Here is a 551,159-nt window from a genome sequence, read left to right on the forward strand (position 1 = left end):
TGCACATATTGACGAAAAGAAGATTCTGCATTGGTTTAAAAGTTCAATGAAACCTAAGTAACAATAACCTAAGAAGAACACCTTCTACAGTGAAAATAGTTCTTGACCTTGTACAGCATTGTCAGGTTTTCAGTATCAAGAAGAGATCCTTGTTCCCAGCATGGTGCCATATATATCGCAAAGTGCAGCATCCAAAGAATGTTTTGTAGAAAGCAATTTTGTCATATTATTGCTTAAGAAAATTAGCGCTTTGGGATGAAAAAACTTTGGCTTGTAAGTTAATGCTTCATTCACGTGGATTCTGAATCAATACTGAATGTGGGAACACAGTGAAAAATGATATAACTTCATAAAATGCTGTAAAGCCCAAATGAGTTTCTTGTGTGTGGAAAGTGTCCTAAAAAGAAGAAAGCACTATAAAAAGGTTTCAATTTGTGACGATGGTTGCTAATAATAACAACAAAACTTTTTGCTTCAAGATTTTATTATTGCAAGACAATGCAAGTTTTCGGAAATTAGGAGTTACAAGATTATATGAAAATATCAAGATGTTTAAAATGAGCAATTCACTTCATTACAGGAATCATGCAATGATCAGATTCCCAGGAATTGAAAATGTGAATTAAGTAAAATTTAATACAAAATACAGATAACAAAATATACATTAAGTAAAATAACTTTTAAAGGTTTTTTTTCATATTGCAATAATAAAAGCAATTAAATTTTAGGAAACCCTATATATTAAAAAAGTATATATAAAATTTTAGGGAAAACATATATATATATAACATTTACATATGAAATAGCAAAATAATATTTAATCTTTGATGGGTTTTTTGTGTGTGTGTGAGAAAGATCAGCCCTGAGCTAACATCTGTTGCTAATTTTCCTCTTTTCACTTGAGGAAGATTCTCCCTGAGCTAACGCTTGTGACTATCTTCCTCTGTTTTATATGTGGGATGCCTCCACAGCATGGCTTGATAAGCGGTGCGTAGGTCCTCCTCCGGAATCTGAACCTTTGAACTCCAGGCCACCAGAGCAGAGCATGAAAACTTAACCACTATGCCACCAGGCCAGCCCCAGCTTTGATGGTACTAATAACATAATATTTACCTACATTATATGGGCCCTGAATAAACATTTGTCTTCATACATTATGTCCCAGAATTCATGCTCTCTTTGATCTTGCAAACATTCTTACATATTATTAAGTGCCTATTCATTTAAGCAGTAATGAGATTCCTTTCTAAAATCTTTGGGAATGCACATATTTGTGTAGTAGACAGGCTCCAAGGTGCTCTAGTGATCCCAGGCTGCTGGTATTTGAGCCCTTATGCGATGCCCTCCCCCTTGAATGTCGGCCAGATGTATCCACTTGTTTCTAAAGAACAGAATATGACAGAAGTGATGAGATGTCACTCCGATTAAGTTGCAAGAAGACTGTGGCTTCTGTCTTGAGTGCTCTCTCTCCTTCTCTTGCTTGCTTGCTCTGGAGGAGACCAGCTGCCATGCTGTCAGTGCCCCTCGGGAGTGTACCACTGTGGTGAGTTTGAGGATTTAAGTGCTGATCAAGGAAAAGATAGGACCGTGAGACAGCAGTGTTTCACCGCAAGTTTTGGGAGTAGTGCCTAGACAGAGTTGCACGGTGAGGGGATGTCCCTCACAACAGGAGATCTTCCAGAGACAGTGATATGGAGCCACCACCCAGAAGAGAAGGAGTGCAAGGGGACTCCAGGAGAAGTGGGGAGGTAAAGAGGGGCTTAGGGATCCAGATGGTGCCACTCGGCAGCAATGTGGGGAGACTCTGGATCCCAGAGCTCCAAAGGCCAGCAGTGGTTTGGGGTCTTTTATAGACACAGGGTTTGTCTTGTGGCTAGCAGATGTTGGGTGCAATTTCATGGAACATCCAAAGGAGGAAGTCTCTAAAAACTAAAAACAGACTTCTTTGAGTTATAGTCAAAGATATTAAATGCATAAGAATTTTAGTTTTGTGCTAGTGGGCTTTGAGTTCGTGGTCATAGACTCTTGTGAAGAACTGAATAACATGGAGCCAATACAGAAAGGCAATCTTTGGCTCATTTATATAACACCCACATGACACAGAACTGAGTTTTTCAGCCAGCAGCCAGAGGGGACTTGAGGTCTGTCAACAGCCGCCTGAGTAGCTTGAAATCAGATCCTTCCCCCTATAAGCCTTGACATGACTTTAGTCCCAGTGCACAATTTGATCGCAGTCTTATGTGAGATCATGAGCCAAAGACACCCAGGTGAGCCACTCCAGATGCCAGATCAACAGAAACTGTAAGATATTAAGTGACGGTTGTTCGAAGCCACTAAGTTTTAGGGGAATTTGTTTCCCAGCAACTATTATTATAAAAGAGATAAGCTTATGCTATCTTCACCTAGAGCACTTTGAAAAGTTTATTGCTATTTTATATTTAAAAAAAACAACTGAATCTCACTTTTCCAAGTTGGAGTGGATCTTCACCCAATAAATTTAGTAAAATGAATGCTCATTATTAACATGCAGTTGTATAATTTCAGTAAAATGAATTAAAAACTAAGTATCTTCTTTATCACGTGTTATATTTATCAGGATAATGATACATCTTCTAATAGAGAAGCTCTAAAATATATAATGGATCCTATAAGAGAGAAATTTATTTCTTGTCTAACAGAGTCTAAAGTCACTATCCTGGGTGGTGGGTGGGCTTCCTCTAAACAGAGAAGTAAGGACCAGTCTCCTTCCATCTCTGCCTCCTTCAATAAATGGTTTCCAAAATCACCACCCTCATTTGTAAGTTGCCATCTTCATTGGAATCAAGCTATTGTAAGGAGACACAAATGGAGTTAAAAAAAAAAACAGTAGAGAAGAAATATCTACTTCTTAACCACTTTGGCTTAAAAAGGCTATCTATCACTTCAACTCTTATTCAGTTGATGACTTGTCACATAGTCACGTCTAAATGAAAACGTAGGGCTGGAAAATACAGTCCTTGGCCGGCATCCACTTCCCAGACAATGCACTATTGCCAAGAAAGCACGCATCTTTGATCTGCCTTATAGATACATATATTTCCAGACACCGAATGGAACATATTTGCCGCCTCCCCAAGAGCAACGACACAAAGCATAAAATGATTTAAACTGACTGTGCAAATTGTTAGGCTTTGTGCTAGTATCTCTGATGATGAAAGAATGATACTATTTCACATATAGAAATAGGAAGCAAGATGTTTTGGCCAATATTCATCTTTTCATTCAACTTTTAATTTCAGATATTCCTATATTACATTCTATGAACTTGCAAAGTTCTCATATTTTTCTTTGTGTGTTTTAAGTCTTAATTTTAAATGAAGACAGGAAATGCCAATGAAATCAGATGCACGCTTTTAGAAATGCGTCAAAATAGAAAGCAGTAAAGACCTAGTTAATGAAGATGTTTAGACAGATTTTCTTTTTGCATTTAGTGAATGTATAATATAGTTGGGGCATCAAACTAATAGAGTTTAAATTTGAGTTATACCACTTATTAGACGTGGAGTTCTAACATCTCATTACAAGCTTGCAGTTCCAAGGAAACTTATTTTGACAATGAATCTTACTATTAACACTCCACTGTCAGCCCTTTACACAGTCTTACCATTCAACATCAGGAAAATTAGGAGGGAGTTACTGATAACACAGGTAAAACTCTGACATTGTCAATTTAGGTAAAGGGAAACTTATTAATGACATAATAAGAGAAATGCTTAATTATACATCTAGTGGAGGCCACAGGAGCTTTTATCTGAGTAACTCTACAACAAAATATAAATATAAAAGATGGAAAAAATATTCATAATAACTAGAAGATATTTGAAGGCAACAAACATAGGCAAGACTTGAAGATTCCATTACTTAAGAGAAAGAGCAAGCAAGTTACATTCTATTTACCACAGTTTTGTCCTCAAGGACATTTTGCAAATCACAGCAATGAAGAAACAGAACCAAAATTGAAGGCAGCACTTTTCACAGCACTGAGAAGGCAGAGTTTGAAGTGTGAGACCGCCAAAGTGACTAGGACCTGGGACAGGGCAGGGAGTGTGAGGTCAGACAAAATTCCTCAAAGGAGGGAGCCACAGTGTAACAGACGGACCTGAAGGTGGTCCTCATAATTCTCACCTTCTAGTATTTATGGACTGTGAGGGCTTGTTTGCTTGGGCATGGGCAGGATCTGTGGCTTGTTTTAAACAAATGAAACAAGATAAACGTGATGGTTGGTTACCTCCGTGATTACATTGCATGTGATTGTATCTTTCATTTTGCTAGAAGACTCTCTCCTTTGCTGGTTTTGATGAAGCATGCAGCCATTTATGAGAGGCCAAGAAACCAAGGGCAGCCTCCAGCCAAGAACCAGCTGAGGGTGGCCCCTAGCTGACAATCAGCAAGACGTTGAGGCCACCTGCCCTACAACACCAAGGAACTGAATTCTACTAACAACTGCACGAATTTGAAAGTGGGTTGTTCCCCAGTTGAACCTTGAGATGAGACCATCAGGCCAACCAACAATCTCATTGAAGTCACATGAAATCTGGAAGCAGAAGATCTGACTAAACTGTGCCCACACACCTAACCACAGAAACTGTGTATTAATAAATGCGTGTTGTTTTAAACCAACATCTTTGTGGCAATATTGCTACCCAACAATAAATAACTAATAAACAGTCCAAGAATCAACTCACGAATTTCTTTCAAATTGTGTTTCTATATTCTTTTCTGCAAAGAGCTAGATAATAACTATTTCAGGCTTTGAGGACCACATGGTACATGTGGCAACGACTCAGCTCTGCCATTGTGCAAAAGCAGTCATAGGCTATAGATAAATGAGTGTGGCTGGATTCAAGACAATTTTGTTTTCAAAAACAGGTGATGAGCTGTATTTGGCCTTTGAGTCATGGTTTGTTGATCCCAGGTCTAAAACCACCAGCTAAATGACAGAGATTGCCAGACTGAATATAAAATCAAAAGGCAGCTATATGCTTTCTCAGCAATTGATTGACTAAGTAAGCAGAAAATCAACACTACAGACGACCTGAGGAGCACTATCAACAAATTGTCCGAATTGACATTTATGTAACACTCCACAGAACAGCAGATGACACTTTCTTATCAAGGTCGTATGGAACATTCACCTTAACAATATCCAAAACCATAAATCTTAACCAATTAAGTAAAATATAATAAAAATCATATAAAATCTTTTCTTGGTTAACAACAGAATTAAACTAGACATCGATAACAGAAAGGTACATGGGAAATCCCAGGTATTTAGAAATTTAGAACGTTTTTCTGACAAAACGTGGGCTAGAAGGACCCACAACTAAAATATACAGCTATATATTGGGGGGATTTGAGGAGAAAAAAAGCAGGAAAAAAGGAGATTGGCAACAGTTGTTAGCTCAGGTGCCAATCTTAAGAAAAAAAAAAAGAGAGAGTGTGGTATTGGAAAAAAGATAAGCACATTCATCAAAGAAACTGAACACAGAGCCTAGAAACAGACACACAAAATATAGTCAACTGATTTTCAACATAGCTATAGAGGCAAATCTGTGGAAAAAGGAAAACTTCTTCAACAAATGGTGCTGGAACTATTGGATGTATATGTGCATAAAAAAGTTAAAGATATATCTCACAACTCATGCAAAAATAATTCAAAATGGATCATAAATCTAAATGCAAAACGCAAAGCTGTAAAAATTTTGGGAGAAAATCTGTATGACCTTGATTTTGGTGATGAGTTTTTAGATACAGCAACAAAAGCATGATCCATGAAAGAAATTAATGATAACCGAGACAATCAAAATTTAAAACTTTTGCTTTGCAAAAGACACTGTTAAAAGAATGAAAAGATAAGCTACACACTGAGAAAAAATATTTGCAAATCATATATCTGATAAAGGATTTATATTCATAATATATTAAGAACTTTAAAATTCAACAATAACAATAAAATTTTTTAAAAAATAAGCAAAATGCTTGAACAGACACTTCACCAAAGAAGATCTATGATGAATAGCAAGTAAGAGTTTTTTTTTCATTATGTAACATGATTTTTCATCATGGAAATTGAAATCAAAACCACCATAAGATACTACTATTCACCTATTAGAATTGCTTATATCCCAAAAACTGACAATAGTGAAAGCTGGAAAAAATGCCGAACAACAGAACTCTCATTAATTGCTAGTGAGAATGCAAAATAGTACAGACGTATTGGAAGATAGTTTGGCAGTTCCTCCAAAGTAAAACATGCAAATCACTTGGCCTGGAAATTTCAAGACTAGTTATTAACCCAAGTGAATTGAAAACTTATTTCATACAAAAATCTTCTATAAATACTTAGAGCAGTGCTATTCTCTATCACCAAAAACTAAAGCCATCTAGAGAGGAACATCCTCAACTTGATAAAGAACATCTATGAAAACCTACAGCTAAGATCATACTTAATGGTGAGAAATTAAATTCCTTTCACTGAGATCAGGAACAAGAGAAGGATGTCTCCTCTCACTATTCCTATTCAACATCATGCCAGAAATCCTAGCCAATGCAATAAAACAAGAACAATAAACAAAAGATATTCAGATTTGGGAGGAAGAAATAAAACTGTCTTTGTTCACAGATCACATAATCCTATATGTAGCAAAATTCCAAAGAATCAACAATGACAAAACACCCTCCTAAAATGAACAAGTGATTATAGCAAGGTCACAGGATACAAGGTTCGTATACAAAAGTCAATTATTTTCCAATAAACCTGCAATTAACAATTGGAATTTTAAATTTAAACACAATGTTGTTTACATTAGCAGCCTCTCAAAATGAAATACTCAGATAGAAATCTAACACAATATATACAAGACACTATGAGACCAATTGCAAAACTGTAATGAAAGAAATCAAAGAACATCTAAATAGGTGGAGAGATATTCCATGCACATGGATAGGAAGACTCAACATTACCAAGCCGTCAGTTTTCTGACTTGATCTGTAGGTCCAATGCAATTCCTATTAAAATCCCAACAAGCTAGCTTGTGAATATTGACAAAGAGATTCTAAAGTTTATATGGAGGGGCAAAAGACTTGAAATAGCTAACACAATATTGAAGGAGAAGGAAAATTCAGAGGACTGATACTATCCAGTTCAAGACTTACCATAAAGCTTCTGCAATCAAGATAGTGTGGTATTGGTGAAAGAATAAACAAATAGAACAATGGAACAGACTAGAGAGCTCAGAAACAGTCACATAAACCAACTGATCTTTGATAAAAAAAAAAAAGAAAAGAAAATTCAATGTAGAAAGATAATCTTTTCAAGAAATGGTATGGAAACAACTGGACATCAAAGTACAAAAGAAACAACAACAAAATTTAGACACAAACCTTACACTTTTCACAAAAATTAACTCAAAATAAATCATACCTAAATGTAAACTGCAAATCTATAAAACTCCTAGATAATAACGCTGGAGAAAATGTAGGTGACCTTGGGTTTGGTGATGACATTTTAGATACAACAAGAAAACCACAATCCATGAAAGAAAAATGTCAATAAATTTGACTTCATTAAAACTAAAAAATTCAACTCTGCAGTTAAATTAATTAAAATTAAAAACTTCTCACTGTTAAGAGAATTAAGAACAAAACACACCAAGGAAAAAAATATTTTCAAAAGACATATCTGAGAAAGAACTGGTATCCAAACCATGCAAAGATATAAACTCAGCAATAAGAAAACAAGCAACCAAATTAAAAAAATAACTAAAACATCTGAATAGACACTTAACCAAAGATATTCAGATGGGAAATAAACTTAACATCATATGTCATGAGGGATTGAAAAATTAAAACAATGAGATACGCCTACAAAACCTACTAGAACGGCTAAAATCCAAAACACTGACAACACCAAATGGGAGCAAAGACACGGAACAACAAGAATTCTCTTTCATTGCCAGTGGAAATGCAAAATGTACAGCCACTTAGGAAGACAATCGACAGTTTCTTACAAAACTAAACATACTCTTACCATATAATCCAGTAATCATATTGCTTGGTATTACTATCGAAATGAGTTGAAAATCTATGTCCATGTGAAAACCTGCACACAGATTTTTATAGTAGCTTTATTCATAATTGCCAAACTTGGAAGCAACCAAGATGGTCCAAGGTGAATGAATGAATAATAGGTGAATGGATGAATAAACTGTGATATATCCACACAATGGACTACTATTCAGCAGTAAAAAGAAATGAATTATCAAGCAACAAAAAGACATGGAAGAACCTTACATGGATATTACTATGTGAAAGAAGCCAATCTGGAAAAGCTACATACAGTATGATTCCAACTATACGACTTTATGGAAAAGGCAAAACTGCGCAGAGTAAATGGATCAGTGGTTGCCAGAGATTAGGGGAGCAAGAAGGAGAGATGAATAGATGGAGCACAGGGGATTTTTAGAGCAATGAAACTACTCTGTATAAGGCTGTCATGTTGAACACATGTCTTTATACATTTGTCAAAACAATAAAATATACAACACAAAGAATGAACCTTCATGTAAACTATGTACTTTAGTTAATAACAATGTGTCAATATCAGCTCATAAACTGTAACAAACGTAGCACATTAATATAAGATGCTATTAAATATGAAAAACTGGGGTGGAAGGAGGTAAGGAGTATATGGGAACTCTCTGTGCTTGTGCTCAATTTTTCTGTAAACCTAAAACTCTAAACACAAAGGCTACTAATTTTTTAAAAAGAGAAGCAACCAAAACACTTTTCAATAGGTAAGTGGATAAACAAACTGTAATACATAAATACAATGGAATGCTGTTCAATAATAGAATACTACTTAGCAAATGAGCTATTGATTCACACAAAATCATGGATTTTTCTAAGTGAAAGAAGTCAGAACCAAAGACCTAAATATTGCATAATTCCATTCATAGGACATGCTGGCAAAGGCAAAACCTTAGAGATGGAAAACAAATCCTTCATTGCTAGAGGCTAAAGACTGGGAAGTGATTGACTACAAACAAGAAACTCAGGGGTTTTTGTGGAATGGTACTGGTCTCTGTGTTATTCTGGTGGTAGATCTGTGATTATGCATTTGGAAAACCCATAGAACTGTACATAACAGAGTGTATTTTAATGTATGCAATTTAAAGAAAATCAACCAGGGGTTCAGGGGATACAGGATGGAATACAGGCTGTGACAAATGAATCTAACTGTGCTATGAATGTAAGCTGCATCTCCACTGAAGGTAGTGGCAAAAGAAGGAACTGACCTAAATAGCTTTGGAAAATCATGTTTTGACTGGAAACTATAAGACTTAGGACAAAAAGAGCTCTACATAAACATTGTTCTCTATTTAGAAATTTGTTTTCACATAGTATGGGAAAGTATTTCATAAAGTATCTAGTTTATGTGTTTGCGTGTATGCACATGGTCTGTGTAGATCGATCAATATATGGACACAGTAATAATTACACATACTTGTGTATTAATGGATGGGTATAAATATGTATATTTCTAGCTCTGTCCACTGAAAGGACAGAGAAGCAGTAACACTCCAGTAGCAATCTGAACACTAGCAACCAAACCTTCATTTCTAAATACCATTTTGCAAAAAAAGGAAACAGAGATCCTTAGAAAAATGGTTGATTCTAGAACTGGGATGACGAAAGTATAAGATGAGACAGGAGCATTTCTAATCTCAGAAAGAAAGGAAGTGCTCAAAAACAAATGTTAAAAGCATGAGGGCATATCAAAGGGACAAAGGAGCCAACCAGAAAAAGCTCCAATGGCCAAAGCGGGAACAATTTAAGCAACAAAATAAACGATGTAGTATTGGATAATAACCCAAAGAATAAAATAAATATACCTTAATCCACACAGACACAAGTTTATGTTTGAATAAATAAATAGTAAGGAAGAATAGATAACTGTTCTATTCTCCAAAAGATATAAGCAGATATTCTCCACTCTAGTAGATGGAACATAATCCCCTCTATGTCTTAGCTGCATTTAATGACACATATCCAAAAAAGAGAATACAGAAAGAGGAAAGACAGAAGGTTTACAGTAGATAAACATGACAGATGCCACCTTGACCAAGTGATCAAGGTAAACATCATCAGTGAAAATACGTATTGATATCATGCATCTACTGATACAGTAAAACGGGCAGGGCACTCTGACTTGTGGTACCCCACCAACATTGATAATACTTGACTGGTAGACTTCAAACCTATCAAGGTCATGGAAAACAAGGAAGACTGAGAAACCATCACAGACTTGAGGAGATTGAGGAGACGTGATGACTAAATACAATGTGGTATCCTAGATGTGATACTGGAATGGAAAAAGGGCATTAGTGAAAAAACTGGTGAAATTCAAAGGAAGCATGGAGTATAGTTTATAGTAATATTTTTTTTGTTGATGTTGTTTTGTTTTGTCATTTTTGAGGAAGATTAGCTCTGAGCTAACATCTGCCGCCAATCCTCCTCTTTTTGCTGAGGAAGACTGGCCCTGAGCGAACATCCATGCCCATCTTCCTCTACTTTGCATGTGGGACTCATGACACAGCATGGCTTGACAAGCGGTGCATAGGTTCGCACCCAGGATCAGAACCAGCGAACCCCAGGCTGCCAAAGCGGAACATGAGAACTTAACCACTGCGCCGCTGGGCCGGCCCTTTAGTAATACACTGATGTTCATATTTCAGTTTTGAGAAATGTACCATGGTTATGAAGAAAACAGCCTTCTGGGAAATTGGGGAAAGTGCAAATAGGAAGACTGTACTGTCTTCACTACTTTCCTGTAAATCTGAAATTATCCCAAAAGAAAAATTTTATTTAGAAAAAAAACAGATGGAAACAAAACATGCACTACTTTCAAAAAACAATTGGATTTTCACAGTTTTCAACAGAAACAATGGAAGACAGAAAATAATGTCACTACATTTTTAAAGTTCTGTGTGAAAGAAAAATCTACTAATCTAGAAATCTATAACCAATTTTAAAAATCTTTCAAAACTGGAGAGAAAATAATGACATTTTCAGGTCAAAAAAAAAAAATCACTGCCAAGAAATATGAAAAAAAGTTCTTCAGGCTGAAAGGAATCAATGCTAAACAGAAACACAAAATTGCTGGAAGAAGTCAAAAGCACAGAAAAGGATTAAAATAAGAATAAATGTAAGAGAATATGAACTGTTTAATGCAATAATAATACAAATATCTAAAAGTAAAATAGGGCAACAATAGCACAAAATGTAGGACACGAGGAATAAACCAGCTGTTGTTTAATCTTGTGGTTATTTAAATTGCTGTTTAATCTCATAGGCTAGGGAAGTCATAAATGCATCAGTACAATACACACCATAATAAGTCAATGATGCTTATTGCAATTGATAATTTCTAAGTGAATATGAAAGGAATATATAATAACATATGAAATAGGAAAATGTATAATTCTTTTAAAAATATAGTTGAGAACTTCTGCTTAGGACCATGCAGAGTAAATGTACCTACTTGCTCTGCTGTCATAAATAAATAGAAAGCAGAACAAAATATAGGAAACTACTTTTTTCTGACACTGGGTAATAAACAGTGCATAACTTTGAGTTCTGGGTAAAGGACACAACTGAGGCAAGATTGAAAATCTCTCTCACATTTCTGCCTGAAGACATTTTCTGTATGCAGTGCAGACTGAGTGAACCCAAACAGAGATGGCCGTCACACTGCGGTGTGACAATAGACATTGAAGTTTTGGGAGATTGAGGCAGCTGGAATATGTGGAGGAGAGGAAATGAAGAGGATGAAGTTATGCAGAGAAGAATTTCCCAAAAATCTACATAGGCTACTTCTTAAGAAATTTGCTGATTATTAAACTGTCAATGTGTAGGGTGAAATTCTACAAGGCTAGGCGAAGAGCAACGTTATGGGGTAGCTCTAAGCTAAAGAATTCCCAGAACTCAAAAATTTGTCTGAGTATGGGCACACCAGCAGAGAACAATCTCATTGAACGTTGGAGTCATCAACAGTAATACCAGAAGGCGGGCTAAAATATTCATAGATTCAAAGCTACTGTAGACCTGCTCTAACAAAGCTTAAAACCAGCTTAAAAGTGATCAAGGTGATCTGAAAGTGAACTTAGTTACCTGTTATGAAGAAATAAAATTAACATTCTATCTAGAAATCCATAAAGTAAAATTCATGATATGCAATATTCTGTCAAAAATTACCAGATGCAAAGTAACAGAAAAATGAGACACATAAGCAACAGAAAAATGTCAGTAGAATCAGACCTAAAAAGAAGAGAGATCATGGGGTTGGAAGACAAAGATGTTGAAACACTTTAAATAGAATTATTTAAAGAAAAGCAAACTTAGTGAAGAAAGAAAAAAAGAGAACTTCTAAAGCTGTAAAGCTCAATATCTGAAATAAATTGTTTACTGGATGAGCTTAATGCCAGATTAGAGAATGCCTAAGAAAAGGTCAGGTAACCTGAAGATACAGCATCCAAACTCCAGATTGTTGAAATGGAAACAAAAATTTAAGAGGAAAGAAAAAAGAACCAAAAGAAGGAAGGAAAGAAGAAGAAAGGAAGGAAGGTAGGAAGGAGAGAAGGTAGGAAGGAAGGAAGGAAGAGGCATTCTTTGTGGGGCAAATCAGTTTACTATGTTTGTAATTGGAGTCCAAGAAAAAGAGGAAGGGATAACAAATATTTGAATAAAATGTAAAGGAGTAATAGCTAAATAATGTTCAAAATTAATAAACATTATAAACCCATAGATCCAAGAAATTGGTGGGAAAATAAAATGTCTTTTAAAAGTATGGTGTCCCTTGTGTCCTGGGGAGAAAAGAAAGTATATGTGTGTCTGGAGTTAGGGAAAGGAGAGAGAATGAATGATGTTTTCAGTCTTAGAGTGTCTATGGCACTGCACAAAAAGACATCCTTACATTTCCTTAATAAAAAATCCTATTAACTCATATATATTCATCAATTGAAGTAGAGAATCAAAAAGAAAAAAGAGCAGAAATCAATTCACAAAAACAAAAAGAAATACAAATGTTAAAAAAAAAAAAAAGCAAAGAGTTCAGTCTCTCTACTACCTAAATAAATGCAAATTTAAACCAGAAACCTTTTTTTTTTTTAAAGATTGACACCTAGGCTAACAACTGTTGCCAATCTTCTTTTTTTAAGGATGGGCACCTGGGCTAACAACTGTTGCCAAACTTTTTTTTTTTTCTTTTTCCTGCTTTATCTCCCAACTCTGGGCCGCCGCAGCGGAGCACGCGAACTTAACCACTCGGCCACGGAGCCGGCCCCTACACCAGAAACCATTTTGACTACGAGATTGACATAGCTTGTTTTTGTTGTGGTGGTGGTTATGTGAATGATGATGTCCAATCTTACCTAATTTGGGGGGATAAATGTAGTGTTATATAGCATTTGTGAACATAAATTTATAGTTATTGTGTAGACTGCTGTGAAAATCTAAAAACGGATAGAAATCGTTACATCAATGAAAACTAATTATCTCAATGTGCATGCTCCAGAGATGGTAAGAGTCATAGTTTTATCGTTCTCCTTGCTGGCCACAAAATAAAAAAAATATTGTCTTTATTACACTTTTTCCCATCTTCCCATGATACAATATATACAACTCATGTCTGGACTTTCCTCTGAACCTTGACATTGTGGTATTCATAAGAGCAGGTATTTATAAAAGGCTGTACTGAGATTTGGTATTTATAAACGGCTATAAATATCCTTTGTGTGAACAATGGGGATATCCATTAACATGCTATTTCATTTTGACTTATACATTCCTCAAATGCTTTGCTCCCGTGAACAAAGTCCCAGAAGTGCCAGTGTTAGACATTCCTTCTGCGTATATATTATATGTTATGTAATATATATAATATATTGCATATAACGTGAAATTAGAAATAGAGGACATTTGGACAATTAGTGTTCATTAAACGTCAGCTACTTACTAGTTTTAAGAGAAGGATATAACTGTCCTTAATAAAACTTATTTTATGTCACAGAGATTAGTTCCTGAAATACCCTTCCATGAAGATGGCTACATTTGAGTTAAAACTGTGGTAACTGAGCTCAGTCTTGGGATAAATGTGCTTCAACTTTACATATTTTTAAATTGCTTTTATAGTCAGAAGCTCACTTCATCTTAAAAGTAGCTCATCATATTAGCAGCAAATGTTTTAATAAGCCCATTTAAAATATAATGAGACTGAGGTCAATAGATTCATAAGAAATAAAGGCTGGCATGTACATCTTCCTAATTCAGTATTCTGTCCTCTGGGGCAGTGACTTTAAAGCCTAGAGTCATACATCGGGTACAAAGACACTAGTAAGCATGTTTTACGTCTCTTATTACCACGGATCATAGTGGTGTTGTGCTTTGAAACTTTGCTATTAGGTGATTGATGCATTCCAGGATGACTAGGAGTGGAAGAGTGTCTTTAAAGTTTTACTGGAATTTAGAATAAATACTGACAGGTTTAACAAGCTTCTGTCAGCTACAGGATTAGACCGTAAGCATCTTTTGTGTAAGTACTCCTGAAGATTTTAGACGGAAAGCTATTCCCTTGAGTGCTACCTAACTTTCAGCAGGGGCTTAAATGATGAGATTGTTTATTCATGTTTCATCTCATTCTTTACACTTCACTGCCTTTAAACATGGAGGGAATCAGAGTTGCATTGCCCTGATAGGTTTGTACTAATTTCCCTATAGCAAATTAGATAAGTATACATATGAATGCAAATAGGACGATGTTTGGCAGTTTAACTATAATTAACAGTGGGCTATAATACTATATGGCATATAAATAGGAAAAATATGCTAAATATTATAGTGATATGAATAGATAATCCTTATATGAATTTGTAATGTATATGTATCTCCTAATTGTGCACGTATATCTATGTATATTAGATTTAACATATATGGAATTTAATTTAATATATATGAAATTTGCAATTGATATAGCTTGTTATAGATGTATAATAAAATATAAATTCCTATAAAGTGTGTGTTTTTATAGTTATTACTTTTCTATTAATTTCATGTGTTACTTTTGTACTCAGAAGTCAAGGAAAAAAACAAAAATCTAAAGATACTCATTTCATTTTGTTTGTAGTCATCTTACTTAAGAAAACATCGCAGATATAGATAAAGAATATTTTCATGGTCATAAGGATACTAATGAAAAAGAAAGGTAAGTAAGACTCATTGATACTCAATAGTGAATAGACCCAGAAGAATGAAAATATTAAATAGGTCATGAGGAGTGTCTTGAAATCTGATCTGCACATAGTACCCACTCCTAGCAACAGTAACCGTGAAAAATTGTGTATATGGCATGATCAGATTTAGATGGAGAGCACGCTATCCCTCATAGTTCAAGGATTATTTAGAACTGTGTTGGGAGAGCCCTGGCACAGAATGCCTTTGATGTGCACAGTGGTTGAAGTTGTTTTGAAAAAGGTGTATGGAAGAGGAAATAGCAAAGAAGTTAAAGAATATTTTTAAAAACATTTTAAGCATATCATTTCATTTCAGATTTCAGAATGAAAGAATATAATTAAAGAAACACTGAAACCTGAAACGATTAAAAATGATACAAAAGGTAAAAAAGGGTGTTTTGGCTAATAAATCAAAAAGTTTTGTTGTATGTTTAGAGAATAACTTTGAAGCATCATTGATCGATTTGCAAAAATAGGCAAGTTTTTTTATTTGTTTGTTTTAAAGCTCAAGTTCAAAGTGCTGTGTCATTCCAAAAGAATTACCAGTTAATTAGGAACTTTAGAGATCAGCATGAATGCATCGTGTACTTCCTGGGCAAATATAGTTCAGAAGCTTGGACTAGAGAGATTCAGAGAGAAATAAATAATTACCTTTCTTTTTGATACCACTGATGAAAACATAAAGCTTTACATACTTATTCATGGTTTGCCAAAGCCCAAACAATTATAATTGGTAAAGTTATTTCAAGAAAAATAAAGTACTCTAAATTCTATAAATTTCAAGAAATATAGGTCCTCTAACTCAGAGTGAAAGGCAAGGTAGTGGAATAAAACAAATGTGAGTGTGTGGCTATGTGCATAAACTTGACCCAGATGCAGAGTCTGATTTTTAGTCCTGGTGCTTATGTATATGACACTAGGAAAGTGACTTAATTTCTTTGGGACATAGTTTTCTTCTCTAAAATAGTGTTGATAATACCTACCTTGTACTGTTGGTGTAGGTATTCGTGTTAACAGATGTAAAGTTCCTCACTCAATGCCCAGCACATAGAAAGACTCAATACATGTTGTCAATTATTTTCAACATAGAAAATTATTGGGAAAAGCTAAATAGTAAACCTATTCAATTCTCAAAAACTCAGAGAAGAATTAGGTAATCATTTACATTTAGTAAAATCCTGTTCATCAGTAATTTAGAAAGCCATAGATTCTACTCATTCATCAAAAATTTGATGAAATATTCCTATTCCATAGGAAATACAAATATTAAAACAAGATAATGTACAAGAGATGCCAGTGGCAAAACCGCGTATGGTTAATATCTACTCTTAGATACTCATAAATTTCACAGTAATTAAAAATTTTTAAAGATGATTACATAATGGATACAATATGGATAGAATGATTATACAGTATGGTTCTGATTACCTTCCTATTTCTTTCTTTTGTTCCTCTCACCCGTATATATTCTATTCCAACCATTACAAATTATTTGCATTTCTCTGAACACCCCAAGTTCTTTCACAATTTGCGCCCTTAATGATGTTGCTCCCTTGGCCAGGAATGCCTGTTTTTGCTATATACTGTAAGCTACAAATGAGCAGGAATGGTTCTCTGCTTTTAGGCCCCTATGATCTTTGTATGTCAAGTAGATAATAATATCTGTAGAGAGAATGAGTATCCCTCAGGAGAATGCCTCATATCCCAAGACGTGTCCAAGACAAGTTCAAACTTCTCCCTTGGTAAACCCTTGCCTTGTAAGTTTTTACAGCCAGCTGCAGAATTATATACTTCATCCTTTGAACTTCCAAAACATCCCACGTTTGCAGCTAGTATAAAATTTAAGATTAACAGAATCTGTTCAGAAGTGAGTACAGAAAAGGGTGAAACATCATTAAGTCTTAGAATTCTCTCTAAAATAACTTTTAATAATACACATAGCAATTCTCAGATTTACAGTTCTGTAGCCCTGAAGATGTAACACAAGGTTGGTGCTGTGGTCTTTAATAAATCATGATCTGCCTCAAATTAAAGTGCATTTAGGGTAAATTGTAAAAATCTATCATGGTGTTTCTACATAGCTTTTAATGAAACCATACTATTATGGTAGGTTATGAAAAATTTGAATAGACCAGTTACTGTAGAGCCCAAACAATAAAAACACAATTAATACCTATAGATTTTGAACACTATCTCCAAGTATCACAGATTTTTGTAAATTTTTTTAAAAAAGAAAATGTGTAACCAATTAATGATTGTAAGTTAAGTTATTAGGAGGAAAAAGAAAATCCAGAGATTATAGAAATTCAGCCAGTGGAAGGAAAATAGCAAATGAGAAAATTAACTAAATTACTACAAAATTGCAAAACTGCTTAAAGTTTATTTTAAGCAGAATTTAAGGCAAGACACAACAAATCTTGATAGTTCCTGTTTATCTAGAATTGTAGTAAAAAACAAACATAAGGATGCTTTTCTAGGTATAGAAAATGGTTCAAGAGTAGTTCTTTTTATATTTATGTGTATCAAACATTTTGCAGATGGGCCTACCATTCTCACCTTTAGATTAGAAATGGAAAGTAACAATTTCTTGGCTCTCGAAATCCTCTATTATTCTCTTTGTTTTGCGCTTGACTGCTTTAGCAATATTTCCAAATTTATTATCATCGGCTTCTATTTTTAAAAGCTGTTGGTCAGAGACCGTCATCATTGGACTTAAGGTTTTCTAGGTGATTTATGTCGTGTTTGCTCCCCTTCTGTGAGTTCTATGGTTGTCTCTCTTCTTTCTTTGTGACTTTTCGACACTGTATAGGAAACAGCCTCAAAATAAACTGAGAAGTCAGACTTCCAGAAGATTAGTGGATCATTATAGCCCATGCTTTCTTTCTGTAGCCTGCAATTATATATGTATTTTTTTTAAGATTGGCCCTGAGCTAACATATGTTGCCAATCTTCCTTTTTTTTTTTTTCTCCCCAAAGCCCCAGTACATAGCAATATATCCTAGTTGTTGGTCCTTCAGGTTCTGCTGTGCGGGACGCTGCCACAGCACAGCCTGATGCGCGGTGTGTAGGTCTGCACCCAGGATCCAAGATGACGAACCCTGGGCCCCCAAAGCAGAGCACACAAACTTAACGGCTATGCCACCGGGCTGGCTCCATGCAATTATATTTTTAAATATACAAATTATATTTTTAACACGTAAGTTTGTTGACATAGTGATACTGAAGAAGTGAGAAAAGAGCCAATTATTTATTGAAAATTTTCAGTGGTAGACGTGGCTTTGCCCTTGGTGCCTCGCCTAAGTTTCCGCATGAAAATAGCTTTTCTTTTAAGGAAATGAATATTATAGTTTGGAAATTGTAGCCAATCCCAGATCTGTTCAATGAAATCCTAAGCCTGGCTCTTCCTAAATAATTGCTATTTAGTGCAGTAGTCTGCAAACTGTATGCTATTCACAGAAATTTCCCTTACTGTTTAAAACACTAAACTTTACTCTCAGTTAGTGTCCCCTACTTTATGTATTTCCTATAACGGATGCTTTCTGCTACAACAATATTAAAATATAGAGTCAGCTAATTGGACAATAGAGTTAAATTAATTTAGCATTTCTTTTTTTACCTCAGGTTGTGTTGTGCGTTTTTTTGCTTTTTTTGATCTTGAATTTTCTGTTCGTTTTTGCTTTGTTTGCCATGGGTATTTTAGCTTTATGGCTAGCAGATAAAACTGGAATAGACTTGATATTGACAAATGCAAATGATTTTATGCTCACCATGAGCTGAATTTGGCCAAGCTGATTGATCAAGGATATTATTAAATAACCACAGAAAAACAATAATCAGTGAACACAAATATACTAGAATGTAAGTTTTAAATCAAGTCCTAAATTATTAAATTATTTAGCTATCATAATTAGCAAATCATTCATTCATTCATTCATTCATTGAATAAACTTGCCTTGAGTAATTTTACCAGTCACTGTGTCTTTGAACAATGTCCTGAAAAGAATTTTATTTCACCTCATATATGCCTTCCCTAAATTTAGTTTTTTGTTTTTTTATTTTATTTTTTTGGTGAGGAAGATTGGCACTGAGCTAACATCTGTGCCAGTCTTCCTCTATTTTGTATGTGGGTTGCCATCATAGCATGGCTTGATGAATGGTGTGTAGGTCCACATCTGGGATCACAACCTGTGAACACACTGGGCAGCTGAAGTGGAGCGCACAAACTTCACTACACCACCGGGTCGGCCCCTAAATTTAGTATTTTAATATGTGAAAATTTTAGAATAGCAATTTTCTATTTTTATATGGAATGCTTAAATGTTTAGGGCTGCATTAAGTGAGGGAATACATAATGTGCATTCCCGGTTTATATTACTTTTGTGTTGCCATGATATAATCTAATAATCTAATCTGGAAGATTTAACTCATTAGACTTGAATTGAATCACCAAAAACAAATTAGCTATGTCTTATTTGCACCCATAGCTCATAGTCAGGCAGTCTTTAGATTCACTTCAGATTTATTAGTCTAATTTCCCTTTAATTATATTTTTACTCTTGACTTTTCATTCTGAAATTTTATTACAAATATAGAAGTTTTGACAAGACAAGAAACCAGAAGAAAATTTAAACTTCTGTAATCCCACTTTCCAGATATAAAACACACAGTTAGTCTTATGTTTACTCATAAATTTATTCTGCCAGGCAAAACAGTGAGCATTTAGATGCATTTCTTTATGAAAATTTTGCTATCCATCAATAAACATTTATTTTTTGGAAAAATTGGCTTTCTCCTACATGTAAATAATCTGTTGTCTACATCTTAATATTGACATTATAATTGTGAGCATTTTCTGATATTACTAAATATGCCTTGAGAACATTTTAGTGTCACTATAATATTAATATGCTGTACTAGATGATTTAAGATACGTAAGTATATCTTTTCAAATTTTATTATAATTGTTATAGAAAAAATCTTTATACCTATCTTTTTCCACACTTCTGACTATTTCCTAATTTTGTATAAGAAAATTTATTGAGTTAAATGTGTAACTTTAAAGTTTTTGGTAAATATTGTAAAAATAATTTCAAGCTATGCCTATTGTTTGTGCCGCATCAAACACTACTTCCTTTCTCACACTTTATGATACAACAATGAAATGCTTATAAGTTTCCTACATATATCTTGTTATATTTTGTCTCAGGATTTTTGCCTAACTAAATTTTATTCAAAAATTGAAATTTAGTCCAAGAGTCACTCCAGAAAGCTTTCCCTGATCTGCTTAGGCTGGATAGATGGCCTTTCTTGTGCTCTCATTGCCGGTAGGCTGTGCATATCTTGAAATAGGACATGCTTATCTGTGCATATTTCCAGGTCTCACCCAAGAATGATTGTCACACCTCTCTTTGTAGCTCCCATGATCAGCAAAATGCCTGGCACATGATCAACATCAAATACGTTCTGTGCTAATTAATTAATTATCCAATCAATATTCAATCAATAAATTTGATTCTCACAATGAACTTCTTGTATGGGCAAATATTATCTTCCACACTATTGAGCAAAATAAGCATAAAATGGATTACTTGCCTGGAGTCATATAGCCAAAAAATTTATCCAGAGGTTTTCTGGAGCTAGATACAGAACTTATGAATCCTATTATATTAATTTTCTGAAGTAGCCAAATTTGACACAGGACATCTATGCTGAAAATGGCCAAAAGATTTGGAAAATAGGTTTGCAGTTTAGGAAGTATTAGGTTACAATAAATATCACTATCTTCGACTAGATGATATTAATGGTAAATTTATATTATCTTTTCCATAATTTTTATTTGTACATTTTTAATTTCCTTTTAATTAAAAAAATGAATGAGCTGTCATTACATAATACACAGTATAATAAATCTTTCTTAATAATTATTTGTAAGTGAATCTATTTAAAGAGAAAAGATAAGAAACATACAATATTATTAAAAATATTGTACATCATTACAGTATTTGAAATATGGTTTTTCAAAAAGCGTCTTGTTGGCATGTATATAAGATTGCTCTTTTTTAAAAAAAACTTGGTTATAGCTAGAGGAGTATTTCTAGAGAGTCCATTTGCACCTACCACAATAGCTTCCATTGTTTTAAAATGACATTCTTTATCAATAAAATGGCATAGTGGAAATAGCATGAACTTTGGAATAAAGGAGATCATAAGTTTGAGCCCCAGGTCACCCCACTTCAGAATATATGATGATAGGAAACTTATTACACTTCCCCATCCTCATCGTATCATGGAGATAGATACAAATGCTCTGATGACAGTACTGGAGGATCAAATAAGGTAATAAACATATGAGAGTCTTATATGGTGTGGATATTCAATAAATGAGAGATTCACTCTGTTTCCATCTTTTTGGGAGTAAGATAGTGTTGCCAAACAAAATGGCAGGGAAAATAAATGTTGGGTCTGTCCCCACTGGCTTGTGTATCCCATGTAATGAGTTTTTCTTTGGATGATCATCAGATTTACAATAGAAGACTCTGGGCCCTTAACTGTGAACAATTTTGGTAGGAACTTTCAAGGTTGGTTTGAATTTTGAACAAGTATGATTGATTGGTTATGACGTAGTGTAGCAGTGAATTAGCTTGTGTTGTTCAGTGGCAGCTGAGAAAGTCCACGGCTTGACCTAGTTAGCCTTACAAAGAGAGTTGCTGTGTCTTCCTTTTGAGGCAGTTTGATGTAGCAGTTACAAACTGACTACTGCCAGAAATGTTCTCTCTCCTCTAACCAGGGAAAGAATAGTTCTTGGCAAGTCAAGGGAGCTGGAGACTGTAAAATGAGTTCCAGGTCTTCTATCCTTTCATCAGGTGATGCGATTTCCTGGGGCCAACAAATAATCTTAGATTTCTTTACCAAAGCCCAAACCAACTGAGAGACACAGTATCAAACTAAATATCAAAATATCAGTCTTGTTGCTCAAAAGTAGGTCTGGAGGATGTAGTTAAGAGGTTGCAATTGGCTTCTGAATACTTCTCTCAGAGTTAGACAGACTTCCTCACTAAGTCACTAGCAGACCTGGACAATCATTGACCCTTTCTCATAACGGCGAACAGCTTACTTCCAAGCATTGAGCAAGTCAGAGTGTTCCCTGTCTGCAGGCTAGCAGATCCACAAGAATGAGAACTCAGAAGGGACTCAGAAAGCTCAGTTCCTTCTCCCAATTTCACCAGCCAGCTAAGCTATTTTTCTTTTCTCAGGAAGGAGTCACTAAGAGGTACGAAGCGAAGCCAAGAGTGTTACTGTAGAGCAGTGATTCTCAAAGTGTGGTCACCAGGCCAGCAGCATCCACATCACCTGGAACTTATTCAAAAGGGAGCTTCTTAGGTCCTAACTCAAACCTACTGAATCAGAAACTCAGAATACAGGGCTCAGCAATGTGTTTTAACAAACTATAAAGGTGATTCTGGTGAGTGTTAAAGTTTTGAGAACTACTGAGTAGAGGAAGTCTCCTGTGTTAGTTTTCTAGTTCTCTGTAACAAATTACCACAAGTTTAATAGCTTAAAATAACGCCTATTCATTATCTCATAGTTCTATGAGTCAGAAGTCTAAGTGGGCTCAACTATGTTCTCTCTTTAGAGTTTCAAGCAAAAATCAAGCTGTTCATCTTATCAGGAGAATCTGGGGAAGAATCTGATTCCAAATTCATTCAGGTCTGTAACAGAATCCATTTCCTTGATATTCATTTCCTATAGACTGAGGTGCAATTTTCTTGGGGGCTGTTGGCCAAGGGTCACTCTCAGATCACAGAAGCGGCCCTCAGGTCCTTCCCTTCTTGCTCTTTCCATCTTAAAAGCCCACAACAGAACATCTTCTCATGCCAAATTCTTGTCACTCTTCAAATCTCTTTGATTTCTCCTGCTACTAGCCAAAGAAAATTCTCTTTTTAAAGAGCTCGTGTGATTAGTTTAGGTCAACCTGGATAGTCTGGTAACTTTTATTTCTGCATTTAAAAATGATTTTCTGGGGGCCAGCCCCATAGCCGAGTGGCAAGTTTGTACCCTCTGCTTTGGCGGCCCAGGGTTTTGCCGATTTGGATCCTGGGCGTGGACCTAGCACCACTCATCAAGCCATGCTGAGGCATCGTCCCACGTAGCAGAAACAGAAGGACCTACAACTAGAATATATAAGCAGGTACTGGGGAGATTTGCGGGGGGAGGGGGAGGGGAAGGAGCTTGGCAACAGACGTTAGATCAGGTGCCAATCTTTAAAAAAACAATGATAATTTTCTGCATTTCTCAAACTTTCAATAATCAACATATTTCCCTTATTATATTTAATTTAAAAATCCTTATTTTGGATTAGAGGTTAGTCTTACCTTGTATGATTTTTAATAGGTCCTCTAAATAAATAAAACCGTATTATTCCTGTGTAGGAGGAGAAAATTACTAATTTTGTGGATGCACAGCATGTGAACTGCTGTTTCGAGGGATGACAATTTCCCACTCTCCAAGCCTTGTTGAGAGCCAAACAATTCAGATACTTAATTTCTTAGCACCTCCTGGGAGGTAGAGCATGTGTGCTTAACCTAGGCTCAGCTTATCAGATATCACTGCCCTGGATATTGTATCTAAGTATCTAAAATGTTTTAAGCGAATGGTGCAGATATAGAGAAGACATTTCACTTTGCAACACAGTTGCAGCAACATTTACTCTCCACATAAGCAGATGTGGCAGTGAATCCCCAGTTTTCTTCCCAAATTGTGATAGTCTTAGAAAAGTTTTATCAAAGAATTTCTCGGGAACCAGTTCAATAAATAGGGATTTTTCTACCATTCCACTACTATTATGATTATGTGAATATCAGTTTCCCAAATATAAAAACTAAAACCTCTTGACTAGATTAAAGAAAAAATGCCTGAGGACACTGGAGAGCAGGCAGGTACTGGAAGGTAGTGAAAACGTGGAGAAAGGAAATGATGCCGCAAAATAAAGACATAACAGTCTGTACCATGCAGGGTGGCCAAACTCCGGTAGAAAACCTGCACTCTTTCTGGCCTAAAGAACTAGAGGACAGGGTTTAGGGTAATCACAGCCATTCTAGTGAGGAGTGGAAATTCTGGAAAACAGAGACGGCAAGATCGTAAAATCTAAAATATGTCAAACTCAAGCAGAAATAGATTTCCCAGCGTCAAAAGAAAATTCAGAGAGCTTTACTTGACATGAATATTTTATTGAGCAGGAAACACTCTGTTCACAAACAGGGAGACTTCAAAACTGAAAGTTACAGCTCAGTTTATAAAGCGTGAATGAGGAAGTATATTGTTTTCTATTGTGATTGCTTACTAGAAGCTTATATTCCCTTTTGGGTGGTAGCGCTTGCGTACTTGTGTGTAGCTGATTGGCTAGGAAGCTGCAAGATTACACTGACATGAAGAAAGCTTACATTTTGCTTAAGGTCAGAGTCAGCATTTTGGGGACATTAGGACAGTTTAAGTTTTGGTTTCATGGATCTGAGTGGTTTGCTGAGAGGTATACTCAAACTGTGGCCTCCATTTTATTTTTTCTTTAACATCAATAATAATACTTCTTCAATCATAACAAAAATTTTAATTTTGCACTATTTTCTAGTTTACAAAGCACTATTACATACTTTACGTTAACTCATTAAAAATCATAAAATATATATGTGAATTATTTTGGGGCCAGCCTGGTGGTGTAGTGGTTAAGTTCACACGCTCCACTTGGGTGGCCCATGATGTGGAATAAGGCTGCCCCAGCTAGAGAAGCCCAAGGTGACCTGGCCTACATGCCAAACTATACGACCCAGTGGACTTTTTTTATGGTGTGAATTAGGACTGCCCCAGGGAGAGAAGCCCAGGGCATCCTCACCTACATGCCGATCTATATGGCCAGATTCGTATCTAAAGTTATATGACCGCACAATAACCAGACCCCATCTGCACTGAAATCATTTAATGACTTTTTACATCATCTTTTCTTTTCTCCAGTAAAAATAAGTCACGTACCCATGCCTTATAAACTTAGCCCTAACCCTCAACTCAGGGCAGCAGCAGGAGCTCTGACTGCCCGTGGGTCCTGTCCCCACGCACCAGCTCTGACTGCCCATGGGTCCTGTCCCCATGCGGCAGCAGCAGGAGCTCTGACTGCCCGTGGGTCTTGTCCCCACGCACCAGCTCTGACTGCCCATGGGTCCTGTCCCCATGCGGCAGCAGCAGGAGCTCTGACTGCCCGTGGGTCTTGTCCCCACGCACCAGCTCTGCCTGCCCATGGGTCTTGTCCCCATGCCAGCGGGGGCAGCAGCAGGAGCTCTGCCTGCCCATGGGTCCTGTCCCCATGCTATTCCACACTATTCTCTAAATAAAAGAGCACTACTGCCAGATCTTGAGAGTCTAAGAAATCTTTCTTTCGACTCCTCGGCTCACCGACCCCGCATCAGCCCAGAGTTCACCAGTTCAGATCCGGGGAGTGTTCTTACATGCTGCTTATCAAGCCATGCTGTGGCAGGCATCCCACATATAAAGTCGAGGAAGATGGGCATGTATGTTAGCTCAGGGCCAATCTTCCTCAGCAACAAAAGGAGGATTATCGGCAGCTCAGGGCCAATCTTCCTCAACAAAAAAAGGAGGATTGGCAGTGGATGTTAGCTCAGAGTTAATCTTTCTCCAAAGAAAAATTATTATTTTTATTTTCAAAGGGAGATTCTAAGTGTTTAATTTGCCTAAAATCAGAGAAAGTGATATAGATGAGTACTGAAAGCTGACTATCTGGCTTTAAGTTTTTGTGTTCTTTCTTCTTGATCCAGAGAGTTTGATTATGTAGTCGGGCCTGGACATTAATATTGTAAACATGTGTCCAGATGGTTTTGATGCATGTGGTTCTTGGATAAGGACTCTGGTGAGGATGGAAGAGGGGAGATTCATTGGGAATGAGAGGAGTGATTTGACAGGACCCCACCCCCCCCACCCCAGTCCTGCTAAAGACTGCCTGCTTTAATTTTCCTCTTTTTTTGTCAAAGCCAATGTTCATTCTGCCTTTTAAGCTCTTGGTATGTCAGATCTAGTATCAGAAGTTTTATACCCTCCATCACTTAGTGCTCACAACAACCTATCAGAGTAGGCATTCCAAACTCCACGTTAGAAATCACTAATCTGTAGTGTAGAAGGATTAAGTAACCTGATCAAGGACCACAGGCAGAAAGGATGTTAAATTCTAGTCTATCTGATTCCTTCTGGTAAGTCACATGTAATCCTAAACCATTCCTGACGACTGAGCTATTCTCATGCAGGAAAATCCAAAATACAGGAGAGAAGTATGCAAAAAGAAAAGATTCTTTTTCTTTGAATTTCTTTCAAAATATTTATTATAAATAAGTGGCGAAGAATCTTTTTTCTAAATCTAGTTGACCGCTTCAGGGGAAATTTTTCTCAGCCTCTGATACTAGAATCTTAATATTAGCTGATCAGTTCCTATAAAGTGATTTCAGATGCTTATGAAAGAAAGGAGTTAATTTAATATCACAAATTTCATTTAAAAATAAGTTATTAAATATTAGAATTATTCAAATGAGCCTGTAATGACTAAGTTAAAGTCTTTAATTTCAAAAGAAAAGACAAAAATGATTGGAATGTTTTCATGGATAACTCTCGTTTTTTTTTTTTTAACTTTCTTGTTTTCCTATTAGTGGTGACTTTTATATTTTCTTTCACACTGAACTCTCCCTCTCCCCAGTTAGTAGCCACTCACTGTGTCCTACCCCTGATTCTACAAGTAAAACTTGGCAAAAAAATGTCATGGTTCTCTGTTGATGTGAAATTTCCTCTTAGTGTGAAGTACGTGTATTTTGGTAGAAAATACCCTGGATTTAGGTGTTTTTGTCTTCACACTGAGCTGTGTAACATTGGTAGGCTGCATTACATCTCAAATTTACTCCACTATAAAACAGAAATTAAAATACCATTCCAAAAACTTACTGTGAGGAATATTAAATATAGATGTTGTGTTTTTGTACAATAAAACAATCTTTGCCTACGACAACTCGTATTTGCCATTGTGATTTTTTATTTAAATGACTGATTCTCCAAGTAGATAGTAGCTGTTTAACACTTGGCTAATAATCACGAAGGATAAAACGCTGTACTTTCCTGTTTCGGAGTGAACGGTGGAGAAGGACACTAATTTATCAGGATTAAACTCAACAGGGTCCCTTTGCCTTAGAGTTTTAAAATTGCTCTCTTTGGCCATACTGAACCCCCCCAAACAGGAAAAGTTCTTATCTAAATTATTTAGATCTCTAAAGCGGTGCCAAGTCAACTCTTGGAATATTTGTAAAAGAAAAGAACTGGCTGTCTGAACTGAATTATTCATCTCCGGATATGACTTTCTGAATAGGTTAAATCTTCGTTATTAAGCTTCTTAAAGAAATCTTTACCTCTTATCGTTTAATATAGAGTAACAGTAAAAGATGTCAGATGTCTCATTGCTGGAATTTTAGCATGATTGCAGTTTTTAAAATGAAATTTATAAATCTCTAGTCTAGAAATACATGACTAAAGCGTTAAAACATTTATCATTACTGTACTTACACTCCAAAAGTTAACTTTATATATGTTTCGCTTCATTCATCATAACTGTCTTAATAAGTAATATTATTTGACAAATATGTGTTTCCTATAAGGTGATGTCAGGTTGCAGTATTGACTGGCCGAATAGCATTCTGAACTTGTTAGAGAGTTATCATGTACTACTCTAGATCCAGTGAAATCATATTTCTAAGTATCTGTTCATCACTGCTAAACTAATAGACCGTTATTACAATTCTGTTTACCAGGGAACAGGATTTTGTTCCTACTGTTTTGAATAGACCTCCTGTAGTTAATGATTCTACACAGGCATTAATCATATCCCCTATCAAGTAGCCTAATGATGCTAAGGAGGTGGTATCATTATGGTGCCAAATTATATTTTGCCTGACAGGGGATGAAAATTCTCTTTTAATAATTATTAAAATGATAGGTAATAAGAACAAGAAAATAACATATTGACAGCATTATTTTAATTTTCACTTGCAGAAAAAATTATTTGCCAAAGGTGAGCTGTTGTTTTCATCTCTTGTCCCTTATTTCTTGTAAAAGTATAACAAGGTCTGTGCTATGAAGTTCACAGTTCAGTTTGGAAATGAGAATGTGCTTTCAAGGTATGTTGGAGTATTATATTTTTCTTACACTAAGCATCACTTATAAAAGTTAACTGGATCATATCCTAATAGCAAAGGAATATTTTACTGGTTTTATATCTGTGAAAGTGATTTCAGAACTACAAAACCCTGTATAAATGGACTGGAACTCATTGTCATTTTTAAATTTTACCTTACAATTAATTGAGTCCTATTAAAAGAAAAATCACCAGGAAAAATAAACCAATTAAAAGAGAGAAACTTCAGAAGAATGCTCTTCAGGAGAGGATGAATATTGCATATTAAGATATCTGGGGGATAATTATAATTGTAAATTAGCAATAGTTTGTCTTTGCTTTAACGTAAAGGAACAGAAAATCTTCCATTTTAAAATTTAATTAATTATGGAAGGATAGTAGAGTTATTCTTGATGCCTTCCTTGTCCTTGTTTTTTACATCATATATACCATCACTTACCAACTCTTTACATCCTTCCACCCAAACAAGAACTACCCAGTTTATCACTATCATCTCTGAGCTTTATTCATGCATCAGCCTCCTAGTGACGCTTTCATCTTCATACGGGCTCTCTCTTCCTATGTCCTTCCATCCCCCAAAGTTATCTTCTGAAACGCAAAACTTGCCTTGTTACTGTCCTGATTAAAAATTCCATATGATGGTTAATTTTACGTGTTAACTTGGCTAGGTTATGGTGCTCAGATGTTTGGTCAAACAATAGTCTAGATGTTGCTGTGAAGGTATTTTTTAAGATAGAATTAACACCCGAATCAGCAGACTTTGAGTAAAGCAGTTTATCCTCCATAGTGTGGGTGGGATTCATCCAATCATTTGAAGGCAAAAAGAGCTTTCCCCAAGAAAAAGCAATTCTCCTCAAGACTGCAACATAGAAATCCTGCCTGTCTGAGTGTCCAACTTTCTCTCTCTCCATATATGTATTTTTTGTTGGTGTCGTTGAGGCCAACTCCTAGTGACAGTGTGTCCAGCAAAGTGAAACCCTGCTTGGTCTTTTTGCACCATCCTCTCCCCTTCTGGGGCTATATCTACTATTCATAGGGTTTTCATGGCCAAGTTTCTCAGAAGTGGGTGGCCATGTCCTTTCTAGTCTGTCTAGTCTGGAAGTTCCACTGAAAACTGTCTACCAAGGGTGACCTTGCTGGTATTTGAAATACTGGTGGCATAGCTCTCAGCATCACAGCAAAACGCAGCAGCCACCGGATGATGACCGACAGATGGGTGGTAGGGTTCCCTGACTGGGAAACGAACTGGGCTGTGGCTGTGAGAGTGCCAAGTCTTAACCACCAGACCACTTAGGCTGGCTTCTTTGGATAAGGTGTAAGCCTAATCCCAGGTGCTCTATGGCCACCTTACATGTTCAACCTCATCTCTCTCCAATCACCTAGCTCTAGTCATGTTGAATTAGTCAGATCTCTTTCTCACCTTCTGGTCCGCGTACATAGCCTTGGTACATTTTGCCTTATTCAATACCTGGTTACTGTCCTTTAGAACTCAACCCACACATCACTTCCTTTTCTTCCTCCAACCCCCATGCCTGCAAAACTGGATTAGGAAGTTTCTGCTCCTAGAGCATTCTTTGTGTATCATTATAATACCATCTATCACACGACAATCATGGATTTTTTTCATCTAGTCCACCACTGTAATTTTCTCAAGGGCAAAGCCAACATTGTGGAGTGTTTTTTTGCATCCCCAGAGTCTGTTGCTATTCTAGGCTGTATTAATTGTTGAATGAATCTATTTGTATTAAATTCATTGGGTCATGAAATTCTACCAATTAAAGGCTATCAGATAGGCTACTTCTTTCTCTTTCCTGTTTATTTTATTCATTTGAAAATATGCTTAAAATATATGTAATATTTTATTGTTTAAAAGGGATCTAAACCTACTATAGAATTAAAAATAAGAGAAAGAGAAGTGATGTCAAAGTGTTTTATTCTGCATATCATATGGAACCGTGTTAAATGCTCCATCTGAAGGAACAAACATACTCTATGAGAAAAGTGTTCATGGTGTGTCAAGCACTGGTTTAAATACATTACGAACTCAGGTTTGAGAATGTTATGAACTAGACGATGTTCTTATCATCTGCATTTTATAGGTAAAAACCAAGGTACAGAGGGTTTGAGCAGTTTGCCAAAGGTCACATGGAAAGGAACAGAGGTGTAAAGATGAACACATACAGTTTATGTGTAGCATCTCTGCTTAACCACTCTATAATTTCTCAATTTCTGAGGTACTAGATACACATTGGGGAATGATAAATATGTGTAACTAGCTAGCCTTCTATTTCTTCTAGTTCAGCCATAGATTATCTACTCAATGGCCACTGTTAAATTTAGTCAATTTAAATGGTTAAACAAATAATAGTAATTTGTAATTACTGACTATAAGCTTCTGGTTACTCTCTTTCTGTTTATTTGTTTTCAATATGTACTAGGCCCAGACTTCTCAAGTCACTTCAAATACATTGTAGCCAGAGGCAGGTTTGTAAAACCAAACCAAACAAAGCAATCAATCAATCAATAAATAAACAAATAACTAAATAACAGATAAACATCAACCTTTATCATGGCAGGACCTTCCTAAATGTAATGACGTGGTCTAATTTGGATGTTAAATGCCAGTAAGGAAGAGGTGATATTTAAAAAACAGCTTCTTATACATTTTGGAATTTGTATTTAATAATGGTGACACAATATGGTTATCTAGTTTCACATTAGAAATAGAAAAGATGCTTCTTCGACATTTTTAACATTGAGTACAGAGAGATAAGAATCTACATTTAATGCCAGTAATAATCTGTGTATAGTAACTTAAGCATTAACTTCTTTAAGAATCCATTTCCAATTACCAAGTGACAGCTATGAGCCATTTGTGTGCAGACTGCTTAAAATGAACAATCTTAGGGTTGTAACAGATGTGATTATTGAACTCTTATCTCTCTATCATAGACAGTGAAAAACCTATAATAAGAATTCAGGGAGGGGCCTTAATTCTTTTTGTCATGTTCTTTAAGGAACAATCTAAGGCATCTTTTATCTATTAAAGAAGATAACCAACTGAATTGTTTCACTTATAATGTACTACTAAGTTATATTCTTAAAATAAAATGTGTATATATATATATATTTATAAGACCTACAACTTCAAGGAATGGAGATTTTCTTAGATCATACAGAGCAAAGGCGGGTTTGTGGTGGAACACTGGTCAAATGATTCTGGGACTGGAAAGCTCTTCAGGGCCCAGAGCAGCTCTCGGGTCCACACGGTCTCTCTTTCATGGGTTCTTAGCTTCTTTGCATGGGTTTGCTCCATCGTCAACTTGCTCTTGTCTGGCTAATCGTCTCTGGCGTTGCTAGTGCAAAGGCAGTAGGCTGTTGCTCTGATTGGTTAATATCTATCACCTCTACTGGGCAGTGCCTTTAGTGACAGGCTCTCGCATGTTTTGCTGGCCAGCCCTGGGGGTCCAGCCGTCTGGGTCAGGAGCCAGCGCTCCTTCAGTGAGTCACCAGCTCTGCACAAGACCTGGCCTAGCATTACTTTTCTGGGCCAAGGGTTGTAGGTTGGGCAGTTCTAGCCAGAGGGGACATTGGCCACAAGAGACCATGGTCTGGCCAAGGCAGCTGCAATGTCTTATATGAGTCACCAAGAAGGAAGGATATCAGTACAGTGTGAATCATGCTCAAAACAAAAGAATCTTCCCTGTTACAGTGGAAGTGTTGTCGTGCCCAACAGAAAACATGTTTATGTCAAGTATCAGATAGAAATATGAATGGCGCAGTACTTCTCAGGTCAATCTTGGATTTATAACCTTTATATCTGGGCTAAATTCCCATGAAGTCTGCTGTGAATCATAGAAGACAAATTCTTTAGAAACTCTAATGTATATTTTTGATCATTATAAAAACAATATAGGATACTGCACAGATGCAAGTTTCAATCAGTGCCCTTTGATGCTTCTTTGATATTGGTCACATCACTTGTCCTATTGTATCTACCTCTCTGATTGTTATGAATATGAAGCAAGATAAGGCGCAGAAAGGAACACTCAAATTTTTGTTCATTGTTTCTACTTTTGCGAGCATAACCATTTCTAGGCTGCTTTTCATTTCTTTTTTGGTGAAGAAGACTGGCCCTGATCTAAGGTCTGTGCCAATCTTCCTCACTTTTGTATGTGGGATGCCAACACAGCATGGCCTGATGAACAGTGCATAGGTCCGCACCTGGGATCTGAACCCATGAACCCCGGGCCGCCAGAGTGGAGAAAATGAACTTAACCACTACATCACTGGGCCAGCCCCTAGGTTACTAGTTTTTTTATATTGATTGACAAAGAGAACACACTTTGTTCTCAAACTATGTAACCAGCAGTAGAAATAACAAAGAAGTCAACAGTTTCACTTCCTAAAATTTCTATTTTCTCCCTACAGTTCTTCTTCACAGAGAGATTATTTCTTGATCTTCATGGTGGATGTTTCTGGATTTCAGGCCATTCCTCTCCCCACCAATGAAGAGTCAGCTTTACCTATGTCCCAAGTTATCAGTCTTTCATTCCAGGTGACTGTACAATTTGATCTCAGTTAGTTTAAGAAAGGTTTATGCCTTGACAATTCATTTATTAAATTTCTTTTTAAAATGTTTCAAAAACTTTGAGTCAGGCATCCAAAATCAAAGGTGATTGCACAGAAGCAGTCACAGGATTTAAAAAATAACTTTTCTTGGAGAAAATAATGTCCAATTTCTTAAATCTATCTTTTAAATGACAAAAAAACCAGACATTAGTTGTAATAAGTCTAAAAATGCAGAATATATATAAATATATATACATATAAATGAATACTACCCCTGTCTCCTGCAACAAAGTGATCCATTTATTTTTTTTATGATTCTATCCATTTTCATGGCTTTTGGATATTTAGGTTTTATAATCTTATCTTCTCAAAGACAATGCTTTGTATGATGGATTTACAAATGCTGAAATATTTTAATCCCTGTTATCAATGATCATAACAATCGATTGATTCCCAATGCAAACTCTTTGAAACAACAGTGTCATTCAGCGATTCTAAGATTATGCCTATTAAGCAAACAAAGGGAATTAACTTTATTAGTCATCCCATACTAACAGCAAATATACTTCTTTAAAAGAATCATGCAGCCCCAGAAAAATACAGCTTGAAAATGACAGCAGGAACTCTATTACCTGGTCTTGCTTGCTGAAATTCTTGCTGTAGAGTCATAGCAATGGTGTAGAGAATCAAGTTCTCTAATGTAGGGAAGGAAGGCAGATTCCTCTACCCTTCTAGGTTCTTCTGATTGGTCTAAGAATTAAATTGACATGAGACAGAATAACAGGAGAAAATTAAACAAATTTAATAACACGTATACATGGGAGAAACCCAGGAAAACTGAGTAACTCATCAAAATGGCTGAAGCCACCACCTTAAATACTTAAATCTTCAGCTAAAGACAAAGAAGGATGTTGCGGGTAGTGGTTTGGGGTTTCAAAGGGGAGGCAGGAAATTCACATGGAGACGGAAAAACAAATGTTTAGTAAATAAATGTTTGCCATCCCTTGCAAAGACAATGAGAGAACATTGATCAAATGGGCCTTGCTAGGTTCCTCCCTGTCTACCACACCTAGTTCATATTATGCTATAGTTATCTATGGTGATAGCTCCTTCCTGGAATGGGCCTTCTATCTTAAACCCTTTTAGGCAGTTAGGGGGAAGGTTAAAGTTTCTTCGTGAGTCTTTGGTTCTTAAAAATAATCAAGCGAAAGAGACACATTTTAGGGTATCAAATTCTGCTCCCCTACACTAGCCAAGTAATAATTTCATCCTCTTGACCTTCAGAACTGGAAGAAAATAATCTGTGTTGTTTAAACCACCAAGTTTGTGGTAATTTACTACAGCAGCCATAGGAAACTAATAAAGGACTTGTACGCCGTTATTGTTTGGCTTGTTATTTTGTTGGCATTTGAACTGTGATTTGAATGAAGGCCCAGTCGTTGGCAATCCCTGTTCTTCCATGAACGACACTTAATAGGTATTCAGCAAGTGGCCATGATATTGATGATAGCAATAATAGTACAAATCATGTAAATGGCAACCTGGAAAAGATGGAATAACAATATCTCACCAGGTTGGGGGAATGATTTAGAGTTGTCAGAATCTCATGAAATAGGCATTCCATTTCATATAAATCTGAAGTGCTACGTAATTTTACATTTTACAATATAAATTTAATCCTAAACTCGTCAGCAAAATGGAGCTAATAAGACCTAATTCACAAGTGTGATGTGAAGATTGAGGAACATAAAATCTCCGGGCATACCCCTAATATAGAAGGATAAAAAATAAATCTTAACTAGTTCCTTTTTCAGATCGGGAGTCAAAATGGCACACTGGCTACAAATAAAACATGATGAGAAGGAGCAGAACATTATAAATTTTAACACTTATAAGTAAATCCAGGTACAATTATTGTTGAAGGTAGGCGTCCCAATGCATACAAGAACAAAGTGGCTGCTACAGGAACGTGACTATTGCAGCAAGTAACACACACTTCCACCCCAGTTGTGACATTAGAAATTCCTGTAAGTTCTCAATTTTTTTAAATCAACATATATGACATCCAAATCCAGGCCATAAGTAGCAGCAATAATGGCAGGTGCATAAGACCTAAGGAGTAAAAGTTTTACAGGGGCAATATTAGTCATCCAAGATTGTGACTAATTCTGTTATGTGCTGGCTTGGTGCAGCTAGAAACTCAACAAGCAGATGATCCAGAAGAATATTTGGAATCTTTCCTATATATTAAATGACAATGGAAGAACGGAATTAAAAAAAATTATTAATTCAAGAAAATATTTTGGACAGTTAATACACCATCCATTTAGCCAGGCAATTTTTGAAGTTTATCACAAATGAGAAGATTTGAACTATCAGAGAAATCAAAAATGAGATTTAGAACGTAGTCTCCATGAGATGCTCGGTAAATGAATTTTGATGTAATAAATAAATGAATCTGTGCCAGAAAAATGAGTAAAGATTTTATCTGACATGTCATCAAAATCAACACTTTTATTTTGAAGATATAATCGAGAAAAAAAATCCTTGCTGGCTTTCGAAAACAAGATCAGTGATGGAAGCAAAATGAGAAATGCATTCATTAGGTTTTAGTTTCACAATTTACATCAAAATAAAAATTACTTGTGTTGGATTTTTACCAAGTATATTAATTTCCTAGGGCTGTTGTGACAAAGTGCCACAAACTGGATGGCTGAAACCTACACAAATTTTATTCTGTCGCAGTCCGGAGACTAAGATGTCTCAAATCAAGGTGATCAGCGCGCCATGCTCCTTCTGAAGACCCCGGGGAAAATGTGGTCTATGCCTCTCTCCTGGCTGCTGGTGTTGGCTGGCAATTCTTGGCATTCCTAGTGTGTCACTCCAGTCTAGGCTTCTGTCATCGCATGCTCTGTTTCCCTCTTTTTGTGTCTGTCTCTCTGCGTTCAAATTTCCCTCTTCTCATAAAGACACCGGTCATTGGATTTAGGGTCCGCACTACTTCACGTGACCTCATCTTAACTAACTACATCTGCAAAGACCCTATTTTCAAAAAAGGTCCCATTCACAGGTCCTTGATGGACCTGAATTCGGGGAGGCACACTATTCAACATGGTACACCACGCCTTTCTTGTAAACATACGGTGGTTTTCAGCCAGACTCTGTTCCTAAAGTTTCTTTTAGGAGTGTTCTTTTGGTGGTGCTGTTTCTTTACGATATAAACCAGGTAAGTTTTAAAAATGTTGCAGTCATTTTTCTTTTTCTTATGTTTAAAGGTTTTCCTGCATTAATTCAAGTAAATATCATTAATCACAAGTAGATTGAAGACCTATTATTGGTTAATTTTCAAGTGACTAGTTATAAAAGGATTTTGTATAGTTTTTCTCGCATCTTTATGGTGACTATTAACGCAATAACTCTTTGCCTCCTTTTTTGTAAGTGTATAATTTTTTTCAAACTGCAGCTTCATTTCCCCCCAAAGCTTCTAATGTTACAGTGTTTTCAGATGATTTGAGTTCTTTTTTCTTTTACATTGATCCATCTCTAAAATAACGATGCTTTGCAGAGTGCTTGTCATCTTGCTCCCACCTTAGCCCACATTTCCTTCGGCTGATAACGGGTATGCAATTGGAAATGATTTTTTTTTAACATTTGAAACTATCATCTCTTATTATTATTGCTTTTTTCTCACTCTATTTCTAGAGAGAGGGAGCTGAAACGTAGTACTATTACAACCATAAAATTACTTTTACTGATTTTAGTAAAGTGATAGAAGTAATACTTAGAAAAACTCATATTCTCCTCTGTGGCATTTTTAATAAAAGGTTCAGTAGAAATTCATTAAGTTCTTTGGAAAAATGTAAAGGCTTTTAAAAGTAGAGATGTATAAGATGTATATAGAAGAGGTATACTTATAAAAGTATAGATTATACTAAAATTCTTATCTGATTACTATCTTATGAGAATAAAGGATGTGTTTTTATTCTAGGTATTTTTCTATATATCTAGTAGTTATTTTACTTTTAAAAATTATCTTATAAAGTTAAATGTAAAACCAAATAGGAGATGGGCCGGCCTGGTGGCACAGTGGTTAAGTTCACACATTCTGCTTTGGCGGCCCGGGGTTCACTGGTTCAGATCCCAGGTGTGGACATGGCGCCGTTTGGCAAGCCATGCTGTGGTAGGCCTCCCACATATAAAGTAGAGGAAGATGGGCACGGATGTTAGCTCAGGGCCAGTCTTCCTCAGCACAAAGAGGAGGATTGGCAGCAGATGTTAGCTCAGGGCTAATCTTCCTCAAAAAAAAAAAATAGGACAGGTAATTACATACCTTTGTTTTAATATATATGTATATAACAGGATGGATATATGTACTGATTATATAGTACAACCATAAAACCTTCCAAAATTGAAATGACTGAAATCAAGGCTTTTTCTATTCCATCTCACAAAAAACTCTGTAAAGTATAACTTGTGATTCACTGAGTTTTCAGATACCCTTGATGTTCAAAGTCATCTTAGTGGCAACAAAGGGTCGCCAAGATATCTCAACAGAGCCATTTGGGTTTTCCCATCTCCACAGTTATGTCTCTGGGTTTCCTAGTCCCTGAGTGCTCTGCTTGTATCTTACAATAGAATTTGCAATTAATGAGTGCAGGTCCGTCCTTTGAGCTCTGGCACTGCTGAACTGGCTCTAAGGTTTGAAGTTGGGCTATGACCCCCATTAGGTCCCTGACACAGCATGTTACAGGTCCACCTCCCTTCTTTTTGTAGTGACCAACTCAGGCGTACTCACCCAGCCTGCACCTTTAGCTCACTAACGTTTCACTCTTCAAGCTGTGCATGAACTTCTGTATGTAGTCCAGACCACAAAGGTCTCTTGGTAGCTAAATTCAAGACCTCTGTCTGACAACTAGTGATGTGTCCAATAGTATACTTTGACAAGGTCAACTCACGAGGCCTCCTCCTTACAGAGTTTAATGAGAAACATCTGTCTTAGGTCTCCTTCGTAGTTGTCTGTATGTAAAGCCACATCTCAGGGTCAGATATGAGAGGCAAGTGGAAAAAGCTGGAGCCTTAGGACTGGTCGGCAAGCCTTCATTAGGAATCCTTGAGGCCAGATGTGTTTCAGGATTCAGAATTTGGGGGGTTTTAGAAAGGTGACCACATGCATATACTACATATTTCATTATATGCTCAATGGGATGTGAGGTGGTACTCCTAATAAAACACATTGACATTTCTATATCTATATATACAGATATACACACATCCACAAGAAGTGTGAGAAACTAGATAAGATACAGCCTCTTCTCAGTTCAAGTCAGTTTCTGCCCATCGTTCCTACAGCAGAAATGAAGATGAATAACCCAGATCACCAGACTAGGCCTTAGTATGCTAAGAATATCAAGGATATCCTTGCCTCTTGGGGAAAAACAAATTTTAAAAGCCCCCTGCCCCTGCCAGTTTCTTCACAAACCCCAACTTTCCTATACTTCCTTACTCAAAAAAAGCCAAAATTTACTCCTCCTGCTTTGGCTCAATAAGTATCCTGGCTCAACCTTAGGTAAGGAAGGCTGCAAAGAAATATGATTTAAAAGAGCAATTAAACATCAGCAATTTAATATTTGCAAGTTTTCCTCTATACTACAGTAAGCAGAGGTGAAGCCAGGATTCATATGCCACTTTCTCTAGCTGCAGAGCTCACTCTTAATCACATATTGTCTCTCATCCACACTTACAAACTTTCCGTGGATACTTACTATGTGTAAGACTCTTTTTAAAAAATGTTTACAAATATTAAATGATTTGATCTGACAATAACTTCAGAATTTACTATTATTCACATTTTACAAATGATGAAACTGTGGCACAAAGGACATTAATTTGATCGAGTTGACATGAGCAATGAGTGGAAGAATTAGGATTTGAATTCAGGCATCTGATAACCTTTCTACTGTCTCTCCTGAGAGAATCAAGATTCTAGACACAATTTATTTAGAAGAGATTCTAACCCCCAAATGACTCATGTGCTATTGAAAACTTTGTGTTTGCTGTATGCTAAATAGAAACCACTAACTTTTTATTGTTGTTTGAGATATTTAGTTTTATTTACATTTTAAGCAAAATGTATCCTTCAGTGACATCGCATGGAGAAGCTTCAGTCTGCCTTTGTCAACATGCCATATGGAGTTTCTCACTGTAAGGAGCTCTGAATAAAAAGGAAGTTAATGAAGAACTTAGGAATTAAGTAAAAGGCACTAAGGCCTCAGTACCAAAGGAAGTGAAATAAGATGCTCAGATCTCTTCAATTCAGATGGTCACTGTCAGTGTTTAAGTCACTCTCTGAAGTCTTTCTTGGCCTGAACATAGTTAGACACTGGCCAAACTCAACTCCGTATTTCAAAAAGAGAGCCATATAGGAAAAACCAGAGCTGGTTTCTCACCTCCATTTCATCATTTACTAACTATGTGCATTTATACCAAATGTTCTTTAAATCTGTACCATTGGTATAAACATATTAAATTTATGAGATGCATAAAGATTAAAAATTAAGATAGTGAATGATAAATTTCTTTGAAAAATAAAACAAATACATACATATATATAGATATATATATATAAAGAGTTTGTTTTACCAGTTTGTAACTACCAATTTTAAAATTAATGTAGGCAAAAACCGTCACTGGATGCTAAAGCCCTTGGTTCCCTTAGGAAACAAGATATTCAAGCATCAAAGTACCACTCCACAGGTTCATTACTTATTGATTGCAAAGGGAAAGAAAGAACCTTTACAAATCTGGTGCAAGCTATCCTTATAAAGTTATAGAAAACTTAGCAATGCTAATAATGACAACAAATTAATGTTGTATTGAGAAGGACACAATATCGCCTGTGTAATGTTCTTGGCAAAAAAAAAGATTCTAATTAGGAAGAAACAATCAGAGAGATTCAAATTAAAGGTTATTTTACAAACCAACTATCTAGGACTCTTAATATAAGAGCAAAATACAATAAAAGCTATACATTGACTAAAGGAGGCTAAAGAGACTTCGTAAATAAATATGTGATTTTGGACTGGCTCCTGGATTTAAAAAATGTGAATCATTATTGAGTCAATGAGAGAAAGATGAATATGGACTGTATGTTAGACTATATTATGATGGTAAGGTTAGATTTCTTGAACCTGATAAAGGTACCCCAGTAACGCAGGAGAATACCTTTGTTCTTAGGAGATATGATGCAATAACTAGGTTACAATGATTAACTTAAACAAAAAGTGTGTGTGTGTTTAAAGAGAGAGAGAATAGAGAGAGAGATGAAATAGGAGAAATAAAGAGAAAAAAACAAATATGGCAAATGTTAACAATTGGTTAATTCTAGTTGAAGGGGGAACATATGGGTGTTTATTAAACTATTATTTTTTTAAAGACTTTGTTTAGAGCAGTTTTAGGTTCACAGCAAAATTAAGAGGAAAGTACAGAGATTTCCCATACACTCTCTTCCCCCACACATGCATAGCCTTCCCCGTTATCAACATCCCCCACCAGAGTACTACACTTATTACAACTGCTCAACATACACATTGACACATCGCAGTCCCAAAGTCCACGTACCACAGTTTAGTTATTCATTCACCTACTGAGGACATCTTGGTTGCTTCCAAGTTTTAGCAATTATGAATAAAGCTACTATAAACATCTGCGCACAGGTTTTCATGTGGACATACGTTTTCAACTCCCTTGGGTAAACACCAAGGAGTGCCATTGCTGGATTGTATGGTAAGAGTATGCTTAGTTTTGTAAGAAACTGAAATACTGCAGAAATTATTATTTTAATGAAGTCCAGCCTGTTGATTATTTTTTTCATGGATTGTACCTTTGATATTGGATCTAAAAAGTCATCTCCATACCCAAGGTCATCTAGGTTTTCTCCCATGCTACATTCCAGGAGTTTTATAGTTTTGCATTTCATGTTTAGGCCTATGATCCACTTTGGGTTAATTTTTGGGAGGCTATAAATTCTGTGAATAGATTCATTATTTTGCATGTGGATGTCTAGTTGTTTCAGCATCATTTGTTCAAAAGATATACTATTCTGTTAAGTGGGGAAAATTTGTTTTTGATATAAATATAACTGTAAACATTCAATGTTTATTTGTGACTTGGGGACAAGATTTCCGTGAAACAGGAAACATAGGTTCTAATAATGCTCCTAATGGTGTAACCTTGCTGTTTAATCTCCTTTTCAGTTTCTATATTGGTCATGGGTTAACTAACCTACCGAGTCTTTTTCTCTTCAAAATTCCGTGAACATGAAATATTACATTTGAACTGATTCATACAACGAGTTGAGGAAGAGTCAACTAAGAGAAACCTAACATGTTGTATAGCGTGACATAGACGCAATCTTAGAATCTATCCAATGCATTTTAAGAAAAAGTGAAGGAGGACCCCTTGGTATAGAGATGGGTCTCCTTAGGTCTACTTCTGCCTTTATCCAGCATTTTCCTATGTATTTCAGTATATTCCCCTTTGTAAAAATTCTAATTCAGAAATTATCTGAACGATGACAATTTTCATGAAACGCTTTTTCAACACAGAGTTGTTCCCTTAACACAAAAATGAAATACAAATCACCAGTGTTTTTATTGCTTACAAACAGAAGTTGGACAAAAATTTGATACATCGACGTAAAGTATTCTGGTAATTAATATGGAATTTTGAGGTTCATAAAAAATCACTACACTCAACAGAGCTTCATCACACCACATAACAGATTGATTTTTAATGTAGTGTAGTGATTAGTCTCAGTGAGTAGAGATTACTGACTATAATTAGTTTTGGTGACTTAGAAAAAATATTATCTATGGTGATTGATGATACTCTAGCTGTGCATATGAGAGTCAATAATTAAATTGAATTACATTCAAAGCATAGAGGGATTTTTATGCCACTTTATTTGTGCACCATATAGTTATTGTCCTTATCTCAGAATTCTTCTGTAATGTTTTGGCCACTCTAGTTTTATTTCCATGGATTTATATAAAATTCTTACTATCTGTTATTTACTTGGAAAATTTCAAATGTGATGTGTAATACTGCTTTACACATACATTCGTGATAGAATATTTCCAAACAATTATTCTTATTAAGGAATATTTTAAGAAACATTTTCTATCGCAATCTTGTTTTTTTCTCTGAGACTGTGATTATGTCAGTGCTGATTGAATAAACTAATGGCTTGATCTGTCTAATTAATTTCCTTGATCCATTTATAGAAGCCTCTGCCTATTATAGAAAATTATAAAATTTATTATCTTAGTCAAATCTACATTCCAGATGCTAAAATATTGAGCCCAGTGTGTTACATTTCCAAATTTATATGTAAACAGTTTGTATAATCTTCCTTCATCAAAGAATCTGTGCTTAGAATACAATGACTGAATTATAATACTGCAAAATATAGACATGATTCTATCTTCTCCTTCCTAGATTTCTTTTCCAATGCCTCCTTTACCACTCTAAGAAAAGGGTATTACACCCATTGTACATGACGTATATAGCCCTCACGGGCCTGACCCCACAGATGTTTCAATCTAATCTTAGAAGACTTGAGAAGCTCGCCTCATACTGGACCATCAATCTCCAACAGTCTGTGCACTTTCATGTTTTAATGCCTTTACTTCTGCTCTGTTTGGTAGCCGTAAAAGGCTCATAAGTGTTCTAGTTCATTTTCCAAGAGAATGGTAACACTGTGCTTTTCTGCTCCCTTTGAAGAGAGATGTGGACACGTGACCCACTTTGGCCAGTTAAATGTGAGCAGAAGTCTCTCAAGTCCAGGAAGGAGCTGTAAGAGCTGGTGAATTAATTACTATACCCTCTTCCTTGCCATGAGGATCACAGAAGCGTGTATTGAGTTGAGTCTCCATCAGCCATGGCTCCCGAGTGTCTACAGTGGGTAGAGCTTCTATCACTCAGGCTCCTGGCAGAACATAGAATTCAACTCACTTGGTTCATATGGAGATCATTTAATGAAGGTACTACTTAGAGAAGTGGGGCCAGGCTTAAGGTAAATGACAATAAATATTGAGGCCCCCAGAGGTGAAGGTGGGGAAGAGAGCATTCCAAGTGGAGGAAGTAGTATGTACAAATGCCGAGGTGGGGCTGAACATGGGTTTTTCAGTCACTAAAATGAACAAACGCTATCATAACTAAACTACAGAGATTGAGAGGGAGATAATCAAGAAATGAGATTAAAAAGTAATACTAATACCACGGTAAATAATGTCTAATTGAGTGAAAGCCACTGTTCAAAGTTCTTTATATGCTTATTCAATTTTTAAAACAATTATATGAATAAGGTACTACTAATAACTCATCTGAGAACAGAGGCTCAGAGAAGAAAACATCTTGAATAGCTCACACAACTGAAGTGTGGAAGAGCTTAGCTAAATTTGAACCCAGGCAGTGTGGCTCCACAGCTCTTGTTTATAATGACCAAGATAAACATGTTCAGACAGCTGGGTGAAGGATCATACACGGCTTATATGCTAAATGGAGAACTTTTTCTCTTTCTCCCAAGAGAAATAGGAATCCATTGAAGAGTTTTAAAGGGCAACGTCAAGAGGTGTGATTTCTAAAATCTGTATTCTTTTTGTAGTGTGGAGAGCTGATTGGAGAGCAGAAAGTACATATTAGTGAGACTAATTAGGAAGAATCTGTATTAGTCCAGGTAAGAGATGGCAGTGTTGGGCTTAGAGTGATAGCGGTATTGATGTAGAAAATATGAATGACTCTGAGAGATATTTAGGAAGTGAACTTGAAAAAATCTCAAAGGTGAATTGTATATGGGAGGGAGAGAGTGGAAGCATTAAGGACAACTCTTAGGAGACTGCCTTAGACAACTGGATTCACCATGGGTCGTTCATTACAATGAGAATAGCGAAGGGGAAACAGGAAAAGAGAGATGATAGGTTTGGTTTGGGACTGAGTGACTTTGAATTAACGTTCGTTTATCCATATGGAGATACTGATTAAGCAATTGGTGGTGATGTCTGGGTCTCACTAGAGCTATAAATTCAGAGATTATTTTCTAGAGATGACATTTAAAGCAATAGGCATGGATCATATTACCAGGAGAGAGAATGTAGAGTGAAATAAGAATGGGGTCTGGGACCAGGTCTTCATTGCTCTGACATTTAACAGCTAGGTAGAGGAGGTAAGTTTTTAGCAAAGAAGATGTAAATTTTCAGCAAAGATGAATATGAGAAAAAGACTATAAATAGTACAAAGAAGAGTACAAAGATGAACATAAGCAGATACCTAGAATGGAAAGAAGAATAGAGAGCTGTCAGTGAAGCCGAAAAGGGATTGTTCAAAAAGAAAGAGAAGCCACAGTGCTGAAAGTTCGAACAGGTCAAGCCATTAGAAAAATAAATTAATTATTCTTGGTGTCATATATTACCTTAGAAACCAGCTATTCCAAATTTATTATTGTTAGTATGTGAAATTGAAATCCAAAGAAATTGAGGGATATGAAACATATATCTTTTACACCATGTTATGTTTAGTATCCATCATTATTTTCTCATTTAACTGTCTAAAATGGTTAAAATGCTTTACATAATAATATTGGGAGATATGTTGTCATATATTAGGGAAAACGATCCAAAAGTTGGAAATAAGGCTAAGGGAATATGGTGTGTCCTTTCAATGTTATGCAGGGACATTGTTTAAAAGAACCACCCCAAAATTGTTTAATTTGTTAAGAGAATGACCTGAGTTAGACTTTGCTCTTTACTATGAGACTAGTGCCCAGATGCTGTAAAGTCACATCTTAGCTTACAGGTTGCTCAACAGTAAAAAAAGGTAAATGCAAGGTTTATGACTTTACTGCCCTATGAGATATTACCAGTGTCATGTCTTACCTGGTATTTTTAATATTTCTTATTCTATTATTTTTAAATGTCTATAACAGTTCTTCAAATGTTCTTTGAACTAGCCTTACAATCTCTCTGGTCCTCTCAATAATGATACATTCATTTTATATTTGTATGAGTAACATAATTTTTCTAAAAATTATATTTTGGCATAATCAATTGGTTTACTAGATTAAATCACAATTTTAATATAGTAAATGGTCTAGTGGCAGCCTGAAAACTCTTGGTTCACTACAGATTTTATGATACAATATCAAAGCAGTAGCTTACCTGACTATATTATTCACTAGCAATTATATTAATTTTATTATGCATAGTATGATATCAATTGAACTATTTCTATCTCAGTTTTGGGCTGAGACTCAAACACAGTAGATGCCAGCTGTTCCCATTTTCCAAATGGAATTGTGAGTCCACTAATTGAAATGGAGTAGAAAGCAAGCTTTTGTTTTTTTTTTTAACCTTATGCTTCTTAACCTCATAAAGACAATAAAAGTGCAAGGATTTAGAGATTAAGAGACTTTTAGAGAGAGTTCTTGATGTGCTGTGAGACCCAACCACAGTCCCAAAAGGAAAAGAGTGGGAGGTACTTCCCTCTTCATTTAATGTGAAAAGATAGGGGATTTAAAAAGACCATGTGGGTTACTTAATATGGCTCCCCTTGAGCTTGAGGAATGCAGTATATTGTTGGCTGACACATCTCCTCCTACAGAACAAGAGACTGGATCACTAGATGTTATCAGGTCAAATCAAGGATAGAAGAGTGTGAGCTGAAATTGGCCTTCTGTTGAGAACTGACAGTAGTCGACTTCTTCACACTGTCACTTAACAAGTGAAGACCAGAGGCTTCAAATGATTAGAGGGACGTGAGCATTATAAGCATTCTCTCTCAAAGTCTCACAACCTGGGGAAAGCAAGGCTTAGACTAAATTCCACCACATTCATAGAAAAATTCATTTATAGACAAACCACAAACAGTCATGGGACCAATTATAGTAGCAGTACTCAGTTGTACATTTGACAAGTTCATCAGTATTCAGTTCTACATCCAGAACATTCTCGTCTTGTAAGACACATTCCTCCATAACATGAGGACACATCGCACTGAATAAACGCCTGGACCAAGAACCCGACTCGGGAAGACGTTAGGCTGTGAGCTCTCTAGAGCTTGTTCAAGGGCCAAGAGCCTGTACAAGTTTACTAGTCAATAACAACATCTCGACCACACTCATTCAGCAAATACATATATGTTTCTGAACTCCCTTATGCTCATTAACAAATCCACTGTTGCAGGCTGAGATAATGATAGTCAGCAGTTTCTAGTTGAAACATACCTTTGACTTTAAAATTCTTCCAAGGATTCCTTATTTCTCTCAGTAGAAATGGAAACAGTTCTTAATTTTCAATGCTAACATGCTACCCCTGGAGTAAGTTTTCTTGATTCAAGTATTTCAACTGTTAACCAAGTCCCTACAGGATATAATACCAACACATATTACATAAATACCACACTTCTGATGCTGAATTATTTTTAAATAAATTCTTGACAATATAATACCTAAAGGTCTATAGGTTTTCCTGGCAACAGAATGGGTAGGCTGCTTGCATGGGGCAAGATGTGGCAATAGCTGAGAGTAACCAGCCAGAATAGAATTGTTTTTAGTCCCTCTTAAGGGAACCACAGGAAAGAGTTTCCCAGGTGTGGGGCAGTGCGCTCTGAAGAAACCACACAGCATGAGAGAAAGTGTCCATTCTAAACATCCACCAGGAATGCCCAACATTGTTAATCAAGTGAGAACATGCATGCCACTCTCCAACCCCTAGTGTGGATTGAAAACTTCTCCTTGATGGGGAGATGAGTTTCAACACAGAACAAAGTTCATAATGTTTAAACTAATGCACTGGATTGAAGAAAATAATCGCTGAACTGAGACTCTGTGGAAACTGTAAGTTGCCTGAGGACTTTTATTGCCTGAAAGTGATGAGGCAGGCATGGGATATGGTCTACCTTTTGCCCAAGGGAAGCAAAGGCAAAATGAGTCTCATGGCATGGGGGGAGTGGACAGTGGCAGAGAAAAATAAGGTTCCTTCATATTTGCGCTCAATGAATCCCATTCTTTCACTGTAATGATGTCAGTTCCAAATTCTCTCACAGACAAGTAACACGGGTAACTCAGGAGTCAGCGTTAAATGCTCACTTTCCATATGCTAGCACAGTAGGCTCTCATATCTGTAGGGGACTGGTTCTAGGAACCCAACAGATGTGCAAGTCCCTTAGATAAAAACAGCATTGTATTTCCATAAATCCTATGCACATCCTCTCATATACTTTAAATCATCTCTAGATTCCTCATAATACCTAATACAATGTAAATGCTATGTAAATAGTTGCTAAACTGAACTGTTTAGGGAATAATGACAAGAAAAAAAGTCTGTACGTGTTCAGTACAGGTGGAACCACCATAAGCCTTTCGATCAGTGGTTGGTTTAATCCGCGGATGAGGGAACCCATGAAAACGGAGCCAAAGAGAGACTTTTTGCTACAAGAAGTCCCTCTACCTTCCCTTTCAACATCCTAAAACCTTTTAATTGAAATGCCCAGAAATTCACGTGTCTGTGTGTCGCGATTAAGAGAGAGCAAGTGTCAAATACATTGTGATCCCATCATATTACACTGATGACTAGGGAGAAGGGATTGCCTTAAGTTACAGGACATCTGGGCCAGAGGTTCTGGCAACAGTAGGGCGCTACTGAACGGCCAGTTCTTGGGCTAAGAACAGAGGCAGTGGTGATCTGTGTCTAGTGGGAAACATAAGCTGTGGTGAGAAAGTGCTGCCTGAACCCACGAGCAGTCTTAGAGGTCATGTCCTCTGTCCCTGTTGCTACCCTAAGTTCTGAAGGGAGTTTTCTTATGGGTACAGTTCTTTGAGGAAAGCTGCTGTCCTACTATTTCACCCAGTTGAAAGGATGCTATATCATTACAGGCTTAAGTCATGTAAGGAACTTTTTTCTTTCGAGGAAGATTAGCTCTGAGCTAACATCTGGGCCCATCTTCCTCTAGTTTCCTCTATGAGGGACTCCTGGCGCAGCATAGGTCTGCACCTGGATTCCAAACCCATGAACCCAGGCAGCGGAAGCTGAGTGTGTACCTTAACTGCTACACGACGGGGGTGACCCCAATAAGTAACCTTTTTGACTTGCGTTTTAGTCCCTAAAGAGTCAGCTTCATGTGGATGTCTTTTCCTATCCTCTATGTCACCATCAGTATTTTCATCTTCTGCACAAGAGGTATGACTTCATTTTAGCAGTACACTGCCAAGTTAGAGCCTCAGAGAATTTCATCCCTGGCTCTATTCTTGGAGGAAGATAACAGAAGATACTTTATAAACCTCCATAGAAACAACTGCTTCATTCAGATTATTCAGAGCGGAGTATCTTTAAAACAAACTTTTATTGTTTTGTTGCTTACAGTCTTTCCTAGCAAAACTTTAATGAGTTAATCTGCTAAGGGAGATTCTTTACCAGCAAGAATGATAAAGGGAAAGAAAGATAACGTAAGTGAGGGAAACTGAAGACACCATCCTGCCTCCTATGTTTAGGAGACTTTATCTGCAGCTGTTGAAAATTTCAGATTTTATGCTATCTATCAACTGAAGGCTAAATAATGTCATTCAATATGCCTGCCACCAGCTCCCTATACATATAGGTTTTCTCGGGGCTATAGTTCTTTTTTAACAATCTCCAAAATGACCATTCTAACTGCTTTTGGCTTAGAAAAGTATATTCCTGAAAAACTATGATTGGAGAATAGATTGCATTTTGGTCAGGAATTCAAATAGCATGATAATTTTTATGCATTGTTAATTTCCTTTCCTGCTTGCAACAGCTCCAACCTTGCACTGTTTAACATCATCATGTCCACTCATTATGTATATTTCTCCAGGAACTTATCAAATGTGCCCATAAATTTATGGAAAAATTTTAACTAATTTTAGAATAAAATAAATGACATGAAATGTTATACTTGAATTATGGTCCTCGATAAATTAACATTAGTTTTTACTGTCCTCGGTGACATTTTTGTTTGCATACACAGAACTACCTAGGGCGACCTGATTCTGCGACAGAACAAGAGTCACCCCTAGATTTTAGAGGAGGAATGTGTGATTGTGGGGAGTCACAGTTGACCAGCTAGGTTGTTCAGGTGTTCACACCACTTCCCAGTAGCTGAAGAACTGTGTGCAGAGGTAACATGACAGGGCTGTCCGGTGTCATCCCGACATTGTCATAAACCAGTGTCATTACTGATCAAGTTTCCTCATTTAGGTACAAACCCCCCTCTCCCCTCTATAAACCGAGTCTTACTGTACTCTCTCGCTGTGACATCCCTTGTTAATCTGTGATGAATCCAAAACCCTATAATCAGTGAGAAAAGTGTATTTTTGGTTAACTGAAACAAGTTATAATTAGAGCTAAGTGGACTGCATGCTGTTACACTCAGGATAACTATCAGTAATAAATGAGCTATGAATGCACACATTTCCTTTGAGATCAATTCGAGGAAGAAATGAGAAACGTAAATAATTAGACAAAATTCAATACAGTGTCCAAACAGCGCAGCCCCAATTACAAGCCACACAGCGCATAGTTTCTCTTCAGAATAAAGGGTTAATCAATTTCCCTTAAAGGAGACTGCGTGTCAACAAAAGCAAAAATAAATAAGAATCGACAGCAGAACTGGAAGGAAATTTTTCATGAATTTGTAAGATATAAAATAAATGTGCGTGTGTGAGTGAGTGTGACGTTAAGAAATGTGGGGGGAAAAAGAAGGATCTGTGACCTTTCTGCTTTCCCCTCAAAAAAAAGAACATGATCAGAAAGTTCTGATGGTTCTGCACTTAAAAAATATATTGATAGAATGAACTCGTAAAACTCTCCCTTATAGAAAATGTAATTTTTAGGAATTGCTCAACAGGAAAATAATGAGCAGGCAAATACTTGAACAAAATATAGAGAGCCAATCTTGAGGATTAGTAATCCTGCGATTTTTTCCATGAGGACTTTGAGTTGCTGATATAAGGTTTGTATTTGTCATAAAATAAAACAAGTAAGTACTTATATTAAAACTTGAGAGAAAAATTGCTTTTTCTGATAGCCTAGTAAATTGCAATCAATACTCTGCTTACCTAGTAGTTGAGACATTTTTATCAATTTTTATCTGCAATTTCCAAAGAAATATCATACAGAGGCAATTATGTGCTGTGCCTACTTTTTGAAAAGTAGTGTTTTATCAAATAGTGCTTGGCTACACCTACTGGGCCTGCACAAATTCAAAGGGAATCTGGAGCAACTACTGAAGGAAATGTGTTGTTCTTTACAATTTCATTTCAAAGTTAAGTAAAATCCTAACTGCTAGTTACGCAACAGTGATGTGCTTCTATTGGTCTGACTGTTATTATTTTAGCAATATTTCCAGGTAAAGACCTATATTTAGAAGATACATTATTTTACTTTTATGGACTGAGATCTTTATTCCTTTTTTTTGTTAAGTATAAGTTTTGTCCTTTAGGTCATATGTTTTCATAGTTTACTAGCAAGCACCGAAGACAATATCATAATGGGTAATATTGATTGAGCATTTACCATATGCCAGGCGCTGTTTGAAGGACGTTACATGAACTAGCTTCTTTAATCCACACAACAAAGCTTGGGAGTAGATATTTTGTTATCATCTCAGTTTTACCAATGAGAAGAAATGAGGCACAGAGACATTAAGCCATGCTGTTGGTTGCACAGCAGGAGAGGAGCAGAGCCAGGCTTATTTAAAGCCTACAGTTATCGCTGAAGCCCAATGCCTCACCACAGTGCCATATTCCCTCTGTTAGAGAAAATTCAGCCAAACAAAAGGAGAAGAGTGTTTCTTATAAACAGCCGGGCTTTCAAGCAAAATCACCAGCGGCTTGCAAAAGGTGATATTATTTAACAAAAAGGAGTAAAAGTTACTACAAAGCAAAAATGTTTGAAGCATCTTAGGAAGAAAAATAAAAGGACAGGTATAAATAAGTGGTTTTCTGTGCATGTACCACATAGTGAGATAACGCCCAAACTGCACTAATGGTATACACAGGACGTATTGTTTTAAAACATAATACATCAAGGACTTAGCATATTAGGGGATTATTGTTCCTGTGATGTGGTGGCTCAAGGGTAGGGAGAGGATGACTTTATCACAGGCAAACGATTGTTTTTTAAAGACTACAGAATTAGTTGTTTTCATGCTATGGCATATAATCATTTTTAAGTGAAAATGCCCTATGTTTAATATTACATATGAAAAATTTTTGCACAACCTTTAGGAAATGTAGAGCTTTGCAAATGTGGGAGACTCAAGTGTAACAGCGCCTCCCTGTGGTGGGAAGTTATTACTATTTAAAAGGGAAAAACTGACGTTCTAGTCATCACTGACTTTTTCAAGAGTTAACAGGGTTTTTTGTGGATTTTCTGAGCCATTTGTTTTTCTCCTGACTCTTATTTTCCCTCTTTTTTTGTATTAATTATTGATAGGAGAGAAAGATAAGCAATATTTAGGGTATTACACTACCCCTGACTTTCAGAGAAAAAGGCACAATGTGATTCTGGATCTTGAGGAAAATTAAGGATAAATTAGTGGCATCATATTTCTTTCTTCTATATTTCTAAAAAAGTATGGACAGTAGTCTCCTCCTTATCTGCAGTTTCTCTTTCCATGGTTTCAGTTACCCGTGGTCAAACGCCCTTTGAAAATATGAAATGGGAAGTTCCAGAGGTAAACAATTCATGAATTTTAAATTGCTGCCATTCTAAGCGTGATGAAACCTCATGCCACCCCACTCCATCCTGCCCAGAACAGGAATTATCCTTTTGTCCAGCAGACCCACACTGTATATGCACTGTCACTTAGCAGCTGCCTCTGTTATCAGATCAGCTGTGGGGTATTCAAGTGCTCATGTTCAAGTAACCTTTACTTTTCTTCATAATGGCCCCAAAGTGCAAGAGTAGTGATGCTGGCAATTTGGATATTCTGAAGAGAAGTCATAACGTGCACCCTTTAAGTGAAAAGGTGAAAGTTCTTAACTTAATAAGAAAAAATATATACGCTTAGGTTGCTAAGATCTACAGTAACTTTTATTACAGTATAAATTGTTATAATTATTCCCTTTTATTATTCGTTATTATTGTTAATCTCTTAATGTGCCTAATTTATAAGTTCAACTTCATCATAGGCATGAATATATAGGAAAACACATAGTATATATAGGGTTTGGTACTATATGCAGTTGCAGGCATCCAGTGGGGGTCTTGGAACATACCACCCATGAACAAGGGGAGACTAATGTATTACTATTAATTTCCAAAATAGAAGTGAAATATTTCAGTGTTGGTTCAACTAAAGAAGGAAATCCACTAAGAAATTATATACATCTATCCTTCTCCCCTCTCCAGCTACCTGTCTTGTGGCCTCTAAGCTCCAATATCAGACATAAACAACAGTCTTACCTAGACAACTGCACAAGGTCAAATCCCTAGGACTTGTGTCTGATGCTGGAGCTTGGGATTCACAAAGTAAGCAGTGAGGGAGAGAAGATGTATATAAAGCAGAGCAAGAACAATCGGGAACCCATGAACATAAGCTGGAGGCCGTGTAACCTATGTCAATCCTTATTGCCTCCGACCTAGCTTGTGTGGTAGGCCTGCAGAGGTCAAGGCCCTTCCTCATGGAACGAAATACCCACACTACTCCAAGAGTAGAAGAAGCTGAAAGAAGATCCAGTGGAAAGTAGGGCAATTACAGACCCGGCCACTGACTCTCACCAAGGAGGTGAGCCAGCAGATAAATGACAACGTGTGTGAGATGCAAAATGGCTGTTGCTTCTCTTCTCCTCTCCAGGATCCTGTAAGAAATTCTATTGTACTCCGCCATAACCAGAAACATACAGAAAAGAAAATTCTGGAAAATGTAGTTAGGCCTAGACAAGTGGACACATCACGAAGCCGCCACAGTTCACCCCTTGGCAAATTGGCACCCATATACATCTCCTTAAACTATATTAATCTCCAAATATTGAAAATTTCCAAGTCGTGCTTCACCTAGCATGGTATGAGTATCCCAGATACAACTGAAAGCAGGTTCATCCTTTCCACAGAAAGGATACAAAATCCTTTTTTTTTTGTTTTTGGGTGATATTCACTTTTCTACTAGTTGATTCATACTCTTTTGTTGATAACATGCGACTTAAATACAGAGATATAAATTAACTACTATTAACACATCTTATTTTACATGATTAGAGGATGAAAAGGGAGAAAAAAATGTGTTATGTGTGCACATGTTTGTGTGAGATACATCACACACATACACATCACATACAAACATATTTATATCAAAGTAAGGAAGAAATACTCATAGCTATTACAGTCCGTGTTTCTCCAACTGGTCCATGGTCGTAGCTGGTAGGTATTAGCAAACTTCTTCCACTACCATTTCACATATGCTAGGCCCTCAGCAAGCACTTCTGTTGATCATAGTTTCTTGTCTGGTGAAACTACCCAAACTTTAATTCCTGAAGGATCTGGGCCATTACCAGTCCAGCCTGAATTGTGTTATAATAGTTTTCCACTGACTTTTATCACAGGACATGAGAATCTTAAGATGCACCCTGGAGGGCCTCCTGCATTCCATACATACCCTCCTTTATCTGCATTGTTTAGTCGCAACCCAATTTCACCTTGATAGAAGAATGACTCCAACTAGTACAGAAACCCCATTCTTTGCCTGTTAATTCAGGAGCCTAATCTGGCTAGGTCAAAGTCTCAACTTGTAGTTCAGTGCAATTGCTGTCATGTTTCCTGGCAGAAACATTACTCTCTTTGGAACTAAGATCTCTAGACTCATAGGCTTGAAGTCATGGGGATGGGAAGTAAACATTTTGCTAGTGGATCACTTGCAGTAATAGTGGAGGAGTCTGTCCCATTTCCATCTCTTGATTCACTGACCCATGAACTCTGACAATGGGAGATATAACACTAACATTAATGCTGAGCATACAGAACATCCTGGAGATATCACCTCAGCCCTGAAAGGTATTGCCATCTAGCCAGCAAGATAACTGAGTTTTCATAAACCCATTCCACTATTCAATCAGCTGTTCTATAAAGAAAATCATGGTTAAACTAGTTAATTCCATGAAAATGTACCCATTGCCACATTTCATTTGCTATGAAATAAATTCCTTGGTCAATAATGATGCTGTGGGGAATAGCACGAGGATGGATAAGGCATTTTACAGTACACAGAAGGCAGTCTTGTTAGCAGATCGGGCATTCAGCAGTGCCTGTAAGCCAATAAACCCTAGTAAGTGGAAGGCTACACTGCTGAGCCCATGCAAATGTCCATGTCTGTCACCATGGCCACTTTTTCCTAAGCCCACTGGTCAATGACAGGAGCGGCTAGAGAAAGAGGTTGGCTAGCGCCCGCAGAACAGGTGATCTTGGCCAACTGATTATTAAAATACTCTTCTGTTGGAGTCACCCTTTGGTGAGCCTTCATTCAAGACACAAACATGTTCACATCTTGTGTCTATTTGGAGAAGAATCTGCACATAATTCTTGTCATCAGTTTTTCAATCTCATTCTTTCCAAGACCTTGACCACTCAACCAGACAACTGGCCATAGCCCTGTACCTCTGGCTATTTCTCCTTCCAAGAAAAACGAACAGCCAGGTGCACTTGTCAAGTTCTGCCCAATGGAAAGATTTCCCTTCACCACTGTTCTTCAGGACGACCCCGGAGCAGGCCTCAGGTGCTGCAGCTGACTTCTCTTGAGGGGACCTCAACATTGTGCAGGACCATAGATTAACCAGACTTGAGTTTTCTTTTCTCATTCAATTGATTGTAGGGAACTTCTCATGAGACCACAGATGTGGGCTGGGAGAGAGGAGTTATTGTATCAGGAGCAGGGACCAGGGGCACTTGGTCCATTTCCTTATGCAATTTACTTATGCCTTCAGGGCCCCACCTCAGACACCTCTTTCCTTTGATAATGGAGCGCTGCTGTGCATGCCCAACTTTATGGCTTGGTGGGTCAGACAACACCCAATTCATGATGGGCAGTTCACATTGCATGGTAACTTGGTATTCCATGGTCAGGTTTTCAGTCTCCACTAAAGCCCAGTAGCAGGCCAAGAGCTGTTTCCCAAAAGGACAGTAATTATCCACAGGGCTGTGCTCCAAAATCCTAGTGGTCTGTATAGTGATTGACTTAAGAGGGTCTGCCCAAGGCGCTAGTCAGCATCCCTATCTGCCACCAATAGTTCAAGCACCATCAGATGTGCTGGGCCGTATGGCCCAGGGGTCAGGGCAGGTTGTTCCACAGCAGCCTGGACCTGTTGCAGAGCCTTCTCTTATTTGGGGCCTGACTCAAAACTGCGGTTTTTTGAGTCACTTGTAAATGGGTTGGAGTGGCACACCAAAATAAGAAGTTCCATTAATTCCTATAGTCTTTGGGGTAGTTGAAATGATTTCCTGGAGATATACAAGTTTAATATTGTATAAATATACTCTGATTCCTAAATAATAAACAAAAGTTCAAATCAGATTTGGAGACATTTATAAAGATACATGATCAGGGAATTTCAGAATGTCCGTCTGCCGCTCTTTAAAGATTTGATGGTTTCCTAATCAAAAATAAAATGTATTTCAATCATTGATTCCATTCCTGGCCCATGCGGTAATGTGTACCTATGGATCTATTAATGTGATACTCTCTTTCGTTAAAAATCCTGGAAGACGTTAATGTAGTAAGTTTATTAATTTCAGTAGAATCAGTTCTTGCTGACTTCTAGAGGTGAAATATTAAGATTGAACACACAAAGCCGTAAACGAAAATCCATAAAATATGGTACTGTATTGGTAAATATAAATAATGGAGAAAATTGAAAGGCATGCTGATGATTTAGCCTATAAAAGAGAAAGCTAAAAGGAACTATGTTTTGAAAAGGATGGAAAATTCCTCCTCCAGTGAATTTAAAAGAAAGGAAAAAAACAGAAAGGAAGGAAAAAAAGAAGATAAGTACAGATTCTCAGTGCAACAATTTACAACATAGAACCAAAAATGACAGAAAAAAGGGCTGTATTTGGATTTCTTTTAGTTGCATTCTTATAATTTATGTTTATAATCCAGAAATTACAAATGTTTATATTCGTGACTAATATTTAATAGTAAGGCAAAGTCTAAATTTTGAGTAAACAGATGATTTTGCCTATAAAAAAATGCTCTGCTCCACTTCTCGTTTGCCTAGATCTGTTTCCAACAGGAATAATTGTTTGGCCTCTGTCTCCGCTACACGGACAAACATTAAACAGAAGGTTTATTTATATATTATTGCTGTGTATTTAAGTTAACACCTGGTTAAAATATAGTAAATTTGCTCATTTATTTGCTGTATTTAAGACTAATACCTCATTGTACGCTGGTTTTGTTCCATGTTTTTGAAAGAGGTGCTGATGCGAACCCCCGAGCTACCCATGTAACTGTTAAGAGCTCCTCCTCCTTTTGTTAAAGTGCCAACACTCATTTCTCCCTGCTGGGACTTTTACTGCTTTTTTATGTGGAGACTGCGCAGTGTCTGATCCTTCAGGAAGCCTGGGTGAATGAGCCCTCACTCACCCACGTTGGTGAGCGGGCTCCTTGTAGGAATCCAGATGATTAACTGAAACTCTCCTGCTGTTCTCAGTCAGCAACCAGCTCGATAACTGGTTCAAACAGATGTTTCTCTTTTAGACCTTTAAGAACTATAATTGGGTGGAAAAACAGCATGTTTCACTTAATTCAATTTACTACTTGCATTCATTTGTTAGAAAACACTTAAAAACCACATACATATGTTGTTTTGAATAAAAGAAGGGACTATGAGGCACACGATTCTGTCCATATGCCAATCAAATATATTGCACAGTAGTTGACTCTAGTAAGCTAAGGACCACGCAACTCAGATTCAGAGAAATCTATCTGAACTCATGCCTAGCTCACTTGATGACAAAGGTCTTGATTTAGTCGAAAGTTCGCTGAAGTGAGAGAACTTGTATATCTGACTTACTGCTTTATATCTATCTTCTAGCCTAGAATATTAAACACCCAATAAACTTTAAGTAACTATTATATTTAAATAGAATATTGTATATATTTAAATATATTAAATGTATCATAATATTGTATTTATTTATTTATATGATGTGATATACAAGAGAATAATAAAGGAAAAGTATAAAAATACAATTGCATGATTATTTCCTATGTATACAGTACCTTTGTTACATGCAAATATCAATAAGTTCTTTTGATTTATTTTGTCTTTTAATAGATGACAAAATCAATGTAAAGGAGTATACAGGAAAAACAACATATTTTAAGTAGTTATTAACTTATGTGAAAGGATCTAAGGAAATTATAGGCTTGAGAGATGGAGTATTATCCAAATGTGACCCTTTTTTATTTTTATTTATTTATTTTTGAGGAAGATTAGCCCTGAGCTAACATCTGCTGCCAATCCTCCTCTTTGTGCTGAGGAAGACTGGCCCTGAGCTAACATCTGTGCCCATCTTCTTCTACTTTATATGTGGGATGCCTGCCACAGCATGGCTTGATAAGCTGGGCATAGGTCCGCACCCTGGATCCAAACCAGTGAACCCCAGGTGGACGAAGCGGAACGTGTGAATTTAACTACTATGCCACGGGGCCTGCCCCATCAAATGTGATCTTTAATTTCAAAATTTTTATTGACAGATTAGAGTGGTTGAACCAACATGGCAAAGTATCTGTTCAATTGATCATTCAGCATTTCATATTTGTTACTGTTATATAATATTTTAACATTTGTCTGAATTTGAACCAATATGGTACACTAATTTATCAGAATACTGTATAATTTTATTTATGGGTTAGTGACCATTTTGAACAGTAGGACCCAGTAAGAATTTTCTTCTGGATATTTCTTTTGTTAGCCACATATTATTCAAGATCATTCACTGTGATTTACATATTTTTAATATGAAGTAGAAGACTACATTACAACTTAGATTTTGTTTTAGAACATGTTAGGAAATTCTGCGGAGCCAAAATTTTGGAATTGGGCCTGGAGCTAACAGTAGATGTACAAATTGTTTAATAATTTAATATTAGGATTTTACTGTATGTAGTTGTTAGCCTTCTAAACATTTTTCTGCAGTATTTCTGGGAAAATGTACACTAAAATTAGTTCTTAAAAAGCTCCTAAAATATGAGAGTTAACTGTAAATCCAGTGAAGCACTTTTAATTTTAATTTGCTCCACCATTGCACGGGAGATATCAACAAAGTCATCGTTCTAAGTGAATGAAGGATATCTGTATATATGGCACATGATTTTCTTCTTTAATAATCACCTTGTCATTCAAAGGAGGCAGTTTGTTGGGCCTACTAATGAGTTCAGAACACACAGGAAAGGTTTTTTCTCTCTCTTAATGAAGTCATAAAAAATCATTTGTTGAACCAAGGGAAGTCACACAGTGACAACCTAAATAAATATAAATATTAATCTTTATTCAGGTCACATCATCTTTCAAATTTAGCAGGTAGGAGAGGGCATTCCAGAATACTTAATCACAAATATGGTACACAAAGTTTTTCATAGCAAAACGTCATGAAGACCACCAAGAAAATATTAACAAAAACATTAGTTAAAATTAAAAACATTCATTTACCATAAGCATAATCTGTGTCATATTTCAGATCCTCTACAAATTATAGTCATCATTTCATCACTCTATTTCAGGCACAAAAAACCCCTCAATGTCGTTCCATAAGCCTCAAAAACATGTTCAGTCCTGTTACGGACAGGTTTTCTTCTATTCGTATCTTCTTTTCTATCTCTCCATCTATCTTCCATTTCACAAATTTGTTGTAGTGTCTTGGACCATCTAACCTACACCCTCCCATATACTGTCAACATTACCAAAGAATTCTGATAATTCTTGAAAGTCAAATCACTCTGTTAATTTTCCCTCTCATTGATAAGGAGTGTCACTTTCAGGCAAATTACATCTCCTTCTGCCCTTTTCTAACCTCAACACTTTAAGCCATAGGTATTCAGGTTAAAGAATAAAAGAAAGTCTTTAAGAAAAAGAAAAGCCACAATATAACGACACAAAAACCAATCAATTCACATAGAAGAAATTTAGATAATAGAACCCTAGATTCTTAGAGTGGGAAAGAATCCTTTCCATTAATGCAGAAAGCGCCTATATAATATCCTGGAAACATGGTTAATAGTCTTTGCTTGAACGATTCTGGTAGTGGGGAACTCACTACTTTATTAAAGAGTTCATTTTATTACTGGAAGCTCTAAAATTTGCACGTTCCACCTGATCTTTGTCCATTTTTCCATATAGATCATGAGCAAAGTGCAAATCTAAAGCAGCCGACCTCAACTAGACTCAGAACAGAGGCAACTTCCCAGATTTGTGTGCTTTGTATTCCAAATGACTTGACCGCAAACAGCCACTTCGGATTCACCATTCAAACCATTCGCATGTAATAATATCTACATAGATTATTTTATTTAAAATTTTATAAAGATGATAAACATACCTTCTTGATAACTGAACTCATACTCTGAAATGAAAACTCCAACACACAATGAATGACAAATCTCCCCTTCCTCCTCACTAAGGATATGGTGAAACTCTTTACCCATGCACTTGAAATGTCATTCTGGTCTGGTCTTGATCCTACATGGCGTGCCCTCTATAGTTTTTGCCCTCTTCAGAGTGATCAACAAATGCATTCGCTTCTTTTTAGCCAATTGTGCCAATCTATTGCTTTTGCCCTTGCTTAAAGTATAATCTTATATACTAAGCATTGTGTCTTTAAGAAATAACCTTGCCTTCCTCCAGTGTACGTGGCCAGATGTTGACTGAATGCACAGAGCTGCCCATCTGTCTGAGATCTAGACACTATGAAGATGAGAGGGAGATTAGCACGTGAGGAGAGTGGGCATTAAAGCCCTTTTGCAAAGCAAATCCAATCCTGCTTAGCATTTAAACTCAAAAAGTATAACACATCTCTTCAGCATTGGGACTATGCCTACATGACAATAATGGTCCCCAAGTACCATTAGCTGAGAAAGTTGCAGTGATTGAGTTCTACAGAGGACTGGAAAACCCACCAGAAGGTCTCTAGCAGTTAAGGATAGCAGCTGATGTCTTGGTTGGAATATATTTGGGATGGTACAAATATATATATTTGTTCACCTTACACCATCTGGTATACCTTCCAAGCAAAACATTAACTGCCATCTTGAAGTATCTGTATTTATATAAACTAAGTGTGTAAAACTAAAAAGCCTATCCCTAGTTTTAAGTGATGGAGGCTCAGGCATTTATCTAAAATATCACAATAGTACCAGTTCTTTGCTTACATTTATATTGTCTAAGCCCTTACTACCTTTTAGCTACACATAATACAAATTAATACTCTGTCTGTAGTCTGTAGTATGTCCAGATAATTAGGAGTAAGATGTTGAAACTTAGAACTACTATAAAGATACAATATTTCTAAAGATGTCTTTTAATTAATTTTACTCAAAAAGACTACAAGACAATAAAAATAGACCAAGTGAGCTGATATTCAACACAAAGCTAAGTTGAGTTGATATTCCACACCAAGTTGTGTTTGTTTTGACACAAAGCTAAGTTTGACACAAACTAAATTGAATTGTATAGAGTGTACCTTCAAGGAATTGTTTAGACTTTTTACTTAGAAAACACACTCTTACGATGGTTTTAAATGTAAGAGAACAACCCAATTATTTACTTATTTTTCCCAGGTTAAGGGTGTTGATCTTACACTTATTTGTCATTTGAGAAATTTTTCCAAACAATGCTGTGAAAAACAGGGACAGGAGTTTCTGCAAGTGATAAAGGAGATTCTTTATACTAGCCATGTCTTTGAAAAGGAGAAGATACATATTAAAGATTAAGAAAGTAGAAAATTAACATTCAAGTATTGTATCAAGTTCAGAGAGAAGTTTCGCTAAATGAATAATAAACATATGGAACATGTCACCAAGGAGACCAATTAAAAATGTTGTAAATCAAAAGCTCTGTCATCATTTCTAGTGGAACAGAAGTAAAGGGAATAAGACAAGAGAATACAAGTAAATGTTTTGTTTATTGACAAAGTTCAGCCATTATTATTTCTTTTCTTCATATGGAATATACAAGTTAGTCTCTCTGTTTTGTTGTAAGTTCCTGATAGCAATCTCACTTTCACATGTACAATTTTTTAAATGAACATTTTCCCCATCAGAATTCTATTCTAAAATACCCAGTCTTGTATTTTTATTCTCTCATTATCTTAATCATTCATTTTGGAATGACTACATAAAATTCTGATTTTTATTAAAATAAACTTTGAAGGTTTACATTTTCATTTTGGTATTATTAAAATAGATCAACACACAGCCAGTTCTACCTACTGAGATAATCTTTTACACATACAAGATGCACGTACCTTCCTTCACGTCCTCGGTGCCTCCGCCGTTTCTCCAAGAATTGTTTAAACAAATAAAAATTGAGTATTTCTGGTTAAGGCATCCTGATCCTTCTGTTAAAATGCAAATTCCCCTAAATAGATAATGTGTTCAAACATGATCACCTGTATTCTCTAAGAGGATACATTTGTTGAATAACTTTCCAACAAGATTATTGACGGACAGAAACTGTAACCTAAGTTAATCACTTTTGCTTGTCTTTCAATTGTGCAGAGTGTGTTGAGGATGTTGCAAAGTGCAGAGTTTTGCTCATCTCTAAGTAAATATAGTCTCTGGACAGGTGGGGAGACAGAAAGGAAAGACACAGGCCTCTGGGAACTATAAAGAAAGAGTGGGGACAGCAGAAGGCACATGGAGATAATTTTTTTTAAAAAATTAATTTCTCAATGTAATCTCTAAATTTGGACTAGCCAATGTGTTTTATGATCTTAGTGCTATTTATCACTAAATGTTTATGAATTGTTATGAAAATGAAATAGTGTAAATCAGCTTATCAAAGTTAAGATGTAAAAGTTTTAAAATTGATATTCATAAAACATTTAGTAGAAAACATTTAGTAGAAATAGATCTGGTATCTGTTCATTCATTGTGACAATAATTAGTGAATGCTGACTGTGCATGATAAACTGTGCTTTCACATAATTCACAATGGGGCAGAGGGTGTGGACGATATTTCTTTAGCACCCTGCAATCGGTTCTTGAAAATATTTTAATACTTTGACTAGTTTAATCTTATGAGCTTTCAAATTTTGAGCAATACTCAGGGATTACACTACTAAAAGATAAATTTATTTACAAAATGACCATTCAGAAGGGAAGAGAGAAGATACATTGTATCATAATGATTTAGAGAGTTGCATTTTTTAAATTATGATTGTGCTTAATTTAGAGAGGATTTCAAACACATTTACTTGGAAGAATTATGTGTCTATGGTATTTTCAATTTTTGTTAATGAACTCCAGAAAGAAAAATAATATTATCTATAATAGATTATGAATTGCTACATTTTAGTATCAAGTGTCTTTGAAAAGAAATGATGGCTTATTGAAATGTTTTCTAAATCATTTCATAGTCTAATACAAGATGTTAGTAGTAGATAGAATCTTTGAGTTGCTGTTTAGGTAAATTATTTTATCTTTCATTTAGTTTTCTATTTAACTTTGCATAAAATTAGAGCTGGATGGTTCTGGGAAATAATTTTAATCCTAAAATATTATCAAAATGCATAACAAGTGTGGCACACTATAAATTACATTAAAACTAGTATTTTCTGATTTAATGTTCTGATTAAAATAGTTATAGACATATAAATGAAAGATAACCAGTTTGCTAAATATTGAAGTATAAACTTCTAGCATATTTATATATAAGCAGTACACAAAATAGTGCCAATCACACAGTAAGGAACTTAATAAATATTTGTTAAGTGAATGAATGAATTTAAGTTTAAACAGACAAAGTGACTGCTTACTTGAGCCGCTCACTTTGAACTCAAATCAGTACATTTCTTGAAAACATTCTGTTTAAAGCTCTTTGTTAAGCAAACATGTAAATCCAAGTTGGGACCAAAAAAAAAAAGAAGGAAATAGAAAAAAAGCAGGAGGGAGGAAGAGAGAAGAGCAAAGGAGGAGGTGAGAAGAGGAGCAGGAGGGAGAAGGAGAGAAGAGAAGAAAGAGCATTTACCATTTACCTTCACCTCTGGCATCCTTCTCGCCCCTCTTGGTATCTCTCACCCCCTCCTTGGTGCATATTTCCCCAATTCCTACTAAGGGGACCAGAGCTACCACGATATTTCTGGGATACCTTTGAACTTTCAGCAGCCCATCAGTGGCTTGTCCTGGGAATCATCAGTGCCATGAATTTCCCTTGTAAAACATACAAAATGTTCTACTCAGATCATTCTGCAACAACACCCTCAACAACATTCTGTATTGAAAATTAACTAATATGATAATGAATAACCTTCTAGTTGGTAGTTAATGGTGAGCACTTCATAAGATATTCCTTGATAACATATATATATATATTAAACAAAACAAAACAAGCAAACTAATAAACAAAGAAATCACATCTCTTATCCTACACCTAAGATGCCCAGCATTACCGGGGAAAGTTACACCACTCAGCACATCTATATGTACTTCGATAACTTAATCTTTTAATTTCTCATCAGGGCATTTGACTCTGCCTGTTAGTCTCTCTCCTCAGCTGCTCTTTCAAACTAGCGCTCTCCTCAAATCCTCATCTCTGCTAGACTCCCTGGTAATTCTCAAATGATGATTCCTAATTCATAAATTCCTTCAACTTTTTATACCATAGAGGAATGTTTGTGCTCCCACCTTTCCCTCCAGTCTCAGAAATAATAAAAACATAATAATACCCTGGGTTAATACATACAAAGAATTGCGCTAAACACAGTCATTATCAATAATTAAGGTATTCGATCATGACAACACTGCTCTGAGATAGACGCTATAATTGCCACCATTTTCTCTTGTTTGATAATAAAACTGAAGTTTAGAGAAGTTAGGTAATATCCCCCTTATCAGCTAGTTAGTAGTAGCAGCACCGCTATTTTAACCCTCCTGGTTGGAGACCTCCTCCTTACCTTTACCTAAATTGAAAAGGAGTAAATTTTCTCCTTTGGACCAAATTGAATCCTCAGCCTGCACCACAGGTCTCTCCTCCATAATTATCCATGGGGAAATAAACAGGAGAGTTTGAAGAACGTAATATGGGAAGTAGTTTGGTTTCTTAATTTCCCAGCCTCTTTCTTACCTCTACTACTCATGCTTATTCTACGGAACACTCTACGCTCTAATTATATTTAAATTGCTTTAATTGCTTCCATTATCTTGTGCGCTCTCTCACCTCCAAGTCTTCAGCGGTGTCTTTCCTTCTGCCTCCCTCTTCACAGCATCCTGTCTTTCCTCATACCTGACTTTGACTTCTTCTTTATTTATGGCTTCAACTTCTACATTGCTTCTTCTTAGAAGCTTCCTTTGCTTCCCCAAATGCAGATTCGCATCTTCTCCAGCGTTCCCCTGTAAAAATGTGCATCTCTGCTATTTTCCAACTTATTTTACATTTTAATTACTTATGTAATTATCTTCATTTCCCTCTCTGGATAAGCTCTTTGTGGACAGAGCCTCTGGCATTCTTGTTCTGTCCGTTATCTCCCCGATCTGAGTATCTGCTGGAATTGATGTGCATGGTTGATACTCAATAAACATGTGTTGAACAAATAACTCTTAATTTCTCTTCCATAGCCAAGAAAAACCATCTTCTTCAGGGTTTTTCCTAACCTCTGTGGTAACTCTTTTGTTCCTTTATTCACCTGGTACTTTTAAAGGCTAACGAAACCCAGAATTTTATCCTTAGTCATCTTTCCTCACTCCAACCTCTTTCTTTGGGAAATTTATTCCACACCCAATACTGTTTTTGCTTGAAATATGCTAATTTACTTCACATCAATCAATGCACTATGCTTAGGCCTCTGTTTTCTTTATTTGTTTCATATATTCAACTTCTGTTTGTACTTGAATGCCCCATATGCATCATGTATAAAAAAATAAGCTTATTTTCCCCATAATAGACTGGTCTTGTATTCTCCATCCATGAAAGACACCTAGTACCTTAAGCTAGAAGCCTGGGAGGTGTACAAGACAGTGCTTCCTTCTTGCCCACATATAGCTTTTCTACACCAAAATATATTTCCCTTCTTTGTCATCTCTGTTACTACGGCATTAAGTTAGTACTTTGTTGCTATCTTCTTCATGTAATAATGATTTCTAAGAATTGTCCGTTTTCAACAGTGCATCATAAATGAATTTTCAAAACTACAATTTTGATTCTGTACTACTCCTTTAGAATTCTTTACTAGTTCCCATTATCTTCAGAATAAAAGTCCAAGCTCTTCTATATTACAAAATGTCCTAAATTTTCTGGATAGAAATATAGCAATGACTTCCCCAAATTCTTCTTCCTATACATCCATACCCCTACTATAGGATCTAATCATTCTGAATGAATTGATTTTCTGAAAATGAGACATACCCTATTTTGCCTCTGGCTAACAATATAGGTCTCAAGATTCATTTCAAGTAGCACTTGCTCTGAGATATTTTTCCTATGACCTCAAGAAAATGTCCCCAAGCTGAAACAATGTAGCATTATTTGCAAAATTCTATCATAGCATGAATCAAATGCTGTTGTCATTACTGGGTTACTTTTCCACCTCCCTCATTAAACATCGTCTCCTTGAGAGCACGGAACATAGTCTTTATTCTTGGAGCTCTAAAAACTAATACAATGTCTGGCATTAAGGATTTTTGATATTGTTTTTCTTTTATTACCTTGCTAGTGGGAACTAAATTATCACCATTGTAATTACAAGCATCAGTGAAAGCCCATTTGGGGATATAGATTGCATATTTTCTTACTATGTTATTTTTGAATAGAGTTTACAAGTTTCAATTTGTTTTTATGTAACTTTTAAAACTTTGTGAATGATAGCAGTTATTAATTATTCTCATTTTACAAATAAGACAAATTTTCTTCAAGAGTTTGAATCCTCCAGTATCATGATATAGTCATATCTTCATCACATTACATCTTAGAAAGGATGTCGTCCCAAATCTGCTCCCACCCCAGAGGCAATTGCTGTGGTCCCATTGCATTTCTTTTGCATCCTCAGACCTGTTAGTCAAAATCTTTGGAGAAACTAGTATTTCAAGCACATGAGAGAGAGATCAAGTGACAATAATTCTAAATGCAATTGAAATTTAATAAATGTGTCAGATGGCCAGTAGAATTGTGATTGAGGAAACATAAAAATTCTGTGTAACAGTTACTTAGGTATATATGGATAGATAGACAGACATACACACATGTAAATATACATACATACTCAAGTTTATATGTGCTTTTATATGTATACATGTACATACATAATTGTGTGTTATATTTATGCATATGATGTATATTCATGACATACACCTGCCTTTAAAAGTGCGTAGAAGTGAATTTTCTCTGTATGTCATTGTATATAACAAATCATACATCTTATTTACCAGGAAAAAGGGAGTAGTAATTTATGATACTAGTATTGGAAGTCATATTTAATTTTATTATTTTCATTGTATTGGAATTCATGTTTAACCATATTCTTTTCAATATTTTATACCGATATACTACTGGTTTGTAGTATTACCAGATTGATCTTCCAAGTAACATTATAACAATACTATATATAAATAATGAGATATTTATGAAAAAATCATACGTTTTTTATGGTTGCATTTATCAGAAAAAATCTTTATTTTCTCCCTTCTGAAAGGGAAAGAGATTCTGAAATCATGCTTTATAGTTGTACATTAATGTCCTCATCTTTTCTTTGCCACAGTTTCAGTCATGATTTCTTGTTTAGATTCATTAGCTAGAAGTATTAGCTACCAGAGAAATTTCACTCTAAATGTGGTTCCAGTTCCTAAAGAAGTCATGAGGGAAAAATCAGAGAAGACGAATGTTAGTGGATTACTAACTTTTTTTTGTTTGAGGAAGATTAGCCTTGAGCTAACATCTGCTGCCTATCCTCCTCTTTTTGCTGAGGAAGATTGTCCCTGAGCTAACATCTGTGCTCATCTTCTGCTATCTTATATGTGGGATGCTGCCACAGCATGGCTTGATGAGCAGTGCAGTGTCCGCACCTGGGATCTGAACCAGGGAACCCTGGGCCACCGAAGTGGAGCGTGTGAACTTAACCGCTACACCACTGAACAGGCCAGATTATTAACTTCTAAGCCAGGTAAATTACTATACTACAATAACCCAAAAAGTATTATGTGTAGAATTCTATTATTAGTCATCAAACAATCAAGTCACAAGATAACTATCCTTTAGTTGACACTATGACATATCTTTCCACTAGTCCTCCTTCAATTACTCTGCATTCCAGCCCTGCCCTTGGTGGTAGGGCTTTTATTGTTGCTTTAAAAAGTCAGAAGCATCAATATAATCTGGAGCGAATAAATTAGTGTTGGAGGAGATCATCAAGAAGACATGATGGGTTTGACTCATGAGCTGGACCTGGGCAATTGGAGGCTCCCTCCGGCCCCCTTCTTGGAATGGATGCTCTGCTTGCCTTCTCAGCTCACAGAAGCTGTCCCAAGGATACAGTCTTGAGATAGAAATGTGATGATGATGCTCTCTGGACTATGTATATGACTGAACCCAGTTAAGGCCTCTATACAAACATTTGAGATTCTGGCGGGCAGGTGTAGAAATCTACTTATCTTGAAGCCACCCAAGACAAACCTTGTAAGTAAGCTCCCTTGCTTATTAAACCTGCCACCTGCCATTCTGGAGTGGTCTGCCTCTTCCTTTGGTCTCTCCATGCCCTCTGCATACAGAAGCCAATATCAGATTACCTTGGAAGCTCCCAGGTTTGTGAAGCAACAATCAGTCTTTTTATCTACATCTATAATAACGTCTAAGTCATGTCCCTATCCATATCTAGATGCTTCAAATGCATGATGAGTATGATAGTTATAGCAGAAATTGGTATATATTCCTATGTACTTTATATCAACATAATGTTCCTACTAACAAATATAAATTTTCCACAAGTCCCAAAATATCATGTTCACATTAATGTAATTGTAAATATTTTATTACCTTTAAAATAAAGGCCGTTATTAGATAGTATTTGGTGAATAGAGATAGTTGAAGATTACAGACCCCCCATGCCAAAATGCATCGTTAATTTTATATCATGTTTTCTTTAAAAAATCAGTATTGCTTGCATATTATCTTTTGCATAGATAATGACATACAAGTTTTCAACTTTATTCATAGCCAACTAAGTGATATGAAATCTGTGCTAACAAGATTGAATAGTTGTTTTTTTGTATAGCTGAGTGTTATTATAACAAAGGCAAAATATGGGTCATTTCTTTTTCTCTCATTTGGTACCTTTATTCAATGCAGACCTTTTTTTTATAGATGAGAATTTTCTCAGTGTTTTTCTATTCTCTTAGTCAAAGCTGCACATCTAAGATTGCAAATGATCAGTTCAATTTCAGAAATATCGTGAATGTCATTTAGGCTGCAGGCTTTTCCTGGTTACCCTGTTGGAATTCTTTTCCCTAAAGACACAGTTTTTATTATATTCTCTATATCACATAAGAAATTGCTAGTGTCCTGCAGACAGAAAGTCAAAAGTCAGTTTTAAATCGGATGTTAAATTGATTCACCATCTTTAGCAGAAACCCGTAGAAAGCAGGAAATTAAAAATCTTATTATCTCCTGCTATGATGTTTTCTATTCTCTTTCCCAGGAAAAAAAGGCAATGGCATTGGATAATTTAAAGGCTAACAGTACAGGACTGTTTAATCCTATAATGTCAAATTTTTTACCCTGGTTGTTTGATTTTAGTTCTATTTAATTTATTACTTGAAATTAGAGCATAAACATTCAGTCTTTTGATTTTAGCAGCACAACTTTTATTTCTGACTTTTATTCTTTTTTGATATTAAAGCTTCATAATTCAAACAAATAAATATCACGTTATAATGAAAAGCTTATTTCCAATGAAAATCTAGTTTCTAGTGTCCTAACTAGCCAACCTAAAAAAGTAAAATTAGCTTTTGTAAATGGTCTTTGTTCTAAAATACTTGTCATTTGTTGCTGTTTATCCCCATTCTGTGTGTTGTTCCTACACTTTTTTGGATTATTTTTAACTGAAATTATTTCAAACCCTGATTATTTTGATTCAAGGTCTAATTCAGGTGACATTCATTGAACTTCTGCCAAATAACGTCTTAGCTATAAAGAATACAAATATGAAAGGAGAACAGATTCTATCCATCAGCATTCACAAAAATTGAGAAAGCCAACATTTATTGACCACCTACTGTGTGCCAGACTGCCTCTGGTATGTATTACAGGCTCTACGTCTCATGCTCAAACTACCCTGCAGAGAAGGTAGAGAACTGAGAAAGAGGTAAGAGAAAATAATAAAATGAGATTCTACACAGGGAAGTGGTATGTACCACAATACATGCAAGGAAAAATTAATAATCTGAAACACAAACGAAAGGGCAAGAGTTACTTAGAAGGCTGTAATTGCCATACGAAGTATCATGTGATGGTAGACAGCAAATTGTATGTGAGATAATAGCAGACCTCCAAAAGGCCAATTATTCCCCGTGCTTCGTATCAAATTGCATTATGCTGCCCAGCAGTGAGACGATGGTCTCCACTTATTAAAAATAAAAGCACTACATGATAATCCACCTGCTTCAGTTGGGCAATATGTCATGGAATATATAGAGAACTGGTGAGTAAAAATTAATTTAGCACATGTTTCTGGATGTTAGTAATAGATGTTGGGAACTAACTCCGGGATGGGAGAGTAGGTGGTAACACTAAACTATTTACCATCAAAGTATAGTTCTGCTATGAACCAGTGACAGTTGGGTTTCCGATCTCCTTTTCCGTGAAATTCTTTGCTCTTCACTTTCTTCTCCACAGGACCCCTGTCACATCAGTATCATTTCAGCCTTGTTCATGAACACCGATCTATGTTGTCCTAAGGAATAATTTCTCAAGTTCCATTTTCTTTTGGCTGTAGAGATGTTGATTAATCTCTAATTTATGACTATAAGTTTATTCTCATTTATATCTCTTTAACTTCAAGAATATGTGATAATGGTGGAAAAATCATACACACTATTTTGAACCTGAGAAACAAACTTTTTAATCTTGCTAAATTCCTTATTACCAGTTTGATTTGGGCAAATTATTTAATCACTAAACTTAGAGTTCTTATCTATAAAATGGAGATAATAAAAATTTGCTTGTCATATTATTATGTCTTGAAAAAAATGTTTATAAAAACTATCAGAAACTCTAAAAATGTTAGTTTTGCTTCCCTTTCGGTTTAAAATAAATATTTTTTAAAAAATTGTGTAAATGAGCAATATGAAATTTATCTGGCACTTTTTTCTCCGTAATCTTTGTGCAGTTGGAATGAAAAGTTTTTCACATTGTCTGAAATACAGTTTGATTAATTAAAGCAACATTTTTATAGTGCACATTATGAAATTCTCTAAAATTAATGAGATTAAAATTTTCATTTCATATTCAATATTTACTATTATGCTAGTGATAAGATTGGATTCATAATGTTTCATCACTTGACTCAGAACCAATATGGGAAACTTAAAATCAGATGCATGGCTTCTTATGTTAATCACGGCAAGATATTAACATCAATATGAGGTATAAGGCTGTTGAAATTCCACAAACCATTGAATCAACCAGTGTGTATTTCACTGTCCTACATAATTCTACTGTAAACGATATAGAAGACATATCACAAAATGATCCCTAACTTCAAGTACTCTTTTCTTTTTGAAGTAACGACTATAAAAACTGGCTTATTTTCTCCATTATGAAAAATGTAAATGTGGAAAAAGAGAGAGTGATGGATTAATTTTTTAAAAAAACATAAAATACATATTCCCTGAAACTTACGATGTCCGTTTTTGGTATAAGATTTGTACTGCTATGTTATGGTCATCGGGAATCAAATGTGAATTGCGCTTTTATATTAGGGATCAGCGTCCTTTCAACACTAATGATTTGGTAAAGTTTCGTTTTGTTTTAAAATAATGTGTCAATCTGATTCAGTGAAGTAATTTTAATTTAGAAGCTAAATATTAAAAACTTAATATTATCTCTTGTTAAGAGTTAACTGAACTTAAACTCTTGTGCAGAAACCTGGAAGTGACTCTTTTATATTATATTCCATTACTATAAAAGGGAAAATTGTTTTTCTATAGAGAGCCATCAAAGAAATGAAAAAAAGTAGTGAAGCATCGTGTGCAGAAAACAAGCATCTTGTACATACACATAACCCTTTCCGGCAAGCCCTTGTGGGGGGTTATTTCAAAAAGAATCTAACCCAGCTTGACTTCACAGTACCCCCTTGACCATGGGCTCACTCTCCTTGCACTGATATTTATGGAAGAGCAGCTTGCTTCCACTGCAGCCCTCATTCCTACCCTATATCATGAGAACTCCATTATCTTCTTAATTTTGACTCTTTTATGCAAGTTGAGCACCAGACTTTCACCTTTCAAACTCTAAGAAATACATATCAACGCTTCCAAAAATCCCTCACTCTCAGGCGACCCCATGACAGCACTGACCCTCAAGTGGCCTTGAGTTTGGCTTGTGGAACTTAGCAGGCTTCTCCCCTCTCACATAGCCAGGGCATGGAAAACACCACAGTATTCTCTACTACACAAACAGCTATTTGCAAAGAAATCTTGACTTTGATCAAGCTCCTTCATGGTCCTCCAAACTTCTCCTGTACAGAGGCTGGAAGGAGGGGATGGGCTGCAGAGTTTAGAAGATATTTTTGGCTATTTTTTAGAGAGTCTCACCAGGATGTGCCCAGCATCCCTCTTTTGAATGTGTGGGTATTTAATACTCCTTGTCATCAACAAGAAGGCATCAGTCAAAACTCTGAGACAATGGGAAAAATCAGTTTAACATCTTTCCTATCAAATACCATTAAATCCTCACAACTTGTCTACATAGGCATTATTTTGTTTTACAGGACAGTAGTGTAAGGAGGTTAAGTAAATGGCCTAATATCACACAGCCAGAAGGAAGAATTTCAGAAATTCCAGTGCAAATCTCTTAAAGCCTCCACAGTTCTACAAGGTGGAATATTAGTAGGCACATAAATTTATTGACACGTGTTTGTCAAGAACCCTCGTCAAGGTATTATGCTAAGTGAAGTAAGTCAGAGAGAGAAATTCAAATACCGTATGATCTCACTCACAAGTAGAAGATAAAAACGACGACAAACAAACACATAGCAACAGAGATTGGATTGGTAGTTACCAGAGGGGAAGGGGGAGAGGGGAGGGTGAAAGGGGTGATTAGGCTCACATGTGCTGATGGATCGTAATTAATCTTTGGATAGTGACTATGATGTAGTCTACACAGAATTCGAAATATATTACGATGTACGCCTGACAGTTATATAATGTCATAATCCAATGTTACTGCAATAAAATAAATAAATAAAGTAAAATTTAAAAAAAAAATAACCTTTCTCAAGTTTAGGGCAGCAAGAGTCTGATTTCCAATTTCATTCACTAGAGAAAATGGAGCCACTAATATGCTGTCAGGCTTCTTAATGATTGATTCAGGCGGTGAACAGAGCTAAGTTCACATAGTGAGGGACTTCAGGCCTTGCGTTAATTAGATGGGTAAGACAGTGTAAGGCAAATACCTAATAATGCAGTGCCTTATGGAAAAAAAATAGTTTATTACCCTCAGAGTATTTTAAGCAGGCGGACTACTATGTTTCAGGTGTTTTTTTAGAAATGTGAGTAACAGATTGTAACTTTGCCATTCCCTGGAGTATTGTCATCGTTGTCAAGGTCAAAGCTAGGCTGATATATACAGATTCCGGCTAGAGAAAAGTGTTTATGAGACATATATTACCATCGGAAAGCTCCATCAAGGAAATGGCACATCTCTACCAATTCCATGGGTCAGGACGTGGTCACGTAGTCACGCCTAACTACAGAGGAGGTTGGATAATCAAGTACTGCTGGGCAGCCAAGTACCTGAGTATAATTCTAGTATAATGGAAGAAGGGAAGAACAAATTTTGCGGGAAACTCATAATATTTGACATTGGCCTATAGTAAGTCACAATTGCAGAATGCAAAACTGAGCAGATGGGGAGAAGACAATAAAGTTTGGAAAAGGGACACAACACACAAAGGCAGTGGATGCCCATAATATGACTGGGACAATCATGTCAGAGCTGAGGATAGCAGTGATATTTACAACACAAACGACAGAGTCGAATATTTGAAAGCAAGGACAAATAAGGCTGGGTAGGTAGGAAAAAGCCAGATCTGCAAGAGGAGTTATAGGGGTTGCAAGAGAGTATATAATGGAAACTGTGCGGTTTTGTAGAAAAAAATAAAATAAAATAGAGCATAATCGAAAATAAAACTTGAACAAAGAACCCAGAGACCTGGATTCTAGGAATGAATTTATCACTGATTTTCTGGGTAACATAAGGTAAGTCACAGTCTTTCTGTGCCTTAATTTCCTCATCTAGAAAATGAGGCTGTTAGAATATTGTTAAGAATTTTTGCAGCTCTAATACTCTCAGTTGTGGAAGAAGAGTCTATAAACAAAAGGAACCGCTGAAGGTTATGGCAATTGGAATGACATGCTAGAAGCACTATTTCTGGAAGGTTAGTTGGGTAAAAAGGCATTTCCAGAGGCAAAGAAAATAAACGTGACCTCATATAATCCTGCCTGCATAAAATATTTTAAAAATTCTATACTAGGATAATGACTGTAGGATTTGAAAGGAAAGCCCAACTTCTAGAGCTATACTCTTCAATATGGTACCTACTAGCAACATGTGGCTACTTGTTTTTTAAATGTAAAACCTTTATTGAGTTATAATTGACATATGGTAAGCAGCATATGTTTAAAGTATGCAATTTAATGTTTGACACCACAATCAAGATAATAAAGGTATGCATCGCCCCCCAAAGTTTCCCTCTGTCTTTTTATAAACCCTTTCTTCCACCCCTTGTCATTCCTTTCCATTCCCAGGCAACCAATGAACCATTTTCTGTCACTAACAGTAAATTTGAATTGTCTAGGATTTTGTACAAATGAATCACACAACACGTTTTTTAAATTTTTTTTTAAATCTAGCTTCTTTGGTTCGATGCACACAATTATTTTGAGGTTCATCCATGCTTTTGTGTATCTCAACAGTTCATGCCTTTATACTGCTGAGGAGCTCTGCCCTGTGTGCATGTACCACAGTTTGTTTATCCACTCACTTGTCGATGGAATTTTAGGTTGTTTCCAGTTTGGGGCTATTATGAACTAGAGCTTTCATGAACTCTTGTTTTCATTTCTTTTGGGTAAAAACTTAGTTGTAGAAGAGCTGAATTATATAGTAAGTAAATATTTAACATTTTTAGAATCTCCCAGGCTATTTTCTAAAGTGGCTATAGCATTTTACATTCCCACCAATAGTGCACAGGTGTTCCAGTTAATCGATGTCCTTGTCAACATACAATATATCAGTGTTTTCAATTTTAGCCTTTCCAATAGGTTTATAGTGGTATCTCCTGAGTTTAATATGCATTTCCCTCATAAATGCTAGTGTTAAATATCTTTCCACATACTTATTGCCATCAGTATATCTTCCTTAGAGTGTCTTTTCAAATATTTTCCTTATTTTTAAAACTAGATTGTGTATTCTCTTATTGTTCAGTTTTCAGATTTTATAAACTATTCTGAATTCACGCCTTTCATCAAATGTGTCATTAGCAGTTTTCCCCATCTGTGGCTTCCTTGTCCATCCTCATAACACTGACTTTGAAAAAGTCAAATTTGTAAATGTGGTACATTATGGATCATATTATTTTATTTTGTTGTCATGTCTAGGAACTCAGTGGATAATCCAAAGCCACAACATTTTTCTCCTGTTTTCTTCTAGAGATTTCAGAGCCTTAGGTTTTACATTGAAGTCTATAATGCATTTTGACTTAACTTTTGCATATGGTGCACGGTGTGGATCAAAGACAATTATTTTGCTTGTGGATAAACAATTGTTCCAGCTGCATTTGTTGAAGAGACCATCCTTTCTCCAGTAAATTGCCTTTGCACTCTTCTCATAAATCAATTGACCATATACATGTGGGTTGGTTTCTGTACTCTATCCTGTTGCATTATCTATTCGTCTTTCTTAAGACTGTCTTGATTGTTATAGCTTTATAATAATTCTTGAATTCAGGTAGTACAAATCCTCCAAATTTACATCTCAATATAAATATTAGAATCAGTTTGCTGTTTTTTACAAAAAAAAACAAACACCACATGCTATGTGGGGGAGCATTGGCATCTTGACAATATTGAGTCTTACAATCCATGAACACAGTGTATCTTTCCATTTGTTTGTATCATTTTTATTTCTTTCAGCAATGTTTTGTAGTTTTAAGTGTACAGGTCTTGCACATCTTTTGTCATATTTATCCCTAAATTTTTCATAGTTTTGGTGTTACTGTATGGAGACATGGTAAATGGGTATTTCCTAAGCAGAATATATATTGTAGACCTAAAAGGGTGAAACATACATAGTACCATGTTTTGTCAATTTAGTCTTCTCAAGGTTCTCTTCCATTTTGTTAAAATCATACGTATATATTTTTTTTTAAAGATTGGCATCTGGGCTAACATCTGTTGGCAATCTTCTTTTTATTTTTTTCCTTTTTCTTCTCCCCAAAGCCCCCCAGTACATGCTTGTATATTCTAGTTGTGAGTGCCTCTGGTTGTGCTATGTTGGGACACCACCTCAGCACAGCTTGATGAGTGGTTCCACGTCCATGCCCAGGGTCTGAACCGGCAAAACACTGGGCCACCAAGGGAGGGCATGCGAACCCCACCACCCAGCCATGGGGCCTGCCCCAAAACTATATTTTTAAAAATATTGAAAATGTTTCTTGTATTAATTGCCACAATGCCTTGTCATCATTCTCAAGCCACTGAGAGTTATGATTGACGTAAGAATGGCTCTCTGTACGTCAATCTCTTGTGCAGTGCTTCTGAAACTTTTCCACGTCATGGCTGCTACAGATTGAATGTTTGTTCCCTCTCCCCCACAATTCATATGTTGAAACCTAGTCCCCAATGTGATGATATTTGGAGATGGGACCATTGGGAGGTGATTGGGCCATGAGGACAGAGCTCTTATGAATGGGATTAATGCTCTTCTAAAAGAGACCCAAAGAGCTCCATCTTCCCTTCTACCATGTGAGGACACAGTGAGAAGATAGCCGTCTGTGAACCAGGAATCTGCATGCCTTCACCTTGGGCTTTTCACCCTCTAGAACTGTGAGAAATAAATATCTGTAGTGTAAGCCAACCAGTCCATAGTATTTGTTTGTAGCAGTCCAAGCTGACTAAGACAATGGCATAACAATTGGCATGGTAATATTTGTATGGCATGCTAGAATAAGCTGGAGGGGAGTTTGGTACATTTATGGGGTTGGCAAAAATAAATTCATTATGTTTCCATTTTATAATGATAATAAAGTAAAATAGAAAATGTAATAAATTCTGAATTTACATGATATTTCCAGATAAGAGCTTCTGTGTTTCAAGGTAGTTTATACTCCATGCTCATCCACAATATTTCCTGTCTAATGATGCTCTCGATCTTTGCTTCGGAACTGATATATCATCTATAAATAATTTTCCGTGTCTCTTTAAAAGTTCCATCTTTTATGTGTCTCTTATTCTGCATATTGACTATCAAAGAAACTTGATAGCTCAAGCTCTGGAGCCATAAAGCAGGCAGAATTTCAGTAGCATTGAATCTATAAGTTGTTCTCCCTGTGCAGAAAGTCAGAGGACTATGAAATATGGTTGTCTACAAAGGGGAAACCTGAGCAATGACCGAGCCCTGTCGTGGACAGATTTCAGAAGACCTCATCAGGGCACATTAACTAGGAAAGAATTGTAAATCTAGTTATAGCACTTTGGTTGCCTTGAACTATGAAGAAAAATAGTAGGAGCAATATAAACTCATACGTTAAGGAAGGATGCTTCAAAGAAAACTGAGCACTAGCCAATGACCATTGTGTGAGGGCTTCAGTTCTCCTGATCTTCTTATTGGGTACAAGATATTTATTATTTTCAAGTAGATCCATCCAGTTTACGTAACTCTCCCTAAAAGTATTTGACTCAGTGATGAAACTAAGAGCTTTACGAAATTAAGAAACAGAAGATTTATTTTAATGACTGAATATATAATAGAATAATCTATATACGTATATTTTAAGTTTACAAATTGCATTCGAGGAATACCAGTGTATTTCTGTGTAGAAGCTGTTACCTCACTGGGTTTTTCTTGGTTAATTCTTTCCTTTTTATTTCTTTTCTTTTTTGAGGAAGATTAGCCCTGAGCTAACATCCACTACTAATCCTCCTCATCTTGCTGAGGAAGACTGGCCCTGAGCTAACATCTGTGCCCATCTTCCTCTATTTTATATGTGGGATGCCTGCCACAGCATGGCTTGATAAGCAGTACGTAGGTCCGTCCCTGGGATCTGAACCAGTAAAGCCTGGGCCGCCGAAGCAGAGTGTGTTAAATTAACCACTATGCCACTAGCCTGGCCCCTCTTGATTAATTCTTTTTTACAGAATAACATCTCAACCAAAAGTATCCATAGCTGAATTTTAAGAGGTATTTTTACCTAACATGCCAACTTTCATTTCTTCCTTATTTTGCTGAGTCCAGAGGTAGTCTGGATCAATCTCTTCACATAGAACCTCTGCTCTGCTAGTAGACATGGTTGAAAAGGGGTCTTCTTAGGAAGACCAGCAAATTTTAACTTTGTTCAAACACTTCCAAGTTCACCATCTCTCACTCTCATCTTCTAAAGTAACTGTGACTCCAGTTCCTGAGGCCTTCTAGGATTCCACAGCCACAATTTACTTATTTCTTATTGGCTTTTCTCTCCACAAGTTTAGGTTTCAGATTTCCATGTACTGATGAAGTCATTGACAATCCATCTTTATGGTTTTTAGCTTCTGGAAGTTTGTTAATGTATCCTCTCTCCATTTTTTTTTTACCTCTCTTGCTCTTCGTTTCACATTGTCACATTTTAGATGCTGTATAAAAATCACCTACTTTTAAGTAAATACTTCCTTTCTTCTTCTTGTCTGAAGAAAAAGCTCAAAGGCACTGTAGCAAACTATGGATTGGCTACTCAAAGCTACTCTCAGGCTTCATTTTCCAAGCCTTCTCTTAGTAAAGAATATGAAAAATATAAAATACCTGTCCTATGTACATTTTGGCTAGATATGACCCTTTAAAAAAAAGGAGAAGTGGGGCTTTTAAGATGGTATTTAAAAAGAGGAACTCAGCTGGAAAGGCCCTCTTTCTTTTCTTTCTGCTTTTGGTTTTGGTTTTTGGTTCTTTCCTTTTCCCTTTACTCCTGTCTGAAATCTTAAGGTAATCCTTAGAGTCTCAGCCATCCTGAAAACCTGTGGCTTAAAGCTACATGCTAAAGATAAGAACAGAAAGTGAGGATCTTTGGGTTCTCAGTAACATCACTGAGCAGCTACAGAAATCCTGCACTGCTGAATCTAGGTTTCTTAATACTGGGACTAATCAACTTGTTGCTTCTTAAGTTACTCTTCAGCAGCCTTTCTTAACTGACACAGCCCCTCTCTAAGCAGTGCACACTTAATGTCCATGTTTTAATGAACATCTAGACCTTTAAAAAATCCAAAAATAAAGAAAAGTGTGGATTTAAAGTTGACTCTTACAAATTATTCTCTCTAAAATGTAAATTCTCAGTTTTTAGATATTAACAAAATAAAACTTCTTTAAACTTAAAAGCCCCACTCTTTGCTTCCACCTTCTCATATCTTGTTTCTAATTGTCCCTTGTTGTCATGCTGACCATACATACCAGATCATATGCCATTCAATACCCTTTGAGGAGCCTATTTGAAATTCTCTACATAAGGGGGAATATAGTCAACATACCTACAAGCTTTAGCAGTCTGCTTTCCATGTACTATAAATATTGAGACTCACAATAAGTAACAGTAAATATGTCTCTGGCAAAGATACCAACAAAAATTTTAATGTGACAATATATAAATTGTTTATTCCTATTAAATAAAAAGAAAACATTCTATAAGCAAGCATGTCATATTGATTTCGGTAAGTTCAAAGTGCTAAAACATATTCACGATACTTTTCATTAACTATGTGGTTAATTAGAACGCTGGGAAAAAATATATTGAAAACCTGCCTTGTTTCCTGAAAGCATTGATGTTAGAAGCAAATTGCGTGGAGAGGGAATTGTGTGCTGTGATTGCCCTAGACATCGAGTCCCAGGGGCATTATACACATCAGCAAGCACCATTTTTGTCACGCTAGTGTTGCCTTTCACTGTAGTTGAGATATTTGACAAGTAAAGTCTCCACGCTACAATACACACACTCCCTGGACACCAGAAGCTTTCAACAGTCTTAATCCAGCTTGTAGGATTCCCAAAGAGTTTCAATAAATCAGAAAAACCAGGGGGGTTCTTTTCTCCATACACACTGCACAAACAAGAATCGTATTATTGCAACGTTGAAGAAGATTAGTGACTATGCCATCTGCTTTTATTTTTTTATTAACACCATTTTTATTCTCAAGTGCAATAAGTTTGGTAATTCTTAACTCAGTATTGACATTGGACCGTATCACAACACAAGTAAATGAGCTTCTCATTTGTTTTGATTTAATGCACATGACAATATTCTAGAAAAAGTGTGATTCGGTTACAGTAGAGGTTAAGGCTGATACTTTTCCTTTGATACAATTTAGGGAGTAATGGAACTTTGAATAACATTTATACAACAATTCTCCATCACCTTTCAGTTGACACATTGTTACCAATACCTCAGTCCAGGTTAGCATCACCTTTTGCTTGGACTCACAAAACAGGCTCATCCTCAATCTTCCCATGCATTTCCTCTAATCAATAATAAATCCATAGGTATCATTCTAAACCCAAATCTGATCATATCACTCCTCTCCTTGAAACCTCCAATAGCATCCCGTTGCCTTTCCACCCAGATCCTTTAAATCTTCCTTAGGAGCTCTACACAGCTATAAAAGCCTTCTTTTTTGTTCTTAGAATTACCACACACTTCCAAAATGAATCTTCATACATCATATACTATTATTCTCTTTACTTGAACACTCAGTATCACTTTCTACTGATTCCTTAAAGCCTCAACTTAAAAATCCCATTGTCGGGAAGACTTTCTTAATCTCTGAGGCTCAGCAATTCCCCCATTTTATAGTCTCACAGTAACCTATATTTCTCTTTTCCAACAATTGTGAAAAAAGTAACTAATTATATATTTAGTTGGTTGATGTCTGTCATCTTTCCTAGAATTGAATTTCTATGAGGCCAACTGTATGTCTGTTTTGTTGATCACTGGACCATTGTCAACCTGAATAGTAGAAACTCAATAAATATTTCTTGAATATACGAATTAACACTGTTTGCAATTCCAACACAGAGCCATAGCAATGACAAATAATAAAGGGCTAAACTACTTGTAATTATCATTGTATACCCAAAGAGCTCTGTCACTGAGAAACTAGGTAATCTATAATGTACAATTAGTAGTGTGCAAGCTATGTGCCTTATACTTTTACTTCCTTCTAAAAAACAATGTTGGATAAAATGAACAATCGCTACTTTGATAGAGGAATGACCTGAATCATCTCTAATTTTGTAAAGGAAAGCATTCAAAATAATCAGTTCCTTACCATTAGTTATAAGTAACTTGCAAAACATCTCATAGTATTATGATTGAGGACCAGCAAACTAGGCTATAAATGCTATGAAATAATTTATAGACTTTTCAAAATGTTCAATGCAAATTATTTCAGACTCTTTTTTAAAATATTTAATTTTTGCTCTGAATTCTTAAGGGCTATTAGGTAAGAATAGTAGATGAAGATAAAAATATTGCAATTCGCCTGTAAGTTATTTCAATTGAATTTTGTCTTATTTTGTGGGGTGGGGAATAATATTTCCCTTTTCTAGGCCACCGTCCTTGAATCCATTAATGCATAACAAAGGAGATAAAATGGAAGACAGGTAAAAGGTAATGAAGGTCTTCATCTCACCAAATTGTTGGAAATGCTGCAGGGATCTTAGAATGAATCCCTTAAACTAACTCATCCGAGCTAACCCATCAGAGTCATCTCTGAAGTTACCCTGAAGGCAAGAGTTCATGAGCACAACACTCCTCTGCCCTCTAAGAATTAGGGAACACAAATAAACGAGCTGCTGATCCTGGATAGCCACCGAAACCTCCTTTGTATGCACAGGAGGTCAGAGAATGGATCACAGAACACTGCCGCAGACAGAACTCAACTTTCCACAACTTTGCATACTAGCAGGAAGGACCAAAAGGGAAAGGAAGATGGCCTCTGTCTCTCTTTCTGCCTTCTTAATTGCCAACAAAGCATCTAACTAGGAAGACTGAATTTGCATCTTGAGCTCTAAGCATCCACCAAGCTATGAAGGGTGGAAGAGGTACATGTGTTTTTAAGTCTAATGGAGAAAATAGCTCACCTGCAAACTCACCTCAAACATTGACAAGTTTATAAAGGTAACCAAGATGACTACAACTTCTATGCTGACAGCGCTATTATTCTTCGTGAACCCCTTAGTTCCTCACCTTAAAGAGAGTGTGCGTGTGTGTTGGGTGAGGGAAGAGTAGAACTTGCAAATTGTATCCATTACTGATCTGGCATCTACCTTATTTTTTTCACATCATTACTACCAGTGTTAATTTCTTACTTGAAGTAGTACTAGTATGCTATTTCTACCATTTGTGATGGTGTGTTATTTGTCAGGACCACACACACACACATATATACAAATATATATATGTTGTTTTAATTAACGTCCAAATTTATTTATTCCATACACCAACTGGTGATCATTATGAATTTCATATAAGAGATGAGGAACCAGAGATATCAAGAGATGAAATAATTCTCCTGATGGAATACAGCGAAAAAAAATTTTTAAAAGTAATGAAGTGACTGCATAGAAATCCAAATCTGGATCAATATGTCCCAATTAGACTAAACTACCAAATCATTAATACTCAACGCAGATTGGTACCTAATAATACTATTGTTATTATGCTAACATTACTAAATACAACATAAAATAAAATTTCAGGCAGTTTAAAGCAAATAGAAAACTGGAAATTTTGGACCCTTTTATGTGTGTATGTTGTAATACCTAACCACTACATTTTTTAAAAAATTTGCTTATAGCTGACACAAAAAACAAAGCTTATAAAGATTACAAACATTATAAAGGTTTTAGGTTAACCTCATAAAGTTAACTGTCATCTCCAGCCTAAAAGTACAGCCTACAGAACGGAAATGTGTTTTTTAAAAAGGTAAAGCCAGAAGGAAATTTAAAATATGTCATAAATATGACCCAAAATGAAGAATGGATAAGCAACTCAGTATTATAAGTATTATTAAAAATATTATAACCTTTACATATGCAATTTAAATTGAAAATAACTTATTGAACTCTATAAAAAGGTTTATTATAAAGTTTAAAAGAGAAAAACAATAAAACTAGGAGATGGTCCTAATTTTTTCACTTAAGTATTTATTGATGTACGCAATGTTCCAGACAGTATTTTGAGCACTGAGAGATGAAAGATGGGTGAAAGTTGATATTGCCCTTATTGTTACCGAAACATATTAGCAAGAGATCCAGGCATTAATCAAATTATCACAAAATAAATGGAAAATTATAATTGTGATGAATATATGAAGGCAGGGTACATGATGGCGTGAAGGTGTATTATAAAGGCACTTGATCAAGTTGATTTTGGAACTTGAGGAAGAATACTTGGTTAAGAATTGACTCACTGAAGGTTTGGGGGTAACAGAAAATGAATACCAGGTAAAGAAGATATTAAGAGATTCAACAATAAAAAATTTCAAAAGTCAGTTAACAGTATAATGAATTATTTTTCTTTCTTTCCCTGTGTGATATAAAGAGATCCTCACTTGGAGAATGGAGGATGTTTAGACAAACATGCATACACATACACTCACAACTACATGATACACATATTGATAATAATACACACACATACACATATATATGTATGAAAGACCAAATAGAATAATTAAGAAATTTGGAGGAAAAAACCCCACAAACTCAGCTCCTCAGAATTAGTAGAGACCAATAGCTCTGACTCGTGGCCAAAAAGGATTTTAGCCTTAGTTATACTTTCTTTTTTGGTTTGTTTCTTTTCATTTTTTTCTCTTTTTTTCACTTATTATATATAGTCTATTAATCAATTAGTTGTGTAGTTTAAAGTTAATGGAATTAACTTGATAACCAAAAAATTCAGTCAGGGCTACATATTTTTAAATATTCATTTTACTGAAAAAACTTTCTTGAGTTATGCTTAGAGTAATACATTTGACTACTTATTAAGTATTGATTACTTAATGTTTCCATGAAATTTTATGGTGCATATGAAGTAATAAACAAAGTTTCAACTTGTTAATGGCAAATTAGCAATTATTACATTAATACTTTATATGTTACTATAATTTCCATCACCTCCACCCCAAGTGTGTGAATTGCTGTTCACAACCCAGGTTTAATTAAAGAATTGCAGACTTGCTTACAGGGTTGTATAATTTCCAATATTATAAAATTGTCAAACTCCAAGGAACACTTGCTGCGGAAAAACAGTGCAATATAGATTTTGAAAACTAAGAGACGCATGCATAACTTCTGACCACCACTAATTGCATGAGTAACTTATTTAATTTATCTCAGCTACCCAGTTTTGCATGTGAAAAATAGACATTCTAAAATTAAACTTCAGAGTTGTTTTGAAGATGAAGATAAAGTGTCTAAATTATCTGCCACCCTTGATGTGCCGACTGAATTTGCCACAATAGATGCAGTATGGTGGAAAGAAAATTAGACTGGGGATAATGTGATCTAGCTGTAAGTCATGGCAAAAGCAATTAGCTATTTGATGCTTGTATACGACACTTAACTTCTGAGAGTCTATTTTCTTATGCACAAAATAGAACCAAACCTGCCCTGCAGGTCTATGAACATCAAATGAGATAAAATATGAGAAAAAGTAGCAAAGTTAAATTGATGCCACCAAAACTTTTCATATGAGACCTATGAGAGCTCCTCCCCATGGTGTTCGTGTAGGTAGCGTTGGTTGGCCAAGGAAATAGCCAAAAAGAAGTAGGTAGGCTGGGAGTACTCAATTGCACTCCAGATACCTAGGAAAAAGCCACTTCCACTAATTCCTATTCCATGGTCCACCCCAGCAAACCCCAAGACTTCATCCTTGCTTAAAATCACAGCCTGTATGAGAAGGAGGAGGGAGTAGCCCCCAAAGACACCTGTGTTGGATTTTGCTTCAGCGTCAATTTGCACAAGTTATTCCACTGGTGTGAGAGTGCTGTATTCATGAGCTATCATTATTATTGTTAGGTCCTATCACTTTATATACTGAAAACAAGAGAATTTCCATTCCATCACCAAGGTGAGAAAAATTTTATTTCAATATTTATTTTCGTCTAATTTCAAAGACATCTAGAATGAATGTAAATGTGTTTTACTTTTTAAAACAAAAGATGAGCACAGCAGATGTATTGCACAAAAGAGGAAAGTCTTATGTTTACGTTATTTGGAATTATATCACTTTTTAGGTGATATTTGAGATCTGTATGAAAAGCTGTAGGGAGAAACTGGTGAAAATAAATACATGGTTCTAAACTGCTGCCTTGTTCTAAATAATTCCCCCAATTTTTTGATTTCTCATATGCCCATATGATGTAGAATATGTTTAAATGATAATAGAATAATTCTCTGCCTCATCTTGTTGACCATTACTACCTCAACACATATACTCTTGGGCATCCATGTACATATCACACACAATATCAAATACTATCATCAGTATGTATATAATGAACCTTACTGTCTACGCTGCTCTGTTTAAGACTGCATTTTTAAAGAAAGCATACATCCTTGGCTTTTTCTTTCTCTGAGGATTATGATGTTGCTTAAACTATGCCAGTAATTTCAATTTAGTGTAAAAAAAAATCTGTGAAGAAAAGAAGAGAAAAAGAAAGAAATTCAGAAGGCTAGGGATTTAACTGGAAAAGAAACAATGAATTTCTCTCTGACTCCATCATATGGGCTAAAAATCCCTGTAGTGCATATCTTAGACACTGAGCTTATTTAATATTCATGAAGCCTAAATGAAAGTAGATATGCACACTCAAATTTAAAAATCTGAGATTTATGTAGGAAAATCCTTCAGTGACTTGACATGAGTTCACATTTTGCCTTTGACCAAAATGAATGAACATCAGTTTGCCTGAGCTTTATAATTGATTAATCCTGGATCAATTGCTGCAAGATACATTTCAGATGGCATAAGGATAATTATTAGGAAAATATCCCTTCTGATAAATGGTTTATGCTATCCATTACCCTATGTTTTGCTAGCATGACTTTTTAAAATAATATTTTATTGAAGATTAGGGGAGAAATAAAAGACTGAAAAATGGAACTATCTCAAGGGTTTGAAATAAATTTCATGTCTGCTATAGTTAATAGAAGAGAAATCAAGTAATATATGTTTACACTGCAATAGAATTCCAAACAAATTACATTAACTATCTGTTTTGTATTATTCATATGTACCCTTGTAAATTTGATTTCTTTCCAGAAAATTTCAAGCTTCATTTTTTAAAGCTGCAGCTAAAATATGATGCCTGATTTTCACTGGATGTCATATTTCCCTTTCTGATAATATTTTATTGGTCTCTGTGGAATCATTCTTAAATTTAATGGAATAAAAAGACAAATGCTGTTATATTGTACCAATAAATCCCAAACCTTTATAAGTTATTTATCCATTAAAATAAGAATCATAAAATTTGAAGATTCCACAAATACTTCCTGAGAATTTGTGGCTTTTTGGGATTCTTAGTTCTGAGGATAACAAAAACAAAAACCAAATGGCCTGAAAGATTTCATAATTTATTTGAAGAGTTATACACTGACAAGCAATTATCAAAGTGATCAGAACTATGAATTCAGCATTATGAATTACGAGGCAACATTATGATGAACACTCTCAGCAGAGATGAAGGAAAAATGAACTATATTGTTTATGGAAAGTGAGATGAGGGTGTTATGGAGCAAAGTCTTAAAGATTGGTGGGAACTCAAATGTTCTAGAGAAATGAGAATAGGCTATCGTGTCAGAAATACCTGTCAATCGCCTATGACATTGCAACATTGGGTTTAATTTACTCAATCTTATGTACTTAATGTAATTTCTAGCTATTAAATTTATTCACAAAGAAAGTAATATTTGAACTCATCCTGGAAAATGACTACTATTTCTCTAGATGGAGTATGAGGAATGCTGATTTCAATTTGAGAGAAAACGTAAATAATAGACAGAAATGGAAATGCAGCACATGTACATGGAATATCAAATATTCTATTATGACTAGAATCTATACAAAGAGAGTGGTGGGAGACAGGGCTAGAGAAGTAGACTGGGTCCTGATAGCAAAAAATTGAAGTGCCTTGCTCATAAGTGTGGACTAGGTTGTGTGGACAGTGGGAACCAGGAGTGAATACTGGAGTATTCAAGCAGGCAGTGATAAGTTACCTGTAAATAAAATTTATTTTTGATTAATCAATAATATGAGCAATACCATCACATGATAATCTATTTATCTATAATATACATTGAATAAAAATCCAAAACAGTTTAGCCAGTGCAATGATACTTTCAGTGATATATTCCTTTCTTTTTTAAAACTATGAGATATTATAATATACAAACAACAGAGAAAATAAATAACTGAAACCCAAGTAAGAACCAAGTTTTAATAAATATAAACATGTTGTCATCTTTACTTCAGACTTTTGAAAGACAAAGCTTATGCTTCAATTAGAACTGCCAGAGATTGACTTTGGACATGATAGCATGAGAAGCTCCACTGACCTACCCTCCAGGATATTGGTGAAAATTATTAAAACGCATACATACAACCATTTAAAGCCTCCGCAAATGGTTCTAAGAGCCACAAGCAAATGAAAACAGCAGATTCAAGAGAATCTATAAAAACTTGATAAGAAAGAGGAGAACCTATTGCTTTAACGGAGACCATTCCTTCCCCCACCATCTTCCACCTCAGGGAGAAACAGACTCTACTCCAGACTTCAGCAGCCAAAAACACGGGGCTCCATTTCTCCTCAAAGCCCAGCTGGAGAGTGTTCTTCCCCAGAGAAGCAGGACTTCAGAGTTTCTCATCCTGCCCAGCTACGTACTCCTGAGGCTAAATCCCAGGGTATTGAAGTCAAGAGAAAACTGAAGTGGCTGTACTAAAACCAGACAAAATAGACTTCAAAACAAACAAACAAAAAATGTGATAGAGTTAAAGAATATTTTATGATGAAAAAAGGATCAATTCATCAGGAATATACAACAATTATAAATATATACGCACCCAACATCAAAGCACCTAAACAGATAAAGCAAACATTGACAGATCTGAAGGAAGAAATAGACATCAATACAATAATAGTAAGAGACTTCAATACTCCACTTTTCATAATTAATAGATCATTTTTAGACAGAAAATCAATAAGGAAATAGCAAAACTGAACAACACCATAGACCAAAGGAACCTAACAGACATATACAGAACATTCCACTCACAAGCAGCAGAACAAACATTCTTTCCAAGTGCATGTGGAATGTTCTCTTGCATAGATCATATGCCAGATCACAAAACAAGACTTAATGAATTTAAGAAGTTTGAAATCATTCCATGTCTCTTTTCTGATTTCAAGACAATGAAACTAGAAATCAGTAATTGAAAGAAAAGAGAAAATCCACGAATATATGAACATTAAACAAAACACTCAACAGTCATTGGGTAAAAAAGGACATTAGAAAATATCTCAAGACAAATGAAAATAAAAATACAGCATGTCAAAATTTATGGGATTCAGCAGAAGTAGTACTAAGAGAGAATGTTATAGCAATAAATGCCTATGATAAAAAAGAAGAAAGATCTCAAATAAAACACTTAACTTTACACCTCAAAAAGCTAGAAGAAAAAGAAAAAAATTAGCAGAAGGGAGGAAATAATGAAGATTAAAGAAAAAGCAGATGCAGTACAAATTAGAAAAACAACAGAAAAAAAATAGATGAAATTAAGAGTTGGATTTTTGAAAAGATGAATAAAAATGACCAAGTCTTAACTAGACTAAGAAAAAAAAGAGACAAGACTCAAATAAATAAAATCAGAAACAAAAGAGGAGACATTACAATTGTTACCAGTGAAATAAAAAGAATCATAAAGGACCGTTATGAACAATTGTAAACCAACAAAGTGGACAATCTAGAAAACGTGGATAAATTCTTAGAAACATGCAAGATTGAATCAGGAAGAAATAGAAAGCCTGAACAGACCAATAACAAATAAGGAGATTGAAGCATTAAGTAACTGCCTCACCGCCACCAAAGAAAAGCCAGGACCAGATGGCATCATGGGTGAATTCTACCAAACACTTAAAAAAGAATTAATACTAATCCTTCCTACACTTTTCCAAAAAAATAGAAGAAGAGGGAAGACTTCCAAATTCATTCTATGAAGCTAGCATCACCCTGATACAAAGACACAAAAAGACACCACAAGAAAAGAAAACTACAGGCCAATATGTATGATGAACATAGAGTAAAAATCCTCAACAAAATGCTAGCAAATAAAGTCAACAGCACATTAAAAAGATCATATACTATAATCAACTAAAATTTATCCCTGGGATGCAAGGATGGTTCTTCACTGATGGAAATCAATCAGCATGATACACCACATTAACAGAATGAAAGATAAAAATTACATCATCTCAATAGACACAGGAAAAGCATTTGACAAAATTCAAAACCATTTCATGATAAAAAATGTCAGCTAATTAGGTATAGCAGGAACCTACCTCAACATAACAAAGAACATTTATGAGAAGCCCACAGCTAACATCATACTCAAGGGTGAAAGGCTGAAAGTCTTCCCTCTAAGATATAGAACAAGTCAAGGACACCTACTCTCACCTCTCCTGTTCAACACAGTACTACAAGTCCTAGCCAGAGCAATTAGATAAGAAAAGGCATCCAACTGGAAAGGAAGAAGTAAAATTATCTGTTTGCAGATGACATGATCTTATATGTAGAACACCCAAAGACTCCACACACAAACAAAAAACTATTAGAACTAACAAATGAATTAAGTAATGTTGCAGGATACAAAATCAACCCACAAAAATCAGTTGCAATCCTATACACTACCAATGACCTACCTGAAAAAAAAATCATTTACAATTGCATCAAAATAATAAAATTCTACGGAATAAACTTAACCAAGAAGGTGAAAGACTTACACTGAAAAGTATAAAACGTTGATGAAATTAATTAAGACACATAAATGGAAGGACATCTTGTGTTCATGGATCAGAAGAATTAAAACATTCATACTACCCAAAGCTACAAATTCAACGAAATCCACATTAAAATCTCAATGGCATTTTTTACAGAAATAGAAAAGATCCTAAAATTAATTTGGAACCACAAAAGACCCCAAATGGCCAAAATCATTTTGAGCAAGAAGAACAAACCCAAAGATATCGTAATGATTTCAAAATACATTATAAATCCACAGTAATCAAAACAGTATGATAATGACATAAAACAGACATATAGACCAATGGAACAAAATAGAGAGCTTGGAAATAAATCCACCTGTATATGGCCTACTGATCTTCAATAAGGTGTCAAGAATACACAATGGGGAAAGGATGGTCTCCTCAACAACTGGTAGTGGTAAAACTGTATATCCACAAGCAAAAGAATGAAATTGAACCCTTATCTCACACCAAAGACAAAAACCAAACCAAAATGAATTAAAGACTTAAACATTAAGACCGGAAATCATAAAACGTGTAGAAGAAAACATAGGGATAGGTAGACAAGTGGGATTAAGTCAAACTAAAAAGTTTCTGCACAGTGAAAGAAACAATCAACACAGTGAAAAGGCAACCTATGGAATGGGAAAAAATATTTGCATAACACATACGTGATAAGAGGTTAATATAAAAAATGTATAAGGAACTCATACAACTCAATAGCAAAAAAATAAATAACCTGATTTAAAAATGGGCAAAGGACCTGAATAGACATTTTTCCAAAGAAAGACATACAAATGGCCAATGGGTACGTGAAAAGGTGCTCAACATCCCTAATCATCAGGGAAATGCAAATCAAAATCACAAGACATCACTTCTTGTTTGTTAGGATGGTTATTATCAAAGAAAAAAAGATAAGTTTTGTTGAGCACGTGGAACAAAGGAAACCCTTGCATACTGTTGGTGGGAAGTGAAATGGGTGCAGCTATTATGGAAACGGCATGGAGACGCTTAAAGATTAAAAATAGGATTACTGTTTGCTCCAGTAATCTCACTTCTGAGTATATATCCAAAAGAATTGAAGTCAGGATTTCGAAGAGACACCTATATTCTCAAGTTCATTTAGCATTATTCACAATAACCAAGGTATGGAAACATTCTAAATGTTCACCAATGGAGTAATGCACAAAGAAAATGTGGTATTTACATATAATGGAATATTATGCAGTTTACAGAGAAAAGGAATCCCTGCCATTTGTGACAACATGGAAGGAGCTGGAAGACACTGTGTTAGCAATGAAATAAGCCAGACACAGAAGGGCAGATACTGTATGATCTCACTTTCAAGTGGAATCTAAAATAGTCACACTCAGAACCGAAAAGCGGAATCATGGTGACCAGGGGCTGAGGGGAGGGGAAAATGAGGAGGAGGCATGGGTCAAAGGAACAAAGTTTCAATAATGTAAATGAAGCCTGGAGATCTGCTGTACAACATAGGGCCAATAGTTCACAACACTATCATATACTCAAAAACTTGCAAAGAGGGTAGGCTGTATGTTAGGGGCTTTTACCAGGAAAGGAAAACCAATATAAAAGAGAAGCAGGGAGGGGTATGAGAGGAAACTTTTGGAGATGATGGATAAATTTATGGCCTTGATGGTGATAATGGTTTCATGGGTTTATACCTATCTCCAAACTCATCAAATTGTATGAATTAAATATCTATAGTTCTTTGTATGTCAATTATACCTCAATAAAGTGGTCTTTTAATAAAAGATTTTGTCTCGTGCATTTGTAAAGCAGATAGGGATAAGGAGGAATGGATACAAAGATACACCAGGAAATTTTGGGGCATGATGCATTCATTATCTTGATTGTGGTGATGGTTTCACAGGTGTATACATATGTCAAAACTTATCAAAGCACGTATTTTAAATAAGTACGCCTCAATAAAACCGTTTTTTAAAAAAAGAAAAAATACTTTAAAAATCAATATCCAAAGGCATCTGAAGAAAATACACTCTACACAAGACCGTTGCTTCTAAAATAACATTAGGAAGGAAAATTGATAACTGAAAAATAAATTTATTCCATGCCCTAGCTTGTAGACCAAATTGTTGCTAGATCTGTGACCTTTGAAATCGTCAATTACTTATTAGGAACTGAATTTTACCTCTGTGTTTCTTTACAGAGCTTGGCCAAGAGCAATCTCTGAGCAAAAGGTCAGAGTGTTCTGCCGTGTAATACGGGTTTTCATTATTTCCCTATAAACTACGACATTTTTGAAATGTCAGCATTGGAGAAAACGAGTATTTTTTATTCTTTCTTCTTGCTATATACTATGAAATATATTACATGGAATACATGTGAAATAAGTGTATACTGTGATGTGTAATAAGTCATGACACATAATAGTAATATAGAGGAATTTTAACAAACTTTTCTTAAATAATTTAAAGGCAAATTGAGGTATGTTTCTAAGTTACCTAAGAATATAGATTGCATGTGTATTATTAACCATATCTTCCACATTAAAAACCTCTCATACTTAATTTTCCTGTGGAGTCTGAAGTCACATAATAAATCAGTGAAATTCATAAGCAGTCTTAAAATTAAGAAAATAGAAATCAATAAGATACGCCAAGTAAATTTAGACTAATTAAATAAGCATACATAATTTTCCCACCAAAGTAAAATTGCTTTTAAATGGCTCCTTTAAAAAATTGAAAATTCACTTAATTTAGTAGTTAACTAAAGTCAATACTCTATTTATTTTAATGTACGTTGTTCTGATCTCTACTCACTAGAGGACTTAGAAAGCAATTTCTCTTAATCATTGCGTATATACTCCAAAGACAACTAGCAGAAACATACCGCATACTTTTTCATTTGAACTGGCATTTATATATTCCAAGACCTCTGACTTTCATTAAGCTACAATAATTTAATATCGTCTACATTATATTCTATTCAGTTTAATTAATTCATTATTAACACTGGATTTTTGGAAGTATATGGTGCAAAACAAAATCTTACTTTATTATTTTTGACAGTTTTTTCAGCAGAGTGGGAGCTCATGTGTGAAATCCAGAGGGCTCTGCTCCCCAGTTGTCTTTTATTTCTCATAGGATGGGGCCCATGGAACATAAAATGTGAAAAAAAGCATCAGAGGGACACATAGCTATTTTCAGAAAAACAAAAGCCGGACTAGCTTTTCAGTAAGTGGCAGTCCTCATTTTACTCTTTTTCTTTTCTTTTATAATAACCAAGTAAAGCAGTTACTGTGATTAAGTGTCTTCTGAATAAGTAGCATCTGAAAGACGAATTCGTATTGCCTGTCGATTTTTATTATTCTAAAAGTGAGATGGATGATTACCATCAATATGTTAATCATAAAGCTTGTGATTAGATGTGAAATTAGGAGCCATGACACTGCATTGTATTCATACAATAATATTACATGAACTATATGGTGTTAAAAATATTACACAACATGAATGAAAGGGGAAACAAACTTTGACATCAATCTATAAACCACTGATCACCAGAGTTCACTCAGCCAGAATTCGTCATTCCTACCACAGTGGAGAAACTGGTACAGGACCTGCCTTATAGCAGTAAACTACTATGAAACTGGAGAATTTCAAGCCAACAAAAATTCCAATGCAGGAATACAATCTTTCCTTGAAAGATGGAAAATACATTACTTCCAGCCCATGTTCGGACTGGCCCCCTGCCTGGTGGCACTTTTCACTGCACAGTAGAGGGAAGTTGAGTCTGAACAAAACACGACAGCCTCCCTACATTGAGGGTGCAGTGGTCAAGTCTGGAGAGGAGACAGGAATCTAAGGGTGGACAGAAGACAGAGGTGCACAGAGGAAGGGCATCAGCTATTTGCATGGTGATTCTTCCTGTTTCCTTAGGTAAGGGCTGGGCTGCAATGTGCAAGGCAAGGATCCATGAAGACACCCGACAGTGGCTGCTGTGGGTTGGAAAGCCAAACAGAGAGGTACAGAGATTATTCCATACAGAGAAAGTTTAGAGTTCCAGGCCAGCCAGGTGTGGGAGATTTCTGTGAACCTGAAAGACCAAAGTTTAGGAGTAAGTCCATTTCTGATGACTGAGGACAAAACTGAAAGAGGCTTGCCCTAACAAAGAATGAAATTAAGCCTGACAGGATCAAGAGGCTTCTCCAGTAATTCAACTGCCTGCCAACACAAAACACAATGAAGCAGCGGTAGGCGTACAGATCGGAACTCCACCAGCTGAGCTAAGTGACACTGACAAGATTTTATACCCAAGAAGATAAAAGATAACTGAATAGTTCCATATCTGGTTTTTGAAAATTGTTTGTACATAAAAACATTAAAAAAAAAAAAAACTTGAGGCCCAGATGGTTTCACTAGCAAATTATATCAAATTATATCAAACATTTGAGGCAGAAATAACATCAGTATTACAGACGTGATTCAGCTAATCTGTTCGGCTCATCACTTCCTCCCATTCAATTCCATATATATTCCTTCCTGACTTCTTTTTGATGTAGGAGACTATCAAAACTATTAATAGAATTATAAAGACATGCACTCTGTGGCTGAAACTGGGTAGTTATTTGCCAACATTTTTATTTTATTTTGACACAATGTTAGATCTTATTGCCCAGACTCCTTACAAAATCAGACATGGTTGTTGTCATCAATGGAATGAGAATAGAATTGATGTGTGTCACCTGTGGCCAGGGTAGTTGAGAGCATGCGTACCTTCACCACATTCTGAGTCTCACTTGCCTGAGAATCAGATTAAGAGAACTCAGCCCTTGAAACATAGTGGGGCCACAGGTACAAGAAGCCTGGGTCCCTTTCACCTGCATGGAGCAGCCCTATTTCAAACACACTCACTCCACTTATGCATTTGCATATTGGCTCATAATGTGAATGAGAAACAAACCTTAATTATGGTAAACCACTGAGATTTTAGGTTTGTTTTTATAGCAGTTCATCCACCCTAACTAAAAAGACCTCCACACTTCACCCCCTCATGCCAAATATTATAGCTAAACAGATGCTTAAGAAATACAATATTTTATAATTTTTAAATCAGTCTAAGTTTTCCTCCTCAGTATGACCCTCGCCTAGTTAAATAAACTTTGACTTGAACTCTCTTAGTTCTCCTGGTTACATTCCGCTTAAAGCAGACTATGTTACTCACAATTGGCAAATTCACAGAAATTCCCCACTTATTATTCAGAGGCCATATGGTTAAAGAGTCACCAATATCTTCCCTTCCATATAGACTCATGTTTTTCTATGCACACAATGAACCTCCATTGAATCCTAAGCAGACAAATCATCTTATAACCATTGCCCTTAGCTGAGGAAGGATATTTCTAAACATGACTGGTTTGATGCTGCTTGAAAGCACACAATCCTAAATTGATAGGAGAAATAACATTAATAAGTAAATTTACATTCATTAAGAGATAGATGAATAAGCTGAGGGTACTATAAAATGGTAGGAAAAAACACTGATCACAGATTCAGGGAGTTGACTCATAATTCTAGCTTTGTTATTAAATTTGTTTCCTTAGACAAGTCTCCCAAATATAAGTCAAAGTTTCCTCACTAACACGTGATGGCAGGAGGGCTGGCCCAGTGGTGTAGTGGTTAAGTTCGTGTGCTCTGCTTCAGTGGCCTAGAGTTCACAGGTTCAGATCCCAGGCATGGGCCTAGCACTGCTCCTCAAGCCATGCTGTGGCAGCATCCCACATAAAATAGAAGAAGATTGGTACAGATGTTAGCTCAGGGCCAATCTTCCTCATGCACAAAAAACACAACAAAAAAAACGATGGCAGCTAGTAGATAACATTTACTGAGATCCACTGCTGTATTACAAACTGCCCCAAAACTTAGGGCTTAAAACAATAAACATTAATCAGCTCAGTTTCTATGCAACAGGGACCCAAGTCTCATGGTGCAGGCCTGGTAGAGAGGAAAAGCAGCTGCTGTGTGAAGGATCCTCCTCGATCCTTCTCCCTTATCTCTTCTACAAAGCAAAGATTTCAACTGCCGGGGGAGAAAGACAACAAACATGGTCACCCTGAAGCCACTAGTGAAAACCCATTATATCTAGGGAAAAGGAGGAGAAAAAAAATCCACTCCTGGAGCTGGGACAGGAATACATGCTGGCCACAGACCCACTGCTGATGGTGAAACTGTATTACTGAGAAGGCCACACCCCTAATACTGAGGCTTCATTGGAGCAACAGAGAATGCCCTGTGCCCAGCACCACCAGTTACCAAATGGTCTACTGCAGGGAGAAGGGCAAGAACAAAAGAACTTGGAGAGAGAGGCTCTCTCAGATGCAGCACAAAAAAAATACTTACATTTGATGGTGGAATAAATATTGAGAAAAACCCACTGGCAAACCAATCCCAACTCTAAAAGTAAAGTCACACTGGAGATATTTGAGGCCTATGCTACCTACACTAAGGATAATAATAGCAACAACAAATCCCAAACCCAGCTCAACTCCTGACTCGTGTGACTCAATTCCCCCATGCTGAGCCTAGCAGAAGACAAGGCAGGCCCACTCCAGGTATAAAACTATTCATCTCAGCCTCCACTGTCCTAGACAAAATGTCCATGTTTCAACATCAACTACGAAAAACATCATAAAGAGACAAAGCCATCTATAAGACAATACCTGTATACAATTCAGATACTGCAATATCAAGTAGTGAATTTAAAATAACTATGATTGGGGGGCTGGCCCCGTGGCCGAGTGGTTAAGTTCGTGCGCTCCCCTGCAGGCGGCCCAGTGTTTCGTTGGTTCAAATCCTGGGCGTGGATGTGGCACTGCTCATCAAACCACGCTGAGGCAGCGTCCCACATGCCTCAACTAGAAGGACCCACAACTAAGAATATACAACTACGTACCAGGGGGCTTTGGGGAGAAAAAGGAAAAATAAAATCTTAAAAAAAATAAAATAAAATAAATAAAATAAAATAACTATGATTGTTATTCTAAGGGCTCTATGAATAGTGTGCATGATCAGATGAGCAATTTTAGCAGAGATGAAAATTGTAAGAAAGATTCCAAAGGAAATAGGCAAAATGAAAAAAAAAAAATCCTGTAGTAGGCAAGAAAAATGCCCTTGACAAGCTCATCATTGACCAACACAGCCAAGAAAAGAATCAGTGAACTTGAAGGTATATTGAAGATATATCAAGATAAATCAACAGAAATTATATAAATTGAAACACAAAGAGAAAAAGAAGATTTGGGGGAAGGGGGGTCTCTCGAGAGCAAACATTCTAGGAAGCAACAAGTTAAAGCTGTTGGAAGGAAGAGCATTACTCTGTCCTATTCTATTGGCCAAAATAGGAACAATGTCTGGCCAGATGCAAGAGGGCAGAGAAAGGCATTATACTTCTGGATGAGGAACAGCCAGTGTCACATTGCATAAGACCATGTGGGATGGGAGTTCTCACTGCAGCCATCTTTGTAAAATATAATCAATCACATTAATATTTATTGAATTTCCAGCATGTGAAATTGCTGGATGCCTTAGGACATGCAGTCCCTGAATCAGCTAACCATCTGGAATGGAATTCGGCAACAAAAATTTAAGTAACTTAATACAACATAGAATGTGCCAAATATCATAATAAGCAAAGAACAGAGTGCTGTGGAGTTCCAAAGGAAATAATCCACATTCCAGAGGGAAGAAACTGAAAAATAACGCATGCAAGAGTTGGAATGTGAGATGACTGTTGAAGGAAAGATGAAACTTTTACAGGGGAGAGATCAGGAAGGAACATAATTAGTGATTATTCCATTTGTGGAAACAACCAGAAAAGATAGGAAAAGCTTCTGGAATGTTTGTAAGAAACAAGAAAGAACAGTGTGTATTAACACTGGAAGTTTAAGAAAACCAAATATGTGGATATTAAAGAACAAAGAGAAGAAGTACCAATTTGAGAACTAGCAATACATCAGGAAGGATTCTGTGTCTTTGGTACTTCAGCTCATGGTATCTTCGTAGCCATGCTGTAGGTTTTAGTACAAATAAGGGAAATGGGGCTTTCAGAGTTTCAAAAACTTGCCCAACAAAGAATAGAAAGTAAATTTATGTCCAGCTCAGAGCCCAGACATTCCACCAGGATACATTCCTTAATGATTCTGATTTAGCATTTAGTAGAGATTCATACGAGGGTGTGGATGAGAAGGTAAAATGATTTTAGTTGTGTTCTAGAAAGATTTAAGTGGCTTGAAAAGAGAACTCAAAGAAGGCAGGAAGATCAGTAAGGAGGACACTACAACATTCCATTATAAGACATGTGAGACCTTAAATTACGGCCAGGCTGAAAAAATGGAAGAGAGACAACAAATTTAAAGGGAATTGCAGACTTAGCATAAGATTTGACAACTAATTGTGCGTGTGCGTATGAGATCCATGGACAGCAGTGGGTCAACAGTTGAACCAGAGTAGAGTGTTTAGTACAGATTGAATCAGAGAAGACTCTTGAACATATATTTGGTTTTTGAAATATTGATGAAATTTAAAAACAAAAGATCAGCCGTAAAAATAATAACCAACATTATCAAAATAGAGATCTAAGGGCATCACAGAAAAAGCATTAGCAATAGCCTTGAATATTGAGAAGGGTAAAAATTCTCTGAAAGCTCTATAAGCTTAGCTGCCAAAAATATATGCGAGGCAGGTGGAGTTTACGATAGACCTGGCATGTAGTTTTATTACCTGCAAAGATTTCGGAGTATTTAGAAATGAGCCAGCTATAAAACCTTCAGCAATATCTTACTGTCTCTGAACCAGGCAGAGGCCCTTGATAACTGAAATATTAAAAAGCGAACCTATGTCACAATTCCAAAGTTTTACTAGTCTATTCCTCTCAAAGAATGATCCAATATTTTTACGGTAGGCAGATGGTCATTTTTCAGTGAAACACCCACCTCCACTCACTGAGAAGCAAAATGAATGGGGTAACATTTCTTTCAGATTTATCAGCACGGTCTCTTCCCTGCAAACTATTGATTCATAAAGTAATACTGCGTTTCTGTAGTAATTTTAATTAAAGTCAATATTATATATTAGCTTAATTTTAGCCTTACAGCTCCCCTGAGAGGAGGAAAATTCTGATATCGTATTCTATTATCTCTATTAAATAATTGTGAAAAGTGCCACCTAGAAGAATTAATTTACTGACCCAAAGTCTTACAGTCTTAAACTCAGCACAGATATTAGAACCCAAAACTCCCAACAGCTAGAACTGATACTATTTCTCCAAAATCGAAATACTTTTTCGTCAGTAACAAAAAAGCAAGATTTTCCTAAATATTAATTATATGCCCATAAATATGAATAAATATGCCCAGGCCCAACATATTTACAGGTTTTAAAATTCTTTACCCCTATGAAATCAGCATACTAAAATAAAACAATAAAACTATATGTAAGAGAGAACAAGAATGAACTGGCCAGCACCCGGGGCCTCTGCCCCCATTTCTAGCCCAGCTTTACCCCTGCTCTTGGATTTATAGAAATATTACAGACATTTTCTCACTCAACCCTCACAACTCTGTGAAGTAGTTTTTAAAATACCAATTCAAAAATGTGGAGCAGAATGATAGGAAGATGGCAGAAGAGGAAAACTTAGACTCTCCTTCCCCCTCAGAGACACAGATTTAACAACTAACTGACAAAAAAACCTCTGTGGGAAATCGAGAAACCGGTGAAAATATTCCTGCATCCCAGGAGAGCAGGAAGCCAACCACTTTGAAGCCACATGGGAATTTGTGACACTCTACTCTCTCTTTCAGAAACCCTCCTCTCACCTCCCGCCTCTGCACTGCCCAGAGCATTTGGGAGTAAAGAGGAAAAACCTCAGTCATCTGCCTTCTGTGTAGGGAAAAACCAGTCCTCTCCTCCTGTGTGTCTCTCCTGTGAGTCTCCTTTACTGCTCACATGCAACACTTGACTTCTGACGCTTGTGGTCACCCAACATGGTTTTCCCCACACCAAGCAATTCTCTGTGACACCAGCTGGGTGTCCTACAGTTTAACTCAATTCTGACATTATCTACACAGGTTAAGAGTTCTGTCCCACAAGACTGTACCCACCCCACCTCAGGTGCCAATCACAAGTAGAAGGGGGTTACCCACCTGGTTACCCAGAATTTCTGCCCAATTTGGCTACAAATCAGGGGTTCCCATGACCCCCTCCTCAGGTTCAATTAATTTCTAGAGTGGCTGACAGAACTCAGAGAAATGCTTACTTACATTGACAAGTTTGTTAAAGGATATGGTGAAGGATACAAATGAACAGCCAGATGAAGAGATACGTAGGGCAAGATCTGAGAGTGTCCTGAGCTCAGGAGCTTCTGTCCTTGTAAAATTGGGGTGTGCCACCCTCCCAGTGTGGATGTGTTCACGAATCTGGAAGCTCTCTGAACCCCATACTACTGAGATTTTATGGAGGTTTCTTCACGTAGGCATGATCAATTATTAGCTTCCTTTCCAGCCCATCTCTCCTTGCTAGAGGATGAGGGGTAGGGCTGAAAATTTCAAGCTTCTAATCATGGCTCTGTCTTCCTGGTTACCAGGCCCCAACTAGGAGCCCACCCAGAGTCACCTCAATAGAACAAAAGATGCATCTATCTCCCAGGAAATTACAAGGTTTTCAGAAGCCCTGTCAGGAACCAGGGTCAAAGACCAAATGTTAGAACAAAAGATGCTCCTAGTGCTCTAATCACCTAGGAAATTTAAAGGGTTTAAAGAGCTCTGTGGAACTGGGAGCAGAGACCAATGTATATTTTCGTATTATCTCACAGAGAGGAATCCCCAATTCCCATCTTCTCCCTGGGAAGAGAAAGGAGTAGAACATCCATCTAACTGCCTTTTTGGGAGTCTGATAAAGGACCAGTGTCTGTCTTGCCTGTATCCAGGTACAGGAACAGGATGCCAGGTTGAGGGTCTTTGAGAACAAAGACATAAACCATCCACCAGAGTGGAATGAAACAAGAAATCAATAGCATTAGGAAAAGCAACAAAAATATGAAAATGAATACACTCATAAACAACCAATGAGTCAAAGAAGAAATCAAAGAGAAACTTAGAAAATATCTAGAGACTTGAAAATGAAAATACAACATACCCAACTTATGGGGAAAAGCCAAAGCAGTACTAAGAGAGATGTTTATAGCAGTAAACATTTACATTTAAAGAGAAGAAAGATCTCAAATCAACAACTTAACCTTACATTTCAAGAAACTAGAAAAAGAACAAATTAAACCCAAAGTCAGTAGAAGGAAGGAACTAATAAAGATCAAAGCAGAGACAAATAAAATAGAGAATAGAAAAACATTAGAAAAAAAATCAATGAAACCAGAGGTCATTTTGTGAAAAGCTCAACAAAGTTGACAAACCTTTAGCCAGACTAAGAAAAAAGAGCAAAGACTCAAATGTCTAAAATTAGAAATGAAACAGGAGACCACAACTGATGCCACAGAAATAAAAAGACTTACAAGAGACTACTATGAACAAACATACACCAACAAACTTGATAACCTAGAAGAAACGAATAAATTCCTAGAAACATATAACCTACCAAGGATGACTCGTGAAGAAATTAAAAATCTGAGCAGACCTATAACTAGTGAGACTTAACCATTCATCAAAAACCTCCCACCAAAGGAAAGATCAGTGTTTTTATTAAAGAATGCTATCAAACATTTAAAAAAGAATTAACACCAACCCTTCTCAAATTCTCCCAAAGAATCAAAGAGGAGGGGACACTCCCAAACTCATTTTATGAGGTCAGCATTACCCTGACACCAAAACCAAAGACACAATAAGAAAAGAAAACTGCAGACCAATATTCCTGCCAAATTTTGATGAAAAAATCTTAAACTAAATACTATCAAATCTAATTCAACAGTACATTAAAAGGCTCATGCATGATGACCAGGTAGGATTTATACCTGGAATATAAGGATGTTTCAACATATGAAAAGCAATCAGTATAATACGCCACATTAACAAAATGAAGGACAAAAACCACATTATCATCTTGATGCAGAAAAAGTATTTGACAAAATTCAACACTCTTTCATGATAAAAACACTCAATAAACTAGTAACAGAAGGAAACACCCTCAACATAATAAAAGCCGTACAAAAAGCCTACGGTTAATATCTTACTCAATAAGAAAAGACAGAAAGCGTTTTCTTCTAAGGTGAGGAACAAGGCGAGGATCCCCACTCTCGCCTCCACTATTCAGTGTAGTACTAGAAGTTCTAGCCAGAGCAATCAGACAAAAAAAAGAAAAGAAAGAAAAGGCATATGTATTTGAAAAGAGGTAAAATTATCTCTGTTCACAGGTGATATATGTTAAAAAAAAAAAGACTCCAGAAAAAAAAGTTTCATCTAATAATCAAAATTTTTCAGGATACAAAATCAGCACTCAAAATCAGTTGCATTCCTATATACTAGCAATGACCAACCCCAAAAGTAAATTAAGAAAACAATCCCATTTACTAAAGCATGAAAAAGAGTAAAATGCTTAGGGAAAAACTTAGCTGAGGAGATGAAAAATTTGTACACTGAAAACTGCAAAACATTGCTAAAAGAAATCAAAGAAGATGCAAATAAGTGGAAAGGTATTCTATGCTTATGGATTGGAAGACTTGCTATTGTTAAAATATTCACACTACAGGAACACAGGGAAATATAAGCAATTGGTGCCATTACTATAATCAACCTATTAATTCCCAAACTATACAGAGGATGGTTTATTTTACACATTGTTCTGCACCTTCCTTTTAATGCATTAATACCATCTAGATTATTTTCCATCAGTTCATAAGGAGCTTCTGAATCATATTCCATAACTGCTTAGTAGCCTATGGTGTATCATAATTCATTTTATTTTATACCTTTAGTTCAAGAAACAATGTTGTCTATAACCTTGTATATAAACTAGTCATTTACACCTGAAAGACTACTCCATAAATTGGGTTTCTAGAAGTTGAATAACTTAGTAAAAAGAGAATGTGCATTTGTAATTTTTATCGATTTTGCAAAAATTTTACCATAAAGCTTGTACCAATTTATTCTCTCAGCAGAAATGTGTGAGTGTACTGGGTACCCATCCTCTTGGCCCACAACACTTAATCTAACTTTTTGAACTTGGCCAATATGATAAGTAAAAAGTAATGTTTCAACATGGCTTAAATAAATAAATGTAGTTGAACATCTCTTCCTGTGCCTGATAATTGTCTGTACTTTCATTCACAGCCTCTAACTATTCCTTGGTTATTTGTTACCTAATGCCAGGGACTGAATTTGAATTTTTATAAAGGAAAATGTGTGTGGTCCTCCCAGCTGTTTGAAAATTCCTATGAAGGTAATTACCCCGATTCTTGGATATGTGTTTGATTTAGTTTAATTTACCTACTTAATTTGCTCATTCTTCATTTGTTTGCATTTTTATTAGTATTTATCATTCATTTTTATTGGACCCTGGACACTGGAAATATACATTTAAATAAGACTCTTACCCATAAAGGAATTTAGTTTTGTGGGAAGACAGTTAAAACAGAATGATAAATCATACAATAGTTATACATAACAATATACAGGAGCACATGGAAAACTGCCTAATCCAGAAGTGGGGACACAGGAAAGTGTTACTGAGGGTCAATCCGGAAAGTCAAATAAAACTCAACCGGGAATTATGGTGGGAGGTCATTCATTAAAGTGGGAGGAACAATTGTTGGGGCTCAAAGTCAAGAAAATACTCCTTTACTTTAAGACATGTAAATAAAAAATATTCTCTGAGTTTCAGAAGTTTAAGCAGTCTTGGAACTAGAGTTGCACACCAAATGTGAAGGTAGGTTTTGTGAGATAAGAGGCTGGAGAGATAAATAAAAGTTTAGGAGCCCGGAGTTTACACTAAAAATCCCTAAAGGATTGTAAGCATCTAAGCGACAGAAAGAGTTACCCATTTGAGAAGGAAAACATTGATTTGGTAAAGACTGGAGAAGGAAGTGGAGCAGGAATAATGGTGGCAGTAATAACACCACAAGAAATCACGTGCACTGAACGTGAGGAGTCAACACAAGGTCAGCGGACGGTCATGAGAACCAGACAGCATTTGCCTGCAATGCATGATTTTAACTGTCTGGAATTGTGTGGAAGTGTCTTTCAGAAACAAGAATATAAAACTGCCCCAAACTGGAAGGTCCATAGGATACGTAGTTATACAACAGGATAGGGGAGCACACAGGAAGTTACCTAGTCCAGAACTGGGGACACAGGTGTTGGACACTGAGCGCCCTCCAATCCAGAGATCTGCTATCAAGTGATATCCTTAGAGATGGAGCTAATTTTTTTAAAGGTAAGATGATATAATAAACATTCTGTAAACAGGCTGAAGATATTTTGCTTATCATATAGTGAACTTTGCAGAGCTTGCAATCAAAAGATTGTGAAGAGCAGAGTGCAATGGAAGGTTGGATCCTGGGAAAAGAATCTCAGAGCATTTTTAGGATGAGAATTAAGGGGAAAAAAATAGGTGATGGGAAGGGCATAACATAACAGGCAAACAGCGAAGACGACAAGGAGGTAAGCAATGCAAGATTAATCAGCCTCAAACGTTCAGATAAAATTCAGCATGAGAAAGCAAATGGACCGGCCAGCCCAGTGATGCAGCGGTTAAGTGCACACGTTCCACTTCGGCGGCCAGGGAGTTCGCCGGTTTGGATCCCCGGTGTGGACATGGCACCTCTTGGCAAGCCATGCTGTGGCAGGCGTCCCACATATAAAGCAGAGGAAGATGGGCATGAATGTTAGCTCAGGGCCAGTCTTCCTCAGCAAAAAGAGGAGGGTTGGCAGCAGATGTTAGCGCAGGGCTAATCTTCCTCCAAAAAAAAAAAAAAAAGAAAGCCAATGGAGGTGTAAGCTGAAGCCTCAGTTGGAGGTGAGAGGCTTGGCAGAGCCAGCAGGAAGTCTGACTGGATTTTGTAGGTGTCTGTTTTCAAGGAGGACCTGGGGCTTCATGCCAACCACCCTCACCTAGAAACTCTTGTTTCATTGACAATTTCCTTTTCCTCATTGTTAATAAAGTAGCTAGATCATCTTAGATGAGAGTTGAGCTTTAAGAAAAGTTTCATTTTCTATATATGCCTTAAAAGAACTGCATTTTCCAACCTTCTCTTGAAGTAATATGCTATGAAATTTCTAAGCTTTCTGTATCATATCTGTATCAGAGTCCAACAGGAGAGAGAAATTACACTGGTTATTTTAACAGAAAAAGGTAAAGTTTTAAAAATATATATTAACTTGGTGTGAAGTTATTACCTTGGCAACTGAAAAGGCAAAAAAAGTTAGCATGGAAGGAGCAATTGCAGGGAGCAGCTACCACAGCTAGATCTGGAGGAACAAGTGGAAGAGGCTAGAGTTCCTCGACTTCGTCACCTGGGGATGAGCCCTGGATGCTGAAATCAGCTCTTTGAGAAGGGCATGCCACTTCTTGGCTGGTGCTGGTATTTCTGAGTTTGGAGGAGGCATCCCAGGGACTGGGTCTCAGATCTCTGAGTCGGGGAATGTGAGGGAGCTGCATTGAGACTGGTCCTGCGTGTGTTAGAACAATTGCAAGCTGGAATGCTGCCATGAGAAGGTGCTACTGTTGCTGCAGGAAAAGGTCGCTAGGATGATTCCCACAGGAACATGAAGCTGACGGGAATGAAGTGGAAGAAATGAGTTGCAAACCTATAAGTCTCCTTCCAGCAGCTTCAACTGTTGGAGTTTAACAGGGAAGCAGAAATGTGGTTTGCAGAGTTCCAGCCCCAGAGTGTCTGTGGTTGTCATCCTGTGGTGGCTGTGTGTGGCTGTGATGCTGAAAGCTCTGCCACTGGGATTTCAAATACCAGCAGGGTCACCCATGGTGGACAGGTTTCAATGGAGTTTCCAGACTAAGAGAGATTAGGAAGAAGGACCTGGCCACTCACTTCCAAAAGAAAATTGGCCATGAAAACCCTATGAATAACAGTGGAGCATTGTCTGAGAAGATCACCAGAAGGGAAGAAGATGGCACAGAGTGAGCGGGCAGCTTCCAGTCTGCTGTCCACAGGGTTGCTACAAGTGGGAATCGACCCCCTATGACACTAGCAACAAAGTCTCACTGTCACAAAGTCAAGTATACAATGATGGAGTTAGAGCTGAGAGACAATAGCTTAAAAACTAGCACAATATACATTACTTACACTGTATAAAATATACCTGAAGGAGAAAAACTTACTATATGTGTATGCATATGTGTGTGTGTGTGTGTATATGTGATTGTGTATAGTGTATTTACTACAAAGACTCCCCCTAGAGTGTAATTAAAAAGCCTTTGTCCTTTAGCCATCTTTGACATGAAGCTTTTTTAAATGTTGTACTGTGGATTTATTTTCGTTTTGTTTTTCTGGCACTGTTTCTTTACCTTTAGTAATCTAATTTAATATTTGAATAAATCGTCAGCTAGAAATATTACCCATTACAGCAATAAAACCTTATTGGCTTTAGTAAATGAAAAATGCATTAATATCTGGCTTGCAACTCTAGCTGAGCATCCTGCTTCATTACGAGAGAGGAATCTGCCAGTCTGCCATCTGTCAGCGTTTCCCTGGTACACATTCCTCTTTCTCCTGCTCCTTCACCTGTGAGCTGAATACTCATAAACACAGTTTTCCAGCTTGGTGGTATTACGTTTTGCTCCTTTGGCACCCGTGTTTGGAAATCCATTTGTCTGAATATCTTAAATCAGACAAACAATTTTTAAAATCTTCTGTGCACTTTTCATCAAGCTTAAACAAGCATCCTTTTTTATTTAAATTGGATTTTCATTCACTGAAATAGAAATAAAATACAAATATTTATGTGCATATAATAAAGCCATTAGTAGAGCTGCAAAGGAAAATAAGTATACATTTAAGAAATTTGAGCACTATTTTTTCACAAAAGCTCCAGCCTTTATTGGCAAAAAAGCAGTCTGAATTCTCATGAAAGTTTGCTCAAGAAAATGAAAAAACAGCAAAAGGCCTAAAAGAAATAAATCATTAGAAACAATAATGATATATGTATTTTTTAAAATTCTATTTTCAAAAACTAAATTGCTCCTAGAGCATAAGTTACTCATTCATCCTTTTTATAGGAAAACTGACTAACAGAAAAGGATGACATTAAAATACACATATTTCACTATGATCTTTAGTAAATATTTGTCCTCACAGCATTTCAGAGCTCAAATATATATTAGTTCACCTCATTTAATTTTTTTAAAATATTGAGGGTGTTATAAGATTGGAAGTTCATATTCACATAATCTAAATAGTTATTATTATCCTTTAATGAGTCCTGCTATAAGGCTGTGCAGCTGTATAGAAAATAAAAAATCACATGAATTAAGATTAGTTCTGTGACAGAAGGATAATGCATTCAAAGTATTGGAAGCACAAAAATTTAAATGATAACATTGAGTGATAACATTTTAGAGAATAAGCTTACTGTATTATATAAATGGAAAGATGATAATCTGACGTTTCACTTGGAAAACAAAATCTAATTGTGAGTGGAGAGAGAATGTAATTTGTCTAAATTGCTGCTAGAAGCATGAATTGGTTTAACCATTGTAGAGGGTAATTTGAGAAAATCCATTAATTTAGAATTTGTGGATACCCTAATATAAAATAATGCCATTTATACATGTCTACCCTAAAAAAACTTATTTTTCTGCACAAGAATGTTTGTTGTAACACTCTTCCTAGAAACAAAACTGGAAACAACGAGACTGTCCCCCATTATAGGAAAAATAAATAAAACTATTGCTAATTCATACAAAAGAATATTATACTTGATATGAGTGAGTGAAATCTATGTATGGTACCATAGATAAATCTCAAAACTCAAACCCAGAAGGAAAAAAGCAAGTTGAAAATAGACATGCAGAGTAAGAGACTTCTGTAAAAGTTTGAAGCACAGTAGTTCTATACTGTGTGCAGGGGGAAGAAAGAAACCAAATTCCTCTGAGGAGGAAGGAGTGAGTGGAGAAATGGGACGATATGTGGGGAAGGAGTTTTAGCTATGTCTGGTTTATTAAATTTGGAAAAATATTAACATGTTTTTAATTGTGGGGTAGGTATATAAAATTGTATTCTGTGATGGATATTAAGAAATTCCAAAAATGAACAGAAACATGCTTCCGGAGTATTCTAAAATAAAATAAACAAACGAGGATAGTTGAAAGAACAAAGGTCAGATGGACTTGCCATCAGGAGCCCCAGGCCTCCTTGTTCGCTTGGCAACCACCTCCTGCTGTGATGGGGAGAATGATGTACACCCTCTGGGCCTCCAACGGTCTCTGAGTACCAGCTTTGACTTTCCAAGAATCCCAATTCTGTGGCCGAAATGCAAATGAATCGCCTCACAACAGTATTTAGAAAACTATGTAGAAAAGTAAACTAAAACACATGTTATTTAGCATAAGACTACCACAGTAAACTCTAAATTGAGTCTCCTTTTGTTTAATTCTGGAGATTGTCTTTCAAAGTGATAGTACAATGCCACATCTTGGGTATTTGAGGGGATCCATTCCAACAGACTCTTGGCCTATCTGCCTAAAAACAGTCATGAAAAACTGGGCCTGAATTAAGAAGATGGAGTTTCCTCCCAGAGAATGAGAACACTTGGAGCGTACTTCTGTATTCTATAAATGCTCTTTCAAATTATGTCCCAGTTCACATGCATAAAAATATGTATGTGAATTTGGACTAAAACAGAATCAGAGGGAGCATTTATTTTGCCAACATGTAACTCCTCTCTCAATTTTAGAAAACAGAGCGCTCCCTACTCATGTCCAATCTGGACTTCGCTGAAGCTGACACTTTCACAGCCCCCGGTTTCATTATGAATGTAGATTTGATAAAGAATTGTAAAACTAGACTGCTAGAATTGCATGTGTATTACATTTCAATATAGAATCAGATGGTAAACATAAATACACACTCAGAGTTGCAAAGATGAAACCATAAACACCTGTCCACATCTACAACCTTGTTTCAGTTCATGCACACAGCCGTGTTTTGAACACCAAGTATATTACCAGGCACTGGAATGGTATATACAGTAAGAAGATACAGATATCTGCCTCCATTGAGTAAAAATATTAATGGGAAAGGTAGATAATAAATAAATAAGTAGTTATAAGTATAGCAGGATGCTCCATGGAACCATTTACATCTCATTTTCAGTTGAGGCCCCAACACAAATGAAGCCACAGTCTAAAGTAGGGTGGGAGACTGCTGTGAGTGAGTTCCAAGGAGGAAGCAAAGAAAATGAAATTGAACATCTGCTCTGCCCGGGAAAGATGCATGCTAAATGATCACAAGAGGACCAATCCATTAGGACTTTTCCAGTCTTTTTATCCCTGTTCCTACCCTACAGCTCAGTCTCTGGAAGGGGAAAATATCCTGTGGCTAATAAGTTGGGAGAGAGAGGGCAGAAACACTGCATGGGAAAGAGAGGAGAAACTGACTACGGGCCCTCCTTCTCCAGGGCCCCAAACACAGCAAAAGAAAAGTTTTTACTCTAAATGAAATGTGATTTTTTTTAAATACTATTACATTAGAGTAGGAATATTAATTACTAAATTAAGAGTTTTATTACTAGCAGTATTTAATGAAAAGACTATAATACGTGAGTGGCATAAGGTAATCCATCAAATGAAGTGTCTTTATTTATTGACAAGAGGGTTATCTATGGCAAAGAGGGGCAAAAGGTAAGTTGATAATTTAAAATCTTACAGATACTTTAAACCTTAAATGCCAATTAAATGATTCATAATGTAGGGATTATCACCCTTTTCATTTGATTCTTTACTGGAAGTCTAGAAAATAGAGATTTCTGCCTTCCTGGAAGTATTAGACAAGTAGATTCAACCCTTCCTTCTCTCTCTCACAGGCTCCTTGCCATGCAGGAGTGACTTGTGCACTTGTCTGATTGGAGACATTGGCAAAAGCTCAGAGCCCACATGGCTCACCCAGTCTGGGATCTTTCTTTTTAAGGAATAGCCCTCCCACTACATCAGCTTTGACGCCGCGTGTTCCAACACTAGGGGAGGATTCGTCCCTTGATGAAGCTATACTTCCAAGCTCTACATTTCCAAGCTATACTTCCTGGCAGCATCAGAGTCAGTGTAAACCTCATTCTTCCCTTGGTTAGATCCTAAGCTCTGGACTGGGAAAAGGCAGAGAAACCAAGATTCTGACTTGATGTTCCCCAATGCAAATCTACCGGAAGTGAGTCTTACATTTTTATCTCTATCTGGTCCCAGCTCTATTTTTACTTCAACCTCAGAGTGGAAAGCTTAGGGTAGTTTGATTATTATCTTCAGAGGCTAAACATATAAGAATTTTTGAATACATACGTTCACTTATATCCGGAAAGTTTGGACCGTTGTTTTTCCTTCTTCTGTTACTTTTAATTCGTAAACTATGTAACAATGTGTTATACATCAATTTTGTAAAAATTTCTTTGAATATTTGTCTGCCTCTAGTAAACTGCAAGCTTGATGAGGGCAATAATTCTAGTTCACACCTCCATCACCAGAGCCTAGTGCTGTGCCTGACTCACAGATGCTTCTCAGAAAATACTTCAGTAAGTGAATTAAACAATTATTTATTGAATTCACATCATCCTAGTTCCCCAGAATACTATGCTAAGCATTATAGATGTGATTCCAGGTTTCAAAGAACTTTGCATTTTCTGTCCTCTCTCCTAAAGCCACTCTCTCTCAGTGACCTGAATGGTAGCACCTCTCACAAATGAAATGTCCACTGAATAAACATTGAGAATGTGCTTGTGATGTTATCAGATCTATCTATGGGTTGAGGAAGTGAAAACTGGAAACTTTAACTTGCACATTTTTCTCTTATTCCCTTTATTATAGAACCAATATCCTCATATAATTCCAGGTCACTCTTTCTTGTTTATTTTCTATTTTTATTCTCTTGAGAGAGATGTTGGTAACATCCACACTTCAGCATGGCCCTTTGGACTTCAAAGCAGAAACAGTCATTTTTCACGAGATAAGCTTTCCTGCTAAGATGCTTTCCTGCCTTCCTCTCTTTATTCCTTCCACGAATAATTCATTCTCTGCCTACAATGTTCTTCTTTCTAAGAATAATTCATTTAGTAGAGGTAGTAATAGGTGTTGAGAAAAAAGAATAATCTGAGAAAAGGGATGAAGTGACTGCCGGGGTCGGGTGTATAGTTTGATACATAAAATATTTCTCTGATCGGGTGATAATTGAGCAGAAATCTGGAATAAAGAGAGGAAGAAAGTCATGCCAAACTGTGGATGGAACGTGTTCTGAGCACGGGAAGCAGAGAGTGCAAAGACATAGAGATGAGAATTTGGGGCCTCCTTGAGGAACACCAAGAGGGCCAGTGTGGAATGAGCCATAATGGCTGTTGAAATGAAGCCCTGCCCATCTCTGTCCTCTCTCTTTCCCTTTGACCTCAGTTCTTCCTGGGCTGTGCCAAGAACCTACTAAAATCTTCTCTTTTCCTTTTCTTAACAAAAGCCTCAGATGCTGTTATTAGGCCATAGTAGGATGTAATCAACTTCTCAAGCTGTGATTGCACGTGACTTTGCAAGAAACTATGGGACGGGCATATGTTCAATACAAAGGCAATCCTGCAACTCTTAGAGGCAAGTTGATTGCTTCAAACCACTCGAATATGTTTGTCTTAGTTTCCCCCACTCATTTCCAGACTTATGCGAGAATTTACAAATTTAAATTTAAAACATAATAACACACACACTGAAGCCTTTATATTAAAACAAAGTAGAAATCTTGAACCCTCTCCCTCAACAGTCCATCCGATCAGCAAATTCTCCACATTTACCTTGCTAAATATCTCCCTTATTTATCATCTTGCAACATGAGCCAGACACTATACATAGTAAGTTCTGGGAGAATGAAGACAAGAGACTCCACCAATATCAACTTACACCTATGTTACTGCAACAATATTTCTTACCCCAACCTCAGATTACTCTCTAAAGCTATGTTTGTTCTGAGAACACTGATTTGATCACAACATGATCTTGCATAAAACCTTCCTTGACATTACTTTGTTTACAGTATAAAGTCCAAACTGTCTAGCACAGACTAAAAGGCCTTTAAATCCGGCCTTCACCTGGCCTCCAGACGTGGTTTCTAGCTCATCCTCCCCCAAATTGCTTATGTTCTCACACCAGGGTTTTCAACTCTGGCTACCCATTGGACTCACCTGGAGAGCCAAAGACCAGGTCCACCCAAGGAAAATTAAACTAGAATCACTGTGAGCAGAGACTCTGCAGAAATATTTATTAAAAGTTCTCTAAATGAGACTAAAGCACATGTGGCTGAAAAGTAGTTGAAAATTACCACTACTGCATATTGCTGTTTCTGTTGGCAGTTTAGCCTAATTTTCAGGTGTATTGATTCAAAATCAAATAGAGGAGAGAGGGATGTAAAAATAACCACACTGATCTTCTTATTACTTCCCAAATATCCGTAGGTTTCTATGTTCTCATGCACTTTCAGTCTGCTTGGAAAAATCTTATGCACCTTCTCAAACTGGTAGCACCCTATTTATATTTCAAAATGAGGCTTAATACCACTCCTTGAAAATGTCAACAATTTCACAGGACAAGTATCTTCTAGTTCTAAACACCACAGTACCTTGAATTTCTCTCTCTGAAAACATTATAGAAAGATTACTTAGTCACCAGCCAACCTCATGCATAACTAAATGTCACACCCTTAAGGGCAAGGAGCCAGATATTTTTCATCTGTTTATCTGCCCTGTTTCTCTCAAGAACTATAATCAACGAGGTAAGAGGAACATTGGAGGAATGTGGAGCCCCAGAAGCCAATGGAAGATAGGTTTTTGAAAAGGAAGAAACAATCAATTTGTTAATGCTGCTGATAGGTTAAAGGAGATAAGAACCAATAATTGATAATTATATTTAGAATATGGAGATTATTTGAGTTATAGAGGTGATATAGTGTAGTGGCTAACACTGTGGGCTTCAGAGGCATCTACTTGGATTTCAATCCCACCTCTACTTCTTACTAGATACCTTGCAGGCTGTTGCAAGTATTAAACTACTAAATAGTATTATAAAATGCTTAGAATGTTTCATATGCTTATATAATATATTAGCATTGGCCATTATTAGTAACATTTTTACATAAGCAGTTCCACTAGAGTGCAGAGAATAAAACCCTATCTGGATTAATTTTAAGAGACATTTGGAGAAGAGAAAGGGATGTGTATTCTTTTGAGGAATATTACCATAAAGGAAAGCAGAGAAATGAGTGAATAACTGGAGAGCAATATTAAATCAAGAGAGAGCTTTTATTTCTAAGAAAAGAGAAATAGCAACATGCTTCCAGGCTAAGGGGAATGTTTCAGCAGAGAGAAAGACAATTTTTCAGTGCAGGAGAAGGTTAGCAGAATTACTGAAACGATGTCCTTGAGGAGGTGAAAAAGACATAAGAATGGTGTATGAGTGGAAAGATTGGACCTGGAAGTGCTAACAGTTTATCTGTGGTTAAAGAAGGCAAAGATGAGATTATGATTCCTGAAGTTTGGGGCACAGTAGTGGTAGGTGGATGGATGTGGTGGGGGAAGATTGCATGACTTTCGCAGTGTGCTGGAAGGCAGAATCATTAGCTGATCAGAGAGGAGTTGGTGAAGCTTTGAGAAGGGAGCTGGGGATGTGCAATAGTTGCCTGGGAGAGAAGGAGAGTAACTGGACTATTGCCGGGTGTCATTCCGAGCCCACTTAAGATTCAAGGTTGTGAATTTAAAGTGAGATCTGCCAGTATTTGTGCTTGTTTTTCTCTTGCCTCATTCAGCAGCATAGCTGGAGGTACAGAAATATCATAGAGCTGGAATAAATCACTGTGTTGCAGATATGGCAAAAACGCAGAGGAGAGATAAAGAGGTTGCGAGTGGGTGCAAAAGAGTGGTTATAATGGTGAACCATTGATTTTAAGGTGGGTTAGAGGTCAGTGATTATAGGAAGGATATGGGGGAGGGGGTGAAAAGGGAGGAGAAGCAGTGGACTATAGGTCCAGGTGGGGTCTAAAGCCTCACAGACATGGGAGTTTAGGTGATTGAATTCATGTGTTTCTCTTTCTTTTCCCTCAAATCACATGCAATTTAACTGGCTACCTACTGTTCATCTTTCAACTCTTCCCTTTCCTCCTCCAGAAAAGCTCCCTAAGCTCCACAGATGAGGAGGACTGCTCCTCCAATAAGCTCCCATGATAATACTCCATGCTTGTTAATCACAATCCATTAAAGTAATCGAATTATCCATCAGACATCATAGGAAGCCTGACTTTGAACTACTTGAGGGCAAAATCTGTGCTTTTCACATGGAAAAGTATCTGGAAGAAATAAGCCTTCAAAAAATGTCTCGGTAGGCACACAAAAATATCTGTGAGGGAATCAGTAATGAAGCTCCTTGCTGTGGGAGGCAGAATAATGGCCTCCAAAGACATTCACATCTTAATTCCCAGAACCAGTGATTATGGCACCTTATGTGGGAAAAGAGACTTTGCACATTTGATTAAGTTTGAGATAGTGAGATTATCCTGAATTATCCAGATGGGTTCTATGTAATCATAAAAGTTCTCATAAGAGGGAGGTAAGAGGAGCTGTGAGGGTGAAAACATAGGTTGTAGTGAGACACTTGATAATGGAGGAAAAGGCCATGAGCCAAGAAATGCAGGCAGCCTCTCGCAACTGGAAGAGGCAAGGATGTGGATTACCCCTGGAGCCTCGAGAAGCAACACACACCCTGATTTTAAGACTCATTTGGGACTTCTCACTCCCGGAATTGTAAGATTATAAATTTGTGTTGTTTTAAGTCAATAAGCTTGTGGTAATTTGTTACAGCACCAGTAGGAAACTAATAGACATCGTAAGTAAACTGATTATTCCCTTGTACTCTCTCTACCTCTGGAAAGGGGTTGAAACCATCCGTAGCAGATAGCATTGTCCTAAGGGCTGAATTTCTATCTCACTCCCACAAAAACACTGCGATAGCTTTCCTCTGCCTTCTTTACCCCATCATTTGATCTTCAAGATGGAGAATCAAATGAATTTCATTATGATGATAGATAAGTGTGACCAGTTTTATCTTTATGTGATATATGGTTATAAGATAATAACAAAAGCCCCAGGATTATAGACATGTTTCATTGTAGTTGTAGATAACATTAGACGTATTCCCACTCTCACACACCTTATAGCAATTCTTTATGTGATTTAGTCTCAGAAACTGTTTGGCAAATGACACACAGGTGAATTCAAATTGGAGAAAATATTGGCAACCACCTAATAGCTTTTTGCACAGTCAGTTGTGAAAGTGACTTACAGTGACAAAATATATTATACACACTAAAAAATTTAAGCTTTCTGGACATATCATGAATCGTAAGGCAATGGGCATTTTATTTTTGATGCAGCTAAATGCATCCGTAGCTTGATGGCCTTCATAAGTAATAATCTGAATTGCCTATCAGAGGAAAGTGCTGGAGTTATTTACAAAGGAAAAACTAACCCAATAACCCAAGGTGTCACCATTTTATGCAGAAATAAAGTGAATCTGGCAGCAGGAATAATGAAATGAGATAAGCCACACACTTGAAATCTTATATTTCATGTAAAAAAGTCTTCATAAAAACTATTTATATACATCTATAGGTTTACTAAGATAGAATTCATATAAATTGCATAGATGATCAGCCAAAGAGCTGAGTCTGAAAATCCTTGTAATGACTCCAATCACCAAAATGTCTATACAACTTCACATCTTCCACAGCCATGTCTTAGGCTGACTGCTTCTAAATTTCCCTTTCCCCTCCATTCCTCTAAAACAAAGCCTATTTATTCCACAGTGTGTTTCCTCTCTGTCATCCCTCTATTGCTTAATTGAACCACCTGTTCCTGAAGATGCTCTTCATATAAGCTTTAATTTTATTCAGTAGGTACCAGCATCTTTGTTACTATTATGCAGATTACACAAAAATCTGTTTTCTTTACGTTTGAACCAAGGCTTCTGTTTATTTGTAGCTTCTTCACGAAAGACTTTTTTCAAGTCCTTTCATTTTTTTATTTATGCTATGTTCATAGCTAATCTTCGTTTCCCCATAATTCCTAATTATTGCCATATTGTATAATTATTGCTTAAAGGGAGAGCATGAATATTACAGAAAGAACATAGCCTTGGGAGACCATCTCTGGTATTATTTAGTTGTGCATACCAAGTAAAGTTACATACCATTTTGAACTTCATTATCTTTCTGAGTAAAAATGGATATTAACCGTTTCTGTTAGGAGAGAGAATAATTCAGAGTGTTGAGAGAAATAGATAAAGTGAAATCAACAAATAGCAAAGTTGACACATTTGAAATGTGATGTATTTTCTCTTCTTTCAGTGTTTAAGGATATTGGCATCTTGTACAGAGCAAGCCCCAGCCAAAAGAGGGAGGGACACCGTATTACCTTTGGCAATGTCCTATCCAGAAGCAGCAGCAGCAGCAGCTACAACCATCCATCCCAACTATCTGATTCTTTCAACTCTACAGTTCTCAAAGTGTGGTTTGGGGACTCCTGGAGTCAGTTGCAGAGGGTCCATGAGGTCGAGATATTTTCAAAATAACACTAAGACATAATTAACCTTTTTCACTCTCATTATCTTACATCTGTTCAATGGAGCTTTTCAGAAGCTGCATGATGTTTTTATTACTACAGAGTAAAGGAAGAAGCAAATAAGAGAATCTAGCTGTCTTCTGTTAAGCCAGGAGTCAAGAGATATGCAAAAATATAAAACAAAGCCACTCTTCTCATTATATTTTTGAAAAATATAGTTATTTGCCATAAAAAATATGTTGTTTGTGTTCAAATGAAATGGATGTATATTGTTAATTTTAAGTAAGTACTTAATATTTTTCAATGTCTCAGCTTTCATTTCTAATGTAGGAATCGAGATAATCTGCAAACACAAAAACTTTGGGAGATCTTCAATAGTTTTTAGTAGTCTAAAGGGATCCTGAGATGAAGGTTTTGGAACTGCCACATTAGATTTTCTTCTCTTGGTGGATTGCTCATTGTCACCCCATTCCATTTGAGTCTTTACTACTCCACTGCTTTCTACTATAACACGACGTGCTATGGTTCCTTGTGAGCATTAATTCAGAAGACCACCTTTTGGGCTTGAGTATGCTCAACAATGGCAGATCCATGAAAAGTCCTACCTTACTAGGAGAGTTCAAATGATCCAATCTATATCGGTTAATCTCATGAAGGAAGACTTTAGAACAGGGAATAGGGGGACTTCCCAGTTGTACTGGATATGAAGGTACTCTTTTCTCATATCCAGTCTGAATCCTGGACCATTCATCTCCCTACATGTCCTTGGATCCTGCCTTGCAGTATGTCCCTCCAACCAAGCGGGAACTCTAGACACTGAAGCTGGCTTCTCTGCTCAGATGTTGCACCTTGCTTCTTCCCTACAATGGCAACATGGACTCTGACCTTATCCTCTTGCTTGAGAATCCGGGCATAAGCTAGCTTCTTCCTGTCTAATTAATTTATTCCTAGGGCAAGGCTTATTGTCTTATGCCTGTGGACTGATAGAGTCTCCAGAAGAACATTGATTTAAAAAATTACTGTGCCCTGACCCTCTTAGATTTTTAGAATATCATAGTCTCATGAAAGGTTTGGGTTTTATTATTGTTTTTCATTTGTTTGTTTGTTTGGAAGAGTGTCGTTTCTAGTGCATGTCAATTCCCATAGTCTAGAGCTATGCCGTCCAATGTGGCTATTGAGCACTTGAATTGAGATGTATTGTTCGTGTAAAATGCACACTAGGTTTTGAAGACTTAGTACAAGAGGACACAGTCCTCTTTGGTCTGTTCTTCTAACTTTCACTCTTCTTTCCCTACAATCCATTCTCCTTGGAGCAGCCATAATGAAATCAATAAATCACTCCTCAAGACTGTCAAGGTCATGAAAAACAAAAAGTCTGAGAGACTAACAGACCAGAGGAGACTACGAGTACCTGACAACTAGACCAGAGGAGACTAAAGAGCGTGACAACTAAATGCAATGGGAAATTTGGTAAAATCCCAGTAAGGTCTGGAGTTTACTTACTAGCAATGTACCAATGCTTTACGGATTTTACAAGTTTTTACACTTGTGCATGGTAATGGAAGATGCTAACCATGGGAGAAACTGACTGAGGTGTATGCAGGTAATTTCTATATCAGCTGTACAATTTTTCTATAAATCTAAAATTATCCCCAAATAAAAAGAGTATAAAAAATTTAATCAGACCATATTAACCCTTTCCTTTGAGCCCTTCAATGGCTTCCTACTTTTCACACAATGAAACTAATCTCCTGTCACAGCTCACAGGGTCCCTGGCCACCTCTCTGTGCCCATCTCGAATGCCTCCATCCTTCCCCTTGGACATGTCAAGGTAATTCCCACCTGAGGTTCTTTGTATTTACTGTTTCTTCTGTGGAGAACTTTTAAGAAATTCCACGCCTAGCTACTTTCACCATTCATATCTTAGTTTAGTTATCTCTCTAGGAAAGTTTGTCATAACCTTCCTACCCTAAGTTACCTCTCTCCCCTGGAGGCACTCAACGTCTTACTTTGTGATTCACAGTACCTTTGTTGATGTGTGAATATCCGTATGTATTACTTTATAGAACTTGTCACTATATGAAATTACATCTTTTCTGCTTACTGTTATACTTTTTTCTATTTCTCACAACTCAAATATAAGCAGAATATTGTCTATTTTATTCACTGTTGTACATCCAGCACCAAGAAAAGTACTGGTCTATGGTAGGAATGTTCTGGTTATTTATTACTGTATAAAATTCCAAAAGTTAGTGCATCAAGCAATCCCGTGGTTTTGGGGTCAGCAATTCAAATAGGGCACAGCAGGGATGGTCTGTTCTTGTTCCCCAATGTTGGAGCCTCAGTTGGAGTGGAGCAAATGCTTGGGATAGAACATTCAATATGTCCCCTTCAGTCGCATAGTAGACTAGCTACATTAGTTGGAGGCCTCATTTCTTCTCCATATGGTCCTCACCAAGGCTTCCTCACAGCATGGCAGCTGGGTACCAAGAGAAAGCAAGCAGAGATTGCCAGTCCAGTAACCCAGAACTTTCTTCTACCTTATTCTGTTGGTCAAAGCAGTCATTGGCCAGAGTCAACAGATAAAGAGAAAAAGACCTCACCTCTCAATGGAGCAGTGACAAGATCACAATGTAAAATAGCCTGTGGGAGATATTTTTGGCCACAACAATTCACATGAAAGATACACTCACATCATACCTAATATTCCCAAAGTATCATCCGATTATGGTACCAGATCAAAATCTGCTACATGGTAACAGAGGCCTCAGCCGAGATAACTGAAACAACTCGGGAGGAAGTATGAAATATGGCTTCTTCATCTTCACTAACAGGGTGGGAAAGTCGACACTGACCATCAGGTGGGAGCTCAGCTGGGACCACCAGCTGGAAGTGTGGTTTCCATTTGTTTGGGGCTCTCCAGGGTTCTATCAAAGCTCGCTTCTTAGAGAAATGAGGCAGAAGCTTCCAGGCCAGACGGGACCTATGTTTGTATGTAATCAGTCAAAGCAGTCATAAGGCCAATGCAAGTCGAGGGGTGGAGAAGTAGTGTATGATAGCATGATATTTCAAAAAATAACCACTCATGGCAAAATACCGAAGTCTGTACTCTTGGTTTCACCTAATAGTATCCTGTGACCTTGTACAATTTACCTCAATCTCTAAGACTTGGTCTCCTTGTCTATAAAATGAGGACGGTAATAATAAGGACCTTATTGTGTTGTTATAAGGATTAAGTGAGTTAATTCAAATAAAATATTAAGAGCAGTCTCTGGTAAAGAGGAATCAATTTTTATTATGTCTGCATTTTCCTTCAGCCCTGATTTCTAGATGCTTATTCCAATGTTTAAAAACTTCCAAGGAATAAAGATTTCTTGGGAGCTAGTATAGCCTTTTCCTACTGAGCTGAGATTATGTTTTTTATTTCTTGTACATTATAAAAGAGAAGGAAATAAAGAATTAGCTCCCTGGGTGAACAAAAGAAAATCTGAATGCGACAAAAGAGTGTTACTCTATCAGGTAGCTAACATTATTAGAATTTTACTCACATCACTTTTTTTTTCTTGATACAAGATGTGCTGAACATTGGTGACATGATATTCATTTTATAAAGTAGTCCCACTCCTTTAGGACTATCACAAATTATTTAGAATGTCATCCATACAATTTATTTTAGCAGTTCAAGAGGTATAGTCCTATTACAACACAAAGAAGTTCACTATTTTAAACAACAAAAAAGGGAGCCCCAATGACTGAACCAAACTCATTGTATTCCTAACAGTAGTAACTTTGTTATTAATTCCTACTTAAATGTAATCTATTTTACCAGAAAAAATTTGCATCTGACACTTTTATAAATTCAAAACCTGGAATAATGTAAGTGGCATTTGCTATATAAAAGTTAAGAAGATATTAAGAATTTTTTGAACATTTATTCATAATCAAAGTGAATAGATAAATATGCACTCTGCAAAGTGTACACACTGTTTCCATCAGGAATATTGATTGAAAGCAACAGAAACTAAGCGTGGCTCATTTAAGCAGAAAATGCTCAAATGGATATTGAATAATTAATAGATCTCAGTAGCTCACAGGACGACCGGGAATACTGCACACTAGGGAGAATCACACCACAAAGGCATGAGGAATGACTCCTATTACACCAGGACTTCACTGTTGCTGCTGCTTGCTCTCCACAGGACACCACCGTTACCCACTGCCTCTGCTGTGTCTGGAGAGCTGGGAGTGCTGGAGCTGCTGCTCTGCCCAACAGCGCAGATTTTCCCGTAACCTCTACTCCTTCCTGTCTCTGGATCCAGGTTCGACATCCTAGGCAGGCACACCTGATTGACCTAGCCTAGATGAGGGTACCCAAGCTCAAGGGATGCTGGGAAAGCAAGTATTTGATGTTCTCAACTCCAATCGCTCTTCCTTCTACCCAGATACATAAGTTGTGAGTCCCTTAAAGATAGAGATGGGATTCAGATTCAAAGTAAAAAAAAAAAAAAAAATGCCTATTACAGAAACACTTATTATTATTCCAAAATGTACTGGGAAATAATAGTATAAGTTAACTATAAATTTATTTTACAGTTTCAAAACATGCACTGATATATCATGGCATTTGTTTTTAAGATCAGAAGAAATGTTTTTCACATTTCTAATTATAAATAAAATATGTCTTTAAATCTTGGGTGAGGCGATAACTTGGAAATTCCTTTTTTTGCTCCATAGGTGGGGTTGAAAATCAATATTATTGTAAATATATCATGATTTATCTCAGTTAGCTACTAAGGTAGTGAAAATGAACTACGAAAAAGTTCTCAACACCATATCTGCAAAATCTACGTGTATGTGTGTCTCTGTTTCAGACTTTGCTGTTTGACTAGCAAACCCTGGTTGATACTGAGTTTGGATATAGACTGAGATAAACTGCAATTTCAAACAGTACACTCAAGTTCCTCATTGGGACCCAATCTAAAAAGCATCTTGTTCTATCTCCAACACAACTTAGAAAACACATGTGAAATTAAAACAATAAAACATTGAAACAGAAACTAATGAGGTAAGGATTCAAGCATAATACAATAAAAACTTAGCATGTTGGAAAGGAAAAAAATATTCTCTTGAAAATATGCATATTTTGAATTTGAATTTCTTTGAAACTGTTTTATGAGGAAACCTGAAGGAAAAATCTCTGTCAACTTTATTTCTTTATAAAACATTGACTGTTTAGCTGTTAGTGAAATGGATCTTAAATTATGAGCAAAAAAGTTACAAAGAAAACGAAGAAAAAATTAGCTTGAATTTTAAGTGATGGTGATGAATAGTGTATGATTAACATTAAATTATGACAGTATTTGGCTGGGGAACGAGTGGTCTGTCCCACATGTTCCTCCAGAGTTCCCTAAGGGAAATTTATGAACAGAGAATGAAGCAAGAAAGATAACATTTGTCATTAATGGGGACTTCCATATCACATCCCCAAAGCAGAATCCTCGTGAGTGAATCAGCCCCAAAATATGTTATATCTTCTGAGCACTGTCTTCAATGCTAGAGTCAACAAAATAAACGGTCCACATGGTACCTGCCCCCTTGGATCTTATAGTTCAGTGGGAAACAAACATCAGACGAATCACCTCAGACAGTTAACTGAACTGAATTCAAGCTGTGCCGAATGTTGCAGAAAGGGTACATGGGAGCGTCTGTAGTGGGCCTAATTCATGGTGGAGAGCTGAGAGGGGGCTTGCAACGAAGCTGAGATTTGAAGGGTGAATAGGAGTTAACCAGACGGAGAGAGCAATGAAGAGGACCCACATGCTCGAAGACCTGGAGGGGAGGAAAAAAGCATGAGAAATTTGAATTCTCAGCAGTGTAGCACAAGGAGTGAAGGCAAGTGTGGCGTAAGAAAGTCTTTAGAGGGAGGCAAGGAGGAAATCATTCTGACCTTGCAAAGCCCTTCGTGATTTTGAGCTTTGTCTAAAGTGACAGGGACCTATTGCCCAAGGGAATGATATGATATGATTTGCATTTTACAAATATTTTCCTAGCTTTAATGAGGAGAATGCGCTGCTTGAAAAAATGCATGAGAGAGGGGAGATCAGTTAGGTGCCTAACGCAGGAGTCTGGGCAGACAGCTGACCCCTGGGAAATTCCCTACCTGAACTGGATTGCCAAAGAATCCCAAATTGTCAGCCCTCCTATTACACTTAAATCTGAACCTGAAGCAAGTTCGCGTGGACGCATTCAGTGGCAACTTGTCAGAGCGTGTTTGCCCGTGTTGTTTCAGCTGTCCGCTGCTTTGCATCCTGTGAAGTATGTTTAGCTGGATTCAAGGACGCGTTTGAGTTGGCAGGACCTGAAATGCAAGTGGCCTGTGACTGCCTGAAAAATCAAAACTGACATCTGCCTATGCAATCAGGATACGTTGGCATGAAATCTACCCACTAAAATTACACGACTTTGGGGTTTTTCTCAAAAATAATTAGCATATTTTAAAAAGCTTTGCCATTTTCATCAACTATTTTAAATCTCCTCACTGAAGAGGACATCACCCAGTCATATTAAGTAAACCCCAAATTTTGTTTCTCTTTTGATGAAGTGTGTGTGTGTGTGTGTCTGTGTGTGTGTGTGTGTTGAGAGTGAGAAGGTGGGCAGGGCCGTAGGGAAGGCATATGATACAGGACTATTTGACCTCAGAGCCCAATAGTCAACTTAAGAAAATGACAGAAGGATTATGAATGCTTTGACTGAATTGCAGGTTCTTTTTAATGTACATAAGTCTGACTGTGTACCCAGCAATCATAGCGAAGAGTGAATAACTGAGATTAATGAGACTCACCTGATTCAGTCTATGTGTTGACCTGCTCAAGCCTGCTCAAGGTTTGGCAATAAAATACCAGGACTGCAGGCATTCTGAAATGGCCCTCCACTCAGGTGACATCCGCTGAAACCTTAAAATCTCTGGTAAGAATTTTGAGATCAAAAGCCTGCAGCCCTGAGTGATCTGACCAGCATCGCTAATCGCTCAGCCATAAGTGCCAACAGCACAGACCTCCTCGTACATCCTTTAAATAGTAATCCTTGCTTGATTTGTGGAAGTGGTGTCTGAGGCTGCTCTTTCCATCAATCCGAACAAACTGTTGACATGACAGCTGTGCACTTTTCTGGCAGAGGGCTGACTATTTGGATGCTGAAAGAATCATAGCCTACTTGTAGATGCACACTTGGGGTCTATATACCAGTGAAGACATAAAAAGTGCAGTTTTGAAGAGGTGGAAGAGCAGCAGGAGGCACTGACGGAGAGTCAAAAAGACTGAAGCCCAGTCAGCTCCCCCAGGGCCTTGTGAGAACCCTGATCCTCTGACGCTGCAAATGCAGCTACAGAGACCAAGCCAAGTGCAGCCTCTGGCAGAAGTCAGAATGAGGTCCACAGCATCAGTCATTTGGACTAGATGTCTATCTGATGGAGTTAGTCACTACACACCCTTTAAAAGATCTTTACAAGCTTCCTACGGGGCACCGTTTGTTGCTAGACATGCTGCTAAAGATACCAAATAACTCTGAGACCAGAGATTCTGATGACTACAGATTAAGGAAAACATTTAATTATGGAAGGAGCGGATTTTTAAAAACTCACTAATTTAATAATATTAGCAATTAATCCCAGCTCTCTCTCGAGAGAGAGACAGCACCTGCAGGCACAAATGGGCCCCAAGCATTTGCTCACCTGGTACAGATGCCACTGCCTGTCACATGGAAGCTGGCAAGCAGATTGAGCTAGAACCTTTCACTGATTGGCAAGGACTGAGTGTGGGTGATGGTGGGACGCCCTGGTGGCTGAGGACATAAGGAGATTCACATTCTTTTGTAGGCTTTTCTTCCAGAATCATCACCAGGCTTCTACAGGGAAGTGTGGGGGGATCCTGAAAAAGGTTGGCCTGTGTTGCTGCTTGGAAGACGCAAACAGCAGTCACTGCCCAAACTCTACAGTGTCCATCTCCTCTCTATCCTCTGCAGAAACCTTTCATCTGCATGGGGAAGGACCACGAGAATTTTAGCCCGAGGGCATGGCAGAAACCAATGGCACCTGATGGATGAGAAAGGGGGACAAAAATCTCTCCCCTTGGGGATGGGGCAGGAACACATATTAGCTCAACGTTATATCTACAGGATATAAAGGCAGGAAAACTTGTGAGAGCCATATCCCAAAGCCCGGGTTCCTAGAGCCTGCCTAAGAGTGAGGCTTAATCAGAACAGCAGAGAATAGCCCATACCTCACTCTTCCCACTGCAAGAACAAGCAGGAAATAAAAAGAAAAGTGGAATACACCTGGGAGAGCTGAAAAGGCAGATTGTCTTGAAGGAACAGTACAAAGGAGAGGGCCAAAGACAAGCAGGGAAAAGACATTCAGGGATAAAATCACTGCCAATTCGCTCACTAGAAACACAAGGGATGAGATGACCAGAGTAATTTGAAATCTCTTGTGTAACAAGAGTAACAAAGGAGTAAAAACCTTTAAACTCAGTCCAACTCCTGAAGAGAGTAGCACAGATCCCCACACGAAAGTCCGATCAGAAGGAAAGGAGGACTGACGTGCAGGCAACAGATATTTATTTAGTATCAACTGTCTTGTACAACGTGTCATATATACACAGAGGCACAGAAAAGTGATCAGTGTGTGAAAGATTCAAATGGGAAGTGTAGAGAACATCCAGGGTCCAATAGATATTTTCATCAGAGGGATGGAAATTCTAAAGGTCAAATGGAAATTGGCAACCTGCAAGATAGGTCAATAAAAATTACAAAAAGATGAAATGGAAAGAAAAACTGGGTGGGTAAAACAAAACAATCAGAGCATGCAAGAGCTGTGGAACAATATAAATTGGTCTAATATATGTGTAATTGGAATTCCAGAGGGAGAAGACAGAGAAGGGGGTAGAAAAAATATTCGAAGAAATAATGGCATGAAGATAGACGTGAAACCACAGATCCAAGAAGCTCAGAGAACACCAAGCAGTATGAAAAATAATTCTAAAAACTTTAGCATGTCATATTTAAACTGGTAAAACAAATAAACGAAAAAAAGGAAAAGAGACAATCTTGAAGACAGTCAAAGAAAAAAGACACACGGACTCAGTAGGGAAAGGATAATAATTGTAGCAGATTTCTTGCCACAATCCATGCAAGCAAGAAGAAACAGAGGGACATCATTAAAGTGCCAAAAGAAAAAATAAAGCATCAACCCCCAATTCTATACTCAGAGAAATTATCCTACAAAAGAGATGGAAAATTAAGATTTTTTTCAGTAATATATTAACAAAGAATTTCTTGCTAGCAGACCTGCTCAATTAAAAGTATTTTAAAAAGCTTTCTGTAAGAAAGCATGAGGTAGAGTTCAGAAATTTGGATTTACCAAAAAAGTAAAAAGAATTTTCAGAAATTAAATAATTGAAGGTAAACTATAATGTTATTTTTTTATCTTTGTACTAAAAGATAGCTGACTATGAAAACTAGTTACAATATACTGTGTGTTCGTAGCATGTGTAGTAGTGAAATGTATGACAAAATGACTCAAAGGACGGGAAGGAGAAGTTGGGAATATACTGTTATAACGTCCTCATACTATTTGAGAGGTGATATACTATTATATGAATACAGACTCAGATTACTTAAAAATCAATATCACAAAATAATCAACCAATAGAGGAAATAAAAATAGAATCATAAAAAAGACTCCAACTCAGAGAAAGCAGACAATGAAGGGGAAAGAAAAGGAAACACAAATGGAAAAATAGAAAACATCTGCTAGGGGGCTGGCACCATGCCTGAGTGGTTAAGTTCACATGCTCCGCTGCAGGCAGCCCAGTGTTTCCTTGGTTCGAATCCTGGGCGTGGACATGGCACTGCTCATCAAACCACGCTGAGGCAGCGTCCCACAGGCCACAACTAGAGGGACCCACAATGAAGAACATACAACTATGTACTGGGGGGCTTTGGGGAGAAAAGGGAAAAAAATTTTAAAAATCTTTAAAAAAAAAGAAAACATCTATTAGATCTATTAAAAATCAATTAGATCTTTGATTAATTGACCCATGCTAATAATCACTTTCAATGTGAATGGTTTAAACACATCAATTAAATGTCAGAGACTGTCAGACTGGGATTTAAAAAGCTAGACGCACCTCTATGCTATCTGCAAGAAAAAGTGATTTGGAGAAAGGGCTTCACTTTCAGGCTCTGAATTCCCTCCTTGGAAAACCAAAGGGGTTGTACTTCTGCTCCCTAAATTGTCTTTCAGATTGAAGACTCTGGGTTCTATTCCTTCTCATCATCCTTTACACCTATAGGCAGAGAGGCTGAATACGACCTTAATGTAATAAACTCACAATCTGAATTAAACAGTGACAGGAAATACATCCTAGGGAAGAAGACTGAAATGAGGCCATATTCCTTACAAACAGGCCCATGATCATCAATTAGAAATTTTGCATTATGGAGAAATTTAACATTGGGTTTACAAGGTTGGGAATGGTCAGAAATTAGGCACTGTGAGATGATGTCCAAGAAAAAGGAAATTGATTGAAATTGCTCCTCATTCCAGCATAAGGAGTGGCCCACAGGAAGTCTAAATTTGAAGATATTTTGTGCATCCCACTATTAACGCTTAAAATGAATAATACAAATTTTGCTGGCCTTTTTCCTATTACACTTTTTACACTTATGATGTGTTTCTTGTAAAATAAATATTGTTATCCTTATCTTATCAAGCCCTTAGGTTCTAAAATATTTTAAAAGTTTAATGATAATATACTTTCTTCAACTTTTTCTAGAATGTTTAAAAAGTAAGTTCATAGGCAGAAATATTTCTGACTTTAAATGCGTTATTATATATAATGCATGATTAATAGCTTTTTCTTTGTTAAAACATAACTTTGGATTTTAAAAGTATTAAATACTTTTTTTAAAGTATTAAATTAGCCTTGAAGAATACAATAAGATTTTTCTCAATAATTTATATAATTATAATTTTTTTGAATTTTAGTTAACACAAAACCAGTTCTTAAAATTACAGTAAGATCGATTAAAAAGACAGTGTTGTATAAATCTAATATAGTAGACTACAGTATTCATGGGTGGTTTTATATTCAGATAAACTCAGCCTCCATCAGTTTGCAAACTATTTTAAATTTGGCCACAAGTCGGAAAATTATTTTAAATTTGGCCACAAGATGGTGCTATCACAAAGTAATTCCAAAAATAAGCCAAATTATATTCCAAATTATTTGTACTTTGTGTTTCTTTCCAAGCCGAGCCTTTAAATGTAACAATTCTGTATTTCAAGATCTGTTCCATGTCTGCGCTGTGTTTTTGCTCTTCTCACATCTATTGCAGATTGACTATCCCTCAAAAGAGATCAATTAAGTCTGCTTTTTTGAAAACTATATGCAATGTTGGTAAAGTAATACTTCAAAAATGAAAAACAATATACTTCTATTTGTATTCATTATTGTTCTTTCTTTCTTGTTATTGAACAGGAAAGATATTGCCTTCTCCTGGATCCACAGTGTCAGTTAATGTAACAGTCACATACAGAGCTAGCAAGCACTTGGGAGAACAACAAGCTGAGTAATAGGCTGAAAGAATATTTTCACTCGTTTGGTCAGGTCCTCCTCTTTCCTCACCATCTGGATCTCCATGTGTTGAAAGGTTTGCCCAGCCAGCAGAGGAAACAAACAATTAAGGACCTTCTCCGAGACACACAGAAATTGCGAGGAATTCTTAACAAAGTATCGTTCCCAGATGATTTGACATCCTTCACACTGCATCTTGTGATCTGTGTCAAAAGGGGATTGTTACTATTACTGTTTCTGAGGCTCAGAAAAAAAATTCAGGATTGTAATACTGCAATTTGTCTAGAATCTAAGTGTAATAGCTGAAGGTCCTAGAGACCCTCGGTGTGTCACTTAGAGGATAGCAACTTAACGATTTGTTGAAGCAGAGAATAAATTGTGCTCGAAATTGCAGAGGCTAATGGTCTAAGGATAAAAAATGAGACACTCCATGTGCTGTAAAGATTGCTCAATTCTAACTCTGGAGAGAAAACTTAAATTTCTCCAAGCGTTTATGGAAAATCATTTCTGCTGTACTTGTTAGCAGACAGTATATTCAGGAGATTTCTTCTGGACCAGGGGTGGGCAAACTTTTTCTGCTGCGGTTACTCTGCCACTGTTGCAAGAAGAGTCATAGAAAATATGTGAGCCTGATTTGTTCCAATAAAGTTTAGTTACAAAAATAGGTGAAATTAAATACTTGGGAATAAATTAAGCAAAAGAAATGCAAGACTTGTACACTGAAATCTACCAAACATTGCTGAAAGAAATTAAAGACATAAATAAATGGTGAGAAATCCAGGTCCTTGGATCAGAAAACTTAATATTGTTAATATGACAGTATGCCCCCAATTGAACAACAATTCAAAGCAATCCCTAATAAAATCTCAGCTGACATTTTTTTCAGTAATAGATAAGCTCATCTTAAAATTTATATGGAAATGCAAAGGACCAGAATAACCAAAATAATGTCGAAAAGCAGAACAAACTTGTAGGACTCACAATTCCTGATTTCAAACTTCTTATAAAGACACAGTAACTGAGAGAGTGTGGTACTGGCTTTAGGAGAGACATCCATTCCTCGGGCAGATGAAGCTGAGTGAAAAGAATCACTATTCTCTGGAACTCAGAGCATATTTACATCTAATTCCACGTTAACATTATCAAGATTCATTCCTTCAAATATGTAGAGTGCCAATTATGCAGCAGGCATTTTGTGAAGTTTAGAGCTTAAACGGCCAACGTTCTTGACTTTGTGGTGCTCACAATCTCTTGGGGGAAACAGGTGAAATTTAAAGCCACAAATGCATTGTTTCAATGCCTAAATTATGTTTCAAAAGTATTGGGTTATGGTCCAATAACCCCAAAAATCTCCCACAACAAAATACCTAGAAATGCTGGCTAAAATATCACACACACATACAAGAGTATGTGGTCATATTTCAGAAGATAATAGAATGAAAGTGTTTTCCCATATTTGGATTTGAATATTCCTGATATCTGAAATTCAATGAAACTTTGTATTGCCATCAAAAATTAGTTTAAAAAATTCATTTCACTCAGTTTGTATAGTCTTGGTCAAGACATTTAATCTGACAATTGGAAACTGACAAACTTTGATTAAATACTATTTAGTCTCAAAATTATTAAGTTCTATTTATCCAGAGTCCCTCCCTCTCTCATTCATCACTCACCTTTTCACTGATTTAAATATTTACTAACCAACTGTGGCCAATCTCTGTTACAGATGCTGAGGATGATATGTTGAGCAAACAGACATGCTCTCTGCTATCAGGGCGTTTAAACTAGCAGGGCTGACAGATATCAATCAAATTCAATAAATATGCAATTACACCTGAAATACATGCTGTCAAAAACAAACAAACAAACTCGTGCTGTAAAAACTTACCCTTGTGGATAAATAGTATCTTTTGGAAATGTGCATGGCTTCACAGCTTAGAATTCGTCTCCATGCTTCCAAGTTTTACTCAAACTGATACATCTTCACCGCCACTGCTGGATGAGTGTTCTCCTCAATCAGGAATTTGGTATTGCCAATCTCCTTTCATTTTTAACTCCCCTCCCCCAAATAAGGCAGAAAGTTCTTGTTATTATATTACAAATCTCCATCGATTTAATCCCAACCTGGCTTTACTCTTCTCTCTCTTGTTTCCATTCATGCGTGTTTGCTTTTTCTACAAAAAATCAGCATTGTCTTCTTTGCTACACAGACTCCAATGTTTTCGGCCCCATGTATGCCTTGTTCATAATATTCTGCCTACTTGAACATTATTATAATTTGTGGGTATGGATTTTAGGAACTGTCTTGGACCATTTCAGAGTTCACAGAATGCTTGCACATCATGCATATTTGGTGACTGCTGCTAATTAACTGATTGATTTTCTCACACCCTCGTTGAAGTATAGGTGTTAGAACTGGCCTTCTGTATATCCAGTGTCACAAGGAACACTATAGCCACCTACATATATAACTTTGGTATATGAGAGTTGGTCATTTCGACACAATAATAATATTTGTTGAGTGCTTATTAAATATATTAACTTATGTAAATCTCACAACAACCACATAAAGTACATGCTTTATGGCCATGTCATAATGAAGAAAATGGAACACCAGGTTAAATAACTCGCCCACTATATAAATAGTAAACCAGAGGCCAGGAGACGTAGAGAGTCTGATTTCAGAGCCCACATTCTTAATTTCTTTGGCATAATGCCAACTTAGTCCCATTAAATCTATCAAAGCAAAATACATCCGTGGCGCCTGTATGGAAATGCAGCGCAACTGAAACTGATTCTTAGTGACCGAGAACAATCCTGTTGCGAATTGCATACTTTTATTAATGGGAGAATTCAACTTCCCCATTGGAAATAGGTTTCTGCTCTTTTGTTTTCTAGCTATATTGCTTTGGGAAAATTGCGTAACTTCTCCACATCTGTTTCCTCATCTGAAAGGCAGATAATAAAACCTACCTCATATGATCGTTAGGGGTGTTAACTGATAGAATGAATGCAAAAATGCCCACTACAGAACTCGCCGATTTACATATCCCAGTAAATGCTGTGTTCAAATTGCCTCAAAATACAGAGGCTTTAAACAAAAAGCGTTTATTTTTGCTTATTTCTGTGGGCCCTCGGGGGGTGAGCTGATCTACGTTGATCACAGCTGGGTTCGACTCCACACAGCAGGTAGGGTCCAAATCTGCCTTTGCCCCTCTCATCCTCCTTGGACCAGCTGGTTCATTGGGCCACATTCTTCTCATTGCAATAAGAAGACAGAAGAGCAATAGAGCAAGACCAACCCAGATGGCACATCTCAAGCTTCTGCTTGCATCATGTCTTCTTGCATACCATTGGACCAAGAAAAGTCATATGGTTGGGGACACAATGTCAAGGGGCAGGAAATTGTACCCTGCCTCTGCAGGAGGGAACTGCAAATTTGTAAGGCAGAGTGTGGAGAGAGGGAAAGGACAAAATAGGGTAAAATTCCATCTCTAATTCCTGGAGTCTTTGGACATACCAAGTCAAGAAAAATATCATCTGTAGAAGTCAAAATGATAGCAATAATTATTTCAATTGGCCCTCACAAAGTCAATGCCATAAACTTACAGAAGTTATTTCCTCTTCCATAAACATTGCTTTAGGTCCACACCATCACTTCTTTCTGCCCTTTTTTAAAAAAAACTTGACTAGAAAAACAAGAATAAAAGTTCAAATCAATCTTCTGTTCTCAGTCGTATCCAAAATGTGCTAGCAAAGGTGACTATTATGTAGGTTTGGCTCTTTTCCCAATATTTGTGATAATAAACTATAACATTCTAAGTGATAGTTTAAAAATACTAAGCAAATTATACATAATTTCCCCATCAAAATGCCTTATTAAAATAATAATAATATTTAGCCTTAGTCAGGTTGCCGTTATTGCAATTCTATGTTGGCATTACCTAGCTTGACAATATATTCTAAAACTCTTACAATGTTCAGAAATTCTAACACAGAATTCCTATAAATAGCAACCTTTTTCTCTGCCTGAGAACCGAGCCATTGATAGAGCTTTAAGAGAACATTCCTTAGTTATGTGACAACATGATGTTTCAACACTGGAGCCCCAAATCAAAGACTTGCCCATTTGATCATAGACCGCCATGAAGAACCTCAGGCCTTCCCAGCAGGACAGAGCCTTAATCCATAAACTCAAGGCACAAAAGCCCAGCAGGGCCCATGATCTTTATGGGCCTACAGATCCCCAAATGAGCAGGGGTTGGACAGGCGCTGAGCTCTGAATGTTCCTAGTTCCTGCTCCCAAATTTATCATTCTCAGTGGCCAAGAGTGTTGCCCTAATGACTGTCTCTACCTCTTGGCAAACACCAGGAGTACAGATAAGCATTCTAACACATGTCTAGAAATGAATCATCAGCCATAGTCAGAGATACAAACATCAACACCCAAAAGTATTAATTACAATATTCATTATAGTGTTCTATAAGGAAAAGGGCCTAAATATTCATTGTATAGTCAGTATTCATGAAGAAGAATATAAAGAGAGTGGGTTTGGTGCTGAGAGACAATAGCTGAATAATTGGCCATATGAAAATGGTTACATTCTGGCGTATGTAAATGATAATATATTATGCAGTTTTAAAAAGGATGTTTGAATAATGCTTCAAAGCTTTGGAAAGCTCCGTGGTATAATACTAAGTTTAAAAATCAGGATATAATGCTGCAGATGCATCTAATATAATTTTCAATATACATTCCACATTGAGATAGTCTTATAAAGATAAACATGCATATATTAATAGAAAATATGTTTGGATGCTGGTATTGTGAATTATAATGATTGTCTCTTTTATGTTTTGGTATATATCCCAAAATCTCTACAAGCATATGTATAACTAATAATAGCCCAAATTATTTAGATATATTGTGTGCATTTACCTTACTCAAGTAAAAACACTGTTAAGCCTTTGTGATAAAGCGTGCTATTTTTTTTAACATCCCCTGATTGTGGATATAGATTTATTTATATTGGATGATTTCTCTTTGCTGATTGGATCAAATCTTACATTTCCAACTTTATATTCCATAAAAATCTGCATTACAACTACGCTTGTGGGAAAGCTTCTATGTATTGTTTTTCCTGTAGGAAATCTCAAGTTTTCATACTCTTGTTGAAAGTTGTACACAGCTCCCTTCTCAGGTTTAACTAAATGCTTGACCATACTCCAGATTATACAATCAAACTATAATGAATTCAATAAAGTTTTTTCCTTCCATTGGCATGGTGAATACAGTTTACAAATCTCTCCCATATACCAAAACTACTGAGGATAGATAGGACAGAAAAAATTCTTCATTGGTTTTAGAAATATGTATATTTATATGTATTCACAGATATATACACAGATACATTTTAGACAATATCCCAGGCAGCAGTAATCATTAAAATACACAATAATTGCTGTCAATCTAAGGGAAAACAGACATTCAGCAAATAAGAACAATGTAACTATGTTACACAAATGGTGACCATATAAATGGTGCTGTGAATAAGTATGATAAGAGAGGCAACGTAGATTGGGGGATGAGAGAAGGATTCTGAGTAAGGGATTTAGACACTGAGAACTAATGTATTTAAATTTGGGTGTGTAGGTGAGGAAGAAATAGTTCTCTACCCTTCTAGGTTCTTCTGGCTGCCCTAAGAATTAAATTGCATGAGACAGAATAACAGGAGAAAATCAAACCAGTTTAATAACATGTATACATGGGAGAAACCCAGGAAAAGTGAGTAACTCACCAAAATGACTAAAGACACTACTTTGAATATTGTCTTTAGCTGAAGACAGAAGAGGATGTTAGAGGTAGTGATTTGGGATTTCAAAGGGGAGGAAAGCAATTCATAGGGAGATGGAAAAGAAACTGTTTGGTAAACAAATGTTTGCCATGCCTTGCAAAGACAGTGGGACATGGAGAGAACTTTGACTAAATGGGCCTTGCTAGGTTCCTCCCCGTCTACCACACCTAGTTCATCTTATATTATAGTTATCTATGGCGATAGCTACTTCCTGGAACCTTCTATCCTACATTCTTTTAGGCAGTTAGGAGGAAGGTCAAAGATTTTTCCTGAGTCTTTTGTTCTTAAAAATAATAAGTCAAAGAGGCACATTTTTGGGCAGCAAATTCTGCTACCCTACAATGGAGTGAGTAAGAGTTAGATAGCCAAAGGTAGAAGGGATATAATTTGAGGCAGAAGAAATAGTGTATGCATATCTTCATTAAAGAAAGAGCCTGTAGCATATTTGAGAAACGGAAAGCAGCTCAATGTGAGTGAAACATAGTGAACAAGAAGTGAGACAGAAAGATAAAAGCAGAGTCAGATCATACTTTTTAGGCCTGCTAGTTATTTTGATCTCTATTCTAAAAGTAATGAGAAGCCTGTGGATGATTTTAACTAAGAATCAAGTTAAATTTTTGCAGACTCTTTCAGACCATAATTTGGAGCAAAGGATGGAGGAGGGCGAGACTGAGTTTGGTAGGTTTGTTAGAATAGCCCAGGCGTAGGCTAGTGTCTGAATACACTGGTCTAGGAAAGCGTGGTGAGAATATAAGATTGGAGAGCCATTTAGGAGGTAGAAATAACAGGACTTGGGAATTAACTGATGAAGTTGAAGGAATAAAGAAAGAGAAGAGGAAAATCAAAGATGGGCTTCAAGTTTCCCGTTAGGCATTTCAGGATCTCTTTTTTGTGCTAGTATAAAACAACGGCCCTGTGTCTATATCTTGTGAATGGATAGCAGTCTGATTGGTGTGATAAAAAATGGGCATCATCAGCTGAACATACTTTTAATAATTTTCGTTGGAGATCTTTTTCTGATGTCAACTATTTTTTAGTTAATGACAACATATAATTTCTGCATAATAATTTTGAGATGTCCAAATTTACAACAGTTTTCTTCTACAAAAGTCATTTCCAATTTCATCACCCAGGTACCATGACTAGTGGTTTCATGCTCCTCAGAGCCTCTGATGGAGCCAGCTAGAATGAGCACTGGCTCCACGAGCAAGCTCAATTCTCGCTCTTTTCGGCAGAACCTTCTGTGACTTTAAGCAATCCCCTCTTTGCATCAGGTTGGTAAGAAATGGACACGGACACAACTTCGCCTTTGTTGGCTCCCAGAGCACCATCCCCGCTATGTTACAAGATCGGGGAGTTGATGGTGGGTGACCAACACCTTTACATGTGGGCAAAATGCCCTACCATTTAGTTTCTGCACGCCCCTGGGCCAAGTAACTACCTCTGAGAAAGTGCGTTCAGGGAACCATTGCAGGATGCAAGATGTGACAATTATGACTCAGATAATTCTAGAGAACTGGTCAATATTGTATACACAAAACAAATTACTTACCTTTGGTCATCATCTGTATCCTGTAGTTTATTCTGTGAGAATATTGGAAGAGAGCTGGTGCAGGGGCAGCACCCAGTCACAGAGCCATCACAGTGGCAGGGCACAGGCAGGGAGCTGCTGAGCTGTGAGAGTGACGTTATGACCCCACAGGGCCTCAAAGGCAGAGCAATGAACCAAAGAGGATTAATCTTAAGCCTCAGGTCTAATGGAACTTGTCCTATTACATTTTGGACTGACTTGGGACCTGTCCTTTCTTTTTTCCTATTTCTCCTTTTTTGAATGGGACTGTCTATCCTATGCCTGTTCCACCATTATGTTTTGGAAGCACATAACTTGTCTGGTTTCACAAGTTCACAGCTGGAAAGGAATTTTGATTCAAGATAAATTATGTTACTTGGAGTCTCACCCATATGAGATTTAGATGAGATTTTGGACTTTAAACTTTATAGTTGATGCTGAAAAGAGTTCAGACTTTTGGAGCTGTTGGGACGGAATGAATGTTTGATGTGAGAAGGACATGAATTTGAGGGGGAGCCAAGGGCAGAATTTTATGGACTGAATGGTTGTATCCTCCTCAAATTGATATGTTGGAGTCCTAGCCTCCCCCCCACCCAGTGTGTTGATATTAGGAGGTGGGATCTTTGGGAGGAAATTAGGATTAGATGAGGTTATGAGAGTGGAACTCTCATGAATGGGATTAACGCCCTACGAGTCCCAAGAGAGTTTGTTTCTGTCCACTTTCTGCCAGGTGTGGATACAACAAGACAGCCATATATGAACCAGAACGTGGATCTCACCAAACATTGAATCTGTCGACGTCTTGATCTTGGACTTCCCAGTCTCCAGGACTGTGAAAAATAAATGTCTGTTGCTTAAGCCACCCAGACTATGGTACTTTTGTTATAGCAGCCAGAATGGACTAAGACAGCGATAGATTGACAGATCTTTTGGGGATCTCACTCTGCGGTACCTATTAAAATTTGGAATCCATTACATTTGATGCAAATTGATGTAATTTTTGAGGTATGACAATAATCAATATTAAAAAGTACTTACAACTCTAAAATTACTACTTTAGCACTATATAATTTATTTGTGCCTATATGGCTATGAGATGTATTTACAAACCTCAACGTCAGTATCAACCTCAGGTTTAGTAACAAGGTTGTCACATAGTCCCTGTCTTTCACAAGTTGAGAGGTTTTTTATTTTTGTAAGTTTTAAAAATATTTTTTTTAATTTTCTCTGCATGGAAAGATTTGCCCTGAGCTAACATCTGTTACCAATCTTCCTCTTTTTTTTTTTTCTCCCCAAAGCCCCAGTACTTAGTTGTATATACTAATTGTAGATCATTCTAGTTCTTCTACATGAGCCACTGCCACAGCATGGCAACTGACAGATGGGTGGTGTGGTTCTGTGACTGGAAAGCAAACCAGGGCTGCCAAAGAGGTGAGAGCACTGAAATTGAACCAGTAGGCCATCCAGGCTGGCTCACAAGTTGACAGTGGGATGTTTCCTTTAGAACTGTATTTAAGTTTCCAGTGCAAACATATCCAGCATGGTGACACATGAAATGAAACATATTTGTATATAGTAGAAAAGGGGAACATATAAACCTTTGTGTAGAACCATCTATTTCTTTGGAATGTGACTAAATTATAGTGTCATTTCTTAAAGATTTGTTCTATTACTTATATTTAGGAAGATGGATCATTGTTTTGATCTACTGAAACATTTTTAGATATAAGGAATAAAATATAATTCTATTGAATATTAAGATAGTACATAAACTTTAATTGTAAGCCAAATAACTGTTTGTTTTAGAACTGTTCGCTATAATCTTAGACAGATCTGCCATAATTAAAGCTAACTGTCTCTCCAAATAAAATAGACTGGAGAGAAGTCCCATAAAAAGCGCAAAGAAGATCAAAAGAAATAAAAGTGGTCTAATGTTTCATGAAATGAGCACTGTCTCTCTTTAAAGTTTGCCAGCAGGTGCTATTCAATTTCTTGAATTTTCCCAAAATCTGGCCTTCAGATTGCAGTCTGAGGAATTTGATATCACCATTATCTCAGAATTAATCAGATGGAGAGCTGGCGACTTGTGCACCACATCTCAGCCAGAGTCCAATCTGGAGAGAGAAGCCACACAGTGATTTGGACAAAGCAAGCTTAATAGAATTATTAACTGCAGCAGAGTTTTGGTGTAATGACAGATTGGATAGTAATAAGCAAAGAGAACTTGAAAATAATCTATTATATCTGCCATAACAGATATAAGGAGCAGGCCTTATCTTCAGGGCTGACATAAAGTTGCCCTGTGAAGACACTTCAGGACTGAAATCCAGACTCTGTTGGAGATGGCACAGCTGCAGCTCAGAATTGCGGTAAAGCCACTGGGGTGCTGCACTGGTAGAACTTGCTGGAAATATGGGGAAAGCGATTCACGGTGCAGCAACTCATTGGAGGTACTTGGCTACAATAAGCCATCCAAGGCAGTGGTGAGGGTGGCTGCTGGCCACTGGATATGCTGACTACTATATATACCAGGGACCATTCTCTGGAGAAGCCACCCACACTGCAGGGGCATCAGGAGTCTGGTGCTGGGGAGGCTGCACCTGCTGGAGGAGTCAGTCTTTGAAAGGAGAATGCAGGCGGTGCTTGGGACTTCTTGTCTGTGCTCATTGGTATCTCCCAATATGCAGGCCAAGACGCATAGGGGGCAAAAAAAAAAAAAAAAAAGAAAATGGAGGGAGCTCACCACCAAGCTGTTCTTCAAGTCCTGGTTTCCTGTCTTCCTTCTTCTCTCATCTTTTCAGTCTCTCATGCTTATTTGACACACCCTATCTAGGTTTTGGCTGTGCTCAGCGGGAAGAATAGGAAGAAATATGTCTACTCCATTTTCTGGAATCAAAAGTCTACCTTTGCATTTAAAATTATTTTTTTCTCTAACCAGTGCTTTTCTGATTTTTAAATTAGTGTGTTTGGGATATTCTGTTTTGTAAAAGAAATATTTCTCTTCTGGCACCTACATTATTTTTTTCCCTTCTTTCTTTTCTCTTCTTTCCATTTCTTAGCTTCCTGGTCTCTCTCTCCACGCTCCCTGACCTTTCCTCCTCCCTTCTCCTTTCCCGCCATAGTTATTCAGAACCTTTTACGTGAAGAAGGAATTCAACATTTTATTCATGCCTATCTTTTCCAATGAGGTCACCTTTATACTTACGCTGGCTTTGAAATATAGAAGTGACAAATAAATTTTGTACTTTCAAAACATAATTTGTCTAAACAATTAAAGTTTTGGCAAAAAAACACCAAGAGTGTTCATCATCAGAAATAATTTTATTATTTATTTTAAAGCAATTCAATGTAACTGGTAGCAAAATGGTACATAGACAATAGACAGAACCAATTCCCATAGGGTCACAAGGACTAGTAACGACTTTATGTTTTATTTTCATGTGCAAGTGTATTTTAAAAAGGCAACAATTTGTTAAAAGGCTTTTATAAGCATGTTTTTTATTTTTTGAATAACAGAAAGACTAATAAACTATCTTTATTATAGCAAGCTGATATGAATTGTGTCAAATATTAAATTTGGACTAATGTTCATAATCAAAAATAATTATTGTAAAATTTATGAAACAAAATTTTTAGTTTTATAGGAAATATCGTCATGTCCTAGCTTAAAATCCTAGTCTTGCTGACTGTCATAATGCAAAAATATTAAATTTGAGATCTTGTGGGTAAGTAGAAGATTTGTAAAATCTTATATTTAATCCTAAAAATAAATGTAATGGAATAAAGGAATGGCAACTCAAAGAAATGTCATACTTGACTATTGATGTGCAAATATGAAACATGTTAATTAAACTCATTATTGTTCTCCATTATATATATTAGTTCAATTCTGCCTTTAGTTTGAATAATTTACATCAATATGTGTTTGTCAAATATATTTCACCTGTGTTTATAACATATACACATACATATGCATACAGTCTTTGTTTTAAGGTATGCTTGCGATTTTAAGTAACACGTTATAAATTTTGCTTCCCAATCTGGTTAAAGAAAATTAAAGATAGGCTCTCCCTGTTTTAGAGGAAGTTCTTGGTGTTCTTGTTGTCCTGAAATGAGAGCAAGGTAAAATACTAAAAACCAACAACAATAGGTATTTCATATTCTCTAAGCCAAATTATACAATGGCTATAATCTATAATTTCACATTTTATGATTTATATTTTTATTTCCATAGAATTACTTGGGGGAATATTGGGCTTTCTTTATCTATGTTGTGTGTTTTTTTTTTTTTTTGTCTTTTTTTTTGTGTGTGGGGAAGATTTGCCCTGAGCTAACATCCATTGCCAATCCTCCTCTTTTTTTGCTTAAGGAAGATTAGCCCTGAGCTAACATCTGTGCCAGTCTCCCTCTATTGTATGTGGGATGCCTCCACACCATGGCTGATGAGTGGAGTAGGTCCACGCCCAGGATCCCAACCCATGAACCCGGGCTGCCAAAGCAGAACAAACAGAACTTTAACGACTTGGCCATAGGGCCAGCCCCCTCTTTATCTATGTTTTTCTAATCCTTCTACTTTCCTTTCAATTTATCTGCCTCTTTATTAAAAGAAAGGATAAAAAAATGTCTCTTTCTAGTCTTATATGTCCTATTTTCTGTTGAATGAAAATTCAATGTCAAATTCAGAAATTAAAAAAATTAAAATTTAGAAGAAAAATATCGTTTTAAGTTTACCAATGTCTCTTTCATGGCAATAGCTTTACACATTCCACCTACCTGGCAAGCTATGCTCTCGTGCTTTTCAGTCTGTTTTTGAAGTGGAATAAAACAATCCAGATAAAAGCATTGGTGTCACCAAGGGTCAATTTATATTTAGTTTAAAACTATCAGATTCTGCACGATTTATATTAAATTCAAATGGCAAAAACTACCCACTTTTATCATACGCTTTTTCCCTCACAGTGTTAAAACATAACTCCCATAGATAATTTTTCAAAATTTTCCAAATTTTTTAACATATTTTTTTGCGTATGATTATTTCAATACTAAAGGCACAAAGGAGGACTTTTAAAATTTTGAAATGTCTTTGTATCCCATGAAAAGTATAATTTTGCTTCTTTGAATTTTAAAGTATCTTTCTTATGAAATATACTGTATAGATAAATGAAAAATATTAAAGCTCAAGAATCTATTGAAAATCATTACTGCGTATTTCAGCTAATGATCCAATTCTTGGATTAAATTTGTCAACCAATGCGTTTTAAGTATTTTCTCTGTTAGGCATTCTTTTAAGAGAACAACAAATATTTGTTTTGGTACACTTTTCTTGGTGTACAAGGTGTGTGAGACATAAAGTTAGCAAAAATTTAGGTACTTATTTCTTTTTGTTTGTTTTGGTGTCTTCAGTATGACAAAACATGCTATGAATATCTCAAACTCTAAAATGAATATGATGTCATATGAAAAGGCAACAAAAAAGATTAAAATGACTTAAAGATTTATATTCTAAAGCAAACTATGATTCTTACACAAAAGTCAGCCACAGGAGTTTGTTAATGTCTATTCAGAGAAGACTAGACATTTATGATGAGCTCAATTTTATGAAACAGCAAGTTTAAAGAATATAATATGACACATTTAATTTTTAAGAGGGGCGACAATCTTCTACATCCATTGTGATGCACCAAATATAGCTGGATTTTCATTTTACTTTCATAAAACCTTAATACTTTTAAAAATTGGCTTCACACAGTTTGGATTATTGTCAAACAATTAAATATCAGCTTTAAATTTTTGTGTTTTAATTTGGGTTTTCAAAATCATTCCATTGATGTCTTTATATATCAGTAGGAGTACCAATAAGCAATACTTTAAATTTCAAAATAATCTACACTTCTAAGAGGATGGATTTTTTAAAATATGAGAGAATTGAATATATTCCAATCTAGTTTATTTCATTCCAGCAACATTTTTTTCCTCTAAGACTTAGAGTTGTTCCAAGAAACATCCTTGTAGGAAAAAAACGTCTCTTATTTTCTTTTATCAAAGCTGAGTTTCTTCCCGAGAGTCTGGACCAGCGGCATTGCAGATGCTGTTTTTCCGACTGGGTTCACTGTTTGGAAGGTATGCCAGTGGATCTGGTCGGATTAAGTATCTAACAAAAGAAAACAAAGCAATAACTGTAATAATAAATAAAGGCAAAACTAATCCACACTGACACTTCAGATTGCTACTTCAAATTTATCTGTTCAGTTTTTGGGGAATCTAAACTGTGTCTCTATATATAACATTGGCAGAAAGACTCACCATTTAGTGACCTGTAGAATTTTGCTTGTATTATTTCTATTCCTAAGAAGATTATGATGATGAATGCTGATAACTCAAGTATCACTATCCTTCAGTTATGACTCAGTTCAACACCCTCCTCTTATCAAAGTTTATGTTTTTAGTCTTTTTTTGTTTTTTGGGGGTTTTTTTGGTGAGGAAGATTGGCCCTGAGCTAACATCCATTGCTAATCTTCCTATATTTGCTTGAGGAAGATTGTCCCTGAGCTACCATCTGTGCCAATCTTCCTCTATTTCACATGTGTGACGCCACCACAGCATGGCCGGATGAGTGGTGTGTAGGTCCACGCCCAGGATTGGAACCTGCAAACCACAGGCCACCAAAGCAGAGTGCACGAAGTCAACCACCACACCACTGGCTAGCCCCCTATTTTAGTATTTTGATTTATCATCTCCTACTTTGGCTATTTTTCTATTAAGGAGACTCAAATCCTAGCCACGATTCTTTTATTACTTAACTCCTCTTAGCCTTATTTTATTATTCATAAATAAATTTGATCTAAATAATTTCTATAGCCTTTTTAATTTAAATATTCTATGATTCTATAAAATTAATGATTTAGTAAAGGTTACAGAGAACATTATGCATAGATAGCTTTTTTTTTTGAGGAAGATTAGCCCTGAGCTAACATCTACCACCAATCCTCCTGTTTTTAATAAAGAAGAGTGGCCCTGAACTAACTTCTGTGCCCATCTTCCTCTATTTTATGTGTGGGATGCCACAACAGCAAGGCTTGGGACCTGAACCAGGCAATTCTGGGCCGCCAAAGTGGAGCATGCGAACTTAACTGCTATGTCTCTGGGCTGCCCCAATAATATTTTAATTACCTGGAAATTTATTAATCTAAGATTTAGATGATGCTAGAGTAAGCAATCATGCAAAAGAATAAAAGATAATTCTTAATTCATTCTACTAGTAAATAGGAAAATGTTCATCTGCCAAACTCACACATTTCAATAACGTTAGGATTTGTTTTAAGAGAGATGTTTTACTTCAGACTGTCAAGTGATGTGAGCATCCACTTCTTGAGCACCTCAAGAATACTGCGCTAGGACCTGGGAATATAAAAAGTCACAAATCCTGGCCCTGTCCTGCAGAAGATTTGTATTGTTTAATTTATGAAGCAGATATCAAGAAGAAACAGAAATTCCAAACATGACAGAAAAAGAAAAAGAACAGAGAGAATAAGGGAACACGATTGAGGAGGTCGGCTTGTGCTTCTCTGGAGGCTGGAACAGAGGCACAGAGAGGCAATCCCAGACATGGACAGCAGTGGGCATAGGCAAGGGATGCTCCTGATACGTTTAGAAGGTGAGCTTAACTTCAGAAGACTGGTTAGGCCAGGAAACAGTGGTAGGTAAATTCAGGAAGAAAAATAGAAAACAGCTAATGAAGAACTTGAAGTCTCAGGATAAGTAGTTTCAATTTCTATTCCAAAGGCAGGGGGAAGACACGTGGTGGGGGAGAAGAAAAGTATCTATGCATAACGCAGCATCTCAGAAGGTCTTGTGTCAGGTACAAATGAAATTAGTATTTCATAGTTCTATAATAATTTTAGGAGGTCCAAAAAATGAAGAGAGAAACTAATTTAAAAGTGAAAACTCCAATGAAGACTATACTTTTCCTCTATAAAGTAAAGGAAAAATATTCATAAAATAGGCCCCTTAATAAAAATGAGAAAAGGCAATTTAAAACACTACAGTCTATTTCCTTCAATCAAATAAAAGTTGACATTCGTGTCCATGGACCTATTAACTGGATTTTGTTATCTATGCATTCTGCCTAGTAATTACTTTAAATATCAGTAGCGTCGTACATAGATCGATGAAGCAAACTAATAGTGCCCATTAAGCTTTTTAACACCGTATCTTCTAGTGATTTATTTTTCTTTGAATCAAATTAATGTTGCTCCTTCATTTAAAATGAACGTCTGAAAGTGGTTTTTTAGAAAAACATAAAAGGTGTGAGTATAATCCATTGTCTCCGAAATTCATTGATGTTTCTTTCTCTATTATTATCATTACTAAACCTATGAGTCTGTTAAAATAAATTTCTTAAAAGTGGTTTTATGTACTACTGGTCCCAGTTGGCATTTTTTTCATGATATTTATCATTGTTTCAGTTATAATAAAATTTAATTATCTCAATGCCACAAATACACATCATTGCAAAAAAGGTTTTTTATAGCAATCAAGCTAATGTTTTAGCTTAAAACTAATAAAAAATAGTAGTATCCAAAAGGTACAAAATGTCACATTTGTTTTACCCATATACATTGTAACATATGTATTTTATTTGTAAGTTTAAAAGTTTGGGGAATTATTTCAAATTATAAACATCTATTTGATGGAAGGGCATGGTCACAGACTCAAAATGCTAACAACATCTTCCCATTCCATCAAAAATAATCACGGTAAATAATTATTATATTAGGCCCAAGAAACTTACGAATAAGTAAGGCCCAAAATATGAATAAGTTAAGCATAACTTTTAAAAACTCTATGTAGTTAATACAATTAAAATAATTTGAAAAAAAGGTCTAAGAAGGTTGGAATTACAGTGGCAGATTGGACAATTAATAAAAATTGCCTGATTTTATGGGTTTAAAGGAAAGAATACATGTAAAAATATGGACACAAGAAAAACAGAGTAGTTTAGTTTTATTATAGTAACATCCTAAGTGAAGTCTCCAGAAGGGGCAGTTGAAAGCCAGATGCATCATAAATAAGATATTTTCATCTAACTTAGTCTTTCATAAATTCGACGTCTCCCCTGGATGTAATTTTGACAGTTGCCTTAAGAACTCTAGCAGCTGAAATTACCATTCCGATTCCCAAAACTCTTATATTGTAACCAGTATCATCAGATGGCAAAATAAAGCATTTTATATTTGCTGGTTGTATCTTAGGTGCATTATAAAAATCTTTTCACACTGATTTCGGGTCAGTCACTCCTGCTGATGTATTTTCCTAAGAAGCTTTTGAAACACATTCATCTTTCTGCCCTAAAACTGAACATTAGTCAGCAATCCAACTACTTTCTCTAATTTATGTACATCTTCTTTGGAAAAGTCATTCTCTTTTTGGTTTTGTTAATCTCAAAGACGAAAAATAAATAAACATTTTCTATATAGAACTAGCTTCTCTTTAAAATTCCACTACTCTCTCTATATATGTTTTCTAGACATTTCCACTGAGCACACTGAACAATGTATCTGCACATCAGCCCATCGTCTGTCTTTCCTCCCCAGCCAACAACTCTTTTCCTGCTTAAAAAAATTGCCTCCCTATTCTGACTTGTTTCAGTGAGCCATCCTTTTTATTTTTTTGCAATCACATGGATTTGAAATCTTAAAGCCATGTTAGATTCCTTTTCCATTTCCCATACCAATGAACAAGTCTCACTCTTTGCCTGTATAAATTTATCTACACAAGACTGCCTTTACAATCCATTATCCTGATGCTACAACAGATTCTTAGCTCCCTCACACCTGCATAGCAGCTTTTTAACTGGCTTCTCTATTTTTAGGCTTGCTTCAACCCTAATCCATCCTGCCAATCAACTCTATTGCTTCTTGCAGAGCTCTTAAAAAGAAAATCGTACCCTTTCCACCCAAGCCAAAATCTTCCACATTACTGGCAACATACTAAAAAAAAATAAAGGGACCGGCCCCTGGCTGAGTGGTTAAGTTCATGTGCCCTGCTTTGGTGGTTCAGGATTCACCAGTTTGGCTCCTGGGCACACACCCAGCACCGCTCATCAGGCCATGTAGTGGCAGCATCCCACACAGAAGAACTAGAATGATTTGCAGTTAGGATATACAACTAGGTACTGGGGCTTTGGGGAGAAAAAAAAAGAGGAAGATTGCCAACAGATGTTAGCTCAGGGCCAATATTCCTCGCAACAAGAACAAGGACAACAGCAACAACAAAAGTAGTCTTCTAATTCGTGGTGTATAACCAGCTTTAGTTTTAAACCACTTACATGGATACATTTGAGGCTCTGCATCACAGAATGTTCTCACCCCTCGTAGTCTCTGACCTAATAACATATTTTTCTGATTATAGATACAAACACATCCTGTGGAGCTAACTCACACCCAGCAAGAGTTGTGGACCTTTGGCATTCATTTTACGTCACTAATACAATCTGGAGTTAGCTACCTGGGGTAAGCAGCTCCTGATCCAGGCCATCCTCAGGACCATGGACTTCAAGAGCAGATTCTTATTAAGAATTTCTCTGCTAGGATTATACGAACTGTCAAAATGCCTTTTCTAAAATCTTGCTTATATCGCTAAGTGCTGCCCATTGCCTGTAAGGCGGAGTTTAAATCCTTATTTTGTCATCTAAGGTCCTTCCAAAGTCTGGGTTAATATACGTTTTCAATATTATGTTTAACTAATTAAACAGCAGAAATGTTAATGAGACAAAGTGCTATGTAGTGTTGCCAACTGAGACACACAATGTATCCCCATGTGGTGCGTGTCTCAAGCCATCTCCCTGTTCTGGAACATCCTCTGCTCTCCACCTACACAAATCCTATCTCCCTTCAGAGTCTAGTTCAAACCTTGCCTTCTTCGTAATCACTGTAAGTCACACTAACATCTCCCTCCCTGAATTTAGAAAAACACTTTCTCACTCAACTGACGCTTAATTCATTAGTGACAAGGTCATATTAGATTGCAATCAAATTCTTTAGGCTTAAATTGTAGTTTTGTTAATTAGAATGTAAGCACTTCGAAATCAGGGGAAATGTCTTATTCATCTCTGTGTCACACTTTTAAGACAACACTAGTACAATTGTACGTGCATAACATTTTTTGATGAATAAATTGCTAGCTTTTTCTAATCAGTGTTTTGACCTGTTTCATTTTGGCTTTTAGGAACTCTAAGGTATTTAGAACTAGATAGTGTGGGATATTGCAGGTTTTCCTTTAAGCTTTCTTCCTATTATTCCACATATTTTCTCTTATTTCCCCAAATATATATTAGCTCACAGAATACAGATTCAATGCTGCTATTTCCTTCTTTCATACTTCTACAATCCTACAATGCTTTTTTATAGCATTACACACAGCAATACATAAAATGCATTTATTCATTGAACGCAAAAGTTAGACTTGGAGTTTCCAAGCATTTATATTGCAAGAAGAATAAGGAATTATAATGGTGGAAATAAAAATATAAAAATAAATAGTGCTTTTGTAAAAATAATACCTTACGTAAGCTATGGGTCAACTTACACAACATCATTCAGCTCCAGTCTGGTATCTGGAGAGGGATTAATCAGGATGTAGGAGAGGGTACTTTGATGATCATTCATTTCATCTAGAAGATAAATAAATGCCAATTTTGTTATAACACTTACAGAAAATTACAGCAATTGTTGTAGAGCATCTTAGCATCAAACCATTTAGTTGTCAACAAGAACTTACCATAGTTTTGCCCACAGCATGATTGTGCACATAACTTTGACTATTTTCAAATTACTGTCATTGGAAATATCGGACAGGTACTCATTTTTTGTTTCAATAAATGATGAAAATAAAGTATCTAATTCTGTTCAGAACAGCCACAGTTATATTCTACCCCTTAAGCTATTACACTGAAAAAGTATTTCTATTAAAGACATAGCTAGACAAGATGTTTACGTGATTAATTATGCCTTTTTAATTATAAAAAATAATTGTGGTTTAGATGGCCATCCCAAAAAGGAATATTCATATGGGATATGCTGTTAAAAATCATCTAGTGACATAGTGTTTAGAAACCACAACAGAAATATATCTAAAAACTTGAAGGCCCTAAATATGTCTGACTTGGTTTCATGATATATCTGATAAAAGCCATTCTAATGTTTTTGCAGAATGCAAGGAATCCTGTGGACCAGCATTTAACTGTAAGTTTTAAAGGACATATACTACTCAATCATTTGTTTTTCCTCTAAAACAATATATATTTTTAAAATAAAAGGCTGTGTCCTTTTCATTTTGTGAATTCACTCTGAAGACATCATCAGGCTTCAAGTTTGAAGAGCCAACTTGACATTATACAGGACATTGAAAAAGAAAACAACTTTAAGATCTCAAATTGTAGCTGCCAAGGCTATGATAAGATGTAAATGTAAGACCGTGTGAACACACACTTCAATACACATTAATCCTCCCAAGAGCAAAGTTTCTAGGTTGTGAGGGTGCTGTGTAAAGACCTGCTCAACAGTCATAGTGGCCTTCCAGCCACCTCAGTTGCACACAATCGTGGTTCCTGAAAGAAGTACCAAATTTTGCAGCTTGATCCAAAATCTAAGAATACATTTCCCACCAATAGAGATACATCAATACTCAAATAACTACATAAAAATAAAGTAAAGGTCTTTTTTAAGACAACATAGATGAATAATCTCCTGCACTGGAAAATACGTATTATTTTCATAAAATAATGTCGACCACTGTGTTCACCTAACTAGAAACCCGTCGCTTGAAATGTGAATGAGTTAATATTTTCAGTTAAAATATTTCAAGTTGAGATGCAGATGTGTGCCCTGTTTTTAAAAACAAGTGAAAATTTTTGCCTTAAACGCAGATAAACAGTAGCATAATTGAACCCACCATAAGTTTGCCAGTAAAACTATTATAATCATAAGATCATCAAATTAATATTCAAATAAAAGAATATATTCAGTTGTACATATCTTCAGGGGTAGATACAAGGAATGATAGCCTGCTATAGAGATAAAGTTGCCAGGCAAAATAGACAATATCCAGTGAAATCCGAATTTCAGATAATTTTTTAGCATACATATGTCCCAAATATTGCCTGTGACATACTTACACAAAAAAATTATTTGAAGTTTATTTGAAATTCGAATTTAACTGGGAATCCTATATTTTTATTTGCTAAATTGTCAGTCATACCCAGGGGTAGCTGACTAACTCAACCAGCTTGAGAGTGGAATTCCAATAAGTTCTGATGAGCTTACTCCTAATGATGTACAAATCCAACTCAAAACATATTGTACTGACAGGAGATTATCAGGATCATATTTCTATATAAAAGCCGATTTTGATTTATGTATGCTTTTTGAGAAATTTTCCCTTGTGTGAATTTCAACAACCACTGTACGAAGGAACAGAGATTGATAGCACATTCTGGGGACTAAAGTATAATACTTTGAAATGTAATATGTCTACTAGAAAATCTCCATCTCATCTGACTAGGTATAACTCAATTTCTTATATGAACAGTGGCATTAGAGGGAAAACAGTTTTAACAAATAACTTCTCAGTCAGTAGCAATATTCAGCCTTTCTCCTCGGTTATCAAAATGATGCTGTACTCATGTCTGTTTCTGAGATGAAATCAAAATCTCCTGGTGACTTGGCTTGCCTATTACAAATGTAAAAACATCTAGATAACTGAGAACTTTGTAGCAGTAGATACAACTATTATGTCCCTTTTTTCTGCTCAAATAGCCTGTTTTATTGATTGTTCTGAAGATTTTAGTTTTTTCATTCATTCCATGAATGGGAGCAAGTGTATTGCTAATGTGCTCCATCCAATGATCCCATATGGTTTATCTCAAGATATGAATTACATCACAATCAGGGCTCAGCACTCCTGGTTTCTTTCCTTGCCCATCCCTCACCGACTTCTCCTCAGTGTTAGGTTAAAAGAAGGTAAAAGAAGTTGCTGAGGTCAAAGACATTCTCTCTGCCTCTTTCACGCCGGCCTTGCGGTAGAGTTAATTCTGGTCTGCTCGTTCTCTGCCATGCTGCTCTGTTGGGAAGTCCTGCGGTTCACTCTCTTTCTCCTTGTGACTTTGTGTTTAAGAATTAGGAACCCAGGTTTGACAAATCCATTGTGGTCACACATCAAAACCATATTCAGCAATCTAGTTTTATCAGACATAAGTCCGGTATTTTTGTTTCTGTAGGTCATTCCCTATGTTTATTGGTTAGTTATTACTGAATTCTGGAGGGGAAAGTGCAGTAGGTTTCCTGGTTCTTTAAGAGTCCATCACAATCACCATCCTTGGTGGTGGCAGACACAAGTGGATCAAATAAGACTCTTTACCACAAATATAATAACGTATGTAGTCAGTAAAATAAATTTTCTTTGGAAAATTTGGCTCATGAACCAGAATCAAGATTCTGTTTCTTATCCAGCAAAAATATCTGCTTAAGGAAATCTGTTGTGAGGATATTCAACGTGTTTCTGATAAGTAATCTTTGACTTTGGCAAATAAAAATTGCTATCTAGTTTAAATTGGTTTTTTAAAATTATTATTTTGCCATTAACATAATTATCTGAATGAAACTATTCTTGTGAAAAATTGAACTAAATGTAGTAGAATATTGAAAACTTTAAAAGAAATTTTAGAGTCAAATTCAATAATTGCCTAGTATTTACTTACAAAATAAGAAATTTATTTTGCTATATTAATTAGCATAAGCAATTATTCAATCAAAATCTCCATATAGCAAATATTCTGCTTAGAGTGTTTCATGTCAATAGATCATATTAGAAAGGAAATAGAATTATAATCCTATTGTTCTTACAAAATAATTGAGTGAGTTCCATTCCACACACGTAGGTTTTGTTCTTTTGGTTTGTTTTAGTTTTTAAAATTTTCCTGCTTAAATATTTTAAGAGCACTTTTGAAAGAGGAGAATAGGGGGCTGGCCCAGTGGCATAGAGGTTAAGTTCGTGCACTCTGCTTTGGCTGCCTGGAGTTTGAAGGTTTGGATCCTGAGCACAGATGTAGCATCATTCGTCAAGCCATGCTATGGTGGCATCCTACATAAAATAGAAGAAGATTGGCACAGATGTTAGCTCAGCTACAATATTCCTTGGGCAAAAAGAAGAAGATTGGCAACAAATGTTAGCTCAGGGCCAATCTTCCTCACAAAAAAAAAAAGAAGAATAAAATCTGATATGAAAGAAATAGAAATCTTACAATATCTCTGTGTAGGTTTCATTAAATAAAACTTCCAAAACACATATCCGTTTTGTGTTGTGTAATCAGAGAAACATTTCAAATAATACAAAAGTAAAGATGAAAAGTATTTGAAGAGAATAGCAAATGAGAGAGGCTGAGATGGTTGAGTTTTAATTTTCAGAAAGCAGACCCTTGGGGATGGACTAAAGTGAGCTAGGAGGAAATTAACTGGAGACGATGATGAAAAGGCAAGCTAGGATCAGATCCCATAGGGCTTTGTAGACCTTGGTCAGAAGTTTGAATTTTATTCTAAAAGCAACGGGAAGCCATTGAAAGGTTGTAAGGGCGGGAGATTTGGCAGCACGATCTGATTTGCTATTGAATATATCCCCTTGACTGCTGTGTGGGAAGTGAACTTTGGGGGCTGAAATTGGAACTCAGGAATAGCAGATGAATAGTACAGAAGCCCAGGTGAGAGATGATGATGGCTTGGGAGCAAGGAAATGGAGGAAGTTTGGAAGGAAGGAAGGAAAGACAGCGAGAGAGCTTGAGAGTGAGAGAGAAGAAGAGGAGAGAGGCAGAGAGAGAGGAAGAGGAAGAGGGAAGGAGAGACAGAGACTGTTTTAAGATGGGAAACACCACAGCATATTTGAATGCTGATGGAAAAAGCAAGTAGAAAGGGAGAGATTGGTGCTGGACCAGAGCAAGGGCACATCTTCCTTCAGTTACCACAAGAAATATCTTACCAGAGAAAATACTCTATTGCACAGTGCTTATTTCTCCCACATGGTCCAATAATCCAAATAATCAGTAATAGAGTAACCCACTGATAATTACATTTTCCCACACCCGAACCTCTGTTCACATTATGTGTTATCCATCTATAAAACCAGCTGGTTTACAGTGCTGACCTAATCCACCCACATATTCCAATTTAGTACCAAACTATGTTTCTAAGTACTGCTATTTTGTCCATTTGATTGAAATTACCAGTCTATTTTAGGAAAATAAAAGGTGGTTAGAGATAAAGATAAGAGAATAATCCTACTTAGTCACTTCAATTCAAAATGATTTTCATTCTCTTCCAATAATTTAGACTATTTTATGACACACAAGATAAAAATCAAGGAGTGTACTCTCTTAACCTCCCTTTACAGAAACATTCGAAACTCAAGGTTAGATGAAACAATTAACAGAACAAGTGGCATGATATAAGGTGAAGCTACAGAAATTGCTCAGTTTCAACTCTGCCATGAGCCACTCCATCCCTTAGTAGCTTCATACACAAAACTAGTCACTTCAGACTCAATTTTCTCTTTAAAATAGTATTCAATATTTCTTAACCCTTAAAATCTGTATTACTACATTTTATAAATATTAAAGGATCAAAACTCCCTTGCTATTTTTTAACGTGATAGAGAATTTTAAAAAAATGAACAATGTGTCTAAAAATATATTATTTCTTCAATGATGTAAAGTCTAGTCATATTTTGTTAAACACATGTTGTTAAAAGATATGTTCTTAAATATATGTTTTGCTTGTCACTGCATTGACCTTCAGGGCTATTGTATGTCCCTGGTGAATGAAAGCTCCTCAATAAATGCTAGTTTCTTTGTAAATACTATAATGACAGCTATTTTATCTTACGTGATGTAGGCCAAAACTATACAGATTGTCTGCAAAGTAAGGAACATAGGTATACTTATTTTTAAATGGAACATTAATTACATTTTCAAGCAATGGGTTCAATATGTTTTCAGGTGAAGCACTTCTAAATCTAAAATTATGACTCTGCTTGATAATCTGAAAAAGTAAAATCAATATACTACAGAGAGTCTAAAAGATTTTGGGAGGATCATATTTATTATTATTATTTTCATTTTAAAAGTTGAACCCACTGCTTTAAATTTCAAGGTATTTCAACTGAAATAGTACCTGAGGTTGAAGAAAAATACATTGAACATGTTATTTGCAGAATTTAAACATAAGCATAGAGCATGTTTTCCAATTTTGCTGCTACCCTGTAGTACTTCTTTACGACTTACAGGAGGCATTTTTATGATTAGTTGATAACCATAATTTATCACCTGATAGTCATTATTTTGCTTTCCAATTTACTCATTTAATGATGTTAACTGGGTATGATTAGAGTTACCAATAATTCTAAATCTGTGGATACAATAAACAAAATAGGCATTTCAGCCATTTTCTGGAGAGGCGGTGTACTATGTGATATGATCTTCGGAATAATCCCGTGTGATGACTTCTACCTTTTAACTGAAATGTGTAATGCATTTATATTTAAGATAAATATCAATATAGTTGGATTTAAATCTACCATCTTGCTAGTTATGTTTCATTTGTTCCATACGTTCTTTGCTCCTCTTTTCTTCTTTCTCTGCCTTCTTTGGATTAATTGAAGTCTTTAAAATTTCTTCTTAGAATCGTTCCATTTTATCTGCACTATTGATGTTCTGTAGTTTCTCTAGGTCATGGGCTGGCAAATATTTTTTCTGTAAAGGGCCAGATAGTAAACATTTCAGACTTTTTAGTCCATATGATCTCTGTTGTACTTATTAAACTTTTTACACTGTAAAGTGAAAGCAGCCATAGGCAACACATAAACAAGCAAAGATGATTGCATTTTTTTAAAAAAAAAAACTGATATGGTGTAGTTTGCTATCCCCTGCCCAGGGTTTGCAATATGCAGCTGTAACTTATCAGCAGCCACTCTTAAATAATACACCACTTCACACGTAGTGTAACAACCTCACTACGTTTTATTTCCATTTCTTTTTTCCTATTATTTGAGTTATTGCCATACGTTTTTGCTTCTATACGTGCTATAAACCTCACAATGTTTGTTATAAATGGTATATTATCTTTGAACAAAATTTAAAAATTAGAAGCATATCTTTTATATTTACCCGTATTACTTTCTTTTGTTATATAAAGTTCCACATGGCATCATTTTTCTTCCATCTTAAGAACTTCTTTTAACATTGTTTCATAGTGAAAATTTCATAGTTGACAAATTCTCTTAACTTTTGTTTGTCTAAAACTTTTTTTACATGCTTTTACTTTAGAAAGATATTTTTACTGTGTATGGAGTTTTGAGTAGAAGATTTCTGTTTCAGTACTCTAAAGGTGTTTCTCTGTTGTGTTTTGGTTTGCAAGGTTTTTGACAAGAAGTCTGCTGTCATCCTTATATTTGTTCCCCATTCATAAAGTTCCCTTTTCTCTGGCTCCTCTTGAAATGTTTCATCACTGGCTTTTAGCAATCTTATATATTGTGTCTTGGCATTATTTTATTTGTTATGTTTATATTGCTTGAGTTTCATTGAGCTTCTTAGATCCTGAATAGAGTTCCTATCAAATGTGGAAAAGTTTTGGTTGTCATTTCTTCAAATATCCATGCTCTTCTCTCCTTCTGAGACTCCAATTACATGACAATTTTAAATTGTCCCACTAGTAACTAACACTATTTAGTTTTTCAAGTTCTTTTTCTCTCTATTCTGCATTTTGGATAGTCTGCTGCCATGGGTTTATGTTCATTGATATTTTCTTCTGCAATAGCTATTCTGATATTGATCCTATGGAGTACACATTTCATGTTGAATATTGCACTATGAATTTTAACCTCCAGGAGATTCAGTATGGCTATATTTATATCTTCAACCTCTCTCCTTAACACGCTCCTGTTTTCCTCTACCATCTTGAGCGTATAGACCATATAGTAATAACTACTTTAATATTTGTGTTTTATGGATCTGTTTCTATTGATTGATTTTTCTACTGGTGCAGGTCAGATTTTCTTATTTTGGGTCCATCTGCTTAACTTCCAGCCAGTAAAACCCTTAACTCATTTGTTTCCCTTCTCTCAGGAAACAAAATTATATGTTTTCTTATGCCCATTGTCTGCATATTATTAATTTCTATCTTTTCTAGTTATTTAAATTGAGCATAAACAGTTGTCAGAATTGAAAGTTTCTTCTTGTTGTTTTAATGCATTTAGAAAGTTCATTCTTTGCTCTCTCATTGACTATTTATACTCAACCCATAATAAAGTGCTGAAAGTAAAAATTTCACTCAACCAATTAACTTTTTTTCTCAATGACAAAAAGCATTTTATTTTATTCAAATTGGCAACATTTTTCTTAAATATATGCCAAAATACAACATTTGAATTTCCAATTGTAAAGATGAAATATATGTATATTTAAGTGCAATTAAGTTAACTATGGTGTTAAATTATGTAGAAATATTGATATCATTGAAAAATTAATGTTCTGGGAAAGATCTGATACAACTTCATGAATCAAAACTTTATAGCTTTAATTTAGGGAGCTATGGAAAATTCATTGCCCAAATATTTTCATTTACTATAAATCATTATCAGCTCAGTAATTATCCCCTTTGAAAGCTTCATTACTTTATCTATTAAGAAAACCATTGAGCTTGTTTTTTTTTCTATTAACATCTTGTATACAGAATGAGATTAACAGAAAACAAACCCGTGAGTGTATCCTTCTGTTTCTGACTGTCTCCTTGTGAGAGAGGATCAGTTCTGAAAATACAGAATAACGTAAAATCTTCCATTTTATGGGAATCTACACTAGGAGTATATTGATTGTCATATCAGTATTATTATCCATATTACTGTACTCATTTTTATATTAAGAAAAGGTAAATAATGTATTTCAAAAAGGCAATAAAAATTCAGTGTCAATTTCTTTTGAAATAATAAATTGTTGAGGAAGTCATTACAGTGATCTCAGATGCTTATGTTAGTCCTCCTAAGTCCTAAAAGCTGCAAAACATTCTAGAAGAAATATTTAGCCATGGTGCCTTTTCCCTCTTTGGGAATTTGTTTTAGGATAAATTTATGAATAATTTTATGCTAGACAAAGGTATCTGACTTACTAAGATTTGGGGGAATTTTTTGTTAAAAACTTACATGAAAAGGATCAATAAAAGAGTCTGAAATAGAAGTTGATGTGTTACTATTACTACTATAACTACTGCTAGTACTAATACTACTATTAATGCTACTACTATTACTACTACTGCTACTACTAGTAGTACTAACATTACTATTAATGCTACTGCTGCTGCTACCACCACTATTACTAGTAGTAGTAGTACTAATATTACCATTAATGCTACTACTATTACTACTACTGCTACTACTACTAATATTACGATTAATGCTACTACTGCTGCTACTACTATTACTACTACTACTATTACTACTAGTAGTAGTGCTAATATTACTATTAATGCTACTACTGCTGCTACTACTATTCCCACTACTACTATACTACTGCCACTACTACCACCACCATCTCTCTCTCTCATAGGTTTGGGATAAGAAAGGAATAACAATCCTTTCTTGTTAATTTTGCTTATTTCTTTCCTGTAAGAAAGAGAATGACTAAAAATTAAGCCATTCTGTTAGCTATAAAAACAATTCTTGGTTGATCTATCCATTATTCCAGGCACATTGTAAACTTACAAAGAAATGAAGGCTTTCTGATGCAAGTAAGGAAAGCCGGGGTCTAACTAGTAGTTACTTCTTTTGTCACTTAAAAGGATTTCTTTTTCCTCTCCTGGGTGTTTCATATTTTAGTAAGAGCATGAAACTTACAACAGGTCAAAATCGTCTGGCACCTGTAGCGGCAGTCACACCGGAAGGACTTGCTTGCCAAGATTTAGCTACTAAAAATGTGTGTCATTCTATGGGCTAATCATTAAGACTCTGTCAACAGTTCGAATAATTTTTAGTGAGTGTGAGAGCCATTCTACAGACTGCTGAAGAATAATGCCAAGTATAAAAATAAAAACAATAATTATTCTCTTTTGCAGCACAGTTTATGGATTAAAAAATCTTTTTCACATGCATTCTACTATTTCACATCGCACTCTTTTGAGAGGACTTTATTAGACTTAACTGATGGCTGAAGAACATGAGGTTCAGAGAGACAACCATTTGCCCCAAAACACATGGCTGGTTAGTAGTATATAATGCCATGAACCTTGAGGTGAATAAGTTTTTAAAATTATATTGAAGAAATTTCCCAAACAATTTCAATGAAAAGCAAGCAGAAATTGTTGATTGCCACTTTAGCTATTTTCCCAAAACATATAGGTCCTCAAATTCCATCTCTCAAACCCTTGGGGCCAGATGTGTTCCAGAGCTGAAGTTTTTACTTCTGAAAGCAATATTTGGTATATAATGTATGTTATGTAATAGCCTCCACAGGGTCTGAAGCAGCAGACAAATACATATTTTTGTAGCAAAACATATGAACAGTCACAACAAATAGGGTAAATAAAGGATAAAAATAATTTCACGCAGTTTAGATTAGTTTCTGCATTTAAATAAGTTTTAGTGTCAAACTTACTTAAAAACTAGGTTTTTAAAAATTTTAGATTTTGGAATTGCAAGTGAGGGATTACATACATGTAATTGAATAAACATGTTTTGATGGATAGGTATACGTTTATCTCAGATAATGCATGCATGAGCATTTATATTATTTCAATCTAACCTGTAGAGACAGACCCTACATCAGGAAATGTTAAAAATTGTATCCTCTGGTTTTTGAAGAGTCACCTTCCTTTTGTAATTAAATACAATAAAAAATAAAGTTGCATCTTTAAAAAAAATTTAGTGCTGCTAATAAATTTGCAGGGAAGAATGTCAGAATTTCAGTCCCTTTTCTGAATTAATCACCTTGTGAAAGGCATTTAATGTCTCCAAGCTTCATTTTCATCTCTCAAAAAGTAAACAAAATGTGTCTCCATTCTTTCACAGTTGAGAATTCTCATGTAGTGTTATATAAGCATAACACAGGTGTAAAACACTTGCCATGGGTCTTATAATTTTCTTTAACGTCTTCTTTTTGATACTTATCCTCACAGTTTCCCTTAATCACTGCCAATTCCTTCACGACCATAAAGCAATAATTTCTAGTCTCGAGCATCAAACTTTCAAAATTTACTGAAGCAGGGTTGATCAACTTGGTACCTTTGAGGTTTTTTTTTTTTTTTAAGCCTGGTATATCTTTCACTATTAAAGAAGAGCTAACATTCTTCTCAAATTTTAAACTCTGACATCAGTCATGGAATTATCAGGCCACATAAAAATGGCATCCGCCGCAATGCATGGTCCATGAGAGAATTTTGTATAAATCGTAATTTAACATCCTTTAATTTGTGGTCAATCAAAAATAATTTGGAAATACTTGGTCCAGCATGTATTATACAATAGGTATTATGATAATGTGTTGACTGCCCTAAGTCATTAGTGACTCTTTCTTTAAAAGTTACTGCCAATTGTTTCCAGGAAAAGTTATACAAACCTCACAGAATTCAGTGATAGTCTTGTGCTATTTTATTCTGTTTATGATTACGTTGTGCAACAAAGGTCATGAACGTCTAAAAAAAAAAAAATCTGTAGTTAAAATTTCATTCCAAAGGCTGAATTATTAAACACAGTTATGTTTGCTTTATTTTCCATTTGTGTTTGAAAAATATTACAGCTTCTTTAAATCATGAAGCACGGATCCAGCCTTTATTTAACATAAATTCATCTGGTTATACTTAAAATTTTATTCTGAAGATCACAGAAGAAAGTCTATTTCTAAAAGTGTCTTTGAAAAGATAAGCCATCCAAAGCCTAAGTAGAATTTATAATAATTATGTTTAGCCACATGTTTCTCTTTGAAATATTAGACTATTTGCTGTTACTTTGGATATCATTATTTCACTTTAAATTATCTGTGTATGTAGCTTTCTTTAAACTTTTCTATTTCACACCGCAATCCAGAAAATTTTCCTTTCTACTACATACTAGGCATTATCTGCATACTAGATACTCTATACCAGCAGCTGGAAATATAGAAGTGGACAAGTGAGAGGTTATCCATACCTTCAGGAAGTAGAGTTAATTATCAAATATTAACAATACAGTGACTTTTAAAATTTTAATTATTTTTCAATGTCTATGATTTACTATGATTTGAGTTCGTTTTTTTCCCTTTAGACTATATAAAAATAAAATTTCCAATATATCATTTCTAAAACGTCATTGTTCAGCAAGTTTGATAATTTGGAGGTGGTTTTCATGCAAATACTTAGTTGAAAACTTAAATGCAGAAGGACGACAGAGAAAGAGGCCCCAGGAGAGTACCCTGTTGTAAACAGATCAAGGACAACAAGGATCATTTGTGTTTGATAACATTCTCTGAAAAAGGGTAGGAGAGGGAGAAACGTGTTAGGGGTAAATGTGAGGTGATGAGGTGAAGACGTGGAGTGTAATTAGTTTAACAAAAGAAAGAAAAGAAGAGAGAAGGTGAAGATTGAGGGGTGTGTGTGCGTGTGTATTTGTGTCAGGATGAGGGAAGGAGACCTGGTTCCTTAAAAGAGGAGCGAGGAGAGAAAAGACGGAGAAACATGAAGGATTAAGAAAAAGTGAGATTAGATGGTCGAATTGGTTTCCAAAGAGCGAGGAAGAAGGAAGATTAAAAGGAAAGAAAAATAATCTTTTCTTTTTCTCTGGAGCAAACAAGTTAATTATAAAATTAATTCAGAAAAGGAAACATCCAAATACAGCTAGAAAAATATTGAAAAAGAAGAGGGCATGGCCCCTGGCTCTACCAGATATTAAAATAAAGACTCTGTATTTCAAACAGAGTGCTTTTGTCTGAATAGGCAGACAGATTCTTGTAACACAACACAAAGTCTAGAATTAGACCCATTAACATGTACTAATTTGGGATCTGAAAAAACCAGGATCTAAAGTCCTTGGAAGGATGTATTTTAATAAGAGTGCTGCATAACTAAATATGGAAAAATACACTGGAAAACACAAAAATATGTTCCCTTGCTCACCCTACATCCAAGGGTAAATTTCAAATAGATCAAACATTTAAATGCAAAATATGAAACCAGATAATTACTAAAAGAAAACGTGAGAGACTCCCTCTTTAAATTGGGAGAGCGGAAAGCTTCTCTATTACTCAAAATCAATAAGCGATAATGGAAATGACTAAAAAAATAATTGTATAAAAATATTGAATAGCAAAAGTAAAGGAAAAAGCCTAAGCTGAGAAAGAAATCTCTACAATTAATATACACAGTATTAATATACTTAATACATAAAAGCTGCAAAAATTTTAAAGAATAAATCTACAAAAAATTGTCTAGAGAAATAAATAATTCACAGAAAATGGCTCTTAACCACATGAAAAAATTGCTAAACCTCATTATATTAAGAGGGTACACTGTGATATCATCTTTTTAAACCTATCAGTTTGGCAAAACGTCCAGAAGTGTGACAGCACTTTCAGTTGGCAAGATTTGGGGAAAACAGACTGTCATACACTGCTGGCAGAAAGGCAAAATTGTACGCTCTTAAGGAGGGGAACTTGGCCAAAAGTAAAATTACATATATATATATAATCTTTTACCCAGTAATCTCACTTTTAGAAATCCATCCCAAAAATACACTGGGAAAAATACAAAAAGATTTATCTATAAGCCTGTTAATTGCAAGAATCTTTGGAACCACAAAAGACAGAAGGGACTAATTTAATAGACTATGGTGTATCTCCACAATGGAGTATTAGGCAGCTGTAAAAAGAAACAAGGACTATTTCTATATTCTACCAAATCCATGATCTCTGGGATATACAGTTAAGTAAAAGAAGCAACAGGGAAAAAAATAAACATGTCATGCTACCATCTATACTTTAAAATTTATATATAAAAAATGGAAGGATAAACCTAAAGTTAAAAAAAAGTTACCTATGAAGGAAGAGGAGACTGTGAGGTGCTGACAGGGGACATGTCAGATTTCTTTGAATATACCTAAAATTAAACATTTGACTCTGAAACTATGTAAATAGTTTACGTAACGAAAAAAAATAAATTTCAGAAAAAGCAATTCCTAATCCCTGAAAAAAGAAGTGAGTCTAAATTTAAATTTCTTTGAATATACCTAAAATTAAACATTTGACTTTGAAACTATGTAAATAGTTTACGTAACTAAAAAAAATAAATTTCAGAAAAAGAAATTCCTAATCCCTGAAAAAAGAAGTGAGTCTAAATTTATATCCAGTTGGTGGCATAACCACATCAGAATAACTATCCAAGACTTAGAATAACTTTGCTATACATTTCTATTGGTCTCTACCATAAAGACTGCATAACAAAAGAAAAATAAATGTTTTTAGCAATTATATTGTTGATATTAGCATCATACTATTATCCTGAGACTGTTTTATGTATATAGTGAAAAAATGCAAAAAGATGTTATAATTCTATCATTTCTATTGCTGTTGACAATGATTAATCTCAGCGTACAGAAAGAAAGTACAGATATAAGAGAAAAAGTTAAATAAAAATACGGTGGCTTTGGATTGTTATTGTAACTGTATAAATCCATGAGATACTTTGTATCTCTATTTATCTATCTGTAATCTATCTTTTAGCTCTGTCCACTGAAAAGACTTAGAAATAATGACAAACTCAGCAAAAATGAGCATCTCTAAAACTTGATTATCATTTTGAAATCTCATTTCCCACTAAAGGAAACTGGGGATCCTTGAAAAAATGACTTATTCCTGGTGGGGAGCATTTAGTCCTAAAGAGAGCAAAGAAAGTTTATCATAGATGGTTGATGTTATGGCAAAAGGATTCAAGAGGCAATCTGAAGAGGGTCCCACTGATCCAATTTAGGACAACCTGATCAATAATATAATAATTGCAATGGATTAAAACATATCAGACGCATGTAAATTCACTAATTCATAATAATAACAAACAACTGGTTAAAGAAGTCAAAGTGGGGAACAGAATGGGCAAACTTAGACATCAAATTCAGAGTATAGGAAACCATAGAACAACGAGTGAGTTTCTTCAAGAAATAGAATGAAACAGAAAAAATACGAGATGGGAAAAACTGAAAAACGACAAACTTGTCACTCATCTCAATTCGTGGACTTTAATTGACTCTGATTTAAATAAACTGTAAAAAATTATGTCATTTGTGAGATAAGTGGAAATTTGAACACAAAGCAAATAGCTGAAGACATTAAAAAATTATTTTTAGGGGCCGGCCCAGTGGCACAGTGGTCAAGTTTGCATGTTCACCTTTGGTGGCCCTGGGGTTTGCTGGTTCTGATTCTGGGTGCAGAATCAGACCTACAAATCACTTGTCAAGCCATGCTGTGGCAGGTGTCCCACATATAAAGTAGAGGAGGATGGGCATGCATGTTAGCTCGGCCCAGTCTTCCTCAGCAAAAAGAGGAAGATTGGCAGCAGATGTTAGCTCAGGGCTAATCTTCCTAAAAAAAAATTATTTTCAAGTGTGAAATGGTAGTTGACTATATTTTTTAAATTAGTCCATAAATTATGGAGGTATGTGCTGAAATATATGATGCCTGAAATTTACCTAAAAATAATATGAGAAGTGAGGGAAATTGATGGGAATAGCTATGAAACAAGACAGGCCATGGGTTGATAACTGTTGAAACAGGATAATGAGAATAAGTGGGTTCATTATACTATTCTTGCTACATTTATTCATGCTTGAAACTTTCTGTATTAAAATTAAAAAAATTTTTAAGTAAGTTAGAGACATCTTGCACAGAAAGGACACCTTTTCCTTTGAGACGGCAAACATTGTGAATTATTTTCAAAACACTCACCTTTCCACTCTTGCCATCATCCTCAGCAGATCCTTGTATCCTTAATACCTCATGAAATATTATTCAACTTCCTGTCAAAATACCCACACATTTGCTGCCTTTAAAAACACGTACCTTTTCCTCATTTCCAAATGTCTAAGTAAAAGGTTCCAACTGTGATCTCTTTCCTGTATTTTCAACTACCTCACTAACGGCTTAATCTTAATAAACATCCTCACATCTCTCTGATCTTCAAAACAAATAGTCTCTCTTCCCTCTCCACTTTCCCAGACAGCTCTCTCCCTTTTTCTCACCTCTCCTTCACGATGAAACTTCTTTAAAAAATATCTACAGTGGCAGAGACTGGTAGTTGCCTTTTGATAGCCATTCTCCTTGTCTTCTTTAATATAGATCTGCCCACCCAAAATAAAATACACCTCCTTGCCAACTGGCCATAGTGGAAAGGGTGTGTGCAACCACTTGGTGGTATCTTTTAATTGAACAGACAACCTTTTCTTTGATATCTCCCTCCTTCCTGCTGGATGAAATGTGGACAAAATCATTGGAGTTCCAACATCCATCTAGTACCACAATATGACTTTGGCAATGGAAGCAGTAGATGGTGGAGCAATACGATAGATTAAATTTCCAATACCTTGGAGTCCCTAATATATTTAAATCTATTTAAACCCTTATTAAACCCTTCCCTAACATCATTCCTCAGATTACTCTAATATGGCTTGCACACACACCGTTTCACTGATGCTAGTCCAACACTTTCTCACATCACAGAACTTATAGGAAATGATATTGTACTCACATTGGCTGGAAGTAACCAGCCTGAGGGGTGCCTCTGACCACTCCAGGCCCCATAAATTTATTATCTTCTCTACAACGTTATTTGTCTTCTTCTTCTAAGGTCAGTGAATGTCACCGCCTTACACTTAAGCCCTCAAAGTCATCTTTTGACTCTTCCCTTTCCCTCTCCTTTATGCCTCACACCCAATAAGTCAAAAGTAATCTGTTCCTTCTCTTGGAGTAGGCCAGACCTACTCAGAAAAAAATCAGATTATGACCCGTGGTTAATTCAAACATCATGTATTGTGTGTAAAGTATTTAAAAACATTTTTCATCTGTAAAGCACTACAAAATATTGACAAAAATACAAGAAGAACATGTGGCATAGTGGAAACATACAAAGCTATAGAGTCAAAAGTCACAAGCAAAAGTACCGATTTGAGTGTAAACAGGCAAGGTGACCCAAGGAAATCATCTATATTTAAGACCTGTTTTCTTACCTGTAAGCACTCTATTTGTTCATGCACTCAATGTGCAGTTACTGGGTTCCTATGTGTCAGGAAATGTGTGATTTGTTGAAGGTATAAAGATGAAAAGATGAGCAAGACATTTGCTTTCCCTCAAGGAAGGAAGGCAAACATGCAAAATAATAATTGTTTTAAGCAAGCATCCTCAGTGGAGACAATGTTGCCCCCAAAGATGCTAGATTTGTGTATTTCTTTTGAAGTGGGCAAAAAAAATTACTTTTTTACGTATAAAGCACAGACATACATATAGTACTTAGATAAATGGTAGAACTGTGGTATTAACTGAATGCCAGTTCTGGGCTAAGCACATTACTATTCATCATCCCATTTGTCCCTCACAACAAACGTACAAGATAGGTATTGTTATCTTCAATTCACAATGATAAACGGCTTGGAAAGGTTAAATAATTCAAAAGATCTACTGGCTGACACTAGAATATAGGTTCCATAAATACAGAGGTTTTATCTCAAAAGGTCATTGTTCTAATCCCAAAGCCTCTCAGTTCCTGGCACTGAGAGGGCAGCCCAATGATATCTGTTGGACAGATGAATTACTGTGAGTCAGGAATGCATGGAGAAGTCCGGAAGCTCATGATGTGTTAGACTCCAAATCCTGTTTTCATAGTCTCTGTGTTATTGGAGGTGTCCAGTACATGGCTTTAGAATCAACTAATGGATCTATCGATAGATAGGTGGATATAATGGACAGAGAGAGGAAGAAAGAAGACAAGAGAGGAAAAGAAGGTGGAGAATATCCATTTTGATCTGTAATAGCTAGTGTGAGAATGAAATTAACAAATTTATATAAAAAAGTAAACCATAGACAATAACTAAATGCAAGATACCTAATAGAAGTTTCATTAGCAAAAACATAATATATTCCCTGACGATTCTCTCATGCAGTCAGTGCATCCATTTTTGTGTCTCTTAGAGTCAAACTATCTGCCACGCTGCTTATGGGACCAGCCTGGGGCTATAATGTTCGTGAAGCACAGCTGGAACTTGGATGAACAACTAGTTACTAGCACTTTTCAAAAAAAGACAAAATAGCTGAAGAATAACTAACAAAAGTCACATAAATATAGGACAATATTTCTATAAGAAATACAATCATATTTAATGTCATTAAATTGGCAAAAAGCTATTAATATAATTTTTTAAGTGAAGATCTTCTGTTCTTCTTTTAGTTTGCTTCTTAACGTAAGACCTTGTGTGGTTCTATAAAAATTATTGGTCATGGGTAAGTCTGTACTACTTTCAAGTAAGTGAAAGATAATGAGAATTTCAATTACGTATAGAATCCTGACTCCAACACATTTCAGCTGTATGAACTTGAGCAAGGTCTTCAACCTCTGAGCTTCAAATTTTGACACCTATCTAATCAGAATGGTAAGGAGTAATGGGAAAATATGCATAAAGTGTCCAGCATAGTTCCTGGCATAGCGGAGGTACTCAGTAAATATGTTTCCTTTTCTTGGGCCAAAAAACACAGGTGTTTTAAACTCTAATTCAATGATTAAAATTTCTCCCCATGTCCATTGTTTCATGTTGAGACTTTAATAATAAAGATGAGATGGGGGCAAATATGGAACCCATTCTATTTTACCCTTAACCTGCATGATACTGACACTATTTGAGCTCCTGGTCTACCCGAGTTATATATATAACAAAACAAAACACTTTATGTATCACTTGGTTTTCCTCTAAGTTGACTAAATTTCTTTTTTAAATAAAATGCATACAAAAGAAATGATATATTTTAAAATTATTTTTGTATTATTTAAGCTGCTCTGTATGGTCTATGTTGCAATCACAGCTCACCACAGGAGCCTAACAATTATTGAGACAAATCTGCACTGTATGAGATCAAGCACAGTTTGAGCTTCAAATTAAAGCTTTTGAAGACTTTTTGGTTTTGGACCACAAGAAACTATATAAATTTTATAGGAATATTTTGGTTCATTGATGGCTGGTACCTTTAGTTACTCGCCAAAGCCTCAAATTCATTTTATCCCAGGATCTAGAAGAAGATGTGGGATGTGTGTGTGTGTGTGTGTGTAGCAGACACTTTGGAGTCAGGAGAACTGGATCTAAATCTCACCCATGCTATTAACAGGCTAATTAGCAAGTTACTTGACTTAGTTTCCTTATGTCTAAGATGGAAGAGTTTTCGTGAAAATTAAAACGAAGACGATTCATGTAAGGGGTCCAGTAGAGTGCCTAGAGAACTAAGCCAATACTTCAAACTTTTAGCACGTTATTTTTATTATCATCAACGTTATAATTTTCTGTAGGAGATTAGGTATGTGTCAGTAGTCCCTTCACATTGCCCTGTGAAACAAAAATAGAATTCTTAACTGACTAAATTAGAGCCAACTCTAGAACGACTAATGGCAAGAAATCACAGTCCATTATCATACAATACTTTTAAGGAGCCTACCATGGCCCACTGTAGAAAGCCCCAAGTGTTTCATTCTATTTTTCACAAGTTCAGCAAGCTCTTGTCTTTCTGACCTCCTGAAGAAGTTCAGGCGCTGCTGGGTGATTTTCTCAGCAGTTTTACCGGAGTGCTTGGGACCTTTTCTGCTCAGCCTTCGGGCCCACTGCATGCTCTTTCTCCGCAGCAAGGGATGGTCTGACTGGTCGCTGGAGGTGGAGTTCCGGTGGTTGCTCCGGTGATGACCTTGTTCTTTGGAATCTTTGGTGTCTTCCCATTCTTCCACACTGATAGATATTTGAGACTTTAAAGGAAATGGATATTGACAATTAGATATTTAAGGAATCATTGTAGCCTGGAGTTATATATTTGTTGCTAATATCTTCATACAATTATACATCTCATGAGCTTTCACAGAAAGAGCAAAATGAGAATCATTGATACCAATTTTCTGTTACTAGAAATATTATTAGAAAATATTTTTTTTGAACTTACATATGAACCAGATAAACTATGTTTGCATCCTCCAATATAAATCAAAAGATTTACTGTTTTGTGCATCAGTTATCTTATCAAACGACTCCTAGCAGAGAGTTGTTTGAAACCACAAACAAAAAGACTAGATGTTTTATAATTTTATTCAAATAAAGTCCATATAATGGACTTTTCTAAATCTACTACAAGTATTTCACATAAACTTTCAATAAAGATTGTGAAAATGGTTTTATGTTTTAAATTAATATTTTTAAAAGTTTTGGAATTATTGCTCTTTCTAAAGATGGCATTAGAATGAACTCTATAAATATGAATCTTTTTATTCCTTCATATGACTCAGAAGAAAACAAAAAGTACCACCCCCCCTTTTTTTTTGGTGAGGAAGATTGACCCTGAACTAACATCTGTTGCTAATTTTCCTCTATTCTGTATATGGGACACCGCCACAAGATGCCTTGATCAGTGGGGTGTAGATCTGAACCCATGAGTGAGAACCATGAAGCCCAGGTTGCCAAAGCAGAGTGTGCAAATTTAACCACTATGCCACTGGGACAGCCCCTCAAAAAGCACTTTTTAATTCATGCAGCCATTATTCACCAAATAAAATGTTTTCTGATTAAAATATTAAAACATATCCTAGAAACTGTTCTCAGTATTCTAAATGAAAATATATTGTAAATATTAATATTTCACAAATGTATCCTAGAATCACAAAACTTACATCAGGCTGTTTTCCATAGGAGGGAAAAACAATGAGCAAACTCATAAAATCTATTTTTATTTACTTTTATTACTAAATCTGATTTTAAAGTAAGAAGCTCTCCTTTGATTATAGGCCCTTCATAGAAAAGCTTCCTGTTTCAAAATTGTTGCTTTCCATACCAGGAAGTCATGTGAATGCCACATGATCAAAGCAGAAAGACTTACTTTCTGAAAGCATGCACATGCAAATAAACAGCTTCCTGCATTTTATCGTACATAAGGGCAGCATTCTTGAATCTACTAACCGTGTTTCCCTCCTATGGAGGGAAGTTTGAGCTTCAGCTATAACATGCGTGTGTTGCTGGCTTTCAAAGTAATAGAATTTAAATTACCAATTTAAGCAAGGTCAGGAAGGGATCCAATAAAAGCCTTTAAAAGTGGATATAAATTATGGAAGCTCTGTCAATGCCTTCATACAACTCCTAGCGGCAAGCTATGAAAGTATCTCACACTTGAACTCAGTAAAAAATGTAAATATTCACGCACATTTCTGTTCCAAAACAGTACTGTATCAGAGTGAAACCAAAAATGATTTATTTAACCTTCATATCTTCAGAAGAGAATCTTTCATTAAAAAATTTTTAGAAACCTTATTTTCGCTGTCAGAATTTAAGTTGAAAGTATTAAAATTTTTAACACCATACTTTTGCAATAATGAATACCCTTATGAGTCTTAACTTACTCTTGTCTCACCTACTTGATAATAGACAGAAAATCCTCTTCTGTGGAAGTAAAATACATAAACCCTTGAGTACTACCTACCATCAGTAAAGAATATCAATCTTTATTCAGTAGGTTCAGTTTATAGGTACTTTGTAGCAAAAATGAATACATTAGTTCATTCATAATCAGATACTTGCCTTGTAGAGTTTGACTTTTTTGTACTTTTATTGTTAGAAGCCTAATATAATTATGAACTTGAAAAATCAAGATTTAATACTAAAGTTTGTGAGAATGAGAAAAGGTATTGCATATTGATATGATCTGAGCCGAATATCTGTGTCGCCTCAAAATTCATGTTGAAATCCTAACCCCCAAAGTTGATGGTATTATTGTGTGTGTGTAGGGGGGGTCTTTGGGAGGTGATTGCCTCATGAGAGTGGAGCCTTTATGAATGGGATTAGCCCCCTTATAAAAGAGATCCATAGAGCTCTCTAGCCCCTTCCACCAGGTGAGGATACAAGAAATCTGTGGCCAGAAGAGAGCCCTCAGCTGGCCATGCTGTCACGCTCCTCTCAAACTTCCAGCCTCCAGAACTGTGAGCAATAAAGTTCTGTTGTTTGTACGCTCCCCAGCCTGTGGTGTTTTGTTACAGCAGCCCAAATGGACTAAGGCACACATTTTATATGAAATGCTTCTGGGAACATATAGTTCAATAAGGAAATGGAAAATTCATATGGCCACTCCCAACAATTTTCGCTTAAATTTAAAATATTATCATTTTTGGAAAGTTATATTATTTTCCAACTATCAAATTTAACGTGGTTGAAAAAAGGCTAAAAATCTTTCTCCAAAAAATGAAAAGAATTGAAAACTTTATAAATGAGAAAATGTTTCTGGTGCCTAAAATAGCTTAATTACGTTCATTGTTTTCAGAAAGATAGAAAGTGTCAGATTCACAAAAGACATCAAACATTCTTTTCCACACTCCACCCCTCCCCCCTCCACACACTCTGAAGTGGCTCATATCAACTTCCTTTCAGTTTTTTATTGAACAGGCATCATGTCATGGGTTATTGAGGAATCTGTGGAACTAAGTAATATTTTAAAACAAATCATTTCACCCAGTAGTTTTGAAAGTGAGTGTTGGTAATCTGCATTTATGATTCCCTTAAGAAGAGTTTTATAGACTTTAGACTTTAACTGTGTTATCTGATTTGTGATTGAAGACATTCTGAAATGTTGCTAAAGAAGAAAACAGAGGAAAATCAAATCATGAAACAGAGGAAAATGAAGATGTGTTAGTTTAACATTTTATAAAAGAATTGTTATCTAATGTTCTCCATTAAAGAAAGGTTAAATTATAAGAATATTTGAAAGAGCATCTAAATTTAATCCATATGCACCAAGGCTAGTGACTCTGGAGTTTCCCATGGAAATTCCTTTTTATTAAAAAAAAAAACAAGGAAAGATGTTTCCCCATTTTCCATATGACTTGAGCAAACCAATTAAGCTTCCAGAAAAATAGTGAAAATAATACTTATCCTGGTTTTCCTGAGAAAAGTAAACAAAACTTATGAGAATCTAATAGTAAAACTCTATCATAAATTATAAACCAAATAACTACTCAAGAACTGAAGTTCAAATAACTACTTTTTTAAAGCTAATCAATTGGTGGAATAACAAAAATTATTTCAATCTCTTGATTTCATTTTCCATATCTGAAAATAAGATATTTCATCTACACGTTCTCTTAGGTAATTTTCAATTTCATCTATTATTCTATGAATATAAGGTTTACTCACAGTAGGTGGAATCTCCATTAACACACCGTTTCAATTTGCTAACTCCAAAAGTCAAAATTTAATTTTATATCCAAGTGAAAAAAATTCCAGGTTCTCTACCCAGAGATAATGTAAATAATCCACAAGCTTATGCTATTAGTTTTCTTCTCCAGTTGAACAGAGCACATCTCTTTCCTATCTTTTTCCTTCTCTCTCTCTCCGTCTCTGTCTCTCATATCTAGCACCCATGTTTGTGTTATTAATCCTAAAAGAAAATTAAACCTAGTCACCTTTTTATTTTTGGTGAGGAAGATTGTCCCTGAGCTAATATCTGTGCCCAACTTCCTCTATTTTTTGTACAAGGGACGCTGCCTCAACATGGCTTGCTGAGTGGTGGGTAGGTCTGTGCCCAGGATCCGAACCCTCAAACCCTGGGCTGCCAAAGTGGAGCATGCTAACTTAATCACTACACCACTGGGCCAGCACCAAACATAGCCATTTTTATTTTTATGGGGTAAGTCTCCTTTTTACTCTATGTTCTAAATTTACACATTAAGTTCTATATTCACACATCTTTGGTGATGTGGTTTTCTGTGTATGTGTGTGTGAGTGTGTGTGTTTAATTAAATCTTTGCTTTCTTTGGCCTCTGTGGAATTTGAAACCTAGCTAAGTTATTGTCTTGGTATTATTTCTCACATTGGTGGTTATTTTTTCCCCCGAGCTTTCAAAACTGTCATTCAGAAACAACTAGTGTAGAGGGGTGCAATTGCCTGATGCCTTTCCTAGTGCATTAAGCCCAGAAAATCTTACTTTTTCTTCCTTCTTTAGAACCTGAGTACTATTACCATGTAATTGCTAACTCTATGGGGGCTGTCCTCTCCCAGACTTTAAATAATTCATCTGAGTCCTAGTAAAGTGACTCATAAATATGTAGATGATAGCTGGCACATGTGTTACTTATTTTATTTTTCATCACATGTTTAGGAAGTTACTCCAAAAGAACTACTTGAGTTTTCTAATTTATACAGACTAAAATCTGGGGAATGTACATAGGAATGAATATTAAGCGGGTGGGAAATGGTGGAAGAAACACAAAGTTGGATCACAGAATTTATTGATATGGGTTTGCTAAGCAGAGGTTCTGCATTTAAAGTTGCAGCTTGTGGAGTCAGAAAGGGCTCAAACAGATTGTTTGGTTGGTTGGCTGAAACATGAACCAAAAGGTGGCCCAGAGTAAGTGAGTTGGAAATGCAGGACCTAGCTTGGTTTAATCTAGAGCAAGGGGTTTGAAGGCTCAGGGAGAATGAAATGTAAGAGTAGATTTGTCATTTGAAACCTACTCATCCACATTGAGAGGGTCCAGAAGGCATACCTTCCATCACAACTATGAGAAATAAATTTGTGAGGGAAACCCTAACATCCTTGAAGAGCTCCATGACTGCTCTTCACTCTTGGCCAGACCTTAGAATAGCAATGTTACTGTGCAAAGTTGGGGTTCTCTTGTCCGATGTGCATGAGGAGCCAATTATAATACCATCAGCTGTTGAGAAAAGAAAGAAGAAAAATTGATCTGCAAAGAGACAGGAGACATAAGCTCTCAGATCTGTCTCCCCAATTCAAGATTTGGGGTAAAATTTAAGAGGTTATGGAAAATAGGCTGATCAGCAGAAATACTGGAAGAGCAGGTTTTGATTGGAGGGCTTTAGGTATTTATGGTAAGGTTTTAAACATTTATGGTAAGGTGTGAAAGGGGTTTTAACACTGGATCTTCCTAGACAATGGACTCCTTGCTTCTGATAAGAGTTCGACTTTCAACTTCTGGTTGGGTCCTGGTCCTTTGGTTCTATGCGGGGAGAATTTTTGGTTCTGCGCTCATTTCAGGTCAAGATTTTCTCCTCTATGCATGCTCTCTCTATGGGACTTTGCAAATTGTCTGAAAAACAACTCTCAGTTATTCTGTTGATAAGATGGGCTCGGTTTGAACTGGTCCTAGCGGACTTGTGTTTACAGCAATTGTAGTCACTCAGTTGGGACACCTAAATGCAATGGGAGTAATTGAGTCCCGAGGTGGCAGCGTCAATTGGTGGCACTCAATGCCACAGGCAAGGTGGGCGTCATTACTGTAATGAGTCAAAGCAGCAATCAGAATAGTCTCACTCAAAAAGATCTTCAACATCACTAATTATTAGGGAAATGCAAATCAAAACTACAGTGAGATATCAGAATGGCTACAATTAACAAGACAAGAAATAATAAGTGTTAGAGAGGATGTAGAGAAAAGGAAACCCTCATACACTGCTAGTGGGAATGCAAACTGGTGTAGCCACTATGGAAAATAGTACGGAGATTTCTCAAAAAGTTAAAAATAGACAAACCATTTGATCCAACTACTCCACTATTAAGTATTTATCCAAAGAACAAGAAATCAACAATTCAAAGAAATTTATGCACCCCTTTGTTCACTGCAGCATTATTCACAATAGCCAAATGTGGAAGCAACCCTAGCGTCCATCAAAGAATGAATGGATAAAGAAGATGTGGTATATATACACAATGGAATACTACTCAGCCATAAAAAAGACAAAATCTTGCCATTTGGCACATGGATGGACCTTGAGGGAAGCATGCTAAGCAAAATAAGTCAGACAGAGAAAGACAAACATCATATGATTTCACTCATATGTGGAAGATAAACAGACACATGGATAAAGAGAAGAGATTAGTGGTACCAAAGGGGAAGGGGTGGGGGGTGCACAAAAGGGGTAAGGGGCACATATGCATGGTGACGGATAAAAATCAGACTATTGATGGTGGACACAATGCAGAAACTGAAATATAACCAGGTACACCTGAAACTTACACAATGTTATAATCCAATATGATCTCAATTAAAAAAAAATAGTCTGATTCGCACAGACCCATGGCATTGGCTAATTGATCACAGTGTTCTTAAAAGTGAAATAGATAGGAAGCCTATTAAATTTTTCTTGATCTGCATACACCTAAAATTTCTAAGTCAAATGAACAAAAATCTATCTTGCATCATAAATATAGAGAGCAACAGCCCCTCAAACAATGCCCAGATCTGATCCAGTTTACTGATGCAGAACCCTTTGAATGAAAGAGAGGCTGGCTCCTTTTGAGGAAGGGCCCCAGTATATTGCCAAAAATTAGTACCAATAATCTTTTTCCCAGCCTTCCTCAAAGGGACATACAACCTTTTACCAGGGTAACTGTGCACAGGGGAAAAGAAAATAATCAGACCTTTTGGCGACTACTGGGCACTGGCTCTGAACTGATACTAATTCCAGGAGACCCGAAACATCACTTTGGTTCACCAGTTAGAGTGGGGGCTTATGGAGGTCAGGTGATCAGTAGCTGAGGTCTGTCTCAGAGTGGACCCAGTAGGTCCCAAAACCCATCCCGTGGTTATGTCTCCAGTTCTTGAATGCATAATTGCAATAGATATATTCAGCAGCTGGCAGAATTCCCACTTTGGGTTTCTGACCATATTGACCTAGTACGGTGGGAAAGGCCAAGTGGGAGCTGCTAGAACTGCCTCTACCTAAGAAAATAGTAAACCAAAAGAAATACCGACTTCCCAGATGGACTGAAAAATTAGTGCCATCCTCAAGGACTTGAAAGATGCAGGTTTGGTCATTCCCACCACATCCCAATTCAACTCATCTATTTGGCCTGTGTAGAAGACAGATGGATCTTGGAAAATGACAACAGATTATCCTAAGCTTAACTAGGTGGTGACTCCAACTGCAGCTGCTGCATCTAAGGTGGTTTCATTGCTTGAATAAGTTAACACATCCCTTGTTACCACGTATGCAGCTATTGATTTGGTAAACATCTTTTTCTCCATCCCTGTCAATAAGGAAGAGCAGAATCATTTTGTTCTCAGCTGGCAGGGCCAGCAAAACACATTTACTGTCCTACCTCACTGGAATATCAACTCTCCAGCCCTATGTCATAATTTAGTTTGCAAGGATCTTGATAGACTTTCCCTTCCACCAGATGTCACAGCAGTCCATTACATGGATGACATGCTGATTGGCCTAGTGAGTAAGAAGTAGCAACTACCCTCAGCTTATTGGTAAAACATTTGCATGTCAGAGGATGGGAAATAAATCTGGCAAAAACACAGGGCCCTTCTCCCTCACTGAAAATTCTAGGAGTCCAGTGGTGTGGGCCATGTTGAGATATCCTTATAAGATGAAGGATAAGTTGTTACCTCTGCTCCTCCTACAACCAAAAAAGAGGCACAACATCTAGTGGGCCTCTTTGGATTTTAGAGGCAATATGTTCCTCATTTGGGTGTGTTAGTCTGGAACATTTACAGAATGACCCCTAAAATGGCCAATTTTTAGTGGATCCCAGACAAGAGTAAGCTCTGCAACAAGTTCAGTCTGCTGTGCAACCTGCTTTGCCACTTGGGCTATGAGTTCTAGCAAATCCAATGGTGTTTGAAGTGTCATTAGCAGATAGGGATGTAGTTTGGAGCCTTGGGCAGGCCCTTATGGGTGAATGGCAGCTCAAGCCCTTAGGAATTTGGAGCAAAGCCCTGCCATCCTCTATGAATGACTACTCTCCTTTGAGAATACAGAGATTCCTTAAAGCATCTCTTAGTAGCATCATACTCTGTGATTCACGTCAATGGAAAACTGCAACAACCCAATCTGGATAGAGCCACTCATGGCTCTGACCATTAAGAATAAAGGTTTGAGTCACTTTGCCGGGGGAGGTGCTCCCTGAAGGCAAAGGGAATACAGAACACAATGAGTAGTGGAAGAAAAAGTCATAAATACCAGCTATGACCACACAAACAGTTACAGAAATGACAGCTGCAATTGCCACACACATTTCTTTGTTATTTTGTTGTAAATATATTTGCCGGTGTGTGTATCAAGCAAATATTTTTGTTTTCTTGTCACTCTTATCACCCATCATGTAACATAAGATGTACAGGCTTCATATCATAGTATTTAAGTACTGTTAATTTTACATCATAGTATTTCAGTTATGGGATATCAGGGAGATGAGTAAACATTACTCAAGGACTTCAGCTCCCCTTTTGTGAAGGAGTTAGTATGTTTTAATTTGTATGCAAGAGAGTTGTACTACGTTAGGTGGAATTAGGACCTTGTTATTGTCTTTATTTAGAGATTAAGTATGGTTTAAAAAGATGTGTAAGGGTGCCAAACTGAGAAGGAGTGGACTTGTGATGGTTAATTTTATGTATCAACTTGACTGGGTCATGAGGTGCCCAGACATTTGGCCAAATATCATTCTGGGTGTGTCTGCGAGAGTGTTTTTGGATGAGGTGAACATCTGAATTAGTAGACTGAGGAAAGCAGATTGTCCTCCCTGATGTAGATGGGCCTCAGCCAAGCCACTGAAGGTCTGAACAGAACAAAAGGTTAAGTTAGAGGGAAATTCCTGAGCCTGACTGCGTGAGCTGGAACATCAATCTTCTCCTGCCCTTGGACTCGACGTTCCACCACTGACTTTCCTGTTCTCAGGCCTGCAGACTTGGACTGCAACTTCTATCATTGGCTTCCTGATTCTCAGGCCAGAACTACACCATCAGCCCTCCTGGGTCTCTAGCTTATCAACTGAATATCTTGGGACTTCAAAGTCTCCATAATTTCATTAGCCAATTTCTTATAATAAATACAAACATGCACACACACACACACAGAGGCATATATATCTCTATACGTACACATATACATATGTATAAAACCCTAACTCTAACCCTAACCTTAACCCTAGACCTAACTGCATCTTCTCTGTGTATTTTACTTTCAAAACAAAATAAACAAAACCCACCACAATATACAACATCCAAACTTGATGTCAAATGTGGGAAGGCATAGGGCTTTTGTATCCTGTCTTAGACAGAAAGACAGGAGAGAAAAAAGCAAAACAAAACACTAGACATCAGCAGAGGGAACCACATGGGCCAGAGCCACTCAGGGCCAGAGGGGGAGCCCTAGGGACACTATACAGAGGGCACAAGGTCAGCAATTATATAATATTATAATACTATATATATATATATATGTATATAATATTGGTTCTGTTTCTCTGGAGAACTCAGACTAATAGAGTAAGTTATAGCCCTTTACGATACCCTCTTGGTGCATGTGTGGAATCATCAGTCTCAACATCCTCAACAGATTTTGGGTGGAGGTGTCCATCCTGTCTGTGAAGGTTGGTCTCGACAATTGGCACAGCAAGCGAAGAGCCAAGGCAATGGTTACCAGCACTGACCACCACTTTCTTCTTTTGCTTTGGTTTGTTAACCAGTTGTGCTCCTGCTGGTGAGCGTGCTTTCTGAGTTGTGTTGCTGCCTACTGTCAAGCTCGTGCTTTGAGCTGTGCAATTTTATGCTGCATTTGTTGAGTCCTCCCAAGTTTCTGTTTAGATTTAACTAATCAAAGTTGGAAGTTTCGATAATCGGCATTTAAGGACAGGAGTACGAGATTGGGGCTCTTGGTAAAGCGGCCCTGTGTCATATGTCTCAGACCTCTCTGTGAGTTTCATATCGAATTGTGTGTGTAGATTCTGATAAGAAGCATGTCTGACAATAAGTTCAGGGAAGTGATTCTTGCCTTGTGACCTTGGGTTGTGTGTCTCAACCAGGCATTGGTTTCCATTCTATAGAGTGTTCAGGGCAATGACTGATGGCCTATGCATTATACAGGTCCACTGTGTGGCTGCTTGTGTACAGGGAGAGTAGTTGTCATGCTGAGGTCCACACTCCTGAAAACAGATAGCACACTAGGACCCTACGATATGCTTCTGGTGCTGACTCTGCCTATGCCTCTGTAATGACAAAGATCCCAACCCCTACAGTTATAAGGAAAAGTACCATGGGCATAGCCAAGGGGTGAATTCAAAACTGAGTTAAGCCTTAGGTCCTTAAAATCCAATAAAGCAACCATTGCCATCAAGGAGGCCCATAACTCTGATGATACTGATTTGAGACTCTCTAGAGGAAAAGACTTATAAATATGAGCAGGGTAGAAAAGATCCCCCAAAGTGTCTAACACACAAAGACAGCAACAAGAAAAAGCTGGGCATACATGGAGAGGAAACAAAATAACTGGATTCATGGGAAGAAACAAACTCTTGAGAAAGAAGTCCACAATTTGTCCGACTTGAAAATTCTGAATTTGCTGAAGCAATTCATGTAAGACAAAAAGATAAAAGGGAGCTGATTGGCTTTGTGCCTTTACAACATAGGTTCCAGATTAACTTTAACATCTGAGATGTGCCCATTGGCAAATTTGCAGGGCCTTTTTGTTTGAGTTGGGCCTCAAATTATAGCTATGACTGGAGATCCCACTAAGTTTAAACAAAGTACCCTAAGTATGGAGAGTGTGCTAAAATTAAGGTAATCCCTATACTCTTAGTGGGGTTATCAAATGTAAAATACAGGATAAGTAAGTATGCCTCATCTTAAGCAACAGAATTATTGCCTTGCTTAAATTCCCCACGGTCATAACACCCATAGCCCAATGGGCAATACAGCCCACCTCAACAACCAAGAAAAATGTCAAATAAGTAATCTTAAACTTCACCTAAGAAAACTAGTAAAAGATGAACAAAGCCAAAAGTCAGCAGAAGGAAGGAAATAATAAAAATCAGAGCAGAAATAAATAAAATAGTGACAAAAAAAACAGTAGAAAGGATTAATGAAACTAAGAGATGGTTCTTTGAGAAGATAAACAAAATTGATAAACCCTTAGCCAGACTCACCAAGAAAGAGAGAAGGCTCAAATAAATAAAATTAGAAATGAAAGAGGAGAAATTACCTCAGATACAGCAGAAATGCAAAAGATTCTAAGAGAATACTATGAAAAACTACATGCCCACAATTTGGATAACCTGGAAGAAATAGATAAATTCTTAGACTCATACAACATCCCAAAACTGAATCAAGAAGAAATAGAGGATCTCAAAATAGACCAATCACAAGTAAAGAGATTGAAACAGTAATCAAAAACCTCCCAACAAACAAAAGTCCAGGAACAGAAGGCTTCTCTGGAGAATTCTACCAAACATTCAAAGAAGATTAATACTTATCCTTCTCAAACTATTCCAAAAAGTTGAAGAAAATGGAACACTTCCTAACTCATTCTATGAGGCCAACATTACCCTGATACCAAAACCAGACAAGGACAAGATAAAGGAGGAAAATTACAGGCCAATGTCGCTGATGAACATAGATGCAAAAATCCTCAACAAAATACTGGCAAAGCAAATATAGCAGTACATTAAAAGGATTATACACCATGATCAAGTGGGATTTATTCCAGGAATGCAGGTATGGTTCCATAACCACAATTCAATCAATATGAAACACCACGTTAACAAAATTAGGAATAGGAATCACACGATCATCTCAATAGACACAGAGAAAGCATTTTATGAGCTCCAACACCCTTTTATGATAAAAACTCTCAACAAAATGGGTATAGAAGGAAAGTACCTCAACATAATAAAGGCCATATATGACAAACCCACTGCCAAAATCATACTCAACAGTGAAAAACTGAAAGCCATCCCTCTGAGAACAGGAATAAGACAAAGGTGCCCACTCTCACCATTCACATTCAGCATAGTACTGGAGGTTTTGACCAGAGTAATTAGGCAAGAAAAGGAAATAAAAGGAATCCAAATTGGAAAGGAAGAAGCGAAACTCTTGCTGTTTGCAGAAGACATGATTCTATATACAGAAAACCCTAAAGAATCCCTCAGTAAACTATTAGAAATAATCAAAAACTACAAAAGTTGAAGGTACAAGGTCAACTTACAAAAATCAGTTGCACTTCTATACACTAACAACAAACTAGCAGGAAGAGAAGTCAAGAATACAATCCCATCTACAACTGCAACAAAAAGAATAAAATACCTAGCAAAAAATTTAACCAAAGAGGTGAAAGACCCATACACTGAAAACTATAAGACATTATTGAAAGAAATTGAAAAAGATATAGAGAAACAGAAAGATATTCCATGCTCATGGGTTGGAAGAATAAACATAGTTAAAATGTCCATATTAGCCAAAGCAATCTACAGATTCAATGCAATCCCAATCAGAATCGCAATGACATTCTTCACGGAAATAGAGCAAAGAATCCTAAAATTTATATGGAACAACAAAAGACCTCTAATAACAAAAGCAATCCTGAGAAAAAAGAACAAAGCTGGAGGCATCACAATACCTGCCTTCAAAATATACTACAAAGCTATAGTAATCAAAACAGCATGGTACTGCCACAAAAACAGACACAGAGATCAACAGAACAGAACTGAAAACCCAGAAACGAACCCACATATCTATGGACAGCTAATTTTGACAATGGAACCAAGAACATACAATGGAGAAAGGAAATGGAGAAAGTCTCTTCAACAAATGGCATTGGGAAAACTGGACAGTCACGTGCAAAAGAATGAAAGTAGACCATTATCTTGCACGACACACAAAAATTAACCAAAAATGGATTAAAGACTTGAATCTAAGACCTGAAACAATGAAACCCCTGAACAAAATATAGGCAGTACACTCTTTGACATTGGTCTTAGCAGCATTTTTTTCGAATACTATGTCAACTCAGGCAAGGGAAACAGAAGAAAAAAAAATAACAAATGCGACTACATCAGACTAAAAACTTTCCGCAAGGCAAAGGAAACAATGAACAAAATGAAAAGACAACCCACCAACTGGGAGAAAATATTTGCAAATCATATATGCAACAAGCGGTTAATCTCCAAAATATATAAAGAACTCATATAACTCAACAAAAACACAAACAATGCAATCAAAATATGGGCAGAGGATTTGAACAGACGTTTTTCCAAAGAAGATATACATATAGCCAACAGGCACATGAAAAGATGTTCAACATCACAAATCATCAGGGAAATGCAAATCAAAACTACAGTGAGATATCACCTTACACCTGTGAGAATGGCTATAATTACCAAGACAAAAAACAACAAACGTTGGAGAGAATGTGGGGAAAAGGGAGCCCTCATGCACTGCTGGTGGGAATGCAGACTGGTGCAGCCACCATGGAAAACACAGATGGAGATTTCTCAAAATGTTAAAAATAGAAATAGCATATGATTCAGCTATCCCACTACTGGCTATTTATCCAAGAACTTGAAATTAACGATCCAAAGAAATTTATGCACCCCTTTGTTCACTGCAGCATTATTCACAATAGCCAAGATGTGGAAGCAATCCAAGAGCCCTTCTAACGGATGAATGAATAAAGAAGATGTGGTGTATACATATATAGTGATATAGATAGATAGATAGATAGATAGATAGATAGATAGATACAATGGAATACCACTCAGCCATAGAAAAAGACAAAATCATCCCATATGCAGTAACACGGATGATCCTTTAGGGTTTGATGTTAGCAAAATAAGCCAGACAGAGAAAGACAAATCCTGCATGATTTCACTCATACGTGGAAGATAAACAAATACATGGATAAAGAGAATAGATTAGTAGTTTCCATCAGGGAAGGGGGCTGGAGGTGGGCAAAAGGGGTAAAGGGGCACATATGTATGGTGACGGACAAAGATTAGACTACTAATGGTGAGCACAATGAAATCTAGCCAGAAAATGATAAATAAGAAAATACATCCAAAACTACATAGTTATAAACCATTCAAATCTCAATAAAATTATTGGAAACACAATTATATAAGTTTGAGCAGATTTGAAAGGGTAACGCTTTTTGGAGAAGGATACGAGTGACTGAGTTTCAGTAAATATATATTGAACACGTGTGCAAGGCCCTGTCCAAAGTATGTGGGATACAACAATGAAAAGATGGATGTGGTATAGAGATAATCCCCTTATTTCAAGTTTTACATCTCAATACCTTCAGTTGCAGAGTATGAAGTAGAAAAGAAATAGGAAATTAAGAATGTGAGAATATATAGAAACTTGATTGTCATGGAAGCCAAGGAAGGAGTAATTTTCATGGAATGGAATGGGTGATGAATTTTATCAAATAGTTCTTACTATAGCTTTTTTTCCCTTTCTAATATCCATGTCACAAATAATATTTATTGTACTAGAGACACGGAGGAGGAAAAGTAACAAGAGGGCATTAGTTTACTTCGGACCATAGCATTGCTTATGATGGGAGGTTTTTTTAATATATTCTGCATCTTCCATTCATACAAGTGTGGTATCGAGGTTACTGGTGATCCTGAGAAGTGAATTTTCTAAATAGCAATTTGCAATAGTTAAGGGTTAATATTTCTTAAAGTATTCATAACACTTTTGAGGTGTGGTGTTCAGAAATATATTTAAGCGTTTAACAAAATTGCTTTTATGTCATGTTTCTATAGCATATGGCTCTACCAATGCCACTAACACTATTTTTTTCATTATTTTTCTTATGGAGTTGGACATCTCTACTTTCTTTCACTGTGCAGTAGGGAAATGTTTTTATGTTCTCTGAAGGTATAGCATCTCTTTTCTCTTCAAAATGATGCATAAGTTCTTTTAAAGGTGGGGAGATAATATTATCAGCATCAGAATTATTATTACTGTACATTTGGTAACTACTTTTTTTTGTAGGTCTCAAGACATGTCTTCTCTCTTCTAATAGTTATTTAATATTGACTGTAATGTCCCATGTTGATGCCTGTCCCATAGGTCAGAATCAAAGTGCAGCCCAAATCAAGACTGATTTCATCATCAACTTTTGGTTTATAAACTAAAAAGTGCTTTTCCTTAAACAAATGGTTTATGTTTAGAAATAACCAAATGTAAGAGTATATTTGCATTCTACATAAAACATCCTTTTTAAGTATATATATATTTAAGGTTTTATGAGTTATATATGCTTATATACGTGTGTAGAGTATATTTTTATACAGCTGAATAGCTTTAAACTCCAAAATTGACTAAAACAAAGAAAATCAACAAATAGAAGAGTATGGTATAAGCGGACAGGTTTAACATACCAATAAAGGCACTGAAATGCTTTGTATAATTAGAATCAGTTTGATTGCCAGCTCTGTCATCTTCACAGTACAATCTTCACATGATTTTCCAGAATTACAGGAATATAGAGCCTAAAGCAATGGTTTCGACCATGTGTCTATGTGTGCGTGTATGTAGACCCTACATACTGTGGGGTAGGTCAGGGGGCTATCATTCTATCCCCTCCAGCACATTCCAGTCCAGAAGAAAGGACTTAAGCACAGAAAGTTCTGAAAACTGTTATAGTGATTCTAACATGAGTACAGCACCAATTTCACCATGCCCAAAACATTTTAAACACACACATGCACACAGAACCCCCCTCTCTTTTCCAGCATTTGAGAACCGCTGCCCTAAATCATATACCAGTGGTGGATAAATGAGCTTGTTGAAAGAAAATTTCTATGATATATGTAATGCCTTAATTAAAGAATAGATACAATGATATAAGATTTGGTAGATATGAATATTCATATTCTTATCTAAAGAATCTGCATAAAACAATTTTATGGGTCCAAGTAAACCATTGCTTACAGATCACCACTCCCTCATGAAGAGCTGGGTGGCATAGATCAACCTGATAACTTTCCATCTGGTTCTGAATTCATAGACTCTAGCAGCCATTCATTCAACAAGGAATTGTGAATAAAGGCTTTTAACTTACTTCCTGTAGGAGTGTGAAATGAAAGAAAGATTTCCACACAGCTGAAGATAGTGGACAGAATGCCATGACAATGCAGTTAAATTAAATCAAATAAATTGGATGCATTTAAATAGCTTCTTGCTAATATGCATGCCAGTAAGACTCTTATTAAGTTAAGGAAAGTAAATAATGAAAATAAGAAATGCTTTCCTGGGGTTGGAAAGGAACACGATAAGAATCATCAGAGCTAGAAAATATTACAAATAAGAATTATGAAATAAAGTAAGAAAAAGATTCGAGTAAAAGTTTTATGAAAGAAAATTACAAAGGAACTCAGACTTATGGAGTGTGTGTGTCTATGATTTAGAAGGCGCTGAGGTTAGTGAAATTATGTGTTTGACTAATATTGCAAGGTATTTATTGAAATAACAAGAATATTTACTATTACCTTACTTATAAATTTAAATGTTTTGACACAAACATTTCCGGGGCAGATCACTCAAAAATGATGCACCAGTGAAAAATGATGCAATAACATCTACGTTACTCTATGTTCTTTGCCACAGAATTATTTGCCACTTATTCTGAAAATTCATTTACACTTTTCTTACTTTTTCTAACTTGTGAAGTGATAATATATACTCCTTTCTTAACCTTTCTTCTGCTGCGTGTTGAGAATAGCTCATGTTCATACGCAGCTAGTAAAAGGAAAAGCCAACATTTAAACCCAGAGCATTTGGTTCAAGTTCAGTGCTCATTTGGCCAGGTAAAATAATTGGATAAATGATTTGTACCATGAACAAGACTGAAGGAGTATCAATAAATAACGACTAGAATATACAGTATCTTAAAATATAGCAACAAGAAATTTGACTTGATGTAGCAGGCAACAAGCATCCATTATAGATTTTTCATCCTGTGAGTAAAGCAAGGAAAATGATCATTTATCTATCTGCACCATGCAAGACATTAAAGGGAAGAACATTTGGAAATATCAAATCTAAGAGGTAATTAAATCCAAGAATAGGCATAAAACTTTGATGTCAGTTTCTGAGAAATCTTTCTCATGTTTAATGATGCATTCCAAACTTAGATGAGTGCATTTGGTCCCCAGTGGTGCTCAATAAATATTTATAATTCCAGTAGATGATAAAATGGAGAGGCTCTGGAAGATAATGAATTTATTCTTCATGTTTAGGAATTAGAAGAGTGAGGGAAGGAAATAGGAATTTGTTATCCATCAACATAGAGGTAACCACTGAACCACAAGAGACAATGAGTGCTCTGAGCAATGAGTGTAGCAAAAGACTATAAACACAGCTTTAGTAAACACCTGATTATTTTTCAGTGTCAATTCCCATGTTGATTCTCAAACAAAGCATTTGGGGACCTCAAAGCAGATGGTGGAAAGAGAGAAGTGGCCAGAAAGTGGTAGCAGTTGCTGCAGTGAAAGCTAGCAATTAAACAACGAGGGTCTGGTGTCACATAGTGATAAATTCTAAAACCAGGTCTGCTATCTTCTGAGTTTTTTATCCTGGTCAAGTTAACTAAGTCTCTGTTCACTTAAAAATGGGAGTAATAGTATCTGCCATATTGGCTTGCTGTGAGAATTAAATAAAATAATAAAGTGCTTAGCGTTGTGCAGGAATCAAGATTAAGGCTCTGGGAGAGACTAATTGCAATGGAACTTAGCGTACCCTCAGGTGGATAACGGAGTACTTTCTGGAAACTGAAGATGAAACCCAGTGCTAAGAAAGGAGACAAAGGCGGACTGCTGTATCTCCTTGGACTCTTGAGTTTCAGAGCTAATCCCAGGAACAAGGGATTAGAAACAAGCCTTCAGATGGAAAAGCACAGTAGCAGCATCTAAAACGAGCTGTTACAGGCTGAAATTGAGCAGCAGAAGGAGAAAAAAATAGTTTAAGAAACAAACCAGTGAAAACAGATAAAACAGGAATAATTTGTAATATGAAAAGCAAGAATAAGGGAATCTTAAGATGTAGGAGATAATGAACCCTGGGAAAGTTTATAGGATGTTTAAACGAATTAAAACTAATTCAAATTCCAATGATTTGGGCTGAAAGAGATTTTTAGTGATGCAAGGAGAGGATTAACAAAGCAGTGGGGAGAAACTGTTGGAGACATGGAGAGGCATAGAATGGACAGTGTGTCTGAACTTTTCTGTGTTTAACGGAACAGTAAAATAAGAAAAAGCTAGAATAACAGGGGGAAAATCCTTGAGAATTGGGGAAATCTGTACATATTTGAAGGTAAAAGGAGAGAGTTGAGGGAGAGGGGAAAAACAAAACAAACATACCAAAAAAGCCTAGAGCTGGACAGGAAAGAAATTGTAGAAGAAATAAGTGGAATTATAAGGATAAATACATTAATATCCAAAGTACAATTAGAGCTCTTCTTTTCATAAAAAGGACTGTAAGAAGGATGCCTATATGAGAAGACTCAAATTTGCCAGCAAATGGGAGGGAAAACACTTTACTTATACAGGGAATTGACTGGAGGATTTTGAGAGCTAGAATAATAGTTATGAGAAAGAAAGCAATTAGCGGAAAAAAATTTATCAGAGTCAACTTACAACTTGGCTACCAAGATTCAGAAATGAGTCAAACCTTTGCTTTCCTGCATCTGAAACAGAAAATATACATCTAATACAGCAAATATAAGAACTCTAAGATGAGCTCCCTAAACCCGGTATGTGCCAGAGATATGTTCTGCAATGAGTGAAAATTTTAATTTGCTCAACCTGCAGGCTGCCATGGTAGCTGCATCTTCTGACCAGCTTCATGCCAAGCTAACATTAACATTTTCTATGTGTACCAAGATGTGAAAAAGGTTGGAACGCTCTGCTCTAAAACCATATTCATACAGCCCAAAGTGAAGCTTCCTTGACAAACATTTAGTAAATTCCGAAAGATTCAATATACAGGAAAACAAAATAAGAATATTTAAAAATACAATAGAATTAAAGGTTATAAAACCTAAATAAATAATTTAAGATGTTCAAAATAATTTAATAAAGAGAATTTGCATTCACTATATGGATCCAAATCTATGATGTAGAAGAAACAACGGCAATCATGTGTCAAAAATGTGGATATTATGATAATATAGGACTTTTCTCCAAAATTAAACAAGCTCAAAAATAGACTTGTACTCTTAGTGTATAACTTTGACATACAAGGTTATACTTCGAGGTCTGCCTTCTGCTGCCTTCAAAACAGTTTTTAAAGTTGAATATGTTTTTATATTTGTAACGGTTTCAGAAATTATATTAATGCTTAGGAGGTTGTGTTAAGTACTAAGACTATAATGCCGATTATTTAAAGTAGTTTTTATGAAGAAAATGGGAAGTAAAATTAAAAATGCAAGTCACATGAAGATAACATCAAGGTTTTGGGAATATAAGAAGCATATGTATACATACATATGTTATTAAGAATTTTAGATATATTGTAGTAAATCATTTATTATCACAGGTTAATATTATTAAATGTTCAAATAATGGCCTCTTTAAGACACTAAGTTAAAGGTATTAAAGAATACGTTCAACATTAAAGAGCGTACTAAAGAAATCGATCACAGGTCTTATTGTTTCCGTAACTCTTTCTAGAGGGACCAACCGACAAGGAAGTACACTAAAAGGATGTTTTCCATCACGTGACCTTTGCTCCCTTTCAGTTCCAGCTGATTGCTCAAGGACAGACCATCCACAGAGGGTAAGTGACTAGTTGGAAATGACCCCATACAGTCAAACATACGATTGCATTAATATCTAAACACAATTTGAAGACAAACAGGTAACATTAATTTGCAATTCTGTTAGGAACATATGAATACTCTAACTTAAAATAGAACATCTAAAAGCATTTTACCTTAATTTGTTGTGTGTTAAAATCTGAAATATTGAATTCAACCTTTAATATTCTCTGCCTTTAACAGCTCTGAATTCCTATATGAAACCATTTGAGGAAAGGGAGACAAGCAAAGTACTTACTTGTGATGCTATTTCTCGAGACTGACACAAAGGGAGGAAAAAAGAAACACACAAAATGTGGTTTAGACAATGAGTAAACAATACATACATGAAACAATCAACAACAAAGACAAAACAGGACAGCTACCCACAGAACACTTAAAACTGAACTATGTGTTTATTTATCATAGGGCTTTGGAATAAAATTAGGTAAAGAATAAGCTATCATCTTTAAAGTTTACCAGAGTGTTGTTCATTAGATTGTTTTTGGGTTTTTTTGTTTTTTGTTTTTTTAAAGATTGGCACCTGAGCTAACATCTGTTGCCAATCTTCTCTCTCTCTCTCTCTTTTTCTTCTTCTTCTCCCCAAAGCCCCCCAGTACATAGTTGTATATTCTAGTTACAGGTCTTTCTGGGTCTGCTATGTGGGACTCCACCTCAGCAGGCCTTGATGAGTCGTGCTAGGTCTGTGACCAGGATCCAAACCAGTGAAACTCTAGGCCACTGAAACAGAGCATACAAACTTAACCACTCAGCCATGTGGCTGGCCCCTTTGTTTCTGCTAAAATTGTCTTTCTAAGATTTGATAGAAAGAAAAAATGGCACCAGTATAAGGAAATAAAACAATTGATAGAAGCTTATGAGACTACTGTATTCATGAGAGAATATTTCACATAATTATTGACATTCAATAATCAGTATTGATATTAACACCTGTGCTATATTTTAAAATTTAGATCTTATAGTAAGATTAGTTTCCTACTAAGTATACATTTAAGTAAGTTATAGAAATATTGTGAGCTTTCGCATGGGTTATAGAGTATAAAAATTGATCTGTTCAGTCACCATATAACCCCTAAATTTTAGAAGTTATAAAAATCACGCTATCTTATTCTTCAGTTCTAAGGAAGAATATTTTATCCGTTTTTCAATACATAGAAGTGAAATTTTCAATTATATTCTTTGGCGTAATATAACTCAAGTGTAACTCATTATCTACCATTCTAACTATTATAAATATGAAAATTGCATCATAAACATTTCATTATAGGTTTCTTGAAACTGTTTATCTCAGGATTCTTAACACACGACCTAATGGAATAAATGTTGTTTGAGTCAACAACAGCAGAGAATGGGCGGCTAGAATTTCAAAACTATTCTATCTTAATTCTTACCAAAATAATATTGTTAATGTGATTTTGTGAAAGGTATACTTTTATTTTAATAATAGACTTAAAATATTATGTTCCAATTTAATAGTAAAGAGTTACTGATTGGTAGATGGGACAGTCAATAATTATTCCATTATGCATATTTTTTAAAGCTACAGGGCTTATGGACCGTATGAAGGTGACCAACAATTAGAGTAACATATTCCACAAATTTATTATGTGGTTTTTAAAGATGTTGGTACTTTAATACATCTTAAAATGATCTCTTTCTAATTTCTAGTAAAATTTCACTGGTTATAGTACACTGCGGGCAAATGTGATTTTCAGTACACTGGAAAACTGGAGGCAAATATGGTTCCACAGTTTCTTCCCAAAGAACCATAGGAACAAATATGTTTATTAATTCAGAATTTTTCAGATTTTGGAAGAATAGTGCTATATCATATACTGTATGGTAAGTGATACCCCTAGTGGGTCTTGGATAGCATTTTATAATAAAAAATCAGTATTTCAGCAATGAAAAGTATAAATATTCACTTTAAGTAGAATAATAAATGTTATAAATAATCTCATAACAATTCAAGTGAGCTTTTGTCACCAAATGAGTTTAGTAAGCTTTTTGGGTTTCAGAATTGTGGATAAAGGATAGTGGACAGAAATATTGTTCTTCTTTGCCCCCAAAAGGAGCAAGAGTCCTTGTCTATCCTGTATTTGTTTTTTGAACCAGGAGATTCTGATGTTTACCAAAATACCCTTAAATAGACCCATATAGAAGGTGGTAGAAGTTCTTCTGGCAAAGTGATACAGGACTAGGTAAAAAGGGGCAGACCAGCTGTACCCTACTTTCCATGGACTGTTTTTCTCGTCCCCATATGCACCTCCACTTTTCTATGTGTTTGTATAAATCCTCCTTCCACTGATATATAGTCCACCCAAAACCCTGAGATTGTTTGCCAGGTCTTTTATAAATTTTATAATTTTAATTATGAATATTCTTTATCATCATTTGTCTTTTCAAAGATGTCTGCTAAAGTATTCAGTTCTTCCTCCACACCCACAGCCAAAGCGGTGATATAACTTATAATAACTTTTTTTTTCTCTACATAGAAGACGAGAAGATATTGAAGACAGACTAGAAAATGATGTGGCACGAGAATGTGCATCTGCCTTTAAAATGTTTTATTTTTTTGACTCCATGAAATAAGAAGGAAGCAAGAGTTTTTATATTCTTAAATGTTGGCATTTAATTAAAAATTCTTCATAAAATAGGATAGAATTTAACACTGGAAAGTATAAACCAAAGAAACGATCAATAAATGGGTCTAATATGACTACTTTATGGCTATATATGTATTGGTTATTGTTTTTATTAGCTATAAATATATAGTTTAAGTAGTCAGAAAATACTACGGTTTATTTTAAAAAATAGCACCTTCCACCATAATTTCTTGTTTCCCCCTCATAGGAACCATCAACTTTTACCTCTGTAAACTGAATATACTGCTCTTTATCTCTCTGTTTCTACGAAACACACTTGATTGTTATTTTTAAATTTTTTCAGTTTCTGCATTTATCTATTGACTTCTCCCTCTGGAAGAAGAGGAATTAATCTTTTCCACCTATTCCACTACCCTTGCCGTCTCCCATTATTTCAAAATAGTTCAAGTGTAATTTTGGTTAGATCAAAATTCAGGGCATATTATGACTAAGTACAATTTACAGATGGGCAATATAGGAAACATAGTTTCTATTCATTTCCTGCACAAATGTTTTGTTGTTGGTTGTGGTCTTGTACTCTTAGAGTTAATAATTGTCTTATTTTATTAATTGTTTAGTTAGACATGTACTTAAGAATTCATCATAAACTCTTTGGCAATTGTATAAGATATTTCTGCAACATTAAGATGCATCAGGTTCTACAGATGTCATCTTCCTGAAGAAATCTCTTTGAAGCCTTCTGATCTGCTCCGTGTTGCCCTTATGCCTGGTGGTCCTTTCCTCACCATTCTGGAAATTTCCTTGGCCTCATACTTGTTGCCTGGTTCCCATAAAATGTCTGGTGACCCTCCAAATAGTGACCATCCCTTGGTCTCCATCTTCTCCTCTCCTTCAGTATTCTGAAATTTTATGATGCTGTATGAGTCTACTTTAATGCCTTGCGGGGGGCACCTGGTGACCCTTCAGGTTTGGAAACTAATACACTTCTGTTCTGAGATTATTCCTAAATTACTGCACTGATATTTCTTCAATTTTGCTGCATTTCCTCTTCATGGATGTCTTATAATTCATATCTTAGACCTCCTGGATTTGTTCTCTAATTTTATCTTATCTTTACTATTTCCACGTTCGAACTTTTGCTCTAATTTCTCAATGATTTCCTCAACTTCATGGTACAAACATTTTCATTTCTGCTAGTATATTTCATTTCCCAAGAATTCTTTTTTTTTTCTGAATGTTCTTTTAGAACTATAGCTTCCTGGTCACCCTTCATCCTTGTAATATCATTTTAATAATATTAATTATAGCTTTTCAATATATAACTTTACTAACATATTTTACATATCATATAATTCACTCTCATCTAGTGTAAAATTCAGGGATACTTTAGTAAATCTATCAAGTTCTATAACAATCACCATAAGTCAGTTTTAGAATATTTCCATCAATCCAGTAAGTGCCATCATGTTCATTAACTGTTGCTCCCCATTCCTTAGGCAATCACTAATCTACTTTCTGTCTGTATAGTCCTCTTTTATGACATTTCATATACTTGGAATCACACAACATGTGGTCTCTTGAGTCTTCCTCTTTCCTTTAACATGATGTTTTTGGATTCCGCCAAGGTGCAGCACATATGAGTAGCTTGTCTCTTTTTACTGCTAACTACTATTCTATGGTATGGATATGCCACATTTCATCATCTGTTCACTAGTTGGTGAACATTTGGATTGTTTCCAATTTTTGGCTATTATGAATAATACTGCTAAGAACATTCATGTGCACGTCTTTGTGTAGATATACTTTTATTTCTCTTGGGTAAATACTTAGGAGTGGAAGTTTTTATTTTATGTTTTGAAATTTTCTTTTCTCTTCTTTGTTTATTTTGGTTTCTCTATTTCATGTTATTTCCTGAAATAGGGAATTTTTAATTGTCTTCCCATATATAAGAGTAGAGGGCTAATAAATTGATTGAAAGCTCTGGGTGAGATTCTTCTCATTGTGAGTTTCCTAGTCATCCGGCTGGATGAATGAATGAACTGGAGAATCTCCTATGTCTGTATTTTTAGGTCTTTCTACCTGGCTTGCTCAGATCTCCTAGGGAAGACTTTTCAATCTGCTGCTGAAATCTAAAGTATACAGACTGTACCCTTTCACTTAGCTCTCCGAATTCAGTGTGGTACTACTGCCCTCAGTGCCGCCCAGTGCCCCCCAGTCCACAGACCACCTGGGTAGCCTCTCCGTAGAATCAGTCTTCAGTCTTTGCCAGTGTGGGGTGAGGGACAGCAGCACAGCTGTGCAAACTGTCAGGGAGAATGGGGATCTGACAGCTCTCCAAGCAGGAATATGTCAGACTCTTCAATTCTAATTATTGGATCAAGTTTCTACCTTCTGAAATCTGGTGTCTTTCTTTAATCAAAGTAAGAGAATATTGGCATTTGGGGCAATGATTAATTATTTGAATTCTAACACTTGAATTTTCTTGAACCATCTGAGATTTGAATGAGACAGTGGAATGGAGGAACCATTCTTTCATTTTATTAGATTCACTAAACTCTTATTCTGTGTTTTTATATGATTGGGAAAATAAGAATGTGCTCCTTTTCACACAAAAGCCAATGTCTTTACTGAGTTAATATTTAATTAACGTCTCCCTATTTTTTATTAAAAAGAAGATTGACTTAAGGGATATTTACTTTAATGGTACTTTTGCATCTTGCAAAACTATGATTGAAGGTAGATACTGTTCATCACATTACCTTAAAATTTCTTATAAGGAAACTCACAATATACTCATTCTTTTAATAGTGAGCAGGAAAAACAACTCTTTCTCGAGATGAACTTGTATCTTTTATCTATCCGACTACAGTTATTACATACCTCAACAGTTGTAGTTTTGCTTTATTTGCCAGGAAAATAAAAGCAGAATTCCAACTCAACTGTAGGGGTCAGTTCATTTTAGACGTAGAGTAACATTAATTTCTCTGCCCATATTAATATACTTTGTTGTAAAAATTCTTGATGGTCCTATTTTTATCTTTAATTATTTTAATTGCCTTCTTTTTCTCTACAATAGGTGGAATGCAAAACTTAAATGAAAATATTTGTGCCAAAAGATGAATTGAAGTCAATGCAAGAAAACAGGAGGTATCACCTTTATTTAGCCCAATTTCACTTGATCTTCTTAAGAATGTGTGTTTTTCAAATGAACTAGATGTCTGGGGATTTACAAACATTTTACTGAGGTGACCTTTATTTGTGATGGGAAGAATTGACCAAAATGTAATGTTAAATGCTCCTTGATGGCAATACAAATATTTAATTATCCTTTCCCTACCTACACTGTAAACAGCATACAATGAAGTCCTTTCATAGTATGAAATGACTGACATGGATACGGGCTAGACCAAAGGCGGAATTTACAATTTTCAAATTCATGAAGCCTACATATAAGAACATGATAAAACTCTGATGTATGGAAACCTTCTTCATACTTACCAAGTTCAAATATGAAATGGTTGTTAGTTATGAAAGCACTTGTCTCTTCTAACTTTTAATCAAATAATTTTTTGAATCCAGTATTCCTAAAATGTTAGTCATATCTAGACAAACTATCATACATATTTAACTATCTGGTATCTTTCTCCTGTCAATCATTCCTGATTTTCTCTGATTTGGTCTTGCTCTTTGTGGTGTGAAACACAGGGACCACAGCCAATGATGAACTCAGATTCGGTAGAAGAGATAGCAATAAAGTTCCTTTTAGCATTCCTGACGCTATGGTGAAACCAACTCAATATCACTTATTTAACTGTCAAACTATAAATTCTAACCAAAAAAAACCCCAAAATCTACTCTGTTACTCTTATGCTTCCTATAAATTTCTTATTTTCTATACATGGAATCATTGATTTTACCACAAACTGGCTTGATGATAACATGGACTACAGAAATGCATATAACTGATCTAAGCCTCATAGTTGAGGTAATTTTGTATAAGATCAAAAAAAAAAAAAAGAAATGGCTAACCAAACTTCAAATAAATTTGAGGTATTTGAAGAAGAAAAATAATTCAAGAATGTAAGCCATAATTTATATTAAATAATTTTATAGATGTTGATAGGAGAGTGCATTTATCCAAAATTTTTATTTCATAAAAGAGTCGAATTTAAAATGTGATGTTTTACTAAGGAAATATAAACTATTTAGAACCACACAATGTGACCAGATCAAAATGTGGATATGTCTGCAGCTGCAGGCAGCCATCAGAAATCTGTTCCATATTAATAGACTCTAGTTTGCTTTTAAAATTACTGAGCTTTCCTCTGGGAAGGTCTGGCATGGCTACTGGAGTATTTTCTTGGCTTCAGAGTAGTCTTCATGCTAAAGTTTGAGAAATGTGAATTTCAGCACTTACTAACTTATCCTTGTTTTGCTTTCTTCCAAATGGTAATATATGGAGTTGGAGAGAATATTAAAAAGCTGGACATCTTAGCCAAGAACTTTTCTTACGTGTCAGAAGTTTACTTAGAATTAATTTGCTTCCTGACAATCTTGTAGAAATGAAAGACCCTAGATCTACAAAACATATTCAGAGTCCAAAACCCACAAATTCTGCAATAGCCCCTTTGCTAAGAGCATTTTGTGAAATTCTGACATAGTTTACTAAAACAAATAATTAAGTTTTTTGCATCTGAGAACTGACACTGTGCTCAGCATTCTTTTTTTACTTTCTATGACATTTTTCAGAAATCAATTTCCAAGTTTAGGAATGGCTGTACTTAATCAGACTAAACAATAAAACTGGAATATTTTGGTATTTCCAAACCTCAGATGTAGTAAGTTTCTGAGATTCAGTCCTGTAGATCCCAATGGGAACATCTCCAGTAGAAGAACACAACTTCTGATAAAGTCTGGCGTAAGTTCTTATCCATAAGTCATCCTCAGTGATTGTCATCTGTAATACGATGAATTATTTATATATTAAATCTTTAAGAAATAAAAACCTAGTGGTTATTTACACATCTTAAAGGTAGGATTGATTGATACTTTGAAGTCTCCAAGTGACATTTCACAGGTGCTCATCCATTAAACTTATTTATTACATTCCACCTCAGCCTTATCCTTGGGTTCCCCCAAACGTAAGAAACCAACCACTCAATTTGTGGCAACAAGAGATTGTATTAGCTCCATATCAGTAGGTAATAGTCACCAGTAATTGACTGGGAGATGCTGGAAAATGTGGAGACTTTTAAATGCTAAGACAACTAGGGGCTGCTACTGAGATTTAGTGGACAGAGTATGCTGATGATAAAAATCTTAAAGTGCAAACAACAATCCAGTATGAAAAAGAATTGTCCATCCAAAGTTCTAATAACACTCGTACTGAGAAAGAGCTGTAGCAGAATGAGCACAGGGCTCACAGACAGGAGGCATAAGTACTAGTCTCTCTTTGCTAATCATAAATCTGAATTGTTAGCAAGTTACTTCATTAAATCCACTTGCACATAGTATACTCATGTATTAAACAAAAGGGTTAAAAGTGCCTGATCACTCTTTTCCTTGATAGTATGGCACCCTGGGTCAAAAACCGTCAGTCTCAAATTGCCAGCTAGAAAAAAATACCTGTTCTGAATTTTGTGGAGAATGGCTATTTGGTCATGATTATTAATTTAAAATAATATGTTTTCCCTGAAAATTTTTTTAGGGATTAAAAAAACTACAATGCTCTTCTTTGAGCACATATTAGGAAAAGCATGGCATAGAAGAGTTAGCCAAAGTCTATTATGGATGGGTTTCAGAATCTACCAGAACAATCTTCTGCTCCAGAGATTATTGACTTACAGAACAAAGAAACCCCGATCCTGGTGTGGTGTCCAATCCCAACAGGAGTCTGGTGATAGAAATCATATAATCCTTCACAAATGACTGCAATATAAACAAAATATGTATTTATTACGGACATAAAAATGTATAGAACAGCTGACTATGGACGCCTTACCATTTCTAAAGCTTCCTTCTCATAACACATTGTTAAGCCTCCATAAAAAAGGAAATAAAAATCTATCTTGTCAGTACGCATGTGCAGTTAAGTTGTCCATAAGGAAACAGGGGAAACGATTATTCTCTAGAATACCCTGACATGCTTAAATTTTATGCATGCTGTTGGACATGATAAAACATTTTTGGATTTTTTAATAACAAAGTATGGGCTGAAATAGAATAAAGAATATCAAAAACCTTGAAAGAACAAAAATTTGCAATGAAATATTTCAACGAGATCTTTTTAGGATTAAGCTCTATGCTATTAGAATACATTTCTAATATTTAAGTAAATCTAAATATTAATGAATTAATAGTTTAACATTAAATATCATTATCAGACTATTTTATGTGCTAACATATCAGATATATTTTGATATGTTGCTAGAACACTACTCAATAGAACAACACTCAACAGTTAGAGTATTAACTTAATGATACTTCCAATTTCTTCAATTTATTCTAAACTCTGAAAAAAAACCCTTTCAATCCATACAAGCAAATTTCACCATGACATGTAACAATTACTAAATAAACGTATGAAATGACTGCCTTAAGTTTGATCTTCAAGTGTTAAAAAGTGAAAAATGTAAATAATCTAGTTATTTTGCATAGCAAAGACTTTTAAAATATTATAATACCTTTTAAATACATCTACCAGACTACTTTGTTGATTACTATTTTATTTTACCAACAGCTAGTTTCAGAAAAGTAAACCCTTCATCTAAAGGAGAACACAAGGAAACATGTCCATTCCCTTTTTTCAGGGCAAAGAAATGGCATTCTAGTTTTGCAAGTATATTAGTCTCTTAGTAGTTAGGACATGAACACATCGGGGGCCACCAGGAGGAGTTGCGACATGCACCGTTAGAGAGCATAGCTCACCTTCATGTGTACCTCAGTGCATGCTAGAGAAGAAGAATTTTTAAATAGATTCTCAGGCACTGAAAACTATTATTTTCCAAACAAAAAATAGAAAGTATTCATGGTAGAGAAAGTAAACTGAAGATTTGGCAAATGACTATTTTAAATTATTTTAGACCCAGATGTGGTAACACAGCTAATTTGTTTGCTGCATTCACCTCTCACGCATTCCTTGTCCAGAAGCCATTTGTCCCATAATTTCATCAGGGCACAAACAAGAGGTAGGAAGGAGCCAAAAAGATGTGAACAGGCCCTGCTTGAGATCACAAAATCTGTGCATTCGATCTCATGCCATTCAATCACAGAAGAGTCTTATTCAGTTTCACTTAGTATGTTTTTAATTTTATTTGATATAATAGTTATTTTTTAATAGTTGGTTTTCCAGCTGTACAAAGAAGAGAACTAATAAAACTTATTAAAAATATAAGAGCAATCTATGTTTCGAGTGGGAAGGAAAAAAGGGACTATTGAGGAGATGTAACAAAAGAAAATTACCAACCAGTAAGTTAAAGAAAAAAAAAGGACCATAAGAAAAGCCAACATTATACAAGTGTGGGATTATTTACCTGAGAGCTAGGGTTGGGAGTAATCTAATGAGGCACGGGTGGCCTGCAGATGAGGATTCACACTAACCACTGGATAGCTTATCTTTCTGAGCCCTTGTGGCTCATCTACATATTGTGATTGACAGCACTGACTGTATCACAGTTTTCTTTGGGGAAACAAATGAAATGCTGTCTAGGATAGAATTATATTAATAGTAGATACCCACAGATTTGTAGTCATTAACAATAGTTCTTATACATAATATAAAATAGTTCTATATACATAATATAAACATTTATCCTTAAGGAGATAAGTTTAAATCATTAACAAAAACAATTAGATGGTATTTGGTATATTTTAAGAATACAAGAATGCTTATTATATAACTTTAGGAATTAAATATTTAATTTCTAATATCTTTTTTAACACATAAATGAGTACTCTTTGCCTATCCAAAAAATGGACGATTAAAATATCTCATTTGATGTCAAGAGAAGCTAAATAGGCTGTTACTATTTTGAAAATTATTGTTCTAGTTCACTCCTTCTTCAGGAGCTTCAGAAAATACACTTCTTATATCTCTATTTATAACAGAAAATATGAGGCAAAAATGATGAGAAAGAAATACCTACGGCTTTCCCCTTCCACCTAACAGTTTTTCTTCTATTTAGCTCATATGTTAGACTTGCTCATGAGATTTAAAGAAAAGATACTGTGGCTACCAAGTCTGAAAAGCACTGGTATGTAATGACATCGAGCATTTGACTGCCACTGATACAAATTCTTCAGTTTCTACATTGCTCCTTAAACAAACCCTCCTCCAAGCTTCTCTTTAAGAGATTAGAAGTATGTGTTTGGGAGGAAAGCCTTGCCTCCTGGAGTGCCCAAATAATGTGTCTGGAAACTTGAGGGCAAACAGGGATGTTTACTCTCTTTCTCTGTGTTTGTTCCTGCACTCATCTGGCATAAGCAGATGGCTCGTGACATTGCTAGAGGCATACTCCAGGGCATAATCAGCCCAAAGGCCAGTAGAAAAGCTTTCACTAAAGTTGGATTAGTTTATTCAGTCACGCATTATAGAAGCGGGTACATAAAAGTTGTCATCAAAAGGAGAATAGGCACAAAGAAATGCTTGAATGCTTAATTTGAGATTAAAGTTTTCAAATAATTTAAAGCCCTATGCGTATATTTTTTTCTCTTAATAGAAATATTTAGAAAGTGTCTGATTACTTGAATCAGGGAATATGAAATGTTACTGCTGTTCGATTTCTGGCAGAGTTTTAAAAAAAAGATTAAGATATATTTGTGTAAAATAACATCTCCATGAACTTCTTAGTTATGATAAAATGACAAAGTTAACTTTGGCATTCAGGAATAAACTAAATAGTTCTTAGTTGTTGTAAAATCTTTTTTATATTTTTCTAAAGTAGGCAGTAATTAGTAGATGCTTAAAATGTCCTTGGCTTATCAGTTAATTGATATCAACTTGGCATCTTATTTCCAAAAAAAAGTATTATGAAGAAGGTTGCCTTTTTTTTTAACCTAACAATTTTTTCTTAACTTTTTTCATTCTAGTAATATGCTTAGAGAATATGAGAAATGCCTTAAAATGTCACAATAAGCATTGTAGGACACTGGTGCCAAAGACTGCCTTAAAACCATTTCACAGATGATGCTGAAAAATGTTTTCCTTACAAAATGTTTCATAGGCCCATTTATGTCATAAATACATGAAATAAAATATTGAATTACTTCCAGCTCCAGAGAAATATTAGATGCATTATGGATTTAATAAAATCTAAATGAAATATAAAATAAATATTTTAGAGAGAACAAAAGAAATACAGCAAACCTGATAGAGAAGCGTGTCCAACATGCTGATGCTAAACACTCTTCCAGCTGCAAAAGGCAGTCGAAACATAAAGGCCAAGTTGGAACCCCTCTCTCGTTCTTTCTGCTCAGAAATTTGAAAGAGAAAAATCTGTGACCATTTTTATACCTTTCTGCTTAAATTTTCCAGACACATGTAATGAAAGACATTCTCATTATATGGTTCTTAGCTATAAATGTTGTTATTTCACTTATAATTGTATTTTTAAGATGTCCCTTTAATTTCCGTAACCAAGTTTCCTTAATCAATTAAAATACTCAATACTTAAGAAAGGTTAACCTATTCATCTGTTCATTAAACATTTATTTACTCTTTTTTTACTTCCAGGGTTTACATTGAAGGAAATGAACTACCCTCCTATCTCCACGCATCTGAATCCTATTGGTAAATATCATCTTATAAGAAAAATACAGAAATTAATTCCACTCATTATTAAAGGTGTCAATCAAACATTGACTCATTCATTTATTTATTAAATCAGTCACTGAACAAATACATGCTGAGAATCTATTCTGTGTAGGGCATTATCCTCAGAGGTAGAGATACAGAGCTCCTGTATAGAACTAATAAATTCTATTAATATGGAATTTATTATGTGCTGAATATGGCCAGGCACTAGTAAAGAAAGAGGGCTACTTTCTTTGCCTGCAAGAACTCAGAAAACTGTGAGTGGTCCCAATAACGAAATAGACAAAAAGACCAAGGTGAGTATATGTAATGATACAGAGAGAGATGCCTTAGGAGCATGTAGGAAGGACATCTAGCTCAGTCTTTTGGTGGAAAAGTCAAGAGGCTGAATTAGAAGTAATGTCTAAGTTGAGACCCAAACTATGAGTAGGAATTAGCTGGTAAATTTGGAGAGGGTGGGTGATAGGTAGAAAGCTATAAGCAGAAGGTCCAGCAGATGCTAGAAGCTGGAAGAGGAAGAAAGCTTGAAAGAGTGGAAGAACCATAAGCAATTGTGTAAGAATACAGTATGGAGTGTGAGTGTATGGGCTGGAGGAAGAGGGCAGAGATGAGACTGGAATAGTAACCATGAACTAGACGTTAAAGTACCAGGATCCTTGAGAGAAAAGGGAGGCTATCAAGAATTACACTGAAACCAACGGCGTGAACTGGAATTGCCCCGGGAACAACAGGACGTGTGAGCATCCTGGTTTGAAACCATGTTAAGGATTTTGAATTGCATCTTAAGTGCAATGAGGAAAAACTAAAGTACTGTTAAGAGGAGGAGCAATATGATCATAGCTTTAGAATGCTCACTTTGATGACAATGTAGAAAATGGCTTGGAAATCAGGAGATGGCATGGGGAAATTGAGCAAGATCAATGAGGGTGTTAGCGCAGCAATTCAAGTGAAAAATGAAGGCACATTCTACTAGGATATTTGCAGGAAAAGATCTTCAAATATATTTAGACATCAGATATTAAATCTGAGAGGACTTTTGACCGAATTTGGTAGTAAAGTAGAGAGAAGATGAGGATGATACCCGCTTCTGGATAAATGGGTGGATAGTGGTGCCTTTCTGTAAAAAAGAAAATGTGGAAGAAGAGCAGATTTTCAGTTAATTTGGACTTGAGTTTCAAGGTTAGCAGAATGTCCCATTGCTGAAAATATGGACCCAACAGGCAGTATAACAAGCAGTGGCTGGGAGCTTGGAGTCTAGAAACACACACGAGTTTCCAGCCAAGAGCTGCCACTCCCAGTTGTACAACCTTCTACAAATTACACTCCCTGCTCCTCAGTTTCATCACCTGTGAAATAGGATTCATATTGCTGACTACGTCCCACTGCCATTATACTAATTAAACAAGATAAAACATCTGAAAGTATTGTATATATTAAGCACTTAAATACTATTTTCTATTACTATTAATTCTCTGAACACGCCAGCATCACCTCCAAGGACTTCATAGTGTTTGCTTTCTTCCCAAGTTTTTAGGGGGCTGGTCTGGTGTGATCACTGCAGCTCTAATACTACCTCTCCCAAGAGACTTCGCTTTATCACCTTCTTTAAAGCAGGCTTCTCCAGTTACTTCGGAATATGACCTTGTTACGACTTTCATAGCTCTTTTGAAATCTCCAATACTTGGTTGATATTTTTATTCGTTAACTGTCCTTCTGAGATAGACTATGAGTTCCAGGAGGGAAAGACCCTGCTTTTGCTTTCTGTTTCATAAACAATGCCCAGTACACAGACGGTCAATGAAATTTTATTGTACAAATGACTAAACCTGTTCTACTAAATAGTAGTTGCCCACATCAAAAGGAAATTGGTATCATAAAATTTATAACGTTCATATGAGGAAGCAAGAAACAAACAATCTAAGGTTCACTAATACCTTTCTCACTTGGTTTCTCTAATGGAGGTTTGAAGATGGAAAGGATAGCAATGTTGGTGTTATGTAAAGTTCTCATAGTTTAGTATTTCCTTTGTGGTTTTGTTTTTGTTTTGTTTTGTTTTTTTTTAGTGAGGAAGACTGGCCCTGAGCTAGCATCTGCTGCCAATCCTCCTCCTCTTTTTGCTTGAGAAAGATTGTCGCTGAGCTAACATCTGTGCTAATCTTCCCCTATTTTGTATGTGGGATGCTGTCTTAGCGTGGCTGCACGAGCCCTGTGCAGGCCTGCACCAAGGATCCAAACCCACAAACCCCAGGGCACTGAGGCAAAGCACACAAACTTGACCACTAAGCAACCAGGCTGCCCCCTATTTTTATTTTATTTTATTTTATTTACAAAATACAATAATAAATCTTTCTATGATTGCTTCTAGTACAAACACATAGTATATAGGTGTCCCCCCTTATCCTTGGGGGATACCTTCCAAGACCTCCAGCGGATGCCTGAAACTGCAGATAATACCAAACCCTATACATCCTATGTCTTTCCTATACAGACATACCTATGACAAAGTTTAACTTATAAATTAGGCACAGTAAGAGACGAACAACTTCTCGTTGGCATATCTGGATTGCCAGCATCACTGCTCTTGCACTTTGGGGGCGGGTATTAAGTAAAATAAGGGTTGCTTGAGCACAAGCACTGTGATACCCGAAAGTCGATCTGACACCCGAGATGGCTACTAAGCGACAACAGGCGGGGAGCATCCACAGCGTGGATCCGCTGGAAAAAGGAATGATTCACGTCCCAGGCGGGACGCAGCAGGATTGCATGAGATTTCATCGTGCTACTCAGAACAGCGCATAATTCAAAACACGAATTATTTCTTTCTGGAATTTTTCATTTAATGTTTTCGGACTGCGGTTGACTTTAGGTAACTGAAACTGTGGAAAGCAAAACCTGGGATTAGGGGGACCTACCCTAATTCCTTTTTTTAAAAAATATCATGTTTCCTTCCTAGTAGAATTCTGCATTCAGCTGAAGTTTCGATGATGATTTTGTGCTTTCCTAACTACTTATCTAAAAATACCTACAAGAAATCTGAGACATGCAAATCATTATTACAGGATCCCAGACACTTTAATATACTTGGTCTTACCTCTCTCCTCTATTTGGTTTGCTACCATGAACATGTGTCTTTGTTAGAAGAGGGAATTCGTTCCTGGAACAAATTTTATTTTCTTTAAGCTGTGTCCATCTAATGCCATAGGAAATGCCATGATAAAATTATTGGATTTAGCAGAACAGTATGGGAGGTGAAAAGATCAAGCATTTGATTGGCATAAATTAATGATTTCCATCCCCTCCTTTCTCAGTGACAATTCTGTTACATGCCTTCATTCTTCAGCTTGGACTCAACCACACTGTAATCCGCAAAACTAGGGGTTTCGCTCAGCATTCATCCTGCTTGACCTTTTATACAGCGTTTGACACAGTCTTCTTTTCTTTCTTTCTCCTCTCTTCCTCCCTCTCCCTACCCTAGTCCACCAACAGCCTTCAAATCTTGTTTCCAAACTCTCAGGGCCTGGGCAAACTAACCCGCCCTTTCCTGTGCGCCACAAAGCTGCTTGCCTAGGGAGGGGCCTTTTCAATTCAAGTACAGAGAAGCCTCATGTTAAAAAAAAATAAAGGCGTCAACCGGTTGCTAGGGTTTTGTGCATCCTGCTTATGAAGCTTTGCTAGAAAACAGACTCGTCTCTATGGAAACTACCACATCACAGAGGCTCTGAACAGCAGCTGTGAGACAGGCTGCCTCTTCCAGAACGGGTTTCCTATCAGAGCCTCTCACTGAATTGTGTGCCTGGCAAGTGGGGAAGAGAGAGGGCCCTGGAGTCCTGGGTGGCCTTAAATCTTTCTCTGTCTCTCTCGCTTTCCTTTCCCCTCCCTCTGTATTGCAAACAGAATGAGGAGGCAAATGCAGTAATAACGAGCATTTCTCTCTGTACTTCTACCTTTCTTCTTACCCATTATCTAGTAGGTTCCTCCCACACTCATGTGTGCATGTGCGTGCACACGCACTCACACAAACACACACACACTCTGTTCCAGTTGGATAAGTGGCAGCTTAGAGGAGGTGCATTTGCTGGAGCTCTCAGGGATTCCGTCTCGTTTATGAGGAAACAAGGCTAACTCGAGTCCACCCAAGGCAAGTCCATGCTGAGGGAGTTTGTGGCATGAGGGACCCTCTTCTTTATCTTAGAGAGAAATGCAAGGTCATCCAGGCAGTTATTCTCCTATACTAAAATACAAGTGGTCCTTGCCTTATAAACAGGGTGATCATATAATTTATCATCCAAATCAGGATGTCTATGAGAGGAGCTCTTAGTAATTATACTGCGACAATAGCCATACGCCAGGAGAGCCTGGGCAAACTAGGACTTTGACCATGACATTTAAGACTTAGGAACATGTGCTTCACAAACGACACACAAGATAATGGCTTCCTGTATCCTGCTCTCCCCTGAAGGCCTTCGTGCTCCTGAAAATTGAGAAATTCGGAAAATTGGAAGTTTTCGAAAAATGCATGGATTCAGAAGTGAAGAAAAGAAGGATGTTGAAGGATTACAAGATAGATTTTCAAGAAGAAAGATGCTTGTGTGTACGCTATTTCACACAATATCTGTGTGTCTGAGGGTAAATATCTACCAGGAATGTATGAGAACGTCTGTTTCCACATCCCTCACCAACAAGTATCTTCTTAAATCTTTTAAGCTGTTGTCTCTCCAATGTTCTTTAGAACTGAGTCATTTTTCCTATGTCTGGTCCCTCCTGCTCTGTTCACAGCCATACTTCCGTCTCCTTGAAAACTTGGTGCTGACTTGATGAAGACAACACAGTGATGGTAGACTGACACAATGTTTTTTTTTTTTTCTCCCCAAAGCCCCAGTACATAGTTGTAAATCCTAGTTGTAAGTTCTTCTAGTTCTTCTGTGTGGGATGCCATCACAGCATGGCTTGATCAACAGTGCTAAGTCCATGCCCAGGATCCGAACCAGTGAACCCCTGGGCCACTGAAGCGGAGCTCTCGAGCTTAACCACTACACCACTGGGTAGGCCTCCCACCATGTCTTCTAATTGTGGAAATCTGTCTGTCTTTGACATCATTGTCTTGGCTTCCAGCCTATCTCTTGGACTCCTCACTCATTTCCTCTGATTTATCTTCTTCCTAGACACTCCTCTATGAACCTCAACTAAATTTATCTCCCGTGTGGCTCTCTTCTTTTGAAAACTTATCTTAAGACTTTACATTTATCCCTTTTCTGAGCTTCTTTTACATATCACCACTTATTTATTCCATACTACGGCTTTAATATATTTTAAGATAAATACATGTTTTAGCTACCTCAGTAAAGTCAGTCTTGCCCAGAATTTTCTCTTTGGTTTTAACCGACACAGATCTGTTCACCCTGCCAGTCCTAAATCAGGCTTTTATTATCTCATGACTGATTTATTGAAATAACTTGCTCTTTTTCTCTTTCCTACAATGCCACTGTGTCCCCTTCCAGATAAATATATAAATGTCACATCAATTTGATGAAAGCGCAAGTCTGATGATGTCACATCTCCTATGTCCTCACTCAAAAACTTGCTGTCACCCTCCACTCACTGCACAAGAAATTTCAGAGACTCGGGATGCAGGGCTCTCCGTGGTCTGGTTCCCCAGATTCTTTTCCAGGATGATGCCTCAGTCCTTCCCAGAATGGACTATCGATGAGTCAGACTGGCTGGCTGGTGAAATCCTGAAAATCCCTTCCTCACATTCAGGCTCAACCTCACTGTCGATAACATCCTCATTGTATAGAATTCAAGGTTCTTCACGTCAGCTGTCCAAGTTGTCCTCGTCTTCTCAAATGCATGTGTTGCATCACAACCTCTGAAACCCTTTCATACCCAGTGATGCTGTCCTTTTGCATGTGTGCATAATTCTGCACTTATGAGTTACTTTTTTTTTTCTTTTTAAAGATTGGCACCTGAGCTAACAACTGTTGCCAATCTTTTTTTTTTTTTTTCTGCTTTATCTCCCCAAATCTCCCTGGTACATAGTTGTATACCCTAGTTTCAGGTCCTTCTAGTTGTGGCATGTGGGATGCCGCCTCAGTGTGGCCCGATGAGCAGTGCCATATCCGTGCCCAGGATCCAAACCAGCGAAACCCAGGGCTGCCACAGCGGAACTCGAGAACTTAACCACTCGGCCACAGGGCAGCCCCGTTACTGTCTTTTTTATTATTAACTTTACTTACATTGGAGAAAAATCACCAAAGATTTTATAACATTATTTTTAAGGCCTACTAGTCTTAAAGTTATATAAAAAAAAGTAAGAACTCAAGAGACTAATTCTATCCTGATAAGAACACATTCCAAAATTACTTTCTTTACTTCTAGACAATGAAGAAGTTGGATTAATTTTTTAAGCTGCATTTAATAAGCCCTATTTTTAACTTATAAAAAAGAATTAGAGATGACTAATACTTTGACTTAGCCATCCATTCCAGCTTGATTTTTGTGACACTATCATTTATCTACCTCTCTTTATCTCAAAAAAACAACATATAGGCTAGAAGTTACACATTGGCAGTGAACAGTCCAAATTTGGCTTGCATACATTTACTGAAGTTTCATGAGTTTTCAACATTTAACGTAAAAATCTAAATTTATGATATCTTTTAAGTTTGGATAAGCTGATATCATAGATCATGGCAACAAGTGGCCAGAATTGAAAGCTTCTGCTCCCTTTTAGATTCATTCTTTCTTACACATAATTCACTTTACTAATTTAAATTTACATCACTTGCTTGCACCAACAGGTTCTCAAGCTTTCCACTTTGGAAGAAAAGATACTTAGTCAGAAATGAGCTGGGGATCTGCTAGCTCATATCTGGTTTAAGCAGTAACTGGGGTGAATAGTAATTATATGAGAAATAACAGTAAACTAAAAAATACATTTAAAAATGTGTGTTAAATTAAAGAAAAAAGAGAAGAATACTTTGAAATGGCTACAGAATATCCCCACGTCCTAGGAAGAATTCTAAGCAGTGCCATCAAAACATTTATCAATTAGCTGTTATGTGTCAGGCGCTGAACTAGGTTGATAGGAGGCAAAGATAATTAACAGAAGGTTCCAGTTTTGCAGGTATTTATAGTTTTACTGAGGAGAGAGACTTAAACATTTACAAGGCTCTATGACAGGGGCTTGTAGAGGTCCCTATTGTGGAGGCGTAAGGAGGATGGGGACAGTGTCATGAAAGAAATGGCATCGGATTTGAGCCTTGAAGGAGATATAAGTTTGCAAGGCAATAGGAAACCGTCGAGCATTTCATCTACATGAGCTTAATACTTTTGTTCTTTTATATAATAAGAGATTTAAAGTATTTGTACTTTATAAGCTACAATTTGGAGAAAAGCAATCACTGCTCTTTCCTGTGCTTTTATAAAACTATAAAATAAATTACATTTATTTATTTAAAAAACTAGGTGCCACCCAGTGGCCAAGTGGTTCAGTTCATGTGCTCCGCTTCAGCGGCCCAGGGTTTCACTGGTTTGGATCCTGGACGCCGACATGGCACTGCTCATCAGGCCATGCTGAGGCAGCGTCCCACATGCCGCAACTAGAAGGACCCACAACTAAAATATATAGCTATGTACTGGGGGGATTTGGGGAGAAGAAAGGAAAAAAAAAAAGAAGATTGGCAACAGTTGTTAGCTCAGGTGCCAATCTTTAAAAAACAAAAAAACAGCTAATAAAGATAAGTTGTGTACCACTTACTGTTGTTCAAAAGCTGTAACTCATAAAATACAATTATAATTTTCAAAATAACTAAAAGAGACTAAATCAACAATAATCCCCATGGTGAGGGAAAGCCGGAAAAACAAAACAGCTTGTAAAATGCAGGCACCGCATTGAAAAGAGATCCAAAAAGTCAGCAGAAGCAGTTGGCAGCTCCCCTTGGGGGAAATTTTGGAACAGAAAGTTTAGAAAATATGCTTGACACGATAATTAAAGGAGAGATCCCACTCTTTTTGACTAGGGTATCAGTGTAGAAACTAGGCTTGGAGTGGTGCTGAGGAAAAGACTTTGCCTTATTTTCATTAAGCATAAAACCATCATTCAAGAGATTAGCTTTAAGTAAGGAAAGCTATGAATTTAAAGATAATATTTAAATATCTGAGTCCTTGGAAGACAAACACAGCATGCATAAATTCTTTGTGAACGTTTTAGGTCTTGGAGGGCTGTCAATGAAAATTATGTCATGATTTTGAAAGATTAACAGGAGTTCAAAGAGTGACTCTCTTCTGAGCTTAAACTATTTTTTTGTTTTCATACTACCTCCAAATGACTGTTCCATGTGTTATGCTTCTAAAAGCTGCTTAAATAAGTTATAATCACATGAGCACATGAGGAATTTTTGGTATAATTGTCTTGCATGATTTGGCATTCAAAAATGGGGCCCCACAGACCAAAATCATTTTCAAAGTAGCTGGAAATCATACATGAATATACTATTGCCTGTTTGATGTATTAAAAATAAACTGTCATGAGTCTAATTTTATGCTTTGATGATAGTATTTGAAGGCTCCAGAAAACAAGTTAAGAAAATTACGTCAAAAAATTAAGAAAATATAATGGCCAAGCCAGCCCTGAGGGCAGTTAAATTTCAGCATGCTCTGCTTTAGCGGCCCGGGTTTGGTTGTAAAATTCATATGGCACCACAAAAAACTCTGAATAGTCAAAGCAATCTTGAGAAAGAAGAACAAAGAATTAAGTATCATACTTCTTGATTTCAAAATACATTACAAAGCTACAGTTATTAAAACAGTATGCTACAGGCACAAAGACAGACATAGACAAATGGAACAGACTAGAGAGCCCAGATAAATAAATTAAAATAAAAATTTGTCCAGAAGCACCTGTTTCTTTTTAGTCTTCTGGATACCAATCTTACTCCCTTTTTATGCATATTTCTTCTAAGGATAACTACAGATGGTTTCCTGTGGTCAGTGCTTGTCAAGTGTTCTTTTTTTGAGGAAGATTAGCCCTGAGCTAACATCTGCTGCCAATACTCCTCTTTTTGCTGAGGAAGACTGGCCCTGAGCTAACATCCATGCCCATCTTCCTCTACTTTATACATAGGTCACCTGCCACAGCATGGCTTGCTTGCCACAGCAGCAAGTGGTGCAACGTCCGCACCTGGGATCCAAACCAGCGAACCCCAGGCCACTGAAGCAGAACATGCCAACTTAACTGCTGTACCACCTGGACGGTCCCTTGTCAAATGTTCTTAGTTTAATTAAAAATGGAGGGCTGATTAAGTGTACTGTCTTATGTGACTCTGGATTCAAAAATAAGTTATGCCTTGCAAACTAGTAAAACTATCAAATGATGAAGGAAATGCCGATTAATGTAGAGAGAGAAGTAATAAGGAAAATATAACACTGGGTTAAAGTCCTTGTCTAGTGTGATATCCATTTTAATATTTCAAGTAGAAAGCATACCCAAGAGTTACCTTTGTTATCCTAGATGGCATCTTTTTGTGACTCACAGGCATTGTTTTAGCTTATCAAGAAATAAAATCGATTCTGCAAACTCTCTCTCTCACATACACATCTATATATTTATACCAATATCTACACCCATATCAATATCAATCTACGCAAGTTTATTAGAAGACAAGCAATTGCTGACCTCCTTGCAAACAATAATGGTGGTTAACCACTATATTACAGTTACTTATTTTCATAACATATTTAACTCTGTACAATTATAAAATTTTAATAATTGAACTTTTCCAACTGGGTTATATAAATCCATTACTTTCCTCCATTTGATATTTCCCTTTGAATAGTTTTAAAAGTTTGATATATGTTTTCATATTCACAGTAGACACATATATGGCTGCTTTTGGGTTCTGTTCCAAGGGAAGCTGCTTACATCATAGGATACATGAATGTATATCCCGGACTGTGCACTGTGTGGTCTTATTGGCCAAACATCAAGACTTTTGTCTCAGTCTAGTTGGGCTGCTGTTACCGAATACTCTAGACTGGGTGGCTTATAAACAACAGAAATTTATTTCTCACAGTGCTGGAGGCTGACAAGGTCAAGATTTAGATGTCTGGTGAGAGGCCACTTCCTGGTCCATAGACACTATCTTCTCCCTGTCCTCACATGGTGGCAGCGGGGAGGGAGCTCTCTGGGATCTCTTTCCTAAGAGCACTAATCCCACTCACAGGGCTCCATGTTCATGACCTAATCACCTCCCAAAAGCCCTACCTCCTAATACGATCACATTAGATGTTATGTTTCAACATATGAATTTTGCTGGGACACAAACATTCAGTCTATGGCAATTTGGACCTGTTGTGTGAAGCAATAATACTACGCACATTCTTAATAGATAAATTTGCACATTAAAATAGCTATCCATATAAATCACATTTTATCACTCCTCCAGAGTAGATTAGGCAATGCTTTTCCACATTGTAAAGAAATAGAATCTAATTAGTATTCTGCTCAAATTCTTTCTGGACCAATATGGGGAAAGGTAAATATTTTCTTAAAAACAAGATAAGAAATTTTCCTAATGAAATCAAATCCAGTGTGGGCAGATAGCATCAAACTCCCACTGAGCCATGCTAGCTTAGATTATGAATAAGAAGTAGTCCAACTTGTTTGCACAGAAAAAAAAGAGTAAGACAACATGTTTTCATTTGTTATTATATATCTGCGTCTCCTGTCAAATTACAACTTCTACGTGTTTTATTCAAATGCGTAACTCCTACTATTTAGCATGGTATTTGCTCATAGTAGGTGTGCAGTAAATATTTACTGGCTTGGATTTAAATTGAGAATATGTAAAATTTTGCCTTCTTTCTTCTACACAGTGTATACATTAAAAAATAACTGATATTCTTGCCTATTTCTCCCAGTAGCTACCTCCAATTTTTATCACCTTGCTCTACCACTGAGTATAAAGTGATATATGATTTACAGACATCACCATTTGCATTCTGACACCAATTCTCTGACACCAACTGGGTGTCCTACAGTTCAATTCAATTCTGACACTAACTCCCCAGCGTTGGCTCAGATCCTACAGATTAAGGGGCTCAATTCCACAAGACTGCACCCATTTCAGACACCAGTCGCAAGTCCCAGGTATCTCCAAGCCAGCTGCACTTCTGTCCAGCCAGCTACAAATCTGGGGCTTCCTTCAATCCCCTAGGGTGTGATAATTTGCTAGAATGCTCACAGAACTCATGAAAGTGCCATACTTAATGACTGTCATTTTATTATAGAGAATGCAAATGAATGAATGAAGAGTGGATGAAAAAGTTCATAGGGCAAGTCTGGAAGGTTCCTGAGCACAGAAGCTTCTGTTTCCATGGAGCCAGGGTGTCCCACCTTCCTGGTACCTCAATATGTTCACCAACCAGGATGCTCCCTGAGCCTCATGTTTCAGAGTTTTTATCAAAGTTTTCTGATATGGGCATGGTTAATTAAATCATTAGCCACATGATTAAATTCAATCTTCAGTCCCTCTCCTGTCCCTGGAGGTGGGGAAGTGAGGAGGGCCTGAAAGTTTCAATTTTCTAATCATGTGTTTGCTTTTTCTGGCAACCAGCCCTCATCCCTAATCTATCTAGGGGCCCCTCCACGAATTGCTTAGTCAGCACAACATCAGGTATGGTTGAAATGTATGAATAACAAAAGACACTCCTCTCACTCAGGAAATTCAAAGATTTTTGAAGCTCTGTGTCAGGAACTAGGGATAAAGACAAAATATGTATTTTTTTATTATACCACACTATTCATCTCACATTTTCATGACTTTGCTTCTTACATGAGTGTGTAATTACCATATGACTGCTCAAGTGTAATTAGGATCACCATTGGGGAATGGTGACAGTTCAAATGCAATTTTAAAAGAAGCGGTCTTGAGGCAAATTGGGCCATAAGCATGAATGAAAGGCTTTTTTATGAAATGCATCAAAACAAGAGAAATGAAAAAAGTCTTTAGAGGGAAACAAAATGAAAACTTCTTTTCTTTCTATTATTGTCTTTCTCTTCTATTTCTTTATTATCTGTCACATTTTCCATCTCCGCTTAGCTCTTATACTGTGTTTCGGATTCCTGCTACATCTACTTTGTCAGGGGGAGTGTGAATAACCCAAAAGGACCAACGACCAAACAGGAGAAGGGTTATTGGGAAAATAGTGGCAGTGACGGGAATATGGAGGACAAGAAGGATAATGTAAAACAACTCAGCAACAAACGCGGACAACAACAAAAGAAAGATCAGATGGAAAGGAAAATGCAAGGGAAAGCATGATGTCCAGAAAATGTTTTGATAGATTTTACAAAATGGAAGAAAATAAGTGTGATATATTGCATGTGACAGAGAATGTTGACTGCCCACCAAAATCCATTGCCCACTTCTACTTAGGACATAATTGGCCTACATTTCCCAGACTCCCCTGAAGTTAGTGTGGCCACATGATTGAGTTCCAGCCAGTGGCATATGAACACAAGTTTGTGTGCCACTCCCAGACCTGGCCCATAAAAACTTGCATCTGTTTAATATTGGTCTGTGGATACTGTTACTTGCTACATTTGGTCGGACATTACAAGAAAGACAGCAGCTCAGGCAAGAATTAGTTTCAAGTAGAGACTGAAATAAATAGGGAGCTCAAAGATTAAGAACTTCCAATATTTAAAAAGTGTGTGCTTCTGGATGCCGAAAGAATAGAAGGTAAAACTGAAAAAAGGCATTAAACAACAAAGCTCGGGTCAACCTGATTGTCTCAATAACCTCAAAGTAGCTTCCAAGAAGATAAGAGAAGGTGGTAGGGATTGAGGAGGTAAAGAAATAAAGAACCTAAAAATTATGTTAAAGAATGATCTTTGGGGGGCCAGTCCTATGGCCGAGTGGTTAAGTTCACACTCTCCATTTCGGCAGCCCAGGGTTTCAATGGATAGGATCCTGGGTGCAGACATGACAACGCTCGTCTGGCCATGCTGAGGTGGAATTCCACATGCCACAACTAGAAGGACCCACAAGTAGAGTAGGCAACTATGTACTGGGAGGATTTGAGGAGAAAGAGCAGGAAAAAAAAAAGAAGATTGGCAACAGTTGTTAGCTCAGGTGCCAATCTTTAAAAAAAAAAAAATCCTCGCAAAAAAAAAAAAAAAAAAGGAATTAACTTTGGGTATATTCTGGCCAGAAAAATGAATGGAAGTAAACAGAAGTTTATCAGTTTTTGAGAGAAATTAGCAGTCTATTCTGAAAATCTTTAGACTTTAAAAGTCTAAAAAAATGCTTTTATAAACTTAAAAATCTTTATATTTGTTTCAAACTTGCATAAACAAGAAGCAGGTTACAAAAGCTGCACAGACTGCAAGAAGTATGTTCTGCCAGGGGTCAGCCCCACGGCTAAGTGGCTAAGTTCATGCGCTCTGCTTCGCGAGCCCAGGGTTCATTGGTTCAGATCCTGGGCACAGACATGTGCACCACTCAACAGCCATGCTGCGGAAGCATCCCACATAGAAGAACTAGAATGACCTACAACTAAGACATACCACTATGTACTGGGGCTTTGGGGAGGAAAAAAAGAGGAAGATTGGCAACAGATGTTAGTTCAGGGCCAATCTTCCTCACCCCACCCCCCAAAAAATCATACAAAAGAAATAAAATAAAATAGAGTGCTTTGCAGGAGTATTAAAAAAAAAAAAAAGCAGAACGTACTCCTAAAGTGACATGGATAATAATGCGTAAGGAGGAAGCTTAAGGTGAGAGACAAGGGCCACACAAAACAACGGGCAAGAGAATTCCTCCAGATTGTAAATCTAAAAAAATAATCAAGGACTGATCAAGAAACTTCCTTTTCACAAGAGCAGAGGGGGGTCCTGGCAATCATTGTTCCCATCATTGCCACGGACCAGTGATCCTTCTGTATTTTCCATGCTTTCCTTTTCCTAATGGAAGTTATTATCTTCAGGGAGTAGCCTCTTTTAGAGCATCCTTGCAGAGTGTTACCAATGGCAACCAGCTATCTATTAGAACCCAAAGCCTACCAGGAAACATCAAAATGTAATCAACACACAAGTAAAGTGACCAAGGTCAATTCAGTCTAACCTTTCACACACATCCTTGCAAATTCTATCACTGCTTAAATTTGAGAACCACTTAGTAGCAAAAATGTATGTTAAGCAGCCAAGCTGGTATTTCTTTCTAATCCATAACCTTGATTGTGTTTCTAGAGGTGAAGTCCTCATCTGCGAAAGTACAGGCACATCTAATTATAAATAGAATCAAATGATATTCATAATTATGTTCAGAAAAATAAAAATCCACCTATTCCTCAGCCAACAATAACTCTATAAAATGTTACTGGGAATGCATTTAAAATACTGGAAATAAAGATCTGTTTCCTAAACCTGAAAATACCTCTTTGTATCCAGAAGACAAATATAAAAAGATAATTACTTTCAACAGTAAGTTAGCTGTATTTATATCAGTGATAAAAAGTACTAGTTAGAAATGAACAGTTCCCATGTCATTGATGGCACATGTAACAGTTTGCTAGGACTGCAATAAAGTATCACAAACTGTGTGGCTTAAATAGCAGAAATTTATTGCCTCTCCCAGTTCCGGATGCTGGAAGTCTAAAATCAAGGTGTCAACAGGGTTGCTTCCTTCTGAGGACTGTAAGGGAACAATCTGTTCCAGCCTCTCTCCTTGGCTTATGGATGGCTGTCTTCTCTCCGTTTCTCTTCACATGTGTGTCTGTCTGTTTGCAAGTTTACTGTTTATCTAAGGATATCAGCAAAGGTGTTCAGAGCAAGTCTCCCTAAAATATGCTACTTTGACATGCGGATTATTTTGAGATGAAGGCAATTAAAACCCAGCAGATTCAGGAAAACCTCTTCACCTGCACCTCAATTGCCTGTACCAGAAAGAGCTATTACCAGAAGATAACTTTGTCCTAAGAAACTCACCGGCATAACAGGTCAAGCTTTGTTTTCCAAACATCTCCTCTGTCTTCCTGTGAAGGGCCTTCCTCCACTTTGTATCCCCAGGCCCCTAAGCCTTTCCTTAGCTCAAGATGTTATACAAGCTTCAGTTACCTGGCTGCCCTTTGGGTCTCATTTTATGAGGCTGTTGTACAGATGAAATTAAATTTACTTTTCTCCTATTAATCTGCCTTATGTCAATTTAATTATTAAGCCAAAGAACCTAGAAGGGAAGAAGGGAAAATTTTTCTGTCCCTACATCAGTTATATGAGATTAGGACCCACCCTAATAGCCTTCTTTAACTTGATTACCTCTATAAAAAGCCTATCTTAAAATAAGTTGACATTCTGAGATACCGAAAGTTGGGATTCCAACACATCTTTTTTTTTCAGAGGAGGGACACAGTTCAACCTATTACAGCATAGAAGTCTAAAAGATTTCTATGTGACAAAAATCCCTATTTCAGTGGATAAAATGATAATAAGTGAATTAAAAAGAATTTTCCATGGCTTTATAACATCCAAACAATTGGTTTCAATACCACTTCCCCTAATTCCTCTATTCCTGAATAATTAGGAAATGTATTAAATTCCTTTATTCTTCTAGGGAAACATCTAGAAGATATAAGGGTAAATGTAAATTTAAAAAAATAAATGAATTTCCCTGATGTCAAAAATGAAAGAAAACTTGCTCTTCCCCTCTCTTTTCCCTAGAGCATTTCCTTTGGACAACTTGCAATTGTAAGTCATTTCTCTGTCTCTCTGAGAAGCATGCAAAATTTTTGAAAACCTGAATAACCTCTAGCCAGTTTTGTATCCCAGGAATGTCTTTCTTGGGGTCCTTGGAACGATCTTTTTGAAATGTGAACATAAAGCTTCCTGTCTCTCTCTCTCTTTGAGAGTTGAGCCTAGGTGCCTGCCTCCATGCTGTAACTTTTGCGTGCCACAAAGATACAAGAAGTTTCATTTTTCCTTTGGATCGAGACAATTAACATGCATGTAAACGATCGTATCTGCCTGGTTACATAAAAGGATGAGATGTCTTTCTGTCTCTGCAGTCTCTTTAGCGGATTGCCTGAGACGCCCATCACAGTGTGGTTTAATGCCTATTCGAAGGAAACTTTTCTGTTTGTGGAGAGGATTTCTAGGTTGGCAGAAGATTTTATTTTTATTTACTTCCCCAACAAAGATCAAAAGCTCATTCTGTTGTTTTCCTCTAATGCAACAAGTACACAATATAGACACACACACTCACCAAGATTGAAAATACCTCCCACAATTATGACTTTGCTACCTCAACTGACTTGGCATAAATTGAATACACAGAACACAATATTTATTAGTGACAATATCAACAATAATAATCTATAATTATGCTTTCAGTATCATTTACTTGAGCACTGAGTATATGCCAAAAGTGGGCTAAATGTTTTGGATAGATTGTGTAGTATAATGTTTGCAATGATCCTGTTATTTAGCTATTACTACTGTTTTCCAGAGGAGACTTCCAAGGCTATGAAAGCGTAAATAACTTATCCAGGTTCCATTCCTAGAAAGTAGTGGACAAATGGACCAGTCTGACTCCAGAGCCTGTATTCTCCATCATTAGGTTGATCCTCCCTCACTTGTCATGAAGGAGGCCACGCTACACCACACCAGTACCAATTCCAGCTTGATTCCTAATTGCTGGATTTGCCTGTGGACGCTGAGTCAGTTTAGCTGTGCTTGCCACCCTTTCTATGTAGTCAAAGCAGTATGGCATAATGGAAATTTTCTGTCTTCAGCATTAAAAGCTTTAAGTTTCTGCTACTGCAGTGACTTGATAGCTTATAATCTTGAAAAGTTATTTAACCTGTCTTTTTTCTTTTTTTCTTGTGGGGAAGATTTGCCCTGAGCTAACATCCATTGCCAATCCTCCCCTTTCTTTTGCTTGAGGAAGATTAGCTCTCAGCTAACATCTGTGCCAATCTTCCTCTTCTTTGTATAGGGGATGCCTCCACAGCATGGCTGATAAGTAGAGTGTGTCCACACCGGGGATCCAAACTCGGGATCTTAACCCGTGAAACTTGAGCCGCCAAAGTGGAGCATGCAGAAGTTTAACCACTTGGCCACAGGGCTGGCACCTATTTAACCTGTCTTAAACTTGGTTTCCTCATCTAGAAGCAGTGCCTAACAATAACCGAAGTAGACTATAAAGGAGCAGTGGGGAGACTCTACCAACACAATATATGTGACCAGTTAGAATTCGGAACTCAACAGACAAGAGTGCAGAAATGACCTTACTCAACAATATGTCTCCCAGGAATTAGGACAGTATCTGGCAGTATCTGGTAATCAAAATAAAATTAAGTGAAAGAAAGAACTAACCAAAAAAATGTAAGGCACCATTGTCTCATGTCTTATATTGTTATAAACAAGGAAGATAGCATAGATTTAACACATTTTCCTATGTACAAGATTGAATTTTATTTTCCTCTCTTATATCAAACTCTCCAAGTATGCTAATATCAGGTAAATGCTGAATGCAAAACCACTTACCCCCACACTCAGTCTGGACAAAGAATGGAAACCATATCTTTCTGTCCACGTAACATGACTTTGCAATTCCACTGTTTCTCCATTAGCTTTATCCTGATCCCTTCCTGATCCTAATTAAGTCCATGCTTTGAAAGACTCTCATTAAATAAAATTTCCAAATCTCAATACACTTTGACCTTGTTTTCCCCACTCTGAGGCATTGCCAAAGCTTTCCCGGGTGATAGTCTCCCTTACCTAGGTAAGCAATAAACTCAACTTGGTCTCAGATTGTGTTGGCGCCATTTGAGAGAATAACTTTCAACAAAGCCTACAACTTTTCTAAAACCTTAAGGATTTCTGAATACTGCAAAGCCCTACATAAGTATAGATTTCTTGACATAGCACTCATGATATTATCAGTATAACTGACATTATAACTGAGTATATACATTCCCATTGCATTTAATTCTTTCATAAGTCATGCTTTCAATTTACGATTAATGACGATAGGGCAAGGTATCCCCATTAAGTTTACTTGTGATATAAATGATTCAAATCCATCAATTCACATTGTTTAAAAAATTATAAATTAAGATTTTAGCCTCCAAATAGAAATTCAAAGCAGCATTTTTATTTCTGGCTATCGCATGGCATTTCTTTCCAGAAATTTCTAGAAATTTCTTTCAAGCAAAATAGTTTAATGCAACTTACATAATAACGGGGAGTCTTACCTTTTCCAGTTTTGAAAGAGCAAGAGAGTAACAGTCTTTGGCTCTGAATTGCATGAATCTCATGTTGGCTGGGTGAGTAAGCTCTGTGATAATACTGAGACTGGAAAACAACCTACATTTCAAAAAAACATTTGCATTACACTAACAATCCAATATGGTATTTTTTATAACAACATATTTACGAGTGAGTGATTCCTAGCCTTAGGCATAAAAGTACATGCAATTGCAACAGCAGGCAGCACCACATAAGCTGTTCTGTACAACACAAGGAAAACGAAACTCTATTTTCCAAAAAATATTTTAACCAACATTTTAGCACTGTAAGAAAAAAAAATTCAGTAATTTATTAGACTTTTTCTCTTTACAATCATGAAACAGCATAGAAGAGAAACTCATAAAGCTGATTTAAGAAGTTACAAGGTTACTTTCTGGATAACAGTGAAATGGAAATTTCTAAGATGAATGTGCTGATTCGCAAAAACTTCACGTGATGCGCTTATTGTCCATAAAGTGAGCTCTTTGATCTCCTACAGCTCTCATATTCCCATAGGATGCAATTTTAAATGTCAAATCTTGCTACAATGAACTTCTGGGAAGAGGAAATTACTTTAATCGAACTAACATTTCACCATAATGAATTTAGGCCAAGGCTCAATTGATAGTGCTGTTCTAAAAGGATCCTGAGAATTTCCACATGTTCATAACTTTGCATTAACTGTCTTCTCATTCACCTCTGCCCCCAAGACACACACACACACACACGCATAAACACACACACACACATGCATGCACACAGATTTTTTTCCCCCAGAAAAATGGGACAAGATAACACCACAGCGAATGCCTTTTTATCATTACTGTTGATGATCTTCTCTTTAGCTGGTACTATACATCCTTGGCTGCTGTTCCGGTTCAAATATTTTGAGATTCTCTGTGGCAGACACTTCATGTGACAATCAGGTTTGCTCTCCACACAATATGTCTTTAAACTCAGTTCTGGCCACTTAAAATTCCTACCACTAGGCTGAACCCATACCCTGAACTCAGACACTAGAACTGACTGAAAAGATGCAGGATATAAACATCCTCTTTGTGGCTCAGAAACAAATCAGCTTCTCCAGCTCATCTTACTCCCGTGTGATGTTAGTTCCAGGAGTGAGGGCTCTGCCACCTCCATGCACCTGAGCGCTTGATTTGGTGCCTTAGAGAGGAAAACACTTCCTCTGAGACGAGAGCTCCGCCCCCGAGCTCCAGCACTGCCCACAACTTTAGAACTTCCCTCCACTCTAACCCTCTAATGCCCATTGACGTTTTGCCAGAAGCTCTCCCTCCTTCCAGGGAGAGTGGGCCTGCCTGGCATCTTCGCAGCCTGAAGGGGTCTGTTCTCCAGCCTGTGGTGGGGCCTTCCTGATTACCTGACCCTCAGGTCTGTCTCTACGGAGCTTCAGTCACCATCCCAGTTGAGATGCTAAAAGATCCTTCAAAATACTTTCTTTCAGAGTTATCTATAAAAAGCGTATGCTCTCTTGGTTACCTGAATAGACTAATATTTGAGCCTTACCTAATCAAAGCCTTGGAAAACTATATCATCAGGTGTGTCATGTGTGGGGGATCAGAATTTGCCACCCCAGGATGTGTCTCTTTGGCTTGATTATTATCTTGTGTGTGTGTGAGGACAACTGGCCCTGAGCTAACACCTGTTGCCAATCTTCCTCTTTTTTTTTTTTTTTTTGCTTGAGGAATATTGTCACTGAGCTAGCATCTGTGCCAATTTTCCTATTATACGTGGGATGCCAACACAGTGTGGCTTGATAAGTAGTGTGCAGGTCTGCGTCTGGGATCCAAACCTGTGAACCCTGGGCTGCCAAAGCAGAGTGTGGGAACGTAACCACTATGCCACTGAGCCAGCCCCAAGGCTTGATTATTTTCAAGAACAAAAGACTCACGAAGAAACTCTGACCTTCTCCCTAACTGCCTAAAATAATTTAAGATAGAAGCCTGTTTCAGCAAGGAACCATCACCCTACATAACTATAGTATAATATGAACTAGGTGTGGTAGACATGAGACCGGCTCAACACAAGGTTGACATAAGGGAAGCCATTTTGTAGAAAAGAAACCATGTTGTAACTTTGAATGACCTCTGACAAACTAACTAACCCAGCTGGATATGCACCCTCCAGGAGATCTACCTGCTTTGTAGATTTTATGACCCCTGCTAGTGCGTATACCTCCCAGCTGCGATAAGATGATAACTTCATTCTTTTGAGTTCCTTAGGAATGTGATGACCCCCGAACAGAGCATCTATGCTGATAGCCATCATCAATGAAAACAGAAAGAACTGCTGTGGTGACTCTTGGGTCAACATTCCTAACCCCTCCCCACAACCCACTGGCCTATATAACTACTTCAAGATTCTGTGCCCCTCTTAAGAGAGTTCTTTTGGACATGAGTCGGTCATCTTCCCTCTTGCTAGCAAGCTGTAATAAAATGCCCTTTCTCTGCCACCATCTTGCCTCTTGACAATTGGCTTTTGTCTTGCAGCGAGCAGATCGTGCCCTTTGTGTGGTAACAAACAGGGAGGAACCTAGCAAGAACCATTTAATCAAAACTCTCTCCATCTCTCATTGTATTTTTTTTTTTCACGAGGAAGACTGGCCCTGAGCTAACGTCTCTTGCCAATCTTCCTCCTTTTTTATTTTTCCTCCCCAAAGTCCCTGTACATAGTTGTATATCATAGTTATAATGCCTCTAGTTCTTCTATGAAGAATGCCACCACACCATGGCTTGATGAGCTCTGTGTAGGTCCATGCCCAGGATCGGATCAGCAAATCCCGGGCCTCTGAAGTGGAGCTTGTGAACTTAGCCACTATGCACTGGGCCAGCCCCCTTTCATTGTCTTTACAAGGCAGGGTCAACATTTGTTTACCAAACATTTGCCTTTCCATCTCCATGTGAATTGCCTTCCTCCCCTTTGAAGTCCCAAATCACTTTCCCCAACATCCTGCTTTGTCTTTAACTTGGTAGCTTTCACCATTTTGGCAAGTTACTCAGTTTCCTGTGTTTCTCTCATGTACACATACTATTAAACTTTGTTTGATTTTCTCCTGTTATTCTGTCTTATGTACCAGCCAGAAGGACCCAGAGGATAGAGGAGCAGTTTTTCCTCCCCTGCACTTGCACTAAATTCTGGTTGGTTTTATCCATGCCTTAGCTCTCCTACTAAATCGTGACAGCTAGGAAGACAGGGTCTCCCTCTCAGCACCTCGTAGTGCCCCTTATATTCCTGTAATTAATAAGTCTTTGTTACAATAAACTCCTTCTCAATTCTTGTTGTGCATCTTTGGTTTAGCAGATAAAATCTTGAGGAAGAGAGTGCTGCAATTTAACTAGATTAGCTTATGGAGAAACATCGTATAATCTGTATTCTCATGACTTTCTTTTAGAAGCTCTATTCTTCTCAGTACAAAGTCACCAATGAGAGCAAATTTGATTAATTAAAGTTCACTTCTTCAGAAACTTTTGAAACATTAGAAGAGCAGCCTGATGGAAAAAATGTCAATTGATTTTTGGGCCGGCACAACTCCATCTGGTAAGCCTAGGAAATGCCACCAACTGCCAAATCTCATGCCATCTGGGAGTTTCAAGAGTATTTATTTAAGATATTTTAAAATAACAATGTCACTAAAGATATTTACCATAATACCATTTGTCACAAGCAATATTCAATAATCTGTGACGACGGAAACTAAAATGAATAAATTGTAGTCCCAAAAGGAATGAATGAACAAAATGTTCTATAGTTTCATTTAGAGAATAAATCCCATGTTCATACTTCGAAAAGGAAAATTAATCTAAGGTTTTCCTCTTTGCCTTTTTCCTTTTTGTATCTTCCGCAAGGGTAAAAAAGACCCCCAAAATGATAATGTCTAAAATTATAGAGCATTATTCTTAGCATTTTCCATGTCTTAACTCATGAAGTCTTCACAACATCTCATAGGAACCTCCTTGTATTGTATTTGCATCTGAACCCCCTCCTTCCCTGGGAAGAGTTGGGGGCATTGTCCATCAACCCTGACTCTACCTTTTCAGCCTCTTTGGGCTTTCTCTGGTCTGTGCCAAGCCATGAGCTGAGCTCAGCCCTACAGAGCAAGTCCTGTGGTTGCCCCGCATGGCCCCTGGTCATGGATCTTGGGGGAAGATTTAAGAAGCCCACTATTGCCAGACGCCAAAGCTACATGGTCCTGCCTGATACTTAGATCTCTATCTGCCTGACTTCTTTGGATTTCAATAGTTTCCAACTCGTGTTAGAAATCAAGAGAGTCACTAATTATTTCTTCAAACTCCAGAAAACTACTCTATGATTTACTTATAATTATTAGTTTACATATGAGGAAACTGAGGCGCATAGGGACAAAAAGAAATGTTCAAGGTAATATCCTAGTAGGTAGCAGAGGCTGAGTCACACCAAAGGAGTCATGTTCTAGAACACACCCCCCCATTCTAATAAATAGGTAGGTAGACCGTTGCAAAGTAAACTCAAATGACCTAGAGAAAATAATAAATTATTAAGAATATCTAGCAACATGTTGGAGTTTCAGATCTTAAAAGTCAACTTTATTTTAATCTCTTATAATGTCTATTTCTCTATCTACCCTAAATAGTGTTTTTAGATCAGACCTTCATGATTGTTAATTTTATTTACTGAGGACAATATTTAACATTTAATTTAACAAGTAACTATCAGTGTTTGCTACTGGAAAGCTTCGGTCTCTGGAAGATTAAAAAATACATAAAGTGAAACTCCCGGTTTTAAATTATACTCTGCAACTTTAATAGAGAAAACTGTGAAAATTCATGAATTATAAAGCTGTACATATTTTTCTAGGGGTGATAAATGTGGCTGACTGAATGTTCACAGAATAAGTAGCATTAAGACACTAATGAATGGATATCCTGTGAGAAACATCTGGGACAGCATCGAGATATAAATCCAGAGAAGGAATTTCTAAGGAAAACATCACTGCAGACAAATGAAAAGTTATTTATCTTTTTGAAATGTTTATTTTTGCTAAGAATATGGCTTTTATCTTTCATTTATATTATTTTTCTAACTTTAGACAAATCTGTGATTACTTGAATTCTTTTGTTTATAATCTCTTTCTAACACATTGTATCAAACAGAAATATACACATATGTAGCTAGATATATCTGAGGTCTTAGTAAGAATGAGTAATAATATGATTGAGTGACCTGGTCTTTATATTTAAGCAACTTGTAGAGTTGAAATTCGATAGGACAACAAAATTTATGTGATGTGCCATTTCTGTTCTATGTGAACGAACCTATACATTTACGTTATGTGAAACTTAGAAATTGAATGTATTATCTAAGTCTGCCACCTAGTGAAAAATCTAGAACTAAATAATACTTAAAGAATGAAATGTTTTATTGTAGTGTCCTTCATATCTATAAAGTATTACTTATATTCAATGATAATATTTTATATTTACAAATTTGGTTATCTAATAGATCTAATTATGTATCTTTAAAATACTAACACTGTAAATCTATTTCTGGGCCTTCATATGACCTAAACACATTTTGAATATGTAACATTTTAGAAATAAAATGTCATGAGAAGTCTCTTTTCCCTAGGTGCTAGGTTGATAATAAAGTAAAATTGTAATTGAAAAATAATATAGTTTGTCCTACTTAAAGCTTTTCTACAATTATTTTCTGTTCTGACTCAATGATGTAAGCATAATTGTGTAAAATGTCTATGGAATAGTTATCTGCCTGAATTAATTCATTCAATAAATATTTTGACATGCTTACTTATGTTAACCAATACAAAGATGAAAAACATCCCATATACTCTATTTCATGGACTACTGGGAGAACTCTGAGACTACCTGCATTCATATATTATATTAAAGCAAAACAAACATGAGAACATACAAATCTGGAAGATGTGTACAATATTTTAATAAAAATATTACTTACTGAGCTACTGTGTTACACTATAAATTTTGATCTAATGTGGTGTCTGGGAATGTTTCTGAATAATGAGGAGTATATATTAATATATAGATATATAGACACACTAAGAGACATGAAACACCAGTTTTAGAATACAATCGATGATCAACAGTAAAACAAATACGAATATATTTCAACCTTTCACAAATATTTTTAAAACACTTTAGATCTAAGCCTGAGGTAGTAATAAATGACAGTATAATAAATATCAGCTATCTCCTGTATTTAAAGTTTTTATCCAGGTAAATCAATCAAAACATTAAAAACATTTTTGTACCATATAAAGGAATCACTCTTACATTTATACATATTCAGTATCAGTATTTTTAATTATGTCATTTTCCATACGCACTTGCTACTTCCTTAATAAGACTATGACTACTTGCGTCAAGCTAAAGACAATATTCCTTTTTTATTTTTATTTTTTAACTTGACACTTATGCTTTTACAGTCCTGGCCATTCAAAAGTCTTGTAACTGGTCAATTTTCACCCTCTCTTGCTATCCTCAAAATCATTCTCCACACTGTAGCTGACATAATGTTTTAAAATTTTCTATCCTTCAATGATTTCCTGTTATTCTTAAAATAAAGCACAACTTATTAACGTGTTCTACAAAGTCATTAATATGCTGGCTTCTGATCTCCATTTCAGCCTCATGTCAGAGCCATCTTCCTCTTGTTCTGCTCCAAGTCACTGAATATGCTAGGCTTAGTACCTCAGAGCCTTTGCACATGCTGCCCCCATGTGGAAGGTTCAACTCATCTCTCTGCCCACTTCATCTTTTTATCTTTCAAGGAATAGACCGAGTATCAATTGCCTGGGGAGGCATTCCTTGACCCACTGAGCTAGAGCACACATTCTTGATATCTGGGTCTATATAACATTCTATTTTTTTCACTAGCTGCCGCACTTATAATTCTCTATTTAAATCTTTCAATGACTTGCTTAAGACTTTCCATGCTAGACGATTAGCATCCTGAGGCCAGAAGCTATGTCTGCCTTAATCATACCATCCTGTATAATCCCTAAACTTAGTAGATGCTCACTAATACTACATTAACAAATCACAATCGCAGGTGGCTGTGGAGCTGATCCTGACCTGCCGCCCAGCTAATGCAGGAATTCCTCTGTTCCAGATGACAGATCCATGACTTATTTAAATGTTTCCATCAATAGAGTACACATTATCTTACAAGTCTGGCCAGCTGCATTTTAGAAAACAAAAGCAAAAACAAAAATATCTTCATATTGTTAAAAACAAGACAACGGGACCCAAATGGAATCACTTATGCTAAGCCTCACATCACCAAACCGACACTTCATTACAGTTTGGCTCTCCCAGAGATGGAATCTTAAACTAGCCAATCAGAAATCACCTGGTCAGCACTAGTCAGGTAATCTGCCTTTTAGACCCCTGCCATCCCTTAAAGGAAAGTAATTTTGTAATAACCACCCCACTCTTTTGCAGTATAACTTCCTGTTCCTGCTCCCTTCTGCCTATAAAAGTCTTTCATTTTGTACAGCTCCTTGGAGCTCTTTCTATCTGCCAGATTGGATGTGGCCTGATTCAAATCGATTTTCCTCAAATTAATCCTCAAAATTTTTAATCTGCCTCAGTTTATCTTTTAACAATATTAAAACAAAGTCAACCCCAAGGGACTTCTAGACTAAATCACTCCTGGACTTTGACAATACAAATTAAACCAACAGGTTTCTAATTTGGTACCCACTCTGCACTAAACATCATTCTGGGTGCTCTCCAGAGAAACCATACCTTCCCAATGACTACAGAAAGTTTGACACACAGACTCAGGCCTGAATCTGCCATTTTTTTCCCTATATGGGTTAGGACGAGCCAGTATGTCGCTCTCAAGGTTGTTTGCTTTCTCAGTAAAACGAGAATAAAGATAGATGTCTTTGACATGACAAACATTCCAAAAGTAGGGCATTTTGATCAGTCAATCTGACAGAGCCACTTTGAAGGGCTTGTTTTTAATTCAAGGCACATTTTGACGTGCCTACTTAAATTTACCTTAGATCTTAATACTTGTTTATAAAAATGTGAAAGCGTGCAGTATTTCCCAAGTGGACCCAGTACCTTGTTAGGTAAAACTTCAGCAAGAGAGATTCACATTTAAAAGTGAGGATCTGCATTTCAATTTGGAAATCAGACATTCACTTTTTACGGACCTTTGCACTGGGTAGGCTCACCTGAGTGTTTTCTCTTAGGTGTGTAAACAAAGGTCCTTAAGCAAGTGGGAGAGAAAGGTTTAACAGGATCTCATTTGGCAAAGACCTTTCCTCCTAACGTCTTCAGTATTCTGAAGTGGTCTCTTGGGGAGCAGGTGGACCAATTGTTTCGGATTCAAGGACTCTCTTCTGAGTAAAGTACTAGAGATATTCTCTTACCTGGGCAATCTGGAACCCCTGGGACAGAGGTTGTCCCAGAGGAAGTTTGCTACCAAGAGCCCAGAAAGGAAAACTCATCATGAGGGAAGGAACAAATCTGGGTGAGTGATCAATAAAGGGGCTGTTTTGGTTGTTTTGGCCAGACAGCTCATTCTGGTGCAGAGCATGACTGAGGCTGGCGGCTCCTCTTGGCCCACCATCTTAGCATAATCTCCAGGAATGCTCAGCTGTTTGAGAGTGAAAACTTTGGGTGCCATGCTCTAGACTTTGGATGTTAATGACGAAACACTTCCTTGGGTAGGTTCGCTGGGAGGAACACGCAGGGACCAAACCAACAAATGCATAATCCCCACACTGGATGGAGACACATTCAACTGCACAGCCCAGTTTTCAATCACAAAACTATGTGTTTAAGTTATAGCTGCAACACCAGATGAAAAGGAATTCTCCCCATGGCCTCAACTCTCCCCTAAGTCCTCTTTCCCCCCACAACTCCTACACACGTGTACACTGCCAGAGAATTAACGAGATGCCCCTGTTTGCCTTTGATCTTTTTGGACTGAGTTACTCTCAAGGGTCCTTGGACAGTTTAGGGAGAAAAGAGTCCTGTCAAGTGAAGTTGTATGTCCTAGTAAGCTGGGCAGATAGGGGCTCAGGTGATCAATTTGGGCCTCTGAATAACAAATTTAACCTTCCTCCAGACTGGCAAAACAGTTCATGGCAATTACACCAAAAACTTGGGAACTAGAGCACTCTTACTTTCATTTCCTACTCGAATTCCATCTCCTTCTTGTCTCCTGGGCTGTAATATACGCACAGATGGAAGATTTTCTAACATTTTCCTTAGTAGTCTTAGAAGCTGAAAATGTAAAAGTCAAAATGCCCCACATCAAAATGGAATGTCAAAATAACCAAGTCAAAATGGCACCAGCCCAAATAGTTCCACAGTCACTTACAAATGCCAAAATAAAATGTAGCATCACCCCATATAAAGTGACATCATACAGTAATTTTGATTTGCCTTCTACATATAGACACAGAGTAGATCACAGGATTTGTTTTTTTTTTCCTAGAAATAAACAAACCAAATACAATATTGCGTCTAACTTCTTGCCCAAATAATTCCAACTAATAAAATAACCATGATATCTGCTTACACATTTTTGGGACCACTATTTAAGAAACATCACCTTGAAGACATATGTTTTTAACAAGCAGCAGCCGCCAATTACTGTCTGCCTATTCTCTGCCTTGCACGGCTCTGAACGCTTCACGGAAACCATCTCACATCTTCATTTCAGCAACTATGATGCCATACTATGGGCGCATTCAGCCTGCCTAGACGAACGTAAAATTGGCTTCAGACCTTGGACTTCTCGTTGAAATCTCCAACTCCATCAATACCAGTTGAATGACTCTTAGGATATCTCTCATTTACTTTAAAATACTTCAGCGGAAACAGCATGATAGGTGCAAGTGTTGGTTTAAGATAAGCTAGCACTCTATTTTACTACTCAGGGTGGCTCAGTTTCATTTTTAATCAGAAAGCACACGTCCCAGAATTAAAACTGCTTCTGTTATCCATAGTTCTATCAACACCACAGGCCTTACTAGTTAACCACTTAGACATTGGCTCTTGTTTGAGGAAATTAATGACGTTCATGAAGACAGAAGGATTGGCAGAGATATTTTAGAGGCACTATTGTTGAAACAAATTTCTAGGCCCAAGGTTGAGCTGCTCCTGCCCTAGTGCCATGTCAGCAAACTGAAACTTTGACAGCTTTCCTGTCTCTATAAATGCTCCCCTTGACCAGAAACACAGCATATCTAATCAGGCAGTCCCCAGATGTCAAGCCAACTCTGCAATCTATATGTCCTATTTCTTTATTCCTTATGCATTTGCTATTTTTAACTTCTTTGTTCCTTACTCTTTGTCTCATAAAAGCTTCATACCTCCCATTTCATTTAGTAGTTCTCTGGATCCTTGGGAACGGACACTCCCTGCTTCAGGAAGTGCTGAATAAAGTTCATTTGAATCGCCTAAATTGTCTTTTTAAATCATTTTTAACACTAAACACTCAGGCATACTCAATGCGTAAAATTGCTTCCCTTAGAGATGGGGCCCAAGGCTCTCATCCTAAAGAGGCTCAGGTATCCGGCCACTGTGCCTGGATTTCTGGTTGCCTGATGCTTCCTTGTAAGGATCCTGGATCCCACCTGCGGAATGTTGTCATCTGCCTCTAGAGAATTTCATGCAAGGTGGATGGTAGAGAACCTGAGAGGACAGAGAACTTGGCATAGGAGGAAGAGAGAAAAAGAAACAGAGCTGAGATCAGTGTTGGCCCATAGTAGCTAATCAGCAATTCTCTGTTTATGGTTTCAGTACAGGAGTGATTATAATGATTGATCTTGGAATGTAAGCTGGTTCAGGAGGGAAGACAAGCCCTCAGGTGACTAAGGACAGTGAAAAGGTGTAGAATCAGTGGATGGTAGTGTGAGGGACCAGAATTGGCCACTCCAAAATGTGTCTCTTTGGCATGAGGATTATTTTGGGCTGGTTGCTTTTAAAAACTGCAGACAGAGGAGAAGCTCTGAAAAGTAGAATTTACCCTTTGTAAGATACATTTGCACTTGTAAGGGAAATCTCCATTTGTAAAGATGTCCTCCTCTCTGCACCAGGAAGAAGGGGAGATGACATTATCTCTAAAAACTCTTATCAGTGTGGAAGGCAAGCACTTAAATCTGCATAATAACCTTATTCTTATTTACTGTGCTTTTCTGTTAATCTTCCATAAGGGTCTCCCATGACCTGCAACATCCTCCTTTGTCTTTAGCCGAAGAAGATGGTATTTAAGATGAGAACCTCTGCCATTTTGGTGAGTTGCTCGGTTTTCCTGAGTGTCTCCCACGTATACATGTTATAAAGCTTTGTTTGATTTTCTCCTGTTATTCTGTCTCATGTCAACATAATTCATAGCCCAGCCAAGGATTCACAGAGTAGAGGAATTTTCTTCCTCCTCTACTGTAGTTTCCAGTGGAGACAAATGACTGTTAGGAGTTAGGGGTATTAGGAGAAATGAGGCAGAAAATAAGCAGTAGTTCTCAGAGTTGAATGAAATGGCGAGTATGGAGGGTAAAATTACTGGTACTTCAAGGTAGAGGCTATCTATCACCATGAAGATAGGTGGCTAAGGTAAGATACTGAAAGGATCATCTATGTAGGGTTGCTGAAATCATCAGGAATTATGGTAAAAGCAGGCTTGGCAAGAGTCACAGTGAATCAGGAACTAAAATTTTCAAGGAATGTGAAACAGGACCTCAAGGGTGTTAACTGACTGGACCTATAAATGAAACTACCAAGTCTGCACGATTTTGGTCATTTATCTACAGAAATGATATTTTGTATATCATAGTGACCTGTTGGTGTCTTGTTTTTTTAGTATGTAAGAGTAGACTAGTTTAGCATGCGTAGATTAACAGTTTATGAATTACTCCATTAAAAAAGTTGCATAGGATTCTTTTCCCGAAAAATATGGTTATGGAGTCACTGAAATAATGATGATGCCTTTACAGGCAAAGGGAAGGAGAAAATAGAAATAATTACTTTACAATCTGGGTATCTAATAATCCTTTGAAAGCTCTGCTTGAAACTATTCAATCTAGATGTGTATATGCACCATAAAAATTGCATGATTTCTAAAATGTTCTGCTGAAGATAAGTAACCTTAATAGTTAACTGATGCAAAGTTATTCATTCATTCAACCATTCATTCTTTCCACACGCTGTTGCCTCCCCACCCGGGTACTCAGGGGAAGCAGCCTTTGCTCAGTCAGTTACCACGTGCACAACTGCCCTTAGGTATCTGGTCAGTTAGGTTGTTTTAAATAATTAGTTAGAGCTTTTGCACCTCTCAGTGAAATGGGGATTTATTATTATCTTGGAATCAAAATAATCCACTTAGAGAATATATAACAAAAGTCAACTCAATAGAAACTTCACCATAATAGAAATAAACTCACAGTAAGATGAAAATTAAAATGGCATGTTTAATCAAAAAGACCCAGGATCCTCTCCTGTTAAAACTATAATTAGCTTTTGCCAAGCATGGAATCAAAAAGTGTGATTTTTACTTTATTCATTGGCTATGAATCTCATCCCTCTGAATTAATTTTCTACCCTGTAATTTTCGTTTTCATTCTCTACAGAAAAAAAAAATTGCCTATATCTGTCATATTTTAAACATATGCTATGCTGTGTTTAAATATAATATTTACTATGGCTCAATGACTAATTGGCTGTATGCTAAATAAACTGCTGCATTATATTAAATTTAGAGGGTGTATTTCTGAATTCTGAACCCAAACTATAAAGAGACGATTACCCTCAATAGATGCCTGGCTACCATATGAAGGTAGGAAGGTGGAGCGAGGACAGATGATGAGAGAGTTCCAATTGTTTTGTTTACTTTCGTAATTTGGTAGCTCAGATATTTCCATTAGACTTCTGCAAAACTCATCAAACGGAAATAATGCTATTTTAGATATTTACATTTTAAAATGATAGGAAGAGTCATTCCAAGTGATGGAGATGATTTTGACTTTTCTATCGCGTGGACTTTTCCCTGGTCAGGAGTGCTCTCTCTCACCCAAAGATGACCACGTTGGGAATTTCTATGTGGATGAGTTTAATTAATGAAAGACTGGAACTCAGTGAGGATAAGGTTATGACGTGGCTCCTAACATGAGTAAATTGCCTGCTCGCAGCCTTGCCATCTTTCATTGCTAGTTACCCAATATGTAAATGCTAACCTTTGGCCATGGCTAGGCATAAAACTAAGATTAAGACATGCATGATCTGTCACAGATCATGACCGCTACTGCATACAGTTTTTTAGAATTTGTTATGCTTAAACTAGACAAGAAAACAGATTATTCTATTTACTTTTAAAAGAACTACTGACCTTGTGTTAAAAATTAACCTTCCCACAGTACAAGTCATACATTAGGTGGTAAATCAGTATTTGTTTTATGATCCAATGCATGAACATAACTTCATTGTAAGTGTCTTATGTTCATTCCTTATACACAGAACGGAAGTCAAATATTTCACAGACGGTTAGCAGGGAGGCAATGACAGGGCTGGCTTGTTCAGACATTTACCTGAAAAGCGTCTGCACGTTCACAATCGTTTTGGCGTCTGCCATGTAGTCCTCCTCGGCACTCATGGTGCTCTCCTTGTCCACAACCACCATGTTGGCAGCAAAAGTCACTCCACACCTGAGTAAATCATCTAGGCTTTGATAACAATCAACAGAGAAAAACGGACTTTCAATAAATCACAGTACTAGGATCGGTGCTAAAACTTGCTTACCCCCTGCGTCCACAGAGGTTGCCCTGTAGGTGGTTTTGCTAGAGTGTGCACTGGCAGATCGTGATGGGCATTATAACACAATACTCTATATTGGCATCAAATAATTTGTATTTTGGGGCTCTTTATGTTTCATTAGATCTCAAAGCATAGGCGTGAAGAATCTTTCTATAATAATATTTACTAATTATATAAGTAAAACATGGAAAACATCCATTTGCAATCAAATAGAGCATGTTAAAACTTTGTTTTTACAGTTAGCACACTATTTCAAAGACAGGGCATTTATAGTTTTTATCCCTAAGGTGCTTTTGGTAAGAGTAGAAATAAATACTTATGCTAATTTAAATGGTCAAGCCTAATAAAGAAATATAGAACTGTGAAATGTTTATTTTTTAATTATTGTTTCTTTGTGTAAAGCTATGCCTTATAAATTGGTTCTACACAGCCAAGAGCACGTAAAATATATAAATGTCAATTGTATTCAAGCTTACCATTTAGCCAGCCTTAAGTTTTTGAGCAAGTCATTGAATAACCTGATTTTTTCGGTTGCATGAAATTATTACTAAACTAGGACACAAGTTCCTATGAGTTATAATAGAGTGAGTCTTTTCCCCTATCACTGATAAAACCTTTCATTAGCATTCTCCCATTGAATTAAAAGAAAATGTTACCATTAAAGCTGAAACAAGGAAACTATTATCTCATTACCTCTGCTTCATATAAACTAGAAAAATAGGACTGAATTGGATGACACACTAAACTGAATGAGTTTAAGGATGTCCTAGACATAGTCCGATTGAAGACAGGTAAGAATCAGGTTTATTTGCACATCTTCTGATTTAAAATAGGAAGTGTAAAACTTGAAGAACAGTAGTGCCTTTTAGATTTTTAAATGGAAGAGTCACTTCCCCGAGGATCTTTTCCAAGCACTTGGTTGGCTGAATTAGCCAGGTCACGTTAGAGAGAATTATTTCCCTTTTATGGGAAGGCAGGAGGCAGGATTTCTTACTCTGTTATAAGGGGAGAAAGTGTTACCAAAGCTTTGAGTCCAGCCCCCAGGACCAGCCCCGTGGCACAGCAGTTAAGTGCGCCCGTTCCGCTTCTCGGCAGACGAGGGTTCACTGGTTTGGATCCCGGGTGTGGACATGGCACCACTTGGCACGCCATGCTGTGGTAGGCGTCCCACATGTAAAGTTGAGGAAGATGGGCATGGATGTTAGCTCAGGGCCAGTCTTCCTCAGCAAAAAGAGGAGGATTGGCAGCAGTTAGCTCAGGGCTAATCTTCCTAAAAAAAAAAGAAATCCCCAGGAGTAGTCCAGAAAAAAATACTTCACTTGAATCAGGAATAATGTTCTGTGGCAGAGATTTTAGGGCTAAAACTGTGGAAACAGAATGTTATTCCAAATAAATTTCCTATGATGAGAGGGGCCAGGACAATAACATCCAACCAGTATGATGATCAAGTTTAAATTCCTGGGAATACTTGAGTGTTCCTTTTATCTAGGAAATTCATCATTATTGCTCTCACCTCTATTAAAATATTTATTTTTTTAAAAAAAGAAAGAAGCAGGTGGAAAATGAATGTGATGTGGTCACTTATGGACCATAAAAATGATGGTTAAGTTATATGTCTTCAACCCACCTTATTATAATTTTAAATCACTTTCTCGTATTTCAGCTCTTACAATCTTTTTTCTCCCACTAAAAAATAATCTCTTCATTATAATTATTTATAAAGAAAAAGGGAAAGATAAGGCAGTAGGAAGTAAGCTTGACTGGAAAAGGATATACAGACAGAAGCTATGATAGGAAGATGAATGTTTCATCAGCAATAAATCAGTGAAGTTGAAACTTGACAAAAATTTCACTAAGAAAGCACCTGTGCTAAATAGCCAACAGCTACCTACAAATATATGTATCAGTGAGTTCCATACTCAAAATATTGGCTGCTGTCATTTACATATAATCTTGGCAAATGATTACAGCAATTATGATTACATGTGTGTTTAAAGCTATAAAAAACACATAAAAGTGGAATGGAATTTCTGAACTATGTAGAAACATCTTTGTTCTTCATGTTTTATCTTTAAATTATTATTTTTATATTCATTTAATGATGAATTTTGTTCTTTTTTCCTTTTTTTATGACGCTGCCAATTTATTCTTGTAACTCCGTGTCCATCATAATTTCTCCCCACTATCCTATCTACAAAGCCGCTGTCTTATCTTTTCCTTCAGCGTGGGTGCTTTACACAGTTTGGCCACCAGATGGCTACCCAAGAAAAAAAGTCAACACGGATGAAAAAAAGATACAAATAATCTAAAGGCAACACATCCTGTGCTTCTTTAAAACTTCCTTTTCAAGGAGAACTAGAATGTGAATGGATGAGTAGGAGGGAGTGTTTGTGATTTTGTTTTAATTCATTTAGAGGTGTTGTTGTTGTCGTTTTTAAGAAAAATTTCAAACATAAGCAAATCAGGAGAATAGTACAATGAACCTCCACGGATCAATCATCGAGCTTCGATAATTATCAACTTGTAGCCAATCCTATTTCATCTCTATCCTACAAACTTGATTCTCTCAGTTCTGCTTTTCCTCACCATAAATACTTTTACAGAGGAAAAATTTGTTTCATAGTTTATATCAGCAAAGATAGATGGGAGGTTTATCTTTTAAATATACTATTTTTCTAATGAATTTTAATAGAATACTATCATTTCAAGGTAACATTACTAGTGATAAAATAGAGGGTGATTTTGCTTTCATGGATTTAAATGGTAGTTTAGTACATCTAACTTCATTTAATTAGTTGGTTAGTATCATGACAACTGATAATGTAAATTACGTTAAAGTAGAATGGTGGCAATATACATGTTAGTGTGTTTGCCTTTCAAGGTATCCACAGCCACTAGACACTTTCAAATCTACAAAACTTTGTTCAACATCTACAGGATGAAATGTTAGCAAGAAAGTTCTCAATTGGTAACTTTTAGCATTTTATTTTGAAGGCTCTGGCTGACATTTTTTTTAAATGGAAAATTAACATATTTTGTAAGCATATTATATGATCATTCAGCTTTTATATCTTCTATAATGTCATGTTCATGCATATAAAATAATTTGTATTTTAATACTAATGCATTGCATACATATGACCTTTTAATTAAAGTTTCAGAAATTACAGACTCTGATATGTGTAACTAGAAGAAACTCTTAAGGAAATGCTGCAATTTATAAATATGACAAAGGAGTATTTCTAAATTATTTTGAAGGTTTCCAGAAGTTATGATAATCAATAATCAATTAATGCATCACAACATAAAACCTTTAGTTTCCTCTACCACTATGTCAAAAGTAATAAAGTTTTTATTGTAGATGGCAGGAAACTGAAATAGCTTTAGAAACTGAACAAAACTGACAAAATTGACATGCAACAAGATTGGTTTTAATTCAACAACAGATTACTGCTTAGGAATTTTGAATGCAGATGTATAACACAAGAACATAAGCTCTACATGCAAAATACATCATATTGCAATACTGAAATGGTAAATTACACTCATCATGCAACGTGGGGGCACAGCACATGACAAACCACAGGACACCACAGTAGTTAGTGTTCCAAAGACTTTGTCACCTACTTGTCAATAGAGCCCACCATGTAGTAAACCATTGGAAACCAACAGATTGCATCCAGAAAATGCATATCTGGCCTAAGTAGCAGATGGGTTACAAAATGAAACAGAATGTCACAACAGTGGCAGCACTTCTACAGAAAGGAAGTAAGTTGACTTAGTTTGCATTTCCAAAACTAAACACTGTTGACAAAATTAACTTTAAGCGCCTTTGTTCTTAACGTTAATTAGACGATGTCATTTGTACTTGTTGTGGATAATATAATGAACTCAGAATTATAGAAACAAGTTGTATTTCTGCTTTCTAAATCAGAAACATTATGGCACTGTTCTACAAAAAGACTGGAGTGATACTTTTAATTATGACTAAAAAGTCTTATCAACGAGTTTAAAAGTTATTCATGCAGAAGAAACCTGATAAAATGAGGAACTAATAATTTTTTCTTAGATGACCCAAAGTTTTGGGAACTAAATTAGCAGGCCTATTAAGAGCAACTTTCTCTAAGGGATATATAGAATTACAACATGCCTCTTAATATATCAACATACCAATTAGCAAATATGTATATGTACACATGCACTCTATGTATTTTATAAAATTAAAATTAAAGCAGTTCACTTTTTAAATTATTGATTCACTCAATATATACTGTTGAGCAAATATTTATTATAACTGAAATCTTTACTATATGCATATTTAGGGAAAGAATCATAAACCTGGAAGCTTCCTTAGCAATCACTTAATCTATTGTATTCATTTTATAAAGTTATTAATTCTTTCATGCATCTATTCACTCAGCATATATGTTTCCAAAATATTTTATATAATAGACATTTTAATATACTCAAGCATATGTAAAAAAGAATATCATGTTAACTTGTACTCAAAGAGAGATTTTGAAACATATGTACCAAAGCGCACCATTATAATATATGTCTTAATATGAAAAAATAAACAATAGGTTGCACTCAGGAGGCAGAATTGGGGATCACGTCACCGAGTTGATCTTTTAATTTGGATGTTGAAAGATGAAAAGGCATTTGCCCAGTAAAAGAGAAGGAGGGAAATTCCAGGCAAAGGGAATATAGAAGTTATAATATGTCAGATGCTTATCACAACTAGATGAAGTCTTTTCTTCCCCGACTTATTTTCTTCCTATGGATCATCCCCGTATCCCTTTACCCTTTAAAGAAAAAGAAAGCTCAGTACAGTGAAGAGGAAGAAGAAATATTCCAAGATCACCACTGTTGTAATTCCTCCCATCATTAAACTTCTTCACAGCCATTTGAAACAGCCCCATGTTATTACATATTATAAATGCACCACAGTTCATTTGAAAAATCTTCAATTATTCAGTTATTTTCACTTTTATGCTATTAATTATTGAAGCTACAAGTTATTTCCAATTCTTACTATTACAAATGATACTGAGATAGACATCTTTGGATGACCTTTTTCCAGCATTAGTTTTTATCATTGACCCCAAAACATTCATAGAAGAGATATTAGTGAATCAAGACTATAAATATTTTTAAAGCTTGTGAAGTATGTTGTTTTCAACAAATATGATAACAATATACACTCCCGATAACCATCTTTTACAGTGTGTTCTAGTTCTTTTTCTGGTCACTGCTTGCTTCTTAAAATTAGAAGGATCACTCTAACTGCTGATTCAAACCTTCCGTGTCTCTCTTACCTTCCCTCGTGATTGTAGAAACATGTGTGAGAAGGCACGTACCACAAGAGTGGGGCAACCCTGAGATTTTACGATGGGTTGAAAAATCCTTTCACCTGTGTCTTGTTTTGGCTATTGTTTTCTCTTTGCTTCTCTATAGTTCCAGTCAGATAAAGTGAGTAGCTACAATTTATGTGGCAGAGTTGGATACATAATTCTTCGTTATTAATTATAGATATACATCCTTGCTGGAATAATCTCATTTTTAGTCTGACTCATTCTTTTAAATTCAGATTATTTCAGAATCTTGATGCTTTCTTCTCTGACCATCTGCCCAATGTGACATATCTTTCTTCTATCATCTTGCAACATTATTTAATATTATTGAATAATTCAACTTAACCAGGATACTCAAAATCCTCTGTGTAATAAGAAGCACACCGGGGTCACTGGGGACCAAGTAAGCCATTACGTTATGTCAACCTTCTGTTAGAGTTAAAACTGGAGATACAGCCTTTGCATTTTGTTGTGTTGTCCAATAGGAATCATTAAAAGTACTTGGACATCAGAATTATCGCCTTGTTTTAGGAAACTCACAAATTTCAGTCACAAGCAATTCTGCCGCAAACGTGTATTTACAATGCTCAAGCAATCGTCCAAATCCTGAGAAATTACTTTAACGTCTGTATTGTGGTAGCAGAGTTCATCATAACATGAATTCAGCTTTGTTACAAGGAAAATCAAGTATATATCATCCCGATGAAGCATATCTAATGTAAGAAGTCTAATTAATGCCATACTCTTGGCAAAATTTAACTTGTATAACAAATAGATCATCCACTACTTCTCTCAGTAAAGGTGGTTTAAAGGGAAACCTGAAATATAACGAATATATAAATTGTATATTTACATATATTATGTTGCCTCATTTAAATGAAATGGCAACAGAGTTTGTGACATTGAACTGCTTAGTAATTAATGAGTAACATAAATGATATCATAGGCTCTTCATAGACTAATCTTCCTAGTTATTGAGAGATAGTTAATTGGCAAACATAAACTTTACATTGAGAAGCATTATTATTGAAAAATATTAAGCAAAAAAGGGAAAACATTTATAAAAGTAGATGTCCCTTTCTTATGATACACTCCCAAAGTAGACATGAAGAGTAGAATGTAGAAAAATAAAACCACTAATAAAATAGAATAAAGTGCATGCAGTTTTTTTAATCTGACTGCTAAATAAAGAAGGTCTATCTATGTTGGCAATTACATTAATGAAAAGTAGTGAAAATGACTGATCGATTCAATTGTAAAGCTTACCACAAAAATTTTAACATTTAAAAAAATGTTTAAAAATGTTACTTATACGAAATTTGTAGATGAAATTTGCTTAATATATAAAGAAGTATTTCAAATCAAACACGACAGGAAAATAGATCTAGGGCGAAATAAATACGCATAGACTAAACCAAAACATGTTGAAACTAACTAGTATGAAAAGAAATAAAAACTTCAACAAACACAAAAATGATATTAATAAACAGAGAAAAATGATTGCATCATTAATCAGAGGTCTAAGAGAAGTTTTAAGAAAGATGAGTACTTATGAGTCTAAACATCATATCCTACAAAATCTTTCACTATAAAAATTATCATGATATGCAAACATTAATTAGCTAATGATTGCTAGGAAGTGAAAAGGTTTGTGAATTTGCATAGATTTGCAAAGTTGAAGATCATTATTTTCCATTTAACTAATAACTGTAATGAACTTAATTTCTTTATTTCATATTCAAAAAATGAATGTAGTGAGTTTTTGTCAGTATTTCATAATTCCACTTTTAAGTAGTTTATTTCTTACTTAAAATTATATAAGCAGTTTCATTTCAACAACACGAAATAAATTCCCCTTCTTTGTTAATTGGGATTCCACACAAATCCACTCATCGGTTTGAACAGTGACAATGTCATTTTCTTGATAGGTAGAAGGGAGGGAAAGTAACATTTCCTGACCTCCTTTCATTAGTCAGATATTGCACTAGTGTCTCACATACATTACCCCGTATAATCTCAAAATAAGAAAAATGTTCTACTCATTCTAAAAATGAGAAAATTGAGCCTTAGAGAAATTCATGCAACAGGTCTATTAAGAGGGTAAGCTGAGGCTATATCTCAGATTTGTATGAATCCAAAGTTTGAATATCTTAGTAAGAACCCTGATATATCAGACATTTAGTCATTACTCTTGAAATAAGCTGAACTGAAGTTGACTTGGCACTCTGTGAGAAAAGAAGATTGATTGAATAAAGGGAGAGTGTAAACAAGATGTAAAAATGAGGAACGTAAGCTTGAATCTTGCACTTCAACTCTGTGTAGCTTTGGGTAATATATTCCAAAGCTTTTGACTGTCTTTTCTGTCTCTCATATGAAGTGGTATTATCAGATGACTAATGTTGGGTTGGTAATCAAAATATTTAAAATCAGTCTGGCACAATAACAAACCAAATGGAACAGACGGCCCACCAATCAGAACTGAGACCAGCTCTAAGGAACCAGTATCAAGTGCAAGGCATTTTCCAAAGCGACTGGATTTTATTTAATTACCATATGAGAACTAGAAGGCTTTCTATTTGGAAACATTGTGAATATTTATTTTGACATATTATGTGTGTGAATATTAGAAATTTAATTTACATTTTAAAATACTATATTTATGACATCTGTTATTATTTATTTCCATTACATTGAATTAATTGGTCTTTCAACTTAATTTCCTAAATAGTCATTTATTGAGTACTCTATTGAGCATTGCTCATGTGAATTTAAAACAAAATCAGGCACCACTAAGGTAACCAATAATTGTAGAAGTGCGTACAATCATTAGTGTATAAATTCTAACGTGAAAATATTTTAAGGAAGAAAGCATCATATTTCTTTACAACATTGTAGGATAGATTGCAAAACACTACCCACTGCAGAGTAACAGGCATCTTATTGTTAAAAAAAAAAAAAACACATAAAACTTCCTGGAACATTTGTTTATTGGTGTTCAGTTTTGTTTCCTCATTCTTCACCAAATGAACAGGGGACAACAAAGAAGAAGCTTAGACCCACCTTTCTAGAAGTACGGAGGAAGCTAACCAATTTTACAGCGTGCGCTTCTATCCTAACTCTTTGCAAGAAGGTCAAACCCCACAAAAATCATCTAACACACAACATCATATGTATAGTTGATTCCAAAACATTAAGTCATTAGGAAAGCAAAGGAAATTTTTAATGCCAAATAATCCAAAGTTAAAATATATTCTTGCTTCTAAAAAGAATTGGCAATGTATTTTTTGCATGTATCAAAAACCTGCAAGTTAGGTAAGATCATATAGTTGAAAGAACAATGAACTAGGAATTGCATAGAAGGTTCTAATCCTAGAATTGACCTTGGAAAATGCCATTTAACTTCTTTGGTCTGTTTTTCTTTGTCTATAAAATAGGGATGCTGGTGTAACCAAGTCACACAGACTGGTTTATTTAAATGTTATCATGGAACTCGTAAGCTTCGACATTTTAAGATGCTTGGTACATCTCTCTAAGGACAAATCATCACTAAAGAATGTGGATATATTTCTTATGGGAATAAAATGTAAAATAAAGGTAAAGTGATTAGTATAATGGCTGACATGTAGTAAGTGCTCACAAATTATTATTATGAACAGAGAGTGGAGGTAAAGAATATTAATTTTATTAAACGATCTTTATGGTCTCATTCAGATAAAACATTCTCTGATGAAAGCTACATCTATATTTATACAGAAATACTGACCAGTGCACCAGTAATTGAGAGAAACAGAGTTTTCAGATTTTTCTGTGATTGTTCAGATTCAGGAATTAAGACTGTAAACACAATCACTTGATTTTATAATTTTAATTTACAAATCAATCAATCAACCAATCAGTAATTGGGCATTTTGGCAAACTGTTTATTCAAAACCTAACAGAAAGAGTCTGATTTAGTTATAGTCATTCCAAAGCCTGCATAAATTGCACATGCTAAGTAACTCTAGCTCCCACCACCTGCTCAGTGGGATAAGGGGCAGAAGAGGGAATTAGTGATTCTGAGATGGGATTACTTAGCAAGACTGGATACTGAAAAAGTTTACTCCATCCCGTGGAGTAAACTGCACTCCCAAATTTGGAGAGACTATTTCTTTTGGAAAGTGTGATATTGTGATTTATAAGATGACCAAATTTAGAATATATTCATTTCTCATATATATTTGGTCTTCATATACGGTTCCTGGCTCTCCCCAAAATCTTGGAATTTTCTGAGCAATAAGAGCAATGGCAGCATCTTTTTGTCATAATATTTTGTCTCTTGTCCTCAGTTCCTGAAATCACTTCGGAGCCATAAAGGTGAAATGGGTTTCTTGTTATTCACAACAAGCCCCTTTCCACCACAACTGGGTTTATGTTAACGAGGCGACTCTTGGAAAGTACCTAAGAATGGGGTCTGGTTGCCAGGAGAACCAACCATGAACAGAAAGAAGGTTGGAACTTTCAGTCTCATTTCCTGATTTCCAGGGAGGGGAGAGGGGCTGGAGATTGAGTTCAATCACCAATGGCCAATGATTTAATCAATCATGCCCATGTAATGAAGCCTCCATAAAAACTCCAAAGGACAGCGTTCAGAGGGCTTCCAGGTTGGTGAACATGTGGAGATTTGGAGATAGTGGTGCTCCGGCAGAGAGCATGGAAGCTCCACACCATTTCCCCATACCCTGCCCTATGCATCTCTTCCAACTGGCTGTTCCTGAGTTACATCCTTCTATAACAAACAGATGATCCAATCAGTAAAATGTTTCCTGAGTTCTGTCAGCTGCTCTAGCAAATTAATCGAACTTGAGTAGGGGGTCTGATTTATAGCCAGTCTGTCAGAAGTACAGGTAACAAACTGGACTTGCAACTGGCGTCTAAAGTCCAAAGAGGAAGTCATTGGAACCTCTAATCTACTGCTGGTTGGTCAGAAGCTCAGGTGATAACCTGGGCTTGCAAATGGCTTCTGAAGGGGCAGGGATTGGGGGGTGGGTAGTCTGGTAGGACTAAACCCTTAACCCATGGTACTTGAGGCTATTTCTGGGTGGATAGTGTCAGAATTGGGTTGAACTGTAAGATGTTCAGCTCATGTCCTGAGCATTGCTTGTTGGAGGTATGGGGAAATCCCCCGAACACACACACGTTGAAATTGGGTCTCAGAACCAATTAGGAGATTTACCCATCAGGACAAGAAGTTTTACCTTGAAATAATGTAAAGCAGGGGAAGGGACAGTTTCTGCCCTTTGCTTTGCCACAGGGATGCCACAAGCACAGTTCCGTTTCTTTCTTTTCAAGTTTCTTCCTATCTTTCTCTCTGTATTCTGGGGCCTGAGTTGATCCACTCTGATTCAAGCCATACAAGATGGGGAAGCTCTAAGGCAATCAGCTTGTAAATGCCCCTGTCTTAAATTCTATCCCTAAGGGAGTGGACATACCATAAGCAAAAAGAGCCAAAACCTGACATGTTTGAATTCACATAGTTAATCGAGCATCTCTTGTGGCAAGCACAACCAGTCTCTCAGAGCTTCTTATCAGAGAAGTTCCAGAATAAGAGATATATTCAAAGGCCTTGGAGGTGGTTGGCAACCACTCCATCGCCATAGCCTTCCTGCAACCCAACTTGCATTCTCTTAAGATTTGTTTTATTAAGGTTTTATTTCTTCTGACATTGGGTCCAAGTTTCTGTTCTCCAACACCTGCCCTAAATTTACCTCACATCCCCTTGGATGCCAAAGTGGTATCAAAAAGTGCCATTGAGTCATCATACCTGAAAATTCTACAACTGAAGCCTCTAGAATTGTGCACAATTTTTAGAGTTGGTTATCATTGTGATGATGCTAAAAAAGATGCATCAGTGACTATCTTGATATTGCTATCTTCAGAATAAATAATACTGCGAAGCTATGACATATTGGGGAGCAATCTCTGTTTTGAGAAACTTCTTTTTATAAATTTTAAAGGCAGAGACAAGGGAACAGACTTTGGCCCCATTCGGTTTACCCGGAAATTTGCATCACTTTGGAATTTAAGATGAGAGTTGGAGAATCATATAATATGGTATTGTTCTAAGGACCATCTGCTACTAATTTCAAGTCACAGAGAGGAATACCATAATTTTAGGATACAATGGATTTGACCATAGCATTTAGTGACTTATATTTATAGTTGCATAAGGATTCTGAAATGCTTAAGTAGTCTCATTTCACAAGAGTATACCAAGCCAAACTTTTCAAAATAAAAGAACATGGTAAAGCATTAATTATTCATGTTATGTTATAGAATGTATGTTTTAACAGTGGAAGAATCATAATTTATGATGATGTGGCATGGTATCACATAAAAGTAGATGATTAATATGCTTCTTTGATAATTAATGCTTCTTTAGAAGGATAAAATTGTCCAGTTTTGGCAGAGATTCGCCAGGCTAGTTGGTTAATTTAGGGAAAATAAGTATAATTATTTCAGTGGCGTGTTTCCCACTGGTATTAGGTAATGACCACTTGCAAAATAGTTTTAAATAGAAAGCTCAGAGCCCTCCAGTGATGTTTTAAGCAGTATTTGTGAAACATAACCATGCTCAATGATTGTTTTGCACCACCGCACAGAGTCTATCTCCCAATGAATCATGTGCCATAATGCATCTGATTTAAAATATTCCAAGTAAATGAAAATAAGTTATTTTTGATATAACATTAAAAACTTTTTGTGTTGTTTGTGTATTTTAAAACATACTTACGGGTTATCCAATAGCAGTACTACGGGATTAAGTTCTTTCTTTGGTCTATAATATGCCCTGAGAGGAACAATAAAATTATACAATCCATTTCCAGCTGTTTCAGCTGCAACTATAATGAGTTTATTTTTGAATCCATAGGCTTTTGCGTCCTCATAGTAGTTATGCTGGCAACTCTAGAGAAGAAAAATTATACAAAGAAACGCCATTTTTATACTCCACTAAAATTCAGTGCAAAAATTTAGGATATAGGGACATGTAAAATTATCCTAACTTAGGAAATGCTTTATTTTTTAACAAATTTGAAAATAGTTAGATTTTTCTATGCTAAGCAGTTGTCCACGCTGCTTTAGGAAATGAAGGTGTGCATGGATGAGACAAATGAGTTGCAGGTATGTAGCTTGATGTGGGGGAGGAAGGACTTAGCAATATGTGTGTACATATGTTCTGTTGTGACCTAAAACTCACTGTTAGATGACATCTCGATATCTATATTTAAAAATGATCACAATGTGTATGTATATCAAAACATCACGTCATATACCTGAAATATACACAATTTTTATTTGTCAATCATACCTCAATAAAGCTGGACAAAATTATCTATCTCTGACTTTCATTTCCAGAAATATAACAATATTATAAATAAATAACCTGGGAACAATCCAAATACTGAATAACTAAAGGGAAGGATACCAAAAGAGATTTTTGTCTTTGTTATTAAGAAACAAAAAAAGCCCTTAATTATAAATGAATACCTGAACTGGCAAGATAATGATAGAAATACTCAAAAGTAAAATACTAATACAAATAATAACAATAAAAAACATAATAATCACACATTACTAAAACTCGTTGTCCTGAGGGTATTTTGCTATTTCCTGGGGGGCTAAAACTTACTGGACTTGGTATTATTAAACCAAGATTCTTTTAAACTAAATTATGTGCATGAAGAACCACTTTAGCGTTCTGCCGTTGCATTTTTATGGGTCTCTATGTGAGTTTCTTCTTATTTGGGTTGAGATTAGTTGGTTCTCTATAGATTCATCATCAATTCTAGGATATTCTCTGCCTTAATTCTGTAATAAAAAATTACAAAACACTTGGGAACAAGGCACCATGAGTCAGTAGAAACAAAAAACAAAACAATTAGCCTCACAAAGACTATAGATTTTGCTGTTATAAGATGCAGAATATAAAATGAGCATCTTTATTATGTTTAAAAAGATACAAGAACATTTGAAGTATGAACAAGAAACAAGAGGCTGTTTAAAATACTCAGGTGAGTGTTAAAAATTACATATATTCTCTTCTAGAACTAAAAACTATAACAACTACAAATAGAAACTCAAAAGATGGTCTAAATTGCACATTTGATGAAGCTGAAGGGATGAACTCCCAGATAAAGTTGAAGTAATTACTCAGAATGCAAGAAGAAACGAGATAGAAAGTAGTATGGAAAAATTAAGATACTTGGAAAATAGTGTGAGAACATCTTACATGTATTTAAAGAGAACACGTGAAAAAGATATGAGAGAATCAGAAAGAAGTTCTATTCATGTAAATATTGTCTGAGGATTTTCTAGAATTAATGAATTACCCAAATCCTTAGATTCTGGAAAGCCAATGAATCTTAATCCAAATAAATAAGGAGAAATCTAGTTCAGATACCTTGCAATAAAAGTGCAGAAGTACGAAGACAATGAGAGGATCTTAAAAGCAGCCAGAGAGAAAAGAGAATACCCACAAGGAACACAGATCAGAACGATGGCTAACTTCTCAACAGCAATGTGGAGCCCAGAAGGCAGTAAAGAAAATCCTAATGTACTAAAAAGAAAAAGAAAACTCATAGCCTGGTATTGAACACCGGCAAAACCATCTTTCAAGAAGGAGAGCAAAGTAAGGACATTTCTAGGGAAGCTGAAATTAAAAGAATTTACCACTCATAACATCTTATTAAAAGGATTTTTTTAAAGCTGTAAACTAGGAAATAGGAAAATGCATCCAGAAGGAAAGTTTAAGGTCTAAGAAAGAATAGAGAAAAGGGAAATGATAAAGAAGAAGGGCAGTAAGTCTACACTGGAAGTATGATTGGAGAATTACGAAAATGAGCAGGATCTGAAGCCACATGATGGAATGAGGTCACTCACAAAGAGGTCGTGGAAGGAGAAGAGTGACAGGTTGACATTGAGATTATCAAGAACTTCAATATTTGAGAGAGAAGATGAGAAAAAAGAGCTAATTTAGGAGATTTAGAAGTAGTTCAATTAGTACGGAAAAAAAACCCAAGCAGAAAACAAGGGATTTAGTGTTGATAAACTTTGACCAGGAACCAGCCTACTGATAGTGATGCAGAATGGTTTTGGCAACATAATCCCAACTCACACACTTCACAGATGCAGTAGGATTGACTGCCTAGTCCCATCCCCTAATGACAAAGTGGGCACTCACTTGCATAGCAGACCACCACCTCCAGCCAGCCAATGCTACCTAAACAATGGATGATCCAAGATGTCATCAGGCAGTCAGCAACACCCAGAAACTTTGCCTTCTCAATATGGGAAAGAGACAGTGTGTAGTCTTTCGGCTTTCAAAGACCCTCTATTGCTCCTCCACTAATTCTGAAATCTTAGCTTTTTAGTTGTATCAGATTCCCTGCTTGGAGATCAATCATTTCCACTCTTTGGTCTCCCAGTATATTTTTTCTCTTTAACTGTGTGATAAAGTAAAACACCACCAGAAGCAAATCCAGGTATTGTGGGCCTAAAGATTATATTATTTGGGGAATCCTCTTTATGGAAAATAACACAAATATTATAAATAAAAAAATAATTATAGGTTCTTGGAAGGGGCCAACACACGTGAAGGACCCTAAAGCTTAAGATTCATTAATGTTGCCAAAAATACACAGCTAGCCAACGCTATCAAATGCTGCAGAACATCAAGTAAAACAAGGACTAAAAAAAAAGTAACGCATTGACAGACTGAACTGTCTATCTTAATGAGTCCAGATGAATATTTGGGAGAAAAGGCAAATATTCACAAAACAACGTCAGGAAGATGAAGGGAGAAATTTTCTAATGTTCTGTTAATCTTCCTCAAGAGTGACAGCAACAGCAAAATTCATAATGTTTATCATACAAAAAAAAAGGAAGCAAGAATGTTAACAAAATGTAGTAAGTGCCTATCCATTTATTAAGTACCTGGCACTGTGTGAAACTTTTTAGATGCACTAATTTATATAATCTTCACAAGAGTCCTATGAAGTTCCTATTAAAATTACAACCATTTTGCAGAAGTGGAAACTGAAATTTAATGGTGACATTATTTGCCCAAATTGCAAAGCTTATAAGAGGAGAGCTGGGATTTTAACTCTGGCTAACTCCAAAATTTAGAGTAAAAGAAGAAATTCCTGTTTAGAATTAGTGGCACATTTTATTCCTGGGAGGTGGGGCATTTGAGAATCTTTTTTTTTTTTTTTATCTGCTTTCTTATTCATCAGGAGAAGAAACTCTTGTACAGGTCATGCCCAATGGCCATATGGTGAAAGATAAAAATTCTTGCATTCTTAGAGTCTTTCTGTTTTGGATGGCTTCTCTAGAACATCCATGCAGGAACCAAAAACTACAGTAAAATATTTAGGAAAGGAGACACCAAGCAAGACACTGATACTAGCTTCCAGTCTAGTCAATAATAAATCTCTCTGGCTGACATGTGGACTAGCTACTTTCACCATGTCAAGCGATTCCACACAGATTTGAGACAAAAATGCCTGGTAAAATAGAGTACACATCTGGCCAAGGTGATTTTGGGAGACCGGATGCTGAGAATTCATAGGTTTGAGATTCTGTCACCTTTGTTTTACTCTTTGAAAGCATGCCTAATGACTTATTGGGTATTTTAGAAGAGAAGTAAAGCATTTGGGTAATCTTTAGTGCAGTTAAGGTAAAATTCACCACTCAATGTACTATATTTACATTTGAACATATTTTAGTGAAAAGACTATATAAAATTATTTAACTATATGTAATTATACAATGCCATAATTTTAGTTTTGGAGAGAATAACAGCAACAAGTACTTACCTTGTCTAGTCTTAAGCAGCAAAATGGCACTTTCTCATGAAGGAGATGACAAAAAGTGGGTGAACTTCCTATATATGGAGAGTAAGGTGGATAGCCTTTAGCATATCTGTAAAACAACATGAAATATTGAATCGCCTTGAATAATGCATGCAAAGTTAGACTATTAAGTTATAGCCATGTTCCTCTATTTTGACAAAGTTAGATACAGTAACTCCTTACGTTGCAATCAGAATTTGATAAAGAAATAGTTTACAACAGGAAGAGGCAAAATAGGGCCCATGGAGCAAATCTGGTCCATTACCTGGTTTTGTAAATTAAAAGCAGCTTTTATGTTTTTAAATGGTTGGGAAAAAAATCAAAAGAAGAATAATATTTCACAACACATGAAAATTACATGAAGTTCAAATTTCAGTATCTATAGGCAAAGTGTGTTTAGAACACAGCCGTGCTCATTCATTTTATGTATTGTCTATGGGTGTTTTCATGCTTCAAAAGCAGTGATGAGTAGTTGCAGCAAAGACCATATGGTCTACAAAGTCTAAAATATTTACTAGCTCTTTCTTTCCAGAAAAAGTTCGCCAATTCTCAGTTTAAAAGATTTAGATAGATTATAAAAAATAGTAATGTTAATTTTTATAAAACACATTTAAAGCAAAATGTATTATTATGATTCACTCTATCAATATTCATTAGTCACGGATGCATAACCAAAAAGGAGTAAATGATTGAGTTAATTATTCAGTTAAACCCCTACCAAAAATAGAAATTTGCTGGAATCATGCTTAAAATATCATCAAAGATACTCAGTTTGTTTGCTGACTTTATAAAAGCAGCCACCTGCCCATTATGCCTGTACTAATTTTCAAAATGGAACTATCAAAAAGTAGCAGCATAACTGAAAACTAAGAAAAAAAGAAAATTTAGTGGAGGCAAAATTCCTTTATCTGACATAAAAGCTCTTGCTTTGATAAAAATGTACCTTCTAAACCAAGAAATTTCAAACCTAGTTTGACATCATTAGCTAGGAGGATAAAATGGAGCACATTTTGCAAATTTAGAAGTTGATAATCTCCACTATTACTTCAACATCTTTTTCATTTTTCTAGAAATAAAAGAATTCCACCTCTCCATCTTTTCAGAAGTATATGTAAAGAAAGAATTTCAGTCCTACCATACGACACCATTTCTAGAAATATACTGGTGGTCTAACCTCTCTTTGTTGCCATCAAATATTTCATAAATATATTTGAGTACTATTGATTTCTTGGAGAGCTGAATGTGTTCCGTGGGCACATCAAAGTTTCTTGTAACAAACTCTTAAAAAGTGTGAAGGATTAAAAAAAGGATTTTTCTAAGTTTCTATGATATTTCAGTTCATTTTAGTTTAATTCAACATTAATTGAACATTTATTATATGAAAGATATTGGGAGAAATGTTCGAATGGTGTTACCGTTACCACTAACACCAGCACTATACCTAACAGTAATTAATACTTATTGAATGCTTACTCTACACAAAGCATTGTCCTAAGCACCTTTTCTCCATCCTCTCAGTTACTCTTCATATGAACACTGAGGCAGTAACTATACTGAGTTTACAGATAAAGGCATTGTGGGGCAGATTGTTTAATCAAAGTCACTTGCACACAACCAGTATAAGGTGGAACTGCTATGGGGAACAAATTCTTTCAGACTCCATAATAAGCCTGTTGACTGCTGTGCTTTCCTCAAGAAATGGCAATATGACATGTGAATAAGACAGGTAAAGAATCTCTAGGAAGGCTAAATGTGATTAATAGCATGCACATTGGTACTGTTTATTATGGAAGCTTAGAAAAGAGAATTAGTACTTCATTTACTCATTCATTCAGAATATTATTGATGTATACTGTGTGAAAGATGGCAGAATGCTGAGATGAATAAAGGAAGCTTACTGGAGGAAGCTGTGTTACATATCATTATTGATTGAACTTCAACATGGACATGGGAGAAAACAAATTAAAGGTAGAGATACAATATAATTTAAAAAACCATGCAATTATGAAAAAGCAGCTTATATCATGGAAATACTAATTTATGTATTTTTTTCTTTAAGGATAAAGGATAATTTAGATAAAACTGAGCCTGGAAATATATCTTGAAACGACAAATTTGAGGGCTTAGAATACTCCATAGTTGAGAGAGATACTAGCCAATAGGAAGAGTGTTTTGGTAGAAGTATGTAGGATGGATTCTAGAATGCCCAGAAGGTAAGGATATTAGTTCCTTAGGGGAAGCCCAAATCCCAGGAAATCTTACACCTTAAAGTATCTAAACGTACTCTAAGTTTGAGGAAATTTCTTCATCTGGCGTAGTTTCATCTTCTGATTGATCACTTAGAAGATCACAGGTTTGAATTGACGATGTATCTGCAACCTCTAAAACAGGAGCGATGCTAGGTCTTCTGATTTCTTTGCTTCCCTCTGTGGGAAGAGACAGGGTAGGGCCACTTGCTGATCTACAGCTCGTGTCTTGCAAGTCTATAGCCACAGTACCTAAAACAATGAAACAAGAAAATCCATCAAAGCATTTGCCACCTGTGTGACATGCCGACCACTTAACGATCAAAATGAAACAAAGTACCCTTAGGAAAGATATTGTTTATCCTTTAATCTCAAAGGTTATTTATATCTTATTCATGTGGGCATTTTTATCCACATGGATAAAAAATTCTGTATTTGTACAAAACTGTATTTGCTGAGTCTAGCTCTGTAGCACAAAGCACAAGATCTGTGAAATCCTGATATACTTAGGAATTAAAGTGAAAAAATACCTTGTTTCCATTTACATTTATTTAAAATTAACCAAAAAATTTTCTGGCCCCTTCAGTTTTGTGGATTTCTCATTACATCTTCTCCCCTCATTTTGTTGAGTTATCTTTCTCATACTGATTTGTAACCACTTTCTTATATTACAACCCTTAATATTTTATATTTATTCAACACACATTTATTAAGTACCTACTATGTGACAAGCACTATTCTAGGTTCTTGGGATATGCAAGGAATAAGACAGACAAGGTCTCTACACATATGGATTTATCTGTAAAATAACCAAGTAGACAAATAAATGAAAAAAGTCATTTTAGATAATAGTAAATATCGTGCAGAAAATAAAACACAATGCTATGATAAAGAATAGCGGGGTTGGGGGGTTGGAGGGGGAATGAACTTTCACTAGGTGGAAAAGAAGGGCGCTCTGAGGTCATGACATTGATTTTTGACCTGAGAGACAATAATGAGCGCACAAGCCATGGGAATACCTTGAGGCAGTAAGAACAGCAAACCTGAAGAACTTAAGGCTTTTGAATACTTGGGTACCCAAGGAAGAGCAAACAGAAGAAACAACTTCCTTTGGAATCTTTTATTGGAATTTAAAAATTAATTTAAACATCAATTTATGGAAAGTTGATGTCCCTCCCCTTCTGGAGAAAGTAATACAATAAAACTGATGAGTGCTGTCGTTTCCATGCCCTCTCACTTCATTTACGCACTCAGTGATAGCTGGTCATCCTTCTAAAAAGCCCTTAGTCTTACTTTGTCCCATTCCTTTGAAGCAACTATTAAAACACTCTCCACTTCCCTCAAATCTCTGTCTGACCTTGCCACCCTCTTCACCATAAAGCGTGAGTTTTTAAAAAAGGAAAAGAAATCCATTAGGTTTTAGTATCTCTTTCCGTGTACCATGGAAAGGGAGGTCAGCAACTGATTTCTAGAAACCTCTGAGAGCAATTCCAAGTCTTCATAGAAGAAGAGATAAAGAGAGAATGCCTTTGAGTGTGACCTGGCAGAGACAAGACTGGTGAGAATATTGGGATATTCCTCAAGATGGGCATAAATTTTGGGGGTCAAGTTTCAGAGGCTTGTACCTCTTCACATACACAATGTTCAGACTAGAGGGAGACGTGCCCTAGTGTTTCTGTTGTTGGTGGGGAAACCTTTAGTGAGGGACATATATGAGTATGGCTAGAACTGCTGTGCCCAAGACAAAGATGTGGCTACCAGCACTCAGCCATTCTGATACCTGAGCAGGGGTAAAGCTGGCTGCCATCAGAAATGATACACTCAGCCAATTTTTTAGCACCGTAAATAATGATTAATCTATAATTCAATTTATGTTTGGGGGCATTGGGGATTGTGATTCAAGAGAAAATGAGATTAAATTTTCCATTAAGCAGGTGAGTGGATTTGGTTAAAAATTAAATTTTATAAATTTGATTTATAAAATAAAGAAAACCCATATGATGTGATTTGCATCCTAATGTTATGAATTAAAATTCATGTTTATGACATTTATCCTCTGCAGATGACCATATTGTCTAATCCAGAGAGAAAAGAGAAGTTATCATCGAAGAAATTCTTCAACTGTCTGTCTAAACCAACAAATATGAGTTTCACCAAAATTTTCTTCCCTTATTTCTGTTTAGAAGGAAACAGACATATCTCCATTTATGTAAAGCTAATTCCTACTCTTGTTTTAGGGATTAAATCCCCTCCTATTTCCTAAGGAATCGTGATCTTTTAATTCCATGCCCTCCCAAATATATTTGACTCCACATCACTCCAACTTCCTCTTTATCATTTTCCTGCCCAACACAGGGAAATTTGATCACTTCTCGATTATTCTGCCAACACTGATATCTGGCACCAACCTGGGCATGGGGGATATGATCATGAGAAAGTTAGAAATAGCAGGGAAGATACAATTTAAAAAAGTTAAAATTACAGAAACAAGCTCTTCTTTGAACCTTTTATTCCTCTAGCGAAAACTGGCTCTTCCCTGACATCTTCCCCAGCAAGACTTTAAAGAGGTGCCTGTGTTTTGGAGGCGGATAAAGTCCAAAGTCAAGGTGTTGAGAGGGTTGGTTTCCTCTGAGGGCTGTGAGGGAAAGATCTGGTCCAAACCTCACTCCTTGGCTGGTAGATGGCAATGTTGCCCCTCTGTCTCTTCTCAATGTCTTTCTTCCATGTGTCTTTGTGTTCTAATCTCCTTTTCTTATAGGGACACCAGCCATACTGGATTAGGTCCCCCCCAGTGACTCCATTTTAACTTGATTACCTCTGTAAAGATCTTATCTCCAAATAAGCTCACTTTCTGAGATTCTGGGGGTTGGGATTTCAACATATGAATTTTGGTGGACACAATTCAATTCATAACACTATTCTTGCCTCAGCCAGTGTTTTCAAAATACAGGTAAATAAACTTTCCCACATCCTGGGCTCTCACTTCCTTGAATTCACTGAAGAAATTGTTTTTCACCTTATCCCAGCCCCTCACTTCCACAGTCACTTTTTAGACCTTGTTATAACCAAGAACAGCAACACTGCATTTATTCATTTCAGGCATTCACCCTCTGACTGCCACTATTTCCGTCTTTTCAGGTCACTCTCATTTATTTCCTAGCTCCAGCTAAGGTTTTACTCTACTGGAACTTCAATTCTATTTCTGATACCCACTTTTCATAGTTTCCCTCACTCCCTTGATGTTCTGTCTTCTCTTCCTACCCATCTTAAACTCCATGTTTAAGCCTTATCATTTTCTTGCTTATACTCTTGGCTCCCTTGACCCATTTTTGCGCCATTGTGTTCTCTTGGCAGTCAGTTCCTTGTTTTTACTTCTGCTAATAGCCTTTTCTTCCACCAGTCCTTAGTCATTCACTCTCATGGTCATACCCTAGATTTTATCATTACTGTTTAGTACACATAAGCTCTATTTCTGGCATCTCATTCTCTGATGCTTGCCTTCACCTCTTCTCTTTCCAGCTCCCTCCATCTTCATTGCCACTGGAATTATAATCTGCCAATCTACCACATTTTCAGTCTCCTTTAACCAACAGAGGTCTTTCGTTTTCTAAATTAAGTTCCATAATCCATCACTATATTTACTCTTCTACATATATTCCTGATTGTCTTGCCCTTTGCACTTCCTGGTGCATCCTTCATCAGTTCTCAGACCATCTCTTTGCACCCTTTTGCAGAAAAACTTGTTGAGAGTTGTCTAGACCTAATGTCTCTACTTTATCTTCCACCGTTCTGTCGTAACCCCCTCCCCGACCTGGCATTCTCCACTACCACTCCATTGAAAGAGCTCTTTCAAAATAAACAATGGTCACTGTTTCGTGAAATTCAATTGCCAGTTCTCAATTCTCATGTTATTTGACCTATTAGCAGCCTTAGACATGGCTGATGGCTCTATTCTCTTGATTCATTTGGGTTCCAGGACACCACACTCATGTGATTTTCCTGCTACCTTGCCAGTAGCTCCTTCTTGGGCTCTTTTGCTGGTTTTTTCTCATCTCCCTGATAGTTAATGTTGATATGCTGCAGAATTCAGTCCTTTGTCTTTATCCCTTTTCTGTCCATATTCATTTCCTTGGTGATGCCATTCAGTCGCATGGCTTTAAATATAATACATAATCTCAGGAAGCCAAAATTTACTTTTTTCAGTATACACATCTCTCCTGAACTCTAGACTCTTATATCTAGCTTCCTATTTTACATCTTCCACTCAATGTCTAACAGACATTTGAAATGCAGTGTGCCCCAACTAAACTCTTTATCTCCCTTGACCCCACCGAGCCTGCACTCCCCACCCCAAGTCTTCCCCATCTCAATGGACAGCCATTCTCTTTTCCCTGTCGTTTAAACAAAAAACTTTGGAGTTCTTGGCACTTCTGTTTTCCTCATAGTCCACTTCCAATTCTTCAGTGTATCCTGGTTACTCTACCTTCAAACTATATCCAGAATTTTCTCCTTCTTACCACTTGCACTTGAAAATACTCTGTTCCTTGGCCCAAACCCTCCATCCTCAATAGCAGCCAAAGTGATGGTATTAAAACATAGGTCAGTGTAGGTGAGGTAATGCCATTGTTCTGCTTAAAACTTTGCCTTGATTCCTGTTCACTCCAAGTAGGAGTCATAATGCTGACATTGACTTTAAACGCCAACATGATCTAGCCTCTTTTTACCCCTTCCACTTCATCTTCTATACTCTTACCATAGCTCACTGTCGTGAGCCTCTTTTCTGTTCCTGGAGCACAGCACTCAGGTCCCACTTCGGGCTTTTGTACTAAATGCTATTTCTGTATGATCTCTTCCTCCAGATGTCCACAGGGCTCATCCCCTCATTTTATTCAAGTATTTTTTCAAATGTCACCTTTTTAATGAGGCCTACTAACCACCTCATTTAAAAATCCGGTCCTTTCAGGATTCAGAGACCCTTCTACTAGCTCTGTTTTCCTCTCTCTTTTTTTAATTACTTATCATCCTCTAATATAATAATTTACTTATTTTTCACATATATTGTTTATTGCCAGTCTTCCTCATGATAGAATGTAAGCTCCATGAGCTAAGCATCTTTTTCTGTTTGTTCACTAATTTATTACAAATACTTATAAGAGTTCCCGGTGCAAATTAAGTACTCAATAAGTAATTGTTGAAGATACAAAAAAAAAGAGTAGTGCTACTATAGAAGAAAAATAATATGTCAATGACAAGCAGGGTTACCTAACAAAGTCCAGGCAGGACCATGGAATATGTCTGAGAGGGATATTGAGACTGGCATACAAAGGATTAGAAGTAATTGCATAGGCAAATTAGTTCAGAGAACTAGAGAATTAGTCAGAGAAAATTTAATGTGTTATGGTCCATTAGTAAAGATTTAAAGGAATTTAGCATGATTGGAATTTAGGAGAGCAGTTGAAAGAAAGTTAAGATGTAGGACTAGAAATGTAAGAAGGAATTTTTTTTAAAAATAAGTAAAGTCATTATGAAATTTATCCTCTAAACTAGGATACTCCTGAGATTCAAAAGGGATGCTCTTAATAATTAGACCAGGACAGTGTAAACTGAAACCAGGACACTGAAACTGTCCTGGGAAAACTAGGATGGCCTCAGGCAGACAAGAAATTTTGGTCCTCCAATGATAAGCCATGTTACATTATCGAATTTGAACTTTTTCCAAATGGGTAATAGGAAGAAATTCAATAACTTATGCAAAAAATAACATTATCCAAATTATCTAAAAATTATTACTCGCATTGCAGGGTGGAGAGGAACGTGGAGTAGTAAGACTGGAGGCATGGAGAGAAGATTAGGAGGTTGATCCTGCACTTGAGGGAAATGATGCTGGAGGCTCAGAGTATGACAACACTGATAGCGGAGATAGAATTGAATGACTTTAGGGGCTACTTAGTGATCAGATTTAAAAGAATTTGGTTGAGGCAGTAGAGGAGAGGGACGTTGAAAAGTCAGAACTGTGATATTGTGAATTGGAGGATAATGATGTCATCTGGTTTTTAGCAAAAAAATGGAGATGGAAATGGTTTGAAATGAGGGTAGAAAGATTAGTTCAATGTGAATATGCTGTGTTGGTTTTCCTGTAAGACACCCAGCTAGAAATAACCAGTGGATAGTTGAATACATTGCTGTGAAGAGAAGTTTAAGTCAATGATTTAGGTAAGGGAATCATCAGTTTAGGAAGGACAAATGAATCCACGAGAGCAGACTCAACTATTCCGGGAAAATGAATGTACAAGATGCAGAGAAAAACCAGTGGAGCGCTTCAAGAAGGACATGGTCAATTTTGTCATATGCTGTGAAGAAGTCCACTGGATTTAGTGACACAGAGGAAAGTGTGGCCTTGCCAGCCTAGTTTCAGGAATATAACGAATGCAGATTTCAGGTTGAACTGGCTAGAGACAGGAGGGGACAATAAGATTTCAAGCCAGCAACTGAAGACGATGCTTGAGGAATTTATCTAAGAGGTCATCACATGAGATCCAGAGGGGTGTGTGTATGTGTGTGTGTGTGTAGAGATATGAAGAGGGAGAGACAAAGGAGAGAGAGAGGAAGGAATAAGCCAGTTATTTTGAAAAAAAAAACCAAGTTAGGTAATGAGGTTGAATTAAAGCAGAGTGATGTCCCTGAGGAGGAAAAAGCGATGGGTCCGTTGCATACATGAAGACATTAATATTAAAATATTAAAAGTTAAAATAAAGGACACATTTTCCTTGTGACAGAAACTAAATGTTTATAGGTTAGCAGGGGGTTTGGTGGCAAAATTTAAAGGACATTCTTATTTGTCTGGATCTTTTTTTTTTCTTTTACTTCTGTGTAATTGAAGCCAAGCTCGATGGTGAGAACAAGACAGAGGATGGAAGGAAAGTTTTAACAAAAATGGAGAACATTTGAAATAGCGTCTGTTGATAACTGGATAGAGAACTTACAAAAAAAATACAGAAGTGTCAGGTGCTTCTATTCTAATCAGAAATATGAAATAATTGTTGGCAGTTTTGAATTAGTCTAATTTCCTACCAGCGTAAAGCTTAGGAATTTTGTTCTATAAACTTAGTTACACCAAGTTTGCAATATACACAAGTATGTTTTACATTGGACTTAGAAAATTTAACAAAAATTGAAGTATATTTATTGTTCTTTTTTGTAAAGAAAGAAACTAATGGTATTTTCAAATTTATTTATACTTACCCATGCTGGCAATTATGCTATGTACAGGTAATCTAGAAGGGCCATGATAAAATGACCTTGAGACATTGCTTTTTTTCTGCTGGTCTTGGTTTTTAAATGCTGAATTCTCTTCTTTGGTAATATTAATATAAAAACATATATCTGTAGCATTCATAATGTATCGAGGACCTGGATTCAGCAAAATATTTTTATTTTCTTCCCTCCTAACACCAATCAAGCAGACACCAAACCTTAATTTAAAAAAGAAAATAAAAGAGTTTAAGAATTGTAATTCTGCAAAGGTCTTGGTTTTTTTTTTTTTTTTGAAGTTTGCATATGTAAGAAAATTAGTAAACTATTATAAGGCAGACAGAAATTAAAACCTCAAACCAGAGCATTTCAAAGCTTGAAGGGATCCTAAAAGTTCAAGACTCTCATTTTTAAAGGAAAAGAAACTACGTCCTTAGTGTGTTGTGAAATCAGTTTAGTTGAATATAATGCATAAATATGTGTATATATATATTTTTTAATGAAGAAGAATAGAATAAAAGATAATAGAAACATCAGAGTGCATATCATATAGTAAGGGTAATAATTTTTTGTAAATTTTTTTGTGTGTGTACTGGGTCTTACCATAAAATGTCTATCTTACTTTGGTCAAAAAATGTAAACCAGCATTTCCTACTTTACTCTAAAAGTTTGAAAGCCATTGGCTGAAAGGAGAGGAAGAAACTTAAGCAAGGTCACGTGAGAAAGAATCAGGGTCCTTCAGTTTCTTTTTGTTCTGTTTCTACCATATTTGATTTACTTGGAATTTTAGAAAAAGAAAATTTTTAAATAGTCTTGAATAGGTATGCAGGTTAATTAGGAGAAATAACAATCAGTGAATGAAACAGGTGTTACTTAAAAATTTCTCATATAACTTTTTCAGGTTATGCTCCAAACACAAAATGTCCTGAATATCTTTATTTTGATATGTCTTATAGCATTACAAATAAATCAAGCTTAAAAATATATTTTAAACATCAAAAGTGTATGTATAGATAGAATCATATCGAGAATTACAGTGAAATACATTAGATACCAGATTAGTGAAATATACTAGATTTATTACAAATCCTAAAAATATATTACATTAATATAGTAAAATATTGATAATATATGATTTCCATGATAGGCACACATTTTTATTTCTTAAGTAAAAAATTTTACTCAAAAAGAAAAAGAAAAAATAATATTCCATGTTTGAATTGGAAGGTATTATCATTTGTTTTTTAACTTATTTCTCTGGCCAAAGTGAGTTTTTAAAAATATCTAGTTTTTATAAATGTTATTACTTTGTTGAAATTTTTAATCAACACTTTAAAATTTAGATCTACAAAGAAGTTTCATTTTCATGCATTTGTGAATTCTTAATGGATTGAAATATGTTTCAAGATAATTTAAAAGTTACTAAAGTCTCTATTCCTATGAAATTATACTTTACACCTGACTTTAGAGACCATTCAGAAGGCCAGAGTTCTAATGTCTCATTAATTAAGTGAAAAATTTCAGAATACTTGCAACTCATGAGCACCAACATGGGTTGTATTTAGAAAACTGTATTTAAAAGATATGATTGATTTATATTTTAATTCCAGTCTGGAAGCAGAAACATACTTTTTGTGTGCATGGAAAGAGGCATATGTAAAACTTTTTCCTTCATATTCAGCAAAAAATGTACTTTCTTCCAAAACAATGTGGTACACTTCATTCCCAGAGCATCTACCATACATCTTCTGCCACTGTTCTGGCGACTGCTGGCCTTCTCTGCAACAAAAACACACACACATACACACACACAAAGAGAAAAACACAGTGAATGTGGTTAGGAAAACAATTGTTGTCAAACATAATCTGGCGTTTCCCAAATGTAAGAACTGGCAAGCACAGCTGAAAGAAGTATCTTGTGGTGCTCTAAACGGTATTATTTACAAATACTTAGAGTTACCACCAAATTTTTGAAACACAATGTAAAAGTTTGAAAGTTGGCAGATTCCCAGAAAGCAGGAGTATTTCACAACCCAGTCAACGAAGGCATTTATCCTGACCATGAAGTAATGAGATATAGCATTTGGTTTTTAGTCCCTGTCTATGCAGATCCTGTCATGCACATCGTATATATAATACTTGTTTTATAGTCTCAATAATATGGCCCACTTCATCTCATTTACAATACCTACTTGGACTTGTAGGTAATTGATTTTGCTTTTCATTTAAAATTATAAATGTACGTATGTCAACTCATCAATTTGATTTCATAGAAAGTATACTAATAATTTCTGTCCATATTATAGCATTAGCTTTCTTCCAATGGTGTGGCAGGTAAGAAAAGATACTTCTTCATGATAAAATTAAGGATCTCCAAAAGAGATCCCTAGAAGCATTTTTGAAAAGAAGATAAGTTTATCACAGAAAGTGCAGCTTCTTTTTTCTGGAAGGTTCTGCTCAGTGGCCTTGGAAATATATTAAAAAATTCAACCTATGAAAACTTTATTGTGAATATACAATAGTTCTTTTTCCCACTTTGTACAATAAATTCCATTTACTTTTGCTGAATAAAGCTTATGAACCTTGCAAGTACAAGGAATGCACATTCAGGAAGAAAAGCAATAAATATATAAAAGTTAAAATACTTAATCTTTGCAGATTCTGAAAGGATAAAGGCAGATAACAAGTCATATCTACCATATTTAGAGTTTAAAAAGCTGTTATAGACTCTGAGTTTTGTTTAAAGGATTATTAGGAAGATCATACATTTACCAACATTTTCAAAGTGTCAATAAGCTTTAAAAAAATTGTACATTTTCCAGGTATGTTTCACGTGTACTTCATTCTTTCTTAAGTACGTGTAAGAGTAAAGATCCTGAGCTTTGGAGTCTCATTGCCTGATCTGCATCCTAACTCTGCAATCTTGGGTGAGTTATTTAACTTTTCATTGATTCTCTACTTTTGTGAAAAACACCATCCAGCTCATTGGGTTGGCTAAAATGAGGTAATACAAATAAATCACTTAGCAACTGTTGGGATCACAGAAACCACTCAGTAAACGTTAGCTTCCATTATTATCATCTTGCTGTTATACCTTCCTCATTGCTAAATTTTGGAGCCACTTTCAACATGTCTAGTCAACCTATTAAACAATAATACTCTTAAATCCTTTACCTTTTCTTCTTTACTGTTAATATATTTTTGGAAATGGAAACATAAAATAAAATGAAACACTTTTGACTACAGACTGTATATGGCCTTGCCTAACTACTACTTCCTAAGAATGATTGTTCCTGGTGGAGAAAACATTTCCTTTGGCAAACAAAAATAAAATTATGCTTGTTATGTAGCACATTTGCTACTTGGCGAGATGGTGCTTGGCAAAGATAGAATCCACTTAAAGGACTGGAAATGCAAGAGAAGGTGCTGGTAATTCAGCAGGATTTGTTTAAGATCCAAAAGGCAGCATGGGGTCAGACAATTGTCATACAAGTGTACTAAAAGCTATTCTAGAGGATCATAAATCTAATTCCAGGGGCCGAAAGGGGAATATAATGTGGTAACTTGGAAGGGAACAGAAAAGAAGAGGGTCAGACAAGGACAGTCTGCATGAATGTCCTTAGATCGTTTGCTTGTTATCATGCTGTTTTATATACTGGCACCTTTCACCTCAGAGGACATCTTTTCTTTAGAATTTCTTTAAAAAGCTCTAATAGGTAACGGAGAATCTCTAAGTTCAGCTAATTGTAAAGATACAAATTTTTCTTCTTTCAGCTCATGTCAATTGCTTGAGAAATGTTGGAAATTAGTAATTCCATCTAATACTAATGGCTATGTCCAGTTCTCACTTATCAATTCCCACACAAAATAAATATTGAGCAGCTGGGAAGTGCTAGGAAAAGTTCTAGATTCAAAGGTTATAGCAGTTAGCAAAAAGGGCAAAAATGCTTTATTTTTGGTTTATTTTTTTCAGGAAGATTGTCCCTGAGCTAACACCTGTGTCCCTCTTCCTCCATTTCATATGTAGGATGCCTGCCACAGCATTGCTTGATAAGAGGTGTGTAGATCTGTGCCTGGGATCCGAGCCAGTGAACCTCGGGGCTACCAAAGCAAAGCATGAAGACTTAACCACTACACCACCGGGCAGGCCCCTAAAAATGCTTTCTTTTTTGGATCCTCTAGTGGAGGAAGACTGACAAACAATAGAAATAAGCAAATTAGGTTATATGTTAGAAGTGATAAGTATTGGGGAGAAAAATAAAGCGGAGAGGGAAATAATTTTTAGGGGTGGGTTGGAATGTAAATGGTATGGCTGAGAAGATGACATCTGAGAACCAATCTTGAAGAAGGTGGGAGAGGTAACCATATGGGTACCCGGGAGGAGAGCGTTATGTGCACAAGTAGCAACCAGAATTTTCCTGAGGCAGAGGAAGGTCTGGTATGGCTAAGGAAATGCAAGGAGGCTCATTCTGCTGGAGTTGAGGGAGGTGGAGAAATGAGACCAGAGAGGTAACTGGGCAGGAAGACGGTCCCGTGGGGATTTATAAAGTTTTACAATGACTTGGACCTTTACTTGGGATCATTTGGCAGCCACTGAAAGATTTCTAAGATGGGTGCAAAAGATTTTGACTTATATTTTACAAAAATATCTCAGGTCCTTGTGCTGAGAAGAGATTGAAGAAGGAGCAATGACCAGTGAGGAGGGTACTGCCATAATCCAGCTAGAAGGTGAAGCTTTGGACCAGGTTAGACTCTCGGTGTGTGATGAAAGTGGACCTGAAAGGATTTGCTGACAGAAGAGAAAAATAAAAATAAAAACCTTAAGTACTCATGTCTATCAGAAACATGGAAATTAATTAATTAGATAAAAAACATCCATACAGATAACATTGAAAAGGCAAGTACTAGTGCTTGTAAAATATTATGAAGAAATCTCAAATACAAAATGTTAAATGGAAGAAGTGAGTGGCTCCATATTCAGCAGCATAGTTAACTGGGTCCTGGGAAAGAAGAGACATCAATCAGAGATATATGTAGGCTTCACAAACATTTGGAATGTCTATTTTTTAAATTTGGAATGCTAGGTACCTGGATGTTCATGATAATATTCTTGTAAATTTTGAAAGTCTGAAATATTTCTAATAAATGAAAAATAAAATGCATCATAAAAGAGGAAAGAAATACAGAACTGGTAGTGAGGATATAAACCTTTTATTTATATATTTTTCCTTGCTACCTTTCAAGGCAGCCTTACAAGCCACATTACAGAAGCCCCTCTCTGCTTATCAATTTTGAGACTAACATTTTGTTCAGGCAGAACGTAGTCATTTTTCCCTCTTTCAATGATAAAGATATCAAATTTAGGGGCTGGCCCCGTGGCCGAGTGGTTAAGTTCGTGCGCTCCGCTGCAGGCAGCCCAGTGTTTCGTTGGTTCGAATCCTGGGCGCGGACATGGCACTGCTCATCAAACTACGCTGAGGCAGCGTCCCACATGCCACAACTAGAAGGATCCACAACTAAAATATGCAACTATGTACTGGGAGGCTTTGGGGGAAAAAGGAAAAAATAAAATCTTTAAAATAATAAAAAAAAGAAAAAAGATATCAAATTTAATTTTTTTCTAAACAGTTTTCCAGTTATTCAAATTATTGAATAATCCATTTATTTTTGCCCACTGATCGAAAATAATTTCTTTGTCAAACCCTGAATTCCTAATTAAATGTGCCTCTATTTGGACTTTCTATTCTGTCAAATTGATTTGCCTCTATCCATTCACTAACAACATGCTATTTTAATTATCATAGCTATAAAATATTTTAAAATATGTAAGAATAATCCCCTCTCATTATTATTCTCCTTCAGATTTTCTTGCTATTCTGGTTTCTTCATTTTTCCATATGAACTTAAAATCCGCTTGGCTGCTTCAAAAATAATCCTGTTGATATGGTTATTGGGGTGGCCTTGAATTAAGAAATTTGGGTGAAATTGACATCTTTAAGCTATTGACATATTATACCTTCATTTGTATGTCTATTACTTATTTATTTCCACCACAGCCTCTCACACATTGTCAATCCTTGACAGAATGTAAGCACCAAAACCTCTGCAGCCCATTATCTATCTTGTTCTCTGTGGGATCTTTAGGAACTAGAACATTTTATAGGATGCAGTAAATGTTCAAAAAATATTTGTCTAATTACAGAATTTAATCCTCCTGGTAATCTGTAAGATATATGCTAATATTATGCCATTGCAAGGACAAATAAATTGAGGATCAATGGTTTCAAGTATTTGCCAACATGAGGAGATAAAAGAATTCACCCTAGACAGTCTGGCTACAAACGCTATACTTTATGCAGCAGCTTCAGTTCTGAGTAACTCCCATGTTCAGCGTGAATGTTTCTTCAGGCTACTAGGAATTTAAGAGCCAAATTTTCTTGTTACTTTTATAAATAATCTATAGTAATCAAAACAGTATGGTGTTGGCATAAAAAGAGAGATATTAGATCAATGGAATAGAATAGAGAGCCCAGAAATAGGCCCATGCATATTTGGTCAATTAATTCATGACAAAGAAGTCAAGAATATACAATGGGGAAAGGACAGCCTCTTCAATAAATGGTGCTGGGAAAACTAGATATCCACATGCAAAAGAATGAATCTGGATCACTATCTTACACCATACACAGAAATCGACTCAAAATGGATTAAAGACTTGAATGTAGGACCTGAAACCCATAAAACTCCCAGAAGAAAACATAGGTGATAAGCTCCTTGTCATTGGTCTTGGCAACGATTTTTTGGATTTGACACCAAAAGCAAAAGCAATAAAAGCAAGAATAAACAAGTGGGACTAAATCAAACTAAAAAGCTTCTGTACATTAAAGGAAACTATCAACAAAATGAAAAGGCATCCTATGAAATGGAAGAAAATATTTGCAAATGATATATCTAATCAAAGGTTAACATGCAAACTATATAAAGAACTGATACAACTCAAAAGAAGAAAACAAAAACAATCCAATTAAAAAATGAGCAGAAGATATGAATATATATTTTTCCAAAGAAACATATAGATGTTCAACATGTACATGAAAAGGTGCTCAACATCACTAATCATCAGGAAAATGCAAATGAAAGCCACAATGAGATATCACCTCACACCTCTTAGGATGGCTATCACCAAAAAGACAAATAACAAGTTCTGGTGAAGAAGGCTTGTGGGACTCTGAAGAACTGTGGAGAAAAGAGGACGCTTGTGAACTGCTGGCTGGAAAGTAAACTGATGCAGCCACTATGGAAACAGTATGGAGGTTCCTCAAAAAATTAAAAACAGAACCACCATATGATCCAGGAATCCCACTTCTGGGTATTTATTTGAAGAAATCAAAACACCAATTTGAAAAGATATCTGCACCCCCATGCTCATTGCAGCGTTATTTACAACAGCCAAGATGTGGAACCAACTTAAGTGTCCACAAATGAATGGATAAAGAAAATGTGTCATATATGCACAATGGAATATTATGTAGTCATAAAAAAGAAGGAAGTCTTGGCATTTGTGACAACATAGATGGACCTTGAAAGCATTCTGCTAAGTAAAATAAGTCAGACAGAGAATGAAAATACTGTATGATCTCACTTATATGTGAAACAAAAACAACAACAACAACAAAACTGAACTCATAGATACAAAGAACAGACTGGTGGTTGCCGGAGGTGGGGGTGGAGGATGGATGAAATGGGTGAAGGTAGTCAAAAGGTACAAACTTCCAGTTATAAAATAAATAAGTCCTGGAGATTTAATGTACAGTACGATGACTACAGTTAATAATACAGTATTAAATATTTAATTGGTAAGAAAGTAAATTTTAAAAGTTCTCTTCACAAGAAAAAAAAGTTTTGACTATGTGTGGTGACGGATGTGAACTAGTCTTAGTGCAGTGATCGCTGCTCGATATCTACACGTGTTGAATCAATATGTTGCACACTTGAAAGCAATATAACGTTATATGTCAATTATATCTCAAAAAAAGAATACAGGGTATTTTATGGTCTGTAGATCTGTAAAAACAAACAAAAAAACATGCTTTGTCTTCAACTTACCATTCTACACAAATTTTTTCTTTGTTTTATCTTACTCTACGTATCCAGGCAGAATTAATTCAAGATTGTTTTTGAATGGCAGCAAAATAATCACATAAATAAATAGATAATATATTTCTAAACTTGTTATACAAGAGAATTCTTCAATTCTACCATCTAAGTGGCTCTTGAACTCACCACATAGCCCTTTCTCCGTCATCAATCTTAGTCTTCAAGAAGTCCTAACTCTTCTTTTTGCCTTGTTGCCTCCAGATTGCCCCTGACAAGTCCATTTATGGTGTTGTCATAAGAGTGAATTTCAAAATCTCAAATCACTTCATGTCGCTCTCCTGTTGAAAATGTTTAAAGGGTTTCCTCCTTCCACTTAAAAATGTGAACTTTCTTGTCATCATTACAAAACTCTCCTGACCTACGCCACGCCCGTCTTTCAAATTCCATCTATTCCTTTAGTCTGCTTTCTCATGTACGCTGCAGCCATGAGCGCTCTTTAATTCCCCTTGAACAAGAAACTCTCTCCTATATCAAGGCCTTTTCACAATGCTCTTCCTTCCTCCTTTGCCCTACTCATTCTTTGACCCACAGTTTAGTCATTCCTTCCTGAGCTTTGCAATGTTGTTCTTTCATAATATCATAACACCAAATTTTAGTAATTAATCCTCAGTCTTACTTCCCTGTGAAATAAGCTCCATGAGAAAAGGGATCATGCCTTGTTTACTGCTGCATCTCCAAGACCTGACATCGCTTCTGACACAGAGTAAGTGCTTAATAAATGTTTTGTTAAACAAACAAAGAGTTCTCTACAATGTTCTTCATGCTCAATTAGTAAATGTTCTGCTTTTCTAATTACATAATTCCTTTATCCTTCACCAGAATCATTTTTTAGATCTAACCAATTACTTTCTCTATGATGAATTTGCAATTAGAATTAGAAAAAAATATCACTGCATTCCATAATTCCATAATCATTAATAGACATGAGTTTAACCTCAGCAACAGGAAAACACAAAAGATATTAGGGATGAAAAGCACAGAATGGAAAGCTTCGTCAAAATTATGAAAAGCCATTTAATGAAGATTTAAGATGTGTTTATACTAATCAAATGAACATTTAGGGAAAATAAATGTCTTGTGCACTTATTGTTAACCTCACAAAACACTCCAACCTGTAAAACAGTACAGTCTGACATCTCTTTCACACCCTTTTGAGGCTGCTCTACCATATTGACTGAAAATTGAACAGTAATAAATCCTTCCTGGACAGTTTTATGTCCACCTTTATTTTCAAAATAATTGCCAGCTACAGCTGTTTGTAAAAGCATTAGTCGAAAAGAAAGAAAACAAGAATAGGAATATGAAAATGAAATATTCTATCAAGAAAGTAAATGGAGTCCAGAGTAAAGTACATACTTAATACTTGAAGGAATCTCTTTGAGATGTCTATTTCCCCTGAATAAATCTGGAATTCACGCAGCCAATACTAAAGTCATGAGAGCCTTAGAAAAACTTCAATGGGGCAGCCTAGGAGGAAAATAAACTTATGTCTGCTATTCTCTGCATTTTGAACAGCTTAGCGAGAAAAATATTTGAAAAAAACAATAAAAGTGTAAGGAAAGATGATAGAGAACTGTTTAGGAGAAAGGGAAAAAAAGTCTAGTGAAGTAAATACATTACAAACTCCATGTCAAAGGCTTCAAGACCTGTAGCCTTCAGCCATGCTCTGTCAAATCCCCCATTGTCATCCCATAACAATGACTTGCACGGATTCCATTTCTTTCACGTCATGTTCAGTTATTGAAAAGCCTAGTCCCATCCAATTTGAAACTTCTATCTTACCAGCTCAGGCTTATTCCCCCCTGGAATGCTGTGCCCTTTGAATTCTAACTGGTCATCAGTGACTTCCATGAAGGCGTCTTGTAGAGACATGTGAAAATGCTTTGTGGGGCATGAGAGGTAGGACTCTGTAGACGTCAAAGGTGAGCAAGAAACTGTCTTCCACTCTCCCCTTCTTATTTCCCAGTGGTACACCCTGGAGCTTCTAGATCCTTGAGTTTCCTCACCTTGTGGCCAACACCCTTGGATGGGGTACTAGAAAGACAGCTCAAATCTTTTTAAGTTATCAGCTGTGCCACAAGAAACCCATGCAGGAGAGGGAAGGCTGTTTGCTAGTTCTACCATGTCTCTCTAATTTCTTTTTCCTCATGTTCAAATAGTCACAGAAAACTACATAAGCAGATGTCTAACTGGGGAATGAGATGCTCGCGCCCAGTTCCTGCAGGCACCCCTGTTCTCCATGAGCGATGGGGAATTCTTTTGGACTTCATCTCATGTGGCTGGGGGTAGGTACAGAAGCAGTGTGCTCCTCTATGTGTCCCCTCTCTGATCTTCTCTTTCTATAGAAAGGTGGGGAGATTAGAAAATGGGATACTTGACTCTTCTTTCTCCTCAGTTTTGGGTTATAGTCACCAATCCTGGGACAACATAAAAAGTCCCTCTCAGTATAGTAAGCATTGATTTAAAAAAAAAAAAAAAAGTATGTTTGTTCTATTCTGTTTACTGTTCCCAAGTTGGAAATATTATTTGTTCCAGCTAACTTGTGGATGGTGCATAAATCAATTTTGACAACTGATTTTATTTTTCTTTCGAACACAAGTTGCACATTCCTCATGATTACAAACTTTCAAGGTAAATGGGTATTTACCGCCAGAGAGCAAATTAACTCACATACCAGTCTCCTGTGCTCCACTATGATCAACCAAGTGGCACAAAGACAGTGTGCTAAGAAGTACTTGGGTCTGCTCTCTGCAGAAATGTATTTGAATTCAGGCTTCTGAATGCAGCAAAAGAATCTCACATGCTTTTGTTTTGAACGTTTCCGCACATCAAATTTTCCCAAAGGGAGAGAAAAAGGATTTAACTGGAATTTCCTGTTCCAGAAACAATAAGCTGAAATCTTATTATATTACACACTCTGTTCCTATTTTGGGAACAGGCTGAACTACTCAGGACTCAGTAATATAGTTTGCATTAGAAAAAAAAAGAAAAAAACCCAGCAGAAAACCTTATTCTACTGACAACTTCCCATTTCTTATGACGATGTATGTTTTTGTAAAACTCACATGAATAAGTTTTAGAAAGTAAAATTTGATTTTTACCCTCATATTTTCTGTATGTATAGAAGGATGCCATCTATGGTAAACTAAAGAAGAGTGCCCAGGGTGTTATGAAGCACTGCCTTCAAGGCTGTAAAATGTGATCATCAGTGGGAATCTCCCTCTTTCACATTATATTTGTTGTTTTAAATGTCTCCACATTCTAATGATTGCATTCAGTTGTGCTGGTACAATTTGTTCTCTTCGAGTCTAAATAATGTAGTTAAATATACAATAAATGATCAGTTTCAGATTCACCAAAATTCACACAGATTGCCAAACCAGTTGCTTCTATACACTTATTTTTATGATCCAACTAAATTATTTTCCAACCAATGGGAATAAAGAGCACCTTGGCACAAGGTTTCTTTCATATAAAATCCATTCTTTGCTATGTAATAAAAGACTTTACATCCAACTAGGTGGAAATTTTTGCCTTAGGAAAAAGGATATCATTTAGATTTCTACTTGAAGAGTTTATTACAATAAAATTTCCTATTGAGGCTCCATTTTAAAGAAGATAAGAAATATATTTCTTACCTCATTATATTGACTGAAAGTAGATTTAAACAGTCTAAAACAAGTGACCCAAAGGTTTAAATCTAACTAAAATTAACAATTTTAACTCAATACTCTAGCATTTCACCAATTCAACATCAGCTTGGTTCCAGGTAGTTGTTTATATTCTTTACAGGCTACTTTTCTGCAAACACACATGAATTGCATTAATTCACAATGGTCTCAAACTTTTAGTTTATTTAAAAATTGAAATATGTAAATGGTGTTACCATCTTGCCTTTACTATCAACCTCAAGAATCTACAGTTAACACTGTAGGTCAAAGAAATTATTTTGACAAATGGTAGCCTGTGTCACTGGAAATATAATAGTAATTTATGAGATCGAGAGGGCCTGTTAGAGTTCAGAGAAGCTTCCAAAACAGGTGAGCTTACAAAAGAAACAGCTAACACACAATTTTGGACGAACATTTATTCTTGCTAGTCTGCAAATAGAACTGACACACAAGTATGATTATTTTCTCCAGAAAAGAAAAGTATTCAAGAACTCTGGGTAGAAGAAGTAAGAAAACACAAGATTAAGATGCCTAAGTCTACTAGCAAGAGACTCATGTGTTCCTACTCTTGAAGAGAATAACTTCTCCAGCTTTTATGTCATCAGACATCAAGAGGGAAACTTGAGTCCTAAGATTAAAATAGAGAGAATGATAATCGATTTTCTACCACTAGGTGGAACCAGAAAACCATTTGCCATTCTCAGGATAAGAAAAAATTGTGGTTGTAGTGGAGACAATAGAGAAATGCTATACAGCTTTCAAGCATTATTAATAGTGAGCATGAACAGTGTACATTCTTTCAAAAGGGACCTAGTTCGAGAAGAAAGAAATAGAGCTCAAACGTTAAATTTGAAAGGCTGATTGTACATAAAAGTGGCCAAACCTCACTACCCTAAAAGTTGGTTTGTCCTTCACAAACTCCAAAGTGTTTTTCTGAAGTGCTCACTGAATTCAAGAAGCTGCCTAATTACCTGACACAAAATAATCTTAAAATTCTGTAAAGACCTTTCATCTCCTTTTTAAACTGTCAGGTGAAAAAGCAAATTTGTCTGTCCTAACGAAATCGCATTCTGAGCTCTTTAACTCCGTTATTAAACAAGTCATATCCCACTGATTTTAAACTGTTCTACTTTAGCACTAATAAAAATTTATAGTTAAAATGTGCTTTTCTATCTCTCTCAGAACACAACCTGCTCGCTGAGTGAACACCCCACGTTTGGCGTCTGTTCTAGTGCTGCAAGTTCTGGTAATGCATTTATACTGCATTCCTCTGTCCCTTTAGTTTCGAACATCATAGTGAATTTTCCAGGAAAGTTATAGTCCACATAAATTAATATTTACAGATATAGGAGTTTCAGAAACTCCTATTGTTATTTACATTTTATCATTTGAGTATTTTTTGCACTCTTAAAATTATTTGTAACTAGAAAGTTTCTTTATTACCTCTCCCTGTTGTCATTTGATTTATTCTCAAGGTATGTAAACTAATCTTACCATAGCTAAAAATACTTTGTTAACAAAATAAGTCTACTAGGGGAAATTTATAAGACCTTCCAAATCTATGTATAGGCCTTGCGTACATTGTGTCCTGCCCTGTGTTGAGTATTAGTCTTTGGTAATCAGAATGTATTCATGTCTGCATTTCCAAACTCCTAACACAGTGGCTTGCACTGTATGGATGTATGTGATTGTTATTTATGGGATGAACGAATGAGTGAATGGCCAAACCATAGCAGTATGTTAACTCTATTCAGGGCTCTTTCTAGCATGTTACTTCATCCATAGCTTAAATTTAGAACACCCCCCCCCCCCACAAAAAAAATGCTTCCAAATCCTGAGCTTAATTCAAAGAGTTTTGAGGAGTATCTCTTAATAATAACATGTTATCAAATGTATTACTATATCATTGTAGGCATTATCTATTGACTGCCCTCTCTGAGGTATGAGAGAAAAGAATTATCTCACACAGATTCCCCATAGGTCTGCTCCTATAATCCTATTGCTCTTTTTAATTTCTCTTTGGAATTCCTCTTTTGGAGTTGCTCTGCAAGTCTACTGTCGACAGAGCAAGTTTAATAAAGTAAATACGCGAATCAGATCAGATGTAAAACAATGAGGAGTGTTCAGGCTTGTGGTGTGTTGGTTGTTGCATGTCCACTGAAAGGCAATTCAAAGAAAACAACTCAAAAGAAAAAATATTTACACCAGGCTGGTGGCCAAGCAAAACCTATCTGCTAGCAGAATTTGGTCCATTGTTTTTTAGGTTATAAGCTTAGATCTACCAGGTACTTTTCAAGTCTAAATAACATACTTAAAACTGTTGCACTAACGGTAGACACAGTCTCTTTATTTTTCATTTTGTAAGCTGAGGATATTAGTTACTTTCCTTCCTTCCACATCTTCTCCATACTTTGACTCCAGTGTTATTTGCTGCACAGTTATTTTAGCATTGTTGACATTGTAAATATTTGTGTTTTGTTCACTGGCTATAAGTAAGTCAATTGCTTTAGATTAAAAGTAGAGAACCTGTTGTATACATTAAACTTACACAATGTTAAATGTCAATTATATATCAATAAAACTGGAAAAAACAGAGAAACTCTGGGGTGATTACATTATTATGATTACTGCAACATAGTTCACTTAAGAATTAAGCAGACTGCTATAATTATATAACCTTCTCTGTAGTTCCCGGAGCTATTCAAGAGAGAATATTTAAAATTTTTCTCTTGGCGGTCACCTATTGTTCAGTATTATGGCATATTTTAACTTGCATTATTATAGTTTCCTCTTTATTTTCTCAGAGTTTATGATTGCCTGTTTTTTTCCCAGTTGTTAGGGAAAACAGACACAGACACTCTGTGTCCTCTGCCACATCCCATTGTACGTGCTGCTTTTAATCTAGTCTGGTCTCTTGTTGAGATTCAGTGTCTGACTTTTCACATCTTGACCATAACTTTTAGGAATCTGGTTTTAGCTAAGGTGCTCAATCAGACACATATGCAGGAGTTTGTCTGGAAGGGAGCTAAATGAAAAAACAGACCGGCAAGGGGCATCCATTTTGTTGCAGTGGGTGGCTGCAGAGGTGGTATGGTTCTAGGATGTCTAGAGGTCAAAGTTCCTTATCAGGTTAATTGTGTCGTGTGGCAGTGGGAATTGTTCACACAAGTTTAGCCTAGATAGAGGCTAACTTTCTTGCTATTTGAGTTACCCATATTCCTTAATAAATCTCTTTACAATTAAGCTAGTTAAATGGATAGTCTTGCCTGAAGTTAAGAACCCCAGTCAATACTAAGATTTTTCCCACTTTCTACAAGCTTTAGGAATTTTTTTCTTCACTATTAGCTCTTTGTAATCTGGCAATGCTATGTCCCTAGCTGTGGTTCTTTTTCATTCATTATTATTTTCAAGCAAGAGACCCTGTCAATTTAAAGCTTCAAAGTTTCCTTTTTCTGGTATAATTTCTTTCATTCCATTTTCTCTATCCTCTCTAGAACTCCCATTAAATCGAATATCCCCTCTCCTGAATTGATCTCCTGTGCTGCAAACCCTTTTTCTTATATATTCCATCTCTTTGCATCTTCATCTGAAATCCTCAAAATTTCTATGATATTATCTTTCAAAGTTTTCATTGAATTTTTTATTGAAGTGTAATTGAGATATAACATTACACTAGTTTCAGGTCTACAATATAATGATTTGATATTTGTATATATTGCAAAATGATCACCACAATAAGTCTAGTCAATATCCACTCTCACACATAGTTACAATTTTTTTTTCTTATGATGAGGACTTTTAAGATCTACTCTCTTAGTAACTTTCAAATATGCAACACAGTACTATTAACCATAGTCCCCATGCTGTACATTACATCTCCAGGACTTATTTATTTTATAACTGGAATTTTGTACCTTCTGTCCACCTTCATCCATTTTGCCCACCCTTTGCCCCCACCATGGCAATGACCAATGTGTTCTCTGTATCTATGAGCTTGGTTTTTTTGTTTTTCTTTAGATTCTACATATAAGTGAAATTATGAGATATTCAGATATTTGTCTTTCTCTGTCTGATGTATCACTTAGTATAACGCCCTGAAGGTCCATCCATGTTGTCACAAATGGTAAGATTTCATTCTTTTTCATGGCTGAATAGTACTCCATTGCATATGTAACCCACATTTTTTCTATCCATTCATCCATTGATGGATATTGAGGTTGTTTCTATATATTGGCTACTGTAAGTAATGCTGCAATGAACATAGGGGTGGGGGGGTGTTCATATTGTTTTCAATTAGTGTTTTCATTTTCTTTGGATAAATACCCAGAAGCAAAACTGCTGGATCATGTGGTAGTTCTATTTTTAATTTTTTGAGGAACTTCCATACTGTTTGTTATAGTTGCTGCACCAATTTGCATTCCCACCAATAGTGTACAAAGGTTCCTTTTTCTCCACATCCTCGCCAACACTTATTTCTTATCTTTTTGATAACAGACATTCTAACAGGTGTGAGATAATATCTCATTGTGGTTTTGATTTGTAGTTCCCTGATGATAGTGATGTTGAACATCTTTTCATGTACGGTTGGCCATTTGTATGTCTTTTTGGGAAAGATATCTATTCAGATTCTATGCTCATATTTTAATCAGATTGATTTTTTGCTATTTAGCTGTATGGGTTTATTGAGTTTTATTGAACTTTAATTTCAGCAATCACTCTGTGAATTTCAGAAGGTCTTCTTTACTTTTTATTTCTCCACCATAACTCCTGTTCCTTTTTTGTTAGGAAGATTAGCCCTGAGCTAACTACTGCCAATCCTCCTCTTTTTGCTGAGGAAGACTGGCCCGGAGCTAACATCTATGCCCATGTTCCTCTACTTTATATGTGGGACACCTACCACAGCATGGCTTTTGCCAAGCGGTGCCATGTCCACACCCGGGATCTGAACCAGTGAACCCCGGGCCGCCGAGAAGCGGAACGTGTGAACTTAACCGCTGCACCACTGGGTCGGCCCCACTTCTGTTCTTTTTGAATCTTCTTGAGAATAATAGTTACAATTATTTTAATCTATTCTGGATTTATGTATTTATTTATTAGGGGTTTTTTGTTGTTATTATTGAAGAGAAAATCAGATCCTCCAGAATCATAATTAACACAAATTTAAGATAAATATTCTTAAAATTTAAAACTCAATGAACAAAAAAAATTTCCTCAGCATTTTACTCCATTGAACAAACATTATCACCCTTCTATAATCCTTCAATATTTTCCTGAACTACCATTTATACTTCTCTACTTTTCAAAAATACATTTAAATTTCTTTTTAATGTATTTTTGTTCTTATTTACTGAAACTCCCCTTGTTTCCAAAATATATAGTTGATTCTCGTTTCAAATTTTATAGTCTTTGGACTTTTTTATAACATTTTTTACCAGTGAGTACAAGACCACCATTCTGTAGAGACCCAAAACAATTCCAGTGTGAATAGAGGTAGTTTTGTCCATCTGGCTGGAATTATGTCCCTCGTTTCATCCTGTATGCTGATATTCAGCAAATGACAAGAGCCATTTTTCAAAATTCTGAATATGAGATATACGGCTATTAAGTGGATTCCTTTGTCTGTGAACAGCATTTGTTAAGCAGCAGGTTACACCTCATGGTAATTGAGAAAGGATCGGGCCATTTAGTCTGGGACCTCCAAATGCCAGATTATAGAAGGTTGGACCCCAACCCCAAATTATCCACTAGCATATAATTCCGGCATGTTCTTCTAATTCATTTAGGAAACATCTGGTTTTTCCCAGTGGTATGTGTCTGACTAAACTTAATTGCCAGGAAACGGTACTGTGGTGGGTGGAAGATTGGTAACTGGGTCTGTATACAGCAATGCAATTAAAATTTGTCTTCTTTTTTCTAGGAAACTTGCACCCCACAGCCTCACTAGGGGTTGGAACTTTTTGCTTCTGCATCACCCGCTAAACATATTCTAGGATGGGGGTTTCACCAGAAAACACTCCTTTATCCATTTTCCATGTCCCAGAAATTCATGGCAATCTCTCAGCCCCTCCCGTTCTTTGTCATTGATGAAAGCTTATCATTTTTTATGTCTTTGTCGTCATTTCAATGGAGTCTCATGAGAGAGAGTAGATGAAGGCATGTGGTTCACAAACTACACTGAACCAGGGGCCTCAATGAATCCTCTTTACTGCACCCTTTACTTCATTTATTTAACTCATGTGCATGGAGCGTCCATGCGGTGAAAAATATTATAGGAGGTATAAGAATGAGTAAGACATATTCTCTACCTTGAATGAAATTACAGCCTACTAAGTATAAAAAAAATAAATACCTAAGAGAACCATAACACAATCTCTGGCAGAATATAATGAAATTCCATGCGAGTCCATAGAAGGGAGAAATCAGATTAAATTTGGGAGTTTAAAAATGTTCATGAGGAGACAGAATTTTTGATTGAGCAAAATCCTCTAGGAAGGCAGAAGGAATTAATTCAAGGCAGAGGGAACAGCATTAAAAAAAAAGATGTAGAAGGCAGAAACCACAAAGTATATTTAGGATCATGTTATTTGAAGAACACGATACATATCGGAGAATCATGGGCTATAAGGGTAGAAGAATAAATTGGGACTAGAACATAGAGGGTCTTAAATAAATGAAATGGATGTATTTGAATCTAATCTGATAATGAATGATGAGCTATTAAAGGCTTTCCAAGCAGAAGACTGCCAGACTAGGGCAGTATGCGTATTTCTCCAAATATGTTTAATAGAATACTGTTCTAGCTGATCTTTTAATAGGCGTGCTTAGGAAAACATTTCTGAAGTAATCAAACAGATTTTGGATACACCTAATAACATGTATTTCTGTGGAGATTTCCAGTACATGTGGACTTCTATAAAAAATAAGAGCAACTTTCAGAGGTGTATCTTTTCCCTTTCTTGGGATTATCTCCATTCAGACTTCCAGTCTTGAAGTCATTTCTTTAAAAATTTTTTTGTCATGGGAGAAATGCAGAAAGACCACCAAGAATACACAGACATTACCGTTTTCCTTAATTTCTATGGTGAAAAGGCAGGCTTCTATGGAACCAGAACTATTTGCATAGTGGAAGCAGTAACAAATTATAGATGTGTTCCAGTAAAACCTATGGTGTCCCCTACTTCCACAGATGTTATGGGTGAAGTGTAGCCCATCAAAAGTCAGACATTGAACTGGGCTGGCCCGGTGGTGCAGTGGTTAAGTTTGCACATTCTGCTTTGGCGTCCCGGGGTTCACTGGTTTCGATCCCGGGTGCGGACATGGCACCACTTGGCAAGCCATGCTGTGGTAGGCGTCCCACATATAAAGTAGAGGAAAATGGGCACGGATGTTAGCTCAGAGCCAGTCTTCCTCAGCAAAAAGAGGAGGATTGGCACAGATGTTAGCTCAAGGCTAATCTTCCTCAAAAATAACAAAAAAAAAAAGTCAGACGTTGAAGTCCTAACCCCCAGTCCCTCAGAATGTGAAAGTACTCAGAGATAGGGGCTTTTGTGGACTTCAATCCAATCTGACAGATGTTGGCCATCTGCAAGCCAGAAAACACACCTCAGGAGAAACCGAGCCTGTCAACACCTTGATCTTGGAATTCTGGCCTCCAAAACTGCGAGAAAATAAATTTCTGTTATTAACCCACCCCTTCTCTTTGTTACAGCAGCCCTAGAAAACTGATACAGCCGTCAAGAGAACCCACGGAGTCTAGAGCAGAGAGGTGTGAGGGGGCAGTTTTAGAAGAAGAGCAATTGAGATCTGTTGAGTACTTTCTGGATACAGTGAAATTAATTCCCACCTCAGAGTGGGAAAGATGGGAAGGACACCAGAAAGAAATATGAAAAGGGCTTTTCCATGGAGTCTGGAAGTCTGAGCAGCAGAATATTCCACATTCCTTCCCAGGCTGTCGTCAGCCAAAGGGCAGCCTATCCTGAGGCATAAAGCCAGCTAAAAGTATGGGTAGGTTGAGGCAACCAGGTGAACCACAAACACGTACACACACACATAGGGAAGTGCGTTTGGCATGGATATATCTATATATTTCTTAAGGGCCCATTAATGACCTAATGTATAAGCCCAAGAAGTCTCCTGGAGGAGCCTAAATAAAGAAACAACTGGAGAGATGTCTGGACAGCCTGTCAGGAGTGTCAGAGAGGGAGTTGCATCTTGGTGGGACCATCCCCCAGAAAGTTGGTGGGATAAGAATTGGCACAGATGTATGCCCTCAGAACAACAAGTGTCAGCCATTGGGCTTAGGGTTTACCAGGAAGCCACCCAGAAGATGACTTCAACTGTGGTCAGCAGCTGAACAGCGGACAGCCACACTGTCCACCTGAGAAGTGAGTGAGACCGTAAGGAAGCATGGAGCCGTCCTGCGGCCAGTTGCACTTTTTAGTTTTTTGAGGAAGATTAGCCCTGAGTTAACATCTGCTGCCAATTCTCCTCTTTTTGCTGAGGAAGACTGGCCCTGAGCTAACATCCATGCCCATCTTCCTCTACTTTACACGTGGGATGCCTACCACAGCATGGCTTGCCAAGCAGTGCCGTTCCCGGACCCGGGGCGAACCCCGGGCGGCAGAAGCAGAACATGTGCACTTAACCGCTGCACCACCCGGCCAGCCCCCAGTTGCACTTTTGATACAGGACACTTTCCCATCTTGCCGTTGTTGGAAAGTCACGAGGTTGCTAACGGTGTGGGGCATTAGTGATGGGAAGATGTCAGGTTTGGTAAAAAGCCTGTTAATACTCTCAGATCGGACTGACACCACTGCAAAGTATACACATTATCTAGCAATGGAAATCGAGGCTCAGATTTAAGAAAGTTCTATCAAATAAAGTTCAAGTTTTATACTCCAAGTGACAATTAGTTGAAATAGAACAATAAAACTTATTAAAACTTCAAAAAATGTGTTTCACTCTAAAAGGGAATCAAGTGACTCTCATCCCGATGGGCACCCTATTTTATCCACCCACAGGAGGAGGGCGACGGAATTAGATTTGCTAGATTACAAACTACAATCCTCTGTTACAGTTTTGGAGTGTGAAACCTTCCAACAGAGCTAAAGATAGCTCATTTGCGTATGCTCCCCACTCCCTCCAAGGTTTGTTTTCCCTTTTCCCTTCTTCCCATCAGGGTGGTAATTATAATCTCTATTACTTTTGAGAAACTTTCCTCCTTACTCATGGCTGCCCCGTCCCCAGGCCCTCTGTGACCTGCTCAGTAATACAGCTAGAAACTCTCCTTCCCCTCTGGTCTCTATCTCCTTCCTTCCTCCCCTCCCTTGTCCTTTGAGACAGGGACAGTCCTTTTCCTGGTAATGGCAAAAGACATTGGATTTTCTTTTCCTCACATCACAGGGCTTAAAAGTGGGACTTCATGGATGTTGGACTCTAATACACAAGGGAGGTCTCATGGCTGATTTTCATTTGAGGTCATTGACCCAATGATCAGAGAAGCTCTGGAGCCTTCTGCATGGTCTAGCCCAGGCCTCTAGATCCGCTTGGGATCTGCGTTCAAAGCAGTAGGGTATAACAAAAATTCCTTTGCCTGCCATTTGCTCTGTATTTTCATCAAATATATTTTTTCTTAAAGATTTTGCTGACGGAATTCCTCCAGCCAAAATGCTGTCTAAAATATTTAAATCACTCTCAAATCATGCTGATGAAAAAATCTTTAAAAATAAATATTTAATTCCTCAGTCTTTCCTTGTCTATCACGACCTCGACATTCTGAAGAATACTGGCCAGTTATTTCGTAGGATGCTGCCAATACGGGTGTGTCTGATGTTTCCTCATGATCAGAAAATGCTAGCAGGAATACCAAAGAAATTATGCTGTGTACTTCTTAGGGCATGATAGGGACTACACGCTGTGGACATCTGTTTTGTTGGTGATGTTTACTCTGATCTCTTGGTTAAGGTGGTGTCTGTCAGCTTTCTGCACTGTGGAGTCACAATTTGTCCTTTCATAGTTCTTAAATATGATTGAGAGACATGTTTAAACCACACAATTATCCTGGTTCTCAAACTTTCACCTACGAATATGAGTAGCCATTGGAGGTTCTTGTCTACAACAGTTGTTTGTCTAATGATAACTTTCTATTTTTCTTTCCTTTTATATTTATTAATTGGAATTCTTCAGTAAGAGAGAGCTGTTTCTTGTTCTCTATTTATTCATTCCATGGTTTATTTCTATCAGTATGGTCTCATGGATACTTATTTGATTTTATGGGTTAAAAGTCAACGTTGTCATTATTTCTTTTGTTTCTCAAATTGTTCCCTCTTAGTTCACTAGAAACTCCTTAGGTGGGTTCTTGTTCATTATGACAAATTCCCATACTCTTTCGAGCAATTCCTTACTTTCTGGCACCACAAGAGTTTTCCAGGCTCCTCCTGTATTTTCCTGCCCCAGTCCTGGAATCAACCAATGCTCCAAGGAGCCCTGATTCCTCTTACTGGAGAATGAGGTTTAGTAACCAAGATGAGTGCATTGTGTGCTCACAGCTACAGAAGGGTCATTGCTTCCAGCCTCTCTCAGTAGATGAGCTAGGAATTATGTGTATAGATACTAACAGACACATCCAGACACACATCTATATTTCTATCTCTCTCTCTTTTTATATATGCATTAAAAGTCACTAGTTTATCCTGATTCCAATCTCACCCATGATAACTGCCATAGACTGGAGGAGGCTTAGGAAAAATAACAACTAATGCAATGCAGGATCTTGGAGAGGATCCTGGAACAGAAAAGGGACATTAATGGAAAAACTGGTGAAATTCAAATAAGACCGATAATTTAGTCAATAGTATCGTACCAATGTTAATTCCTCATTTGGATAAATGCACTATGATGATGTAAGACGTAAACATTAGAGAAAATTTATCTGTGAAAGCTGTGTGGGAACTCTCTGTACAGTTTTTGCAACTTCTCTGTAAGTCTAAAATAGTTCAGATAAAAAGGTACAAAAACAAGCCATTAAAAATGTAATGTTTAATCCAGCATTTTCCACTCTTACTTGGGTATGTAATTTTATTTTTCAGGAAAAGTATTAACATCCATCCAAAGCATTATTAATTGTGCCTTGGAAGACAAATCTGGCAATTCTATGAAATAACAGAACCACTATTTATATGCACCACACACAAATTAATTATACTGCATTTTGGCTTCATGTGCTTCTACTGTGGTTGCAGATTTCACAAAACTATTAAGCAATCTTTGGTGAAATAGTTATTTGAGAAAGCCTGAATTTCATTTAAGTTTAAATGTACACAATTATAATGCTCGTGAAGAAAGCTGAACAAGCCCATCTCTCTATTATTTTATGAACACTTTGCATTTGGTTAGAGAGGTGATAAAATTTTGCAAGCTAAGGAAACAACCATGAGTGAAGGTATTCTATTTTTGGTTTTTTTTGCTTTTTCTCCCCAAATCCCCCCAGTACATAGTTGTATATCTTAGTCGGTCCTTCTGGTTGTGGCATGTGGGACGCCACGTCAGCATGGCGTGACGAGCCGTGCCATGTCTGCGCCCAGGATCTGAACCAGCGAAACCCCGGGCCGCCAAAGCAGAGCTCACGAACTTAACCACTCCGCCATGGGGCCGGCCTCCAAAGATATCCTATTTTTAAAGATACCAATTAATTTGGAAACAACAGACAAAACTTAATAGTTCGTGTTTATAAGTTAATTTTCATTTCACAAGGAGCATTGTAGCAATACCCAGACCTGCTGTTTCCAGATGCTACTGATGAACATAACATACTTGCTCAGTAAGTTAATAAAGGGTTTCTTATGTGATAACCACCTCTGCGGAACATATTTACAAAATTACAACTTTTTAAAAATTGATTCTGCTACAATATAAAAGCAACTTTGCTTCTCTTTTACTTCTAATGCTATTTATGGAATGTAGCATTGGAATTCTTATATCTTTTTATCTACTCAAAATACTTAACATATAATTCTATCATATACCAATTGATTTCTATTTGAAGCCTCCTTTTTTGGCCACATAAAAATAAAATTATTTAGCATATTGTAATAATGTGTTATCATTATCTGAATCTGCTTACATTTATATAACGACACTATTTTCTCTGATACATATCTTTTTTAACTGTTTTCTGATTTATTTTAAAATAATGTTTATAGCATTTAATCATTTTCTCTTATTTAAATTATTTTTGTAATGCATTTCTTCCAAAAAAACTTTCAAATGGTCACTAAAATCTTGTATCTTTTAAGGAGATAAAAGAGTTTTATGCCTCCCATAACTCTATTTGGCTTTCTTCTATAAAAATCTTCTGACTGAATAATATGATATATCGCTTGAAAGTAAAATGCTTGACATTGTATGTATTTCAGGCATCTTTTTCAAAATATATTCAATCCTAATTTCTGTAATACTTATACGACAGTGATTCAAAAGATTGACCACAGTGAACATGTATGCCTTCACTCTTTATTTCTTGGAAGCATTCTAATACATATTTGCTCATTCATGTCATTCTTTGTTCCACAAAATATCCAATGAAGTTACAAACCTTTATTCTCTTGCAGTCATTAGAATTGCCATATTTTGGTAGAGGCCCTGAAATATTCTGGCTCAGATATGAAATACATGTGTGCAAGGCCTGAGTCATTTTCCACTCCATCACGAACACAATGTATGGTGCTGGATGTCCTGCTTTGTCTTTAAAGCTTCTCTCCTGCCACCTTCATACTGTCTGTGACCCAAATTAAAAGAATGATTTCAATGCACATCGAATCTGACTCACTTGACACGGACTAAGAGAGCCAACGAAGAACTGAAGACTACCTACTACAGTCTGGCATGGCTATGTGCAATCCTTGAAATAATCCTATGAAGTGACTTCATTTACTCTCAAGGCTTTAAATGATGTCTATATGGAGATGACAGCCAAATTGATATCTTCAATGTAGAATTCTCCCTCACGATCAGATGGCACACTGGACAAAATTTTAAGAGCATAATGAGTATCTTAAACTTAATCCCATCCAAAATAAAAATCCTGATCTTCTGTGGTCTTCTTCATCATGGTAAATTATATTGTTCTGGTTGATCAGTGGAAGCATTTGCAATCATCCTAGACTCTTCTCTTTCTGTTCTATCCCACATCAGACAACAATACTTTCAAAATATATCTAGAATATGAGCACTTCTCATCACTTCCACATTCGTACCCCTGTCCAAGACAAGGTTTAAATTCTCTGACTTGGATTATTCTTGTAATCTCTTAATTACTTTTTGCTCATCCAAGAAGTCAATGCATTTTTTCTCTTATTATTCAAATCTCATCACTCCTCTGCTCAGAATCTTCCAATGATTTCTCATCTTAGAGTGACAGTCAACATCCTTATAAGGGTCCAAAAGACGCTACATGATCTGGCCCCTTGTTTCCTCTCGGATCTCACCTTTTACTGCCTTTCTCTTTCCTCTGTTGTAGTTACACTGGCCTGCTTGATGCTTCTCAAATCATCAGATGCTTGCATCTCAGAATCTTTGCTTTTCCTTCAGCCTGGAAAACTCCTACCTCAGATATCTGTATGGCTCACTACCTTAACATGATCAGATCATTGCTCACATATCGACTCCTCCATGAGGTCTTGCATGACTGTATCATTTAAGCTAGACCACTCTTACATCCTTGAACTCCCCATTGTCCTTCCTGCTTTATTTTTCTCCATTGCACTACTGCCTTCTGAGACATTATATATTTTACTTATTTATTTTTGTTTATTGTCTATCTCCCTAATTAGAATAAAATCTCCATGATAGGACAGATTTTTTGGTTGGTTTCCTTACTGAAACCACAACACCGAAAATGGTTGTGTCATACAGTAAGCATTGAATAAATAATTGTTTAATGAATGAATAAAGGAATGGATGAGGAAATTATTACCTCAAATTTTCCATATAAAATGATAGAGAATTAAATGGAATACATAATTGGCTCAACGTTAGTTGGCTTTACCAGTGAGTGAGTCAACCATCTCTATCTGCCAAAACTGGTGTTCTTTCCTTTCTGCCACACTTCCTCCCTGGATTTATGAGTTCCATTTATAGTATGAACACTACCAAACAGAGGGAATTTTAGTTTTGATTAGGATGTGCACTTCCAAAAGACTCCTAATGTAATGAAAGAACTTTCTGAATCACATGTTTTATAATAATAATATGCTCGGTTTTGGTTCTTTGACAGATAACATATTAAAAACTCAGGTTAAAGGACTAATTATAAAAAAGTAATAATTAACAATTATACTTCCAATATACTTAATACTATTTCTTTTATTTTAACAGTGCTAACTTTGCATCGCCAGACTAGAGCTCTCTCTTTAATGAAATAGCAGTGACCTTCATTGTATTTCACATATAAAAATCCTGCTCTCATGATTACTTGTATGATTCAATATATCCCCTCATAAGATCCTCTCATTTACCTTCTCATTCCTATGATATATGACCTAATTATTTAAAAAGAGTAAACATATCATTTTAGATAAATATGTGTATATATGTGTATGAACATAGAGGTGTGTATATATACACATATACTTTTTAATTTGAAGTTATTTACATCGTTCACAGATATAGCTAGAACCAAGTCCATCTTCTCATACGCAAAATATAGCCGTATCCTTAGATGTTAGAAGGCAATGGGTGGGACTTCATGGAAAGCTTTAAATAGCCTCAGTCGTCAATAAATTTACCCCTTTGTCATCCTCCCTTCTTTCTACCTAGAAACAGATACCTGCAGCAAAGCAGGCATTTTGTGATTACAAGGAGACACTCTTGAGGGTTACGGTCTACAGGCTAAAGATGCTGGAATCAAAAAATGGAAAGAACTAGGTGCTCTGTTGGCATCGTTGAGTCAGACAACCTGCTCTGAATGCTGGTCCCAGACTTTTGATGTGTAAAATAATCACCCCTACTTTTAGTCAGATACTATGTTATGTGGGCAGAATGTATTTTTAGCTAGTGTAACATTCCTTACTATGAATGAATAAAATAACTGTAAATTACCCCTTTCCTTACCCATTCCATTCTAAGGAATAAAAGTTTTCCTCCTTACCTGGTAGAGCTATTCCAGACAGTGTCTGGATCCCATCCCCTACTCTCTTAGTGCATTTTTAATCTCCTTCTCCTCACTGATACTTACCCTGTGAATCAAACTTTAAAAGCAAACAAAAAATAAATAGATCAATACATACAGACATACAAGCAAATATATTTAGAAAATGCTTTCCTCAAGATTTCTGCACAATAGTTTTCATTATTTTTCTTCCTTATCTTCATGAACAAACCTAATAAAGCGGTACTCTCCAACCAGGCTTCACTTTCTTAGTGTCTCCATATTTGTTCATTCTTGCTCAATATGAGAAAGTCTCCATGCCTAAAATTGTTTTCTTAGAACTCCCCAGAGACTAGTGATCTACTAATTCTACGAATCCTACTAATTCTGCTTGCTCAGTCTCCATTAATGTTAAGCCATCTATACTGTTAACTGTTCAGTTCTTTTTATAAATCTCTACTCCTTTCTACTCCATTAGCTATCCTATATTTTCATTCCTTTTCTTCCATCTGTTTCTTAAAAGTAATAGTTTCCCAAGGAAACGTCTTAAGTTGTCATTTCTCCCCAATCCCCATTATCGCTACTTTCACCTCTAAGACCCTGAATAGCACTGATCCCTTCCCAGGAACGAAGAGTAGCAGCAATTCCCATCACCAGTTATATCCTCATTAGAAAGCAAATATATCCAACAACAAACTCCTTTTTTCCTTCCACCGAACTACATATTTTATAGCTCTCTACTGTCCAGGGTCAAAGTGTAAAGAGATTTTCTCTTTTATCTGTTTTCTACATTCATATCTAACCAGTGGCCAAGTCTAATAAATTCTAACTTTGTAATATCCTTTATCAATTCTTTCTTTCCCATTGGCCATCAGCGAGATCAAAATATTACCTCTTGGATGGGACTAATGAAATAGATATTTTCATAAAAGTAAATTAAAAGAAATAGAAAATGAAAATTAAATGTTGATATGAATGAAAATGTCACCAAGATGGGCCAGTTGATTGTCTAGCACCTGGCCTGATAATTTGTCATTTCCTTGCTAAAAGCATCACAGTCCCTGTTAACAGCCTACAGCAATTTTTGCCCAAAGAATAAACTTATGTTCATCTTTCTAACAAGAATGCCAAATAAATTGAAATGCTAATTTAATAAACAATAAGTAATATCATCGCCAAGAGCACTGAACACTCAAATTACAAATAAAATGAGTGAGGGGGAAAAATTGTAGACTGCTAAAATACAGAGTGAACTTTCAATGAATAAAAGGAGCCTAGTTACTTGAAGTCATCTAAAAGTTACCTTGTGAATTATAGATCAACTAGAACCAGAATGAATATGTTAACAAGCAGGAAAAGAAAATGTAAGACCCTATGAGTGTCGATCAGTCTTGAGAGCTTTATTAGTCAAGGTACTGGCTAATTTGCTGTAGAGACTCCAAAATACAAGATAGAATTTTTTTACATTAATACTCCTCTTATATAAAAGTCCAGAAGTAGGAAATTCATCTTTGATATGTGTTTTTCATCTTGTCCCCATCTCTACTGGCTAGAAGATGAGGCAGACTAAGAAAAGGATGAAGCTGTCTGAGTAGGCAAGTCTAAGTCTCAGGCTGAATTAGGAGCTCCATTTTTACTGTGATTGATGGCAGGTCTGTCACTAAAAGAGCTTACCTAATGATTTCCGGTTCTTGATTCCTTTGTCTAACTCATTTGTTTCAGAACTCACATTTATTATTTTCTTTAAATACCTACAATCTACATAGCACTTTATTTAAAAAATGTATTTTAAAATTAGATCATTTTAGGTTTTGTATCATATTTATTTCTACGCTTGTTGGATCCTAAAGTCTCAGGTTCTTTTGTCACTTTGTACCAACTAATAGGGTACACAATACCTTGTGAATATCAATTACTTTTAGTCAAAATCATCACTTATTATAAAATGAAGTTTTAATAATATTATTCTCTCTCCTTTTTTAATAGAGAAATTTGAATATTAGTGTAAGCTTCATTTTTAATTTGTAGTTTGATAATCCTTGCATAAAGCATTGTTTGGACTATTCAACGTTTTCCCCACTAAACTACTTAATTCAACTACCAAGTTTGTTCTCTTATTATTAAATCAATATATTTGAGCTCTTTAATTCCTGCTGATGCTCCAGGGCAAAATTTCAAACATGTTCTGTTAATAGTGAATCTTGACTATATCTTCAATTAATGTATAATACAGAAGACTTGATACAAATTACTTCAGTCAAACAATATTCTCTCTTTTTTTGTTTTTTTCTTTTGCTGAAGAAGATTTGTCCTGCACTAACATCTGTTGCCAATCTTTCTTTTTTTGCTTGAGAAGATTGTCACGGAGTTAACATCTGGGCCAATCTTCCTCTTTTTTTTGTATGTGGGATGCTGCCACAGCATGGTTTGTGTGTAGGGCCACACCCGGGATCTAAACCGTGAACCTTGGGCCACTGAAGTGGAGCATGCAAACTTAGCCACTACATCACCGGGTTGGCCCCCCAACAATATTCTTAATAAAATATATTAGCTATGTTAAACTAAGTGATCTCCTGTTTGGATGATTATTTATATTCAAATGATAGTACATATCTGATTAAGGTACTTGTATTTAGAATATATAAAAACTCTTACAACTCAATAATCAAAGACAAATGGCCTGATTAAATATGGGGAAAGGATTTGAAGAGGTTTTTCTTAAGGAAGATATATAAATATTTAATAAATGCATGAAATAATGCTCAATGTAATTAGTCATCAGAGAAAGGCAAGTCAAAGCCACAATGAGAGAGTACATTGCATTCACTAGGATGGTTGTGATCAAAAAGGCAGATAATAACAAGAGTTGCTGAGGATGTGAAGAAACTGGGACCCTGATACATAGCTGGTGGGAACACACAATGTTATAGTAGCTTTAGACAACATTCTGGCAGGCCTATAAAAGGTTGAACAGAGTTTCCATAGGCCCAGTGATTCCACTCTTAGACATACACCCAAAAGAAATGAAAGCATATGTTGACAAAAAAAATCTTTATAAAAATGTTAAGAGTAAACATATTCTCAATGCTGGAAATAACCAAAATATCCATCAGCTGATAAATAGAAAAATAAAATGCGATATATCCATACAATGGAATATTATTCAGTCATAAAACGGAAAAAAGTACTGATGTATGGTATAATATGGATGAATCTTGAAAATATGGTGCCAAGTGAAAGAAGACGAAAACAAGCACATATTGTATGACTTCATTTATATACGATATGCAAAGTCCAGAATAGAAAGCTCCATAGAGACAGAGTAGATTAGTGGTTACCTAAGGCTGAATGGATTGGGGGAAAATGCGTGTGCTAAAAGGCTTTCTTTACGGGGTGAGGGAAATATTCACAAGTTAGTGGTGAAGGTTGCACAAGTCTATGAATATACTAAAGAACATTGAATTGTACACTTTAAATGGATGAACTGTATGCTATGCAAATTACATCTCAATAAAGCTGCAATAAAGAAAGTGATTCTGGTGGACAACAGCATTGATTGTGACACTTAGTTGTGGAATAATTTTTCAGGTCATACTCATTTATGGGAAATCCTTAATTATGTGGTAACAATGTCTTCAACAACATCACTTTCTTTTTTAATAAGGCAAAATTCCTTAGGGTATTTTGGGAAAAGTACTATTTTAAGGGTCGCTGAAATTCTTTTTTAATTTGTGCCAAGTACAATTTGTTCACCAGGCAATATTCTGTGTCAATAAATAATATTTATTAGGAGTCAGACAATGTAATCTAACCGGTCTATGAGTACTGACGCATGTTAGTGTTGACAGGCCTCATTTTATTTGTACACTGAACTAGATATTCAGTTCTAAAGTTGTATGATTCTATGACAAAGACGGGCAGCAAAATAAAGAACTCATGATGAATTCTATGAATGACTGTGTCAAAACAGTTTTCAGTATTTTATTTAATTTTGTCAAAACGCTCAGTACTTTCTTCAAAGAAAAACAATTTCATTCATGATTCTGCTACCTCCTTTCCATTGCAAAGATTAAAGGCTCGTAAATATGTAGAATAGAAATGAATCTATTCAGAACTTTGAGAAAACTGCTCCTGGGAAATTCTGACTGTCCCAATAGAGCAGAGATGTAATTAGATGTAAGACAGTAAAATCTACTTAAAAATACCACAGGGTATTTACTATTTTTCAATTAGTAACTTACTCCATCTAATATTAAATCCCAAGAAAGAATTTTCCTTTTTCTTGATTTATTTGACTTGGCATTTCACTTAAATAACTATCAATTAATTTACTAAATTTAAATAAATCACAACTATAAGCACCACAGTGGAATTTACTTTGAAAATCAACATTTTATCTAAAATACCAAATAAGGAATATGAAAAAGTGTGAAATGCAGTGCAACATTTATCTCTTTCAATAAGACAGGTGACTATGTTCATTGATTCTGTTTTCCTTGATCATCCAAGTCACAAACAACTTCGATCAAACTCTATCAAAATAAATAAATAAGAGCAAAATATTCTGATATTATAATCTTCCCTCATCTACTTTGAAATGTATATAAAAAATGATTTCTTTTACTACATTACCTAATTTTATCAACGACTTTGTTATCATGCTATAAGAATCGTAACGTTTTAATTTTGAGGTCAATTGTGTTCATACAGCTTTAAGATAAAAACTTACCTCAGGAATAGAGAAAAATGGCTTTAAGATCTTATACTAGTGACCTTCATTATCCTATTTCATTTGCTAAGTACTAATCTGGAAAATAGAAACAATGCCCTAATCCTGGGCCAAACAAATGATGTAGTCACTTAGAATTTAGTATGAAAAAGATTCTCTCAAGATAGGAAAGAGAGCAAATCGTTGTCAATTTTCTGTATGTCTTGGACCTTTTAACGTGTCTGTATTTTGTGATAACTCACACAAATACAAATATAAGGTACATATCTAGCTGTCTAGTTTGGCTTACTATATTTCTAAATCACATAATTGCACTTATATTATTTTTTTATAATTTAAAATACGTTATCTTAAAGAAAAAATATACTTACTGCCCTCTAGAGGTATGAACCAGTAGTGTAATAAGGGTAGATGTTGCTGGGCATATGCAGTTTAAAGCTAACATGGCGTATTTAAACTCTTCTTCACAGACAACATGATCTGTTTGAAATAAAATAGGTAAATTAGAATAATTTACCTCGGGATAGTAATATTCTAAAATAATATGAAAAATCAAACAATGAATAAAATTACAAAAGCTTCAACATAAACACACTTGTGCTAGAGATGTTTCTACATGTGCAATCTTACCCCCAGGAAAAATATTTCATGAGAGAGAGTACTAGACTATGAGTGATTCAGAAGGGAGGGGATTCTAGCCCCAGTTCTGTCTTTAACAAAATTGGCAGCTTTTGGCAAAATGTTTAATTTTTCCTATGCCTTATTGGTACAAGGAGATAAGACGTAGATAGATTTCAGTCTGGAAAATAGATCAGAGACTGTATGAACTCTATTTTAGTTCTGATAATTCTACAGCATCAAATACAATAGGATTGATTTAAAGCAGTACTGATTTATCAAATTCATAGTCACACAGCATAAAGACAGTAATTATTAAAAGACGCGGTAGATAATATTTGCACAACACATAAGTAATACATTTTGTACAATCAAAACTATAATATCAACCAATAAAAATTAATGCTAAAGTAAATTTAAATTTAAATTTGACTTTAACCTGGAGACCTAAGGTCATAAACTCAAAGAATGACAGAGTCCAACCAGGAAGGAAAATAAATGGCAATTGAAATTCAATGATGTAAAAACAATAAAGAGGCTAGAGATGATGGCACAGGAGACGGTGCAGGCCACAGGAAAGGGAGATAATGTTACTCAGCCCAAGGATATCATTCTCATGCAGAAATGAGGGCCCCCATGCCAGATATTCAATTTTCCACAGGAGTCATATTTTATAGAAGTGATTAAAGTATTATTTATTTTGGGAAAAAACTTTCCCTTTGGAAGTAAACAATTATAGCTGGCATTGGGACTAAAGCCAATATTTAAAGTTCTAAGAAAATAAATATTCTTGAGCAGAGAACAGAATTTTTAGCTAAATTAAGAAATAGAAGGTTGAATTGGTGAGCCAGACCTATAAAATGAACACGTACACAATACAATTTGTGAAGAAACAAGAAAAAATTACTTGGGAAATGGTTCTGTAATGCTCCACACAGGTAAATATTAACCCTACTCCTGTTTTTATAATACGAGTTAGCATATGAAAGAGCCCATTTGCTTCTCTTTTTCTTTCATTTCCTTATTTATTTATTTTTCTTCACATTTCATGGAAGAAATTGTATGCTATAGTTATATCTCAGGATTTACACTTTAAAAAAATCAAGGATCTGCTATTAATGTTTTTCTCTCTCTCTGTCTCTCATTTTTACTTCTCAGGATATGATAATGATCTTTAAGAAATTTTAAAAAATACATAACCATGATACTTAATATTTTTCAGAAAGGCAGGTAGATTCTAAATCAAATTTTGAATGTGGAAAAGTATATGGAATGTTTGCAAAAGGACAGTGACTTTAAACCACTATTTCATTATTTCTCAAATTAATTTTTTTTAACAATTGACACCTGAGCTAGCAACTGTTGCCAATCTTTTTTTTCTCCCCAAATCCCCCCAGTACATAGTTGTATATTTGAGTTGTGAGTCCTTCTAGTTGTGGCATGTAGGATGCCACCTCAACATGGCCTGATGAGTGGTGCCATGTCTGTGCCTAAGATCCGAACCAGCAAAACCCTGGGCCGCCGCAGCGGAGTGCACCAACTTAACAACTCAGCCATGGGGACGGCCCCTCAAAATAATTTTTGAGCATGTATGCTAAATTTGTGACAACAAAGTAACAAAACTGCTAAATGCAGAGTTATAACTTTAGAATTGTACCATAGCAATACACACGGGGGTCCATAAATTTCAAACCAAAAATCAGAACATATGATCTAAGAAAATGTGTGCATTTATTACAACATGAAACACAATATTTTAAAATCCAAAGTGCACTACAAAATTTGGAAGGTATGATTACTATATAGGTGATACCACACACAATTACTAACTCTCCCTGCTGTGATACACAAACCAAATTTCTTCTAGTAGGGACCATGAGAAAATATGGTACTTGTGTGATAGTTTGAAAATATCCCAACTTATTTTCCTTCAGTGGTTAAAAAAGAAAAAAATTGGGTCCCCTTCCTTCCTTTTTCCTTAGTGAATGTGCGCATCTGCATTTGGATAGAGATGGCTAACGGAGGATTGTGTTGCACTGGCAAATTTTTCAAAAACGATACCTATCAGTAGGAAGTGGAAAGAAGGGAAAAATTAATAAATTTTTGGTAGTCATTTTTATTTCAGCCTATGCTTTTTTCTACACGTAAGTAAAAGTTTTGAAGTGTCTGTTAGCCCAGAAAGCAAAGTATACATCACCGGAGGCAATTTTACAAATACGAAGTATGTTTTGCACTGTTTGAATATATACTGAATTATCCAGGAACACGACTACTGTGTAAATTAAGAGAAAATTTATTCTGTTTAGCATTGTATGTGAGTGATTAATACAAATTGAGGATGTTTGATTAATAACATTGTGAGTGTCAGTAGCTGGCGCATCCTTATTGTTGCAAGCATCTCTCTTTTCCACTGTTTTCTTGGGGATTCATACCTGAGCATTTACACATTGAAAAATATTCCTCTGTATTACTATTTCCCTCCTGTTTTTCTTTCATATTATAATTAGGATATTACATTAATTATTTACAATGTACTTATATAGATAGTTATATTTACTCTGAATTTCATTCCAGGGTAGAAAGGGAAGTGTTACAAAATATTTATTGTAAAAAGAAGGTATTGGATCAGATCAGTTGAAAACCACTTTCTTAGATAACCGAGTTACTATATAATTATTATGGAAGTCCCTGTTAGACAAAAAGAAGAATCAGTATTCTTTTCGTAAAAAAAAAATAAAACATCAATCAATATGGATGATTAACACAGGGAAAGAAATATGATAGAATATTCAACTAGATCGTAATCTTTATTTTGCATAAGTTACAGAAATCTGAAAGTCAGTCTGAAAAATAGATTGACTGTATCTCTAGACCTCTCCCCTCAGATCCAAATCCATCTGTGTTCCTGGGATACTTTTAAAATACTAATCACTATCCTTTAACCTGAATTTAAAAATTGAGAATATTCTTTCACGCTGCTTTGCTCCTCATTTCCCAGTGTCATATGACTGACAAGGTCTATTGATTATTAAAGTCCCCTCTCTCTCTTTCTCACTCCCTACTCTCCCATTCCCATACTCCCTCCTTAAGACGGCTTTCCAATCCTTATCCATAATTCTTAAGGGCCAAATATCAGCTTTTAGTTTAAAAAAAAAATTATTTCCAGATTTTAGAAAGACAATATGCTTCATCTACCAGACCCTATCTAAGACATCTAGCAAACAATCTATGCTGAAAAATCCTACTATTTCTGTAGTTAAATGTGTGAATATTTATACTAAGTGGAAAAAATCAAGTTCGCTGCAGAGATTGCCACCAAATAATTTCATGTCAGGCCAGATCTTACAACTAACAGAAATACTAAAATAGTTTATTTTTCAGGACTTTCTGGATTTGGAATTATAGTTAAGGGATTGCAGACCTTTATTCAAACTCTGATAATTTCTCACCTAGGCTAGTGCAACAGCTTCCTATTTGCTCTTCACGTCTTCCAGCTCTCTAGCATTCCAACTATTACCCTCCTAAAACTGTGCTGTCCGATACAGTTGCCACTGCCACATGTGGCTATTTAAATTTAAATAAATTAAAACTAAGTACAAATAAACATTCAGTTCCTCCATCACACTAGCCATATTTCTAGCAATAAAGTGCTCAATAACACTTGCGGCTACTGGTTACAGTATTAGACAACGTCTATATAGAACATTTCCATTATCACTGATAACTGGATACGGCTGTTCGTCTGCCAAATGGATTAATGACTTTTCACAAATCCTAAAGCTTATCGTATATATTTCAAATTCCTTAAAATGTGACTCATAGACTGTCAGAATTTGGGTAATCTTACTAACATAGTGTACTCTTTTCATGCCCCTTCTCAGTCACACCACCTCTAAAATTGCTCATCTATAATAACAGGAGAGAAAGTAGAATATATGGGTGTACATGCAGGTTGATGGGCAAAAGTTTATGAAAATTTTGTTTTTCTTCCTATGGTTCTATTTTCTTAGTGAAATGGGTGGAAATAAAGATTATAGAAGAGGGTAGAGGTGAGAGAAGAAAATGTGGGATAGTTGTTTAAGAGAGTGGGAGAGGAAGCAGAATAGAGAAACACAGAATGATTGTTTGATGACTTCTGGACCCCTAGAAATTAGTGACCATGAATTTAAAGTGGGAATAGTCTGCAGGTTGTCTTTTGTTTATTTTGTTTCCTCTGGTCACATTCAAATGCATGGAAATAAACATCAAGACAGACAGTTAGATTTCACTAGAGTTGACTTTTGACAAAGAAGTCTACCTAATGGAGAGAGGGCCAGTGAATGAAGGATGAATTGTAATTATAGAGTATAGTGTGCCATGGAATTCAAACAAGTTAAGAAGCCAAGACAGGACCTGTGGGTGTAAATAACAGTGGAAATTTGGTAGAATCAATGAATTGTAGGTCCCAGTGTATTCAAAAGAGAGTTGGAATTCTGTATGAGAGGTAGTAAACTGGGAAGATAAGAGGTGGTGGCAAGAGAGGGGGGTGCTAGGAATAGAGATTAAGAGGGGTCACATTTACTGGTAATGACATGATCCAGGGACTATGCCTCTGAAAGTGGGTGCTGAGAGAAGATGTGGGCAAGAACAGTGAAAGAAAGGAATTACAGAAGCACAAGTCTAGGGCATTGAAAGAACCATTTTCACGGCTACCAATATCATTAACTATTATGGGCAAGGAGTGTTGGAGAGAGTGACAGTGACCTAGGAGAATGAGTACGTTTTCCAGACTTATCAGTTACTTACATTGCCTTTTGGGGACATTTCAAGTCACAAGCAGCCAATTTTTATCTAATAATTTTCTAATTAAAAACATAAGACAAAGTTCTATAAAATTTAGGTACTACAAAAATGTGTGATGCAGAATTATATCAGTGACAGAAATTGCTATTCTCCCCTATTATCCATTTTCCTCTCTGTGTACAGAAACCGCGTGTCTATGGAGACACGTTTAGAAGACATGTTTGGAAAGGACAAGAATATTAACGTGTGTTGACAGCACCCTGATGATTTTAATCAGGTATACAGACAAAGGTGATCTGAGGTAAGAAAGGATCACTTTGCAAGCAGAGAGAGAAGGGAATAGAGCTCTCTTAAGTAGGGCATTGTTTGTTTGAAACCAGAAATCTAAACTAAGAGTCCAGGAATCTGGGGGCCAGCCCAGTGGTATAGCAGTTAAGTTTGCATGCTCTGCTTTGGCAGCCCACGGTTCATGGGTTCAGATCCTGGGCATGGACCCACACAATGCTCATCAAACCATGCTGTGGTGGTGGCCCACATACAAAATAGAGCAAGATTGGCAACAGATTTTAGCTCAGTGACAATATTCTTCAAGCAAAAAGAGAAAGATTGCCCACAGATGTTACCTCAGGGCGAATTTTCCTCACCGGAAAAAAAAACAAAAAAAGAGTCTAGAAATCTGGACAGTTGCAGAACAAACAAAGTGACCTATACCCTAAAGAGCAGGAGATGGTATTTTCTTTCAGAGTCTTTATCAGAGGCCACCCATTAAGACTTCTCAGCCAGATGGACAGAGCCAGACCTGCTGGAAGGCTCAGACTAAAGGACTGCCTTCTCATTAACCTATTGTTTCAGATGATGCCAAGGTAGCTGCCATTACAATCAAGAGGGAGATATGGACAGGGCAACAAAAGCCAGAGTATAAGGCAGGTTTAAGAAAGGTCTTGGAGAAGAATTTTCAGCACAGTTACTGACACACAGAAAGGACTGGAAGAAATATGTTCCAATTTCAACCTTCTGTTTGGCCACAGAAACTAGTGAACAATGAGCGATGCTTATGAACAGATAAAGGAGTTACCCTGTAAGAGCAGAATGAGAGTCTAATCAAGGAATTTACTGCAAGGTCTCTGCAATTCGTGTCCCACAGGATTTCATCATTGCTATGGACCCATGACTACTGAGTGTCTCCCATTCTTCCATTTTCCAAAGACCAATATTACAGGTATCTTGCTCCACTATTATATATGCATATGGGATGGGGGTGGAGGTAGCTAACTAATGTATTAGTGTGTGTGGCCAGACCATTAGAAGCCACATCAAGAACTGACTTTGCATTATCCAGATATCCGGGACTTTGAGTTGGATGCAGCAATTGATGTAACTCTGGAGTAGTTTTCATAATACTGGATGAGTATCTTAATACATAGGGAAAATACTGTACATGGATACTTGAATGAACAAAGATTTGAACTGTGGCTGAAACTGCTATCACCTCATATTCATTCTCTCCTTCTTCCTTTTAGGAATAGAGGCTCTCATTTCCCCTGACCCATGGTCAAGTTTCAGCTGGGTACATGGCAGCCCTGCTAGAATTACATTTCCTAGCTTCCCTTTTAGTTAAATACAGTCACATGACTAGGTTTTGTCTTACTTCTAGATCATATTTTGTAGACAAAATCACTTTCCCTAAATTATTTCCTTCCTGCTGGTGGGACCATATATATGGCAGAAGCCCAGCTTTGAAAATGCAGACAAAAATAACTCCCCAGCAATAATGAAATATGTGCATTTTTGCTTTATGGTTTCTAATTTCCCTCCCTTGTTGAAGAAAGCATTTCCTCTTTCAAAATTGTATATGTTTCATCTTGTACTTTCTTCTCATCCTTTTAAAGTTTGTATTCCTTTGTTTTGATTTCAATATCTCTGCTCTGTTTCTTGCTGATGAAGTGTAAGCACATAAAATCAATTGGTGTCACTACTGAGCGTGCCAGGCCCCAGGGCAAGTTCTTGATCCCTCTGAGCCTAACTTGCCTTATCTTTAAAAAGTGAATAATCGAGTGACATCAGCATCATGGCAGAGTGAACTTGCCCAGGACTCTCTCCCCTCCAACATACAATGAAAAGGGGCATCCAAACTCCAACAGAGGACATCCTAACACAACACAAAAACGTTGGAGAGACACACAGCCATATGATGGAGGGAGGAGAGGCTGGAGCCCCCCTCGGAGGAGATGGAACAGAGTAAGAGAGAACTTTACTTCCTCCCCTAAAGACTGTGGTCTGTGACCATGGCAGTCTCTGTGAAGGAAGGTACGGGGGAGCGGAAGTTCATTTGCTGGAACATCAAGGACCCCCGAGGGCCCATACAACCTAGAGGGAAGACCTCTACCGGGGAGAGAGTTTTCGTGAGAGGTGACCTCATCAAGCCAACACTCCAGGAGAACAGATAGTGAGAGCTGAGCGAGAAAGCCCAGAGAGCATGCAGGAGAAAGCGCCCCTCCCTTCTCCTGCCCAGCAACTGTTCTGCTGCCCTGAGGCTGAAGGTGGAGGGCTCAGAATATGCAGCTCTTGACCCCCACCCAGTGGTGATAGGCGGTAACTGCAACCAAATATCAGGATGCGTAAGATCCGACCCACCTCCTATAGCAATATATCAAATCTCCAGACCAGAGAGAAAATGACAAGTACCCAGTATTCAGTCCTGAGGACACAGAAATTCATAATCTAAATGACAATGAATGCAAAATAGCTATCATAAAAATACTCAATGAGGTAAAAGAGAAGGTAGAGAAACAATTCAATGAGTTCAGGAATTACTTCACAAAAGAGATTGAACCTATAAAGAAGAATCAATCAGAAATATCAGAGATGAAAGACTCAATGGAAGAGATAAAATAAAATATGGATTCCCTGAATACTCGAGTGGACATCATAGATGACGGTATCAGCATAATCGAAGATAGACAAGTTGAAATGCTCCAGACGGAGGAGGAGAGAGAACTAAGACCAAAAAGCAATGAAGAAAGTCTCCAAGAAATATCCGACTCAATCAGGAAATGCAACATAAGAGTTATAGGTATTCCATAAAAATAAGAGAAGGAGAATGGAGCAGAGAGTATGTTCAAAGAAATAATAGCAGAGAACTTTCCAAAGCTAGGGAAAAAGAGGGAAATCTGTGTGGAAGAGGCTTCCAGATCTCCTAGATAAGTCGATGTAAAAAGACCTACTGCAAGGCATATAATAGTAAAACTTTCAAAAACGAATGACAAAGAAAGAATACTAAGGGCAGCAAGGCAGAAGAAAATAACCTACAAAGGAACCCCTATCAGGATTCCAGCAGATTTCTCTGCAGAAATCTTATGAGCTAGGAGAGAATGGAATGACATATTCAAATCTTTAAAAGACAAAAAATTTCAGCCAAGAATACTCTATCCAGCAAAAATATCCTTCAGAAATGAGGGAGAAATAAAGACTTTCCTAGACACACAACAGCTAAGGCAGTTAGTAGCCAGAAGACCCCCAATACAAGAAATCCTCAAGAAGGCCCTCATACCTGGAAAAAAAGGGAGAAAGGGGTCACAAAACACAGTAAGGAGATAAATAGGTAGACAGAATCAGAATAGCAAGCAAATACTGAAGTATAGCATTAAGCTAAAGGGAAGGAAACCAGCCAAAAAAAAGATAATCCTGTCATTTTAACCACAAACTCACAACACAAGATGGAATAAGAAGTGAGAAAAACAACTTAGGAGGGGAGGAGGAAAGGGACTGAACTGATTTAGACTAAGGAAATAAGAGGCCATCAGAGAATGGACTATCTTATACACGAGATTCTGAATACAAAGCTCAGGGTAACCACTAAACAAAAAAGCAGAACAGAGACACAAATAATAAATAAGGAGAAAACAAAGAATCACATCATAAAAAACTATGTAATTCAATGGGTAGACCAAAACACATAGGACAAGAAACAAAAGAAATTCAGGAAAACCGGAAAACAAGTCATATGATGACAGCATTAAGCTCTCATACATCAATAATCACACTAAATGTAAATGGATTGAATTCTCTAATACAAGACACAGAGTGGCAAGATGAATTAAAGAACAAGACCCAACAATATGCTGCCTCCAGGAAACACATGTCAGCTCCAATGACAAATACAGGCTCAGAATAAAGAGATGGAAGACAATACTGCAAGCTAATGGCAAACAAAAGAAAGCAGGTATTGCAATACTTATATCAGACAAAGTAGACTTCAAGATAAGACAGATAAAGAGAGACAAAGAGGGGCAGTATATAATGATCAAAGGGACACTCCATCAAGAAGAAGTAACACTTATAAATATCTATGCACCCTACACAGGAACACCAAAGTCCACAAAGCAACTATTAACAAACCAAAAAGAAGATATTAATAGTGACACAATAATAGTAGGGGACCTCAATATCCGACTCATTGATTTTATTGATGGATACATCATTCAAACAGAAAATGAACAAGGAAACAGTGGAATTAAATGAAAATCTAAACCAGTTAGACTTAACAGACATATTTGGATACTCCTTCCAAAAAGAGCAGAATACACATTCTTCCCAAGTGTGCATGAAACATTATCAAGTATAGGCCATATGTTGGGAAAAAAGGCAAGGCTCAATAAATTTAAAAAAACTGAAATAATAACAACCATCTTTTCTGATCATAATACTATAAAGAGAGAAATTAATTACAAGGAAAAAGCTGAGAAATGGACAAAGATGTGGGGACTAAACAGCATGCTATTGAACAAGCAATGGATCATTGAAGAAATTAAAGGAGAAATCAAGAAACATCTGGAGACAAATAAAAATGAAAACATACCATACCAACTCATATGTGATGCAGCAAAAGCCATATTAAGAGGGAAATTCATTGCAATACAGGCTCACCTTAACAACCAAGAAAAATCCCAAATAAGCAATCTCAAAGTAAACCTAACTAAATTAGAAAAAGAAGAACAAACAAAGCCCAAAGTCAGCAGAAAGAGAGAAATAATAAAAATCAGAGCAGAAATAAATGCTATTGAAACACAAAAGGCAGTAGAAAGAATCAAAGAAACAAACAGCTGGTTCTGTGAGAAGATAAATGCAATTGACCAACCCCTGGGCAGACTTACAAACAAAAAAAAAACAGAAAGCTCAGATAAACAAAATTAGACATGAAAGAGGAGAAATAACAGACACCACAGAAATATAACAGATTATAAGAGAAGAGTATGAAAAACTATACCAATAAAATGGATAATCTAGAGGAAATAGATAAATTCTTAGACTTACAACCTCCCAAAGCTGAATCAAGAAGAAACAGATAATCTGAATAGACCAATGAAACGGTAATCAAAAGCATCCAAAAGAATAAAGCCCCAGGACCACACAGCTTCCTTGGGGAATTCTATCAAACTTTCAGAGAAGATTTAATATGTATCCTTCTCAAGCTATTCCAAAAATCTAGGGAAGATGGAACACTTCCTAACACATTCTATGAAGTCAACATCACTCTGATACCAAAGCCTGACAAGGATAACACAAAGAAGGAAAACTACAGGCCAATATCACTGATGAACATAGAGGCAAAAAACCTCAACAAAATTTTGGCAACCCGAATTCAGCGATACATCAAAAGGATCATATATCATGATCAAGTGGGATTCATACCAGGGACACAGGGATGGTTCAACATCTGCAAATCAATCAATGTGATACACCAAATCAACTAACTGAGGAACAAACACCACATGATGATCTCAATAGATGCAGAGAAAGCATTTGACAAGATCCAACAACAACTTATGATAAAAATTCAACAAAATGGGGATAGAAGGAAATTACCTCAACATAATAAAGGCCACAAATGAAAAACCCATAGCCAACATCATACTCAACGGGCAAAAACTGAATGCCATCCCCCCGAGAACAGGAACAAGACAAGGATGTCTACTATCACCACTCTTATTCAACATAGTACTGGAGGTTTTGGCCAGAACAATTAAGCAAAAGAAAGGAATCCAAAGAGGGACTGAAGAAGTGAAAGTCTCACTGTTTGCAGATGACATGATCTTATATATAGAAAACCGTAAAGAATCCAGCAGAAAACTAATAGAAATAATTAACAACTACAGTAAAGTTGCAGGGTACAAAATCAACTTACATAAATCAGTAGCATTTCTATACTCTAATAACGAACTTACAGAAAGAGAACTCAAGAATACAACTCCATGTTCAACTGCAACTAAAAGAATAAAGTACCTAGGAATAAATTTAACCAATTAAGTGAAGGACTTATACAATGAAAACTATAAGACATTACTGAAAAAAATTGATAATGACATAAAGAGTGGAAAGAGTTTCCATGCACATGGATTGGAGGAATAAACATAGTCAAAATGTTCACACTACCAAAGCTATCTACAGATTCAATGCAATCCCAATCAGAATCCCAATGACATTCTTCAGGGAAATAGAACAAAGAATCCTAAAATTCATATGGGGCAACCAAAGATGCCAAATTGTTAAGGCAATCCTGAGAAAAAAGAACAAAGCTGGAGGTATCACATTCCCTGACTTCAAAATATACAACAAAGCCATAGTGATCAGAACGGCATGGTACTGGTACAAAAACAGGCACACAGATCAATGGAACAGAACTGCAAGCCCAGAAATAAAACCGCACATATATGCATAGCTAATCTTTGACAAAGGTGCCAAGAACATACAGTGGAGAAAAGAGTCTCTTCAATAAATGGTGTTGGGAAAACTGGACAGCCACATGAAAAAGAATGAAGGTAGACCATTACCTCACACCATACACTAAAATAAACCCAAAATGGATCAAAGACTTAAAGATAAATCCTGAAACCATAAAACTCCTGGAAGATAATATCTGTAGTACACTCTTTGACATTGAACTTAAAAGGATCTTTTCGAATACTGTGTCTTCTCAGACAAGGGAAACAAAAGAAAAAATAAACAAGTGAGAGTTCATCAGACTAAAGAGCTTCTGCAAGGCAAAAGAAACTAGGATCAAAACAAAAGACAACACACCAATTGGGAGAAAATATTTGCAAATCATATATCTGACAAAGGGTTATAATAATATATAATATTATAATATATATAATATGATAATAATAATAAATAATAATATTATTATATATAAGGAGCACACACAACTGAACAATAAAAAACAAACAGCCTGATCAAAAATTGAGGCAGAGGATGTGAACAGACATTTTTCCAAAGAAGATATACAGATGGCCAATAGACATATGAAAAGATGTTCAACATCACTAAGCATCAGGGAAATGAAAATCAAAACTACACTAAGATACCACCTTACGCCTGTTAAAATAGCTATAATCACTAAGACTGAAAATAACAAGTGTTGGAGAGGGTGTGGAGAGAAGGGAACCCTCAGACACCGCTGGTGGGGATGCAAACTGGTGCAGCCGCTACGGAAAACAGTATGGAGATTCCTCAAGAGACTAAAAATGGAACTACTGTACGACCCAGCTATCCCACTACTGGGTATCTACCCAAACAACTTGAAGTTAAAAATCAAAGTAACATATGCACCCCTGTGTTTGTTGCAGCACTATTCACAATAGCCAAGACACAGAAACAATCCAAGCACCCATCGACAGATGATTGGATAAAGAATATGTGGTATATATATATATGTATATATACACAATGGAATACTACTCAGCCAGAAAAGAAGACAAATTCATCCCTTTGCAACAACATGGAAGAACCTGGAGGGCATTATGCTAAGCAAAATAAGCCAGACTGAGAAAGACAAACACCAGATGATTTCACTCATATGTAGAAGATAAACGAACATATGGACAAAGAAAACAGTTCAGTGGTTACCAGGGGAAGGGCGGTGGGGGGTGGGCACAGTGGGTCAAGGGGAGCACTTATGTGGTGACAGTCGAGAAATAACGTACAACTGAAATCTCACATTGATGTAAACTATTATGAACCCAATAAAAATTTTTTTTTAATGTGAATAATAGTATTTAAACCTCATGGGATTTTTTTGAGGAGAAAAGTAGACAATGATATAAAATGCTGGTCAGAATTCTAAACAAGTATTATGCATCATCACAATCACACATTATTAAAAATACAGATTTCAATAAAGCATCTTGAAATAATGTCAATGATGTATTTTAAAAATTAAGTAGCAATACAATATAACGTAACTCCATTGTTATAGTACAATTAAAACATGATCCTAGTCTTATCAAAATGCTGAATTCTGCATATATGCTCATGTGTGCACAGGGATGTCTAAAAACGCACAAAAAACTTTCTGTAAGGAATCAAATTGAATCAAACAGTAACTACCTCAAGGGCTAGGGAACAGTTTTCAAGGGTTAGGACTTTTAAAATAGTAGGATTATGTGAGATGCTTGGTTTATTTGTTATTGTTATTTTTATTATTTCTAATTTAAAAGCTTTTAAGATAAGCAATTATAATTAAAGATGCAAATTTATAGATAGATGCGAATCAAATTTATTTTCAAGGCCCTTTTACTCTATGGAAAATAAAACTGTTAATTACATTTTAATAAGTCAGAACATTTTTTTAAAAGTCTGCCTCACAGTATTTTCTGAGCTCTTGTGTGATTTAAAGTACTAGAAGCTTCCTTCAGGGAGTTGCTAGGTAACAGCGCTTGGAACAGCCATAAACAACAGCGGAAAGTGTGCTCAACCAATCTACTCCTGGGTTTTGATTTACAGAAATCAAATATTCTCCAGAAAAGCTCATTTAAGCAGAAACACAAACTAGTGTAAATTTTAAAAATTGAACGTTATTTGTTTTTATTTTATGGGGGAAAAGTATATTACATCGACCGACTGAAAAATATCATTATAAAATCTCTCATATATCCTTTGCTTATTAGACTGTGTTTATAAGCATGAGTGGGTTGATTGCTATGAAAATTGCTTCTTTTCCATGCAGGAGAATAGGTAATCTCTACCAATCGAGTTTTATTTTGGTCCTGTTGCTTTAATCAATAAAATAACCAACCAGTGAATGTGTGTGTGTGTGTGTGTCTGTGTGTGCATGCACATGCACGCATATTAATGCACACTCATCAGAGACTTTTGTCAATTCTAGGACTGTGAGCCATTCAGCCACTAAATGGCTAAGAATAGGTTTAAGAAACCTTTAAAAGTCATTTGGTTTCACAAGATCTAAATATAAGAATACTTATTAAACATATAGAATTCACTCCAATATGAGATTGGCAATATTCTGTAAAACAGATTTACCTCACTTCAATAATACTGAGTACAAAAAGCATTTTTGTGTTTTTCTAATTGCTTGAATATTTACATTATTTTAATGCTGTAGTTTTTTTTAATGTATCATACTAGTTAAATGCTCAAAAGGGGAATCAAGTTTCCTGCATTCTAGAGCAAACCAGTTTTAATTTTATTAACCTCCCTTTCTTTTAAACATGTCAGAAGAACATGGCAGTCTTGGGTTTTTTTGGTTTTTTTGGTGAGGAAGATTGGCCCTGAGTTAACATCTGTTGCCAATCTCCCTCTTTTTGCTTGAGGAAGATTGGCCCTGAGCTAGCACCTGTGCCAATCCTAGTCTATCTTGTAGGTGGGACACCATCACAGCACGGCTTAATGAGCAGTGTGTAGGTCTCCGCCTGGGATCCAAACCTGCAAACCCCAGGCGGCCAAAGTGAAGCATGCAAACTTAACCACTGCACCACCAGGCGGGCTCCAGTCCTGACAATTTTTAAAAAAAATTATTGTCCTCACAATTCTAATTTCTTTAGGTTCTAACCAAAACTATTCCTTCCTCACTAGCTTGTGATAGTTATCGACATCATGATAATTAATGATATGGTAAATGAATTGTCTTAATAGTAGTATAATAATAATATCAAATGATATTTCAGCTTTTATGCTAAATGATACATACATAAGTATGTAGTGTGTATAAGTGTGTATGCGTATATTATTAGACCTCACAAAGGCTCTATGATGTATACTGTGTTTAACACTTTTCAGATAAGGACTTATACGTTCAGAGAGGTAAAGTAACTTGCCTAAATCTGTTACTAATTAGAATTCAAACTGCCTATAAAGAATTCTACAAGCTATATAATTCTAAAATTGATTAACCACACACATTAAAATAAGGGACATATTCAAGTGGTTTTTCTCTCTCCTGAAGCCACTTTAAAGGTTACTACTTGCTACCAGATGGGCAATGGCTTCAACAGCCACTAAATTAAGCTGAGGACTGAAAAAATACAACCACCATGTTCCCCACACACTATCATTTATTGAAGGAGTTTGGGAGAAACGTTTGCCAAGCATGCCCTTGAAATCAATTTCCTTACTTTTCAACCATAAAAAGCCAAAGTTGTATCTGGACTGAAATGTTTTGAGTTGCTGATTGAAAGGGATTTTGAAAGACCTCTAGGAGATTTATTAGCAGGAAATAAATACTGTGATAAATGTTATGAAGGAAATAAACGCAGCTGCTATGAGAGGACACAAAAGGACATTTTTCTTGCTCTGGGGGAATAAAGAAAAGTCTTCCCTTGGGACTGGCCTGGTGGCATAGTGGTTAAGTTCACATGCTCTGCTTTGGCGGCCCAGGGTTCGCAGGTTCGCATCCTAAGCACAGACCCAGCACCACTCATCAAGCCATGCTGTGGCAGCATCCCACATAAAATAATAGAGGAAGATTGGCAACAGATGTTAGCTCAGGGCCAATCTTCCTCACAAAAATAAAATTAAAAAAAAAAATATTCCCAAGGAAGTGTCATTTAAACTCAAATTTTAAGGATAATTGTGAATAAATTAGCTGAAAGGTGAATAAAGTATACAGAGGTAATTTTCTTAAAAATAAAATCAGAGAGGTAGGAAGATATTTAAATTTTTATGGAAATAAATTAACAAAGAAAGAGATTGGAAGATTAAGGAGAGAAAAATATCACAAGGTTGCTGATAGTGTGAGACAACGGGATCCAGCATAGGTATGAAAAGGAAATCCTACTGCAATAGGACAAAAGCAGGAAGGGGTAAGTGAAGATGAATTAACATTTGGAGAAAATGGTAGCAAAAATCTGAGGAAATTTTCATGTACTGGCTTCCCCTATGTAAGAATTAGGAGATGAGATAAAGTTTGAAATTGTAACTGCAAGAGTAAGGGTGTTTTTATGTGTCTTTTTTTTTTTTTTTCCTGAGTAAGATTTGCGCTGAGCTAACATCTGTTGCCAGTCTTCCTCTATTTTGTACGTGAGTCACCAATGAGCGGTGTGGAGTGAACTCGGACTATGGAAGCAGAGCGTGCCGAACTTAACCACTAGGCTAGCGGGCCTGCCCTGATTAAGAGTGTTTTGATAAGAAAAAATTCCACACTGTTCTGGGCCTCTGAGCTGCCTGAACATGAGTTTATAGAGACATGAATCTGACCAACTGTGTGATTTCTTTTCCAGCAGTGCTCAGTCAAGGAGCAGAAAAAGAGAATCCATCTGTACAGGATTTTTTTATTTGTACGTTTGTTTATTTTCAATCAGAAGCTATAAAAAAATAAAAGCAAAGGGGGCTGGCCCCGTGGCCGAGTGCTTAAGTCCGCACGCTCCGCTGCAGGCGGCCCAGTGTTTCGTTGGTTCGAATCCTGGGCGCGGACATGGCACTGCTCATCAAACCACGCTGAGGCAGCGTCCCACATGCCACAACTAGAAGGACCCACAACAAAGAATATACAACTATGTACCTGGGGGCTTTGGGGAGAAAAAGGAAAAAAATAAAATATTTAAAAAAAATAAAAAATAAAAAAAATAATGAAAGCAAAAGAAATTAGTATATGAATACGAGGTTGACAGAAATGGCTGACCATAGAGTTGAGGTTGTTCCAAGAAGACAGAATCAAAGAAAGGAAGGTGAAGTGTGGAAGAATCTAGACTAATGAGGCATTAGAGTAATGCTTCTCAGCTATTCATGAGGAAGGACCAGTGTTTCTTTTTTTCTTTTTAATTTCCCACCCACTGCAGACACATATGCAGTTCTATTGCATATGACTGGTATAGAACTCGTGCCATATGTGACTCCTTTATGATTTTGATAGGACCCCAATTAATCGACACACTTTCCAAAGAGACAACACACTGGTTATGCACTTGGATGTCATGGCAATGTCAACTTGCTATTAGAGTTTCTAAATGCTTACTCTCACTGGCCATATTTATCCTGTAGTCTAGAGAAAGTCTGTAGACCAAATGCGGTCTGTGGACTACACTTGGCCAGCACTGCATTAAAAGACTTGATGAGGCAGAAGGAGAATGTTTAGGTAGTACCAGATGGTTAAATAAGCAAAATAGAAAGACAGAAGATTGAGTTTGGGTATTGTGAGGTTTGAATAGCGTAAATTAGACTGGAGTCATTTGGGATGATGTTAAGGTCCAGGCATATCCTCCATTATTCATCTTTTTCATTCTAACTCTCAGGAAACTCTTGTCAGTTAAACTGAATGGATCTTCTGAATTGAGCATTCTATGAAAATCAAAATGTAACACTTGTAGAAATGAAAAGTAGGAAAATGTTGCAAATGTTGTCCTGTATTGGATTTAAAGGATCATTGGATTTGGAGTCATAAGTCACAGGTTTGAATCCCATGTCTTTAAGCATGTAAGTCTTTGGGCAACTATGCTTAGGATCATATTAGACAAATAGGTATAGCTATTTATATCTACCTTACAAAAATGTAAACTTCAGATTGAAATAACACAGGACGGCATGCAGTAAACTATAGAGTCCCATAGCAAGTAAGGTTTTTTCTTTTGTAAAAATAGACAACAAATGAAATATGCACTTATATGAATCCACGCCTTTCCCTTATCAATGCATGATTTGCCTGATTCTCCCAGGCAAACGACAACCTACAGCCATAGTTAGAGTTGTCATGGATAATCTATGACAGCTTTTTTTGACAGTGCCATAAACACTTAAACACCTAAAATGGCAGTGCCATGTATTCTGGACAAAATTGCAAAGGAAGTCTCAACTCATCTCTGGTATTAGACATTTAGAACACACTTATTGGCCACTGCTTGTCTTCTGGTAATCCTCCACAACAATCAAATCTCTCTTTTTCCCTCCAAAATGTCCATCTTTACTGAATTAGATAGTTAGATTAGCTAGCTAGCTAGATAGATAGATACATACATACATGCATGCATGCATACATAGATAAATTATAGATAGATAGATAGATGATGGATAGATGATACATACATAGATACATAGATAGATGGATGCATAGTTGCTACTATAAACTGTACATTCACCTAACAATCTGAATAAATTAACATACAAAAAAGACTGAAATTTCAGTTTTACCAGGAGACAGATGCAATTTAAAAGGAGTTTTTCAATGCAAAGTGAGGTTGATTTAATAGGATAATTGAGCCAAATGTTCTGTTTTGCTGAGTCCTTGCCCACCATGGATTGTCCTTCCTCAACAACCATCAACCTTTCATGGAACAGCCCTTACAATGCTTCAACATGATATTCACATCAACAGAGTCCAAGAAATAAAATCAATTTGGCGTTTCAGTCATTCACCATCCACATACACTTTTAGACCTTAGGGGATAATTCTAGGGGTTGCTAAAAATTCTGTCTTAAAGAGAGTAACTTTTGGAAAAATAAACTGATTTGTGAATGATTAAAGATGAATCCATAGATAATCTAGAGGCAAAAATCATAAAGAAAACATTGATAGATGTGCAAAAAAGAGAGAAAATTTCTGTTAGTTAAAAATACCATGAACATAACCCAAAGCCAACTTGGAAAATGAAAAAAAAATGCAACTTTTAAAAAGCCATAATGTTAATAATTTTAGAATAGGAAAAATCTCTATAATTCACTAAATGAAAAATAGTCACCTCTATAGAAAATAATGGTATAGGATGCATTATACATACAATGCACACACAAATTAAAAGGACTCCAGATACAGGAAAATGTGCAACTCTGTTAGTAATCAAAAATTAAAAATGAAAATGAACTATTAGGGACAATACCATATATCTCTTAATGACACATATTCCGGAGACAAAGAACACGGATTCAAGTCCTGGCTTTACCACTTAGTATGGCATCATCAGTATTTCATTTAATATCTTTGTGTCTCAGTTTCCTCATCTGTAAAATGGGAATAATAGAATCTACCAGTGGTAACCAGCCTCTTGGACAGTCACTAATGATTCTCCTATCTCAGTATCCATATCCTGTATAGTTCCCTGCTACGCACAATAGGGCTGATCTATGTAACCAATAGGATATTGCGGAAATGGCAACATGACAGCCAAGGCTATGTCATAAAAAACATGGTGGCTTCTGCCTTGCTCTCTCCTGGATCAGTGGGTCTGGGGGAAACCAGCTGCCACGTCATGAGGACACCCAAGCAGCCTTAAGGAAAAGTCCACAAGTTGAGGAACTGGGACCTCCTGCCAACAGCCAGCGCGAACTTGTCAACCATGTGAGTGAAGTGGGAACCACCTCAGAAGCAGATCTTCCAGCCCAAGTGAAGCCTTCAGACAACTCCAGTCCCAAATGACATCTCTACTGCCACATCATAAATGTCCTGATTATGACTTCTCCCAAATTCCTGACCCACAGAGATGATGAAGTAATAAATGCTCATTGTTTAACCACAAAGTTTTGGGGTCGTTATACAGCAATAGATAACTAATGTACTACCTTACAAGGTCGTGATGAAAAATAATTCAGCTAATCTATAAAAAGTGCTTTAGAATAGTAGTCCTTGCACATAGTAAGCACTACATAAATGTCGACTGCCATGATTACTATAATAATAAGACTAATAATATAGTTCTTATATTATTTTTCATTCAACCAAGAGGCAAAAGTCACAAGGAATATTGCCCACTTCTGCAAAAGTAAGTTTTACATTTCTGGAGACCAATTTAGCTTTGTATATTAAAAATCATAAAAGTACACAAATAAAAGTACACATACCATACTACAAATAACCTACAAATTCCACTAGATCATCGTTAAGGCTATTATCACTCAAGTTCATAAAAACCACGTTTACGGTCATTGAGCTTTTATTTTTATTTTCATTGTTTTTTAGTTCTGGACAAAACTGAACCTTAGTAAGCTGAAAACCAAACAATACTGAATAAACCTTGCAAGGAGAAAGTGATTTCATCAAAATTACTAATCTCCTACAATTTCAACATATTACAATTTTTTTTCTTTTTTTCAAACACATGAACTTCCAAAATTTGCAGAAATAACTTATCTCAGCTAAGTAGAGTCATCTTGATGATTTTTAAAAATAGCTACCACTTTTTAAATTGCCTTGTTTTTTTATCCCGTAATGGAAGCTGAGTTAACATTCTCGAGAAAGAAGTAGCTAATGGCAGACTCACCAATTTTAGTCCCAATGATTTATTATGCAGAATAGCTTGATGGTTTAAATGATAACTTGGCACCAGTGAAAGTTATTGTTATATTAAAATATTAAATGAGATGTGGCCATGGGTTATAATGTAATAATATCCTAATTGCTCAGATTCATAAATTGGTATCCAGTATATTTTACCAACATAATAATGATATTTCAGTTCACATAAACAAATTATTATAGTCTACACGAACATAACCCCTAGTCATAATTAAATGAATAATATGTTTGCTGCTTAAATATAAACACAAATTTTTTCTTGGCATTAATTAACACTTGATAATTTGGACCTTGTGAGAAAAAAATATGAAAAATCTAGAAATAAACTAAAAACAACCATCAGCAACAAGCTCAACTTCTAGCTAGTATTATATGTTTCTACATAAAAATGAAATATAATTTAATGTAAACAGAGTATTAATAAAATTGTTATCATACTTTAAAGAATTTGATATCTTGCTTATTTCATTTGTATTGCCCTTCATATTAAGATAATTTCTAATAATGACATAATTGGATAATAGATACACACATCACATCTCATGTATCTTATATATCTCTTCTCGGATGGCTAGACATTCTGCTTCTTTGTACATTTGTACGTTTATTCTTATTATAAATAAAATTGTATGGAGGTCTTTTTATTTAAATGTTGTATGCAGCTCATATCATTTCCTCATGAAAACTCCACGTAACTGTGTAAACAGACGTTGGCTAATGACTCCATCCTTTCTAGATTTCTGCATATGCATCTTTTTACTACTTTATACAAGAAATACACTCATACCTATGTTCCCTATTAAGCAATTCCCAACATTATCTCCAGAGCGCATTCTAAGAACATATATTTTCTGCTGGAAAAAAATGAGTGATGCAGAAAAAATTACAGGGATCCACATTTAGATTTCTGGAGCTCTTTTTGTGTGTCTCTCCCTCCCCTCCAGAATTCTTATTTACCGCACCATGACAGAAGATTACTTGTATATTTGAAATCTATTTCATACTTTTTGGCATACTTTTACCTTACTGAATTATAAGTATTGCTTTTTAACATTATTACTGGGTCTTTTAAGTTTTTAAATCTTATAAAATACTCTATATATTATAGAAATAGATACTGTAAGTCAAGCACCGTGCTTATCACTGGAGAAAAAAAGGACTTAAGAAACTCATATTCTGGAGTTACATGAACATCTAAGCAACTGAAATCAATCAGTTCACTACTATAATAGAATTCATATTAAATGTGAGGATATACACAAAACGAGATGGGAGTTGCCAAGATAAAATAAAATGATTTCTCTTCTTTGGTTCCCACAGTAAATTGATGACTCAGTCTACAGAATGAATCTGAAATGATTTCTGAATGGTTCTCACTCTCCATTTCCATTATCACCACTCTGGATCAATCTCTCAGTATCTCTCACCTTAACATCCTTAATAGCTCCCTAAATAATCGCTCCATGAGGTCCTTTTTGTCCTCTCCACTGCACTTCACATTTGGAGTTACTTTGTTATCTCAAGTTAAAATTTGATACCTTTATCTAAAACTTTCATTAGTCTCTCATTACTTCTCCAATAACATTCTTTAGTAAAGCCTAACCCCCAATCACTCACACACACACGTGCACACACACACATTTGTGTGTGTACAATACGTTCTTAGGCAGTATGATTTGAGGCAATGTTGGATTAAACATCCTATTACAATATTTGTCATCTCCAATTACTGGCCATCCTATAAAGAGCTCATTCTTTTTGGGGTTAAAAATGCTATTTTAAGGGCCAGCCCCAGTGGCCTAGAGGTTAAGTTCAGTGTGCTCTGCTCTGGTGGCTCAGTTTTGGTTCCCAGGCATGGACCTATACCACACTACTAGCAGCCAGACTGTGCTTGTGGCCCACATGCTAAAAATATAGAGGAAGATTGGCATGCATATTAGCTCAGGGTGAATCTTCCTCAGGAAAAATAAAAAGGTATTTTAAGAGACTCTTTTCAATACAAAAATAATTACTCCAGGGATGGGGATATTATATTAAATCATGAAAACGTTGCCTAAAATAGGTTTATCAGATTGATTTTAAATTCATCAAGCAAAATCTGATAAGACTAGAACCTAATTAGAATCATGAGTTTTGATATATATGAGAGTGCAAAGGGTGGGGAAGGAGGACCCTAAGGTTACAACTGAAGCTTTAGGAGGAAAGGCCAGGCTCAGAGGGATTGGTATTCTTGGGCAGAATGTGAAAGCACCCCGGCTCACGGGTTATTAAAGGAAGAGAGGTAAAGAAAATGAGAATCTGCCATTGGAACAGACAATTGGTCCATCTTGTTCATCATTATACTATCAACGTCTGGCGCAACAAATTGCTCACAGTAGGACTCAATAAAAATGTTTGAATGAGTCCACGAGAGAGAAGGAGGATATACCTGGTCTTCGTTATAAAATACTGATATCAAGAAACTACTTTACAGACTGGAAATTGTAGATCTAGACTGCAAGAGAATATGCTGGCATTTTCCAAAGACAGAAGAAGAAATATGCTACTCTGGTTTTCAGAACCATGAAATTGAGTCTTTGAGACATAGATAATTATAAGAAAATTAATGGAGAAAAACATAAAGATGTTCTGAGTTAATTAAATTAGAAGTGGTCCACAAGAAAATGGCTCAAAATACCTAATGTTCATCAGCAATTTAATCAAGTGTCAAAGACAACAAACAGGAAAGCTGATTTGGCTATTTAATAGACTCACACATTAAAATTTTAAAAGCTACAAAAAGGAAAACCAAATAAGTTAGTAATATTTTGTTAGAAGAAGTGAAATACAAGAATATATCTCACTTAAAAAATAATTCACAACAAAGTTATTTTTTTAGTTTTGATTAAATGGACCATGGTTTTATAAGAAGTTAACAGTCTGGGAAGATGTGTCTTGTGGAGGGTATATGGAATGCTCTGTACTGTCTATACTACTCTTCTGTAAATCCAAAATTATTTCAACAAAAAAAATTTTAAAGTAAGAGAGCAAATGCAATGCAAAATAAAATATCGATTTAATACTGAATTTTAAAGCACAGTTACAGAAGACATTTTGGGGACAATGGACAACATTGGAATATGAATCAGACCCATGAAATTATTTAACCCCCTGAGAGGTGAAAAGATCATCATGAGTATGTAGCAGAATGCCATTCTTAGAAAAAGTATGCTGAAGTAAAAATGTGCACTTGTGTGTTTGTGTGTACACAGGGAGAAGATTGAGAAAATGTGGAAAAATGCTAATTGTTGAATGCAAATGAAGGGATTACATGCTTTTATTGTATAATTTTTAAACCCCATGTTTGATTTTTTTGCAAAGTAAAAAATAATGAAGAAACAAACAAAAATTAAGATTCTCCAAATTGTGCTGGTTTTGAACATGGTCTCATGTTAAGTGGTTTCTGATGATCTCCACAGTAAGACAAAAGTCAAACAAAGTATTTCCATCTAAAAATGAAGAATTTTCAAAGTGTTGGAGTTTTATCTTTTGAAAATATAGGAATTCAAAGCATTATGTTCTTTAAGTAGGTTGTAAGAATGAAGTAGAAAATGATGTCTATGTGGGTGTTGTATGGGACATGAAGAAATTATTCAGCATGAAAAACTCTCACCTCACCATTTGGTGAAAATCAAGCCTTGTACATGCATATGTTATTCAGAAACAGCTAAGATAATTTCCAATATTTATACTGGAAATATTTTTCCACTCTCTTTTTGGGGTAGTAAAAAGTGAGGCATTGGACTGCCTGGTGTTTCAGTAAAAAAATCGATGGTAGCTAAACAGAGACAAGACTTTCATTTTTCAGTCAAAACATTTCTCCAAGATGTGAGTGTTTGTGTGTGCACCTGTATGTGTGTGTATTTTAAACAACGCTTTTATAACGATAGCCATGACTATCTACTATAAGAAAGATATATATTTATATAATATTGTCAAATATATTGTTAAAAAATATCTTCTTTTGTCTATACTTTTAATTTTTATTGCAATTGCAAGTTTTTTTTTTAATTTCCAGAACTAACTCCTACAATTCTAGTATAATGAATCATTCTTCTAGGCAAGTTTTAGTTGTGAAGTGGAAAGTATTTCATTTAGTCAACACTTTACGATTGAGGTACGATTCTTCCTTTCATTCATGAACTTTAATTCAAATCGTGTTCCTTATGAAATATCACGCTCAAAGCATGGAAAATACAATTCCAGAAAATTCACAAATTTATTTACAAATTGAGTTTTACATTCTCTAGTACTTGTGACTGAAAATTTGCCAATTTGACTTTTACATCTTCTTACATCTGTTAAAATGAAGTGGGAAAGTTTCATACGACCCAGTAGTGGAAAGGAAATTAGTTGACAAAGAAAAGAGAATTGAATATTCACAGATGATATAACACTTTGTTTGAGGGGTTGGGGATAGAGCGGTAACCTAAATTTAGCAAGTAATTTACTCATATTACACAGATTCATCTCCCACTGATTTTTTGAGTCATTTCATCTGAGTAGGAGACAAATAGGAAACTTCTTTTAGATTCAACTGACTAATTGGAGAGCACAGTTTATTCTTTAAGTTCATTCAAGGCTTTTCAACAAAGGAGTTCTTCTCTAGTAAAGTACACGTTTTTTCCCTCGTCTGTTTTGTTTTATGTGTTTATTTTTTAAGTAATTTTTGGAATGTAGAGTGGAGAAAGAGACATGGGTTTGGTTTTTAAAAATTCTGATTAAATTTGGGCTACAGAAACAGTCCAAAAACTGAACTACTATAATGTTTTGCCTTTTTCTCATGGCTTTGCCACTAAGGGGAGACAATTTATGAAGGGCTCAATCTTGTGGAGGCATAATCTTTTTTCCAGGTGATTTCAGATCAGATCTGTGACCTTGGAGAGACTTTACTAGACTCGCTCGTCACACAAGAGGTTGACAGAGAACACGAAACGTACAACCACGTTTTTATATTAGTCATCGCTCCAGAACACTGCCATTACCTCTTCTTATGTTTCATGCCAATTGCCATTCTTAAAAGAGAAGTGCATTGATAAAAATATTTGTCACTGGACAAGAGATTTAACATAACCAAAGCTACATGACCATTTGACTTTGGATCTACAGAGGGTGACAAAAAATAACCCACCAGAAAGAATCTTTTAAAAATAATGATGTTGACACCGCTGTATCGGAAAGGGGAAACTAGTGAGTTTAGGCTGACATTGGAGGTATGAAGATGTAGCTGCCTAACTTTAATAGACAAATGGCAATCTCTATTGCAAATGTGCTGGGGGATATGAAGAGCAGCAGTAAGCTTAGAGATACAACTTATGAATACCCAGGAGAAAAGGAAAGGGGAGTGTTTTGAAATAGCCTAAGTGAAATACGATCATGGAATGGACTAGGGTTGTGTCAGCGGATAAGGCTGAGATATTTAGGGAGTATAACCTATAGGGTTTGGATTAGATGGAAATGATGGAAGAATGACTCATAGGTTTTTGGCTTGAGTTCTAAGTAGATGGTGCTGGGGAGAACGGAGGAGAAACAGATTTTAGGTCAGGGAAAATCAATAACTTTCTAGATATCTTACTTTTGAGATAGCTATTAGAAACCTAATAGGATACACTGACTATGCAGTTAGAGATACAAGACTGGAGCTCATGGTGGGTGCTGAGAGAGATTTAATTTTGGAAATCAGATAAATGGATGAACTCCCCTAAGGGAAATGTTATATGGGGAGAAAGGAAAATTCTTTTAAATTTTCTTTGTAGAGAATCTTCTGATATGTGGATAATGGCAATTTTATTTATTCATTTCCAATACTTACTTCTTTATTTATTTTTGTAGCATTACTGCACTCCTTTGAATTTCCAGGAAAATGAAAAGTAAAATTGGGTTTAATAGGCACCTTTGTTTGTACCTAATCTTAAGGATAGACTTTCAACATGTGATCGTTAAATATTCTTTTTTCCTCTGTTGTTTTGTACATTACTTGCCTTAGGTTAAGGAGTTCTTCACCTGTATAAAGCTATACTTTTTCTTTCTTTTTCTGTTTTTAAAATTGTGAATGGTTATTGAATTCTTTCTCAAATGCTTTTTTGTAACCATTGAAATGATGATAATGATTTCTCCTTTAACATGATGCTCTATTTCTAGAAAAATTTCAACTTTATGATGATATATTACTTTTTAAATACATTACTTTGTTCATTTTGCTAATATATTTTATATAATTTTCAACTATGTTAACCAATTAATTTAGGTCTGTAATTCTCATTTCTCATACTATACTTAATGTTTTGTATCAAGCCTATGTTAGCCCATAAAATGACTTGAGGAGATAGTTTTTCTATTCTCTGGAAAATATGTGCATGCAAAGAACTATGTGTTTTTTTAATGTATATAATAAGTTGTTTATAAAATATCCTGGGCAATTCTCAGTTACTATTCCTGGAAACAAAGATAATATAGATTTGTTAGGAGGATGAAAAACAGGCACTCCAGATTAATGATAATCATCGATTTGATAGGTACCAATGACTAGTGGTTGATGTGCTTTTGAGCAGTTTTTTTAAATTTTAACAACCCTATGGGATAGTTTCTCTTATTATCCTCATTTTATTTATTGAAGAAATCAAGCTTAGGGAGATTAAGAAGCCTGAGGTCATTCAGTTAATGTCTAGTAGAACGAAGATTTGACTAGGATGGTCTCATTCCAGAATTTGCAATATAAATCTCTTTACTTTGACAAATTTATCATAAAAAGGACAAATTGCTGGAAGTAAACATTGTTTTTCTGAGTCAATTTGAGTTTACTTTTTTCTTAGGAAATCTGTGGTATTAAAAATAATCAAATTATAGGGGCTGGCCCCGTGGCCGAGTGATTAAGTTCACGCACTCCGCTGCAAGCGGCCCAGTGTTTCATTGGTTCGAATCCTGGGTGCCGACATGGCACTGCTCATCAAACCACGCTGAGGTAGCGTCCCACATGCCACAACTAGAATGACCCACAACAAAGAACATACAACTATGTACCAGGGGGCTTTGGGGAGAAAAAGGAAAAAAAAAAATCTTAAAAAAAAATAATCAAATTATTTGTGAGATATATTTCTATGTTACTTGAATCTCATAATTTGCAATGCACTTGTATACAGTACAATGCAGATCGCAGTGTTGGTTTATATGCAGAACTCTCTTATCATAACAATTTTTCTGCTAAGGATTTTACTCCTTCTGTCTATCTCTAGGCTTACTATTTTTACCTTCCTCTCTTAGTGATATGAGTAAGAGCATATTTTCTCTATTGCTGAAATCCTGTCTATATGGACTTTTCCCCTGTGAATATGATCAAAGTGTAGAAGATTATTTTAATTATAATTAATAGTATAATAATTAATGTAAGAATTCCTTCAAATAATAGTGTAGCAATTCAGTAATTTACTTTAATGAATGCCTACAGTCGTTTTGTTCAGGATAAAAGGATCATATATTATATGAATGGTAGATCTTCATAAAGTAATAGTTGCTAGGGTGCTACATTGCTTTTGCTTTCCAATAGTTTATATACTTATAAGTCTAATTTTGAAGTTTTTCCTTTTCATCTTTTGAAAACATGAATTTATTTTTTAAAAATGCATAAATTATAATCATGGTAGTAGTTCCACAATTTAGGGTGAATTGAAGAGGCTATTTATTTTAAACAGAAATAAAAATATCTCATTTTACATCTTGTGATAATTGGAATTGTGCTATTAACAGTCATGAGAATACAAGGACAAAAACAATGAATATTATCAAGTAGATATGACAAGATTAAAGCAATTATTATCTTATTACAAACTATATTAGTTATCTATCGCTGAATAACAAATAACTATAAAACTTAGTGACCCTAACACAACCAACACTTTATTTCTTAAAGTTCTAGAGGTCTGCATGATTCTTGAGTTGGCTGGTGGGTAACTTAGGAGCTAAAGAGGAGGGGGGGTGTCCGCGATGGATGAGCATCACTTTCCACGTCAATTTCATTCTTACAGAGGCTAAATTAGGATTCTTCACTTGCTGGCTCTGGGCAGTGTTCCAATGAAGGGAAAACAGAAGCTGTATGGCCTTTTAAGGTATAGCTTCTGCAGTCATACGATATAACTTTTGTCAGTCTATTGACCAAAGCAAGTCACAAGACCAGCCCATATTCAAAGGTGGGAAATGCATTTCACCTTCTCATGGAATAAGCTGCAAAGTCACATCAGAACAGGACACAGACGCAGGGAGCATGGTTCACTGAAGACCATTATTTTAATAATCTACCACACAAACTAAGTGACAGCTTGATACACTGCTCTCTGAAAGGTAAACTCCATAATCTTTTTAACATCATGCTGAGATATAAAGTATATTACTGCATTGGTTTGAGAGTCTCATACATCAACCCAACCTATTCTTCATGGCAATTTAATGAAACTGGGATGCGTTCATCTTTTCCAAATATAGAAAGAGCTCCTCTGAGATGTTGTAATCTCAGCCATAAAAGAATACAGACATTATTAGAAGGAATTTCAGTAGATGCCATAAATGAGAAACATTAAGATAAACCATTGGCATAGAACTTTTAAACATTCCATTCGTTTCAATGGGTTTATCAAAATAACGGCAAGACAAGAATATGAAAGAGAATCAATGAAAACAGTCTTTGTCATTTTTTGTTTTTAAAAGTAGACTATTTCAGTGAGTGTAATCTACCTGTTGTGAGCATGTCAATGGCTTGCTAAAGAAAGAGCAAAGAACTAGAGTCTGTTCTGAATTTTAGTTTTAACACATTCAAAATTACAAATTATCTTCCCAAACTACATATTGCTTTAAGATCCACATTCAATACTTATTTATGGAGCACCTAATAAATTTCAGACATTATTTAATCCTCACTGCTAATCCCAACCAATGGAATAGCGACATCAAATATTTATGGTCATTTAGCAGGAGAGGAAAATAAGTCTCCGAATACTAATTTGCATATCTAAATCTTAAGTGGGGGCACTTGAATTTAAATTTGTATTTTTAGGACTTCCCCTAGTGTTTATGTCATTACTGCCTTCCTAAAAGTTTTATCATAGCAAGTCATTACCAAGTACGATAAAAATTTTGCAAAAATATTCCTTTTGCTAAATAATAAAAATAAGATAGCTTAGTGACGAAGTTCTTTTAGATAAATAATCAGTATTTCTTGAATGCTATTTACATATATAATAGGTAGTAGCAGATAGGGTATCTTACATGTATTTTTCCATTTAATTTCACAAAGTTGTTCACAGAGAAGGTACAGTTATTTTTAATTTTCAGTTTAGGACACAAGCTTAAAGAAACCCTGGCACCATCTCAACCATTTAAATCAGAATCTCTGTGATTAGTACTTAAAGGAATCTTCCAAAGAGATACTAAAATACAGCCAAAATTGAGAGCCGTTGCTTTAAGTTGCTTGTGATACATTTTTAGAAAAAACTGATGTCACTAGTAGCAAGGCTAAAAGATAAGATACAGAGCATATTGAGTGCCAATAATTTTATGGCTTTCTTATCATTGCTTAAAAATGTCTTAGCGTTCATAATTTTTAATTTAAAAATCATGTACTAATAAGCAAACATTTTAAGATATGCAGACATGTCTTCTGAAGGAAAGACATTTTGCTAACACATAGTTAAAATGATTTACATTTTAATGGCTTTTGAAGCTGCAGACTATTAAGGTGAAATATAATATTAAAAAACAAAGCTGTTATATTTGAAAAAAAAAGGTATACAAATTACTGCCTGGACCAAAATTTACAGTAGCATTTAAAAAAATAATAAAGTACCATTTTGCTGTTCAATTCCTGACATTTTAAAGTATACTATCATGTAATAATTACTTTAAAAGAAGTGCCTCCAAGAAAAACTCACATGTATCTTTTTCTTGAATTGTTTTTAAAATCTACCCCCAATTTAAACCTATTTAAATATACTTGAATATATTTTAATATATTACTCTGTTGCATGGTAAGTTTATATGTATATTAAATAATCTATAACAAAGTATTATTTATCTATGTGTAAATTCTAAGCACAAATTAATAGATGAGCATTTGAAACCTGTGTCTCTACTATGCACAAAAATATCAGTGCTAATCTATGTATGCTTACCAAGCTATCCGGTAAGTTTAGTTGCTAAAATCACCAAATTATATACACAGGTAAAGATTCACACCAAAATATTATCTTCTCACATTTGAAACTGAATAAATTCTCTTATAACGAGTAGATGATAAGAAAGAAATCCTTCTATTCCACAGAATCATGAATATATTAAGTTGTCACTAACTTCAGAGAAATAACTCTTACAACCACAATGGGAGTTAGAGGAAATTCAAAGTATCTCATTCGAGATTAAACTTACCAGCGAATTTGATGTGGAATTTATTTTCAGGCTTTAATATCTGGACATACAGAGGACAATTTGGAGCAAAATCTTTTACAGCCCATGCTCTCAAAATTGTTTGGTGGTCCTGAAATGATAAATATCAAAATACCATGAAATAAATTGGAAAATTTATAATATATAAAGAAAAAAATCATCAATCTTTGTGTTAAATGGTCACATCCACAATTTAAAATTAAACATAAAAAATAATTCATTGTGAGGACTTATTTTTAAAGATACTTCTTATTTCTGTGGAAGAGACTAACCACACAGAATCCAATCAGGGCTAATTACCAGCACGGAGAAAAGTAGCAGAGATTAAGAGAGGAATCTCTTGACAAGCTCCAAAATAATTTTCCCACAAAATAGCTGAGGATCAGAAGCCTTCAGAAATGCAGCACAACTGAAAGTTTGTAGTAACAGTTTCCATGAAAAAAATACAGATTTATAATAATTTTAACAAGGGCATGATTACAGTGACCATATATATAGAGAACACATTACTTTACTTTTTTATATAACACTAAAGGTAAAAGGATTTTGACTTTGTATGTGTGTGAGTGTGCATGCATGTGTGTGTGTGTGTGTTGGAGGAGATCAACAACTTTCAGATATCAAAAAATATCGAAAAAGTTTCAAAAAGAAGATGCTAAGACTTAGAAAAGAAGTGAAAATCATGCTTAACATGAAATCTTACAAGTTGTGTCACCCCTAAATTATTATTTATCAACTGACTATATCAAAGCGAATTATAAAAGAAATATGCCACATAGGTAGCTCACACATTTTGAAAAAAGAAGCAAAAACATGTTCTAGGGTAGCCCTGCCCACATAGTAGCCATTAGCCACATATAGCTGTTTAAATTTAAATCAATTAAAATTAAGAATTCAGTTCCACTGTCACACTAGCCACATTTCCAGTGTTCAAAGCCACATGTGTCTAGTTCAATGCTATCTTGGAGAGTAGAGATATTGAGCATTTCCATCATCACAGAAGGTTCTACTTGACAATGCTGTTAGGGAAAGAAAAGGAGGATTAAAAACAGAGGTAGATTTGAGAGATTGTTTATATACCAGGTATTTGGTTAAATATTATTCTGGCAGGGTGGGAAACCCCAGAAAATGGACAGGCAGAGAACAGAAATCACAAATCCCGTGTATAAATTTGTACAACATTGGCTGCCCTCTGAACCAAACATGCATGGGGACAGAATAAAAGCAATCTCAACTGAAATTTGAACCTCTGTCAGCTGATACAGTTTGCATTTTGAGTTGAATGAAATTAACTCCTTGCTTAAACAAGAGCATCCACATTCATTGGAAGAATATAGGAGCATCCAAGCCTCTACAACATAAAATAACATCCAGAATACACTGCAAAATTATTCAACAGATGAAGTGCCAAGAAAATGTGACCTATTTTCAAAGGAAACAAACAAAACAATATCTAACAGACATTAAGTGTCTAGATGATGTAGATGTTTGAATTACCAGACAAGGGCTTAAAGCAGTTACTACAAGTATGATCAATGAGGTAAAGGAAATAACGTTCACAATAAATAGAAAAAACCAGCATAGTATTAGAAAATATTTAAAAAATTAAGTGAAAAGCTAAACTATCTGAAAAATATGCACTGAATGGTCTTTGAAGTAGAATGGAGGTGCCATAGGAAAGAGTCAGTGGACTTAATCATAGATCAATAGAATTATCCAATTTGGAGAAGAAAGAGAAAAGGGATGGAACAAGGAACAGAGTTCAGGGGCTTGTGGAACAGGGTAAAAATGTCTTAGATAATGTAATTAAATTCCTGGGAAGCAAACAAAAGAGAAAAAAAGGGCAGAAAATGACTGGAAGAAATAACGGCTGGAAACTTCCAAATTTTGTAAAATACATAAATTTACAAGTTCAAGGAGCCCAGCAAATCCCTAATGACATAAACAAAAAGATCACCACAGCTAATGACGTTATAGTCAAATTATCAAAAACTAAAGCTAAAGATAGTATTTTGAAAGCAGCCAAAGAAAAACAGTCGTATGACCAAGGACTCTGATCAGAAATCACGGAAACCAGGCGACAATGGAGCAATGATGCCAGACAGAAAGTTAGAACTTCAGAAATCAAAGAAGAGTATCAAAAATGGTTAATATTTGCATGACTATAAAAGACAATTGTGGGGTTTCAAACGTATGATGATAACTGACATCTGAAAACTACAACATCCAGGATAGTAGAAGAAGAATAAATGCAAAGTTTCTGACTTTAACAAGTTGTACCATATTAACAGGAAGTTCACTATGAAAAGTTATGGCTGTGTATTTTAGTCCCTGTAACGGCCATTACAAAAATTTCAAAAGACAATTCTAAAAAGCCAATCAGTTTATTAAACTTGAACTCCCAAAAGAAAAAAAAATCAAATAATAAAAGAAAGTAGAAAAGAGGAAACAGAGGAACAAAAATCAGTAGGGAAAAGCAGAAAGCAATTTAGTTAGACCAACATCCAATCGTATGAGTGATGACATTAAATGTTAATGGATTAAATACTAACACATAAAGAATATCAGAAGGACAAAAAAAGTAAGACCCAACTCTAAGCTGTTTAGGAGAGAGGCATTTTACATATAAAGTTACTAACAGGATAAAAGATCTAAATGATAATGAGAAAGCAAACAACCCCTTTTAAAAATGGGCAAAAGATCTGAACAGACACCTGACCAAAGTAGATACACAAATGACAAATAAGAATATGAAAAGATGCTCAACATCATATACAATAGGGAATTGCAAATTAAAACAAGAATGAAAGACATACCTACTAGAATGACTAACAAATAACTAACAAAACACTGACAGTACCAAATACTGGTGAGGATGTGGAACATTAGGAACTCTCGTTCATTGTTGATGGGAATGCAAAATGGTACAGCCACTTTGGAAGACAATCTGCAGTTTCTCATAAAACTAATATAATCTTACGCCATGATCCAACAATTGGCGCTCCTTGGCAATTACCCAAATTATTATTTTTTTTGGTTGAGATAACATCCATTGCTGATTTTCCTCTTTTTTTTTTTTTGCTTGAAGAAGATTAGCCCTGAGCCCACATCTGTGACAATCCCCCTCCAATCTGCACATGGGAGGCCTCCACAGCATGGCTGACAAGTGATATATGTCCTTGCCCAGGACCTGAACCTGTGAACCAGGCTGCCGAAGGGGAGCACATGGAACTTTAACCACTCAGCCACTGGGAGGGCCCTACCCAAATGCTTTAACCACACAAAAACCTGCATTTGAATGTTCACAGCCACTTTATTCATAATTGCAAAAACTTGGATGTAACCAAGATGTCCTTCAACAGTGACTGGTCAAACCATGGTACATCCAGACAATGGAATATTATTCAGCAATTGAAAAAAGAGCTGTCAAGGGGCCATCCCAGTGGTGCAGGGGTTAAGTTCATGTGCTCTGCTTTGGCAGCCCCCAGGTTTGCCAGTTCAGATCCTGGGCGCAACCTATGAACCACTTGGCAAGCCATGCTGTGGCAGGCGTCCCACACATAAAGCAGAGGAAGATGGGCATGGATGTTAGTCAGGGCTAATCTTCCTCAAAAAAAACATAATATAACAGATCAACATTTGCTCATTAATTGTCACAAACGTACCACACTAATGCAAGATGTCAATAATGGGGGGGGAGGGGATGTATGGGAATTCTCTATATTTTTTGTTTAATTTTTCTGTAAACCCAAAACTGCTCAAAAACAGAAAGTCTATTTAAAAAAAAGTAGGTGGGAAAAGCTAAGCTTCAGAGTCATAAATCTTGGGTTCTAATCTCACTTCAGAATTTACAAACTGTGTGAGTAGAGAAAAGTTACTAAACAGATCTGATTCTCGCTCTTCTAGTTTTACTGGACTCACGGCAACATGTGACATGTAGGGCACTGGCTTCTCCTTTGGCTTCTCTGACGCCATGGCCCTGGTTGTCCTTTGACCTTCTCATCCCAAATGGAGCTCATCTTCCTGCTGGTCATTATTCCTTTTCCCAGACTCCAAATCCTGTGCTGCCCCGTCTCCCTCACCCCTACATTTAGTCAGTTCTCAAGTTGGTTATGCCTTCTAAATATTGCTCTAATGTCCACTTCTCCCCAGCCTCACTGAGTCCAGATGAACTACTGTCACTTCTGGCTCGGAGTAAAGGCAACAGCCTCCAAGCCAGCCTATCTATCTCGTTTTATATAAATATATATTTTTTTTACTAATTTTTGATCTGATCAGATTCATTCCCCTTTCGAACTAAAATATGATCACTATATTCGGCTGCTTCAAATCCTACAGTGGCTTTCATTACTCTTAGCATCAAGTCCAAACTTCTTAACAGGGCCTGCAAGATGCTTTATTAAAACTGTCCCCAAACTACTGCCCCAGCCTTTGGACTCTTTATTCCGGTGACAATGCCGTCTCCACTTTTGAGCCTCCGGGACTTCTGATATGACAAGATTTGTCTAGAATCATTTGTCACGTACCCTAGGAAGCTCTTTCTTCTACTCAGGTCCATGCTAGTTGCCCCCATCGTGTTCTGTATTTGCTCCACTTAATTGATTTTTAAGTTGATGCCCACTAAACTGTAGGCTCCATGAAGACAAGGGCCGTGTTTAATATTTTACTCACTCTGAGCCCATCCCTAGCAACTAGCTTTCATTCACATTTCACAGATGAAGATGAAAAACAATAGTTACTTCACAGGGATATAGTGAGCATTAAATGAGATAATATAAAGAGCATTAGGTGCACAGACAGCATAGTAAATATTTCAATTCAGTGGATAAATAGATGGAATGAAGTGCTTATCCGAAAGGCCCATAAATCTTCCTGGTTTTATTTATGCATTGTGCTCCATTAAGATATAATAAACATCTATGATCCTGTGAATGGAGAATTAAGGATAAAGGAAATCAGAATGTTACGGCACAAATGTCACATGAGCAATAGATAATAAAACTGGCACAGAAACAAGATTTTTAATTCATTCTTCTAAAAGCAGAGGATGATATTGATTTTTCTTTTTTTACTTTCCTTGCTGACAAATTCATCCTTATATCACATACTCAATTATAACCAAAAAGTAAAAGTATCGACGGTGACAACTTTGGAATAAACAGCCTATAATAATAAAACAAGTAACAAAGAGTATTATCAAATCATCCTAGGTGTCTACTGCTCCTGTGAAAACAGAATATTTTACCTCAAGTCAGTTTATCTATAAATCGAAATCAGCTAAAATGTTTCCAGAAAATTCAATACTTATAATTTGAAATATCTAAAAGTTATTTGTTGACGTTCCAAGGATTTCAAATAAAGCAGTTTACCTACGGCAGAGATTTTTTTTAACTGAACTCCAAGTGACCCATGAAAGAACTCAGACATTGTAGATGAAATTTTATACATGAATAGTCTCCTCCATGAGAATTTCTAATTTTCGTTAGATTCTCAGATAGAGTCTATGACCCAGAAAATGCCAAGACCTTGGTCTGACCAAAGGGCACTTTCAACTGAATTTTCAATTTATAAAATACATCTGTAGCACTTAGCATAAGATAGACTTATTTTTTATATTTTGAATATATTTTGCTAACTTATCTATTGGATGCTTAATATTTTAGGATCACTAATAAAGTAAAATTGAATTATGAAACTTAAAATAATATATGTAAATAAATTTGCTCCCAACTTATAGGCAATCGAACAAAGCAGACACAACACTTACTTAATAGTTGTGTGTATATATATTATCATGTACACATAATAATATATATATTTATAATCCCATGGGTCACTGAGGCTGGTCTTATTTCTTTTTTTGCTCCTCTTTCTTTTTGTTTGCACTTCAGTTTGAATAGTTTATACCGTGCATTCCTGAAATTTACTGATATTTTCCTCTGCAGCATCTAATCTACAGTTGAGCCCATCCAGTGGCATTTTCCGTTTCAATATTTTATTTTTCAGCTCTAGAATACCTTTTTTTAAAAAATAGTTTCCATTTCCCTCTTCAACGTATTCATGCTTTCATTCATGTTCTTGGGCATATTTCTAAAGTTATTTTAAAAGGTTTGGTAATTTCATCTTTTCTGTCACGGCTAGATCTTTTCATGATGACTGATTTTTTTTTTTTTCCAGGGTTATGAGAGACTTTTTTCTGCTTCCTTGAATATCTCGTACTTTTTTATTTGAGGCTGGGCCTTTTGAATGGTACATTGTTGAGTCTCTAAATTTTTTGTTATCCTTCCAAGAATGTTGAGTTTTGTTCTGGCAAGAATCACTTGTGCAAAGCTTTATCCTTTGCAAGCTTGTTTCTAAGCTCTGGTAAGCTATTTTTAGAGTACTTCTATTCTAGAATGACTTTACCCTACACCTATAGTGTGCCTTTCTCAAGTCTCTAGTGAACATCTAGAGTGTTAGACAAAGTCTCTACTTTTTTTGGTCAGAAGTCTACATTTCCTAACCGCGCACCAGATTTGGCTCTTCTCTTAGCATCGCCCTGGGAGTTGTTCTCTTCCTAATTACTGTTCTCCACCTGGTCTCATGGAGTCTCATCCTACACCCATGTGGCTTAGTATTCAGCCAAGTCTCAAGGGCACCCCTATGCAGATTACTGGAGCTTTTTCATGCATGGCTCTCTCCTCTTGGTACTCTGCTCCGTACATCCCCACTCACTCTCCCGTCGTCTCAGATCTCTGTCTCCTCAGCTCATAAACTGCTTGGCTTCACTTTTTCTGCACCAGAATCTGGTAAATGCTTCCAGGTAGAAAGCAGAGTAGGTTTGAGGGCTGATCTCACTGGTTTCCTTCCCTTCATAGATCAAAGTCTTGCGCCGTCTGTTGTCCAGTCTGAAAATGATTGTTTTGTATATTTTATCCAGTATTTAAACATTTGTGTTGGGTTATTCCTGTCCTAACTACTCCTATATGGCTGGAAGCAGAAGAGTTTCCTAGTTTCTTCTCAAACTTGTTTCAGGCTTTAACTACCCAATATTACATCAAAAACTGCATCCTTTATGGCTACTAATGACTTTCACATTGCCAAATCCAATGACCATTATTCAGGCCCAACCATCTGAAACACAATTTTCACTTAATTTGCAGAGCCCCCCTTTCTGCTGGATCTCTTCCTTACTCATTTTTCTGTCTTTGCTGAATTCTCCTCCACTTCATGACTTCTAAATAACGGGCTGCACCTAGCTTCCCTCTAAAAACTCCTCCTCACTAGTTATATGCAATCTCTGTGGGATCCCCCAGTCCTGCGGCTTTAAATTACATCCACACATTTAGCACCCCCAAATTTACATCCTTGTTCCCGAGGGCAGGCCTTGTTAAGAACAGAGTACCCTGGCTATTTCAGAATGGTTCCTTTTTGCCTCCTCCTGCTGGAGAAGGGAATTTCTCACAAAATTGTGGGCACGCCCTAAGATTGGGTACTCCTGGAGTTTTTAATTTTCAGAACTGTCCACACCAAGCCTCTAGCAATTCGTCAATTACAGTTCACGTTTTCCTGCCCCTGCCCTGGTTCCCAAGGTGGTAGCCACTCTCAAGTCTCCTCTCTGGAAAATTGTTGTTCTCTGTATTTGCCTGATGGGCTCTTCAATCTCGGGGGCAGTGGTTTGCCCTGTGTCCTTACCTGTCTTACAGATCTTTGAAGAGTTGTTCATTTTTCAGTGTGTTCAGTCTGTTTTTACTTGTTATTTGGACAGAGTGGCTATTTCCACGCTCTTCACATGGGGAACTGGCAACCAGAAGTCCCCTGTTGGGCGGTTAAGGATTTACATGCTCTCTATCTACTGATCTCTTGTTGCCCGCAGCCGCAAAGGGCAATGAATGACAGGTACCACCAAGGCTACTTGGTTGTGTAAGCAAAGTTTATTGGTAAAGGGAAACAGAACAAGGAACAGGGATAAAAGGGAACAACAAATCGGTACTTACAACATCCACACCACAATCAGCTGGGGAAGTCTCATGGAGGAACGGACGCTTTGCCTCAGACCCGCACAATCAGCACTCCCATCAGCCGTACACGCTATTGGGACATCCCCGGCTGATTGTGGTGTGGATGTTGTAAGTACCGATTTATTGTTCCCCTTTATCCCTGCTCCTTGTTCTGCTTCCCTTTATCAATAAACTTTGATTGCTTAAACAACCAAGTAGCCTTGGCGGTACCTGTCATTCCTTGCCCTTTGCGGCTGCAGGCAACGCCTCTTGTTACTTTGCCAAAATTTTCACAGCTATGGTGTGCCACCTCTTTCAACAACAGCTGTCGAATTCTACCTTGTTTACTAGGCTTCTGTGGGCAGGACCTGTAGCATCTCCTGAATCACAGGTGTGAATAACATGGAATAAATTAATCGAGGTTTTGGACGAAAGTTGAATTAAAAAAAATCTAAGTATATACAAAACATATGCAGTTCAACTGAATATCTACCAGTTGGCTGGCATCTCAGACTTTGAGCTGGTGTGAAAAGAAACCCGTTTACCTCCCCAAAACAAAAGGCTAATTTCTTAGCCTAATCAACTTTTTCCTAGACAAAGAAATATTTCCAAATCCCGCTTAATTAAAAATATTATCAAACCTATACACACACATACTTCAAAAAGACAAATAATTCTATAAGTTTCACAACAGATAAGAACAGCTTCCTCTCTTTTTCCTACTCCCACACCATATTTCCACTCCACAGAGGCAGTCACTAAAACTTATTATTCTGCTATTTGCTTCCATATGTCTAAACATGACTTTATTACCATTTCTTAATTTTTCAATTTCACATATTATCTCCTGGCTTCCTACTGTGAAACAGAAGAAATAGGTTTCCTTTCCCCACTCCAACCCACTCTCAATTTCCCTTCCCTCCATCTTTTGAAAAGTTCAATAACAATCTCGGTGAGACCAATATCCAGTGTTCATATTATTATGACTATTATTTATGGTAAACCATGGTGAGTGCTATAATTATATTTCCAATCTTGAATGATCTGTTTTCCTCTAGAGGTAATAAGGACCTCTTTTGGCATTTGTTTCGTTTCCTAACTACTCACCACTAATTCAAAATCTGCTGTATTCGGTTGCTACAGATGCTGTAACAAAATACCCCAGACTGGGTGGGTTAAACAACAGAAATTTATCCTCTCAGAGTCCTGGAGGCTGGAAGACCAAGATCAGAGTGCAGGCAGGGTTCTTTCCTCTGAGGCCTCGCTCCTTGGTTTGCAGATGCCGCCATCTTGTGCCTCTTCATGTGGCCTTTCCTGTGCGTGTGCACGCACATCCCTGGTGTCTCTCTGTACGTCCCAGTCTCCTCTTCTTAGAAGGACACTAGTCAGACGGAATCAGAGCCCAGCATAATGACCTCATAGCTCCAAATACAATCACATTCTGAGGTATTAAGAATTAGGGCTTCAGTATGTAAATTTGAATTTGGGTGGGACACAATGCAGTCCATAACATCTGCCCAGAAGCAGAAATCTCCTCTCCATACCTTCACCCACATCAGTTGCATCGATTTCTTCTCTTTCCAGAGGCAGCCCTCCCTGTTGCACTCAGAACCTGCTGCTCAGCTGTTGGCCTAGTATCTGCTTTTTTCCAGAACCATGGGAATTCCCATTTTCTCCTCTGAGTCGTCTTTTATCTTCACTCACTTTCTGGTTTTGGTAAAACACATTTTCTATCAGCTTCCTGAGGATTGCACATTTTTGAAATCTTTAATATCTGTAAATAACTTTCTTTCTACCTTCTTACTTGACCAAAATTCTGCCAGGATACAGAAATCTAGGTGGCAAAACATCTTCCTGAATTTTGAAAGCATTGTCCCATTGTCTTCTGGCTTCTGGTATTACTGTCGAGAAGTCTGAAAACATTGTTTCTCCATCCTTAGTTTGGAATGTTTTCTTCTTTCTTTCCTCTTCAATTTCATTCTCCTCATTCATTCTCTTGGTCCTTCTCTTCTCTCATTCTCTCTGATCAGTATAATGGGTTTTTGTTGGTTTGTTTCTTTTTTTGTTTGGTAAGAAAGATTGGTCTTGAGCTAACATCTGTTGCAATTTTCCTCTTTTTGCTTGAGGAAGATTCACCCTGAGCTAACATCTGCGCCAATGTCCCTCTGTTTTTGTATGTGGGACCCCTCCACAGCATGGCTTGATGAACGGTGTGTAGGTCTGTGCCTAAGACCTGGGTCTGTGAACACTGAGCTGCAGAAGCAGAGTGAGCGAACTTAAACCACTACAGCACTGGGCCAGCCCTCAGTGCAGGTTTTTTTTTAACCATTATTCTGTAATAGGTGGGCCCTCTCAATTTGATGCTCTCAGTCTGAGAAATTTGACTATATCATATCTTTGATAATATTCCCCTGCACCACCTTCTGGATTCCCTTTCTTAAATTCTTACTATATGGATATTGTTTCTCCCTGACTAATCCTTTTATTTTCTCATGTTTTGACTCCACTTTTCCATTATTTGGCTTAAGTGCTCATTTTAATATTCTTCATTCTTTCAACGTCCTTAAATTTTTCTTCTACACCTTTTATTTGCTTTTTCATGTGTTACTCTCTATTTAACTTCCAGGAGCTCTTTTTGGTTCCCTGTTTCTTGTTTTGTCTTGAATTGCTTTGTTCTGTAGCCTAGAATTCTTGTTTTATATATTTTCACGCTCCTCATCTTCTCCTATTACTCTGAGGATATTTATCATATATTCTAAGACTTACTTCTTCTCCCAAAATTGCACAGTGCTGTTGTGTTGCCTCTGAGTTCCTCTTTTCTGGGTGACTTTTTCTTGTTTGCTCATTTATTCTTTCTTTTTCTTTTTTTTTTTAAGATTTTACTTTTTTCCTTTTTCTCCCCAAAGCCCCCCAGTACATAGTTGTATATTCTTCGTTGTGGGTCCTCGTAGTTGTGGCATGTGGGACGCTGCCTTAGCATGGTTTGATGAGCAGTACCATGTCCGTGACCAGGATTCGAACCAATGAAACACTGGGCCGCCTGCAGCAGAGTGCTTGAACTTAACCACTCGGCCACGGGGCCAGCCCCTATTCTTTCTTTTTCTTATTAGGAATTTCCTTAAATGTCCAGTGATACCTGTTGTGTGAACATATGTAGGAGGGATGCACTCAAACGCTGTTTGGGACCTGAGTGAACACAGGGACCTTATTTTCACATGAACTTTACAATAAGGTGATCAATCTATGATATTGTACTGGGGAACTCCAGACTCTATATCTATGCACACACTTTATATAGATAGGTATATATATATCTGTATGCATATATGTATATATGTGTGTGTGTGTGTATATATATATATATATATATATATGGCATTTTCTCTTGTGAGGGACCATTTCCCCAGAGAAAACTCCTCCAGTCTTGTGTCACTGGAGATGTGGACCTGGCTGTAAGGGACCTCAGAGTCATTTGAGGGAAGCATCTCACATTCAGTGAGACGACTTGTTCTTTAATTACCTTGAATTTTATCTGGACCTTCAGCCGCACCCAGTGTTTCTGAGTGCAGGTATCCATGGACCAAATTCTCCAAACAGTAACCCTCTCCTCCCAGGGTGGGGAAAGTACCTGGCAATGGATATACGGAGGGATTCAGGGAATAGAATTGCTTCTCTTACAGACTTTTAATTGCTATTCATATATTTAGTCCTACATATAACCCTCCTTGCAGAGGCATCTGGTACTTCTATTTCCTGAGACTTCTGAGGCTCCATGGCAAAAAGCAGCCTGCTCGCGATTTGTTTCCTCTCTCAACTTAAATTTTAACTCCCTTCTGTCTGTTAAGTCAGTCACCATTCATCCATCTGCTTTCTAACTTCCAAACTTGTCTCATCTACTATCTCCTTTGTCCTCATGAGTGAAACCTTTTTATCCCTTTCCCATCAATTTAGTAGAATGTCAGGAGGAAATGGAATGCATTTGTTTAACTGAAAGTACCCAAATTCTCATTGTAAAGAGAACTCTGAAAGGCACTGTGTATTTATTTCCTAATATTAAACTCCCATTGTTCACAAAGGCGTTTTAGATACCTACCAGAGGGCTGCATGTGTTTGGAAACCAGCTTACTACTTGAGGGGCACGCAATTCACACTTACATAAGTTGAATAACCATAGAAACATAAAGTAGAATATGTTCAATTCAAATTCACTTATTCAGTAAACATGCTTGGAGCACTTAAGGTGCCAAACTAATTAAGAATCTATTGGAATAGTACTTAAGTGAACTGAGGAGAGTCTGGTCTGAATTAAGATAGTAACTGTGAAAAAGGGGGGGAGCAGATGAATTTTTAAAAATATACATTTTGGAGAGAAATATCTTACAAATTTTGCAACCATTTATTTGGTCTATGCCCTTATATCAGTTCACTAGGGCTGTGGGGATGAAGTACCACCAAATGGGTGGCTTAACTGAAATTTATTGTCTCAGTCTTGGATGTCGGAAGTCCAAAATCAGGTGTTGGTAGGGTTGGTTCCTTCTGTGGGCAGTGATAGAAGGATGTGTTCCAGGCCTCTGTCCTTGGCTTACAGATGGCTCTCTTTATGTAAATAAGGCATTCTCCTTGATACTTGTCACCTAATTCCCCCTTTTTACAAGGACACCACTCATACTGGATTAAGCCCCTACTAATGAGCTCATCATAACTTCATTATATCTTGTTAAGACTTTATCACCAAATAAGTTCACATTATGGGGGTTTGGACTTCAATATATGAGTTCTGGATGGATGAAATTCAACCCGTAACAGCTCTCTTCAAACAGAGGATGAGAAAGTTGGTTTAAAAATGAGTAAGAAGTTTAGGTAAATTAGAGTGAGGACAACACAAAACCAGCCACATTCAGGACCTACAGAGCACACCTATTAGATGTTCCAGAAAGGGCAAAACAGGTCCCTAAAAGACCCATGCATATTTTGTTTTCCCCCCATCGCTACAGAAGCCCCCAAGGGTCTCATTTGTCTGTGCACCATAGATATGGCTAGAGATGTGCTCATTGGCTTAGAAACGCAGGAGGTAACAGTACCTACTAAACCTAAAATAATAAGGCACTTTTTAAAAATAATAAAATTAAAATGCATCTTTTAAAAAACAGAAGTTATAATTTAGTAAACTATACAATTCCGTTAATTATGAGTTTATAGAACCTTAGATCTAAAAAATGCATCACAGAGATCATACAAGACAAAGATTACCAAATTAGAAGGTACTTCCACATCACCTGCGGATCTTTTTAAACCACACAGATTCCCAATCCCCACCCCGTGTATCCTGAATAGAATTTTCACGAATGCATATTTTTGAGAAACCCTCCAGCTGATTCTAATGCAGACTGTCTGATCCATCTGCCTTGTTTTTGAGTTGAGGAAATTGAGATCATCTTAACGAAATTACACAGCATAGGATATATTTAATTAAAAATGGTCTAGCTCTGTTTATATATGACTTGTGTCATTGTGACCAACGGAAAACCCAAGGATTAGTAGAAACCACTTCAAAAACACTTTTGCTGACACAGTCAATGATGCAACTATTTTCATATTATGGCAAAGATAGTTTAGAGATGTTTGTTTTCCTTTAATAAAATGTTAATGTCATGGATATTTAATGTTGGCAGATTTAAAAACGGACCTATACCACTTGTCCGTCAGTGGCCATGCTGTAGTGGTGGCTCACAAAAAGAAAGGAAAAAAGACAAAGATTGGCAGCAGATGTTAGCTCAGGGCGAATCTTCCTCAGCAAAGAAAAAAAGAATTAAATTTAATTTAATTTAAAAAAATCTTGCAGGGCCAGCCCGGTTGCCTAGTGGTTAAGTTCACGTGCTCCACTTCGGCGCCCTGGGGTTTGCAGGTTTGGATCTTGGGCACAGACCTAGCACTGCTTGTCAAGCCACTCTGTGGTGGCATCCCACATAAAATAGAGGAAGACAGGCACAGATATTAGCTCAGGGACAATACTCCTCAAGCAAAAAGAGGAAGATTGGCAAAAGATGTTAGGGGTCAGGGCCAATCTTCCTCACAAAAAAAAAAAAAAACACACAAAAAACTTCTAAAGTGAAAAGAACAGTACTAAGAGATTTTAGAAACTTACGGATGATGTCCTATCCACTTCACAACGGCTGCTCAGAATGAAACAGGCCTCAGCATCATCCATCCTAAATGCAGACAGCAAAAGAAAATAATCACACACTGAAATATCTATGTATTATCTGAAAGCTAGAATTTCAGTGCTTAATGCACACAAGGTACATGTAGACTCCAAAGATCCTTCAGCCTTAATGAGAGCTGGATTTCAGCAGACCATGACTGGACTTTTGAACAAAATAATTGTTGCTGAATTGGCTATATGACTCGATAGTTTATAATGAGAGAAGTTAAGAAAAAGTCAAATTTTGTTCTCTTTTATGATTATATGTTTTCTCATATATGTGCTTTGTTTATGTTAAGGAAGCTGTATTGGCCTTTATTTTATGATGAATTACATTTTAACTGCAATGCCTCAATTAAACTAAGAGAGATAATAGAAGAAAGCTACTTCGTCTTCCTAAGTCAGACTATACTATGATTTTATATTATAAATATAATATTTATTTAGTATAAATAATTTAGTATAAATAAATAGAGATAATTCATCATCTCATTCCAGACCCCTTCCCCTCATGCTAAAGTTCTGTACTTCCTAAATTTAGTGATAAACAGTACATTTCAGTGCTTGATAAATAATGTTCTCAAAGCATAAAAATGTTTATTTCCAAAATGAGGAATGACTTATCTTTCCGGTTCAAGAGGATAAAATAAATCTTTCCTTCCAAGAAATATTTTCTTCAGAGAGGAAAGATAAAAGTGGAATTAGACCAAACCAAACTGTTCTGGGAAAATGTTGAGCCACGGTTATTAAGATAATATGAGCATTGCATAACATCTTCTAAACATCATTTTCAATGAAAACTTCAAAACTCATGCAACTGAGCTTCCGAACTGGTTTGCAGAAACCAACTCCTGGTTTCTTGCATGCAGAATTGTGTTGCAGAATGTTTTAATTATCGTGAAATCCCAAATCTTTACACGACATTACGATAAGAAATGAACATAAAGATGGATACTCTGTCATCTCATTTCTTTCTCAACCCAGCTCTCGTGTTACCAGCCTGCTACCTCTCCCTGACCCTCATTTGCACCCTTTCTCATTCCTATGGAGGAATGTTTCTGTAATGCGATTTTGCTAAGAAATAATTTTAATACTATTAGTAATAAATGAGTTATGTTAATCCTAGATGGCATCTACCTAAGATACTAATAGCTAATACAAATAGCTTAGATTAATCTATTAGGGAGTAAAAAGTCTTCATTTATCACACAAATGCATATTGAACATAATATGGCATTACTCATTCTTATTGTGTGAAGAACTTAGCTCTTACACAATAATTAGGTATAACGATTATCTACCCATATGAATATAAAGATCAAAATTACATATGTTAGTGTTTAAGCAACCATTGCTTTTTTTTTTTTTTTTTGGTGAGGAAGATTCGCTCTGATCTAATAACATCTGTTGCCAATCTCCCTCTTTTTTTTTTTTTTTTTGCTTGAGGAAGATTAGCCTTGAGCTAAAATCGGTGCCAATCCTCCTCAACTTTGTATGTGGGATGCCGCCATAGCATGGCTTAATGAGTAGTGTAGGTCTGTGCCTGCGATCTGAACTCACAAACCTGGGCTGCCAAAGCAGAGTGCGCTAGACTCAACTACTACCCCACGGGGCCAGCCCCCTAAGCAACTATTTCTTTAGAGCTTTCAAATAATGAGTGCAGATATCAAATAATTAGCAAACATCTCAAGCTGTGTTTTACCTGAGGTACCGTGAGAATGTGATTAATTATGGAACTGTGATGTGTACAGTGACAACATATTTGAAGTGTTTAATCACCAAAAATACCAATATATTCTCAAAGAAGCTTAATTTTCCAATCATGTACCATTCATTATATCCTGATAGTTTCTAATGACTTTTTGTTTCAGAAGTTATTAAATCATTGAAAAAAATCTCAGCTAAATTGAACTGTTATACATAAATCAAAAGTAATGTCAGAGTTCCTGTGACAAGATATCTAGTCTTCACTTGCAGGATTAAGCAGCGAAAAGGAGTTTGGGAGTTTTCTTGTGTTCTTTTCCACCAACCTTCCTCTCCCCCCCACACACATAAACACACGCAAAGAACACGCAGAAACAAACACAAACACACACATACCCACTAACACATATACTCAAGCTGTCCAAAAAAGACTGAAACAACAACAACAAATAAAAAACACTTATGCTATAAAACACAATGAGGAGACTTTTCAATCTAAAAGAGCATGTAGGACAACTCAAGGATAAACATGAAGACGTTCAAAACTTTGAAAGCAACAGAAAAGATGGAGCAAAGCTACCTCTGCTACGGATCTCTTCTGGCTTCTGAAACGACATATGTTGTTTTGCAGATACCCTAACTTCCTGGTGTCCATGGTCCCTGCTCTCACGCTGTGCACGTGCAATAACCCCCATGACCTGTGACAAATGTTTAAGACGATGCCACCTTCAAGCCGGGTTTGCTGGCACACGTGCAACAAGAAGAGAACGACTAAGTAGGTCCTGTCACCTTCCTCATTCCTCCAGCCCCCAAAGACTCGCATCTCTGACACCAGGCGATCCAGGTGTTACCTGCCCAGTACATAATACAAACTCTCTAAAATTTAAACCCCAACTCAAACTGCTTGGGCATCTCATACAACGTTTTGCCCAAGATTTTTATTTGTGGAATAAAAATGGCATTCAGGGAGTGGGACACTGTTCTTCAACAGGGAGTCTGGATAACGCAGCTGATGCCTGACAGCCTGAGATAATTGCACCACACCACCCTCTTTGAGGCATGTGGACACAGTCTGCTGAACATCCTCGCACTGAGAAAGAGGACCAAACACCTGATTTTATAGTTTTAACCTTTCAATTTGACCAGCAGTGGGACTAAGGCCAAACTCTGTATTCAAAAATACTAAAATACGTCTTATAATACTGAAATTACTAAAATTTGGAGGAGAGAAAAAATATTAAAGCATGGTAAAGTGGAAAAAAGATAGGGATACCTACTTAGCTCTCAAGAGATCCTGATCTTTCAGGGCTGATCCTTGAAGGTAGATGACTCTTTGTGACCACATTGGAATCTGTAGTACCCTTCGAACCTGCACATCCATTTCAGTAGGACACAAAATCACCACGTAGTAATCCTATTCAAAACAAAGTGTGCAGTGGGATAGAAAGAGCAATGCTTCGTTTTATGCTACACAGGTAACAAAATATCTAAGAACATTGTGCAATATGATAAAATAGACATGAACTCTCGTAAATAAATAAAATTTTGCATTTAAAACCTAGGGATTTTTTAAATAACATGATACTACAATAAACATAACCAAAACATATAAAAATATAATAAATTGATAAATTCTTCCTGACCTTTTCCAATCTTCTTAGTACCATGGAGAGAAGGTGATCATCACCAGGCACACTTTTCTAGCCTGTGAAGTTTTCAGCTATAACTTCAGGCTCGTTCTAAAACATACACTGTACACCAGGCAGAAGTTCTTAAGTATTAATTCATACTTCAAGCTCTTATTTTCAGAATAAAAACTGTGATGGTGATTTTTATCATTTGGTAATATTATTATGAGCTGACGATTTTGAAAAACTTCTGATGACGATCTGAGTGGATAAGGTTTCATAAAAATATTGGTAATACTGACAAGGTAAATTAAATAAGAAAGTTTGAGATGAAAATATTTCAAAATAATGGTCCTTTAGAAAAAACACGAAGGTATTTAGTGATGAAATGATTTAAAACAACTGATCTACAGGAATTAAAATTCTCTGGTAAATATCCACCATTTTATCACTCTAAAAAATATCTAGCAGGAATTTTTGGAGTTTTCAGAATTCTCTATATTGATATTAGACAAAATAAATTACAAAGGATCAAATTTTGGGGGGGATCAGATTTTCCCCATAATAGATTTTTCTTTGTGGGTCATAATGAGCAAGCTTGAAATTATTTAATATGAATAATATAAAAACCAATAAGTAAATATGGAGTTTCTCCAAAAATGCAAATTAATTTATATGAAAACAAATGAATGTATTATATAAGTATCACTTACAATTTAGATTTTTAAAAATATATTAAAAAATAATATTTAAGAATATTTCCAATTATTCACAAAAAAACTCTTTATCTTTTTTAAGGGAAGGGTAATTAGATATACTAAGTACTGTCTTGATCTCGAGATTTTCCAACCTCTTGACACAAATTATGGAGGAAATATAAGACTTTCAAGTAGCTCTTTGATGTTTGGACTGGATTAAGCAAGGAACATTACTAAATCTGCATTAGCCTAGTACCATGGCAAATGAAAGAAGTATCTGAGAATTTTATCTGCATAGATAGACGAAGAGATTTTTCTGAATTCATGTTCTCAATTCAGCTAGTTATTATCCAATTTTTGGTCATTTATTGTTACTATAAATAGGACCTAGTTACACTCCAGGAAACAAAAGAAAAAAATGGAACTTCCAGACTTCCACATTTCCATCAGCAACACTTGATAAAATTCTGAAATATTCAAGTGAGCAGATGATATTGAAATGATTTTTTTCATTGTTTTATTATATTTTATGTTAAATTTCACTGTTTCATAAAAATATCATTTATGCATTACCCGAGGGAGAAAAAAAGCCATCCGTTTAATTCAAAGAAAACCTTTCTTTGTAGCATTAACATAAGTCCATCTGTCTTTTAGTGTAGCTACAGAACGAAACTTAAAATACTGTGCATTTCTCCAATATTTTTTCTATGTTCCTGGTTATATTTGTAGTTCTTCACTTACTCTTTCTAAATTGGAGTGTATAAATAAAAATCTTCCAGAATGCAGACTGTACCATCAGTTAATTGACTTGGACAATATGTTAGTAGGTATGATTCAGTATAATGCACAAAATAATTTAAACGGACCTGTAGTCTCGGATGAGCATAGAATTCATTTAAAAAGTCCATAAGCAAATCAATCTTCAGTGAGCTGACACACAGGACAACGTGCTTTTCAGTTTGAGCTCTGTGTCGACTGTAGTTTCCACCTGACTTTTGTCTCTCCATCCACAAATAGGCCAGCTGTTCAAACTGTAATGTATTTTCCACATGTAAATGAAAAACACTGGACATGAAAATAAAAATCAATTTAATACATCTACTGTTTATGAGATATGCTCAATTTATTAGATGGATCTCATTGAGTTATCAATTTATCAGTGTTCCCTTCAACAATAGGCTTTTCATATGGTTGCTGCAGAGGTTGCTAATGCCTCCCAGGGGTTTCGGTCTCTAAGGAAACATATCAATATGATTTTCCTATTATATTATAATAGGGCACTAAGAGGTGTGTGCCTCTGCTTTATGTCCAGTAGAGCATGTAGCCATGATATGACACGTGCTGTGTCAAAGAGAAAAGCCTCATTGGCATTTCTTCCACATTCTTCCGTCAGGTTCAGCCCACATTTCATGCAATGGCAGATACCCTTACCACACACACAAGGCCATCATCTAGTTGTTAGTAGCTGGCATGCAAGGGAAGAGGAGGCTATAGGGTACAGACGTTGGGAAGGACGACCTGCGTGATTGAATAGGAGTAGGAAGATCATTTTTATACCTATGTAAAGTATATTTAGACACATTGTGGCCAAAGGCTGTGTAATGGACCATACAAGTTTGCTTTGCATTTGCTATATCGTGTTTCTGACCTGCCCGCCCACGGACACCCAGAGCTCATAGTAAAAGATTTGGAGATTGCATCCACGTAGCTTTAGTTTCACGTTATATCTCTGTTCCTTTGCAACCTCCCTATTCACTTCCCCAAACGGTGCATAATAGTTCCATCCCATCTTCTGATTTTGTTTGTTTTGGTTGACTGACATATGTACCCAAGTTTTATTCATTACAATGTATGGCTTTTAGCTTATTTCAAGAATCAAGAGAATTCAACCCTTCACAAGTTTATTTCCTTGATCTATCCTTCTATAATTAACGACTATATTATCCTAGAAATAATATAGCGAAATACCCTAAACTTAAAAGAAACATCTAGGAGAACTGAAATGAAATGTGAACTATCAGTTGTGACTGGAGGAAAAAAACTCTCAGTGTTTCTAATATCATATAAGAAGGCATTTCTGAGACAATTTTAACCAACTGACTAGATGAAATAGCAGCATGTGTTTATATGTTACTGTTAGATTAATAAATCATGCTAGATTTCTTTTTAAATGTGGAAGGTTAGATTTCATAAGACTTTGCAGATTTCTGAAGAAATTAACACGGTTATGTTTACCTGTATAGGCAGAACCACAAGAGCAACACAGATCATTGCAACGACAAAGAGCTTGGAGGACCACGTTTCGGGAGTGACATCGCCGAAGCCCACGGTAGAAAAGGTCACAATACAGAAGTAAAGAGAGTCAAAGAGATTGAGCTTCTTTCCTATTCGTTCCAGATGCTGGATTCCACAAATGCTAAAGAAACGAATGTGCATTAAAATTAAAACTTTTGCATTTGGGCACATTATTTCTCATCATTATTCTTTGGATAGCTAAAGCACATTTCATAAAGGCATGTCGTAGCTGGGATCTTCTACTGTACAATATATTGTATTCTCAGGAAAATATAACTTTTAAGTTTTTTCCCCTACATCAACCAGATATAGTCTTATTTTGATTAATAGCCAAAAATTGTAGCCAAAATATCACAAATTATATTTGAGTAGCATGTAAAATGAACAGACTGAATTTCACGGGTGACACACAAACATTTTGAATGCACATCAAGGAAGCGTAGAGACCAGACGTTGCTAAATCTATTCCCTGTCAAATTATCAATGGTCTTCCCTTGTTTTTTCCCACAGGAAGAGAGATAATTTACTGTATGTGTGTGTGTGTGTTTCATATATATGTATGAAAGGCTTGAGGAGTGAACAATTGCCAAGTGACTCTCAAAATAAGTTCTTAAATGGATCAATCATCTTTACAAAGCTTTTGATGGAATGAAAGTAAGGGAGCAGGATAGAAATTGTTACAAGATGTACCAAAGTAGAATTGTCAAAAGAACATTAGAAATAGCACTGCTGCTACTAGCTTAAAAAAAAAAACAGCAGAAGCCACTCTGGTAGCATAGTGGTTAAATTCATGCACTCTACTTCAGCAGCCCAGGGCTTGCAGGTTCGGATCCCAGGTGCAGACCCAGCACTGCTGGTCAAGCTACACTGTGGCAGCATCTCACATTAAACACCCCCGAGGAAGAGGAAGATTGGCTATAGATGTTAGCTCAGGGCCCATCTTCCTCGCCAAAAAAAAAAAGAGCAAAGTAAGACCATGAATAATACATATATATTGTAGAATGTTGGAGGGAGATATGAGATTTACAACATAAAAATCAGTGTATCATGGAATACTATTCAGCAAGAAAAAGGAATTATGTAATGATTCATGTTATAATACGGATATACCACAAAAGCACGTTGAGTGAAAGAAGCCAGTTGTAAAAGACCACATATTGTATGGTTCTGTTTATATAAAATGCCCAGAAAAGAGATAGAAAGCAGATTAGCGGTTGCCTGGAACTGATGGTGAGAATGGGATAATGGAAATGTCCTAAAACTAGATGTGATGATGATTGCAGAACTCTGTAAATATGTTAAAAATGATTGAAATTTACACTTAAAATGAGTGAATTTTAGGGTATGCAAATTATACCTCTATTAAGCACTCAAAACCATTACTACATACTTTTGGATGCACATTTCAACTTCTATGCACAAACAGACATAACTCAATCATCATGGCCATGAAGAAGTAATATTCAATGTTTAAATTCCAGACATTCTGTTTCTAGCCTTTTAACATAATCTCCCTATTTTTCTCAGTTACATATCATAAATATTCAATTATCTTAAGTTATTTTTTTAAGGCAGAGTATAAGCCAGTGGTAGTTAGGCAGACGGGTAGGCGCACTGGTAGACGGATCAAGGGACAGTAGAGAAACAGTAGGTGTTTGTCATCATTTTACTTTTGAGGCACAAACTGTTCTTTTTCTTTGTATTTTCTTAACTCCCGGTCTCCAGAAGGGTTCAGCAAAGCTGTCCTTGTTCTATGCCTTGGAATTTTGTGTGAGCTGCCAGGTCAAATGAGTTGATCCATCTCAGTTTATTTGCTCAGCTGCTCCTATGCAGTATCATAGCCAAGCTAATTATAAGACTCTTCAGCTGGAGGCTTAAGGTAACCAAAGGTAATTCTTTGATAACACTAAACATTTCTGTGGAGTAGGGTTTTTTTTAATTTAAAATAATAAAATAGACGAAGAAGAAAGGATGATAATTAAGGTACCTATTTTTAAGCATTCATATGTTATTTAAAGGCTTACTATATTTTGCATAACTATACATTAAAAGCCAATCTCTGTTCATAGATAAAATATATATTTCCTAATCCAGACATATATTACCTTGACCTAAACTACTAGAAAATTCTCCCACTGTGCTTCTTGGTCTTCAGTTTGTCTTTATTCTAATGTAACCTACTGATGAGGGCCATACTCATATTCTTTATTCTTTTATTTTTGGTGAGGAAGATTGGCCCTGAGCTAACATCTGTGCCAATCTTCCTCTATTTTGTATGGAGGACACCACCACAGAATGACTTGATGAGTAGTGTGCAGGTCTGCGCCCAGGATTTGAACCCACGAACCCTGGCCAGCCAAAGCAGAGCATGCGAACTTAACCACTATGCCACTGGGCTGCCCCACCATATACTTATTCTTTAAACACAGCTTGGATATGTCAATCCTGGGTTCAAGGAAGCTATTGGATTCTCACTGCTTAAGAACACTCGCAAATTTGTGGTGTGATAGATTATTATAATAGTTGCCAATAAACTGCCTCCCTAGGTTCACACCCCTTTGCAACATACTGCTGTACCTCCCATCAACAGTGAAATCTATTTCTCCATGTCCTTAAATTTGAGCTGCCTAATGACTTGTTTAGGCCAGTAGAATATTGGGGAAGTGATATTGTGTAGGTTGCAGAGCTTAGACCTTGTGAGACCCTGAGCCTCTTGTTCTCACTCTCTTGGAAGTCTGAGACCACCATGCTGCGAAGCAGCCCAGAACAGTCTAATGGAGGATAAGAGACCTTCCGGAACAAAACCAAAATGTCCCAGCTGAGAGCAAGCACCAACTGCTAGGCATGAGATTGGGGCCATCTTGGACTCTCCAGCTCCTGTCATGTCCTCACATGACTGAAGCCAAGAGTAATCACAGGACAGACCAGCAGAAAAACTGCCCTGGTTATCAGCACAGAATTGTGAGGAACAACAAATTGTGCTGATTTAAGCTGCTCCATTTGGGGGCGGCTTGTTATTCATCAATAGATGCGTGGTACATAGAGAATTATCTAGACTCCAGCATCTGGATCTAATCTGCTTTTCCTTGAGCTTTGCTCTCCTTTATCTCCCTTCACTTACCATTTGGACTGTTTACTTATCAGAATATATAATCCTTGACCCCTGTGTCTACGTTTGCCCCATCTACTCCTTTCGATTATAATTCCCCTGTTTTGAAGTCCTGGCTCAAATATGGCCTCCCTCACGAAGTCTTCCTCGAATCTCAAGTGGGAGTGCTCCTGCTGAACTCCTAGAGCAAGTACGAGTTCATGTCTTAGATGAAAACACTTACAAAAACACCTATATTTAGTGTTTAATAGTTCTCACTCAAACTCAACTATTATCTACCCTAAGGACACTATGCATACTTTATATTTTTCTTTCCTAAAGCACTTAGTACAAAGTGCGTAGTAACCACTCAGTAACTAACTGCTAAATGAATAAAAGAAGACCTGGTTAAACCATATTCAAATTATATGTGCAAACAAACTCCAAAAAATATTTCCTTCATATGTTTCACTTTTTCATTACTGCATAGCAAACTCCCCAAAACTTAGTGGCTTAAAACAATAACCATTTATCATTTCACATGATTCTGTGCCTTGAGAGGGAAAGCTTCTCTGATTTTCTTGGGCTCACTCATGTGGCTGCACTGAGATAGAAGTCTGGCTGGAATGAAAGGTCCAAGATGACCCCACTCCTCTGCCAACTGGTCACTGTTCACTGTTGGCTGTGTGCCTTGGTTCTTCTGTATGTGACTTCTGATCTTCCACCAGACTCTACCAGCTTCCATACTGTCTCAGGGCAGTGATGGCAGCTGTAAGCCCTGCTAAGACTTAGCTGTATCTGCCTCAGTCTATTTGCCAAGCAAGTCACAGGAGAGGTGTACATCAAAGCGTGTAGAAATAGACTCCATCCCTTCATAAGAGGAGCCACAAAATATTATGGCCATGTTTTCTGATCTACCAAACCATACAAATGAAAATACCTATCATGACCTTTATAAATTTTAACAAATTTTGTTGAGTAAACCATGCTGCTATCCAAGGTATTTAATTTCCTTGATATAACTGTAGTTAAATCCATACTTACAATCATTTTTTATAATCCTTATGCAAAATGCCATTTTACTTGATCTAGGAAAATCATGTGAGCCTTTCACATATTTATTAATATCACACTCAAGCTTAAAGACTTGGTATACCTTAATGCTTTCTAAATCAACATTAAAATGAAGACTCCCACATAAGCTGTTACATGTTTTCATCATGATATACGCTCCTAATCACGCTTAATTTAAAAAAAAAAACAAAACAGTGTGGTCATTTGTTGGGTTTGATGTCCATTGTCTATAACCCTCTATAAGAATGGAGGTCTGTTAGGGCAGAGAGCCATGTGCTTCCTTCATTCAGGTTGCTTGAGCACCTAAAATAGTGCCAAACACAGAATGATGTTAATATTTGTTGAATGAATGAATGAGGGCCTGAACTTAAAATATGCAGATCTCTATTGAAGATATTTAAATCACCAAGCCATTTAGTATATTTAGATATAAAGTAAATACAATTTAAGAAAGAAAAAGCACACAAAAATATTTATCTGACCGCTGCCTTAATTGTGGAATCTAATATAATTAAGTGGCAAGACTAAATACTTCTTTGTTAAAGGAGGCGGATGGTTCCATAAATCTATTGACTTTCCCACTACCTTTTAATCAGTATCAATTGAAATATTCAAGTACTGTAAACAAGCAAATTAGGTTTTACTCTCCCTCGTAATTAGCATTGGTAACCCCAGCTTTTGTTTCAGATAGCGCTACTTAAATAATACAATAAATGAGAAATTTGAAAGTCACTGACGTACTTATTGAAACTCATTCTGCTTGTATAATATACAAGTAAATTGTATAACTAAAAATTTGTCTTCTTATAAAATCAAATTAAATATTCAAATATAAAATTTGTATTTATTTAGTCTTGTTACATTCTAAATTTTCTGTCATTAACATATTTAGAAACTATCTGAATTATTGAATTAAATACTAATCAAAAGCTTTACCTGATACCCCATTCATGCCACTGTTAGTGAATATTGCATACTTTAATACTGAGTTCAGTTAATCAGCTTAGTTATATTACTATTGCAACATGAAAAGCATCTAGCTCAGGGGGTCAGCCGCAGGCACAGTGGTTAAGTTTGCACGTTCTGCTTCTGGGCCCGGGGTTTGCTGGTTCGGATCCCAGCTGCAGATCTATGTACCGTTTATCAAGCCATGCTGTGGGAGGCATCCCACATATAAAAACTATAGAGGAAGATGGGCATGGATGTTAGCTCAGGGCCAATCTTCCTTAGCAAAAAGAGGAGTATTGGCGGCAGATGTTAGCTCAGAGCTAATCTTCCTCAAATAAATAAATTAATTAATTAATTAAATAAATAAGTGTCTAGCTTAGCTTTTACGGAAGAGACAAATCACTTGGAATATTAGAAAGAGATTTGCCTACAATAAACATACAATCTGGACTCTGTTGTTACTTTCATATTAAGTTCTGCAACCACTTTTTTTTTTGCCCTCTCGTATTTCTATAAAAAATCACATTACATGATGGTTAGAAATAGTTTAGAAGGGAAATTGGCAGAAATTTGCAGTAGCTTATCAAATTCTAAAGATAGAATATTCGTACTATTTAGGAGAAAAAAAAAAGTCTTTCAAACCTCCTCATAGAATCATAAAAATTAGATTTGAAAAGTATTTTGAAAATCACTTGTTCCATGTTTTTATTTTACAAAAGTAAACACTAAGACACGGAGTGTACTAAGAAGGCAGAGATCAGACTGCTGTGATCACGTTATACGTCCATAGCATCATTTCCTGATGCCACTTAGGAAGCATGTATGCAACACGTGGAGAATGTTAAGAGTATCTGCCAACTTATTACATTCTCTTTTCGTTACAGGCAACACAACTAGGAATGTTTTGAAGATAAGAAGTATAAAAACTTAATATTACAGAACTATGTTAATCATTCACATAAAAATATTTTTAGATTGATCACATAAACTACCTATCCAAACAATAAATCAGCTACTTTTATGAAGGGATAGAAAAAGTGTATCTACAAGATAGGTGGATACACAGATCGTTTATCGTTACTTCATTATATACTTCTTGAGGCTAAGGCAGTTTTAGCATTGAAATAACCCTGGTTTGCATTATGCATAAACATTAATATTTCACTTATATATATTTCATTTAGCCGTTTTTCCTAGAACTGTGAATGCTACAGCATGCAATACAAAGATTTGAAGCTATTCCGTGATTATAATCCATTTTAATATAGATTGTTATCTCATTTTTTCCACAGATGTCTTTGGAGCCATTATTAAATGAAAACTGCCTATTCTCCCCGATCATAATTGATGAATTTCAGTTAATTATTATTTTGTGTCTGTACCCAGAAGTGATTTTAATGATGGGTGCAGATTTTCTGATAACTAAATCCAAGAACGTGCCCAAATACAGCACATTCATAAACGAAATGTTCTATTTTGCCTTATCGTAAAAAAGAAACATCTTTTCAGTCAATCAAAGACCAAGTTAACTATTTAAATCATATCCTGAATTGAAAGTAGCAGAAGAATTTAATAATGCAGAATGCAAAGATAAGTAATCATAGCTGATGAATACTAGCAAACGCTGTTATCTTTAAATTTTCTAGTAATCAAATTTAATATTGTTTTCTGAATGGGCAGTAATAATTTTTTGAAAAAGCTTGCTTAAAATGCTTGATTCTAGTGAATGTCTATTTGTAACAAAGTTTTTATTGCCCTGTATCCCTCACTTAAACATTTGAAATTAAATAACTTACTGCAATTTTAAGATATAAAAAAATAAATCAATATCACACTATGTTCTACTTATCTTCTTGTTAATATGAATACAAGTTACTCAGGTTCACTTGTGGTGACTGACTTTGAAATGGACAGTTGCAAATGAATATAATTTTCTTATAATTTCTCTATTGTAAAGATACTTGTAAATTTTAAATAAGAAAAAAAGATTTTTATAAAACCAATAGGTGCTATAAAGTTTTACGTAAATGTTTCATAATGGAAAAACATAACCTACTAACATAAAAGTAAGTCATGTTTATCCACACGAACACATTTATTGATGTTTTACTTGTGTCAGGCATCGTGCTGTATGTTAGTGACACAGATATGAATATGACACCTTAGCCTACACTCAAAAGAATTCCTAAAATCTGGGGCTGGCCCGGTGGCCGAGTGGTTAAGTTTGCGCGCTCCGCTGCAGGTGGCCCAGTGTTTCGTTGGTTTGAGTCCTGGGCATGGACACGGTACTGCTCATCAAACCACGCTGAGGCAGCGTCCCACATGCCACAACTAGAAGGACCCACAACGCAGAATACACAACTATGTACTTGGGGGCTTTGGGGAGAGAAACGAAAAAAAATAAAATCTTTAAAAAAAAAAAAAGAAAGAATTCCTAAAGTGAATGATTTCGACCTCAACTACTCCTAATAATAATACCATAAATTAACAATCAAACATTTAACTTATAACATGATTAATGTTAACTTAGGTAAATTACCGAAGCCTTTGAAACTTCATGCTCCCGCATTGAAAAGTAAATGTAATAATACTAACTTCTTCATTTGGTTGTTATGAGAATTAAATGAACTACTGTTCAGTAAAATGCCTGACACATAATAATGTTCAATGAATTCAGTAGTAATTTTGTTATTTCTATTCCAGCCCCAGGATAAAAGAAACAGAAGCACAAAAGTAAGTCAAATATAAGGATCAAATACGTACACAACAGTGTTATGAAACCTTTGTTTTCCACTTGACAAAAAATAAATGTACTATTAACAAGAGAGTCCAGGACTATGGCGAAAGAGAAGGATGATGAGAAAATAGCGTCTATTTCTCGTTGCTATGGATTTGCTAGCATAGTTATCAGCCCCAGAAAACCATCCATGCATGGATTAATGAGTAGCTGTAATCTTGTCCAATCTTTTCTGAACCCAGCAGGCTTCAACTGCTAAGGGAGCGGAAATATGGGCAAGCATTGAGGGCTCCAAAAAGAAGAGTTAGGCAATAATTTGTAACTATTTAGAAAGAGCAACAGGTTGATATCAGTTGACCTTTGGAGGGTTCACTGTCATCATTTACAGAAACTGACAGCTATTCCTAGCAATGCACTACGGGAAAGAAAAAAAAGATTAGGCATTATTTCTGGGCCAAAATGTCAATATCAGGCTAGGGATTTGTTCTAAAAAGGACTACTTATCACTGAGATTGCTCAAATGAAAGAATTTCTATTGTAATTATATAAAACACCGCATATATGCAAGTCATATATGTATATATTTACATAGTTCCTTGACCCAGGTAACTACTAAGTATATCATTATATGGTAATGTTTTAAGATTTGAACATTAAAATAGTAATATTTTGGAAAAAAATTCCAACAGAATTTTCTGTTTATATTATTTTACACATACACTCATACTCACTGTTATTTAAAAAGGTATTTAATTTTATATAACTTACGGACTTTCTATTTCATAAAGATTAAATATATCTATTTTTTGAAATTCTGTGCATTTTGGGAAGCAGCAAATTCCCATCATACACATATTTACGTTTTTGCATAACCTGTAGTCAATATTCACAATGTTGAGCTTAAATTGGGCTTTCAAAACTATTTCACATAGTTTTAATAGTTTTTCTGCTTTAATGCAATTTAGTTTTCTATGAATACCCATTTGTGACAAATTGTAAAGATCACTGTCACAGAATAAAAACACTTAAAGAATTTTTACAACATGATACTTTGGCAAGTTTCTAAATCAAAATGGACATGCATTTAAACTATGGAGGCTAGAGGCCAAAATGCCAATTACTCAAATATGTCTTTAAATACCTCCTCAGAACTTGTTTACTACCAACGTACACCAGGAACATAGAGAAATGCCCTTGAGAATTTATATCATCTAATACTTCCACAATCAATAAAGATAAGAGATTGACTATGTGACTAGAACCATATGAAAAAAATACAGCTCTTGAGACGTATAATGTTTTATTTGGTTTACAACCAATATTTGTTGATTTTCCAATATGACCTATAGATAACAGGGATTAAAGGCAACGGATAATAATAATAAAAGTTAAGGAATATTAGAGAAAATTTTGCAGGTAGAGAGGGGTGAAAATTACTTCATTTTTAGATATGTCTAATTTATAGTTCCTTTTAAGATATGTATGTCCAATCCATTGCAATAATGTATTTTCTTAGTATAAACCTATAATCCATTCTTACACTCCATGGATAAACTCTACATGATGGCAATTTTTTTATGGTTCTAACATTGTCAATTCCAAAAAAGAAGTAATATGCACTTGTGATTACAAGACAAATAACAAAGATATAAATGAGCAGTTATTAATGTCGTTCTACTTGTATCTACCCTTGAGGTAATTAGTATTTAGCAAGTGTTCTTCTGCTTGTTTGATATTCCGTTTTCTTTTATTTAGCTTTTGATGTAAAGTTACTTTTGACTTTAGTTTGGCCATTTGTTACTATGGGATTTTTTTATGTCCATCTTTTTAAAAGTGACTTTGGTTTACAGTGCTATCTCCCAATTTATGTTCCTTGAAAACCCAATCTGGCAGTAGATGTTAACCAGACTCAGGGCTCTGCAGTCAAATACATTTGGCAACTCTGGGTTAAGGGTGTTTTATTTAGCAAAAGACTTTTTAGATCCTTTTAACAAGTTAATATTTATTGAGAATCTCTGAGAGCGGAATAATCTTCACAGGATTAACCAAACATATCTGCAAAGTTCTTAGTTTTGATAGAGTATCCAAGGGACGAGGGTTGTAGGAACTTAGCTAGGAGAACACCAGTCCATAGTTTATACCTCGTCTGAGTATTTCAGAATCACAGTTTAGTTTGACCATTTAATGATTTGAGTCACTTTTTACCATTGTCCATGCCCTGGATTAACTGTTCCTTAAGGAAATTTCACAGTGAAACGGTCAGGCCCTGAAGTTGCTTTTTATTTTTTTTTTTAATGGAGATCAAAAGATATAATTTTAAAATGCAACATTTTAAAAATGCTCCATCTCTACCCTTAATCTCAATTTAACACTGCTTAAAAACTCATAAACATGCATTTCGGAATGACCTACCATTCCCGCCATAGAGCCACAAGAATCAAAATGCCTCACTCATCATTCTTTGATCTTTACTGACTTCCTACAAATCTGAACTTGGAGCACATTTGACAAAGTATGGTTTACAAATACAGGCCCACAGCAGCCACACCGAGCACTGGAAAAGCACAGAAGCAGCTTCTTCTCCTTGCTCACAAAGAAGCTAAGAGAACAGAACAAACTTTTCCATAAGCACTGAAATTATTTGAAATGTGGATCACCAAATTGAGCATGCCATATGGAAAGGAGGACTCCAAATTGTATCTCCTTAAAAAATTAAATCTACTTTTTTTGTTAACTGGAATACTGTTAAATCTCACAAAGGATAATTTTAGTTAAAGAATCTATTCAAACACTTATGCAAAAATCATAACCACATCAATTAAAAAAGGATGAGGGCCCATTTTGTACTAAATACATGGAACCATGATATATATCATACCAAGTATTTAACTTCTAATTACCCTTAGAAATAAAAAGACTAATATAAAGTATTCCATTTCTTAAGTCTCATTTTAACTAAATATCCCTCCATGTAGAAAAGCTAACATCTTAATTTACATGTTTCAAATCTACCTTTTTTTTTTCTTTCACTCACCAAGTGCAAGAATGATCACCAGGGTATGAGGTAGAAACTATCTAAGGCTACACCAACCATAGGAGTGGTAAGCATTCTTTCTTTCTTATATCAAATACTTCAGTTAAAGAGATTCCACATTGTCCATTACCTGTCCTATAGAATATATTTCTTTTAACAAAATTGCATTATATTGCAGTTTATTATATTTCCTTTCCTTTTATTATTAACAATTTAAACAATATAACAGCATATGTTGGACAGACTTTGTAAATTATTCATAGACTTATCAGTATGGCCATTACTATTATAATCCATGCAGATAGAAGTAGGTTTTTCTTGTGCATGGTGGGAAGAATGGGACTTATAATGACTGTAGTGTTTTGTTTTGTGTTCCTCCAGTTAAATGCTGCACTGAGCGTGTTCATATTCATCCATAAACATTTACTAAGAAATATGTACTGTGTCTCAGTGTAATATATATTTTCTACCACGAGTTGTGAAGGAAGTAGACAAATAAGGAAACAAGGCAGTGGGATAAAAGAGGTGATTAAAACAAATTAAACTAGGTGAAAATAAGAAGACCAAATCCTTATGGTCAAAGGCAATGAAGTGGTAAAGTCAAGAATCAAGTAAAATTATGATCATATTCTTGAAACTCTCATTTTAGGAGACTCCAATATTAAGAAATTAAACCCTTACTGAAAAAATGGGGACCTGGATCACCAGCAGAAAGCTATTATAATTAGTTTCATATTTTTAAAACAAAGTCACATGGCTAAGACAGTAAATAAAGACAGTGTGGTACTTAATCATCTTATTTTGCTGTTAATAAATGAAAACATTTTTTATTTACTACTTCTTGCTTCTTGGAAAACGTTCAGGATTTTCCTCTCCTGAAGCTTCCATAAAGTGCTTGTAATTTTATTTTTGCTCTGTTGTAGATCATGCACATTTGAAAAAGCTTTACATTTATTTGTTCAGCTATTTATTGAGTGCCTCTGTGTCAGGTACAGTACTAGGTACTGTGGGAGACAGTGATATGGAAATACTAGCATGACCACTTCCTTGATGAGGCTTAGAGTTTAGTGGAGAAGAAAGAAAATGATGACTAATGTAAATATATAAAAATATATAAAGAAGAGCCTCCCAGTGGCCAACCCAGTGGAGCAGTTAAGTTCCTGAGCCCTGCTTTCAGCAGCCCAGGGTTCATGGGTTGGGATCCCAGGTGTAGACCTACACATCACTCATTGGGCCATGCTGTGGTGGTGTCCCACATATAAAATAGAGGAAGATGGGCATGGATGTTAGCTCAGGGACAATCTTCCTCACCAAAACCAAACAAACAAACACAAATACGATTTCTATAATAGCACATTCTGACCTAATCAGACAGTTCAGGCTTCAATGAAAAAGTGATGTTTACATTAACATGAAAAAGATGAGTGAGACTTTACTCTGCAGACAAGGAAAGTAGAGCCGTCTAGGGATGAAGAAGTTAGTGGGATGGAGGAAGTAGGAAAAAAACAAGTAGCACTCCTGAGCAGAGAGGAAAAATCAAGGATGTGAGATGAAAATGAAAAAAATGAGGAGAATCCTGAACAAGCAGGGAATTTAAAACATATTAAGGCGTTTTGTATTCATCCCAAGACACACAGAAAACCTTTAACAAGCGTTAGGTCAGGACTGACGCAATCATATTTACATTTTACAAATACCACTTTGGTTAACATGAGATGCATGGTTTGGAATGGAGCCAGAGTGGACATAAATAAACCAGCTATTCGCTGTTGCTCTAAAGAGGTTACGATAGTTTAGACGAGTGAGGTGGTGACTGAGAGGGACAGAAGTGGGTAGGTATGCAGGATATTCAGGAGGCAAAATCTATGAGCTTAGCTGATTGTGCATCGTGTAACAGCACAGGAGGTGTTAAAAATGACTCCATTCTTTGGGACTGCCCAAGAGAATGGAGAGTGGCTGCTGTTTCAAAGATGTGGGCAATTTGGGGAAGAAATAGCATATATTTGCTTTGAGACATATTTATCTTGAGGAATCTAAAAGGAAATGTCACACAGACAGTTGGATGTAAAGGATGTAATTAAAGCCATAGAAATTTGTCCGGTCACAATCACCAGCTCCTTTCAGATGCATATTTGTAACCTCCAATGTAAAGAGGAAAAGTGGAGGCTTCAGGCTGACCCCCTACCCCAACAAACTTGCTGCCAAACATTATACAATGAGAGCAAATCTTAGACCAAATTCTGCCACATAAAACACTTATTAATCCCTGTGGAGTAAGATCAAAGAGGTTCTTGTTCTCTGTCTTTCTGCGCATAATAACAAACACATTGAAAGAAAGGTTAATGCCAAGGAAATGTGAAAATGTTCCAAGGGTAGGTTCAACGAGCAGTCTTGTGGAATCAGATGTCAGAATCCTCTGTTAGGTGTGAACAGATTTGAAAGCGTCTCTAGACCTGTGGCACCCCTTCCCTAAAGGGTTAGGCTGCAGTGCCCACTGTATTGTGATAATCCAATTACACAAGGGCAGAAATAATCAGACAACACTTTCTTGCCAAGCACGTGGCTTGAAAAATATTTCTAATACCCTTACGTTAATTTGTAAGGATGCTGACACAGATATGGATGCTTAAAACTAGTGATAGCTGATCATGGATTCCTGATTCGAATCCTTCACATGCTTAGCAGCCCTTCCTGGATTTTGACTTGTCTGGACACATATATACCACACTATCCTGAAATATGCATGGGATCACAGAAAAGATAGCCAAAATATGTGATATACTCCTAGGAGGTAGACACAAAATGAAAAGGCTGAGAACTGATCACTGAGAAACTATATCATTTAGTGATATGCTATAGAAGAAGATGAGCTTGCAATGGACACAAAAGAGAGTGTGTGTATGTGTATATGGGTGTACAGGCCCCTATGGAGTGCGTGTATTGCGAGTCTATAGATGTGCCTCAGAAGCCCACATGCGTGCTCATAACTTCCGTGTACATGTAAATGACTCTTCATGTAAATTTTCCTGACTTTAATATTGGGAGTGACTTACACTGGCTTTCTGAGTTCTATTGTAATATTAGAGATCTCTACTAACTAGATCTCTGCTGCATTCCCAGTAATAGAATAAGGACCATAGATCTAAGGATCATATTCCTTTTTTCCCCCTTTTTCACGTTTAACTTTCAAAAACAGACAAAAAAGCAGGACACTTATTCTGCTTTTCTCTTTATTTGCACTTCTCCTTCCCAACCATTAGTTTACTTAAAAAAAAAAAAGTGTTCTTGATGAAAGGAAAAACTCCAAAATCAAGTCAAGAACAGTTCAAAGTAACTTCTATTGGTTGCAAAGAAGATATAATAGAATTTTGCATAAAAAACTCAACTGTGAAAAGCATTATTATAGTGCACTATGGCTACAGTGCAGCCTTGAGAATAAGACAAATAAGGGGAGATGGGGCCAGTGAAGTAAGCAAGGACAAACTATAAATTACTTTATAAACATCACTAAGGGATTTACATTATCCTGAAAACTCTGAAAACTAAACGAAGAATTTTAAGCAAGAAAAGAAACGATGTGATCAGATTGAGTAGTGTTGAGCTCATTAACAGTCTGCTGATACCCTGAGTGGGTCCCATGGCGCCAAGCAGCTACTATAGCTAGACAAGACTCTTCGCCTCCAGGCTGACAAATCACCTTTAAGATCCTGCCCATGCAAATCATCCAAGTGAAGTCACAGCTCTGAGCAGAGGAAACAATGGATTTAGAAAAGCTACGAAATTCAATCCTAAAGCATTTTCTAAGCTGCAAGCTCTTGCTTCTTTGCAATTTGCTTTTTTTTGCTTGAAATTCTTTTTTACTTATCTGATTCAGTTCTTAGAAGTGAAGTGCATAGCCAATGAAATATTAGTTTTACTTACCATTAATTCCCATTATATATTTAAAGATATGTTCATATGTAGAGCTGATAAAAATAAGTACACATCCCAATTCTCTTCATAAAAGGTTTGATTCAGCAATGCACTTCTTTTTTACTATCAAGAAGTTGAGCATTCAATTTATATGTCCTTGCACATGTAGAATAGAAATGGCAACAAATAAATATTAGCTAATTTAAGCTGATTTATACTCATTTAACATGTTCCCACAAGAATATCCTGCTAGTGACTGCCACATAACAAGAGCAATCCCAAATATTCAGTCTCTAGTCAACAGATTCTGAAAATTGAGTAAGATAAAAATTAAGGCTTTATTTGATTCTATCTGAAATGATCCAAATTCAGTTAGCCATTAAAAATAAAACAGAACAGGGGCCAGCCCTGTGGCTCAGTGATTAAGTGCGCACGTTCCACTTTGGTGGTCCAGGGATCGCCAGTTCGGATCCTGGGTACGCACCTATACACTGCTTGGCAAGCCTACCACGCTGTGGTAGGCGTCCCACATATAAAGTAGAGGAAGATGAGCATGGATGTTAGCTCAGGGCCAGTCTTCCTCAACAAAAAGAGGAGGATTGGTGGCAGATGTTAGCTCAGGGCTGATATTCCTCAAAAAATAAAAAAATAAATAAAACTAAAAAATAAAATAAAATAGAACACACAACTTAACATGTTACTTCACATTGTAAGTAGTGGGAATTAACCTCATAGCAAAAGTCACTTTGATTTTATGTAATCATTTACTTGAATCTAGTTTGTTTTTGGTGAGGAAGATTGGTCCTTAGCTAACATCTGTGCCAATCTTCCTCTATTTTATATGTAGGACACCTCCAAAGCATGGCTTGATGAGCGGCATGTGGGCCCACATGGGGGATCCAAACCTGTGAACCCCAGGCCACTGAAGCAGAGCACACAAACTTAACCACTACACAACCAGGCCAGCTCCTTGAATCTAAGTTTTTAAACATAATGTTAAAAATATCATGTTTGGCAACAGAATGTTTTTGTCATAATGATAGCTCTTTACTTTCACAATACTTAATTTCTGCTTAAAATCAATTGAAAAATATCCCCTTTCTAAGAGATGGCTAAGTGAACTTATATCTATTTCACAGAGTGCAATCTTCACCGATAATTCTGTAATATACAATATATTACCCTATGTGAGTAAGCACACTCCTGATAAGTATCTGATTGGTTCATTTGAGCATTTGACTAACCTTTCTGTTCATGGTGCATTTAATTGCTTGTAAGCTAATGTCAAAGACATTAGATGGTCTCCTAGGTAAACAATTCTTCTTCTTCTTCACTGGAAATTACAACTGTTTTCCTGATCAATGATATTTGCTCAAAGAATAGTTTCAGGAGGTCAATGACACATTCCAAACCAAAGAAATTTACTGGAAACCATGATTTGCCTTAAGATTTACCTAATGTACATTTTGCTCCTATGAGTCCAATTTTTAAAAAATTTGTAAGAGCTTTACTATATCCGATTATTTATACTCAAAGAGATTAAACTAGAAACTAATATCCCAATTAAGATAATACTATTCAAGAAATTCTTTGACTTTGTATTTTTTTCTCATGAAGAAAAAATCAACTAAGCAAAGATAGCATTTTTAGAATGCTAAATATGCTGTATGCAATAAATATGCTATTTCCTTTACTTTTTCTCATCATGAGACCCATTTAGCTCAAAATTTTCATTTAACAGACATTATCCTCCTAGCATTTATCCTCATTCTTAGCAATTATGAATGTCGTAAAATGATATAGCTTTGATGACACTGCTGTGCATGCTCTGGGGCCCGCAGGGAACCACAGCACACCCGTTAAGAACAACACATCTAGTCTAATTCCTCTCTCTACAGAGGCAGCATCTTAAGAAGAAAGAGTCAAAAACTTGATGAAGGGTCTCTCTACCCATAAGAGGTAGCACCTGGGACATAACAAAGTTTTTAATCCCTTCCCCCCAACTTTGTAGAAATCAAATAATATAAGCCTTCTGTAAGAAAATTTTGAAATTAGACATGTTTTCATTTAAGAGAAATCAGTCAGGAAGGAAACCACTTACCTTGAAGGACTTAGTCTATTTAGGGTCTATGTTCTAAATCTTTCTCTGTACCAAAAGTAAATCAAATTTACAATCTAGGGAAATAAATGACTAATTAGCTCTTTTGCTACTAATTAACTAGGGTGAATGTCCCACATAAGGTGAAATTTGACTAAGCTCTGATGTCTATCCCAAGTGACAAATTTGCCTACATTATCTTCACTTAAGTAATGTACAGAGAAACTCACTTAACATCAATCCTTTAACTACTATCTGTCTTTAACCACCTGAAATATAAACCTCTAAAAAATTTTGATACGTTTTTAATACTTGTGGCAAGGTGTAAAACATACTAATCTAGGAGAGAATAATAGCCCTCAAGGTGTCATTATTAATCTCTTTTGATATAACTGAACTTAAAATAAAATCAGTTTTATTTTTTACATCTTCAATCAAATACTTTGTCCAAACATATTGTACAAACTCAGTTTCATTCTATAAAGTAAAAGATAAAAACCTAATTTCTGATAAAGGCAAATGATTGAAGATAACAGAAGGCTAATATATTACAGAACAACTGGTGGGGGGTGGTGTAGTGGAACGTTCAGGACCCTTGATTGAGTTGTTAAGAAAAGTTTCATTAAGGATTTAACATATGAGCTGAGATCTTCAAAAGGCCAAAAGCTAAGTGAGGATTATGTGAGGCAAAGAGAACATTAAGTTAAAAAACTCCAGGTTAAGAATCATCATAGTGTCATCAACTAACATAAAGAAAGCAGTGGTGTGGAAGCCCAGCAATTGAGAGAATATACAGTCTAAGTTGAGGTCAGAGAGGTAAGCATGGACCAGACCATGGAAAGCCACATTAAGTATTTTGGTTTGTTTGGTACAAGTGCATTGGGAAACAAGTGGAGGTTCTTAACCTTGTAAGAATATTCTTACTGCTCTGTGGAAATATATTGTAAGAGAGCAAAGAAGTCAGCAGAAAGACCAGATCATCTGAGCAAGAGAGAGTGGCTGTTTGGTGACTAAGGACAGTGCAGTTGAGAGGTGGATGGAGCCTGGAAAGATTTTGGCCCTAAAGCCACTAAGGCTTGCTGACAGATTGGATGCTCAGCATGAAGAAAGACGAGGAGTCTAGATGACTCCAAGTATGTTACTTTTTTAAGGGCCTGGGTGAGTAGTGGGATAATTGAGAAGATAGAGGGAAAAATTGCCTGGAAAGAGAAAAGAATCAAATATACTGTTTTGGACCATTGAAGTTATCAGCCCAATGGTTTTGGATGCTGTGGTTATCGATGAGCTCACCTAGGCAGATAAAGTAGGCAGGTCCTGGGGAGCGAGAAGAACCTTGATAACCTTCTCTCTAAATTCTATCAAATGTCTGCAAAGAAATTTATGTTGGAGAAAGGTGAAGGTACAAATTAGCCTTCCACTCCTCTACATGTCCTAGTTTATCTCCTAGGATAAAGTTGAACCCTACAAAGCATTTGTAGCACAACACACTGTGCCCTGAAAGAACTGTTTTCAAGAAACTGTTAAGCCCTCTCATGCATGGAAAAGACAAAGAGCCTGGTCAGACAAACCTGGGCTCATTGCTCATGTCCCCCCAAAATTGCTTATCTCCTTCCTCCGACCTTCTTTGTCACCTTTCTAACCTAGAAATAATAACACATACCTCAGAGGGTCACATGGCTCTTATGAAGGCTTAGAAAACATTAAGCCAATAGGCAGGAAAGCAATGCTAATTTTCCATTATAAAAATTTTTATAGGAAATAACATACATTGTGCTTCTACACAGATCATATATAACATCTCTCTATCATAATGCCTAGAGAATGAGATTCCTAAATCCCGCAGGAATAGGGGAAGAGGAGGACATTAATTCCATTGAGGAATTTACATGCTTTCTTCCCTCTGATGATGAGAGCTAAGTAAAATTACATTTCTCCCTCTACCTCAGCTGCCTAGAAGCTTCATAACAGGTTTATACTTTCTCCCTTCTATGTTGATTTGTTGTTTCTCCTATTTTGTGATAATGACCCAATTTCATGTCTGTCTTTAAAACTGCCTCAAATCTTTTGTGGAAGTTTATATACTATTTTTCGGTCTCCATTTGACAAATGAATAAATTAAGGCTCAGAGAGGCTATCATTTAACTAAAGTCACTGAGCAAGAAAGTGACACAGCCAACATATCTTCAAACCCAATGAATTTCTGTCTTTCCCTAAAGTCCCTCCAGATAGCTGTTTTTATGTATATGCCCCTGTGAGAAATAAAGCCTAAGATGAACAAGTTTTTTGCTAAACTGAAAATCTATCCCCTAAATTATGGCAATAAAAAACACTACTTTAGGGGCTGGACCCGTGGCCGAGTAGTTAAGTTCACACACCGCGCTTCTGCGGCCCAGGGTTTCGCCAGTTCGGATCCTGGGTGCAGACATGGCATCACTCATCAAGCCATGCTGAGGCGGAGTCCCACACAGCACAACTAGAAGGGCCCACAACTAAAAATATACAACTATGTACCGGGGGTCTTTGGGGAGAAAAAGGAAAAAAAACCAAAAACACTACTTTATACTTAAATAGCACTTTATAATTTACAAAATGCTTTTTTTGTGTGTGAGGAAGACTGGCCCTGAGCTAACATTTGTTGCCAATCTTCCTCTGTTTCATGTGGGATGCTGCCAAGGCATGGCTTGATGAGCAGTGCTAGGTCCACACCCAGGATCTGAAACTGCAAATCCTGGGAGGCTGAAGTGGAGCGCACGAAATTAACCACGACACCTCTGGGCCAGACCCTATAAAATGCTTTTACAGAAATTATCTTGGTCTCTGTGGTTATTCAGCACTGGGCCATTTTTGTCACTGTAAAAGATCATTATAAACCAGCGGATTGAAAGTGGGTTTTCACCTTCACAGAAGGCACACTAGAGGGAACAAGCTCATATAAAATTCAAATGAGGTATTTAAAACATCCTAAGATCAATTTGCAACCAAACCAGGAACCTTAAAATAAATACCAAAATCTTACATATAAAGATATAGCAAAAATCTATAATAAATATGATTCAGTGGACTAATAGACAGGAACTAAAAAAGAATATGAAGTAATCAAAGGAATCTGGATTCTTAGGGATAATCAGAAATAGTATGTATAACATTTGTATGGCAAAATTTTGGTGAAAGTTAATATAACCCTGGGGTGATAGCATAATATTAAACAATGAATCTAGAGAAAGCGGATGAGGCTGAAATGAGTCTCTCAACACTGAATTGAAATACTTTAAAATACATTTGCAAAGATTATGTGCAAGAAGGAGGGTCAATTATAATACGATGAAATAATTTACAGAAATTACTAATAGGAAATTGTGAGAAGAACAGCAACGATACACGATCCTGAGTATAATATTCTAAAAGTCAGTTGAAATGCATGTGTCTAAGCAATTTGAGGAGTTAAGGTAACAGAAGAGGAATTCATAAGAAGGGAAAGACGGATGGAAATATGAGGTGGAATTTTAAAAGAGAAAAAATAGAGTTTATGATGTTTTGAAAAGATGTATGAATTCTGCACAGATTTGGTTGCTTGATGGTAAGAAAATGCTTTTATTTTAATGAAAATGTACTATAAAAGCTCTGACGTTGACTATGGTTTAAAATAGACAACCATCTGGGTTGGATGGTATAGGAAAGGCTATGTTTGGAGAAGTAGAAAATAAAAAATATTCTTGGATCCATTTTAGTAATATATTAAAATCTTCTGCTACAATTATATTTTTATCAAATTCTCCTTGCAATTTCACTAGTTTTTACTTTACATATTTAACTGCCACCTTTTTTAGAAACAGAGGCGAATGAAGATCCTGCCTCCTTAAAAATTGTGCCGTTTATCCTTATACAATGTATCTATTACCCCGTTGAGGTTTTTGCTTTGTTTCTAATTTAAAAATTCCACTTTGTTCATCACTTAGGTGCTCTTTTCTAATCCCTGCCTTAATGAATATCCGTATTCTGATGATTACCAAATTTATCACATAGTCCCAAGCCGTCTCCTGAACTCTGGGCTCTTATAAACATGTAGCTCGTCAACACTCACCTTAGGTTTCTAAGAGGCGTCTCAACTACAATAGACTCTTTCTCCTCCTCTTTTTGTTCCTGTCCAGATTTCCTCGTCCTCCTCTACAGCACTATCATTCAGTCAATTTCCCAAAATGAAAATCTCAAAGTCATCGCTCAATGTTTCTTTCTCTCATATATTACATTCAATCTGCCATCAAAACTGTGTCACTTGTTTTTGAAATTTTTTTTAATTGTAGTAAGAACCTTAACATGAGATCTACCCTCTTAAAAAATGTGTAAGAGGACAATACATGATGTGAAGATATAGTCATGGAATTAATTAATGGAAAAAGCATAATACAAACCCAGGGATGGTACAGCTCCAATTTGTGATTTTTGCCATTATATCAAAGAGCAAGCACGCCTTAAAGTTTACCGAAGAAAGCAACTCCGTATTCATTCTGGTGTGAAAACAGCTGTCATTAAGTTGGAAATTGAGGACGTTCATGATAAGTGACCAAAAATGATTGTGTTAAGAACCACCAGGGTGAAATGTACATGAAATGCACACGAAAGTTTAAGCACAGACTGAACCAGAATGGAGAATCTTTTTCATTGACTGTAAAGCTATCAAATTTTAGTCAGGATTTCTCACACATCATTCATAAGAAGGAGCCAGTAGGTAACATAAGTCAGTGTACAACTTGTCCTGACCTAGAGGAGAATGGGCTCACCCACTGCAGGAGAGGACAGGTGGGAGAGCACCCAGGTGAGTGATGGCCTCAAGGAGCAACACTCACAGCAGTGATGGACCTGGGCTCTTCCCAATGATAAGAACTAGCATTACAAGATGGGGCCCTGGGCACTGGGAAGCTTCTGGAATTGTTCAAGACAAAGTTCCCAGTGCTGGTCTGATTGGGGCTGACCAGATGTAGTGTGAGACTTACCGGTCATCTCAGCCCCAACCTGCAACGGGTCACACTTACCCTATCACAACGTCATACTTTTTTTTGTTAATATATGGCTGCTTCATTAAAAAGGCAACACTAGGAACCAAAAAATAACATAGGCATTGAAAAACTATACTAGATAAGCATATATTTCAAATATTACAAGAATTTAAATGAATGAAAGTTTTTTTAAAGCTTCAATGTTAAAGTTCTTTTTTGTTTTATAAGAAAAACGCAGTTTATTTTTGAAATGTTTCATGAAGAATGTTGGGTTTAAGAGTCTACTGTGAGGTTTCCTTCTTTACAAAACATTCTTAAGTATTATCTTTGACACAGAGCCATAAAAAAATTTCAGTGTTATGCAATCCTAAAACAAAATCTGAACATTTAATTAGGATTTAAAATATAGACTCTTATGCTATCCTCTTGAAAATGACTGAAATATCATAATGGATTTGCTTACTTAAATGGGTCCTATATATAATAACAAAGGCACCTTAATTACTAATCACTTGTATTTAGTGTTTTTTAAAATTTGCTTCTTTTAAAATGTTAGCTATACATTTAGTCATACAAATTTTTCAAGCTTTGGCAAGGTTTATAAGGAAAATATTAGTTTAAATGAGAGAAAATATTGAGATTGTAAACTTTTTCGCTACCTAGTAAATGTCAATTTGTACAAGAAAATGTTTTCAGGGGAAAAATGTCATATGGCAGAAATAAATAAACTTAAATATCCATGCACTCTCTATGAATGCCATCGTTGTGCATTTACTGAAAAAATTTAATTAGCAGTGGGGCATTTTGTGCTGAAAGCATTTAACACTTTGATTTCATGCTTGTGATTCAGACATTAGCATTCAAATCACCCACAACATGCACTTTGGTATTTAACAAATGAATGCCAATTAAATTGTTCCAAATAATCATTTTTATTTCCTGTAGAGGATCTGCCTAAAACCTAATATTCCCATGGAATTTAAGATAATTTGAGATGTTGGGATTCTATATTTTCTAGGAAGAAATTTTCTTTCTGAAGTAATGATAAATCTAGTTTTTCTATTATTAAAAGAAAGTTCTTACTCCCCTGGGCATTGTCTTTGTCTCTATGCAAAAAAAGTTAGTGAATCATACCATAAGCCATTAATCTAAAGTCATTATACACAGCAATTTAGTAATTCATGAAAAGCGACCACACCCCCCATACCCTGAGACACAAACATGTATTTTCTTTATTCCAAATAATAGATTACCAGCAGACTTTTGAGGAGAGGATCAGAATTTAGATCAGATAGGAGATGCAAAAGAGAGATTTCAGGAACCAAAAAAAATCAAAGAAAGAAGTCGAAAAAAACCTTAAAAAATCTTAAAAGATGATTGGAAGTGAGAAACACAGTAGCACATGTCCTACAATGCTCTCTAGAATTCAATCAGTTTCTTTCTGAGCTCAACATAGGAGGTGATAGCTTTAGTAATTTTATTACATTGTTCTGCTTTCACAAATTCTAAAATTCAAAGGAAGAAAACTTCTCAAGACAAAAATTCAGAAGTTATATGGAGACAAAATTAACAGCCAAAATTCTATTTATCTGGAAGTTCCTATTTATGAGGTATGTGTCTGCAATTATTTCAGAGTACTTCTTTTTAATTAAAAACTTGTAGAAGTTTTACTACCCAATTATATCTCTTTGGTAGAAGTTAACAATCCTATACCGCCTTCATGAAACTATACTGGCGCAGAAGGTTATGATTATAAAGATTCCTTCCAAGACTTCACATCAAAGTTAACTCTGAAAAGAAGGTATTTAAAGGAACATTCTCAAAATATATGGCTTGAACATGCTTAGCTTACAATATATTTAAGTTTTTCAATTGATAAGGATATTGCTCTGGGATTTTAGCCCCTAATTGTTATTGCCTATCAACTGCAAAGATTTGTTAAGCATCTAGTATTTTCCAACCATAAGAGATGCTTGGCATAAAATCGTAAGAAAGGAAAATTGAATCTTTGTTCTTATATACCATAAAAATCTAGCAAAAAACATTGATAATTACAGCAGCATTATACATTTTACAATTTTTTCCAACAGAAGCATAAAGCTTGGGCATCTCCAGTAATTCAGCTAGTCTTCAAGAAAACTGCACAGAAGAGCTTCAATCTAAAAGTTGACACTCAACCAACAAGTAGGAGAGAAAGATGGGGAATTTGGATTTTTAAAAAAGTTAATATGAGAATCCTTTAAGTAATGGGAAGAAATTAAATACACAAATCACACTGAATGTGACCATTACAATTTGCATTTTATGTTGTAGTTTATTGTCTCTTTTTACATTGCTTAATTTTTGTGACTCTGCTTTGTTTCCAAAACTAATATATATTCATTACGAAACTAATGAATTTTTGTTTCCAAAACTAATATATATTCATTATGAAAATTATTCATTAAACCACAGCAGAAATTATAAGAAAGTTGGAAAAAATTACCCATAATCCTGTATCTATACATAATCACTTCAAATATTATCTCTACATCTCTATGGATACGTAGAAATACAGAGAGATTGATGAACAAGTAAATGGAAATAATTTGAACAAATTGTAATCATGCATACGTGTTAATTTTATCTAAACAAATTGTATAAATTTTTGCTGAAATTAAAAAATAAAACAGAGTAAAGATTAGAAACTTGCTGTATTTGAGACAACTGATTATTCACATAAAAGAGATAGTAATGGCTAAAGTATTCTTCTTTGGTTAACGAAAAATATCTTTTTTGTGTGTAAAGAAGATTGGCCCCGAGCTAACATCTGTTGCCAATCTTGCTCTTTTTGTTTAAGGAAGATTGTCCCTGAGCTAACATCTGTGCCAGTTTTCCTCTATTTTATGTGGGATGCCACCACAGTGTGGCTTGACGAGCAGTGCTAGGTCCGCCCCCAGGATCCAAACCTGTAAACCCAGGGCTGCTGAAGCAGAGCATGCGAACTTAGCCACTACGCCATGGGGCTGGTCCCAAAAATATCTTCAAAAATTAACATATTGTCATCTTAAGGTTTAATTAAAGTATAATTCTACTTCAAAAGTAAGTTTACAATAATTGAAATGAGAAAATTATAATTCTAACTGACTGTTTTAGTTCAATTATTATTTTTATGCATCTAGGTTAATGACTTCTAGAACATCATACAAATAACATTACAATGGTTAAGCACGTGGGTTCTGGAACAAATTTGTTTGGATCCCAGTCCAAGCTCTGCTTCTTACTAGTTGTGGAGCTTAGATAGACTAAGGTTTATCTTTTTGTTTAACCTTTCCTGTGCCAAGTTTCTTGTCTGTAAAATGAGAATAATAATACCTATGATAGAAGGTTGTTGTACAAAATTAAACAAACACACGTAAAGCAATAAAAAAAAGACTGGCAAAGATGGTAAACATTAAATAAGTACTCACTATTATTCTTATGATCATGTGACACTTTAAGATCTCTTTGGGAACTGAGCATTCATGTCTGTTGCTACAATTAAACAGATTCATCTCTTATCTCAACTCTTTTATTTTCTTGTTTATTTTTCCTTAATTTTATTTTTTAATTGGCTAGATTTGTCATAGAGTAATTTTTTCCAGGAGACTTCATATTCTTCATACTCTCTAAGTATATTCATTTTTGAGCTTATCAGTTGATTGCTTTTACATGTGTTTGACCATCTTGAGGGGTATAAAACTAATGTCACAGAGCCCTTCCCACAGAACTTTTCTTATAAAGACCATTGGAAGTCGTTAGTTCTCGTTTGGTGTGGTTTGATGACTTTGGCTTTCTCTCACTCCTTCACCCCAGCTTCTAACTGGAAGCCTCTCTTGGCTAGGTGTCCATGCCAAGGAAAATAAAAATGGTGTCTCCACCTCAGCCTGGACCAACCTTCAACTGCACTTCTGATAAAATGCACTGTGAAAATGGGTTTACCAGAGAGAGATCCAACGCATTGCTATTGCATATCTGACTGCTTCTCATGATCTGTACTTTTTTCCTTTTTCTTTATCTTTGTCATTTATTTCTGTATTGCATCCTTAATATGCAGGTAACATACTTTTTAAGTTGTTGTGTGTCTGAAAATAACTATACATTACCCTTCCAACTCAATCAGGGTTTAAATTCTACCAAATTTTAGGTTGCAAGTCAATTCACCCTGGAAACTTGTGATCAGTCTTCTAGAAACTATTAGCTGAGATGAGAATACAGTATCAGATTGATTTTTCTTCCTGTGTAGGTAATGTCTTTATTTCTTCCTGATATTTTAGTGTAGACCACAGATCAGCAGACCTTTAAGACAGATTTACTTAGCTGTTCCTTTTGGTAAATTCCTTGATTATTTTGTGCCTTAGTCTCTTCATCTATAAAATGAAGATAACAGAATTTACCTTTAGGCTATTAAAGATTAAATTAGTTAATACATATAAAGTGCTCAGAAAAGTGCCTAAAACCTAGCAACCACCTGAAATGTTAGCCATTATTCTCAGTATCTTCATGTTTGAAAATAACTATACATTGTTGTCCTATTTCAAAAATTGTTTTTTGGATACAGAATTTTAATTCAAAACTACCTTTCCTAGATTTTTATATTAACAATAATTACATTATTATTATTTAGATGTTAAATAATCATATTTTCCTTTTTCCCAACTTGAATTTACCTTATTTGCCTAATTAACTACCTAAAATCTGGTAGCGCACTTATGCAAAATTTAGTCGGGACAAATAGTTTTCTATTTGTTCTAGCGTAATACAAACCTGGGGGCTGTTAGTCAGTCGCCAGATCTTTAGACAAATGCACTTTCTGTTCTTCATTTATAATGTAAGCAAAAAAATTTGACTAAACAAAACTAGTAATCAAGAATCATGATGGTGGTAACACCCTTAGACAATGTTCTAATGCTTTCTGCAAACTCCGGTCCTTATCTTCACAACTGTCCACTTCCCAAGCAACTATTTGTCTTAAGAGTTGAATCAGTAAGTAGGGTTCAAGAACTTAAGCATCCAACCTTCAAATAAGTGTTAATCAGAGATGTGCAAAAAAATGCCAAATACTTTTGAATTAACGATGTTAATAATGTTAACTAGATCATATTTTTAAACAATAGGTAAGTGGACTTATTTTCTCCTTAAATAAGACTCAGGACGTGAACTGAACTTTTTACATTGGACAAAAATATAAAATATCCATTAACCTAATATACATCTTTATGTTATAACTCTATGAAACAATGTGAAAATACGTAACCTAATATACATCTTTATGTTATAACTCTATGAAACAATGTGAAAATACATAAAAACTAAGATTTGAAACAAAATAGGTGCAAAACGTTTACTACTGTAAAATTAGAAACACCAAATGCATTATAAATTAGAGTACTTATTATTGGTTAGAATATGTTGATAATTAAGCTAAAGTAATGCACTTAATTCCCGGACATACGAGTTTCCTCTGCTTTGTTACAGAGACACAGGGTGAATCACAATCCCCAGCTGTCTTGGAAGTGTGTATTATTGATCAAGAGGGGTACACAGCCAACATGTGGAAAGTTTAGTCCAATTCCATTACAATGACAGAAAAAAACAATTCCGAGCACATTCCCGGCAGAGAGGGGGTCAGCAGCTCAATTTATATTTCAGTTTGGCATTGAGCGTGTGTCTCTCATAGACAGATGCTTAATGATAGTTCTTTGTAATGCTAATAATGATGAAGAGAAGATACATTTTACAACTATATAGCAGTTTTCCAAAATAGGTAATTTTAAGATTGTGAGATCCATGAACAACACAGCCAATTCATCAAGTATTAGTTCCCCAATCTTTGGGGGCTTAAGTTCTGATATATGTATTAAAAGTTCTCATTTGGACAAGCATTGATAGTCCTCCTCAATGATATAATGTAACAGCAATTAATTATGACTAACTTCACCATGAATGTAAAATATATGTATGAATTGTACACATATATGCAAATATATACATTTATATATATACACATATATATCTGAAATATCCTTCTTTGATAAGTCAGGAAGGAAAATAACGGGAGTTTCTGGCATGGTATATGGCTCAATGTTCAGAGAGTAAGCCAAAAATGACAAGATCTTTATTCATAAGAGAAATACTCCTAAACAGTCTAAAAACTAGTTTTTATTTTTATCTTTAAAAAGCAGTCACTCCCTTGCCTGCTGCCTAGAATTTCTCCTACTTATCATTCCCTGGTTTTTACCTGTCATCTTATTCTAAGGTTAAATAAAGAAACCATGATAACTGGAGTCAGATTGGAGCCATGGGCACGTTGCGATGCTGTGTTCAGAAAATTAAAAATAATAAATGTACCCAGAGAGAGGGAGATGCCACCACTATCTTTAACTTAGTGAGGCTAACTAGAAGAAACAAATATTAGAAATATGCAGGGAGTACAGAAAACCTGAATACATTACAGTAGAGGAAGATGTTTTCTCTTGTTACCCATTACATATACTTTAGGCATCTTGGTTCAGTTCACAGTTTTATTGGTAAGTTACCATCCTTTGATATTTTAGAGTAAATTAGTTCTTGTGGATTCACAGGATAACTTAATCATCTTATATAAGAGGACATTTGAAGTGAAAAAAAGTTTTTTGGAGTGTTCATACCATAAGCCATGCCCTCTGCTAGACATGTTATAAACATATCTAATTTAACCTCATTTTTAAAAAAACAGCAAAAATCTTATAGGGTGATTAATGTTATCCTCATTTAATGATGTGGAAAATAAGGCTAGGTAAATTAAGTACATTGGCCAAGGGCTCTAATCTAGTATAGCCTTGAGTTTAAAACAAGAGATGTTTGAAAACATATAAACTTTCATGACTTCGTGCCAGAGATTGTTCATTCTTCCACAGTATCCAGTTTTTCTCTTTTTCATGCTAGGACAATATCCAGCTGGGTATACTGTTGCCCAGCTAGACTACATTTTTGCAGACACCCTTTCAACTATGTGTGGATGGATAATGAAATTCTAGTCTAAATTATGCACACAATTTCTGGGTTGTATCTTATCTTCTCCTTCCTACAGGCTGGAGTTAGGATGTAATTGCAAGACTAGAGCAGCCATCTTGAACCATGAGATAGAAACTATGTTTTAAGAATGGCAGAAAGCAAGATATAAGGAAATTTAGTCTCCAACAGTATTAAACTGATGTGACAGCCTTGCACAGACTTCCTAGACATTTCTACTCATTTAAGTTGTATCTTTGTGTATATCTGTATTTCACAGTGTGTGACACAAGTCTTTATTAAAACAGCTGTATGATATACTATTACCAAAATAACATTGTTTATATTTTTCTTATAGATAACTACACTTTTGATGGTGAATGCAAATAAGACTTATTCTACCATACTGTGATGATCATGATTTAAGAAGACTTTTACTTGTAAGGCTAGAGAAGATTATGCAAAGAAATCAAACTTCAGTTTCACCATTCTAGATACTGTAATTTAAAAATATATTAATGTAACTGTATTAATGTACATATGATTAAAAACAACATTTTATGTAATAAAACATAACTCTATATAATAATTGCATGTTAAGGGACAGACTAATATCCACATATTGGCGACAGCTGTGACATTAGATAATATCTGTCAAAACTGCCACTCAAAACTTAAACACATACACACCCAACAACAACAAAAGCAACTATAATTGCAAATAAAACAAACAGTGAAACGCAAATATTTAAATGATGCATAAATTGCATAACGGAAATGTCATACAGATCATGAAAACGCTTCATCTGGCACTGTTGTATCCCTTGGCATAAGAAGGTGGCAAAATTTGTCTAGGTGCTTTCTTTGAAAATAAAAACTACTCAGGAAATAGATGTATAGCAGAAACTAAGATCCAAAAGAGAACCAAATATAGATGATTCATTTTGCTGAGGATGCTTCCAGAACAACAGTACTGAACTAGGTGTTATCATTTAAAAATAACTTGTCCTTATTTTAGCATTAATATTTCAACTTCCTCTTTACTAAATTTACTTTGAGTCCACATAATATTTAGAAAGCATTCATTTTACCTTTAGTAATTTTTCAGCAATTGAAATATTGGCATGGGCATATGTATATAAAAATTTTTAATTTTAAGCACTTTTCCTCAAGTAAAATGAGAAATCTCCTAAATTATTCAAAATATGTCATTATTCTAAAATTAAGAATTTAGCAACTTAAGGAGGGAAGTCATTGCTGTCAGTACTTCATATTTACACAGTTAAATATTTGCCAGGTGAACAATAAACACAATTTGTGAAAAGAAAGACAAAATTGAAATGATAAGATGGCATTGTGTCAATTTTAGAGGGATATTTTATATGTAAAGACATTAAATGTCCTAAAATATGTTTTGTGAAATACAAAAGTATGCAATAAAACATATTTTAAATCCATTTAATAGAAATATTAACTGCATATTACTGATTCAAAGTAGTCTTCATACTTATATATCTAGGTCCATATTTACATACATGTGTCTATAAGTATCTTCATACCTAGTTCAGTTGTACTAGTGTATGAGTGCATTCTTCCTACTTTAGAACTTCCTAATTAGCTTTTTTCTCTTTCTCAATAGGTCAAATTCAGGTCAAAGCACAATTGCACATAATATCTAAGTCTCCTGAAAAATAGATATATTATTCTAACTCATTTTTTGATTTTCACCTTTTTTTCTCTAGCTAAGAATCTGCATGAATCTGTTTGTGCAGTGCACCATTTCACATAGGAATACCCAACAATTGTCAAAGTGGGTTCGCAGGTTCGGATCCCAGGCGCAGACCTACACATGGCTCATCAAGCCATGTTGTGGCGGCGGCATCCCACATACAAAATAGAGGAAGATTGGCACAGATATTAGCTCAGGAACAACCTTCCTCAAGCAAAAAGAGGAAAATTGGTAATGGTTGTTAGCTCAGGGCCAATCTCTCACCAGAAAAAAAACAAAACAAAACAAAAGAAGTGGGACTATCCGAAAGAATAAATAACTGTTTTCCGTAATAAAGCAAAGCACTAGACCTTGCCTTGCACTGTCAGGAGATCTGCTCTTGCTTTCTGCCTGACTGCACACTAAAACATCAAGGGGAGAAGCCACAGGCAGCGACAGTGACGCGCAATGACAGTTTTCTCAACAGTGTTTCTGCTTTGAAGATTGTAGAAAGATTAAGGGCAGCTCCATGTCAGGGGTTTGAAGGAAAAATTCTTGTCTGACAACTATGACATGCAGTACAAATTCTCATGATTTGGTTGTTTACAGCAGTTGAGAAAACATCCGAGTTGCAGTAAGTAACAATACCAAAGGTTGGATGTGCTTTCTTGTTTTTATGTAAAACCGAAGTAAGAATTTCACTTTTCCCTCTGTAGGAGGTCCGCTACATTTTATAGTGAATATTTTCCTATGATTTATTTTAGCCAACTCTAAATTAAAATTGTTTGTAACATTGCTTTCTAGGAAACTATAATTAAATCAAACATAATTAAAATGCCGAGATGTACAATCTTACCAGGTGAAGATAAGGCATAGTAATGTAGATATTAAAATCAAAACTTGATTAAACATTGCAGACTGTGTACGCTGAATGGCTCTGTGTAGATCATTCTAAAACAATACAGAAAAAGCATATTTTAAATTTTGATAAATGTTCACGAGTTTCATTACATTTATTACTATGTTACATTTCAACTATCTTGTGCATATTCAATACATATACTTTAAATGGATATAGCAGCATATTTTCATTTTTGCCTAGGTCTAAATATACCTTATGATAGCATTCATATTACAAAGACAATACTATGGGAGACCACCAAAGAACCACATTTCAGTTTACTTGCCTTACAAACATCTTTAGACATGTTACACAGACACCCCAAAAGCCCTCCATGGTAAGCATGGTCTTTTATGGGAAATTCTAATTTTAAAAATCAGAAAATAATGTATTCGTTAAGGGGAAAGTAATAGCTGGGTCAAACTACAATCACCTCTCCATCTCTGAATCCAGAAAAATAACATGAATTATGCCAGACAATTTATCATAAAAAGAATGACCAAATTTTCCAAAAGTTTAATTTCATTAATACTGAGACATGTGAATCCAAGATACACTTTTTATCTTTCCAACTGAAGGATATTAAAAAATAATAATATCCATCATTGTTTAAGATGCAAAACATGAGCACTCACATACGATACCGCTCATGTAATTTGTTACAAATTTCTTGAAGTTAATTTGGTAATATAGGTCAAAATTCACAAGTACGTCCTTTCTATTTCATGCATTCATTCATTCATTTAATGAGTATTTACTCAATAATACAATTTCTAAAAATTAACCACATGAGAATCATCAGAGATGGAAATCAATATTTATGCATGTTCATCTTTATTACAAAATTATAATATTATGTGAAATAATGACTATTCGATACTACTAAAATATGCAATAAAAAATGGTTGAATAAAGTGATCAAAACTATATAGTGGATTTAGGTGCATCATTAAAAATGATTTGAAGAGGAATATTTAATGACATAGGAACTTGTCCATTACATACGTGTATGACAAAATTCAAATTATAAAGTTGAACATACAATATAATTTCATGTATCATATATGTGCACAATTTTTCACAAAAAATATTAGAAGGATATAAATTATCACTAGTATTCAGTCTGTGTGGTAGATTTGTAGGTATTCATAATTTTTTACTTTATAGTTTTCTGTTCATCTCAGCTTTTTATAATAAAGCTTTAACAGTCTTAAAATCAGTATTGCGTGAGATAAATAACTTCACCAACATAAAATCTTAATAAGCCAGTATCTTACCTTCCTCTACTATGCATTTAACCAGAACTGTTATGACAACAAAAAACTAAGTTGATTAGAAATTCACTTCTCATCCTTTACTTTCTTCTGACAGTGGTGTTAATGAGCAGAAAAATAAATTAAAATTTAGCAAACAGTGAGAGGAGGAGAAGCAAAATAAAGAAATACAATGGAAAATGAATCCTAAATTAATATCGCAAAGCACTGTTCTTACTCTCAGTGACTGACTAATGATGCCTCTCTTGGTTACGTTATTTTTTCCAACAACTAATAATGCAAATTAGCCAAGAAGTTTATTTTTTCCTGGTGTGTGTTTTTCATTAGCAATTTGGGCAATCTATATTTAGTGAAATGGTTTTATTTTGGGACAGTTAAGACAGCCTGATGTTTCTGCAAACCACTCCACTGGCCATACTCTCCCATCCTCTGGCCATGTGCTTTCATGAGACTCCAGTGGTTACTTAGTATAAATATTTGGAAACATTCATACAGGTGTGAATACTCAAATGTTATTCGCATATTCCTTTTGGCCAAAACTTTTGTCAGAATTTCATAATTTTTTAAAAGAAAAACAAGCTTGCCTCCAAACAAATTTAATTTACAATGTAGCAAAATTAGTAACATTGAGCCCTTACTATGTTTATAATTGATACAATATTATATATATTATATTATAAATAACATGTATATCTATGCATGCACACATAGATATATACGCATGTATATACAATTTCATTTAATTCTCACAGCAAGTCTGTAATGCAGCCACTTTGATTCTCTTTTGAAGATGAGGAAATTAGCAAAGAAGTTACATCATTTGCCTCTCATATCAGAGTACTTAGCATATAGTGGACTCATATTAACATTTGTAGAATAAATGACTTAAGAGCCAATGTCTTACAGCTCACTTATAAGCATTGAAGCCTACCGTAAATGTATTTTGTTCATAATTATAAACCAGTCCTTCCAAACAAAGTCGGCCTTGAGCAAAACGCAACTGTGGCGCATCTCTGAGTTCTACAACTCTTACTTCCTGCTTCCTTTTCTCCTTCCTAATATCCTGCTCACAACCCAACCTGGCCAAATCTAAACAGATGACTTCAAGTGAGGAGCTTCTAGATCCAGTACAGAGCCTTACAAAACCCCACAGATTTTTGTGGAATGTGAAACTACTTACAGTTAGGAACCGCTTGACAACATTGCCACCTGAACCCTTAAAACCCGGGGTCCCATTATGCATCAACAGATTACCTTGGGAGGAAGGCTGTTTGTCTTCAGAAGATTGGCTAAGAAGTTGGACCAGTCCAAACAGCAGTTAGCTTTGGTTTGGTGATGATTTCGAAAATTGGAACCATTTTGGTATACCAGTTCACAGAGTCTTACAAAGGTAGTGTCTTGGCAATACGGGCATTTTATAACTTTCATTCTGATTAGGGTACAAGCAGACTTAGGTCTCTTAGCTTAGACATTTATGCAACGTATCATTTTAATTATTTGACAGGATTTTACCAAAACTTCTTTATTTTTACGAACATTTAAATAAAACTAATTACTAAGATACTAAATTAATTTAAAAGCAGTTTAAAAGTGAAACATTTAGAAATTTAATTATAACTGAAATTCCAATAGTATGTGCTTATATTTTATGGAAGAAAGCAGAATGAGGAAGTACAAGACTAAAACCTCAAATCGTCTTCTCTCTGTGTTTAATCTGAGCAAGTCAAAGTGAATAAGAAATAATGGAGGTTAAAAAGTATTTTTGTATTTGCACTTGACTTTTATACTTACAATCATATTTTCCAAGGCATGTTTGGCAAGCCAACAGTTTAGAAAGACTGGAACAAACAGATTCCTTAAGGAAGGCCAGAAAATCTGAAAAACAAGTCAAAACTAAACTTTTATCTCAAAGCAAGAAATCATACCCAGTCGATTGAAAAGAAATGTAAAACAAAAAAGTCATTAAAGACAATAGAATGATTTCAAACATGTGACAAATACTTTAAACTCATTAATGAAATGCAAGGAGCAGATATGATCTTTTCATTCATTATCTAAGTCTTATTTAGGGGAAAATTCTTGGGAAATTATTGTAGAAGTGGAAAGGAAATAATAAGCTCTCACTGGGTGTCAGCTATAAATATGCTAATTCTATCATTAAATCTTTTAGTGCGACAGTTTATAACAGACATCGCCTCTCTCTTCTCTGCAACTTGAGGTGAACAGCAGGAAAAAGGAGAGAAGACTTTGCCAATTTATAACATTACCACTTATTCTCTTCGGATTCAAACAGTTTAAGTGACATTGGGGAACCATATTCAATTGGAATTTTATTCAGTTAGCTTGGTTATCTAGCTCAGTTGATCCTCTAGACAAATCACGCAAATTAAAATAATTGTCAAAAGTGAGCAACAGCTTCAGATAGTATCTACTGATTTTCACAATTTTCCAAACCGAACTCAAATAAAGTGTTAGAAAGCGTATTCCCAACAGACATTATTATAACTCTATCAAATAGAGATTAACACCTCATTTTGCAATGGGAAAGTGCTTGTTATGTATTTATGGGACTGTAGTTGCAAGGGATCATCGTGGAACTGGTACTCCACAGTACTGTGACAAAGAAGCAACTTGCTGGTTGTTGGCTTTTGGTAAATTTCTTATGAAAGACAGAATGGACTTAGTAAGTCCTGTGATTAAATTAGGCATAAATATATTCTCAGCATGAGAAACTTTTATAAATCCTTGGTTCTACTTGGTTTCTATTTTTTTTCAATTCCAGAATATACACAAGAAATGGACTGATTAATTTCTAGTCTGTTTAGACAATATTGACATTTGTTTAAATGGCACCTCTGGAGCATATATTTCTAAAAAGTATTTCATTTTGCTACTGTACTAAATCTGATTAGTTTTTGCTCAATTTTATAATCCAGTTATCCAAATGATTTGACTTTATTTTTTAAAAACACTGTGATTCTAACCAAAGCCTAAATTCACTTATCTGACCTAATATATTATTTATTAGCATTTAGATTTAAAGACTTTACTTAACTCTAATAATAAAATCATTTATTTTAAAGATTCTTTTCGGACTTACTGAGATAATGAAGGGAACGGCATTAATTATTTCCAAGATGAAGGGTATTCGTAAAATCTGTTCCCAGATGTTTCCCTTCCAAGAAAGAATGAATAAAAATGAAAGTCAATTATACTGAATCCCATTAAAGGGAAAAAAGACAGCACTTAGAATTTCTCTAGCAAGAAGGATGCTGACATTAACAGAATACTGAATCATTATATAAAGATGTAGCAATGAATTTTAGAGGTGATTTTTCTAAAGGTAATTGTGCTCTCTCAGTTTTATAGTAAGAAGTAAAACAAATGTTTATAGTAATCCTTGAATCTGAAATGTTTATAGCAAGCCTTGAGTAACACATTTTGATCATACAATATTTCATGGAAGAAAAATTACTGGTAAAAATAAAACATTAAAAAACCTACAGAATCAGTGAAAAAGTGACTCAATCTTAATTTTTTTACTATAAGAATTATGTTCACAAACTGTAAAGTATATTAAACAGTGTAAATACACATGCTTGTTAACAATGTTCATTGGTATTAACACTTTTTACATTAATAAAACTTAAAAGAAGGGCTTTTTCAATCATCTAAATTCTAATCTCCCAACCCATATAGTATAATAATATTAATCAGGACTGGCTACATAATTTGCAGGGCCCAGCGCAAAATGAAAATGCAGGTCCCTCTTATTAACAAATTACTAACCATTTCAAGATGGTGACATCAGAACATTAAAACAAGGGCAGGCCCTTCTAGTTGTGCAGCCCTGCCCAACTGCATAGATCACACGCCCGTGAAGCTGACCCTGATATTAACAGGCCATCACTGAAACTTTCTTGAATGGTGTTAAATGAAGAAGAACTCAGAACTTCCTACAGCAGCTTATCCTGCCATGGAGAGATCTATGTATTAGAAAGGCAATTTGCAAGCTGGCTCCCTGTAAGTTCCAATTATTTTACAACACTGGCTATAAAATTTGACGTCTTTCTTAATTTTCCTTGATGTCCCGGAGGCTTAAAACATTACAGTGATGCAAAATACCGTCGCATCGCAAAGCAAACCTCTATATGGGGTGTTGGCTATATGCTAAAATATTAAGCAATAGGTTTTATCATTAGTTCATCATCCACCTCCAGGCTATATGAAAGTGGTAGGAGGGGAGCAGGTGGAAGAAATAGAAGCAATGAGAACTCCTCTGTATAGAGATGTTAGAGGTGCTATGGTGTTTCTCTCATCACTTCAAGGTAAGTGAGAAGGGCTCAAAGGACCCCTGAGAGAGCTTGGCTCAGACGTAGAGACTGTATTTGGCTAATGCCTAAAACATCTAAAAATGAGGAGAGAACACAGCAGAGAGAATGAGGGCTGAAATGAGAGTAAGCCACAGTTATGCCAATTTTAAGACAAAGGTACTTGTTTTCTGGGAACCAGATAAAGACCTTAAAGAAGGAAACCTACCATCATTTTAAAAGAGCTTACACTCAGGGGGGCTGTATCCTGAAGGGGAAATGGGACGTCAACAGACAGTGGACCTCAGAAGGCCAGGGTCTGGAGCAGAGCCCTAGTGGCCAGCCTGAGGCACTGAGGCAACCAGGAAGCTTTAGCCAAAGGCTTCAGGAGGACCCCAACAGCCCTGCTCATATCTGCCATGCAGAGCAGCCCAACGCCAGACTACACTGGTGCCAGTTAGGCAGATTCATCCAGACACTGACTTCCCTTCACTCCCTGTGCCTCCTCAGCCCTTCGGGGGCCAAAATCAGCTGCCATCAAAGAAGAGAGGAGGTAGAAATAGGAGAGGGCCCCCACAAGCATTCCCTGCCCACTGTAGTTAGGAGCTGAGGACCAGCTAAAGCCTTAAACTGGACGAGAATTTTAAATTAATATATGTATATTGATCATAATTTCTTAAATACTAAACTGAGATTTGCTTTGCAATTGAAGAGACTAGAAAAGCTCTGGGACCTGCCTGAGGTTTCTTCTGATGAGCACAGATAGCAAGGAGGATGCATGGATTTGAAGAAGTGCAGGAAGGCTTTCCTACTTGCACCGAGTCAGGTCTCTTCAATAAACTAGTTATAATTGATTTCAATTGTGCTAAAGTTTTTTTTTTCAATTGTGCAGGTTAATATTACCATTTTTTCAACAGTTTTTTGCATGATTCAGTTTCCAGAATGCTTAACATCTAGCTTACTCTTTCCTGGTTGTCTTTTTACTTTTCATTGTACATTTCTCCTCGATGTCAATGATTGTTCACAGGAAAAGAGACTGATGTGAACAGTAGGGAGAGGAGGGTATGGGAACAGTTACCACTGGTGATATGGCCAGAAAGATCTTTCTACTAATATACAGCGAGATTAGCATTAGGAGTTTTCTTAGCTGTGACACACTGGACAAATTCAGTTCATAGTAAACAAAAACCTTCCGTGTCTCTGATGGCCCTCTTCATTTCCAATTAGAACACGTCAATTTGATATTTATGATTTTTTTCTCAAATCATTAAAAAAGTCTCATAACTGGCATCTGACTTGGTTGGATTTATTTCTGAATTATCTTCCATATTGAAGCCAGAAGATTCTTTCTAAAATGCTAAATTTCCATTGCCAATATAATAACATACAAACTCCTCATTATATTCTACGAAGCTTCATAGTTTGGACTCTGGCTACTGGTCTGGTTTGTACCTGCTCATTCCTCTCCCCCTCTTGAATTCAGCCTCAGCTTCATCCACACTGAATTGTATACAGTTCTCTGAACAAGCTAGGCTATTTCACACTTTCATAGCATTGCTCATACTTCTGCCTCTGCTTGGAATGTCCCACACCCCATGCCTTCACCACTAATCTCCCTGACAAGTGTTTGTGACACTTTATAGAACTTACTTGTTTATATGCCTTTAGGGCTCAATAAGCATGTTAAGAAATAAATGAAACTCCCAAATATTTTATACATACTCTGCCCCTTCTTGGTATAACTGTTTTACTTGTTGAACTAAAGTATCTATATCCTTTTCATTGGATCCAAGTGGAAACACTCGAAATAATTTTCTTATTTAAAGTCTTCTTCAATGTAGTTATGTACAAGTTGTCAAACTTGTAACCACAGAGTTCAATAGAAATTTCCTGGAGGAGAGCACTTCAAGAGTACTTGGCTACATATCCATCTTAGGTAATTTCATCTGTGCTTCAACTTCAACTTATTATCAATAATAAGCCAATGACTTCCCGTGTTGGATCTCTAGCCCAGGTCAATATTGCATCTCTGTTCCGGATTCTGTTCCAGATCTCCACTGCTTCAGACAGATGCCTCAAAGGTACCTGGTGTATAATACGTCTAAAAGGATAATTTACTTTTTGCCCTGACTGGTTCCCTGGTAACACGCACCAAAAATCCTGGAGAAACTCTAAACCTTCCTTTGATGCTACCTAACTGGTCACTAAGACCTCTGATTCACAAATAGATCTTGAGTGTGTCTGTTCTCATTCTAACTCCATTCTTACTCTTTGACCTGGACGAGACTCCTAACTGGTCTCCTTCCCTCCATGCTTGCCCCATTCCATTCACCTAAAACAATATCAGGATTATTTGTCTAAAGGCACACCTAATATGCCAATCCCCTGCACACTTAACCCACCCCATACCCACTCACTTTGAGATTCTTGAACTATGCAGATATTTTCACAACAAACACAAAAATTCTATTACCACCTACAAGGCACTATATCATTTGGCTTTTGATGATCTCTCCACCCTTATTTTAAAGGTCATTCTTTCCAAAGAACTTTCAGTCCTTAGAATATTCCAGGGTCTTTAAGAGGCTTGAAAAATCTTCACCTTACTTTCCAACTTCAATTTCCCTAGTTAACTCACACACATCTTTCAGCTCTCAGCTCAAAAGCTTTTGAGTTTTTTGACACTTTCCTCACGCGCTTATCACACACACTCTCGACAAGCTCAGACTCCCACATTAGGTTTTTTGATTCTCCATCAATGTCCTTCACATGACTTTTTTCAGTTTGTATTGATATATTTAATACAATATTTGATTTTAAATTCTATGACGTCCAGATGTGTGTCAGTTTAGTTCAGGATTCTATGCTCTCTTGCTAGCACAGTGCTTGACAATCTGAAGCTCCTAAATGAAAACTGTAACCACATTATGTCAAACATGCTACTGTTGATTCATAGCAAGAGTGTGTGTGTGTGCATGCGTGTGTGTGTGTTGTGGCAAATGAATGAACTTTCCACTGGGGACTAATTTTCGTGATCTAAAATTACACAAAGGGGCAATGTGCTCATTGCTAAAAATAAATGAATCTCTTTTGAGTTATATTCATTATGGTTAATTCTAAGACCTCAGGTTGCCTTCTGAATTTAAAGGTATATTCATAAATTATCTTCCTTAAGATTAGCTAATGAAAAATAAATACAGAAAGTATCTATAAGTTTCACTGGCTGTTAGGGAGTCTAACATATAAAGCACATGATATAAATCCACATCATAAAAGCAATTATAATGAAAAAAGAGCATACACATCATAGAATGTCCCTATGGTGAGAAGCATACAATAAAATCCAAAAGGCAGGCATAGCACCTTTCAAAATTATGTTAAATACTTGTTTCATTTAATCTTATTTTCATGAAGGAGATAAAAGACATTAGTCTTTTTCCACCAGGTAACTTCTTGAAGGAAAAATAATTCTAAGAGGTTGCTTTATCTGTTCTAAATGTGTTTTCACTCTCTATGATCTTCTTCTTATTGACAGAATTCAGTAAAATATAAATAAACCTTAATCCAACTATCTACAACATTTGGTATGAACGTAACTTTCCTTAACCAATAAAAATGCAGGAAAACAGGTGATTTTCTAAAGTGTATCAGGCTTTTATGTTATCATAAAGGAAAGCGGCAGTTTGGAACTATAATCCAGGCAACTCTAAAAAGCACTTTAAAAATCATAAGACTTATGGTAATTTAGTTACTCTTAGCCCAGGTTGGACCAAGAGACTTTTGAAAGACAGTTTCTTCTTCAATATTAAGAATATATTTAAAATACTTAACGAAAAAGGCTGATAACTTATCTTCTTTCAATGAATTTAAAATAGTGCAGCAACCCTGCGGCAGTCGTATTTTGTATATCCAAATGTAAACTCTACAATGTTTAGAGTGACCATTTCCATGGGTTAGTAAGCAGAATCACCACTATCTAGGAGTATCGAGGAGTCCTAGCTCCAGATTCTTCACTCTTTTCCAGGAAGAAGCCCATCATGGTACTAAAATTTCAAAATCGTTGCTTCTTATAAAGTGATTACAGGAAAAAAATCGTAAATTTAGCAAAAACTTTCTAGGTATGTTGAATTTTTGTTTGCAGAGGTTTGGGAACTATGCTGGGGCTTGTTTTATCTCCTTTTGATTTAATGAATGTGTGTGTATAGATAGAGTTCTATTTTGAAAGCAGCTGATAAAGACATAGAGGGTATTTACGGTGACAGAGGAATAAGGACTTTACTGTTGGGTGAATCACGTGGTTGTTTTGCCAAGCAGCTATCGACATGAATAGAATGATGGTTTAAGTACAGGCCTGCACTTCTGTATGATAGAAGATAAAGTAAGTTGATATCAGGGATTTTTAATCATTATGTGCTAACCTCAACATATACTTTAAAGAGTTTTTGCTTTTATTGCTTTTACTCATCAGTCTTTGTTTTTCAAAACCTGTAGTCTCCATGATAATTTAAACTGTTTTAATTGTTAAGGATTAAGTCATGCTAATTTTAGATTATCTAATTTCAAGAATTATAAAGTGCTTACAGAATATTATTATTATTGTTATTTTTTGAGGAAGATTAGCCCTGAACTAACAACTGATACCAATTCTCCTCTTTTTGCTGAGGAAGACTGGCCTTGAGCTGACACCCATGCCCATGTTCCTCTACTTTATATGTGGGATGCCTACCACAGCATGGCTTGCCAAGCGGTGCCATGTCCACACTTGGGATTCGAACTGGGAACCCTGGGCTGCCAAAGCGGAACGTGTGCACTTAACCACTGTGCAATCAGGCCAGCCCCAGAATATTATATTAAATTCATTTTTAAATATTGAATATATACAGATATTGTATATGTATACATTATCTGTATATATAAATACACACATATGTAAACAAATAGGAAAGTGTATGCTGATCTGCTGTTAATAATGATATTTCAGAAGTAAAAGTATCAAAGAACAGTATTAGGGATGGATACAGTTGCTAATGCAATATCCGTTTCTGTGTACCTGACTATAATGTTTCCTAAAATTCTAACTTGAGAGGAGGAGCTCACTTGAAGTTCTACTCTCCAAACTTGCCTGACTTATAGGCTATAAATAGTTACCAATTACATAATTTATTCATTCCAAAACATCTGTCGAACAGTCTATTGAAGGAGTCAAAAGAGTTCATGAGTTTGACTGAATTTATGAGAGGAAAAAGAAGGTGATGAACAACAACCCATCTTTCCAATATCACATAACTCTTTTTTATCCTTTCATTCCTTTGTAACACACAAGATTCAACCACCATCTACTTTTCCTTCATCAAAGCCACTAATCTTCATGAAGGTCAGAATGGAAATAATATATATCATTCGGCTCTGCCTAGAAGGCCTTATAATGCTTTGCTCTCATTTTATAAATGGAAGGAAGTAATTAATTACAAATGTCAGCATCATAGGATTACAATGGAAAATTATCTTGAATCTGCTTGGTGTTTTTTAATGACTTTTAAAATCAGGGTTAAGAGTTCTATTAGCAAAGCACAAAGTTAATTTCATATTACTTTTTAGTTAGAATTTGGAGCAAATACATTCACAAATGCAGATTAATATTTTGGCGAGCTTATATATCTGCACATACTCTTGTACTAGTAAAAGAGATTTAATTAATTTACCAAAAACACCCACATGATTAATTTTTTAGCATGTCGCTTTTTGTATACCTCATTCAACATTCATCGCATACTTGAATACTAAGGAACTTAAAGGATAAAATCTTGGATATTAATTTACTTGATTTTTATTTTGTTCTTCTAGATAACCAAAATCCAGATTTCTCAATCAGTACATGTTTATAGAGCACCTATTTTGACAAGGAGATATACTGATAAACCAGTAAAAAATCCTTCCTCAACATCCTGGTCAATACTGCTCATCACTGAGCTAGTGCTTGCCAGGTTATTTAGGGATGAGGGACCACCTGTGTGTAAGCTCTTTCAGCTTGCCTTTGCTGCCTTCAAAATATCCTCTCAAGTCCCACGTTCCACCTTCTGTGCTCTCACAAAAGAATGGAATGTTATCAAAGCTGATCAACAGACCTCAGGTTTCTATTCCCACTTATTTTCACTTTTTAGAAACTTTGCTTCATTCATCATCTTTTCTTGTCCTCTCTACAACCTTTAAATGATGCACATTTTTTCCATTGTTAGGCAATCTTCCCTGCCTCATTCTACTACTTCTGGCGAGCCCCTGCAAAAATCAACATTCTTCACTTAAAACTGACTTTCAATTGTATTCTTAAAGGCGAATAGCAAAAGATCTCCTAAACTGTAAACTCAGTGGCCTTTTCTCAAGCTTCTGACTAAACCTGCCATACGTGACATGCTATCATGTAACACTCTTCTGCTTTAGACATTTCTAACATTCTATTTTTTTCTCATAAATATTTAATCAACCCATTTATATGTTCCGAAAAGCCCTCATTCTTTTCTTTCTGCACTTTCTAATTCATCAATCTCACCTTATTTGATACTGGAATTATTTTCTTTAGATGGAGTTAATAGAGAATTAAAAAATTTACAAAATGAAGCCAGAGGGAAACAGTGAAAGAGTTTGTAAGGACTTCTTGCTCTAAATTTAGAATTAAAAAGTAGTCTAAGAAATATCTTCAAAAACCTATGTTTTAAAAAGTGAGACAGAAATTTATATGTTAGATAAGAGTTTCCCAAAACATAACCTTGAGTACACTTGTTGATATAGTACACGCAGAAACTGTGACCTGAGCATTAGTGAGGAATATGACAACCATTCCAATGACCTTCTACCCTTCTTGTCTATTTCTCTGTCTTCTCTGATGGCTCTATTCTTCTTCCAACAACCACAATAGAAGCATCTCCATCAACATGAGCTTTAGCTTCTCCCTTGGTTATTATCCCTTACTCGATGGACTTGCGCACGTCCTTATCCATCTCTGACAATGCCTGACAAATCCTAATAAACCTCTCTCTTCTGCAAGTCCCAGATCCTTATTTTCATTTGCCTGTAAGTCATGCCCACCTGTTTGTCCATAAACTCCTCAAATTCATCATTTCCAAAACCATTTCCATTATTTCATCTATGACGACGCCCAGCTGAATATTTTTTCTTGATGTAATTTTTCTTAGATTTACTGCCAGTTTCCCAGTCATTTGGATTTAGAAAATCTTAAAATGATATTTTGAGTTTTCCTTTTCCTCACCTATGCCAACCAATCAGTTGAGTTCTTTAGATTCTACCTTCTTAATTTATCTTGCCACAAATCCGTCTATTCCTTGCACCCAGCCAAAAACTCACTCCCAGTTTTCCTTTCATGCTATGATTGTGTCTGAACTGAGCACATGGCCTCAGTGTGATCTCTCTTTGTCCTGTGCTGCACAGATGTTATAAATACTCCTAAAACTTAATTACAATTATAGGACTCTCACGTTCACCATCCTCCGTTAACTTCCCACTCTACGTTGTTAGACAAGGCCTTCACAACACTGTCCCAAACATTTTCCACCAATTTATCCCAAATACCCTATATTCTGCCCAAACGTCACTATTCAATATTCTTCTAATTCTATATGCACATGCATCCTTTTATGCCTTTGCTCATTCTGTCAATCCCTATTGTCCTGTCTTTTCATCTTTCCTTGGTGAAACCACTGATTCCAGGACTCTCTTTAAATCAGTCAAGCATTTTCTTTTCATCCTTAATATGACCTTTCTCTATGAACCCCCATAGGACTTTATTTGCACTTCGCTGGAAGCACCTATTATCCCATCTTGTATTATTATTATCTGTGTAATTCACTCCTACCTAAATCCCTTTCTAGATTATAAACTTATTGGGAAAAGAACAATGCACAGTGTGGAGCTTTTCCTCAAATAGGAGTTCAATAAATATTTGTTAAACTGTGCTAGCCAAATAAAGCTTCACCAAAAATTAAGAGAATTCATTAAAATAATTCCTAACAGAGATGTTTTTCCTCCCTCAGTGTTTTGTGTACAGATCAGGGAAAGAGGTTGAGAACAATAAAAAGCCAGACAAGTACATTTGCTTGCTTCATATAAGCATTCATAGAAGGAGTAAAATAACCCATAAGAATTAGTGAAATATTTTTAAGCCACCAAGGAAAACTTTACTACGTTGCTACAGTGTTATATCACATACTAGAGAGATCCAAAATAATTAAAGTAGTTTAAGAAGAACTTGTTATATCCCCAGAGTATGAACTATAAATAGAGGAATACTGGGTAAATGCTAGCATTGTGTTCTACCAGCAGAAAACTTCTAATTAAAACAACTTACCTTATAACTGAGATAACCAAGTAGTATTGTTTCAAATAGACTTATCAATGCCACTGAAACCTAAAATATAAATTGCACCTTAATGAGAAAACGCAATGAAACCAAAATATCTATTCATGATTATAATACTATTAACTTTATAAATATGTGCATAATATGTGTATATATGTCTCTATATATTTGTATGGTATATATATATATGACATATGATATAGGAGGCATTGGGTGGCACTTTAACTTCTATATACAGATGGCAGGCTGCAGGCTATCTCTAGCATTACAGCTTAGATTTGTAATTTCCAATACTCCTTAATATATCTTTTTAAATTTAATATCTCAAATGTAAATGTGGGTTTGGAATAGTCAGACTGGCTGGAGTTTGCTCGATATGTAAAGAATAGGTCCTTGCGTGTGTGGGCTCCTAACACACACAATCACACACAAATGCGCTGCCCCATGTAATGCCCTCTTCCAGCACCACCACGACCATCTCCAGTACATTCGCAAAAACAGCAGTTCCTTTCAGAAAATAAAAGAACACAAGCTTCCAGTTGAATGATACGTTCTATCCTATGCCCCACCTCAAACAAAACCCAACAGCAAAATCCTAGAACACTAAACCAAACAGTCTGCGCGAGCACTTCAAGATACTTTCAGACTATATGAGAATGACCTGCACAACCCACTCCCCTTTTGCAGCTGAAAGTGCTAGTCCTGCGTCCTCCTAGACAAGCTCCACCTTTCTCTATATTCTCTACCATATATTCAACTTCCACTGCTGAGCTACCAAAAACCTGTGACTGCAACAGAAAAAGTAACCAGGAAAGATGTCCAAATTATTATGTGTTAAATACTCTATGCACTTTAGGACAGAGGAAGAGAGAATAAGGTACCACAAACAAGAAATGACTCAGATAATCAATGTATTTGTTTATAGATGTTTGAGGTTTAAGACAATCTGCATTAGAAAGCAGATACTCTGGAGTCTCAAATTTTGACTCCTGTAGACTGAAAACTTTGATTTAAGTGAATATCCAAACATAAGGACAATCAAAAATATATGAGTGCATGGGAATAAAAGTCAACCATGTTCAGAAGTGCATACAACAGCCAGGCATTGTTACGATAGAAAACTCACGCCACTTAGATTTTCTCCACAAGTCCCCTGTATCATAATCATCCATGCTTTTTTCTATACGTACAACATGTTAAGTGATCACTAGAACATTTTTAGCATGGATTACTCAAAATTCTATTTGAAAATAAGGATTATTATTATTTTAAAATATCGCTATTAGATAAAAGGAATTTGAATAGATTAAAATATATTTCAAGGCCATATGTGACTATTCATAAACATATTAACTAACTTTGTGCACCTCACTGAAGGATAATATAAGAATCTAGCTAGAGGTTCACTGCATTTTTAGTGAGTACTTCAATATTTGAAAAGTGTATTTGTAAATTAATGACATTGCAATGAAAGTCAATGGGAAACAACAAAATACAACTTGACTTCAACAAAATATGAAATATCCAGACATAGTAAAAACTTGATTTCATAGTTATGATTGCAATGCATACATAATTGAAATAATTCATTATTACATATGAAATGTACAGACTTCACAGTCATCATGACGTTAAAAGACAAACCAAACATTTTTAAGGATTTTAAGGGTTGTTTATTAACAGTAAGTCTCAGAGTTTTTCCACTTCTTCTAGACTTAACTGTCTTCCAATCTCTAAATTTTGTTTTATGTTAGTAACTCTATGCTTTGAATAATTTTCACTTTTGAAAAATAGCAAAAAATAAAAAGTATCTGTAGGAAGGAGACAGGAGTAGCATGGATGAGAACTTGTAAAAAGTTTGCTGGGCATGAAATTCAATAGAAAAAGGAACAAGAAATGACACAGAGCACTCTAGGGACCTCAATAATGTAATTCAGACATGTTTTTCTCCTTTTCTTACTCTTTCTTCAGGACTCCTTTTATGCCAGGGCCTGCTTTTTGTTTTATTTACAAAATTATCTGCTTAGGGACCCAACTCTTGCTGTTGGTGATATGAGCCTCTCATTCATCAGTTTACTCATTTAACAATTGCTTATTGAGATTCCACCATGTTCCAGACACTGAGGATAGAAGGTAGAAAAGCAAACATGGTTCAACATGGTTATGGGTTTTGATTCACTTTTCAAGGATTATGTAACAGGAATATCTAAAGTAGTTTGGGGAATTTGTGGCTCCTTAAAACATTGGTTTTATTTTGGTTTTCTCCACACTCTCAAAATCTTATATCTAATCCTGATTATGAAGAAATTCTCAAAAGATGGAATGTAGGGTTCAGGCAAACATGGATAAAGGAATAAAAATGTTAGTCTAAGATGAGCATCAAGATTAATTAAGCAATAAAACAAATTCACTTTTAATATCAATAGTTTTCTTTCCAATTGTATTTCTCTGTGAAATATAATAAATCCAGAAATATAGGGATAAACAAAATTGTACATAACCTGTAAGCCCCATAAAGGTAGACTTCTGTTCACCCAAAAGATATGAGACCTGTGAAAAGAATGATAAGATGTTAGTTTTAAAAAATGTGAAAAATGCATTCATTTAAAAATTTCAATTGAAAAGGGAAATACTTAAATAGTGCCAGCATAAAAAGACAATAAAATATCAAAATTAAAATTAGGAAACTATATACTGTTTCAGTTTTCTTTTAGATAATATTCATTTCTGTTCCAGGAAAAAACCCTTTTAATTTCGTTTTTGGTCTCATGTTAATAATAAAAAAGATAATGGGCCCTTATTTAAAGAGTGATTAAGGGGGCCAGCCCAGTAGCGCAGCAGTTAAATTCATGTGCTCCGCTTTGGTGACCCCGGGGTTCACCAGTTCGGATCCTGGGGGCAGACCCACGCACTGCTTATCAAGCCATGCTGTGGCAGGTGTCCCACATATAAAGTAGAGGAAGATGTGTACAGATGTTAGCTCAGGGCTAATCTTCCTCAGCAAAAAGAGGAGGATTGGTGGCAGATGTTAGCTCAGGGTTAATCTTCCTCAGAAACAAACAAACAAACAAAACAGAAAACCAAAAAAAACAATAAAGAGTGATTACGGAAGGATGAGAAAACCTCAACCTTTTTACCAGTCAATTCTCCATTGAAAAGTCACTTAAGAGTCTTCTGTAAACTCTAAGATTTTGTTATTTTTAAACCTGTCAATATTTTGGCAATACAAATTGAACAGTATAAATGATCAGAATAAAATCGGTAACAGATTATAGAGCACATTAATATTTTGGATTTGGATTTTTATAAAATGTTTAACATTCCACCAAAAAAAACCTGTGATTGAGGTTAGCATAGAACATTATGCAGGACAAGGAGCGACTGTCCTTAAATATCTCTTAAAAATCTTGTCATCTCTAATGTTAAAAACTGTTTATACTCTGCAAGAACACCATACGCTTCTAATGTCCTGCTACTTATAATTTTTCACTATTTATACCCTACCCGCCTTATCTACCTCATTTACTGTAAAGTTGATTCAAACAGGGTCATTCACAGCAATATACTCTACTTGGGAAAAGAGGAAAACAGTCATATTATGCTGCCAAAAAATGCAAATAAAAAACTCAAAACAGAACAAAGCCTACTCACTCTTTATAGTTATAAATATTAGAGAAGCCCCATTATTAACTGTATTTTAAAATCTTTATGTCATTTTCTTTTGGGGAATATGTTAAAAAATAATGAAGAGCAATAAACTCTTTAAAATTCCTGTTTTAAAAAGAATTACAAAACTTTAAAAGATTAATCAAAGAGACTACCTAGTATATTCAACTGAAGTACTCTAACTCCAGAATGTCACATCTACCTGAGTAAATGACATCTTCAATTGCTCCAAACCGAACCTGCGATCTTTCTCCCAAAAACCGATCCTCTCAGTTTTTCACATCTCAGAAAATGGCACCAAATTCCACTATATGTGTTTACCCAAAAATTTAGATATCATCTTAATACGCTTTCCTCTCTTCTATTTGTAAATATGTAATACGTTAATCACCAAATCTTTTTGATTTTTCCCACCAAATAAGTGAAGAATTTATCTACCTCTCTTCATCTCCACTACCACAACCACCTTAATATAAACTACAATTTTTTGCAACTGGACTCTTGCAAAAGCCTACCGACAGGGACCCAAAACCTCCTTTTGCCTTCTACATTTTTTCTCCAAATTACAACTACCCTGATTCTTTTTAAATGCATTTTGATCACACTGCCCCACTGTGTATGGGCATTGCACTTTTATTAAGATAAAGACTAAAACTCTTAAAACGGCATTCTTATCCAACTGTCACATGATCCTTCCATCACAGCCCTTTTCGCATATGAGTCTTCCCTCATCCTAGACCTCTCAGCTCAACCCCCTCTCACGGAAACCTTCTCCGAGGCTTCCACTTGATCAATGCAGTCAACTCATTTCAGGCAGTGTTAGTCACCAAACCTCCCCTGCCACTCACCTCGGTTATAACTTTGTATTTATTTATAAATGTATATCTTTTTAGATGTCTCCTCACTAAACTGTGTGCTCCATAAGAGGAAAGAGTATGTCTATTTTATTGACCGTTGTAAAAATAATGTTGTTCTGAGTACATGCAGATAGTAGGCTAGGCATTCAATAGAAACAAATGGATGGGGCCAGTAAAATCAAAACTATGGCTGATGAGATCAGTCACATCGTCCTTTCCAAAACACATCTCTTATATTCTCAGTGACATTTGAGAAATCAGACCAAAATGAGGTATGTATGAGTAAAGAGATACATTGTTTTTGTAGATAGGACATAGATACATAGTTTTTGTAGATAGGAAAATGATATGCTACAAAAACTACTAAGTAGTTAAGTAGGCAGCAATATACAGAAAATTAAAAAGTAAATTGCTAAACAGACATCTGTGAGCATTTTCATAAGGAAATTGGTAATTAACATGGATTTACTAAAAGCTAGTACACCAAACCAACAGCATTTTCTTTGGTCAGGGATGTTTTCATAGGTCTTGAAATATCAGAGAGTATTTAAATTTAAATATGACTTTAAAGAAAGGATTTTTTTGGACATGACTATGTCGTGTGGAATAGGTTTCATAATCTGTAAAAAGTATTTCTACAAATCTCTCACATATAAATTTCAATGCAAAGTGAGATCTCCACTGGAAAGTTGTCTCTTTTGCCCGTTTACTAAGCACTAAAGTGGATAAATACATAGAAGGAAAATGTACAAACTCTAATGAAAAGCTAATGTCCAACCTCTTCTTCATAAAATGGATTTATCTTAAAAAAAGCATATGAGATCTGATCTACACATTTCTAGAAAATGTCCAAAACAAATGAGGAATGAAACTGGAACTGACAGCCAGACCATAATTCTAAATGAAACTTCAATCCCATTGACAAAAAAACACTAGGAAGAAAAAACCCCGGACACGAATATTTATTGCCATGTCAGTTATAGCAGGAGAGTAATCGGAATCTACCTGAATATCCAAGAAGAAGAGAAACAAAGTAGCCTTATGATCATTAACAACAGCAAAAATGCCATAAATGAGAAAAAGATCAGTGATATAAATGATGTATATACTATTGTCCTAACTATATCAGTATAAGTGTGTTATATGTCAGTGTGCATATGTAGAGAATTTACAAAAGATTGGTAGTCAAAATACTAAAAACGCTTATTTATACGTGTCGAGATTTTAGGTACTTTTTACTTCCTTTGCTCTTGCCATATTTATTTATATTGCATTAATTATCAATCATTGATAAAATAATAAAAAATAAATTTCACTTTTTTAAATTTAAAAAAATTAAAAAACAAGAGAAAACATAAAAGCAAAATTGATACCATTCTGAAATATTTATATTATTAAAATTAATAAAATAAAATTATGAAATGCATACTATTCTGAATTAAACTAGGCCTATAGATAAAATTCGTGCTTGAAGCATCATTGTGAGAACCGGAAGAGTCATGTCAAACAAAGGAAATAGTGGCAGAAGTTAAATAGAGGACGTCCGTGATGCGTAGCCTCAGTCACTTTTCACAGCTTACTTATGGCTCCTGGTAAAGGCGAGAAGAGAGCTGCTGTTGATGTCAGATCAACTTCGGCAGCTGAGGGGGACCTCAGGGGGTGAATACATTAACCAGAAGAATAGAGCAGTTGGTAAACACATGAAAGTAATAGGGTCAACATGTGGGGCATAATTCATAGGAAGGACCTGTGGGTCACAAACTCAAGATGAACTCAGACTGATAGCTCCCCAAAGAAAAAACATGAATGTAAGGTTGCATTTCATTAATGAAAGTATAGTATCCTAAACCAGGGAGGACCATTATAAAACTCTCCTAACCATAACAAATACCAAGAACTGAGTTGTAGGTATGGCACTAGTACCATATTTCAAAGACATACCAAATTTAATATGTGTCCAAAACCAATTTAGTATTCAGTCCAAAACTGACACCGAAGCATAGTAGAATCTTGACAATACATTAGGGAGACTTTTCAATAACGGAAGTTTTCCAAAGCACTGCATGGACTTCATACCAGGTTAGACAACCACCTGTCAGTGTGTTGTGGAAAGGACTAAACACTGACTCTTTGAGAGAACGGACATTAAGAGTCTTTCCAACAGACACACACTGGCTAAGATAGAAGTGGCTTTCTATCTATGAACATGCCTTCTTTCCCTTCCGTAGTGTAAAGGTGAGGGCAAAAAGCCACTCTTCAGCCAAAGGCTACACTTCTCAGCCTTTGTGTCAGGGTGTGATGATCTGACTGATCCTCACATGAGGTCTAAGTATGAAATACAAGTAAATGATGCTTGTCATATGTTGGCCAAGAATTTTAAACAGTGTATGTGCTTTCTCTAGGCTCTCCTTGCCTTTCTGGAAGCTCATTGCAAAGGGTTCTTAGGTCTTAGGACAGCACATAGTCACAAAATGAAAGTGGCTTGTATGTATAATATTGTACTTAAAATATTGTCTGTATATATTGTATTCTATAATATGTGTGTGTGTGTGTCTGTGAACCACTCTATGGAGAAAAGGTCTACACTGACTAGGAACACCAACATTAGACTCCAGGAACCAAAAAGATTCTTTAGAATTTTTGAGATTATGTGTTAGAGTACTTGATGCTGCTTTAATCTTACTGTAACCAATACACGTGAGAGAAAAGGTCTATATTATGCTATTCATTCCTATTGGTCATGAAATACTTAAAAGATATTGTCAAAATTTTATTTCTTCTTATAAAGAAGAAATAATCTTTAAAATCTAAATGTCACCTGAACACACCTTAAAGAAGAAATAATCTTTAAAATCTGAATGTCACCTGAACACACTCCGTGCTATATTAGGCACTGATTTTAAATGCAAATCCAAATTCCATGAAATATAAGCACATTCATGTGCTTCTTACCTTTGTCTCTATCACTTGATGTTAAAAACTAATAATTACTTCAACAGCTTCTAGGGTGGAAAGGATGCCTGAGTTTTGACGCACAGCGCAGAACTCTAAGCACCAGTAGGCAATGAGTCAATGCTGATGGCCCATCTCTCAATGAAAGTCACAAACTACGTGCTGGAGGTGTTTCCTGTGCTGATGCCTTTAAATCATTTACTGTAAAGTGTGTGTACATCAGAGTTTGTCGTGTGCACAGTTTCATACATTAACAGTAAAATTCTTTGCATATCCTTCAGTTTGTCCATACTTGCAACATTTTCCAATCAGTGTTGACTCCTGGAAGGGACTTAAAATAAAGCAAAGCCACACAAAATATCTGCAGCTTTATTATGCCAGGAGCTCTAATTAAATAAATCTCTTTGCTGAATTAGCCCTCATTATTTTACAAGAGAGCCTGTGCCCATAAAGGCCACTTCTGGTTTTCATTAAACAATACCGCATTGACAATGGGAACTAAACAGAACATTGTATTCAAAATGGAGCCATGAGCTATTTTGTTATGTTTTTTAATTGCAGTAATCTGATTTTTCAAATGTATAGCCTCCATAATTATGGCTGAATATTCTTAGTAATACGGCATAGAAGTTAATTGTAGGAAACTTTGTCCATCTTAACGTTTTCAAATAATATAATTCCACTCTGCTGTCACCAGGCAATGCCCTTTTACCCTAGAAGGATTCCTTCATGCTTCATTTTATGATTTTCAAGCCTCTCTAATGTACACTTTAATTATAAATTACCAAGTTTTAAAAACAATTCTGGAATGTTTTTAGAAGGATTTTTAATGTGAACCATTTTTAATAACACATAGAGAAATATAATATACACTGACATCTCTAGGCAGTGGTCTTGAATCATCTCGATTGTGTAAAATTATTAATAAAACTGTTGAGTATAATTCCATCAATTCAGTAACATTCACTGACCCACAAAGTCCTACGCCAAGTATGGGAGCAACAGAGACAAATACAATATGGTCCTTGCCCTCAGTGAGCATATAGAGAGAACAGAGAAGTACATAATAAAACCAATGGCAATATGCTAAGTTCAGAAGTATTCAAGGCATGATCAGAAAGTCCCCAAAAGTCACTCCTAATCCAGAGTGGAATTGGGCAATATGTCATGGTGTCAGGTAAGAATTTCAGATTAAGTTTTATCCAAGAAATTGTTATCCTGAAGGACTAGGAGTCCTGGAGCAGGTTAGAAAAGAGTGGGTAGTGAGGGACAGGACTGGAAACAGGGGTCCAGGGAGAGGGAGCAAAACGTTCATTGGCCTGGAGACGATGGAGAGCAGAGTTTGTATAAGTTGCTTCCAGTAGGTCAGCATGGCTGGAGTAGCAGATTGGTGAGGTGAGGTAAGCAAGATCAGATTATAAAAGATCCTCATTTACTCATTTAGTCACTCACTCACTTAAAAAATAACTACTGAGCGCCAAATTTGTGTCAGGCTCTGAGGATACAGACAACAATGCCCTCATGGAATATCCATTGCCATCCATACGAAATACACAGAAAACAAATAAACAAGTAAAAGATGTACAATATGTAAAAGTGAGAAAGGCAATGGAGAAAAATGAGAAGGAAGAAGAAAAAAAATATTCAAGGGAGTCTTGTGAGGAGATTACAATTTGAACAGGACGTTTGGGTAAGGCTTCACTGAAAATATGATTTTGAGTAAAGATCTGAGGAAGTGTCCCTATGATTTTTAGTGGCAGAGAATTACAGACAGAAGGACCAGCGGGTGTGAACGCCCTGAGCCTGCAGTGTGTCTGGAATGATCTAGGAATAGAGAAGAGGCCAATGTGGCAGGAGCAAAATGGTGGGGGATGAGTAGTAGGAGGTGACATTACAGGGAAAATATGTGTTCTTACAGGCCATGGCAGGCACTTTGGCATTCAGAGCACAGCCATGTCAAGATCCAACTTATATTCTCAAGAAATACTGGCTACTACAGTAAGAATAGACCAAAGGGGAGCAAAGGTACAACTAGGAGGACTAATTAGGAGGCCTTTGCAGTAATACAGGTGAAAGAAGGTGGCTTGTGCTAGGGTGGTGGCATTGAGAAGCATCTACACACTGGATATTTCTTGAAGGTAGAAATAACAGGATTTTCTTAGGGCTTTGCATACGCTGCAGAGTGTGAGACAAGAGAGAAGTCAAGAATGACTCCAAAGCATTTGGCCTGAGAAGCTGGTAGGATGGAGTTCCTATCAGCTGAAACGTGGAAGGCTGGGAGTGGAGCAGGGTTTGGAGGAAGGATGGAGCTGTCACTCATTGAGATGTGGGAGATCACAGAAGCCGCCCATGGGAACATGGCAAGTTTGAAATGCCTATTAGACATCCAAGTAGAGAAGCTGAACACACAGTTAGAATTTGGGGCAATGGAAAAGTGCTGGCTTCCTGTGGTCAATGAGTTAGGGATAAAAGACACAAAAAGATTAGTGCTGAGGGAGTCAAAGAAGAGGGCAAATATGAGAAAACTTCAGCTTCTTTATATGGAAAGTAGGTACAACAAGATTAAATATATATTGAAGGAAATCATATACATAAAACCCAATGCCAGAAAATAGCGAGAACTCCAAAATATACAACCTTTCCACAAGCTGAAAATTCCCTGAGAGTAGTTAAATATTCCTTTTCATGGCTATATCTTCAGTTACAGCAATATGAATACATGGTAAATAGTCAATAAACATATAGTGAAATATCCATAATTATATTTCATTAAATAAATTATAAAGAATTATCTCATAAATTATTACACAATAAAATTTAGCTTGTTAATCTTTAACTTATTTCTGAACTGTTTAATAAATATGTAATCATTTTCACTATCTAAATAAGCTGAAGAAGAACCAATTCATTTAAAAGCATACTATGCCCTCATTTTCCATTTTACCATAATCTTTTTTTATTTTTTCATTTTCTTAGGGCAAACTCTACATGAAAAAATAATTGTACAGAAGTTAGCCATCAAATTTGTTTTCTGCTTTGAAAATTATTTTAAATTTAGTGGACTGGACAGGGACCCAAGGTGGTGGTGAGATAAAGATTATCCATGACATTATACACCCAGGCCCCTTCCTGATTGCTTCTCGCAAAAGATGACGCCTAGAAAGGAAAGTCCACAAAAGAATATAAATGCAATTTAATAAAAGTAATATGATAATGAATGGAAAAAGAAGTTAAAATAAATCAATGTCATTTAACTCAAATAAGATAAAGAACCATACAAGCAAAATCTCAGACTTGAGATAGTCATGCATTCCAATAAATGCTGGAGTGTTTCTCAGAGTAACAACTAGATTCGTTGTTTTGTTTTTTTAGATTCCACACATAAGTGAGATCATATGCTATTTCTCTTTTTTATGTCTGACATTTCACTCAGCATAATGTCCTCAAGAAACCTTAAAAAAAAGTAACAACTAGACTATACTGAAAACGTTTATAAAGCTGGTATAATAATATTATTATTAACAGTGATAACAATAATTAATACTATCGCTAATATTAACAGTAGAGTGAACTTTTGGGAGTATTTGTAAGCCAAGAAAAGAAAAGTATTTGGGCCTTTAAAGAGATTGACCCATATTAAGCAATTGCTTAGGGTACTTTGATTAGCAATAAAAATTTTATGGGTAAGTGTCCAGTATTATCATTATACTAGTAATAAACAATAGATAACAATAAAATAAGAGATGTTTAAAAAGAACTTACAAGGATTATATTCACACATTAACTGAAAGCTGGATCAATTTAATTGTGACAAACACCTGAAACGTCCTTGAGAAAAATGTATTCTATATAACATCCTTTAAAACTATAATAGAATTCAAAGAAATCAAAAGAATATTGTTGAAGGTCAGACAAAGATACCTTACCATTCATTTCCTTGTGAAGGGTTTTCGAGAAGCACTCGGATTATGTATAATAAACAGCTTAATAATTTTAGAGAAAAATTGAACAGACGTATTCTTAGACCTTTAAACAAACAACAAAAATTTGATTTTCATTTGAACTTAGTTCTCAAAAGACTAGAAAGAATTGTCAAAAATATCAACTTTAAACTTTAAGTTCACCACTTACATTGTATTTACAAACTACAATACCATAATTGCCTAAACTCTCTGAAGTTCTAGGTACCTGTATTTTAATTAGTTGAATATTGAAACAAAAAGGACAGAATGGATGAACTGTCAATGACGGTGAATATTATACACTGAGAGGAAATCTAAGTTTGAGCATTCAGAAACCACAAAAATCATGTCCAATCAAGATTACTTCCAATACACTAAGAAGTAAGCATTTTATTTATCTATCAATTTGGGGACAGATTTTAGCTAGCTAGAAAATCTAGCTGGTTACAAATTCATGGAATAAGTTATAAATCTCGTATCTTCAGAACGCCTTGTAGATTTGATTATAGAGAAATGATACTCATGTATATAATTATATATGATGCATTTAATTAGTAATCATGTAATTATAGAGAAATCAGAACAGCATATGCTGAGAAATACAGACGCACACACACATTTTTTAGTTTGAGTTAAACCTAACTTTTCACTTTAGGTTAAATACCAATGCAATATTAAAATTTTTGTGGGAATTAAGACTGCTATGTATGTTTCTTTGAAATTGTATAGGTCACAGTTATGAAGCCTGTAATACTTGATTAAAAAGAAGAGCAATTAGGGCCCAGCCCAGTGGCATAATGGTTAATTTCGCGTGCTCCGCTTCGGTGGCCCAGGGTCCGCTGGTTCGGATCCTGGGTGCGGACACACACAACGCTCATCAAGCCATACTGTGGTGGCATCACACATAGAAGGACTAGAAGGAATTACAATTAGAATATACAACTATGTGCTGGGGCTTTGGGAATCAAAACACAAGAGGAAGATTGGCAACAGATGTTAGCTTAAGGCCAATCTTCCAAAAAAAATAAATAAATAAAATAATGAAGAGCAATTAACATTAAGCAAAACATGCTTAAAATCTGATGAATAGAAGCTTTACCTTCCCAGCAATTATCCGGTGATATCTGATTCACACATCACAAAATTTTGAGAAAGGCCTTCCTACAATTATTACTTAACAAAATCTTGAAAATAATTATTACTTAATAAAATCTGGAAATGAAATGTCTTTTTTTTTTTTTACTCTGCTATATGTGAGTGTATTTGAGGCAACATTTCTTAAGAGTTAAAGGTTAATGCTGATTAATCATGTCATTTTTCCTAGGTTTTCTTATTAAAATGTTAGGTACATTTTACGGGTTAGGCTCTTCAGAAAGTCTTTTAAACTGTTAATGAAATTGCCCTGGTTTTATAGAACTGGTCTCCCCCAATGACAGCTTAGTTAAGGCGGGCGGCTGGAGAAGTGTTCAAATAAGGCATGTATATTTTCTGGCCTGGAGAGATAGGATTGTTAGCATTAAAATCAAGAAAACCTTCTATTCAGATGATGTGGCTCCTTTAGGTCATATTGATCAGTGGTGCTTCCTTGCAAATTCTAAACAACCAGATTAGAGAAGCATTAATTATTATTAGCCTCAACCCTGAAGCTAACCTGCCATGCAGAGTCCCTAGCCGGTGTGCCTTACATATTGAAATATCCTCTACAGTCAATATTTGGGTAACTTCTCACAACTCAAGCTTTTCTCTTTGAACGCTATAGAGGCACAAGTTAATTTAGACCACCCCAAGAGGATTCAGGGGCCAAAATTCAGAGACACCAAAGAATACACCAACCTAATATAGACCTCTCCATTGCTTGTTGACATTTTAAGCAATAATCATATGACAAACTACATATTGGCTCATTACATATCGCTTTTAAAAATACTTGGGGGGCCAGCTTGGTGGTGTAGTGGTCAAGTTCATGTGCTCTGCTTCAGTGGCCTGGGGTTCATGGGTTCGGATCCCAGGTGCAGACTTACACACCACTGATCATGTTGTGGTGGCGTCATATACAAAACAGAGGAAGATTGGCCCAGACATTAGCTCAGGGACAATCTTCTTCAAGCACAAAAGAGGAACATTAGCAACAGATGTTAGCTTAGGGCCAATCTTCCTTACACACACACACACAAAAAATACTTGGTATTATGGGGAAGTAACAAGTATCATTGAAATGTCAACTTTGAATAAGCTTAGGAGGTCAATGACTATGCCAAATTCATGTCCTCTTGAAGTTCCACTGCTTCCCAACTTGTTCTGATGATAAGAATCATGAGGACGTTAAACTTTGAGCTTAGCCCTACACTTCCTGATTCAAAATCTCCAGAGAAGGATGCTAGGAAGCTGTACATTTCACAACCCCCAAGATGTTTCTCATTATTAGGCATAATTGGGAAACTCTGAACGCTTCTCCACTAAAGCAGACAATTATTCCCCATTAGGGTCAGTCAGAATCACCAGAGCCTTGGCAAAGTAAGTTTTAGGTGTCCCTCATAGTTAAAATGGGGGAAACTCTTTGTTTAAATTATTTTCCTCAATGTTTCTACTAATCCAGATGGTCCACTCAGAAGTCTACTTATTGGTATGGGATATGGAGAATTAAAGGTATTCAGGAAACCTTAGCACCACCAGATGTAACATCTATAATTTTCTAAAATTTTACTGCCTGGCAGACAAGATTATTAGTTCTATTCCTCAGTATAAAAGATATTTTGCAAAATGATTGCACAGCTGGAATCTTTTGCGGTAAATAGATGTACAAACACATAGACAGGAGAATAAAATGAATGACTTACTTGATCTCTGGTTTTTAATAAAAAATAACTTTAGTCTCTCTTTAAATGTGTTTTCGTTCATATAAAATTCAACTTGTACCCTGCAAACAGAAAATAAAAACATAATTAATCTAAAGACTGATATATAAGAAAATAAAAAGTTATTTGATTGAATGCATTATACACTTTGAGTGAATTCCCACCACAAAAAATAAGAATTGAGTAAAATACTGCACTGTTTAGAGAGAAACAGTTAGATATAGTCAGTTTAAATATCATATGTAGGTCATTCAATGATCTGTATTAGTGGATGTAGACTGGTATGGATGATTCAAAACAACGATCATGCAGAACTCTTTAACATGTCTTTGGAATAAGCTTGAATCAGCGTTTTCCCAATTTTTGCCCATACAATAAGAATCAACTGAATGCTTGAGAAATTCACTTTGAGCAGCATCGCCTCGGATCCACCACATCAGAATCTTAAGGGACTGAGCCTGAAAATCTACTTTTAACAAGTCCTTTGCTCCACCTTGACTCTCTTTGGGACACATTATGGGACACTTTACCTTCTTATTTATTTATTTAGGCTCAAATGAAAATATATATATGGATCAGCAAAGGAGTGGTAATGGCCAGTAGAATATTAAAGTCAACACAGGTAGGTTGTAAACCAGACAAATCACTTAAAAAACTGAATATTGTATATTTAGTCCACTATAAAATAAGATCAACAGTCTGAAAAATAGTAGCATTCTAATAAATCCATTTGCTTTCTCCCTAAATTCTGGCAAAGTCTCTCATGTGATAGGGCTTAATTAATATTTCAAAATACTAAGTGAAAAGAAAAATTGTGTTCAGTGAATGGTGACTTGTTAATAATCATCATTTGAAATTTTCTTAATTAAATAGTCTCAAAAATATGCATTATAAGTTAGGATTCCCAAAACAGCTAAGAAAGCATTTTAATGTTTATACAAACAACAGATTTAATTTAATTTTTCCTAACATCACAAAATTTTGATAATGTAATTCATATAAACTAGATAGTTGTTTTTCGTTTTCTTTCTGCAGGAGTACACATGGGAGATAAAAATGGACATATGAAGATGCTTATGTACTACAGAAATATTTCACTACTATATTCTACGCTGTATATATATTCAAGAAGATTCATGAATATTTTAAAGCCGTGTCTTGTGTCATAAAAGTAAAAGGGCTTTTGTTATCAATTGCAAACCAAGTTTTATCTTTTATATCTTCTAAAAGGCTTGAAAGCTCTCTAACTTTATCTCTTACCCCTAAAGAAAATATTTCCATTCATAAACATTTTTTCTTTTCTTTTCATCATATACTTATTTTCTTTCCGCATTTTTTTCACCTTATATGTAAGGTGAAATGAAGGGACAGAAATCAAGATTCTCTTTACTTGCTAACTTCTCCAGAGAGAAGCCATGAAAATTGCAATGACGTCTTCCAGCAGAACACTTCCATATGCATGCCTATGTGCGTGCACACACCTCACACACATACACAAACTCACACATGCTACAAAAGTACATCCAGACACAGAATTCCACTAGTGTCTCGGAAATCTATCCTTGGATCTGTTTCCCTTGTTTATCAAATGAAAAGGCAGTTCATTTTAAATAAAGTAACTGTAATACTGATAATCAAGCTAAATTAGTTCAAATTTGCTATGGATACAAAAGCAAATTTGAGAGGACATATGGCTATTACACAAGTAATTCAGCAAAGGCCATGTAGATCTGCTTCCTAGAATTATCAAATTTATAAGAATACTAGTCCATTCTTCAGATAATAGCCTGAATTCAGTGCTGAGTATATAACAGAAGTATATTTTTTAACTAAAATCGATCATCTAAAGCCTAATACAAATAATGAGGGATCTGGGAAGTCTCTCATATGAGGACAGCTTTAAGGAACTGGAAATGTTTAGCCTAAATATGAAGAGTTAGCAATAACCGAATGGCTGTCTTTAAACACTTATGTGGCCATTATGATTAAAATGAGGTGGCTCATAATGTGATGCTCTATAGTACAGAACTAATCATAGAGAAATATGAGAATTATGAATGAGATTACCCAATTTTGAAATGGCCATCACTGTGAAGCGGAAAGCTCTCCAATACATATAAATGTGCCAAAAACTGGATAACAGCTTGCAAGCAACTGGGTTTTTTTCCTCATGGTAAAGACAATTTTGCAAGGAGTGGGGTCTCTCATTAAATGAATCCCACATTCTCTTCTAATTATAATATTACATGAAGTAAAACTCTTCATTAATCCAGAGATCTTTCTGATTCAATATTCTCACTGAGGATCATGGATGATATCAAAATACGAATTTATACAAATGCTTTTTAAAGTTAGAGCTAAAAAAGCAAACAAACAAAAAACAAGCACACCACTTTTTGATCCATGTCTTCTCTCAGGTACAGAGAAATCTCCTTTAGGCTTTCTGTTTATAATATAAAGTGGAGCTTTCTTTTATTCAATCTAATGACAACTCTAATTTATTAAGTAATTGTACTTAATAAAAAAGAAAGTGGAACTGCAATCATTACTAGATGGTATCTGCTCCAATAGACATCTTTTCACTGTTTAATGATGTTATTTTTATATTGGTCAAAAATGTTTTATTGTTTTACTTGAGTAGGTCCTACATATTCTTTGTGACATTTATTTCTTAGTATTTTATAATTTTGGTTGCTATTTTAAAAGTGCCTTGTTCTGACCTTTAACTTTTTGGTATTGTAAATGGCTACCATATTGAATTCATTTATATGTAGTGGTATTTTTTTCAGGTTTTTTTCTTGGGTTTTCTAGGATGACAATCATGTCCCCTGGAAACTGTCCCTAATATTTCTATTTACATTTCATTGTTCTTGTCTTACGATGTTGACTAGCACTTTTAAAAGGAAAATATCAACTGTGGTGTGCATTCTTAGAAGAGAATGCCTCTGTGCCTTAGCAGTAATTTTATTGTTGATTCTGGAATTGCAATAAGTATTTATATTTTACTAAAAACTTATAATTACTAAAAATTACATCAGAGTGGATGGATGTTGATTGTTACCAACCACTTATCTTGAATCTATCAAGCTGATGGTACATTGTTGGGTTTTTTTGGACACTATTTAGTTAACTATTTTAACAGTTTTTTATTATGCAATTATTTTTTCAATTCTGGAAAAAATTGTTTTTGTAACAATAAACTATTTAGGTAATTCACTCCTGGATTCACTTTCCTATATTTTTAGGAGTTTTTCTTCTAAATTTATAACTAAGATTGACGGACTATCATCTTTAGATTATTCTAATATCTTCTAATACGAATTGAAAAGCTCTCCAAGTTTTTCTATACTCTTGAAACATCTTGAATACTGTAGAGAAGTTTTTGGATAACCATTATCAATTTTCTCTAACAGTATCATCTGCTTCAACACTGATTTTAATGTGTTCTTTTTTTTTTTTTCATTTTCCCCTCATTCTGTTGCTCCGGTTACTTGAACTTAGGGTAAAAATCGTGCAGGATCTTGTTAAAATGCACCTTCCTTTATTCACTCTTAAAATTCTTATTCAGTAACTTTAAGGTAAGCCTTATCATTTTAACAACACAAAAAATAATTCTGACCCAAGTTGTCAATAGTCCTTTCAAAAGCACTATTTTGCTTTTTTCAATAATGCCCTAGACTCTGTTTAGAATGTCAAACTTTTGCAGAAATTCTCCTTTAGAACTTGTAGTAGATATAGATCATTATCCAAGGAAAATTCTTCCTCTGTGTCTTCTTGGTGCTATTCCCTTCCTGCCTCCCTCTGATTTCACAATATTGGTCATGGTGTCGATGTCTGAGTTTTTATTACTATTCTCACCTCAAACAGGGCAGTATCTGCCCAGACATTCTGGTCTAAGCAGGCAAGTTCAGTGGATGCATGTCGGTTCTGCTCTCTTGCTATTTATTGCTTGGTGATTTTCCTTTGGAGAATTTACATCTGGATGGCAAGTTAACATACACAGCTCCCAGTGCAATTCCCATTTCTAAGAACTTTTCACCTGGCCTCATTTCTGTGCTTTTGTATTGTGGCATCCTCCTAAAGCCATGCTTGGTGCTCTGACTCCAGTGACTAAGGAGAAAGATTCAAGTCTCTCGATATACTTCTGCCAAGCTTCTCTTACTGTACTCTCACCCCTACCAAACTCTCAGTTGCATTTACACTTACCAGAATTACCCCTTTCAAAATGTACTACATTACTGTGTATACCCCTATTTTCTCTAAAGTCATTCTTATGTGTTGAATTATATCCTTCCAAAAGATACGTTGAAATTCTAACTCCCAGGATTTCAGAATGTGACCTTCTTTGAGATTGGGGTCATTACCGACATAACTAAATTAAGACGAGGTCATATTGGAGTAGGATGGGTCCTTAATCCTATATGACTGGTGTCTTTATAGGAAGAGGGAAATTTGGACACACATAGAGGGAAGATGGCCATGTCAACACAGAGGCAGAGATAGGAGTTATCCTGCCACAAGCCAAGGAACACCTACCAGAAGCTGAAAAGACAAGGAAGGATTATCCCCCAGATGCTTAGAAGAGAGCATGGCACTACCAACAACTTGACTTCAAACTGCTATACGCCAGAGCTGTGAATCAATAAATTTCTGCTGTTTTCAGGCATTAGTTTATGATACTTTGTTATGGCAATCCTAGGAAACCAATACAATTGTTTTCTAAGACAGTGACAGCAGCACTTCTAGGTCACGTGAAGGAAGTCCATTAGAATGTAGGCTCCATGAGAGGGAGGAGCACATTGAATTCTGTTCACACTTATATCTTTAGCGTTTCACATATGGCTTGGGACCTATTAGGTGTTAAGTATTATTGGCTGAATGCCTGAATGAAGGAGTAGTGGGATCCCCAGTTCTTTCTTTAGTAGAAACATTAAGGACTCTGAGTCAACAGTACGGTGGATGAGAAAAAGCATCTTCCTTAGGTTATAACTATTTGAGGATGCAAAACTTGGGTTTGTGGTGAGCTGAATCCGTGGAGCTCTTTCTTATTCCAAATTGTTCTACCTTGTGATTAATAATTCCGCACAGGTTTTAAATTCGTTTTCAATTTTATTAATTTCAATTTGTTTATTTGCACCATCTCCCCATGACTTAATGACTATTTAGGAAAGAAACAGATGACTGTTGATTTATTTGTTTTACAATGTTGCTATGACTTGAGTAAGGTAACCATGGACTTTATTTCACAAAAAAAGAAATTTAATTCAAATAATTTTAGTGACTTGCCCAAATTCTTTCAGCTGGTACTTGGATAGAATTGGGACATTGGTCTTTCCATTTCTTCTTCTTGCCTATTGCCTCCTCATCAAGTTGACTCTTCATTATTAGGAAAGTTCTAGGTCATTTGTAAAATATTACAAAAGAGCATTGCAAACACCAGATTCACACAGGGATACCGAGAAATGTTTATGTAGTTCTGCCCTTTGATTATTGACTGTAAACCAGATTCCTATCCATTTCCAAATATTCACCCCTAACTTCTGGTAACTAAATTACTTAACAGAGCAACCACTCCAATGGAGCCCTATAAAAAGTAAATTAATAAGTAAGCCTACTATTGATTTTTCATCTTAAAAATTTAGTTTCCCCAGTTCATGCTCAAGCGCTTCCAAGGGATTTCCATCCGGCTTCCAAACGTTACTACATGCGCAAAATGACTTCACTTTAAAGACGTTGGAGTCTCCTAAAGAATCCCCCAACTTCTTTTTGCCCATCTAATTCTTTTCATAATTACTCAAGCCTAACTTTCTCACTTCCTTTAGTCAGTAACATCTTATAAGGAGGTAGAGATTAATTCTGATGACTTTCGATAGCATTCTCTGCAGTTTTAAAATAAAATTTAAAATAATGTCATTTTTTGGAAGGAGAACCCAGCTACTACATGTACATATATACATATATGTATGTGTAATTAAATATACAAGTATATACACACACACACACACACAGAGTGATGTAATGGTAATGAGAAAAGAATCTGGAGTGCTCATCAATCATCAATTTTCTTTCATTACGGATAATGCTGATAGCTCTTCAACAAGTGCCTTTATGCTGCTGCCATTCCTTGGTAATCACGGCTTGTAGGCTTCTGGAAATACAGCATCTGTGGTTTCCATGGTAAAAGACATTACAAGTCCACCCAAAAGTACTTTTGTACTCAAGTCCCTCTTCGGATAGAAAACTCATGTCCTCATGTGCAACGTTCACTTGCAAGGCCTACTCTCTGTACCTGCTCACTTTATTTAAAATAATTAAATTGAAGCAACCTCAATTTAACTTAAATCTAAGTATGGGAAGCAAAAGACAAAGAAAGTTAGAATAAGTATAAAGTTACATTTGTTCATCCTTAAATTGCAAAGAGATTTGGTTTCTTCATGCCCCCACCCAACTGCATGAGGGGGTGCAGGTCTGGGTCAAGCTGTTAAAAAAAGAAAAAAGAAAAGAAAAGGAAAATTGCAAATAATAGAACATTTATTAATTTTTATTCTAAATATATAATAAAGAGTAGCAACAATCACAGCATTTAGGCTTGTAATAAATCGTTGATAGGGATCATGTATCTTTACCACCACCACCTCGAAAATAAAGGAAAGATCAGATGCTTCAAGATCATTTCCACTTTTTTTCTTTTTCTTCAACTCTACTCCTTCCCATTACACACACACTCACACACACAGAAACCCTGAAAGATAAAATGCACACATACACATGTTCATATATATACATTAATATACACACATGCATACAGACATGAACACATACATTCTGGAAACATAAAGCTTTTAGCTCCAGAAAGGCTTATAAGCTTACATAGTATGACTGCAGACAGCACAGTCCTACTACCACAAACCTAACAGCCTCCCAATCAAAAGTCATAACAACTACAACATGTCAATCGTGTTTTCTTTTTCTCTAGACTTATAAGAAGATGATAGAAGGTGGAATATAATCTCTAACTCAGATTGGAATGTTGCATTAGTCATTTTAATACCTTGAAGGAAAATATAATGATACTCCCACAGCCCACGGATGCTGGAAATGACATGAGTAAATAGGAAAGTCCAATGTGAGGAGCAGTGCGTGTGTTTTAGGGAACCATTGGCTCTCAAATAGTCAGGTCATGTTCAACAGATGCTAGTTGTTAGTATAAAACTGGAAATTACATGAAGACACTCATATGCAGTGAAAGAAGCATCTCTGAGCTTATTTAATTCTTTGTACCAACGACATAAGATTTTAAATCAACCCTCCAAAGAGCCTCTTCCATTTTGCAGCTGAGAGGGAGAAGTCACACTTCAGTAATGGGCACAGCTCGCTGGGACACATAGATTTCTTTAGGCTCTCTCTTATACTTAGTTCTCTTACTTAAGTAAAACTAAATTATACTTTTCGATAGGTAAATCTTATGGGGTTGAATACATTTAAAGACAAGGTGACACAATTTGAAGGAAGGGGAGAAAATAGTCACAAATAGAATTTCCCTCAAGAAAACACAAAGATAAAATTAATGGGCTTTCTAGGGAAGCTGACTTTTTTCCCATAACAGTTTGTGTTTTCATTTGTTTAATTTATTTCGTAATCCAGTATAAGGGCTAGAAGGGATAAAAGCATGGACTTTAGAATCAAATGATAAGCATTTGATTATCAGATGTGCTAACTTTTAATCTCTGTAAAATGCAGATATTACTTCTGTTAAGAAGGCTCTTATGAAAATTAACAGTCCACGATTTTCTCACAAATCCTTTGCAGACATAAATGGATCTTTAGCTAGTTTTGCTTGTTTACTACTTAAATAAACAATTAAAAAATCATCTCTTTACTAATAAATAAATAAATTTTTTCTATACTTTCACTAAATAATGTGAAAACTAAATGTCAAATTATTTTAAAATCTACATGTATGACAAAGAATACAGCAGTAATCTAAAAATTTGGTTATCATCTCACTATTTTAATAGTAAAATAAGCCTCCCTTACGGAAATTTCCTGACACATTTTTCCCAAACTGTCCCAGAAGATAAACAATGATATAGTTAAAATGTGAAACTGGTACACTAGAGACAAATTTGCTGTCAGTTTTGTCATAAAAATTATCCAAAACTCAGAAATAGGTAAAAGAGATTGCTAGATATTCTTTCAGTGAAATGCTGATCTTGACTTTCGATTTCGGTACAGTTTTACAACTGTGAGGAAGTCGACATTAACGCATAGTTGTGTATAATAAATATGCCAAGAATTTCCACCCAATAAAAGAGATAACTCCAAAGGTTGAAGTTTATGACCTTGTAGGACTTTGGGGAGAGGGCTGCTAAGCTAGCAATCTTATTTTAACCTTGCCTAGAAATGTCCAGCTTCTGAAATGCTCTGTGGACTAGTTTTAAAGTATTATGTTTCTCTCATTAATTAATGAGTTGAATATAATTTTTGACATGTTCTTATTTTACATTTGTATGAGGGAGATGTTTTTTAACCTTTTTAAAATTATACTTTAACAGTTCTTCCTCAAATTAATAAGGATTTCGTATTAATTAACAGTAGAAATTAAGTTGATGCAATCACTTTGGAAAACAACTTGATATTTGTATTATAAAACAATCCATAGGTTCTACAAAATTCCAATGAAAATAACATGGGAAATTTTATGGAACTAGACAAGCTGATTGTATAGAGAGTGAAAGATCAAATTAAACAAGACTTTTGAAAAGAAGAATAAAGAGCAGATATTTGCCCTACCTGATATCAAGACTTATTATGATGCTATAGTAACTAAGACATTATAGAAGTAGCACAAAGAAAGACAAATTGATTAATGGAACAAAACAGAGAGTCAAGAAATTGACTCATGCATATATTGAATATTAATATATAACAAGTTTGGTGTGGCAGATCAATAGGAAACAGTAGAACTATTCAAGAAACATACTTTTTAAATGGTTATCCAAATAAGAAAAAAAAATGAAATTGAACCCTATCGCATACCATATGGGTTAAATCATCTGCAGACAAATTAAGGGAATTTTTAAACTCTTATTAAAAAATAAACGGTGAATACTTTTTTGATCTTTGAATAGTCAACGAGTACTTAAATTACAATAAACAAAAAAAGAATATCATAAAATATGTATAAAATTCTTACCTGGAAAGATAAGAGTGTAAATCAATAAATATCTTCACTGATGGGCTCAGGACTTTTCTGCAGCCCAATTTATAAATCTTATATTTTAATTTTAAAGAGAATGAAGACTAAGTTCACAACTGGGCTAAAATATTTGGATACAAAACCAAGGAAAGTTAAGAACCAAGAATATAAGAATTCTTAACAAATCATTAAGAAAATAACAAACACGTAGCCAAAACATATGAAACAGTATTTCATAGAAGAGAAACTATATTGGTTAATAAACTTAGGAGGAAATGTCAACCTCATCAATACTCGGGAAAACGTAAAAAGACTTTGGTGAAATAATATTCTATATCCATTTTATTAGGAAAATAATAATGCCAAATGTTGGAAAGAATGTGAATCAAAGTATTTCTTAATTGTGGGTGGAATATAAGTTCGTAGGATCACTTTTGTAAACAATTTGTCATTATCTAATAAAACTGAATATTCACATATTTACAACTCAGCCATTCCACTCCTAGATAAATGCCCATAGAGAAAATCACACATGTGCACTAGGATGCATGTACATGAATGTTCAAAAAAGCACTGTTCACGAGAGCACAGAGACAACCCAGAAGTAACTCAATATCCACTTATGTGGAAATGGGCAAATTGTGGCATATTTATATAAAGGAATATTGCAGTAAAAAATAATGAGCTATGGCTATATGCAACTATATGAATTGATCTTAAAATGCTGAATGAAAGACATAAGTCTAAGAAGACTACATGTAGCATGGTATCCACCTTTAGCAAGCTCAAAAATATCTGAAATCAAACAATAAGTTATTTAGGGATACACATCCATCTGTTAAACTATATTCTTTAAAAGCAAGAAAATGAAAAGCCAAAATAAGGATAGTCATGACCTCTGGGGGGAAGCAGGGAAGAGAATGGAGGAATCCAGAGTTAATTGTAAGTTATCAATAAAGTATTAGTTCTTTGAGTGTCCATAGGTGTTACACATTGTCAATAACCTATTGATAAATTAAGGAATGAATGAATGAATGAATGAAACAAGCGTCTCTCCATAGAACAATGAAGAGAGCGTGCCACAAACAAGAATTACAACTAAACTAATTCTGAGCCTCTGGGGATAGAAAAAATTCTTAAATATTTTACATTTATAAATACCGAGGATGAGAGGGACTCCAGGGCGCTACGTGAGAAGAAATTTCTATACTCTACCAAGTAAGAATAGGAATCAAATCTTTAGCACAAGTAGGAATTTGGCAGGGGGCCATATAGAATATGACTGCCAAGCATGGATGGGAGGAAAGACACAGAAGGCCTTTTCTGATGTTAGAAATAGCAGGTACAAGGGGAAAAAAAAGTATGAGAAAAAGCATAGTACATTCAGGGAATTAAAAGGAGTTAAATGGCTAGCACACAGGAAGCGTATCAGGTAATAGCAATATGTGAAAGGAAAGGCAGAAAAGAAGACAATTAAACAAACTTGAATAGAAGCCAAGAAATGAATTAATAAAGAGCAATGATAACATTATCAAGAGGAACTACTTATGGAAAATACCCAGGCACTACGCTGAGCACACAGATCTATTTCCATAGTTAATTCTCAAGACGAACCTTTAACAGGTCCTATTAATTATCTGCATTTTACAGATAAGGAAACAGAGGCATTGGCCCAAGTTCACACGAATCATAAACAGTGGACTTAGTATTCACAGCAGGCAGTCTAGCTCCAGAGCCCACACACTTAACCCTAATGATATATGAGCTTTACCGAGAAAGAAAAAAATAATATGTTACATGAATCAAATTTACTTTTCTGGCTATCTATTGAGTTATAATTGGCATATAACATTATATTAGTTTCAGGTGTACAACATAATGATTCGGCACTTGTATATATTGCAAAATGATCACCACAATGGGTCTAGTTAACAACCATAACCATACAGAGTTACAAACCTTTCTTTCTTGTGATGAGAACTTTTAAGATCTACTCTCTTAGCAACTCTCACATATGCTATACAGCACTGTTAACTATAGTCACCGTGCTGTACATTACCTCGCCGTGACTTACTTTTTTTATAGCTGGAAGTTTGTACTTTTTGACCACCTTCACTCCAAATTTGCTTTTTATTTTTTACATTATTGTATGTTTTTTCTGATTACAAAATAGACTGAAACAGATTATAAAATGTACTGCCACGGTTGATGGACATTTTAGGAATTTAGTGGATAAAATTGAATTTCACAAAAAAATTCTTAACAATTTCGGTTTCCACTACCTTAGTAAGTCACTATTATTGCCTAAGACTGCATCATGTGTGAAGTACCATATGACTGGATATGGTAGACCTGGAGATGCGGCCCCCAGATCCCCCTCCTTCAATAATAGCTGGATAATTTCCAGTGTCCGCTGCTTCAGGGTCTGCCTCAGTTGCGATGAGCCACCTAGCCTGAGATCATACCTTTCTTAGGAGAGCCCACGACCCAAATTCCCTATCATTGTCTGCTTCGAGCGAATCTGACCAGACACACTGGCAATTACGTTATACAGATCATCTATGAGTTTAATAGTAACTCAACTTGATCAAAAAGCAAGTTACTGACTGTGATAAAACTGGCAACATATCCATAACAGCAAATTGCTTTACCCCAAAAAAGATTTCAAACTAATTCAGGATTTTGCTTCTGACAATATGGTAGAACACGTGTCCCATAAACCCTCCCCAAAAGAAATATCTAAAAAAAGTTAGAGGGGCCGGCCCCATAGCCGAGTAGTTAAGTTCTCATTTTCTGCTTTGGTGGCCCAGGGTTTCACTAGTTCAGATCCTGGGTGCAGACATGGCACCACTCATCACGCTGAGGGGGCATCCCACGTAGCGCAACCAGAAGGATCCACAACTAGAATATATACCTGTGTACTGGGAGGCCTTGGGGAGGAGAAGAAGAAGAAAAGAAGATTGACAACAGATGTTAGCTCAGGTGCCAATCTTTAAAAAAAAAAGTTAGATAAATTATTAAACAAACACACACACATATCCCCCACACTGCTTTTTAACATGTATGGCTTAGCTAGTTGGAAAGTCAGGGAATTCCTCAGAAGCCAGAAAAGATAAGAAAATAAGAATCCAGAGAAGTAAGCTAGCATTAAAGCTGCTGTTCTCCTTGCTGCCATCTGCCAATTTTTGATGGTACGGAGTTTTTATTTTGACAGGCAGGAGACCTGTCAAAGAAATCCCCCACAAAGAACCCCTCTGAAATCCCCTACAAAGAACCAGGTTCCTGAAAGGCACCATCATCGGGGCACGAACTAAGAAAAACCCCTTAGGCAGCAGAAGATGGTGAATGCACTTGGCCATCTTGGCCACTGTTCTGATTGGTACTAAAGGAAATAAACGCTGACACTTGCTGTATTTGTTTTCTAGGGCTGCCATACCAAAATACCACAGACTGGGGGGCTTAAACAACAGAAATATATTTTTCAGAACAATTTATTATTCTGGAGACTAGAAGTCCAAGATCAAAGTGCCAACAGGTTGATTTCTCCTGAGGCCTTTCTCCTGGGCTGGCAAATGGCACCTTCTGGCTGGGTCCTCAGAGTCTTTCCTCTGTCTTCAAGAATCCCTGGTGTCTTTCTGTGTGTTTGAATTTCCTTTTCTTACAAGGGCGCCAGTCAGATTGGATTAGGGCCCACTTTGATGGCCTCATTTCAACTTAATTATCCCTTTAAAGGCCCTATTTCTAAATACTGTCGCATTTTGAGGTACTGAGGGTTAGGGCTTCAACCTATGGATTTTGCAGGACACAATTCAGCTCATAACACTCACTAAGGATAAGCCTTGAAATCATTGAGTCCAATTCCACATCCGTTGTTCTTTCTTCAGCCTTTTCCACCTCTCCAAATCTGCAATTGTCAAGGTCACCAGTGACCTCTATATGGCACAAAGCAGAAGTCAGGAATCAGTGTTCATCTTACTGATCCATTCTCTGCTGCATCAGGCATCGTTGACAATTTCCTCATCCTTGAATCACTTTCTTCACTTGACTTCCAGGGCACCCCATTCTCTTGGTTTTCTTCCTACTTTATAATTTACTCCTTCTGAGTATCCTTGGCTGGTTCATTCTCTCCTGTTTTTATAACTGGTCCTCTTTTATAGCTACACACAAAGCGTAATCCATCTATATGTCCAAGATTGCCAAATTTATATCTCCAGCCCAGTCCTCTCTCCCAAATTCACATATTCAACTGCCTACTCAACTTTTCTACTTGGATCTCTAGTGGACATCTCCAACTCAGTAAAACCAAACCTAAATTCCTGATTTTCTTCCCTGAAATCTTCTACTGATCTGAGCTGATGTCAAATCCATCCTTCTGGTAATTCAGACAAAACTTATGTAGTTGTACCTGAATCCTCTTTGCACTTGGGCAGATATTAATGTTCTCTAGAGTTCTTTGAGTAGTAAAAATCTTTTAGCAGAATAAGAAAGAAGAAAATGAAAAACAAATGCTTGTAATAAACACGCTTAGTCAACACTAGCTTGCAAGAATGATCTAAAGATATTTAAAGTTGCCATCAGGTTAAAATTTACTTTCAAGGCAAGACGTGGAAGAACAAAGTAAAACAAAACTAAGTGATAAATAGAACTATTGAACCCAAATGGAAGTTCCACCCATGCATCAGTCTACAAAAACAGCTGCAAAATATTTTACATCATTGAAAGCACTTTGATGTGCAAACTCTTCTATTCTAAGGCTAGCGTGAGTGATGTATAGTGACACAGAGGAAAGTATCAGAAAGGAAATAACCACCCACTTTCTTCTTCCCATCACCTTAGTGTGTCTGAGAAAGGAGGTACTTTGATCTATCTGCTAATTTTCCCCATGACTATCCTCCCCCTCTCCTTAATTCCAATTATGGCATCCAGAGTTCCATAAAAATTTAGAACTGCTTTAAGGGAGAATAAAGATCATCATCACGCAGTTTCTTAAAGCCTCATTAAACCTCAAGCTCCACTAAAGAGACATTAATCAGTGTGTGCTTATAATTGTTTGCCCAGTGCCTTGAATATAGTGGACATTCACTAATATATATATGGAATTAAAATTGACTCAGCAGGAGTTGCTTCTAACACCCCGTAGCATCCAAAGTTGACAATTATCAGCATGCAGAGGCTGGCAATCTGTGGCTACTGCCATCTGGCATCTATGCTGGGAAACAGAAACTCCCAAATAACCTTGCTTCAAAAGGAAGAACACATTTGTTAATTTGAGAATGCATGCTTCTGATTTGCTATGGAGGATATGAATACTCTAGCATACCATAATTCCTCTTGACTTCCTCAACCAGACTTAGTTACCATAAAAGTTATTGGGCTTTTAAATCTGTGGGTCACTACTTTTCAATAAAATATTCAGGTGGACCTTATGAAAAAGGAGTGATTCTTGAACGAACTAAGCTTTCTTTTGCTTTCCCTTTGCATTTCCTTTGCATTTTTGATGGGACCTGAACTGCTTCCTCACCAAAATCTTTAAGTGACACACGTGTTTCTGCTTGGTGTTCTTTTACCATAGTACTTATTACAATGTATTGAAATTGCCTTTTTAAGGATCTCTATCCTTCAAATGGAGCTTAGCCATCAAATAACTGCTTCTAGGCCATAGGACACAGAAATGTCAAAGAAGGAAAAAGGCAACTTTAAAAAATATTTATATAATTAGAAATGTGGCATATTTACATTTTGAAAGTGCATACCTTCCTTGAGCAAAGTAGAAACAGCTTAGCTTAGTGCTTTGCAAGAATAATGAGCAAAAATAGACTGAAATAGGCAGGAAGCTACCAAGGACCAGATGGAAAGCATCATTAATAACATCGAACTATAAGCCTCATCAAGAGTTGATTTCAGGGCAAGTTTCTTGCTGTGTGTCCCTCCAAAGCTGCTAGAAATGGCTTCACTTGGCTCTAAAATTGCGAAGGCAGAAACTGTGTCTATTTTGTTCATTTTGATTGTTTTCAGAATATAACACGGTGATAGGTACACATATTAGATACTCAATATATTTGCTGAGTGTTGAATAAATTTTGCTATGTAAAAGTTTGCTTTTTCTCTTGTTCTTATTTATGTTTTTATCTGTCAAAATGAGGCTGTCAATTTTAAATCTCTTTTGAAGATTTTTCTAATCCCCTAATCCCTTCTTTATATATGCTGATGTTGGGGCTTATTTGGAATTCCCACTCAGCAATCTCCTTCTACCTCCCCTCCAGAGTCCTACAAAGGATTTGTAGTAATACCATTATTTTCTTCTGCATGGGAGAAGCATCACTGATAAAATATATATATTTTCCTTGCTGATACTTTCAGAATAACTACTGCACTTCACATAAATTACTGATAAAATGTGGCTAATAATATGTACTATGTGAACATTCATTTAAATATTTACTTAAACATTTAAATAAGTACATGTATAGTATTTAAATATTAATTTACATACTTAGATAATTAGTCAATTGCTTCTCTATATCTATATAAAAATATAGGATAGTTGATTTCCATTCATTTTAATTCTGTTGGATGTTTTTCTTTTACATATTAATAAATCATTCAATTCTAAAAGTATCACTTTAGTAATTCTGCTAAAACATGTCTTTTAGAATCTTGAAACTATTTGTCCCTGAATTGAAACATGGAAGTTATCTCCCAGACCAAGTAAGTCTGAATTTCAATCTTTAGTTTTTAAGAGGGAAACAAAAATGAATACAGCTCATCGCAAAGAACAAATGAAACAAAGCCACAATTGATGATTCAGTCCATTCTGGGGATTCAGCCGCTCGTTCTAACCCATGTCTCTGTTTTAGGAAAATTGAAAAATATGTTTCAAAATATTATAGGAACATTGGGAAAATTCTAGGTCCTGGCTCACGCTGATTGCCAATATTCAGGGAAAGGAACTATGAAGATTCTGTTGTAAGCCTTTAGAGCATTTTTGAGATGATGGTAACTTCACTAGCATCCAGAGCTATGGAAACAACTACAGCATGACCCTTTCAACGACCCCGTGGCTTGTCAAAAGAACACAGAGGGCTACAACCTCACATTCAAACCCCTGTCAAGAAGCATTCCAACTCTAAATACAAGATTGGCAGGTTTCTGTTAACAGGCACTCATTCCACGCTATAACATAGATGATAAACTCAAGAATACCAGTAGCATGCAAACTTGCTCACAATGCTAATATTTATGAAAATATGCATATTTCATTTTTACATTCACAAAAACTGAGTAAGCAAGCATTGACTCACCATGAACAAGGAAGGTGTTCCTTAGAACTAGGGAAAAGTTGACGTGAAATTAAAGTCTGACTATGGATACACCTTGTGAAAATAGCTGAGAATCAATTGTAATGGAATTATTCTTCTTAATGATAGAATCACATTTTCCCTCATTTAAAGAAAAAACGGAAATGCCAGTAACATCTGTAGTTTTATCTAACAATATACCACAGAAGATGAAGGACTCTATAAATGATATTTAACTGATATGTTTATGCAGAAAGAATCTATACTGGGCAAGTCCATTTCAAAGCAGCTCTCACTTTCTTCATGCAGATTTGAAAATTCTGTCTTTTTTCTTATTAACTTTTTTGTAAATTTACTTTGTGTCAATTCATGTTAACAAAAGTTAAAAAATTAATTTAGTGGTCCATAAATGAGTTATAAGTCTATTACACATAATCACTGAAAGATAGTATATATGCAAAAAGTGTTATAGAGTGGCAGCAGTTTCTGATGAAGAACAGATGTACATATATCAAAACAATGTTATAATACATATGAGGAGTCGGTAAAATCTGCATTAATGAAGTTACTAAACTTACACGTTTTTGTTTTGACTCTTAAAATAATTTGCAGATGCCTGAACTGACTATATTGTTTGTTATGTGTTCCATCACTTAGGACTTTAGTTTGCAATTGAGAAAAAGAACCTACTCAAACTATCTTAAATGAAAAAGGAATTTAAACTCTCTCCAAAGTGAATAGTGCCAGCCTGGAGATGATTGCAAGCATGGCTTAAAGCAAGAGCTCGTGGCTCTCACCAAGAGCTCATTTTTCTCCATCTCCCAACTTCATTTCCCTTGCTTTATCCCCAAGCAGATTTTCCTTTATGGTAGTAAGATGCCTGCAGCTGCTCCAGAAATCGCATCTGCTCATGTGAAGTCCACAAAGGAAGAGAACAAGTTTTTACCAGAATTTCAAGAAAAACTTCCACTGGGTGTCAATGGATCTGATTGTGTCATGTAACCATCTTAAATTAAACCCGGAGGGCAGCAGATGAAGTTCTCTGATTGGCTTAGCCCTGATCATATTCTTCGATGTAAAATTGGAGGCTTGGATTAGGGGTGAGCTGGAGGAGAACGCTAAAGCCCATGGGCTGAGAAGCAGAAAAAGGTGTTTTTCCAGAAAGAAATCAAGATTTGTTACCAAAACCGAGCAAATGGATGCCAGTAGTATGAAAGAACGGATGTCCACTAAAGAGGAGATATGATACACGATATGATGTAAGATATGATATGATGCATGCTTGATATGAAGTAAAATAAAGAAGTTCATATTAAAGTCATGTATAATAAGATTTATTTTCAGTGCTAAGCAAGATCTTCATGTTCCTATATCTTAAATACCATTATCATAAATATTGAAAAAGGGCACTAGTATTACATGATGATATTTCTACATTGGCACTATTATGTTTAGTATTTGGGGTTTCAGTCTACTGAGGTAGCTCCTAGCCACCAGAATTTCATTTTACATGTATCTCTAGCTACAGGTAGGAAGGACAGTCATATTAGATCTAATTTCATGTTAAATAAACTGTCCTCTAGCTTAGAAAAAATTAAACCAAATGTCAGATTTCAACTTTAGTAAATCCAACGGGTTTTATTATAAAATCTTCAGTTTTTCTTCTATTTTATATTGTTATGCTTGGAGTAGAGAAAGTGAAGAAAGGGGATCATGAAAAGTTGGCAGGGTTTTCTAAGTCACATGAAGGAGTTTGAACTTGTACTTTAAAGATAATGGAGAGCCACTTATTTAAATAGAGAATTATTTATTACATCTGAGATTTTTGATAGTTTGCATCAGTATAGAGATTGCATTAAAAAGGTCAAGATTTCAAGACTACATTTGAGAAAACACCAGTATTCCAGGAAAAAAGATGACGTTAAGTAAATGAAAAAAAAAACACAAACAGTTATTTAGGAATAGAAAGAAGGTAATTTGGTGATTTGTCATATATTGAGGTCCCTGTGAAGAAGAATAAGTCAAATTTGACTCCAAGATTCCCAGCTTGAACATCTGACTAGGTGTGAGTGTCATTTAACAGAAAAGCAAACACCAGAAAAGGATCTGCAATTGAGTGGTTTTTGACTGTTGAAGAACAGTGAGTGGACAGACAGAAAGGGACAAAATCCACACTCGTGGCGTTGTCACAGTAACTTGTGGATTTTTGTGAAGCAGCAAATTTGAGTCTTCTGGAGGACAAGTTCTCAGCTGAGGTTCAACAGATGACACTCTGCCTTCTTGTGCCAGCTCCCATATGTTGAACAAGCATCCTCTCTGTGGTCCAAATAGACCGAACAGCGTCATGGTTTTGTACTTTTTGTTGGTGATTTCACCGTTTAAAATAAGCCTCAAGCAGTAAAGCTGAGGTGCCGTCTAGTTCCTAAACGCAAGAAGGCTGTGATGCGCCTTACAGAGAAAAGACGTTTGCTCGATATCCTCTTTCAGGAATGAGTTACAGCGTTATTGGCTATAAATTCAATGTTCATCCAGAGAAAAGAAGAGGAAATTCACCCATCTGCATGTGAGCCTGCTCTGGAAAATATTAAATTAACATCTGTAGCGCATGATGAAGCTATGGAAAAGATGGAAAATCAGCTAAATTTGTGGATTCATGAGATGATGACCAAAAAAAGAAAAGCACCATGGACGGCACTGTCCTAGGGCTGAAGCCAAAGAAGTTTACGGTCCTGTTATTCAGGATCAAGAAGACATTAAATCTTTCTCCGTTAGTGTCTTATTAGAAAGAAATACTGTATATATTTAATTATTTGGAAAAAACATATAATAAATAAGGTGTCTCTAAACAGAAACACACATAAACAAGGTCGTGTGTTGATCAGTTGACAAAAACGTGAGCCGAGGCTGGCAGGAAACTAATCCTGCGTCTCCCTAGGAGCCACAGCCCAGGTCTGAGAGTTCAGTCTTCACACAGACTTCACACAACATAACCAGCGTGGATAACGACAACCGACCATGTGTGTGTGCAGGGGGCAAACGATATATAATTGTGAACAACTCAAATGTTCACACACATATACATGTATATAAATTATGTGTCTATCCATTATATAAATATAGATATAATATGAAGTATCACTTATTCTGACCGTGGTCAGGACTGACCTTGTAGTTTTACTTGGATGATCAAATGAATTCTTGTCTATTCTTCAAGAGTTAGAACCCAAAATCACTGAGTGTCCTGAACTTCTTTGCACCACCACCCCCTGCCGAGTTTTGATTCTGTAGTATATCCCTCAATCTTCTTGTTGAAGAAACAAAAGGTCTTTTGAAATGGCAAATTATTACTTTTATTCATTTTAATGGAAGAAGGTGGCCCTCATAGCATTTACCCGAGCCATTTATTAGTTTCAGTAATTTGTCTTCTGTTAGTAAAATATAAGGTATTACCACCAAGAAGGCTGAAAATGCACACACAGAAATGCATCATACCACCACAAAGTTGGGTAAAATTTCCTGAAATGTGTTCAGAATTATTCACATGTAAACACCAACACTTTACTAGTAAAACAGGGTGACATGAAATCAATGATATTAATAATCTAACAAATTTCCCCGAAATGAGGCCATTATCTTTACAGTTCAAGTACCTTAAAAGCTGCTTGAATTTCTTTCATGGGGAAGAATTATTAATAGGAAACCATTATTCTGCTTGTGACTCAGCATGTGCTCTTTATGAAAAGTAGTGTGGACTTCTAGCATATGGAAGCTGTACGCTTACTTACTCAGAAGCTTTCATTTAAATAAAAGTTGCAATTTGAAAAGTTCCGATTAGTTTAATGTGAAGCAGAGTGGCTAGTGCATGTGAAGGAACATAATTCGTGTGAAGAAATATATTATAAAAGCATAGAGTTGAATTCATTTCTCAATGTAATCTGCAGATGTTATGATTTCCTAACTTGTTTAGTTCAGCAGTTGCCATGAAAAGGTCCAATCTGGAGGTCAAGAAACTATTCAAGAAACCTGTTTTTCCACCTATGCATCTTCAACAATTACTTAGCCCAATCTCTTTATCCTAATGCCTTGCACATCATTAGGTAGCAAACTGATAAATATGGGTAAAAATAAAATAAAAAGACAAAATGATCCCAAATGACCAATAAGAACAAGACCAAAAATATTTTCATTACCAATGAAAATTTTCATTTCCAAAATGTACTTCTATTATATTAATCAGTCTTACTGTTTTAAGTACCCAGGTGGATGAGAGCATTTTAACAAATGCCTACAATATGCTAGGCATGTATTTTTTAATTTAATATTACAAAAATCCTTTGAGCTAAGAATCATTATCCTCATTATACAGATGAGTTTGGTGAGGCCTCAGGAAGTTCAGCATGCTGCCCAAGCTCACACCACTACTGAGTCATAAAGCTGGGGTCTAATAAAAGTGCAATTTTACAATGAAAATAAAAATGCATTTTGAAGACTTACTCCCCTATTTCTTATACTTTATATTGTACCAACACTAGATATAAAGTCCATAACTCCTTCTATACAGGAAATTCTTTAGAGCTATATTTTATTTATAGATAAAAAACTGGAACCCAGAGCTGAAAAGTGATTTGAACTGATGTGTACCTCTTTCACGCACAGTGACAGCCTGATTCTTAGAGCATGGCTCTTGCTTATGCACCAAATTCTCCTGCTACTTCTCCCTTACTTTTTAACTTACCAACTTTCTTAGCCTCAAATGGACTTCAATTAACTACCTCTTATAAGCATTTTTGGAAATAAAATAAAAACAGGATAATGGTCAATAATGGAATGTCAGCTATCATGCTACTAGTCTAACAATCTCCATAATCAGTTCTAGGGGAGAGTGACCATGTCTATTACACACACTTCCAGATAAAAAATTAAAAGCTTATGTTTTTCATGTCAAAACGTCCTGTCTTATTTTCAAACAATTTTTCAACTTGTTGAGTACCTCAGTGCTGTGATCCTTGTAAATCCACAGACAGACAAGTCCTTTTGATTTTGCCTAAGATAATATTCTCTGGAAAGTTAGAATAAGATGTGGAATTAGTCTGAACAAATATTTTACTCCCATTATTACAATCCTGGGCAGCCCCTAGTATTTACAAAGGTTGAGAAATAGTGTTTAGATACCACTAGTTTTATTACTCTTTGTTTTCCTATGAGCACAACAGAAAATTCTAAGCTGCCACTCCAATTGCAAAAACGAATTATGTGTGATCCTTTCCTCATTCTCTCAGAGTAACCATCTTTCTGTACAAGCAAGAATCAAATAGAAATGGTATCCATTGATTTCTAATTTTCTAATAATATCCAAGCCAAAAAAGGTGTTATTGACTAAAGAGCCAATCGGAAATGCGATAAATCTTTACCCATTATGGGTTATTACCCAAACACTTACTTTACCATAGACCATTTAAGGAAGAAGCATTTTAGTTTTAAGTGTTGATCATAAAAAATATAATCATTAATGGAGTAGACATTTATCTTTTGTGGGAGTTTCCTTTTTGCTGGCTCATGACTGCTTCTCAGTAACAAAAAGTGGTTAGCACTTCCCTCGCTCATTAGGTAGAATTATTCCCTTGACTGGCGACATCAAGGTATTTGTAACAACCCCATCTGCAATGCTGGCAGCCTGGCCAAAAATGTGCTGATAAAAGGAGTAGAAGCAGGAGCAGGCATTCAAGAGAAAGCTATTGTAGTCAGTCAAGAACAGAAGAAGTCAGGCATGAATAACTGTGCGTTAGATTGCTCCATACCTTTGATGCCCACAGTTATGCTACACATAAATATTTCACTCTTGAATATGTATCCTAAAATAAATAACGTAATTGAATGAATTTTTATGGGACAAATGTTGGGCATAGCACATTCAAAATACCTTCCACTTAAACAATAATGTTAGAGAAAAGATACTACATTGAATGAGAGCAATTTGATAATGATTTAAGTGGGATTATACTTTATATACTCAATTATTCTAAAGTATCTTAAAACAAATCACCGAATTGAATATTACTAATGTTAAAGAGAATTTTCTGAAATGTCTATCTCTTGTTGATCATTAAGATAAATATATTTAAAATGTGCAACACAAGTTCATCGCAACTACAAATTACTCAAAGTACTCTATTTGGGATGAATATATAAGTAAAGAACAAATAATGATAGCTTTCTCCACATCAACAAAAACATTCACACACCGTTTTCATTATCTCAACCCGTTGATGTTATAGCTTACTCTACAGTACCTTTTTCTTGAGTCAGATATTGATGGCTGAAGTCGTGGAAAAGGCACAAATGTGGATCCATAAGGGAGTAGCTGTGGAGACATTACGATCTTCTGCTCAGATATTTGTTCAAGAGAGGGAAATTTGTTTATGGCCACCACCTCCTTTCATCCAGTTGCATGATCAAAGGAATGGGCTGTTTCGTTTTTACCACTATTTTGGAAACATTTTATAGGATGTAAACATTTCGGCTCCAGCAGCTGATTCTAATTTCTTTAATGCTATCTTTGATTCAGCATTGCTTGACAGACTATTAAGGAAAGGTTGATGATGCAGGAAGACTGCACTGGTTAACATGATTATTTTACAGAGCATCGTCCATTCATTAATAGCAATAAGTTGTCACAAGAGTCTTCTCTGCTTCTTTCTGAAAATCTTTTACTTATATTTATTTAGTTTTCAGGATGTTGGACATTCCACGGATAGAACATATCACTGGTTACAGAAAATATAACCTATAACCTTTTCTCTGGCAAAGAAAATCAGATGATAATTTTAAGAAAAGTCCATGATACTGAGTCCATGTCTACCAAACACACAAGCCTTCCAACTCAGAAAAATGTGAGTGATCATATTTCAAACAGCAATGACTTTCTATAATGAAAAATTGCATACACAATGAATATTAAATTCCAAGATGACGCTATTGTTTAACAAGTGCCCAGTGAAATGGCTGACACATCGAGAGACATAGTAAATGTGGAGACGTTTCTTATAGGCATAACAATGGCAAAATATACAAAAGATATACATGTATGAATGAATTCATAAAAATGGAGAAATATATGAAATGTACAAGTCTCATTAAAAGGGAAAGAAAATGCTAGGAAGATATGAGCAATTTATATGAGTACATAACATTTTTGGTAGCCTTACTCATGATAATCTTGTTTTGATTGTGAAAAATCAAAGCAATGTAATTGTCCAATAACAGAAAATTAGATAAATATTTTTTGGTACATCAATAGTAAGCAACAGTATGCAATCACAAATAATGATGGAACACTATTAAGTGGAAAACCAATAAATAAATAAATTTAGGCTACGAAATGCTATTGTGGTTTGATCCTGTTTAGGTAGAGCCAATTGATTGAAAAATAGAAAACAAAATCTGAAATATTATACATCGAACTACTAGCATTGCTGGAATTATGTTTTTGTTTTTTTGAAGTTTCTGGTGATTGTTGTCAATTTGTATTTTCCACCTATCCCATAGTTCCCATGTACTACTTATGTAATAAAAATAAGACACTCCATTTGTACCAAGTAACATACTATAACAAGGTTTAAACATGATTTTACTTCCTAAAATGCTTTCCCTTCAAAATCACCTTCTGAATGTCATTTACCAAGATCCAAATAGCTGCTGGCTGGGACATTAGGTCATTGTAAATTACGTCAAGCTGGAAATCACATCAGACTCAGAGTCAGAAATGAGAAATCCTTGTCCTAACTGCTACTTACTAGTTAGTTCAGCCAATTAGCCGTCAGCCCCCTGCCAACTTCCCAGGGTTATTTGTTAGGTTCAGGCAAGAACTTTACAAGAACAAATCAAAGGCCAGCTATTTACTGTAAATAGCGATTTTATAGAACATAAGTTCTTGACCTTATCACTACCCAGGGATCAAGAGCCCTATTATCAAAAATCCTCATAACTTTTATGTTTCTGAATAGTCTACGGGGGTCATTCATTCCATCCCTTCAAGTACAACATGTTGGCTTTGCTGTTTAGAGCTTAGGACGTATTCTCTTTAACCCAACTGAGCTGGACCCATACTTTCCAACCAGCCCATCAGGGAAAAGATAGCCTCACAGTTCTCAGAGCAGAATCCCCAAGCCGACTTTCAAAAGGACAGGCTGCCATCTGAGGATTAAACTCTTGAGGGAAGCGGACAACCTTCGGAGCCATAGGACTTGCATTTAAATCGAGCTGTGAGATGGATGAACTATAGGACTTTGAATGCACCAAGGTTATTTACCTGTCCTGAGACTTACAGTTTCCTCTGGCAGTAATAATTCCTACTTCCTAACAGTCATGTGAATGTATGTGAAATATCGAATATAGAAACTGACATGTGGAAGCCTCTCAATTTGTTTTCTTTCTCATACATTTATGAACTTGGTATTCTTAAGATAACCATTATTATCACACACCAATTTGATAAAAATTTCACCCCAAAACACAGACATTTTAGTAAGGCTTCACAGTATTATCACTGAAAAATATAGATTTGTGGTAAGTTTATTGAAGTAACAAAAATAACTCGAGAGCTCCATGATTATTTCAGCAGGATATTTAGCCTTTCTGTACTAGAATCTCTCTCCATGAAGTAATAAGAGATGCCTTTACTTCCGCAATTTAATGTAATTAGACTAAAATGGTTGCTGGTAGAAGTGAGGAGGTGGCTGCTGAAGCCGTATTTCCTGCATTTAGAAATTATATAAAGTGGTGACTGGGAGTACCCGGGTAGGCTTATCTGTGAGTTAACTTTCTTGCTCTGATTATACAGAGCCGTCAAGATACTCAAATTTGCGACTTAGCTTCTTTTGCTCAATACTACAGGAAAGTGGGTTTTGAGTAACCAAAGTCTTCATTAGTCTTTTTCCCCTCTTAGGAAAGGGATGCCTTATCACATGTTCATATTTATTTATTTCACAGTGATTGCAAATGAGGATCAACAGAAATAATATTCTGACTTAAAACTTTAGTCCATGAACATCTTTTCAAAACATCAGAGTTTGGGCTAACAGTACATGCTGCCAGGAACAACTCATTCTGACTCTGAATAGTATCATAAACACAAGCAGTAGCCAAGCAAGAAACAGGAAAAAGTAGGTGATTTGTACAATTTCCATGTAACGTATTTGGATATCATTTGAGTTTCCAGAACTAACATCAACAGAACTCAACAGTTAAGTTCATTTTTAAACTTAACATCCTGGAACTCCTTAACATTTCCAAACTCAGACTTGGAACATGGGTCTTATTAACCAGAAAAGAAGGAAAATGTTGAGATAAACAAGAGAGAAGATACATATAATCCTTGAGACCATATGTTTCTTATTTCATCCCTGAATTTTTATCATCCCTAGCAGAATTCTATGAGCATAATATTTCTGAAATGAAATAAAAAGAAAAAAAGTAGGAAAATTGTGAATATATTGCAATCTCCAATAATTTATCAGCAGCAACATAATTTTAATGTATTTAACAAATTCTCTGAGGCTGAGCCAAAATCAGCTACTTGCACGCTATATTTGAACTTTTGCACATGTAAAGGGATGTTTATAGGATAATGTTCCATTCTATTAATATGCTTTGATGAATAAACAAGTTATTGAGCTCTTCTTATAAATCAAGGCTTTAAACCCTATTACTTATAAACCACTGCAATGAAATAAAGGGCCCAGAATGCTTACTTCTGCATACAATCCTAGGAGCATTGTTTCCTCCCACATACATTTTGGTCATTCAAATTTTACCCCTTCTGAAGGAGAGCAGTAGCTATTCAAAAGGAAAGGAAATTCTCTAATAATCGACATACACAGAGACCTCTAATCAGGCACACTAGAATTTCATTTTTTTTCTGGGCAAACCAAGGATTATATAAATGATGTAGTGAATGGAATTAGTATTGTCAAGCTAGTGACTTAGATGATGATCAAGGATATCACAATCTAACTTAGGCTTATGCCTCTGCCTACTAATATCTTCTAAAGCACAAGGTTTTCTCTCTGATGCTGACAGAATGACTATGAGAAAAGCTACTGATGTGGTGAACTGCTCTTGCAATATTCAACATTATTGGCCTTCTCGGGACTCTATGTATAACAAGAAAATTATCCCTCAATTACAAAAAGAGATCATGGTCTTTATTTCTCTGGAGAGATGTCTTTATGTCTCATAAGAATCATTTAAAAAGAGAAATATGATGATCCAGAAAGAAATAAGTATGAATAGGAACCAATTCTACTGGTATTAATTAATAGCACTCTCGTAGACCAAAATGCACTCGGGAACTTTTCAAGTTCTTCCATCTTCTGAGATGCTTGGTTTTGCCACCAGTAAAATGAGATTGGACTAGTTTCTTCCCAGGTCAGAAATCTACAATTCTTTAAGTCAATCCATGTGGAAAGAAAAGTCTCAGCTTGGTTACAGAAGCATTTATTTATTCTTCAATAATTTTTATGTCTTCTATTGTGAGTGGCATCATCTATAAGGAAGTGAATAAAAGAAAAAATAGTCTTTGTCCTCACAGAGTTTACATTATAGTCAGAAGAATCAGAAAATGAACAAACACAGAAATAAATATTCAATTACAAATTGGAATAAGTGCTATGAATGAAAGTCCAAGATGCTAGAAGAATGGGTAGATTGAGTAGGTGGGGAGCAGCAAAGACCTCTCCACTTGTACCATGTTGCCAGGGCCAATGGACTCTTCTTCTCATACAGAATCAGCCTAGAAAGTAATTTTGTTCATTGAAAGTTGACTTTCATTCACAATTTGCAGATAATGCATGATATCTGTCATTGAGGCCCAGTATTCCTGCACTGAGTGGACAAAAGCTTGGACGGTGATGGATGGGGGGCCGGGGGGAAGAGGAGAATTTTTTACGTAAGGCATATAATACACTATTTCAGAAAAGCACAATTTGCAAAGATTGCTTCCCACAGCTGTTGACTGTCTGTATTTCAGTGATGAATGCCTTTGATAGATACCCATTTTCAATACATTTTTACTTTGCGAGAAGATCATAAATAGAGGTATTGTTCCCAGAGTAAACTGATTTCCTACTAGACCGTCAGGAAGATTGTCTCTGCATTCAAAGTACACAACTGGCTGGGCACATTACTTTAAAGTTTCTCATTTGGAAACCCTGCTCCAGGCAATTAATACGTGCAAGCCACAGAATTATTATTAACATAGTATTTGTTAGACTTGGGAGACTAATTATCGGAGCTAATACAGAAACGCCTATGTCCTGAGATTATTCTCAGATGAAGAATAAGAAGGCAATGGGAAGACCAAGAAAGCTGTTGCAACTAAATTAACATTAAATAGAAAAAACATGAAAAGAAAGCTTGCATCTTAGCCTTTAAAATTTTTACAGAAAAAAAAAAGAGAGAAAGAGATCTTGTTTCTTTGACATTGGATTAAAAGGTAAAGCTTGAAATAAAAAAAAAGCAAACTGAAAACCTACAAAAATAAAGTTTATGGTTTTTTTATCAATGTATAATAAATAGATCTGAAAGTCCATTGCAAGAAAAAGCAGACCACTTTATAGAACTGACACGACTTCACTGATTTCTCTCTGATGAATCAACTCAATTTGGGGAATATAAAAACAGATGAACTGTCAACCTTCCCAACGTCAGAGGAAAATTCTTCGATTATAATTCCAGTAGAGACTAGCTACAACAGGACTATGTACCATTCAACATCGTACACCTCCCTTTCCTCTGTTTCTCTGATTCCATGTTATCAAAGTATAATTCTGATTATAATTTCCCTTCCCATGCATATGATTTAATGCAAACAAAATCACTACCCTGACATTATGGTTTGTTATAGTTCAGCTTGCTGAGCATGAATCAGTTGGTTTGAAATCGCACAACTCTGGGAACTGCCCTCACAAAATCAGATGCATTCTAAAATGACTCTGAGACATTGCATCATGGTCCTCATAAAGGTAAGGACACGATGATGTATTCAACAAATGGCCACCCACTATCTCATTTTTTCTGTGATTTGGCTTTATCTTTGAAATTTCAAAGAACAAAATTCCAATTTTTCAGTTGTGATCTATTTGTAAAACTGTTTGACCTCCTATTTAAAAGCCATATCAGTAGCACACAAAGTGGAAAGCTAGAGAAGCCTGAAGAAGTTCATGGTAATTCCAATTAAAAATGACAGATGAAAACCACTCTAGCTAATATTTGAGAAAATGTAGTAAAATTTATGCCAATTTGGGCTCTTTAAAAAGAGTCCAAAAAACTGTCTTTTTAATTATGCTTATTTTCTTTGTACATTTATATAACCTTGATTTTGCTGGCGTCAGGACATTAAAGGATAAGGATGTTATATAAAACACAAGTTATAGGTAATTATGTTCATAGGGAATCCTAATCTGAAGTATCTATGACTGTATATAATATCAAGCCATATTAAAATTTTTTTACTAAACTGTAAGACTCAATTTTCAATGGACCATTTGACTGTCTTACATTGACTGTTCTTAAAATTGCCTAACTTCTGCTTATTACTTTAGCACCACCCTGTTGAAAAATTAACTTAAAAACGTATTAAAAGAATTAGAGCTTGAGAAATGAAGCGTGCACTTCCATGAAATGTATCACTATTTGAAGGAAAAATAAATAAATGGCTTCAGCCTCCTCTTTGTGTTTTATTGTTACAAATTTATCTTCTGTCTAAGCAAGGGCATTTCATGCAGTGGTGTTAAATAATTCCCTGAAAACAGAAATCAGAAATGAATACAAACAAAAATTTAAAATAACGAATATATTTCACTGAAATTATCCATTATAAACTAACTCTGCTTCTTCAGTTATAAAAGGAAATAATAGTCTTATTTTACTGACGATTGAAATAAGAATAGAAGAAAATAAGATTTTTCTTTGGGAAAACAAAGTATATAGAAGATCTGTACCAATTATTAATTCATTCAATAAATATTTGAATACCTCATAGATACTGAGCACTACATCGACTGCTGGGAATACCATGTCCTCACAGGGATTTCTTAAATCATTATTATGCATACATGAAATATAATTATTGGTATACCGAGCATTTTTCAATAAGCTGATCATGTTTTGACTATAGATTTCTGACTCATGCCTATAAATCTCAAAATATTAATATTTTACACTGTCAAAAATTTTAAAAATAAGTACAACCAATATTTTTAATGATACTAATGTCTCTAATTTAGGACAACATTGTTCTACATTCTTGGCAGGTGTTTTCAATTTAATCATACACAGTATTTAGCTTTTACTTTAAATAGTCTTCTAAAAAAAAGGGCACCCCCCCCCCCATTTATCTTGGTAATCATTAAGTAATGACTGCACCTCTTATCAATAGAATAAAATGCAATGGCATGATCTCAGCATTACTTCTGCTTGAAATTTTGGAACCAGATAGGAAATAAGTCATTTTCTCTGACATCAACAGGTCATTCAGCAAATCTTCTAATTATTAGCCTTCAAACAATCGTTAAAATTAAAGAAACTGTCCGATAGCTAAAGCCCTATGATTTAGAACCAATAATTTAATTATTTAAATACAGAATGCTCTTGGAGACTAGAGATTAACCCACAAACTGCTAAAACGATTCCAAAATGTGTATTTCCCAGGGCTAAAGAGAGACTATCTTATGGCATGGCTGATGACTGTAGCAGGCCCTAACCACACAACTGATTAACATATTTCAAGCTATCAGTACAAGCTTTAAACGCAAACTTAATATTTTACCTTTTCCTAACAAGTGATAATATTAGTTACAAAGGCGGGCTATTAGTTTTTGTTTTTGCCTTAACAACCTTGTTCAAATATTTTCTGTTCAAATAATTTAATAATATTCTTAAATATTCTGAAATAATCTCTATGAAATAAATCAGTATCTTTCCAAATTCTTAAATTTGAAGAACAATAAAGTAAATTAAAATGTGTTTCCTGTGTTGAATTCTATTTTGAAGGGTAGCCAAATTTTACTATCAATCATTGTGACTGTAATTCGATGCTGCTGTTGAATAAAAGAATCACTCTGAATTGTTTTGAAGTCCAGAAAATAGAATATGCACTTCAATATATTTTATAATGGCCATAGAAAAGCACTTCTTCTTCCTCCAACCACATGAGAAATAATCTCCTAATATGGGTATGTCAGCAAATGTTCTGAACATCTGAGGATTAAAGAGGCAATGGACCGAAACTGCAAAATTAAAAATTAAATTATATATATAACTGCAAGTCAGGGACCATATTTGAAAAAAACATTTCCTTGTATTTCAAACTCCATTTATCAATTTTCCAACTCAATTCTCCTTAAAAGGAAGCTAGATAAGGCAAAATCACTCAGGTAAAAGTTAAGCAATGAAAATAAATATGAATTCAATTTTCTTGCTTACATCTTTGAGAAAATAGCAGCATTGAACATCCAAAACTGATGACCAACAGAACTTTGAACACCTAAACATGAGCAGAGTATTGTAGTAACTGGAAGCACCATATTTATGGGGCTGAAAAATAGTTGTCCAGTTCTATAAACAGGGAGTCTGATAAACCTAAGGGAAAAACTAAAGTCCACCTCTTAGGACGCATACATCCTTGGAAATGTTGCTAATCCCCTTCTTCCTCATTAATGTATTTATAAAATAGAACTAAGAATATCTACTTCAGAGAACTGGTGACTAGATTAAGTGAGAGACAGTCCAAAAAGTGTCAAGCACCCAATTGTCACTCAATAATTGTTATGTCTTCTTCCCTAAATACTATATTGAATTGCATATGTAAGACAAAAGACAAGTAGGATATTTAATAATCAGTATTTTAAGTACATGTAAGCAGAAAAAAATCAATTAGAAATGAAATGAATTGTGTTTCATTCACTTCGGGCGTCAGCAAACAATAGCCCATAAGCCAAATCCTGCCCATTGCCTGTTGTTTTATGACCTGTGAACCAAGAATGATTTTAATATTTTAAAATGGCTGGAAACAAATCCAAACAAGAATAATATTTTGTGACATATAAAAATTAGCACGAAAATCAAATTTCAATGTTCATCAGTAAAGTTTTATTTGAGCTCAAACGTGCTCATTCATCCACATATTGTCTATGGATGCTTTTAAATTACAACAGCAGAGCTGAGCAGTTGTAAAGAGACTTTATGGCCTCCAAGGCCTAGAATAATTGCTATCTGTTCCTTTCCACAGGCAAAATTTGCTGGTCCCTGATCTAACAAGCGAGGTATCCTATCTTCTGCCATGACCTATTTTGTTACATTTTAGCAGGACTTTTAAGAGACTCACTTTTTGATTACAGAGGATTTATTTTAATTATCTGATAATACACTCTACACTTTAATTCATTTCCTATGAGAGGAGATGATGTCATAAAACAAAAAATAATGCTTATCGAATGGGGGTGCAGTGAAAATTGGGTAGAGGACATGGTTGGGAGAAAGACTTTTCACTACATTCTTGTATAGTTATTGATTATTAACATATGTAAATATGATACCTATTCAAATATTAAAGAAATACGGTTTTCAAGAGATGAGATGATCAAACACTTTAAGCACAATCGTTTCCCCTTTAAAATTAAAAAAAAATGCATACACTATTTAATTTACAAAAGGAAGAAATATAAAAGAACATTTATAATTTTAAAAATAATGACTCATAACATTCAAATAACTAACTCATTTACATTGAGCTAAAATCTACCTAAAATATTCTTTTAAGAGAATATAGTTTCTAAAATGTACTTTCTATTTAATTAGAATTTCTTAATTCCTTTCTATGAATTGACCCGAATATGCATTAATCTTCCATAGACATAACCACAAAATGACATTGAGTCTTTTCAAGACAAGAAAATGGAGCAACCTGATAGCATTTGATTTATGCATCAAACTTCAGAGATCACCGATCTGAAGTAAACATTTATACATTTTATAGAACTCTGATTTCCCAAAAGACAGCATACCAGAGAAAGGAGATGGAGCTATAAGTCTAGAATATCTGAAAGTGGTTGGAGGAAACTAAATCCAGGACAACTTTCTACAGTACTTCCTTCTGACATCATTCTCCTTCTGCCTTCCTCAACCCGCTCACCCTCCAAGAAAGGGGAGTTAGGAACAAAGTACTTACTGGAGAAAGAGTAATGAACATGTCCATGAAACTTAGAAGATGGGAGGTATTTTTAAGTGCATTATTTCATTCCCTCAACCATTCAACAAAAATTTATAGATTTATTGAATGCCTATCATTGGCAAGGCACCAGCTTGACACCAGGAAAGCAGCAATGAGCAAAAGAGACATGGTCCTCCTCTTGACAATAAACAAGAAGTTCTGTTAAAGGATGATGAATAATACTGAGGAAACACCAGTATGTGTATTATGAAACGAGAGCTAAGGAAATATATGCAGAAGGATTTAACCTGATCTGGAGCTCAGCAGCACTCACTGCACCAGCACATATACTAAAATTGGAAGGATACAGAGAATATTAGCATGGCTTCTGTGCAAGGATGACAGCATTCAGCTCTCGCCAAGAAAATAACCAAAGCACAGAGATACGAAGGGTAAGAGTCATCTACAGAAAGAGTTGGTAAAACATCAAGGAGCAGAACATGTCCAAGGCAAAATGCAAAACAGAAAGAAGTACTGTGAGATATTTTATCTTAAGTTACAAATAGATAATATAACTATTTAGCAAATTGTAAGCGAAACTAATTTTAAATATAGTTGTGGTGGTCTTGAAAGCTATTGACTTACAATTCTTCAAGGGAGTTCACTAGAGTTGAGCTTCACGCACAAGAAATTTGGTTCATGATTTAATTTGTAGCTTCCAAACAATTATATTTGATATGTAGATAATTATCCCATCTGTCTCTCGGCAATATCTTAGAGAATTAACATTTTAACATTCTGCAATTGTGAGAATTCTAAAATCAGAAGACTACAGTTTAATCTGAGTAAAATGTCGGGTGTATATCTCATGGGGTATTATCAATCAGAAGTCTCTCCTCATATAACCACAGAACTATATATTTGTCAGATTGAGTAGCAATAGAAAAATCACACTACCATCTTAATACTCTCAGAGATAAAACTGAAGTGAAGTGAAGGCAAAAATATAATGGAAAAATATAATGGAAATATAATGGAAAAGAAAATATTGGGAGATAAAAGGAGTCTGCACAAAAATCAAACAATAAAAAAATTGTAAAGGATCTTTTATCTTTGAAGAATTATCCCATGTTGGAAAAACGAAAGTCTGCTCTAATTTTCTATAATTTCTGGATGGTCCTTAGTGAATGCAATTTGTAACATGTCACAACTGAAAAATTAGACCCATTGCACACCTATCAAACTGGCCAAAATAATAAAGTTATAACACCAAAAGCTGCGAGGATGTGAAAAACTGGATCACTCATACATTGCTCATGGGAATGGAAACGGTGCCACCATGCTGGAAGCCTTTGGCTATTTCTTGAAAAGCTAACCGTGAAATTACCATGTAACCCAGCAATTGCACTCAGACGTTTGTCAGAGAAATGAAAACTTACGTTCACATGAAAACTTGCACACAAATGTTCATAGCATATTTCTAATAGCTCAAACCTAGAAACAGCCCACATGTGCTTCAACGGGTAATCAATGAAACAAACTATGGTCTATCTATACCTTGGAATACTATTCAGCAACAAAAAGAACAAACTATTCATACAGGCAACAACTTGGATCAATCTCTAAAGCAACCTAACCATCCAAGAAAGGTGACTGTTTCAAAAAGTTATGGTATGCCTATGCAAGAGATCACACTGCCAATTTAAAAAACATGAGGGGCCAGCCTGGTGGCACAGCTGTTAAGTTCACATGCTCTGCTTCAGCGGCCTGGGGTTCGCTGGTTTAGATCCCAGGTGCAGACCTAGACACTGCTTATCAAGCCATGCTGTGGCAGGCGTCCCACATATAAAATAGAGGAAGATGGGCATAGATGGTAGCTCAGGGCCAATCTTCCTCAACAAAAAGAGGAGGATTGGTGGTGGATGTTAGCTCAGGGCTAATCTTCCTCAAAAAGTAAAAAGTATGAGAAACTTGATGTACTGTTGTGGAAATATCTCCAAGACTTCTTATAAAGTGAAAAAGAAATACACATAAATATATATATTTCCTTCCAAATGTATACAATGTTTCTCGAAGCATGTATGTACTGGCAACAGAGGCCCAGCTACACTGATTGTCATTGAAAATGCAGACTAGACAGAGGCAGAGAGAGGAGAGAATTTTCACTCTGCTCCTCCTATTCCTGTTTATACAAGTTTTAAAACTTTAATTTTAAAATAAATACTTTAAAAAATAAATATATACGCATTTCAGCTTCCAATAAGTCTCTTCCGAAAGGAACAGAAGCATTTTAATGTAAATAGGGTTGCAATTAGACAGGTGAAAAGAGCAACTTGGAGAGTTTTAGATTTAGAAGTTGGAAGTAAATTTGCCTAATACGTCTATAGTCTGGAAGTGAATTGCTGGATGTCAGCAACCCTCCAATGGTTTGGGCACTTTCTTTGATATGATTCCATACTCTCACTGAGCAGCCTTTTCATTGTAATTTGTTTTCAGACATAGAGTTCACTGGAGAAAGAATGCCCTGAGCAGCATTAAGGCATATTGGCAGGCTTGGCACTTTCATGTCTCATTATTCATGATCAACTTTGTTTTGTAATACAAACAGTAATGTCTCCTGTGAGACTAAGCAGCGTGATTTTCCTCAGGATGAGAGTAGCTGAGAAAAAACATTGGAATAATAACTGACTTCACAAAAATAAGAAGGTTGGGTTTAAAACGGAAGTTTATGAAATATTTTTCTGGACAAGAGAAAAAATAATCCTCATCCTTAGCAAAAGATTAAAACAGAAAATATAACAAGCCCAGTGGACTTCTCGAAAGCCTAGTAGGTTTGGAAAACACATAATCTGGTTCAAATATGTTTACACTTTCTCCAGACATGCAAAAAGCTACGAGCAGAAGTTACAATTCCCATGAATTATGAGATGTTTCCCACAGCCTTAATCCCAAAAACAGCTATTAAAAAATTGTACGAGTTTAGATTTTTACGTTCACAAGAGGTTTTGCCGAATCAAAAGAGAAAGTCTTGAAAGGCATGGGGTATATACTTACGCAATGAATATAAAACTAAAAAGAGAACAAGGGAAGAATAAAAGATCACTTTCAGCCACTTAGATCCGATCTTCACCATTATCACGAAGGAAATCACATGGGTTGAGGGAAGCAGGAAGAACATCAACAGGGATAAAGAAATCGAAGCAAGGAGAGTGAGAAGTTATGACCTTGGGGAAACAGGATCTGGCTGGGGAGTCTGCTAAGCATGATGAGTGACCAAAGAGAAACCTGGAAGCAAGACTGCACTCCAGTTGGCTTTTTTCTTTTTCTTCTTTTTTGTTTTTTTTGGGGAGGAAGATTGGCCCTGAGCCAACAACTGTTGCCTATCTTCCTCTTTTTGCTTGAGGAAGATAGTCACCGACTTAACAACTGTGCTAGTCTTCCTCTGTTTTGTATGTGGGATGCCGCCACAGCATGGCTCAATGAGTGGTGTGTAGTCCCGCATCCAGGATCTGAACCCTCAAACCCCAGGCTGCTGAAGCAGAGCACGTGAACCCACCCACTATGCCACCAGGCCAGCCCCAGTTGGCTTTTTTTTTTTTTACTGACTCTATTGTGATGTAATTCACATAGCATAAAATTTATGTACTTAAAGTACACAATTCAATTTTTTTTAGTACATTAACAGGGTTGTGCAACCATCATCAAACCTAATTTTAGAACATTTCCAGGCCCCAAAAGAGACTCCATTCCCATTCATCCATTAGTGGTGGTTCTATATCCCACCCACCCACCATCCAACTCCCCCAGCCCCTGGGAACCACTAATCTACTCTGTGTTTTATAGATTCGCCTATTCTGAATATTTCATATGAATGGAATCACACCATATGCGATCTTTTGTGACTGGCTCTTTTCACTTCCATAGCATTTTCCAGGTTCATCCATGTTGTAGCTTGTACCAGTACTTAATACCTTTTATTGCTGAATAATATTCCTTTCTATGAATATATCACATTTCACATATCCCTTCATCCACTGATGGGCAGATGGTTTGTTTCCTTTTGGGGGCTATTACAAATAATGCTACTATAAACATGCAGGTACAAGTTTCTGTGTGAACACGTGTTCCCATTTCTCTTGTGTATATACCTAGGAGTGGAATTGCTGAGTCATATGGTAAATCGATGTTTAACCTTTTGAGAAATTGCCAGTTTTCCATAGCAGCCGCACCCTTTTACATGACCAGCAATGTGAGGGTTCTAACTTCTCCACATCCTCACCAACACTTGTTACTATCTGTCTTTTTTATCATAACCATCTTAGTAGGTGTAAAGCAGATTGTCACTGTGGTTATGATTTGCAGTTCCCTGATAGCCAATGGTGCTGAGCATCTTTACTTGTGCTTATTGGTCATTTGTACATATTCTTTGGAGAAATGTCTATTCCAATCTTTTGCCTAGTTTTTTAACTGGGTTGTCTTTTGATTATTGAGCTGTAAAAGTTGTGTAGATAGGGGGCTGTCCCAGTGGCGTAGCAGTTAAGTTCACGTGCTCCACTTTGGCGGCCCGGGGTTCACCTGTTCAGATCCCAGGAGCAGACCTGTGCATCGCTTATCAAGCCACGCTGTGGCAGGCGTTCCACCAACAAAGTAGAAGAAGATGGGCATGGATGTTAGCTCAGGGTTAATCTTCCTTAAAAAGAAAAAAAAGTTGTATATATATTCTAGATACAAATGTCTAGAATATCAGATATATGACTTGCAAATACTTCCATTCTTTGGATTATCTTTTCATTTTATTGATGATGCCATTTGAAGCACAAAAAGTTTTTAATTTTGCTGGAGTAAATTTATTTTTTTCTTTTGTCACTTGTCCTCTTGGTATCATACCATTTGTCTTTCTCATAGAGGAAACTACATAGCTTCCGAGAGAGGGAGTCTAATGAGCTACTTGTCATTGTTGGGACATATGGTCCTTCTAGTGATAACAGCCAACAATTTGACATTTCTATTATCAACAGATGGACACCTTCGCATAGCTCTGAGTGTTTTCCCAGTCACCTCTGCTTGTTCTCTGTGGCCACAGCTCAGAACACTCATTAGTCTCTGAAACAGAAGATTGATGCTAATTTCCAAGGGGCAGTGACAGTATAGAAGGAAACACCTAAGCATCAGAGTCTAGGTGGTGATGCAATCTCCCACTTGTCACAAAACCTGTGACTACAGTGTTGAAATAAAGAAAAACACAGAAATCTGAACACACAGATAAATGGAGTTACTAAAAATGAGAACAAGTAAAATAAGAAAGCAAATAGACTAATTAATTAAAATTAAAAACATTATCAAAGAAAACTGTACTGAAATAAAGAAAATGCAAATCTGCAGCAACTTATGGCAGACTATGCACCAGAAAAAGTTGATAGCAAAACTAAGACATATTCTGGTAAAGTTACTAAACTTCACAGAAAAAGAGTTTCCTAGATATCCGGTAATGTACAAGAAGAGGGGAATAGGTGAAATAGAGTGCTAGGAGATTTTTTCAAGAAAATAATATCCAAAACACAGCAATACTGCAGTATTAAGCAACAAAGAAAAACATTTATTTATCCACACAATTTGGCCTTACAATTAAAGGACAAGATACCTTCTCAAGGATGCAAGGAGTTAAAGAAAACAATACTCATCACACTTTCTTGGGGAGAGAAAAAAAGAGAATAAAACTATTTAATGAAATCTTTGCATTCAAGAGATGAATCAGAATAAAAATTCAGAATGAGAGATGCTATAAGGATTATTGATGAGATAATCATACCCCTAAATAAATAAGCCCTAAATAAAACCCCTAAAGAAATAAGCTTAAATAACTATTGAAATTATGATTGTAGATTGGAATGTGAATATTAGAAACCTTGCCATTGCAAAAAAAAATTGTTTTGAAGAAACAAAATTGGGAGGTAGATGTGTGAGGCAGTGTGCTGACATTTATTTCTTCATCCTCCATTGGACAGATAACAGATGTCGAAATTTGAAACACATCCATCTCACAATGTTTTTCCATTTTAGAAGACGCTTTTAAAATCGAATATCTTTTCTTGTAAAGAAATATTTGCTTTAAGTTCATCAATACCTTCAAATTCGTTTAAATGTCTTTGTTTTTAGCAATTCTTAATAATTCTGAATTCAAAAACATTATCTTAATATCTTTCATTTTAAAATGTTTTATATATGACATGATTCCATTTCAGTAAAATTCTCTCTCTTATCCTTTCCCCATCGATCCAACCATCTTCCTATCTATATCAGTATCTGTAGATAGAGACATCTGAAATTATCACGTTAATAACGCTATTTCTGAGGAGTTGAGTGAATTTCCTTATTTGTATTTCTCTGTATTATCTTTATTCTTAAACAGATGTGAATAATTTGAACAAAAACAATAGAGCTATCCTTTACAACATTGTTATTAAAAAGTCATCACTTCCTAAGGGAACAGGTTAGAAGTAGATGCCAGTGTGATAGAGCCCAAGAAAAAAAGTATTTCAAGGCAGTGCTTCTCAAATTTGAAAACAAATACAGATCAGCTAGGAATCTTCTAAAACTCAGGTTTTAATTCCATCAGTCTAGACTGAGTCCAGAGGGTCTGCATTTCTATAAGCACCTGGGGCCATACATTGAGTAACAGGTTTTAAGGAATTTCATGGAGTTGCTCATTAAATAAGCAAAACATTTAAAAACCAAGAAAATGAGGATATCATGGCAATTAGAGAAAAAGACAGCAACTAATAAATAAAAATCGTAAAAACTGACTCTGCATTGCACTTCTGTATGAGCCATCTAAGGAAGACCTGTTTCCACAGTTCTTTGAAACATTCCTTTAGATTTTATGTGCTGATAAAGCGAAATTTCTCTATTTGTTATTCAATGAAATTTATAATTTTGGAAGTTCATTTTCTTCCATTTTTGCCTACTGCAATTCCATCTTTTTACACATGAACACCAAGTATTCCAAAGTGATCTAACTACTATGTGGGAACTTTCACAAGAGGAAAGTAACAGAATTATTCTGCTGATAATAGGCCCCTACACCAGAGAATGAGAACAATCTATGGAGTAAAACTTATAAAAATTATGTACAATTTTATTATGTGATTTGAAGCACCACACCATAAACCTCAAATAATTCACCTCTGGTCTACTTATAATTTGAATTAATCCCCCTAATCTCTGGTAATATACAAAAATCCTAAAGCAATTATTTCTCAACTAACATCAGAATCTGTTGGAGAGTTTGTTAAAAATGGACATTAAATGGCTCAGGGGGCCAGGCTCCAAATGTGGCTTTTCAATAAGTAACAGACACCAAAATTGGAGAACCATGTTAAGTCTGTTATGCAGATACGTTTACATATTTATTTATTTATTGCTAGCTGAAAGCAAAGTTTAATTGAATAGAACCTGGATATTTTGATAGAGGTTAAACTAAACAGCAATTTATAGAACACATGACAAACCTTTGCAAGGAGAGTGCAGTAGGAAATTTCGTGGGCCTGGAAGCCTGGGTGTCAGAAGCAGAAAGAGGATGAGCAAGAAGAAGGAAGACAGAATGGAATGAAATGGAGGTGAGAAGACAGACCTCCTGTGTTTTACAAATGTTCTAAGACTGGCCTATTCCTTGCTCTGGTCAGATGAACTAGAGCTAGAAATGGCCTTCTGGTTCAGTCCTGTGGGTTTATTCAGGAAGAGAGTGAGAACCAGCAGAGTTAAATGGTTGTGCTCATCTAGCATCATAAAGTAGATGAAACCCAAGTTTCTCACTGTGTTTGAGATATACCTTTGAGATGTTCTACTTGATTTCTCAGAAACCTGCTTTCTCAACAGACAATGGAAGAAAATTTATAACTATATCCTCTAAAATCACTTATTATGTGCTGTGGATATTCTCTATATGTTCAAAATCTTTCTTAGGAGTATAGAAATATATATATAAATATATATATATATATATATATACATATCATATATACGTTATTCCTAATCTGGTTCCAAAAATAACAACCCAAAAGGTAACAAAAAATGGTGATAAGTATAATAATAATATTCTTGCTGCCATTGTATGAATTTCAGTATCCCTACCTGTTTCTTAATTCTTTCCCTCGAAAACTGTTAACTTTGTAACTTTAAGGACTAAGCAGAATAATCATAACCCCAATTATGAAATATACCCCAATCATACTTTTCTTCCTATAAACCCCATTTAAGGATGATTTTACACCAATTTACTGAAGTTCTAATACATTTTAGCCTATCACTGGATAGTCAAAAAAAATTTTTTTGATACCTTACATTTTTTGAGTGTTCAATAGAAATCAACAGCTTGTCTCAAGTTCAGTCCCACACCCATATGCTTATTATCAGCTTCAAGGGAAAAAAGCATTGCTCAAATAGACTAAATCTCGAAATGTATGCACTTTCTCAGCAGGAGTGAGAGAAAAAAACTTAAACCCAAAGATCCTGGCAAAATCATTTGAAAAATCAAACATTTGGATTGTCTCGATTCCCCTTAAGTGTTTTGCTTCAAGTAGCATGTGTAAGAAAAAACACAGAATGAAGACTGGTTATTTTAAACATGGCACATTTTGTGATCACTCTGTCAGAAAAATGTGGATTTTTATATGACATATAAATAATTTCTGTTAGATATACTATAATAAAAGATCACCAAAATCGAGAAAATACCTTTGGCCTTTCCGTGTTATCTCCTGTGTTCACACATATGACACTGTTTAGGATTTTAAATGTAGAATACATTTATATTTTATCCATTTCCACAGGCTTAAAAATAACCCCAAGATCACTTGGACAGGTTCTAAAATGAACCAGCCAGCAGAAACCAGGAAACTGAACGTGCTCTGTTCCTCACTTCTAGCCCCTTTCTACTTAGTTATCATAGGAACCTCTGGGTCCTTCAAGTAGATGCTTCTATTCTCTGAATCAAAGGCTGTGGGGACAGGAAAAGGAAAAAAAGTATGCTGGGAAGGAGCAGGATTGCTGAGAGTAAATTCAGGTAGACCCATGGAAAATTTGAACGCAACATGGGAAGATTATGTTCCTAATATTTTTTTCCTAAATGCAAGAAACTCTTCACATTCATATATTTATAATTCATGATTTCAGGTATTTGCAGAAGTTACTCCAGACCACACTCTCTCAGTTCATAGTGCATGTTTTTACAGCACTGCCCCTTGGGGAGTCATTGAAGAAAGTCATTAAACTCAGCATGGCCTCCAGGAGAAGGATAGTTCAGAAGCTACCTGTCTTGCCTCTTTGATACCTGACTCCTTCCACATTGAAGGGGATTAACTCAGGCTCAAATACCCTCTGAGATCATTAAGTCTATCTTAAATTCATAACTTCTGTTGAATTATTTTCATCAGATTGTAACACAAAAGCATTGAGCAATAAGAGCTGTTTTGGTTTTGGTTTTGGTTTGAGGAACACAACATAAACTGAATATTTAGAATTGTTTGTATGAAGAGTAGAGCTAGAAGAAATAGTCGAGCCAGTATGTGGAAGGTAGACATGGGGCTTTTGAGAGTGTTGACAATGGGAGAACTATTTTAAAAAGGAGAGGGATTCTGCAGTGAAGAGAAAGGATTACAAAAATACACTTTGACTATCTTTCTATTTCATTTAGATTGTGGTGACTGCAGTTTTTGTATGCTAAGGACATGTAAAGTAAGCTCCTACAAAATTTAAATGTGAATGTTCCTTAGAAGCTACTTTCTTCTATTCCCTAGAGAGACACCTTCTAAATTATCCATGAAACATGAACATCCAGCCTTTGTGTTAGTAATAGGAAACCCACTTCATTGGGATGAAGTCCACTCCTAAATATAGGGACAATTCTTCTACGTGTTTTCCTGCAGTTTCTTCGTATCTTAGTGTTGCTGTGAATCCTGACCAAAAATGTTTCCTTTCCCAATTACATTCATTTAAAGAACACCCACTGTGGGCTACATTTAGTGCTAGGTAAAAAGGCTAACTTAAATAAGCATGGTGCTCACTTTCCTGAAGAGCTTAAATATCTCCAGGCATTTGAACACAGTTCTCTTACTCACTTTCCGCCCTTACATTTTAACGAGAAACATTCACTCTTCTACATTCCCTGGTTAGTTTTTTTTTTTTAATTGAGGTCATAATGGTTTACAATATCATATAAATTTCAGGTATACATCAATATCCTTCGACTTCTGTATAGACTGCCTCACGTTCACAACCAAAAGTTGCCATCCATCACCATACAAGTACCCTTTCATTCTTTTTGCACTCTCCCTTCCTCCTTCCCCTCTGGTAATCACCAATCTGGTCTATGTGTTTGTTTGTTTGTTTATCTTGCACGTATGAGTGAAGTCATACAGTAATTGTCTTTCTCTGTCTAATTTATTTTGCTTAGCATAATACTCACAAGGTCCATCTGTGTCAATTTCAAAACATACTACAAAGTGATAGTAATCAAGACAGCATGGTACTGGCAGAAAAATAGACACACAGATCAACAGAACAGAATTGAGAGCCCAGGAATAAACCCACACATCTACGGACAGCTCATTTTTGACAAAGGAACCAAGAACACACAACAGAGAAAGGAAAGTCTCTTCAATAAATGGTGTTGGGAAAACTGGACAGCCATTTACAAAAGAATGAAAGAAGACCATTACCTTATGCTATACACAAAAATTAACTCAAGATGGTATTCTTTTTGAATCGCTTTGCCTATAACTAACCACATGTGAAGCTAATTTTGAAGAGTTCAGAATGTAATAGGAATCTATGCACTATATTAAACGTAATGTGATTTTGTGATATGTCCAAAATATTTATAAATATAATGAACTTCAAACTCTTGTCAATTCTGTTCTTCCTATCTTTGCCTATCAAGTCATTAGAGCAGTTTTCTCCCCAATTCCAACCCTCTCTTTAACCCAGATAAGTAGAAAAAGAAGAAAGAACAAGATAAATATTTTTATGCCAATAGGAAACAAAGACCAGACTCTAATTCTAAAATGATACCCCCCAACTGTCTTGATAGCTGCGCCCCTCCCTACATTATGTTTGTTTTTAAAAAGCGGAATTGATTGATTGTTTTATCATTAAAATCATGAGTTTGTTTCATTTTCTAGGTGTCTCCGTGATAGTTCCCAAAGGGCTAAACTATCAGTATTTTAGAAAGACAAATAAAGATGACACAAAATTTCATTTTTTTCAGAATTCTAATAGCATTTGAATTTGTATGATAATTTTGAGTAAGAATTAACCAAAAATGTAGCAAGTATCATCCTATACCATTTCTTGAGGACTACAATGATCCCAGTGAACATTCCCACTGAACTGTATTATCTGTAGCAGGCAGGTTGGTATTAATTAATAACCAAGATGGAATTTGTCATGGGCCCTGTGGATATTCCTCTCTTACAAAGCTTATGACTCAACACGATCTGTGTGTAGGAAAAACATGGTGGGCTGATATGAGAAATGACAATCTGGCCCAGCATGCACAGAGAATTTATTAATTAAAAGTAAAGTAATCTCATTTTACTTACCACAGCCCCCTCTAATCTTATCAAAGTGATAAGAAGTATGCAAAAAGAAAAAAAAGGAAATTATGAGATTACTAAAATGGGGAAGGAAAAAAAACTTTGATATTTTTGAAGTCTCATTTGTGAACAATGTCAGGTGATTTACTTGATCAAGTAGGATAATAAATTAGTTTTCCAGTTATCTATATACTTTTAAATGAAAATATTTACTATTTCGAGGTGTAGCGTTTGTCCCCAAGAAAATAGAGCTTCCTAATCCAAGAATTCCTTTCAGAATTATTAAGAAAAAGCATTGAGATCTAATTATTTTTATGTGGCAATATGGGAGAGGTTGCACATCCTGAGAAGGAATGCTCTGTAATATTTGATCTCACCGTTGTCACCAAAATGTTACAAATTAGTATCCTAGCAATGCGGGTGATGTCTAATACTTTCCAAAAAGCACGCTTTAACTTCAAGCTGATATTATAATAGAGTGAGTGACTGATTTTTATTTCTAATTAGAAAATAACATGAAACCAATGAACTTTCTTCAGGAGCAGCAGTCCCACAACCTACCCACTGCTTAAGAAATTATATATGCAACTCTCATATACGATATGAAAATGTGCATATAGAAATCATATGTGCCAAGTAGAATCAAATGGTTAAATCTATTAAAATCTACCTCTAGTTATCAATTAACAAAGAAGATCATAAAGTAAGGATATTATATCCAATTTATAATTTTATAGTAATTTTTAAATTTGCCTTAACTTGTATGGGGTTTTTTCTTTCTTTTTTCTTCTTCTTCCTCTTTTTGCTCTGTTTTGTTTTGGCCTGTAGGTTTTGTAGGGAAATGGGAGTAATAATATTTCCACAACCAGTGAAACAGGCCAAGTAACATGTAACTTACCAGAATCTCTCATGTCTTTGGGGACCTGGTCAATGATTTGCCAGGAAAACAGAACCCAAAACAAATAGACTGTGAACCAAGAATAGGAAGACAAAATGCTAAATTGAATAAGCTCGCAATTAATCTCTTCCACTTGCCTTTTTTTCCAAATATTTTTCTGATGGTTTTCTATTTACTCCTCTCTTTACATAATTAAGACCCATTTTCTTTCAGAGTTGAAACTTATTTTTAATTTTTAATTATTTTGTGAAAATATAGTAAAACTGAAAACTATACACTGAATCAAATGCACCAGCTTTTGAATTTTTTTAGGGTATATAGAAAATTTAGCTATAAATTTCTAATTCCAATACACAAGTTTATATGCCATTTTTTGAAAAGGTGACAATACATTGTATTATTCTTCATAAGGCAAGTAATATCCTGAGAGGGACATTTATTTGAAATACAAATGAGGTACATATAAACAAAAGTTATGCCTAAATAAAAAATAGGTAGGTAAACAACAGTTTACTTGGGCGAAAAAAATTCACTGACTGCCCTCCTTAAATTGATCACACACCTAAATAAGAGCTTTTTAAGGTTTCCTGAAGGTAAAGTGTCTTTTCAACAATTTTTTATGTGTAATCTACTTACTCTTCATACAGGCCAAAATAAATAAATGCAATGTTATTTTTGTTATCTAAAATTATATATTAAATAACATACATATGTGTTAAACCTGGTAATACAAACTAACTGTGAATAGTAAGCACCTTTACGTGCAAAGTTCTTTCTGCATTTGAGCAGTTTCCCAGAAGCGGATTTACTTGTTCAAAGAGTATGAACATTTCAAGGTTCTTGATAAATATTGCCAAATCATTTTGTAAAGAGTTGAACAAATTTGCATTCCCACTCGCAATGTAAGAAAGTTCCTATTTTATTGTATCCTCTTCCATATTAAGTACTCTAATTGTAAAAAGCATTGCTAAAGAGAGCATTTTATTTTAACACATATTTCTCAGTTTAATGGTGATGTATTTTTTCTGTGGTTAGTATTTATTTGGATTTCATCTTTCCTGAACTTTTCAGTTAATTCTTTGCAAAATATCATCTGAAAATTTCATGTAATACAGCAACTAATTCATTGCTGTATTTTTCCAATGTATTATCTGCCTTTTGATTGCATGTGAGTGTGTGTGTGTGTACACATGGGACACTTTAAATCAAATTTATCATTCTTTTTCTTAAAGAAATTGGTTCTACAGTCTTTTTTTTTTTTAAGGAAGATTAGCCCTGAGCTAACTGCTGCTAATCCTCCTCTTTTTGCTGTGGAAGACTGGCCCTGAGCTCACATCTGTGCCCATCTTCCTCTGCTTTACATGTGGGACGCCTACCACAGCATGGTGTGCCAAGCGGTATCATGTCCGCACCCGGGATCCGACCCAGCAAACCCGGGGCCACAGAAGCGCAACAGGAACACTTAACCACTGCGCAACTGGGCCACCCCTCTACAGTCTTTTTTTAATCTTAGGAAGCTTTCCTCCATTGAGATATTTGATAAACATTCAATTATATTCTCTTTTACTTTCTTATTAACTTAATTTTTCCATGTTATTCTTTTTCATTCATTCCTCTGAAAACATTAGTAAGGTGCTTACTATGAATCAAGAAACATACTTTAAACTTGGCATAAAAGAAGAGTGAACAAAATCTGGTAGCGCCCCTGTGCTCATGTAGCTAAAATCTAGTGCAACAGACAGCTATTAATGAAAGGAATTCTTGAGCTGAGATCTAAAGATCTGACCAGGGTTAAATTAAGTGAAGGGGGTGGTAAAGCAGGAAAATAATCTTGTGCTAAAGCAATGTGCTGTGAATTCCAATAAAATAAAAGAACAACATAGCTAAAAATGTGTGAGAGGAGAGCAAGGAGCAAGATAAAGCTGGAGAGATAGTAAGGGAACCAGGCAGCACTATAAGCCTCTTAAGATTTCTGGTCTTTATCCTAAGGAGAATGAAAAGCTTTAAAATGTTTTTGATGTTTTAAAGACAAAGACAAATTAAAAATAAGAGGCTTAATCTCCCTGTTGAAAATAAGGGAAGAGATTTCTCCATCCTCCTTTCTCTTTGAGCATTTACTTTAGAAAATTTGTATTCTTAAGTACTTTCCTCCTTTGCAATGATATAAATCCTTCTGAAAACTAGGAAGTCTCACGTTGGCTTTATAGACCCAGGACTGTCCTGCTCAAAGACCTGGGAGCCACCTCTTTGAAATGTAAACATCAAGGGAGATAATACCATATCTCTCAGTAGTAGGATAGCAGCCTAATTTCAGTGCTCCAAGTTGCAAAACTTCTTATAAAGACCTGAGAAGTTTGTTTTTCTTGTGTATAAAGCCAAACAATTAACACAGGAGGTCATCCCAATTACAAGGTAAAGTTAGGATGAACTGTGTGTGATAAATGGTGCTATCAAGTCCTCTTACTTGAAGACCAGTTATTGTTTATCTTGAAAATAGGTATGTAATGGGTTGTATCTGCTTGGCTATATTAGAGGGTGAGATGTCTATTTTTGCAGTCTCTTACAGGATTGCCTGGGATGTCTATAAACCCATTAGGGCTTAACGCTTATTCAACGATAAAAGTGTTCTCTTTTTCTCCTACCCTCGTGGAGAGAATTTTTGGGTTGGAAGAAGATTTTGTTTTTAATTATTTTTCCCCAACAGTGCAAAAGGAGTAAAAATATACTTAGTTTTATATGTCAAAATGATCCCTTTGGCTGTAAAGGAGAAAATGGATTAGAGAAATGGAATAGTCTCACCCAACCAGTAAACAGTCCAGGTGAGACTGGGAGGAGTTTGGAATAAGATGGCACTGATAAAGGAGACAAGTAGATGTATTCAGGATATTTCGTGTATAAAAGCAACAGTATCTGGTAATGAATAGGATATCATGGTACGAAGTGTAAAGATAACCTAAGTTATTTTATAACAGGACAGATAGTACAAGAAATATAGACAAAGAAAAAGGAGCAAGTTTTGCGGAAGATCATACGCTTGGTTTGGGAATTACTGAATTTGAAGTGATTGAAAAAAAATCAAATAAAAATGATAAGTTAGCCATTGGATGAGTTGTTTTGAATGTATTTTGGTGGGTGAAGTGAGGTTCTAATTTCTGTTTTTCTGAAGAGCTAATTACCTCGAGGGCAAATTCCATTTTAGCTTGGTGCCTTTAACAAAGTCCTCTCTTGCTAAATACAAACAGATGAAACAAACTAAAAAGCCTGAGTAGCTAATAAAAATATCCTTTTCCTTCACACCAGATATTTTTCTTTTCAATTTAACTAGACTCTACTATCTAAATCTAACGCAGAATCTTTGCTTCAAACTCATTTGTGCTCTCCACCTCCCTTCTTTGTTAGAGCAGTAATATAAAAGAGTATGGATTTGATTCTTTAGGACTATCCAGTATTTGAGATTTTCTACATCTAGGATGTGGGCTTCAAATCATGATTATTCTATGCATTCAGTTTTAGGTCTTTCCCAACAATTGCCAAGAATGCAGGGACCTTAAGCTAGATCCTATTTCTTAGCCCTCCCAATTGCCCAGGAAAGTCAGGCAACATTAGGATCATGAGGAAGAGAGAAGGCATTTTTGTTGTTGTTATTAGTTCTTAGAGGTAACAATTTTCCTTCCAATGCCTGCCACCTGCCATTCCTTTTCCAATCATGGGTAACGAAAAATTGCCCGGACTGGCTTAATATAGTTGTCAGTTGTCACTGTGTGACCAAACAAAAGGGGGTTTGCCTCCTGGCGCATCAAATAAGACTGTGCACCAGAAGTTAGTTGTCTCACAAAGTAAAGTATATTTGCAGGAAATAGAAGACCATGCGGAATGATTTCTAAAGTCCAGGCGTCCTGGAACAAAGGGAAGCAAGGACCTTTTATTTGGTATGGGGGATGAATATTCAAAAGGGAGAGGTGGGGAGTCGCTTGCACAGGCTCAGTTGGAAAACATGCTTCCACATACACTCAGGTGATGGTAATAAGGCCTAAGCTCCTCCTGGAGAGATCTTAGCATTAGAAATAAGGCAAAGGTCATAGGCGGAGCTCTCATGGTGAGGCTTGGTCTGGTCCAGGGTGGTTGGTGCTTGCATCTCCTTAACATAACAAAAGAGAAAAAAAACAATTTGGAAAAACAGTTGAATGCTTCCAAACCCACCCTTGAGTTCCTTGGGGCAGTTACTCAGTGACAACTGGAGGTGGAAGTTACTGTGCTCCTGAAATCATCTGCCTGAGTGCCTACCCTGAAATGCAATCACTTTAAGGCGATGGACCTTGTCATTATCATTTTATGCCAATAACTAAAGGATTTTTGCCCCTCCCAATTAAGACCTCAATGAATATTTACTGAGCTAAATAAAACAGAAAGAAGCCGAAGGTGAAGAAAAATATAATTGGGGTCAGGAAATCACTAAAGATTCTTTATTGCCAAGAGGAGTGGGACCCCTATCTGTAGGTCAAATTTAATCAGGTTCAAATGATGAAATAATGATCTTCCAGTCAGGAAATAGTGATAAAGCAGTAAAGCACAGTTACCTGAACAGAGCAGCTTGAGCGATTTCATAGGTAATTTGGCATCAGAATTTGTGATCTTTAAATATTAAGTTGCAGAGTTTAGACTGTGTCCTTTGGACCATGCAGAAGACATGGCAGATGCACAGTAAAAGTTGTTTCAATGAAAAAGGACATGATCAAAGCAATTTTTATGCGTAAGAGTATGGCAACTGTGTGCAAGATTAGTCAAATGGATGGGACAGGGAAGCAATGCCTTAAAAGGCTATTTCAAGGCCAGATATAAAGTAATAAAAAGGCAAATTAAGGTGGTGGGAGTGAGAATGGAAAAAAGGGAAACTTTGCAAAATCTAAATGGAAGCTTACCTGTAGTTTCAGTGAATAAACTATTTTTATAGTGATCACACTAGTGCCAAGTGACAAATAGCCATCTAAAGGACACTTCCTTAGAGATAGGAAGGAAATTGTATATCATTACCGTAGCTCACTGTGGTAGATGAATGCCTCATAAGGACATCAACTTAACATGGGTGCCTGCTATGCAAAAAGTACAGGATGTACATAAATAGATTATGATATTTAGCACTTTGCTCTATTAAAAGATATTTTTAAAAGCAAGATAAAAATATTGCTAGGTTTTGAGTATATACTTAAAATATTTGAGACAATATTTTGAAAAATTAATGAATAAATACACATAAGGTCCATAGACAAAACTAAGTACTAAAATGCATAAACACATAAATTAATACAGGAAAAAAACACGTTTCATGTAACACCTAATTAAGAAAGACAGTTATTAATCAATATACTCCTTAATCAAATATACTCCTCAATCAAAAGCTTTTCTGGCTGAATATCGATTACAAAAGTAATTAGGAATCCCTCAATTTAAAATAGGTCCATCAGAAAACAGTTTAGTCTCTCCAGTCCTACCTCTCACTCCTCTACTTGGACATCAAGGTTTTAGTTAAACTACAGTAGACTAAGTAGCATTTCTTGAACATAACTCATTTTCGCATACCCTCTTCCATTTACATGGAATGGCTTCTTGACAGTATAATCTCTTGTAATCTCCTTATCTGTCAAGAACAAGACTCAAATCTCCTCTCTCTTCAAAGTCTGTCTTGTGATAACATTGCTTACAAGTCTCTGCATGATGAGATGGAATCTCAAATGCTCTTGGCATAAATCTAGGACTTTCCAATGCTTTCCTCCAATCTTTAGACAGGATTGGTGATTGATGCTTGAAATTCACAGGAAAGAGAAAAGACAGGGTCCAGAGAAGGTACATTGTTCACCATTTGGAAGGACTCCTCTTCCTTGTGTCCTGAGCAATGAGTATGGGAGTGTGCTCATTTTGTTACAGTTAGAAGAAGCTGAGGGAATTCTCCTGTGTGAAGGTTTCTGTCTTATTCCTGAAGTGGAAAGTTAGGCCTTCTGTTAAGAAAGAGATGAAGGTAGTGAAGAAGGACCATTAAGGAGCATCGAGAGCATTTCAAAGAACCCACATGGGGAATGGGATATTATGAATCAGCACAAGAATTGCTGGGCAGCCTTTACAGCTTAACCCTCCCTCGGTCGTCTTCAAGCCTTCCTTCATCCAGGACTTTGGTCTCATTTATGATAACTCGATGCCGTTAGCCTTGGCTTCCAATTTATGCAGTTGTGGTTTTCTTCACAATTCTCAGCAGCTCTAGTATTTGAGCATAGAAGGCAACATCTCTCAGAAAACACACAAACAAAAAAACACCTTAAACTTGCTCCTGTCTCAGACTAAATATCTCTTTTCTGTTCTTCTTAATACCCAGTGCTAATCTCCATCTACATTTACCACAAATTAAAATGCTTTCTTCATGTTATATAATGGGCTTTTTTTTTTCTCTCCAGAGTCTGACACAATTGAAGCCAATAGTATATGTTGGTTGGATGCAGGCCACAGAGACACTATGCTAGGAACACAGAGATAAAAGACAGAACTCTGGGCTCAAAGATCTCAGAGTCTGTAAAGTCAAATCTATTGATGTGTTCCCTTGAGGTAGTTTCCTATCCCTTTAAAGGAAAGATAATCCAGGACAAAGGATGGGACATGAATAATCGAGGTAGTGTCACTGCTCTTAGAATTTTATTCCTTTCATTGATATCCTAAAATCAATTTCTACTTTCTCCTCTTCGTTTTCCTAGGACTTTTATTTTATGTTTATCTTCTTAATCTATTGAAATATTTTTAAACTGATTTGACTTTTGCAGTTAGTATATTTCTTAATTTCTTTCTTTAAAAGTTAATTGATTATCTCTGATGACATTAAATTCTTTTATTAACTTCCTATCATTTCAGGACAGTCTATACTGTTTCACGGATCTCTACAACTATCTATAATAAAAATTTTTAAAGGACTATATGTCCTTTTAAAATGTATTTTAATGTTTGGTAGTTAGTGTCTATCTCTGTTTTTCAAAATGACCTCTTGTATTCTAAACATTTATTTTTCAGATTAATTTAATAGTGACATTTAATTTTTCAATGAAAGCTACATTTAAACCATTATTGGAATTGTAATAAAGCTGTGAATTTATGTATTTGGTGACGGCACTAGGATAAAGCTATACCTTTACATTTCAAGTCTCTATTTTATATATCCCAGTTAAATTTTATAGATTTCTTCAGGATCATTTGGAACAATTTACTGCTATAGCTATTCATGGCAAAACACTACTGAAGGAGTTCAGACTTCTAGACAGATCTGAAGATCCTCTGAGTTATTTTTGTTAATTAAATTAATTCAAAAGGATAGCAACAGGGAAGTAACATCCACTACCCACAGGGAAGGAAGAGAAGAGCAGACTTAGGGCCACAGACCCCTATCCAAAATTAAGCACCTGGAGTTCATGTTCACCCAAATTGGCCAGATTGCGAACAAAATTAAAAGACTGAGATTTCCTACACTGCCAGAAACTTCTATTAATAATAAATTCATGCTTTTGTTTTGATTACAGGACAAATGGACAATTTCAGGAGGTTGGGAAAGGGGTAGAGATTGAAGAAAATCTGCAACCAAGTTGATCATCTCCAAGGTCACTCAAGGGCTACCGGAGTCTTCTGTGTATGAAGAGGAAGTTCTGACCAACAACAAGGCTCCAGGGCCCAGGGAGCCTGAGCTGGAACAGAAAAAGCCCTTTCAGAAAAAAAAACATTTTGTGTAATGGTGGGCTAGGAAATGCATTCCATTAAAAACAGCAAAAAAAAAAAAAAAGAACCCAAAATGTTTTAAAAGTAAGAATAAACTGTTTTTAGGGTAAAGTGCAGTCATTATGGAAATAAGTCTCATTTTGAGAAATTGCTGGAATTTGATCATTCTCATTGTTAAAAATCTGTTAAATATTTGTGTTGGCAGATTTTTACAACTCATTTTCATTACATAATTTTGACTGAGCCTAAATAAATCTGACTTTAAAACAATCAGATGAACTTTCTCATAATATAAAGAAAGAAATCTGAAGATCTGCTGAATTGAAAAGTTGGATCTATTTGTGGGAACCACATTCCAACACTTTCATATCACATACACTCTGACTCAACACCAAGTAAACTGAAAAGTTTTGAGCTGCGAGTAGAGAATACTACTTTGAGTAGCATTCTCAAAGCAAGAAAACACACATCTTATAAGCTGGCAGATGCCATGGGTACACAAATCATCTGTGGCAGATTAGAGTGCTATAAAGAATGTGTGACAGGCTCTCATAGGAAGAACAAAACAGGGATGCCTAGGATTCTGAAGCAAGAATAAATCTTCCTTGGGAGAGTATTGTCCTTTGCAGAAACAGCAAGATTCTGGCTTGCTATTGGATCCAGGTAAAGACTAGTAGTCTTCACTAGAGGGTTCATCTTGAAGGTGCACCATAAATAACTGGTTGCAGCTGATCCATTCAGCCATAAATCAAGCATTCACCATTTCCTCTAAGGGAAGTGCCCAGAAGGCTAATGTGTTACATGAGCAGACAGCTCAGCCTCCTAGCCTACTCTTGCCACACTATTTTGATATGGTCCCATATGACAAACTATATTAATTTGTCTTCCCCTCCCCTTTCCCTGCCTCAGGAGAGCAGAAATGTTTGGCTATATTATTCACCTATATGACCTCAACACTTTGAATAGTGCCTGGTACATAAGAGATGCTCAACACATATTTGTTGAAACAATAAATACTTTAAGATTAGATATTTTTGCAAAGAGATGGACAGGATATTGCTATTAAACAGTAAAGAGAGAAATGAGCTCAATTGTAGAAAATGCTTATGGATCAATTTACATCTGTTGGAAGAACTTGGGCAGCATGGAAAAAGAGCTGACGAATTCCTCAGACTCTCCCTGCTCAAAATATTGATTTTGAAGGAGAAAGAATGAGAGGTGATAGGGATATCCTTGGGCAACATCCCAGAATATAGTAGTCTTGGTTCAGACAGAGAGCTGAAAGAAACATAGGAATGAATAAAATAGGCTGCCCCTTGATGTAGAATTTTTGGTACCCAAGATACTGGAGTAAAGCTGGTTTTTAAAAAAAGCTCAAGTGTCCTCAGAAGAGATCCGAGTTCCTGGTTATTAACCAGGCTGATTATTTAGCGTCCATTGTGGAATCCGAGTATGAACAAGACAGTTGTTATCAACAGGTCGGTCAAGCCCCAATGCCTAGCAAATTAGAGTACAACCGGTGCAAATCCAGAAGGCATAGGACCTCAGAGACCCATATTTCCAGAAATCCAGTAAACTTCATTATTGTCCCAGAGATGCAGAAATCTCTTTCCCCAGAAAGGGTCCAGCTCAGCTTGGAATGAGCTGTGTTTATGGAAGGGTGATGTGTCTTCTTAGGACTTCACAAGGCAGAAATGCCCATTCTTTTGTTTTAGTAGAGGAAACAGCATATATTTTGGTACTGTATATCCATGCTAAAAATCTGATCCTGTTTGTGCTGATGTCAAAACTTGCCTAAAGCAGATTCTAAAAATGAGAAGCACAGCCTGAGACATAATGTATTCCAACACCATGAATGAAATGGTCCGATGGACACCATTGCGCTCTTGCCTTACATAAAGCTCAGATCCTGCTGATAGGGGCTAATGAGCACATGGTGCTCACCTTCTAATCTCTTCCTCTGGTGGTAATAAATCTTTATTGTAAAAGAAAAGGTGTCGTAGTGACGTATTTTGAGACTGAGAGTTTAGTCAATCTCCCGGCCAAAATTAAATCCTTCAAATTCAAGTTTGGGATCTGATGCAAAGACCCACTAGGGACTTGGGACTTCAGCCAATGCAGGGAAAGACACAGGATCCTCCAAATCCAGAGTAGCCTAAGCTGGGGTGGCAGAAGTTGGTGTGATGACCTAGTGACTGGGACAAGCGAAGGAGGAGCTCTCCCAGCATCTAGGAAAGAAGGCAGATCTAGAAAACAACACTCACAAAACAGATATTTGGTGTCTTAATCTCGGCCCTCTGGGAAGTAAAGAGTAGGAGAGCGCCATGAAGTGAAATAGAGGAAGAAGCATCCAAGTGAGAAAAGGATGTTTTGCCACTTTGTCAGCAAATCTGCCACCATCACCACTTTTGGTGGGATAATTTGCAAGACATCATTGTTATGGAATGCAAATGTTTTCTAATGAGGGTGGATATTATTATTATTAAAAAGCTATTTTGGGGGGCTGGCCCCGTGGCCGAGTGGTTAAGTTCGCGCGCTCCGCTGCAGGCGGCCCAGTGTTTCGTTAGTTCGAATCCTGGGCGCGGACATGGCACTGCTCGTCAGACCACGCTGAGGCAGCGTCCCACATGCCACAACTAGAAGAACCCACAACGAAGAATACACAACTATGTACTGGGGGACTTTGGGGAGAAAAAGGAAAAAATAAAATCTTTAAAAAAAAAAAAAAAGCTATTTTGGGGCCGTTCCGTGGCCAAGTGGCTAAGTTCCCACGCTCTGCTTCCGCGCACCACGATTTCGCCGGTTAGGATCCTGGGTGCGGACATGGCACTGCTCATCAGGCCACGTTGAGGTGGTGTCCCACACAGTACAACCAGGAGTACCTACAAGTAGAATATACAACTATGTACTGGGGGAGGCTTTGGGGAGAAGAAAAAAAAAAGATTGGCAACAGATGTTAGCTCAGCTGCCAATCTTTAAAAAAAAAAAAAGCTATTTTATGGAGCACCATGATGCATGTGAATAGGCAAATGCAGGTTTCAAGAAAGGCTGATGAAAATGGAAAAGAGAATTTACTGAGATGATAGAAGGTAAGCACTTTGTAGAGCAAAGTAACATGTGGAAACCACCAAAAAAACAGTTGCTGCAAAGCCTTTAAGAACAAGAATGTCAAACCTTAAGCGTTAAGTTCTACTCCATATAAATGAGGATATAAATGGAAAGGGGCTCTAACGTCTCAGGGTCAGCTGGATGCTAGGATAAAATAAAACACATGTATTCATGAGAAAAACATCTCTAGGAGCTGTATATCTGAGCTAGTGTCAACCATAGCAGACCTCGTCTTTTTAGAATTTTGAAAATTTGAGTGTTGGTGTTGAATTTCTACAAGGTACATCATGGATACTTGACAAAAATCCTACCTAAGGTGGGGGTGCAGGAGGGTGGAGGGGAGACAACTGCTTGTCCTTCAGCGATTTGGTCCATTACATTTAACTTCACAGAATGACTTTAACAGTCATATAACCATTATGAGTAATTTTAAATTTTAAGAATCAAATACAGACACAACCAAAAGAGAGGGAGAGAATTCTGAGAGATACATTTAAAATTCTATGAAAGTATAGAATATAATTCCTAAACATATTTGTGTATGTGTGTACTTGCGTGTGTGTGTGTGTTTAATCACTTCTTGGCTTACTTAGATCTAAAGTCAACTGGACGTTTTGAGGTAGGAATTAGCATAAATAGTGCTTTTGATTTGGTTATACATTCAGCACTCCATTTAACTGCTTAATTATTTTTTTTAAGAGTTACTGAGAGACAGTCTTGATTTCTAATCAGACCAGGTGAAAATGACCTTAACAACTAAGTTGATGAGTTGCTCTGTAGAACTCAAAGTTAGATGGAAGATTTGACATCTGATATTCATACTTTCTTCTAGCTCTTTATCCAGTATCCTTCAATGTGTGTTGAACACTAAATAATTGATGACTAAAACAAGGAAGGAAAGAAGGGAGGGAGGGAGAGAGAGACGGAGGGGGGCAGAGAGGAGCATCATAATGTGCTACCTCATTGAAAACTGGCTGAAATATTCATAAGATTCAGTAATTTTATTTCTAACAATTTGCTGTGCTAATGGAGGAGATGTGAGAACTGTTTTCCCTCTGGGGGCATTTATTTTACTTATGTTTACTGCTTTCTATTTTTTTAAACTCTTTTATTTTGAGATGATTATAAATTCACAGAAAAGGCAAAGAAAAGTCCAGGGATGTCTTGTGCACCGTTCACCCAGCATCCCCCAATGTTAACATTTGATGTAACAATAGTACAATACCAAAACCAGAAAAATTGAAATCAGTACAATGCAAAGAGCTTCTTCAGATTTCACCAGTTATAAACACATGCATTGGTGTGTGTGTTGTGTGTGCAGAGCCTTATGCAACTTTATTGCACGTGTATCTTCATGTAACCAGTAAAGATACTTAGTTGTACCATCACAAGATGCTCTCATGCTATCTGCTTATAGCCACACCCAATACCCCCATCCCGAACACCTCACAACCACTAATCTATTCTCCATCCCTATAATCATGCTACTTCATGAATGTTAAATACATGTAATCATGTAGTACGCATTCTTTTGAGATTGGTTTTTTTCCTCTCAGCATAATTTCCTTGAGTTCATCCAAGTTGTTGGAAATATAAATCATTTTTCCTTTTTATTGCTGACTAGTGTTCCATAGTATAGATGTACCACAGCTTTCTAAACCAGGCGTTGGCTGGCTGCTGTGAACATTTGTGTACAAGTTTCTGCATGAAAATCAGTTTTCATTTCTCTGGGATATATGCCTAATAGTGAAAGTGCTGGGTTGTACGCATTATTTAGAAATGATTGAGGAATACTAAAATGAAAAAAAATACATAGAAAAAAGGTTGCTCCTTTCTTCTTAAAAACTAAAAGGTAAAGAAGAGCTTTAATCAAGTCTCTCTATACTTCCCTCGCAGACTTTTCAAGAAGGAACATCATGCCTTGTGCTCAATGATCTCAAACAAAAGTCAAGGCTCATTATCAATTGATGGCAACTTTTATATTATATAAATTGCCTGCATACATTTTGCAGGGAACTTAGTTCAAGCATTTTTCAAAGTTGTCAAATTATGATAGAACAGAGAGAGGTTTAGAAGAGAAAATTTGCTATTTTCCCAGAGAAAATGGTGAATTATTTAACTAATCAAACAAGGAGAGATTTTAAATATCCATATATAATTACTGACCACTTCCTTAAATTCCCCTCCATTTTTTCTTGGTGAGGACGATTGGCCCTGAGCTAGCATCTGTGCTAATCTTCCTCAGTTTTTTTGTATACGAGATGCCACCACAGCATGGCTTGATAAGCAATGTGTAAGTCTGCACCCAGGATCCAAACCCACGAATGCTAGGCCAGTGAAACAGAGCACGCAAACTTAACCATGATGCCACCGGGCCAGCCCTGTTAAATCCCCCCTTTTAAATTCAGAATTCTGGGATCCAACAATGATTCAACTGGCTAATTTTCCCTTTCACCAACGATATCTACATCATTTTTTTTCCTTTCACTCAACACTTCTCTTTGGAGATGATACACATAATAACATACTACAGTTTTATAGTGGATGAGTCAGAAGTAAAATGACCATAGCCCTAAGCTTTGTCCCTGAATATAGAAGAACCGCGAGTGCACTAACCTCTAGCCAGGAAACATTTCAATCATTATTCAGCTTAAGAAAGTTTTATCAGTTGAGCTGACTTTGATTTGGAAATTTATGGTACAAACCTACAGATAATTTGGGTATTGGTTTATAGCCTACAGCCTGGATGACTACCACAGATGTAAATTACCATTTAATATGCATACTGTTTTTAATAGTTTCCACATATGTTTATATCTATATCTAAGATTCATTATCCCAACTGTCTTGGTAACTCAAGCTGGGGAAGATATGGCAACTAGCATTTGGAGGATATTTGCCAAGGGCCAGGCAGTGCTTTAGGCTCCTCATACACAAGTCTTCAATGAATCGTAACGTCAGCAATGCAAATAGATACGGTTACACTCATTTTACAATGGAAAGAATTACAGCTCCCAAGATTAATTAACTCAAGGCTAGTAGATATAAAAAGCAATATAAACAGAGATATATCTGATTCAAAAGCTCGCGTTCTTGGCTTTACTACCATTTTATAAAGAGAAAACTGAGATTTGGTGTATTAAACTAATTATCCAAGGAGACACAAGTAGTGATATCGCAGGAATTTGAGTGGTTTTTCTATTTCTGTATACTGTCTCCTAAAGGACTTATACTATTGAGAAAAACATTCCAGGCAAAACTCATTAGGCGAGCCAGTTAACAACATGCTTCAGAGTAAAACAGATATTATCATACATATGGTTATGTAAAAAGTTTGCACATTATTCCTACTATACAATTCTAAAACATCTGTAAGCTCTCATAGCCAAAATAGGAATAAACATGTATATTTGAAAATTATAAAGTACGTGGAAAATACCACTAATATGTTCTTTGACATCTTATACTATTTTATTCTTATCTGTACAGACCTGCCCTTTTAAATAAAAAAGTACCTTTGGCTACATTTAAATATACGTGTTTACATTATAAAGTGAATTAACCTTTTTAAATCACTAGGTATTGTTGGTTTTGAAGTTCTTTTTTTTTGAGGAAGATTAGCCCTGAGCTAACTACTGCCAATCCTCCTCTTTTTGCTGAGGAAGACTGGCCCTGAGCTAACATCCATGCCCATCTTCCTCTACTTTATCGTGGGACGCCTACCACGGTATGGCTTTTGCCAAATGGTGCCATTTCTGCACCCATGATCCGAATCGGTGAACCCCGGGCTACCGAGAAGTGGAAGTGCGAACTTAACTGCTGTGCCACCGGGCCGGCCCCTGAAGTTCGTTTTTAAAGACTGCTAAATGTGAATTCACAGAGCAATCGATCTCATCAGTGATCTTTCCCCTTCCTTCCTGCCTATATTTTCTTAAGTGGTGAAGTCAGTGAAGTTAACTAAACTTTTTCTTTCTCAGCATTTTCTTGGAAAAGTGATCAAGTTTTTTTTCTTTGCACAAACAATTTCTAAGGAAATATATTTGTAAGGACTTTTGACGGCATATCGAATAGAAAAGAAATATTTCTTCGATGAATTTTCTCATTTTTTATTCAATGATGCCAACAGATTACTACTTATCAACTGCTTGAAGAAAAAAATGGAGTTCTTACAAGAATGTACAGCAATCATCAATTAAAAACCAACATCTGTCCTACAGCTTCTATTCCTGGCCACAACGGAGTAACATGCATCAGATTTATGCATGTCCCACTCCCAGAAAAAAACCAAAAAACTGATAACATATACACGCAAAAAAAATTTCAAGGCAATAAACCTCAGGCAACAAGGGACGGTGATCCCTGAAAGGTGAAAAAAAAGATGAGGTGGCCCTCCAGTTGCCTCAGTTTACTATAACTGCTTTGAGAATGTTTCCTACAGGGAGAGAAAATCCAGAAGGAGCCTGGCAGACTCTGTGAATTGAGAAGACAGAGCTAAGTGTCTAGAAAAACCAAGGCAGCTAGAATTCACAGGATACAGGACCAGAGAGGAGAGAGCTGCACATAGAAAAAACTCCTGAGATCAGCAGACGCTCCCTCAAACACTCAGTTGACTACTGATTAAGCACGTTAGGAAACGATGCAGGGCTGGGGAAAGAAGCAATGGTAAGTGCCCAGCACTAACACGGGGCCAGGAATTGTGCCTGCTAACACTGACTAGGCTGGAAAACCTCCAGACTCTCAGGACTTTAGTACACAGAAGAGTCTTGCCTCAGTAACGGGGAAAAGTAAGCCCCGGCCTGAGCACGGCTCTGGGGCTGCCTGACGAGTCTTAAAAGCAAGAGTCACAAGGATCAAACAGTTTCCAAAGAACAACATTCCAAAACAAAGCATAGAACATTTATAGAAATACAAACTATCTGCCCCACAAAGCAGAATTCACAATGTTTGGAATCCAATAAAAATTCACTAGGAATGCAAAAAAGCCAAAAAATATAATCCACTGAAGTTTTAAGTTCTTTATTTTCTTTGCACGTAGGCTATTTGAAAGTTTGTGGACACTTTTCTCATTAGGATAAAAGGACAATGGGCCATGAGAATGTAATCTGCACTGTTTTCAGCATGTTGTGGGATTTTACTTAATGCTCTACACTACTCGTCTGCTGTCCTTGGTCATTGTTTCAGTATAGTGCTCAAAGAACAATGATGTATATTAGAAAACTTTTTCATTTTTAATCAAAATTTAGAAATCAGTAGTCATTGCATACTCCACAGTTAGGACAAAAACCAATCAATTGAAACTGATCCAGAATGGACACATAGGTTAGATAATACAGAAGGACAAGAAGCACCTTGATACCTGGAAGGACACCGTTAATGGGGGAACTGGGAGCCTTGGGAGTGGAGGAAGGGCTGGTGAGGAAAAAGAATGGATGTAAGATCTGTTAGTACCAATATTTCCTTCTCCACCACATGCAATTAGGCAAATATTACTCCCTGACGCCCAGAACGCTGGAGGATGAAACAGAGCAGTTACAGACCAGGGTGGACCAGGAAGGAAAGAGAGTGAGAAGGGAGGTGGTACTGTCTGAAGACAGGGAGCTAATGCTACAGTGGAAACAATGCAAGTTAATGTAGAAAGGACTCCTCTTCCAAGCTTCTAGACGAATCAGATCTGAAGAAACTGACCCAAGAGACAAGAACTACAAATATTGGCATTTGGGATGGGGGGATAGACAAAGAAATAATCAGCTCTTCTCCATATCATCCACAGTAAAATCCACAGGCAGCAAATCTCATCCATTCACAGAGCTTCCAGTTAATTTTTGGTAATTCAGGACTAAATTAATGAAAAATTAAAATAAAAAGACCTACACCAGGGGACATCATCATGAAACATCAGAAGAGTGGAGATGGAAGTTTTCAATAAGTAGAAGTAAGTCTCATTCAAAGGATCAGGGTCTTCTCAACAGCAACACAGGAAGATAATAGAACAAGGAACAATTCCTTCCAAATTCGGAGAGGAAATAATTTTCCAAAATAAAATTTTATATTTATTCACATGGAAAGGTAGAATGAAAATATTTTTAGGGACTGGTCTGGTGGCATAGTAGTTAATTTCACATGCTCCACTTTGTCGGCCCAGGGTTCGCAAGTTCAGATCCTGGGTGCAGACCTACACACTGCTCATCAAGCCATGTTGTGGTGGCATCCCATATACAACACAGAGGAAGATTGGCACAGATGTTAGCTCAGGGACAATCTTTCTCACAAAAAAATAATAATAATAATTTTAGACATGCACAAGCTCAAATCTTTTCTCCTAAAATCCCCTTCTCCGGAAGCTTCTGGATGTGCTCCACCAACACAAAGGAATAAACAAATTTAGAAAATAGGAGACCCAAACATAAGAAAGTGAGCAGCATTCCCAAGATCATGGAATGATGATTAATTGAAGTCCCACATCAACAGACAGCAAGCGATGAACAAGAGTTCTGAGTCCAGAATGAAGCAGGAAGATGGTTCAGTGGGAGAAAAAGGAGTTCCTGAGTAACTCCATAGAGAACCAGCAAGGATTTGCAGCTGTTTCTGACCCGAGCCTAACCTGAAGCATCATGACTGATACACTACCCGATGAGCTGGTCTACACTGAGAAAAGATTTACAGTTTTGCTAGACTGTTGGGGAAGTCCTATCAACAGGTAACTAAAAAACCAAGCAAAAAATCCAAAAATGATTAAAGTCCTAAGAAACAAAAAATTTTAATAGAACACTATAATCATAATACACTACATTACTCAGGTCTGAGCAATATTTAAATAGTCATACAATATACACACTTGGTATTCACTAAGCAAAACCCAGGGCTATTTTGTGGCGGATGGGGAGTGGAAGGTGTGTGTTGTGTTAACTTATTTCCCATGGTAGGAAGCCAATGGATTTGCCTACAATTGAAAAACTAAGAAATATACTATGGAGTTAAAAACTCTCTGTAGAAAAAACAGTTCAAAGACTGAAAAGGGTTTCCGTCTGAAAGGGAGATCATGGAAGGGTTGGTAAGATGGAGGGAGGGGTCAAGTGTTTTCGTTGTTCTTGTTTTCTTGCTGTGAGCTTCTGATAGCTGACTTTTTGAACCATGTACATGTACTATTTTGATAAAAACATTTTTCTGAAAGCAAGTCATTTGTTCTCAAGGAATTGCAGCTACTATTTACAAAACATACAAATTTTTTAAAAATCTAAACATCAGTCTACATGCAATATCCTTTAGCATTTTTAGCTTTTTATATCACAAAGGCTTAGAATAAAACCACAGAAATGCTAATCTGTGGCAATAAATTATAGGTTAGGTTGCAGCGCTTCACTTTTTTATTAGAAAGATCATTTTTATGTGATACTTAGAGAGTGGGAAGCAGGGAATATTTCTCCTAAGTATTTCATCTTTGTAACTTCCTAAATCCATGTGCTTACTAATATCTAGTGTTAGACTAGTTTAGTAAAAATAGTTCTATTTTTATCTATATGTGAAATAGACATGTATATTCAAAACTAAACAAAATAAAACATTAAGTTTAATACTCTGAACGTTTTTGGGTTTTGACTGCTCTTAACTAAAAATGAATGCCACCAGATGGATATTGCCTCATTTTTCTTCTCATCTCTTATGGCTTGAGGCTACTCCAGAGTCTAATGAAGTTAACATAATACAAAATTCTCTCAGTGGCCTGACTCATTCCAGAGAATTCCATAAGTATCTTAAGGAGAAAAATGGGCGGTAGTGGGGAAGGGGGAGTTATTATTGGTAAGAAGAGATTTGCTTTCATTCATTTAAATAACAATTTTCTGAATAAAGAAAGAAGTCCTACTCAAATACAAATTATCTTCAATTAATCTAAAAAGTATTTGCTAAAAGTCATGTCTTATAAAAACGCCCAATTTGCATCTCTCCATTACATTTCTTTATGCTTTGAAAACAAAGTCTTCCGTTTTGTTGGTCTTTTATTTAAATTATACTAGATGTGTACATGAATATACAGATGATAGTTGAACACTGGGCATCACAAATGTCTAAATTCTCACACTTTGGAAAAATTCTCTCTCATAAGATGTTTCTGTGGGAGAAGGAATGATACTGCAAATCCGTCAGGAAAGCTTCCCTTAAAATGATTTATTATATACAGTCATGTATCACTTAACAACGGGGACACGTCCAACCGTGGACACCGTCGTACATGTGGTCCGTCATTAATCAAAATATATGGCGCATGTCTGAATTTCAAAATCAACGTGTATTTATTAAGCATCTATTATCTATTTCTCAACACTAGATTTTAGAGAAATAAAGACCCTCATCCCTACCTCCCCTTCCTACACCTGTCTATCCTCTTCCAGTACAGCCTAATAGTCAAGAAGAACAAAGTTTGAGTTACTGGCTCTGCCACTGTCTAGCTTTGCAACCATCAGTCAGTCACTTAACCTTTCCATGTCTCAGTTTCTCCCTCTTTAAAATGGGGATGATATTATTCTTCCTTATGGGGCATGAAAAGCACTTAGAAGAATGCCTGGTAAAAAGTAGTATTCTATAAATGGTCTAACGAGGAAATAAAGTCAATGAACAGATTTCAACCCATATTACTTAGAGCAGAAGGAAAGAACCTAGAGGCAGCTGTAGAGGGCTAAAAATGTCCAGCTTTCTTCATTCTGGGCTCTACATCATTTTACCTATTTATTACCTTAAATTTATATGTTATCTTTAACTCTAAAAAACACAAAGGCGGCAATCTGGTGGAAAAGTAAGGAAAAAGCACATCGCCCTATTCAACATTTTATTCTCTCTGTCTGTTTAGACTTTATACACTAAGAAGTAAATTGTAACCTCTGGTAGCGTGTAACTAATGACATGGGTCAAAAATGCAATGTCTAATGTGGGTGCATTTGAGATTAAACACAAAGAGTTACTTTCCTTCTTATGCAAACAGGGAAAGTAAATTTGCGAAAATGAAACTGAGTTTTTGAGGGGTACTTTTGGATTAGCTAGAATGACAGAGGGCAAGTTGCACAAGCTGCCTTTCCAAAGAAAGTCAAGTTGCTAGTTTTTTCAGTCCTGGCCTCGACCTTAGGCCTCCAGCAAACACTCAAGACAACGCAGCTTAGACTGGGCTTGGTTCAAAGACTCAGCTTTGAATGCTGTTCTCACCACCACACCATTTACACTGCAGTGATGCATCAAGGCAGAGTGCAGATACCACGGCAGCTGCTTCAGCTCATTCAAACTAGAGAAAGTAGAATAAATAAAGTATGACGAAGGTTGGGAAAGAGTGAAATATGGAGGATTATGAGAACTGAGATCTACAGAAAAGAAAGTCTTCCTTAAAATGCCTAAAAATGGTTACTCATGTCAGACAGAGGAGCTCTCAGGTAGCAGCCAGAACTAGACCTGAGGCAGAAAAATTAAGACACTTCTCAATAGACCAAATGAAAAAGATGACCACATCGATTCTAAGGTAAGAGCTAAAATGGAGATATGAAGACATTTATATAAGCCATCTATGAGTTGAATCAATGACACTTGTAGTGAACCAAGCTTTAGATAGAATTTAATTCTCTTGGCTTGGGTGGCTGGCTGCTTGTTGATACCATTCCCCAGAACAGAAAATACCAAGAATAGATAGATTTAAAGAGACAATAAAATTAATTGGGACATTCTGGATTGGACAACTATTGCAAAGACATTCAGTGGGAAAAAGTACGTATAAGTTTAGAGCTGTGGATAGAGGAGTAAGAGAAATATAGAGATCTGGAAATCATCAATATATCATTAAAGTTATTGAAATTAGAATGAAGAAAACTAGAAAGGGGTAAGAAGTAAAAAGAGCAAAACACCAAGAAATGATCCTTGGTAAACACAATTTCTAGGAGTTAGTAAAAGAAGGGAAACCTGTAAAGAAGAACTAAGAAACAATGGGCAGGACATAAACTAAAGGAGAATGATGTCATAGAAATCAAGAGAAGGAAGTTTCAAGCGAAGGAGGATCCAAGAAAACTGTTCATTGCATTTGGCATCATAAAGATCCTTAGAAACTTTAAGAGGAGCATCAGTAGAGCAGTAAGACAAATGAGTGAAGGAGGTAGAAGAGTAAATAAGAGGCAGAAAAGAAAAACAGAGGCTAAAAATGAATGGGAGAGAAGCACGGAAGTGGAGTGTACAAGAGACTGAAGGTCTTGAGGGTACGTAAAAATGAATCTGTTTAGTAAGTGGAAGGACAGTTGAGTTGGAAGGACAGTTTGGCTGGAAGAACAAGCAGCCACACAGTGGGATCCTGCAGTGTCAGTTACCGGAAGTAAAGCACCTCTGGTCATGCTAACTAAGGTCCAGCCTTACAAGAGAGTGCTGAAGAAACTGGACATTAAAGTCATCAAAGTAAAGGAACTGTTAAGGCAGAGTCTTAAATTGGTTGTTCACTGAGGTGAAGAGCATGAAAAGGGTAATTGAATCTGAGACAAGAAGAAAGAAGGGAAGCTTGCACTCATACCCTCCATGATTGTGGAGGGATCGCCAAAAAGCTGACAGAACACAGTGAGAGGAAAAGACAAAAATCATAATAAAAAGACATGCACCACAAAGATACGGAGATGTAACAGCCCATAGCTTGTAAGAACAGCAACACACTTCCAGACCTGTCGTATATGGGGAACAGTATGAAAATGAGCAGCCTTCATGGAAAAGATTTTAATGCTATAGCTTAGTTCCTATTAAAATAAGCAAATGGAGTGAACTCTCTTTGAAAAAAACTGAGGGTGTAGGGAAATTTATTTATGATGGTGTGGGAACTCCAGAAGGCTCAGAAGAGAGAAGTGTTGGCAGAGAGGACTGTGCCTGGACAGTTAAATCAGCAGAGTATGGAGATGAGACAGAGAGTACAGAGGAATGAAGCCATTCTCAGAAAATTACATCATTAAAAATTGCAGCGACTAGAAATACTGTCGTCAAAAGAAAAACCTTAATTTTTTCTAATCAAATTTTATTTTAATAGTAAATTGATAGGCTTTGCCAGACCAGGAACCTGAGGTCTCAGGGTAAAATTAATTGGCTTCAATATTCTAAATGGAGTTTTGGATACATTTTATCCAAGTACAAATAGAATTTACGATTTATCACCAGTATAGTATTCAGCAGACTTTGCTCAGAGTTCCAAACAAAAGAAACACTATGAATTTTAGTGGGAGACAGGAGAGAGGGTTGTTCTGCAAAAATGAACTCTGGGTAAAGAAGGTGCATCTGCTAGACTTGGGCCCCATGGAGAAGAAGCAGCTCACCTGTGTTCTGCTCAGAATAAGGATTGTTCCCAGGTAGAAGAGGCTGATCGCTCAGTATTTGCCAGCCTTTGTTATTTCCAAGTATGAATACAATAAGATGTAAAAGCAATCTGGCGTCTAGTTGGGGGAATAAGAGTATACGGAAAAATGACAACTCAAGGGAGTAGCAGTTATAAAAATGAAATAAAATAATAAGTACGAGAAAAGGTAGAGTAGACATAAGGCTCGAGAGAAGGGGAAGGAAGGAATCAGAAAGGTAAGAGAATTAGCATTCTCTGTCAAATACTTTATACAAATCATTTCTTCAAAGAGAGGATGGCGCTTGACTTGCACATCAAATACAGGTAGTGAGTGAATAAACAGTGAAGAGGCGGAAGAAGCTTAAAGGTTTTCACAGATTTTCTATACATACATTTTATGTATATTTTGATTGTTCAGACCAGGCATATTCACTTTAATGTACAATAAATACTAACAAATCCCCTTTGTCATCCCACCTAACCCAAGAAGCAAATTGTCCAAATGAATGGAATTGATTGGCCTATTTAATGGAAATGACTGAACTATTTATTATGGCCAAGAGAAAGCTAACTAATTCAAAATAATGCTCATTATAAAGATCATAAAATTAATTTGATAACTTATGAAGAACAGAGCAACAAGAAGAATGGAATTATTTTACAATAATTATTTTATTTTTTTACTGAAAGAGAAATATTTTTCATTCACCCATCCATTACATTTATAAATTCAATTCCTTGGATATTGTTTTAGTAATTCATAGAATGAAAATGGAATAGCTCATCTAAATGTTCAGGACTTAAAATTTTAGATATACTTCATACCTTCAACTACTTCAGTGTTTATATCGCATCAACAATATTTTGATAGGGACAATAAACACTGATGACATTTAAATTTTTTAATTCCAGCTAATGGGATCTTTTCTGCACTACTTTAAGTAAATACATATGTACATACATTTATTTTCACATCTTTAGCATATTTCAGAATGGCATTATCTTTTTGGATAACATTTAAATGCATACAAATCCAGAGATAAATATTTATTTTAAAAGCACGTCTCATCTCTATTGAATTCTTAATTACATAAGAACAGATTAATCAAGCCCTTCACTTCTCTTCTTGCTACTAGACTTCCTATTTTTTAGGTTTGTTTAAACCTCGTGGGATGTGTAAATTGCCGATTTAATGTTTTAAAAGTCTAGTAATATTAAGAATTTAAGGGGCCAGCTGGGTGGCGTAGTGGTTAAGTTCATGCTCCACTTGGGCAGCCCAGGGTTCTCAGTTTAGGATCCTGGGTGCAGACCTATACACACCGCTCATCAAGCCATGCTATGGTGGCATCCCACACACAAAATAAAGGGAGATCGGCACAGATGTTAGCTCAGGGCCAATCTTCTTCACCAAAAAAAAGAAAGAGACAGAGAGAATTTAACCATTTGGGGGCTTAAATTGCTTTGATACTAGTTGAACAATAATCTATACTTCCCTGGTTGGTAGGAGAATAACATTTCTTACATGCTTTAGTATTCTTTTCTGTTACCATTATTGTCCCCTTCTTACCCTGCTATTGGGAGAACCAACATCGAATCACGTTTTCTCTTATGAGACATGAGTTTTTAGGAAGACAAGTAGAAATATACAGTTAGAGGAAAATAGTTTAGACAGCTACTAAAATTAAAATTGGGGAAAAATTTTTTTTAAAAACCTTACGTGGTACACTTTACAAAATTTCTACAATGTATTTTACTATTACAAACTATATATTCTTCAAGGGTCCTTTCCTTGATCTCTTAACTGCAGTATTTATTAAGTGCTCATATGAAAACAAAAGTCTTCTTGTCTTTAAGTAATGAGAGAAAGAATTCTTTATCTTGAGCTTGACTCTCCAAAGCACAGTCACCATAATATCATTAAAATAAACTCAGGGCGTATGAAACAAAAAACAGCAATAAACTTTTGCTATCAAGATTCTACTTTTCTCAAAGCTACTTAACAAAATAAAGAATATATTCTATATGCAGAAAAATTCAACTAAAACTTTAAGAACTAGCACTTCATATATTTAAACTGTGTTTTTGAAAATATTTTTTATAAATCATAACAAAAAATCAAGTAACAGTATATTGATGACTTCTAAAAACTGACTAGGTATCCTAAAATTTATAACATACCACTAATAAAACAACAAAATCAACGACTAACGTTTATTTAGCAGTAGTCATTAGCTAGCACTGAGAGCTAAGGATTTTTCATGGATTATCTTACTTCCCAAAGGCAGTAAGATTATTATCCTCATTTTGCAGATGAAGACACTGATAAGTTCAGAGACTGAATAAATGCCCAAGGCCAGACAGTCACTAAATGCTGGAGGAGGGACCCAGACCTAACAGTAAGAGTTGGTTAAGAGTGTATACCCTCAATATCTATACTATAGTGACATTAAAAGTGTATGACCTTTCCTTTTTAATTATTTAATTGCATACCATAATGCTACCATTCACCAAGTAGCATCACTTATTAACATTCCATATCATTATTCAGATTGCTAAATATCATGTTTTAGCTCTGCAGGCTTTAGTTACAATGATTTATAGACACATCTTCATGTTACTATTCAATACAGAAAATTATTTATTTCACTTTTCACTTAAATTCTAATCTATCGTTTTAATGAAAAAAAATGCCACAAATAACCCATAGAGCATGTCACACCAGCTCTTTGATATTAGCTTTTAGAATTAAAGGGACTATCCAATGGCCTAGGTAAGTGTAACATCATAAAAAATAAAATAAAATAAAGGTCCACTACAAAACTAAGACAGCTCAGATTACCGTGTTTTGACATACTAACGTGCTCCATTGCTCCCAGCTATCTAATTCATTCCAGAGAAAAACGGATCCATCTTTCAAAACCAGACCTCTCTGGCTCAAAACCTGCCTGATTCCTGCCTTGATAAGACAGTGTGGAAAAATTACTATCATCATAATCATCATCATCATAATCAATATTTTAAAAAATCTTTCCTGTCAGCTGAGGCACAGTGACGGCACATTCTCTTCTTCCTATTAAACCAAACTGCCATTTCAAGGAGTGGCTGTTGAATCTCTCAGCTTTTGCAGTTCAATTTCTGCAGGGGTAGTATTTGAATATGGATTAAATAGGCAGGAAAAAACCAGGGAAACAAATAAAACATTTAAAGTAAAAGCTGTTGCCCTACACTCGGGTGTAGTGTGCCACAAACAGGATGATTTACCTGAAATAATAAAAACCTGAATATTCTTCATTTACATCATTAGCTTTTCCTAGAGGGCAAGGTCTGCGTGTGATTTGTTCATCTTTTTCCTTTTTTTTTTTTTTTACCAGCGCACAGCAAAATAGAGATTTTATTAGCAAACAAAAGCAATGTCTTATTGAAAGCATTTTGCGATTTTTTCAAGCAGTAACTTTTATGGTTATTGCTAATACATGCACTGAGCGTCAATTTCATTATTTTTTCTTTTTTTGCCAATGATACAAATATACAATGATACAAGGAAAAGGCACAAGGAAAGTAAAAAGGACTAACAGAGTGCCCTCCAGTAAACCATGTTATAAACTTGTATTTTACAATGATCTAGAATCTGTATAGTTATGGGGTCTCATTAATTTGTACCAAATAATAATAATGCATGGAATAATTATTGTACATAGAAACTGAAATGTATTTCTGGAGTACACTATGAAAATAGACATTACAAGCCATACAATGTGCTTACTCATTGACAGGCTAATTCCACATTTAGGAATTTATTTTAGGGAAATCATCAGCGAGGCCTTACAGATGCCTATAATATTTAGAGGTAAGAATGTAAAATACCAGCACAAAAGCAACCTAAATGTCTAACAACAACAACAATATGATATATTCATATTATGGAATATTATACAATCATAAATAATCTTGTTTCAGGAATCTACTGAAAGATACATTTCACTTAACAGATTTAAGGAGATCTACTTAATATGTTAAATGAAACAGCAGTTGATGAAACTGTATCTTCTCTGGTATAACTCCATTTGTGTAAATATAATCCTTAAAGTCACTCCCTATAAAATAAACATACGTTTATGTATGCATGTAAGGAGTCAAAGAATTTTAACTGTTCTTTTAGCAATTTTACACATTAAAAGTATATTATCAAAAATACTACTTAGCACACTATTTATAGTCTAGAAGTATTAGGATTAAAGGTCAAAACTTAATTTTTAAAATAAAAGAATAAAATGATTTCAATGGGTTATTTGCAACTGAGTTTTCTCATGAGTTTAAACATAACTGTTCTAAAACTAAATTTTTCTGCTCTACAACTAAAACTAGCTATCTTTGGGTTGTCCACCCAACCAAAGACTGACCCCTCTGAGACAAGCCCATCATCGTCACTCGAAGAAGTTGTCACCTTCCTTAAAAATGTATGCAACATGAGTATGTGTATTTGGGACATTTATTATACATATATTTGGCTATCCTTATGTACTCCTGATTCTCTTGGGTGTCTGCAGGTGATCCAAGAGAGCTAACAGCCCCTTTAGTTCATTATCTCAGTTAGGGATTCTATAGTCTGCCATACTCATCCCATTTCATTAAAACAGCTTTTAATTTAGGCATATCAATTTTAAATCAACTTTTACCAAGCATTACTTAGGATGTGCTCCTACAAACCTTCTAAAAGCTTTTTTTTAAAATAAAATAACTCTGACTTTCCTCTTGCTTTCCTCATTCCAAAACCAAAGCAAACATTTTCAAAGGCATTGATTGCTGTTTTAAAAACAGCAGAAACACATATATTTTTTTTCCGTAAATACACTTGATTTTATTCATACACTTCAAAGTTGTAAAGTGCTTCAGAGGAAGCTGAGTCCACCTGGAGCTCCTTAGATTGAATGGAACTCTTCTAAGACATTTATAGCGGTCTCATTGCCCTTTGGCTTGGGCATGGCACAAAACCAATTCTAGACAACAGAACAGGAGAGGAAATCTGTTGGGATGCCTCTGGAAGACTTTTCTCACTTCTAAGAAGGGCATAACGAGGACAACTCTTCTCTCTGCCTCTGGACTTTGTCACTATATGTGATACGGTAGTACCTCAAACTAGAGCAGCCATTCAGGGACCAAGGGGAAGCAGTGCCAGGTAACACAGATAGAGTAACATAGGTCAAAGGATGCCGAGGGGAAAATGCATATATCCTGGGCTCTTAAGTCAATCTTGAAACTGCTCTAGTTCCAGACTTCTCGTTTTGTTGAGTTTATTAATTATTAAGGCTATCCTAGCTGAGCTTTCTATAATTCGCGACTGAAAGAATCAATAGAGGATTTCTGCTATTTTTGTCAGGCATTTACATTATTTTTAGTTGAGTTGCTACCTATAAAATACACATGGAATTGCTTTACCTTTTCATCCATGTTGTGAAGAATACAAAAACAATAAATTTAAAAAGGTTTAAATGCAATATAGTTGCTTTTATGTGTACATATTACATGTACATAATATAATCACATAATCATTTTCCCTCTGTGCTAGCTCTATAATTTGTTCATACTTACATTATTTTTAGATAGTATGCTATACAGTAATTACTTGTTTTTTGTCCTTCCCTTCCTGAGATAAAGGAAAGTTGAAAACATCTTATTCTTTGTTTTCAGAGACATTAGCACAGACCACAACTAACGGTCAGGACTTAACTATTGCTTGTTGAATTGTATTGAATGCGATCGATAACAAAATGAGTACACTGCATAGCACCTTTCTTGGATGTTTTTGCGAGGCAAATTAATTAGATACTAGAAATTATGTTCCGTAGAATTTATAATCCAATGAATAATATCTAATTGCATTGGATGAACAAGACAGACACTAACACAAATTGATCCTCTTTTCATATTTCTTCTCATTTCACAACATCGATATTCTTCACCCCAATCCATTCCCAAGTTTGCTAACGACACTTCTAAGGTTTCTCATTAGATCTTTTTCGCCTTCTTCACTATCACAGCTCCACTTCTTTTAGCCCACTTAGTTGCTTCCTGAATCTCCCCACTCTTTCTCTTCCCAACCATTCCACACAGTTCTGAAATAATAATTCCATTAAAGCGACAATTTCATCATGCCACTTCCTATTCAAAACCTTTCAACAATTCCCCACAGTCTACAGAATTAAAAAAAAAAATCAAACTCTTTCGCTTGGCAGTATAAGTTCTCCTACAATCTTCCTCCCAAACTACTAATATCCATTATCAATCCTCACGTATTCATATATTGTTTCCAATTTAGTCTACTTACTGCATTTTTCCTAGAACATGCCCTGTTCTAGAAAGCTCTGTGGAAGACAACTGTGCCTTTGTGCTAGCCATTACTACTTTATTTCTAAGACATGAATCTTAATCTACAAAACTTTCTTTCGAGAGCTCTCCAAGAAACTTTTTCCAATACTCCCATAACACTGTTCGTTGTACCATGTTCTAATTTATATACTTATTTTGTATGTCATCTCTCCAACACAATATAAGCTCAGAGATAGTGTGAATCTTACCATTCAAGTACCTCTCACACATCATTCTACCTCATATGGGAGCAGGAATGAGTTCAATTTGAACACAATTTTGGATGCACAGAGCAACTTCTCCCTCACTTCATGATATGCGTTTACTAAAAGGAGACGTTACTTGGAATATGTTGTAGGAGGAAGAGAATCAGCAAGTCAGAACAACTTTATGATGAACACTTTAATTAGTCTTTTTTTTAAGCATACATTTAATTATATATTTCTGTACGTGACTAGAGTTAGTCTCTCTCCTACCTGCCACGTGGTAGTAAAGCTGTAAGTGTAAAGACATGCATCACAAGCTTCTTTCTGGTACTGAAAAGGAGAGTGAAACTAAATCAAAAGTGGTCATTCCGTGCGACAAAAACAAACAGGTAAGAATCTGGCTTGGTAAATAGAATAATAATAGGAATATACATGTTTTAGAACAATGTGCCACCTTCTATTCAAAGACTTGGAGCATGTTTAGATAACTGCCACTGATACACTTCACATTGTTTTTATTCCTCGAGAATATCATTCTATTCATACTAACATTCAAAATTAAACATACTCTAAAATATTACAAACACATTCCTCAATAAGAAAAAAAATTTTTTTTACAGGATTTAAGACCAAAAAAAATAATTCCTTCTGTTTGTCCCAATTACGTAAGGATTGCTACCTCTACCTATCTGAGTGTGAGATCCAGTTGACCTTTTAGAACACCTCCTCAAGTCCCTTGGACAATGGCACTGCTGACTGTCAAGTGGATTGATGGCTTTCACTGAGCAGCTCGTTATGTAAATTTCAGAATTCACTTTAACAGTCATTTGAACTGTCACAGTATGAATTATGGACTGAAGCACATTCTGCTTTGCCATTTCCAAAGGAAAGCTCCTTGTGAATATTAAACTAGATGTGGGAAAGGCATTTTCAAGTCAAATGATTCAAACTACTATACCTGGGTTTAGAAGGAGCATTAAAAAACTATTTTGTTACCCAGCGGGAAAAAAAATCTCAAAGTCAAATGACCCCTTACTTTTATTATAATAATGTATATATGTATATATGTGGTGCACATATATATTCATAGCTGTGAATTTTTTTAAAAAATATCTTCTTTATATTACAGAATTAAAATTCTTGGAGCCTTTGTATAAACCACTTGTGTTAAATAATGTTGGAAGATCCATAGTGAATTAAAGACATAGCTTTTCCCTAGAAAGTTATATATTATATCTGAAATAGCATGAGAGTAATTATTAAACGACAAGAGCGTAAGCAAAATATATTGAACACCCTGGGTGATTTCAAAGATTTCATTAGTAACTCTGGTTCTGTGGCCAGTTTTGGGTCTGGTCATGAAGGAGGGGATGACATGGATGGGAAGAGATGCAAGACAGCCTCAGATCATGGTATCACACAAGCGGAGGTGATGAAGCAGGTATCAGCATGTGAGGTGCGGGGTGATTTCTGTGAATAACTACAGTGATTAAATTTCAAAAACAGTTTAGGAGGAATTAATGAAGGAGTCAATTAATGAAGAGCACTGAATACTGAGCTGAGCAGTTTAAATTTCACATACTAAGCACTAGTGACATAGCATAGGTTTAAAACATGAATATTTTGTGTTAAAATCATATTCAAGAAGATGATGAAAATGCATAGGTTGAACGGGGCTTGAGTTGGCAATGGAAGATTACTGAAGGTGGGGTGTATAGAAGAGACTTGGAACAATGAAGCACACTGGCAAACGCTGTATTAATTTAAACAAAAAGAAGAAAAATCCTACCAAACAAGAATAGATGGAGATCAAGGACTAATTGGGAAAGCAAGCTGAAGACACAGTAAAAAACTACGCTAAAGTTTTGAAATGGAGAATTCAGGAGGATGATAGTGATATTGGTGGTGATGAATAAACTGAAAAGATGTTCTAGTTGGAGGCTATTTATATTATGTCAATTGCTTAGCAACCAGAAGTCTGCTATAATACTTGTGTTTACTATATATCTCTTTGTATCTCTAAAAAAATATCTAGAGACATTTCTACTTCTATATACATAGATAAAGATATACAGGGCCATATAAATAACTAAATTCAGGATACTTTCAAAGTCTTAATAGACTGTTGAGTTGTATAATGTTTTCTTTAGGCATTTGTGGGAAAAGAAAATAAATGAATTAATCTACCATCTGTGAGGAGGTAAGAATAACCACAATTCAGGCTTGTGTTTTGGTTAGAATCCTTGTAGACTGTCCGTCCTTGCCTATTGACTACATTCACACTTCAGGTTCACAACAAAGAATGCAACTCTAAACCCTGAGCATTCTTAATTATTAATCAAAGCCATCTACATAAAAACAAAAGTTTTTAGGGAAGACTATATGAAAGACTCATAAGCCATCAGTAACCTCAGGTGATCCTTTTTCTGTCCTACAAGATGTATCTGAAATACATTTACGAGTGTCCTGCATATCTGCTTTAAGTGAATAATTCAAGTTATATCAGCACCTGGTGGTGAGAACGTTATAAAAGTTTTATGAAACTTGCTATTCTTTTATGTTAGGAAAGTAGGTGAGGACATTGTAACTAACTGAAGATCCACGGGAGCAATGTCCTTTCAATTTGAACACCAAGGAAAGCTGTATTTCTCCTGAACTACTGGTTTATTTCTCATCTTACATGACTGATCATATCTTCTTCTTTGCTCTGGCTAACTCTGTGGCCCATCTCCAGTGACTATAGAGGAACTCATGGAATTCACGTTGTATACCAACTCTACACTGAATTTGGGTTTTTCCACTTATTATCTTTTCATTGTCTTGTATTTTCTATTTATTTCATGCTATGGCATGTATTTACATGAACCATTGCAAATCTTCTTTGGAACAAGTGAAACATACTAATAGGTAGGGATAAGTGTTAAGCCCTCAGTCAAGTAATTTCACACGGCCACATCTACACCTCGCAACACACCTGCAAGAGAGTGTTCATCATCACCAGTACAATGGTTGAGAAAAATGAATTTCACACAGGTACAAATACCTTAGGAAGTAGAAGTAGGAGACCCCAAAGTTCTACTGAGAAACTTGGGAAAACCACCCAGCCATATCAAAAGAAAGATAATTGTTACGGATTAAGTAAAGTAACAAAGAGCTATTGGAGACGGATGACCCTGGCAGAAGTTTCCAAAGTGGACATTTTAAGAGTCTTGATGAGTTAATTATACAATCTTAGATGATGTATTTTTGATTTGTATATGCTTTGGTTTTATTTAGATGGATAGATGATAGATAGATAGATAGATAGATAGATAGAGATAAAATCTCTGCTTTAGTTGTTTTACTAATTTCCTATTTCAATCCACTTTCTCCAGGCTGTCAAAAGAACAATACTCTACTTCTAGAGGAAAAAAATGTTTTCTCCCAGGAAATATTACCTACTTCGAAAATTCCACAACTTTCCTTTCGAGTAAGCATTGTAATACCAGCCTAGAGGGATCCAGACACTATGTGATTTTTCTACCTTCAAAAGCATTTCCATTTGTTTGCATTTTGTTCTTTGTGTTATTTAATAGCATTAGAGCACATTTGTTTATGTTATAAATATAACTGGTATGCATAATAATTAGATTCTGGTTCTACCTCTTATAATTATATAACTTGGAACAAGTTATGTGTTTCTGTATCTCAGGTAATTCATCTGTACAAAGGAAAAAAATAATAGAATTCCTCAGAGCCACTGTGAAGATGGAATGAAATAATACATACAACATGCTTACAACAATGTGTGACATATATTAAGCTCTTAGTAAATGTTCACTGTCTTGATAAGTGCTGTATTCAACGTCGTCATCCATTTTCCATCTTCTGTATTTTCAGTAGAAATAGGTGAAATAGCACATGAACTCTTGTGAAGAGAGAGCCAAGAAATCAAAACAAAACACTGAACTCTTCCATCTATAATCTTCCAATGTCATCACCACATGATGTGGCAGTGACCAAAGTCATTGCCACCACCCCTTACTGGTACTTGTGCAGCTTAGTGATCACCTTATCTGATTCCCAGTAGATTGAGTGGTATTTCAATTTTTGACAGACCTGAGACAGTAGGCTGTCCACTATTAAACCACACATCTGGTCCCCGTTGTTAATAATGGTTGTTTGCAATATGTGCACAATCTCCAAGTTTTCCCACAGGGAGTTAAATGAGGTTGAAATGTGTTAATCTGCTTTTATCCCTATTCACACAGTGATTTACAAGATGGGCTAAGCGTGCCCTTGTAATAACAATTCATCATTACAATTCTGTGCAAAGTCCAGTGCAAGAAAGCCAAGAACAAGCAGTCCTTTATTTCTTAGACTCACGGGTTTTTTGGCTTTCTATGCAAAGTCCATTTCTTCCACAAATTTACATACTGTGAAAATTGGAAGTAATACAACTCTGAGTTCAAGGAATGCATGCACAGAGGGAAATCATTGTCACTCTTCAGAGCCAAAGCATAACCACAGTAGCGTTGAGAGTACTAAAGCACAGTTCCAATGACACAACCAGTTAAGACTTTAAACAGGAAAGGGTCAAAGAGTTGGGGATTTGCTGCCAACCGCAGTCCTCTATAGACCAGCCAGGCTTGACAGTCAAGGATCCTGTTTGTTTTCTTCCACTGCTTCTATTTGACAAAAAGAGATGAAGATAAATATGATCGATCCAAAACTAAATTGTGAAGAGGAATCTCACTGTCCTCAGTATCCTTTCTTTTGGGTCTTCTTCTCTCCAACACCTAGGAGCATTTTCTCTCTATTCCTTTCCAGCCTCTAATCTCTTCTCTTCCCAACTCCAAACCCATCTCCACTTCCCAGTCAAAGGAGACAATTCTAATACCACTAGTGTACTGAATTAGTTTACAAAAATGATACATTTTATCCAAGTATGTGCAGTGGTTCCTTCTTCCCTTGAGGTTATAGTGCATCTTAGATTCTTTTTAAGAGTCAGCTTGTTCTAATTGTATCTAGTTATTGAGAAATCAAGGTCAAGAATTTCTAATCCACTCTTCTGCTTCCAGATGATCAGATATGAAGGATCCAAGACCATTTTCATGGTGCTTTCTTGCCTTCACAGAGCCTGGGTTTTTATTTATCTGCTGTAGGCATTTACGTGGTGACTCTTCTACATGAGAGACATGAGATCAAATATCACAGTGGCTCCAGGTCATACAGTGCCCAGATACTGGGACAAATTATGAGGCCAAACATATATGCAGAAAGCTTTAGGTCGGAGAGATGGTTGGCAAGTGCATCTACACAGGGCGTACAAGGAAACCTCAGCTCCTAAGGAACCACAGCCTTTGTTCTGTAATACATGAGTGTATAACTAAGAAAACTACAATGGTATACTTCATAAGAGAAAAGCTGTCAATGCTGACTGTTTTAGGCAAAAGAAAACTAATAACGTGGTTTAGCTGACAAAGTAAAGCTCATGCTTGTAACATGTGGCAAATTTCTTGGTTTCTATGTTAACTCGAATGAAGTACAATAATCATTATTTATAAATGTATATTAGATATATTTAATATGGTCCGATTAAATGTTTGACAGATTCAACAATGTTTTATATTTTATTTAACTGCAAGAGTAAAATATATATCTATGCTCAGACTTTCTAATTTGTTCATAAAGGTTGGTCATTTGCATACAACTTTAAGGATTTAAATTTAAGAATTTACATGCCACCACTACTTCTACCAGAAAGAAGTTTCTGGCCCTGCTTCTCCATGTCTGCTCTACTTGGGCAGCACGTGCAATATCAGAAGGGCCAGCAATCCCCTGCCTTCACTTATATCTCATTTTCTACAACTCCACACAACCAATTCTGAATTTGTACTGAGGATGAAATTTTGTCCATGCTCCAGATGCAACCTTTTCTTCTCACTCTGTTCTCCAAGTGATTTTCTCTTAAATTGTGACTTGATTGCTGTCTGATGATTAAGATCCTTGTGAAAAGAATTGTTTTTTTATGATCCATAAAAAAAAAAAAAAATCCCATATCTGGTCAAGGATTGCCAAAGAGTAAAAGTAATTTTCTCTCTGGATCGTTATCTATTGTTTTGATTACTTTTACAGAGAAAATTTTAATTACCAATTTAAAACTCAGGAAAAGCACTAGTTTAAAAACATCTTATCAGAGGTATTAAATATTGCTCAGAAAAGGTCAAGCTAATTTAGTTTCACACTATAAACACGTAAAGTAACCGGTTAAATTTCACTGTGAAAAATATTTCTTTTTGTGCCATTTCCTTAAAGGAAATTAGACAAGCGTAGGGCATAAAAAGACAACATTGGCAATATATAAATACATTAATAAAACAGATAAACCATCAACGACAAAATGATTTTCAAACATATAAAACATTTTAATAAACAAGAACATGATTTTTAAAAGCCAATATAAATATCATATTCACTATTAAAAACAGCAAAAAGATAAAATGGTGGCCTAGGTACAGGTACATGTTATAACTAAATATACTGTTAATTTAATTTTTATTTCGTACCAATAATAAGATCAAACTATGAGTTTTTAGCCTTCATTTGTATTATTTTTCATATTACCTTCCAAATCTGTTTTTGAGGAACTTGAGTTACATTATTAACAAAGAAGACAAAAAGTATGCTCATGATTTTGATCAAACAATTAAGTTAGCTGAAATCATTTTCTTGGTCATCTATCTGGAAGAATGTTTTTGCACCTACCCTCAAGATTAACTTGAAGCTGCAATGGAGAAATCCTTTAGTAGAAAGTTTAATCTCCTGAAAATGTCAGATACCTTATGTGGAAAATGAAATTACTACATTCCAACCTTCCATGTCCAAGATTTATTGTACGTAGAGGTACTTTGAAAAGTTAAAAGTATAATACTCACCGAAAAGGTATCACTAATACATAACCATCTACAAAAAGTGGATCTATGAGAGTGGCTGAATGGAATCAAACTTTAAAAATAAATTCTAAGTAGTTTGAAAAGCCACATTTCAATTTTATCTATAACAGCAGATCAAAAGGAAGAAATCATATACGTTCTATATAAAGTATAAATATCTGAATTCTTGGTGACTATCAAAAAACAATAATTATTAAACAATGCATTTTTCTCCACATTTTATGTTTTATACTATATATGTCTAAAGTCATTTTTTGCACCATTACCTACTTCAGTAGTACATAACTTTTTACTGCTTTATTCATGGAGATTTCCCTTAACAGTATAGACAGTGCTAAGAAACACAGCACTGTCTGGATTCTCTAACAATAAATGCTTAAATCTTGTTTATAGATATTGCATATGCATGGTTGATTCCACTATATAATTAAACAGTAAAAATAACATTTCATTCTTCTTAATAACACAAAGTATTTTAGAAGTGGATTTATTGACCTGAACTTCCAAACTTAGAGTCAGTACTTTACATTAAATTACTATTTTTCAAAATAATATATAATTTATTAAGGGGGATAAAATTGGTAAGTTATATAAATATGCCATATGCCAATCTAAAACCCATTCCCCCAATTTAATTAGATTATATAAAGTAATATATTTGCATTGTATGACATCTAAACATACTCCAAAAGCTACCCATTTTCCTCATTTTATAAACACTCTGAAACTATTAATCGATTGAACTGTACTCTTTGTTCAAACCCTTTTATGTTTTCAATTACTACAATGCATTAGGCGACTTGCTTGTATTACTTTTAAATGCCACCTATAAAATATGAAAGAATACTTAAAATTACTGGAGATGAAACTGATCAGATATTTGAAAATAGAATGGTGTTAATTAAATAAATAGCCTACTCCTGTACGACTGCCACTGAGAATTGTCCATTAACAGTAATTTATCCACAGTTGTGATAATTTATCCAACATCAAGTGCATTGTCTTCCAAACTTTAAAATTACTAAGTCACGATGAAGGATGAGAAGGGCTGCTCCAACTGGCTGAAGGCATTTAAAACCTGAAATTTACCAACCTTTAACTGCAGGAGAATATCCTATATCTTTATTGTTTTACGAATCTTAGAAATATTAAAACAGAAAACAATGGATTTTAACACTACAACAATTCTACATACTACAGAATGGCTCCCATATAAAACCAGTTAAATTTAGTCTCCGGTCATTTTAGTTTCAATCATAGAGTAACTTTGAAGATACTAAGTATTCTAAATATTAGATTCAAAATATATTGAATACTTTGAGCCATCTCTAATACAGTGACTTCAGCTACTTGATTTGCAAGCAAACATTGAATATCCTACCTACAAATGGTGCACAATCTTGACAGTCTTAAAATGGAAATTCTGCAAGGATATCCTCATAATACAAACAATACTGTCAGTATTCTGGGGTGAAGTTCACCTCTAATCGTATCCGTGAACACCTCCTGACCAAGCACTGTCCAACATTCTTTCCTATATTCTTCCCCAAACCTAACTTGATTGAGCCCTGGGATGTAGTATGCATTCAGATATTAGCTGAATGGATAAATGACCATTAAAGAAATATTAGACGAAGCATTTGAACTGGATTTTTGTGTTTTACTCAGGATGGCAAAGAAATAAACATGCATCATATACATAACAGACATCCCTAAGGCATAAGCAGTGTTGTCATTTAGCAACTCTCAAACTTATCTCATGCCCTCCCAGAACTAGTATCATTCATGTGCTAAATTATCTGCACTCCTGTGTCTAACTCTGTTCCCTTATGTTCTATTCAGAAAAGCTATCAGAATGCAAATGAGGGAGAAGTGATTATGTAAGAATGGCATTGATATATACATTACACACGTATTATCTATGCATTCTATATTTCATATAGAATACAGATCTATTGCATATACATCATATATATATTCACAGATATATTACACATACGTTATATGTGTGTGTGTCCCTACCAAAAGGTGGTACAATATAAATTTAATTGAACTAGCCAAGGTTAGCTCACAAAATATCTGTGGTGGGGCACAGACATTTCCTGTTTCCCAATAAGCCCACCAATATTCTCTCTATACCAACACCCCTTCACACATCAATCTTATGCCTCACTCATTGTCACACGTCAGTCAACCTGTCCTACTAAGATTAAATTTAAATTCTTAAAATGAAGAGCAACATAGAAAGTGTCTACTTTCCCATCATCTAATTGCCTCATCTTCTCTAGGATGTGACCCTACAGCAAGAAGATATCTATCCGGGTTCAGATTCCCCTAGAAGCAGACCTTGAGATGAGGACTGCAGCATAAGTTGTTTATTTGGGAAATGATCCAAAAAATGCCAGTAGGGCAGAGGTGGGGAAGGAAGCCAATAAAGCTGGCAATATCAAGTCAGTTACCACTATGGGCAACTGGAGCTCAATCCCACTGGACAGTGTAGACCATGGTTCAGAATTTTCCCAATCAAGGAGCTAAGGTATTTATCTAACGAATCCCTTTATACTCAGTGGCACTTCTGGCTTGCTTTCCAAGTGGGCCTGGTGTGCTCTTAAGGTCAGGGGAAAAAACAAAATAAACCAGAAAACCTCAGGCAAAAGGTATTCATAGAAAACAGCCTAGGGAATATAGGCAGAGCACTAAGTGTATCTGTCGGTTGAACCTGTCTACCTATTCCCATATGAAAGACTGCTTCCTTTTCAACTCTAGGAAATGAGACCATGGAGACAACCGAGTAGAATGAGATTGCTACTCAGACTTAATTGCAAAGAGAAATTCGTGACCATATTAAAGACCAAAGAGATAGCTTTACTTACTACATGTTAATTTAGGATTCTGAAGAAAAATTAAAAAGAATTTCAAACTGCAAATCAGAAGTGAAGAAGGAAACTAACATTTATTGAGCACCTAAACTATGCTAGATGCTATAAATTATCCTTATAAATGCAAATTGAGTGGAAAGAAGCTCAGAGCTTCTTGAGGAATTTGAGTCACGCAGAACTGAGCCCAAGTGTCATCTTTACAGTTATAAAATATATTACCATGACAAGTACTTAATTTCTCAGAAACTTAGTTTCCTAGTCCTTAAAATAATTATCCACTATTCAAGGATTGTGTGAGAATTGACTGAGATAACATATAGCAAAGGTTAATATATTTGTTTATATATCTATATACACATACACACACACATATATATGTAACATATAGCACAGTTAACATATAGCGCTAGCCAGTGCTTAGTGCCAACAAAGTGTTAGTCTTGTACCTTACAGAAGCAACATTATTGAATCTCATAATGGCTGAATAACTTGCCCAAGGCCACTCAGCTAGTGAATAAATGAGCAAAGGATTGAAGCCTGCGTCCCTGTTAATCAAAGGATCCTATCTTCAAAGATGGGGAACCAAAACTAAATATTAAGTTTTCATGAAGCCACAAAATTAGTCAAATCTTTAAAAATGGATGAACAATTTTTGAAACGTTTAATGCCTCATTTTAATAGTAAATAATGCCTATTATTATTTTTTTTTTTTTTTGAGGAAGATTAGCCCTGAGCTAACATCTGCTGCCAATCCTCATTTTTGCTGAGGAAGACTGCGCTGAGCTAACATCCATGCCCATCTTCCTCTACTTTATATGTGGGATGCCGCCACAGCATGGCTTGACAAGCGGCGCATAGGTCCACACCCAGGATCTGAACCAGCGAGCGAACCCCGGGCCACCGAAGTGGAACGTGCAAACTTAACTGCTGTGCCACTGGGCCAGCCCAATAATGCCTAATTTTTAAGTTCAAGTTGTACTAGCATAAATTTTTATCATAATAGATATTTGAAATAAATGTACAAAACTTTCTTTTAATATAGCAGTGACTTTTTTAGAGAGCATTCGACTAACCAAAATTCTTAATTCCTGAAATATATCTGCAGCATCCTTAGGAAAATGAGGGCAACCACATTCATATCTTGGATAGAATATTAAAAACAAACAAACAATGCTACTATGTAGTCAGCCTGCCTCATGCTTTCTACAATGAGTATTTCTATTCTCCATGATGATCCTGAGGTCCCGAAGTAACAATATAGACTCAATCACTCCGAAGATGCACTTCACTGGATTAATCATTTAACTAGGCTGATACAGTTTATCTAAATGTCAACGAGCACTGCAAATTTGTTTAAATAGTCTTTTCTTTATCTTCAGTCAACCAGAACACCTTACTCTCCATGCATACTGGTAAATTGGTATTTATTCTTTTAACTTTTAACCAATATAAATGTTTTTCCCTAAAAAGAAGAGATCGGATTGAAATATTACCCTTTATGAAACATCCGTGTCCCTTTAAATTACTAATATGAGACCAAAGAAGTCTATACTCGATGCCCAAGACAAAATCCCCTCTGTGTAAGGATAGGAGTTGGTATTGGGCGCTGAGATGGTGAGGAAAAGAAGGAAGGTATTGCTCAGTGGTGACCGGGGAGGAGATTTTGAATTGGACCAATAATGGATCTTTTACGTATTAAAATACAGCATCAATAACAAACTGAACTTCAAGGAAACATTTCAATTGAGTTGAGAGCCTAGTTATTATGCATATATCATTTAAAAACAAGGAAGTGTGGCATGTGATACATGAAATGACTATTCCAGAAAATACCAAATTCAATGAAACATAAAAAGTGCTTTTTAAATAATGAGACAGAGATAGCCGGAGGAATTTCAAAAGTTTAGGCAAAGCAGTGATGCTATAGATAAAACACATGAGCAATATTCTGCTAACGATAAATATTCTAGTTGAAACAATTTTAATTTTGTGACATATATACTATTTAGGTTAAAAATACATTAATTGTGAAAAGGTGTGATCATGCTATACAAACACCATTATTAATAGGAGTCACACTGACCTGTTCAAAGTGAGTACTTTCAGTTGCAAACGTTTTTTCACTAACTACCTGTTACATATATAAACCAATTGTCTACCTGCAACTCCAAATGTTTAAAGAGCATAAAATCCCCAGTGGCAGGTGGACACCGACCAAGACAACACTGACAAGGAGCTAGTAAACAGGTGCAGGAGATTTTAAGTTTCTAATGTGCTTTTTCAACCAACTTGGATACATTTTTTAATTTGATGAACAACGCTTAAGGGGAGAAAAATGAAAATTCTTTGGCCCTGATATTGCCTGCCATTTGGACATATTGCACTTCTCTTACCAGCCTTACACACACCCTAGGAAAGCACATAGAGACAAAAGAATAAGCACCAAATAAATGCACTGCAAGAATAAGAAAGTGAAAAAGGAAAAGAGTTCCTTGTCTATGGCAATTGCTGTATAGAGTCAAAATGGAGAGACATACCCAAGAGTCCCTTTTACTCCCTCCCCCAGTCTCTGGCTCCCTTTTCCTCCTCTCCCTCCTTTCCCCTGTTGAGCCTCTCCATCTCTGTCTCCTTGTCAGCTGTATTCACGGAACAGCACTGCACCACACCACTCACCTGTCGTCGTTTTGCCATCCTTGGTCCCCTAGCAGCAAATCGCGAAACCTGTACCTGGGAGGCAGAGGGGGGACTTCGCTCTCCAAATCAACCATCCTTCCTCAAAGAGTGGGAAACATAAAACAACAAATGGAGGGGAGGAAGGAGAAAGAAAGAAAATATTGCGGAGTAGAGGGCGAGGACTAAGAAAAATGCTGTGGCCGACAGAGGGACAGGAGAAGGGGACCGGGCCTGGGATGGGGGGAGGGGGTCTGCTTTGAGCCGGAAGCTGCGGCTGAAAGGGGGCTGGCTCGTCTCTCCTGAGGGTGTGATGGGGAGGATGCAAAGCAAGCCCAGGAGCAAAAGTCTGGCTCTGACAAGAATCAACGCTGCCAAGGAACCGCCCCCAGGCTCGGCACCGCCTCTGGTCCCCAGGACTCGGGGGAGGCGGGAATGCAAAAGTTACTTCGCCGAAAAAAGCCGCGCGGTGCCTAGAAAGAGGGGAGAGGGGTGGGAGTGTGCGCGGCGAGCTGGGGAAGCACTTTCCTGAAAGGCAGGTAAAGATCCTCCTCCGAGAGCAGCCTCCGCAGCAGCTCCCCCGGCGGGCCTGCGCCCGGCACAGCCCGGGGCGGCGCGAGGGTCCCGTGGGCTTTGGTCCCAGACGCAGCCCACCCGGCTCTCCCCTCAGGAGCCCTTCGGCGCGGCCACCGGAGGCCGAGCCAATGAGACTCCCCCTCATTAGCATAACACAGTGACGGCATGGAGGTGCCTTGGGGACAACCAATGGGGGCGAGCTTAATTAGCGGATTCCCGGGCTCCAGACCCTTCTCTGGGAGGAGGGGGACCCAGGGTGCTTGGAGCTTTCCAAGGTGCCCCAAGCTCCTTCGCCTTGGTCGCCTGCAGCTCGGGTAGGCGGAGCGAAAAATGCACGTTCTCGGAGAGGGAATCCCCGCTCCCAGCCCCAGGAAAGTCTCTGGGTTTTTTCTCCCAATCTGAAAGAAAGGGAGGTGTTTCCCTGGTTCTGGAAGAGAATGAAGGGCCACTTTAGGCCACCGAAGAGAAACGTTTACATGATGGCCGGGAAAGCACGTTGAAACGCATGGAGGATTATAGACCAGTAAATTACGGTCGCTGCTACTGGCGGCGACGTGGGCTTCCAGGTGGCATGCCCTTAACCTCCCGTGTGCTCCTGTTATTAGTCCACAGCCAGAGGAAGAGGTGAACCCCCAGAGGCCCGAGTTTGTTCTTCAGTATCAACGGCTACGTATGTGAACCTTGCTGTACAAGCCCCGGTTCTATTTGCGCCTACTGTTCTTCCATCAAGAACTGATTTCACCAGGGTATATATGTATATATATGTGTGGACGGTGGATAGTTAGCATGGGAGAGACACCGGGACTGAGGATGCAGAGATTTTTATCATCGCCCATGCCCTCAGGAGTCTCATCGTTTGTTTGGGGGAACAAGCTTATAAATGAGGTGATACAATATAAGAAACAGTAATCAAACACCATGTAAAGAGTTTGGGAAATCCCTATGAGATAATGCACTTATTCATGGGGTGGGGAGTCAGGAAAGACACTGAAAATGAAGTAAGCCTTCTGTACTCTATTCGTTTGCAACCCGCTTAAGGGAAGAGAAGATAGCCGTGAGCAAGCAGAGAGAGAGGCAAAATGATTTTTAAAAATGTTTGGTTTACTCAGGAGACAGTGATTAATTTGGTATGATTGTTTCTCAGTGAGGCTATGTAGTGGAGGATTGATACAGAAAGTCAGAAATGCAAGAGAAATCAGCAAAAACGTGCTATCTGATGAAATAGGCTGAGAGCCTAAACCTGAAGCATCATAGTGGAAAAAGAAAAGTCATACCCTATGTCTCTGTCTTCCAAATCCTGCCCACCCTTCCAGACCCATCTAGGACGGCATATCCTCCATGAGATTTCCTGATTCTTCCTGCTAGTGTGATGCCTTCTTTCTTTGAACCCTTCCTACCTGTTGTATTTTGCTTGCAGTGTTTATTATATTCTGGCCTGTGGTGTGATTAGCTATGAATTTTTCTTACATATCCCCCGTCCCTTTGACTTATCTTTCTGGCACAGCACCTTCAAAATAGCAGAATCTTGACAACTGTGTGTTGAGATGCTTTAAAAGGTTTTAAACCTAAGAATTAATATTTGTTCACATTTGCTTATGTGCTCTTGCATAAACTTTTTTAATTGCTTTGCCAGATAAGAATGTTGTATCTTTACATTGTTAGTTTGTCGGGGGGCGGGGGGTGCGGGGGGGCAGAGACTCTCTGTATCTTATCATCTGCTATTAAGATAGCTTTATGAAGTTTACTTTTTTAATGTTCTAGGTTAATATTTATACTTTTATTTGTATTATTATAGTCTGCCTTTATATATTTGGCATGAATCTAAAATATTTACATATTAGTAAGAGACTCAGAAACAAGGCACTAAAAAAAGACAAAAATAGCTATAGTCAGACTCCTGAGATGCCAAGGGTTGAAGAGAAAAGCAACAACATTTCACTTAAAACTGTGCTCCTTTATTTTATTACCACATTTGAGACAATCTTAATTATTTGGCTTCCAGGAGCTCAGATAATATTTTAGGAGGGAGCAAGTACATTAAAAAGAAAAAAAGTTAAATAGGTAAAATCCTGCTCAGCTGAAAATGTTACAGCCCAGCTGTTACGGATTCAAATGATATCAAGTACCTTCATGTGCCTGCGCAACCAGCTGGAGACGCCACGTTAACGATACACTGATTTGCTGTAGGCCTTAAAATTGTCAAAGTGAAGAATCTTATATATACTTCTAAATTAAAGAAAGTTAAAAGAAGAATGCAATATAAGAAATACTATCCTGACATTCTTAAGATATAGCAATATTTGGTCATTGAAACTTATTTTATGATTGGAAGATTCTTTTACTGTCCTTTATATTTTCTTTTCAGTTTTCTATAGGCAGACTTTTATTTATTTTTTTTTTAAAGATTTTATTTTTTCCTTTTTCTCCCCAAAGCCCTCCGGTACATAGTTGTATATTCTTCATTGTGAGTCCTTCTAGTTGTGGCATGTGGGATGCTGCCTCAGCGTGGTTTGATGAGCAGTGCCATGTCCACGCCCAGGATTCGAACCAACGAAACACTGGGCCGCCTGCAGCGGAGCGCGCGAACTTAACCACTCGGCCACGGGGCCAGCCCCAGAGACTTTTATTTTTTTGTTATTAATTTTGGCTTTTAGTTCTCCCACCTGTCCTTCTACACTTTTATTCTTTTTTTTTTTTTCATGTCCTGTCATGTCATATCCTGCTGTTAAAGTTTATTTCCTCTTTCGCTCTTTTTATCTGGGTTTCTTTTTTCACTGTCCTCTTTTAATCTCCTATTTCATAGACTCTGTTCCCCTTGTGTGTGTGAAAGCTTTCATTCTACTACAACATCAGATTCGATTTTTACAAACAATTTTAAACTTGGTTCTGTCCAGTCGATTTTGCACCTTTCTCGCTGGTGTGCTTAAGCCCGCTAATCAATATCTAGTGTCAATCAGAACAATAGACTAGTTTGGTCCCACGCCAACCAAAGACTGCTCCCCCAACATCATCTGAATTATTATGCTGATGGAGAGATAGTCTCAAGAATTAGGATTAGGGAGAAGACTGATTCCCCAGTTTAAGATTTTCTATTCTAGAAAACACATTTGGGAATATTTTCTACTTTCTTCCCTTTTTTAATAGAAAAATAGAAAATATTTTTAATATAAATTAATAGAAACTCTCTGATTGCCAGTATATTGATTGATCACATATATTTAAATATAAGAAGAAAAGATACATTCCCTTGTGGGAAGAATGATTTTATTAAAAAAAAACTTGTTAATAACTGTCTTGTGAATAATGAACATAGCTGCGATCATAGAGTCTGATGAGGTTTCTGTACCCCAAATTCAAAAGTATGTGCATGTTACATATATCATTTTTACAACAAAATTCTCAAAACTGCCATTGATTTGTCTAATAGCCCTGTAAAAGCTATTTGAAAATGAATTTTAAAAAGAAAAAATAATTTTCTATATGTTAGGCTACCCACTTTATAGATGCTTCATCTGCGTAGGCAGAAAAAGAGGATAATCCACGTCTATTCAGATAGCATCATTAAGGTACATAACAACATCTCTATGTGAAGGAGACATGCGTTCAGTCATTTTTTTATCAAAGATTTGTTAAGTAGTTACTGTGAATTGAACTTCTCCTCATAGACTAGTGGGGAGGGAGAGGTCCTGAGGGAGGACAGACCATCCAGGAATACACTAGAATGTGATAGGTCACACTAGTGGCTATCACTGGCTGCTATGTTGCTAAGGAGAACAAAGAGACATCTAATTCTAGATTTGGAAAATCAAGGAAGGCCTTTTGGAAGAGATGATGTCATTGAAGAATAAAAAAAAAAGTGAGTGAAATGGAGGCAGAAGCAGCAGCAAATACAAAAGTACAAATAATAGATATAAGAAAGAAATGGCAGCTTCCAGCAAATGCCGAAGCATCTTGTAGTTTGAGCTCAGGATATGTTTCAGTGGGGAAGGGGCAGGGAGGGATGGAGGGAGAAACGTTGGCTGAAAGATTGCAGCCAGGAGCTGCTTTCATTTACTAAGGACCACATCTGCGTGGGCCTTGCATACCATGCCAACAAGTTTGAGTTTTAACTTGAAGACAGTGATGAGTCTTTTGAGGATTTTAAGTAGAGAAGTGGCACAGCCCAATTCACGTTTGGAAAGATCACTTCGCTAACAGTGTAGATAATTGATGGGGAGGACAAAAATGGAAGAAGGGAAACCATTACTGAGCTATACGTATTTCAGGTGAGATGTGCCAGTTGTCTGAAATGAGTCAGTGGTTACAATGCAGATAGAAAGTAAAGGACAGATTTACAGGAAATTAAGAAGACAGTATTGACGGGACTTGACAATTGAAAAATGGTGAAAGTTAATGGAGAGTGAAGAATCAATGATACTTTCTAGCTTCTGGGATGAGTAAGTAGGTGAAAAATATTGCTGTTGGGTGAGATGGGAATACAGAAATAGGTTTCAGTGAGAAAATGATTTCACATTGAGCCATCCGCAAAAAGTCAAATGGAGAAGTTAAGAGGGTTTGAATATATGGGTCTGACTATTAGGAGCCAATTCTTGTCCAGAGGTATAGAATTGGGAAGCGTCAATACAGAGGTGGCTGTTGAAACCAAGGAAGGATAAATGCACCTGGCTTTCAGTACTGTGAGAGAAGAGGAGGGCAGAGGCTGAGCCCACAAAAGTGCCTGGGGAGAAGGGATCGAGTAGAGAGGTGGGTGCAAAGCCAGAAGGGAATTCAACTTCTACCGCCAGAGGAAAGAGACATGTGTTCCTCTATTTTCTTGATTAGTTTTATTCTGTGACCCTTGATTCAAGCTAAAATAGATTCTATCTACAGGAAGAGAAATGTAACAAAACCTGTCCTATATTCTAAGCATGTCCAGCTACATGAGCAGAATCATTTTTATTTCAGCAACACTGAAAAGAAGAAGCAGTACAGAGAAAATGAAAAGCAGAATATCACGTTTGATTCACAGTTCCCACCTGAAAAGCACAGGTAAGGCGTATAGGGGAAGGCCATGTGGAGATTTATAAAAACATTCCAATAATTAACGTAATTTACACAACACTTCTAGTGGTTTTTGTCATTCTAAAAATAAAACTTGTCTGGGAGGTTAAATGTGCGAGGAGACAGGCAACATTTTATTATGTTAATAGTAAAATTCTCTGTGATCTTCCTCCTTGCTTCCTTCTCTCTTCAAATAACTCTCTAAATGCACGTCTTATTCAGCATCATTCTTAATGGTAAGACGTATCATCTCCATTTGTTGGCTTCTAAACCCTCTTCACTTTGACTGAATTTTTGGAGGGAGAATGTAGAGCCAAAGGGGGAATTATTTAGTGCCAAATGTGATTCAATAACTTAGAAACGTGTTCTCCTACAGTAATCCAGGAATCATACCCACATTATTTTTCTACCCACAAAACGTATACATATATATATATGGAAAACATACATATATATGTGAGGGAAAAATATCCATCAGGTTTGGAAAACTTCAGGTTTTATCTTTGATCTTCCACCCTTAAGGCTAATGTCCCAAATCCTGCTCATTGATGGATTATAGGAGGCACCTGCTCATGATCATCTCTCCACCCTGACCCTTGTCATCTCCAAACCTGCTAAAGCAAGTAATGACAACTGTGACTTTGCCTTCTTCACAGTAGCTGTCAAATAGTGGATTTGCAGCAACTGTCTACTGAGTGAATGAGAAGCTCCATATGTGAATGGATGAGGTCATATCTTTGTCACTCTTCAAGCTTAAGAGCATACAAATGTTAGAAGACTAATAGCTGCAGTGTGAGTGACTATTACACACCAGATGTTACATTAGGAGCTTTACAAGAATTCTTGTAGAGAACTAAATAACATTGTCCAAATTTGAAAGATGAGAAAACAGGCTCAGATGATATCACCCAGCTACAAGGTGCAAAGCCACATTTCAAAGTCTTGATTTTCTGATTCCAAAGTGCGTGCTCTTCCCAATATAGCTGAGAAAGGTTTATGGTCAATAACTAGTAGCTATTTGTGTTTCCCAATTGGTAATCTAAATTATGAAAGAAAATTATAAATTATAATTATAATCAGTCAATATCCCAATGATCCCTATCATCACGATGCCCCAGCCTCAGTTACCTTCTTTTCCACCAGAGGGACTGGCAATCACCTATTTGTTTTCCCTGATCTCTTCTTCCTCCCTTCTTCCCATGTCTGCCTCATAACTTCATGATCAACTCATCAGAGAAGACTCCTCGTCACCCAACACAAAGATGCCACCTAGTCACTCGGTATTACATCAGACTGTTATATCACAATTTTAATTATCTTTTAAAAATAGTTATATTATCTAATTTATTGCATATATTTCTTTGCTTTTTGGCCCCTGCTCCTCCACTCCCACTACGATTTAAGCTCCATAAGGACAAAAGCCTTGTTGATCTTGTCAGCAAGCAGAACAGCTCCAGGTACAGAGTATGGACACAGAAACACGTTTGCTGAGTGATGGAAAACAAAAAAGGAAAGTAAGGAGAGGACAAGGAAAGAAATAAGATTTGTTCAAATAATTACTTAGATTTTTCAATTCCAATATGGTAAAATTGCATTGCACATAAAGACATTATTTTCTTTAATTGAAGTATAATTGACATATAATGTTATATTAGTTTCAAGTATACAACATAATGACTTTATTTTATTCTTTTAGCAGTTTCTTAAAAAGCTTTTTCTTGTTTTTAACTTTTTATTGAGATTATGATAGATTACAACCTTGTGAAATTTCAGTTGTACATTACTGCTTGCCAGTCGTGTTGTAGGTGCACCCCTTCACCCTTTGTGCCCATCCCTCACCCCGCCTTTTCCCTGGTAGCCACTAATCTGTTCTCTTTGTCTACATGTTTAACTTCCACATATGAGTGGAGTCATACAGAGGTTGTCTTTCTCTATCTAGCTTCTTTCTCTTAACATAATACCCTGAAGGTCCATCCATGTTGTGAATGGGACAATTTTACCCTTTTTTATGGTTGAGTAGTATTCCATAGTGTATATATATACCATATCTTCTTTATCCAGTCATCAGTTGAGGGGCATTTAGGTTTCTTCCATGTCATGGCTTTTGTAAATAATGCTGCAATGAACATAGGGGTGCATATTCTCTTTGAATTAGTATTTTTGTTTCCTTCCAATACCCAGAAGTGGAAGTGCTAGATCATATGGTAGTTCTATTCTTAATTTTTTGAGGAAAAATAGTGGAAACAGTATAGAGTGAAACCAACCAAATGTAGTGGAAACCAATTTACATTCTCACCAACAGTGCATGAAGGTTCCCTTTTGTCCACATCTTCGCCAACACTTGTTATTTCCTCTCTTTTTGATAAGAGCCATTGTAACAGGTGTGAGGTGATATCTCATTGTGGTTTTGGTTTGCATTTCTCTGATGATTAGAGATGTTGCCCATCGTTTCAAGTACCTGTTGCCCATGTGTATGTCTTCTTTGGAAAAATGTGCATTCAAATCCTTTGTCCATATTTTTAATTGGATTTTTTAAATATTGAGTTGTATGCTTTCTTTACATATTTTGGATATCAACCCCTTATCAGTTATGTCCTTGGTGAACATCTTCTCCCATTCAGTAGATTGCCTTTTCATTCTGTTGATGGTTTCCTTCACTGTGCAAAAGCTTTTTAGTTTGACATAGTTCCACTTGTCTATTTTTGCTTTTGTTGCTGTTGCCATATTTAAAAAAATATTGCTAAGACCGGTGTCAAAGAGCTTGCTGCCTATGTGTTCTTCTAGGAGGTTTATGGTTTCGGGTCTTACATTTAAGTCTTTAATCCATTTTGAGTTTATTTTTGTATATGGTGTAACACAGTAGTCCAATTTCATTCTTTTACATGTAGCTTACGCATTATTTTTAAACGTGTGTGTATGCATGCACGTGCATGTGTCATACTTTAAGTAGGGCATGCAAATTTAAAAAGCATTTTAGTCAGAGCTTTATATTAAGGTGTAAGAGTTCTCTCATGCAGGGCTTGATTTGAGAAATAAAGTAATGCTTGCAAGAAGGAAAAAAATATATAGGGTACGGTCTTAGCAATTGAAATGCTTTTACTTGCGTTGAAATATTGTCATTAATTTTTCTTGATTCCTCTTACTTAAAAAATTTAATTTACAAGGAGGAAAGCTTTAGGTGATTTCTATATTATTTCTATACTACATGAACAACATAAATTACACAGTTACTGTCTGTTCTTTCCAGTATTAAAAATGATCCTCAACTTGTTATTTTAAAACTTATAGCAATTTGACAATATTTTATACTAATAAAACATATTCTTCTCTTTTTAAAGATCATTAAACAGAGGCATTGGAAACCTAAAATCAATCACTAAGTAACCAATTTCAGTATAAATGATAGGGAAGTCCAATTTTCCTGATTATTATACAGTGTCCTTAGGTTACAAGCTAACAATAGTTTTCATTGCAAATAACATGATGTTGTAAACATAACATATAACAATAAATCAGAGAAATTAGGAAAATCTCACTTTTTTGATAAATAATAGTGTTAGATACATTGAGCTTACTGGTGTGTATGAATACATAAGATCCTTGACATTCATACATTTTCTTTATTCATAAAGTTATGTTGTAAATATTAATTATGTTACCTTCATATACCAAATTTGGATTTTTATTTATTTTCAGATAGCTTGCCACTTCAACATATTAAATGGTAGCTCTGTGTCCATTACCATTTTGATTTGTACAATTTGAATGTACAAAGTATAAAAAATTTGAGTGTTTACTGTACATTTTATATTGTTATTATAAAAATAGGAATGAAACAGAAAAATACAAATACTAATACTAATAACAAATTCTGAATATTCACTTAGGGGTTGAGAAGAGGGAGGAAATTGCTAGACATAGCCGTAAGCAGCAACCGTTTGCCTCAGCTGAATATTCTGTATTCAGTCTTGAGGGAAAGAACAAAATTATAGAAAGTGAGATATATCATTAAAGCTAGAGATATATCATTGCAGAGATTGATATCTAAAAGGTGATATATTATTAGTGATTTCAGTTTTTTTTAGCTATCTGAGATTGGACTACTTCATTTGGCATATACATCCATTATTTGAACGTAGTGGGTCAGCATGTATCTCGTTTTCAATGTAAATGCCACATTTTCACTCCTAGATCACTCCAGCCAGAGGAGTACAAAAGTTGTATCCTGTCTTTTACACACAAACACACACTCAAATAAAATCTTAGTAAATCCTTTCTTGCAATTCTGTCATTTAGGCTCTGAATTCCAGGGATGGGCATGGTTTAGCCTAAAACCTACACTTAGGCTTTGCCTCCCCCCATAGCTGGTTCCATTGCTCCCTAGTCTACCCATCCACCTACCTGAAAAGCAATATTCTTTAGTCATCAACTATGAGTTCCGAATCTGTACTGCTTGGGTTTGAATCCTGACACTGGCATTTATTAGCCTCCTGACCTTGGGCAATTTACTCACTGTGCTTCACTTTCTCCATCTACCAAATGGAGTAATTAGAGTACTTATTTTTTGAGGGTGAAACACATTAACACATCTAAATATTTTAGAATGGTGTTCACCACATAGTTTGCCATTGTTATTACATGTGGTTTTCAAAATGAAGACATCCACATTTTTAAAAGTCTTTTTCTTAATACAATCTCCTCTTTGCTGTTTAGCAACTAATGATTTTAATTATACTTTTCAAATTTCACACAACCGGTTCAACAGCTTTGATTACCTTTTAAGAGATAAACTAAAGTATGTACCCTCAGAGCAACTGAAACAACATCAATGTACTAAAGTTAAAAAGAAAAAAAAAATCTGGCTGCTCAGTGATTGTTCTGAACTCCCATGGAAATTATAAATATGGATAATCAGAAAAGTACCTTAAATATTCTCTAGTTAGAAGCCAGATCATGTAGGCATTTAAAATTAAAACAAGCATCTTGAATTATATTCACATGCAAAGCAGAAAAAAAATATGCACCATATTGAGTTCAGATGCAACGAGCTGAACATGTGCTACAGAGCTAAATGAGTAATGCAATTTTTACACTGGGTCCACGCAAACTTTACAGTTGCAGAAAATAAGGATATGGGAAAAAGCAATCTGGAAATGTCATAGCCAAATCAATAATTAAGAGGAAAGTTCACAAACTCCTACTCAAAAATCAATATGAAATATATTGAAATACTGGTTAGTATGCATAAATGCAATATATGATATTTAAGACTATGAGGACTAACATTTTTGACAAGGCAGTCACCTAGATTTAGGGAACATAAATGAAAAACTCCTCTAATTTGTCCTTTGCACTTCTATCTCCTTTTATTCTTTTTTTTTTGTTGCCTACAAACCTACAAGCTCACTTGAACTTAAGCCCTAGGAAGATCACCAAGGTGCACAGTGTGGTACAGAAAAGCTGAATGCCATTAGATGTTAATGATCTGACAGCCAAAAGTGAGCTTTTCGACTGATTTCCTGAATCATTGATAGATTATTTTCCTGGGTATTAACTACCAAATTCTCTAAGGCCATGATTTCTCTATGACTTACCTGTTTTACTTAGGCAACCCTTCGAAAATAAATTTTCTATAGCTTAATTACACCAGAACATGGGTCAAATGGGACCAAGATGGTAAACATGATAAATCAAATAGCTTTGTTTTTTAATTTCCCACCAATTGTTCCTTCTTTCTCATTTTCCTTCAATGCTAAAAACTCTTGCTGAGGAACAGCTCCCTGATAAACCCAATCACAGAGGAAGGATTGATTCCAAGTTCCTAGGTGAAACTCACTCATTTAGAAAGAGCAACCAGAAGCTAGGTCACTTATGTTAGAATAACAGGAGAGCTAATGATTAGGAATGAATCAAACATGAGAGAAAAATGTAGAAGCCCAATTGATAACCCAATGGTAATAAAGAGATCCATGTTGGAGATACTGCAGAAGCAGAACCGGACTCTACAGGAAACACCGAGTGAACAAGTCAAGTCAAAAGTGAAATGTGGATGCTTGATAGAGGGGAGAAAATTGTAGGTACCGGACCTAGGTAAATAGAGAAAGAGGAGTTATGGGAAGAGGGACATCAAAAAACATTAAGGTGAATAAGACCAATCTGCTAATTAGCAGATTATTAATTCTCAGAAAAAGAGATTTTGACAGAAAATAAAGGCTGTGGGCCAAAATGTCCTGGTGTATCACTTAGGATGCTCTTAATTATTAGTAGCAGAATACTTGACCTACTATGCCATAAAAAAAATCAAAGAAATTTGTTATCTCACGTATGGAAAAAATTCAGAGTTAGAGACGCTTTAGCTAAGGCTTCATATGGTGAACTAATGATGCCGCAAAAGACTTACCTCCTCTGCATTTAACTGTTCTGCCTTCTGTATCTGTCCCTGTGATTTCAAAGTGGTTGCAGAAACTCTGGAGACTAGTTCATTCACTTCCAACAGAAACAAGAGAGCATCTTTAAATGTAGGATTCTCAGCAAAACTTGGACCTACCAGGGTAAATATCCTGAGTTATTGGTTTTCCAATCTACAATTAAAGAACAAAAATCAGTGAAATAGTCTGGTCTTATGGTTTGTTCTTTCCTCCAATCCTTTTCAAAGCAAAACAACAGAAGAGTCTTCAGGGACTCTGCGCATCTTTAAAGTAGAAACGTAAAGGCTTCTCTGAGATCATATTACAATCAGGATATTGGGATACATATCAGCTAATTGTATTGGACTTAACTTTTCATCTACCAAAATCCTGTGCTTGTATATAAAAGTCCTGCTTCTTTCATTTGATCATGGCAGGTTTTACCACCCATTCCTACACACCTTCATGGGCATATGATCTGAATCCAAAAGTATGAACAATAGAAAAGTGGAATCTTTCATGTATGGATATTGGGAGCAAAAAATTCACTTGCTGTTGGCGTTTCTAACTAGGAGCCCTGTGTGTCCTTCTTGAGAATGGCTTGGAAATGACCAGCATTTTGCTGCAACACGAGATATTTTTTAATAATGGAGCTGGCCATAACTAAAGTAAACACCACTCCTAGAACGCCCAGTTGTAGGAATCAATAAGTTCTCTTTTTACTTAAGATAATTTGAACTGAATTTCTATCACTTTTACCTGAAAAAATTCCTAACTAGTGGATAAATTTATGTCACATATAGCAATCTCCTCAAATTGCTATGAATAATTACCAGTCTTTTTTGACCCGATACCAAAATCATTTCCCAATAAAACTAAGTAATATAACTGGTTTACATTTTGTTTCTCAGAAAATTCCACTGCTGTTTGGATCCTAATTTTTTAATTATTGGCATGAACCAACATTCCAAGTTCAGGTCCCAAATTTTACAGTCTGCAATAATCACACACTTACCACAGAGCATCAGACCACCTGATCCAATAAAAAAATGCAAAATTTCACAATAATAACAGGCTTCAAAAGATAAAAAATTAGAAAAGAATTTTACTGACCTAAACTTTACCCAATTTCAGTGAATTAAGCATTCTTCCCTTCTGTGATTTTATCCATTTTCTTCTGTAATGCCAACTGAAACAAAACCAAGTATAAAAAATAGAGAATGCTGTATATAAATATTGAATCACTATGGTGTACAACTGAAAGTAGTAGGATATTGTATGTCAGTTATACTTCAGTTTAAAGAAAAGAAAACAGTCAATAAAGAACTTAAGAGCAGCCAAAACGCAGAAAACTTTAATAAACTTTTGGGAGTGGTGGATATATTAATTTTCTTGATTGTGATGATGATTTCATGGGCATGTAGCTATATTAAAACTTCTCAGCTTGTACACTTTAAATAGTATATGCGGTTTGTTATAGGTCAATTATACCTCCATAAAGCAGTAGAAGAAAGTCATAAGTAAAAGAGAGACTGCTATATCTTCAGTGGGACAAGAAGACAGTCACAGCCCAATTCACAAACTCCAAATGGAAATTTTAAAGAAATTATTGGGGCCAAAGTGGCAGAAGGTGACAAGAGCAAGTACAAACTTCTAGAGATAGTTTTGATAGTGCAGAGCTCCCTCAAAGAAGATGGCACAGCTCTGAAAGGATCAAAGACACCCTACATGGAAGGTGTGACTGGTAGGCAGGTGTTCTAAAGCGAGCCTGATGAGTGAGAGAAGGCTGAATAAGGAGCTACATAGATATATCATCTTTTCAGAAAGCAGACAAGAAGAGAGCGCCTACACCGTCATCCTCTTGGTGACAGCTAATCAAAGCTGGATGAAAATAAATTAATAACTGCTAAATATGTCATAGACACCTGGACATAGGGCTTTACTGTGAAAATGCTGAAGATTTTCTGCTCACAAACATGGAAAAGGTAAATAATGAGTGGAGACTTTTACTGAAGAGATGACGAAACAGAGATGATGAAGACATGACCTAAGCTTCCATAGCTTCAGTTTACATCTCTCACTTTTAATTATATTTCAGCAAATATTTGAACCAGATATATGTGCCCCATTTAAAATTAGTAAAAATCAGAAAGAAGTAAGCATGATGACATACTCACGGATAAAAAATTAAGTAGGAAAAAAACAATGTAAGAAGAAAGAAAAGCAAATAAAGAAAATGCCACTAGAATAAGAAATATACCATAAGTAAAAAGATAGTTTCTAATCAATCAAGTCTTCTTGAGTTCAAATGAATTAAAGGAAACATGGAGAAAAAAGTTATAAGATCAGTAGTAAAATATAGGATCGCAGAGCTCAGAAAGAAATGGAAGAGAGAAATAAAATAATTATAGAAATCAAATCAACATTAGAAGCAGAGTACACAAACACACACACACACTTTGTTTTCTATGTTTTGGGACATGAAGGACAGACTTGAGAAAATCAAAGTGGAGCAAAAAACGACTAAACAAAACTCAATAGAGATCAAATCATAGATGCAGAAGACAAATAAAGTACAATATATGAATAATTGGTGCTATGGAATATGAGAACAGAAAATATATTCAAAAACACCAATTGTGAGAACAGAAGACAGTAATATATGAAAATAGAATATAAATTTAAAAATCCAAAGGTTTACTACAAGCATACTTTTCTGCAAAGAAGGAAATCCTTTGTACAGAGATTAAAAGGGCGTATTTGTATACTAGGAAATATTGATCAAGAACAATAAATCTAAGAAAAATACTGGAAGAAGCTGAATTAATAAGGAAGTCATTAACATTGATGAAAAACTTCATCAAGATCGCTGGATACAAGATAAACATACAAAAGCAAAGACTTTCTAAATGAAGGACACCTGGTTAAAGTTTACAGACCAGTGACAGAATTGGAATCTGACATTGACAATACCTAAAACCACTGAGGAGCTAATGTAGAATGTGTGGATAACACATAATATGAGAAATTTCTGCATATCAGCAACAAAAGGCATGCTTTCTCATTTAAAAAACCGTAAAAGGGTATGAACAGGAATTTTGTAGAAAAAGAAACAAAAAATAGTAAGTATATGAAGTATAGGAAGAAATGTTTCCTCAGATTAGTAACTAGAGAAATGCAAATTAAAATAATAGTGACATATAAGGATACTGGAAGCTTCATGTACTGTGTGAGAAGACAGACTGGTGTAGATATTCTGGAGAGCCATCTATAGTGTGAAATCATATTTGGTACACATAAACTTTTTGGGCCAACAAAATAGCTCTAGAAGTTTTCATAATCATCCATAAGGAGACAGTACAAGAGGTGTATTGCATCATTGTTGGAGTAGCAAGAAGTTGGAATAATGTACGTGAATGTCACTGAAGGAGACAGACAAGTTACCTGTGATAGGTGCATGTCATGGAAAACTGTGCAGTGATATATATGCAAACATGGGGAGATAATGCAAACACTATGCTGAATAAAAAGAATTAAGAACAAGGATGAGATCTATTGGAAAAATAATTCATACAAAAATGTGAATTACATGTTTTAGAAGAAAATGCACAAAAAATGTTTACCCATCAAATTATTTAACATATTTGGCAATTGGAAGGAGGTAAAGAGAAATTGGAGGGGGATTGGCAATAATAAAATAAGTAAAGAAAATGAAATAAGTAAGATGACTTTGAACTACAGAGTAAGATTATCTCCATTGCTCCTGGAACTAAATTAATACAAAATACATGATAAATTTAAAATAATGGTTAAATAGGAAAAAGGAAGATGAACGTTTTTGAAAATATTGAATTTCAAAGATGGATAAAGAATTCTACAAAGATGATGTTCTATTTCTTAAGCGTGGATAGGTTTGTTTTATAGTAATTCCTCATATATATGTTATAAATAATCATGTGTGCATTGTGTTGATTAAAAATAGGAAGAAATGGGAAAAATCTGTATATCTTTGTATAAAAGTATAGAAAAAAAGACTGATGAATAGTATAAAACTGATCAATAATCTACCTCAAACTACAGTGTGTTCTTACTACAAACCCATAAAAAATTACTAAAATGAAAAAGCCAGGCAACACTGAGTATTGAGAAGGATATGGAGAAACCAGAACTCTCATTTGTTGCTGACAGGAATGGATATCGGTATAACTACTTTAGCTAACTGTTTGCTACTAAATCTACTAGATCTGAATGTATGCACACCCTACAATCTAACAATTCCATTTCTAGGCGTATTCTTAAAAAATGTATATACATGTGCACCAAATGACATGGGACATGTATAAAACTGCAATACTATTTGTAATGGTCAAAAAACACCCAAATGCCCATTAGCAGTGGAATGGATGAACAAAATGTGGTTAGTCACACAATAGAATGAGATACAGCAATGGGAAAGAACAAAGTACAACTACCCACAACAGTGAATCTCACACGTATAAAGCTGAGTGAAAGAAGCCACAAAAGAGTAAAGAGTGTATGGTGCCATTTACATAGTGCACAGAAACACTCTACTTTTAGAAGTCAGGAGAGTGAGAGGGACTTGTGCTGGTAATTTTCTGTTTAAAGATCTCAGTACTGGTTTCATGGGTCCTCTACGGTGATTCACGCGCATTTGTATGTAATATTTCAATAAAATATTTTTTCAAAATGTTGCGAAAACTTTGCTAAATAGGCTTGTCATCACTAGCCTAACGGTAAAGACAAAAAGACGTTATTAAGCATATGGCAATGAATCAAAACTCAACCATCCTTTCCACAATCATTGATATTTGCAGGTGTGGAAATTTAGTCCACTTTCAAATTGCTCACAAGATTTAATTGAATTTTTTTGATTGGAAACATATACATCTCTTTGCACTTGATATTACACTATCTGTAAAAAAATGTGTTTATTAACAAAAAATATAAACAATGTTAACTTTCATCTTTCTTTGTGTCCATGTGAAATTTTATTTACCAAAGAACTTCTTTGTTTGCTGTTTTTTAAAAGATAGGCAAAACTATTTTAGCTATTAGAAGTTAGGATAATGGTTACTCCTTGGGGAAGGAATGACTGGAATGGAGCATGAGGGGCTTCTAGAATACTAGCATTGTATTGTTCTTTCATCCATATGCTGCTTACATTGATATGTTCACATTTATAAAATTAATTCACTTTAGACATATGATTTGCACATTTTCTGTTTCTGTGTTGTAATGCAGTAAATGTTTATATTTTAAAAGAATGAAAAGAGAAGCTCAGGAAGATGAGATTGATGGAGGATATAAAGGCTGTTAAGATTTTCTATACCTCTGTGTATTAATGTGACTTATTAAAACAGTGTATGTTGTTTTATAACTTAAAAAGGTAAACACATCTAAATTGATTAAAAAAATAAAAAAGCATCCTATCAAAATCCTGGGGACAAATTATCCAAAGAGAAAAATAGGAATGAAATTAGACTCTTGCGCATAATCATATGTTAAAAATGAGTGAAATAATATTTATGAAGCCCTTATGAAAAAGGAATGTGACTTAAGACTTTTTAGATTCAGTAAAGTTGACATTTTAGTATAAAGGAAATAATTCATGAATATGCAATAAATCAAGGAATAGAGTCCAAGAGCCTGTCTTAAAAATTTGATTATGAAACGAAAGGGGAAAAAAAAGATGAATCAGAATTAAGATTTCAATAACAAAGAAGCCACAATTGGAAAGTGCTGATGGTAAAAAAGTAAGTCCACTTAGATACAAAGCTAAGATTTGAGGAAAATGGAAAAATTAATTATAAAATTGAATATAAATGTTAGAACCATAGAAAAAATGTTAAAGCTAACAAAATCGGTATGTAACAAAAGAAGGATGTTGGAGGTACTCAGCAGGACCGTACTTCACAGTTTCTATACTAAATACATGCGTAGAACCTGCTTTGGACAATGAAATGGGAGCTGAAGGGATCTGTGTGATCTTGAAAGCAGAAGCCGTAAGAAATTGTATGCGGGGCCGGCCCGGTGGTGCAGCAGTTAAGTTCGCACATTCCGCTTCTGTGGCCCGGGGTTCACCGGTTCGGGTCCTGGGTGCGGACATGGCACCTCTTAGCAAACCATGCTGTGGTAGGCGTCCCACTTATAAAGTGGAGGAAGATGGGCACGGCTGTTAGCTCAGGGCCAGTCTTCCTCAGCAAAAAGAGGAGGATTGGCAGCAGATGTTAGCTCAGGGCTCATCTTCCTAAAAAAAGAAAAAAAAAAAAAAGAAATTGTATGCAATTTGTCAGATCTCTTTCCCTCTGTCTTGGTGTCTGGTGGCATTCCAGATGGCCTAGATGTTGGAGTGAGAACAACTTGTACTGCCAGTCTATGAATTGCCCACTAAAAGCAAGTAGCATGAATGAGAAATAGTATAAACAAATATAAAATATTGTGATATAAACACATTTATCAAATATATAAAATTTGTTTAAATTTTTTGAATGTATGTTACGTATGCAAATACAACATTTTGTATATGTTTGCATTTTATATATTTGGAGGTTTTTTTGTTTTTGTCTTTGTTTTTTTTGCTGAGGAAGATTCTCCCTGAGCTAACGTCTGCTTCCAATCATCCTCCTTTTGTATGTGAGCTGCCGCCACAGCATGGCCACTGAGAGATGAGTTGTATAGGTCCATGTCCAGGAACTGAACCCAGGCTGCTTAAGTGGAGCATGCTGAACTTAACCACTAGACCAGTGGGGCTGGCCTCATATTTTTATACATAAAAACAAATAGAAATGTCATCTTCAGCCATTGAAATTCTAGGTTTACTTTTTTACTGCCACTTTATCTAGCTACTGGGACACTTGGAGATATCTAAAATGTTCCAAGGCACCATGTTGACTTTTGGAACATGCCAGAATCAAATGAAAATATTCTCTCTCTTACAAAAACAATGGGCCCTCAATATTCCCACATATCAAGTAAATATCAGTTGACAATCAAAGATGGTCAAATACACACAGGATCTTGCCTTCAAGAGTGAGAATGACCAAAACAAAACCCAAAATATTGACAATCATAGAGACTGCAAGTATCAAAATTACCAGTCACCGAATATAAATAAATATGTAAATCTGAATCACCCAGAGTGCAGCATGTATGAAAGAGAAATAGAGAATATAAAGAGAAGGCATAATCTATCTCTCATCTGAGTCCCAGAAAGAGAATATTTAACATGAAAAAGAGAGAACACTTGAAGACATCAAATGCTTTTAGAACAAATGAAATTTTTTAAAATAAGTGAAATTTGTTTTTAGAACAAATTGAAGTTTTTAGAACAAATGAAAAACAGAAAGCAAAGAATGCAGAAGGGATGTAAGTAAGTAAATATAAACGCACAGCTAGGCATATATCAATTAAACTTAAGGACCCCGAAGACAAAGAGAAAATCTTAAAGTAAGTAGAGATAAAGGACCAGTCACCAACAAAACAAAGACTACTAGACAGTAAGAAGCTCTTTCAGCAAAGATGGAAACTCTAAGATAGTGGAGTACTATCTTTATGTTGCTCAGAGATAATAAAAATCAGCCTCTAATTGAGTCCTGAAGAAAAATTATAAAACAATTATTTTCAGTACAAAGGCTAAGAATTTACTAAAAATAGACCAATTTAAATGATAATCTTGTCTGGAAACACCCTTACAGACACACCCAGAAATAACATTTAGCCAAATATCTGGGCAGCCAGTGACCCAGTCGAGTCGGCACATAAAATTAACCGTACATGCTTCTGTAGAATAACAACAGAGAGTTGGTCTGAGGTGCAATTATGTTGGTAAATCTATAGGTAAATTTAAATAAATATTGTCTGTCTAAAAATTAATAATTTTTAATTAATGGTGTTAAAAGGAAGGTCAGAATGAAAATATTGGACAATAATAGCATGTAAATTGGGAAAAGGATAAACTGATTTATTAAGTGTTAAAATGTCCCATTGTTTGAGAAAGTAATTAAAGTTAATAGATTAACTTTATATTTATAAAATTAAATTTGTATGATAAAATTTAAAGGTAACCATTGAAAGAATAAAAATAGAGGTAGACAATTGAATAAAAAAAGAAAACTGAAAAAAAAAAGTCAAGAAAAGAGAAAAGAGTAAAGAGAGGAAGTTATTATAAGATTGTAGGGAAAACAATGAAAACAATTGACAATCACGATTACACTAACTTGGCTAAACTCAGCAGTGAAAAGAGAGAGTTGCAAAGTTGAACTGAAAAATAATCCATTACATTGCAAAACATTAGCAGAGTTAAAGAGGATCAGTGCATAACAACAAAAATGTTTATTTAACAATCAATAATATGTTTTAAATTTTATCTATCTAACAAGATAGGCGGGAGGAAGGAAAAGAGGGAAGAAAAGAAAGAGGAAGAGATATTGAGGAGAGAGAAACACAAGAGAACAAAATCATTGACAAATCTACACACAATTTAGTTAACAAAAATGGTTTCAAGAACTTGCAAGAGGAACATTAGAGAGCTGCCATTTAAGGACCAAAGTCTATAAACCAAGTACTATGGGAAAAACCTTGAATGTCGAGAATGCTGACATCAGCCAAAGACCTTGTTTCTCCTCAGACTGTTTCAGTCAAGCTGGACCAAATCTTTGCTATGCTACCAAAAAGGGGAAGAAAATGAGCCTCCAACCCAACCAGATTTGTCTCATCCCCTAGGGAGACTCATTCATTGTCAGTAATTCTATTGGCTCTGATTGACACAAGCTCATAGTGGGTTTCACAATGTGTCTTGGAGTGGAGAAGTTGGCCCGTATTTTTCTGAGAGTGGAGCATCAGTGAGAAACCACACAGCTGGATCAAGTGGGAAGTGGCATATCCAGTCAATGCTGTGGGCTATTGGCAAGCCATCCTTATGTTAGAAGGCTGCATCATTCCGCTGAATTTGTCCTCCCTGGAGGCAAGCTGTTTTATAATGAACCTTGTTGTCTTTGCATCTAAAGATAGATTTGTTAGGGTGACTAAGGTCTCAAGGGCCATTTTGGCTCTTATTTAGAGATTCCATTAGACAGTTATGGTGTTACTTGTAGTGGGACAATCTGAATCTATTGGGCAAGTGCAGCTGTTCGGCAGCATGAAGACACCCTTTAGAGCAGAATCCCGGAGGCTGAGAGGTACTGATGGTCTTTTGCCAAAGGTTTCAATCAAAAAGCTGTGAGGCTGTCCACAGATATTTGTAATATTGTGGCGTCTGAAGGAGATACAAGCTTCAGGGCAGCACTTGAGTTATGAATGTTTGGATTGATTTCAAGGTTTTAGCTGTAGGGCTTTGGCTCTCAGTCTGTTGGCTTGGTGCAGAGGCTGTAACAAAATTTCCAACTGTGGTATGTGCTAGCCGCAATGTCCAAAGGAGTTCATTAGCTGTTGAACCTAACTTCTTTGTAATTGCTGTCTACAGAACCACAGTTCGTCTTTACCATTTGTATTAGTCAGTTAGGGCTGTCGTAACAAGATCCCATAGACTGGGTGACTTAAACAACAGGCATTGATTTTCTCACATATCCGGAGGCTGGAAGTCCAAGGTCAAGGTACTAGGGTTGATTTCTGGTGAGACCTCTCCTACTGGCTGGCAGACAGCTGCCTTCTCACTGTGTCCTCACATGGCCTTTCCTCTGTGCATGTGTGGAGAGAGGGACATCTCGGGTGCCTCTTCCTCTTCTTATAAGGACACCAGTCCCATCAGAGTAGGATCTCACTCTTATGACCTCATTTAATCTTAACAACAATGGCCACTCTAAACCACTGTAGTTTGAAGTGGTTTCCATTGTCTAAATGGTCAGGGCTGATACAATTGAAGGTAATCTGAGACGTGTCTCTGCTTGCACTAATTCTTCTGTCGGAAGAGTAGTGCTTCTTCTCCTAATCTGAAACATGGTTTCAATTGTTCAAACTAGGCAAGCATCCCAGACATAGACCAGTCTTAGTCCCGCATTCTTCTGGCGATTTTAGAAGCCAGACTGTATCCAGTCAAGATGCCTAAGCATTTGAGCAGCTGAAGCATTCATATCAACAATATAGAGGGCTTTCAGCTCCAATAAATTGTTACTCTTGTCCTTAAAAGGAGAAAAAGCTGGATAAATTGAAAAGCAATGACTTTTCTTGAAACCAACAAAGAATTGAGTTTGCAAGTAAACCACCACCCTGAAATCTAGAAAGAGGGGTAAATCCGGAAAGTCATGGCGCAGATCTACTTATCTGGAGCAAAAGTCTCCCAAGCCATAAACTAGTAAGATTTAAACGGTAATTTTGACAAATTGCTGGAGACTGAGCATGGACTAGAGTGAGAACAAGCAACTCCTGCGGGCTGCAGTCTTGCAGGAGACCCTCACATTTTTGTGGGCTTTACCTCCAGGAACCCCACCAGGTTCTCACAATGAAGACCCAAGAAAGATTCCCCTCCTGAATCTGCAAGGAGAGAGGGAGAGTAATCCTTGGGAAATATGCCCAGAGCCTTCTCCATAACAAAGGCCTACACTCCAAGAGGAATATTTGAGTAGAGCCTTGTCCAGAATCAAAAGGAAGACTATTCCTCAACTCCAGCCTCCTGTAGCCTTCCTGTCTCACCTTGAGTGGGGGGAGTTTTGTGGGGGTTTTTTGAGGAAGATTAGCCCTGAGCTAACAGCAGTGCCCATCTTTCTGTATTTTGTATGTAGGATGCCTGCAACAGCATGGCCTGATAAGCAGCGTGTAGGTCCGCACCCAGGATCCCAAACAATGAACCTCTGGCTGCTGAAGCGAAGCGTGCAAACTTAACTGCTATACCAGTGGGACGGCCCTGGGGATTTTTTTTTTAAGGCTATACAAGAAAAACCCACTTGTGAAGGTCACTGGCCAAAGATTCAGGCTCAACATGAGAATAAGATTTAATTGGAAGATTATACAGCATCCCCCCTTTCCCCACACCTTATCACCACACCAACAGGACTCCTCTTGATTACAGATGAAAGAGCGATAGACACAGTCTCTTTCTGAGGAAGAGTATGTAGGGAGTCTAAAGTCCAGAAGGGAGACAGAAGTGAAGACACTGGAGGAACTGAATTCTCTGTCATCTTTAGCCTCAGCAAACATTAAACAAAGCCTGGTTCCTAATAAGATCATAAATCCTCATGGTAGAGACCTATTTTCCTCAATTCTTATTACCTGATATAACACGTCTGGTGTTCAACAAAAAATTACAGGATCTACCAAAAGACAACAAGAAACATTCTGAAGAGGCAAAGCAAACTTTAGAACCACACTCAGATATGACATGGATGGTGGTATTGTCAGACAGAGTATTCAAAATAACTATGAAGAGTATGTTAAGAGCTCTAATGGGATAAAATAGGCAACGTGCAAAAACGTAGATAATGTCAGCAGAGAGATAAAAATTCTGAGAAAGAATCAGAAGGAAATGCTAGAAATCAAAAACACTAACAGAAATAAAGAATGCTTTTGGTGGGCTTATCGGTAGACTGAAAACGGTCAGGGAGAGGATCAGATGGCTTGGAGATATGTCAGTAGAAACTTTCCAAACTAAAACTCAAGGAGCAAAAAAGAAATAAGAAAAAAAAAAGCTGCATAGAACCTCTAAGAACTCTGGGACAATTTCAAAAAGAGTAACGTGTAATTAGAACATCAGAAGGAGAAGAAACATAGAAGAGAGCCGAAGAAATATTTGAAGTCATACTGGCCAAGAATTTTCAAAAATTAATGACAGACTCCAAACCACAGATCCATGAAGCTTGGACAAATTCAAGCAGAATAAGTACCAAAAAAGTACACCTAGCCGTATCACATTCAAACGCCAGAAAACCAAACAGAAAATCCTAAAGAATCCAGAGAAAGAAAACATTTTACCTGTTATAGGAATGTGGATAAGAATTATAGCCAACTTCTCATCAGAAACCACAAAATTAAGAAGAGAGTGGAGTAAAATATTGAAAGTGTTGAAAGAACAATCTACTGAGCTAAAATTCTATACTAAGCAAAATTATCCTTCAAAGCTGAAGGAGAAATAGACTTTCTCAAAAAAACCAAAACTAAAACTGAGGGATTTTATCACTGATAGACCTGTCTTACAAGAAGTGTTAAAATGTTTTCCTTAGGCAGAAGGAAAATAATATAAGTCAAATCTTGGATCTATGTAAAGAAAAGAAGAGTGTCAAAGAAGGAAGAAATGAAGGCAAAATACAATCCATTTTTCTTGTTTTTAATTGATTGACTATATAGCTTGGCAAAAGAATGGCAAGTACAGTCCAGAAACAAAATCCAACATAATAGCCACGTAAAATCCTGTATCTGGAAAGTTCAAGAATGTTTGGAGTCTTCCAACTGAGGGGCAAGTAGGGGACCAGATCCTACAACTAGTCCTTATCCTGCTTGTCCCATCTCTATAAGTTTTTTAAGTTCGGTCCACATTTTGTCATCAACCCAACTGCTGAGGGTAAAATAGGCTTTCTTGGGATGGAGTGGTGAATTAACACATTTGTTTTATGCATCTTAGGTTTGAGATACCTATTAACCGGTTACTCATGCCTCAATTTGAAGAGTCTCTTCACATGACTATACTAATAAATCAAAACAAAAACCCTCACTTGATGTTGCCATATATCGTAAAGATATTTGGCAAAATTTTGTCTGTTTTTTCAATGAAACTGAATAGATGAAAATTTAATGTTTAATGATGAAACAATGGAAGAAATTTCTATTACTGTCAGAATATAACACTCTAGCCACAGTTGTGATAAGCTATAGGGAATAAAATTATTTAAGATAAATAATATGCATAAAATTTGAATCTGGTGGCAAATTTGTTGTATATGTGTTAAGCTCTAGGCAGATTTGTTTCATCAAATAGGTCTATTGATGCATTAAGAAACAGAACTTGAAAGAAAGTAATTTTACAAAACTAGAATTCCTTATATGGTAACAAAGTGAATGTTTCAATATTATCCTCCTCTCCTCTCCCAGCCCCCATCTTTATAATTCAAAGTAGAGACAATTTAGGGCTTTAGCCAAGATAGTAAGAGATTTACTGGAGAATAAGGGAGAGAGTAATAAAAATTAGTGAGTTAGAAATTCACAATTTAATTAGGTGAAGAACGCAGGATTTTTTTTTTTAGGGCAGTTTATGGTAGTGGTGGTACTGTAGTGGTGGACACATGACATTACGCATTTGTCAAAAATTCATAAAACTTTATAGCACATAGAGTAAACATTACTGTATCCAAATTTTCAACATCAATTAGGAGGTTGAGGGGGTCTCAGGATGGAATGCAGAATGCAACAAAAGAATTAGCTGTATTACAAATGTATGACATAACCTCACTAAAGAGGAAAAGAGAATAGGTGCTGACCTGAGTGACTTAGGAAATTATTGGAACTATAAGATTAAAAGCAAAGGAACTGTGCATAACTTCTACTCTAGTTAATGAAGTTCTTTCTCATATGGATGTGGGTTAATAATTCTGAAAACACTATACGTGTATCCTGGGATTGAACAAAAGTAAGTAGATGTTGGATGGTAAGAACCAGGTTTCTCACTGTTGGAAAAAGAAGTTGGCAGATAAGCAAGGAGGAAGGCTAGAATAAACCATGTAGTATTGGGTTAGAGTCAGAGCCACAAATCCAAGCTCATGTTTAATTTAATATAGATACAGATGGGTAGATATGGAAATTATTATACATACGTGTATATACATAGGTTGATATACATGCGTGTATTTCCTGCCTTTGCCAACTGAAAGAACCTAGCTCCAGTAGCAACAAGCACAGTCAGTATTGAATCTTGGTTTCTAGCACTATCCTCCAATAAAAGGATTGAGGGCTCCTTGGAGAAATGGCTGATTCTAGGGCTGGGGCAGGGAATGTACAAGGTGATCCTAGTGTCAGAACGTAAGGAAGTGCTAAAACAGCAAAATGACGAGGTGTGACAAAAGGACACAGGAGTCACCCGAAAGAGCTCTCAATGGCCAAAGTTGGAACCATTTGAAAAACAAAATAAATAATGTATAATTGGATTATCACCCAAAGTATAAACTAAACATCCATAAATCCATACTGATATACACAAGTGATTGAGTAGATAAATAAATGGGAGTGAAGTAACAAATTTCTAGTACTGCAGAATTCCAAATAATTTGTGCAAATACCCTCTCCATGAGGAGGTGAAGCTTAATTCCCCACCTCTCGAGTATGAACCGTGCTTAGTAACTTGTTTGCAATGTGACAGTGTAGAAATCTAACAAACGCCACTTTAGCCAGGTAGTTCAGGTGAACATCATCAATGACTTCATGTTGATACCATGTGCCTTTGATGTAATGAAAATGACCCTTCCTTTTTGTGATCTTCCTCCAAAACCTATAACCTCAATAGAATCATGAGAAAAACGTCAAACTCCAACTGAGGGACACTCTTCAAAACAGCTGCTCAGTTCCCCTCAAAACTGTCAAAGAAAAAAGGAAAGTCTAAGAAACTATCATGGGCTGAAGGAGACATGATGACTGAAGATAATGTGATGCTTCAGATGGAAGGGATTCTGGAAAAGAAAAAGGACATTAGGTAAAAACTAAGGAAATCTGAGTAAAGCATGGAGTTTAATTAATTACAATGTGTCAATATTGGTTTATTAGTTGTGACAAATGTACCATAGTAATGTAGGATGTTAACAATAGAGGAAACTGGGGAGAGGTATTCCGGGATTCTCTGTGGTAGCCTTACAAAGTTCCTATAAATTGAAAACTATTCTAAAAAATGTTCATTAAAAAGTTAACAGGAAGAAAAATAGTACTATGAATATTCTCATATCTATTAACGGAATGTACTTCATAATTAAAGCCTTTCTACCAAGAAAAAAAAAACTGTAGTAGAAATTCATGAAAACTAGCCTGTTGAGCACTTACTCATTTCTTCAAAATTCAGTTTAACTGTCTTCTCTATTTTAAGGCTTTCTTGTTGCATTATTTATGGTTCTTTTCTACTCAGTGTTACACTTACTGGTATATTTACGTGTCCCTCTGTTTTACCATAAGTTCCCAAGCAGGAATTATGATTATTTTTCTCTACATAGCTAGTGTCCAGCACATGTAGTTAGCAGTACCTGCTTATTAAATGCATGGAATTTGAGACTACGGAAGAGAAAGAACTAAAGGCAAAATCATGGGAATCCTATATAGGACACAAGAACAAGAAGATAAAACAATCAAGAAAACAGAGAGAAACAAGGTTAGAGAAGGTTAAGAACAGGAAAATTCAGTATCATGGAAGACAAGAAGGGGAAGTTTCAAAGAAGAAAGGTCAGTAGTGTCAAATTCATCAATTTTTATAAGATTGAGTGTTGAGGGTGAATTATGTCCTCCCCAAAAGAGGATGTTAAGTCTTAATCCTCGTACCCATGAACATGACGTTATTTAGAAATAGGATCTTTGCAGATGTAATCAATTTAAAATTGGGTTATACTGGATTTGAGTCCCTAATCCAGTGGTTGGTGTTCTTATAAGAGAAAGAAGGGGGAGATCTCGACACACAGGGAAGAAGGCCACATGATAATGGAGGCAGAGATTGGAGTGATGTCACTGCAAACCGAGGAATTACAAGGATTGACGGCAACCACCAGAAACTGGGAGGAAGCCCTGAAGAGCCCTTCCTTAGAGTCCCTGGAGGTACTGTTGCCCTGACAATATCTTTCCTTCAGACTTCTGACCTCCAGAACTGTGAGAAAATAAGTTTCTGTTGTTTTCAACCAACCAGTTTGTTGTAATTTATGACAATAGCCCTAGGAAACCAACATATCGAAAAGGACTAAATGCCTAGAGAGCTTCCTGGGAGTTTCCCAAGATAATTGCTTTAGATGGAGACATAAACCCAAATTAGTAATAACTGAGAAGTGTGTGAGTGGTGAAGAAATTAATTCCGTAATCATAAACCATTATTTCAAAATCTTTTGAAGTGATCGAAACAAAAATAAACTATGCTTTTTCACTTATTATAATAATACTTATCGAAAAGTTTTCTATTAAGCAATTTCACAAGGTTAGCAAAGCCCCCACAGCATGATTTTATGTGCTATTGGGAGTTTGGGAATTAGGATAATGTTCTGGGACAATAATTTGAAATGGTTTGTAATATAAAAATTCATAGCGTCTGTAACTTCACAAATTTATTCTCATTTTAGAAATCTCCTTCCTAAATTAATTTTAGCCAATATTACATAACCAATATTTCACAGTTATATCGAAGAGGTATATCTTTCTTTATTTGTCTCTCTCTCTTATCTTTTCCTGCTGTGTTTTCTTATTCAGTATGTCTTTGCAGCCAGCTCTTGTGTAAAGAATCAGGATACCATTTCATTTCATGTTACTAAGGTCAATATGTAGTTCCACCTTAAACTAACATAAGGACTCGATAAATACTTCTGTTTGGCTCCTCTATCCCTGAATCCTGTGCTGTGTTTCCCATTAGATAAGTGGTAGAGGGATTATATCAACATCTAGCAGCAACCATTTTTTCATCAAGAATAAATTTCAACTGACTTTGACCATTGTTTTTAAGAACAAAAAAAAAGTTATTAATTAATTATAAATCTTATCATAGGAATGTCTTGGGTTAGCCAATTTTTTTCCACTATTAATGCCTTTTAAAAATTAAATGCTGTAACCATTTAAAGACGCAGTATCAGAATAGTCATTCTTATCCTCGTATCCCACAAAATAGATCATTACAATAAGCCTGAGTTTGGAGCACTAGTGAGGCAGAACTAAAGATAACAAATGAGATGAGTATAATTGACTATCTTATTCAGCAGTTCAATCTTTTTTATACGTAAGACCGCTGCACTGTAGCCTTTCAGAATTGACAAATTTTAATTTGTGAACAACGAAAAAAATAGATTTTTATGTGGAATCTAAAGGGATCTTCATAATCTTGGCATTCAAATTTATTTCTAAACATGTTTATGATGGAAAAATAAAAACTGTAATACTATTAAGGGAAGTCTCAAGGAATTAAGAGTATGTTCCATCTTTTGGTTTACTGAAACTATGTTATGAGGTAATTTTCAAATTACAATATTTCTATAAAATGAAATTTTGGGGATTACTTTTAAAGGTTTTTTTTTGAGAAATACTTTGTGAATGGTATTTTATTCCCTTAGAATATCTGAAAGAAAACGGTTTCTGTTTTAAAATCAACCGACTTTTTGCTGATTTGTTGCTGACATTAAATAGGAATATTATTAATAACATAATAATTATTAATTAATAGAATTTATTAATGGAATAAAAGCTTTAACAATGGAACCAGCAGCACTTGAGTTGTTTTTGATATGATGAAAATACAATCTTATATCTAATCTACTGAAACCTGATCATATACCCGGTGTGATTTTTTCATATGTTTTATTCCTTTTAATTGTTGGATACATGTCAAAATTTAAACAAATGTGAATTCTCAGATATCACTTTTGTATGGAATTTCATTTAAACGATGACCTATGAGTTTACCTAATTGGTTATATTAACTGCACTAATAGCCATTTACTTTCAGCTAACTTTCATCATAAGCAGGACTTATCATTTTCCCCAATAAATGATTACTTCTATCTTCCAGTACATAATTTATTAGGTATTTTTAGAAGGATAACTTACAAAAAGAAATTATAATCTTCCAAAATGCAGCTTAGTGTCATTACACAAAATATTACATCGTGTTCCTGCGAGTCCTCATTAGAGACTGGAAAAAGACCAACTCTAAGAGTTTCCTCAGTCCAGAACAAAAGTTGGTAACAAAGTTTGGGAATAATATATGACTTGGAGTCAGAAAGGCAGTAAGCCTAGTGTTCAGTTGTTCAGCTGTGGAACCAGACAGCATGAGTTTGAATCTACTTAAGTCAGTCACGGCTTCCATATGATAAAAAGGGAATAAAAGAATTATCTGAGGGATTTAAAGTAGATAATACATTTAATACAGCACCTGACACATGAAAATTAATCATTAATCAGCAATTATTATAAGATCTGTAGAACTTGGATGGTTAAAGTCATGTCAGTGCAGGGCCAGACAAGTGACTTTGCTCACAGGTTTTTAATATAGCCTAAAAAAGACTCCGAATTGTGTGGGTATGTTGTCTGTTGTCCCCAGGATGAATGCCTGGGAACCTGGGAAAGAGGACTTTAGAAGAGGCAGCTGGTTTAGGGAAAGGAGAACCAATTTTCTCTGAGGGCTTTTAAAGCTTTCTGCATGTGTTCCAATTTGACTGAGGACGTTGCCAAGGAGATGGTAGTTTTTTTTCATTTTCCTCTAAAGGATTGAATGATTTGAAAAACTTGGAATCCAGTTTTAGAAATGCACCTAATAAAATAAAGGCAATAAATAGGAATGGAGGTCCTTGTGTTTTCAATTCCTCACAAATAGACTTAAACAAAATCTGGAGTCCCTGTTCTTTACTTCCATGCAAATTATTAAATTGGATGATGCTATCAGGGTCCTGTAGGGAATAAGGTACCAACTTCTGAAGGAGTGGGAAAGGGAACTCTAGAATGTTTCGGGCTTCTCCATGTAAGTGAGGAGGTATTCTAAAATAAATCTGAAAGATGACCTTAACCTTAAGCCATGCTTATATATGGTAACTTGTCCATTGTTTTTCCTGTGATCCAGGAGGAAAGATAGCAAGGAAATTTTTCAGGATGTTTTAAGCTCTTTCTATCACGAGAGGAAGGAGACTCTTACACCTCTGAGTCAGTAAGGGGAGGAAAATTTGACCTCAAGTCAAGAACAGCAACAGAAAATGACAAGTTGCTCTTGGTCTGAATAATTGGAGTAAGAAAGGATAATGGACTCTTCACAATTTTTCTCTTGTTTTTTTGCAACTTTAATTTTTATTCTGCATTAGTAGTGCCGCTCTCAATCAAAATGATAGTGGTTTTGTGACGTTACCGATAGAAAAACCAAACCATGTCAACTGGAAAAATAAAAATCACATGTTGAGTAAAAGATGACTGAATCTTCCCAAGTGAATTATACTACTGATATCTGTGATTATTAAAGATAAATTAGATTGGTTTACCTAGTAGATATATCTACGAGTTGCATTATTAAGAATTTGTGATGTTATTTTATATCCTCCTCTTTTGAATATATATCAGGATCAGCCCATGGAAAATGCCACCTTCTTTTTCATTGCTTTTCTGAGAATAATGGGCCCTGAGTTTGGACCACCAAATCATTTTTACAGCACTATCCAACAGAAATTTCTGTGATGACAGAAATGCTCTATATCTGTGCTGTCCCAGGTAACAGGCACTGCCCAGGGAGCTATTGAGTACTTGAAATGAGACTGTGAGACTGAAGACTTGATTTTTTTTTTTTTTTAAAAAGCTTTATTGGGGAATTATTTACACACAGTAAACAATGTAGCCACAATTTCCACTCCCTGTGCTCTTTATTCCTTAGTGTAGATTCATATGTTCCTGGAGTATCATTTTCCTTCTGCCTGAATTCTTCCTTTAACAGTTTTTGTAGTGTGGATCTGCTAGTTATGAATTCTTTCAGCTTTTCTGTATCTGAAAAGTCTTTCTCTTAGCTTTGAGGTTATAGTTTTTTTTTTTACTGAATATAGAATTCTAGGTTGATGGTGACTTTTCAGTACTTAAAAATGCTTCTCCACTATCTTCCCACTTGCACTATTTCCAATAAGAAATCTGCTGTCATTCTTATCCTCTGTATGTATGTGTCTTCTTTTCTCTGTCTACTTTTAACATTTTCTGTTTATCACTGATTTTGAACCATTTGATTATGATGTGCCTTGATGTAATTTTCTTCAGAATTCTTGTGCTTGGGTTCATTGAGCTTCACGGAACTGCGAGTTTATCAAATTTGGAAAATTTTTAGCTGTTATGTGTTCAAATAATTTTCCTGTCTCTCCTCCTCTTCAAGTTTGAATGTGTGCTACATTTCACTAATGTTTTTTAATTCTCTTTTAGTTCTGTGTTTCCTTTTGGATAGTTTCTTTGCTATTTCTCCAAGTTCACTAATATTTTCTTTTGCAATGTCTAATCTATCTTTACTCTCATCCAGTATAATTTTGATTCACCCATTGCAGTTTTAGTCTCTGGGTCGTTTCTATATCTTCCATGTTTGCATTTATCTTTTGAACATATAAAATACAGTTAAAGTCATTGTTATAATGTCCTTCTCTTTTAATTATAACATTGATGTCTGTTGTGAGTCAGTTTTAGTTTATCGATTTTCTCTTTAGTACAGGTTGTATATTTCTGCTTCTTTGCATGCCTGGTGATTTTTTTTTTTTTTTGAGGAAGATTGGCCTTCAGCTAAGATCTGTGCCCGTCTTCCTCTATTTTTCATGTGGGACACCTGCCACAGCATGGCTTGATAAGCAGTGTGCATGTCCACACCTGGGACCTGAACTGGCAAACCCTGGCTTGCTGATAGGGAGCGTGCAAACTTAATCACTATGCCACTGGGCTGGCCCTGCATGCCTGGTGATTTTTGATCAGTTCTCAGACATTTTGAATTTTACCTTGTTGGATCCTGGATTTTAAAAAATTCCTGTAGATATTCATGGTTTCTGTTCTTGGATGCAGTTAAGTTGATTAGTTTGACCCTTTGGCTCTGTTTTTAACATTTATTAGGTGAAAGTCGAAGAGTGCTCACCTTAAAGCTAACTACTACCAACTACTGAAACAAAACCCTTCTGTGCCATCTAACTACTATTCAGTCTGCTGGTGGAATAGGCAATACACTCAGTACTGTGCAAGAATCAGGGAGTATTACTGCTCATCCTTCCATATGGGTTTTTTTTTTTCTGGCTTTAGAGAGTTTTCTCACATGCATGCAGTCACTAATCAGTACTCAGCTGAATATGAATGACTGCAGGAATAATCTACATTTCTCTGGATGTCTCTTTCTGTGCAGCTACTCTTTTTAGTACTCTGTCCTGCAGACTCTAACCACCTTGCTATCCCCTGCTCCCTCTCCTCGACTGAGGGAATCTATCTGGCTCTATCAGGCTTCCCCAATGGTAAAAATTCTCTCAAGGAAATAAACTAGAGCAATCATAGGGCTCACCTCTTTTGGTTCCCATCTCTCAGAAATCCCTATATTTTATGGCCTGATGTCCCTTATCTTGAAAACTCTTTTTCATACATTTTTGTCAGTTTTTTGGTTGATTTTAGTTGTTCAGGTGGAAGGATAAGTCCATGCCCTATGTTCTATCTCCATCAGAAGTGGCAGTCAAGAACTGGATTTTAATTTAGTTAACTTAAATTTGAATAGTAATAAGTTGTTTGTGGCTGTCAATATGGACAATGGTTCAGAAGCCGTAGGTACCAACTTCCTATCCCAAACTGATAAAAAAAATTGTTATGCAGTGACTATTTTCAGGTGACATCAAAGGTACAAAGCATTGTCCCTCTAAGTTTGTCTTTAGGACTACATAAGCTGCCCTAAGGTGTGGTAGATTTCATACTACTGACTGAACTTGGTTGTTACCTGTCACTTTTAATACTGCGCTGTCATCAGGAAAGATCGAGGTTTTTGGGAAGTGACAAACAATTTGGACAGACTTCCCTAAGGAAAAGACCACGAACTGAGAACAAAAATTAGATTTGAATGTAAATATTTATTTGAAATTAGAAATAAAAAAAGAAATTAAAATTAGAAATCAATTACTATAAATTATAAAGTTAAAAAAATTACAAATACCAAGGACAGTATAAAAACCAGAAACTTAACATAATATGTACATTAATTGTCTTATACAACTCTATGCAGTCTTTAGCATGGTTGATTTAAACTTTTTACTTGTTACTGAAATATTAGAAAAGCCCTTTCAGGTTCTCAACTCGTGATTTGTAATGTCCTATAAATTTTTAGGATTGTTGTCAAATTTTGCAAAAACTGTCAAGTTTTCTTGATATAATGAACTACAAGAATTCAGGGCATTAAAAGAGTTCTTGTGCTATGAATAATATCAAATACTATTTGAATTGAGATATTGTAAACTAGTTTGCTTTCAATGTCCTCATCGCACAGACATAAGTGTTACAGTATTTTCATTGATGTCAATAGATCATGCATGACAGGAGCAAACTTTCACTTTTACTAGACATCAATGAGATGCAACTACACCCAACAGTGTGTTTGTGAGACGTAAGCATCATTTTTAGTGAACGGCTGTAAACACTGTGAACTTCAAAAGCAAATTCGCTTGTTATTTTATCTCAAAATGAGTGTATTCAGAACAGCTAAAAGAATTGCAACTTGGGATATATGTACTGTGGCAAACCATAGGCAAACCCAGTAAACAAGAAGGGAAGCTGCTTTTATAGCGAAAAAGCGGGAGTAGGGAGGGGCTGTTCTAAATGAAACTCCGTTGGGGGAAGGTAACAGTTCAGGGGTTTCTCATTGGCTGGGCTGTTTCTGGGTGAGGAGAGAAATCTTCTTTCAGTAGTAAAGCAGTTTTACTTTCTGTCCAAGATGCAATGGACTAGCTCTTCTGCTTCGGTGTAAGTGACAATATATGATGGAGCGTGAGAACTGTGCCTACAGGCTTTTCCAACTTTAATTTAGCTAAGGCTTTTAAAAATTAACTTCCACAACAAAAAGAATAAATATCTTATTATTTGATTTATATAAAGTACAAAAAGAGGCAAATCTATTCCATGTTCTTAGAAATCAGAATAGTGGTTACCTTGTGGGTGGTGAGGAAGGGGGTGAGAAAGGTTGAATGAAAAAGAATACTAGCAGTTTCCAGAGAGAGAATGCTATTCAGTTTCTTCACCTTGATGCTGCTTGTGTTTGACTGTCTTTACCTTCTTGATATTCAGCGAACCACTTGCTTATATTCTCTTTATTCATATTTTATTTCCATACAAAGTTAAAAAAATCAGCATTTCAATTTCTTGATGTTTGAATTACTAAACTTTTTTGTATCTAATGAGAGTGAGCCTGTTTCTTTACACACCTATATAACAAGTCCTTAGAAGATGAATTTCATGAATTGTGGGAAAAGTAGGCTCCTCAAATCAGCCAGGACTGCATTCTTGGCAAAGTTTACTCATGTTGTCTGGGTCTTGATTGTGAAAGCGTTGCCTAAGCTCAAGTTCCGTGAATGATTTTTGAAAGAGTTCTATTATTTTATCTTCTGAGGTTGACACACAATAGACTTGAATGGAGTTGCAGTAACTGGAGGATTTATGAAATCCGGAGGATATCACAGAGCTACTGCTTTGCACATTCCAAGAACCTGAACATGTTCCAACGGAGAACATGCCTAGGTTTATAAAAACAAATGAAGAGTGAGTGTCAGCATTAGCGTTCTGTAGGAATGCAGCGAGAATTGGGTTCAAACTCCGGCACTGCTGGGGCTTGTGGCTGATTTTGTTCTTTTACTTTGCAAAAGTTTCTCATGGGCGGAGCATCTATTAATCCTTTCAATTCTCGAGCTGTGTTTCAACTTCCTTTTGGAGCAAGTACTTTCCTGTGCTAGTCAGAGATTTTTAGCAGAGGAGAACCTGACCTAGTGTGAGCAGCGTCAGCTGTTAAATGTACCCCTATAAGACCCCCAAAATGAGATTGGCAGCGAAGATTGTGTGGCTTGTCTTATGGACTGTGTGTGTTGCAGAAGGTAAGAGTAAAAACGGAAGACTTTTTTCTACAGCTATATTATCAAACAATGGCTAATATACTTTTCACAGTGATAATAAAAATTTGGTCTAGAAAGTGTGATTTAATTACTGGTCTGTAGTTTAGTGTGTGAGTGGCTTTTGATTTTAAGTTTAAAAAACATACGCCGCTTTCCTGGATGGCGTATCTGACTATTCGTCATAATTTTATTTAATGAAAAATTTCAGAAAATGTTTGAATGAATATTTTTGAAAACCGTAATGTGATAATCATTTTCCTTGTAATTATCATGAAATATAATTTAATTTTTTGGCTTAGAATTTTCACCAAAATGCTTTATGTGAAAGTATTAAGAGGTTTGTGAACATATATAGAACCAGAAAATAAATTAGACAGTAAAATCCTTCAAATCATATAATGATAGAATTTATTTCAGATATAGATGTTAACTCTCCCTAGGTTTCATTTGTCATCTCTGACTGATATTGCCATGGTCTTAAAAGTCTTGTAGATAAGCATTACTTGTATCATTCGAATGATAATATTATATAAAGGTGAAAAAAATTGAATATGCAATCTTTGTAACAGCTAACTTGTTCAGTAGAGTTTCTTCCTGTGATTGTATATAAGATACATTTGAGAACAGCAGCCTTTAGGAGTGGTCAATATGAGCGTAGAGTTTTTTTCTGATCTCAGTAAGACAATTTCTGGATTCATATTTAAATTTAATTCTATCACTGTTACTTGATATATTAAAAAGTTTCGTCTTGGAAATTTTCTCTCCTAGTTCATGATAGGTAACTACATATGTGATAGACATTTTGTTGCTATTTTCAAACCAAGTGAATTAAATATCATTCATAAATTCGCAAAACTTTTCACTGTCAACAAATTTTGATTGAATGCTTACATAATGTCAGCTGCTGAGCATTGAGAAATATTATGAAATAACACAAAACCTCTGTCCTTGAGAGTGTTTCAACCTGGAAAATAAAAGCAGACATCTTTTTTTAGTTATATCCTTTAGTAATTTTTTAAAGCTTATTCAAGTGTGTTTAATACTTTTGGAAAGATAGCACCTTTTTGCAATTATACATTTTAATGTGTTATTGCTTGATTTTTAGCTTGTAAGTTTTATATCCAGCCACTTTTTAAACTACGTGTACAATCATTTCCCTGCACATATACATATTACAATGAGTATTTAAAAGTAAAATATTGTTGTATTGGCAAAGAGTTCCAGAACAATGTTAATGTTACCAATTGCAGCAAACACATTTTTCTTGACATAAATATTTTCGTCTTTTCTTCTAATAGGAATGCTTTTATTGTTTCCCTATTTGCATATTGTTCACTGAGTTTTCATGTAGATATCATTTGTCATGCAAGGAGGATTTATTTTATTTCTAGCTCGTGTTTAAAACTCAAGAATCGATGCCAAGTTTAATTAAACTGCTTAAGTGATTAAAAAGTGGAATTTGAAATATTATTAAAATCAGGTGTTACAGAGTATGTGACAAAAATTAAATAATAATGATTTAAACTCCTTGCTTATGTAATTGGTTCCAGCTGACTTATTTCATCAATGAACGTTTAAATGAGATATCAGTTTCAGCTGTGAGCTGAGCATTCGCACTATACATATTATAGTGAGAATAACTGTGAATCTGGCTATTTCCTAACAGATAAAGTACAACTTTGGTATTTAAAGCAACGCTTAGGTTAGCCTCATGATTTTCACAAAAGTACATCTAATGCACAAGCTAGTAGAGAAAAATTAGATAAATATTCAGTTGATAGAGAAGTGCAATTTTATTCCTTGTTTGCCAAATAGTTCTGAAACTAAATTAGTTTGAAATGTCAATCAACTCCATCAGTCTGCCATACTTAACAGAAATTTTGCTCAACAGAGTATACTTGATCATTAAAAAAATCCATGTATACGTCAACATTTGCCTCTGCTTTTATTATCCACATAGACATAAATATGGAATACTAAATTGAGATATTGAGAAATACTAAACTGAATACTGAATGCTAAACTGAGAAATTGAGAAAAGATAGTTTTGCGTGCTATCACAATCTGCTGTACTCAACTAGACAAAACATTTTAGCATTTCATAAATTGCCTCCACCCTGTTAGGAGGGAACATTCCTTCAAAAATATTATTCACTACTAAAGAGGAATAATGGCCAACAGGAAGAGTTTGTAAGCCCAACTTTCTATTTCTTTTCTTTTTTTACATACCAAGTAATACCTTTTTAATGCAGTAGGTTGTCTGCATTCACATTCCTAGCAGTACAGGAAAGTTAGCTGCTTTCCTGTAAAAAAATCATGGCGGGGGAGTCGTCACAGGCTACTCAGAATCTGGCCAGGTTTACAGGACAAAGTTCAGAAACAGTTCCTCAATCCTCAATCATACCACATAGTTTCTGCTTTCTGGGTTGTATTATGACAAAACTTTTCAAGTAGAGCTTTTAGATTGAGGGTCTAAAAATTGCATCATCCTTGAAATTAGCCACAGCCCAGAAATTCGAGGCTGATTAAAGTAAATTCAAATTCGACTGAAACATGTCCAAGGACACTCTGGCTGTGTTGTTTGGAGAGAGATGTTTTTTGATTCTGGAGGTTTAAAGGGCAAAACACTTCTTGCAGGACCTGAAATACAGTACAGATCAAAGAGAGAGAGATTCTATCCCATCAGAGAGAGGAGAATTTACTTTTTTCTATATTATATTGTTTCAGGTACAAGATGGCTTCAAATTTGAGTTAATCCTAATATGGAAAAGAAAAGAACTGATATAAATATCATAAGAATTAATTATGTTAATAAAAATTACTCTTTCATAAGGATATATGTGAAATTATGTATGGTTATAATCCAGAAAACTTGTGATAATGGTTTATAATCCTAAATTCTATGTTTCAATTCCAGTGTGCTAAATAAGAATTCCCCCTCCCCCCAAAAAACCCCACATTTTCAGAAATATTAGTGTTGGTATTTACCTATATGGTATAATTTAAAGTTTTTCAATGGCCCAATCATCTTCAATATCTTCTTTCCTTCTAACATGTCCTACATGCTGATGTTACCTTAAATTCAACCAATCTAAAATTTATGTGGAATGACAAATGCTCTGAATAAATAGTTTGGGATAAAGTTAGTATGATTCACCACAATTTACTGTGAATTATTATAAGTTGATAACCTTTCCACAACAATCTTTTGGGGGAAATGGATGATGAGGAGGAGGGTAGGAACAGGATTGAGCAATTCTGGATGAGGAAGTATTCTCAGGTGGGGTAGATCTGATGGATGAAGTGCTGTGGCAAGTGCTGTGGGAAAGGGTAGAGAAAATACCCCCAGGACTGTCAGGAACTCTAAGAACCTCTAAGTTTAGGCATATCCTGGAAATGCATTTGCTGCTCTTTTGCCCGCATATAATGTTAAACTAGAATGGAATTGTTTAAGTATTGCTAAAATTATTCTTAGCGAGAAGTAAGTTCCCAGACGTAAGTGGAAGCACAGGTTAGCAAAGATTCCTCATTTGTGGCGTTTGATTTTGAAGGCTGGAGCCAAAGTCTAAGTTGACCCATTTTCATTTGCTCAATTCCTGATTGTTCTCCAGCGTTTGCCACTTTTTCTTTTTCCCAGCTATGCCTACCCCTCTTCACCCCACACACCATCCCCCACCTGCCTGCCTGTGAGATTCTGCCAACCAATCTAGCCTAAGCTCACAACTACTGCATACTTTACCCGTTTCTTAACTTTAACCAGCCTCAGAACACAGTGCATAAAAAGGACATGATGTAATTGAAAAAAAAAAAGTGTTACATTTTAGTTTAACATTATAAGGAAACATTATAAAAATGGCTCAGAGAAAGCAAAAGTATTGGAACAGGAAAAAAAGTCACAAAAATAATAAAAGGAAAGGAGGAAAAAAGATTTGACAGAATGCTTTTATTTGTTTTGACATTTTAACTGAGAGAGCCAAGTTTCTCGTAAACCTTGTTAACCAGAAATGTAATAAATAGAAAAGTGATTATAGAAATGTTCCTTCAAAGATTCCTAAAAGTTTTTTTTGAGGTAAGTTAAAATGATTTCTGACTTCAAAAAGTATAACATAGATTCAAGCTTAGGACGCATGGATGAGACGTACAATGGAATTACAGATGTTAGAGTTTCTTGAGTTCACGCAACAGAAATTTAAGTGCACTAAACATTTGTTCCCATGTCTTCTCTTATCATTTACATTTGCTACCATCTACTATGCTCTTTCCACAAGTTGCCCATGATCTACAGATATAATGGAAAGGCTCCAAGAAAGTTTTATATTCATTCATTCTTTCATTCATTCATTTCTTCACTCGATCATTTTTTAAGTAACTGCTAAGTACGGGACACTATGACTTGCACTTTCCAAAAGGAGGTCACTTAGTGGGGAAAAAAGGAGTGATTGTGTATCTTATTAGCATATGGTATTTTGTCATATAAAGTATTGTGATGAAGATAAACAAAGGAGACTATAGGATCATTTAGGGAAGGCAACAAACCCAAATCAGAATGAGAGGATGGAATGGGATAGGGTTAAGGAGTTGGTTTGTACAAGGTACAATGAAATGAAGACAGAGAAATATGTCAGGATTGTGATGGCATCTTGGGTATGTTTTGATGATTGAATAGGAGTTCACCAAATGAGGATGACGAGGACACTCAAGTCTCAGGAGACACTGAGTGTGTATATGAAGGACCAACCACAGAAGTTCTGTAAAACTGGAGGACTGAAATCATCTCCCATATTTCTAATTCTTCCCTTAACTGAACTACCACAGTACTACACGTAAAATTGGGTATAGTGTTTTTTCTTCCCTTTCTCTTTTAACATGTATTCCCAAGATTTTCATGATGATTATTAAGATGCTAAATCATTTCTGCTACAGAGTTTTCAGGGTCCTCATTTTAATGTCACCCCGTGACTGAGCTCCTTTCTGTAGTAACCAGTTAAGCCTTATGAAACCTTAGTCCCTATATACTAACAATTTATTTTAAGAAAATAACTTTTGACTTGAGCAATAATTGGCATTAGATGTTAGCTATTCAAATACTAGACATTTCATGAAACTTGGTTTCAGTGGAAGTTTCAAGCTGCATCCTGACAGTAACTTGTTTCAATCCTAATTAGGATGTACTTGCTGCTCTGCCCAGTTTCTTATAGCTATTGCCTATTCTCCAGTTTGCTTTTTATGATCTTGGAACTATCTTTATGCACTTTTTTACTGTTAAAATTTTAAAAGGTAACTGTATAACTACCTTTTTAAATTTTAAATATATAATTTTATTTCTTCAAAGCATTATTAAATGCAACATAATCTCCATTTGCTTTTTCTAGAGTTTGTTTAAAAAGAACTTCATTGCAACTGACATTTTCTTTACACGGGTATTCATAAATTACTTCCCAAATCACCTTTCAGTCTTCTCATGTTATTTTTAAAATAATCTGAATATGTCTTATTTTTGAAATCTAATTGGACCATATCATATATATGCAAATGTAAGTAATATGCATATATACCAATGAGAAGACAGGAAAGAAATTTAACATAAAATATCTGTTTTTGCTATTTCCCTTTTGTCCATTTGCTTTCTTTTTTTCTAAATTGATTTTTAGTTTTGCTGTATAATATATTCTAATATCTGCTAAGTTTAGAATTAGGCAATTTAAAAAGTAATGTCTTCTGTTCTTTTTTTTCACAAAATAATTTAGAAAACAAGAGTAATGGAACAGAGATGAACTTTAGTCTACCAAAGGAATACTGCATAAATTTGATTATGGTTTTCTCAAATATTTAATTTTATCATGATTCATTTCTTTTGAGTAAGAAAACTTTTGAAATAAATAACTGTTTATAGGTATATCGACATTGAAAACAAGTAATTAGCTCTGTTTTCATTTTGTCAATAAAACTACCTTAAATTTTGAAAGTGAAAACATTAGGTAAATCATGATTATTAAAATGTCAAGTATGCTTTTTAACTTTGACCAAAATTTTATAGCTGTGTGCCTCAAATTAAATAAAAAAGAATCCTATTCTTGTCCAATAGCCAAGTCCATTTATACTCTTTATTTATGGACTGAATAATTTTAAATTGGAAAATCAGATCAAGTGAGTAAAAAAGTTCACCAGGTAGTGTTTTACAAAAAAGAAAATTAATTTGCATTTAAATGACTATTCAAACACACAAGATGAAATATTCATTGTTTAAACTCAAGTGAATACTAAGACATAAGGAAGCTTAGTTTACTCATTAACTTAGAACTTGAGAAGTGAGATGATTATTCAAAAAAAATAATAAAAGTTTTAAGACAAATTCTACCTTAAGAAATGTTTCCATGCCTTTGAAAATATTTTTATGCTACTTATAATAAGCCCTCTGCCCTATTTCTTCAAGAACTGCCAATTTAATTCAAGCAAATGTGATTGTTATACATACATGCCAACTGTTTGACTACTTGGGCTAAAATAACTCTTTTTGTCTAATTAGAAATCTTTGAGAATGTGTTTTAACTTAGCTTGAACAATTATTTGCCAATTAAGACAAATGAAAGCCATGCCCTAAGATATGCTTAATTATTGTTATAGGACAATATATGAATCATTAAACATTTTTATGACATGAGTTGATAATACTAAATATGTTAAAGATTAGACCAATAGTAGACAAGAAGTATATTTGAAGTTACAGGATCTGGGTATTAATGAAAATCCCTCCATTATGAAAAACAGGACACAGATGGTCCTTAATCTTGGGGAGCGTACATTTTGATGGGAAGATAGATGAAATCCTAGCAAACATAAGAATAATTACAAATCGTGAACTATGTTGCGAAGGAGGTAAAGAAGGGGCTGAGGAAAAATAACAGAGATGGGATAGTGACGTTTGGGGACTTGAGCTGGGCTGGTCTTGGAGACTAGAAATAAGTGGATCACTCTGAGGAAATAATGTTTGAATAGAGCCTGAAAGATGAGACAAAGCCAACCCTCAAAAGTCTGTGGGAAAAATGTTTTGAGGAGGAGAAAACAACGTGCGCAAAAGACTCAAAGAAAAAGAAATACATTTGCGACACTCAACAAAACATAGACAAAGCAGCCCCAGTGGCTTTGGCACACTGAGTAAATGCTAGAGGTGACAAGATGAGATCAGAGAGAATGGCAAGATCCAGACAAGGCATCCAAGGCCAAAGTAAGGAGTTTGGAATGTCTTACAAGAAAAAGGAAAATCATGGAAGAATTTTAACCACAGGAGTGACATGACCAAATTTGGAATCATCACTCGTAGTTCTGTGGGGAATGGAGCAGCAAGTTTGGAGATAGTCAGCAGGCTGTTTCACGGTCAAGGTGACAGATGATGATAATCAGAGCTAAGATTTTGGAGATAGCAGTGGAAAGATGGAAAAATGAAGTAGGGGTGATAATACCTTTTATTTACAGAGTCAAAGATGCCATTTCAAGTTCATGGAAAAAGCGTCAGAGTTTTGAATATTATTTTCAGTGAAAAGGGTAATCAGTATGAGAAGCTTTGATGTAGAGTAAACAGATATATGCAGAGTAAATATTGTGAGGAGCTGGTAGGAAGATTATGTGAAAGAGATATAACTTCGTCTTTTATATCTGGTAGTTAAAAGCAATTAACTAAATTTGAAAAATGAGGAATTAGAGGTATAAATGTATTATCTGGAAATATTACAATAACCAAAAGGAAAAATCATTTGCCTCTGGCTAGCCCACGGGCTGAACTTTTTTGTGGATGCGTTTCTTTGAACGTTTTGTGGATGGATTACTCTGTTGGTAAATTCATTACTTTAATAACAATAATTTAAATTGAATAAATTAATTCATAAGAAAAAATTTTGTTACTCTTTCCTTGCACTAGCTTAATAACGGCATAGGAACTAATTTTACCAAAATGTTAATATATTAGTGGAAAATAGTTTTCTACTCCCAATGTTGCATCTACCTTTGAAATTTATTTTTCTAATAACCCGAACGCCATGAAGAGGATCTGAAATTCGAAAGTGAAAAACACACATATTAGCCCATAATTAAACGGAAAATTTCCCGTAAAAGCATGAACATTAAATTTTAAAAAGCCAAACAAAAACTCAGGCTTTTTCTGGAGGGGAGAGTAGGAGGACGGGCGGTTTTTGTTGTTTTGTGATAGAATATTGGCACCATCTAGTGGCGTAAAAGTATGTTTACTTAAATTATAAAAATCAAGATGGTGATGTGGAATCATTTATTACAAAGTTCCCTAATATAAATGTGCTAAAAATTTGCGAAAACTCCAAAAGAAAGTTCGAGCATATGAAAGCCCATACAAGTATTGTTTCTTACCTAAAAATGTAGTTTCATGTGGAGCTTTCTGTTCTGTGATATGTTGTAAACTGTTTCCATAATGGGATTCAGCTCAGCTGATTATTTTTTTCCCCTTGGTTTAAAAAAAAAAAGTCTAGACTAGAATGTTAAACCATTGTTATAAAACCAAGTAAGGAAAAGAGTTTAGCAATGAAAATAATATCAATAAATATGTATGGTGATGAGTATCTTTGAATTTGCTTTTTTAAAAGTAATGTGTTGGGGGTTTACTAATACAATCATTCTAACATCGAGTAGTTATATCTAAATGAAGCAGTAAGCAGTATTAAAAATATTAGCAGTTATAATCATAGACATGAGCTTTTTAATGAATTTCCTGGTGTTCTCCTCTTTATTTATCACATAGTAAATTAAGTTTTTGGAAAATAAAAATCATACTGTATATGCAGATTCTATTACTTTAATATCTTTATTGTGAAATATACTATATGAGTTAAATGTGAATGTACTGTATTACAAATAATTATAATCACCCATGTCAAGAAGTGGAACATTCTCAGCCTCCTCAACAATTCCCTTCACTTTCTTCTAGATTAAAGCTCTTATCTTTCTTGTAGACGAAAACATTACCTTAATATTTATGGAATTTGTATTTTTACTCTTCTTTAATAGTTTCACAGTCTATGTACACATCGCTAATATATACATCTGTTCTCAAATTTTATATAGATGAAATAGTGCTGTAACATTATATGATATATATTATATATTTATATAGATAGGTATAAATAGATATATTTATATAGATGAAATATCCTTAGTGTACCTTAGGGTCTTTTTACTTTATGTGATTATTATTTTTTCTTTTCGTCTCATTTTGTGGCATTGGTGTATTATTCCATTGAATGGATATACCATAAATTTTTATCTATTCAACTGTTGATGAACATTGCCGTTATTTCCATTTTTGACTATTACAAAAACCACATGGCTATCAACATTACCACACATGAAATCTGGTTCACGTGTGCGAGTTTCTCCAGAATATATTCCCAGGAATAAAACTGCTGAGTATGGGACAATGCATGTCTTCAATTTCACTGTGAGTTGCTAGACTCTTCTCTATTGTGGTGGTTCCAATTTTCCTTCCCACCAGTGATTCCTGATCCTCTGCATTCTTTCCAAGTGGTAGGATTTCAGACTTTTTTTGTTTTTGCCAATGTCATTTTATTTTATTCATGGTTTATTATGGTTTTAATTTTCGTGTTCAGTTTGAGCAATTTTTCATTAGTTTATTGATCACTTGGATTTCCTTTCTGGTAAAATAACTGTTCAAGTCCTCTACCCATTGACTTTTTTTTTTTTTCTTTTTAACAGCTTTGTCAAGTTTTGAAAAACAAGATTACTTCTGGGTCCGGCCCGGTGGCGCAGCAGTTAAGTTCGCATGTTCTGCTAATCGGTGGTCGGGGTTCGCCTGTTGGCATCCCGGGTGCGGACATGGCACCACTTGGCACGCCATGCTGTGGTAGGCGTCCCACATATAAAGTAGAGGAAGATGAGCATGGATGTTAGCTCAGGGGCAGTCTTCCTCAGCAAAAGGAGGAGGATTGACAGCAGTTAGCTTAGGGCTAATCTTCCTCAAAAAAAAAAAAAAACAAGATTATTTCTCCTTGTACGTTTTGTAGAAGTAGCTGGTGAAGCCAACTAACTCCACAAACAGAGGCTGAAGTTTTCTATGTTTATTTTGGTCATAGGACTCAAGATCTGTAAAATCTCATTGAGTCAGTCTTGCTGTACTTTTTTGTTGTACAAAAATTTTGTTGGAATTTGTTGTGCAAATTCCAGGAATTTGTCCATTTTATCAATATTTTCAAAGGTATTGGCAAACAGTTGTTTAAAGTATTTGGTGAAAATCTTTTTCTTTTCTTTTTGAGGAAGATCAGCCCTGAGCTAACATCTGCCACCAATCCTCCTCTGTTTGCTGAGGAAGCCTGGCCCTGAGCTAACATCCGTGCCCATCTTCCTCTAGTTTATATGTGGGATGCCTACCACAGCATGGCTTGCCAAGTGGTGCCACGTCGGCACCTGCGATCCCAACGGGGGAACCCCAGGCCACCGAAACGGAGCATGCGAATTTAACCGCTGTGCCAGCAGGCCGGCCCCAGTTAAAATCTTTGTGATGTTTGCAAGATTTCTAGTGGTATCCCTTTTTCATTCCTTATCTTGGTTATTTGTGCCTTCTCTCTTTTTTAATATTTTGATCAGTTTTGCCAGAATGAGATCAATATTATTTATCTTGTCAAAAAACCATTGACTTTGAACTGGAACCTTTAATTCATTTCTGTATAATAAAATTACTTATATGTTTGAGTTAAAACCTAACACTCAACTTGATCCCTTTTTTTGTCTTTCTTCCTCTCCCTGACCTTACCGTCTTTTGATTTGGTTAATTATTATAATTTAATATTTTGCTGTCAAGTAAGCTAGAAGTTTTCATCTCAATTTTGCTTCTATAATTTTGGCAGTTAACTTAGTAATTAAAACATACTTTCTTAACTTATCAAAGTTTAATGCTAATTTATCAGTTAGGGTTCAACCAGAGAAACAGAATCAGTAAAAGTTTATCTATCTATCTACCTATCTGCCTACCTACCTATCTATCTAAAGAGAGATCTGTCATGAGACAGGAAATTGCCTACTGTAATTGTGGGCACTGGATAAAAGTCCAAAATCCACAGGGCAGGCAGTCAGAAAAGGAGGAACATAGGCTGGAACTGACAGGCAAGGAAGCTGCTGTCCACAGTAGAGTTTCTTCTCTTTTGGAGCAACCTCAGTCCTGTTTTACAACCATTCAAGTGATTTAATCAGGCACACACAGATTGTCCTAGATAATCTCCTTGTTTAAAATTAATTGATTAGGATTGTATCTGGCCACATACCTTCCCAGGAATACCTAGATTAGTGTTTGATTAAATGATTGGATGGTTGCCTAGCCAAGGTGATGTATCATGAAAGCCATCACAGCTGGTTAATTCCTTTCCATTCTTCTAGATGTTGTGAGCCTTAAAGTTATAAGACTTTAATTTTATTTTTCCTTCTCTCATTTAACTCACTGTTGCCATTTATTTTGTCTATATGTATATGTGTGTTCGTATGTATGTATTTAAAACTATGTAGGACTATATTTTGGTTTTTTATAGTCAGTCTTCATTTCAATTTATTTGTATTTGTACTGTTTTCTTTGGTCTTTGTTTCTTTCATTGCAAACCTTGTATCTGGGATCATTTTCCTTTTCCTGAAGTACATCCTTTATTTTCCCTTAATGTGAATCTATAATGGCAAATTCTCTCAAATTTTATTAATTGAAGTCTTTAATCTTGAAAATTATTTCTTTATATAGAATTCTAGGTAGATACTTATTGCCTTGTGCAAATTGAAGTGAATGGCTAGCATCTTCTGGTTTCTGTTATTACTATTGAAAAGTCAGTTGTAAATCTAATCATTCTGATCCCTGATCTAATATAACTTCACTAGAAACAGGAAGTCTGTACTACCTTTCCCCCTTACTCTTATGTTATTATTTACCCACAGTTTTAAATATTCCCCAAAACACGATTTTTAAAAGCCTGATAATATTTCCTGAGGTGAATGTACCACAATTTAACATCCATGCTTTTTAACATTCTAATTGTTTCCCATTTTATCCACTATAAAAATGTTGGAATAAATATCCTATACATAAATATCTCACCAAATCTTTAATTATTGCTTTAGGATACTTTTTTTAGATTGAAGTTATTTTTTAATTTGTATGAGCTCTTTTAAGATTCTTTATCTATATATCACCAAATTGCTTTCTGTTAAGATTATAGTCACTTATACTTCTAGTTTTATTTAATAATAATATTTATATCACTTCATTTCCTACAAAATTGATTGTCATCTCCTTTACATTGCTGTCATTGAAATTCACCAAAAAATATCATTCACATTGAATTTTCATGTCTTTGATTATTAGTAATGGCTATATTCTTGGTCCTTCTTAAGAAAATGATCTATCATATTCTGATATTTTCCCTTTGGTGGTGTTAATGCTTTTATTATTGCAAGCAGTGCTTTTGTGTTGAAAATGATTATGCAGTTAATTTTCCTTTAAGTTTTGCATAGATTATATTTTCATAAATCGAATTTTTAATTTTAAAATATTTTATTGTGTGTATCCTCTTTTTATAATTTGCTTTATTCACTAAACTTCATGTTTTTCTTATTTACTCATAGTTTTCTGAAAAGATTAATAAATATGATTGCAGATGGATGGCACTAATAAATAATAGTGGGTTACAAAAATGACATAGTATCTGATCTAGCAGGCAATTAAAGAAGTTATGGAAGAAAGAAGTAGATATGAATATCTTTATCCTTTTACCCATTTTATCTATCTTTTTAATAACATATTTAGGATAGCTATTTTAAAGACTTTGACACGAATTCCAATGTCTAGATCTGAGGGTCTGCTTCTCCCAGCCATTTTATTTTGGCTTCATTTTTGGTCACTTTTTTTCTGCTTCTTTGTATGTCTTTTATCTTCTTCTTCTTCTTCTCCCCAAAGCCCCCCAGTACGTAGTTGTATATTCTAGCTGAAGGTCCCTCTATTTGTGCTACGTGAGACATCACCTCAGCTTGGCTTGATGAGCAGTGCCATGTCCACACCAGGATCCACACCAGCAAAACTGGGCTGCTGAAGCAGAGCGTGCAAACGTAACCACTTGGCCGTGGAGCCGGCACTCCTTGTGTGTCTTTTAATTTTTATCCAAAGCCATGCATTTTATGTGAAATAAATGTAATGATAAAGTTTATATTATTTACCCCCACTGACAAGAGTGTTTACTCTTTGGTGATTCAATCAGGAATCGAACTCAGACGGGCTCCAGTTGCATTTTTACTTTGAGTCCGTCCAGTTCTGGATTTGAAAGTCTCAAGGTAGAGAACTTCTTGAGTTTTTATCAAGAACTTAGTTGGTCTCTTCTTCCATCCTGAAAGACTATGATAGATTTATCTTGCTTCTCCGGTGTTTTGACCTCTGCTCTAAATCTCACCCTGAGTGACTTCCAAATATGGCAGGTGTCTTAATGAGGACACCAGTTCTGTATTTGAAGCAGGCCCCTTTTCTTACTGACTTTTTCTGCGAGACTATAGGAAATTCCACTCCACTCTCTGTCTCTTTTATTCATTGGCTTTTTCTTCAGAACTTAGAATAGTGCTCCATAAATATTTTCCAAATTAATGAATGAATAGTAGAATGCAGTGCAGCAGTTAAGGATAATCTAGTAAAGTATTATTTCTCTGCAAAGCTATTCTTACAAGTTTATGTAGATTCAATTTCTGTAAGGTAAAATGCATATTTTATATAAAGTAAGGCACACATTTGGCTGGACTTGTAACCATATAAGTATTTTTTAAAACAAAAATAACTTCAACGTAGTATATGTTTAAATAGTTACTTTAAGCACTTATTTTTATTGCTTGCAGATTGTAAAGAACCTCCTCCAAGAAAACAAATAGAAATTCTATCAGGTTCCTGGCCTGAACAAACATATAAAGAGGGCACTCAAGCTACATATAAATGCCGCCCTGGATATAGAACTCTTGGAACTATTACAATGCAATGCAGGAATGGACAATGGGTGGCTCTTAATCCATCGAGGATATGTCGGAGTAAGTATTTCATACATCTGTAAAATTTATGAAAACTTTTAATTTTGAAAATACTGAATGTTTCCAATTGTACCAATACTGACTGAATTATATCACTATTGTCATTTAAATCCAAAACAATACACCATCATTATTCTTAAAAAAAGGGTTGTAATCTTCCAAAATTCAAAAAGCAAGCATGCAGTTAAATTCAATTATAAAATAATAACTTTGCCAGTTTTCACTTGTCCATATCTTCAATTCTGCCCTCTGATATAATATCGAATATCTTTGTTCCTGAGCACGTACATGAGATGTGTTTGCTGGTGTGGTGTACTACTATTCTATCTTTTCTTTTTTATTTTAGAAAGGCCCTGTGGACATCCTGGGGATACTCCTTTTGGTTCTTTCCATCTCGCGGTAGGAGATGAATTTACATATGGCGCAAAGGTTGTTTATACATGTGTTGAGGGGTAAGTCATCAATATAAAAAGAGGTTTATAACCGAGATCATTTATAATTGATATAGTAAATAGGAACTGGACTAATTTATAATTTTTAAAGTTACTATATCTCTCTACGAGCGTCTTTACAAGTAACACACAACCAACTTGAAAAATTAAACTCTAATGGAAATTATCATATTTGGATAGCATATTATCTCCTCAACACTGAAAAGTTAAAATGGTTTACAATTACTCTGACAGAGTGTATTTCTAATAGGGTTGGAAAATAGTGTGGTGGTAAATAAGGGTTCAGGTCTAGTCCTCACTACACTCTGTTATGTGCAGAGTATTATGGGAGTTCAATGCGTCAGGCATGGTGCGAATGGTAACCAAATTAGATTCCATGATACCTATTTTGATAAAATCTTATAAAATTTAGGAGAAGCAAAACTTTTACACTGAAATAATAACTACCATACTTTAAGGTTCCATGGTCTGCAAATTATTATTCTTATCATATGGACCAAAAATGCTACTAGGTTCATAAACATTAGCTCTGTGTGTCTAACCACCCACTGGGATCACATGGCTAATCTTAACACTGTGTTACCTCCTCAGTGTTCTTTCTTCCTTGTAATTCCAAGCCAGGTCAAAAAGTCATTTTTAAGAAAGTTTCATATGTGGGAAACCCAGTATCCTTACAATTTTATACTATGCAAATATAAATGAGATCAAGAGATTACAAATGGGGTCTTATTATTCTCTTCTCATTCATTTCTTGATTTGAGGCAATAAAATATAATATTTTAAAGTTTAGGCTTTGAAGCCTGCATTCCAAAATCCCACCCTTCAATAACTGTATGCATTTTGTAAAATCTCTCTTTACTCCCATTTCCTCAGGTCCATCATAGGATTGGCAGGAGAAATAAATAAGACACACACTTGAAGGCCTTAGAAGAGCTCCTGGGATATTGTAGACACTCAATAAGTATTAGTTCTTATTATTTATTCTCTCCTTGGTCACTACTTTAGGAAGATTTTTCAAGGACATTTTTAGCCCAACCTTCAATCATTACTGCTGACCTTATTACACATGGCCAAATAGATTAAGACCATCAGACATGAACTTGCCAATTTGCTTCACCGTTCACCTCTGAAATATCCCCTTCAATCTGGGCTAGTCTGGCTTTTTCAGATTCCACTCTTGACTTGGCAAAAGGGATCAGATTCATAAACTTCTTCCACTAGATTCCCTAAATCTCAGTTATAAGTAATACTTTTAATTTGGTAAAGAAGTTAGTGACATACTTGCCTCTGACTCTTGCTCTGGTTAACTCAGCTTTGACTCCTGCATCTTGTGTACATTATCAGTAAACGCTCTTGTAGACTTGCTATAAAAGCGACTGTTTCCATCTCAACTTGGGCCCCCAATGGGACTAGATATTTGTCAGTAGAATAAGTCTTTGGACCATGCAAGGTCAGCAAACAGAAGTATTTTATGCTATCTTAAACTTTTATTGAGGGATTGTTTTACATATGAGAGGGGGTGTAAATTTTTTGACCCAGTTGTGGAATCTAATGGTAAAGTGGGTTTGCTACATCCATGTTTCTGCCAATCAACCCATCTTCTTTGATCCCTTGTCCCCATCCATCTTTTCTGTGCTGAATACTTGTTTAGCCGAATACTAGCCACTTATCAGGATATTCAATATTCATATCCAGTTTTATTATCCTACAAGTAAGTAGTTTTAAGGAGGCACTCTGTAAAACATTTTTCTGGTATTTTGCCTGGCCAGGATTGCATTACTTTCCTCCAGCTAGCAGCATTTGGACAATCTCTCTCTCTTCTCACTTCCCTCCCATGTATATGGCTCCTAGGAGGTTTTATGTAGAATTTTGCAGAATTCCTCAAAGAGCTTTGGAAGAATGGATGAGTCTCTGTTGTAGATGGAAAATGTTAACCAGGAAATCTGCTTGCTCTGTTGGAAGTGGGTACCAGTAGAGGAGAGAGATAACCTTTAAAAACCAATTCTTTTGTTCCTTTATATGATAGAGATATAGAGTAATTGTTTGACTTCAAGTTCTGTGACTCCTATTTAATCTGTTGAAATGTTTTCTTTCCAAATCAATAACAATCAAAGAAAGAAAAATTATTTTTTCTAGGGAGAAAGTTTGTTTGTTTTACTTGTGTAATGGGCTGAAAAATCCTTATTTGCAGATGAAGGAAACATTTGTCTATGTAGAATTATCTAGAAGCTTATGAAAGACCCCTTTTCAAAATTGTCTGTCTTTGTAATGATCAGATTATAGGTTATCAAAATACCTTCTCCTTATTTGTTTCTCTGAGAAAAAGCCTTTTGCCTCCAGGTGTCCACCATAATATCGAGAAGGATGCTTTACCTTGATCTAAAGCCTCTGGCAATGACTACCCATTTTCCACCTGCCTCAGAAAACTTTCATTCAAGTAGAACATTTTAGATTTTAAGGATAGGCTAGATGAGTAATCATAATTAGATAAATTTGACATTGACTTGACTGTATGACCACAGTCTGGAAAGAATCTCTAGGATGGAGATGGGAAGATGGAGACAAGTGCTGAAAATGAAGCTCTATCCCTCATCTAAGAAATTTTTGCTAGCTCTATCCTCGATTATGGCAAAAGCCCAAAGTATCCACAAAATGTCACAGTCATGGAGGATGGGAGTAGTGAATAAGATTGGAGGAGGGGTAACGTGGTTAGCTGTTGGTTACTATCATATTTTTGGCTTTGTTTCTGGTAGCAGTTCATGGAACTTTGTACAGTGTTAAATGTGACTGATTAGCTGACTCAATGATAAAATAGAAGTGTATTGTCACGAAACAGTAATGAGTTTGCGCTGTGAACCAAGGATTAAGATTATTCCAAGTCAGTGTACCTGAGGGTTTGAGGGCCTTTCTTAAGAAAGAAAGAAAAGGAAGAAAATGTAGATGCTGTTAATTTTCCCTGAAATGGAGTTTCTGGGCATTTAGATTGGTATCAAACTTGAAACTGCATATAAACACACATTAGCTCACCATTCTGTTATTTTTGGTTTTCAGGTATCAGCTGATAGGTTCGATTAATTACCGTGAATGTGATGCAGATGGATGGACCAATGATATTCCTCTATGTGAAGGTAGATGTAAAATTCATTGATGAGTATATTAAGTTACTTAAAATATCTAAGATGTAAAAAAGTCCTAGATTAAAATATCCTTAAAGTCTATAATTAAATATTTCTTATTCAAATTATTTTTGTGGCTTTTAGTATAGGACTGAGTGGATATCTAGCCTTTTTATTACTACATTATTTTGTGTTTGAGTAATCAGAAAAGATGCAGGAAATAAGAGAGAGCTCTGCCCTTTCTTACTGACCAATAAAGCAAACAATTTGAGTGAGAAAATGTAGATCCTGTTTCCAAATTTCCCATTAGAAATCTCAATCTCTAGTCATCATGGAAATAAAAGAGACCAATCAGAGTAGTCTTTCCCAGTTCCGTGGTCGGAAGTAAGTAAACAGGGAGAGATGGTGGGGAGGAAGACAGAAAGAGAGGGGCAGAAAAGGAGGCAGGGAAGGAGGGAAGGAGGGAGAGAAAGGAAGAAGAAACAAGGAGGAGGTAGTGATGGAGGAGTGGAGGAGAAATGTGATCACTCAAAAATCGTGCTATCTAAAGAAGAGAATGGAAGATCTTTCATCTTTGGAAATGAGAGGAGGAGAATAATGTTCTGGGAACATCTACATTGGAATTACCTGAAGTGTTTGATAAAAACTGGAATTTTTGGTTATTAAAGATTTACTGAATCAATATATCTGTGGTGATAGGGCAGGGAGATAGCCATAGAATTTCCATTTTAACAAGCATCCTGGATCATCCTACTGTAAAATAAAAGTTTGAATACCATAACCTAAGGGATGTTGGATAATATTAAGTAAAACCAAAAGCAGGACTCAAATTACTTTGAACACTGATGTGGAATAGGAAAGAAAATTAAAGACTATTTCTCTGTCGAAGTAAATATAATCAGGAAGTTTGCTTTTACACCTTGTGGGAATATAGTGTTATATTATTGTGAGACTTAAATGGAATTTTTGTATTGAGTTGTCCCAAGCTTTATATTTCTCAATTATTCGAGAAACACTTGTTTGTTACTACAAAAACAGAAACAGTCATTCAAAGTCGTAATTTTCTTTGCCCACTTCGCAGAAAAGAATCAGAGTTAAACTTACTATTGTTTTTCACTTAGCAGAATTTATCTCTGGCAAACAGGTATATCCAATGCTTCTTTAAAAAAAAAAAAACATTTAAGTAATTTCCTCCAAGCTTAACTTGCTGATGATTTTACAGATAAAATGTATGTATATATGCATATTTTTCATGATAAAGTTTTCAAGTTCTATTAGAAAAAGTTATATTTCTTTTTTCAGTTGTTAAGTGTTTACCAGTGACGGAACCAGAGAATGGGAGACTTATCAGCAGTGCATTGGAACTAGACCAGGAATACACTTTCGGACAAGTGGTACGGTTTGAGTGTAGTTCAGGCCTCATGCTTGATGGGCCTACAGAAATACATTGCTCAGCAGATGGCAATTGGAGTGGAGAAAAACCGAGATGTGTGGGTGAGAAACATTCACTGTTCATTTGATTATTTGAATGAGTTAGTTTTTCTCATGAAAATGTATGTTTCAAAACATTGTGCTTCCTAAAGAATCTGAATAATACTGATAGTCACTGCCATTTATTGAGCACTTACTGTTGCCTAGTCATTGATCTAAGTTCTTTTCAAGTGTCATCTCATTTTACCTTCAAAATGACTGTATGATTTATGTACTGTTTTCACCTCTATTTTATAACTGAGGAAACTGGTGCAAAGAAGTAAAATCACATGTCCAAAACTATCATGGCATATATAGTAGAGTTAAGATTTAAACCCTGGTTATCTGACACCAAAGTCTATGCTCATAACCATAATTAATTGGCATTGGCTTTTTTGGCTAAAATGAAATGCAAAGCATTTTTGCTGTAAGTTTTAATATTGGCTTCCAGGATAGGTCTTTTTTTTTTTTAATTTGAAAAGCCAAAGGTTCATTATTTATTTCCACGGACTCATCATGTTGACATTCTGATTTTGAATTGTGCTTATAGGAAGTGGCCCTGTTTTATATTTGCACTGTGAGTGTAGTATAAATATTGCTGAACTGAATTGAATCCACTAAATAATTGTTGTCTCTTTTAAAAAGTTCTCTAGTAAACTATAAGTCAAGATTTCTTTCACTCTAATACCGCTGACCTATGCATCGTGAACAATCTGATGATTTTGTCTTGTAATGAAACATTATGGTCAATTTATTTAAAATCACCATACTTTGTTTTACCAACACTTGTAGGTAGAAATTTCTGCCATATTTTTTAACATTGTCTAAAATCTCCAAAATATTTATATTTTCTTAGTCTATCCTACAATGAGATGCAGAGAAAAGCATTCCTCTTCTTAAGAACTCTTTCTAACATAACTAGTCAAGTCAATGATGATAAACATATTTATATTCAGTGTAGTAAATACTGTATGCTCTAGAAATTCATGGATGATGTTTTCTTCTTACAACTAAATTTCTGTGGTTAGTGAATCATGGCTGGAATGGCTAATGCATAAGATAAGTCTTCAAGGGAGATTGAGAATTGATTAGATGAAGGTGAGGAGGGGAAAGCACATCAGTCAGAGGAAGCTCATGGAGAGGAAGGTGCACATGCAGTGAGGCTTCATGCAGCATCCAGCTCCCCTGTTCCCATTGTTCGAGGGGCCCTTGTGTAGGATGCAGGTGGGGGATAAGTCGGTGATGGATGAAGATCGGCTGGTACTAGGTTCTGAGGTGCTCCATATGGCTTGCTGAAGAATTTGCCTTGTATCAAACTGACTTGGGAATCAATGAAAATTTTAAGTGGATCAGTGAAGTGACAAGAAAAAAGGTCATTAAGTTATAAACAGGAAAACAGATTAGAAAGGTGAGAGACTAGGACCTGGGAAATTCATTGTTGTTGCTTTAATCCCAGGGGAAAATGTTGGAGAGATGATGATGTCAAAGATGATGGCCAGTCTTCTTTTGACAGAAAACACGGATGGACGGTGAAAACACAAATGCAGAAAATCAGTTGCTTTTCAGAGGTGCAATAACAAAGAGTTAAAGTAATTTCTTTGACAAAGTATTTTGTCTATAATTATTATCAACTAAAAAATACATAATTTTAACAGGTCACTCAGTGAAAATGCTTATCACAATCAGCCTATATCTATATTTAGTTTTGTATAGATAGTTGACTAGTGTTACTGGCTACTATTTATTTCAAGAGGACTATTTATCCTCAAACCAAATAAAATTAGCAGCATAATTTTAATCAGAATTTTAATTTCCTTCAAAAATGAGTGCTAAGAAGAACAGATAAATTATTCATCAAGCATTCAAGTCAAAGCAGAACATTTGTTTGGTTGCCTGATTTACCTAATGAAAACAAAATTTGTGTCTTTCTATAACTATCTTGGACATAGTCCTTTAATATATAATAAGCAACTTGGAATTTAATCCCTTCTATTTAGAAATTTCCTGCCAAGTACCAGAAATTTTAAATGGATATGCTATATCTCAGAAGACAACTTTTAAAGAAAAAGAACGATTTCAGTATAAATGTAACAGGGGTTTTGAATACAGTGAAAGAGGGGATGCAGCATGCACTAAATTTGGATGGAGTCCAATCCCTTCATGTAGAGGTAATGTTATATTTCTTTTCTATATCTTTTGATTTTTTATCAGTTATTTTAATTTATATACTCCTTCTAGTTAAGAAGTTTATTTTTTTTCTCATAATGGAGTATTAATGTTTATAGGAATCAACTATTGTAATGACAATATGTCTTGAAAATTTTTTGTGTGCAAGGACCACTTTGAGATCAATTGGTATGAATCTCTCACTCTGAAGATGGGCATAAACAGGAGCAGAAAGTTTCAAAGCTCATTAAGTAGTTGGTCTGTGGTCAAAGAACAAGTCTAGAGCGGAGCCAGAACTGCAAGAGATTTCCCAATTCCCAGGTATATACACTTCTCAAACCGTTAGATTGGTCTTCTGAAGCCCAGAATTTAACTTTAAGAAGTAAATTACATTAATATCATATGAGGAAATGCTCAACTGACAATGGGATTAAGTGGAAGAAAATGGATACGTCATTAACCACAGGCCCGATACGAACCAACAGTGACGATGGTGCTGAGAGAAACCATGAGCTCTTTAGGCTTCACAGTGGAAGGAGGTTCACAAAGACAAAGACAAAGACAAAGAGTTCATCTCAACTGTGTTCTTTGCTCACCGAAAATTATCTCTGGAATATTGTGTTCTACTTAACCTAATTCATTTTTTAAAGGGATGATGTAAAATTCTCAGGACCTAGACGAGAGAATGTGGATAGTTGAGGAGTTTAAGAAATCATATCATGAGAAGAATAGCGAGAAGGTATATCTATAGCAAGGTAAGAACTGTGTTGAAATATTTGCAGATGTTTATGAAAAGGGATGAGTCAGGCTTTGATGAGGGCTGCTGCAGTGAGTGAAACAAGTGGCAGTGTACCATACACGAAATCAGAGGTCATGGGACCTGCTAGAAGGGCGACTTTACAGATTCTGCCGTAGTGGGGGGAAGAAGGGCTGGCCTCTCAAGAGTCCTCTGAACTTTAAATCATAGGATTCATAATTCCATGTATAAACCTTGTTTCAGTGTTCCTCTTTTACAAAAACTAGAGTTAGTTTGGAGTTGGTTCTCTTCTTTATAAAAAAATTTCGATTGAATTCACAAGCAGCTCCTTGGAAAATATATCCTCCTGCACAATTGAGGGACCTCCACTTTCAGACACTGTTAAGAAAATATTTTAGAAAGGGATTAAAAAACACAAGACAGTGATAACCCACGTTAGATCCATGTTGGGCTGGTGGTGTGTGGAGTCTGCCTGTCTGTCTTCATGGCATCCCTTATTCCTAAGGCAAGAAAGCGGGTGCACAAGTCCTCTGACATTAACCTCTGCAATATGTTTCACTTCCAGAAACTCTCTTAAATAGTTGATTAACTTCTCCAGCCAATCTTCAAAATATAGCTTATCAAACACATTTATATCAGGCTGCTTGCTCTGTATTGAGGATAAACATTAGAATAAGCCATCATCCCAGGTTTCAATGAATTCAAAGACTTTGAGGATTCATTTTTACTTGGGCATAGGACTCAGGACAGCATTGCATCAAAGAAGTCATCTGATTATTACTTTTCTTGGTCACTTAGCTATCTACTTAAAACTCTTGCTTAACACATATTTGTTTTAACGATGGGAAATCTCTGTTGTTCTTATATATGTTACTATAATTCCTAGGCCTACTTCTCATGAAAATTGACTCATTTACACACACACATGTGTGTGTGTGTAAATGAGTCAAGATTCCATATTTCCTAAACATTTTCCTTCTAGAGCTTCATTTTCTCACTCACAAGTCATAACTTAAAAATTTAGGACTGTATGCTTTAGGGTCCTGCTTTCTTTAGGGAGAGAGATGCCAGAATTGGGATGCACTGGAATTGGGCACTTTCTTTCACAAGATAGTTTACTAAAGATCAATACAAATAAAGAGAAGTTCACCCCAAACTAGATAAGCATGCACTGTCTCTTACAACATACTTCATCCTATTGGAATGCGTTTTACATTAACTAGATGTAGCTCTTATTAAGAGCAACTCCACTCTCTGTGCCTCAGCTAATACCTCACAAATACTCCTTATTTTCTTGGTGCAATGGAAGGATCTACCTGCTGATATATGATGAATTCCAAATCCATATATCTTATTTTCTCCAAATCTGTAAGAAACTTGGAACTAAATAATGAAAGAAAATTTGCATAAAGTAATCTAGGATGAAATACTTAGATTTTCTTCTGCCTGGTCTATGATTTGTGTGTGTCAGGGGTTTTATTTGAGGGTGATTTGTCAAAATTCTGGTCTCTGAATCCCATAAGGGACAGTCTCTGACAATATGTTGTTTACAGAAATAATGAAAACTACAAGGACCTACTAACTAAAAGCCTCCTTTCATCCAAATCCATCCGTTTCCTGTACAGACCAAATTTTCTACTGATTCACAACATGAGTGTTAACCTTGAATTATCCTTATTTCAAACGCTTCTTGGTTGTTTCTAACACATTTGGACAGTGTCAAAGACTTCTATTCTGAATAGAGGCACCTACTCTGGCAATATTTTAATAGCATCATTTATTTTCATGGAGATTATGAGATTAGAGAATTAAAATTTATCAAAGGATTCATATCCACTGCTTGAAAATAATCACCAGAGTTCTTCTACTCTTCATTAATTTAACAAAATTCTCCCAATATTATTTGGTTGGTCTCTTAGTGAAACTCATGTTTTCTAGAGCTTTTGACTATATCTGTAGCTTTTGACTTTAAACATTGGTATTAAGTTCAGTTATAATATGAAGTAAAAACTAATATATGTAAACTGGACTGCAGTGGGTATATCAAAACATCATAAATACAGCAGAATGAAGTGAGAGAAAAAACAAAACAAAATAACAGAACACATTTAAAGTCATTTGAAGTTCATGTCAATTAACGTCAAGCATGGAAGACATATTTTACTTAATATTCGTGTTTAGGTGGTCACATATAATTTCTATTTTTTCTCATATAATCATTGCTAATACAAGTATATTATCACGTTAGCAGCAAAAATATATTATAGCTTATTCTGGCAGAATGGGGTATAAACTTAAGACCAGTTAAGAGACTATTGCAATACCTCTAGGAGCTGAAAATATGTAGTGTAAGTATACTATGGAGAGAAGGCAATATATAAGCAATAATTACAACTATCTAGACTATGGTGTTTGATTGAATATCAGAGTAATGGGGAGGAGAACATGGGGTAAGTGTCTAGGCTTCTGTCATGGGGTTCTTGTGTCACATATTAAAGTGTTGAACACAGGAAGAAAAGCTCCTATGGAGAGAAAGATGATGATTTAGTTTGACGTATAATAAGTTGAATATGCCTTTGAATTATATACATGGACCTGTCCAGTGTGAAGTCGCAGTTGGACAGACGGATTTGGATCGCACTGAAGAAGTGATTAGCCTAACAGTGGTAGCTTTTCATCATGGAAGTGTCTTGAATCACACAGAGAATGTGAAGAGGAAAACAACAGAACCAGGAAAATACCCCTGTAGAACCAACTGTGAAGCCTAGATATCCATTCACAAAATACCTGGAGGGTCTCCAGGGAAGATGTTTCTGAAATGGTGTTAAGAATCGGTATGAAGATCTAGAGGAGAATCATTCAGAAATAAAGAACAGGAAGTGCAGATGATAGGAATAAGCTTGATCTGTGTGAAGACAGGACAGAAGGCTATCGTGTTGGTAGGGCAGAGAGTGGGCAGAAACGTGGTAGGAGATGAGACCTGGAAGCAGGGAGGTCCTGCAAATTAAGAAGAGCAGAGGAAGAGGAGCAACTAGCGGTAAAATAAGTAAGATAAAATGGTGCTGTTCAGACAAAGAGAAGGAGAACATAAGGATGTGAGGCATTGGAGAACTTCAAGGAGACAGTGATCAACGGTGTCAAATATCACAGAAGGTTTATATCTTTCCAGTTTAACAAATAATTAAGGAGCCCGTAATATACAGCAGCCACTGTGATATGTGGACTACAGAGAGTTTTGGATTTGGAAATTGGAGGACACTGGTGACGTTGTTAGAGCAATGCCGGCATAATTTAGATGTTATATGCCAGATAACAGTTGGTTGGAGAATAAATGGGAGGTGGAAAAGAGGTGACAGCAATTATAAGATGGTATTTTAAGGATCTGGGCTGTGAAGAGAAGGAGAAGTGCAGTGCATTAACCGAACTCGGGCCCAGGGTTGAGAGGAGTTTAAAATTGGAGAAGCTTGCATATCCACTTACGGGAAAGTGGTCGAAAATGAGAGAGAGTGAAGGAATAAATAACGATTCATAATTCATGGAAAATGACAGACTTGAGAAGCTAGCTTGAATATGAGAAAAAAAGTGCAAGTCTTATCATCAAAGAATAAAGGAAAAGCTTAAGTCCAGAACAGATACAGCTAAGTTGAAAGAATGCCGGAAAGAAATCCAGGGAACCCACAACTGGTAGTCTCAATTGTTTTCTGTGAATGCAAGGACTGCTTATCTCTTAATGCAGGAGAAGTTGTGTTAGGTGGCTTGAGGAAAATGAGGAGACTATAAGTCACTTACTTTGGGAAATGGATTTGGAAATAAATTAGGGGCATATAAATGGATTTCAGGGAATTCTGAATGTCCATCACAGGTGTTTAGTCTAAAATACAGCATGGCACCAATACAAATCTAGTGCATTTCTACAATGGTTAAAAGACATAGTATTTTATTAGAAAGGGAATCTTGCAAATTGATCCATTGCTGAGATACAGCAAAGTTGATGGAAAGGACCAAGAAGGAGCTGTATAACTTAGGATAGACTAAGTCATGGGGTAGCACGCTAGAGCCTACAGATCAAATCTAGTCTGTTCTTTTTTTCGAAACAGTGTTTTATTGGAACACAACCATGCCCATTTGTCTATGTATTGCTTGTGGCTACTTTTGTGGTACAATGGCAGCTGTGGGGAAAAGATCATAAAAATGCACACGATGGCTTTTAAAACTTCCTCCGTGAAGGGAAGCATATTACTTCCACATTCATTTCCTTGTCCTGTGCAAGTCATGTGGCCATGTCTTCTTCAAAGGGGAAGGGATATGCAATCCTACCAACTTTCTGGAAGGAAGAGGCTCAGAACATTTGTAAACAGTCCTTAAGAAAACTACAGAAGCCAAGGAAGTTGAAGGAAGTGGGAAGAGTAGTCGAAGTGATAGATCATGAATTCATTGCCACGTATGGAATATCATGATGTATGTGATGGCTTTGGAGAAAGAGGATTCGAGTCCAGGAGGCACAAATACGTCAAATGAGAGATATAGTGGAGGGAAATGAGTGATATAAGGGAAGGGTACAAGGCCGTGCTCATTTTAATGCCATTCTGTGCTGCGGTAAAAACAAAAAAAATAACATCTACGCTCTTTATTTTCATGTACTTGATTATTTTAATGGGCAGTGGTCTCTACATCATCTACATATCCTTTTTCTTTTCAGAGGTAACATGTGATCCACCTTATATTCCAAATGGTGTCTACTCACCTCGAAGGACTAAACACAGAAGTGAAGATGAAATCAGATACGAGTGTACAAATGGCTTTTATCCCGCAACTCGAGGAAATACAGCAAGATGCACCAGTTCAGGCTGGGTACCTTCTCCAAGATGTAGCTGTAAGTTGCATTCTTATCTTGATCTACTTCTTAATTCTGAAATCACTTTCTCTTAAACACAGAAACCTAGGAATATAGTAAATCCAAACATTTGCCTTATTGTTTATGTAAAGCAGAGGCATTAAAAGCATTCTTTGCTTTTCATATAGCCAATTCTAAGTCAGATCAGAAACACATCATTTTAAATAGAAAACTATTTTTTGCCTTTCAACATTAGATATGTGTGTGTGTGTTTATGAATATATTTCTCTAACGTAATTCTAACATCTGAACTAAAACATTGGGTAAGACTGGTGTCTTTTAACACCTAGCCTATTAGTTATTTATTTCCATGTAACAAATTTCCCCAAAACTTTTGGCTTAAAACAACAAAACTGTCTCACCTCAGAATTTTTATGGGTCAGCAAGTTGGGATGGCTTAGCTGGCTAGTTCTGAGTCAGACTCCTGTGTTGCAGTCCAGATGTTGGCCTGGGCTGCAGTCACTGGAGGGCTTGGCTGGGCTGGAGGACCTGCTTCCAAGACAGCCCACCCACGTGGCTTTTGGTAGAAGCCTCAGTTCCATATCACATGGGTGTCTCCCATAGGCTGCTTGAATGGCAGCTAACTTTCTCCAGAGCCAGTGATTGGAGAGAGAGAGAGAAGGAATCCTCCATCCCGTTTATGACTTAGTCATATATTGTCACTTCAGCCATACCTACTCCTTAGAAGTGAGTCACTGAGTCCAGCACACTCAAGGGGAGAGGAATTAGGCTTCACTTTTTGGAGGGAGCTGTGTTGAAGACATTGTGGAATTTTCTAAAACCATCACGGAACAAAATGCCACTCAATTCAACAGAGTGTTTTATTTCTGGGGATGTTTCCTCTGCTCTTTTCCAAGTGTTTTCTGTCTCTACAATTATAATCCTTTTCTTTATATATCACTGTTCATTGTAAAAGTGAACCCAGTTAGACTGGATATTCCATGAATGAAAAATGTAATGGATACAAATAACAGGTCAGTGGCCTCGATGTTAATTCTAGGCGTAAGTCCAAAATGAATTTTCAAAACATGAGACTCTGGGGCTGGCCCCGTGGCTGAGTGGGTAAGTTCGCGTGCTCTGCTGCAGGCGGCCCAGTGTTTCTTTGGTTCAAATCCTGGGTGCAGACATGGCACTGCTCATCAAACCATGCTGAGGCAGTGTCCCACATGCCACAACTAGAATGACCCACAACACAACGAAGACTATACAACTATGTACCGGGGGGCTTTGGTGAGAAAAAGGAAAAAATAAAATCTTAAAAAAAAAAAAATTAGACCCTTGAAGAGACAGCTATTATCAGTAAGAAACAGACATCAATATTTATCAGTTATAAGGAAAGTATTTATTTACTTAGTTATAATTGACACATAACATTATATTAGTTCCAGATTTAAAACGTAATGATTTGATGTTTGTATATATTGCTAAATGATCACAACAAGAAGTCTAGTTAAAATCTTACCACACATATTTACACATTTTTCCCCTTATAATGACAACTTTTAAGATATACTCCCATAACAGCTTTCAAAAATGCAATGCAGATACAACTATAGTCACCATGCTGTGCATTACAGCTCCATGACTTAATTATTTTGTAACTTGAAGGTTTGTACCTCTTGACCACCTTCACCCATTTTGCCTACCTGCCCCCCAACTCCTGCCTCTAGCAACCACCAACTGGTTCTCTGTATCTACGAGTTCGCTTTTTTTAGATTCCACATGTAAGTGAGACCATCCAGTACCTATCTTTCTCTGCCGGCTTCATTTCACTTAGCATTATGCCCTCTGGTTCCATCCATGCTGTCACAAAAGGCAAGATTTCCTTGTTTTTTATGGCTGAATAATATTCCATTGTCTATATACAGCACATTTT

At 35.9% G+C, this 551,159-nt stretch overlaps 2 protein-coding genes and 1 pseudogene across 3 annotated transcripts in view; 2 read left to right on the plus strand and 1 right to left on the minus strand.

Moving 5' to 3' along the window:
- Positions 1-140,253: 140,253 nt before the first annotated feature.
- On the minus strand, positions 140,254-487,241 carry KCNT2 (potassium sodium-activated channel subfamily T member 2). 2 transcript variants are annotated; one of them, XM_046679418.1, is made up of 27 exons: positions 486,610-487,241; positions 400,157-400,236; positions 397,284-397,383; positions 388,384-388,432; positions 385,871-385,930; positions 376,302-376,376; positions 374,993-375,076; positions 371,883-371,977; positions 340,363-340,543; positions 338,994-339,158; positions 337,079-337,215; positions 334,041-334,104; positions 319,899-320,007; positions 288,907-289,015; positions 258,463-258,612; positions 256,825-257,054; positions 249,621-249,834; positions 247,301-247,406; positions 243,220-243,392; positions 230,871-230,987; positions 217,258-217,369; positions 198,562-198,663; positions 195,042-195,125; positions 194,026-194,154; positions 166,442-166,742; positions 147,289-147,373; positions 140,254-141,853 (listed from the first exon to the last, which is right to left on the minus strand). In XM_046679418.1, the coding sequence occupies exons 1-27, from the start codon at positions 486,702-486,704 to the stop codon at positions 141,742-141,744; spliced, it is 3,318 nt and encodes a 1,105-aa protein (XP_046535374.1). In that variant the 5' UTR covers positions 486,705-487,241; the 3' UTR covers positions 140,254-141,741. The 2 variants fall into 2 exon arrangements, with proteins under 2 accessions (XP_046535374.1, XP_046535373.1); XM_046679417.1 differs by having other exon boundaries at positions 230,871-231,005.
- Positions 433,205-433,282, plus strand: LOC124249255 (uncharacterized; annotated as a pseudogene).
- Positions 487,242-521,934: 34,693 nt separating the features above from the next.
- Positions 521,935-551,159, plus strand: part of LOC124248171 (coagulation factor XIII B chain-like) — a gene marked incomplete at its 3' end in the record, with an annotated part of 74,769 nt that continues 45,544 nt past the window's right edge. The window contains exons 1-7 of the mRNA XM_046678018.1: positions 521,935-522,337; positions 536,243-536,428; positions 536,775-536,880; positions 539,932-540,008; positions 541,299-541,490; positions 543,464-543,634; positions 549,089-549,314. Of these exons, the coding sequence (XP_046533974.1) occupies positions 522,256-522,337; positions 536,243-536,428; positions 536,775-536,880; positions 539,932-540,008; positions 541,299-541,490; positions 543,464-543,634; positions 549,089-549,314 (1,040 nt within the window). The remainder of the gene's footprint in view (positions 522,338-536,242; positions 536,429-536,774; positions 536,881-539,931; positions 540,009-541,298; positions 541,491-543,463; positions 543,635-549,088; positions 549,315-551,159) is intronic.

The sequence above is a fragment of the Equus quagga genome, chromosome 12, assembly GCF_021613505.1.
Source record: "Equus quagga isolate Etosha38 chromosome 12, UCLA_HA_Equagga_1.0, whole genome shotgun sequence".
Classification (NCBI taxonomy): domain Eukaryota; kingdom Metazoa; phylum Chordata; class Mammalia; order Perissodactyla; family Equidae; genus Equus; species Equus quagga.

What these genes read in the sequence shown, in the direction of transcription:
- KCNT2 (XM_046679417.1), bottom strand. Translation starts at nt 486,704, where the DNA reads ATGGTTGATTTGGAGAGCGAAGTCCCCCCTCTGCCTCCCAGGTACAGG. An exon ending in TTGGTTATCTCAGTTATAAG is followed by an intron (nt 376,377 to 385,870) that starts GTAAGTTGTTTT and finishes CTTTCTTGGAAG; the next exon opens with GGAAACATCTGGGAACAGAT. An exon ending in AACGTGCAGACGCTTTTCAG is followed by an intron (nt 217,370 to 230,870) that starts GTAAATGTCTGA and finishes TTTGAAATGTAG; the next exon opens with GTTGTTTTCCAGTCTCAGTA.